The following is a 576716-nucleotide window of genomic DNA, read 5'->3' as shown; positions in this document are numbered from 1 at the left end:
CACTGGACGTAATCTAATAGCTTTCACAAGCCAATATGCTTTTTACACTATTCTGTATTGAATACTACGGCAAGGTTTTATTATTTAAGAGAAGAAGGACCATATCAAACGGAACATTTTGAGGAAAAAAGGTTTAAAAAGAAAATTTGTTGGTATTATCATCCCCACTCACTTCCCCGCATATGGTGTGCTAAGAACGCTCACGTACATTTTCTAGCACTCCGGTTTATGTAGGGCATTTATTCTTAGAGCACCCCCTCGCACACCCCTGTCCCCGAGGGGGTGTTGTGTGCTTTATCATCATGTATTGATGTTTTATTTGCTATGTTTTCCCTTTTGTAATTGACGGGTTTGGGCGTAAAAGGTGGATTTGTATTGATTGGATTAGTTTGTGTGGTTTAAGTGACCTTTGAGTATTTTCAGCTTACTTTCATTATGGACTAAATGGTCTGAATTTTCATTGTGATGTGTTTAGACAGGAATTTCTTCTGGCACAATTGAAAAAGCTTTAGCTAGACTATAAAAATGCGTAGTGAAGTTATTCCATTACCAACTAGTTTGCTGTGTTGCATGCAAATACATTTACTAATCATAAAATACTAATTACCTAATATATATCCGTCTGTTTGTCGAGATTTGACTCCAAACTACAGAAATGATTTAAATGTGATGCATAAATAGTGTAGCCAGAGCCTGAGATTGGTCATATGCTACTTTTATCCGAGTGCAGGATGTAGTTCTCTTAAGTCAAGGGTGGAATTGCGGGGAACTTGGCACTGTCGGTAACTATCAAGGAACTCCACTTGATACCCAATTAAAATAATCAAACAAACCCCAATTTATTATAGTATACACATATACTCCTACAACTCTGCCTACCCCCAAAAACGAAAACAAAAGAATCCTCCCGCCTGTATATTCACTGATAAGAAACAACGAAACAGACCAATTTTCTTCAATAATATCTGTCTCTAATACTACAATATATTTCTTATACACACTCGCAAGTACAGTTAGAACATGGAGAATAAAATTACTAGCGGAGATGTCATAACGCAAAATCTCAGAAGAAGTAGCGCTCCAAAATGTGGGCGACAAGAAACGTTCCATCATCCTCCGAGCCTTTTTCCCAAACTATGTTGTGGTCGGCTTCCAGTCTAACCGGATTCAGCTGAGTACCAGTGCTTTACAAGAAGCGACTGCCTATCTGACCTCCTCAACCCAGTTACCCGGTTTACAGTTTAACGTGCCATCCGAAACACAGTCATTTTTGTCTAAGATATACTTAGAAAGTACATACAAACTTAGAAAAGTTGCATTGGTACTTGCCTGACCTAGAATCGAACCCTACCTACCTACTAGCCTTCCGTGGAACATAAATAAAATCACCAATCACAAATCAAAAATCACCAATCAATCAAGACCAATCTTTGTAAATTCAAGGTCAAAGTCATTAATTATTTGCAAACGTGTTACATTTATAAAAGTTCAAAATCAAAATCAAAATCAAAATCATTTATTTGCTCAAATAAGGTACAGAAGGTTGGTAAATTGTTGACAATGGTTCTCTTATTCTGCCTGTAATTTCGGCGTGCAAATATTAGTTACCTACATATTTTATTAATTTTCATTTAATTTCATTCAATCATTAAACATCCATAATGTCAATATAATGTAAAAAAAAGAAAAAACAAAAGAAAAAAGGTAAACGTCATAATCATAACAAAATAAATTAAGATAAACATGTAATTCTCCAAAACCTACAATTTATACTCTAAAAACTCATGTACACTTTAAAAGCATTTTTCAATTAAAAACCTTGTCAAATTATGTTTAAATCTAGAAAATGGTAATGTTTTAATGGTATTTGGTAATTTGTTATACAATTTTATGCACATGCTATAGCTGTTATTACCTCTGAATGCGAGATTATATTATTCCTCAGCTTAAATAACTTATTTGTATGCTGAGATCGTGGGGCATAGTAGCTTGTTGCTTGCTGGAAAAGTCTCTTATGTTTGAAAACAAATAAACATGATTCTAATATATAAATAGAAGGTAAAGTTAATATTTTATATTTCCTAAAGAATGGACGACATGACTCTATTTGCTTCAACCCAAATATAGCTCTTAGGCACTTTTTTTGCATAATGAATGCCTGATCAATATCCACACAACGACCCCACAGGATAATACCATACCTTAGAGTGGAAGATATATAGCCATGGAAAGCCGTTATTGCGGCATTTCTGGATACCTCGCTACTAATGCGCCTCAAAGGGTATATAAATTTATTCATTTTAACGCAAATATCGTTTATATGATTCTTCCATGAGCAAAATTTATCTAGGTTTATTCCAAGAAACTTAACCGAATCAGTTTCTGCCAAGGCAACACCTTTATAAGCAATGTTTAGGGTCATCGGTTTTGATCGATAAGTATGGAATTGAATAAATTTTGTTTTATTAATGTTAACTTTTAAATTATTACCTTCAAGCCACTGTATAGTCTTTTCGAGAGTATTGTTTATTTCTTCTTCGTACGTACTTTTATCTTGTCCCTTAATGATAATTGTAGTATCGTCGGCAAATAATACACATTTATGATTTATAACATCTGGAAAATCGTTTACGTAGAGCAAAAACTTCTCCATATTCTACCGTCACTTGCCTATGCAAATTAGAGGTACATAAAATCAAGAAAATCGAACGTCTGGTTAGTTCTTATATATAACTAATCACCCCTACCGTACGTTGCTTGACCTACAAGAAGGCGCCCGACCTACCTTGCTTATGGCATCTCTGTTCCTTCCTTGCTCCGTGCCCCAGAGCAATTTTAACCCTTACAATGCGTGGGGGGGACAAATGTACCCCGGTAAGGTGGTGATTTATCAAAGTATTTCTCACCTAATAAATAACGCACATATTCGCTTTGTATTTGTATGGTAGATGTAATATTTTAACTGGGAGCTTACGGGTGATCGAGAGTCATATTTTTGTTTTGAGTTTTGTTTTGAATTTTTGATTATGATTGTGCTAGAGGTACTTTAGTTTAATTGTGTGGTAGTGTTTGTAAGAGTAAGTAATTAGACTATCCCACTATAACTTATTTTGGTATTAAGAAAGAGTAGTTACTCCCTTTTTTACATAAGAATAACCAATACCATAAAACTAAGCAGTTAAAAATGATAGTGATTTAATTTCTAATTTGCGTAACTTGTATTTATCAAAAAAAATTGTAGGCCCGCATACTGTACATATTGATTTTTATTTTTATGGTCCGAAACTAAAATATATGGCAATTGTTTAAATTAATGATAGAAATTAAGGTAGGCATACCTATCAATACTGGAAAGTGTATTTAAGCCAAGTGCATTACAAATATTCTGCTTATTTGCATTGTCACGCAAAAATATGAAACATTTCCCTTTTTTCTTTTACCCTTTTTTTTGCAGAAAATCCAATAGCACTCCAGTGTATTAAGTCTATTGAAGATTTATATGAACAAAAACTGCTTCCCGCTATTTTAGTATTATCCCGAACGGGGCATATCTACGCGACATTTTTGCATACCTTAGGGGAGAAAAAATATTTATCTTAATACAAACCAACATAACTAGACCTGTGTCTAAGTCTTAAGGTCTGAAAATTAGGGGTCTTTTTAGACCGGTAGTTGCAAATAGTCAGATGCCATTCGGTATTATGTCATAAATCATAATATTGGAATATTTTTTGAGGTATGATATGAAGTTGGTACATTGTACCCTTATTGAAAGTTACTGTGACAAATGATGCGGCGTTTTAGGGTTACTGTTTTGGGGTATTGAATTTTTGGATATTATTTTTGGATTTATCATTATTTGTATGATTAAGTTCGATGGCGGTGGAAATGTATTGGTTACCAACTTTTCTTTTGTAACATAACTATCAAAATTATATTACTTTAGTATATTTTCTGTTAGTTTATGGCCACTCAAGCGTTGCTGTGACTTAGTATTTTACCTATAGTAATCAAAAGACGCCTTTATTTAGCATATACAGTATTGGTTTTCATTATTACACATATTTTTGCGTGCTCTTGTATAACTCTTTCTCTCATTATTAACTCTTTCTACCACAGCCAGATAAAAACAAAAAAATGATCAATACTATTTCTAGTGATGTGCTAACCAATAAACCATATTTATCGATGACTTAATCAACTTACAAAAAGATCACCAAAAAAGTAAGTTTACCCTAAAAACTCGGCATTCCCCCATCAGCATAACATGGTAACCATTGTTAGGAAAGACAAACGCTTGCAAATTGTGAGCGAGTGTTAAATCAGGCGTATAATTAGCTCAAATATTTGCCGCGGTTCAGACAAAGAAAACATTGGTAAGACTCCCGATTGTCTGAACAAATCGGAGCGGTAAAATGTTGCTGAAGTTTATTTTTGGAAAAAGATTTTTTTTTTTTGATAAATTATTTGTAATGGATAAATTGTTGAACGTAGTTTTTATTCATTTTTTTTTTATAAAATATCAGATTCTATACACAATTTTGTGTAAAAAATAAAACTTTTTAGTTATAGGTATTCTTACCGATTTTGTTTATTTAACTTGGTAACTTATTAGCTGCCGTGTGGAAGGTAATTCATTTAATAAATGTTTTCTCAAATACTTTTTTAGCTTCATGGATATGTTTTGTCATAACAGCTAGCAAAGATTTTTTTAGCTTGACTAAATTCAAAGTAAGTAGATAAATAAGTAAATCTTTAACTAAATACAAATTACGTTAAAAAGAAACCGTGTGTGTATGTATCCAAAACTCAAAACTCTGAAAACCCACATTCATTACAAAAGCGCCATCTTAGCGGCCCTAACCTCAAGAGGGGTCGAAGAGACCCCATGTTCAGCACCGTTTGATCCCACCTCTAACAAGGCGCCGCGATGTTTGTCTAATCATTTGAAACTTAATACACGTGTCTACAAGGCTTTTTTGTTATTGACTCCTTTGTTTGATTGATTGGTTATTATGTTTTAATTTTCTTTACTTTTTCAAAAGAGTAGATAGAATTTTTCATCTCTACTATTCAGATGTTAGAAAAATTTAAAGAAACTGTAAAGTATTTGCCTATATTTGTGGCAACTATTGATCAATCAGAAGAATTTTCGGAATAAGATGTCGATTCCCTGATTATGTCATTTCTAATGGTATCCATGTTTTTCCACGGAATTGAAGAAAATAAGTTCACAAAATAAAACATCTAAGTTTAAGTATCAGTTATCTCAGGCTAGTTTCAACTGTCATTAATTCCAAAGTTATTTGACAATGTTTTACATAAAAGTAACTATTCATTTCGCCGGTTTAGGTTTTATTGAAAACTGATTCTGATTGAAAAATGAATCAGTTTTCAATGAAAACTTCCCAAAATCACGTCACACTGATTTCTCCCAAGTGTTGTTACCCAAACAATCGATAGTTTATAATGCATAATATATGCGTGTTGTTAGTTTCCTCAAGCAAAGGGTCCCGAGCTCCTAAAGATTAAACATTTCGCGGGAGCACTATTAATCAGATCGCCGATTGCACTGACTAAACATCGTTTTAGGGATGTCATTGGGAGTCGTTTTATCGATATCTATAAAGTAAACTTAAGATTGGCACGTAATAAATGATGAGGTAGTCGTATTATTTGAATAGCAAGTGTTATTGAAACTGAAACGTTATTTCCCATAAGCTTGCCAAATATATCATGTAAAATAACACTATGTCAAAAAATGATTGTGTACAAATAAATCTGTATCATCTTTCGCTGCTGCTGAAAGCATTGTTATTGTGAAACTCGACATTGGTAATGTATAAGTAATTTAATTATGAAGTGCCCTGTGATCAATCAACATTGTGGGTTAATGCAAACTTTATACAAACTGTATAAACTTATCGATACAAAATCACAACAACAAGCACATCACTACGAAACCCAAAGGGATCACCAGAGCCGCTCGGTTAGTGTGAACTAAATGAATCATTAATAATGCAAACCTAACGCGATCCTGACCGCAGACATCGATGTCGAACGCCCCTCACTAGCGTTTAGTGATGTCCATAATTTATTTGTGTATCGAGCTTGATTGGTAGTGTCGAGTGATGTGTTAACGGTGATGCAAAGTTAATGAGATAGATTCATAAATATTGGGTACTGTTGGGTTGTAATTGTGTGATTGGTATGGTAATCGGGTGTTAATGTATTAATAGTAATGTGATAATGATGCTGCGTAAATCATACTGGTGTATTATTGTATAATGTTTTGGTATTTTTTTAGTCAAATATCGAATAATAACTCATGGTTAGGCAGGATGGAATTTGAGTAACATAACTTTTTTAAGCAATTTTGTTTATGACTTAATAAAAACGAAACACTAGCGCCCTTATAATCCTTATGCTATGCTAGCTAGCTTATTTTCCAAAAAGGGTGATATGGCAACTACCAAGGATACTGCCGAACCTGAGCATCAAACACAACACCTCAACATCACCCCTATTTCAACCACAAGACTCACACACACACACACACACATACCTACAAGGAAGCTTCCTACTGTCAAAATTAGTTACCAAACATTTCCATACATAGGTGTTTCAATAAATAATACACAATTTCGCCAACAAAGACGGTCCACGGACCAGTGACCGGCACCCTACGGTTGACAGCCATTTTGAAAAGGGCTCGGACATGACATGCCGACATTCCAGGGTTGCCAACAACAAATATTTATCGGGGAAAATTCTTCGGTACCTTTTTTGTGGGAAAATAAATTGTTTTTTAAAAGGGTTTTGGATTTCGAATTACGTGGGTAGGTTTAGTGATGTTGAAATTGGTTGTGGGTTTTCTTAATGGAGTGGTATTTACGTTGGATTGGTTTGTGGATTGATTAGTCGATTGTTTCTTGTAAATTGGAAGAAAATGAGTAACTATTCGAAGAAGATACTTACATTTTCTTATGTTGGCTAAGATATTCTTATTCATCTTTTCTTGTACGTTTAAGTATAAATCTATCAAACTCTAATTTGCTACATCTTGTCACGATGTTTACGTATAGGTAAAAATAAATATCTATCAGAAAAGATAAGGCATTTTTTGCAGGTTAAAGTTGCAGTTAGGTTTACAGTTGTACAATTGTTAAATCATGTCACAACTACTAATACCGTTAACACTAGGTGTACAACACAAGATAGATAGATCGGCTTATATGAAGTTACTCGAGAAAATATCATCATCATCATCAGCCTTTTTATCGTCCCGCTGGGCACATGCCTCCTCTCACATGGAGAAGAATTGAGCGTTAATCACCACGCTTGCTCGATGCAATAACAAAATTATATGTTATAGGTACCTAAATAAAATATTATTCACCTTAGCTTTAATACAAATACTCAGTATCATATATCTCAATATTTTAGGTATTACACTCCCTTGCAAAATTCAGTAGCAGCCCTACCACTCATCAACAGATGACAATCGTTCAAAAACCGGACGCCTCGCGCCGGACCGTGACGTCCAATATCCAGCCTGCCATTACTTAAATACGTGGCTTATCTGATCGAGATGTGGGACATCTACTACCCTTGCCTTGCATTGTGGGTCATTAACTGTAAGTTTGAGAAATAAGTGGTAAAAATCTTTAGGGAGATCAGTCTAGAAGTGTCAAAATTAAAGACAGATAAAAGTAAACTAAGGCTTCGTCAATCAATTTTCGAAAAAGAGGAGGTTTTTCAATTTTACCAAAGTTTACTTGAGATTTGATATCTTCTATAAAGTTATCTTACGTATTTCACTAGCTCTATGGTCTGGTTTTCTCGAACAGTTTTGAAAATTATCGATAAGTGTGTGTTATAATGAGCATTTGCTTTGAAACGTGCATACAAAAATATTTTCAACCTTCTAGAATCTAGAATATAAGGTAACTTACAAACTTAAAAATACTTTTCAACCCATTACCACCTTAACCTTCAAAAACCCTAAAAAAAAACTCAACACTCCAAAACATGATGTAACCACATCCAACCCTCCAATACGAGGGTCTCTCATACCCAAAAAGCTTTGTCAATGACAAATAGTGTTCGCTTCATCCCAGTTGGCATTTTGACAATAAATAAGAGATATCTAGGAAGGAGCCGGAGGATTTGCGAGTTATAAATGACGTACGATGGCCAGTGAAGGGTTGAGCTTCGTATGTGCTTTTGATTGATAGTTGAAGGTATTTTTCGTTGTTGTTTGCTAATTCTGAGTGGTTGGTGCGGGGTTGATTGTGTTTGTTTTGATTTGGTTAAGATTCGTTGATGCAAAATAGATATAAATATACCAAAAAAAAACACCCATCTTCATGTTTCAGGTAAATTCTTGTAGGAGACTTTAGAGCAAAATGGACTGAAATGCTGTCATCCGAAATTATTTTATTGTCTATAGAAAAGTTGTAAAGTATCTCATCGCAAAATATTTTCAAAATCTACTTCATAGTTTAGCTCGATGGTTTTAATGAACATGTTCCAATGTCACCAATAACATTTGACTTCATAGATATACATACATGGATGAAAGAGGAGAAAGAGGACCCTTTACTAAACACAGGGGTTACTTATATTAAGATAAATAAATAAAATATATCCTTACCAATTAATCATTTACCAAATCGAATTCACAAACAACACATACACACAGCTAACTTAACTTGAAACTGCCAGAATCCTAATCGAAATCACGCAGTACCCTAATAGGCTGAATTTCCTCGGCCTATTATTCATATGTGACCCATTAAAGTATGGGGTGCTAATACAGCTTGACTTATTGGTTCCATCGGTCATAGGACCCCCTTGGAAGGAAATGTCAGCCTTTCCGTGTATGGGAAATGCTATTGTTTTGGATTATTATGGACAGGATTTTTGATTTGATATTATGTGAGTGTTCAGTTTTGAGCTAGAAAACTATTATAGGTTATTATGTAGATTCATTGGAATATACTATAATATACTAAAATTGGAAAGCTGTGAAGTTTGTTGTTTCTTTGCTCGGACGCGCTAATCTCAGAAACTGACTGACTTGAATAAGTCTTTAGGCTACCTTTCATCTGGGTGCGAGGAGTAGTCCCCACGGGACGTGGGTAAAACCGCTTGCAGAAGCGAGTATTTATAAATGAAAATGTTACTATGTCTGTCCATTTTACACTTACACAGAAAATTAAATACCTTAATAATTTACTTTGAAAATACTACTTATTTTCTTTCTTGAAATAACGAAACTGTTTTTTTTTTCAATTCTGGTTTTATGCTGTCTTCAACCTATTTCATCGATCAGAAACACATTGAAACCAACATAAGAATCTCTATAACAAAGTATCATTTGCTTAATTACTTACACAACAACCAGATTAATCTTCCCAATTTCCCAATCAATTAACCAACTAACATCTTAACTACTAAAATCCAAAATCCCAAAACTTAACCTCACAATTACCACCGTTTACCTAATATGCCACGTATTAGCCGATCGCCGTTCATTTTTCTTACCAAATCCTTTGCACTGACGCGGGCAAGGGTTGGTAATCGGGTGTAATAAATGAAAGGCAACCGTCGGACTTGTGGATAACCGGATAACCGGGTCACTACAGGTTCGGGAGATAGCCCGGATTGATGGTTTTTCGTCTGTAATTCCTTTTTTTGGAGATTAAGTCCTTTTTTTAAGGGTATGCGTGGAAATTGGTGGTCACTTTTTAAGTTGATAGATTTTTTACTTTTAAAGTATATTTCATGAAACTTATTTATTGAACCGCAAAGAAAGGGCATTTCATTTACAAAGAAAATTAACACGGTTAATCAAGGTGGGTTGGTGATAGCAAAATATTCAAGAAGGTACCAGTCACCTCATTCTGAGCAAATGAAATGATCAATATGCCTATGTGTTTTCGTTTTCAATAAACATTAAATAACTCATGTCATGCTTTATCATCAGCCTCTTTAATTATATTCTTTTTACAACTATTTGTGTTTTTACTGTCCCACAACGATGTTTTTCTTCACCGTCATTGGTGTCCTAGGTGTACTTAAAAAGTACACGTAACTTAGAAAGTACACGTAACTTAGAAAGTACACGTAATTTAGAAAAGTTACATTGGTAGTTACCTGACCTGGAACCGAACTCATGCTTGAGAACCTTTGCTTTACCCACCACGAATGTATTTTTACTCTATGCCACCCCTAAAAATGCTACGAAAAATGATACCACACCAGAAAATTCACAATAAATAACCTGAGCAAAGACGGGTCACCCCGATTTGCATGGACTCCGAGGGATGTGACGTTAACTATAATTTATTTGCGTCAAGTATTGGAGAATGGAATAACTGTGTCGTGTTGTTGGTATTACTGCTGTTTGAATGATGGACATCCCTAGCTGGTTGTGTATGTGATTAGAGGGTGGTATGTAATGTAATGTAATGGGGTGGTCAGGTCAAGTTTTGGATGGGTGGCGCTGATCATAGGAAGCTGGATTTAAGTTTTGTATGATGAATTTATTGTACAAATTGTCGTGTTTAGAAAACCAAGACCAGTGCAGTCATTGATCAGTCAGACAGGTATGGAATACCTACCTATAACTTGCATATACATTTTTGTTCTAAATAACGCTTATTAATTATGCTTTGTATTTATACTCATTACCGCGCCGACCCCAAATAGAATTGGGATAAGGGCAGGAGGATGATGACTCATTACCTATGTAACATTCGATATTGATACACAGATTAATTTCAGAATTGTAACACCTTTTGTTGATTTCAAGTACATTGGTTGTAAAGTCACCTATCCGAAAACCAACCGTGCTAGACTTTGTTACATTTTATGATCCAAGCGGATGTCACTTAGCTCTCATTTCCACACCTTACTAAAGCTAACTGGTATTATATTTATTTTGCTGTAAACCAATATTTCGAAGTCCACACTCGACACTACATCAGTACGCACCAATACGTATTGATAGGAATGAGTGCGATACGCCACATGGCGGATCATTCCGGCCGGCCGGACATCGGCCGCCGGTCCACCGGACAATTGCGATGCCGGTAAACTGTTGTGCACACTAACCTCATCCTCGTGCTCTTATCCCAATTTTATTTAGGGTCTTCTAAACTCTTCTATCTGCTATAAACTCATAAGCATTATTTCTAACTATATCGACTTTCCCACAATCCATCATCGTTTCTTTGGTCATTCTCTTCCACTATATCTACCCACTTTCATTCCTTCATATCACATACCCATACCATGGCAGCCGGTTTCGATCCGGGTGTAGATTTTCTGCTATCAGCATTACTCTCAAACTTCCTTTTCTTTTTGCACACTAAATATCTTTTAGTTTCAGGAAAGTCTTTGATGTATTTCTTAGGGTTTTTAAACCTGGATAATATGGATAGTCCAAACAGTTAGAATTTCAGTAGAAGAAAATTACTGTTTATTTGTTACCAGTATGCACAATCCTTAACATTATTCGAAATTCGAATTCAAACCAATGAACGGGCAATGCATTTCATGCACAACTATCAATAACACTCCCCCAGACCAAATTCAACCTTAACCCCCATCCCTAAGAGTCACACTAACAGCAAATAAAGTTGGTTTTAAATACAGGCCTGATACACTGAGGTATTGGGCTGTGACGTCACACATGGTGTTCGTATTAAACTACGATTGAGTGACGTAGTGGTATTTTGACTATTGGAAGCTGTTTTAGCTGTTAATTTTGGTATTATGCAGTCTGGAGAGCTGTTTTAGGGTGTGAATGACTGATTTTGTGGACCATTTGAAATTCAGGCTCTTGATGGTTTGTTTGTCAAATTGGGTGATCTAAGTATGTTTAGGTTTTTGTGTAAACTCTTAGAATTGATTTATTTTCTGCTCTATAACCTGGAAAGTGTGTGAGAGACCAATGTAACTAAGTTTAATCAATTCTCTTGAGCTAAGTTAAGAAAAATCTTCAGGCATAGGTACCTACGAAAAACTTTTTAAAAGGAAAATCTAGACTACATTGAGCATCATTAAAATATTTATATGAAAACTTTTAGAGGTATGAAAAGAAATCCTTGTACCTATTTAAGGGAATACTGGCATACACCTAAGGAAATATAGACTGATGACTATTTCGCACATATAAAATTCTCTAAACCTACCAAGCCAACCAAAATTTCAATATGAAAACAAAATTGGCACTCTAATTGAAAAAGTCGCGCATTAATTTAGTAACAAGAACAAAGAAACACGCTCTCTGGAAGTGGCTTAACTGGCGAAGTAATAGCGCGCTTGGCACGCTCGGAGCGCAGTCGATACGATAGTAATAAATAATAAAAGTAAATACGTACAAAGAATTTGGCAGAGCTGTGTCCGGTGGTGCAGATGTAAGGCTGCTGGATGTGGCTAGTGTTGAGGGGTTGAACGGTGTGCTTTGAATTTTCTATGTATGTGCCTATATATTTAAGTTAAGAAAATAATGTAGGTATTTGGATTCTGCTAATCCTGTTGTTATTAAAATAATTCACTATAATTTTAATGGCGTAAATGTATCCACTTAAAAATCCCTATATGCGTGATACAAGCGGTATTAAAGGATTTTAAGAGACTTGAGTATTAAGATTAAAATAAAAATATTTTCATTTAAGTGTGCCAAAATCAGTGGTGTTTCCCTAACTTTGTTAACATACTATAACTTACATATTTTCTTGTACAAAACACACTTCATTAATTATATTACGACTCTTCCTTGATTTCATTGCACAAAGGACGTACTACTCTATCAAGCCATTTCCATTCCCCCTAAACCCACAACAGTCCAGTTTGTTAGCCCAAAACTTGTACAATAATCACTAATGGAGCGATGCAGTGGTCACAACTCACGCCACTCCACTTCCACAGTTATTGCCTCGGCCGGGAACGAACCCCGTACTTTGTCGATAATATACGCACTAATAACTATGCTGTTATGGAACTTGTTGTAATTGCTTTGTGATGATTGGTTAAGAGTTTTTCTTTAATAGATGATTTGTTCGGATGATAGGATTTTTGAAGTAGTCTTTGTAAAATTATATTCAACATTGACTACCTGCTACACAATAACAAATAATATTATGAATGCAAAAAAAACTAAGAGCTTACTATATACTTAGAGATATATATACTTAGAGACTTATTATATATTATGTGTGGTCAATGATCTATTCTTCACATAACTATACTAAAATTTGGTGTAGGTATATTAACCTTGATTGTTAATTTACTGTAATACCACTCTTGCTAAGTAATACTATGAATTCAAAACCAAACCTACTGAAAAGTTGTCAAAACTACTGAAAACCTATAAATATTTGATGCCCAATGTAACGCCTGAGAAAGGGCATAGGCTACTTTTTAACCAGACGCAATAAGTGGTTCTCCCAAGACGTTGCTGAAATCGCACGCCCAACCTTCTAATACCCCCAGCCTACCTGTCTCCCAAAACTCTCACCATATCTCACGTTTCTAAGCCTGCAGTGGATACAACTGCACTTACATGCGTCTTCCTTAGTTGCATCTTTTTAATGCAATGCTGCAATATCTTCGTACAAGCCATTGATGCTGCAATGTTCAGTATAGGGGACTATCTCGATTTAGAAGTAAGTTATTAGCTAGATAAATGATATAAATATTGCATTGTGGACAAATGTAGCTATTATAAATTATCATACCACTAGATAGATTTAGGCTTTCTATTTCTAGATATTTTAAGGCATTTTCATGGTTTTTTTTATACGTGTGTAGAAAAATGAGTTCTGCTAATGGTGAAATACAAGCCAGTATCACAATCTTACTGACTATACTACTTGTATTTATTGAGACCACAGTGCTTAAATTAATTGTTTCCGAAGGCTGACATAAATTGAAAATTTTTACCGACACATCTGTTAGCACGAAGTAAGTAATGAATATCACCGTTGGAAAAATGCAAACTTTAAAAATACATAAAATCCCGTGAAACTTTTCCAAAAACGTCATGAGCGATTTTCACCAAAATTCCCATAGTAAAACCTAGAACTTCAATTCAAACTCAGCACCCGAATGCGAACACGCGACGCATAAGGTACTTACACACTGGTGATGCAATCGCCGCACTAAGGCCACCTTACACACCATACTTTATCCGCACTCACAATTAGTTGCCGCGAGATGGCAGGTAAAACTATACCGCAGAGAAAGCTGTGGAGTCGATAGGGGTAGAAATTTTGGAGTGGCTCGATAGGCTTTTAGTAGAGTTATTTTTTTACAGTGGTAAGGTATGTCAGAAAGTCTGAAAAGAAAGCTTACCATAAGGTGCAGTATTGTAACTAGGTTAAGGAATCTAGTTCCAGTTATCAATGATTAAATTTAAAATTTAGATCTTTAACCCCCGCACTCAGAGACATTTAATGATTACTTAAGTCACTCCCCAGTGACAGATTCTCATAGAAATTCTGCACTAAGGGACGGTTCAAATAACCATTAAATGTCTCTGAGTGTGTCCAAAAAAGTACTTATGATAACATATGTATATGATTAGGTTGATTCTAGCTGCAAATACCAAGACAGATACTGAGGACAAGAAAGAGCAACAAACTGCATGGTATCAGCAATTGCATAATTTTTTCTTATTTCAGTGCTTTTTATATAAATCTTAAGCATCCCTGAACGCATTTTTTCACCCCAAGTCGACTCCACACCTCTGTCCGTCAGCTCCTCGTCTCAGGCAAGTCGTTAGTAACAAACTCCACACATTTGTGTCACCGGATACACAATCCCATTATAATTTTAAATTTTTACCTCATTTATTTGCATTTGCAGCCGATGCTGGGCTAATCTGTGATGCGTTTTTGATATCTCCATTTTTTAAGTAAGTTGGTTATATTCTTTGAATTTTTTGAGACTTTCAAAGTCTTTGGAAGTTTGTCTTTGAGGGGTGTAAGAATTAAGGTGTCTGCACGGTGAGTTACTATTTTTATGTTACGTAAGTATTACTTATACTGTAGATGTCAAATGAAGTCAATGACAATTAATAAATAAGTTGAAGCCTAAAAAAACCTTGTTAGATTTAATTGGTTGTGGTAACGGAAATAGATTTTAGAAAGTGGTTTTCTTAAGTTATAAAAATGTAGCTTTTCCCCGCATTTCTATTTGTGTGAATCAATTCTTATACCCAGATAAAAAGGCTTTTCCAAGGCTCAGGCAGTCTATGTTTTATTTTAATTGGTTCAGTAGTTTTGCGGAAAAGGGCGACAGACAGATAGAGTAAGTCATATGGTTTAGTCTAACAAAACAATATCCAAGAATTTAACAAAATTCTTTCAAAAAAACCAAAACAAATAATAAATTAACAAACAACACATGCAAATAAGACATATTTAATTAGGCGATTTTTACACGTGCACGCGGAAGCGTACGACCTAGTCGCGTCCTCAATCACGCCGTAATGTAACACGAAATAAAAACATCATTAGTTCGCGGTCCGTTCTCTCTAAATTATGAAATAATACGCGCGCAGGTGTGACCTGCGCTCCTATTGTGCTGACTGACTTTTTTCTCGTATATTTAGGGTTGCGTAGGAAAAAAGGAAAATTTTTGGTATTGGTTCGTGTTTTTTTATACCTCTATTATGCTGAATAGAATTTCATAGAATGAATATTACTAAAGGATTTACCAATATTTGCAATAACAACTAAAACTATCGTATTCAAAAACTTATTACTTTTTAGAACCGATCCAGTTTTTTAGTACTTACATAATTTATTTATAACATGAAGAGTGAAAATCTGTGTATTTTGAAAATCCAAAAGTGCTCAATGTTAATTATGAGATTGTCAACTTGATACTTTTTCTTTAGTTATAAAAAATATTTTTTTTTTTAGTGATGGAAACGTGAAAAAGCATAAAATTACTATTTCAGTTAATAAGTACGGAACCAATATAACATATAAACGCATACACATCCACGGTGCACAGTTTATTTGTAAATTTTCACATTATTTTACATTTTTCTAAAGTTACACGTACGATTCCGTTGTTCCGTCGGGAATTTCAGTAGCTTCACAAATAATAACTGGTGACTCGGAGCTTGCATATCTTCATTTAGTAATGTTTAATTTATATCCGGACAAAGAGAGAGTTGAAATATTTTTTGAAAAAATAAATAATTTTGTAGTTTGATGAAAGTACTGTAAAAAGTCGTTTTTATTTTCGAAACTGTTGTCAATACAGCCAATAATAGATTGGTCTATAAAAGATAATGGATGCGTTACCTGAAGAACATTGCTGAAAATACGACATAAAAAAAATATTGCAAAGGAACTAATCTTTCAACAAACATAAATCAACAACAATAAAATTCTCCAAAATAAAAACCAAAATTAAAAACTAAATAAATTATAGTTCGGCCATTCAGAGAATGCGTTCCTGACACGTCGCGATTGAACTGACTGAATTATAACATTCATTGATTATTGATATAATAATGTTGTTTTAATGCTCCTCAATTGTTAAAACGGTAAACAACCAGCAAAAATATTTTTATCGTAACTGCAACGCCATTGCAAAGTTACGTCGTCAGTTCAATCGCGACGTGTCAGGAACGCATTCTCTGAATGGCCGAACTATACAATACTTTAATACCTCCTCCTAATAAGGTCCAGAACAAAATATAGGTACCTAATTACAAAAAATAATTTATACAAATAAAAAAAATGTTCAACCAAAGCCGAACCCTTGATACACCTGAGCTAGAGGAGAAAGGGGACGAATGGCACAGAAACACTAATTAAATATAACTGGAAATATTTTAATAAGTTTACGTGGGCACGCTGGCTCTGTTTAAAACAAATATTATGTCCGTTTGCACTGTACGTTAGGTGGGGCTTCTAAACGAGCGATTTGAGTAAGCTCTTATTATTTAAAGACTTGGATTTTTTCAGCTCAAAAAAAAAAACTATATTCTCTCGAATGTATTTATATTATTTATGATAACATTCATTCAGCAATTCGTTAGAGTAGAATAATTTCATCTTAACATTGTCTTATTTCAGATACAGCCTATGTATATTAATAAGCATCATCAAAAACGGCATCGACAGAAAATATTATTTTTATGTCACTGAAAACGACCTCTGAGTAGCGAGTAAACATGGTCATTTCTATGAATGTATTCCACATGAAAAGTAAGTGCCGATAGTTTTCTTCAATTTATACCTAAGTTTAAATACTAATCTAAATTAAAATCTTAAATTTTATTCATAAATCCATCGGGAAAACTTAAACAACCTGATCGTTTTTCTCACTCCGTCTTCCGCTAACTTTATGGCCACAACGCAAGCGTTGAATTTTAATATCATTACTTGTGCTGCGTTTTTAATTTTATAAAAGCCGGGCTTTTCTTTTGTTACAGTTTCTTGTATTTGTGTTTGGCGCCCACCTGTTTACGCTGCTTTAGTATATGTCCAATATTTGAATTTATTTTTAATGGGGACTTTCAACTCATTTCATCTCAACTCACTGAAACATAACTATATTATTCTTTAAAAGAATCTGAGACTATTTTAAGTGGTAGGCAAATACCTCACACTTGACACACTGATGGAAATTGTCAAAAGATCAAATCAATAAAAATTACTCACATTTTTACTGACAACCTTTAAAAGGTACTTATATAGTTAAGAGCTGATTCTCTAAAGTGCAATAACTAAAAGTTGCAGTAGTAGAAAAGGATCCGAATCCAATTTAAATAGATAGGCATTTCTCCAATCATTTAAAAGCTACCCCTTCTATCACTTCCTTAATTTCCCAACCCCGATGACTAATTAACTCTTTGAAAACTGACAACCTTCCTCCTATCGGTGACATTAGCAATTTTTCCCAATAAACCCGTAATTGCTCCCGAATACTCGTTTCTCACTCAATCAACATCTTTGGTGGTTTATGACTTCCGTGCCCCTGTCACCGGCAGCGCTTTCAGCGAATTTATTCTTATATAACGTCTAACTTTATTAAAAAGGGCTCAGATATTGCAGCGCTTGAAAGTCACGAGCATTCCATTGGAGTTGGAATCAAAAATTTAAATTGCTAACATTCTTCACTCGTCCTGTCTTTATTGGTGTTCCGATGCGCTCATTGGATTGCGGTTCTTAATTTTATACGTGACTCCTGTTAGACTGATTAAAGTCTTCTTATTTGTGTGTTTTTAACTTAAATTGAAGATCGTAAAGAAACATAAAAAGCAGAGTGCACCGATAAAATAGTCAAAATTTGTTGAAGCATTTTACAATAAAGATAACTCCCCCGATAGAAGGCAAGACTTTTCTCCATGAAAATGGAATAATGTATTCTATGGTCTCAAAGACTATGGGCATATCTAAGCATGATATAGCAACTCCAGTAGTGATTGTACATATTCGACTTAAGTCTTATATACTAAGTAAACAAGGACCACAGAAAACAATATTGCAATCACAATTAAAACCCTACAAAAACACAATTCCATTCACCTGAAGTACAACAAAAAGTATATTTAAATTGACTGAATACTTTAATTTGGCCACGTTCACAAATCAAGGGAGGAAAAACTTTTAACAAAGTTTTTAATTTAAAACCTCAGTTCCTTTTTTTCGAATATCGAGGGGATAAAAAGATACATTTGTTCGTAAGGGTAGGAGAGGGTTAAATGGCTATTTTCCCTATTTCTATTGAGACAGATTTACACAATGCCCAGGGCCAATGGGCTTTGCGAGACGATATTTTTATATCTTTATTGGGATCTTGCAATATAATAAAATATGTTTGTGAAAAATAGTGGCAATTTGAATGTCAAGTCGAAGGGTCGGAAAAGGAAGTAATGACCACGAAATATGATGGAATAAACTAGAGATATCTGTTGAAGTATGAACGTTTTTTGTGTACCTATTGGATAAACTACTTTGTTACGCTGAAAATATTGTATGGCTTTTAGTCAATTTTAATATGATCAGTAGAGTGACGCTGCGTATAAATATTTAAATGTAAATAATAGAGACAGTGAAATTGCGAGTATGTTGGTTTATTCAATCTATATAATTAATCAGTTATTTCAAATGAAGCAAAACATGATGGTATGATAATTATGACAAGTTCGTTATAATTTACTTTATTCACTAAGTATTTTGTATCTGATGTAAATACATCAAGAGAAAAAATGCAAAATATTCTCCACAAATTCATACACAAATCACCAGATTCTTCCTCGAATTCCCGATACTTTCGAAACAGATAAATAAAGACACCCCATTGAGTATCCGCAAAATAGAGTGGACGGACAGAAAAAATATCCGACCGCTAACAGAGCAACTTCCGAACTCGGATATTTATGGACAGAAGGGGTGTTTTATTGCGCTGTGTTCCATTTTAACCCACTTGCCCCCGGCCATCCACACTTTATAGTGCTGTTACACCGCATAGTAGCAAACCTGGTACATTATGAGGGTTTTTTGGTCTCATAGGGTAAAGGTAAAGTTAAATTTTTATTATTATCCTAATTATAAGTGTGCCAACTACTCTCTTTTTTGATTTGTGTTTATATTTTTTAGTATGTTAAATAAATAAGGATTAGAAAAAAAAATTTACTACTTCGATTTATTACACTTCGTCCTTGCTGTTGTTGTTTGAAATAAACTGTTTATATTTTTGTCTGTCTATATTTTAGCTTACTTATTTAGGTAGTGTTCATTGCTGAAATAACTGATTGCCTAATTTAATAGAACATAATTTGTTTTAACACCTTTATTGTCGTAGAAACAAGAACATAAGATTACAAAAAACTTACACTTCGGTGTAACAGAAGGTTGTTTTATTCGACGTTTGGAAAAATAACTTTATTTTTATCTCTATATTTATTCGTGAGTACCCTTTCCCTCAGGCCGATAAGGTGATCTTCATAGATACAGGCGTATTGTTTCGCTTGAGTTGCATCACTTTTGGCAGGCCATTCCGTTTTATAGTTTTTGTGATTTGTGGAACAATGTTTTCGTGTTATGGCGACAGGATTTTTTATTTCCTTATGTTTAGTTTTTTGCCGACTTATTATATGGAGACCAGGTAATTGCCGCTTTATTGCTCATTGCAACATTACAATTAAAAAAAAAGCTTGTTATAATTACCACGAAGAACCGGAGCGGTGTTTAGGAGGCTATGTTCAAGTAATCTCGTAATTAATTGGCAATAAAATTGCTTGAAGTGATTTTGGTACAATTATATTTTTATATCGTCAGCCATATTAGTTTTTATTATTAACTTAATATCTTTAGAAGTAGGTAAACTACAAAAATAGTTCCCACGTACGGTTTTAATATGCAATTTTAAATGTTTTGCATACTTCTTCTTCTTCTTCTTTCGTGTCGATGACATGTCTTATATTAAGACTACACTTTGTCAGCCCAATATGCCGCCACAGCGAGAGCACGGCCCGATGCACTCATTTGCATACTAAAATCCCGTAAAAATACTGTCTTGACTCATTACGAAATTAAATAAATCAGTTACATAAAGATAATCATCACTTTAATAACCACACCTTTGACTAGACGCTAGACCACATATACGATAAATGGTCTATTTAACACTGAAACAACTGTTAAAATTGGTCTGAGTGCATTGCATTATCAACATAAATTTCATCTCCAAAAAATCCCCATACACAAATACTTAAAACAGCCAACACAAAAACACTACAAACAACCAGTTTATTTCCAAGATACATGGACACTAATACGGGAGAATAAATCCCCCAATCCCGAAGGGGTTGATAACACTTACAACGTCAATAGCCACCGATTTGCCACTTCTCCCCAAATTGGTATACGTGATCTTTGAGACGGACGAAGAAATATAAATCTAGTTATGTATGGGAAAATTGAGTTTTTATGGTAGTTGTTTTTATTGTTAGTGTATGTCATTGGTTTTGTTTTAATAGATTTGATTTCAAAAGAAGGATGTTTGTGAACTTGAGCACGAATTAAAAGTAAAGGTGATAAAAATGGACTATAAGTAGGAAGAGGATGATCAATTGGTGGATGGATTTTTTAACATGGTTTGAAATAAAGTTGATCATGAGATATTGTCAAAATAGTATGAAAGAAGACTTGCTACTCTGAAATCAGTACAAAAATATTGATAGGAGTAGGACGCTGATGATAGGATCTGGATATCTAATTAATTGTTTATAACTAAATATTGTTTTTAAATAGTGGAATTTATTAAGGCTTCTTCTAGATGTTCAGTGAAACATTTTTGATCTTACTTAAATATCCGCTAACCGCCATATCAACCATACATCAACACAAAGCAATAAATACCTAACAATTTCCTTACCAAACAGCCCAACAATCCAATTTAAAACTAAAACGCCTCAATCAATTTAAACCAATACACTGCATGGCAGAAAAATCGCCCCCATCCTAACCGCATCAATTTGCTACCAACTGGGCACGAGGCTGAGGCTTATAACTTTTCTACCATCTAATGTTGTTACTCTGACCACGACTCTCCCACGGGCAAGATTTAGCTATAAATTGCCCCAAGTTAAGTGATTTCCCCCTTTCAATCTTTCAATGCCTCTGCGGATATTTTTTACGCGGGTAGCTTCATAATTTAGTGGGTTGGGTTCGATCTTTTTTTGGTGGGAGTATTTCTATCTTGTTTAGGTAAATGATCTATTTGTTTAGAACGTGTATCTATTATTTATTTAAAAGTACAAATATGTTATCTACACCTGCCATCGGAAAGTTTCCAGTAAAATTATAACGTCATAATTTTACCAATTTTAAGCCAATGTTTTTACTTGGTAACTGAAGTTAGCTTTTAATTACCAAATTCTATTCGTATTATCTTGCCCTTTCATAATTCCTCGATTTTAGACTACTATGATCATATACGCCAAATGCACTAAGGGTCCGTTCAGATAGACCGGGTCGGAGAGCATCGGCGCGCATTTTTCTCTTCACACAGACCGGAGCCGATCAGCTTCGCGAGCATGAAAAAGCATGCAAACTGAGCCAAACGTCAAGAAAAAATACACGATCGGAGCCGGTCGGCTCCTCTTATCATTTCACACCGAGCGCATTCGAGCATTCTCAATGATAAAAGCAGTGCGCGTGCAAAAATAAACCTTACTGCAAATACTAAGTACTCAATTTTCAACGTGTTAAGAATTTGCTCTACTCTAAGAGCCGGTCGTTAGATGTAGTTTTTATTTTATTGTAAGACATTAATGTATGAAAAATGAAATTATGAAATGTATAATGTGAAATTTTAATGTGAATTGCATAATGTAAATTGATATTTTATGAATTGTATATGTATAAAGTGTCTAGCATAAGGCTTAAAAATAAAAAATAAAAATAAAAAGAGCCGGTCTGTCTGAACGGAACCTAAAGCAGTTAATTTCTAGTCATCATCCTCCGAGCCTTTCCCAATCATGTTGGGGTCGGCTTCCATACAGTTAATTTCTAGTTTTTAAATTAAAATTACTTGTTTTATTGGAAAAGCTTAAACACATTAATTCTTTCACAATACCTACCATTTGACCTTCAAACCTTTCAACCCATTAATTCTGCAACTACATGTAAAAGTTACTAAGCAAGACTTTATCAAACACACTCGTACAGGAAACATCATTCTACGATCCAGCTGTCACCGCATCAGAGATAGCATTAACTTCCTTCCTGCATTAACATAAGGTCTAAGGTCGCGTGCATGTCTTCAGAAATAGATCGCAGAAATATGAATGACCTTTGTACGTAGGTGATGTGTGGTGTTGTTTTGTTTTTTAGCCGATTGTGTAGAAGGAGGGTTATGTTTTTGACTACTTTGCTACCCTTTACCTTACTGTTCTACCGACGGAAACTATTACCTTTTTTTTCAGTTTAAAACATTAGGCAGTTACCAACTTTAATAGGTTTATTTAGTAGAAACATATTTATAAAACATTTACAATAATTTAAAAAAGTTAAAATTATACTTTTAATTACCTATTTCATTCAAATCATTTCTCCAATAAATGCAACTTCCAAGCCATTTCTTTCATGAAAGCGTAACCAGCCAAAGATGTGTTTATTACTATGGTAAGTTTAACAGCCAGTTTCTTCATCAAAAGTAAAAGCCAAAGTAATGTCAAAAGTAAAAGTAATGGTCAAATTCCTTTTTCAAGGCTAAAGTAACAGCAAAACTAATAGATAAAATCGTGAAAAACTAATTTGACCGTTACTTTTACTTTATGACATTACTTTGGCTTTTGATGAAGAAATTGGCTGTTAGACAGTTAGTCTGATTGATTTAATATTTAAAATTGAAACGTGGTAAAGCCCATAATATAGCTTCGCATGTCCATAGCACAACATAGCTTTGAAGTTCCTTCATTAAGCTATCAATTTCATAAATAGGTAGAAAATTCTATTCACACAAACGAAAACTGTTGAACTCAAAAGTAAGATGTCACTTCAAACCCCGATAACATTATTTTTGTTCCATCAACCATTATTCTATTTCCCGACCACTGACCCAAATAATGGTAGGTACTCAATTGTAACCCAATCGTGTCTAGATCTTTTGTCCGTTTAACTAAAGGGCTAGCTGAATAAGGGTACCGATGTGTGACCGATGCGGAGTGTGGCCGCTGCCTGTTTTATTGAAAGGACTACAGATTGCTTACCTTATGTATAGGGCGTGTTTTTTGGAAATTGTGAAAGATGTGTGATTTTGGTTTTTTTTTTTTGCGTTTTTTGAATGTTTTGTGAAAGATTATTATATTTACAAGTTTGGTGATTTAAAATTTTGATATACATAAATCTTCTTCAAAATGTAATGGAATGAATAACTTGCCTTGACTTAATATATAATTATCATAAAAATTAAGGTCTACAATGTTCTACAGTTCGAGGAATAAGCACGAATATACTTTGTAGTATCCCATGAAAATACGCATGATATTACTTTTCAATATAAAAAAAAAAAAAAAAAAAAAACAATAAAAAACACACAATGATAAACTTTTTGACTTACATTCACAACTCTAAATAAAAACAGTGCCCAATGACATTTTTACCAAGAAATTTTCCATAGGCTAGCCAGGTGAAATGGCGGCAAACTTTGCAAAGCGTCATCAACTGTGGGTGTTGCCCTCGTAAGGGGCGTCACTTTTAAAACAAATAACAAAAAAAAGTAAAAAAAACGTCAAAAGAAGGGGTTGATTTTTCTTCAAGAAGTGTACCTACGCAGGGCTATTGTTTAAGCCTTTGGCTACAGTCAGTGGGCTTCTTATTGTTGAACAAGGCTTCTTTATGAGTATTGTTTATATTTAATTGTGTTGTTGACTGTTAGGTGTCGCGATTTTTGCAAAACGATGGTATGGTCTTTGAAGTTTTGGTCTGGAAGGTGATAGTAATGTAGGCAAGTGAAGTAGTGCACTTTGACGCATACAAATGTCTTCTGGCCTATTTGCTTTAGCAAATGGTAGAAATTCTGTGCGAAAATTTCCAAAATATCCGCAAAATCGCAACCCTTGTACGCAAACACATACTCGCGTCAAGGAGACACATTTTTTAAGGAATCTTTTACACTAAAAACCATCATCATATCAGCCTATTGCTGTCCACTACTGAAAACTCCCCTAGTGAGCACCAATCATCCTGGTCTTTGGCACCCAATTTACAGTTACCAGAACCATTTCCGGTCGGAAAATTTCCCAGTTTTCACTGCTGGTTAGGGTTCCAGTAAAATGATGCAAATCACAGTTACAGCACTTTTTACTGATTCCTCTATAACAACACCCTGTATTCAGTTGTCACGTCTGCGATTGCGTATCTGTCACGCGACACGCCAGCATTGTGTGAGGTCGCCTCGTCGTGTCTTTGTGATCGCCTCGCTTCGCTGGCAGTGTGTCTTATGGTAGCTAGTTCGATTGCGGTTTTTTGTTTAATTGTTTAATTGCTGGTGGTATTGGGTGACTTGGTTGTCTATGAAAGCTTCCGGTTGTCTATTCAATAGGACACATTCATAAAAAGATACGTGAAATTGAATGGGATCTTAAAACAGACAGATCACAAAATGCATAGCTACCAGGTACCTTCACTGTTTAATACACTTAGATGACATCTACCCCCTGACATCTACTGGTAACTACTTCAAACTCAAAATCTTGGCATTAACACAAATTAACCAACTTTCAATACTTAATTTAATAAACAAACATCCAAACCAAAAATTCAAGATATCTCCCAAAAAAAAAGATATCGACGCGCAACAAAATCATCCTTAATGAAAAAAACATGGCCGCCACGGGATTAAAAAGAGAAAAATTAACATTTAAGACAAACAGCAGTTCGACTTGCGATCTCGCTAGCTCCTATCAATAATTAATCAAGCATCTCGTCTCGAAATTAGCCACCATTTGAGGGTTAAACAGACTCTTGTACAAAGAGAAAAAAACGTATTTTTTGAGCTAGGGAACCCTGAGGGAAATTTTATATAGGAACTCGGTATCGACTGGGGACACAAGGATTTTTGTTGCTGGATGTGTCTTAAGCGTAGTATTGAAAAACAGTAACAGAAGAATTAGGCAGTTGAAAATCATACACTTTTTATTAAATTATGATGACCACCATTAATTGCTATCAAAAATATTGAGTTTTCAATTAATTTCATACATAAAAGCCATACTCTGCCTTCTTATTATCATACAATAATGTGAATGTCAATAAACGACAGGCCTGGGGTCTCCACTGAGAGAAGGCCTATTAATTATGCTTAGAATTACATACATAACTACCAGTTTGCACTATATTTTTCAAACAAACTATATCAAATTCTCATATTCGTATCACTCATTGCATTGCCCACACAGTGCAGAGAAAAGTGAAAACATAAATTGGCAGTAACAATGTAGGTACCCTTATGGGCACAGCAAGTAGCAATAATAGTACTTAGAAGAGTATACCTAATACCCCATCTAGTTTCCCTAACCCCACGACCGACCCTCCTCGATGAATTAATGAAAAATGAAATCGACTTGGCAAATTTAATTTTTTTCTCAGTCACCGAGTCTGAGGGCAATTTGACTGGTGATCAACCAGTCGACGTAACGATACGATTTCAATGCCTTTTAAATATTGATTACTTGTTTGATCTCACATAATTTTATTAGCTATGCTAATCCGAGTTGAAAATTTTATTCGAAATATCATTTTGACTGGAGAGATTTTAATTACGATTTTTTTGGCTGTCTGATTTGGGTGTTGTAGATTTTTGGTTTGAATGGAAGTTTTAAAAGATGTGATTGAATGCATTTTGAATGTAAAAATTTTTAGTGACTAGAAATTGACATAAAATTAAAAACTGATTGGGCATCGGCATTTGAAGGTTTTAAGAAGAGCAATGGCCAAGTTGGGGTGAGATGAGAAAGGAAAACATGTTAAGGAAACCTGGACTTTAAATTTATAAATTTCAATCCGCCTTGAGCACTCGTGGTGGGTTATTAAAACTATTCAATATGAGTAGAGATCTGTACCTACCCTTTAGTGGGGCAATGAAGCAATCTTTATTACGTGTGCCGTTTATAAATAAAGTTATACCTAATCAACGGTTCACTTGAAACTGCATTACACAAGAACATTAACAGCATAGATAGCGCAACTTTTAAATTTAAAATTAACAGAAAAAAAAAACTACAAAGGCATCCTGCACTCGCCCCAAGGCGAAATACGTCAATCTGTTGATTAGCTACTTTTTATATTTTCGGGGGCGACATTAAACACAGATTAATCGCCCCCCAATCCCATAGGGGGTGGGGGCGAATAATTATGCTCAGAATTAACGAAAGCTTAATTTTTTTTAGTCAGCTTCGGGGCACCGATGTGTAACGCCACTTTTGGTAGAACTTTTAGTTTTTTTCGATGCAATTTTGGCACTTTTGGAATTAATAATGAAAAATTAATAAGTACATCTTTTATAACTAGTAGATATCTCGTTTTTTTTTTCTTAACTACTGTGTTAGTATTCAATGGAAGAAAATGTGACAAAGGTATCTTTTTGTCGTATTCTTCAAATCAACTACTTTTAATGTCTGAATCTATGTAGCACTTATTGTACTGTATGAACTGTGTGTATTATTGTCCTGGAGTGAGCCATGCTAAAATATTGGGAAAATGTATCAACACTGTCATAAAATTCACATTCCATAATGTCAACTTACACTGGTCAATCAATCAAAAACGAATATTAGCCGAAATGAATTCGCATAGACACAAAAACTTTCAAATTTCGAACCACCCCGGTCCCCAGCGTCTTGCATTTTACGAATTTTTATTTATGCCAGTATTTTTTAAACGTTAATTCGTGAGATGGATTTTAAAGGGTGGGGAGCATTCTATATTTGAAAGGTTTGGATTTAGAATACTTTTGAAAAGCGAACGCTGTGATTGCCATTTTGAAATGTTTTGAATGTTGCAGGTTAAAAATATTTTTGGTAGATTAAAAAATTGTACTTAGGTGCTGAAAAAAAATGCCCGAACGAAATAAATAATTTAAACTAACAGCTATTCATAAAGTGTGTATTTAACTCTTCTTTGGTCTATTTTAAGACCCATATTTGCAAAATAACATTCTATTCCACTTAAACAGTATTTTATTCATCTACTCGGTTAGCAGGAAAAATGCAATCAATTCAATTAATTCTAATTTCCCATCATAATTTTTTATCGACAATTCATTCAAGACAGTCTTCCCAAAAAGGGAATTAAGTGGAAGATTTTCATCCAGAGACGCATTATCATTAATACTTAAATGAACGGACGAACGGAATAAATCGAGCATGAAAAAGTACATAAAAATTAACAAAAAACAATAGAATTAGCATAGAAAACATCTGTGACGAAATTACTACCGAGGTGGGTACTATTGGTTCTTGTGAGTTTTAAAGTGAGGAAAACTCGATAGAAAAATTGTATTGCACATACATACATTTTTAGTTACAGTGTAACTTTCCCACGTCTTACATATGATATAAGGATTTATATAAATTATAGATAAAGTTTATAGAAACTTCTAGACATGAAAACATATTCGTTTAGTTTTGATTGCGGAATTAGATCAAACGCTCCGAAACAATAACTGAACACTACAGCTTTAAACAACCTATCTTTGTTTTTCAATCTCGTGGATTGCTTTCCACGAGATTATTACAATTTTGAAATTTTGAAAAATCGTATAATAACATTATGATATTAATGAATACAGTACACCCATAATTGTTTGAGTGTACTCTATTGTTGCCAAATAAATGAAGAAATATTATGATCACCAACTCACTTCTTTGTCACACACTTCCATTCGAGAACAACCAGTACCTCTTCCATCGTCACCGCATTGATTCCTCAGATGTCAGTCCCCCGGGAGGAAGTTTATCTGGTGAGCAATGGACATTAAAAACAAAATGGCGTATCCACCCCACTGTTATATTAGGGTAATGTGAAGAAAAAAATATTTTTTGCACTTGGTATTGTGACTTTGGTCAAGATGTTGTAAGTTGCAGTTGCGAAGGATAAGTAATGAATAATTAGGTGAAATAAGATATATAAATACCAAGAATTTGAAATAGCTAATCCACATGGAGCAGTCGTACTGATTTACGATTTACTGAAACTCATACCTAATGCAGCTATGGTATAATAAAAAGGCAAAATTAATCTAGTTACTATTATTGCGACACAATATGCATTTTTTTTTTTAATTTTTTACTTTTTTTCAACATGCAAATCAAAGCTGAAAATATTATGTTATTTTTTTTTGGATGAAGTGAAACCTAAAAGAAATAGTTGACTAAAATAAATACTTTTCACATCTAAAAACAAGACATATTTTGATAACAAGGAGTTAAGTCAAGTACACAGAGAAAGAAGTAGGGTCTGACCGTTTCTTGGTGCAGTTAAGTTTTGTCAGTCAGTATATAAGTATAAGTCAGTGTATAAACTATACACTACATGCCCAGACTAACAAAAATCAATCAGAAATCGAACCTCAATACTTTCACTCCGAGTGACAAAGTTACCATCACTTTAAGACATAATTTCACTGTCACCTCAGAAAGAGGGGTGACTTTTAATTACGGGTGACTGATATAAGATTTAACGACTGAATTAATGGATTTTGCCCGACTTGGCAGAAGCTAATTGTGCGTTTTACTGCAGCTCATTAGATTTTATCACTTTTGTCATTTATTGCATTGATTATTTTTTTTCGGTAAGTGTTTTTCAGTGATGGGTTTGTATTATGAAAAATACTTGTTAAGAAAAATAAATATTTACAATAGTTGAACACTTCAGTATAATATAGTCGATGAGTCAACAATATAAAAGCCGACTAATTAGCCAATTATTGTAAATATTTCATTTTCTAAATTCTGTACAATACTCAGTCTTACACTGTACCTTATGTAAATTATTCTAAATATGTACAACATTTTCAATCAGTGTCTAGATTTTGTTACCAGTTAGAACCAAACAAATAATAATACTTTCTAACGAACCCTTTTCTGAAACCATTTAAAAAAAAGTAGAATGTCAGTAGTTTTAGAGTAGCTATCATTCCAAGTGCTGCAAATTGATAATGTACCTAACTCTAAGCTATTTTCGTGTTTTTCAAGCGGTTTCTGATCACCTTAGATTAAAAATTCATTCACCAAATTGAAGATCAAACCAACGTGACCACAAACAGGTGAAAATAATCTCAGAGACGTCCAAAACAAAGCAAACCCTGAATCCCATAAGATACCTCCCCCCATGGGGTCGTGCCAATATTTCCCAATAACATATAATCGGGCCGTCATTACTGTCTGCACATAAATTAATAGATGTTCTTCCTTAGGGTGTAAATATTCGATTATTGTTGTTTTCGACGTGGTAGTAATATGATTTCTGATGGTGGTGGTAAGGTGATGGTGTTTTGTTTTTGTGTCTTGTATATTTTGTCCAAAGAGTAATTTTAGTTAAGGCCAATAATTAGGGCTTTGAAATCTGGTCTCACTATTAAAAGAACGACTATCTAAGTTATTTTGATCATGTAGTCTGATAGACCGCCAAATATCGGGTAGTCATTTTGGATCAAAAGTACACAATCCAAGCTCATTAAAAACTTGAAAGTTTGGATACATGTACAGGTATCTATGTAACTCTTTCACGCAAACATTACTGTACGAATTGTTTTAGTTGTTTTCAGTAATATAGCTATGCCTTTATCCACGTTCCGAGAAGTAGTTCCTTCAAGACGGCTGAAACCTAAGACAACAGTAACAACTATAAACATAATTTTACAGAAACTCCAGTTAATTAACCCCTACAAAGTACCTTTACAAACTTTTCAGTACCAAAAAAATATACCAACAAAACTATTTGATTGCTAATCCAACCTCATATATTAAGATTAATTAACACCAAGACTACGAGTCCCATAAAACGGCATCGATGGCAAAGAAATACCATTAGCAAGGCGTGTTGTGAGCTGATAGTAAGCAACAACAGATGTACACAACGTAGCATTTTGTTTGTAGAGTTAAGTATACTGGATTTGCCTTTCAGAGTGCGGGTAACAGTGCAAACTTTTAGTCGGCCGATAGCATGTTCGGGTTCAAATCAGAATGGAAATGCTATATTATGCATTTGAGGAATACGAAATTAAAACGTTGATAGGATTCACTCATTTCTTAAAAAGCTTAAACAACTGTTATAGCCCGGTCAAAATAGACATTTGAAATAACAAAAACTCCCACAAAGCTGATTTTTGGTGGAGAGCTAGATTTGATCATTATAAATAAAATACTAAAAGTCCCCATCGATCCCATGTGTGCGTCAAAAGTTATTCGAGGTCAAATGTCAAAATGTTTGGTTTTTTGTGTTTTTTTCGAAAACGGTAAGTTTTATCAAAAAAATACATCAGACCAAAATTGTAGATTATAAAATTTTCTACAAGAATGGCATTAACAGTTTTCTCATAAATTTTACCATTCCTGAGATATCGCGATTCAAAGAGTCACACTACACATGATATGCACATACAAGCCACGTATGTACGACGGCTGCCTTTAAGTTTTGTCGTTTGAAATAAGTATAGATAATCTAATAGGGTAATTCCATTTATTGTTTTTCAGAGAATTCTCCGCAATATTTAATGCACTTTTGCATGCATTAAACCCAGTTCTTGAAATATTTATTCCATTCTGAAGTGGGGGTAGTCAAATTGGCCGATTTGTATGAGTCAACAGCTTTTTCAGGTGTGCTGAAACGTTTACCACGAAGACTTTACTTAATTTTGGGGAATGTAAAACAATCGTTATGCCCACGGATCCATGTCACGGTATGTTACATGTTGGTCTGCGACAATTAACTGCCGCATAGCCTCGATATTATCTTGGGTCATATGGGGTTTTGAATTACCTTCACGTGGCTTGTCGCTAAGGCTAGATTGCCCACTTTTAAATCCTAAATATCAGCGTACTGCAGTCCTAAGGCATGGTTCTGCATTACTAAACACAGAACAAAATTTTTTCAACCGCTGAAGTCGCGCACAATCCGCTTTTAAAGTGTAGAAAATTATCGCATGCTAATTTTCCTTCGACATTTCCATTTTTATCCAGAAGACTGGGGTTGGAAATTGATACATAATATCTGGACCCTATTAAAACTTTACTCCCACTTGCTCCAGAAAAACTCCTGACATTATTTTTTGCAATTGCAAAAATGATTGTAGTATCAAATCATCCTCCGAGCCCTTTTCCCAACTATGTTGAGGTCGGCTTCCAGTTTAACCGGATGTAGCTAAGTACTAGTCCTTTACAAGGAGCGACTGCCCTATCTGACCCCCTTAACCCAGTTACCCGGGCAACCCAATACCCCTTGGTTAGACTGGTGTCAGACTTACTGGCTTCTGACTACCCATAACGACTGCCAAGAATGTTCAATGACAGCCAGAACCTACAGTTTAACTTGCCATCAGAAACACAGTCATTAGTGTCCAAGATATGATTAGAAAGTACATACAAACTTAGAAAAGTTGCATTGGTACTTGTCTGACCTGGAATCGAACCCACTCATACTTGAGAGGTTGGTTCTTTACCCACTAGGCCACCACGAGTTTTTGTATGAATCTGATAAATCTAAAACAATCACAATAATAGTTAACCCAATAGTTAATATCCATAATGACATCATATTAGAACTTGACGGCAATTATTCCCTTAAACTATCCTAAAATTGTCATGACAGTTAGTGGAGTAGGTCTACAGGGGAAACCACGATAAAAAAAACGCGCCGAGTATACTACCTCACAGGTGGCGTGGAAATGTGTGCATGTCATGTGTGGAATATACTTTGAAGCGCGATATCTCAGGAATGGTAACATTTAGGAGAAAACTGTTAATGCCATTTTTGTAGAAAATTTTATAATCTACAATTTTGGTCTGATGTATTTTTTTGATAAAACTTACCGTTTTCGAAAAAAACACAAAAAACCAAAAATTTTAACATTTGATCTCGAATAACTTTTGACGCACACATGGGATCGATGGGGACTTTTAGTATTTTATTTATAATGATCAAATCTAGCTCTCCACCAAAAATCAGCTCTGTGGGAATTTTTGTTATTTGACCACTACTTTTATGTCTATTTTGACCGGGCTATTAGCCGACTGTTTAGTCTACAGTGTGCGTTAACGCTAAAAATACAAGTATTTTTAATAAATAAAAGAACTAGATATGCAAAACTGTAAGCAAGGCATACGATAATTGAGGAAGATAGTAGAAACTGATAAGTTTGTAAGTTAACTTATAGTGCGTCTTATTTATATTCTTACAGATTTTTGGTACCTAGGTGTTAAGGTCAAAAACTTTGTCATACCACGGAATTTCTTGTAACATATTTCATCCATCTTCTCATCCCACTGTCTCACTTACTATCTCCCTTTAAACATTTTTAACCACCTTAAAAAAGAAGTTAGTTCCACTAAACTAAAACTGTCTAAAACATAGCACATCCAGCAACCACATATCAATGCAAGTAATAACAACAGCATGCTACATAAACGACGATACCCATCCAAGGGAATATCGCCTCAATTCCCTTCCCCCACTCAAGCAATAAGGGTGAGAATTGCATTTCTAGTACAGCAGTAATTTCTAATAAGATAATAGGGCTCTTTCGATATGGGTGTAATGATCAGGATATGAGAATTGATGGGATATTATCTGAGGGTATTTTTTGCTACTTTTAGGGAAACGGGAAATGTTGTCTGTTTGTGTTATCACTAGTCCGTTGAGATAGGTTTACTTGCATTCGGTAAGAGTTGCTTCAAGCACGCCTGTAAAGGTCGTTTAAAACTGCATACGCCTAGTATTACTAATATTTTTGTGATTTTGAATTTTATTTCAATGAAGATAGGTACTTTAAGTTTTGAAATCTTGTAGTGTTATATTACTGTGAAAAAAACTGTCCTCCTGTCTGTGTAAAGACTTACTAAGGAACATGTTAATTGACCAGAACGTTTATGTCTAAGATTGGTTCAGATTTTCAAACGATGTTTGTCTTTCATCGCCAATCAGTATCATTACTGCGGTTCAAATTTCTATGATATTTCATCATCTCATAACATTTCGAATAAAATATATTGCTATTTGCCTATTTATAATTCTTTGCTTGCACACTTTTATTTCGATTGCATTGGCCTTTAGATCCACTCACTTTTAAAGCTTCCTTTGCATTAATCAAACTTACAACGATACCATCCAAATCATTAAAAAACATTATTAAAACCTCCTAAAGAATAATTAAGCTGAGCACACACTACGGACATATTCAATTAAACGTAGTATTTTCAAAGAGTAATGGCGTCCGAATAGAGAAAATCCCACTACGACTGTACGGATTGCGCCTCAGATCCGTTAATGTGTATATAGAAGGATTAGTGTTTGGTTTTAGATACGGCTGAGGGTACACTGATGAGAAACTACTAGGAATTTTCCTAATGTTGGTGCTAGGAGCTAGTGATAATGACTAGGTGTTTGGTAAGTCTTTTAAAAGTAGAGAAAGGCTTTAACTATAGGTGGTAGATGGTAGACCATGGTAAATTATATTCTAATTTCAATTGGAATGATACATTATTTACTATGCAAAATAAATAGGCACATACTCCTATGAGTGTTTAAGAATTTCGGAAAACTTCCCAACTTGTCAGTGATACTTGAAAAACTTATTTCGATTTACTCAATTAACTTAAAGTAATCTTAACAAAACAAAAGAAAATCAGTTATTAAATGTTGAGAATGGGACCTGCGTGCAATCCCACAATAAAACTTAAAACAATAATCAACAAATGAACTCATAAACCCAAACACTAGCACAAATAAACCTACGCCTACATATCCTAATTTCCCTCATTAGGAATTTATCGCGAGTGTACACCTAGGCTTACAACGTTCCGTTTCACGTCCACTCGTGAATACGGGAACATTTTTCGTCGGAAGCTTATGGCTTTTAGATTATTCGCTCGCAATGTTTCCTAAATATAAATCATTTGTGCCACTACGTTATTAAAGCTTATATTTGTAGGAATTGTTTTTGTGTGTGTACTCAGCTTAGATTAAACATTCGAGCTGATTTCGTGTTTGAGTGTAGGGAATATTAGTGGCTGGTTTTGATTACAGCATATTTTATGGTGGAAGCCGCTTTTGAAAAACTCTGACTGTAGAGTTTGTTTGGTTTGAAGTGTTTTTGGTATCAATGACTCACTAAAGATGAAGGAAAACATCTATAAGAAACCTGGACTTTATAGTCTAAAATCGTCCATGCACCCTGAGCGCCCGTGGTGATTAAGGTTCATTCTTTCTCTATATGAAAAGAGGCCTGTGCCTTACAGAGGGACAATGAATAAACTGGCGATGGTAGCAAAACCACAAACATTTCTACAAGTAATTTATTAAAAGGATTTTCGATAAAATTCTCCAAACGTCATCAAAACCTGTCCATTACTTACTACGAAAACTATAAAGAATTCACAGAGGATCAAATCGCCATAACTCCCATTAAACAAGCCATAGCAACCGTTATAAGCCAGAAACTAAGTAACGCCATTACTGAAAAGCTATAAGAAAACCGAGGAATAACGTGTAACCAAACATAATCTTATTTATCGCGAGGGTAGTCGGGTAAATGGGATTCGATGAGCAAAAGGAGCACTTAACGCTTTGATGTCCACCCTGGTTCTACCTCCCCTTTATTCTGGGAGGTAAAGACTATAGTCATAGGAGGTAGCGAGAAAGTGTAACAGACAACATGGGTATCGACTGAAAAGTATGCTTGAGACTTTATTTAGGGATTTTATCTTCCCAACAAAAACACATAGGAAGTAGTGCAGCACTTGCGTTCTGGGGTTATTATTTTTTTAATATATTTATTGCAAAGCTGAAAATCAGAAATAAATATTTAAAGGCAATTTTTACAAGAGACGCTTTTAAATAAGTCTGATTTTCAGTTTTAAAATAAATAAAATTTTGAATTAGTGAATGATTTCCCAATTCCTAATAAAAATTAATTTGATTTTGTAGGTTTTCTTTTTCAGCTTTAAATAAATAATTTTTTATCTTAGTAAGAGACTACCAAATGCCTAATACAGTAACGTTAATTTTGTATGCTTTATTTGCTAATGTAAGAAATATACCAGTCGCCCCTTTTAGTATAACAGTACAATTTATTTTTCAAATCAGTCTTTTTTCACCAATATTACAAACACAAACCCGCTACCGCTCATACAATGAACCCACTACCTTACTATCACGTATGGCCAGCCAGAAATTTCTTTCTTTGATTATAAGTCTCGCATTAGTCTCATTTTGTCGCTAATATATGATTTAGGGTGTAAGCAGAGCCCTTGGTTACCCGGGTATACTTTATTGCGGTCTCTCGGCTGGACATAAGTTCTGTGAAGAAAAACAGGTGGAAATAATTCGATGATTTGATATTCTTAGTGTTGTGTTGTAGTGTTATTTTTTTATATACAACATGTAACTTAATTAACGCACATCCTGAAATTAGTTTGTTCAGAATCGTTTACTGAATCGATTTATATCATTTTTAATATAGGTAATTTTTTATCCCAAAAATAATTAAAACTACGGAAATTATTGTCATATTAACCCTGTACAGTCAAAACAAATTCAAATAGACCGTAACTCAAAGTAATAAGACTTCGTGTATTGTCGACTTTTTCCGTAGTTTCGTTGTGTTGTGTCGAGTCGAGCGGCGCGCGGCGCGATATTTGCGTGCGTAGTAGTAGACCAAAAAGTTCTCCAAGAATTGGTATAACTAATTTAGTAAATAACAATGCATATACATGTTAAATTAAAAATTCAGTGTATGTATTATGATTATAACATAATATTCTAATTGGGGTGTTTGAGAGTGTGCGTTAATTACGTTACATGTTGTATAACATGATACTATATTTCTATGTTATATTGTGTGTAAGTAGCCGTACATATTTTTTATAGATATTCTATCAGTTATCCTCGAATGCTGTTCAGTAGAAGTTATTGTTACAATTCCATGTCAGTGATCTGGACTGATTTGAGAAAACTCCCATAATAAGACATAGGTCTAACGTCGCGTCGTAGCAGAAATATATTTAGGTTTTGATCATTTATAATATCTACTTTCTGGGATAAATTACAAATTATTTATTAGAATCCGTATCTTACAGTTGCAACTGTTATATTTTATATCGGGTGTGTCGTTCACAATCACATTAAATGAAATGCGTTAATATACTGGTTATTATATGTCGATTAGCGCAAAGGAAAAAAAATACGTAAAAATAAAAAAATGCATTTTTCAAACAAAGTAAATAGAATATAAATGTGCGAAAATTAGAACACCATATAAAAGTCAGTCATCTATACATATAATAAATCTGTAAAAAAACTGTGTCTGTACATTGAGTATATTAAAAAAATAATAATTGGGTGGGGTTTAGAAACAGTAGTGGAGCACAAATCCAAAAAAAAAATTCTGTCTGTTTGTCTGTATGTCTGTATGTCTGTATGTCTGTTTGTTTGTACACGCTAATCTTCCGAACTACTGAACGGATTTCAATAATTTTTTCTTTGTTGTATCAGTATTAAGCCTGGTCAACATATAGGCTATAATTTATCTTCGAAACTTGAAGACCTGATGCAGAACTCCAACAGACCAACAAAACTATAAGAGATACAAAAATGGTGCCATGGCAAAAATTGTTTCTTGTGCTGAGCATTTTCTGCTGAAATAATAAATTTGAAGATCTGGAGCACCTGATGTGAAACCCCAAGAGCCCAGCTTCTCTGTACCATATACAGGTATGACGTTTTAGCAAAAGTTATTCAATTTCATAAGCACTTTCTATTGACTTATACAAATTGAAGATCTAAAACACCTGATGTGGAACTCCAGGGGCCCAGCTAGACTATAGCATATAGAGGTATGACTTTTTAGCAAAAGTTGATCAATCTGATAAGCACTCTCTGTTGGCGTATAAAAATCGAAGATCTGGAACACCTGATGTGGAACTTCAAGAGCAATACTACACTTGAAATGTATAGAAATGAATGTTATGAAATAAGTATGGTGAATCAAAAAAAGTAATTGGTTCCTCTTTTAGATAACCCTAAAATAATGGACACGTATTTTTTCTTTTCTCCTTCTCACAAACAAATAATAACGAAGATATAACACGCTTGAATTTTGTGTTAAATCACTGCTTAGTACAAATTTTACATACCTAGATGTGGCGTCACGAGCCCCCACTCTCCGAATTTGTTGTGTTTTATCTCATTATTATTTTTTACTTATGTCTCTTCCGGACCTCGGGACTACAGAGTTCCGAATTTTTGGGAGGCAAACGTAGGGCCGAAACCAAAACGCTGAAGCCCTTTTGAGACAACTTTAATGAAATGGTGACACAAAACCGACGATCGATCCCTTTATACAATATAGAAATGAACCCAAGGACAATCCCCGGTGAACGTCATTAAAAAAAAGACAATCCCCGGTTCTGTGCTATACTATTGCTAACTGTGGATGAAAACTACTTGGGCTATTGTGATGGGATGCTAATGGACTAGGAATGGGGAAACTACGGGAACTATGGCACCTGCCGATGACAATGTATTAGATACATGTAAAAATGGCAGGTGGAAACTCGCCAGCTCACTTACTGGGCCCCCGGGAATCAGTCACTGAATAGCAACATGGGGGACAGTATACTCTCCCTGGAGAACTCAGTATATACAGCCCCGCGGGGTCGCTACTTCCCGTCATCAGCCTCAGATGTCCTGCGGTGCTTATATTTCATTTTATTATTGTCGTTATTATCTCAAGAGCCTTTGTGACAGTTATGTTAGGGTCGACTTCCAGTCACGATGCAAATGAGTACCAGTGTTTGACAAGGAGCGACTGCCTATCTGACCTCCACAACCCGGTTACCCGCTCAACCCAACACTCCTTGGTAAGACTTACTGGCTTCTGACTACCCATAACGACTGCCAAGAATGTTCAATGACAGCCGGAACCTACAGTTTAACATCCCCTCCAAATAACGGTCATTGGTATCCAAAATATACGTAGAAAGTAGGTGCATACGAACTTATAAATAAATATTATGTACAAAGTCATCTGGAATTTGCCTCTGAAGTGTGGAGTCCCATATATGCTGTGCAATCTCAGAGGATTGAGAGTATCCAACGAGCGTTTACCAGACATCTGGCGTATATCTCGTCCGGAATTTCACATAGGGTCCCATACTATCAAAGACTAAATTTCTTTAAAATGAATACTCTCCATAATCGTCGCAAAATTCATGACATTCAATTCTTACACAAACTCATTAATGGAAAGACAGATTGTAGCGAATTAGTTCATCACATTAAACTTGCTGTTCCCACCAGAATACCGCGATACCCAATCACCAAACCATTCCACATTCCATTTTACAGAACCAATGTTGGTAAACGCTCGCCTATGGCACGAATTTGCAGTGAATAACTGCATACGCTTTATTTTCGGCCTTCGTAAATATGATCACGTTTCCTCTTTTCGTTCTCAGCTTAAATGGCTGCCTATTCGTTATAGAAGATCCCTTAGATCTCTCTGTATGCTCTTCTCTATTCTCAACGATCCCTGTGCTCCTGATTATCTTCTAAATTATTTTAAGTTATTGGGCAGTTCTCATAGCCGTAACCTGCGTTCCTCTGAGAATTTGTTGCTCGAAATTCCATGTCACCGCACCGGATTTATGGCTAATTCTTTTGCTGTATCAGCAATTAAACTCTGGAACGCTCTTCCCCTTGACATAAAAAAGGCACCCAGTAAGTATTCCTTCAAGCGTAAAGTTCGCCATCATTATTTAAACTCTACCTAATTGAGTCGTCGTCACTCTTATCGATTTGATATTTTATTTTTATGTATATATATTATTATTATGTATTAAGTATTTATGTATTGTAATATGTTTTTATTCATATCTATTCATGACTTTCTCTTTTTTTTTTTTGTACTACCTATTTATTTTCTCCCTTTAACCCGATGGTTGACTGGTAGAGAATGCCTTGAGGCATTAAGTCCGCCAATGTACCTATTTTGTATATAAAGTATAAATAAATAAATAAATAAACATAACTCTTTGTGCGGGAGCTCGGACAATTTTGACATTTTCCATGATTCCTATAATAAATTTAAGCGCAATGTAAATGCCTCATATAAATTAAATTTTGCACAAAATTGACCAATTTGAATAGTACCTTGTCATTTACCTCTATCGATTCTTCTTCTTTTTTTTATTATTATTTTTGTTATGCATAGTTTGGTTTAGTTTAATTTAAGTTATTTTTAATTTGAACGTTGTGCGCACCTGTAATTAACATATTTACGCAGGACTTATTACAATTGCAAACTTATATATGTGAAAGTATTTGTAAATAAGTTGTTGGTGTGCCTAAATAAATAAATAAATAAATAAACTTAGGGCTGATTTTTCAATCGCCAGATAACTTCTATCTGAGGAATATTTTTAACGTTTTGACAGAATTTGTATGGAAAATATGTCAAACCGCCATATTTATTCCTCAGATAGAAGTTAACCGATGATTGAAAAATCAGCCCTTAGAAAAGTTGCATTGACAGGTAATTGCCAGACCTGGAATCAAAGACGCACGCTCATACTTGAGAGATTGGTTCTCTACCCACTAAACCACCACGACTTCCACTAAGTCACCACGACTTTGTCATCTCAGTAATATTTAATTTAATGTTTTTTTTACGTTAATAATACGTGTAATATTTTTGCCACACACAACTTAGGTAAATACGGACTAATTAGAATCACTACTTTTGTCCCTATGGTCACGTCTATTGCGGTTCAGTTCTCAGCGTTTTATTTAGTCTGCTGTGCTTTTGCCGTTGAAGTAAGTACAAAAATTAAATATATGGAACGTTTCTAATGATTATGCGTATTCCGTTGTTTTCAAGTCAACGGGCCCTTAAAATTCAATATCAGACGATTCAGATCTTTGATTTTGCTGATCCCGTAGTCGCTGGCATAAGGGACAGGATCCGCGTACGAAGTCGCGGGCAGAAGCTAGTTCCAAATAATTGAAACTCTCCCTTGAAAACTGACAGCTGTCAACTAATCAAAACATTCGATACTCCTAACTTTATCTCTGCTTTACACATGATGTTGTAAATTAGAAAAACGAAAAATGACTCCTGTGGCTAAACCACTGAATGGATTAGGTTATTTTTTTTACAATTCGCCATAGAATATCATAAAGTATATGTGATTAGATTTGTGATGAGATGTGATTGTGAACGACACACCCGATATATTTGCCAATTGCGGACAAAAACTTACCTATTAGAAGAAATACGCTAATATCATCGTCTTAAAACTATTACTTGCAAACAACCCTCACCACACAAACCAATCAAACCAGCAATTTTCAATATCAGATGTAAACAAACAAACATACAAGACAAGACGGTCCGTCTAACGAGAATTCCGATAGCTCGAGGTGTCAGTGAATCGATGTCACTGTTTAATTAAATACTAATCAAATTAGCTGCCAAGATGGCTGCCTTAGATGGGGATGGGTATAGAGTGGGTAGATCACCCTTTGGGTTAGCTTTATTTTTGGGAAATGCCTGATGGATTGTGTATCTAAGTTATAACGTAGAATAAGTATAGTAAGATATAACATATACTTAAAATAATATTCCCATTTTTTTATGTTTCTACCAGCTCATCTGTACAGGAAAAAAATGGATTCTATATTTTGTGACCTCTTATAAAAGGAAGACCTTATAAATATCTTGTTTTGTAATGAAATAGGTAACCAAACAAAAACATGATTAATATAGGTAATAGATTATTAGGAACATTTTTTCAAATATAGATAGACAGATAGAAAGATAGATTGTTCTTTATTGTACACCTAGAACAACACAGGAAATCACAAAACACAAATAAGGTACAGGTAGGTTTAGTACAAAGAATGTACTTAAAAACACTTCTAGATATATTATGTAGGGAGGTATATTTCCAAATTATTTCGTTTTTCACTAAAATAAAAACCATTTGGTAATACCCCCTCTACACATTATCTATCTTCACTTAACCAATAGGGCGAGCTTCAATCAACCGCTGACACCTACTGAACCTTACTGCAACTTCGATTTACATTGCGGAACCCTAAATCACAATAATCAATGCCAAGACAAAGGTTTGCAAAACTATTTCGATTTGAGATTCCTCGGTTTTATTGAAATTGGTTTGTTTTGATATTTTTAGGAGATTTCTATGGGTGTATTATTAAAGGTGGTGTTTTTATTATTTTTAGGAAGATGATATAAAGATAATAGTTTATTTAAATAAAACAAAAATGTTTATTTATTTTCAATTTTTTGTACACACACATAATAAGGAAAGAAGACGATGTTTTGAGTATGGAATAACTTCCCTTGACAATAGGCATATTGAATCAATACAGTAATAAGTAGGAAATCCGTCTTTTAAACCCTAAAATAATGGTCACGTATTTTTTTTTCTCATCAACACCATCTACCGAGCCTTTTCACAAATATTTTTGGTCGGCTTCCAGTCCCGACCCCAGACCGACCCGATGAGGCTGAGTACCAATGTTTTACAAGAAGTATTTGATTATAATCCAACTTCCTCAACCTAGTTACCTAGGCAACCCGATATCCCTTCTTAGACTAGCTATCAGATTTTTTGGCCTCTGATTATCCGATTCCGAAACACAAAGGAAGTCTTCAGGACAATATTATTACCCATCTACGGACCGACCGCGGTAAGCATCTGAATCTTATGATCGATCGGTCGGCCGTTACTTAAGTAAGTACATGTAATCCCGTATGTTGTAGGTACTCCAAAAATCCATACGGCTCCAAATATCCACCCATAAAGCTTGCTCAACTACAACAAAAGGTATGCAAAACTGGCATTGCAACGACAACTTCGACTTTTCCAAACTCATAATAAACTCGTATGCAGGTTTGTATTGAAATCGCGAAACGCCGCCAAGAAATTAATTTGAGTACGAGTACCTTTAAAAGAAACCTCATTTACCAACCAAAATTCAACCTTATTTTTATAGGCATAAGGTTGATTTTTGCTACTTGTGTGAACTTTTAAGTTCCGTTTGAAATTCCGCTTTTTTTCGGCTAAAATTGTATGCTCGAATTATGTTTAAGTTTTTCGTCTGGTCTTGGGGCTTTGCTAAGACTGAAAATTTGTGGTGGTTCATTTTTTTTTGCATGTGTGTTTAGAGCTTAAAGTCTGTCTCGGTAATTGTCTGTGCATTTTTAATGCGATTTTACGAGTCCATTGAATTTTCGAAAACTTTGTACGTATTAAAATAAATTTATTTATAAAAGTACATAATCATATCAATACCTCTATGTAGTAATCGATGAACTACAGTCATGCCTTTTGTAAAAAAAAATAACTCACACAAAAGTAATTTTCTTTCATTCACATTCAAAATACAAGCAAAATACATTTTACTTTCAAGCAGCTATTACACAGACTATGCATAAACATCATACCTACATAAAGCTGAGACTACATCGATGGGTATTAAAGTATATTCTGAAATAGATGTAGAACCGCATTAAGGAGTTAGCCTCGGGCACTGCTTCTTTTTAAATGAAGAGGAAAATTTTAATTTCCTATCGCGTACCAACCCTAAGGATGGGACACTTATCGATACTCAAACATCGATACTTCTGCAAAAATAAAACAAATTTTCAATATCACAGCATTTATTATGTTCGATTCGGCATTAGAAAATTAAAGCTAGTGGACTTTTTGAACCGATGAAATCCAACCGAGTTGCAATAACAGCGATAGCGTGAATGGCCTTCTCCAAACTTCTTCTCCGTGAAGAATCTCACAAGTCTTTTCACAGAACAAAATCCTCCACTAAAACACAGTAGAAATACGAGGATTAATTTTAAATTCATGATTTTTGGTTCCACATGTAATTATTTTCACCACCGTTTATCACTGAAAATAGTCACTTTAAAAGGCCCATTTAAATGAAGAGCGAATAATTCCAGATTTATCACGACTGGTTCGGGTGAGCAATCAATTTGACATAAATATAGAATAATTGAATCACACTTATATATATAAACAGTGCGTGGAAGTGGTGATGTCATGTTGAATTGATCCGATACTATTGTGCACATATCAATTTGTATGCATTCGTAATAGGACAAAGAGGATGCACAAATGGAGTGGCAATTGGCAATTTTGGCTGATTTGCTTATAGTTTAGATCTATGTTCTAACGATTTAGGTTAAAATATTTTTAAGCTTCTGATAATATATGAAACATTTAATAGGTATTCCTCCATCATTTCTGTTCTGGGTATCTGATGAAATGACCCAACTATACTGATGATAAGTTCATTATTGAAAAGGAATTGAAGGAGAGACATATATGTAACTTGGATTTTGGCAAATAAGGTCATGGAGTTATCATATCTACATAAACTTATAATAAATCTGTAGAGAGGTCAATTCTGTACATTAAATATATTTCCAAAATATCTATCAGGGGGTGATTAGTGATCGATACTGGTGCCAAAAATGCAATCAGTAAAATTTTTGTCTGTCTGTCTTTCTGTCTGTCTGTCCGTATGCTCGTTATGGAAACAAAAACTACTCGACGGATTTGAATGAAATTTAGCACAAATATTCTTCATATTTATCCTGGGCAGGTTATAGGATACTTTTCATCACGCTACGATCAATAGGAGCAGAGCAGTGATGGGAAATGTTGGGAAAACAGGAGAAGTTACTCCATTTTTTAAGCTTCCGTCGCGTGTGCAGCCTTAGTGATTAAAGCTATTATATAATTAGATAGGCTGGTGAATATTATTTCTTCCTCTCTTTGCACAAAGTCCGAATCTAACGCGGACAAAGCCGCTGGCAGAAGCTATATGCATGTCAAAATAAACTGAACGATTTTATCTGGAAGTTTTTAATACCATACTCTTCCTCAATTATCTTCTTCACATGAATACTCCTTTTCATACTTAATCATGCCCGCTCTATATCGTGCCATCGTTTTATTGGCATTTATTGTTTTTTAATTGTGTGGCGCCGACCGTTCCGTGTTGACATACGGCCAGGTTAACAAATAATTGGGTGATCCTGAATGAATGGCCGATGCAGTCATCGCGTACGTGACTTTCGTTTTTATCGATGAGTAAGATCTTTGATTGAGCAGCTATCAATTGCCGCATTCATGTCATTCATTTCTGATTTCAATTAGATCGGTTGGAGCTCAAACCAGAACTACGTACCAAACCAATGAGGATGGTGCGTAGTTCAAATGTTTTAAGTGTATTTATGACCTATGTTTTATAGATATTTTAGGGTAAAAAGGTTTCCTATGGATTAATGTCGAAATTGGCAATATAAATGGTAACATACAAGGATGGAGTATTTTTAGTATATCCTTAAAAATCTTTTAGGTTGTGGAAGCAACTTACACAGACATTTTTGTAAATAAATGAAAATGAAAAAAAAAAACCAATTGAAATTCCCTAAAGTTTATCAAACAATAATAGCTTTAAACATTATTTTAAATCCACAACGTCAATTGAGAACTACATTTTTATCAAAATGTTTGCATATCTTAAAAAATATCGATACTTTTCCTCCCTAAGCACATCACTGCACCTAACCTCCGTCGTTAAAAATATTGCTGTTTGAACGCAGAGTTCGCTTAGCGTTTTAATAAATTTGGAAAATTAAAGATTCATATCTGATTCACTTCACTAGCGAAACACCAGGCTCCGCTCGACATGTAAAAATGTTAAGCTCTAATTTAGACCAGAATGTAGCAATAAATGCCTTCTTTTTACTGTGGAAATGTGTGTTGGTTAGTTATTTTACCTTGCAGAAAAGCTATACTATTTTCGTTGAAAAATATTGTAATGAAATGGTCTACCGAACTGATGGTCCCGCGTTAGATTTCCGGTAAGGTCAACATTTGCGTGATGAGCATGCTTGTTGGGTGAGGTCTGGGTCTCGGTATATGTATGTCTACGTAAGAATAAGTTTATATACGTAGTTTATCAGTTGTTACAGGACCCATAAACACAAGCTAATAAATAGCTTACCATGGGGCTAACCGATCGTACGTGAAGTCGCGGTATTATATTTTTTAATGCTGATTTCTGTCTCAAATTGTCAGCTTTTTTATAAGTAACCAAACTTTCCATCAATCCTACCAATGAATTGACCATCTTAGGTAGATGGTAATAAGTATTATATTTTGTCAATTGTGATATCTGGTAAGCTGTTTTCACTTTATATTATGTAGGAACAAACTACAGAAAAACTGCATAGAATTTTACATATTTATTTTATTAGAGATAACTTCACAACTGCCAGTAACTAAAACATGCAATTATTAAATAGAACATGAGGTACGCCAATTACCAAGTATTCAGAAATAAATGCAACTATCCGATACACGTATAAAGAGGCATTACAATTTTTATTTCCATGTGAGTATGTATTATGCTATTGTCTAGTTTTGCTTCATCATGATTTATCAACATTTTGTAAACAATACTCATTTACAAGTAGGCATTAAAATGCATTCTGCTATTGAACTTCTGTTTATCTTTCCAATATTTTTAAGTGACTGCCATAAATTATATAACAAGTCTGTTTACAGATGAAAATTAAGATAAAAATACAGCATCTCAATCCACCCTAAGTTAGTTAGTATTCTTAATGAAAAATCGATTCAAAATGGCCGCTCGCCTAAGGTGCGATTTTTATTTTTAGGGTACTCTAAACAAAAAAAAAAGTCCCATTTCGTAGGGGACGCTTATCTAAGTATGGGGGTAGACAGATGTTGAAATAGATGTAGTTAATTTGTAATGATGAGCGAGTATTTTTAGATTCAGTTTAATATGGTAGATAAATATTAAAATGGTTTTTCTCATGACTGCGTCAATATGTGTAATAGTGATCAGCGATTGAATATTAACAGTTATCTTTTGATTGAATGTTATTAGTTATCTAACGTGACTGAAAACATTTGGCTTAAAGGCAGTCAGCTTTTCAGTGACTTTTTTAGTCTTCTTGTCCCAAAACTAAGCAGAGCTTGTACTATGGGTTTTTTTTTTGTAAATTATTACCTATACATAGGAAAACCCAAAGAGAATCAAATACCCATGTTCATGCATTGAATGCGGATCTAGCGTGGCAGGATGATTCAGTAACTAGAATACCTTCTGTTCTAAGCTGCATTTTATTAGAGAAAGGCAATAGTTTGTAGTTTGTAGTTTTTTTTAGTCAGGCAAAAGTACAGAACCCCAGCAAAACCAAAACGCTCTCTCCAACCATTTCCAAGCGAATCGAACTCATCCCACTGATTATGTCTTCATTTGATATTTATTTTTAATTAAGAAAAAAGGCGGTCCGCTATCATAGCTAATTATTTTGTTGGTTATCTTAGCAAATGATTTATTCACGGACTCTGCTGAGAGCCTTTTTTTATTTTGGCTTGAGGATATATAACCGAGGGTGGTTCATTAATTAAATAAGTTATTTCTGAACGATAACGGAAAAATATTGGTTAAGTTTTCAAATTAGATGCTGATATTTTCTTGTTTGGGTAAAGCTATGCGTGTTTATTTTGGTTGACCGAGTCGTCAGCTATATTTAGAGTAGTCTAGAAGTAGAGAGTACATTTCATCCTCCGAAACTTTTTCCCAACTATGTTGGGGTCGGCTTCCAGTCAAGTCAAAAAGTATATATAAGTAAGGTATATTTAATATCGATAAATCTATTTGGTAAGAATTTGAACCACTTCTTCTTCCCAGCAAAAATGCATACCTAGGAGGTTATTACGTTAGGTTATTTACAGCCTAGCTTGATTCAATGATTTTGATTTTTGACTAATAAATAATAATAATAATGGTGAAACGATATGTCTGGAAAAACTATCAATTGTAATTACGTCAGACAGAGAAGTATGGGATAGGAAGACATGCAAATAAAATATAGAGGATCAAAATTATTGTATATACCCTGCCATAGGTTTAAACAACAGTACTTAGTTTGTACTAACACTAGTTTAGCTCCACCCTATTCATAGTTATACCAATACGCGACTAGGCATTAATTAAAACGACAAAACAAAATAGCCGTCGACTTCAGTTGCAGTCAGAATTCACACTATTCCAATGGGAGAATTAATTAAATACTGCCACTGTTTGCTGTTATATAAACACTGGATGTGACAATGAAAAATACTCTTTTTTATACAAATAGTGTCTTGTTGATCGCAGTGGTCGGAAGTGCGACTGCCCTTATGTCCCTGGTTTGATTTTTGAGTTTGTCTTCAATCACTTTGTGGGTTTAGAAACTTTCATAAAGCAACCAGGAGTCTGTTAATTGAAGGTGTTCGATCCTGGGTGGGCACGTCAAGCTGGCGATCCTGAATGCTACTGAGACCCATTTTCACCGATAACATACGAAAACTGACGCTTATGTTATAGGTGAACTTACTCCTTGATAGCAGTCGTTATTACGTGATATTTTTTGAGGCCAAGATCAAAGACAACAAAGATACTTTTTTCCTTAAAATAAACTGTTCAGTCTCAATTTTTACTAATGCCTTCGTTATGTATGTATGTTTTGACGACCTCGATGGCGTAATGGTCATCATGCCGGACCGCCGAACCTGAGGTCCCGGGTTCGATTCCCGGTTCGGTCGACATTTGTGTGATGAGCATGCTTGTTGGCCGTGGTCTGGGTGTTATGATATGTATTTATAAATATGTATATATGTAGCTATATGTAGTTTATCAGTTGTGTTAGCACCCATAACACAAGTTAATAAATAACTTACCATGGGGCTAACCGACCGTGTGTGAAAAAGGTGTCCCGACATTATTATTATTATTATCTTGTATGTCTCTACCAGACCTCGGGACTATAGAGTCCCGGATTTTTGGGAGGCGAACGTGGGGCCGAAGCCAACACGCTGAAGCCCTTTTGAGACAACTTTAATGAAATGGTGACACAAAACCGACGATTATCCCTGTATACACTATAGAAATGTACCCAAGGACAATCCCCGGTTCTGTGCTAAACTATTGCTAACTATGGATGAAAACTACTTGGGCTATTGTGATGGGATGCTAGTGGACTAGGAATGGGGAAACTACGGGAACTATGGCACCTGCCGATAACAATGTAATAAATACACGTAAAAATGGCAGGTGGAGACTCGCCAACTCACTTACTGGGCCCCCGGGAATCAGTCGCTAAATCGCAACAAGAGGGCAACAGGTACATGAGCGGCTGAAGGGTGAGGATACCTCGGCGGACTTTAAACGCAGATCACGCGCTCCCTGTGGGTCCAGCATCACCGGCCCACTCGCCACTTACCACGAGGCACCTACCCTCCGAGTGGGCTGCTAACCCTGCTCTAGCGACTCCACTCTGACCGGCCGATGAAGGCAAGCCAAGAGGCGGGAGACCTATCCCCCGTCATGCTTCACTCCGGCAAGCCGGAGGTGGGGGACAGTATACTCTCCCTGGAGCACTCGGATATATAGCCCCGCGGGGTCGCTACTCCCCGTCATCCGCCTCAGATGCCCTGCGGGGCTTATTATTATTATTATTATTTTTATATACGTATTCTTTTTCTCCGGTTATCCGGGATTTGATTGATGGCACGGGCCTTAGCCAAGTGTTCATCAATTGGGTTTGTAGTTTTACGGGGTGGTGTTGTCCGCCTCGCATTGTAAAAACTTTCGGACCAATCTGCAGGTATTTAATATGACCGCTTTTTGTAGTAAGTGGTAGGTATTTGGGGACAGTTTTAGGGAATTGAGAGATTGATGGAGTTGTGTGGGTATTACGCCTGTTGTAGATAGGACTATGGGGACTATGATAACTTTTTGCAAATGCCAGAGGCGAGCTATTTCTTCCTTAAGTTCGGTGTATTTAGATATTTTTTCCGCTATTGTACTCTGTAAGTTATGTGTATTTGGCACAGCGATGTCAATTAAATATCCGATCTTGTTAGTTTTGTCTTATTATTATATATTTTTAACGTCATAACTAAACTACAGTCAGGTCACATCCAGCTACCAGTCCCCATCTATCCCTAGTCCGGTAGACAGTAGGGCTAAAAATTGACACAAAAATCTGGTTTTCCTACAGGTACCCTTTATAAAAGTCCTAAGTAAACTACAGTTCAGGCCACATCCAGCTCCCAGTCCCCATCTACGCCGGTAGACAGTGGGGCCATAAATTGAGGTGTGCTGTCAATTGCACCCGCTCGCCAATAGTTGCGGTTCGACGCCGGCTCGTACAATGCGGTGGCCGGACAAATTTTACATGACATTTTAGTATTTTTTTGACCCTTTTTTTCTGTATAAATTTTTGTTTAATGAGTTGTTTGTTTTTTGTTTTTATTTTATTTTTTAGAGATGAGTTTTATTGATAGTCATATGACTGATATTTATTTAACTAATTGAAGGAAAATAAACGTTTTTTTTATATTATTTTTTTATTGATGGCATGTTGTTTCTGACTTCTGCAAATAAGGAATAGGTAGGTATCCTAAATACGGACGTATAAAAAAAATACAAAAAATAATTTCAGCCCCGACAAGTGCATAAAATTTACATGAAAATTACAGAGAAATGGTAATCGGTTACCATACAACTTATTGACGAAACTTAAATATTTTTTTAAAAGAACAACTACACACTGTGCCAAAAAAACTACCTAATCAAAATTCATGATAATAATGTTTTTACTGCATACCTACTGATAAAATGTAACAAATGTTAACACCCAAATACTTATCGATAATTTCGCTCCCCACTCCTGTAGCCTCGGTAGCGCAGTAGGCAGCGCGTAAGTCTCATAATCTTAAGGTCGTGAGTTCGATCCTCACCCGGGGCATATCTTTTTGGGTCTGTAATCTACTTTTTTTTGTTCAATTCCTTGAAAATATAAATAAAAATATTCTTTATGACAAAAACAAGGTTTTGGTATGGTATTTGATAATATTCATTCTTTTATAAACTCTCACAAGTTTCATAGCTGATTCTCACCTATATTTACATCTTACCTACATGCTATTTCATTCGAATACATTAAAATTCAAGAATCGCAATGGCAAGCATTATTTTCGAATCAATTTAAGTCACATAAAGTTAATTAAAAGTGTCTATAATGTTTAGGAACACTAAAATAACATAACAATTCCCAACCAATTTACACTGCTGACCAAAAATACCGACCAAATAAAGAAAAATTAAAAGCGATAAAAATTGTTCTAAAAATGTCCTTGAACCGTGGCTCCGTTCCCATACATCCATAGTGGCATCAATCGAATTATTTCGCTCTAAATCAATTGATATGAGTCATTGTCTAAACACAATATAATTGGTGTGTGAACAATTCCATGCTATTTTATATCTGACCTAGTTAGGTTGGTCATTGGCTACTTTTCTGTGTCTTGAAGTGTAATAAATATTTGTTGTAAAAGTATGAGTTACACACGGTTTTATCAATTTCCTACAACTATTGTACTGATTTTCATGACAGTTATATTGTTCGTATGCATAGGATAATTTCCTTTGCTGCTTGTTACAATAAATGAAATAAGTATGTTTACAAAAACACTTATATTTTAAACTAGATAGAATGTCAGGTTTTAAAAAAGATTGTAACCTTTTTGTTTGTAACCTTGGAAAGAAACGCCGAAACAAACCCAGAGGTTACAATCCTTTTTGAAGTTCTGACATCATTGTAGTATATGGGTGAACCATGTTCTGATGTGTTCATAATATACAGTTTTAAATTGTAGATAAAGTTATACTTCAGTATTAGGTATTTCAGTCCCGTAACAGCCGTATCGTTACAGGAGAAAAGTGTAGGTATGAAATGAAATATTTTTGTTTTTACTAGAGAAGAAAAAGTTTTTAAAGCAGGTGCTTCCAATCGATCCTTTTGGAAATCAATGGGGAAAGACTGTTCTGTGAACGTCATATGACTGCTATATAATTATGAAAACGAGTGATAGTGTTCTGTCTACTCGTAGTCTGTACATCATTGCAGGGATCCAGCAGAAAGCCAGCGTCCGGTATTCTACCAGACACAAATGCTGAGCTTTACTCAAATTCGATGCAAACTGAAATATTATATTATGGCACTAAGTATGACATATTTCATTTTGTTATTAGGTACGCTCGTACGTTTTGTTTTATAATGTACTAGCTTCCGCCCGCGGTTCAACCCGCATCTCGAGATAACTGCGTAGCCGGATAGTGACAAAAACTATCCTACCTATATCCATCTCCAGGGTCTAAGCTATCACCCCTTTATTTCCAGCTTAAACAGTTTAGCCAATCTTGAGTTATAAAATGTGTAACTAACACGATTTTTTGATACATAATAGATAACTATATGTATTGTTGCAATTTTTGTGCAAAGAAAACTGATGGAAATACTTTCCCATTTACAATGCGAATAAGGACAGCTTGCAAAGCATTTTTCAAGTATATTCAAGTCAACCATTACCCAAAAATCCTATCTCGGCCTGATACTAATCCACAATCTCATATTCCATCCACCTGACTACAGAAAACAACTTCCTATCAACAAGTACGTCCCAAATTCCTTTCTCAACAACAATAAATAGCTCTGATTTACAAGTCACAACCCCATTCGGAGGCATCGATTCATTGAATAATGTTCGTGCGATCACCGCTATATTTAGACCTGGTCAATACCTCGTTGATAGCACATGATCAGCTGAATCTAATAATAGAAAATGCATCAGTGCCACGAGAGTGCCGCGTGGCGGGTTTATTGATAGTGGGTATATGGGCTGTTGCGAATTCGGGAGGTTTTTGTTTGGGAATGTGTGAAGAAATGCCAAAAAGGTAAAGGATTCAAAGTAGAAATTTATGAAATGTTTTAGTTTTATTTCCTTATTTAAGATTTTATTGTTACATTATAAACTTAAGCTTTCTATAATCTAAACATCTAGGCTACAATTAAATATACCTAAATAACATTAGCATTCCTTAATTATTGGCTTAAAATATACATGTAGATTGATTGGCGTTATACAATGCTACAAAAAAAATTGCTGTCCTAAAATGTTCTAGTTATCATTCTGAAAATTCTGACTATCAAAAGTATCATACTATTATTATGCTTTTAGATGGAGTCTTTACAAACAGCTGCTCTCAATTTATTTCCTCCAGAATAGAACCAATCAAAATTGGCCTAACGAAGAACAGCCCATATGAAATCGATAGCGATCAACTTTAGACTCGTTATAGCAATGAAGACACGCATCAAATCATAACTAACTTCTGCACAATTAGCAAACACTACATATTTCACAATACATCGGATCGTCATGTGATTTTCATTTAAAATAGTTTAGTGTCATTCGTAGGAGTCAATTACCAATCACTTGTCTTGAATTGTAATTAGGTGTTTATATTTAACCCGCGTGATCTGTGATCATCATCATTAGTATAAATTGACCTACATATTTATATTCCACTTTTGAATAAAGAATACAATTTTCAGCTTATTGGCATTTTTTAAAACCAAAAATAATAAAGATATTATGTTTTATTACACAAAATATAATCACAAAATATGACGCTGTTCGGTTCTGCACATTTTCATAAACAATTTGCAATCAAAAAAGATCATTAAGAAAACATCTCGAAACTGAATTAGTGATCGCTGAGACATACCAGAAAACGACAGAAAAAAAACTGCGCTTTTCCATTTCTTAATTTCCGCTGAAACCTAATTAATAAACGGAAGAGGAATACTTCACTTTGAAAGATAACTCGGGCATTGAACCAACGACCCGAGCGTAGATATCGCCAAAGGCTAGAAATTAGGAAAAAAATTGCTATCTACATTTTTTCCCCCATAGTGTAAGAACAATGAATGCTGTCCCTTTAGGGGTTATGAATCCAACTTTTAATGCACTTATGGCCAGTTTCTTCATCAAAAGTTAAAGTTAAAGTTATGGCTAAAGTAATGTCTAAAGTAAAAGTAACGGTCAAATTCAATTTTTCTATTAGTTTTGCTGTCACTTTAGGCTTGAAAAAACGAATTTGATCGTTACCTTTACTTTAGACATTACTTTAACTTTAACTTTTGATGAAGAAACTGGCCGTTAAGTGTAATTGGTTATGTTGAAACCTAACATGTACCTACCAGTATTTTGTCTTCCCTTTCCTATTTCATGACTAGCTCCACAAAAACTTTTGTAAATTCTAAATCTACTGCTTTTCAGGCAAAAATGTAACTTCTTCTTGTAATGCACGACTTTTCTTAGTTCCTTTCATCCATTCGGCAATTTCTTGCAAAGTCATGTCTTTAGTTTCGGGCAAGAATTTGTAAATCAAAAACAAGAATAATGATGTTGATAATCCAAAGAATAGGAACGCTCCATGAGTGCCCCAGGTTTTGAATAAAAATGGTGACATTTTGACTAAAGTTCCTAGTAATACTTTAGAAGATAAATCCATACAGCATGATGATAATCCCCTAGCTTCTATAGACACTAATTCGCCTGTAATCGTTTGTGTCAATATAACTGGACCAAAACAGAGCCCCATAGAATACCCTATTAACAAGAATATAGCAAAATAATTATTTTCCACTACAAGCGATAACTTAATTAAAAATGCATATAAAGATATCGATAAGAGGAAGCCAATTCCTACTAAAGATGAACCGATCAGCAGTTTCTTTCTAGGTAACACCTTTGCTACTAGACATCCTATGTACATACAAAATACTGTGACTCCGTCTAATACTAACATAGCTGTGTAAGGAGAAATATGGTGCCCAGCTGTAATTTTACTTATAATATCTATGGCGTACACACTAAATACTACTTTACCAGAAAATATATACAAGGAATGAACCAACAGGCATAAAACTAGAGGCTTATAAAACTGCCTTGATGATACTACTTTCAAATATCCAGTGATATATCCTTTTAAATCAAAGCTCTTCGATTGTGCTTCCAAATTGAGATTCTTTTGGTAATTAATCAACTTTTCTAAATCTGATTCCGATTGCTTGCTGAACCCCATCATCCATCTATGCGTATCTGCGCATTTATCAAATCGTTGTTTGGTAGCCAGCCAAAATGGTGACTCAGGTAAGACAATTGCTATTAACAAGCCGTAGGCGCTGCAAATGATGCCAACCAAGCCAATATTCCTCCAATGGAAAAATGTTCCAATAGCATTGGACATGAAAATACCCCAGAAAAGCGTAGCGGATTTCACAGTCAAGAAAAATCCTCTGTGCTTAGGCGATGTGTACTCCGTGATGATCATGACTGATACAGTAAAGTGTGATCCAGTATTGATACCATTAATCACTTGGCTGATAATAATTTGGTTGACTGTGACACTTAAGTAAAAAACTACGTAGCTAACTAGATTGCTGACACAAACGAACATGAAGGTATATTTTCGTCCGATGTATTTCATAAAGACTGGTAGAATGAAGGTCCAAGGTAGGCCAGAGTAGACCATGATGGCAGCTGAAAGATAGAAAAAGAAAAAATTAGAACTAAGCACATAGTTTGAAAGACACAAAACATTGAAGAGACTGCATTGTTTAATGTACTATTTTAACATTTAACTCCTGATGAAATAAAGTAAATTTGTTGCAGTTTGACCATATTGCTTACATATATTTGACTGCCGTTTATCTATAGATAATTTTATGATCAGTTATTGGTATTTTAAATCTTCGTAGTTCATCATAATTTGATCTCTGTTAGATAAAACATTATTAATAGGTACTTACGTATCCAAGAAGCAGTGGACTCGCTGATTGCATCAAAAGAATTAGCTTCTTTTCTTATTTGTGGAATGAAGACGGTGGAAGATCCAAAGGTCATGCCCATGATGAAGTAGCAGGTCCAGCCACCGCTACTGATCATCATCTGATGTATAAGGATAAAGATCAATAACAAGGTTATTTACAATAATTCAGTCGGAGCGGGATTGTTCGAAGGAGTCACCAGCGCCATGGTACACAAAGGAGTCCATAAGGTTGAGAGGTGGATTTTAGTCTGTCTGTCTGTGTTTGTTATGTCTGTGTAGTAGTCTGAGTCTTCCTACTACTGCACCCACAGCGAGATTTTTCATTTTAAAAGGTCAGAAATCCAAAATACGCTTTCCAAACTTATCCTTTTGTTCTGACTACAATGCTTTCACTGATTGGTAGAGCGCAAACAAAAAATTGAATGATATTTCCAATAAGGTCAATGCATATCCTTCTTGGGCAACAGCTTATTAAAGTAATGATTCAATTGAAGTAATTACTTAAGTGTGCAATTAGCAAGGTGTCTTCGTATTAAATGATAGTATTGTATTAATTACAAATCAGTACTGACAAGGTTATATGAGGATTAAAACTGATAGTAATAATGTTGTTTTGGCAAATAACTTAAGTCGTTCGACGATTGTTGTCATTAATGATACACGTAAGGGAAACACGAGTGATAATGAAAGAAAGGAAAGATTTTAAGTATTCATTTACAAATGACAAGCCTATGTGGCTAAGCGAGAAAATAATCTAGATATTATATGAACTTGAAAATTAAAGAAAATCATGGACTACGGGTGATGTTAAGGATGGACTAGAAGTTGTTAGATGCTCGTATACTGCAGACTAAACAGTCGGCCCTCTGGTTGGCATTTTGTGAATTTAATCAAAGTTTTAGCCGATCTGATACCTTCTAAATACCTGATCGTTGTTATCTGTGTACTACCATTCATTTCCGTACTAATTTAGACCTCCAACAAACTGTCGGTCGACTTCTTAGCCTGCAGGGTATCCTTATTCCAAATAACGTTTATGTCATTGATGTAAATAATCAAGGTAATTAATGAAAGTATCGTATCGTTTCATCTTTAAAAACAGAAATTGCACGTGCTTCTACGGATTAGATAATACGTACCACACGGGAAGGTGACTTGTAGCATATTGTTTTTTTAGCAGCACCAGCACCATTTTTAAGTTTATAAAATCTGAGAGTTAGGCTAGGCCACTCTATTTCCAGGCTTTTAGGCTACCTCCAGTTTAACAATAACGATCTATGAAAAATTAAATAATATTTTACTTGAAGATGAGTTACTTAGTTTAAAAAGTAGGGAAACTTAAAAAAGAAATCTAATTTATTTTGCCCATACAGACAGGATATATTATGTGACATGTGTTAACTCAAAAATGTTCATGATATTTTCTGAAACTACTTGTAAAATTTGAATTTATCAATAATTAACTTACCTGTCTAAGAAAATATTTCCTTTTCTCCCACTTATTTTTAGAACCTTCATAATCTTGTTTTTCTATCTCATAACCGCCCATTTTGTACAAAATCACTGCACGAATGCAGTTGAAAATCAATTAACACTAATATAATATGTCATTATATCTTATCATTCCAATTAATGGATAAAATGTGATTTATTTCAGCAATTCGATAAAACTGTATATTTTTATTATTTCTCCTTTTAGGTTATCAAGTTGTGAAGGAAACTTTAAAATAAGGACATAGGCGTTTTAAATATGTATGAATAGCAGGGATTATTGAGTAATTATAGTTGAGTAATTAATTATAGTGCTTAATGTTATTTATTATGCGTTCGAAATTTTATCATTTTAAGATCGCATCGGCAGATCGGCGTTGCAGTTTTTATCTTTATTACAACTTATCATACTTGCTTGCTTATTAAACTATTATACTACGGCTTAGTTACATAAAAAAACAATAAAGTCATTATTCTGAAAGTATCTACAGGTATGAAAAAAGTAACAAAAATAGAAATTAGAGGATCGGGGTAACATTTTAGGAGAAAAACATACATACAATTCTAATATTTCTAAACATAGGTAATTCACAAAAAAACTGCCTTAACGTATCTAATCTATACATATAATAGATCTGTAAAAAAACTGTGTCTGTGTCTCTATTTAAAAAATAATAATTGGGTGGGGTTTAGAAACAGTAATGGAGCACAAATCCGAAAAAAAAATTCTGTCTGTATGTCTGTATGTCTGTTTGTTTGTACACGCTAATCTTCGGAACTACTGAACGGATTTCAATGATTTTTTCTTTGTTGTATCAGTATTAAGCCTGGTCAACATATAGGCTATAATTTATCTTCGAAACTTGAAGACCTGATGCAGAACACCAACAGACCAACAAAACTATAAGAGATACAGAAATGGTGCCATGGCAAAAATTGTTTCATATGATGAGCATTTTCAGCTGAGATAATAAATTTTAAGATCTGGAACACCTGATGTGGAACCCCAAGAGCCCAGCTTCTCTGTACCATATACAGGTATGACGTTTTAGCAAAAGTTGTTCAATTTGATAAGCACTTTCTATTGACTTATAAAAATTGAAGATGTAAAACACCTGATGTGGAACGCCAGGAGCCCAGCTAGACTATAGCATATAGAGGTATGACGTTTTAGCAAAAGTGGTTCAACCTGATAAGCACTCTCTATTGACGTATATACATCGAAGATCTGGAACACCTGATGTGGAACTTCAAGAGCAATACTACACTTGAAATGTATAGAAATGAATGTTATGAATGCCCTTTTGAGACAACTTTAATGAAATGGTGAAACAAAACCGACGATTATTCCTTTATACACTATAGAAATGAACCCAAGGACAATCCCCGGTGGACGTCGTTAAAAAAAAGACAATCCCCGGTTCTGTGCTATACCATTGCTAACTGTTGATGAAAACTACTTGGGCTATTGTGATGGGATGCTAATGAACTAGGAATGGGGAAACTACGGGAACTATGGCACGTGCCGATGACAATGTATTAGATACATGTAAAAATGGTGAAATGGTAAAAATGGCAGGTGGAGACTCGCTAGCTCACTTACTGGGCCTCCGGGAATCAGTCACTGAATAGCAACAAGAGGGCAACAGGGACATGAGCGGCTGAAGTGTGAGGATATCTCGGTGGATTTTAAACGCAGATTACGCGCTCCCTGTGGGTCACTTACCACGAGGCACCTATCCTCCGAGCATTGCTACTAACCCTGCTCTAGCGACTCCACTCTGGACGGCCAAGCCAAGCCAGAGGTGTGAGACCTACCTAACCCCCGTTATGGTTCACTCCGACCGGCCGGAGATGGGGTTCAGTATACTCTCCCTGGAGAACTCAGTATATATAGCCCACCGGGGTCGCTACTCCCCGTCATCAGCCTCAGATGTCCTGCGGTGCTTATATCTCATTATTATTGTCGTTATTATCTCAAGAGCCTTTGTCCCAAATATGTTAGAGTCGACTTCCAGTCACGATGCAACTGAGTACCAGTGTTTTACAAGGAGCGACTGCCTATCTGAGCTCCACAACCCAGTTACCCGCTCAACCCAATACCCCTTGGTAAAACTGGTCAGACTTACTGGCATCTGACTACCCATAACGACTGCCAAGAATGTTCAATGACAGCCGGAACCTACAGTTTAACATCCCCTCCAAATAACGGTCATTGGTATCCAAAATATACGTAGAAAGTACATACGAACTTAGAAAAGTTGCATTGGCAGGTACTTGCCATACCTGGAATCAAAGACGTACGCTCATACTTGAGAGATTGGTTCTCTACCCACTAAACCACCACGACTTCCACTAAGTCATCACGACTTTGTCATCTTAGTAACATTTAATGTTTTTTAACGTATTAATACGTGTAATATTTTTGCCACACACAACTTAAATGCGGACTAATTAGAATCACTACTTTTATCCGTATGGTCACGTCTTTTGCGGTTCAGTTCTCAGCGTTTTGTTTAGTCTGCTGTGCTTTTGCCGTTGAAGTACAAAAATTAAATATATGGAACGTTTCTAATGGCTATGCGTATTCCGTTGTTTTCAAGTCAACGGGCCTTTAAAATTCAATATCAGACGGTTCAGATCTTTGATTTTGCTGACCCCGTAGTCGCTGGCATAAGGGACTTTATCCGCGTACGAAGTCGCGGGCAGAAGCTAGTAAAAAATAAATCTCACTCATATCTTTTAATGTTGATTAATTTAACCTACTTAGCCTAGAGAAGGTTCAACTTTCCGATCTTTACTATCTTGTTCAACTGGTAAAAACTTGACTTCTTCATGCAATTCAGGCCTTTTAGATCCTTCCATCCACTCGGCAATTTCTTGTAAACTCTTATCTTTAGTTTCAGGCAAATAAATAAATATCAAAAACAGAAATATTGAAGTACAAACACCATAGAAAAAGAATGCACCATGTGCCCCCCATGACTTAAACATATATGGAGAAATCTTAATTACAGTACCTAAAAGTATTTTAAGACATAAATCTATACAGCAAGATGAAAGTCCCCTAGATTCTATGGAAACTAATTCCCCTGAAATAGTTTGTGTTAATATGACAGGTCCACAAGATATGCCTATTGAATAACCAACTAACAAAAATATAGCTACATAATTATTCTCTTCTAACAATGATAGTTTTATCAAAAATGCATACAAAGAAATCATGAAAAGAAATGAAATACCGACTAAAGAGGCACCTATTAATAATGTTCTTCTAGATAATGATTTTACAAAGAAGCAACCGATGTACATACATAAAACTGTGACACCATCTAATATTAACATAGCTGTATATGGTGACATTTTGTATCCTGCGGTTATTTTAGAAATTATATCTAAAGCGTACACACTAAACACAATTTTACCAGACAACACGTAGAGCGATTGTATTAACAAACACAGAACTAACGGTTTATAAAATTTCTTCGACGTCATGACATTATAATACTTGTTGACAATGCCATTAAGTTCAAGATTCTTTGAATTCTCTTTCACACTTAAGTTCTTATGGAATAAGATCAGGTTTTCTAAATCTGCTTCAGATTGTTTCTCTTCTCCTCTCAGCCATCTATGAGTTGACGAACATTTTTCAAATCGTTGTTTAGTGGCCAGCCAAAATGGAGACTCCGGTAATATGTATGCAACTAACAGGCCATAGATACTGATTAAAATTCCAGCAAGACCGATGTTTCTCCAATGGAAAAAGGTACCAATAGCATTAGCCATGAAGATACCCCAAAATATTGTAGCAGATTTTATTGTTAAGAAAAATCCTCTGTGTTTAGGAGATGTGTATTCCGTGATGATCATTACTGACACGGTGAAGTGTGATCCAGTGTTGATACCATTGATTACTAAGCTGATGACGATGTGTAAGATGGAGGCACTAAAGTAGAATAACACGAAGCTGATCAGGTTACTGATGAAAACGAAAGTGTAGGTATATTTTCTTCCAATGTATTTCATTGTAACTGGCAAGATGAAGACCCAGGGTAAGCCAGAGTACACCGTGATGGCAGCTGAAAAGATGTTAACGTCAATTTAAATTATGTTTAACAAAATACCGAATGTGAATTGTGAAATATTTTGGAGTAGGTAGCTACCTAGAAGTTAGAAATTATCAAATTAGGTTGTTTTTTTCATTTTTAAGTAGGTTATTATTACTGTTTTATTTAAATACAGGTAATTTACTTATTTTCAACAGCTGTTTATTAAAGAAATAGAAAGCAAACTAGACTTTCCGAGTCATCACGCTACGTGTAATATCGATCAAGGCTCTTGAAACAAAGTCATTATTTTCTCACACCTTGCAATTAGGTCAATCATCAATCATTTATTATCTGATCATGTCATTATCCATTTCCTCCAACGTTTGCTCTGTGATTCTGTGGGCCATCTTTTCCAACTACTCAGGGTTCAGCTTTCAGATTAACTGGGTACAGCTGGGTAGGTACCACTATTTTGCATGGAGCTACTGCCACTAAACTCCTCACCTCAATTTCACAAGCAACGCGATATCCCTTGATAAAACTGGTTGTCAGACAGTACTGATGGTATTTGAGGATCCTACAATATGTTTTTGAACCAGAATACTATTAAATACTTACGAATCCAAGATGCCATCGATTCACTGACTGCATCATCAGAATTGGCCTCCTGTCTTATTTGAGGGATGAAGACTGTCGAGGCTCCAAACGTCATGCCCATAATGAAATAGCAGGTCCAACCACCACTGCTGATTAACATCTATAAGGCAAAGAAAATAAAATTATGGAGGTTAAGGCACTATCAAAATATTTTAGAAACTTAGTTTTCCGTGGTTTCATTTTGATCCCTCACGTTATTAAATATCAAGTAATTCAAACGTTTTTTTAAAGTCAGGATGATACTACAGGTAGTGTCTCTAAAATATATTGTACTATTGTGTTACCATTTATTGATCTTGAAATAGGCTAAGAAAATCTTCGCGATGGGATATTGTCAAATAAGGAAGGAAAATATCATAAAATCCCATCGAATAATAACAGTATGGACGTTGTTATTAAAAACTCTTGTAAACAAATACAGACGTCATCAAATTGAATGAACGTTTCGAAAATGGATGTTTACCTATAATATTTAGAACCTCAATAAAAGAAAACAATTCTGGATTAAAACAATAAAAAATATTACTAAACAGGAAACACGTGTAGATGGATAAAGCCAAGAATTTGACTCCATTGTAAACATACAAAAGATGATCAGAACAAAATTACAATAGAACTACTTCATTCGCGTGCCCGATAAAAATCGTCAATAATTTGGTTATCTAATATAGAATTATTCAAATCAGCAAGTTGTTCCTTCCTTATCATTCAAAGAAACTCTTCAGCTACATAATACTACTATAGATAAAATAGAACATTTAGAAGGCAAGAAAATGTGATGTATGCCGGAGATTAACCATGCCAAATACATTGCAATCTTCACATGACCATTATAGTGATATCGTATTCATTTTATCATCATCATCAGCGTTCTTTTACTGTCCCACTCCTGGGCACAGACCTCCTCTGACACAGACAAGGATTGAGCGTTAATCACCACGCTTGTCCAAGGCAGATTGGTGATTTCAGTCATTAAAGTAAGATAAAAGAAAGTATCTCGAGGAAACCTGTCTAGGTTTCCTCGAGATACTTTCTTTTATCTTTAAACATATTCACTTACCTGTCTATAAAAATATTTCTTTTTCTCCCACCCACTTTTAGAGTATTTCTCTGAATCTTCGTGTTTATTACTATTTCTTTCTTCCATCTTTCACCAAGTCACTTATCACTCTTAGAGCCGTTTCTTGAAACAGTTCGGAACTAAGTACGATCACAGATTTATATTTTTTTGATAATTTTCCTTATCCGTGTTACATAAAGCTGGGATGCAACTGCACTCAGTAAATTATTGTGACCCTTTGGCTGCCTTTATACACTTTTTGTATAACCGGATTTGATTAAAATCTTAGGGTCGAGTTAAGGTTTTGTATTTTTTTTTAATATTCCCATTTTTTATGACATGAATATTACCAGTTTTGAGAGTTCAATACCACGCAGGAAAAAATAATCATGGAAAATAAGTTTTTTCACATTTAACACACATTAGAGTTGTTTGGGAAATGTGAAAATTGGCGCTTCAAAAAATATTTAAAGACAATGTTCAATTTTAAAAGGTAAATAAACAAGTATAACATGTATTGTATTGTTCCTATTTTTAAATACTAGTTAGGTGCTGATACAAAGAATTGCGAAATTTTCAAGAAACGTGGTTTAGTGACGATAATACTATCTGCTCTAGTTGAAGAATGAGACGAGACAAAAGCAACTGCAACAGTTAATGAAAATAATTAGGACAAAAAAGGTGGTATAAATAGTGTTAACCACGATTACTTAGAACCAGGTTAACTGATGAATAATAATCCAAAAACAATGGGAGAGTCAGATTATTAATGACAAAATTATTTTAGTTAGTGACGCACCGTGGTTGAGGTGGACAGAAAAATGTGATAAAAAGATAATCGAACCATTTTGTGTTATTTAGAATGACACTAAACTACTTATTTCATTTCTTTCAAATCGTAGATAAATTAACTACTTTTATATCATTATTGTTCGCCGTTTAATGGTTTTTTTTCCTCGTAGGTGTTAGGTGTTTTATGTAGACAAATTTTTGTTTCATTTTCGTCAAAATATCTGTTGATCTTCTACATGCGTAAGTATATTCTATAAGCTAATGTTTGCTGCCTTTTGTATTTAAATTCAGTTTGAAAATCAAAGATGCTCCATCTTTGCTTGCGTAGGTAGGAGTAGGTAACATATTCACTCTTGATTTGTAGAATCTGACTCTTTCTCACTAAAACCCATCTACCTATAATCCTTTCTACGAATGTTGTCTTCCATTTACTCTTTCGAAGAATCCTGGAACCCTTGCCTGCTTTACCAAGTAGAGATGCCAGCAGGTTAACCTACCCGAATCTGTCAAATACCTTTCACTATTGAGATACGGTTGAAAATCAAAAAATAAATTCAGATTAGCGAAATGTTTACTACCACTATCTTAAAAAGTTGCAGTTGTTTTCGCAATGGATTAGTTTTTGTCATATTTCTATCTTTTTAATCCGCAAAATTGACGGTTTATTTATCATTTTTAATTCTTTATAAAGCAATAGTAATTAGTTGATAGTGGATATCGTCATTATTGAATGAGCGTGTTTGGCGCCTAGGTGTGGCTGTTTTGTGATTCCTAGGGTTGGGCAATTATAGTTCGGCCATTCAGAGAATGCGTTCCTGACACGTCGCGATTGAACTGACGACGTAATAACATTCATTGATTATTGATATAATAATGTTGTTTTAATGCTCCTCAATTGTTAAAACGGTAAACAACCAGCAAAAATATTTTTATCGTAACTGCAACGCCATTGCAAAGTTACGTCGTCAGTTCAATCGCGACGTGTCAGGAACGCATTCTCTGAATGGCCGAACTATAATGATATTATCTTTTATATCCTCTACAATTCGAGTCAATTGACTTAACGTTTTCTTTATTTTTTGTACACTCTGCAACTTCTCTAATCTGTGCCCTAAAGGTCCATATTATGTCCAGATTTTAAATTACTAGCTAATTTGCCGCGGTTTCACCCGCGTCCCAAGGGAAATACTGCCCATACCAGGATAAAATATAGCGTACTAGTATATATGTGTTTTCAACAGTGGAAGAATTTTTAAAATCAGTTCAGTTGTTTTGTTGGGTACAAGCAAGCAAGCAAAAAAAGTTTCCTTTTTATTTACTTACTAGCTTCTACCCGCAGTTTCACCCGAGGTAACTGCTTCCCGTAGCCGGATGGTGACAAAAACTATCCTATGTCCTTTTCCCGGGTCTAAGCTATCCCCCCTCTAATCAGCTTAAAGAGTTCAGTCATTCTTGAGTTATAAAATGTGTAACTAACACGACTTTCTTTTTTAATAATAAGATTAAATGGAACTTTAAATTTTCTTTATAATATTTATAATCCTGATTTGATGTATAGTTGGTATTGTGGCATCTACATATTGAACCGTATACTAACACGATCTTGTATCGATTGAACTTACCTTAGTCTCGGATTTATCTCATAGATGGCGCTGCAGTTGAATCAAAAAGTCATACTATTTATCATGAAATCATAAAAATACTTAACGAGGTTCTATAAAATTAAAATGATCAGATGAAGTTTATATTTTCTTTACTTGTCTTCTTTCATTATAAAAATAACATTTTACATCAGCGCCATCTATAAAGTTTTATGAGAACTACTAATCGATTGTATAAAGTTCTCTGGTAGAGGGGTAAGATGGCACTGTGCAATCAATGATAAAAAGTTTCCGGGCCATTGTGTAATCAGAAATTTTCATCTTTTTAAGATTTTTCAGTATAAGGTATATATATCAATGGATACATACCTCTGTCGTCTATAAAGCTGAAGAGTGCGTTTTTCGGACACGTCAATTTCTGAAACTACTATATTCATTTGAAAAATGTTTTGCCAGTTTGTTAAACTCCATAGGCTTTTCTGAGATGATGATGATGAGTTGTCAATTGTTTGTTGTACATCATTCATGAACTGATCGATGTAAGGTGATGAGAGGTGTTTTCAGATCTGTTGAAAATCCACGTAAGTAGGTATGTGAAAAGAGTAATAAACTTATTGGTTACACTTTCAACGCATGGGGTTTTAATGACGTATTCTGTTTTTCATGCTTTCAATACAAATAAACCACGTCAGTTAATAAGAAATACCGTGGGTTAACCACTAAGAGAAATTTGTTTCTATTGTTTAATTGTTTTTTGCAATATACATACACGTCATAAGGATAATTATTATGTAGAAAATAAGTCGAGGAAGGTAAATAAATAAATAAATCTTTAAATTAAGACGGTAATTTATTTCAGTACATTTATTTTCCTTAACTTGTTATGTAATACTCGCCTATGTTTTTTACAATATTTACAAACTTATAAAATAAAGATGAACTTACTTTTCTATTTATTCGACATGTTTTTTTGTTGATCTCTAATATCTTTTTCAGACAACACACAAGACAGCAACTTGATCAGTTGAATTTGACAATACAATAGTTTTTTTAATATATTTTTTTTTCATTTTAATATTTTTCTATCAAAGTAAGTTATATAAACAATTTTCATAATTTCATACATTAATTAAATTGGACCCAATTAACTATTCACTAATTAGCTTTTATCATTTTGTGGTTCAGTGACGCGACGTTTGGAAACTAAAACCCCACACAAAATTAAAAATAACTTAGGTACTTTAATTTATCAACGCTATCTTCATTTCATACGTCATATTTTTTCAGCAAAAGGTAATACAATTTTCACATTTACCTACCACATTTTTTCTATCTACACATTCAAAAAAAATACACAACTCACTCTCTTACATATTTAATATAAATTACAAAAAAACATTCATAAAACGTCGCTCCCAACTAAAAAGTGGCACAGTCTGAAAAAACCTTTGTATAAAAATCGAGCTTTGGACAAAATTGGGTCTGCAATGTCAGATCTTCCGAGTTTTCCGGGCTCGAAAGTGTCAGACCCAACCCCGCTTGAACCGGTCTGACGTGTGTAGTCTATCACGAGTATTTTCCTTGGCTGTTCTGTCTTCCCCATGTTGAGGAGTTTGGTTTCCCGGTGCCGAAGCTAGGAGCTACTCCGGTCGGCGATTGAGGGGGGGTGAGAGGCATCAAATTCGTGGCAGGATGGTAGACTTTCGCTGACATGCTCACTCCACCTAGAAAAGAAGATATAAGTATTTTTAATTTTATATTTTTAGGATTGTCCATCTCCATACTGATTTATGAACCCGACCAAACTGCTGTCATTTATTTATCCCTAGCAGTCGTTACAGTTAGTCAGAAGTCAGTAAGTCATGGAAGTCGTACCCGACATACTTGGGGAAAAGGCTCGAGTGATGATCAGACTATCGGCTGACCAAAACTTTATTTATTTATGTTTGAATATCTGATCACCCATCTCTTTACTGACCATCACAACATCTTTATTTGATTCCACATTATAGTTACGATACACCTAACCGTGAAGGTTACAGGAACAAAGACCTACTTGGCAGTGATCCACCAATCGTCAACAGTTCCTGTCTAAATGTCGTAACGCCTGGTTTTTCCAGCCTTATCTAGGTTCACTATATAAATAAATAAACGAGTGTATTAAACACTAGCTTCTGCCAGCGGTTTCACCCGCATCCCGTGGGAACCTCTTCACGAACGCGGATAAAAAGCAACCTATAGCCTTCCTTGATAAATGGGCTATCTAACACTAGAAATATATTTTTTTGGACGACGACGGACCAGTATTTCCTGAGATTAGCGCATTCAAACAAACTTGTCAGCTTTATAACATTAGTAGAGGCGTTTTGGCCAGTAGGCTGCCAGGACCAACCTACTGGCCAAAACGCCTCTCACGCGAGCGATCCGTACTATTAACGAAATCCAGAACAATATAGACATTTTCTCGTGTCAGTTCAGTGAACTCGCAAGGATGATTTTGTTTATATTATGTTATAAACTAGATTAGGATTATAGGACATACTTTTGTTATTATTGTTTTATTGTTATATTCAATTTTATTTTAAATTTATTTTGTGTAAATATCTTGTGTTTTGTTGTTTGTTTTTTTTATTTTATTTTTGTAAGTAGTTAGCTAGTTAGTATTTTAAATAAGTGCCTCCCTAACGCATTGGATGTACCTGTCTGTAATGTTAGTGGTAAGGTTGAGAAATAAATAAATAAATAAATAAAGTATAAATTAGATGTAAATGAGATTACGTTGTTTCTCGTTGAGGATAAACCCATTCTTAATTGCTGGTAATTTTATTAATTTACATAATGTCACATGGCCTCGTATTAACAGTGATTAGAAACACACGTCATATCATCTGCCTAGCCTTTTCCCAACTATGTTGGCGTCGATTTCCAGTATAACCTGATGCAGAGTACCAATTACATATGCAAAGAGTATAGAGCGACTACCTACTTGCCAGATGTTTTCTACCCAGTTGTCAAACTTTCTGGGTTTCTGCCAAAGGTGTTCAAATGACAGCAGGAACACACCAATTTAATGTGCTTAATAATTTTACATATTGTTAATATAATATACTTACTGCCTGAATAAGATCTGCCGAAGGTCTGCTTGGTGTTGTAATCCTTGGTGGGAGGCATTTTGAAGGCTGTAACAATAGAGAAAAAACTTTTATTAATATGCAAACAACAACAAACACTCAAACGATGTCTTTGATTATGTGCTTTATTTTGGGAACCATGATATGGGTATCATAGTTATCAAGATATGATATACTTAAGAAGTGATTGAAACTACAATCAAAAAAATTGTTCCACGCTCTCCTCAAAGAGCCCAACAGCCGGGGCAGCGGGATTGTTCGAAAGAGTTACCGCGGCCCTGGTACGTAAAGAGCTTAAGAAGGAACATGATGAGTTTTAGTCAGTAAGAATCTGACAGTCCTTCACGCTGCAGTCACAGCAGGCTCATAATTTGATGATTTCCCATCAAAAAGAAGATTATTCATTATTGTAAAATACTTGGTTAACTTTGATTTTGTAAAAATAATCAGTCGCAGAAGCTTCACTTTCATCAACAGAAGTAAAAACAAAAACAAAGAGTATATAACATATCAGTGCATAAATAAATCAGTTCCATAACAGGAATATAATCTATACACTAAGACATCTTCGCCATTAATAATAAATGATCATATTTATCTGGTGCAGTCGAAGTGGGGTGAAATATATCCACGTAAACTGATCAAATGTTAAGAACCATACATATTTGTGAGCATAGAATAAAAATATCCTATTCTACACGCTTAAGACAAAAGATACTTCAACTAATATGAATAAACATGGTAGGTATGTATAATTGTCATTTTCTTTTTTTAAATGGCAGCTTTTCTTAAGTTAGTATTATTTAGGTGGTTTCAGGGTGAAAATCACATACCTAATTATTTTACAGGGAGTCCATGCTTGTGAAAATTAAAAGTTGAATACACTAAAACATCATTGAATACGATTTTCCAAGTTTAGGAAATCGATATCTATATAAACCATATTTTCTGTGTGTGTACCATAAACTGTTAAATAAATAAATAAACCAATGGGTTAAAGAAAGCGGATAAAACGGATTTTTTTCATTTTTATGACTTTTTTTTTCTCTTTTCAGACACCGGGATTTCAGCTGCATAAAGCAAGACACGTTTTTATAATAAGTAGATAATAATTATTTTCCACAATTTGACGTCGAGTTTTATTTTAATTAAATTAAGTTAAAAGCTGTAATTGACACCTTAATTCAAAATTATACCTAAAATAATGTAGGTACCATAAACGTTTCTTCCCGCAACACTATAAAATATTACACCTACTATTTGTACTGATAAAGTTTGAATTCAGGGGAATTACCGCAAAACCAAATTGATTATTTCACTATCGTTTATGGACTATCAGTACTGTCGATAAACTTGAAGATTATTTAAAACATAATGAGTGCATTATTGATAAAATCGTCGGGAATGATAAGAACAGCAACATTAACTTGCATAAAGAAATTCTAACTAATGATACCTTTATCGGGCAATTATGAATTTGCAAAAATTGCTAAGTCTGACAGTGAATTCAGATATAGAAAATTAACTTAAAAGAAAATATAAACATCAAAATTGATAACCTCTTTTTTGAGAAGTCGGTCAAAAATTACAAAATATTTGCTTTAAAAATGAGTTATATTAAACGGTGTGCAACTCCCCTAAATAGAACATTTATTAACCAATTTTTCCCTTGAACGGTTCAGTCTTAATACCACGATATAACGATAATGCGAACGATACAGTATTGATGACGACCGCCCAGTTCTAAAACGACATATCTACAAGAAACGCCATGCAAATATCAACCTTAGTGTTTAGGTATAAGGTGGATAATACGCTGCATGCAGTATTAATAAAGTTGAGTTCGATACTTTCATACAGTGTTATCATATTTTGTTGTATCGAGGAATTGTTTGTACGACTCTATGTAACTTTAGACGAATTTAGACCTTGTGTGTGTAGGTTTAAAGTTCAATTCTATCTGAAGTTTGTTGTGAGATGTGATGTTTTAATTGTGATACCATCAATCTTCAAGCGTTGTCTGAAAAGATTTATTTCATAGCAAAAGAAAAAGACGTACGTCCCCCCTTCCAGGGGGGAGGATATTTGTAAAATTGATTATGTTTGACGTTCTTTTTGATAGCATCCCTTTCCATATGGAAGGCGATTGGTTTTAATTTAATTCTTCAGGAGCTTTTGATTTTAGAGGCCTTTGAACGATTATCTTTTTTTGGTACACAAAATATTAAATGCATAGGTACAGATTATACCGAAGGTACCTTTCAGTAATATGGCAATTTAACAGTGCAGCTAATTCAATATTCTTTTGATTAGAATTGATGCCTCTTGAATCAATTTTATTGGTGAAAGAGTAATGTGTACCTAAAGTCATCATCTACCTACCTAGCTATTTCCAAAACATGTTGGGGTCAGCTTCCAGTCTGACCGGACTAGAGTCTGCTTCCAGTCTAACCAGATGCAGTTGTGTTTTACAGTGTTTTACATGGAGAAACTGCCTTTTTTTTTTTTTTTTTTTTTTTTTTTTAAGGCTGGTTGTCAGACCATATTGCTTCTGACTAACCGTAACGACTGCCAAAGATGTTCAAATAATGTGTAAGGTACCGGCTAAAGTATAGGCTATGGGTTATAGGTCAATTAATCAGTGATCTAATATACTGATATATCAGACTACGTGACAGATTACATGACTCAGGTTTCAAAAAATTAAGTATGCTGCATTTTACGAGGAAACCTGAGGGTAAACTGGTTCTTTTCTCATACATAGTTGCTCTGATAGATATATGGTTTTGCCACACGTTAATAATGTTGTTAGTCAGACTGCATTTAAATTACTTCCGTCCTCTGATTTGTGAATTGATTTAAAAAAAAAAACTTTGGTTTTCTAAAAGCCTTCCTATTATTGTAAATGCGAAAGTAGCTCAGTCCGCCTGAAAAACCCTATTTGTAAAAGGCTGCATTGAACAGCTAGTTACAATTATTTATCGATTTCTTTGTTTCAGTCTTTAAGTTTTGTTTTTAATCAGATTTCAGAAGTTAAGTTCTTAAATTGTTACATGCATGTTACATACGAGTAGGTAAATATAGATCACCAATTGGATATGCACTAAAACGATTGATTAAACAATAGGTATTCTGAATCTATGAGTATTAGTTCCAGCACCTAACAAATAAATTATTCTACATTTAATTAAATTCCTGGTATGTTTTTATATAAACGAGTTTCAGTTTTTTTTTATTTTTAATGAAAACACGATATGCATCCGCTCTTTTGTGAATCATCAAAAGAACCCTCTCATTATGTGTATGAAATAAAAACCTTTGACTTCTTAATCACCTAACAAACTACCTCGATATAATTTCAGAGTTTTCCTCAAGTTTTGAAAGCCTTTAGCACGAAACAATTTACCCTTCCAATAAGCAATGTAGGATAAATGGTAGCCGGGAGCTGTCATTTCACATCCTTGGCAAAATCTAGAATGTCTGATAACCAGTCTTACCAATGAGTATCTAGTTGCCCGGGTAACTGGGTGAAGGAGGTCAGTTAGGCAGTCCCCCCTTGTCAAACACTGATACTCAGTTGTTTCTGACCGCCGAGAAGCCGACCCCCACATAGTTGGTAAAAGACTAGGCAGATGAGATAATCCTTGGCAGTCGTTACGGGTAGTCAGAAGCCAGTAAGTCTGACACCAGTCTAACCAAGGGGTATTGGGTTGCCCGGGTAACTGGGTTGAGGAGGTCAGATAGGGCAGTCGCTCCTTGTAAAGCGCTGGTACTCAGCTACATCCGGTTAGATTGGAAGCCGACCCCATAATAGTTGGGAAAAGGCTAGTCAGATGAGAGAATTATAGTCAGTAACAGTCAATACACAAACTCTTCATTCAAAAAACTTTTTTAATACATCCCTAGTCTATGCATGAGCTACATAACATAAAGGCACCGACACACTGCTAGCTGTATATTTGTGTAAGATACCAACTGTATCGGAACGCCGCTTTCACACGGAGCACAGTGTGTAGAAAGTTCGCCATAGTTTGAGCAACGCGCGTCTGTTGGTGTAGTGTGGACGTGCCTTTAGGCATTTTAGGACTTATTTTTTGTTGGTTATGGTAGGTGTTAATTTTAGTCAGTTTAGTGTAGTTCTGAACGTTTGCTTTATAATTGGTAGAAATATCACAGTAGTAATAGATCAAACTATTCATCATATCATAAAAAAGAAGTCTAAAAAAGGAAAATAAAAATAGTAGTCTGGTCTTGTAATCAGCAATTATTTTCTCAGGCTCTACACTATTTGCGTACCAAATAGGATTTCAATCGGTTCTGTAAATTTAGCCAGATAGTCAGGGCAACCTTTGCATTTACAATATTGTTAAAATATAGGTCTACTAGTCACCTACCACCTCTTCAAGATTATAAAAATAATTTTATTGGCGTATAAAAACATATAGTAATCGAGTAATAACCAGAAAATAGCGTGAACATTGATAAAAATATATTGAATTCATTTCCACATATAACAATTATAATATACAATAACGGTTACATAACTTTATCGAAAACAATACTTAGCTTTATAAGTGATTATCATTTATTTTTAGCTTATCTTTGGTCGACTGCTAGATTACTTAGGAAATAATATTTAATTTATATGTTTGGGATTTTACGTTTTTGTTATTTTAAGTTTTAATTATGCAGTTTTAATTAGTCTTATACACATAAAGTGGTTTTTATTTCCAATTAACCACTAATTACTTATGTGCCTCTTTAGAACCAAACTTCTTTAATGTACTTTACTAAGTATTATTATAAGTTTACATGAACGCGCTAATTTCATGAACCGATTTGAAAAATTATTTTGGTGCTAGGTAGCCTATTTAAATATATTTATTATCGAGGCTATAGTTATAAACTACTTGTTATCCAGATACACAAAGTTGTTCCCAAGATACGTGGGTGAAACTGAATAACTGCTCCTAGTAATAAATAGGTAACAACTATTCAGTCTTATCCCCTATATTCCACGTGACAATAGTTGGTCCTATCTGCAGCCGAGTATGTATTTATTTATTTACCTAGCAGCCATCGGTGACAAGCATTTTGTTTAACAACTGACGTTGTGCAGCGTTTGTGCATCGCTACTCACATGTTTGATTGTTGCAGTTTCTAAATCATATTGTTTGGTAAGGGTTTTAGGTAAATTGGATATTACGGATTAAATAAGAACTATGTAAAATAGATACCTATATTTTTTTGACCCTATAAAAAGTGTGCTATAGTTGAATGTATGAAAATATTAATGCGAATGTCTAAAAAAGGAAGATAGGATTCTTCAAAATTAAATATTTTGATATTAATTATTGATTTGCTACATATGGTACAGTTTTTGATTGTGTCAATACCATTTATAGGCTTACTTACTTAACATGCCTATAACAGATCTATCTTTTAGTTTGCTTACTAGATAAGTATTTAACATTTGAGAGGAATATGAAATTACTTGTATCATATGAGGTTAATGAATTCTGCAGTTAGACAAACAAATTAAATACCTTGATAGCTGACTATTGTTTTTTAATTATGAACTTTGTTTGTTACTAAATATGATTGGATCGTGTTTTATCATCACAATTGTTATAATTTGTAATGTTATTGCAAGTTGCCTGCATTATCATTTGATAACAATTGATAATATGAAGTTACTTCTTGTCCTTGATATCATAAAAATATTGTATTGATATCATGTGTCTATTTATTAAATAAATTCGTATATTTTATTGACAACACCAACCCGGATTGATCAAGCGTGGTGATTAACGCTCAATCTTTCTCCGTGTGAGAGGAGGCCGCAGCCCAGCAGTGAGACGATAGAAAGTCTGATGATGATGAAACTACACTATTCTGAACAAACAGCTAATAATTTGTTGCTGGGAAGTTTGTTCTTAACCACTTCTTCCCTAGGAAGTGATGAAAGGGGGTCGTTTTAGGGGTGCTGTTCTTATGTAATTTTGGCGTGAAAAAGTGCTAAAAACTAGCCTAGTTTCAATAAACGTTTTTGACTTTAACAACATAAACTACAGTTTTCTTTAAATTATTTACTGTGAATTTTCATGTTTTTTGCAATTTAAATAGTTGTACTAAGAAAAACTGGCGTTTATGTGGTCGATGAACTTGGTTTAAAGCTCTAGCCTTGACTGTTTTATGATGTAATTCTTTGTAATAATTCACTCAAACATACAGTCAATTTTCCTCTTATTTTGTCAGGTTAATAACCCATGGCTTAACATTATAAATTATGGTGCAAATCCTTCACAGTTCTAACGTTTTATCCGCATTGACGAAATGATATTGACCTCGAGATATATTTTTAACTAGCTTCTGTGAGCGGTTTCACCCGCATTCCGTGGGAACCTCTGCACGAACCCGCATAAAAAGTAGCCTGTTATATAGCCTTCCTCGATAATTTGGCTATGTAACACTGAAATATTTTTTCAAATCGGACCAGTGGTTTCTGCGATTAGAGCGTTCAAACAAACAAACGAACTCTTCAGTTTTATAATATTAGTATAGATTTATCGAGATTCGTAAAATATCGTCTGATCGTGACGTAGATATACGACTAGACTCTTATCCTGACGTATTTGCAAGGTGAAAGTAACTGTGTCCCTTTGTACGCATGTTTTTGTCTGTTTTTCACGGTTATGCGGTCAACCAACTTAGGTAAAATGTTTATATGGAACTTAGACAGATTTTTTATTCGTTTACATAAAGGAATCGCCACTAAAACTACTGGGATCTTTAAAAATTACAAAGAAACTCATTTCACTTTGCGCTTTACAAAACGCATGAAATAAAAAGTCAAAAGAAACCTTATACAAATTACTAGCAAATTAGTAAGTACCAACACATGCAACCAATTATAAAATATCAAATAATAAGCAGCTTTATTTAAACACCACCCCATTGTTAATCTTGATTAAAAAAATACGAACATCAAACAGAACAGAAAAGGGTTGGAGTCGCCCACCTTACAAATATTAAATTACTCAATATTTCATACCGATACTAATTTCGCTATCTTAACCCTCTCCGGCCGCGGAACGACAGAAAATATTACGTAAAAAAAAATATTATACTCGCCGAAAGAAAAAAAACGTCGCAGGCTTAATTGACATTCTTTATGAGCGTCAGTCCTTAGACGCGGATATTTTTTAATTAGATATATTTTATGGGCTTTTTTTTTCGAAAGGGGTAAGCGCGAATAAAGGGTTAACATTTGTTTGAGCCAATGGGGTGGGGGTCCAATATTAGCCTTTCGTAATCAGGCGGGAAAAAAATGGTCGATTAGGCCCCCTCCAACGTTAATTTAGGATCATTGGGTCTACGTGGAAGGTGGGCCCTTTCTTGGTTGTCTTTTTAATGTTTTGAGCTCGATGCTCGAATTAAAAATGTCTAAGATTTGTATTTATTAAGCTTTCTTTTGTTTTGTATTTTAATTGAAGTTTATTTTTTTGTAATTTTCTCTTTAAAGAAACGTTGAAATCTTACTATTTACTCAAATTCGAGAGAGTAGGAAATATTGTACATCTACCCCCTTACTTATAAAATCTCTAATCACCTTCTAAGCAACATTTTATCTAATCACTACTTAAAGTCTTAAGTAGTGATTAAATGTTAGTTAAGACATGCTTAAGCAACGTTTATAAGTAAGAATTTTCTTAAACAGCCCTTAAGTATTACTTATATTTAATTCACGTTTATAAGTAAGGCTGATAATGTATAAATACTATCAACGAGTGTACTTACAAGCAGGATTACCAATATAATAATAGATTAAGAAATAAAATAAAACATTCGCCGTCTTACCACAAAAACTTTTAAACGTCAGTTTAAGACTTGTCTAAAAAAAATTCAGATTATGACGTTGACATATGGTTCATTTTGCAGCGACAATTTTTTTAGACAAGTGTAAAACAGACGTTTAAGTTTTTGTAGTAAGACCATCGTAGTTTATAATGTAAGTCGCATAAATAATATTGTCAACAATTTGTACTGTATTATTACTCTTACTGCGATATACATATAAAATACATGAGTATGTAGATACGAGTAAATGCTTCCTTCAATCAGTACAAACTAAATTGTCGTCTACAAAAACATTCGAATAGGAGGGTAAATAAATAATTTTAACGCGTTTTTTCCATCGAAATGAGGTGCGTTTGTCGTGCACTAATTCAATCTGCGACACGAGAAATATCGTTGAGATTAGTCGCCGGTGAAAAAAGTCGCCGGAAGAAATCGTGAGAGAGTCGCAGATTTTGAGATGGTCCCGTACGTGGTTATAAATTGTGTACATAGTCTTTATTATACGCGTTTTAGATACACTGTTTTTTTTATTTTTTTACTAAGATAGCTTTTTTGTATTGAAAATAACTATGTAAATAAAAAGAAGTCTTATTATATTCTTAACAATTATCTTTCACTTTACTTGTAATTTTTTTCGCAAAAGGTTAACAAGTCCGATTATTTTGATGAATGCGAAAGTATTTAACTGTTGAGAGAGAGTGAGAACATAGAACTATTTCTTTTCTCTGTGGGTCTGGGAAATTTCTGCAGCAGCAGTTAGAGCGATTTTGAATAAATGATATAGCCCCATCTTCCAACTTCAAATCTGTTGACTAGACATAGGTAAAAACTCCTTCCAAACGGAACCCTAAAAACTTCGTCGAAGCCGAGAGAACCCGTGAAAAATCTTTATTAAATCCCTCTTGAGCTAAATAAGTTCATTTGCAGAGTGAAAAAAAAAAATTTTTTTTTTCGCCTTTTTTATAAATTAGTAAACATTTTTGGCGATTTGTATGGCTTACTCGGGCGGTAATTAGTGATTCTCAGTGAGGGTGTGTGCGGGGGCCCTATTGGAGAATTAAATAATTTTTTTTCCGTCTAACTAATGAAGGGAGAGGAATAAATGTGGATTTAGACAAATTCGTGTTAGTTAAAGTTAAGACACGGTTATAAATCCGTATTTTTTTTATTTCGCCGCTTCTTTTGGCTGTCGGTTTAATTGGGTTTGGAGATAGGCTGTCAGCTAGAATTTAGTGGGCATTGAATTTTATTTTACTTAAGTAAATAGATTTTCGGTAAAGAATTATACGAAAATAGATGAAGCGTATTATCGTCCTTTATAAAAATAAACATGACATTAATAACCCAAATTGCATTATAATAGGGTTGTTTCCTAGTATTCAGTCAATTAAAAATTTGTATATGCACCGAATGTTTACAAAACTAGAAACACGATAAGCTATATTATATTAATAATAACTGCCCACATAATTTTTAAATAATTTATGAAATTTAAATTTATCGTCTATTACGTCATGCCCTTGAAAACGGCGAATCGAGTCCGATGTCGTCACTTTACATTGACAATGACAAGTATTTGACAGTGACAGTCTATGACAGGCATAAACTGAGAATTGATGTGATGTTTTCTTTAGTTTTTATTTGTATTTGAGCGAAAGAAAGTTAGAAAAGAATTATGGAGAAAGGATTTATGAAAGATGATGAGTTTTTTTGTGGCTCAATTCTTTGCTAATAACCAAGATGACACAAATATAACCTCAATAACAAACACAAACTTTACGTTCCTTTGCACAGTTTTATTTTACCGCGTACACAACTCAAAACATTACAGGTATTTTCTTTTGTGCCCAATGTTTAAAAATAATGTAAATGTTTAAAATGTTTGTTTTTGTATCTATATTATAAGAATACATTATTACAATTTAAAAATCAATGACTTCTTTCTAATTAGTTTCTTCTCTTTAGATGTGCAAAGTGTAAAGGAACACATAGTATACTCTGACGTCACAGTCACGTGATCGAGCGTTTTCTGGGCAATGTTTTAAGAAAAATAGAAAAAAATCGAATACATAAAAAGTAAAGAGATTTAAGACGCAAAATCATAGGAGGGGTGATCTTTAAATTATTTGGAAGCTATTTAAATAGATTTTCGAAAATTGGAAACAACCCTATTGACATTATAAGATAAATTCTGTCTTTGTTTTTATTGCCATTTAATAATTACCTAATCATTATATGTATTTAATCTTTCTAAACTATTTGTTTATTTGCTTACTTGAACTCGCTTATCTCAGGAACTACAGCTTTTATTTAAAAAAATCTTTCATGTAATAAGTTTTTTATATACAAATCGGCAGTGTTTTACTCAGTCCATCATATTTTAACTTGCCGTGATTTTTGTTTTTTTTTCACACATTTTCACACATTTCACATCTGCCATCGGCTATTCAGCCATAATCAGATTTTCTGACTTGATTTGTGTTTCAGGAGATATTTCAGTAAATATACTCCTCCAATTGTCATAATGTCCTACCCTCTAGCTAGGGTCTCTGATCTAACTGTAGTATTTGCCATCGTTTCAGTCTTGAAATTGAAATTGAAGAGGAAAAATTACGATTATTATATTGATATTATGTACTTAGTTATTTTGTAGTAACATGCTTGAACTTGTATGTACTTGTATGTAATGTGGTTCAAATATAACCACAATGAGGTTGAAATTATACGTATGACAATATTTTTGTTAACATCGCAATAGAAAATATGTGACACGTGTGTTTTTTGTAGTTTTAGGTAGGTACAGTTTAAAAGTTTAAATTACAAACAATTTTACATATTTTGTACTTGTTGTTCCCTGCGTATTTCAAGGGAACTAATTCCCGCAGCTGGATAAAAAATATTCTTAAACTCTGGGGTATCGGTGCACCAAGTTGGGCACGTTCCGTAGTTTAGATGTGAAAGCCGAAAAGACAGATCTACTTGCGCACCTAGGTACATTCGCACTTATAATTTTAGTAAAGAATTAAAAATATTCACCTTTACCCTTTTCATATTAGGATTAATCAATTTTTTCCTTAAAACTTAACCGACCTACCAAGAATGCGGTGTCTGTATTCACCGGAATCTGTTTCACTTATGTCTGTGAATCATTGGGGTCACGGGGTCATTGACACTTGTGTTCACAGTGTTTTGTTTGCACTAAAGTATTAGACAACTATGACTATGTTTAGAGCAGTGACAATGGCAGATAAGTACTGGGTGATTTTTCTGATATATTTATTGTTATTTTTGATAGTTAAACTTAAAGGAAAAAGTTAATTTTATTAGTATTAAAGGAACTCTGTTGCGCTGTAACACCAGAACTCCTGAATCAAATGAAATGAAAATTTATTTCCATATTGCTGATACAACCTATATATGATATATCCTTATATATCGGTCACTTTCTACCCCAGTGCGGGAAGTAGTTCTCTCAGGACCCGGTTAGAGCCCCGGGGAACAGCTATACAAAAACACCAATATTGAAGTTGTTACTATTACACACTTATAATTACGAATAGCAGACAAAAATAATCTTAGTGTTAAAAACAATACAATTTAAAACACATCACCAATCATCAATTAAAGTGAGAAAACTAAAGGAAATAATTAAAAACCTATTATACCAGCTATAATTAAACTATTAATGGTTCAAGGTTAGAACCTAGACATTATTTTGTACGATAACTTATCTGTTATTCGGTCAAGTTTCGATTACCTACTGCGCGGAAGTGGCGTTTGAGGGTTGACGCATCATACTGTTCTTTTGTTCTTCAAATAACATGTATGTGTATTTATTGATAGAGGCATGAGGTGAGTTTGATTGTTACCGCTTTGATGCAGTTTCGACTGATATTTAGAATCTCACCTATAACCTGAATAGCCAACTTTTCAACTAGGTAGGTATATTGAGCACTCATTTAGAATGGAAGGTCGGCTTCCAGTCTAAATCAGTTATTACATGGAGCGTCTGTCACCCGATTTCTTTTAGTAAGACTGGCTTCTGACTAAGTAGGTACTTTTAGGAGCAGAGTACTTTTCATCCAAAAGAGCAATATGCAGTTATAGTGTGTGTGAACAACCAAACTTATTTCGTGGGAATAATAACCCAAATGGCTAACTGAAATACTTTAAATAGAAAAAACTTATCTTTCAAACCGATGCAAAATTTGCGTTCCTCCAACAACCGTCTACTCCAATGTCCCTCACATCGCACAGATTTCCTTCATTCTTCCTTTTTTGTCCAATCTATTATTTTATGGAACAAGTTGCCCTCGGAAATTAGGATGGCAGATAGCCGATTGACTTTCAAATTGAAGCTTCGTGAGTATCTTCACCAGAGTTTGCAGAATTGACACAACTATGCATTTGATTTTGTGGTATATGTATTAAAGTTTATTTAATATTATATATATATATATATATGTGTGTATGTATAATAAGTTTATGTACGTTTATATATTTTCGATTTGTCTTATATACATATTTAGTGCACCTGCCATGAAATTTCTCCTCCACCTAAAGGTTGACTGGTAGAGAACGCCTAAGGCGTTAAGTCCGCCTTTGTACATTGTTTTTTTTGTAAAATGTGTGCAAAAAGTATAATAAATAAATAAATAAAAAGGTTTTTGAAACTACATATAACAAGTTTCTAAGAATTTTAAGGCCAATCGGCTTAGTGACGAATCCCGACAAATACTTCATTAAAACATAACACCTTCTTTTCCTCCGTAGTCGGTTAAAAAAGGACACATAATATACCGTATTCTATGACCGTAATGTTCTAGTACAATTCAAATTACCGTTATTTAAGTGGGTGTCAACTAAAAACCTAATATTTTTGACAAGCCGTGGGTGGACAGTGACCTTAGTTGTTGCTGACCCAGTTTCGATGCGGTTTGTAAGTTCTGCGCAGTTGTAAAGATAGTTGATAGGTCATTAATTACGTGGGTTATTGATAAATTGTTATCAGTATGTATTTTCCCAATATATTTGGTTAGTTTTAACAAAGGTGTGTTCTTTATAATTTCTCAATAATTTTAACTCTTTTATAATTATTATAGAAGTGTCATTTTATATATAGTTGTGTCATTTTATTGAGATGTCTAGACCCGATATTTATATTCTAGAAACTTTTTTATGACCGATTAAAATTTAAGCTGTTATCACTACCCTTGATAGTATGAAACAAGTCAAAATAAAAAAATTAAAGTTACTCATTTACTTTGAATTTGACATTCCAGTTATAATTACTCCGATGCGATAAACTAGTATTCTCATAAAATACATTTTCCGTTCCAAAGTTACAGCTACAAGTATCTTTACGCAAATCAAAATATAGGTACAAAATAAACTTTCACACATGCGTGAGACTTCAAATAGCTAACATCAAGATAGCAAAGATATCTGACAAGAACTATACTTACTCAGGTAAAACGTTTGTCAACATAGTCCCCATCCACACAACAACACATAATTTTACCCGACTAACCAAAAAAGAAATTATTTTTTTTAAACTCGTACTAAAATGAGTCAATTAATTAAGTTCACTTTCTACCTGATACCAATGATTCACTATCAGTCTTTGTTTTAGTTCTAAGAACGGAAACACGATCCCAAAAGTCCCCGTGTTTCGACCAATTTACAATTTCGTTGAAGGACCTCTTTTTTTAAGGAATGCAGTTGACTCATTTGAAATACTTAAGTATATTGCTAAGTTCCTATTTACAAAAAATCGTTTTTTTTTTTTAGGATTGGTAATTTTTAGGGTTCCCTACTGTTTTCGCTCCTCTGTCCGTCCGTCCGTCCGTTACCAGGCTGTAGGTACCTCATGAACCGGAAACTTAGAGAATTGAAATTTGCACAGACGATGAATTTCTGTTGCCGCTATAACAACAAATACTGAAAACTAGAATTAAATAAATATTTTGGGGGGCTCCCATACAACAAACGGGATTTTTTGTCCGTTTCATAAATCTTGCATCGCACTTGGCCGGTTTTTACGGAATGCAGTTGAATCATTGATTTGGAATACTTAAGTATTTTATTGCTAAATTCCTATTTACGAAAACACTTTTCGTAATGGTAATTTTTGACGTTCTATGAGGCTTATGGTTTATGTAAAAAAACTGCGGCCCGTTTGTCAATTGTTTCGTGTTCTATGAAATTGTTTTTTTTTACTGGTTTTCCCGTTTAGATATTGGGTTTTGTGGTTTTGTTCCATTGTTTTTTTTTGCAATAGCTCTGAAATGTATCGTCTAAGGGAGAGGTATGTTTGTAGAAATATTACTGGTCAATTACCAAAGAAACCCATTAAGGTCTTATAAAGAATAAGTAGGTAAAAGCGAACTAGTGATATTCTCCATTAATTAGATTTTGAAAAAAAAGTTTTGATACATAAACAAAGCTATTATATTTTTATATTTACAAAAGTACCTCTACCTGTCTGACTTTTCCGATTAAAATAAAATTTGATTCACAGATAGTCTAGCCCGAGAAAGCTATATTTTATCCAGTTGCGGAAAGTAGTTCCCTCAAAATCACGTAAAACAGCTACTATATTATAAATTGGCAGCCACCCAAAACATATGATACACAATCGATCAAAATCGATACACATATCGAATGTCAAACAGATTACTCAGAAATTCTAATATTGTTTATTCAATTAAAATACAATGCAGTGCAGAAATATTTGCCCAGTCGACAGTTTCAGTCAACGCACGTACTAATATTACCAATTGTAAATACTTGAGTACTTAGAATCCACATTCTTGAGCTTGAATAGTTTACACACGTACAGAGTGTACGGAAAAATGCGATTAGAATAATCTTTGTCAGGAAACTAGATGTTTTTGATAGCCTTTATGTCTCTGGGTATTTTAATCAGAACATCGTATTTTTGCTACAAGTTAGATAACTCACGTTACGTTTCTTACTACACTGATTTGCTCGTTTTAACCGGAGTCACGAATTCAGAATTAATATTAGAAATATAAAAGTCAGATTTGCACAAAAAGATGGAAACTTACATTGTGAAGAGTTAACTATGGATTGAGAACTTTTAGATAGCTTTTTAAGTCAGGTGAATTTCAAAAAATCGTATGAGCGCCTTTTCCGTAAGTAGATGTACATATGGTAGAGTGCACAAATTACAATCAATCAGGTATTACCTGGCTTCAAAAGTTGAAGAGATCCACAATTCCTTGAACGGCCAGATCTGGCCTATAGTTTAGTTAGACTGCTTACTGTTTGTGGGGGGTCAAAGACAGTCAGATCAGTCCTAATTGTTGATCCCCCACGTCTGGTTAGTAAGCAAGTTATTCTCAGACTAAAAACAAAAGAGATTAAACACAGGACGTGGTCTGAATCATCAGATAAAATCAGAGAGTATCAAGGAAATAATATTTGCTACCCGTGTTTAATATTGAAATTTTTATATGATAAAAACTATTATAATAGATCTAGATCGTATCTGATATAAGATACCGAAAATAAATGCTACTGTTGAATCATTTGGCAAAATATTGCGTGGAACGAAATTTTTTTGCGCAATTTTCGTGTGTGTCATGTCATTACATTTATGAGCAAATCAAATTGGAATAGTTCCAATAGTAAAAAAAAATATAAAGCTTTTTCCTCGTGAATCATTGATGAAGTAGAAAGTTTGAGCGTGTGTCAAATTAATTTAAAAAAGTCATACTTGAAGGTTTTTTTAAACGTTATGAATATGAAGAAAGATTTGCTATGAATGACGCTGAACTCAAAGAACTTGTTTGTGTACAGTATTTTGTAAATGCAGTTTAATCCATAAGGAAAAAGGAATGAATAGCTGTGGTCACTTGTAATGTTCATTTAAATAATAACTATGAGTAATACTAATACTTACCATTTTTTTTACCTACGAACCGTGCTTTTTAAGTTGAACTAGGTACTATTGGTAAATCCTGATCTCAATGTTATTTTTTTATATAGAAATGATGATGTTATATTATGGTAAAAATATGCTGATGAAATAATTAATTCACACAATAATTGAGAAATCATATCTCTGTTTAATTTCCTCTATAACATAGTTTGCACCTATTTGCTTAAATTGTAGTTTGCAAATTACTACTCCGAGTTGAAAGATACACGTGTATCAAATCACATCATAGAATCATAGACAAATAATCGTAGTAATACATGGAATCGAAATATAGGTATCTAATCTTCAGTTAGTAACAGAAAATTCGACAAACAGGAAAAATCGATATTTTTGTCATTTTATCTGGTGGATACAACGTTAACAGTAGCGATCTAGTCTAGATAATAAATCAAATCGGTTATCCCAATCTTTTTCTTATGATTAAATAGTAACGAAAATACCCATTGATGGAATGAAAGATTACGTAAATATTTAGATATTAATATTAAATATGATTATGCAATCTGTAGTATAGTTGTCTAGTAACTGGGTACTTTTAGTACAAACTCTGATTCATTTGGTACTACATGACAGTATGAAAGGGTGAGAAATATTTAGTACCTAGTGTTTAACTTCTACATATTTTGATAGGTTCTGTAAGAAATAGGTTCTGTAACTTTGGAAACAGCTATAACATATTCTAACTCTGCTTCTACGGGTCTACTGAAATAAATTCATTTGAAATAGGCAGTACCTTTATTCTATTTTATGTTATTACTTCTTATATCATGTGTTTACTGTGTACGTGAAAGGTTAAATAAATAAAATATCAAAATACCTTCTCAAGAAAGACCTACTACACTTCTAAATACCATATAGACCCAAGGACACAATTCGCGACCAACAAGTTACAACAAAAAAATCAACATGGCGTCTAAACCAAAGAGAAAGTTTACAATGACGTAGTGAAAGGAATTCGGACAATCCACACAGGTTTGAGTCACGGGTGAAATATTAATGATTTTAGATAACCTATCGGACTAATGATATTGCGTACAACGAGGTCCGGTTACAATTGAATGGAAGGTGAATGCTAAATCTATGAGTCAAAATTGATGTATCTGTCCGGCTTTTTATGTCTCTGAATATACACAGCTAAGAAACGATAGTAGTTTTATATTTTTCATTTCAAATAATGATGAAAATGAGTAGTCAGAAGCCAGTAAGTCTGACACCAGTCTAACCAACCTATTGGGTTGCCCGGGTAACTGGATTGAGGAGCTCAGATAGGCAGTCGCTTCTTGTAAAGCTCTGGTACTCAGCTGAATCCGGTTAGACTGGAAGCCGACCCCAACAAAGTTAGGAAAAGGCTCGGAAGATGGATGGATTCAAATAATGATGAAAAGTAACCAGTGTCTTTCACAGGCCCTTGACTATCTGTACTTTTAAATCGCTCAATAGTTTTGGTGTAAAAGTGCAAGACAGTAAGATCAGAGTAGCTGTCGCATTTAAAATTACTGGTCAGGATTACTACGTTTACGTTAATTTTTTTTTTTATTGACCATAGGGTCGCGTTTGACCCCTATCTCACCCGATGATAAGCAACGATGTAGTAAACGGCCTTTTTCCTTAATTAACCCGAGTTGTTTCCACTATACGTTTTATAACCTAAACCAAATCAGAAAGTAGGTATCGAGTTTATGTTTGCAAATAAAACCGTAAAATTCGCAGAATACCGTAACATTGAGACTAGATATGTTATCTATAACCCAGATATAAGTAGGCACTCACCTACAGACGTAATTCTATAATCTGAACTGTCTAAATGATAACAATGATCTATATTATGTTTTCAACGAGATATATCATGACAGCATCATGTTTTGAAATTAGGGGTTCATTGAACAGTGAGCTGCGGGATTGTTCGAAAGAGTTCCCGCGGCCCTGGTACATAAAGGGTTTAAGAAGGAACACGGTGGGTTTTAGTCAGTAAGAGTCTGACACTCCCACGTGCTGCTAACCCACGGCGGAGGGGTCATTTGATATTTTTCCAAAAAAGCAAGGGTTCATTGAACACCACTACGTATGTACCTTCCAAGTGCATTTTGAACATGACTATAGGTGATGGAAAGCATCTTGAGGAATCCTGGACTATAAAGTCTGAATTCACCAACCCGCATTCAGCAAGCGTGGTGATAAACGCTCATTCCTTCTCTGTATAAGGTGACTCTATTGGGTCAGGACAGGGGCTGATGATGATGAGTTAGTAATATTGTTTGTTTTTGTTTAATAACAGCGGAACCAAATTGCATGTTAATAATTCGGTCATGAATGATGAGATTTACATTTTGGTAGATGAAGAGTTTTATCTTAAAAGAGTTGTAAATAGTAGTGGAAAAATACATATTTTGCGCAATATTTTATTGGCGAAATGGGTAATCTGAATATTGGTGCTAACGCCACTGAGATAAGTTACTATTATGTACTACAAAGATATCTATATATTTTCGAGAAATTACTACCAAAGTAGTCTTCTTACTTTTTTGACACTGACTAATAATAAATTGGTAATTTTTTACCGACTTAAAAGGCAGGAGACTTTCAATTATTTTTATGTGACTATCTCAAGACACTGAAGAACTTTAATTATGTACTATTCATCATTGGTCACAGACCTTGTCAAAACCCCTTCTTATACAAAGAAGCAGAGAGAAGGTAAAGACAGACAAACAAGTCGAATCGAACTTAGAGCCATACTTAGATAGCAATTATTACTCTTCCAATGTTCCTATTAATATGGGAATCCCCGAAACATCAAGAAGTTACCATAGCTATTTGTATAAATTCCAAAATATCAGTATGTAACACTATGCTTATGCTTGAATTGTTGCTTAAATAGGACAACAGGAAAGACCTATCAAATTGAGTAATTTGATACAACAAGTGTGATATTCAACTATCATTCAATGCTATTTATAATATAAGGACCTTACTTGCATTAGCGTAGATGGATATAGAGGAAGAGGATGATCAAAGAAACCATGGATGGATTAAATAGAGAATTCAGATAGAAATGTCAAGAATAAAAATCGTTTATTCAAACTTGGCTGCAAAACAGCACTTTTCGAACGTCAGAAAATTACAAAATACAGCCCCCTCTTCACCACTTCCTATGTGTTTTTGCTGGGAAGAAGTGGCGCAACAAACTCCCCAGCAACGAATGTTTGGAAGGAAAAGACAAGTAGCACAGAAAACAAATGAAATTGAGATGAGGGTGAGAGGATGATAATCTTCTTCTTACTATCGAGTGAGCTGCACTAATCACCTAACTTAGCCTCACTTAACTGAACGAGTGGTCAAAGATATCCTCTTCCAGCAAGTTCCTATCTCTATGCCAAATTCCATCCAAAACAGTTGAACAATATAAACGCCAAAGCGTCAACAGACAGTCAAACTTTCGTGGCTATATTATTAGTAGATACTAAAGTATAATGCACTTTGTTACAATTCCTGCTTTTAATACTTAGTGTAAACTTAAACTCTGACTCATTTATCTTCAAGTTACTTTTAAGGCTTATTTACAATGGACACTCATTGTCCATTGTGTGATAAAACAATAATATGTACGCCTAATTAATAACTTAACTGTTATGCTTAGTTCTTTTAGTTTGTTTTGGCTTAAGATAATGTAAACTGCTATGCCGAAATTGATCGTGTAGAGTTACAAAGAATAGTATGGTAATGAAGACTAGTAAATGACCTGGCAGCATGGTTTTAATATATGAATTTATAGGTTAATAATCAGTTGTTTTCCTGTAATTCTATCAGTACTCGAAACTTGTTGAAAATGCACTCAAAACTTATGTATTACTATGTAACCATTAAATAACATTTAAGTCACACCATTCTAAAAGTCCTTTTAAACGTAAACAATTATAATAAAGAAGAAAAAGTATCAAAACAAAACAAAAATAGAAAAAAGCACTCCCGCGCAGATTAAAAATAAAAAAACAAAAAAAAACTTACGAATGAGGTAGCAACAGCAACACAAATCCAAATTCAAAAACAGAACCACACAGTTCTAGAACACCGATTTGAAAAATAAAACATTCGATTTTTAAATGTTTAAAACAATATTCTGTATTCAAAACAGCGTTAGATGGCCAAGTGACAGAGAGCAACTGAACAATTTGCGACCGATATCTTTGTTCACTACGTTCGAAGAGCCATTGAACCCCAAGCGAAATTCAACCTTATTTCCTTAAAACTAGAGTCTAAAATGTAATGTTGTCGTGCGTTCAGTACTTTGTGAAACTGTCCAAGCGAGTATTGAGGTCAGTGACGTCTTTTTTCTGATAAATTCGCGGAAGCAAGATAGTTTATTAAAATTTACCCAAGTGCGAAAGAGATGATGTCACAGAGAAATGGTTTGGCTGTGGTCAGTCATTAATTGCTATCAATTAAAGTTTTGCTGACGAGATTTCTATGGGAATGCAATTTGTGTATCAATATACGGTTTTTACCACATGCATCATTTTTGAAAGTGAAATTACCAAATTATGTACGTATTACATACACAGAAAAAAATGTAGTTTATGAGTATTTTCCGCACATCCTTATAAGTAGGTAATCAGTTAATGAATTGCAAAAACAAATTATGACGTTTTGGTTTACCGTAACGTATTAATTCAGGACAGTATACAGGAACTTCCCAGTTTGAAAACCTTTAAAAATATTCATGCTTAGAGAACATATTAACCTCTACTGTGCCATTATTAACCGACTTAAAAATAAGGGTCTCAGTTTTCCTGACCATAGTCAAGAAACTGGGGTCTAATCAAGGGGTATCGGGTTGCCTGGGTAACTGGGTTGAGGAGGTCAGATAGGCAGTCGCTTCTTGTAAAGCACTGGTACTCAGCTGAATCCAGTTAGACTGGAAGCCGACCCCAACATAGTTTGGGAAAAGGCTCGGAGGATGAGTCAAGAAACTGGGGTATACTGTAAAGACTATCAAGTCTCATACGTACCTATACATGTGAAGCAAAAGATTAAAAAAATTACATAGTTGTTATGAAACTGAAACCGGCTTCTCTAAACGTCAAAAGGTGACTCAAAAAACTCTTGCAAGAATATGGGTTCAACCAATGGTATGCCTCCAAATCTCTGCCAAGATGATTCTCGATGGTATTTTGACCTAAATGACGTATTTTAGGGTCCCGTACGCAAAAGTAGCTTAAAACTTTTAAGTCTAATTGTCTTTATTTCAGTCATCATCTGCCTAGTCTTTTCCCAACTATGTTGACGTCGACTTCCAGGCTAGCTGTATGCAGCTGAGTAGGTACTAGTTTGATACATGGAGCGACTGCCTATCTGACCTCCTCAAACCTGTATTTTGCCCTGCATTGTACAATAAATTTTTAAATTGTTAATGTATGTGCGTCTCTTTATTCACGTAATTAAAGGTATGTTCTTTCTTTCCAGTTACCCGAGCGACCTGATACTCTTTGGTAAGTCTGACCTTTATTATCGTACAACTCGTGTGGTTAGTAATATGCCACGAGCTCCTTTTCCGTATTTCAGTGTCGTCTAAGTTCCTATCTTTACAATTTCTAAGTAGGTATTTATAATAGGATTTTTTACCTAGTAGATAGCTTCTTACTGGTAGTAGCAATGCTATCCCTAAATGATAAGGAAATAGTGTATTTTGAAGGAACCTGGACTAATATAGTCTCAAATGGCTATCTAACTTAAGCAATCGTGGTGATTAATGCTCCGTTTTCATAGAACGGAATTTCCCCATTGAAGACTTATCATCAATGAACTTAGTACGACGGTACTTAATACGAATACTTACGGCCCAAGATAACATCAGTTGATGAATTACCAGCGATTTTGAACATAAGCCCCAAACAAGTACTTTATCATCAGCCTATCGCAATCCACTGCTGGACATAGGCCTCTTCAAGTGCACGCCACTGAGATCGATTTTCGGCTTCTCGCATCCAGCTCCTGCCAGCCGTCTTGCGCAAGTCATCAAATTCCTATTTTTAGTAACTTTACAAAAGCCTGGGTCACAATGATGTACGGGCCCCTTAATTTAAAACCCATTTCAACCATATCCGGTTATAGGTATAAATTCACACCATAAGAGAGTATATATTACTCATACTTTCACTAGCAGAAGACACGTCCTTCATATTCTGACGTCACATAACTGTTAAACTGACCTGTCCTTTTTAGGAATCTTACTAATATTAAAAATGCGAGTTAGTAACTAAAATGATGACGTATTGACAATGTTTGATTATCTTTCACGCAAAAACTATTGGATGGATTTAGATGAGACTTGACAGTAATATAGCTTATGTTTTAGAATAATATATATGCCAATTTTTAGGTAGGAGTTAGTTCTACCGGGATGTTTGTGAAACCGCAGGAGGAAAATAGTTTACGTGTAAAGTGACGTGTAGCTTGGAAATTAAATACCTAATACTAATTAATGTAATTGAATTTGAATATGTATTTGTAAACTTAGCCATTGGCCTTTTATAAGAACCTTTATGTTTAAGAACTATTGACGCTTTAAACCGAGTCTTTAATAACGTAGGTAAACCCGCAAAATACAGTTAAACAATAGAGGTGCAATAATTAACAATAGGCTATAATTAATACTTATTGGGTACTGCTGAACTAAGTAAATCATCATCAAACCTTGGATGACTGCATGCCCTTCTAACCACTAAGTCATACGCGGTAGTTTTAGGTAATAATCATTAAACTATTAACTTAATAGGTAAGCCTTGTTAACGTGAGTAGGTAAATTTAATTAATGACTGATTTATCTTTTACCTTGAATACATATTTAGGAAACGGTTTGTTCATCAATCGATAAATAGAATTATAGGTACTTAATCTTAATTATATTTAATCTTGTAAGTCGATAAGTCAGTAAGTATTTGGACACCAATGACTGTGCTTCGAATGGCACGTTAAACTGTAGGTCCCGGCTGTCATTGAACATCTTTGACAGTCGTTACGGGTAGTCAGAAGTCAGTAGGTATAGCTGCAAACCGGGTAACTGGGTTGAGCAGATCAGATAGATCGCTCCTTGTAAAACACCGGTACTCTGCTGCATCCAGATAGACTGAAAGCCAACCCCAACATATAGTAGGGAAAAAGCTAGGCAGATGGTACCAATAATTTCTTTCTAATCCTTATTTTGTAAAGTTTGGTATGTGTCGGTATGTTATTTGTCATGTTGAAAGGGCTCTACTATGAAAGAACAAGTTTTGTTATGTATTTAGACTGAAACCTGAGGAATAAATTATTGTATCTGGGTGCAGTTTCTTTAAAATGGTAAAAGTTAAAATGTAACATTTTTCAAGTAAAAATTAATTATTTCATGATGAGAACACCAATTTCAGTTTAAAGTTAATCGATTGGCTGCGCCTGCGCACCAGATCATTTCATAAAGCTTAGAAGGAGTTTTGACAAAAATAAAATATTTTATTATTTTTTAAAATTTTTATTTTACATTCACCAAAGAAAGGAAGTTCCTACCTAGTTACCTACCTACATCAACAGTACAACACTGCAGACTAGTCCGCCGATAGTTTGATCGAGCGCTTTATGTAAGCACCCTAACTACGGAAATGCATGGCAGTGTGCACATTACAGCGATCAAATATACCTATATTCGGCATCAGACCGACAGAAAACTTTGATTGGAATCACGATTTTCTCAAAAAACAATTGCCATTCATCGAATCGACCGTCGACTGTTTAGGCTGCAGTGTGTGGCCCATAGTTACCTTGAGTACTTAAAAACTAACTTCTTAGTCAATTCAGAGGTCTTTCTTTGATAGCCTTTTCCTGGTCGCCCTTTGACGTGCAGCTTTCCCAGCAAATACATACGTGTTACGTTTACCGCGCCTTTCCGTGCGCAAACGCGCAGGAAACACAACACTTAGACATTGGCTTCTTATAAAATTATTTGATGGCTCGGAGGCGGAAACTGATTCAGTTGGCATCGGAGGGGGCTGAGGGGGGTCGAGAGGAGGCATCAGGTTCGTCGCCTCTTGGTAGACTGTCGCTTCCAGCGACAGCTCTGAAAAGAAGAAGAAGGTTGTAGTATACACGGTAATGTCGGGAAGTTTGTTCTTCACCGCTTCTTCTTCCCAGCCATAACACTAGGAAGTGGTGAAAGGCGTTTTGAGGGTGCTGTCCTTTTGTAAATATGACGTGAAAAAGTGCTAAAATCTAGCCTACTTTCAATTCGGTATGGAACGTCAAAACCCGTGCATCAGAGTGCACGTAAATGTCGGTCCTGCACCTGATCTCTCTCCGGTCTTATTGGATTACCGTCCCATCGGGTTATGAGAGTGAAGGAATAGTGAGTGCACCTGTGTCTGCGTATATTCTTGTGCACTATAATATTTCCTGCGCAGTTGGCTAATCTCCTTATCCGAGAACAGATGCCGTGGCCGATAATCGGCTATGAGGACATCATCATCATCAAGAGCGTTCACTTCCATGGCCTAATAGCTAAGGTTGTGGTAAACTCGGAGTGATGAGTTATGTAAATGATAATGGTGTCCTCCAAGCCGAAGCTCGACCACGGACAGGTAGATCAGCCAGCGACACAGGACATAATATGATAGTGCACGAGCGTTTGCGCAGACACAGGTGTACCTACTCACTTTCCCCTCCCTCTCATAGGGCGTTATGCAACCATGGCGGCTGTTCTCACATAAGATTTAAAATTCTTAACGCTGCATTAGTATATTATGTGTGGTCACTAGGGAATTTCCTAGACATAACGTTTGAATGGTTTGTTCTTCTGTTTGCTGGCATGGGGAAGTACCTAATTTCCTATTGTTCTTTGATACTTCAAGGAAATGCCTACTGTATTGCATTAAGTGCGTTCTTTATTTATCGCAAAGCAATTGTAAAGTTAAATGTACTAAAGTAATGATAAAGTTATTCATTATTAATTAAAACTGGACCAGAAGACTTAATTTTTCTATCCCATCTGTGACAAATGGTAATTAAAATTAATCAATAAAAAATAAAAGGTATGTAAAAATATGCCGAGAAATTTTACTTTTACTTCATATTAATTTAAAACTACATAACTACTGCAATAAAAGAATATCCTTTAAGTACAATAAACTGTGATACCCTACTCATAAAACGATGACTTTTTCATGATGATGATCATCATGAAAAAGTCAACGTTATCAATTATTTATTTATTACTGTTTACAAAAACACTTCAAAGAGACAAAATATTTTTTAAAGTAAATAAGGTTCAAAATTTTAAGAGTAAAACTCTTAACCAACCATAAAAACTCTTTTTTTGATGATGAGAGAAATTTTATTAATATAGAAATTAACACATTTACAAACATATTTTATAATAATAAATATTGTAAATACTTATATTAAAATGTATTTATTATTTGAACGTACCCTTAAACCGTTTCCTTGTCATCATTGGTCCACCAGGGTCCAAATTATTGAAGAATTCACAACTATTCATAAATCTTACAGAAAAATACTTCTTTCTGTAGAAACTTCGAATAAATTACTAAAACTAAATCTAACAATCGATATGAATCGATTCTAATCACTCGATTCTTCCTAGGCACGTTTGGTTTCTTTCTTGAGCAAATTGAGACTGAAATAAAATGGCGATGGCAGTACTAATTCATACGTGCTTTCGGTAGATTAAGTACAGTCATGACAGAAAGTTTATGATTGTTTATTATATTTTTTTTAATTTGATCTTTTGTCACGAGACAATATTTTGCTATCATTAAAGGAGTTTTTTTTTTTCTATTGTTTAGTTAATGGAAGAAGACAATGAGTACAAACGCTAATTACTCTTTAGTAAATAATTTGTTTTATTTCTAGTTTTCAAAATGATTAATTTTTTTTTAATTCGACTGGCACATAAGAGTGCTTTTAGACTACTCAAAAAAGGTACTGAATACTACTTTAGCTCATGGAAATGATAAGTAAATTAAAACTTTATTTCTCAAGTAAAACTGCATATCATCATCATCATCTCAGCCATAGGACGTCCACTGCTGAACATAGGCCTCCCCCTTTGATCTCCACAGATACCTGTTGGAGGCGACCTGCATCCAACGTCGACGGCGACCTTTATAAGGTCGTCTATAAAACTGCACAAAATAATTATTTTCAAAAATAGATATTAAAAAGAAAACATATTTGAAAATATGTTTTCTTTGCTACGTGTCCAATGTTTTTAATACAAAAATGCAATATTTTTACACGAAACATTTTCTTTCGATACCGACTGCGACTGTACCTTAAAACAGTTGCGCATTATTAACTCTATCAGTAGATAACCTGGTTTTTATCGATCGTCGATAATTATCAGGATATACTATTTTGTTTTGCATTTTACCTGTACAATGACACATACTATTGTCATTCTTAGACACGTTGGCTCCGTTGTGTTGGCACTTTCCTGGGGCCCGATTCTCCTAAGTTAATAATGTCAAAATTGAATAGAAATCGAATCGCATATGATCGCAATAGCAGTTTTAACCATATCGGGCATTCTGATTCTAATATAAGACCATTCGTATTCCAACGACATTCGATAGGTTTGCGATTGGTCTGCTATTTTGGTGATTTTGATCTATCTATACGGTAGTTTGCTCTACAATCATATTGCAATCGTAAATCATTTGCAGACAAAATGATTTATTATTGAATGACAGGAAAGGATAAAAACGTTTATTTCAAAGAAAAATAGCGGAATGCCACATACGCTTCAATCGTAATCGAGTCGTGATTGGATCGCAGTCGAATGTGAATCGTATGTCGCTTAAGTAAAATTAGGAGAATCGGGCCCCAGGTCATGTTTTGTGACGTATTGTTTAATGACCATAAGACGTTTTCATTCTTCTCATGACCAGTTTCTTAGACGTCGTTATGTTTTATCTACTACGTTCGAAAGAGTTACCGTTGCCGTGGTACATAAAGGGCTCCAAGAGGAACATGGTGGGATTTAGTCAGTAAGAGTCTGACACAACCTCACGCTGTACCTACAGCGGTTCATTGATAAATTCACGTGATAATGACTATCGTTCCTTGTTGTTTATAAAGAAAAACCTCATAGATGTAAGACGTCATTGTAGCTATCAGATTATGTACCTACAACATTAAAGTATGTTAATACTGCAGTTAATATTCAAACTGCAACTTCTTAGAGAAGGTACCTACTCGAATCTATTAGGTACCTATGTCAGTAACACATAGATGACGGGTAAACTTTTTTTTGCAAATTACATTTGTAGATTTTGCTCTAGCTCTAAATAGACAACCGATATGGTATTTTTCTAGTTATATAACTACTAATATACAAAGCTTTTCTTTCATGTATCTAAATCAGATCATATTGCATCCAGTTCTTTAAAACTAGACTACTATAATTTGGTGCTAAAAGGGTTTCATGAAAGTTGCATAATACTTTTATTATGTAAATTCCTATCAACGTTTTTTTTCAGTTTCTTAGATCCAGTTGCATCATCCGTTTTACATGCTGTGATGTAAAAAACTGTAACAATTTTTCAAAGTTATTGTTATGCCTTATTTATTTTTCATGATAAAGAGATATCTTTTTAGGTTACGTGTAAACCAATGAAAGAAATGCTCATTCTATCTTTACGTACCTCATCGTCAGCCTTTTCATTTTTCTACTGCAAGGCACAAGTTTCTTCTCATACATAAAACAAATGAGCAGTAGGGTCCGTTCAGATAGACCGGCTCGGAGAGCATCGGCGCGCATTTTTCTTTTCACACAGACCGGAGTCTGCTCCGATCGGCTCCGATGGGCTGCGTGAGATGCAATCCGAGCCAAACGTCTGCGTGACCGAGAAAAAGTACGCGATCGGAGCCGGTCCGCTCCTCGTATTATTTCACACCAAGCGCCTTCGAGCATTCTTAATGTCAAAAGCAGTGCACATGCAAAAATAAACCGTACTACAAATACAAAGCACTCGATTTTCAAGGTCTTAACAATTTGCTCTCCTCTCCGAGCCGGTCTGTCTGAACGGACTCTTAATCACCAGAATCAGAATCAGAATCAGAATGCTTTATTTGTAAACATAGGTCAAATTAAAGCAATGTGAGATGTTACAAGTACGATTTAGTGTCTCTATGTTTTACCCAAAGGTGTACAAATATATTTATTTAACATAATTGTCATTCCCCTGCTCTTATCCCAGTCTACATAACATAATATCACAAATTATTACCCCCAATACTTTCACGTTTGTCATAAGCGCATCATAACAATATAAATTCCATAGAATACAAAAAGAAAAAAATAGATAGATGTCATTTAGTGTCAGTAACATAAAAACAGTTAAATGTTTAGCCTTATTCGGAATCGTCAAACAGTTTAGGATGCATAATAAGATTGTCAGGGGAAGTAATTATAGAATTGTCATCTAAATAGTCCTTAACTGAATAGTAGCATTTTGTTATCAACAATTTGAAAAGCACTTTTTGAAATTGTCCATGTTTAGCGTTTTCATTTGTTCAGGTAGTTTATTAAATATTTTGACGGCCATTACGAATGTACTTTTATTCATTAGTGCTGTTTTGCCGTAGGTCACTTCGAGTTCTGATTTATTTTTATCCCGTAATTTTCTGTAGTAGCTTTTGGTAGCGATTTTGTAAAGCGATATATGCTTGCTCAAGGCGTATTGGCGATTTCATACTTTTATATCCAGGGTTCTCAAGATGTTATCCATCAGCTTCAGTCTGTCTATCGTGTCTTAGTATTTAAAAAGTAACTTAGAAAATTGGCATTTGTTCTTGTCTGTGTTGGGAATACGTCTCTCATTCTCATATAATTGAGAGGCCTGGTGCACTATTTATGCACATTTTTTGACATATATACTTAGGTATAAAAGGCTTGGAGGATGATGATTATATTGAACAGTCTTTGCATTATTTCCATGAATGGCATGGAAATAATCAAGACGTGGGTGTGTCATATAATATGAGGCCACTTTTAATATGATATAATAAGTACTGCTTATTATTTTTCTAACTAGGTCTGTTGATAAAATGTAAAGGACTAATTTCCTATTGATTCATAATATTGACAAAATGTTTGTAATAGTACAATAGCTAATTGCATAGTACAATATTTTAATTGGTTTGTTTTTGCACACTAAACAGTTGGCTGACAGTTGACTTGACGGTTAGATTTTTTTACCCTATGAAAATTTTTATTCTAATCACAGTTTTCATTCGGTCTGATACCGGCTTAATACCTTGTCTTTGTAATGTGCTTACTACCATTCATCTTAATATTATTAATTCTTTTCATGATTAAGCAATCCGTTTTCAGTGGGAATAACTAACTTCCCTGAAAAAATATCAAAACGCATAGTTTTAAAGGCAATTAAAAACTGCACATTCATTATGCAGTTACGCACTTTAAAACAATGGGTATTTACAATTTTTTTAAAACTAAGAGATTCTTCAAGTACCCACATTTTGGCCTTGGTCAAAGTCCGAAAGGGAATCCCAATATACATTAGTTACTAATTAATTACGCAAATTAATTATTCAAGGAATGTTTAAACAACAATATTGACTAATTACGGATATTCTGTGTTTGTATACACAGGGTGATACCGTAATGACATTGAAGTAAATTGGTCAAGTTTAATAGAAAAACTATTAATAATCACTTAGTTGTCGAAACTTTGAAATAATAATTTGTTTTTAATTAGTGTAAGTAAATGTAATGTCGTTACAAATTCGTGGGAACTAGTTTACCGGAACCAGGTTTTAATTGACATTCTTAGGGTCAATTCCCACTGAAAGAGCAGCGGCCGGCAGCGGCCGTAAGAGCACGGAAAATGTAAGAGCGCGGCGCGGTGCGGCGCCGCGCGGCGCCGCGCGGCCCGCCGCGCTCGCGCTCAATCCCTTGCAATTACGGCCGCTGCCGGCCGCTGCCGGCCGCTGCTCTTTCAGTGGGAATCTCATCACTATCTGTTGAGCTATTCACTGAGAAAATGTAACTGAACGATAGTTTGTTTGCATTAAGAGTGTGTACCTTACTAGCAATTTTCCCATGGTTCCACCCGTGTCCCGTAGAAACTACCTACCTACTATTATGCTTTTACCGGGATAAAATATACCCTGTGCTTATCGGAAGAGTGTAGTTTTTCATCAGTGAAAGAAATTTTCATATCGATTCAGTGGTTTCGGAGCCTTTTTAAGATATACATAAATCATTTGTGAAATTAATTCAGTCGAGTAATTCTAAGTAGTAATTTTTATCGATATCTAAAATTTATAATAAGTAGTAGACACCCTTCATAAAGTATTTTATGTTTTCGCATAATGAGGGCTAGATCCGATCATGTCCTTTGTTTTTTTTTTTCAGGTTATTTTCAGACTTTCTTACTTTTGATTATTATAGAACGCCTAAAAAACAAGTTAATAAAGCCCTTCTAAGTACAGTCACCAACGCAGAGGTGCTTTCTGAGATACTAAAAAGACTTGCTCCAAAATTCGTGAATAGTTAAGATCTATTTCTTTTCAATAATTTCTTAGAGAATAATGTATGTAATTTTCTTAATCACAAATAACCCGAGGAGATGCAAACGAAATACACTAAATTACCAAATACACACCCCACATAATAATTCTCAATAAATCACTGGATTGCATTGTTCATAACTTCCATTATCAAGAACTTTGCGTGTGTGACAAACTTTCGGCCAAGTTTGGCAAAGTCCGGCCAACTTAAGGGCAAGTTCTCAAGTAGCCGGACCGCGGTTCCGTTCAACAAGATTATGACGCGTCGACGCGTTGGAAACTTCTCCTTAACGCTTTGTCTTGATGGTCAGTTTCGTTATAGTTGTCTATTTGAAACTATGTCCAGTTTAATAGGGAGGTAACTGAGGCTGAAATGTAGGAATGGTGTGTATCTGTGTTATGTTGTATTGTTTATAATGTTAAGGGTGTGTATACCTGCTTCTTACTGTTGTACTCTATGGAAAATGCTTTAATTGTTCTTCTATCACATTATTTTGAAGCAAAATGTAACATTAACTTTGTTTACTTAGCTAACTCAGTTCAAACTAAAGCTCTACTTTTTTCAAATCTAATTCAGTTTGTTTCTTTCTTTAGCTGAAAACGTAAATCTTAAAAACTACTAGTACGATTTGCAAAATTAATTTCTTGCTGCAAATGGAAACGCATCGAGGAAGATTATCACTTTCTATCCGAGTACGAAAAGTAGTTCCAGGGTCTACAGAACTTTGCGGACAGCCCCGAGGACACGGTGGACCATACAGTCCAGGTGTGCCCCGCATGGGAGGGGCACCGCCGGGTCATCGTCGAGGCTTTGGGCGGCGGCGACCTCTCGCGTCCGGCCCTGGTTCAGGTCATGGTCCGGGGCGAGAGGGAGTGGGATGCCGTCGCCTCCTTCTGCGAAGCGGTCATGTTCGAGAAGGAGGAGGCGGAACGCCAGAGAGTACGCACCTCTCATCCCGGCCGCCGCGCTGGACCAGGTAGACACCATGGGCGCCGGGTGTCGCGAGATGACTCCCGGCCACCGTAGGCGTGGGTCTGTGGGCGGTGAGTTCGGGTGGCTCATCGTCCCTCTGTCTTTCTAGACGACAGACCCGTGTCGACGGCGCGCGTTGTTCCATGCGCTCCTCAAAGAGATGTCAGCAACCCCAGCGGGGCCCAGCAGGGCCAAGGCCTGCCGGGGCTGCGGGTTGTTCGAAAGAGATACCGCGGCCCTGGTACATAAAAGGCCTATGACGGAACACGACGGTTTTTCGTCAGTAACAGTCTGAGGCACTCCCTCACCGCTGCTAACCCACAGCGGGAGGGGTCATTTGATGATTTTTGACGTCGTTAAAAAAAAAAAAAAAAAGGGTCTACAAAACTTCTCTACAAACTTGTTCACCATCTAACAAATTCAACCTCCATACTTCTTTAAATACCCCTTCAACCCTACCTGTGCAATCTATACTTACCTAAGTCAAATAATTAATCATGACCAATTGTCTCCGAAGGGTTACATTTTTTAACCCTTTCCACGTTCAAGTGGTTCCAGCACAAATTGGGTGTCAAATTGGTCGGCGACGTGACTCCTTGCCATTGGGGGGTTGAATAAATAACTCCTACTTCGTTTTACAATTACTTTTAAGAAAAAAAACGGTTAGATTAAGTGAGCGTTTAACTGGATAGGTAGTAAGAGAATAATGTGCCTATTTCACTAGGTGTAAAAAAAGTTCTTATTTAACTAGGTTTTTTTTTATTCGGAGTACATGTGATAATTTCGGCACAATAAGTGTGATGGCAGGGTTAAAAATTGGGATTCTAATTAGTACGAATTTTATCATGCTCCGAGCCTTTTTCCCAATTATGTTGGGGTCGGCTTCCAGTCTAGCTGAGTACCAGTGTTTTACAAGGAGCGACTGTTTATCTGACTTCTTCAACCCAGTTACCCGGGCAACCCCTAGGTAACTGGTTGTCAGACTTACTGGCTTCTGACTACCCAGTTAAATCTTTACCTTCCGTATAAAGCATAGCGCGACATAGTTATCGCAAACACCTAGGACAGCAACAATAGCAAAGTTTCACAATAGTGAAGTTGCTCCATTCATTGAGTAGGCGTTACTAGGCGTACCTTCTATGCAAGATCTGTGGCCGGTTTGTAGGTGCATTAGACATTTAAATAAAACTAATTTTACGGATTTTATCGCACGTCGGTATTAAATATGAATATTACCGCGATAAAATCCGTAAAAGTAGTTTTATGTAAATTTTTATATTTATGCTTATAGACAAATTCATATAAGTACCTACGGCAATATATAAAAAAAATATTTGTAATATTCTATTTGCTCCTGTATATGGAAAGGGTGTGAAATCACAGCAAATATCTACAAAGATATTATAATGACAAGTTATATTTTTCGTTTGAAAACAAATAGTCAGCCGTTTCTATGTCTTAAAACACATGAAGTATTTCTGTTATTTTGTTTATATAGAATCTTAATGCTAGTAATCAAACTTCTTGTTTTAAAGTTACATCGGTTGATCCCAGCAAAAACACATAGGAAGTGGTTAACGTGGGGGCGTTTTGGGGACTGTTTTTTGTAAATTTCTGACGTTCGAAAAGTGCTGTTTTGTAGCCAAGTTCGAATAAATGATTTCTGATTTTGATTTTGATCGGTATAAAAACTACTTATTTCAAAAAGTTACATGCATCTTTCAAAACACTTTATTCGACTTATAAACACAACATACATCCCAGTCTTCTCACTGAAACCAAAACAAACCAACACACAAGTCACAACCACAGGACCACAGTCTAAGTTTTCCACCACCACGACCAAATCACTTCAAGGGTAAAGTTTACGAGAATTTAACAGCCAAACATATTGAGACTGCATTAGTATAACGCCCCTCATTTTATATCTGCTGTCGAACTTGGGATTTTTATGGGGTTTTTATTAGATGAAAGCTAGTAACGGTTTTACTGGGGATCTTATTTACCTGATGTGAGAAAAGTCTGAAAGGTAAGTCGTTTGGATTTGCACTATGATATTGTAACTTTTCATAGTAGCAAAGGCATCATCATCTGCCTAGCCTTTTCTCAACAATTAAGAATTCCAATCAAACTGGATGCAGCTGAGTAGCATAATAAACAATATTTCTGTTATCAAACTATTTTACATGAAATGATAAAACCCAGTAGTTTGGGCAACCTGATACCAATGGTAAGAGTGGTTAACAGACTTTCTGGCTTCTGACTACCCCGTAGCGAGCGTAGGTATGTTTAAAAAGATAATAAAAATGTTTTTATTCAGAAAAAGTCTAAGTTTAAATGACACCCGAAACCTTCCAAAACTGGGGTGATTTTGTCATTATAAGATGGTCACTCATCCAGGTACCGACTGTGCCAAGCCTTGCTATTTATCATCAATCTTTTTAGAGCGTTATTTTAAAGCAGAATATGTAGCCAATATTTTCTAAAATCTCTAAAAACCCACGTAACTAACAGTACCACACAAAGTACCAGGAACGCAGCTCCCATAAGAGATAAAACGTCGCCTGAAACATTCAGGCTCACTTTATGCGACTGTCAATCCGCAGCCGTGTTTGTGGCAGTTTTATGGCTCTCACCTCCCGCATATGGGTAGAAGCACTACCTTCAATTATATCATTGTTTACCTTGGAATAATGAAATTATACTATTACTGGTGGGGAGTATTATTTGATAGGATATTTTGTTGTGTTATAAATGCGGAAGTAAGGAATTGATTTTCATTACACTTAGAGATGAAAAAAATCTAGCTTTTTCTGTATGAGTGCTGGACAATAGACGAGAAGATAAATACTCGGTAAAAAATCTATTGAATGGATCGTCCTTTCAATAGATTTTTAGGTAACTTCAAAAGGATCATCATCAGGTCTAAAACTTCTGAATTTTAACAGTAAATAAGGCAATAAGGCCATTCCATTCGTGGCTCCCTTATCCTCGCTCTTGATAAATATACGTCTCGCAATCCTATACCTTCGACCTTATAAAGGTCGCCGGAAGACGCTGGATGCAGGTCGCTTTCAACAGGTATCTGTGGAGATCAAAGGGGGAGGCCTATGTTCAGCAGTGGACGTCCTATGGCTGAGATGATGATGATGATGATGAATCCTATACACAAACACATCAGGTAAATACTTACGCTCCTGTAAAATTAACGTTGGCATTGCACATAATAACGCATTGCTTTATATAAAATAAATGTTAAATAATCTGAATATTTTCCAAATATTGTTGCAGTAAACCTTCCGTTGAATAATTCAATAAAAAAAAATAATTTTACCAATCATTTAACATGCCGCCAAAACGGTAAGTAAAGTACGGAATAAAAATTTTACCATCCCTATTTTCCGGCAGTAAAGAGTGGTCAATCTAGTTGTCGCATACAGGGGGTGTCCCGTTTTTATGTGGCTCATAACTTGGGCACCCTACTTCCTTAAAGGTAGGGTATTGCACACAAATTGTCCATCGTATGTTTTATTGGGTATTCTGTCGAAGCCAAATAAGTTATTAAGGGTTTGTTACAATGACTTTTTGTAGGGTAAGTAGTTAAATAAAAATGTGTTATAGGTTTTTAATGAGTGAGGAAAGTGGTAGGTTTTTAACTGGAAATGCATGCAGATTTTTTTTTGAGATGATGCAATTAATTCTTGGGAGGAAAAAGTAGTATTATTTTTTTTTAATTTGCTCAGGAAAAAAAATCTCGGTTCATCACACCTACCTTCCCTACATTTACATCAACACTACGCGGTCATTCACAGTTTACCACAGACCACATAACCGCTAGAAGTCGTAAAAAAATCTTTCATTACGCATCGGTGTCCGCGAGTCGGGAGTTCTCGTAAAAATCCGTCACGATCCGTCACAATAAGCCACAGGCCGGGCCCTAGCTGCGAATGTCTTATACGTGATGCGTTGCGCTATTATTGTGGGTACAGACTTGGAAGTGTATAGAAGGGACTTGGGTAAGTATTGGTGGCGAAAAAGTAGCATTGTTAACAATGTTAAGAAAAAATAATAAGCATTCACCTTATCATTCATCATGAGTGGTTACGCATTACATACAAGTTGAAAAAGAGAGTACCTAATGACTTATACTTATACTAATACTTATATTTCATAAGGGGATACTTTACTATCGTTTATAAGTTCACATACATGTGTAAATCAGAATCTCGCACAGAATCATTTTATTTTTAGCTATCCGAATATTGACCTTTATTTTCACACAGGGCAAGCAAATAACTGCTAACCTACTGCCTACCAGCTAAATCATGATTTATTTATTTGTTTATTTTCAAGTAAAGTATCTTCAATTATCCAACCATTGAAGAAAATAATGAATTCCCTTTTTATACAACACATCACACAACCCACTTAGCAAAATTCAACAACAATCCTTTCATAACTCCATCTATATCTTCCTAACTCTACGTATCGGCTTTTACGCGTGCCTAGGTAAATATAAAGGTATAAAAGTGACGAATACGAGCCGCTGTTTGAAGGATAGAGACCTCCATATAGAGATATATTTTGGAGATGTAGAGCTATGACGAATCACGGCTCTACGTGGATAGAATGACGAGCCGGGGTCATTTTGTAGAGATGAAATGTAGATGGATTACAGTTTGAATGGTGTATGGTAATGTAGAGTTATTGATGTTAGTTTTATTTTTGCATCTGTTATTTCTAAACACTTTTGCTGATATTGAGCTTTAGAGATTTTTTCGTTTGATGCACTATATGCTGCTTATTGACATGAACTTAAGTTACAAGTACTTAATAATCATGATCTCAGTGATAGGAGGTCCACTACTGAACACTATGTTCAGTATTTAAAAAACTTACTAGGTTTCAACTAGCTTATCCAATCTCAACATCTTTCTACCTACTTATATTGGTTAGCCATTACACCTGTTTTTAGAAAATGATATAATGTAGCCCACAAGCATTACTCTTGTATTACTACAGATTTACTTACGATTAGACACGAAAAAAAAACCCAATCTACATAAAACTCCCCCATCAATACCACATTTATCCTTTTCCAGGCAAACCGCGAATCACTTACTACACACAGGGTGTTGCTAAACCAGGGCGGTTAGATCAAACATGTTGATATCAGAGAGACATCAATAAAAAACTGTTGTCAGATCACATTTGCTTAAATTGAGCTGTAGAATTTTTTTTCTAGATGAAGTATTTGCTGCTTATTAAATTAAAATTACAAGTAAATTATCATCATCATCTTAGCCATAGAAAGTTTTACAATACCTATTGAGGCTAGTATTAATACAAGCTTAATAAATATACTCTAGGTTTCAGCTGGATGGACCAGTATCCATCTTTCTATCTATATTTTAGGTTGATTTATAGGTTTTTAAGCATGTATTTAGAAATATACTTACTATATGTCTCTGTTTCGTGTCTCTTATAAATGTTTGTGTTTATGATGTTGATGTGCCTTAATACTAAATAAATAAATAAATAAATAAATAATTTATAGGTTTTAGGTAATTAAAACTGCTTGTACTGCCTATAAAAAAATACAGACTTTCATTAAAATAGACATTAAAAAAACTACATATAACTCCGCCTTTTCCAGGCAAACCACGAATCACTTACTTCACACAGGGTGTTGTTAAACCAGGGCGGTTAGATCAAACATGTTGATATCAGCGAGACATCAATAACAAACACCCCTGTTGTCAGGAGATCACATTTGTGTACATCAAGTATTGAACATTAGGTGGGAATATACGGGGTGGGATTTTGAGTTTTGTCGTTGAATGTTTTTTGGATGGCAAATTCTGTGATCTGTAGTTAAAAAATAATACGGTTTAGATCCTAAAAAAATGCATGAGACCTTTAAAAAATACTTTTAAATTTTTAACTTTAATGCGGTCATATTCATAAGATTCATAACGCATTGTACTAAAGCTTACTAGAGATAGAATTATGACATTTGCTCCATACCGCTAATGGCAAATTCTTATCTCTAGAAGCAAAACCATAGATAGATAGAATATTGGCAACGGACGTAAGCTGACATAAACATAAATTATTCGTCTTTAAATCACGGTCATTCAATAAATGAATGGCCTTAATTATTTCGTGTCAAAACAGTTTAATAATGAACAATTTTCCATCATCTACCTGACACAAACAGCTTCCGTATATTTTCACCACATACGCAAATATCTCTATCATGACTACACATTCAAAATTCCACCTTCACTCCAGCACATACAGTTCAAATTACTCTAAAACACACATAAGCCATTACACCACAGAGCTATCGAAAAGAAATTGTAAAATAAAATCAAACGTAATTTCGTTCTTTCTTTCTTTCTTTCCCAATTTGGTTAAGATGGTGTCGGTTGCTCCGGGCATTTGTTGTACGTATGGGATTTTCTAACAGTAACCTGCCATAAGTGTGATTGAATTGCTATGTTTTTTTTTGCTGTTTTTTTATCCAATATTTTGGGAAATTGAGCGGGAAGTATATTTGTTTGTTTTTGGTTAGAATTGGTTGTGAATGGATTTCCTTAAAGTGAGGGTAAGTGGATGTAGTCTTAGGGTAATGGTGGGTAATAATGTTTTGTTATTTTTCAATTTATTTTTAGTTACTGTTGATTTTAAATATCATGATAAAAGTTTCAGCCGTGTGTAGCACTGTGATGCGTTACTCGCTCTAGCAAATTGTGAGCAATATACAAACTTATGACACACACACAGATTTTTGCGATAGAGTCCTTGCCTATAAACTGGTAAAAAAGAAGAGACAATATGAAAAACAAATAAAACATAAGAAGAATCGCTCAAATTCACGACCTGTCAAGCCCAAAAAAGACACGTAACATTACCAAATAACCCCAATTTCAAAATCCAAAATCGATGCAATTTCAAACAGTTTTCAAAAAAAAAACAAACGTACCCACAAGACGTATGCGCCAAATCGTTTGGCAAATGCGAAATAATAAATTGTTTAACATAACAAATTCAATATAAATAGTTCGGTCCCTCGCAGCGAGTATCAAAAATCCCTCTCCTGCACTACATTTGTCTACATTAGGGGTGGGTTAGCTATGTGAAAGGTCGCCAAGAAAGGTATTGGGTATTTTTACAATTTTTTTAAAGTTATGTTATATATAATACATAAAAAAATATCAGTTGGTCTAAATATCTAATCTATTTTTCTTTATGCTGCATTAGTTGGGGTCGGTCTCTTTTGCGGAAAATTAATCTGCCATTCTTTTAGTTCGTTCTGGTGCCCTTTATGGAACGGTGAACGGTATTATTTTGAAAACCCGTGACTTTTCAGGCAATAGGTTTATTGAGGTAACTTAAATACCTAACTAAACATCTAACTAAAACGGGGTACATTTCTATGACATTATGACGTAAAATTGAAATTGTATCTTTTTATAAAATCGAGTTCCCCCGCCTTTATTATACAGAGATGCAGTAGCAAGCATGCTCAAACTATCATTAATGTCTAGGTTCCTTTATAATTCTGTTGTTAGTTGGGCTTTGGTTCCAGTAAGTCTGACACCAGTCTAACCAAGGGGTATTGGGTTGCCCCATGTAACTGGGTTAAGGAGGTCAGATAGAGCAGTCGCTCCTTGTGAAACACTGGTACTCAGCTACATCCAGTGAGCCGACCCCGACATGGTTGGGAAAAGGTTCGAGAGATTATCTAGTATCGTATAGAATACATAATCGCAATATTGTGCAAAGTGCGAACTATTCACATTTTTATATTCTTGACTCCCTCTAGCAATCACCATCCACAATTTAAAAGAAGCAAATCAATGTCACGTATGACAGCGGTACGCGGTATGTCATATTAGTATTCCGTATGTACTGTAATATATTTCTTCGAATATAATCATAATATCGCAACTTTGGCAGGAATATTTGTAGTTAATAGAATTCCACTCTTAGATGTGATGGTAATTTGCTACTGTATGTACTATAGGTCCTATTTTAGACGTTAATTTTGTCTAAAATATAAAAATTTTGGGTAGGTTAAAGTGAAAAGTATATCTATTTAAGAATGGTTTTTCGTTCCAAAACTATTGAGTAACTAAATTCGGGTGACAATAGTCCCGCAGATGAGACACAGATATAAAGTTGATTTTAGGAAAAAAAGCGTGGAATCAAAAGAGGGCGAGAACGATAATCATTTGATTTAAACAAACTACAATAAAATTGCTAAATGTAAACTTCAGAAATGTCATCTAATTTCCTGTTTGGAAATCTCTATGGATTTCCAAATACATTGGATTTCCGTTTGGATTTCTCTAGGGCCGTGGGGTCCGAGGGCGCACCTTCTTGCCAGGGATATTTCCCAGCGCCTGGTTGACACTTCCCGGGACCCAAAGGCTGGCTTTTATTTCGCACAGAGGTTGAGCATTGCCATCCAACGTGGCAATGCTGCCAGTCTTTTGGGTACATTACCCAGTGACAGCGATGAGGAGCAATTTTTTGATGCACTGTATTAGTTTTAAGTTGTATATATATATATAAGTTTATTTTATTTTATTTTCAATTAATGTAAATAATTTATTAAATTATTTCCAAACATGCATAACATTATTGCAAAAACTGTCTTAACCCGTGATATGCCGGAGCGCGGATCCACGCGAGACACAATTGATTTTGTATTGTTTTACAATAAGTCACTTGAGGATGATGATGTTGTCCTCCTAGCTGATTATCGGCTACGGCGGCCGTTCTCATGTAAGGAGATCAGCTAACTGCGCAGGACATATTATAGTGCACAAGCATTTGCGCAGACACAGTTGCACTCATTATTCCTTCACTCCCATAGCCCGATAGGACGACAATTCGTCACGACCGGAGAGAAATCAGGTGCAGGACCGACATTTACGTACTCTCCGATGCACGGGTGTATTAATTAATCACTTACAAGCACTTAAATAACTAATTTCGAACGAGATTTAAATACCTATAATAAATTACAATAACTTAGCTCGTCATCATAAAAAAGATAAATGAACATAAATCCGCCATTCCGTTTAAAAGTTCCATCTCGTAAAATCTTCAAGTTTCCGCTCCGGAAGTAGTCGGAGTTCGGAATTCAAATTCGAAAAATACGCTCCTTTCCGCTTCCGGCGTTTGATTCCTTCAGTGATACGATGTTTCCTCTGAGCTCTGTTTTGGATTAGAATTCGCGTTTAGGACAGTGTATCTGATAGTCTTAAAATGAAAAATGAACTGTTGTTAAGTGATAATTGAAAGTCCAGTAAGTCTGACACCAGTCTAACCAAGAGGGTATGGGGTCAACCGGGAAACTGGGTTGAGGAGGTCAGATAGGTAGCCGCTCCTTGTAAAACACTGGTACTCAGCTGCATCCGGTTAGACTGGAAGCCGACCCCAACATATGTAGTTGGGAAAAAGGCTCGGAGGATGATGAATAATGATCATTGAAAGTGTGGATATAACATAGTTAATGTCCACCTGATTTTCCGAATAACATGGAAAAAATGATGACGACCTTGGCCTTGGATTCACTACATAAAAATTGAAGGTATCAAATACAGCAACAACAATGCGAATAACACAACACAAAGAGCTTTGCATATACGCCTTTCACAACGAGACATTTGCTTCGAAAATTGGAAAATTATATTGCACATAAATCCACGTTGAAAACAATAACGCTATGTTCACGCTATTTACTATTTGTGGGGGTGATAGAAGTGTGAACTTGATGGGGTACCTACCCATTAGAGAGTTTTTAAGGAAGAGTTATTTTTTGGTGTCAAAATCGATCAATGTATTGCGATTTTTCTTGAAGATCCAACTTTAGGTTATAGCATCATCAATATAACTGAAAAACCTTAATAATACTTAGTATTTTCAAATAATTTAACTTAGTCTTGGCCAGCGATTTTATTAACATGCATTTACTAGGTCGATCTGTATGTACCGTATGATACCTATGTAATGGAATCTAAGGTTATTATTACGAACGATCATTGACCAAGATCAAGTTGTGATGATGGAGCCGGAATTTTTGGTTTTAGAAAAATAACTTATATTCTGCCTTAATAAGTCGACTACCTGACACTGGAAATATCTTTTAAATCGCACCTTTGTCTTGAGTTTATCACAATCGAACAACTAACAACACTTTAGTTTCATAATATTATTATTAATACATCATCCTCCGAGCCTTTTTCCCAATCATGTTGGGGTCGGCTTCCAGTCTAACCGGATTCAGCTGAGTACCAGTGCTTTACAAGAAGCGACTGCCTATCTGACCTCCTCAACCCAGTTACCCGGGCAATCCGATACCCCTTGGTTAGACTGGTGTCAGACTTACTGGCTTCTGACTACCCGTACCGACTGCCAAGGATGTTCAATGACAGCCGGGACCTACAGTTTAACGTGCCATCCGAAACACAGCCAATGGTGTCTAAGATATACTTAGAAAGTACATACAGACTTAGAAAAGTTGCATTGGTACTTGCCTGACCTGGGATCGAACCCGCGCCCTCATACTTGAGAGATTGGTCCTTTACCCACTAGGCCACCACGACTTTACTACGAATATTATTATTAATACATTCAAGTAAATTTCTGCGGTTACATAGGCATCGACAGTTTTTCTCCAAACTTTTTCCCAATTACATTCCAACAACAGCAAAAACTTGACAAACGAAGGCAGTCTCACCACCCCACCCCATCGAATCTTCTAGATATGTATCGAAGAAAAAACATTCACAAACACGCATACATTCGGCAAATTGGTTCAATCTCCATCGACAATCGTTTCGGAGATAAAGCTATAAAAAATGTGCTAACAGCCTGTATTCCTCTCAAATTGGATATGGATTTTATTTGATCATAGATAAGAAAGTCGTTTGTATGGAAATTGTGTATTTTTTGTCTAGTTTTGTGTGTTTTTGCTGAGTTAGAAGTAGGAGTTTCTTATAAACTGAATTACTAGACTGACTATAAGATGATAGCCTATTGTAAAAATTTTATTGTTCCTCGATTCTATGACCTTATTTTCCATGCCTCAACATGATAGATTTATAAATTACTAGTGACCCGCTCCGGCTACATATCGGGTGTGTTGTTCACAATCACATTAAATGAAATGCGTTAATATACTGGTTAATATATTTCGATTAACACAAAGGAAAAAGAAAAATACGTAAAAATAAAAAAAAAAATTTTTCAAACAAAGTAAATAGAATAAAAATGTGCGAAAATTAGAACACCATATAAAAGTCAGTCATTACAAACAACTGAAATTCTCCCTTGAAAACTTACAGCTGTCAACTGATCAAAACATTCGATACTCCTAACTTTGTCTCTGCTTTACACATGATGTTGTAAATTATGAAAAACGAAAAATGACTCCTGTGGTGAAACCACTGAGTGGATTAGGTTATTTTTTTACAATTCGCCATAGAATATTATAAAGTACATGCGATAGGATTTAATGTGATTGTGAACGACACACCCTGTATATACATATAAACCTTCCTCTTTAATCACTCTGTCTATCCAAAAAAAAAAAAACGCATGAAAATCGGTGGCGTAGTTTTGAAAATTTAAGCGTACAAAGGGATATAGGGACAGAAAAGGCGACTTTGTTTTACAATATGTAGTGATTTAAAAATCTAAAGGCATTTATCCCCCATACTTCTTCAAAGAATGCATTTTTTAAACTTTTCATCTCCACTTCCTCATTTCCATATTGGAATATAAAAATATCAATTTTCAATATAAAACCGCCAATACCCCTCTCACGCGCCATAGGTTATTATTAAATGTTGCATGTATAAAAATTTATATCGGCTGGCAACCCCAAGTTATTGGCATCGCGATTTTATTGAGGAGTTTTTAGTTCATGGCTTGTAAATTTTTATGTCTGGTATTATTGATCGGTTGTTTTGTAACGGCTTTCTTATTGTATGGTTGAATTCGGTTTTGTTTTTGAATTTTTAATTCTACAGTTTAATTCTACATCTGTTCTACAGTTTAATTCTACATATCTTCGTCAAATTCGCTCAGTAATTCCTATTAATATAATATCGTGTTTGAACGCAATAATCTCAGGAACTATTGGTCCGATGTGATACCCATGACGTGTTTTTTTGGAGGAGTTTTACTGCAAGATGATGTTTTACTCGCTCCATTTGTTTTGTAAGGTAGCGAAAGGTAGGTCTCCTGACTAAAACCCACCCATGTTGATGCGTACACCATGAGCCCTTTATGTACCAAGGCCGTAGTAATTCTTTCGAAATATCCCATACCACACTAGCCTTTGACCCTGCACGATGAACGACTAACTTCCACACAAATTCAGGACTATATTTTACAACAAAAAACGTTTAGTTTTTTCATAACAAACGTAGCGTTATGTTCTAAACACGATGTCCGAGTGACAGCACCATGTTGCGTTGACAACCTCACGCCACAAACTTCATTACGTGTCCCGAACGTCAAAGTGAGGCGTGGTCACATACGTAGCGGATAGCGGGCAGCGTGTGAAGGAGGTTGTTTTGAAAAATTGGCTTATTAGACTGCTGTGAATGTGGTAACGAGTTTAGATTACTGGAGTTGTCCAAATCGCTGTGTGAATTTTCAGAAATTTTCACAAAGGAGCCCGAAGTCAGGAAGTTAGTGATTGATACACCCGTGCATCGGAGAGCAAGTATAGGTATGTCAACTATGCACGTGATCTCTCCTGTGGTGTTCGATTCCTGTCCCATCGTGATATGAGAGTGAAGGAATAATGAGTGCACCTGTGTCAGCGCAAATGCTTGTACACTATAAAATGTTCTGCACAGTTCACTGATCTCCTCATATGAGAACAGCCACCGTAGCCAATAATCGGCTAGGAGGACATCTTCATCATCATGTAATGCATGTCCTGCGCTATAACATTTTTTCTTATCGTCGATGTCAAAAATTAACAGAACTCCTAAAATTATATAATGATCCTGTATAGTATACCATCGTGCTGCAAAATTGTTTAACCCGCTACCCGCTCCCACAATGACCTCCCACCTAACCCGTCAAGCGACGAGTGTAGCGGACGCGTTGACGCGGCGACGCGTCCGCCTAATTGATAATTAATGCGCTTTAACTAATGCCGCGATCAGTGATGGATGCGAATCGGATTTGCGCTTAAATTGACACATCGCATCTAATGGCTTATTAATAAGCACTAATATCATTGTGATGTGATATGTTATTCTGTGGCAGAATCTGTTATTTTGTGGCTTTAGTTTTGGTGATGTTTAATTTCGTAATTGATTGGCTGTTATTGTTTGGGTTAATTCATGAAGCTAATGGCTGTTTTATTTAGCCATAACTGGTTTGTCCTTTCTCATTAGTGTTACAAACTCATATTACATACCGCGACCAGAGAAGTGAAATAATAGATGGATTGTGTGAAAGTCGATATGGCTTAAAGAAATATACATGTGAAATGACGACAAATAGCAGAATATGGAACAAGAAAAGTAGCTGCGCCAACCTCAAAATAAAATTGGTGTGAGGGCAAAAGGATGATGATGCTGACTTTATAGTTCCAATATTCAACAAACCCTCTTTAGTGAAGTTACCAAGACAATATTTTGCAAAATACTCTCATATTAAATCCTTATCACATTAATCCCTTCAATATTTCAGCACTCAAAAAAAAGTTATTCTTAAAATCATTTCAACTTATTACTTGTTAAAAAAAGTTTTCCACTCAATAGTAATCGCAATCATTTATTTCAGCAGCTTATACGACATATCGAGACATTGATCGGCTCGGCTCAAATAGATCGTGACAAATTTAACACTCGCACGCTTGACGTTGTTTTATTGCTGTGTTAATACTTTGAGGTTCAAGTTATAAGGAAATAGCGGGGATTGTATGCCTATAGACGGTGCCAAACAAAAACTCATGAATTTCTCTATTTATTTATGAAAGCTGTATGAAAACCGTGCAGTTTCTGAGCTTATTGTGATCAGACAGATATAATGGAGGATTTTTTTTTATGTATTTTTTATGTAATATTAGTAAAGATTAGATGCCAATGGAAAAAGTCCAATTTATCGGCCTTACGTTCTTTCTTATAATATGGCCGTAGGTCCTATGTTGTGTCAGCGGGGCCCAGCAGGGCCAAGGCCTGCCGGGGCTGCGGGTTGTTCGAAAGAGATACCGCGGCCCTGGTACATAAAAGGCCTATGACGGAACACGACGGTTTTTAGTCAGTAAGAGTCTGACACTCCCTCACCGCTGCTAACCCACAGCGGGAGGGGTCATTTGATGATTTTTGACATCGTTAAAAAAAAAGGTCCTATGTTGTGTTAAAATAAAAACTATTGTCGTTTTGTCATCTACATATTTCTAAAATATATTAGACTAATAGTCATTAGTAACAGGTACGTTTCGAAATTCCACTACAAAATAGCGTTTTTAGACAACTGGTTCTAAATCGCTCCGTTTCAGTTATTGCACCAACCCTTTATTTTCTTCCTTCTGTCGAAGTTTAAACTCCTTTTTAAAAATGTATTCCGATTGTGTGGGGGAGTTTAATGTCTTTATTTTATCGGATGTGGCATTTCTGGGACGGTGAAGAAATAATAGGTACCTTGTTTACAATGTATAAAAATCGTGCCTAGGTGACATATATTTTTTTGGATTGTGTCATAAATAGGCACATTTTGGTATAATTAGACAAGCTATTTTTTTTACTCCATGAAATAAACAAAGTTTCACTGAAAAATTGATTATTTTTTTTGAGACTATTGATTCTTTGTGTACCTAGTGCTCAAACTTTACACACATACTCGCACTTCAAACTGAGAACCTCCTTTCTTAAAATCAGTTCAAAATAAAACAAAATAACCCTTCACTACCCATACATACAATTAGGGTCATGGCACATTATAGCAGCACCGCAACAGCACGGTTGCAGCACGGCGTCGCCTCGAATTTAGACTACGGCTAGCTGCCAGCGCGCTAACTACGCGTTGTCCGCAAGGCGCAAGCTCGCCGTCCGCGAGGTAGCTTGCTGTCACCGCAAACTCAATATTATTTTAAGACAGTTATGATTGAACACGACGAAATGACGTTATTTCGCTGCCGACTCGGAGTCGACGCGTAATGAGCATGCCGTCGGCGCGCTGTACGCATAAGGTCCGCTCGCTTGCAGCGCGCGGGCGGCAAGTCGAGTTGTGTGGAAGCGGCAAGCTCGCTGACTGCTCGCCGTTGGCTTTTTCATATTGACATTACGAAATATATTATAATCTACACGATTTAATGCTCTAAATTGAATGACAACTTAAATGCTGGTGTGGAGCCGTGCTGTTGCGGTGCCGCTTTAAAGTGCCATGTCCCTTATTCTTCCTCCGAAACCGCACATGATATACACCCCAGCTTCGCTTATTGAGACGCGAACAGATGAAATATTGGACTCAAGCATTACCCGGATCTCTCTGATCCAGTGATAAATATGGTGCGAATGTGACGGTCTCAAGTACCCGGCCGTACGTATCGGGAATTTTAAAATGATGCCAGCATTTTAGGGTTGGGTGAGATATGGGTTTTTTTGAATTCGAATGAGGATTGATGTCATTTTTTTGGTTTGTTCATAAAGTTTATATTTATGTGGCAAAAATATATGTAATATGTGTAAGTCTAGACTCTCGTAACTCACTTATAATAAGTGGTGCTACTATACCCATGAACTACTAACTAATATTAAGTTTTTTTGTTATGCTTTCAGACTGAAACAGCTGAACCGAATGAGTTGAATTCTTTTAAACTTTTCAGTATTCTTTAATTTCTTAAAATTTTCAGTAATTAAAAATAGTTAGTTCTTCTATATGTATATTACTGATACAGGAAGCTAAAAACCAGGCTTTTCCTGACACCCCAATTTTGATGTTAACATGCCGTTGAAATTTTTATTAAAAGCTTACTTTGCACGTACCATTAACTATGGCAAACAATCCGTGACAATTTTGCAAAGATACAAAGACATCGATGAATACTTCAATTTTGTGGCTTAACTAAGAAAATACTGCGGATTTACTCGTATCTACCTTATATTGTAGCTTTAGATCAAGATAGTACTTACTACTTACTAAAATAACAAAGATTTTTGGTATAATTTACACGAGTAATTACAAAAAAGAATTGATGACTCAATAAAAGCGAATAAAAGGGAAGTTCAACAATAATGAAAAAAACCTACTTTAAAAATCAAGCACCTTTTCTAAAAGAATAACAGCCCATTAAATCTAGCGCATCAATTTCAAAGATGCGACCACACAAACATGCAGACGTATTCTTAATCTTGTAATGCTGTGACAACACTGGGCCCCTCGTTTTTTAATATCAGCTGTATAATAAATAGGTTAACATTCCCTTTATGAAGGAAAAACCTATTAACAAACAGCAAATGTATCAGGGACTGTATTTCTGTGGTACTCGATATTTTAACGAGTGATACATAAATATGTATCGATCGATTTTCATGAACATCATCATTATTATTCGTCTTATGACTATCAATATTTGAAAAACATTGTTAATTTTCTAAAACATTATTCATTGTATTTAATTTATGTCAATTCACTTTGAGATCATACACAGTTGTTAAAGATGTTGAATGTAATTATGTAGGAACCTGTACAATTTAATTGCACTTTTTAGAGTTATTCTATTTCTATCAAAAATGTAAATATTCAACTACTAGCTTTTGCCCGCAACTTCGTTCGCGTGGAATAGTGACTACCAGCAGATTTTTGATTTGACCAATAGATGGCGCTATATGTCCGGAATAATTTTATTTTTATTTTTTTTTTGTAATAAAAACTATCCTATGTCCTTTCTCAAGTTTCAAACTATGTCTGTACCAAATTTCACACAAATCGGTTCAGTAGTTTAGGCGTGAAGAAAAGACAGACAGACAGACAGAAAGACAGACAGACAGACAGACAGAGTTACTTTCGCATTTATTTATAATATTAGTTTGGATTGGATGACCAACAAACACCAATTTAACACAAACACACGATATTTATCCCCACAAAAATATCGAGCGTCTTCCACACCACACAATATCACCCCCAGAATATTGTGTAAACACCCCAAAGCGAAACGCGACAAAATAAAATATCTATTACTATTAAGGATAATGACGAACCTTCTTAAACATGACTTAATATCAGTTGGGAAAAAAATTACGCTCATCAGTGGCGCTCAGCATTTCTTTTTTTAAAGACGATTTATTTCGCATGCGATATATTTTTTTTCGCCGATGTCATTAATCGGTAATGGGAATTGCGAATGGTGTTAATAATAGGACCGTTTTTTTTCGTAATGTTTTTTTTTGTGTGAAGCTAATATTCATGTCTTTGGGTTGGTGGTAAACAAGAATACAATTATAATGGAATACTTATTGCTTGAGTATTTGATCTGATTTAGAGAGACTGCAAAGTTTTAGGCGGACGATAGTATTTTTTGGGCTCATAAATCAGTATGAATTAGAATGGTAGTACGCACATTACAAAGATTAGGTATTTAGCTGTTAGCAGACCAACTGAAAACATTGATTGGAATCAAGATTTTCTTAATCAAGGGGGAGGCCTATGTTTAGCAGTGGACGTCCTACGGCTGAGATGATGATGATGATGAAGATTTTTTTCAAAAATTCCAACTATCGGGCAACCGTCGGCCGACTGTTTAGTCTGCAGTGCAGTGCGGTTACTCCAAGCCTTGTATATTGATCCAGATGATTGTGTCAAGATGTCAATGACATTTGTAACTGAAGACATTTTAATTAGCCTAGTGGCTAATCAATCAGCTAGCCTAGCCATTGTCGTCATAGTACAAGTATGTTAATTTTTCATACATGTTCTCTTGTGACTAATTTTGTCACTAGGTATAGTTGGTTTTCCGAGTATATAGAGCACAGATTCTAGAATGATTTTAACAGCTCCAAAGATAGAAAAAAGGTTGGTAAAGGAAAAAAAATACAAACATCCGAATCGAGAATCTCCTTTTTGGGAAGTCGTTTAAAAATTATACCTATCGATTTCTTCCGTTTATACAGTGTATCCTATAGATTTACTAGCACAAAACTCGTGATGTTTAGCTCCCAACAGAAATAAGGCACAAAAAACAAAAGTACCCTCTAACGACAATAGTTCGCAAGTATCGTTTATCATCGGCTGTGTTGCTGGCTGTAGCTACGCCTCAATAGTAGCTGTAGTGGTAGCAGAAAAAGAGAATTTAGTGTAGAATAAAATAAATGATTGAGGTAGTTGAAGAATAAAATAAATGATTGACCCGTTTTAATATAACGAACTTTTGCAACAATATCAGGGTAGAAGACAGAAAAAATGATTATTATAATATGGATTGTTCAATGTTCCGATAACTACTCTTCCATGTAGATATGCAACATAATTTCTTAACCAGATTTAGTTGAATTTGGTTAGGTGATATACAGCCAGTAAACCTCAATAAAAATCTGCCTCCTGAAACCCTACATATGACAACATTTGTTAAGTGCTTATATTGTGAAATATAAGTCTTTCAATAATATCACTTTATAAAATAGGTTTTCAAACTTTTTTCTTTTATTTTCAAACCATACGTATGAGTTCCCGCGACAAGTAAACTCACATCATTATCGAGTAGTGAACGTATCTTAATCGACGAGGAAAACGTTGTAACTGTAGTTAACTGTATCACCACTACCATGGTTTAAGATATGAGAAAAACTCGACTGCGAGAAAATATACCTATCACCTGATCTTAAAAAAAAACCTTATTTACGAAACTAATTATCTGATGATGTGGTGACTTTTGCAGTTGGAAATTAAAGGCTTAAGGATTGCAAATTCCCTAAAAGACCATATTATGTATTTCAATACCTATAAGACCTATATCTTTTAAAAGCATGATTCTTGTAAAGTGTAATTTCATCAATTCGGCATTTTACTTTGCGGCAGATAATTTTCAACTTAGATTCTACATAAAATTGTGAAAAGTAAATACGACAATTGTTATTAAGACAGTAAATAAATTGTTATTGAGTCCAGTTTTGATTAATAATTGCCAACATATTGAATTCTCGAAACTCACTGTTGTGTCTCATCATTTCCCTTTCGAGTTTCAACAGTACCACTCCCGTTAACCCCTCACAATCTCGTACATTATTTATAGAGTAAAGTTTGTTATTGTTTTTCGTTATAAGTGGTGTAATATTTTATAATACAATAACAACACAACTTTGTATCGGACTATCTTCGAAACTTATGGGTCTGCTTGATCGCTTGCCCCATGGGGGTTCTATGTAATTCGAAAGAAGATTTTGGCAGTAGCTGAAATGTTTTTGACTGATAACTTTCGTATTTTTCAAAAATATTTACTGTAACTTATTGCTTTTTTGTTGTTGAATATAGTGAGAAATTTCGTAGTGATAGGTTTGAGAAGAAGAAATAAAAAATATGTAGATACTTACAGGTACATTAGAGCAAAGATGATATATTTAGCTATAGTGCACTTATTTCAAAGCAGGGTTAATCATGAGCAATTGAGCCAACAAGAAATATAAAAAAGACGACAATTAGGTAATTTTAGCATATCGCCTGCTATCAGCAATTTTTGCACTGTAATGAGCAATATAATCAGTAAAATGGCAACTATATGTTGCAGAAAAAAATTGTAATCTGTTTCCAATCCTATATGCAAAAAAAAAATATTTGTTTCCTAAGAACAAAATATTATTTTACAAACAAAACCACAATTTTTACATGTAATAATACAATTCAAAAGTATACACTTTCGAAACAACCCTAAAAAGCTGACCAACTCGCAACAAAAGCCGACATTTAACCCTATAATGTTTTAACAACGACATGTGTGCCAACGAATCAATTTGTAGTTTAACCCTTCGGCTGCACAGGTGTGGCACGCCTGTCAATTTTAATAAACGATCGTAGGCGTGTGTATTTTTGATTTAATTGCGTGATCAGTGAAGGGTTGGGTGGTTGATTCAGTTTATTATCAGAGTTTGTGTTTATGATGACTAATCAAAATGTACCGATGAGCTGTTACTTTCAACAAACTCTTTGCCAGGATAGATTTCTTAAAAGAATTATTGATATAATGAAACGTAAAGGTAATGAAGGAGGACTGATTAAGATGATATTTAAACAGATGAAGTAATAATAAGAGCAGGAGACTTCTTCTATAATTCAAAAAAAAGCAATAGCATTAATCATCAATTACCTCTAGTAAAAAGTGGCAATTTCTTCACTTTACGTTATCTGTATAGACTGCCAAAATAGACAACAGTTTGACAAATACAAATGATTTTGAGTTCAAACTGGTACCTGCAATTATTAAATAAGGTATTTAACCCTACACAAAATCCCTTCAAAAACACATAAAACACAATTATTATTAACAAATAATACATTAATTAGTTCGGGAATGAAGTTGCGACGGTTATTCCCATGAACCAAACACGTTGTAGTGCGTAACCTTAGGATAAATAATAAAACATACGTATGACAGGGCGGAGGGACGCCCCTAGGGCTACATATGTTACTGCTTGACCAGTGAGGGTAGGGAGGGTCGAAGAGTAGGATGTGGTAACGTGATTGGTAGTGTTATAAGGTAGCGTTTTTCAGAGTGACCTGCTGCAGTGTAAAATATAGGTACTTATTTCTGTTTTTTTTTTCGTAGACAAAAGTAAAAGTAACACGTTAAGAGACGTAATACTTTGAGCATTGGGCTAGATTTTCGTGCGAGTAAACACAGATTTTGGTACTATATTGATAAGTGACCTGCATTAAGAAAACAGGGCTTACGAGACTGAATTTCGACACTTTTTTTGGAATAACAAGTCAACATTGAAGTGCCAAGTATCTTCACTGGTGGGGTCAATTTGCTGACCAGTTGTTTCAGAGCGCAATTTTTTCTGTAGATATGCATAAAGATGATTAAAGTTACACGTTTAATTTTCTTGGTTGTACAAGCTTTTACTTGCTTGAAGAGTAAAAAGCTTTCAAAATACCACATCCTCGCACTTACTATTTTACCCCATCCGAGCCTTGACCCAATAGTGGACAGTTTCAGGTCCTTTAATAAATATTTATCCGCATATTGTTTGGAGCCCCACGATATTATTACACGAGCCGCTAATTTAAGTTAATTGCATTATTTATATGTTGGCTTAGGCTTTCAATGAAAAATTACCTACTCTTTGAAATGGGGCGATTATGATAGGAATTTAGTTTGATGATTTTAGGGTTTTAGGGACGTTTTGAAGATTTGGGAATAAGTAGATTTGGGAGTACGTTATCAAGTTATATGTAAGTAATTTTTTACTTTTCATTATGCAAAACGAGTTATACTACTTATCTTTGCGAAAAATGATTATTTCTAATATATTAAAATAAACTAATCATGACAGAATATCCAGTTGTCCGGAATATTTAGAAAAAATATCATTTGAAAGATATTTTTCTAAAAAAAAGGCTCTGAAAGTATTGAACCGATTTCAAAAATTCTTTAATTGTTAGAAAACTACCTACACTTCTTTTGAGTAATATAGTCAGTAGTTCTCTTGCGACGCAAACCAAACCCAAATGGGGCAAACCCTGAAAAAACGTCTAGTTCAAAATAAAGTCATCACACAGTTAACCAAACAAAACTCCAGTTAAAACCAATAGTTACAATTCTCATTAAACCCCATAATCACCAAAATCACAATAACTAAACACTATTTAAAAGGTTCAATCGCGTGATCCCACGGTTTAAGTTAAACCATTAAGTTAACTGGTGATAGATAATGACTTTATGCCAAAGGGTTAGGTTAACGTATGATTGAACCTCGCCCTTCGAATTAGGTAAATTGCTTTTGTTATTTGAACTATTGGTTATAGTTGGAAAAGCAAGGTAATTACTTTCTGAGTAACCTATTGCTGTCTCATTTATTTTTACCCCCGTGAAAACAAATATACAAAAAGTGTATAACAATTAGTCTTAAGCGCTTACTAATATTATAAATTAATGCGAAAATAGCTGAACCGACTAAAATGAGATATCAAGAAAAACAACTTTTATCTGGCTGTGGGAAGTAGTTCGGGTTGCAAGTGGAATTGTGTGGAACAGTTAGTCTAGTAATAATCATAACTAGTATTCACAATAACATGATGCTCACCCATCCCTCTCTGCAGAACCTAGAATCAGAACATAAAAGCAGCAAAAACCTACACATATTACCTAAAGACTCCTTGAAGCCAAAAAACTACCTAAAATGACATAAGTAATTATAAAAACTAAAACGGTTAAACATCGAATATAATATCAAATAGCATCCACTCACGCAACTTATTTCCAAAATGGGACAAAATAAACAAGCTGTATCAATATTAGACGTTGTTACTATTTTCCTTTATGTCAATAGAGACCTTCAGCCTTGTAAATATTCAGAACGTGGCTGAAAACATGGTCATAAACTTAAAGGAAGGGTAGAGCGCAGTTTGTAGTGTATAAAAAAACTGAGATTAAAAACTTGACCAAAAAAACTTATTGAATAAGTTGTCCTGTTGTAAATATATGAAAATATTTTGTATTTGTTGATAAATGAAATATAATGAACATGTGTATTGCTGATAAATAGCTGAAACAAGTTACACAAAGACATTATTATTTTTCTTCAGGATTAGGGGAAAACTACTTCTTCGGACTTCGGACTTTGGGATGCATTGACATCACAGGAAAGATTTAGGAATAGTTTCAGTTAGGAGTCTTTTTGGCAGAATCTTTTTTATTTATCGTTATTTTATGAATTATTTTTTCATGTTATGTGGTCTTCTTTTTTCATTTGCCATACAATTTCAGTCATAAGACACGCGATTCTTGACACATCCATTGAATCTACACCGTTGTCGATCGCAATGAGGTCCCTAGACAGCTAGCTAGTTTTGCGCCCCCAAGTTACCTATTAAGAATTTTTAATTTGAAAACAAACAGATCGTTTGTTTCGATAACGTGTCGGTGACACGCTACTGTCATTGATATGGAGGTTAATAAAACAATGAATTTACTATCATTATTACCTTCTGTTGTAAAGGTATTTATTACCTACTAGCTGACCTCGCGAACTTCGTGTCGTTTAAACCTTCCCTGCACCTTTATAAACATTTTAAAACCAAAATAAGCTAAATCGGTCCAGTCATTCTCGAGTTTTGGTCAGACTAACGAACAGCAATTCATTTTTATATATAAGATTAATAAAATATCATAATTACACTATATTGATGAATTTGGAACTATTATGCAGTTCCATGGGCTGTATGACCCAGATGAAGCTAGGTCCGCATGGGTCGTAAATTAAAAAAAACCAAACCATACGCCATGTGAAACTACTAATGAAAGATTAAGTATGTTGACAGCTCTACGAGAAATCAGACAGACTGATAGTCAGTCCAAGTGCAGAAGTATTTCTCAGTGACAATGACTGGTTTATGAAGATCAGGGGCCCGATTCTCCTAAGTTAATAATGTCAAAATCGAATAGAAATCGAATCGCAATATGATCGCAATAGCAGTTTTAACCATATCGGGCATTCTGATACCAATAAAAGACCAATCGTATTCGATTGACATTTGATTGGTGTGCGATTGGTCTGCTATTTTGGTGATTTTGGTCTGTACGGTAGTTTGCTGTACAATCATTTTGCAATCGTAAATCATTTGCAGACAAAATGATTCATTATTGTATGACAGAAAAGGATAAAAACGTTTATTTCAAAGAAAAAATAGCGGAATGCCACATACGCTTCAATCGTAATCGAGTTGGGATTGGATCTCAGTCGAATCGAGTCGAACGTGAATCGTTTGACGCTTAAGCAAAATTAGGAGAATCGGGGCCCTGATAAGCAGTCGTTCCCTGTCACAATACTTTTAGTAGACAGTTACACATGTAATTATAAGTACTAATACATGGACAGAATTTAAGATTCCTTCATTTTTAAATCACACTCCACCCCAATTAGTCTTAATACGACCCAGCCCCTTACCAATAATCAAAACAGGCGCAAGCCTCTAAATCAAGCACTGCCCCTCGAAAATCGAACACAGAACACTCGGCGGTTCTTCATAAGAATTGATGTTTGGAATAAATCACAGAAAGACAAGCCAGTGTCCGGTGTACGCCCAAACACTTGAGTAATCTGGATTTATGGGGCAACGTACGGAGGTGGGGCGTTTTCGTAAAAAAATTCGTTTGGTGCGAAATAGTGGTTGTGTTTTGTTTTTTTGGTGGGCAAATTAAGTGTAATTAGAATAGAAATATACAGTGTGTTTGAGTGTAGTATGTAATGTAGCTGATTTTAAAGGCCAAGTGGTTATAATGCCAATTTAGAAGCCCAGTAAGTTTGATTTACACAGCTAGATGTAAAAACTAGAAAAGTTGATAACTTTTTTTTTTGTATTGAGTGATATTTTTTCAGAAAAGACGAATGATTTACCCAAACTAAACATATTGAAAAGTTATGTACAAAAAAACACATCGAATACATTTAACCACGTTTATTTAACGTAGTTTAATGTGCTTAATTGTATTATTGTCCTATATTCAAGCACAAATAAAATGAACTGAAAAAAGTAAATAATCGTAACAAAATACCATCAAAAGTACCCATAGTATGTACGTTCACAGCTATCCGATGAAGCATTAGTGAGAGGCCACATTTTTACCTATCACACGCACTTTCCGATCCTCGATACTAATGGACGCGTCTGTTCATCGTCAAAACGTGGTCACTCATTTTTATCAATGAAACGTAGTTTTTTTTTGGTAAAGGTTTTTAAGTAAAGTAAGTTGAATTGTATGTTTAGCAAAAGTAAAAGAATAGACACTATATTTTTTATGTTGAAGGTCAATTTGATTCTTATTCTAACAAAAAAAAAATAATCTCATTATTGAAAAAAATAATGATTAGCTCAGTTATGTAAAACTTTAGGGGGATGACTTATTTATATTTTATCAACGAACTTAATTCTGGTAAATTTTATTTCCTTTAATAAGCCTATGAATATTTTGTTTAAATTGATGTAACTGTTCCTAAATAAACGGTATTTTATTTTGTTATTAAAACAAATAAGACAAAGGCTAAGTGAAATCTAAAAACTTTAATTCCAACTGAAGTTTATTTGCAGTATTGACGACAAAAAAAAAACAAAACCTGCTTACCACGTTTTTAGCCACAACAATAGCATCGTTTGTCCCGATTCTGACATCAGCATATCGGCTGAAAAATGTGCCGATATACGTCTACCAATTACAAGGGCGCTAAGTGAAAAACCGGCTTTTCCCATATTTTGGCGGGCTTTTCGACAGCCGGCCTTTCGACAGCTTTGATTTTTGCTTTTTTGTTACGAGGACACGTCAATTTATGTTACATCAAGATTTATTTGTGTACTGTTGTGGTTTTGTCCGCCATTTTTTTGTTTGCCATTTTTTTGTTTGCCAATTTTTTTGGTTTGGTAGGTATTTATTTTGTCGGTAGTTACCATGTGTTTGAAATGAGCAAGTAATCAAATATTGATGTGCTATTTTAATTTACATCACGATTATCTCAAAATGAGGGGTAATTATAACCCCTTGTTTTTTTTTATTTTATCAGAATTTGTCTTTTTAATCACGTGAATTAATTATAGTATCAAGTATAACGAACTCATTATTTTAAAGCCATATTTACGATAATGCTAAATGTCTTCCAGTTTTTCTTCCTTACTCATGTTTACGTAACTAAAACTGATTTGGTCTTACTACAAAAACTTAAACATGTGTCAAACACTTGTCTAAAAAAGTTTGGCTGCAAAATGGACTATTTCAACGTTATAATTTGTCATTTTTTTAGACAGGTGTTAAACTGACGTTTAAAAGTTTTTGTGGTAAACGGATTAAGTTTTGATTTGAATTTTGATTGAATTTTAACTACCTAAATCCAAAATAAATACCTACACAAGTATATTTCCTCTATCACGGTACCACAAAACTTCTAAATACCTGTCTAATTGCCAAGAAATCGATATAAAACAATCGATGTAGCCGTCTATTGCCTATGAGCACGCTAACTACCAATCAGGCGGTAATTGGTGCTGATCAATCATAGGCGTAGATTTGCCATGAAGTTGCAACGCCATGGATTAACGTGGTACTGTGGTGTTTTTGATGTGGGAAGTTTTAATGATCGATAGATAGACCAGGAAGTTGAGACATTGAATTAAGGTAGTTTTATTCATACCTGAAATTTTTGAATGAATGAAAACTAAACAGCAACAATTATTAAAGGAATAAGACAAAAAAAAATGAGATACGATTCGAATTCTCGAAGACCATTTCTCGATTATTTATTTGCAACATATCTATCATAGATATCTTCAACACTATATGTATTTACGATGTGACTTAAAAACTATCCTCCTTAGAAACTAAAACCTATTTATCTTAGATCCTTAATTTTGTCAAGTTATCTAAAGTTGTATCCATTATTTTCATTGTATAAATTACAGCACTACTTTTAATGACCAGCCATCTGGCTGCCTCAAAACCGTATGGAAAACGCGCTTTTCTGTTACATATATTTTATGAATACTAGGCACGATTTTCTCTTGGGGTAGCAACTATTGCAAACAATCTACGAATCTATAGTTCCTATAACATGACAACAACTTAGGCTAAACAAAGCTATGGTGTATGGTGTAGCCGCCGCCAGTGAAATCGTCCGTGACTCCCTTCAGGGGACGTTACAGCCCAATTAGAATTAGGACGTTTTCATAAAATGCATGTCTGTTGGAGGCCGTTTCGGCTGTGTATTGGTTTGTTAAGTATTGGGAACATTGATTGGTGTAATGGCTTTTGGGGGTAGTTAGTTGTAAGTGCACTAGGCACATTATTAAGCAGTTGGGTATTGTATTTAACAAATTGTGGGTATGACAGAACAGAGATTTAGCTTAACTCTCACATTTGTAATAATGATTATTCGTGACGTGACCTCAAATTGGAGTTGTGATGACTTAGTGGTTTAAACAAACGTCTAGAGGAAACCTAGACTTCAAAAGTCTTAAATCGCCAATCCCTAGCATACCTATTTACCTAACACTCTTTTCTTCTCTGTATTTAAATGCTCCCTGCAGTGGGGATACTAAAAAGATAATGATGACGACTTCAAATTGGACCGCATCAAAATATTGCTAATAAATCAATAAAGTTTTGAAATTAGATAGTCCTCTCAGGTGTGGATTTATTATTCATACTCACAGAATGATAAGCTAAAAGTTAATTTGAACCATTTATGTATATTCGCATAAAATACAGTACGATAATATAACCTGATTAAAAGTTATTGACCCTACAGAGGGAGTTCTGATAAAAAACTGCTGAATTTCAGACAACGTCTGAATATATTTGTAGTTACAGCCTCCGAGCGCGACACATCAACGTGAACAATAATTATTCAAATGTAATAGAGCAATATTCCTTAGTACGTACGGATAGCAGAGGAACTGGAATGAAGAAAAAAAGGCAAAAAAATTACAATATTTTACTACATTATGAATTCTACGGTTAAATATGGGTTTTTAAAAGTCATCTTGTTGAGGTGTAGAAGGTGATCGAAACACAGTTTAGAGAAGCCAGCCAGTTAAAACCAGCAAGGTTTTGTGGAATCTAAGTAAGTAGGCTATTGAAGCATTCATCTGAAAAGCCTTTTTCCAATAATCTTAGAGTCGGCTTCCAGTCTAAGACACAGCAGCTGAGTACCAGTGTTTTATAAGGGGCGACTGCCTATCTGACCTCCTCAACCCAGTTATTCTGGCAAAATAATACCCCTTGGTAAGATTGGTTATCGGTCTTTCTGACGTCTGACTACCAGTAACGAGTGTCACTTATTGAGGCATTGCTGAAGATATTAAGGTACTGTGATTTGCCAAATTATTAGGAACTGTTACAAAAACACGGTATTGATAAAGTAAATGGTTTGGTTAAATCTTGGTAGGTCTCAAATGGCAGAAGAGACTAAAAATCAGCATTTTTTTTGGACACCTAAATAAATTAAATTATTATATTGTTTGTTTTACCAACGCTACAAGGTAGAACATTATCGAGGCCGATCTCTGAGCAAAAATATGATTATCGCGAGCCACATTACTGACAAATGAGATACAGGCGAAGCCGCGCGTACCTACGAGTCTCGTCATTTGTACATGTTTGTGAGACTGGTACTTATATACCTTTGTTTGTGACTATATTTATCTTGTCGTGTATTATAGGTATTTTCAGAGAACAGTGTTATACTTGATAACTTTCTGAGAAATTATCACAAATAAAGTGATCAAGTGGCTTAGGTAATCAACTACGTCCATGTACCAATCTTGTACATATTGGAACTCGAAATATTTCATATGTTCAAGGCCTCTTTAATATACATAGGTATGATAGGAAATGTCTAACCTTATCATATGGCAAATTAATATGTACAAGATTGGTACCTACCCACGTAAGTGTTTTATTGGTTTTATACAACGTGACAAAAGACAACAGCAAATAACAAGAGTTATAATAAAATGTTCATAGTATTAATCAGGATTTTAAAGTGCGTTTTCTAAAAATGCATATTTTTCCTATTCATTCATAAAATAATTACAGAAAATACCAACAAAAATTGTAAACCGCATCGCCAATCAGCCGTCTCTTCCCCTACTGAAGAGAAAAAATGCGCAGTTCAAGTGTATTCAATCTTTGAACCGACATAATTATCGTCAGATACCCACATTCAAGTTTCACGTAGATGTTGTGGTAATGGAAGAGGTGGACGTAGTTGGGAGTGATAAGTGAGCGCAGTTTCGCTATACGTGAGAGACTTATTGACGAGTTCAAATACAAAAAAAAATTAACATGTTTAATTGCAGGAAAATATATAAATTCCGATTACTTCCAAATTACTTGGTATTCATTCTGTTACGTATTTTTCCGTTATTATTTCACATAATTATATTTCGCACATAAACATAGGTACTGAGACACCGGTGTTAATATTCGATTGGTAAACTTAAAATAATTACTACAATGTGTACAAGATACAACAAAAAAATACATTAACAGTCAGAATGTCCTATTGCTGTTAAAATTAGGTAAAGTAAAAAAAATAACATATGTAAGTAAATTAATTTTCACAAAGTCGAATACGAAAATGATTTTTGAAAATTGTTGCACAATGGTTTTACCTTACTGAAAACTTATTGCACAGTCGTTCCTTAGGTTAGCAGACTAAAAAATAAATAAAAATATAGACATTCACTACTAACCATGAACTACCTTCATGGCACTTCTACAAACTCTAACTCTACCCACCCCCAGGCGGGACGGGGGTGGGGGAGGGGTAGAGGGGGCAGGTTTGTCTCTTGAAAAAGTCTCAATAACTCGACAGGCCGGAACGCGAATGACATCGTTAGTGCAAGTGGCTTGAAGAAAAGACGAACTATCTACTGCTGCGATACCTATCGGATGCCCGTACAGGATGGTGGAATGTTTGCATGGGTTCCGTATAGAGAAATAAAGAATTTGTAGATTTTTTTTAGGATACGTTGATTGAGATGAAGTATAGAGAGGAAGACAAAACAGTAATAGCAGATCAGTGGCATCAGTGGTAGAATTTATATAGCGATTAGACCACCTTTTTTTCCCGAATTCAGATAAAGTATCATGTCATGAGAAGTCACGGCTTTCATTTAGAACCCGATAGAATAATGTATTTATTATATGTTTTGTGTATTTTGCAAAATAATTTGCTGCAAGACTTTTTTATGTCTCTCCTAGTCTATTTAATTAGATCGCTAATTTTTCAAAAATCATAATGTAGATAATATTAATTAAATCAAAATAAACTTTTTAACGACTACTATTCAAAAATATCACATTTCCGTATTCCACACACCCTGTATTCAAGTATTGGCTAGATCTGAATAACGGCGTCGCGTAAAAACTCGCGACTATGTTCATTTTGTGGACTTTCTGGCTAATTCTTGTTACTACAAAATTAACCTTAATCCTTGAGCAATAAGGTAGTAATTCCCTTGACAGAAGTGACCTGACCCATGTTTTTAAAGGCGCACTTGAGTTTCGCTCCGTGATCATGCATCACTTGCGTGTGAGTGGCGGGTGTAATTATTTTGGATTATTAAGTCTTTGGGTATTGAGATTTTATAGTTATTTTGCCATTTTGTAGGGGATGGATTGATTTCCTGTAGGCTGTAGGCATATCTTGTTTATATTCGGATGCTCGTCACTAGTGGACCATTGTCGTCAAATTAAATAAATAAATAATTTACAAATTCTTTCCTATCTCACATAATTTCAGACCATAATGATTTCCTATAATTTAAATAAAATGCGCACATTAAAAAGTAGAATTCTTAGTAATTGTGATTATATTCAGCATTCCTGGTTTTTGGTTTCACCCATTCTAAGTTACATTGCAAAAACTGACTTCCTAGATCCATGTTCTTAGAGGGAACGTCTAGATGTTGACCTTATATGATAATGATGATCCATACATGATCAGATGCGATTGTGACCCAGAACTTTGGATTGCAAAGTCCATACTTGAGTCGCGTGGCACTGCATTGAAGAATCTGATTTCAATACGCGTGGAAAAAGAAACAACTAGAAAACAAATATTGTCTTTCTGGAGCCTAGCCTTTTCCCATATATGTTGCCCATATGCCATAGATTAACTTGACAAGCTCATCATTCGTTGCCCTATCTATATTTCTATACCTCTACGTGATATACTATAAACTGCTAAACGGATTGTCGCGCTTACTTCCTAGTTTATTTTTAAGCAAGCTTGGTCCATGTTCGACCACATCGTCGATTACCATCAGGTAAGATAGTGGTCAAACGCGAGCTTATTGATAATAAAAAGTTTTCTTCAATAGTTTATTTCATGAGACATTTTTAGGTACCAATAGTAAAGTAGTTAAAAATACGGCTGAGCAATTGCAATGATATCAATACCAAATCTACAATTTCCAATTCCCCCTATAAAATGCACTACAACAAATCGAAAGATTTTGCATGCGATACCAAAACAGTTACAAGAAAATTTATTACTCGAACTAATTTTGATTCTGGTCTGTCATTTGTGTTGACATGAAATATTGATCTAGAATTCTAGACTGAAGATTTATGTCTAGGTAAATAGTATGTTAGACTGAAATCGATTGCAGGGGGAGTTAAATAGGGTCACGGTATGGCCTTCCGTTTTGCTGATTGTACTGTGTGTACAGATTGAGGTACTTGGTATTTTTATTAAAAAAACTACGTTAGTGCTCGATACTCAATTCCTCTCAAACTATGTAATTTTAAAAATCTTACATCGAAGTCGAAGAATTCATTGTACTTTTTATTTACTTTTTTTTTTTTTGTATGCTCAAGTCAGGGCTTACATACAAATAATCAATCTACGAGTGATTCCAAATCTTGTTTAACCTAGATTAATACTAGCCAAAATTACTATCAAAATCTACTCAAGAGCCAAATTACTGTACCGTAAAATTGCAACAAGCAATCAGACTAATTATATTATTACTTATAACATAAACTAAAATTCTTCTGTTATAACTAACCCCATCTACAACTTTTTATAGTCCCTTAACCCTGTACTAACTACACACTCAAAACAATACGGTATCGGCCCGGTATCGGGTCGGCATCGACGCGGCGAGCACGTGACCGCACGGTGGCGTGTATCGACTGCATTCGGACGCTGAAATTGATTAACAATGGCATGTTGAGGGTTAAGTCCAAGGGGTATTTGGGTTGCCTTGTTACACTGGGTTGAGGAGGTCAGATAGGGCAGTCGCTCCTTGTAAAAACAATGGTACTCAGCTGCATCCGATTAGATTGGAAGCCGACCCCTACATAGTTGGGCAAAGGCTGGGATATGATGATGCTGAAGGTTAAGGGGTGATGTCTCCACATCTTACACATGTGCATTTGTTAAAATAAATTATTTAATCTACTAAGTATCTTTCCCAATTTTCAAAAGTCTCATAACCCTTCTTACTATATTATAGTAGCTCAGTACTTAAAACAATACGGTATCGGTCCGGTATCGGGTCGGCATCGACGCGGCGAGCACGCGACCGCACGGTGGCGTGTATCGACTGCATTCGGACGCTGAAATTGATTTACGATGGCATGTTGAGTGTTAAGTGAGTAACGTGGCGATGGCTTCTGTTAAATATACTTTTTAATTAATTTATTGGTAATGGTCTACAATTGAAAAAAGGACTCTTTGCGTAGCTCAGAGCATTCCAAATCCTGCAAATATACAAAGTGCACTTATTTATAAAGATCAATTTGGTAACTATGTATTTCACAAACAATATATGGCTTTGACTTCGACCTGCTTGCAGATTCCGTAAAAAAAAAAGAAATGTAAAAGGACAGGATAACATATTTTATTTCGAAAAGTAATCGCTTACACAGAATATTTGGAATATTACATACATTTGTCAAAGAAAAAATAAATAAATAAAAAGTACACAATATTTCGAACACGAGCCTTGGAGACTACAAACCAGATAAACAAAAGAATCCGTCTCCATTCTCCTCAAACAACAATGTCACGACAACCTGCATTCATATTGTCTTATCTATTGGAACTTCCTGACCTTCTACCCTCGATTTATTGCTGCTGAACTGGATCCAAAGACGGTACAGCCGAACCCATCGGCAGATCCACCCGATAAGCGAATGCAATTCTGATTGAATGCATTTTTATGCAAATGGTCTGGAATTTACGTGGTGATACCAATCTGGTTTGGTTTTATGGGTATGTCATAAAATGTCTGTAGGTTATTATATTTTGAGGTTGCTTTTTTGTGTTTTTGGTTGTTTTTGCGCTGTTACTGACTCATGTCGATTAGTACAAGGACAATAAAAAACTGGCCAAGTGCGAGTCGGACTCGCGCTTCGTGCGCGAGTTCGTACCATTATTTATAAAACGGACAAAAAAATCACGTTTGTTGTATGAGAGCCCCCCAAAATATGTATTTAATTCTAGTTTTCAGTATTTGTTGTTATAGCGGCAACAGAACACATCTGTGAAATCATCTGTGAAAATTTCAGCTCTCTGACTATCGGTTCATGAGATAGACGGACGGACGGACGGACGGACAGAGGAGCGAAAACAATAGGGTCCCGTTTTTAGTTTTTCAAACAAAGTAAATAGAATAATTTGCGAGAATAAGAACACCATATAAGTGTCAGTCATTACAAACCACGGAAATTCTCCCTTAAAAACTGACAGCTGTGAACTCGTCAAAACATTCGATACTCCTAACTTTATCTCTGCTTTACACATGATGTTGTAAATTATGAAAACGAAAAATGACTCCTGTGGCTAAACCACTGAAAGGTTAAGGTTTTTTTTTAACAATTCGCTATAGAATATCGTAAAGTATATGTGATAGGATTTAATGTGATTAGGTACGACACACCCGATATACAATAGTCACCCATCTTATTAGATTCCTGTATTAAGTTAAGCAGTGTCTGCTTACATCGCCAAATTTGAAACAATGAGGTTACAGTTACAGTTACAGCCTTTTTATCGTCCCACTGCTGGGCACAGGCCTCCTCTCTCACGGAGAAGGATAGAGCATTAATCACCACGCTTGCTCAATGCGGGTTGGTAATACAGGCTTTACAGTCCAGGTTTCCTCAAGATGTTTTCCTTCACCTTTTTATCAGCCATTGGTGTCCAAGATATACTAAGAAAGTACATACAAACTTAGAAAAGTTGCATTGGTACTTGCCTGACCTGGAATCGAACCCACACCTTCATACTCGAGAGGTTGGTTCTTTACCCACTAGGTGGTAGGTACACGACTTGTTAGCCAAAAATTCTTAACCAAATCCAACAATTATTTGGGGGTACAATCAAATTCCCTTCGGTGTATGTTAGGACCAACGTAAGTGGGGTAACAAATGTTGGTAGGGGGTGCAATATTTATCTACCCCCGGATAGTAGTCAAGTTTTATAGGGACTGGACTGGTCACTTCGGAATTTGCGCAATTTATTTATTGTGTCGTGGCTACCCAGTGACATATGTTACGGGTAGGTGGCGACAGAAGTGTTTGGGATTTTTTTTTAAATATTTTGATACAAGTTTAATACTTTTACCGCTAGTCTATTTATTGTGGAAGCTTTGTACTGTAGCCTACCTGAAGATATATTTTTTATTTTTTACCAGATTTTGTTTCTATCTTTATTTAAAGAACAATAAATTGTATTCACAATTAAATGACGCCACTGTTTTTATGACAATTAAATTATTATTTCTTATAGTTAGAATTAATATCAATAAATAAGCGAGTATATGTATAATTATTTTCGTCACTCGTCCTGAAGAAAAGTTTTAGTATCCAAAAATATCCTATTACTTACCCAAGATTACTTTTATTTCCCACAAATCCAAAAGCAATTCTACCATACTCCATGAACACTTCTGTCCCCACCAGTACTAGGAGTATATTAAACGTCGGAGGAGTCGGCAGAGCTCGCCAGCATTTGGTTTTTATACACCAATACTTTGTCGCATTCTTCCCGACTTTTGTATATTGGATGCTACAGATACAGGAGTGGATACGACACAGACACGGCGAAATTGTATAACGAGTGAAATGATGGGAAGTTGGGAATAAAGTTTTAATAATGTTAGGTGATGGTGATGTTTTTGGGCAGTAAATGTTGCATAGGATGTGGAACAACATAATTTTTTTTTTTACCTAAAATTTAAAGAAATTGAATTAAGTGCGAAAATAACTACCTTAAGTGAGTATCAAATATGGCTTTTAGTTAGATAATAACTATGTATTATCTGAATTACCCGACATAGTAATATCCACAAAATGGTGTATTTTTAACAATCATAAGTAAGCATTAGAACAATTGAGAAATTAGAAAATAGCCAACGAATTATTAAAATTTCCAACTGTCATCCCATGGAATTTGACTTTAAACATTTGTACAGCAAATAAAGATTCTATGGCCCTGTGAATTTTCAACTTCAGCAGTAGATAGGTCCTATCTATCCATACCTAACTCTACAATGTTTAACGCGAATACGTCCAGTGAACTAATAAGCCTGGACTGCCATAATAAATCTCGCATAATGTCGTCCCAGACTTATTGATTCTCGTCATTTGGGGACGGGATTGTTTACCACGCTATAACGGCTACTTAAGTGTTGATGCGCCTTTATCTTGCTTTATTTATTTATTATTTAGTAAGAAAACTTTATTTTTGTTTCGAATATACATAGGAGTCAAATTGGTATTAGCCGGTATTTTTTTAAAGAAAAAGTGTAAATCGAATCAAAGTTTTTAGTAAACGACGGCTAAATACCTGATCGTTATAATTTGTGCAGTTCCATTTATCTCCATACTTATTGATAAGCCCAAACAATTTATAAGTCGACTAAAAGTTTGCTCTCAGTCTTCTTGCCATCAATTTCAACATTCAATATTTCTTGAGAATCCTACAAGGGAGAGCTTGGGAATCGAACCCCATAGTTCGTGCTAAGTCAAATATGAATTTGACAAACTAAAATAACTAATATGTAAAAAGTTTTCCCAATTCCACTTATAAGTATTTCAATTCTGTATCTACTAAGTATAGCTCCTATTCAAAATTAAAAAAAAACAGGTGCTATATTACACCTCAATAATTTTAATTGAAACACAAAACAATAAAAGCCAAAACCAATATTCACAAACACCGCTTTGTTATTTCAATTCGCTTTTACATCCAATTTATAAATGACATGGCCGTGATGACGTAATAACGATGACGTAGCGATGGCGTGAATCCAGTGTTGGTTGGCAATGCAATTATAATATTGGTTGAATAATTAACTCGATCGCTGCATCGTATTGCCACAATTGTTCTGTTATGGCTATCGCTTTTTAGTGATGGGAAATGGGGATATTGTTTTCGATAAAAAATTACCGATAAAAATATTTTTTTGGTGAAAATTTAATAAAATCGGTAAAATCGGTTATCACTATGAAACCTAGGCGCGGGATTTGATACCTAGATGGGTTGAGAAAATATTCATGCGATATCTCATTTGAAATCTCTTGGTAGCAGCACTGTTACTGGACCTAGCAGGTAAACCGGGAAACCCTTTGGTAAAAGTGGTTGTCAGACTTTTGGACTTCTTACTACACGTTACGACTGCTAAACATGTTGAAATGACAGCCAAGACCAAGCAGTTTATCGTTTCTTCTTATATACGGAGTTAAGATGGTCACTAATCCACGCAGTGACTGCATTCCGCGAACTCTCACAGTATCATTGTCATCATATTATTATGCTTGAATGTTGTCATTCTATAATGCAGCTAAATAGGCTCTACACAAAAACATCAAGAACCACTCGTGACCATTTCACCACCAGCAACAATCGATAAACCCACTCGATTAATTCAGCCAGCACTGGTTAAATCGAGTGTAGCCCATCCTTTCTATACAGGTTGTTCCAATAACGAGAGCGCATTACCTACGTCGCGAACACAAATTAATGGTGATTTTATTCCGCGCTGTGATCGCCATATTCGCTATTTGTGAAGTTTATCACCGTTTTTGTTTTGTTGTAGCTCTCTTTTTTGATTGAATGGTCGGCTTTTGCACTACGGGAAATGTAGTGTTTTTTTTTTTGGGATTGGTAGTTTAATTTTTTGGATGTGTCTGTTTCTTTTTTAAACCAAGAGTACTAATGACTGTGTTTCTCAGGGCATGATAAACTCCCGGCTGTCACTTAAACATCTTCGGTAGTCGTTACGGGTAGTCAAAAGTGAGTAAGTCTGATAGCTAGCCAGCTACATCTGGTTAGACTGGAAGGCGACCCCATCATAGTTGGAAAACGCTAGGCAGATGATGATTATTTTGGTAAGACTAGTTGTTAAATTCTGGCTTCTGATCACCAGCAACAACCACCACAGGTGATCAAATGACAATCGGGACTCACCAATTTAACGTACCTTTTGAAACACGGAGAAACTCATCATGACAAGATGGTCACTGGTCACCCATCTAGCCACATAACGGATTGCTTAACCTTATCATCAATCTTCATACACGTCTGTTACTTATCCTTTTATGTATAAAGTACACTAATCTTTTATGTATAAAATAGTACTAATAATATAGATCTACTTCTGTGTTGCCTTGGTTAAGTAGCCAGTAGATCTTCTAATATTGAGAAAACAACTTTCTTTCTTTCACAAAACAAGATGTGTACTTACAACAGATCGCCAATACTCGACATCGGCTAATGGTGGCCGTTTCTATTAGTTTTTATTATCGTCCGCCCCCTGTGGCCAACTGTTTTCCTTATAGCCAAGTATTTCGTGTTTCTTTTAGATTTTGGCTATTGATTGCTTGTGTGGGAAAGCGTGTAGGATGTTAATGATGAAGGTTTGTTTACGGATGGTAACGCAAGACTCTTGATGCAGTGGTTAAAGTTAATTATTAAAGTTAAAAAAATAACTTTGTTAAATACTAAGATTTTCTCTTGTGTCGTTAGTGTATAAAAAATACACAATCATACAAATGGGTTATGAAAGCAGTCAGTCCTTGTAAAACAGTGGTACTAAGACGCATTTTCAGACTGGAACAGTAGGTATAGTTGGGCAGAAGTTAAGAAGGTCAATATATATATATCTATAGGATGCCGACAACAATATGTAGTTGTGAAAAGGCTAGGCAAATGACGAAGTTAGGCAGGCACGTCTTGAGTATGGGTTAATTTTGATAAATTATAGTGTATAGCGTTAAAGCTTGTCCTTGAAGGTTAGCAGCCAGCTGCACAGGGTTTTATTTATAGTGACATATTACCTATTTCTTCATTCATGTACTGACAGGTCGGCGATCCAACACTACCGTGGCTTAGCGAGGTCTGAGCCCTATTTTATATACTAGCCTCGATGATTACATCATACAAGTACTAGTCAACATAACTCGCGACAAAATAGTCGCAGGTCTACGTCAAATGTCGCAGGTATGCAACTCGGCGACTGTCAACCGTTGTCGTCCCACGTGCATTACAAGAAGTCCGCCTCCAGCGATGCTGGGTACAGTCTCGTGGTAATGATGTTTACCTGTTTGAGATTATAAAAGAAAATAAAAAATATCATAAATACAGAATATAATAGTAAAACAAACATAAAACTTGTATCAGAAAGTGAAATTATTAATTTTTGATTAGCGAAAAAATATCAAAGGAAATAATTTCAGTTAATGCAGAAAAAAACTTGTGTTTTTTTTTATATTTAATGTCAGTAAATAGTAAATTAAGCACATAATACGCACGTACATTATAAACAGTGCAATAGGTACATACAAAATTATTTTGTCAATTAAAAATATCACCTCAAATACCAGTGTTGCACACAAAAAAAAAAACTGAAACACACATGAAAAAAAACACCAAACAACTTTCCCACCGACTGTCCTCTCCATAATCGAAAAGCCTTACATATACAAAGAAAAATAATAACCTTTGCACACGACTGTACGTAGAGGTACAGTCAAGCACAATGCAAACAATAGAACGAGCCAACGGCGCACAAATCTTAATCTTAGCATTCATTATGGCGGAGAAACGAACCTGAATTTATTCTAGGTAACCTAGCACCGACGCCCGGTATGTAGCTTCACTTTAGGCGTAGGAGTTTTTTTACTAGGTTTAAAGTAACTAATAATTTCATGGCTGTCATTGAACATCCTTGATAGTCGTTACGGGTAGTCAGAAGCCAGTAAGTCTGACACCAGTCTAACCAAGGGGTATTGGGTTTCCCGGGTAACTGGGTTGAGGAGGTCAGATAGGCAGTCGCTTCTTGTAAAGCACTGGCACTCAGCTGAATCCGGTTAGACTGGAAGCCGACCCCAACGTAGTTGGGAAAAGGCTCGGAGGATGGAAAGTAACTAATAATGTATGTGTTGTATCATTTTATTGATATTTTTCTAGGTAACCTAGCACCGACGCCCGGTATAATGTAGCTTCACTTTAGGCGTAGGAGATTTTTTACTAGGTTTCATCATCATCATCATCATCATCATCATCATCATCTTAATCTTAGCATTCATTATGGCGGAGAAACGAACCTGAATTTATTCTAGGTAACATAGCACCGACGCCCGGTATGTAGCTTCACTTTAGGCGTAGGAGATTTTTTTACTAGGTTTATAGTACCAAATTGCTGCCATTAAACATCTTTGGCAGTCTGACAACCAGTCTTACCAAGGGGTTGACGGGTTGAAGACGTCAGATAGGCAGTTGCTCCTTCCGAAACACTGAGCTGCATCTAGTTAGATTGGTAGCCGACCCCAAAATAGTTGGGAAAAGGCTCGGGAGATGATGATATTACCTCATAACGTCCATCATTGGATTGATATTTTTAAACATCGAATAAAAAAGTTTTTTTTTTTTTAATAAGTTTTCTAAAATGATGACATTGTAATTTCAATCTTGACGAGACACAGATATTTAAATGCTTTTCTGCATATTATTATTTCTTCAGAAAAAAAATTATGATTTATCACATGACCACACTACAATTGACAATTGGCGAATTTATACCTCGTGCCGACTTCCTTTATAATTACCCAAAAGCATCAAAGGCCTAACATAACACACACAATCGAAACTACACATGTCTTCTTAAAATATGGACTGCCTAGTGCCTGACATGTACTCTCACCCGAAAATCAAACCCACAAATTGAACCTCGTAACATTTCCACCACATACACACTACACAATTTTTATACAATACACCTGAAATGGCAATCGTTCCCTCTTTTTGTAATGAGGGAGAATATTACCCGATCGCCCTCAAGCGTTTTTAATTTTCCAAGAGATCACCTAGCTTGGTACTTTAGCTACTTTTTTTTTTGGGGACAATATGGCGTCTAAGTAAGTGAGCGTTTGCAACATCGATAAAGACTTATTATGATTATGATTAAGTTTATATGTAAGGTTTTGTAATTTTTCTTTTTTTTTTGAAGATAGATGTTGTGGTGTTTTGGGGTGTTTGGTGATTTTCTTTTGTTGGGGGTTGGTAGGTAAAGTTTTCGATTGAAGGTGTGTTTGAGAAAAGTGTTGTTTTGGTTGTGATTTATTAGTAGCTACTTGAGTTATGTTGACATGAAGATATTTAATTTAATTTGATAAATTAACTGGAAAATAAATAGATAAGCTAAAATATTGCTTTGTGCGTGTCATTCAGGTAAAAAAATACAGTTTTTTACAATTTTCCACTCTACGTGGTTCCAATAGCAATAACACTCGCTGACGTATAAAACTATTTTTATTTTTTTCCTTCCCACTGCCGAAGCACCTAATCATTACTTTACCCCATCACCTCTACACCATATCCCCCATAAAATCAATACATTTACACTCCACTCACACTCTAATGACATCTTAATCCAAATTAGATGGTCACCATCAATATCGCGGACAAGATATAGTCGTAATATTTTTACTATCATATAAAAATAATGGGCTAAGATTTTATGGGCATAACCCGTAATTATTATGAGGTATGGCAACATCCCCTTCCGGTTTTTATAGGTCCCTTTGATTGGATGCTTGATTTAGGGGTCATTAAGTTTCTTGATTACTGGTAACGGTTTAGTATTTTTTTGACACAAAATACTGGTGTTTTGTGGGTAAAGGGGCTAGGAAATAAAATATAAGACATACGCACCTGCCATGTACACTACTTATTGCAATGTCTTGTACCATGATTTGAGCATCTTCGAAGCTCTTTAAGTAAGGACTTACCGAAGCTTAGTCAAAATTGGTCCCTTTTTTGTCATGCATACACGCAATACTTTTGTTTGAATACTAGGATAATAATGATACTTAGACTACTTTTGACTATAAGTAACTTTTCACGAGAACTCATTCTTACTCTCATTTTAATTAAATATTAGACTGAAACCTAATCAAGAACCTTTTGACTACCTTTTGAGTAAGACTGCGAAAAATAACAATACCTAATAACAACTAAATAGAAAAAGAAACACATGTCCAACTGGCCACAATATTCCCTGATCAATACCCACGGCAGCAAATACCGAGGTACAGTCGAACGCATTCGTTTTTACGATCGCACCGCTGTTTACGTGTTTCGCGAAGATACGGGCAATAGCTGAGAGCGGTGAACCTATTGATTTGGTTTGGATGTGGCAATATTTTGAGAAAATTTTGATCATTTTTGTGGTGTGGTTTACTCTTTGGTGTTTTTAGACGATACTTAAAATTTGTATAAAACCTATTTTAGTTAATTACCTTTAAAAATAAGCAACTTTGAATGTAGGTTTTAAAAAGTAGGTAGTTGCATTTTTTTCATGTGATCATTAACTCAACTTTTAAGTAGATTACAATGACATGAAATTAACTAAAAGTCAGTTGAACTCGAAGAGAATTTAGTATTTTTTCATCTGCAGCTACACATAATATCAACAACTACGTTATGGGTGACGTAATTTAGTACAGATTTTTTCTAAACAAAGTTTGAAAATCAACGTCATCCACGCATTGAACTTGACATAATGAGCTTGAGGATTTTGTTCTGGTGTTTTTTCGAAAATATTTTAATCTAATTTCCAACAACACCGCATCCAAAACTACCACAACATACGTACATCGAAAGTTAATAGCGATCTCGTAATGGCGGTTTGCTAGTTGTAGCCCCATAAAGACATCCCCAGCGTTTATTGGCTCCCCAGTAGACCTCACATCCGCGATTACTGTGGAAAATCAATTTGAGCTTTGTTGGACTTGGACATGCTATACTTACTTTGTTTTGTTGGCTCACTGTACTTGGAGAATTCTTTGGAGACATACTGTGCTGAACTCTTACGATTGGATAAGAAAGGATGGTCATGATGAAAATATCGAATTCAGGCTTATTGTCACTAAAGCCTCTATGTGATGATTTGTTAGACAATAAGAAATAGTAAGTAAGTTTAGGGTTTGGGGTATATAATATACCCTAAAAGAACTTCTTCAATAAATAATGAAATTATAATTATAAGAGTAGTCAGAAAATTAACATTGTTATGGAAATGATATCAAACTTGTTCCACTGGTAAGAATTTTTACACTCTCACATACACAAAAATTAATATCTCGAGGACATTACAGAAAGGTTTGAACGCGTGTTGCTACTGATTGCTAGAGCATACAAAAGATCATTTTATTTGTGTTTGGCAATCCCTTTCAGTGCCAGAGGATTGGCTCCAACCATTTTTCAACTATGCAGAAAAAAATTCTTAAACCAAGATTATCCCAAATAATTTCAAATTCCAATAGATTAACATGAAATTCATGGCTAGTGATGAAACTTCAGTAATTAGTAATTAACAAACATCAAGTGGGGTCGTGTCCCGAATATTTTTACTCGCTGTACTAACAATCCGCTTGTGATAAGGAAAGTTGGTAGCGGTGGAGCGCTAAAATGCTGCTAGATAGGTCTCATAGTTTATGATGTTCCATTAATTGCTTATGTCTTCAAACTATAGTGACATAGAAATACAAGGAAAAAGCCTACTGATCTTCAACATAAGTTACTGAAGACAAATACTTCCAACTTAAGTTATTTGTAAACTACAAATACTTAACTTATTTGGAATTTGTTATCATATCGACTGACCATCGTTTTCAGGACAATCAAAAGAAATAACATGTCATGTTGCGGACAGTTTTCATATCACTTGAAAAATTCAATTGATATAATTTAAAGTGATATTGTTTCTGAAAGCGATGCAGATTAATTTTTTGATGCTTATTTTGATATCTCCTTTTTATTTTAATTTGATTTAATTTTATAAAATTTTTTGTCTAATGTGAATAATTAACATCAAGCTAGTATATAGTATTGTAGTTACCTTTAATTCAATAAAATAACACTCTACTGCTAGCTGCCTCACGTATGATAACCAAAAATACCTGAACAACTATCTGCAAAGCTACATTTTAGCTACCCTAACGGATGCAACAAGACGACCCTTTGACATCGACTAACGTATTTAAATTCATAGTCTTATGAAGTTAGCCCGGACAGGGAGCGGGGGGGAGACAGGGGTGCGGGGCAGATCGGGAGGGGGGCGTGAGGCGTGACTGTACACTTTTTGGCTTCGGTTAAGTCGGATCGCCACTGCCGCCGACTTTAAAAAGGCACAACTATAATTTTATTATTTTAAGCTCGTTGATAATTTGTTCAATAAAATATGTAGGTAACTAATATTTGCACGCCGAAATTACAGGCAGAATAAGAGAACCATTGTCAACAATTTACCAACCTTCTGTACCTTGTTTGTGAAAATAAATGATTTTGATTTTGATTTCAGAATTACATAACTTGAAAATAGTAATGGAAATTTATATGCAGTGGATTAAACAGCCCTACAGGTGACCATTTTTGAAAAAAACGTCTTTTAAAACTCGCTCGGTTTAAAATCATCAAGATCCTTCAGGACCGAAAGACTCTTTTGAAAAAAAAAAACATAGCCGGGATCGTCAATGACTTTTTTTTGACTAATCGTCTCGTTTCTCGAACCTTTCCCCAACTATGTTGGGGTCGGCTTTTTTGACCAATGTAATATTCAAAAAATTAATGGACCATTTTCCTTTTGTTAACACTTACTATCCATGTACTTGAAGTTTTGTATCTTATACCTTTTTCTTAACGACGTCAAAAATCATGAAATTACCCCTCCTGCTGTGGGTTAGCAGCGGTGAGGGAGTGTCAGACTCTTACTGACTAAAAACCATCGTGTTCCGTCGTAGGTTCAGATATCTTATACCTAAAACTTAAACAAAAACTGAAAATTTCAACTTATCCCATTTCTCTTCTTGCGACTGTCTCCAAAGGAGTTAAAATGCTATAGTTCGTGTTGTAGCATAAATTAACGGTGTAACTCGCAAGAAACCGCGACGCATACTATCAGCATTTTGTTCAAGATTAACGAAATATTTGTCGCTTGTTCGCTGTTCGCTGTTTCGATTAGCGAAACGCTGGCTTGTGATGATGTATGGTTGAAGGAAATTGATTAGGTTTGTCTTTGTTTTTGGGTTATCTTTTTTTATTTTTAGCAACTTTTAGTACTATAAATTATGGGTCTTGGTAGCTAAGAAGCCTGAAAATCTGGGGATCAGTCTTTGCAGAGTGTCTGACTGTCATAGTGTTGCCTAGCCAGGATATTGAGTTGAGGAGATCAGATAGGCAGTTGCTTCATGGAAAACACTGGTACTCAGCTGCGATTAGTTAAACTTTATGTAGGACTCGACGTAGTTGGAAAAAGGCTAGGCAGATGGGTTTTGGGCAGTTTCATATTCTATTTTGTGATTTTTATTTGTCAAGATACCTTTACGAAACTACGTAGGTAATTTATATCGAGTCTAGCTCTGTTAATCAATCCCTCCTCAATAAATCGATTTTCAAAGTAGGTACTATCAAACAAATTACACTTAAGCCATCAAAATTATGATATACACATTCGACAGTAATATGTTTATCCATAAAATGCAACCACCCACAATTACATATTGACTACACATCGCTATACAGCCTGTACCACACTACAGTAGTTACCAATTACAGGGTGCTCGTAAAACTAAACTATCGATATAAAAGCTTCACCTCCCTATCGTTGTAACATTTAATTAGTTATTACAGGATTAGCTCATTGTTATAAGGATTAAAGTGGTATGGTCCAATAAAGTTTAAGATCGATTCTGAACCATAAGTGTGAAGGTGTCAAATCCTGGTATAATATACTCATACTTTAACACAACATAGTAAGACTTTCACACTGATTTCAAGGCGTGTTTTTTGTAGTGTCAATGTGCTATTTAAATCATTTTATCTAGTCCTAATGCCATCATCATCTGAAGCTAGAAAGTGACAACCACTCTTATCTAAGAGTATTCGATTGCCCGGGTAACTGGAGTTGAGGAAGTCAGATAGGCAGTCGCTCCTAATAAAAAACTGGTATTCAGTTGCATCCAGTTAAACTGGAAGCCTGAAGTCGGCTTAAAGTTTGGGAAAAGACTTGGCAGATGAATTCGAATTAAATTCATAAATAACACCATAATTACAAAAACATTTATTTGTCTTTAGATTTGTTAACCTTTTCACGAACATACCAAAAAAGGCACAAAACAAACATTCTCCCAAAACCGCTCAAACGGCTCTTCACACAACTCGAACAACCCAAATTGATTCCGAACCCATCCCATGGAAAGCCGTTAACATTATCAAGAGTGCTTCATCAAAATGGCACCAGACAAACTATCGGCCCATTGTCCGTGGTGCTGGACGACCTTTGGCCGCCCCCTAAACCCAATTGCCCGTGAAATCGCCTAACCAACTGGAAAATATATCCGACCGGAATCGGGTGATGGTGCCTTTTTCGGTAACACGGTGTAGGGTGTACTTGAGATGTTTGAGCTGTCCTAGTTTTTGAATCATACCTTTTTAACAGGATAAATGAAATAATCTTCGTATTTTTTTTTCTCAAATTAACTAAAATAAAATAATATATTTGAGAACTTGAGTTTTAGCTATATATTGGTAATCATTTTGTTGGTATGTCTCCAAAAAATGTACGACAAAATAAGTAACAGACGTGTGTGATAAAGCCCTATAAGGTTCATTGCAAAAAATTTATTGTTGATTATGTCCACTACTCAAAATTTTTAAAACTTTTTTGTCACTTCTTAACACATTAGTTATACTTTTTATCTCTCCACGGTCAATTTATGTAATCACTTTCTTTACCATAACAATCTGACGTGTAAATTCATGTAACACCACCAACTTTAACTGAAATTACCAGCCACGCACACAGTTAAACAATTAACATTTAAATGAAAATAAGCCAAAAATACCAGTATTATTATCACAACATTTCCGTACTATTCGTCATCCTCATGTTATCAACCTTTATCTTGTCTCTGGAGAAAAAAATGCGCGACCACAGACCAAGTTCCTGACCATAAATTCATTAGACACCGACGACGTTTTTTTTAAAACTCACGTCCGTGTTAGCTATGGTTTTTGCTAGAAGTGGCAGTGGATAATCCTGAATTATTTAAGACTATGTATAGTTTTTTAATATAAATAGTTCTAGAGGATGATTTTCGGAGGATTTTTATCATATTGTATGACAAATAAGTTGAAAAATACCAGATTTCAATCATTAACAAAAAAACAATCAAAACATTTTAAAAATAAAATTGATTTGATTTGATTTGAAAGAAAATTTTCTTTCGATAATTCATTCAACACTGATTATAACAATTCTTACAATTACTACAATTAATTAAGTAGATACTCGCCATCAATCTATAACACCACTTAAAAATATCCTCAAGAACAAGATTCTTTTCTAATTATCACATACATCTGACAATACCAACATTATCCTAACAAAAGCCACTTCTACGAACTCTAACTCTTTGCACACACCGCCACCCCCTCCCCCCACTATATCATAATTTATTTATTCAGATGACCTCGGCGAGAGCGGACCTGCCCGCACCCACCTAATATACACATTATATTATAAAAAATATAAATTTTTATCTCCCCTTATTGTTTCTCTCATTTACAATACGGCGTAATTTTTATCTTTTTAATGTCTTTTTTTTGGTGTAATTAAAATTATTATAGGTATTTATTGCTACTGTAGAACATTTAGCGTGTTTGTTTGCTCTGCTAATCGTTCCATGTTTACATTAATTAGGACTGTTTCCAGTTTTATTGCCGATAATAAATTTTGGGCCGTTCTCGATGTTGTGTTTGGTTTTTTTTTGCTACTTTGCTTAAGTGGCTTTAAGTTGTGGATTGTGTTAGCGTAGATTATAAAAGCCATATTTTGTAATATGTAGATGTGATGATAATAAGCAAAGGCCGGTGTTCATTAAGACTTCTTCAAGCAGTGTCTAAACCACACATTTAGTATTTAGTATAAGATCTTAGCTTTTTATGTCTTGCTTAAATACAACGGAAGCTCCACCTTTTTCCTATGCCCAAGAAGCTTAATAATTACTATCATATTTCTTTATAAAACTTCATCTTATATCCAACACCCAAACCTAATGCAAAAAACTCGTCAATGTTTGATTTGATAGTTTACATGCATAATCCTATTTTCTTTCATAAATAGCTTATCATTTAGAAAATGATTATTTAAGTGACACAATGATAAACCTGACATCGCCAACGCACTAACAGTCAGTTAAAAATAAACTATAAAGGTTAAGCCGCCTACGTATTACTACGAAAGTTTCGTAGGCGGCGTAGCACTTAAACCGTTTTGGCGTAGCGAGAGTTCGTAGCTCGTAGATTGTCGGTAAATAATCAAAGCATATATTTAGTACCTACGATTCTTTTATTCAATGCGTTCTTCTTTTGTCTCTTTTTTCCTTCTGTGTGATTATACATATAGTGACATAATTAATAAGCAATCAGTAATTAATCAATTAAAATGTTAATTAAAAGTCATTTGATTTGAGATAACAATTTTAAGAAAATATTTCTTACTTCAGAAAATTAATATTAATCAAAAACTAATCATCGCTATTTTACCAATGTTTATGCACGTTGCCGTCATACATGATGTTGCTACTCTGTAGAAATAATTTATTTCCATGATTTAAGAAATTAAAACTCGCTTTCTAAACGAGAATCAAAACTTCATAATTTAACCACAAAATCTTAACTGAGTTAGATCCAATATCTTGTAGATATGTAGTAGTTGGCAAGGTGGGCTGTTAATTAATAGCTGGCACATTGACGGCCGCCGGCTGTTATTGGGAACTATCACAACATTTGGGTCATGAGTCTGCATCTAAACGTATAGTGCGGTGGGCGGTTTTGATAGTTGAAGTGTTTTAGTGAGGAGAAAATGAGGGAAAGTGTTGTGGTCTTAGTTTTATCGTCATCATCCTCCTGCCATTATGCCAATGTTATTAAACATATGTGGTTAGTTATTTTTATTCTATTATTAAGTTTGTTCAGTGAATAAGATTCTACAGGACATATTACATGTATAAATTAGTCTATTGACTCATTTTGTTTGCAAAACACAGCATTCAACGAATAGACATTGTCTGTTAAAATAAGTTTTCTAGTTTTTCGTTTTTCTAGATTGGAAAAAAATCCCGTAGTCTTTCTACGGGATTTTAAGGTGTCACAACATTTTGAATAATTTTTGAAGTAAATTACAATGTGGTAAACTCATCAACACAACAGTAGTATTATTAAAACTTTGTTTTTCTGTAAAAATCTGAAGATAAAAGGTCCTACTTGCTGCACGAAGAACTTGGTCGGATAGGTGCTAATAAGCCTTCTTTTTCTTCTTGCTCTCATCCCAATTTTATTTGTTAAATTTAAAGTTGGCTCAAATATGTCTGAAAGATGTTTCACCAAGTATCAAGAGTGTTTAACCTCGCTACATTCACACGACTCAGCTACTAATAGCCGTTGGGTGCAATCAGGAGCGACCTCCAGTTTTGCAGCTGTTTGTATGTACTGCCAGATCAATTACTCCATTCATTTATAATGAAAACATTGTTCTAACCTTGTGTAGTTGGTTCTTGACGAGTTCGGTTTTTGGTTAGTTGTTTTTAAGTTTTATCAATCATTTGATCACTTACACGACGCCGATACCGAAATCAAAAATATGCTAAAACATCTGTCTAAATGTCAAATATTACATAAGGCAGACCCGAAAACGCCTAGTCGTATTTACATAATTGAAAAAATATAATTAAGAAAACACAATCTTTATGAGTCAGTTGTACAAAATAGGTATTTCATTATATAACCAAAAGACGACGATCTAGCATGTTCATCCAATACCCAAAATAAAGGCAATTAAAATAACAACTCGAAATATAAGATACTATATTTTAAACACAATTATATAAAACATCACCGCTTAAAACCGCATTAAACAATACAAAAGGCCTAATAAGAAAAAAAGGCGGACTATCTACCCCTTTGGCTCATAAACTGTTCAACATTAATGAAATCACCCCCAATCGTCTGAGCGAGGGGGTGGCCATTTTTCTAAGATAACATTTTTAATCATTTCTCACGGATCACTTGGTATTTCGCCCACCCTTTACACAGTCGGCTAAGCAGATTACAGATTATTTCTTCTTTTAAAAGCCCTTTTCTGAATGACTTGATTTTTGGTCAGTTAGAGTTAAAAAGTTAAAATTTATTGTCTCCGGTTTTGCTGAAATTTGATCGTAGATAAGTATTGGAGGATTTTTTTATTCAATTTGGTTGTTGCAAAGTTTTCTTTAAGCCTTTGTTTTTAGAGACAGTGACAAAACGCAGATAAAGATTTTTGTTCGCATAATTTTGTTGCAAGGAAGATTTGAATTCACAATAAAGCTCTATGCTCCATTATAATTATAATTATATCTACTATGGATGACATTCTGGTATTGGTCTAGTGTAGTACTAGAAAAAAAAAACATAGGAAGTGGTAACTACTAATTGATTAGTAAAAATGTGAACCAGAAAAAATACTCAGAGATACCAATATTTTTCACTTCGAACTTAATTATTATAAAGCAGTCGCCCAATCTATAACTCGAAAGGGTCCAAAAAACAGTCGTAAGTAATATCAAATTATGACCCAAGTAAAGAGTTCATAATTTAAAATATGCACAAAGAGTGTATTAACGTGTAGACATAAATAAAAATTAAGGGGTTCAGGTAGGGGGTGGTCCCTTAACCCCTAAATATAATTAAGTATAACCCAATAAGCCTTTTGCCGCAAACAAAAGCAAAAACCTACGAAATTTTATTATCATTATTTGCATATTAAAATAATTATAATTATGCTGGGTGGGTAAGAATGGGGGCTGTTTTCCACGAAGTAAATCCAAGCACGATATATTGTAGCTGTGAATTTGTTTATTAGTTTAAGTAATAGATGGCTCAACAGCTGCCTAAGTTGAGGCCTCAGGCATAAGGCCACACATAAGTAAAAGATACAATTTTAACTATTTTTAATCTCAAAACTTCCATTTAATAGGGTGAATTTCAACAGGTCCAATAAAATCTTCATTTCCGTGGATTTTTTATACTTCAACTTTAGAACAAGAAAAAATAGTGTTTACTAAAGTTTTTGATAAGATATGTATTCTTACTTAATATCTAGTAGATAGCTTAAAAAACTAACGAGATATACAAGACTAAAATTTTCATGCCACGGCGGTGAAACATGCATGCACGGCAATGAAACATGCGTCCATGGCAATGAAAACTATTCCTGCAGCCATCGTTTTGACATATCTTTCTCTTTATTTTCTTAAATACTCCTCTAGTAAAACAACCTAAGTGAACCTGAACCTGAAGTGGTTTGTGTAAGTTTATCATTTAGTGAGGTGAACGTGGAAATATCTTTTTGTAGTTGACTATATAGTACAAATTGTTTTTTTTTCTTAATGATGCCGTGGCGATGAAAACATAAGTCACGGTAATGAAACATGCGGCCACGGCAATGAAACGAAATTGTTTTACAAGGCATGGCAATGAAAATTTTTTCATTGCTGTGTATTTTTTTTCATTTCCATAGCAAATTTTGACCACGGAAACCACGGAAATGAGAGCACGGCAATGAATATCAAGGCAAAAACATCATAAAACTAAAAATCTGTTAATAATTCACAGTAATTAACACGTCACAAATAAACATAAGATAGATGGCATTGTACCGAATGATCAATTAAGAGGACAAACTTATTCAAACAGAAGTAAGACCTATCCACGGCGATGAAAGAAAAAATGTCCAGTGATAAAAAAATTGCATACTTGCATTTATGGCGCGAAAACGCAGGCACGTGCACAAGTCATTCCACGTCGAACACTTGATGTCCACTAATATGCAACATTTAGCGCACAGCGGGAGGGACGCAAACCGTTAGAAAAAGGAATATTCTTAAATATGTTTAGGACATGGCGATGAATGGTGGTTCTGGGACAAACTATTTTTTATTTACCATTTGTTGTATTGTTTAAATATTTCAACAAATGTAGTCCGTAATAATACTTTAACTATTCACGAATCAAATAAAAGTAGGTTTTAATATAAATAACTAATACATTTTTATCAATAAGGTCTAGTACACATCAAGGTGACGTGTGGACAAACACGGCAATGAAAGATTTTGAGGTTTATTATTTTTTTTGGAGAACCAATTAATCCTATTAACAAAATATTTAGTGCTACACATAGATTACTATTTCACCTACTTAGAAAAAAATATTAGAATATTATAACAATGATTTTTAGTACCGATTTCATCGATGCCACGCAATTTTTGGTCCCGGGAAATTCACCCAATAGACAGTTTAGAAAACTGATAGCTGATATTCAATATTATAAACTTCTTCTTCTCTATAAACAGACTTCTTGATTGAAATAATTTAAATCAAATAAAAAGCTGTTATAACACTTATCTATTTATTTAAACGGCTATTGAACGTAAGAGCCAGGACATTTTTGTAGGATAAACATAAAATTAAATATCTTTAAAACTTATGGCTGTGATTGATCAATTTATTGCCACAAAATTAGACTCCGTCTATCCCACCTTGAACTTTATTTCAGACTTAAATCACAAAAAAATACATACATTATTATTAACCCTTTTTTCATCTTTTTTCCATACACATTTAATCGTATTTGATAATATTAGCAACCCTTTATCGCGGGGGTTGGTTGTAATTTTTCACAATTTCACGGGCACTGCCCCCTACCGGCCTCAAAGAACTGTATCAAGTAAAAAGACATTAAAGGAAGACCCGAGCATAAATTACATTATAATATAAATTAATATGGTCACACTATGAAAGAGGTAGGGTTGAGCACAGATTTTTTGGTGGAGTTCCGTACATGTTTTTTACAATTTCATGTTTATTTTTGCGTTATTCTATGGACGTAGTCATGATTTAAGAAAATGCAAAAATAGTGAATCCTTATATAAATAGTCTCCGAAAGATGTTGTGAATTTACTCTTACAGTTTTGAAAAACATAACGATACTTATGTTTTTCTTTATAATCAAAATAACAGTACCTACTTTACTTTTACTCATAGGGGAATGAATACTGTAGTAAGGAGACCTATTTTCATAAGAATCAAAAAATTATATTGCCTAACGGATCACCAAAAATATATTCTTTAACATCAACACCATGCAATTTTAAACTTTATAACCTAAGGTTCAAATTATAATTTCCCGTGCCACGGAAAAGTCTATGAATTTCAAAGCCAACATCATCTGTTAGGTCAGGTTAGAATAAAATTCATGTCTATAATGTCCATATTTTGTATGTTGAACGTATGAAGATTTTCTGTATTAGATGTAAAGGATTTAAAATATGAAATAGATATTAGGTAGGTATGTAATAACTGATCCCGAAGAAGATTTATCTGCATAGCTTTTTCCCAGCTATGTGTGTCTAACCAGATGCAGTTGAATACCAGTGCTTTACAAGGAGCGACTGCCTATCTGACCTCCTCGACCCTGTTACCCGGGCAACCCAATACCACTAGGTAAGATTTACTTTTCTTGTTATCGGTTGTCAGATTTACTGGCCTTTGACTACCGGTAATTACTGCCAAGGATGTTCTTGATTCGATGACAGCCGGGACTGATTGATTTTAAGTACCTTCCGAAACACAGTCATTGGTATCCAAGATATACTTAGCAAGTACATAAAAACTTAGAAAAGCTGCATTGGTACTTGCCGGACCTGGAATCGAACGCACACTCATACATAAGATGTTGGTTCTTTACCTACTTAGCAACCACAAGTTTTCATAAATATAAAATCTACATCAATAAAATACTTCTTATAACATACCACACTATTAAATCTAGCTCGTGTATTCCCTGTCCCCTATGCAGCGTACTTTAGTTTAGTTTAGTGCCGCGGCTTCCCCTGTTTCGGCGGCAGTTTATGGGGAATTAGATCTGTTTCCCGTGTCTGGCTGGTGGAATCGATTGGTTGTATAGTTGCAGGTGTAGTAGTTTTTATTTAGTGATATTTTATGTTGATTCTGGATATAAAACTAAAGTAATTATAAAGCTAAAGAATTTCTTTGTATAAATGTTTATTTGATCGCGCTAATCGTAGGAGCTGGTCCCCTTTGTCAGTATTAGAATCGAATTTATCGACAAGGATTTTTTTTATCCAAGAGTACGGAGTAGTTTCCACGAGAAGTGTGTGAATCAGCTACCTATGAAGCTGAAGTGGTTATTTTTTTGAGCGCGCTAAACTCAAGAACTATTTTCAATTTATGACCAATTTCAATAATTCTTTCAGTGTTAAATAGCCTAATTTAACACTGAAAGAATTAAGGAAGGTTACATGATACATTTTAACCAAGTGCTGAGTGCATTAAAAGGACTGCATTATCGAAATTCAAGCTATTTCACATGTCCTTTTGTATCAAAAAACTACACTTCCTTCCCAAAAAAAGGGAACACAAAACAAATCAAAACAGTTCTTAGTCCCAAGTCGATCGTTTTAGCAAAGGGTAGGCCCCAGTAGTTGGCAATCGGATAATAATATATATATTTTCGCTCCATATTCCGTGAATATGATATAGTACGGATAAATCGGTCGCGACTACCCCCACGGGGGTGTTTACATCGACAGGGTTAGTTTTCAACCCTTGGAATGTCGGGATGAAGTCGTTTTCGAAATTTTTCTTCTTTTGTAATATTTTTGAATTGTTTTGAGAAAAACAAACTCTGAAGCAGCTCATGGCAAACACAATTATCTTTACTTGTACAATTTTGATCAGAAACATGATTGTTTTTATTCAATTTAAAGCAGCTTTGATATTTTGTAAATGTCATAGAGTCCTTACATCAATAAAATAATAAATTATTTAATAGTGTCCAAGATCTTCATTAAAACTTTTTTGTTCAATACCTAATATTTTTCTATAATTTAACTAAAAAAACAATTCAAGATTTACAGAAACCATTTATCGAAGTCATATTCTCCTAAGATATATATTTCCTACAATATTTTCCTAAGAAGGCCACTACAATATTCAAATAGCGACGGTAAAATGACACAATCGTTTGCCCACCCTCAGGCAAAGAGGGTACAGATATGCCAAATAAAGTATAAAATATGATCTCTCAATACCGACCGTACACTGTATGTCAATAAAATTTGTTACATAAATCACAGTGGTTTATGGGGAGTGATAGAATGATCCCTTTTGTTTGCACTCGAGTGTATGAGTGTAGCCTTTTTTTTGGTGGGTCATATTTCTTACTTTGGTTTTTTCTGTGGTGTTTTTCAAGGATTTGAAGAAATAAAGTAGAAAAGAAAAGTGAACCTCGTTATAGATAGCTAAGTATTTCATTTGATCGTTATCGTAATACATGTCGTAGTATAGATTTTTAGATTATTAATAATAGAATTACCACTATAATCCATTATAATGATCATAAGTCATCACTGAAATTCAGGCTCTATCAGTTCAAATCTTGAGGTTTGCAAAATATATATCCATCTTTGAATATCCAAAGTCTACTTATCTCTCTTACAGCCAGTTTCTTCATCAAAAGTTAAAGCCAAAGTAAAAGTCAAAGTAATGTCTAAAGTAAAAGTAACGGTCAAATTCAATTTTTCTATTAGTTTTGCTGTCATTTTAGCCTTGAAAAAACGAATTTGACCGTTACTTTTACTTTAGACATTACTTTAACTTTTACTTTTGATGAAGAAACTGGCTGTAAGAGAGATAAGTAGACTTTGGATATTCATATTGGAAATTAAATTAAATATATATTATTAATATTATATAGGTGTTACGGCTAATATCACTGACCGTAACAAATGTAGGGAGGCCAATATGTACCTACATGATATCGTTTTTATTTCAATGCACTTATTTAAAACTTCATTTCAAACTTCTTAAAAGTTAATGACAAACCAACATGAACAAAACGCCTTCCACACACAATTAAAAGACAATCTAAGACATTAAACATCAAAGTGCTTATATAAAACGTAATAACATAAACACAGGCATTTATTATGTGTTGGTTAATAAACAATAACCTGCACATTACTTGCTGATATTAAATAACTCGATTCGTTTGTAATTTGTCGACAATTGTTCCCGACAAAGGCACGGTTCGAGCGAGTGAGCGCGAGTATGAAGGAAGTCGGTAGCTGGGGTACCTAGGGATGGGGGTGTGTCGATAGACTTGAAGTTTTGTGTTATCGAGTTATTTTTTTGGTATAAAATAAAAGATAAATTGGTGTTTGGTCAAGGAGCTCTAGGAGGTGTATTGATTTAGTTAATCCATAAAATTATAAGAAAAAGTGATTACAATATTGTTTGCATAAAAAATACAAAAGAAACCAAATCAAATTAAGATTGGTAAGTTTCATGACATGTCTCTTAACTCTAAAGGTAGAATTCCGTGGATAGCGGCTACGACAGCCGCGCGCGGCTTACGACAGTCGTCGGCCGCGCGCGACAATAGTCAACCTATGAAAATGTATGGCACCGTTGCCGAGGTCCGCGACAGTCGCGCGCGGCCGACGAATTTCGTAAGCCGCGCGCGGCCGTATGCATCTCAACATGGTCTAGCGCTTAGTAACATCTATATAATTTTAGTAAAACCAGAATTTAATTGTTTTTTATTTAGTCGGCAAAACTTCCTTTTGTTTTCATTACAATACAAATGCTTTTGAATCAGTATTGGGTAGTATCCTTCATCATTTCTACTTTTTAAAAATAGGGTCGATTGGTAATCTATTTTCATAATACAGCCACAGCAATACGTCATCCTCTTCTTTTTCAAGGATATCAATTAGGACTTCGACTAGAGGGAACGGACGAACAAAATCTACTAATTTCAACACAATGCCGCGCGCGGCTTACGAAATTCGTCGGCCGCGCGCGACTGTCGCGAGCCTCGGCAGCGGCGCCATACATTTTCATAGGTTGACTATTGTCGCGCGCGGCCGACGACTGTCATAAGCCGCGCGCGGCTGCGTAAGCCGCGACCCACGGAATTCTACCTTTATTCAACTCTCATCAGGTCTCCTATTTCGCTGAACGATGGTGTCTGTCGCGTCCTCTTCATATGTTATTTGTAATCACTTTTTATGTAACGAGTTTTTCTATACCTTCTAAACCAAACCAATTGATGTGTGTTACGGTTTTATCATAAATTGTGGTCCAGTGCAGCATAACTAGCTTTACAAACTCAGCACTAACTAAAAACAGACCAAAAAGTAACAACCTAATTTAAGACTATCGACAACACCACTTTCCCCTCCCTAACCCAACAAAGCAAACGCCATTGCCACTGGCGTTGTCGGAGCGGTGCGCCGATGCGTTTATAATATTTCATTTATTCGTTATAAATTATAATCGAGAACGAAGATGTGAGACTTAATACTGTTTACGCCTAGTTTAGCCATTTGCCACTTGCCACAGCGAGTTGTCTTCTGTTTAATTACTAATCTTTGTTTTGTTTGAGATTTACTTTATTGTGTTAGTGATGGGAAATGGTTTCTTAGGCTTTGTGTTGTCGTTAACATTGAAGTAAGAAATTAAAAAATATATATGTTTCAAGTAGAAAAAAATCGCGGTAAAAATGAAATGGTCTAATTTCTTACATGTAACTTGCGCGATATTTTGACAATAACATTATTTTAGAATTAAAAAATGTACATAGCAAAAAATATCGATGAGATCGAGAAACGACGCCTTAAAAACTTTTTTTTTTATAATTAAAATGATTAGTATATCATCACTTTCACTATATTCAAAAATCAGCACTTAGAAACAAACATAAAACAATGTATCACCAGCTAAAAATCGTCAAACAATACTTGGCAGAGTTATCCGTTCTGCGAGCAATAACTCAGCAGGGTACAAAAGGACTTGGTTTGTACCAAGTTTGGTACAGGTTCCTTCAAGGAGTCGAGAACAATACTTAGAGTTATGACCTCCCGTGTCCGGGGGAAACAGGAAACCTTGGAAAAATGGCCGCGGAACTAAGTCGCTTCGATGCAGCGCGGTCTAGTTGGAACCGGTTTTGAGCGGTTTGTGGCGGTTTGAACTGGTTCTTGTTGAGTTATAGATTTTTGTGGGTTTATTTATTAGGAATAGATTGACTTTTTGGGATTACTATCAAATATTGAATAATTCTGAGTTTCTAATTATCGACATCGATGAACTGAGATATTCTTACTAACGAAAAAACTCACGTTTTTTTTGAGTACCCAATATAGGAAAGACGAATGTGTTTATTGGAGTAGTACTTGAAGCAATTCTTTATGAATACGAGTGAGGCCGGATGAATATCTAGTTTTAATGGTTTAATATAATGAAAATTGTAACACGTGACGTTTTTCCATGTTGTCGAGGAATGCTAAATGGAGCAATTCTCCAGATTTATCTTGTTCGTTATAATGGTGGCGATGTACTTACATACTAGGAGTATAATAATAGAGAGAAGATGGTTATAGATGTATTTTGAACTGTTCCACAGTAGTAGAACTTCATCATTCTGAGAAGCGTAGTATCAAAAGTTTTGATATTTAAGTAAATGTGGGGATTTTATATGAAAAAAAGCTCCCATATACGATTTGGCTCAAGAGATAATTACTGACCACAACCAAATCTTGGTAGGAAGTTATTACAATACTCTTATAAAATATCTTTAAGTCCTCATCTTATCATATCATAGTGTGTATGTAAATGAGCTTAAAAAATAAAGGCTAACTTCAAGTAGAAAATAGTCAAAATGAGAGTTTGTCTAGTGTGTACATTTTCTAAAGAATGGTGATAATTGTTAACTTATGAGAGGACTATTAAACTCAAATTGTTTCGCATTCCGTCGCGTAATGGACATTATATTATTTCACTGTCATGTTTATTGTTAATTATTTATTTTTTACCTGTATTTGTACATGTTATTACACCTTTATTATCCAAGGTTAAGCTTTACGACTTGGTTAGTTTTTTAACTGAATCAAGTCCAGTGTAGAAAAAAACTAGTACTTACCCTGGACCCAAAACAGGCCTTTTTTTGTTATACAAAACTTCGTGAAGTCAAAACTGCACCTTGTCATTACATACCTACATCGAACAAAAGATTCATAGGCTATAAGTATATTTTTTTAATTATAAATTAATTTCCTGTCCAAGCTTCGGAAGATTTATTTAATACATGGCACAGAAACCTTGTACACTATAACGACTAATTTACCCTTATTCTTGTTTCTTTTCTTTTTAACAATCAACAAAATATCTTACCATACAAAAATACCCGTATTACCTGTATCAATAAATTTCTCGTTTTTTCAGCTTGGAGTGACATTCGCAATGTCCCCTGAATACCGCAAAAAATAATTAATACTCCGCACATGCATCAAGTTGTCTCACTGTGCACATCTTGACATCTTTATGTATAGGTTTTTACCTTAATTTTTTGGGGTTCCCTAAGGTTTAGTCAGATATTTTTTTCACACTTAGATGAAAATAATAGAATAACGCTCATTAAAAAACTCTAAATCTCAAATTTTTAGTTCATGCCCTTTAAATTAAAAATTAAAGAAAACTTAAAAACCTGAATGATCATATGAAAACTCATACTTTCTTAACTAGCATAAATTATTATGCTTTATGATAAACAGTTTAGAGTTTACACGTTTTGTAAAGCTTACTTATTTATTTATTTTAAAATTTTGTGTACACACATATTAAAGAAAGAAGACAGGAAATAAAGAATTTACAAAAGTAATACTTAGGTGCTTTTTGTAGCACATCATTTGGTAGATACCAGTAGGTAATAATACTATTATTATCATAAAATAAGCTGTCCAAAACTTTTAACTCTTACAAAATATTCAAGTTAAATTCTTGTACTGAACTCCTGAGAAGCTGTAGCACCCTGTATTATTTGGGCAATAAATACGTCTTCTTACCGTATATATCACTCGTTCACGCCAACACATAAATAATCGTGAACCTACAGTTTACGCACTCACAACGCAACACTTTTGTACAATTAATTTATTTATATTTTACTTGCGTTTATCTTTTGTTTTAGTCGCTCCTTTAATGTGTTTTTTGAGATTAACGTTACCTACACATATGGCAGAGGCGCACGTATTAGTCGATCATAAAGGTAAGCAATGATTTTAGCCGTCGGTCCGTGAATGAGTGACCATCATTGTCTTAAGAAGTTCCTGTATTTTTTAGAAAGCATGCTTAATTATTGGCCTGGGCCCGTTGTTGTCTGATACTCTGGTATCAGTAAAATTAAGTCATTCTTTTCTCATCAAGACAAGGTATGATTATTGATGCTGCTTCCTCAAAGTTAGATTGCTTTATAGGACTCCAAGTGCCTCCGCCGATAGGCTATGGTGTTTTTGCATGATTTTAAAAAGTACCTATTTACATACATAACTCACTTGTACCCAAAGTTTTTTAACGTTTCAGACATTAGTTTAAGATCTTTAGAAGAATTTATTTGTTGTGATTTTAAAGTCTTACTCGTAACTACTTATCGAACTCACACTTATCGTTGTTTATCGAAGTTGTGTATTTTTTTGTAACTTTTTCGTCTTAATTCTAAAATTCTAATACATTATTTAACTCATTTAATAATTCTACTCATGTTTTAAAAGTGCAAAGTTTTGTTAAAATTGAAATGTATTTACGATCTCCAAATAATATCGTTCAGAGTAGCGCGACGCCATCTAGCGTCGAGTAGCGGGACTAAAAATTGTTCCTGTAAAAGTTTCAGGTAAAAAATTCAAAATATGCCCGTTTCATAGTTGAAAAAAATATTTTGTCGGTGTCGACTGATAGCTTTTATATTGTACAGGTACATAATATTTTCATTTCATGACTTGCTATTAGTTCACTGTATATTGCAAGTTAAACTAACTTGTTTGAGAAATAATCAAGGTATTACATCTATCTACAATCATCTCCAATTCTAGCTAGAACTTGAATAAAAACATCAACATTGTACATTCTTTATTCTCCGTAGTAGCGTAGCCGTAGCCGCTACGACTGCTACGCTGCTGCGCTGCTACGGGTTACGCGGTCCCTTGGAATAAAATGGGGTACTCTATTGACTAATAATTTAGGTATGCCTTAGCTTACTTTTGTGATTTAATCACGTTTTCCTGTACATACAAGTGTGCAGTCAAAAAGTGTTATTCAATTTGTACCTGTTCTCATTTTAATTAAATATTTATTAATTCACAATGTTTTAATAAATATTTCTAAAAAATATTATTGTGCACGAGTCAATTGATAGATAGAGTCAATAACTAAAAAAACTCAAACAAGCAGTTGATCTCTCTGCTTCAAAATATTCATAGAAAAAGTTCAACACATTGCTTGTAAGCGGAAGTAAAAATCAGTACCATTTCTTTCGAAAAACTTTTAACTAACCCCACTTCACCCAACTATTTCTCTAATTAAACAAAATAACCAATGATAAAACGTGTGTTACCCCTCAGCATATCCCATAGCACTCTCATTACCTAATGAGACAGCCTCAGCTATAAATATCACTTCCTTACTAATTATATACAGCATTTTCATTTTAAGGCCACGACGACTCTTTATTATTATTTATAATCACAACTTTGTTTTACCCAGTCGCTGTATTAAAATGTTAAAATTGAGTCGCGGAAAAATGGGTTAATTTTTTTTCTCTAAGTTGTGTTAAATAGGCTTAAAAAGTTTTTGGAGGCTGACTAAACTATCGGCTGACAATCAATTCATTTTGATGTGAATCGTAAGTGCTTTGTTGATACTGTAACTGGGTTGTAGAGATGATGCAGGCGTTTGAAAAACTGGTGATAAGCTTATATATCACGGTAACTAGACGATGGTAATCGATACTTAAAAAACACACTTATTATAATGGACTAACCTTTATATTTGTAAAGTATCGTCGCTTTTAAGTCCTGATTATTTATAAATAAATATATTTTTTCTTCGTTCTGCACATTGAGGAACGAAAAAAAAAAAAAAAAAATATAGCCATATTAGCCGAAGAACCGATAACCGTTGGGGTAAACGAGTTCTAGAGTGGAGACCACGCCTCGGCAAACGTAGTGTAGGACGTCCTCAGGCACGGTGGAGTGATGACTTGCGTAAGACGGCTGGCAGGAGCTGGATGCGAGCAGCCGAAAATAAATCTCAGTGGCGTGCACTTGGAGAGGCCTATGTCCAGCAGTGGACTGCGATAGGCTGATGATGATGATGATGATGATATTTTTTTTTTATTTATTTATTTAAATCAGGCATCAAGGCCCATAGAAAACACTATACATAAATATTATAACATTAAATCATATACTAATACATATTTCATATAAACTACTTAAAACTAATGCACACGCAGTGTCGGCGTCGTGTTACGCTGCGAGGTGTCGCGTAGCCATCCTCGGAACCTCCGATAGACGACACCCTTCGGCCAAAACTCTTCCTTGAGGAATGTCTCGACGTGATGAGTTGGAATAGTAACGTTTTAGGAGTGTTTCAAAAACAAGCTTTTAACTATTTTAAATCTTCAAGATTTACACTAGCATAAAAAAGTATAACAGTTATATTGCATCTTTACGAGACCGATCAAATCGAAAAAGATTATGAATGTGTATGTTGGAACTTAACTGGTAAGTTTGTAAGAGCATTTTTTGAATGGGTCAAGTTAAAAACCGGACGATTCGTTTATAGGCCTTTGTATGATATTAAACCAATATTATAAAAACAAAATGTCTATTAACAATATTTTGTTCGTCAATTGTTTGATTCTCATTAACAGTAACAATGCAAACAGATTAAAATGAACTGTGTTCTATAGATATAAAGATTTTCCCGCTATAACGTAGGCAGAAACTAAAGTATACTATAAAATGTGAGTATAACATTTTTAGGAAAAAATATCCTTCAGTGGGTATGTTCACCGATAACTCCGCCCTCTCACGTATTGGAAACGAGTATCGGTTCGAGTCTGCGCACTGAACGCTTTGGATAACCACAGCTTGCGAACGCCTTGTAACATTGTTTGCTTTTAGAGTAGATATCAGAATTATACATGGACTGGTAAAAGAATGTTAAGACAAAGTCAAAATACTTTTATTTCATACTAGACGATTTCCCGGGATAAAATATAACCTATGTTACTTGGGGAACTGAAGCTTTACAACAGTGTATGAATTTGTATAATCTGTTTAGTAGTTTTGCAGCACAAACAAACAAAATAATGTCTTCTTTATTATATTAGTATCTATAGATAGACACGTCACAAGTTTGTACCAAACGTCAAAAACAACATGTGTGGTTTTAAGAGTGTTATGAAGAAAAACTGACGAGGAACTCCATAGGCATGTCTGTCTAACGGTGTAAGTTACCTATGGGAAAATTATGCAATGCTTAGTGAGCTAGCAAGTTAAATGAAGAAGTGGATACTTACTTGTAGTGAGTAGATAAATTTTTAAGGCATATATTTTTTTATATTTTTACCTTGAAGCCTTATATGATTATATTTAAAGTAGCTTCTACCAGTTGAACCGGCGGAACTACTCAGCGCAACTGTATAAAAATTATCCTATAGCCTTGTTCAATAAGAGAATTATCAAAAACTGAATGTTTTTTTATCGGTAAAATAATTTCCTCAGTAGATAGGTACTTTTCAGTTTCATAACATACGTAAGAGTTAAAACACCCGGTTTTCGGTCTGCTTATAAATCAGTATGGAAACAATGATCAGGTATTTGGCCGGTAACAAACCGACAAAAAACTTTGATCGAATTCACGATTTTCCAAAAGTTATAAGTTAATGGGTGCTTCATTATGAAACATAAACAGACCAATTCAATAATACTAGTACACCAATAAGTATGAAACTCCTTACCAATAAAATGCTCCGATCCGGGCGTATCACTACCTCGTATATCGAGAGACGAGGCGTGGTTCATCAATATCTGTCCAGCTATCGGAGCCACGCCCCGTTGGAAAAATGCGCCGATACGCGCATGTCCTGATCGGTTCGTGTAATATTCACGTGTGTTCGATACGTATAGATGGTTTTTTTATAGTCAAGGCATTGCAGAGAAAAGCAGGTTTGAAAAGATGTTGAGAGATCATGAAAAATCGAATGTTTGGATTGACAGTTGAAGTTGTAAAAAGGTTTTTCGTATAAATTATAGTGTTTTAGTATATATAAAACTATAAATAAATTGTTGTTGTATAAGTAGAGTTTCAATATTAAACTGCATACAAAATAAGTCACTTGTGTTATTTATAAATGAAATAATATTGAATTAATTTAATATAAATAATAATGAAGTCTTCATGTCCATATTAGATCCTAGGGTTTTGAAAGTTGTAAAACTTGTATGCACTGGACAGTACTTAAGTTACCTAAATAACCTGTAGTTATGTACAAGAATAAAATTAAAGTTAACAGGAAACAATCTGATACCATTTAATGACAACTTTCAATCTTAGTATTTCAGACATAATCAAACCTGTGATTTCTAACACTTTTTACATACTTTCTTTTAATACTTATTTGCCCTTATTAACTAGAAAACAACACATATTTTATCTAGATTATAGACATAAAACCAAGACCAATAAAGCTATACTTTTTTATAGAACTTGCACCTATCAACCTAAATCTTAACACTACTTAGATCAAATCCACTACATCAACGACACATAAATTTTCTTTCCCACTTTCTACTTTCTTTCCTTCCCCCCACACATAGGCGTGTGTGTGAGGCGTGAGGCTTCGCTGCGGTTGGCTGATCGGAAACCAATCGATAACCAATAACCGCCTAACGCCCGCTTCCGGAACGTTGGGCGGGCGGGAATTATCAGGCTTTTTATATCGGAGGCTGTACTGAAAGGTTGGCGTTTTTAACGTGGATTTTGGTTGTAGGTTTTTGTACAGTTTATGTGGTTTTTATATTCAGACTTAGATATGATTGTTACGTAAAAAAAAAAAAAGAAAAAACTTTTTCTTAATGAAGAAAGATTTTGATTTAAATAAGCTCAGTTAAAATTGGAAAGTTTTGACATTATATTCACGGAGATATAGTTAATTATGCTGTGCTAGTTACAGACTGACCGAACAAAATTACATACATTTTTTTTCAGGTAAAACAACTGACTGCTATGAAAGATACGGCACATTTAGTATAATTAGATTAGGGATTATTTTTTATCCAGGTTTAGTAATATGGAGAGATTAAGCAACTGAAAATTGCTTTTTTATAATTTAATTTCAAGATTTCCAAAAAAGTTTGACTAACAACCGTGCTGATCCCTTCTTCTAAACAATTGAGTCACGCAGAAGTACCTAAGCATTTACGTCCATTTGTCAGCTTATTATTATTATTGTCTTTTAGCAAAGAATTGTCTCAAAAGGGTTAATTACTATGAACTAAGAATTGAATTAAAACATACCGTTGTGTTAGTATGGATAAGACATTTTTTATTTTATTTACCTACACTTTCTTGCTTGCGCAATGTACAACGGTGGACTTAATTTAAAAAATTAAATGTATGCCTGTGGCTAATTACAATAATGATGACATTTTTTTACCTTAAATTTTATAAAAAATACATTTTATTCAAATATCAAACGTTTCAAGCAGATCTTTTACTTGGTAGCAAAATATTATCTTCTGAATGAAAACTTTCGACTAGCATTAAGTATGTTAATTTTATTTTTTTACAACGAGTGATGAAACAATCTTTATTAAAATAAGTTGAAATTAACATTTTTGTTGTTCACCTCATCCATACAAATCAAACAACCGGCCAATGGATAACACAATGAGACGGCGACAGATCGCGTCCCGCCAAAGAAAAAGCGAAAACAGCGGAAAAAAAAGCGCCTGCTAGGAAATATCTTTCATCTTGTAATTATTTTTATCCTTTAAGCGAAATAAAGATAAAAGGAAAAGACGAACATATAATCAGTTTGTCTAATTCACTCGTTGGACTATTGTTGAGCTATTGTGCTCATTTTTAATGAAATGCTTATTGTTTTTGATTTTTCTATCGCTCATGCTTTTGCCACGTGAAGAGGGGACCATCTTTGTTTGAGATTTTTGATCTAAGTTGTAGATATTGGTCATCTTCAAATCCTAAGGCATCTTTATTATAATAAAATAGCATTCTAGATTTGTTTTACATGCAAAATAGAGTTTGCCTTAATTTAAAGATACTATTAATCAATTAAATAAAAAAAAAACAGCCCATACATAATTTCAACTCTAAGCTTTTTGAAGAAAACCGTATTGGGAGACGGACATCGAAAACTTTTATTATCAAAAAGCTAATCAAGCAAGCATGTTTATTCTTCTATCTACATATTCTGTGTTCTATCTTACCTATGTGTAATGTTCTTAACTGCCAAAAATTCCAATAAAACCACACACAAGATGCAAACCTCAAACATTAAACAATCCACAGTAATTATTAGTTTTATAAAAAACACCCGTTTGTAACATGTAGCAGAGTTGCGTTAAGCTCGGAGACAGGTATGGAGCCCGCATTAAACTTGTGTGCTACCCCTTCCTTTCTCTGATCATTACTGGACACACATAGATTAATGTGTAGACACGACTGTTTGAATGTTCGATAGAATCGAATTATAGGTAGTAGTATGTAAGGGTTTGATAGAATGTAAGTGTAAGACTTTGTCTGGCACTTGTAAATTCTGATCTAGTTACATAATTATTTAATTACTAGCTCCCTCGCTTGCAGCTTAGTATCAAGTTTCAACGAAATCCATTTAGTCGTTTTTGAGTGAAAGAGTAAGTAACATATTTATCTATATACATACATAGATATCTCTGCACCTCAAAGTATACGTTTCGATAAAAGTTCTTCGAAGATTCGAACTGAAAGAACTTTCGTAGTTGAGCGAAGACATCAAGAATTACTTCGAGGTATTTGTAACGCGTCATGTCTTTTGTTAATTTAGGTAAAGTTTAAATATCTCGCTCCAGTCCCATTCACGTAAATATAAAAAAAAAAACAAGGACCAAAGTACCGTCGCATCTACATCCCAGTCTACAATCGAAGTCACCCCACCGGTCATCTTAATCAACCCTTCAAAGTACAATCGGTCCGCTTGACCCGAGGGATGTGAACCCAAATCGCCGAACTAATTATTGTTATAAGCCATTATTAGTGTATTAACTCAGTTCAATTATTTATGTTTTCATTAGGTAGCTGTGGGTGAAGTTTTGTTGCTGCGGTATTGGTAGGGTCAAGGTTTGATTGGTGTTTAATCAGTTTATGTTTTCTTGTGAGAGGTGATAATTGTGTCTTTAACTGATTTGCTTCAAACTATAAGCTCCAAAAAACAAGACTCAGATCAAAAAGTACCCTTTTCTCCAATGATCTTGTAAGGAACAAATGGCAACTAACTATATTTTTATGTGCTGTTTCGTTTTTCTTCTAAATAAGTACATGAAGGATAATTTTCTTCTGATTGCGTACTCTGTAGATTTAATATTTACTTTCAAATAAAACAAACATGCTCAAAAATCCAACAAGTTCCATCACTTTTTGAGACATTGTTAAAAGTGAAGCCTCAACCTTGAAGCTTGAGGCTTCACCTTTAACTGGTTTAAAAACTCTGGATTCGACTTAACATAGTAATACTACAACAATAATAACCTAAGACATTAGACAATTAGTTCTGAAACGTCTTACCCTCTAAGATTTTATGCCCATCCCCATACATAGGGCTGGTTTAATGGCGATCGCTAAGCCTGACCCGGTCGATCGTGCAGCTCGATTTGTGTTGTACTATTAACTGTTGTAGTTAACTGAGTCTGTGTACAGATGTGATAGTTCAGTTATGAGAGACATGGTGAAGAAATGAAGGGATTTTGGTTTTTCAGTGAAGTTGGTACTAGCAAACCACGTGCTCGTGTACTAGCAATCACGCAAAATACAGATCCTAACTAATATTACAAATGCGAAAATAATTTTATCTGTCTGTCGGTTGAGAGTTCCACGTAAGATTAGAACTTGAACTAAACTTTGAGGAATTTTATTCATATTATTTATTGAAAATTTTAATAAAAATAGTGCTTTTACTTACCACAAAAAGATATATGAACACGTACCTTTGTGCAAAAGACTCTTCTTATGTTCTTTTGTATTGTAATATCGCGTCCAAAGTCTTTAAATTCCGATTTCGAAGTCGATGCAATCAATTGGCCCCTTGTATGTACGTACACGCATGTTGTTCTCGTAAACCGGAGGGTCACCCTTTAGCTTAAGTGTCCGCGCCGATATCTTTACGATATCCGACCTCTGACGGACTGACCGACTGGGGCGCATTGTGTTTGTGTGATTTAGTTTAGTATATTGACTTTATAATATGAAGGCGGACAATCTTGGACACTCATTGAGAATATTATTTCATGATAAACGATAAAGTTACAATTATAGAGATTAAGGTTGAACATTTTGAAAATTCATTTTTTTTATCTGTTACTTAGGTTGGTCATTTGGCTGTCATTGAACATCCTTGGCAGTCGTTACGGGTAGTCAGAAGCCAGTAAGTCTGACACCAGTCTAACCAAGGGGTATCGGGTTGCCCGGGTAACTGGGTTGAGGAGGTCGGATAGGCAGTCGCTTCTTGTAAAGCACTGGTACTCAGCTGAATCCGGTTAGACTGGAAGCCGACCCCAACATAGTTGGGAAAAAGGCTCGGAGGATGATGACTTAGGTTGGTACTATCTTGACCCAATAAGGGCTGATTTTCATGACATGTGACTTTTTATATAAGAAATAAGCTTTTTTATAAAAAAAATATATTTATAGCCTCTATATTCAATTATAAATTATATATTTCGTTTAAAATATGTTTAAAAAATTTTGGCGCAAAAACGATAAAATCAAAAGATATACGCTATAAACTTATAGACCTACCCAATCCGTCCCTGTGCGGCCAATGGGCCGAACGCGACTGAATTTAATTGCGCTCGGACAACTGGCCCGCCGTCGAAACTGTTTAATGTGAAAACTAGCCAGTGACCGCCCTTATACTTATGATGTCAGGATACTGTGGACATGGTATTGGTTCTTTGGGCTTTGGATATCACTAGGGCCAGTTAAAAAACTGTTCTTACTAATATTATAAATGCAATGTTATGCTTTCACGCAAAAGCAGCTGAAAAGACTGATATGAAATGTGGCCTGAAAATAAATGGCATTCAGTAGAGGGATATAGATTTTCAGGTATGTAAGTAATTACTTGGGACTTGAGTGAAGTTTTAAGAGAAACGTAGTGACGCTTTATCTACATAATATATTTAAGCGGTTTAATAGATCCATGTCTCATCTTGATGGATTATGATACAGGTTGCGATTTTCCGAGTCAATGCGTGATATATACAAAGTTACAAAATTTCACAAGTAACACTGTGATGATATGCTTCTTCCTCGCATTCAAAATCGAACTATCTTGTGCCTAAAAGTCACTTCATTGTTCTATCTGGTTATTAATAAACAGTATTTAACAGTCTTCCCAAAAATAAATAGATTCTCAATTCGTATGTTTGTATTTTAAACGTAACTTCATGATACTTCTATTATTAAACTTAGGTATGTCCATACATTGCTATCGTATCGTTAGCCATTACGAACACGGAATTACAGTGGGAACAAATAAGTCTTGCGGAGGGTCACAGGTTCGATCACCAGTGGTTGTATGTTGACTTCTGATTGCTTCTGTGTAATGGGTGTCGGTTGGAAATGTCGTGGGTTGGACAACCGATTAGCCATTATATTGTAAAGTACTTGTAAGATATAGTGTAACTGACTACCAGTAACGACTGCCAAGGATGTTAAAAGACAGCCGGGACCTACAGTTTAACGTGCCATCTGAAACACAGTCATTGGTGTCCAATATAGGAAGTACATACAAACTTCGAAAAGTTGCATTGGTATTTGCCTGACCTGGGATCTATATAAAACATACTTGAGAAGTTGGCTCTTTACCCATAAGCCACCACAATTTCATCATCATATCAACCACTCAATCATCAAGAACACAGAGCATAAAAACAAAACAGAGACGACACTAATTACACATTCATTATCGGGGCGCACAATTTGGTACCGTTAATCAACATAGCAGTACAAAGGGATCAAAATAAAAGGGGTTGTTTGTTAAATCAAGTCTTGCAGATAAAAAAAAGACAATCAAGTTCCTTCATCCCCCTTTGTGCCTTTTTTATTTTTTCTTAATTTCAAGTTGATCCCAATCAGGAGTAAATTATAATGGAGACTTGACTAGAAGAATGTACCGTTGTATTGTCTCTGTGTATTTTTTTTTCTTCTTTGGTTTTTGTCATTGGTAATTGTATAGAGCTGTTGTAAAATTTTTGGAATAAATTATATTCTTATTGTGCTTTAAATCATACAGAATTTTGAGGTTGAAAAAATCCAAAGTTGTACATGCAATTTTATTTAATAACTACAAAAAAATATAGATAACAATGATTGTGACCGTTGACATACACGAAATTTGCGAAAATTCATCGCGAGCAAGTGACCTGTCTATTTATCAATTAACAGTTTGTAACTTCCTCCTTAAATATTTGTAATTTTCTAATATGTAATACATCAACATAATAAGAATTTTCCATAATAATGACTTATATTTCTGGTATGCATGTCATACCAAAACGATTAAAAATCACACCAAAACCAACACTCCAAAAATAAATAAATATCAAAAAAATTCTTCGCAAAGACTTCGTTTCCTCGCTCGAAGTTAAATTAACTTTTTTTTCGCCTTTTTTATCGGCAGCCATCTTAACCCTTCCTTTGCTATATCGGCAACTAAATTGTCAAAGATGAGAGCAATGAACGTCGGTTTTAAATTGAATTTGTTATCGAGATGCCAATTTAGGGTTAACGATTCGATTACGCAAAGAAAACTGTTATTTTTGACAAAACTCGCGCCTCTAATGTTTTGTGGTGAAAACAGGATGGCCGTCGTTTTGGCACGAATTTCCGTTTTGTGGTTATGATGACGGGTTACGTGTTTTTTTGATGTTGCTTAAGTGTAAAGAGTTGGTTTTGTTTTAAGTTGATTCCTTTTCTTGAGATTTCTAAAAGCCTGTGTAAAACTGCTTATTTTATTGTAAAGTGCTTTTCAGTGATATATTTTTACGAATTAATTAAACACTCAACTTTAATCCTATGAAAGATAACCCGAAAAATAAACTCGTTTTTGGCTATATTTCCCTCTTAAGCTGGGTACTCACTTAGAAGTGTAGCACGTATCGAATCAGATACGGTATCAACCTGCAAGTGAGTACGGCTCGTCCACGGTTCTCACGAGCACAATGCGAGCCGCCTTTGTGTTCGCGGCGGGTCACTGCGAGCTTACAGCGCTCCACGCGCGAGCGGCTTGCAGCGGGCTCGTGCCAACGTACTCACTTGATACCGTATCTGATACGTTACGTGCTACACTGCTAAGTGAGTACCCAGCTTTACAAGTAACAATGTTCATCCCTCGTTCACATCCATAATCTCCCAATTTCAAAACGATCCATTTAATAAAGCACCCATCATTTGAAGTACCCTTCGAAACTCCATCCAGCCAGCTAAAACCTAAATTAAACCAGGTATCCTTTAAAAAAAAACATTGTATTTTCCGCACCATAGAGTCTGAACAACACACACTTGGCTTCATATTAATTAGCTGTGACACACAAGTGACTAGAGGTGGCCTAACACAGAGGAAGGTAAGAGCGGAGATGCCATAATGCAGGTAGGTCAGGCTTCTTCTAGGTCTAATACGTACGGTGGACATGGCCGAAACGATCAGCTGCGATTGAACTAATGAAGGGCCAAGGAAGGCGTGTAACGGCGAAGACGGTACCTCGTCCCCCGCATGTCGTGGTGTGGTGGCCTAGTAGGTAAAGAACTAGCCTCTCAAGTATGAGTGTGTGGATTCGATTCCAGGTCAGGCAAGTTCCTATACAACTTTTCTAAGTTTGTATGTAATATTGGGTTGCCCGGGTAACGGGTGTGGAAATTCAGATAGGCAGTCGCTCCTTGTAAAACACTGATACTCGGCTGCATCTGGTTAGACTGGAAGCTGACCAAAACATAGTTTAGAGAAAAGGCTCGGGAGATGATGATGACTTTCTTAAGAGTTTTTCCGCTATGGCATCTCTGCTAGTCATTTTGTTCTCCATGGCTTGACACAAGTGACTAGAGGTGCCCCACACTAGAGGGGTAACTGTTGGCTGTTCGTTAATTGAAGTCGTCATCACGTATTGCTAGGAACGACGATTCTAATACAATGTGATTGTTGTAGCTACCTTTTTACAAGTCTGAAAATGTTGGATGTGTAAGTAGAATAAAATGGTGTTTATTTTTCCAAAAGCCTGTAATGTACTCGTATAAATTATGCATATGTGACAAGAAATAATTAATTTATGCAAGCATGGTAAATAATATTATAATTTTAATAATGATATAACTGCGTAAATCTCTAACATCTTTTAGATGTAGGGTCCACTGGGTCCATATTGTATATCTATGGAATGCTAACACAGAATGAATAAAATATTGAATTGCTAACAACATAAAAAAAAACAATTGAACTCATAATTTCTCCCCCCAAATCCCCACCTCCCAATAGAAATAAACCAAGATACACACCGAAAGATAAAATTCAAAATTTGTCGCACCAAAAATTATGCCGAAACATTTTCCATCCAAAATAACAGGCTTATTAGTCAAAAACGCCGATCCCCGATCCAGTTTTTGGAAGACGTCAACTATTCGACCGCTGAGCGTCTTATCCGAGGGTATTTGAATAATTTTTACATTTAAAATCATTCCCTACGACAACATCCAAAGGGTAACCACTCTGAATCGCGACCATTGCCACGAGATAAGGAGAAAACTCGATGGAGCGGGTTAAGGTATGAGAAATCGCGAAAAACTAAAGTTACAAATCATCAACATCATCCTTCTGCAAAGGCAGGATAAGGATCCCAATTTTTATTTGGGGTTATTTATTTATTAGAAAAATACAGAGTAAACTTAAGAACTAATTACAATGTCCCACAAAACTGTAAAAGCAGTTTGACCTTGGGATCACCTTATATTTATAAATTAATTCATATGCAATTTATTTTAACAAATGAAGTGCTTAGTTATACTATAATCAGTTGGCGCAGAATGTTTTTTAGGGTTCCGTACCCAACGGGTAAAACGGGACCCTATTGTTGTCGCTCCTCTGTCCGTCCGTCCGTCTGTCACCAGGCTGTATCTCATTAACCGTGATAGTTAGAGAGCTGATATTTTCACAGATGATGTATTTCTGTTGCCGATGATGTATTTCTATAACAACAAATACTACAACTAGAATAGAATAAATATTTTGTTTTTTTTTACTAATTTTTGCTCTGGTACGGAACCCTTCGTGAGCGAGTCCGACTCGCACTTGGCCGGTTTTTTCTTCTATATTTCTCCGTCTACCGTAATCCCACAAGTAACGTTATTTCTATATGGTGTAAAAAGGGAGAACTTGGTGTTACAATTGGCACTTGTATAATAATCTCTTTTATCAATAAGGACAATGGTTACTTGTAGCGAACATGTACTATGACAGAAGGAGCTCCGTTTAAATATCTCCGTGTATCATCTATCTCTGTCTCCAAGGTACATACCATCTATCTGTATAGATACTCTTGGCTATTCTGTGACCGAGAATCATCTAAGTGCTGAAATACGCTACAATCTTTTGGCTTATAAGTAGACAGAATAACTAAACAAAAAAACTAACAAATCGAGTAGGTAATATGTATTGTTTAGTTAAAGGTTTCTCTCAAACACGATCTAGGTATATTACGTACTAAAGATCCAATTTAATTGTGGCTAGAAAACCCGCTAATTTCTCACAACTTGCACTCCATAACAAATAAATTCCGAGTGATTCTTTTAATACGGATTTTAAGCAGATTTTCTGTAGAATAAGTAAAAACGAATCCGTCACTCCGGCTAAAGGTTTAGCTCTGCTCCGTGAATATTTATAAGTTTTTCTATTATTTTATATTAACCGGCTTCGGGGATTCCAACAGCTTTTATTTTAATCGTTCTATAGATTAATTTTAATTTCACTTATTTAAATAAGCCTCTTTCGGAATATTTCCATTTGTTGTAATTAAATTTATTTTGGTGAGCTGCTTTTTGTATCTAATAGATGGATAGGTTTTGGTACACTAAGAGGATATACAATAAAGGAGCACATTATAAAAATACTAGCTTCCGCCAGCGGCTTCGCCCGCGTGGTGTGTTGATAAAAAGTAGCCTATGTGTTAATCCAGGGTATCACGTATCTACATACCAAATTTCAATCAAATCGGTCCAGCCGTTTTTGCGTGATTGAATAACAAACAAACATCCATATATTCTCACAAACTTTCACATTTATAATATAAGTAGGATGTGAAAGTACATTATAATACGACAAGCAAAATATCAGCAAACTTAACTTTATACGTATAGTTATCGGCGCGAATCTTGAGTTCTGACCTTCATCTGCGCACAAGTAATTTATTGGGTCCCTTTTGTGGTATGAAGTGAGGCGCGGGGGCGGGCTAAAGCGGTGATTGGCCCGTAGTGCATCGCGTCATAGCCGTCACTCGGGATTGGTTCTTTGCTAATAAATCACTTCTGCGCAGATGTAGATCAGAGCTCAAGATTCGTGCCGATAACTATACCGTAGTCGAAGTTCTAATATAAATAAATACGTTTTACTTATGGTCGTAAGTCGTGGTCGAGTGGTTTATAGTAAATTGTTAAGGATTATTTATTCTATGACATTTCACACCATAGCACTATTTTTCAATCGTGGCTTTAAGGAAGGAGCATAGGTACTATATTTTCATGATTTAACAAACTAAAGTGAAAAATAAATCCATACTGCAACATAATGATATAACAACATTTCATGCATATGGAAATACATATCATGTAAGATCTACCAATAAAATAATCAATTATTTTATCAGCAAGTGTAAAACAAGAAATATAACACCTACACAACCTACCTAATTAATATCAAAATAAAGCGGCCTACAAACGACGCGACCTTATTCCGCAACTAACAAATTCAGCTAGTTGCCGGCCTAACAACGCATTACAAAATCTAATGAACACACAAGATAATGTCGCAACTAGCGCTATTTAGTGTCATACACTGCCTCCGCGGGTACTCGCTGAAAACCTTTTAATATCAAATGAACTCAAAATTGGTATATGTCAAACGGTATTATTAGGTGGAAGTTTAAAGAGTGGTGGATTTGGTGTGTTAAAATGTTGGTCGTATGATTGTGCGTAGAGTCTATATTTATAGTCTTTTACTAGTTGTTTTCCCGCGGTTTCGCCCACGTACCGTGGGAACTACTTACTGCGCGTACCGGGATAAAATATAGCCTATGTTACTCGGGGATAGTCTGGCTTCCTAACAGTGCAAGAATATTTCAAATCAGCCTCGTAGTTTCGGAGACTTTATGGTACAAATAAAAATAAAAAATGTATCTTTTCTATTCTACTACTGCACAAACTATTTCCTTTGTAAAACAATGCTTGTTAATACTTTTTTATATATTTTTTAAAAATTTTGAGTAAAATTGCGCCTTCTTTGTAGTGTACGACTACTTTACATTTAAACGTTTTTGGATACCATTTTTAGAGTTTCTAATAGAATATTATTTAAAATGATTTTCTTTTTTCTCGTTCAAAAAAGGTGGTATCAACTACTCTATAAACCTTTTCCGCCGCTAAATAATGATGACTGCGCGCGTATGATTACGTATTAGAGTGGCGCGACTAGTTTCGTCGGTCGCGCTGCAACTTTCATGTATCGACGTGTGTAGGCGGCCTTATGGCGCGCGTTAGCGATGTAGTTCTACTGAATAGGTAGGCTAATTTTGTGTGTGCACTCTTAGTGGTAAAATAGGAAGCTAAATTTTGATAACTTCGTTATGTTCAAATTTATTTAAAGTACCTTTCGATATGATTGTAGTTCAATCCATACCTTCAGTATTGGGTCATTTAAGGTAAACATAAAGATAACATAAAATAAATATAAAAAGATAACACATTTTATTAAGAAAATTGCAAACTTAAAAGCAACAAAACATGATAATCGTTTAATTGCGCGCTACACCAGGAACATAACTATTTATTTTTATAAACTTCTTAAATAAATCACTCAGCCTATATGTATTTTTTTAAATCGATGGCCATTCTTCAAAACTAAAACCCGGTAACCCAAAAAAAATCACTTCTCCCACAATAAATTAAACCAAAGCAACAAAGTAATAATTGCAATTATAATTACAACAGGCGACGTGACGGCAAAGCGTAATGCGTTACAGTTTTGAAAATTTGATAACTTTACAAATTCGTAGGTCCCGAGCACACGTTGGGGAAATCTCGGGGACTCATTATTGTTTCTAGTGAAACCCGGGGAGGATGCGTTGACGGAACACTAATGCCACCTTTTCGGGTAAGAGGTTGGAAAAGAAAGGATGCGGTATTTATTGGGTGTTGATTTATTTTTTGTGAAAAAATATCAAAAGGGAGTTTTGAAAAAAGAAGTTTAGAAATATTTGTACTTGGTAGGAGAAAACAAAAAATAAAACACAATTTTGTATTTTGAAGATAAGTATTATTTCCTTCAATTTTATTTATTACGTTGCGTTGCAGTAAACAGTAGTACAGTACAATGATGTAAATTTAATTGCAGACTTCTTTCAAACAGTTATTCTCAAACATAAAACATTATGACTGAAGACTTCAATAATTAAAAAAACTACATATATTTAGTAAAGCCCATAAGTACTCCATAAGTATGGCCCTAACCAGAAACGCGGCCGAGAAGTTGAAGAAGGTGTGGAGGAATCGGAACATAACCAAAGCCACCAAAATCAGGCTCATGAGAACGCTCGTATTCCCCATCTTCCTTTACGCGGCAGAGACGTGGACAGTGCGTGAGTTGGAAAAGGGGAAGATAGATGCTCTGGAGATGTGGTGCTGGAGGAAGATGCTCGGCATATCGTGGACAGAGTTCCGCACCAATGTGTCCATACTTCAGGAGCTCGGCGTCACAAGGCGCCTATCGACCATAGTACAGACGCGCATACTACAATACTTTGGCCATGTCTCTAGACGCGATAACAACTCTATAGAGCGGCTAGTTGTACAGGGAAAAGTGGAGGGCACCAGATCGCGCGGCCGATCACCTATGCGCTGGACCGATCAGGTGAAATCCGCAGTGGGTAGCTGCGTGTCAGACCGCACCAGAGAGTCTGCTAACAGAGAGAGATGGCGGGAGATCGTGAAAAAAGCTGTGTCCGCCTCTAATGAGGACGGCTCAACGTGACCACGACCGCTCTGCCAAGAGCGAATCGACACAGAAGAAGAATAAGTACCATTTTGACGCAAAATTCCAAAACTGCTACGTCGGTGTCCAAAATTGCTACGGCGTAGCTTTCGTAGCTCGTAGCAAGAACGTAGCGAGTGGTCGAGTTAGGAACTGTAGAGCCCTTAAGTGGAAAGTTTCAGATGGATTTTTGCTGTTAACCGACTGCGCCTAATTTCATAATGTTATCGAGAGTATATGTGTCAGCTTTCAGCAGAGGCTTCAGGGATATTTAAATTCATTAGGCGAACTTCTTATAGTACTTAATGGAACATTATTGCTCCCTAGGACAAATGGTTCTAAAAAGCCTAGAAACTGAAGGGTAATTAGTTGGTTGGTTAATGGGTTGGTGTGTGATGTGGGTTAAAAATTATGTGAGTTATTGTTGTTGAAGCTGGCATACAGATTTTTTGGAGTACAGTCACTACATATTGTAGGCAAAGAGATTTAACAACTTCCTAGAGTGACCGAAAAATTTACAGAAATAGTTTGATAGCTTTTCCTTGTGAGATGACAAAAATCAAGAGCGTTTGTCATTTAGCTCACAAAATAAACAAACAAATCTAAACAACTGCATTAACACAAACATTCATTCAAACTTAAAAACATAATTCTCATTAGGAAAAAAGCAAAACTCCATCCAAGTATTGCCATAAAAATTGTGAATTATTATCTGAGATAAATAATATTGTATTTTATTGCTCTGGTAACACCTTGTGTCTTTTAAAGAGGCGAAGTTTTAAACATTAATAGGTCTTCCCGACTTTGGAGGGGATTAATAAAATGCGACTGCCACACTTCTTAATTAATAGCACTTTCTAAAGAAAACAATATCATTTTATTAGCATAACCTGTTGAGAGCATTTTACACTTGCAGTTTGTAGCACCCGGGGTATCTAGTCACTTGATATATTTAATCATGCCTTGTAAATGATGAAACATGATTTCAAAAGTCACTTAGTCATTCATTTACATTCAAAACTCCGATTTTTTTTTAAGAAAATACAGTGTTCGATTAAAGCCTTGAGAACGACATCTATACCATATAAACACTTGACACGAACTATTTATTGTTCTTTATACTTTTTCGTGCAAAAGTTTTGTCAGCAAATAGGAAGAATATTTTAAAGCCAGTTGCTGTTGTTGCGGTCATAAAGATAAGATTCTTAATATTATAAATATTAACTTCATATTATTTCTTAAAATTAAGATATCCTAATGCAATAGAACCTAACTTTATTATGTATATTTTTTATATAGAAAAATAACAAATTCACAAACGTCTTTAAATAAAACGCAGCGACACCCACCCCCAATCTAAACTCCTCTCAACACTAGCCTTAAATAAAGTCAGTGATGACAAGTTAAACAAACTGTCTGAGTTCAGCAGTTAACGGCACTTTCATAAACTTTTTTGTTCTGTCGGTGTCTTTGATTTGATACATGACACCATTATTAACACTTGTGCTTCAGTTTACCTGCTTATTTTAATTAGGCGTTATGTTTTGTTAAAGAAGTGAAAAGTTTGAAAATTTAAATTTGAAATATGTGGTTTTGATCATCAACATATAAATAAAAAACGAATGATAAGTTATTGTATGTTCACCGATGTAAGTGACGGTTAAAATTATAGAAAACTATCAATTAAATCATTCCTGAATCTATTATTTTTCAAAGTCAAAGTCAAATGTTTATATTTCAAACAGGCCTTTGCAGGCTCCTATGAAACGTCATACTAGTTGCACGGTTCCAAAAAGTTGGTCTCAAGTTTTTGAGTAACATAACATAGTAGAAGACCATTAAAAAGTAATTTACATTGAAAAAAGTCTCTAACTTGAAGATATCAAATAACACCAAAGAAAAAATGCTAAAAAATAAAATCAAAACGTCGCCAACATAATCTCTCAAGTATTTAAATCAACAAAATCAAAGTTTTAGACGTTGATAACTATAATTTCTAATTAACATAAAACAACACTTAGCATGCCCGGCGACTCTGTCTCAAACTTCGGTAGATAATAATATCCCGGGTTATAACTTGGGAGAAATATACTAATAAAATGACAATAGAATAATTACCTAACAAACATTTGAGGGTTGGGGGATGGTTAACCCTTTTGTTGCGTTTTGCCTTTCCAACTGGCAACACTGTGTTTTTGTGTTACGAAAAGACTGTTGTTTATGTGTGTCTTTTAAAATATTTTTGTGAAGTACCACACTGAAGACTTTTAGTCGGCCGATAATTTAGTTGGGCTGAAAAATCAGTCCAGACATGAATGGTAGTACGCATATAACAAAGATCAGGTATTTAGCCAGTATTAAAAGAACTGAAAACTTTGATTGGAATTAAGATTTTGTATAAAAAAAGATTGCCAACCAGCTCTTAAAGGTATAACGATAGGTTTATAAATGTCAGTGGTAAACTGCAAAAGTTTTTTTTTTTTAATTTTGGTTGTTACTTTTCCGGAAACTTGCCTTCATATTTTCACTCAAAAAGAGTTGTAAAGTCCCAGATAGTTTGCAAATAAGGCTTCTCCATCCTAGGAAATGTTTTACCTAATTTGAGCACCAATTCTTCTGTGTTCACATTAAAAAGTAAGAATACTGTGCAAACCGATTCCTGCATACAAAATTCAATTTTGTACCCTTAAACTTAAAGTTCAATTTTGCTTGAACTTACAAATAATGCACAATATTTTGGGGGTTTCTCGAAGGTGGCAATAAAGTCTGGTTATGCAAATAATGATACCGAGGTATCGCCTAGTAATCAATATTTTAATATCTGTGGATACCCCGTGGAGGCTGCCGAATTTCGGTTATTTTATTCAAGAAATCACTTAGGTTGGGTATAGCTGAGTATTTTAAATATAATTGGATATGGAGGAGTTGCTATTCTTTGTGATAGATTCAAGTTAACTATCTTTGAAGTACTATTTTACAGTTATAATAGTCATTCACCAGCAACCTGCACCTTATGTAAGCTGATATATTTTCCGATATCGTTTTTAATTTACAGCCTGAATGCAATCTTCATAAATTATTTCATTGAACCTGGGTTCCGTCCTGTGACCAAGAAATGATACACTGACACAATCAATCGTCCAATTGTATTTAAAACTTTTTATAACTTACTATTGACTATGTGAAATGCTGTTTTGTAACTAACAGTCGCCCTGTAACGGAAGTCAGTGAGAAAACCTATACCTATAACCAAAATCTGCTGTAGGTACCTTCAGCAGGCGTGTGATCAATTTTCCTATCTTCAACTAGAAGCTGCCCGGCTTGTGGACCATTAAAAAGACCTTTAGTGACACATCTATCTTGAATCAAGTCTTCAATCTATAAACGACTACTTCAACGGAGTCCATTCAGAGTGGTCACAAGATGTGTGCTGCATGGTCATTCCGCGCTTTGCGGAGCAACACAAATGTTGACCGACTCTGAGTGAATACCAATGGTGGAGCGTTTGAATGGGGTAGTTAAATGGAATGAACGAGTGAAGTCTGAAGATTAAAGTGCTATTTGAAATCTTTAACAGTATACATTTTGCAATAAATAAATATATATGTATGGTAGAAGTAAACCAGCATAATAAGAATTAGCGAATTGATTTGTGCTTATTTGTGCTGACACGTCATAGTTTATTGACAGTTTACGTCATAAAACCTCTTCCAAGTAATTTGCCTGGTAACTTGTTACACTTAAAGTTGTGAACCACATTTTCGCACACCTTCATTTGTTTTAAAAGAAGAATTTAACTATCACTTTTGATATGATTACAATAATTTATAAAACTATCTAAAGTGTGATTTTCTGCCTAACATGTCTAACTAACTGACACATCTATTTCAATAATTTTGCTCATGATTAAACTATTATATTTTTTAACACTTAAACTCACGAGCCAGTAACTCGCCCAAGTAACTAGCCTACCTAAACACAGCACCCCCATCCCGCGCATGTAATGATGTCCTATTGACTTGCGGGTCCGAGCTTGGCATTGAAAGAAACGTCTTCCGGTCAGTGTAAACACCGCCTAATAAGGGCGCATTCATACCATTCAACGCTGCGATTGCGACTTTTGGTATCACAGTTGGAAAAGGCCTTAGAATGAGTGGACACCGTTTCTGTACTGTGTACAGGGATTAACATTATTCAGTATTGAAAGGATTGCTACTGGTTTTGCTTTGAACTACAGTATGCATGACGTTACACAATATTTTTCAGGGACATAAAAGTATTTCTGGGAGTTTCACTGAGTACCAACTTTCATATCAATTCGTTTATTGATACTTAGCTGCTCCACGCGGTTTCACCCACGTGATTGGAAAACTACTGGCCGTAATCGCTTAAAAAGAAATATAGGTACTATAACCTATGTCCTTTCTCAGGCTGTACACTATTTATGTCAAAATTTTAATCGGATCCGTAGTATTCGTATGAATTTATAATATTAGAAGGGGCATGTACTATTATTAAATAGTTATTTCAAGTATTTTATTGTAATTTAGGCAAGAAATCAGGATTATATAGCTATTGAATGCCTAGGTAACTTGTAGTCTACTCTCATCCGGATTTGCGAAGTGGCTCTCCCGGGATACACAGCTACTATGTAGTAAATATCAAGTAAATAACGATGATATTTACTATCAAAGTCCATGTAGACAAACGTTCTGCCATTACGTAAGCAGCAGCAACTTGTTCAATATGAGCTCTATGTAACTTAGAGTCAATACAACAACCAACAGATGATGAGCTTCTCGAACACGGATTGGGTAGTAAATGGATTACTCAATGTAGTGTTTGTAGTGTAGTGTTTTGGAATTTAACAAATAAAACATTAATGAAGAAGAAGTTTAGGTTTTCAATGGATCTCATGGAACCTCAACCTTATTGATCAAAGAGAAAATTCACATGCTGGAGATATATGGCAAGTATTCTACGTGAACAAGTGCATACTTTTATGTTGGAATCTCTGTTCCAACATAAAAGTATGCATTTGTATTAATTAATTATTTCAAAAAACTGATAAAGAACCTGTCTCAGAAAGGTGTCACTTTGCTACTTCAACGATCCCGCTTTATATTTTTTTATCTTCCTGAATAGAGTATAAGTAATATTTTTGCTTATGTAGACTAGGCCATGGTTTCTAGGAATTTATATGAAAAGTGTAAGAATTCCTATTTAATGAAAAAAAATCCTAATTGTCACAATACAAAGACATTCTGCAGACAGAACGTTTGTGATTTAGGATTTTTTACGCAACTACCAAAAAAGTTGAGATGTATCATAAATATAATTTCAAACTTTACTTAAACATTGGTGCCATACTGAACACTCCATTTATGTATCAATCTGTGTGAATATTACTTCGCAATGATATAGCGAGGGAAACTTTCGATACAGAGCCATTGTAGAACACAAATATTGAAGCTAAGCCTACGAGTCCGACCCGAGTTAGTTGCCCAACTGTTGCGCCACTTTATTGGAAAATGGATACTGAAAGTAAACATATGTGGAAGTTACATGTTGTTACACATATATGGAGTATTGTATTTAGTTCAAGTATGATTAATGGACCAATGAAACACTGTCTATCTTTTGAATATTTTTTGCGTTATTTGATGTAATAACTTCTTTAATGACTCTTCTTGGTTTTCCTAACTTAATGTTGTTCCTGTGTTGAAACAATAAAACATGTCATTTGGATACCTTTTATAAACGTTACTTGCATCTACCATCAAGCTGAGGAGCAATCTTAACTTTCGCTTTTAATATCTATACTTTGTTTGTTTGTTTATTTTTGCTTTAACGCGCTAATCTAGGGTCTGATATGAAAAATATTTTAGTGTTAGCCCATTTGTCCAGGAAGGCAATAAGTAGGCTTTTTATCTGATTACCGAGTTTGAAATCACTGCCATATTTGTTCTATAAAATATGAGAACAGATTCAAGTCTCATTCAAGAATTTCCCATACCATACCTACCATAACCCTTTCCAGTGTAAACAGGAAAGAAGACGGATCACATTCCATACAAAATTGCCCCACGTCCTATAACAATGTGACGTATCTCAAAAAAAAGATAAAAATGTTTAAAAAAATATAGCATACTCTCTAATTCTTTTTTCTTACACCTTCATACGAAAAAAATGCTTTAAAAATTGTTCAGGCGCTGTTATGAAAACATCGTTAATAGGACTATTTATGGACTATTTTATTAAATTATTTATTTGTTTGATAGGGTATACCTCACAGGTGGTCCCATAATCATCAGGTCAGGATCTGATGATGGAAACCCTGAGAAATCCAGGGCAACTTTTTAAAGTTGCAGCCATACGCAGGATAAAAGCTTGACTATAAGGTGTATGTCTTATAACACTATGTAACAGTGAAGATTTGGAGCTGACCTGATGATGGAGACGAAAGAAGGTCCAGGGAACTCGACAACTGAATATGTAAACTACCTCGTGATTGGGCTTATATTATTTGAATTGAATAAACCTTTGCAACAGTGAAGGTTTGGAGCTGATCCGATGAAATGATGGAGACCAGAGAAAGTCGAGGGAACTCGACAACTGAATATCTGAACTACCTCAAGAGTCGGTGTCTAATGGATGTACCTAAGCCGATGCTCCAAAGAATAGTTTTTTTTTTTGCTTTTCAGTGTTTTTGGGAGTCGGTTTTATTTTATTGTAAAAAGTTTTTTTTTATTTTTGGCTTTTCAGTGACAAGCACAGTTGTCACTATCCGCATAAGTGGAAAGTTCTCATTAATACGAATAATATAAGCCCAAACACGAGGTAGTTCACATATTCAGTTGTCGAGTTCCCTCGACTTTCTCTGGTCTCCATCATCAAGTCAGATGTAAACCTTCACTGTTGCAAAGTTCTATTCAATACAAATAATATAAGCCCAAACACGAGGCAGTTTACGTATTCAGTTGTCGAGTTCCCTCAACCTTCGTTCGTCTCCATCATCAGGTCAGCTCCAAACCTTCACTGTTGCATATTGTTATAAGACATACACCTTATAGTCACGTTTTTATCCTGCGCATGCCTGCAACTTTAAAAAGTTGTCCTGGATTTCTCAGGGTTTCCATCATCAGATCCTGACCTGATGATTATGGGACCACCTGTGAGGTATACCCTATCAAACAAATAAATAATTTAATAAAATAGTCCATAAATAGTCCTATTAACGATGTTTTCATAACAGCGCCTGAACAATTTTTAAAGCATTTTTTTCGTATGAAGGTGTAAAAAAAAAGAATTAGAGAGTATGCTATATTTTTTTAAACATTTTTATCTTTTTTTTGAGATACGTCACATTGTTATAGGACGTGGGGCAATTTTGATCCATCTTCTTTCTACATAATCCCTAATTAGCGGCACTACAAAGTTCAGCACAGGATTGATTAGAGATCAAACAATAACCCTCGAGGCGACCCGGAGACCAACTATGTCCAAGTTGTACATTTTGAGTTTTGAGTAGGGAGACCGTGATTTGTGTGAACGACGGATTTGGATTTTGATAAAATAATTACTAACAGCCAGTTTCTTCATCAAAAGTAAAACCTAAAGTAATGACATAAAGTAAAAGTAACGGTCAAATTCGTTTTATCTATTAGTTTTGCTGTTACTTTAGCCTTGAAAAAATGAATTTGATCGTTACTTTTACTTTATGACATTAATTTAGCTTTTACTTTTGATGAAGAAATTGGCTGTTAGTGTGTGAAGTATAGTAAAATGGGGTTGGCTTCAATGCACGTAGAATAAATGCCTAACTGATTACGTCAACCCAGGCCAATAAATCCGATACCCCTTGATGAATCTGGTTGGCAGACTTTCTAACTGCGACTAGTAACGACTGCTAAATATGATCAAATGACTGTGGGATTTATCTTTGGGCCCTGTTCCTAATTTATTTAAGGTCGGCCAAATACTCGTACGTTTTTTCTATCTGTCAACTGGCATACACTGTTCACTCCCTTTTTATTCAAGTCCTTTTTCAGGCATTTAATTCATTTGACAGTGAGATTATTTAGCGGAGAAAATATATTAACGTCTTCGATCTGAATAAACCTTTCAAGACTGTCTCTCAACACCCCAAAATCCCAGCCACCCCACTCCCAAGACAGGACCAAAGGTAGAATATTTGCAAAGCAAGTTCCTGACCGATGTTGACACAAATGATTTGTTCCCCACCATTGCCACACGTTACAGAGTTATTAACACTGCCTAATTTGAGTACGTTCCAACTTGCCCGTGGTGTACTAATGTCATTATGAACTTCTGAAGTGGTTACAGGTAAATAGGTGCGTCTGTGGTTTTGGTAGGAGAAAAATACAAGTTCAAGCGTAGTTAGGTGATTAAGAGAGATAGTACTGGAAATAGATCCATGATTGGTGGTTTGAAAGATGATATGGGTGGAAAGAATGTTACTTGTGAGATGATGATAAGTATAGAAGAAGACGGCATGCTATCAAAAATTAAAATAAGGATATGAACAAGAAGCATGATGATGATAGAGATAGCTCTTTCTGTATTCATTCTGTATTCATGTGTAATATAAGAAAAAGTAGTTCTAATAATGAATGCTAATAAATTCTAAAGGAAGTAACCCTTATTTTGTCTAAATAACCCAAGTTACCAGATCCATACCTGCTACAATTGACAAAATCAAGCCGACCTTCTGTCCATCCCCCAACAAATGGAGCGTGATAACGTATAATACAAAACATAAACCAATGAAGCCAGTAATAACGAAATATTAATCAAATAAAAAGCTTTTATATAAATATGGTGGCTGAATCGCACGTCTATCAAAATCATTAAAACGAACGCGGGGACAGTCGCGGTCATATTTCGATGGATACGCCCAAATTTCCATCAAATATATGATGGGGTTGAGTTATAAGAGAAAGCGTTTATTAAAGGAGTGCTCTAGAGTTGTCGCAGAGTTCGTGAAAGGGAAAGAGTTCACTTTTCCTTAGAGCGGGTGAAGTCATTTGGTAGTTTCAATTCTCATCCAAAATTATCAGCGATGTAAAAAAATCCTGATCGAATAATATATCAGTTACAAGCATTGAATAAAAAAAAATACAAGCATCTTCTTCTATGACATAGAGTAAGAAACTGCCTGGCTGACTTATTTAATACTGGAAGACTCTTCATTTGTTCTTTTTAACCAAACGAGGAAAGGATTGCCTGATAGCAAACGATTATTGTGGCACAGGAGCTCCGCAAGGGCTTTGCACGCATTGTATTTTTATTTTATTTATTTATTTATACAACAACATCATCATTATCATTATAGGTTTCCCTAATTCAAAAGTGTGGTACAAAATTATAATACATATTTTCATTAGCAAACTACAATCATTGTCATTTTTGCGAACTCATTCAGAGAGCAAGTAAAAATATCTATTCTGTCCGCTACTTCGTTGAGTACACGTAATGTACGTGTTAAAGGAGCTTTCCCCAATAAGTTCTAGCAGCCGGTATCATAAACAGACTCGGCCTTACGAAGCGGCCTAAAAAGCAGTATGATTGTTAAATAGCTCGTTGCAAAATGAATAAACCAAACTCGCTCCCGCTACATCCTATCCCATATCCCCCACATCGCATGCCTAACACACCCATCCCGTATAGACGAACACGATATGCAAATATGTGCCGTAAAAGTAATATTTCGTGATAGCAATGTACGGTAATTAATAAAAAAAATATGTCCTCTTCACTAGTGGGCGAGGATTATATTAGATTTGATTGTTTGTTACTATGATTTATTGTTCATTTGACCTTAATTAGGGGTATTTTTGGTGCTAGTTTGTTTTTGGTTTTGCTTGTAAATTGAATGATAATAATATACCTTACTTAGAATGGAAATTGAATATCCTACTAGCTCTTTTCACATTTTGTATCAGTAGCGGCAATTTTTCTTATAGTGTTTGATAGTCATTTTTTTTGTGTTCAATAAAAGATGCACTTAACTTTATACGAATATTACATGATGACGCTTTCATTTAATTCTAAACAAAAATAATTTACAGTCTTCATGCATGTTTCTTATCATCAACGCAAAACCCAATGACAGCTTTTATCAAAAAACCACACCCTATATCTACTATACAGCTCAAAACTGTTCAAAAACGTTACTGTTACTGCCTTTTTATCGTCCCACTGCTGGGCACAGGCCTCCTCTCACACGGAGAAGGATTGAGCATTAATCACCACGCTTGCTCAATGCGGGTTGGTGATTTCAGACTATAGTCCAGGTTTCCTCAAGATGTTTTCCTTCACCTTTTTCACATACAAACTTAGAAAAGTTGCATTGGTACTTGCCTGACCTGGAATCGAACCCACACCCACATACTCGAGAGGTTGGTTCTTTTAACCACTAGGCCACCACGAACTATCAAAACGTACATAACAAAAAAATATTTATTCGTAAAAAATGTACAATCGCGAACACAATTCAATTAACATTAAAATGCCGTGGTATGGAAACAGAAATATATTATTAGTGTAGTAATATGGATAACGTTTAGATTGCATGCGTGTGAGCAATTAGTAAACTTTGGTGACATGTTATGTTTGATTTAAATATCGAGACCGTTGTGTTTGCGAGTGTACTTGTTATGGACATTAGGTTTTTGATGCGGAACTGCTTGTGAATTTTTGATTTTTTTTCGATTTAAATGAAGATGGGTGAATTATTTCCCAGTGTTTTGCAGATACCCAAAAAAAAAAGTCTTTAATCACACGTTGGCATGTAGTCTTATGTTTCAACTCTTATGACGAAAGTACAGAGTTAAACGAAATAACATATTCTACGACAGTACAAAACCTGCATTTTTAAACAAGATGTGAAAATTTTCACAAATATAAACATTGACACATATCGCTACAGGCCTATATGTTTTCACAAATATCAAAAATAATTTCCATTGTGGGGTTTGGAGGTCAATAGATGGGTGCAGTCGGATCATGGCTAATGTGCGATATAACTCGACTACTTCAAATAGAGCACTTGAACGATGCCATATAAAAATATTTTGAAATATTCTAATTAAATTAAAACGTTGAATTGACTTGATTTTTGCTCTCACGAGTAAAAACGTATTCGATTTAAGATTAATTTTTGTGTAAGATAGATAAAACTCTTGAGATTTATCCTACTCCATGAAATTATTGGCCAAAGACGTGGTTAAAAACGGATAAAACCTAGTCTCAGTGTATTGGCAAATCTGCGTAAAGATTAAGGACTAGGCTATTGATATTAATATTAGGGATGAGACAGCATTCATAAGATAAAGTTACAGATTATGCACTCGACTGTGTACCTACATAGTTTTTTGTTTTGAAACCTAGAGCTTGGCACTACCAGTGTCAGAACTAAAGTCGCCGATTTATACGAACCAAATATCATTTCATACATTTAAATCTATTAGCAAAATTAAAAAATCTACTCCCTCCCGTGTGATAACGATCAGATATTACAATAAAATCCCAGTGACCGCTCCCATACGAAATGTATGATTTCATACTATCCCTACTAATATTATAAACGCGAAAGTAACTCTGTCTGTATGTCTGTTACGCTTTCACGTCTAAACCACTGAACTGATTTTAATAAAATTTGGTACAGAGATAGAGTTGACCTTGAGAAAGAACATAGGATAGTTTTTATCCCGGACTTTTGAAGAATTCTCTTGGAAACGCGATATAACCGAACTCTACGCGGGTGAAGCCGCGGGTGGAAGCTAGTTATTAATAATGGTGATGGTGACAAACGGTTTGAGTATCATTAGTTATTATTTAATAGTAGGCAATGTTTTAATATTACTGGAGTGATTAAAACGGGGTATTGTGTGAAGTCATTGTTTTTTTGTTAATTGTTTTGTGATTCGTTTTTCTATTTTTGTACAACAAATGGTGAAAATTTGGCATTTTTTTGTATTATCATTGCTGAAATGTACCATTTTCCGGTAAAATACTGATGTGAGTAGTATGAAACTTTGTAAAAAGCCAGATAGACTTCCAAGAACTAAAATATCTATAGCTTTATGTACAACTCTTGAAAGACACAATTGTAACCGTAGTCAATTATCATCATCAAACTTTTTTTCGCCCCACACAGAATAAAAAAGAAAATTGAGAAAAAATAATAAAATACCTATTGTCGGCGCACCTCAGCGAGCAACCGCGATGGCGACCGAAGGGAGTGCTGCGGAGGCCGGGGCGGGGGCTGCCCCGGCTGGCGAGCAAACTGTAGGAGCCCTAACGGGACTTCATAAATAAAACGTTGTGCGGACTGTATTACATAGGCTTTTAATGCCGTTAAAATTACAATATCAACAAGAATACAGGTAAGTGCCCGTGGTCAAGCGCGTCGCGGAGAGAAGTGAAGGGAGCGCGGCCGCGGGCTCGCCAGCCGGGGCAGCCCCCGCCCCGGCCTCCGCAGCACTCCCTTCGGTCGCCATCGCGGTTGCTCGCTGAGGTGCGCCGACATACTCCCCGGGTTGAAGGATGCTCTTCAAAAGTCTTCGATAGGGAGCGGGCAGATGCAGTTGAAGGCACGACGAATGGTGCCCCTCCTCGTCTTCAGCTCAGCCACCCGCGTGACTCCGTCGACGCCGGGATAGGTCTTAGTGACCCGACCCAGGGACCAGAGCAGCGGTGGCGTCGTCTTGTCCTTGATCAGGACTAAGGACCCTGGTGTCACTTCGCCTCTGGAATTTAACCACTTTGACTTGGCCTGCAGCAGAGAAGTGTACTCATTATGGAAGCGTCCCCAGAAGTGCTGTCTGATGTACTGGATCCTCTTCCAGCGATCCAGGCTCGTGATGTTGGCATCAGTCACCTGAGAGCATGGTACAGATAAGAGCGGTCGTCCAATTAGGAAATGAGATGGTGTGAGTGCTGAATAATCGTTAGGGTCCGAAGAAAGAGGTGTAAGAGGGCGTGAATTCAACACTGCCTCTATGTGAGTGAGACAAGTCGACAGTTCCTCAAAAGTGAAGTGTGTAAGACTAAGCAATCTTTTCAGGTGGTGCTTACAAGATTTAACAGCAGCTTCAGCAAGTGAATTAAAATGAGGGCTGTATGCAGGCGTGAAAATAAATTCGATTCCCTCCTGCGCCATTTCCGATGCAACATTTGATGCGTTAAGAAATTTGGTCATTTCATTAGACGCGCCTACGAAGTTAGTCCCGTTATCGGACGTGATGCTTCGGGGCTTGCCTCGACGCGCCACGAAACGATTTAGAGCGGCCATGTAAGCCTCCGTGGTGAGGTCTGTGACGAGCTCCAAATGTACTGCTTTTACTGCCGAACAAACAAAGATGCACATGTAGGCCTTTGTTAGTTTGCAACCACGTCCTTTGCGGTCGGCTATCAATACAGGCCCGGCATAGTCAACATAAGAATTTAAAAAAGGAAACTCAAAATTAGTTCTAGATGATGGTAGTTGACCCATCACAGGCTGCACATTTTGAGCTTTATGCCTGTAACATTTAAGACATTTACTCACAATAAATCTAGACAAGCTTCTACCACCTAGCGGCCAATAAGATTGTCGAATGTGCGACAGTAACAGCTGTGGACCAGCATGAGCAAGCTTTAAATGTTGCATTTGAAAAATAAGTTTGGTAAGAATGTGCTTACTGCATAAAAGAATGGGGTGCCTCACGTTGAAGTCATAGGGGGAGTTATCAAGCCTCCCGCCTACGCGAATAAGTCCGTGATTATCAATGAAAGGCGTCAAAGGAAGTAATCTACTTTTGCGTGGCAATTTTTGTTTGATTTTTAAAAGTTTATATTCTTCAGGGAACATTTGTTGCTGTGAGAATTTAATAATTGCATTTAATGAATTTTCTAGTTCTAACAATGAAAGATTGCCACACAACTTGTTTTTGTGTTTTAAATTGTAAATAAACCTTTGTATATATGTAAATATTCTTTGAATTTTAGTTAGGCTAGAATACTTTAATAGCAAGTTATGAATGAAAGATGAATGAGAGGTTACGTCTGTGTGATGAACATTATGTGAATGATCGTTACTATTAATATTAAAATGAGTCACTACTTCCGGCAAATCATGCTTCTCAGTGTTTGGCATTGTGGGCCATTCACTTTCATTATGTAATAAAAAAGAAGGTCCGGACCACCACAGAGGTGTTTCCTTAATAATATCGGCCCGGAGACCACGAGAAACAAGATCAGCCGGGTTGTCCTTCGACGGTACGTAGCTCCAGGTATGACCACATGTGCTCTCTTGTATCTCATTTACTCTATTTCTAACAAAAGGTTTTAACTGGTTAGAAGGAGTAGAGAGCCAACCCAAAACTATAGTGGAGTCACACCAGAATCTACACTTGGAAATGGGGATGGTGAGAGATTCCTGAACCCTAGTACACAGCCTTGCACCCAACAACGCTCCACAAAGTTCAAGCCTCGGGATGGTAGTAGGTTTAATGGGCGCAACACGGTTTCTGGAAACTAGAAGTTGTACACCTGTGGCTCCAACACTATTACATGACCGAATGTACACACAAGCGCCGTATGCCTTTTCGGATGCGTCGGTAAAAACATGTACTTCGTGTGCAATGGAGTCTTCATGCAAAACGCAACGAGGAATCTTTAAATAATTTAACGCCGTTATTGTGCTCTCAAACAAAGACCAAGCGTCCCTTACCTCGAGCGATACTGCATCATCCCAGTCGTATTTATTCAGCCAAAGACGCTGCATTAGTATTTTCGCCTCGACAACGCACGGACCTACGAGGCCCAGTGGGTCGAAAATCTGACTGATAACAGAGAGGATGTGACGTTTAGTGACTTTATTAGCAGACGTTATATTTATTGTGTAAGTGAGTGAATCAGAGTCACAAACCCAATTAAGCCCTAGGGTTTTAGATTGAGCTGGGTTGAGACCATGCTCAGAAAATTGAAGAGTGTTATTATCATTGTTATTTACTACTTCTGAATTAATTTGTTTTAAAATTTCTACGTTATTTGAACGCCATTTGCGTAAGTTAAATTTAGCCGATGAAAGAACTGATCTTACTGCTTTTGTTATATCTACAGTGTCAGATATGGTGCTCCCGCCACTTAAATAATCGTCGACGTAGAAGTCGCGCTGTATGGCTCTCTTTACCCGATTATCCTCAATGTTATCGGCCAAACTTACCAAACATTTGGTGGCTAAATAAGGAGCAGACGCAGTACCGTAGGTCACTGTATTTAATGTGTAAGATCTGAGAGGTTCTGATGGATCAAAACGAAAAACAATTTTTTGAAGAGAGCGCTGGTCTGGACTGAGCTGGATACCTCTATACATCTTCTCTACGTCACCTGAGACCACGTACTTGTGCTGACGAAAACGTGTTAAAATGGAAAACAGATCGTCTTGCACTACCGGACCGACCATCTGAATGTCGTTAAGCGACACTCCCGTACTTGTAGGGGCTGATGCGTCGAAGACTACGCGTAGTTTAGTAGTGGTGCTAGAATCCCTAATGACTCCATGATGTGGAATGAAATATTTTGTCTTGGAATTTTCAGGTGAAGGAGTACAGCCCGTGTCTAATGTCATATGACCTAAGCGCTCGTACTCACGCAAGAAATCATTATATTTACTGTGAAAGGAAGGATCATGCTTAAATCGCCGCTCAAGGGAAAGGAAACGATTCCTAGCATTAACATAAGAATGTCCTAGCGAGCTTGGATCTTCCTTAAAAGGCATTTTAACAACAAACGCGCCATCACTATTACGGACGGTGGTTTCTGCAAAATGTTGTTCACACATTCTCTCTTCAAGAGAGAGCGAATGCTTAGATGAGACTTGGTCAAGCTCCCAAAATTGAGTTAAGTCGGGAGTGACGCTGGAATGATGGCAAAAGTGAGTAGACGCAGAGGAAAGAAAACTAGATTGATGCGAAATACTACCAGATACAAGCCATCCAAATTTAGTTTCGCACAATTTAGGTAGATTTTTTCCTAAGTCTATCGTGTTTGACCCTATGACATTCCAAAATACTTCAGCCCCTACTAGAATGTCGACAGCCGACGGAACGTTAAAGTTCGGGTCTGCCAATGTAAGGCCTGAAGGTATGGATAAATGTTTAACATTTACAAACGAAGATGGTAGGACCTTTGTGATCTCAGGTAGAACGTGGCAATCGATGTCTACAGTAAAGGCACAGCATAAAGACTCTATAGAAAGGTGACAAGACTGTGTACTGGTGGAAACATGATTGTTAATACCCGTTACCTTGGTGCTCATACCGCGTTGTGACAAACCCAGTTTCTCCGCTAAACTCTGCGTGATAAAGTTGGCCGTACTGCCGTTGTCCAGCAGTAGGCGCGCAGTAAACTTCTTACCCGTCGCACTGGTCACTTTCGCCAAAGCTGTGGACAGGAAAACATGCGAAGAAGTAGCAAGCTGCATAGAATTAGCTGAAAGCGCAACATCTGAAGTAGTTGGCGATACAGAAAGAAGTGCAGAAGGCAGAGGATTAGAAAGTGGTTTGGGTTCACTAGCTTCTAAATGCAAAAGCGTATTGTGCTTAAGTTTGCAGTATCTGCAATTTGAAAACTTACAGTTATTAGCAGAATGCCCAATACGTAAGCAATTGAGACAAACAGTTAAGTCTTTTGCCTTTTGTATGCGATTTTCTATAGATAAGCTTCTAAAAGATTCACATTTATATAAAGTATGTACTTGGGAGCAAAGTGGACATTTATTATTGTTTTTATGAGAATTATTATTTGATTTATTTGAGTGTTTTTGTTTAGATGAATTATTATTATGTTTATATAAATTAGTGTTACTGTTCAAGGCCACAATATTACTATCCTGAAAGTTACATTCCACAGATTCCAACCAGTCTGCTTTCCTGTTTAGAAAAGAACAAAATTGAGTAGTTGTTGGATAACCTACTATGTTGTTATTCCTGTATTCCTCCCATTCACGACTTGTGATTAAATCTAGCTTTTTGACCATGACAAAAATGATGATGTCATCCCAATGCTGAGTAGGCCTTTTTAAATTTGCTAGTGCCCGAATATTTTTATTAATGACGTCAACAAGATTTCTAATGGAAACACTAGACTCCTTATTTATTGACTTAACATCAAAGAATAAAGCTTGCAAATGATTGGCCACAAGCAGGTACTCATTGTTATACCGCTCACACAACAAGTCCCAAGCAATCTTATAATGATCACTACTAAATTCTATATTTTTAATTAAAGAGGCTGCAGTACCTTGTAAAGAAGCACGCAAGTAATGGAACTTATTTATGTAGCTTATGCTAGCGTTATTGTGAATCAATGACGTAAACGTGTCCCGAAACTCGAGCCAGCATTGGTAGTTCCCGTCAAAGTGAGGCAAATCAATTTTTGGCAAACGAACAAAGCTATTAGAAACATGTGCACCTGAGTCAGCATCTTTGAAGCCCGCCTCAGAACCAGCACCGTTGACCGAAGAACCAAGCAGGCTGCGCGTGAGTGCCACCAGATTGAAGAACTGGCGGTCAAACTCCTCACGCTCCACGAACGCAGTCTCAGCATCATCGGCAAGCATTTCGATTTCTGTCTGCAATTCATCAAATTGGCTATGTAAGGAATCGAACTTATTAAAACGTTCCTGCAGGTCTAATCGTTGCATCTCAGATATATGTGCACTACTTTTAACTAAATTTAGATAGTTGCTGTAAATCGTAAGCTTTGATTTTAATGAACTACGTTTTCTAAGTAAAGTCTTTAAAGCGTCTGCCATTTTGAAGTGCAATTAACAAAGCAAAAAACCCACGTGTTTAACTGCAGTAAGGCGATAGATACCACTAATGAGCTTCTTATAGAAAAAACAGCTGCGCGCAAACAAAAGGGACCGGTTCTAATTACTGAGATCGGTCAAGGTTACGTTAACACCTGTGTGGCGTGAGTGGCGTGCGCGCACAAGTGTTACTACAAATTATGCAATTATGAAGAAGCGTCGAAATAAACACTGCGTTAAAGCACTATTGACAATAAATCACTTGTGAAGGGGGAAATGTACTTGCTCAACGAAATAAATGGGAAAAAACGATTATTCACCAAGAAAAAATTGGAAAAAAATAACTAAATTGGAACGACTCACTCAAATAAGTAGTTTATACTCCCAGTAAATGACTTCAGCTCCTTATAAGGCGAAGCACGCTGCACGAGTACGACTTCTTTGTCTTCGTGTTCGGTGGCCACGTTGAAGTTCCACGCGGCATCGGCGATGACCGTTGACCGTTGACCGTTGAAAATGACGATGCGGAATCGACGAATTTTAACGACACGACTGGCGTTAATTTATAGCGAAGGACCAAACTGTAGGAGCCCTAACGGGACTTCATAAATAAAACGTTGTGCGGACTGTATTACATAGGCTTTTAATGCCGTTAAAATTACAATATCAACAAGAATACAGGTAAGTGCCCGTGGTCAAGCGCGTCGCGGAGAGAAGTGAAGGGAGCGCGGCCGCGGGCTCGCCAGCCGGGGCAGCCCCCGCCCCGGCCTCCGCAGCACTCCCTTCGGTCGCCATCGCGGTTGCTCGCTGAGGTGCGCCGACACCTATATACCATTAAATAAGTACATAACTAAAATGTAGAAACTAGCCATAACATATCAAAGAACTAACTACCATACAACAAAATGATATCTATAAGATATACCTATCAGACTTTACCCATACATCTGAAAGCCACCCCTATATAAATATTAGACTACCCTATTATGAGTCAAAGCGACATACGAAGAAAGAAATCACTCGCCGTCCGCTATCCTGAATTTTTCATGTTTCATTACAGACTCTACAAACTTATCTTTGCATCCATTGAAATGATTTTCAACCTTATTGTAAAGAGAATAAGGTTGGTAGATTTCAATGGATGGTTCGGATAATTTTGTTGCTAACTTTTCGGGTAGTATTCAACTTTCAATACTGAGATGGTTATTTATTAGCATACTAGCTTCTTGCAATGGTTTTACCCGCTTCTCAGGGGAACTGTTTTACTCATCTGGATTAAACGTAGCTTAGCGCCTTCTTCGATATTATGTTATCTTGCATTGAGAGTTTTCAAATCGTATTTTAAGTTCTTGAGGTCAACTAACCAAACAGAGAAACTCTATAGAAAATATCACCTAAGTCTTCCTATATTTATAAGTGTGATTGTAACATCCGAAATCAGTCTTGTTTCAAACTAAATAAAAAAAATATATAGACGACTTTATTAACTTTTTGGTGGGAATAGTTCCAGTAATCCGGAATTAAGCCGAAATACGGCGGGTGTGCATCGACGTTCAACTGTGATGCTAAGTGCTGATAATGCATGTTACACACTGCTGGGAAACAAATACCATAATATTGAAAATGGAGAAAAACATATTTTATGACGCCATGAAACTTAGGTACTAGACTACTGCATCTGCATCTACTATCAGTATTTTACACTTTTAGTCTGCCCTCCTGAACCCAGTATATACCTAACTCGGGCAAACCGATACCCCTAGTAAGAATGGTAATCACACTTTCTGGCTTCTGACTAAAGATGTTCAAATGACAGCCAAAGGATCTCATCATGACAAGATAGTTACCCATCCAAAAACCAACTGCGCCTACTGTTGCTGGATCGATCCTTAAATCTTTAAGAAATATTTAAAGCTAGCCTTTATGCCCTTAATTAAAATAATTTTCACTTTAAACTAAGTTATATTTCAGTCCGTATGTCACATAAGCCCGGTACGTCGTGGTTAGTATTGAAATTTTTGAATATGCCAACACTCGAGATGTTTTTGAGTGTATCCGAAAATATTCGCCGTAATTATACACGGTGGGGTATCTCGAAATTTTGTTTGTATGTGTAGTGTTTATTACGCGGAACTGCTTGAATTTTTTTTTTGTTTATAACATGGACTTGTCTAGTATGAACAACTGTCTTATTTGTAGCTAATATTTGTAATAAATAAATAAATATGTATGTAACCATGTACAGACAGCAATACTAGTCATGTAAAATCTTAATGTGGTTACTTAATATGCTTATTTTAATTTCAAAATACACAGGTTTTTGACACAAAAACATTTGTATTAACCAACTTAATAAAGAACTAAATCAATAATAACAATTTTGGCAACACAACCGGACCAAATTCAATTTCTTTGATAGACAAACGTAGTGTTTTTTCGTTTTTGCATGATATGAGTGTAATCCGGGAAATCCAAGGGGAGGCGGCCTTGTCTAGCCACTCGCTGCTGTAATGTGGGAGCTGTGCTAGTAAGGAATGGGTTTGGATGAGGTATCTCTTAGTTGGTAGATGTAGCGTGTGTATGACGGACAATGACGAAGTGGTTGGACGATATTGACGTATTGAGGACCAGTTTTAACACAGGTAACTAAAGCTGCGGATAAAAGAGATGGTTAAAACAGATGGTGATGGAAGCTTGCTTAACAAGAACCGCTGGTCTAAGTAATCGGTCGTGTTTATTTTGAATAGTAAAAATTGACCCAAAAATAAGAGAACTATCGTCTATATTCGTTTATATCTAGGTACTACTGAAATCTGTTAATATCTGTACTATATAAAAAAGAGAGGTAACAAAACAGAACCGTTATTCCACGCTACTGAAATGCAGCTGTATTTATTATTTTAATAGTAGTTTTATCAGAACAAAAACCCTTCTAATTTATTTTTACGTTTTCCCACCTCCACCATTTCACTCCTCGTCGTCAAAGCTCATCGTTTTGTTTGCACAAGTCTCACCCGTCAAGTTATGCAGTTTTCGTTTCTTTGCAGCACTGCTGTCAGTTCCTCGGGCCATGATGCGGCTTCTAATGCTGATGGATGCAGGTGTGTTGCATGACTTTGATGAGTGCAAAAAGGTATAAATATTACTACTATTCGCTTGAGGTTATACGTATAGGAACAGCAAAGTATTATATTTAAATATCTCAGGAAAAAAGGAGTTGATTGATAGATAAACCCTTTTATTAAGCTGTATAACAAACAATTTTGATTATTATTATTAATTACCTATACTAAAAATATAACATAATATAGTAAGTTATTGCACTTAAACTGTTTTTTATCTAAAAAGGTGTAAAGAGGTATTTAAAATAATTAAAGGGCGATATCTAAAACTGCTTCATTGCAAAAGAGATATTGCGCTTGAAAACTGCAATGTATGCTAAGATAACGGGATCTTCTATGATATCTAACGAAATTGATACTAGATATAATTATACCTACATCTCTTCTACCTACTATTTCCTTAAAACAATTAGGTACAACAGGAAAAGTCATCCCAAGACAAACCTACAAATAAGATACAAACAAATACAATTATTCAATGAATCTACAGAACGACAATAACATCAGACACATTTACTGAGAACCTTATTTGCATATTTTAAAATATTTACAAAACATTCTCCGTAAACGGGAGCGCCGCAGTCGTACCAACTTATACACAATACAAAAATTACCAATACCGACTTTATGTCTTATGCAATAGAGTGCACATGAATGGTAAAGGTTAATATTGTTTAAAATACCAATACTATTCGTCCCCCAAACTGTATCTTGCACTGCAAACGCAAAACGTCGCTGATCTGTCAAGTTTTCGCGCCAATACCGACCGTAATGTCAAACAATAAGAATTGGAGGTTAGGAATTTTAGCGGCAAACGTATTGAAGTATTTTATATTTAAAATTCAAAGAAACAATATCGGGTGTGCATACAGTTCTATTTTCGTCGCATCAGTATATTTTACGAGCGTAGTGGGAAATAGGACACTTTTCTTTCACTGGAAAAAAATTGCTCACGAAAATTTATTATGTGTCCTCGGGCGCCATTTTTAATCACGCCTGAGTGTTTCCCGGTCATACAGGTAATTTGTTCTGCATTGTTTTTAATCTTTATTACGGCTGATATTTTATTGGAGAAAAGGAGTGGTCAGCCAATTAATTATGTGGATATGCGTGATGAAATGAATGTGAAAACTTCTATGAATAAAGCTCGTTTATTTCAGTGGGTGTGTACATAACTTTGTAATGTATTGATGGCGTCTACATATTTATTAATTAAATCATTATAGTAGAGAACGGTATTCGTATTTGGAACACCTTTACGTCTTGTAACTGTCTATTTTTACGAATCGACATCCAAACCACTTCACAAAACAAGAGAAACTTACAAAACCGGAATGCTATAAAAATAACAACGAATCAAAATCAGCATAATGCCCCCAACACAAGACGGATGATGGAAACAACCCGATCTCGTGTCCAAATCTTTGGAATGTATTCAATAACACACAATAAAATGCCGAAAGGGGACTGACCCTACCTCTTAGTGACGGGGAAAACCAATTGAAGATGTTACTTACATACGTAGGAAATCTTTTGATTTCATTCTTGGGATGTCTTGTTTTTATGTTTTGGTAATAAATGTATTTTTGGTTGATATGTTTTTTCGATTGATTTTGTTGGTTTTCACGGAGATGGCTCTACACTGATTGACGTGGTACCTATTCGTTATGGAGTTTTTTGGGACAAAGGCGGTCAAAAGCTACATTCTTTCTTGAGTGCATATGATATCGAGACGCATATGGTATGGGCGTTTTGAAAATCACACTAATATAATTATCATATCACACTTCATAAAGGCCATAATGATGGCCGTGTTGATGTAAGTAGATTTCTTACTTCTTCACGCTCAAGCTGAACGGATACTGATAATACAAGTTGACAGTAGGTAAAGATATCTGCCGGTACCTTTGAGAATCTGTACATAGACGACATAGACTGACTCGTAGTCGTGGCTTAGTTATCATATCAGTCGTGGCTTAATTATCATCCATTTATTCATTAAGCAAAACAGTTGTATTTAAAAAGAGTTAGAAAAAAATCTAAAACCAAACATTTCCAAAAGCAATCCACTTGCCTACGAACTAAAACCAAAAACAAAACGAAACGCCCATTTACAACACCGTCACAGATAGCATTTTATTTTCATTTTTCCAATGGCAACATTGGTGGAGTTTTCTTTTACTCACTTACCAACTTACTACTGCACTTACACCCTACCTTAACACTATAAAAATAAGATATATTTTCGTTTGTTTTTTGGCTGAAAAGATGATGTATTAACTGCGCTAGATGCAGGAAAATTGAATGGGTAGTGTTGCCATTGACAGCTGGCAGTATTGTTAAAGAAACGCTTCATGCAGGAATATGAGATTTTTTAATAGTTGCAGACTACAAATGTTGGGCTTGAGTGGTCTAACGATAATTTATAATGGAAGAAGTAGGAGGGAAAGTAATTACTTGTAAAGTATTGGGTTCTCAGGAATTGCATAGCGAATAGAAATGCCTACTTATAATTTGAGAGCACAAAGTTTAAGTTATACTTATTTAGGTAATAGGTAACTAAAAGGTAAAAATATTTAATACATAGGATGCTCATCCTGGGATAGATACATAAATATAAAAGGATTGTCGGATATTTGGCAGTTTAATAATTGACATAGAAACAAACGAAATAAATCAGATGGCACTTTGAATTAATAAAACTACAGGCTAGCTTTAGTTTTTCCATCCAAAAGTTTTAATATTCCAATTAATATTTAATTCTGAAGTACGTATACAATCGTTGCCCCTTATCCAGGTCAGTTATAAAACAAAATTAAAGCCACCACAGGCCATTTCTACAGCAAAATAGAACAAATTATCGAGGGGGCGACGCAGAATGCAATTTCCTAGCTGGACCGGCCAATATGTCTCGGCGATCCCGGCACAACACAAATGAATAAAAATCAACCACACACACAACACACAGGCAACTATTTGTTATCTCACACATGTGTGAGTGTAAATAGGAAATGTGTGTACTTTTGTAGTGTGTTTCTTTTGGATAACTTAGTAACAGCAAGGGGTATCGATGAGAGTTAAGCAGAGCTTGTAACTGTTGGTTTGCGGCTGTGTGACCGGCTGTCGTATACAGACTTCTTAAAAACTAATGAAGCCGGTAATCTAAGCTAAACTTACGCGCCTGCCGAGGGTTAGTTTTGACCTTATTACTAAGTCTTCGTAGTAAATATATCACCAGGGTGTATCTTAGGAACCATGATAACTAACTCTCATGGTAGTAATTTTTGGTAATTGATTAGGTAAATTGGGTTCTTTTTATTAATATTTACATAGATATTTACACACAAAAAAAACTATCCTAGTAAAATAATTAGTAAACAAACAACATTAAAAGCTTATTTCATAGCTTCATAAATATCTCTTGAAGAAAATGTAGCTCTATCGTAGGTAACAATGCCATCTCAAAAATATAGGTAAAAGCAAGGCCCAACTCATACCTCTATCTCCAAAAAAATACTCCAAAACAGTTTTAAACTAATTTCAGCACAGACGGTATATTGTGTACACAAGATTACCGTTGAAAGATAACATACAATAATCAAGTTAGGGTCTGCATTGTGCCATCATAAGTAAAGGTCGGCCCAGATTAAATTTATGCTCCCTAAAATAATTAATTCCCTTTAACTTCATTAAGAAACCCGCATAGGTGTAATTACAATGAGCTAAGGAATCTTAATTGTCGAATAGAAACTGTGACACACGGGCTGGGAGGATGGCGAGCTAGTATTTCTGTTGGGGATGAAATGTGACGAAGCACCTGCGTTATCAGTCAGTTTCTTATGCTGATACTGCTTTACGAATCACGATAATCCACATACATACTCTTTCTTTGATATTATGTATATGTAGGAATAGTTGAGTGCGCCTGGTGATTATTTCATAGCAGGATTTTCTGACGGCGTAGTTAAGAAGCTTGCATTGTAATAATTTTTTTTTGCTAGCTGTTTTTTTTTCCTAATAGCCATATCATCCTCCGTAACGCGCCAAAATTATAATAATAAATATATAATAAGACTGTTTTATACTGACGAGTCAACAGCTGAGGTTAAACTTTCTAAAATAGTAGCCATGCAACACAATTTGATATGTTCAGCTATTACTTGCCATATTTGGCAAATCACCATATTTCTGGAAGCATAATCTCACCATGCTTCCTTTCAACAATTAATAATAGGGTCGCAACGGGTTAAAGGAGTTCAAATAGCTGGTTATTATTCTACCAAAAATAGATTTATATATTTTTTTTTCTAGCTTTATATTTCACCAACTTACGCCCAGTTCTCCATTCTACCGTACCCTGTGTCACCCTTAACACAAGGCGCCTTATTCAAGATCACATAATAGGATGAATATATGGGTTACTGTCGGTCAGGCCGTCACGGCTCAACAATAAGCAGTAATATCGCCGTATTGTGCCCCCTGATCCCGAAACAATGGCCCACAGTGTACGGTTTTCAATAAGACAGCTAAACTGTTTAGGAATTCGGATAATGTTCGTCTTGAAGGTATTGTTATGTTTATGGTTTATTTTGTGGGTAGTACCTATGGTTTGTGTTTGGTTGGTTACAATAGCAGTATATAATAATAATAATAATAACCTCTTGGCTTGCCTTCATCGGCCGGTCAGAGTGGAGTCGCTAGAGCAAGGTTAGTCCTGCTCGGAGGGTAGGTGCCTCGTGGTAAGTGGCGAGTGGGCCGGTGATGCTGGACCCACAGGGAGCGCGTGATCTGCGTTTAAAGTCCGCCGAGGTATCCTCACCCTTCTCAGCCGCTCATGTCCCTGTTGCCCTCTTGTTGCTTTTCAGTGACTGATTCCCGGGGGCCCAGTAAGTGAGTTGGCGAGTCTCCACCTGCCATTTTAACATGTATTTAATACATTGTCATCGGCAGGTGCCATAGTTCCCGTAGTTTCCCCATTCCTAGTCCATAAGCATCCCATCACAATAGCCCAAGTAGTTTTCATCCATAGTTAGCAATAGTTTAGCACAGAACCGGGGATTGTCCTTGGGTACATTTCTATAGTGTATACAGGGATAATCGTCAGTTTTGTGTCAACATTTCATTAAAGTTGTCTCAAAAGGGCTTCAGCGTGTTGGCTTCGGCCCCACGTTCGCCTCCCAAAAATCCGGGACTCTATAGTCCCGAGGTCTGGTAGAGACATACAAGATAATAATAATAAGCCCCGCAGGGCATCTGAGGCGGATGACGGGGAGTAGCGACCCCGCGGGGCTATATATCCGAGTGCTCCAGGGAGAGTATACTGTCCCCCATCTCCGGCTTGCCGGAGTGAAGCATGACGGGGGATAGGTCTCCCGCCTCTTGGCTTGCCTTCACCGGCCGGTCAGAGTGGAGTCGCTAGAGTAGGGTTAGCAGCCCGCTCGGAGGGTAGGTGCCTCGTGGTAAGTGGCGAGTGGGCCGGTGATGCTGGACCCACAGGGAGCGCGTGATCTGCGTTTAAAGTCCGCCGAGGTATCCTCACCCTTCAGCCGCTCATGTACCTGTTGCCCTCTTGTTGCGATTTAGCGACTGATTCCCGGGGGCCCAGTAAGTGAGTTGGCGAGTCTCCACCTGCCATTTTTACGTGTATTTATTACATTGTTATCGGCAGGTGCCATAGTTCCCGTAGTTTCCCCATTTCTAGTCCACTAGCATCCCATCACAATAGCCCAAGTAGTTTTCATCCATAGTTAGCAATAGTTTAGCACAGAACCGGGGATTGTCCTTGGGTACATTTCTATAGTGTATACAGGGATAATCGTCGGTTTTGTGTCACCATTTCATTAAAGTTGTCTCAAAAGGGCTTCAGCGTGTTGGCTTCGGCCTCACGTTCGCCTCCCAAAAATCCGGGACTCTATAGTCCCGAGGTCTGGTAGAGACATACAAGATAATAATAATAATACATTACCTAAGTCAAATATTTTTATTTCAAATGGGCATTTGCAGTCGGCTATGAAACGTCACACTAATGGCACGTTTCCAAAAAGTTGGTCTCATAAAGAAGCGCCGGCAAGAAACTTCAAATACCAATTTATAAATGTGGAAGTGGGTAAATCTGTGTGCCAGGCCAAAATTGAAATCGATTTAAATACCTGAAAAAATACCTTTGGAGACTAATTTTTACCAAGGTGCGGTGAATAGTTCCCGAAAAAACAATCATTTGTACGAAATTTTAGGACTTTTATTTATTGACACCCGCTGTATCCCTCGTGACCACGGTCGGTACAATTCGCCCTAAGCGTCGGGTAAAGGAAAATGGTATAGTCCCTTTACACATACAACTTCGTTTAAGTCCCGATTGTTTATAAATATGTGTAGAAATCACAAAAATTTTAAAACCTTTTTTTATCAAAATCAATTCAATAAAATAACATATAAATAAATAAAATCAAAACAGATATTGTAGACGGAATAGCAGCAAAAGCATAGCAATGCAAAAGTCCTTATTAGAAAAAACTTCATCGGAAAGCTGGGAAATAACCACATTACTAAACGCTTTAAAAAAATACACCCACCACACCTATAACCCTTAACTCTATAGCAATAAGGTCTATATTTCCTGCGGTAAAATTTTTCAGGCTGAAAAATATATAATGGCCGTTCTCTAGTTAATATTGACTCGTCAACAGTGGATTTCGTTGAAACTTTTCTCATTTGGAATCCAGTCAAACCGTGCACTATAGTATAAATGGTAGGATCAGATTTTTTTTATGTTCTAGACTCTAGATTTAATAAATCTAGAACTTGATGGAGGAAGCTATGAGACGTTTCTTTTGAGAAATCTCGGAATCAAGTTGGAACTCATAGTCATACTCATAATTTACCTACTCGTTTATTGTCAAAATCCTAGTTAAGTAATTTTTTTAATCAAAATATTGCGACAGTTTGCTTAGGTATTTAATTTGATACTTTTCAGAAACGTCTGAACCCTTTTTTACAGATTGCTCTTCTCACAGACTCTTTCTTTTTCTTCTACATTCCATCAGAGAATAAGAAATTGTTGTTGACACAATTATGAAAAGAAGAAAAACAGCTATTATCTTAAATTAATTAATATTATAAAGCTGTAGAGTTAGTTTGTTTGCTCGAACGCGCCAATCTCAGGAACTGCTGGTCCAATTAGAAAGTTATAATTTTCAGTGTTAAGTAGCTCATTTATCGAGAAAGACTATAGGCTTCTTTTCATCCGGGATGGTACTTAAGTTCCTACGGGACACGGGTGAAGCCATTTACAGAAGCATGTTCTAACTAAAAACCCCGAATTCTTTAGCAAAAGGGGATGACGTATAAACTGCATTATCTACGCTACAATTTATTGATCACCTTTAAACTTGAAACAAGGGGCTCCCGACTATAAATTTAGTGCTCCTGTCACTGTATGTAATTAAAAGCATGCAAGCTATGCTTCTTGTATAGAACAACTTTATAAGTTAATATCTAACGTCTATCGGTATTAAGAACTATGTTACGAGAAGATTGTTTTATATAACTGAGCAGTTTTCTTAATCTAAGTTTATGTTGTCCCACGGCCGGGCAAAGGCCTCCTTATCTTGTCACCACACTTCTCAACCTTTTGAACAAGTCTAGTAGTCTCGGTCTTTTCATTTTAGGCCCATGTTTAAGAATAACGAACAGATTTCTAATAATCATTAGAATTTTCCCAGCCTTTTCCCATCTATGTTGGGATCGGCTTCTAGTCAACCTTCATGCTAAGTAGGACTGGACATGGACTGCCTATCGAACCTATTCAGCCCAGTTACTTGGGCAACCCGATATCCCTTGGTCAACACGAAAGTTGTGTCTTTCTAGATTCCTATAACTGCTATATTATTACCAATCAAGCATTTTAATTAAACATAAGACCTTGGATACAAGTGATTACTTACTAAATACTTCCGTAATAATGTTCTGAATAGGGTATACTTGAGATAACAACAGAAGTGCAATTCTTTTATGCATATCCTTATCTTTTCTATAACATGACTTGCAAACTATTGTGTGAATACCATCATCATGTCTATGATATCAATCACTTAATCTATACTAATATTATAAAGAGGAAAACTTTGTTTGTTTGTTTGTTTGGTTGTAATGAATAGGCTCAAAAACTACTGGACCGTTTTTAAAAATTCTTTCACCATTCGAAAGCTACATTATCCATGAGTAACATAGGCTATATTTTATCCCGGTACGGGCAGTAGTTACCACGGGACGCGGGTGAAACCGCGGGAAAACGGCTAGTAAATAATAATTAGATTTTACCAGATATTGTTTTTTCAAAGCAATATCAAATTCTTTTGAATATAGTCAGTCACCTCTGGTTTATATTTTTTACCCTGTAACTGAAATTAATTAGTTCCTTATATTTTTATGAACATCATAACATCTTGAGAGCTTGGGGTTCACAGGCAGGCTTAGGATGCTCATTAATACAACAAAATGGGTTGATTTTACTTATTCGACATTAAATACTTCTTTGACTCACAAACTTCTGCATCTTGCACATAAAACGGAGTATACACAATCAGTCAATTTTTCAGTAGACAAATAAAAGTACATCCCTACAGAGTCGGTGAATTGTTGAATCTATGAATACGAAGTTCAATAGAATCAGTAGTAATTGGCCGATAACATCATCATCATCATCATCATCAGCCTATCGCAGTCCACTGCTATAGGCTGATGATGGTGATCGATAACATCACGATGAAATAAAAACAATTAACAGGATTTTTTTACAAAGCCACAGTCAAAAGTTCACTACGATACCTCAACTTTGGATTATGACGAGATATCGAATCTACACTGATATAATCAAGAGGAAACATTTTTTTTGTTTGTAAAGGCTCCGAAATTACTGAATTGATTTGAAAAATTCTTTCACCGTTGGAAAGCTACATTTTTCCAGAGTAACACTGCCTATACTTTATCCCGGTACGGCAGTAGTTTCCACGGGGCACGATTGGAACAAAAAACATATTGTATCACAATCAACTGTCTTAATCTTACACATACAAATACAGTGACACTCAAAAAGTAATACCTAATACGAAAACAGTACTGATTTTAAATCATCATGATGTGATGTCATCGTCATTGTATAGTCACTCGTCATCATATCGTCATTGGCTAAAATGACGAATCATCACTTGAATAACTTGCTTTATAATGTGACGTAAAATATTGTTGTCATCTGTCATAACGCTAGTCATTTACGCAAAAATATCAATAATAGTCCTTTTGATATATTTTTTACATGTATTTTAATATTTAGGCTGTTGTGATTAGTTAGTTTTGCAACTCTTATATGAATTTACCTTTAAATCTCATGATTATTATGACGTAAAATTTTATTCACATAATCATGTATTTATTTCAGTGATTCCAAATAATTTCGTAAAGTCGAAAGAAAAGCAATGAGTTTTTCAAAAATGGTAGTCCTGATCACAGGTGGGAGTGCAGGTATTGGTGCCACTACAGCAGAACTATTTGCTAAAGAATGTGCTACAGTAGCCATCGTTGGTAGGAACGAAGTTAACCTTAATAAAGTAGCCAAATGTTGTGAGAGTTTTGGTGTACCCTCACTAGCAATCAAAGCTGATATAGCTACAGATGAAGCAGCTCAAGTAATAGTCAAGAAAACTATCGACAAGTTTGGGAAACTAGACGTGCTAGTCAACAATGCAGGAATATTAAGAGAAGCAGCCTTAGAATCGGACAATTTCTTAAAAATCTTCGATGAAGTGATGAACGTTAACATACGCGGAGCAGCTCGCCTCACGTACTATGCAGCTCCACACATCATCAAAACCAAAGGAAATATAATAAACATATCGAGCATAGCTGGACTTTGTACACAGAGACCTAAAAACATTGCTTATAGAACATCGAAAGCTGCTTTGAACCATTTTTCCAGAAGTGTTGCCTTGGAACTCGCTCCTCACGGGGTAAGAGTGAACTCAATATGCCCTGGGCCGACTCATACAGGACTTTTTGATGGTCTGGCAGTAACAGCCGATGATTTAAAAAGTAAAGCGGCGTTGAATAGGGTTTTGGAGACCAGTGAAATTGCTAATATGATTCTTTATCTTGCTAGTGATAAAGCAAAAGGTATTACTGGCTCCAATTTTCTTATCGATAATGGTGTTCTGTTGATGTACAAATGAGCAGGATATGTTCACAGGAATGAGTTTGCATGTTTGCTATTGTTGTTTCTTATTCAGTAATTTTATTAGAAGGAAGAACAAGGAAATTGGTCGTTCCCTTGAACGAAGACGGTTGTTCCAGATGATCAAATAAGAATCAATCTTTAGAAACAAGTACTGCTTTAACAGACTAATTAATAAATTGGAAAGTGAAACGTGTTACGCCATCTTACGCCAAATTATGTGTATATGTTTCGTGTAAAACTATTTTATGCTATTTTTATATTGTAGCCTTTGATTTGAATGCTTCTGAATATAGAGGTATTTTACTGTACTGGCAACCACTTGATATACCCCTATACACCTGACTACGTCATGCATGTTACTGTGACGTTTGATCTGTTTCATCTGTCAGCGTTTTGACATCAAGATTGTTTTACATACATTGTATTTGAATTATTTTATTATATTTACATTTTAATAATTTGATCTGCTGTTTTTCTTAAACTATCGCTTTACGCATTGTTTTCTACAAAACATGAGTTTTGCGAAAAAAGTAGTTCTAATCACAGGTGGGAGTGCTGGTATAGGTTTTACCACAACGGAGTTTTTTGCCAAAGAAAGTGCTGCAGTAGTCATCGTTGGTAAAAACGAAAAAAAGTTAAATGGAATTGCCAACCGTTGTGTACAATTAGGAGCGCCAGTATATGTCATCAAAGCAGACTTGACTGAAAACGATCAAGCAGAAATAGTCGTTAAGAAAACTATCAGAAAATATGGACAATTGGATGTACTAGTCAACAATTCTGGAATAAAGAAAGAGGTCCCCTTTCTGTCAGAAAACTTTCTGCCAACTTACGATGAAGTAATGAACGTAAACCTCAGAAGTGTTGTACGCATCACTCACTTTGCCGTTCCTCATCTAATCAAGACTAAAGGCAATATAATCAATATATCGAGTCAGACTGGGATTAATACTGCAGGACCTGAAAACGTAGCTTACAGAACTTCAAAAGCTGGAATTAAACATTTTACTAAAAGCCTGTCATTAGAACTTGCTCCTTTTGGAATCAGGATTAATACGATCTGTCCAGGGCCTGTGCTGACCAACACGTTCGAGGGCAGGGAAGTAAATCCAGACAAGTCGAAAACTGCTTTGTGTAAAATATGTGACCCTGAAGAGATTGCTAACCTGATACTGTACGTAGCTAGTGAAAGGGCAAAAGGGGTCACGGGCTCGAATTTCTTAGTGGATAATGGTGGTTTATTGTTGGATAAATTAATATAGGCATGAAGCTGCAGTAAGCAATTAGGTGATAGATATAGTACAGAACTCATTATCAGCAAATTTATTCATCAAAAGTAAAAGTCAAAGTAATGTCATAAAGTAAAAGTGACGGTCAAATTCGTTTTATCTATTAGTTTTGCTGTCACTTTAGCCTTGAAAAAACAAATTTGACCGTTACTTTTACTTTATGACATTACTTTGGCTTTTACTCTTGATGAAGAAACTGGCTGTTAAAGTGTAAACACCAGCTTTATTTCTTGAAATAAATAGTTATTTTAAAACTGTTCGTTTTCTCTTATCTTAGTTTATAAATATCGTGACTTCATTGGGTAACGATTTGTTGACACATAATTTGTGTTAATAACTAGCCGTTTTCCCGCGGTTCCATCCGCGTCCTGTGGGAAGTACTGCTCGTACCGTTATAAAATATGCCTGTGTTGCTCGGAAAGAGTGTAGCTTTCCTACAGTGAAGGAATTTTTCAAATCGATTTAGTTGTTTTGGAGCATAAATTTACAAACAAAAAAATATTCCTCTGAACTGAAACACATACAAAATCTAGATAACAGAATGTTTTAGCATCTACTTCACGATTGGTATTTTATGTTCTAGACTTATATTCAGCATCAAATATTAGGTATATGAATGTAAAAACCTTTGGTACAAAAATGCTGTAAACTACTGTTTCCAATCAATGCTTGTTTATTGTTTATGGCCTTGCTTTGGCGTAACGACTATTAGGTTTCTTATCTAGAACTCATACAAAGTCTTCACTAGCACTGACTATATAAATGTGCCGTGTCTTTGAGCAAAATTCTTCTTTAAAATTTTTGAATTTGGCTAGTTAATTCTAAACTCTAAATCACATTAGAATGATAGGCAACATGAATCGCAAGTCACTTTTCAAAACAATGATTTTTAGATCAATTAATATCAAAAGGTACTCAATATCATTTTTCGTCAAACAATAGTGAAATAACAATCAGATAATATACACATGATCTTGTGATGAATTGCATGTTGATTTGAGTATCATTTATCTGAATATAAATTGTGGGATCATGTTATCGCATCAGTACTTGTTAGTTCTAGTTATTGAACGGACGTAACCAAAATGAGTTTTGTTAAGAAAGTGGTACTTATAACTGGAGGAAGTGCAGGCATCGGTGCCACTACTGCAGAATTATTTGCCAAAGAAGGTGCTTCCGTAGCTATAGTTGGTAGAAACGAAGCTAAACTAAGTGCAGTTGCTCAACGTTGTCAGAAATTGGGAGTTTCTACCCTTACCATTAAGGCTGATGTAGCTAAGGATGAAGAAGCAGACGCTATCGTCAAGAAAACAATTGACAAATTTGGAAGACTGGACGTCCTAGTCAACAATGCAGGCATATTGCGAGAAGCTAATATTCTATCAGACAAGTTCTTGGCAACATACGATGAAGTTATGAACGTCAATATGCGAGGTACAGTCCGTATTACTCACTTTGCTGCTCCTTATATCATCAAAACCAAAGGAAATATAGTGAATGTATCAAGTATTGCTGGAAAATGCACGGCACGACCAGATAACATAGCATACAGGACGTCAAAGGCTGCTATGACTCATTTTACCCGTTGCGTTGCTTTAGAGATGGCTCCTCATGGAGTAAGAGTCAATTCTGTGAGTCCTGGACCAGTGAAAACAGATATTTTCGACGGATTGGAAGTAACTGAAGATGCTCTGACGAATATGACTGCACTGCATAGATTGTCAGAGACAAGCGAAATTGCAGATATGATTGTGTATGTAGCTAGTGATAAGGCGAAGGGTACTACTGGTTCCGATTATGTAGTAGATAACGGCTCTTTATTGAGGTAACCTTGGATGCATGCATGTTTAACTAAACAAAATTGTATCTTATTCATTGCACATTGTGTCAGTATAATAAAAGTATGATTCAAGATAAAAACATGGTTTATTTATTTATCTTTAATTCTTATCTGACTTGGCTTACAGTTTGTGTTTATATTATTAAGTAGGAGTATAAATAAATATGTATGTACATCTATTAGCACAGTTCGTAGACTCAAGGCAAACGTGTTGTTATGTGCGTGTTTCTGACCTTCTTAATCATTCACTTTATGACTATATTAACGGCGAGTTATCATTTATCCAGGTACAATGATAACCGAACCTATAGTTAGATAGTGCAACTCATCCTATGAAGTATCTATTCAAAATATAATATTAAGTCAGTAATTTTCCATCTAAGTGAAACAAACATTCACATTCAAGTAACAAGGAGAATAACTAAAGCCGATAAGTATGCTTGAAGAGATACAGTTTTTTACTCCAAGTAAATAAGTGAGGAAATAAATAAAGAGTAATTAGCAGATCACGTTAAAAAAACTGTTTATTACGAAAACAATTTACATAACAAGTCATGTAACTATGATAAGAAAAATAATACAGTACATATCAATAATGTCTACAATACAATCACAGTGGCTGACTAATTAGCAATCAGAGAGATAATGGTATCAGTATTATTAATATTTATATTTTAAACGACGACAAAACAATTTGAAATACACGTATAGTAGTTAAAATATCCATGTTCACCAGAATCAAATTTATTTATTTCATTAAATAACCATTATCAATTACGCTGCAGACACCCGTAATACTTTTAGCCTTCTCACTGGCTAGATACAGAATTATATCTGCCACCTCTTCAGCATCAGAATATCTTCCTAAAGCAGTCATCTGTCCTGCATCTTTACCCTCTAGTTCTGAAGGAATGTTAGCATTGGCTATAATCTCCGTAACTACAGGTCCAGGATTGACGCAATTCACTCTGACACCAGAAGGAGCAAGTTCAACAGCTGCACATCTTGTAAAGTGATCCATGCCAGCTTTAGATATGCTGTAAGCTGATAACCCTGCTACCTTGTAAGACGTAGAAGCTACACTGGAAACGTTTATAATATTACCTTTAGTTTCTTTGAGGTGAGGAATAGCTAGATTAGTTATCTGGACAACGGAACGAAGATTTGTATTCATGACTTCATCGTAGTACTTTAATGTATCAGATTGCTCAAGAGTAGCAAAGCGAAGAATGCCAGCATTATTTACAAGCACGTCGAGTTTCCCGAATTTATCTACCGTCTTTTGAACAACAGTCTTGGTCTGTTCTTCATTGGAGACATCAGCTTTGATGACGAGGGTTGGAGCTCCATATTGTTCGCATTTCTTAGCGACTTCTTGCAGTCGGGTTTCGTTTCTGCCGACGATGGCGACTGATGCTCCTTCTTTAGCGAACAGTTCCACAGTGGCCGCACCAATACCTGAACTTCCTCCGGTCACGAGCGCTACTTTGTTGGCAAACATATTGATAGACTTTACGGTATCGAGTTTGATAGCGTACTATGCCGAAATTACTTATAAATACGTTTTATCATAAGATGCGGAACTGATTAGTCTAAAAATAAACGATAATTCTAATGAATAACGTAACATCTATACATATAATAAATCTGTAGAAAAGTAATTTTTGTACATTGAAGAAATTGACAAAAAAAATAGCCAGCATTTTAAAGGATAACTAACAGAACCCATTTCCATCATTTTTGTCATTTTTGTCTGTTTGTCTGTTTATCTGTTTGTTTGTTCGGGATTCACGTAAAATCTACGAATTAAATGCAGACAATGCTTATATACAAAAATTCTACGTAACTTGGGGTATTACTTAGTTTTTGTTTCATCGAAATCGATTCACTCTATCAAAAGATATGATTAATTTTGTGAATTCAAGATGTAAAATATTACGACACGCAGTCTATTTGTCAAAACTGTACATTTGAATGTTGTACTTATATTAGTTGATCGGCCTATTATTAATCTTTACACAGAAAATCACACCTTTATAAGTAACTTCGGAAGAAAAAAAAAATGAAAATTTTGTTTAGCCAAGGTTAAAGTAGCTCCATCTGTGGTAAATAAAATACATCAAATTTGTCAAAGGGGCGAGGTGGTAAATGACAATATTACCATACATTCTTTATAGAGGATTATTATTTCAACAGATGGAGTTGTGTATTTTCCGTAATTCACCATATTTTAACACGTAGTGTAATTTTTCGATAGACATTTCAATAGTGTTTGTCAGTTTGCCGTGCCACATCAAAATCCAACTATAATTATTACCTTGATGAAAAGAAAATTAATAGTTCTCAGCCAAATTTAAAACGGTGCCATCTTAATTATTTTTTGAACATTATGTCAAAAATGTTGACTTTAGTGGAACTATTAATTATCATTTAAAGTTACAGATGGAGTTCATATCAGGATTTTTTCATAAACATAGTTTAGCTTATCTTCCACTAATGTGGTGGCCTTAAAACAAATAACTTTGAGTGAGTAGTATTAAGTAGACCTTAATTATTTTTTCTGATGCAAAATATGTAAACTTAATCCTAGAAGAAATGAGGATCTATCTCTCGCAAGCGCTGCTAAGCGTCAGGTAGAAGCCCAGATACAAAGAGCAGATAAGAAATGGGAGCTCTCTCTATTTAATACCATACACACGTAAAATGCTTTATATGTCTGAAAACGTACAAATTACGCGCCGCATTCCAGAGACATGCTTACTTTCAACTTCTGATCGCAAATACACTGTTCACGATTACGAACAGTCTCAGTAAGACCCGAGCCAAGTCTAAAAACCCTAAAAAACACCTTTTATATAAAACTACGTTTGATGTCATTTAATCACAAATACAGAATTGTTCTCTGTTGCAAATCCTATCCACCTATATCCTATCCTAATCCAGAATGCATTGCAGGTGTGCATTGCACAAAAACCAATGGTATCCTATTCGAGAAGTCAAAAGAGTTGACCTGCCAACGTCAGCTTCTGCGCTAAGCAAGTGTTCTTCATAGTACCATCAGAATTACATTCATCGTTGAATGAGGTGAATAAATTTTCAGAAACCACAATAACAGTAGGAGCCAAAGCGTATTATCGCTTCATAGAGCTCTGATTGGCCCCAGGTGACCAAGTCAGGTCTGATTTATTCGTTCATCAGATCTTTGAAAGTGTTTCGGTGGATACTTACTGTCGTCCTGTTTACGTGTGACACAAAATATGGTATATAAACGTCCTCCGCAAGAGCGAAATTTTCCCGGTGTGCGGTAGTGACGCACAGTATACAACACTTATGTTTCTTTTGATTTGCTGGCTCCACCAAGAAATGACAAATTGCGAGCGTACATTCTGAAAATCTTGGCAAAACTGCAGGTTTCAAGTACGAACACATGAAGTGGACTCTCACAGATACGTACATTTTGCCTATTCGTGAACTAATGCAAACATTTCGGTGGAGTCCCGGCTTAGGCCACCACATTAGGCGTGCGCGATCCTCGGGCGTGTGAGTAGCGCGGGCGCCGCGCGTGCGTCGCGATCGCGTTGCGTGAGCGTCGCGTTTTGCTGCCCTGCGCCATTTGCAGCGCGCTCGCGGCGCGCACGCGCCGCTCTCCTTGACGTTTAACTGCTAAGGCGTTTAGCGGGCGGCGGGGATAGCGGGCGAAGGGGTCAGAACGCAACTCGAGCGCCGCGTGCTCGCCGCGAGCGCGTCGCTTGCACTCTTCACACATGCCGCAGGGCAGCAAAACGCGACGTTCACGCAGCGCGCTCGCGACTCCCGCGCTACTCACACGCCCGAGGATCGCGCACGCCTGATGTGGGGTCAGCCTTACCATAGTGAGTAAGTGAAACTATCCTACCCTATGCACCTGCTGATGATGATGACTCATTTTATCATCCATCCAGCTATTCCCCAACTATGTTGGTGTTGGCTTCCAGTGACCGAATCCGTTTGAGTACCAATATTTTGCTTGGAGCGACTACCTATCTACCTATCTTCAATCCAGTCAACTACACAAGACGATATCCATGGTAAGACTGACAGACTTTCTGGCTTCTGATTAGTCGCAGCAGCTGCAGAAAATGTACAAATGACAGCTTTGTCAGACTCAAAGCATATAGACATAGATTATAGCTGTTTCCTGTTAAAATTACTTACGCACCATACGTAATAATTTTCCAAATTGGCTGACTAGATTCAGAGATATTCACAGCGTCACAAACTTTACTTCTTTTGTTTAGATAAATGGTCACATCCACAACACAACCTTGATCATGAATCTATGCGACTGCTAAGTGCTAATCCTAATTATACTGTCACGTGAAAGAATGCACCTACGGGATAAGTAGTATTTTGACTATTATATTGCCCACGCAGACGAAGTTGCGGGCAACAGCTAGTCTCTAAATATACACAAGTGTAGAAAAACTTGTAGTTCAAAGTCTGGAATTCCCAGACTTGAGCAAGCTTGAATATCGCAGTTTAACCTATCGGATACGTAGCGGGTACAGACTCACACCAGAGGTTTTGGCGAGATATATTACAAAAACTGAAAAAGAAGTTTAGGTAAAGATGGACAAAAAGGGGAGTGCATAAAGAGGTTGAGAAATCTGCTATATTCACATATTGACTTCGCTTCTCATTAACTTCTCTCTTAGTTTGATAAACTTACATATTTGGCATTGACAGGCGATTGATAATATTTGGATTATTTTTTGACAAAAATAATGCAAAAATCACGCGAAAGTAGCCCAACAACAAAAGTTTAAGTGTAAGTGTGGGTCCACACTGCGAGCCTAGCGCGGTTGCGACGACGGGCACGAAGTATCAAAGTATCAACATATGAAACTCGCCTTTGCGTCCATATTGCAGTGACTAAGGCGGAAGCCTAGTGCGATGGGACTGAGCGAGACAGCGCGCGTAAGTTTCAAACGCTTCTATCTTCGCGTTCTGGCCACACTACGGGCCTAGTCATCGAGCGACCCAATGCGCGGGCGGCGGGGGTAACAAACCATTGTCGGTTGTCTTAAAAATGGCGGTGAATACTGAATCGTTCATAAGTGCAATTCAATCTAAACCACCGATCTGGCAAAGCAAACATCCACACCACAATAATCGCACAATAACAAGAAAGTTATGGAGTGAAATAAAAGAACAATTTCCTGGAAGTGAAGGTGTTGCACTCCTGATGTACGTCAAACCGCTACAAGAGCTCGCGCCTTCACTGTGGTCACCCCACGCCACCGCTCGCCGCGTCCGCCTAGGCTCCAGTCACCGCGCTTGCAGTGTGGACCCACACTGAGCCTGGTTGTGTTCCGATCCCCCATTGCATTACTGCATTGACGTGAAAAGTCATCTCAGCCTGAAAGAAGAAGCAGCATATTACTGGCTTGTGCTTGAACTGAAAAAATACTATAGTGGAAAATTTTGTTTGATGGTCTGCAAAGGTGTACGTTAATTATTTAATTCTGAACAGGTTTTTATGAAGTGTTTCCTCATTATTACATTGTTTGTGCCCATTACTTATCTTTTGATTGCTAACGATAAATAAATACTTGTACGCAATATTACACAATACATGTTTAATTTATCTATAAGAAATAGTAATGAAGTCGGAGTGCAAAATTAGGCACTCAGATTTTCTAGAGTTATCATTATAATGGTCCTCACCTACACACCTACAGTCTTATTAAAACGTCATGGGGAGATATAACACATCATTTAGTTGGTCTCAACAAAGACACTGAAGGAAGAAACTCATTGATGTAGGTAACTGATTTTGTAAATATTGTGATTATAATACCTACGTTGAGCAGTCGGCACTTGACTGGTATGACGAAGAAGATGATGGATTAATTGATATGGATGAGTCCCAAGATGAATTGATTGGTGGAAATTCTACTTACTATTCAGAATATGACGAGGCCCACCTTCAATCAGTACATGTCAGAAAGATGTTAGGACGGTACCTAACCATGCTCTCGACCATAGCTACTTACAGGAAAACATCCCCACAACAGCTTGGTTTTAACTGGCACAAGCCCAAGCTTGATACATACGTTAGAAAACAGAAGTATAGAAAAATAAAACAAAACACCATGAATATAAAAAATTATAATAATTTCATGAGTATGTTCTATAAATTACACAAACAATTCAAATACCTTCGTAAATGTGGTTAGTGCAGGGTCCACGTCTTAATGCTCAAGTCGTTGATAATGGAATGTGAGAAAATACTTTCCGATGACTACTAGAAAGATAAAGAAAAAACACACGTGTAATTATTATCTGTTTATCTTTTTAAGCCTAAGTCAATTTTTAAGACGTGATAAAGAAGATTCTCATTATATAAGATATTTATGACCATATCAATAAAACAATATGATCACATATACGGCTAAAGCCCGATGAAACATATACTCTATTTACATTTGTATGTTAGTTCCCTCGTATGCCTTTTTTTAGATAAAAAATTCTCAGATGACCACTACACATACACGTACATCCCATAACCGGATAAAAAGCATAGCATAGCATATGTCTTTTCCCATGTTTTAGAGACTATTTATGTACCATTTAAATCGGTACAGTAGTTTTCGCTTAAGCCTAATAGACAGAGATAATTTCGCATTCATAATATTAGTAAGGATTATACTTTTCTAAACATTTAAATACATGCTTTATGTATTGTTCCGTAAATGGACAAGACCATCGATTTTTGATACAAAGAAGATAACATCACAAATACAGGCAATCGCTATCTTCACGTAAAAACCCAAAAAGTGATATTACTAGACAATATTGAGTAACAAGTCATTGGCATCAACGATGACATAGCAAATAGACCAATATTACACAATAACATCATTTACCATGACTGTCCTTTTAACGAATCTAATCAGACTAATCAGATAATTAAACGTATATTTAAACAGGTTCAGCTTAGTGCACAATCAAACTCAATAGTGTAAAGTCTATCAATATGTTTGCCAACAAAGTAGTGCTCGTGACTGGAGGAAGTTCAGGTATTGGCGCGGCTACTGTAGAGCTGTTCGCTAAAGAAGGAGCATCAGTCGCCTTCGTCGGCAGAAACGAAACTCGACTGGAGGAAGTCGCTAAGAAATGCGAACAATATGGAGCTGCAACACTCGTCATCAAAGCTGATGTCTCTAAAGAAGAAGAAGCAAAAACCGTCGTTCAACGAACAGTAGATAAGTTTGGAAAACTCGATGTGCTTGTGAACAATGCTGGCATTCTACGTCATGCTACTGTAACTGACCCTAAATTCTTGGAGAATTTTGACGAGATTATGAACACGAATTTGCGTCCTGTGGTCCTTTTGAGCAGTCTTGCAATTCCTCACCTCATCGCCTCTAAAGGAAACATCGTAAACGTGTCCAGTGTTTTGGCAACTTGGATCAAGATTCCTGGGACTATATCCTATTGTATGTCCAAAGCTGCCATGGACCATTTCACAAGAGGAGCTGCTACGGAACTAGCTCCTCACGGTGTAAGAGTAAATTCTATCAACCCTGGACCAGTCTTGACAGACATTGCTGCAAACGCCGACATGCCTAAGGATTTAAATCAGGACAATATCGTGGAAAAGCTGACTGCGTTAGGAAGATTTTCTGAATCTGAAGAGATTGCTGAATTGATCCTGTACCTAGCTAGGGCTCGCAGTGTGACCGGTTCTTGTTATCTCATTGATAATGGAATGTATCTGAAGTAAACTTGTAATTTTAATTTTACAACTTTTCTGGTTATTTATTATGTTAGTGTAATAATTTTAATTTTGAAATAAAACTAATCACATTACCTATTACATTTGTCAGTGGTCTAATATATGTTATTCATTTTTATATTGAATGTGTCTTATACCACTCACAGATTTTTGTTCTCGCTAGAAACTTACAAATACTTACGGACGAAACTATCTTTCATTCCGTCATAGAATTCATTACAATGCAAAAAAGACAAAAAGAATAATCAGCAGCATGGAGATAATATTGCACTTCTGAGAAACAATTATTTAATAGGGTTGTTTCCAATTTTCGGAAATCTATTTAGATAGCTTCTAAATAATTTTAAGATCACCCTCTCTTTCATTTTTCGTCTCAAATCTTTTTATTTTTTATGTATTACATTTTTTTCTATTTCTCTTAAAATATTGCTCAGAAAACGCTAGATCACGTGACTGTGACGTCAACGTTCTCTGTTCATTCCTTTACATTTTAAAGCACATCTAACGAGAAAAAACTGACACCAACTAATGGATTTCTTAATTTTAATAATGTATTTTTATAAAATAGCTACAAAAACTATAATATTTTATACATATAAATTATTTTTATACATTTGCACAAAAATAAAATGCCTCAAATGTTTTGAGTTGTGTAGGTACGTGGAAAAATGAAACGGTGCAAAGAAACGTAAAGTTTGTGTTTATTTATATTGTTATGTTTGTGTCCGCGTTCGAAAAGATTTGATGCTTTTTCAAAAAATTTAAATTAAATGAATGTCTACAAGGTTTGTGTTGTGCGAGGTTGTGGAAATACGACCATTAGTGCTCCAAATAAACTGTTCATCCACGTTCCGCTGAATAAAAATCTTGGTTATCAAAGAATTGAGCGACCATAAAAGAGTCTACTCCTGGCAGATTGGAATCTATCAGCTTTCATAAATCCTTTCTCCATAATTCTTTAGCAGTTGTATCACTTAAATGCAATTAACACACAGAACTTCACAGAAGCAAATAAACAAAACATTAATTCTGAGGTTATTTCGATATAACTGTCACTGTCAAATACTTGTCATTGTCAAATATAGAAAGGATGACGTCATCGGTCTCTTCTCGTCGTTTTTAATGGCGTGATATCATAAGCTCTAAATTAAAATTTCATAAATTAATTAAAAAATATATGGTCAGTTATAAATAATATAATATAGCTTATCGTGTTTCTAGTTTTGTGAACTTTCGGTGCATTTATTTATTTTTAACTAAATGAATACTTGGAAACAACCCTATTGTTTCTCAGAAGTGCAATATTATCTCCATGCTTATTATGTATTTACATAATAAGTCTTCAGTTGATTACGACTGTCATCAAACTCAAGGTCTATAATACATATTATAATGCAAACATAAACATGTAGTTTACCCTCTGCCACAGGTGACTAATTCAGTGTCATCACAAAAAAATAAACTACTATAAGTTCGGCCGTTCAGAGAATGCGTTCCTGACACGTCGTGATTGAACTGACGACGTAACTTTGTAATGGCGTTGCAGTTACGATAAAAATATTTTTGCTGGTTGTTTACCGTTTTTTCAATTGATGAGCATTAAAACAACATTATTATATCAATAATCAATGAATGTTATAATTTTGTGCCAAACTGAGTGTCAAATAACTTGGTAAACAATATTTTTCTAAATGTATACTGCGCTATTACAAGGTTATGTCAGCGCTTTATATTTTGTAGTGCTGTGCTAAAAATAACAGGCAAGTATCGTAATCTGTTCTTATACAGTTATACCTACTTACTTAATAATACATACATTTTGTTTTTCTTTTTAAGAATTTGAAAATAAAGGACTATAAATAACTTTTATGAAATATAAAAATAAAACTATGACCAAACCGAACGCGCGAAAGAAAATAGCATTTTTATATTTAGGTTGAAAATGGTAACCCCAATGGCGTTATGGGCCGCCAAATCGATGAACTGGCTCTGGAGTACGGTCATCGCGTTCTAAGAATTCTACCGTATCATTGCCAATATAACGCGATCGGGCTAATCTGGGCTCAAATAAAAGGTTACGCCGCCCGCCACAATACTTCCCTGCCATTCAGGACGAAAAAAATGATGACCCTATTAAAAGAAGCCTGCGGGGAAGTTACAAGAGATGACTGGGCAAAGGTTGTTGGGAAGACTAAAAACCTGATTTTGGAACATTTTGACCGAGATATCAGGATTGATTCTGTTATTGGTAATAATATAATTATACATGTAGGCGAAGATGATGATGAGACACCACCTCCTCAAGCAAATCGGAGTCTGATTAATATTCTGTACGCACATTCAATTCAATGTACTTACTTTATTGCATAGAAATACAGTTTGTAACTTTGTAACAGAGAATAATTAAAACAATTTTATTATATGAATATTACCTTTCTTTTGGTTTCCACTTAAATAACTAAAATATAAATTTTATATGATTCCGCCAATTTAAAACGAAAATAATCTTAAAATAATGCGGCGGTTCATTTTGGAGGAACGGTAACGAACTTAGTGTTATGTTGTGCCCATCACTAGTCGTGACTAACTGATAGGTGTCAGGAACGAACGTTCTCTGAACGGCCGAAGTATAAAAATATGTTTTTGAAATAGGTCAAAACTTTGTTTAACAATAAAATACTCTTGTAGAGAAGAATTGTGTGGTAGGTAAAATATACTAGAATAGAGATATGTAGAAAAAATAAATAAATTGGTTAAGATGCGATAAATATATTTCTCAAAACACAACACATATTGAATTACTCTTGACAAAATCAATTAGCGACCAAAGATCCGTTGTCAATGACATAATTAGCACCAGTTATACTCTTCGCTTTATCACTAGCAAGGAATACGATAAGATCACCAATCTCATGAGGCTCTGACACTCGGTTGATCTTCATGGCTTTACTGGTTTCTTCCCAGGACACCTGCAAGCCTGCAGTTTCTATAATCTCAGTTCTTGTAGGCCCTGGACTGACAGTATTCACTCTCACTCCAGATGACAGCAGACCCAATGCAGCACCACGACCAAAGTGATCCAAAGCAGCCTTAGATACACAGTACGACAAGAAGTTGGGATTACCTAACAGTGAAGTTCCATAAGTACTAGACACATTCACTATATTCCCTTTCGTTTTTATAAGATAAGGAGCTACTAAGTGTGATAAATACACAGGAGCTCGAAGATTTGTTTGTATTGCTGTATCGAATCCTTCCATCAGGTGCTCATCAAGGATAGATCCAAAGTTAGCCATCCCAGCGTTGTTGACGAGTACATCGATTTGTCCAAATCTATCGATTGTTTCTGTCACGATTTCTCTAAGATCTTCATCTTTGGTTAGGTCTGCTTTCACGATAAGTGTTGGTGCGCAAAGCCTTTCACAGCGTTCAGCTACTTTCTTCAATTTGTCTGGATTTCTTCCAACTATTACCACACAAGCTTTTTCTTTAGCAAACAACTCTGCTGTCGCCGCTCCTATGCCGGAGCCACCTCCGGTAACTATGACAACCTTGTCTTTGAAACTCATGTTAACGTTTTCAATAACCGTAGCGATACTGATGTCGTTCTAAACTCTGTTGCCTATATATACTGCAGCATCCAAAATCACGTAGTCACGTTACGTTCAAACTATGGAGTTATTTCTTAGTGTAATGCTCCGTCATTTTGTGGTGTCTCAGAATAAATTAACATCGAGCTACCAATGTTCATAATATTCAACTATTCATGTAGTATGTGTCATGGATTATCACATGTATGGTAATAGGTTACAGTGCAGTTAAGGCGCGGCTCCACCGCAGTGCACGCTGTGCACGGACACGCGGCGCATTTTAGCTGCGTGTATTCATTTGTTTGACAACGTGGGTCTACGTTTCCACTGAAGTACACGAATATGACCCACGACTATGTATAGCGTGGCACGGCGCACGGGTAGACCCACGCTGACAGCGTTGAGCTACGTAACCGCTTACAACAACTGCTCTGCGATAACCGAGCTGTACATAGTCGTGGGTCTTATTCGAGTACTCCAGTGGAAACGTAGACCCACGTTGACAGCGTTGAGCTATGTAACCGCCTATTCGAGCAAGCCACGCGTGTATCAATGACGTCAATTCATGCGTAGCCTCTCCGTGGGTTGCAGTGGACACAACCACATACATTTTCTTACAAAGCGAAGCTTAATACACGTGCGTAGCCTCTCCGTGCACCGCGGTGGAGCCGCGCCTTTAAGGTTTTGTAAACAAATGACTGCACACTTCCTGACGAGGTATTTTTAAACTCATTCGTTTTGGAGATGTGGATAATTGGATGAATTAGCTACTTGCTGTAGGTCAGCTCAGGAATGTTACGTGCTAGTGTGAAAACTGAGTTTGAATTGTGTATAAGTGAAGTCAGTGATTTGACCGTCTATTTTCAAACTCTCATTAAAATTGTACAAATTAGAGATATTATGCCTAAAATAAGTAAAAAATAAAAATGATATTTTCATTTGGGGATTAAGTGTAACTGGACTCTTAGCAGATACTATCTTTGATCCATGGATCAAATCTAGCAAGCGTAACGTAACCTTGTTTAAAGTTAGACCATTCCATAGATGACTATTATTTATTTTTATTTACTTAAAGTTGTACCAACCGTTTTGTGTACATTTTAGCTTAAGTATACAATTTTATATCGCCAACGTTTTATGACCATGAGCTCCATACCATCGATCCTTTTGTGTTCAAAATGACACTCAATAATGACATGAATCAACAATCAAAGATGTCAACAAATTGCCATGAAAACGAACAGTAAACGTTACAACGCTTTAAGGTAGAATTCCGTGGATAGCGGCTACGACAGCCGCGCGCGGCTTACGACAGTCGTCGGCCGCGCGCGACAATAGTCAACCTATGAAAATGTATGGCGCCGCTGCCGAGGTCCGCGACAGTCGCGCGCGGCCGACGAATTTCGTAAGCCGCGCGCGACCGTATGCATCTCAACATGGTCTAGCGCTTAGTAACATCTATATAATTTTAGTAAAACCAGAATTGAATCGTTTTTTATTTAGTCGGCAAAACTTCCTTTTGTTTTCATTACAATACAAAAATGCTTTTGAATCAGTATTGGGTAGTATCCTTCATCATTTCTACTTTTAAAGGTAGAATTCCGTGGATCGCGGCTTACGCAGCCGCGCGCGGCTTACGACAGTCGTCGGCCGCGCGCGACAATAGTCAACCTATGAAAATGTATGGCGCCGCTGCCGAGGCTCGCGACAGTCGCGCGCGGCCGACGAAATTCGTAAGCCGCGCGCGGCATTGTGTTGAAATTAGTAGATTTTGTTCGTCCGTTCCCTCTAGTCGAAGTGCTAATTGATATTCTTGAAGAAGAAGAGGATGACGTATTGCTGTGGCTGTATTATGAAAATAGATTACCAATCGACCCTATTTTTAAAAAGTAGAAATGATGAAGGATACTACCCAATACTGATTAAAAAGCATTTGTATTGTAATGAAAACAAAAGGAAGTTTTGCCGACTAAATAAAAAACGATTCAATTCTGGTTTTACTAAAATTATATAGATGTTACTAAGCGCTAGACCATGTTGAGATGCATACGGCCGCGCGCGGCTTACGAAATTCGTCGGCCGCGCGCGACTGTCGCGGACCTCGGCAGCGGCGCCATACATTTTCATAGGTTGACTATTGTCGCGCGCGGCCGACGACTGTCGTAAGCCGCGCGCGGCTGTCGTAGCCGCTATCCACGGAATTCTACCTTTAAAAATAGGGTCGATTGGTAATCTATTTTCATAATACAGCCACAGCAATACGTCATCCTCTTCTTCTTCAAGGATATCAATTAGCACTTCGACTAGAGGGAACGGACGAATAAAATCTACTAATTTCAACACAATGCCGCGCGCGGCTTACGAATTTCGTCGGCCGCGCGCGACTGTCGCGAGCCTCGGCAGCGGCGCCATACATTTTCATAGGTTGACTATTGTCGCGCGCGGCCGACGACTGTCGTAAGCCGCGCGCGGCTGCGTAAGCCGCGACCCACGGAATTCTACCTTTATTGATAACAATCATAACAAAAGTACAGAATTCTAATGAGTTACCTGTCCACACAATGCTAAATCATGTAGTAAGGAAACTTGTTTGTAATCACATCATCATCTTTCATTGTATTTTGATTTTTATAGTCTTAGTAATACACGTCAAAATCGTCTGCCACGCTGTCCTTATCTGCGTTGGCTTTAAAAATCTTACTGGCTGCGCAGATTCTGTGTCATTTTAGCTACAGTCGTCTACAAGACTTCTAGCTTTTTCTAGCGTTTTCCCTAGTGTCAGAAAACCCTTATCAATACCACAGCGTAGATTTAAAATTGAAACTAAAAATCTGATCGTGTGCGGTCAATGATGTTAGAGGGGACATGAAAATAAAAGGTTTTGTATGCTTCTTTGCCCGGGTAACTGGGTTTGGGAGGTCGGACAGGCAGTGGCTCCTTGTGAAACACTGCATCCGGTTAGACTGGAAGCCACATACACATACACCAACATAGTTAGGAAAAGCTAGGCAGATGATGATGAACTAAAATAAATTAGGAAAAAGTGCTACAAAACAATGAATATTAATTTATTTCTCGAAGACAAAATACATTTGAGTATATAAACAACATATATATGTACTGTATGTTTTAGGTTAAACAGGTAAAATGTAGAACACACATTTTTTTCTATTATCAAATGTAAATACCTTATATATTGACTGCTATAAACGTTATAGAACAGATAAACAAACACAATGTATTTCCTTGGCACTGGTAAATTACACAATTTTCCTTATCGATTAATACTTTTAAAAACTTAGAACTTCAACAACACACCATTGTCTACACCATAATTAGAGCCAGTCACACCTTTCGCCTTATCACTTGCCAAAAACATGATAACATCAGCCACTTCTTCAGGCTCTGAAATCCTGTGCAGAGCTGTAGCATTCACATTGTTCTCCCAGACTTTATCTGTCTCCAAGCCCATGAGCATATCAGTACGAACAGGCCCAGGACTGACGATGTTCACCCTCACGCCATAAGCCGACAGCTCTAAGGCAGCTCCAATGGTGAAATGATTTAGGGCAGCCTTAGAAATACAGTACATCATCAACTGAGAAGCTTGGACGTATGTCGTAGCTAGTATGCTTGATATATTGATAATGTTCCCTTTCGTCTTCGCTAAGTGTGGAGCCGCTAAACTTGTCAGATGTATGATGGCCCGCAAGTTAATACCAGTCACTTCATCGTAGATTTTCATCACATCAGGGCTCGCTAATGTAGTATTCTTCAAAATAGCAGCGTTGTTAACCAGAACATCAAGTTTGCCAAACTTTTCAACTGTTTTTTTGACAATAGTGTTCGCTTCTGCATCGTTAGCCACATCTGCCTTGATTATCAGGGTTGGGGCTCCAAGTTGTTCGCAGCGCTGCGCTACTTTTTTCAGATTAGCTTCGTTTCGGCCGACTATAGCAATGTTAGCTCCATCCTTCGCGAATTGGATGGCAGTGGCTGCACCGATGCCGGCACTGCCTCCGGTAATAAGGACCACTTTGTTCTTGAAGCTCATGTTGAACAACTGCTAGGTTCGAAGACTGGTGGCGTATTAAAGGATAACTGTCTGTCTACTCAATGATATAGGTACAGAAGTTCTAAAGGAACGCCTCTCAGTTTACGCGGTATATGTATGTCATGTACCTAATTTGAAATGGAAATGCATGCTTATAAGACAGGCATGTCAGTAAAAGAAGTCATATGGCCTTACTACAAAAACTGAAACCCCTGTTTTACACTTGTCTAAAAAAAATTTGGCTGCAAAAGGAACCCTTTGTCAACGTCATAATTTGACATTTTTTTAGACAAGGCATAAACTGACGTTTAAAAGTTTTTGTGGTAAGACGGTTAACGTCTAGTAAATCTGCCAAGTTTGAGGTAACTTCGTGAATATAAATAACTCAAAATCAGGTATTTAGATGGTCATTTATTTTATTATGTTTAGTTATTTGTAATGGACTTGTCTATTTATTTATTTGTGATGAATGTGAAGCCGTTGATATTTGGATATTTGGTTGCTCGTGAAACCCATTATCGATCAGATAAAAGCACATGAAATTCTGTTCTTCGGTATTTTAGTTTGTCGCGAAATGCAGACATGTATCTATTGATTTAAGTGGATATTGAATTTCTTTGTAGAACTGCTGTTTACTAACTTTATTATGTCTCTGTTATTAGATGCTATTACATGATTGACGGTCAATTACTCCGACAATTATAGTTCTATAGAAGTCCATTCATGTTTTATCAGTTGTTTGTATAGAACCCCCATTATGTCGTGTGAATATAAACAGCTTGAAATACGTCGCTAATCATATGTTTAAGTCCTCTTTAAGAGAACAAGGCGAATTGAAATTGTGGCTTACGAAACATTTTTTGTCCAAAAATGTATATATTTTGGAAGATAATCAGTAGCTAAGGTAAATATTAACAAAACAGAAAAACGATAAGAAAAAACTTATTGCAACTGGCTAGAAACCTCCCTCTGCCTTAAATATAGGTATCTCTTCACCTTTCATATAGATCGATTCAGATGATTAGCCGTTGCGTTGTAGAATTTATGAAAAATATATAAAGTGACTAAGTAATTATGATGTTGTGACCAATGTAGAATGTATTATTCTTATAATTCGTATTATTTTTCCTGGCTGTACAATAATTGTAAATGTTTTTGTGTTTAATTTATGTTAAAAGACACTGTTCAACACCAATGTTAACTTGTTGCTGAATAAAAAAAAATATTATAATTTTAAAATGAACCATTTATTTAGCTACATACAGGAGCCGAGAACTTGGTACATAATATATGTAAAGGGTCCTGCTATCCTGACGGAACCAATACAGTCCGCCTATAAATCCGACGGGACGTCCGAACACTTCAGCTGTCTTAACCGCGTGCCCCTACGAGCTTCTATGTATACGCTAAATGTGGATAAGAACTATGTTCACTGTTGAATATAGTGGTGTTCTGTATTGATTTTTAAATAATTCTTTGATTTTGTTACTGATGTAGTAGTAGTGTTATAAGTCGTATTGTCCTTACTTCGTTAAAAAGGTCTTAAACTGCCTAAACAAGTAAACTGATAGTGATTTCAGATCTTATATACGTTGATTAATGTTTTAGAGCGGTGTAAAGTCCCTCAATTTTAACTGCATATATCTACACTTACTCATATTATAATGCTGATTTTTTTTTTGCTTCAATGTCTTATTCTCAAGAACTAATGAACCACAATAATTTCAACGTATTAATTGTAATATCCCATAAAATATGCGACATTGTAAAATATCCAAACTTAAACATTCACATTTCTTATCCAGCACTTTATACAATTTTCAGATGTACCGGCCATATGTTAGCCAAGAAAGGGTTGAGCAAGTCCTACCTGTGGGGGCTGGGATGGGGTCGGGAGGGGGTCGGGGGTAGGATTTACACCCCTCATTTGTTTGCAATGACCCCCAAGCACTATCTCCTTAGAGCGTCTTCGTATCGTCTTGGCTTAAGCGCTGCTTACGTTATTAGGTACCCATGTTTTTGGTGAAATTTTCGTTTGAAATGTATTGGTTTTTAGGGAATTTAGTACTTGTTTTGTTGTGTTCTTGTTATTATTCTTTATTACACAGAATTCGTTTGGACAAACGGAAAACAGAGAGTTTATGTACAACAGCGAACTTAACCCTGCTGGGTTCTCTTACAGACAACCTCTGTAAGAGAACCCAGCAGGGTTAACCAGACTTGTGCTCTTGCTTTCGTAGTACATATATGAAAATATGTTAGTGTACATAAGTACATAGTTACTTTTTCCGTTTTGATTCCGTTCTAAAATTAGTCCTTATGGCTATTATTCCTTGCAATACACTAGAGAATTATTCTCCAGAACAATGTACTTAACTAAATCAGTGCAGCTGATCAATCTTGAACCAGCTACAAACAAACATGTTATAAAAAAATAACACCAAACTACTTCGGTATCCACGTAAACAACGATCATCTCCAAGATTTCCGATAGACTTGCATAAAAATCTTGAAAACTGCACTTAGTAAGGCCATTAAGTAAACTTGCAAGACTTGTATAGCTTAAGAGCCTCCAATCTTCATAGCAAGACTTTAGGGTAAGTGCCACTGTTGTCGTCTTCGCTAATAACCGACGTAAATATTGCCAGCGGACTTAATATTAAAACGATTTAAGTGTACGTTAACGAAATGGCGATGGCGATGTTAGTAGACATTTTGATAGGGTTCTTTAGTTAAAGTGTTGTGTTTTACGAAGTGTATGAAGATAGGTAAGTAGTTATTGTGAACATAATGATTGAATATTCGATTTTTTTCTACGATAATGTTCTTCGCCATAACATTAGTAAAACTTCATGTATCGCAACTTAGACTTGGTTAACATATCGTCTTCTGACAACATTTTATCTTAATTGGTTTAACAACTTTGCTGATGTTATTTTTATAAAGACATGCAAAGCTATTTTCATATTTATTTCATAAATAGTGGATAAGCAACAAACATCCCACATTATATTCCACACCATACCTCAGAAAAATATTGATTATTCCGCTCACACGTACAAACACCATCCTTGTAATCCAATACGCGAACTAAGATCAATCATAGTAATTACTTCACGACGTTTCCCCAACAATGACGACAAATGCGACAGTTACGACAGATCCAACAATTTTTTATCATACATTGTCGTCCCAATTCCCAAGTCGGGAGCCGGGAAAGTAATAGATAGCTGGTGCGAAACAATTCTAACGGTAATTGGGGTAGATGCCTCGTGAGGATCTCTGACACACTTGACATATGACGATATTGTGTAAATTGTATACCCATATTTTGTACGTGACGTCAACTGGGTGTGTTACCCCATTTTGGATTGCTTGGGCTCCTGATAGTTTTTTGTTTGGTGACCAGTTTTGGTAGCTATGGTCTGGACTTCTGTTCAGATGTTTTGTGAAATCATGATACTTTCTGAGAAGATCTAATACATAGTTGAAGTATGTATTATTTAAATCGTTTGGTTAAAATGTTAAAAAAAAATTACAAGTCAAGAATGGATGTAGATACCTAGGAATCCTACACTATTTTACATATTTTAATTTAATAACTATTCTAGATAAATCGGTCATCTGTTGGGGTCGAATTCCAGTGTAACTGGATGCAACAGAAAACTGCAGTCTTGGATAAAAATGTGGGTTGATATATTCATTACTTTTGCTTAACGATAAATGACAGCATACTCTTTATGTAGGTAATTGATGTATTAAGTATGAATAGGTACTTAAGTACTGAGGTACCTTAGGTTATTAATAATTGCAAGGTTAAGCAAATGCGCATTAGAGATCTAAATGAATTAATATTTATACTGCGATATGCTTTGATTGACTGATCCTTCCGTGTAGGAGACTATAAGATTCTGCTATTGCATAATTTTATTGTAACTAAATAAATAAATACTTCGTATGGTACCTACTTAAGTAAATTCTATCCACGACATAATTCAAGGTGCTCCCTAGACGTTTAGGTACACGTGCAATTTTGCGAATTGTCCAAACAATGATCTTTTTTGTAATAATTACGTAATTTATAAATGAGCATAATCACAATTTATTGGTCGCGGTTTGCAGACAAAATAACCTTATTCAATGTTGGCGTTTCGCGTAACAGCTTTAAGTAAGTAGTAAATTCTTCAATGTCTAAATAAGTAACTAATAATATTAGACTAAGCGATACCTACTCAGGGCACGCCACCATCGTGGCGGTAAGTCCCCTCACGTACCGCATGACGCAGGTCCTCACCGGACACGGTTGTTTCGGGAGGTACCTGCACCGCATCGGTCGTGAGGAGGCGCCCGGGTGTCACCATTGTGCGGACAGCCCCGAGGACACGGTGGACCACACAGTCCAGGTGTGCCCCGCATGGGAGGGGCACCGCCGGGTCCTCGTCGAGGCTTTGGGCGGCGGCGACCTCTCGGGTGAGTTCGGGTGGCTCATCGTCCCTCTGTCTACTTAGACGACAGACCCGTGTCGACGGCGCGCGTTGTTCCACGCGCTCCTCAAAGAGATGTCAGCAACCCCAGCGGGGCCCAGCAGGGCCAAGGCCTGCCGGGGCTGCGGGTTGTTCGAAAGAGATACCGCGGCCCTGGTACATAAAAGGCCTATGACGGAACACGACGGTTTTTAGTCAGTAAGAGTCTGACACTCCCTCACCGCTGCTAACCCACAGCGGGAGGGGTCATTTGATGATTTTTGACGTCGGAAAAAAAAAAAAAAGCGATACCTACTCAGTTATATCAATAGATAGGGTATAAATTTATCAACTCAGTATACCTTTTTTTTATGGTAAATCATCAAATGACCTCTCCCGCTGTAGGTTAACAGCGTGAGGGAGTGTCAGACTCTTACTTCCTTTTATATACAAGGGCCGCGGTAACTCTTTCGAACAATTTCGCAGCCCTCGAAGAATCCTGCAGCCCGCGAACAATCCCTCGAAAAATTCAGTATACCTGACAATAAAAATCATAATCTCCTGCGGACTTCACTATGAAGTTGCAAACGATACACGACCGAGCAACGGTTAAAACAGGTTGTACCTAATAAAAGTTAGGTTCAACCAATCAGATACGTCCAAATCCTCAAGAGATAGGTACATTAGAAGGTAGGTCTTCTATTATAATTTTGTATTCTTGATTCACATTCTGCAATACGGATCTTAGATACGCGAAACAAAGCACGTCCGTCAAGGCTAATGCCCGCACACAACCAAATAAATATTGTTTGTTGGTATCATAAATAAGGGCCGGGACAGACGTCGGGACACGTCACCTTTTGATACATTCCTACTGTCGTTATTAATGACAAGTCATCGGTGTGTCCTCCCGGCGGACTGCAGGGTTGCCAGGAAAATGTAGTGTTGCTACTCTAAATAATATTGGGAAAGAAAAGGAGGTTGGGGAATTTGGATATTAAATTATGGATTCTAATATTGTTATTGCGAAAGTGTTTGTGTAATACTGTGCAGTCTACATAACACAACTGGTTAGGTTATATCAAAATGATTGCATCGATTTATAAATACATAAATGTGACGCGAAAAGACAGAAAAATTATACCAATACTATCTTCGCTTAACTATGTGTTTCGTCTATACTGGTCAAATTACACACTTGTGTACTATAATGTCCTGTGCAGTTGTTTGATCTGCTACTGGAACTTCCGCCATTTCTGACAAAGACAATCTGTCTGAACGCCATTATTTCTACTGAATGTTCAACGGTAATATCATCAACTATCACAATAATAGTTGAATAGATCTCCAAAATTGTCAAAAAACTACTTGTACCTCACAGCCCTATCCCCGAGGCCTGCCCGGCATAATAATAGATCGGAGGGGGGGTATCGCACATTCACCACCCTTTAATATCATGTGAGAGTTTCGCTAAATTTATCAATGGCACTATGCGACCTGCACTCCAGCTGTAGGTACATATTACTTATTCAGTAAGCGATGGCGACAGCGATCTTTTGTTTTATAAGGAATATGGTTCTGCAGAAATACATGCCGACTGTTTGTCTGATAGCTCAAAAGGTATCCTCAACTGCATATAAACTCTCTCATGCTTTAATTAGTGCCTAGCTAGGATAATGCCCTTATAAGTCACAATAATTGTAGTATAAGTTACAATTCGTTGCTGGGGAGTTTGTTGCGCTACTTCTTCTTCCCAGCAAAAACACACTCGAAGTGGTGAAGGGTGGGCGTTTTGGGGGCTGTCTATTGTAAATTCCTGACGACCAAAAAGTGCTGTCTTGCGGTTTCCGTCCTGGTCATAGTACTGTAACAGCCTTGGTCAATATTACGGATGACATCAGGCTGGGCATGGAAGGTGGGAAATTAACGGTTCTTGCACTGCTGGACTTCAGCAATGCTTTTAATACCGTCGATTTCGACATTTTGCTTGGTATTCTTCGCTCTCTTAACATATCTCCGACGGCCATTGATTGGTTTCATAGTTACCTGTACGGGCGCCGGCAACGTATTCGCATTGAAGATAAATATTCTTCATGGTGTGAAACGACTGCTGGTGTGCCGCAGGGTGGCGTGTCGTCCCCATTACTCTTCGCTATATTTATTAATTCAATTTCTAATAAACTACTTTCTTCCTATCACCTTTATGCAGATGATCTCCAGATCTATTCACAGGCTCCACTGGATCAACTAGCAGAAGCAATTGAGACCATAAATAAAGATCTTAGTCAAATAGCTGAGTGGAGTAGGTGCTATGGACTAAGCGTCAACCCTCTAAAAACCCAGCTCATTGTTATCGGCAGTTCGCGGATGGTATCTAGAATTGACTGGTTTCGTCTCCCACAAGTCATTTTTGATGGTGTCCAAATACCCTTCAGTAAGAAGGTTAAGAACTTGGGAATATTCATGGACTGCAGTTTGTCTTGGGAACCACAGATGCAGGAAATCAGCAGACGGTTATTTGCTTCTGCAGGATCTCTGAGACGGCTGCGGAACTTTCTACCCACTGCCACGAAAATTGCGCTTGCACAATCTCTTTTACTTCCTATCCTTGACTATGCCGATGCCAGCTATCTTGACCTCAGAGTGGACCAACTAGATAAACTTGAGCGACTTCAAAATGTTTGTATAAGATTCATATTTGGTTTGCGCAAATATGATCATGTATCAGAATTTCGCACTAAACTCAAGTGGCTTCCTATGCGACTTCGTCGGAATGCTCATATTCTTTCTTTACTGTACTGTATTCTCTTCCACCCTACGACCCCTTCTTATCTTAAAGATCGTTTCGAGTTTGTATGTGACACGCATTCGCGGTCTCTAAGGTCATCAGAGAACTTAAAACTGAAGATGCCGGTGCATTCCACGACTTTTTATGACAAGTCATTTGTTGTCCAAGCAACTCGTTTGTGGAATGCACTGCCTGTATCTATCAGGCGCGCACAGTCTCTTGCTGTTTTCAAGAGTATGGTGAAGAGCTATTATATGAAACTTTAACACTCTCTCTACTTTCTTTATATTTATATATTTTTTTTTTTTTTCTCCCATCCAACATTCCTTATATATGTGTATGTATTGTTTATTTGCTTATACTTGTATATATACCTTTTTAATCATTATTTGTACGCCTACTACCCGTAATATATCTATTTAAAATCGACTCCATCCAAAGGTTGTCTGTAAGAGATTGCTTTTGAGCGATAAGACCGCCTATTGTACTTACACGTATTTTTTTTTTGTAATGTCCTTTTCTGTTTATTTTGGTGTACAATAAAGAATATTCTATTCTATTCTATTATAATCTAGGTTTGAATAAATGATTTTTGATTTTGAATAAAAAGGGGTTGATTTTCAGTCGGTCAACGGTCCTATCATCAGGATATAGCTGAGTAGGTAACAGTGTTTTACCACAGTTGTCAGGGTTTCTGATAGGTACATGGTACTCACGTACTACCTACCCGACTTGATTTAGCTTTCCTCTTCAAAACATGGTATACTATACTAGTGATTCACGGACTGACCACTGGTGGTCAGTTTTATCGTTCCACCATGCCACTTACCTAACTTGAATTGTTTGGTCATGAATTCCTTCGTCGAACATTGTATTCAAGGCAAATATGTATATCTGTCCCCAATACTTAATAGTTCTTTTAATCTACTGTACATAAATCCTGAAACTATGTAGTCGTAACGATACATTGCAATTCGAAATCGCAATCCAACTAACATCGCCCACTCATTCAACGCCAACAACAATCCACGAACCTTTAAACCATACAAAATATTAAATTACAACGAAAATTCACGTACGAAAATCTTGTAGAATGGAATTTATTGCCTCCTATATGTTGTTTTATTTATAAGAAAGCATGGGCCGCTCTGGGAGATGAAATTACGTGATACCATTGCGAATCAAAGTGATATACAGCTTTCTGTGTGGCACAATCAGTTACCTGAGTGTTTGTTGTTTCATTTGGGCCTAGTCGCTCGATTGACGACGATTATAATAGGATTTGTATGAGCGCCTGATGTGTTTGAGTTAAAAATCAGTCTTGTGAATTATTGCCTGACGGTTTTATTCATCAGCAATCTTTGTGTTAACATTATTGTGTGCATTAACATTATTATGCATACCTACCAAAATTGCACAGATTCTAGAGAAGTATTAGGTACTCAAATTCAATTTTTTTCAGATATGCACAGTAGTGCATGCACATCTAGTAACAGCTGTCTAAATAAACTGAACGAATTAGGTATCTGCCTTTCAAACAATAATATTTGGGTCAGCATTCAGTCTAACCAGAAAGCACTAGTGTTTTACATGGATGTAGGCAATGGCTATCCGACTTCCACAAACCATTTACCAGAAAAAATCGAAATCGAGTTTATTAAAACATAAATAGTACCTACATGGTTATTTTGTGGATATCTTTACTTAATAAATTCTAAGAATCCATTCAGTTTTGAAGATAAGAAAGTTCTTTGCATAATTAAAAAAGTAATTGCACAATATTATGCATAGGTACGGTTCGGTTTTTTTTTTAACTGTCGGAATATTTTAAGTTATTGTCACGAGAATCTCAGTACACCTAAACTATTCAATGAATAATTAGGTACTGTAGGCAAGCAATTTCTTTCTTAAAAAAATATTTACTCTAATAATTTCAATCATTTCACTGTAGGATTTCAAAACGCAATTCATTGTTTGATCTGCGCTAAACGAAACGTAACAAAATACCGCGACAAGAACTGTCAAAGATAACTTGCGAAATTGTCGTTATTCAACAAAACAAGAGTTTAATTTAATTATTTCGCGATGGATAGCCGCTTGTACGAGACTAAATTACCAAACCATAAAATATTTGAAGATTTAAAAGACAGTTTGGATGAAAATCCTAGTGGAAAGTTGCGAAATCTCATCGATTTGAAGGATGATGTGTTTTATGTTTGGAACTGCAAAGAAAACTGTTTACTGTGCTTAAACTTGAAACATTTGGAGGAAAATGGCGACGAGACCCCTTATCAGGTAATTAAGCACTTACTTACTTGATAATTTAATTGAATTAGCTTGATATTTGATGCCGGCATGACTTTCTCTGTAGAACATTTTGAGGTTATGTTATCTTGTTATGAAAGCTTCAGAATTTGTTGTTTTTATTTTAGGCATATCCAAATATTCTTCTCATTATTTACCAATATGTTACACGTTATTATAACTGAAATATTGGTCAGTAGGTCGTCTAATGAGTAAAAAATAAAAAGTTGTCCACTACTTAGGTTCTTCACATTGATTCTGATATAAATTCTTATCTACCATCACCCCTCAATGTTAATTGTCATAACAAGGCATTTAAGAATGATGGTTCCTTTACCCTAATTGTATTAGAAACCAATTCCCCTGAGATGGCCCACTGACTCAACATCATCCTCCGAGCCTTTTTCCCAATCATGTTGGGGTCGGCTTCCAGTCTAACCGGATTCAGCTGAGTACCAGTGCTTTACAAGAAGCGACTGCCTATCTGACCTCCTCAACCCAGTTACCCGGGCAACCCGATACCCCTTGGTTAGACTGGTGTCAGACTTACTGGCTTCTGACTACCCGTAACGACTGCCAAGGATGTTCAATGACAGCCGGGACCTACAGTTTAACGTGCCATCCGAAACACAGCCAATGGTGTCTAAGATATACTTAGAAAGTACATACAGACTTAGAAAAGTTGCATTGGTACTTGCCTGACCTGGGATCGAACCCGCGCCCTCATACTTGAGAGATTGGTCCTTTACCCACTAGGCCACCACGACTTTTTTAGACACTAGCCCACTGACTCAACATTCTCATATAATTTCATTATAATGCAGAAGTCGGCAGTAACTTAAACTTAGGACAGATGATTAGATGTTGATGATATACATATTAGAAGTAGTTAATATTATTAGAACCTTCTTTTAACTTGTAACACTCAGTATTATTGTTGAGTGCAGTGTACAAACTAAATCTTAGAAAGAAGCTCGGCAATTGTGTTAGTGCTTGTGCTTCTCAGAAAAAGTCAGTATAAGAAAAGTTAACCTGTAATTTTGACTGTACAAGGTGCTGAATTTAGTTTTATTATGGGATATTATGATAATTATGATAGGAATAATTGAAATTAAATTCATATTGTAATTTTCCTAGCTTTGTAATTCCTAGTTCTTATAAAAAAGAAAAGCCTTGTATTAAATACAGATGGCAGTTTTAAAATGTTAATTGGGTTTCTGTGAAAACCTACTAAGACGAGTAACACACAAATGGTCTCTCATTCAATTCCAAACTAAACTTAATAGTGACTGCGTAGCACTAGCATTTTAACAAAGTATTATTTGTTTTAATCATCATTCTCTTCACATATTATGCAGCATGTGAATATGTGTATACACCATTTTTAGGGCTCCGTACCCAAAGGGTAAAACGGGACCCTATTGTTTTCGTTTCTCTGTCTGTCCGTCCGTCTCTCACCAGGCTATATCTCATGAACCGTGCTAGTTAGAGAGCTGACATTTTCACAGATGATGTATTATTGTTGCCGCTATAACAACAAATACTGAAAACTGGAATTAAATAAATATTTCGGGGGGCTCCCATACAACAAACGTGATTTTTTTGTCCGTTTTATAAATCGGTACGGAACCCTTCGTGCGCGAGTCCTACTCGCACTTGGCCGGTTTTTTGTTTACACCCTAAGAGCTCCGAAACTACTGAACAGATTGTAAAAACTCTTACACTGCTCAAAAACTACACTCTTCGCGAGTAACGTAGGCTATTTTTATCTCGGTGCAGGCAGTAGTTCCCAGTTGACGGGAGTGGAATTCTATAAATTGATACTTATGTTGATACTTAAATTGATTGTATAAATAAATTGATACTGAATAATTTATTTTGTTTTCAGGTATGTTCTATTGAGCAGTATACATTATTGGTTGTCGACAGCCATACATAGCAAGTAGGTATTTCTTATATAAATTGAATGTAATGCCTTGCAGTGCAGTTACAAAATTGGTTATATATTTTTTAATACTGCTTTGGTGGGATGATTTATCATCACCGTTACTTCACAAATAGTCTTAACTAAATAGTTTGTAAGTAATTTTATATTAAAATTGCTGCACACTAACAGGGTATCCTGTATGTACCTCTACATTCTGTAACACCTACGTAATATAATACTCATGATCACAACAAATATTTGAAGTTTGAAGTTATTGATGTGAAAAAGTGCTAATTTATTTACTCTAGTTATTTTCTATTTTTGACGGTATTTCTCAAAGGTTTTAGGTGATGATGTTTGATAAATGCAATGTAAACAACAAGCTATAAGAACCCAATGTAATAGTAATTTTCCAATCTATTCAACTAATTTGGTTGACTATTTTTGCCATATCTGAATACTTTATATAGCATATCTGCCAAAGTAATTTCCAAATTGTGTATTTATTATATGCATTGAGTTATGTACCACAATACAGCATTACTAATACTCTACATATTTAAGTAGACGTGTCTGCCTGAAAAGGTATGAAAAGGCTAGGCGGATGATGATGACCGGATGATGGAGCAACAATTCTGAAAGGCAGATTAATATGCGAATCTCTAAAAGTTTATTTACGAACGTCTAATGTCCGTGACCTACTGATCAATTGGTGTAAGGAACATTTTCAAAAGCAAATATCTGCGCTCCAATATCACTAAGGACAATAATAATTACTTACCATATGCGTATAATCAAAATACGTTAATTTCAGAAATAATTGCGGCTAATTGAAAAATGACCGCACGAATCACTCTGGCTCCTGTAACACAGGGTCTCACCTAGCTCAGGAGCCAGGGCTTCCAATATAATTGTACCTTATTTTTATGCCAATAAAACACTTATCATTTTATCATTTAATCTATACAAAGTTACCGATTTAGTTGGCGCAAGTTTTAAATTCTGAAAGCTTTTCGATTCCTTGATATTGTCGAGCAGCTATACTTATCCGCAATTCAGCACTATCGATTTCACAATACTCCAGTATTACCCCCTATGTATAGCGTGTATGTAGGTAAAGTGTTAAATAAGAAAAAGGACCAATATTTCAACTCAGTCGTGATTTTGTTTAAATACCATGTTAATATAAAATCACGAAGTCAGATTTTTTTTCTTTTTTTCTCGAAATGGCAACAAGGCAACACAGAATCAATTAACCAAATTGATTAATAGCAAAACAAAACAATAAACATGTTAGAGCGGCCATTGAAAAGAGCTTTCGATCCTACCGCCATTAATCTCACTTGAAACGTTACCACGGAATTAATTATCCCCTGACCATACGATTTAATGGGCTTCCTGAGGGACCCTGAGGTTTCCGATTAAATCACTACATCTCATTGGCCGATTTATAGTGGCCAGGGTGGCCAAGATTTAGAGCTGGGTGAGGTCCGTTTGAGATGTGAAATATTTCTATTAGTAACCCTGCAATTAATGATTAAAGAAAATAGTTGACGGTGTCGGGTTCAAGTATTTTCTTATGTTAGCCAAATATGTCTTTGTGACCGATTTCTATATTTATACGTGTGTCTGAGAAAAGATAATATCCATAATGTAGTTCTAACTTAACCTGTTGTATGTCGGAGCGCAGATATACGCGAGACAATTGATTTTCTATTGCTGTGTAATTCGCAAGCGGTTAATCTAAGTAAATTCAGATTCCAGTAAAATGGTAAAACATTTTCTTTCCTTGATACTTAATCTCAGAATTGTCCCAAAGCATGTCCCAGCACGCACATAGCTTAACCGTCATGGTCTTTCTAGCCGAATTTATTGTTTCGGATCCGGTCCTCCGGTCTGAGTAGCCCTTTGCCCGGCCCGATTGTTAATCTGAACTTAGGTGTACTTTTCACCTTCGCTGTTTCGGACCAAGTCGGCCTTAAATCGCCGAGAATGTTCACTTACGGGGTGGTCTCTTTAACACGGAAATAATTTTCTGGGAAATGTTCAAATAAGTATAATTACGGAGAAATTTCATTTGGAATTGGTGCTGAATAGCATTTTTTGGCGTTTTGCTTGTATCATTCTTGATTCCGTGCAATTTGTTTACGTGAACCAACAAAAGAATAACGGTATTTATTCTCTGGCTTCTTACGCGCAAAACTTTGAAAAGTATTATTTAAATTACAATGCTCTCAACGAGTTGAGTTTCCTTTGTCAATTTCTCGAAAACGTGACTATAGGAAACCTCGTAACCATTTTTTCGCCGACCAATAGAAATGTCACGCACAATAGAGGTGGTCCTAAACTGGTCCACTTAAAGTCCAGACGGTATACATCGTGTAACATTTTAATTAAAACCAACTATAGTGACCCGCTTAGACCTTCGATTTAATCAGTTACTCAATAGGTAATTTCGGTGGCACTACACCTGGGCGGAACAATTAAGTTGACCCGCCTTCCATACATAAATGTGTAAAGCAAATATTGTCACAATTACGCGATAACATCAGCCTGTAAACACACGGACGAAGAGTGGTACCCTTCGGCGTATATCTAAAGGCTCCGGAGGCCCGTGTGGCAATTCTGATACAGGCTCATGTCTTGAGAATAAGCGACTATCTTAGAAACATTTCCAAAGCGACGCATGTAAAATTGGAAATAATTCTATTCCATCTTGATCTCCCCATTTATATCAAAAGTTTATAGGATTGCACACTTTTATAACAAAAATAAATATGAACGTTTTTCATAAGGCGTTCGTATCCACTTAGCTACATTTCGATTACCATATACACCCAACGTAACCACGTAACCGAACTAAACACATTTCTCTTACCAAAAACGCTAAAAGCATACAACTTGAAGCTCGCACTCTAAGATATTTTCCTCCGTACCTTAAGATCGTTTTATTACCAACCCGGATGGACTTCTGGGATGGATGGTGGGGAATGTAAATTTACTGTACGGAACCGGACGCGAGGAGGTGAGCATCGGATTGTTTTGTTTTTGGTCGGGCGGCATTAAGGATGGCTGTGGGTTACACCGTCTTGTAAGCAGTGTTGAGACTGACTGTCTTTTGACTGTAAATGCAGTATTTGAATATATTATTGGAGTATAAGATCTTATAGTTCGGCCATTCAGAGAATGCGTTCCTGACACGTCGCGATTGAACTGACGACGTAACTTTGCAATGGCGTTGCAGTTACGATAAAAATATTTTTGCTGGTTGTTTACCGTTTTAACAATTGAGGAGCATTAAAACAACATTATTATATCAATAATCAATGAATGTTATTACGTCGTCAGTTCAATCGCGACGTGTCAGGAACGCATTCTCTGAATGGCCGAACTATAATAAGAAAGACCATGATCAATAGGAATGCCAAAATAGTTTTAGCCTCTAAAAAGTTTCTTCTGGTATTATCTTCCTGACAGTAACAGGAGTCTAAAAAATTGAATCGAATTTTCAATTTTATTTTAGGCCGTCACACCTATTTACATTTATTCGTTAATCCAAATATTAAATCCCTAAAATAAAATCTATTTCCGAAGATACGCTACGGTCTAATAGCAGCCCTCCACAAATTCTCACCACCCCATTTCAACCGACTTTAAACTCAAGCCCCTTTTAACAAGGTCCTTTATCCACCAACAGATAAAGGCCAAGATTTGGGAGGTGAACTTAAGACAATCGCGTGTTCGGAGGCATTTCGCCGCGGCCTTTGTTTAGACGTGTTAGATCGATGTGCTTAATGTATGTGGATTGAACAGCGCGGGTTTAATTTGCCGCCTGTCCATTTGTTCCGATTGTGGCCTTATTTATTGTGTAGCAAGGATTGGTTTGTAATTAATGGTTTGTGTTGATTTTTGCATGCTCATGACTGCTTGTCGAACGCTTTCGTTGAGTCGATAAAGAGTTAGGTAGGATGCAAAAAGCATTTGGGCATAAAGTTTAATTATACATATAGAAAAAATATTATGAATTGAATACTAATCTAAATTAATGTTTCTTTGGGAAAGTTTCTCAATCAAACAACCTATAAATATTAGGTTAAAGTTAAATGTGTAACACAAATTCTACTTAACAAACTCGGACCTCACAGTCCTAAAACTAATCAAACTAAGCCACACAAAATCTATTAAACATAACAGTATCGATAGTCTTGTCCGGATTACACTCAAGTTGCCGGCCCAAGGCACATCGGTTCTTTGTGTAAACCGATTGCTAAGGGCTGCCCCAAGGAGGTATCTTGGGACAGGTGTGTACTTGCAAGGATTTTAATTAATAATGTCTCGATAGTGTGTGGTGTTAGGTAGCTGATTTATCGAGGGTACAATAGAAGGGTGGAACAGTAAACTTTGTTTAGTCTTGGATTTATTTTGTGTGTAAAAGATCTCGGAAAAGATGGCATTTGGTGTTAGAGAGTTTGTTGCAAATGTTTATCTTATGTGTTGATTTCAATACAATAATGTATTACACAAAGTTATTTTATTGCTTATATTGACGATATTCGAACAAAATCTATACCCTAATAGCCCTATTTCCCTATTTCAAAATCCATTAGCCTATTAAAATAAAACCGTCTTTCATAATGACTCAAACCCCTACTATCATAGCCATATAAGTTTCACTTAAACCATCGGAATATCGACACAATGGTCTTAATAACTCACCAGAAGATAAACAAGTCCCATAGAGACGATATATCTTGGGGCCCTTCGCTAACGAACATTCTGGAATTAACTGCACATTGCTGACGTCACAAGTTATTAGTTATATCTCATGTGTATTGTCTGATGTGCCAATAGTTGGATTAATTTGTACAGCCAGCGATATTTGGGGGTTTCGGTTAGGGAAAGTTTCGCGATAAGCTGAGGTCAAAGTAACCGAGTATAAGGAGATGAGCATGGTACAATTAGGTTTACTTACCGCAACTTACTGGCGTTGTAATTTATTGACCTTAGCAGATACACTACTAGTTTATATTATCCTTGATTTCAAAACCTATAGACAATCTTTCCAGTCTTGGCTTTTATTGCGAATCTTAACCAGTCTATGAGACAAACACTTTATAAGAAAGATAGATTTTTGCTACTTCAAGACTGGAATTCAAGCCATACAACATTCTCCTTTCCTCACTAGATCTCTATCTAACATATTAATTACTAATAAAACTTTAAAACGTGCACACCCATGCGAGTGTCTCAAGGCTCCCTAAGACGGCTCACCGCCCACCTCCCACTTCCCCCCTACTCTATGTCCGTACATGGTTAGTGTGAATATGTAAGCCCACGGGTGTTCATTAACTCAACATGTTAAGCCGATGATCGTAGATAGTGTTTGTGGCCGCTCCATTGGGCCCGATTGAGAATTTAGAAAAGACGGTTGGGCGGATCAGAAGACTGGGGTATTAAATAATTTAAGTTTTGAATGTCCAAAGTCACAACTGAAGCTTTTTGAACTGAAAAGAATCGAAAGTAATTTTATTTCTTCATAGATAGGTCTGAAAATTAGACCACTACCTTTTTCATACTTCATTAAGGTATCCGTTGAATCAAAGTAACCCAGCTTTTTTTATAAAGAACTTGAATGAAAATAGACCAAAACCTAAACTCTAGACGTTGTCGCGTCCAAACAAACTGATCCGAACATTTAATTAAGCCACACAAACTATAAATATTTATTTAAAATCCACCACAGTGGAGCGTAGCAGCGCGTTCACCTTGCCACTTGACATTTACACGAACAAATCTAAAATGGCGTCATGTAAAACGTACATCGCAGTAAGCACTTGAAACTCGTTCTTTTCCCGCCTCGGAGTGTCGTTGCCGACATTAAATCTTAATAAATCCCTTCATGCATCACGATGGCAGGTCCTTTGATTTTTCACTCGGCAAACCACGTCTGCGAGCTATCAAAGAAAATCACAACTCTTTTCAATGCGCGTCGATATAATGTTCACAAAGACCACCTTAATTGATCCCCCTGCGCCCCATTCCACTTGCTAAATATATGTATAAAACCGGTCAGGTGTGAGTTGGACGAACTTTGATGGTTCCAGGGCTATTGAGAAGGAAAAAACGACAGACCGAGGGTGGAATTGCTTCCGTTAATAACTGCACATTGTTGATTGCGTAATGGGACGTCTTTGTGTACCTCTAATTACTGAGTTCGGCATCGAACTGAAGAAACGTCAAAAAACAGTCTCATAATTTTAAAAGTTAGAACGTGCATTGTTCTTTCAATTGATATATTAAATCATAGTATTGCCAAAATATGTTTGATCGGTAACACAAAAAAGAAACAAAAATCTCACCTATACACGGTACCCAAAAAGTCAAGCCGAAGGGAGATGAAGAATGCACCGACGGCGCTCTCAATAGAGTGGACAGTGTACCTTCAATTTACTAATACAAATAAGCGCGACTGGGTCCTTTAGACCCCGACAACCGCTATAGGCGACGCTTTTAAAAGGACCTTGCCTATTGTGTTCAACCCTCAATCGTGGTCTCGATTATCGGAAAGAAAACACTCTCATCTATATTTTAAACAATGATCAGGGCACAAGAGACCCTTGGACGGGGGAAACAACGGTTGTGATGGATTGTGTGGGATACGGGCCAATAAAGCCTTTGTGTAGTTGTCGCCCTGTTCCTACAGTATGGGTTTGATGTTTGTGAATTATTGGAGGGAAATATTGTCACGACATGGGATATTATTTATTGGTTGGAGCTTGTTGAAAATAATTACAAAGCTTTTCAGATAGACCGTCGATATTTATGTGTCCATATCAAGTGCCTCATTTGTTAATCGTAGTGCCAGACGAACAGTTCTTTTGTAACCATGAATAGTAATTAAAATAAGCGCACAATTAAGCCAAGAAAAAGAACATAATCCCAACAAACAGCAACAATCATCAGATAATCTTTCAAAAATTCTAAAAGCGTGCGAAACAAAACAGTCCGGGTAATGAACCCCCATACATCATTAACTGGTAGTGTAGGAGTGTCACACAAACAATCCCGCTCCAGTTTCGCGAAAGGGACTGGCTGATAGTACGCAGTAGTGGATTCGTTACAGCGAGAACTCTAGTGGAGACCATTGTGAGTCGAGCACGTCTGCGCCGTTGTGTCCGAGATGTGGATAATTGCCCCCGCTGCCTACGGTCGGAGGGAAAAAATCTGGATGCGATTGAGAATTTTTATACTAAACTTTTTTTTTCGTAGGATTTTTTTGGAGATGTTGCAAAAATTCGAAGGAGTTTCCTTGTTATTTTTGGTGACATACCTAAGTTGCATAAATCACATGATGATTATCAAATAAGTTTTATTTTATGTAAAAAGTGGGATCCAATTATGTTGGTCATAATACTATTAAGAAACACACTTATAGATGAGTATTTATATAATAACACAACAATCTGATTTACGGACAGTCATTACCACTTTACGATATGCATTAACGTTTATACAACAGTAATTTATTCTCCAAAGGCCTTGAAGGTCATCTAACTTCAAGATACGGGAGGTCCCATTCATTAATTTTACGCCCTAACCCCTTCCAGAAGCATAAGGATCCCTTAATAAACCGCGACCGATGTCTCGCAGTGTTTATATGCATATAATAGCGTCCCAAATCTTCTTATTGTTCCCGAATATGGTTCGCAGCACCTCATGAACAGGTAATGACATTATTTATTGGCACTAAAGGAGCATCGAGGTTAAAGACAAAGAGTCCGAATAGTTCGCAGCTTCTTGTTATGATAGTTCGCAAACTATTTGAGTTATGACCACCTTCATTGATTCGACCCTCGTACGGAGCACATTCCAGAAATTATGCATCTCATCAAAAGAAACTTCACTTTATATACATTCTAGTTTGTTTTCGGAATGTCTTTGTTGGTATTTGGGGTGGGTTTGGTTGTAACCTACTCCGTCTACCGGGGATACGTAGGTTTATTAAGCAAATTACTAGAGCATAAAAATGTAGGCATTATAAGTATTTCACATGTGTGATGCACCCTGTACAAAACTGTATACTTCCTTAAGCAGGAATTAATGTTGCCTTTTCGTCATCGATCGGAAATCAAATAAAGGTGAGCCCAAAATGATTATAAACCTAATAAAATCAAAGTGGGAGGAACGGAGTGACGTCGGGTTTGACGAGGGCCCACCATCTTGAAGTCAACAATGGTTTTCCGACTTGTTCTTTGCGTTGCACCGTTATTAAAATCTCGTGAAACAATCGACTCGAAAGCGCACTTCCGCGGGCTGTGTACAGACTTGTTGACAGGATCGGCAGGATTTCTAGTTAGGAAAGACTTATTTTAGATTCGCAATTAATTTTCTGTCGGTTTAAGCTGGTCTGGTCTTTTGCGTCGCGGTTGGAAGATGAAATTCGAAGTTGAAACACTAGTTACTGAATTACACGTAGTATAATAAGTTTTTATGTTTCTGAGATTTTGCATTCGTCTAGGTATACAAAGATTTAGACAACACATTTCAAAGACACTTTTCTTCCTTAGCTTCATAAATGAAATTAAAACCAAACTGCTGAAAAAATCATCAGCATGATCAGTACTAAAATATGAACGAACACCAAATGCATGGAGTATTAATACCTGCTTCGCCGATGGTGACTCCGAACGGATCATTAAAGGATAATTATCATGCCACTTCACAGGAAACTGAAGGGTTCCCACTCGGAAATCTGATTCTTTCTCTATTTCTCCCCGCGAGGCGACTTTTTTCTCGGATAATGATTTTGGCAGCACTGCTAATAGGTGCTAAGACATATTTTTTTGTGAATGAAACAATTATAATCTGCTATGTAGTACCGAATATTTTTGTATTTCCATTTGAATTTATTTTATACCACATGGTTAAATAATTCGGACATTATTTTATTCGCTACCCCAAGCTCCAATAAATATGAAATCCTAATAAAACTTTGATGACGTAACACTACGATCTGACGCCCGATGCGTCGATCCTTCGGCATCCACAAAAGCCCTCGCCTTCGAAGGTCCGGCACCGAAGCGATGCATCATTAATGAACCACCGGCCACATCTATTGTGCACTATTTAACAACTACACACCCCGACGGGGATTTCGTACCAAATTAAACTCGTCCAACAACGATTGTATAGAAAATAATACTGGGAAAACTCTTTGTGCGAGCACACGGGCGGACGGTGCAAATAAAACTATTGTTACAAGTAGTATTAATTAATGTGAATGGTAAATTAATCAGCAAGGTTTCGGCTTCAGGACCGATGTGGGTGGTTATTTGACTTGTCCGTATCGAAAGTGACCCGTGTGAGAAGGATTAAAGGGGTTTTACTGACGTTTATGTAGTTCCGTGTTTTGTTAATAAAATAGCGTACTTAAATTGATTCTAATTCTGGAATTATAGCATTATTTCTATATCTTCTCAATATGCCATTCCTTTTAATTCATCCACAGTTTAAATATTAGCATTGTTTATTTGTTTTGAATTTGCAAATTTTCCAAAAAGAAAAAGTCCGTTGTGGCAAAAAAGGGGATCCACACAGACAGTGTTTTCTTTGGCTACACCTCAACTTATCCCGGGGATATGTACTCGCAGCGAATAAACGAATGCGAATAAACGTAGCACCATGTTATCGTTGGATATTTCTCCATAATTAAAAGTAGGGAATTGCTCGCGACGCTCCGCTCGTTGAAATCGGGAGATTTTAATTATGTTAGTGAACCGACGCTTTGTCCTCGCCGGGACTGCGATAGCTTTTTTGCGATACCCCCAGACTTTTTTCTGAGAAGTAAGCACTAACTAGAGATTTCACAAATAAAACATGAAGTAGTGAAAATGTTGAATGTAACAAAGTTAACGATTCGGCTTTGTGATTTTTGCTGTGATCCGAAAATAGTTTTTGGTCCTTTGCGACTGGATTAATGAGAATTGAATTTTGGCGTAATTAAAATTTTGGGTTATGATGTGATGATATAGAATAGGTAGACACTTCTTACTGCATGTGAATAAATTATAAAAAGTAGAAGGTAATCATTTCTTCCCTGACAAGTTGTAAGTAAATATCGAGTCCCTATTGCGTTTTTAAACCGTACATTTGTCTTTTATCGAAGGCAAAGTTAATCGCAGTATTAAGTTATAATATAACCTATAAAAATACATAAATTGATCCGCGCGGCAATTATTAAAACAAACCTCCAGTCCCATGAGACCCAAAATAGTAGCACAATAACAGTTCTAAAACATAGTTGTTTCATTGTTCCACACGTTAACAAATAAACACCGTCTGATTTCAGTTTAGCAAACCGTACAAAAGTTGTAACAAAATCTCATTTCGCACGAACAAACATTTGAATTTAACATGAGTAACGTGTATTTGATCGTGAGACTTGTTAGTTTTCATTAACAATCACATGTACCGTTTACAGCATCAAACAAACAACGGATTTTGATTGTGAAACATTTCGTTCTATAATGTTGGTGAAAATTTTAGGCATGTCCCGGGCAGCGTGTTTGCCATCGTCCAACCTCGGACCTCTCGCGCGTAAAATTACTATCAGCTACACCTTAGGTAAATATGTTGCCAAGAAATTCGCTTTGAACCCTTTCAGCCCTTTGTTGTTCAACTAAAACTATTCTCAGTTAATCCCTGGATAAACAGTGCTTGTTAATAAATTAACGCGTTATTAATATATGTTACTGTGACCCTATGGTTGGCAGGTGTCCCTTCAGGGTACGTTCTCTATTCTGTTTCATTTTACAACAAAGGTTGTGAACAAAGTTAAGAAACAGTAATTTCGGGTCAACTGTAAATATTGTAGCCATTCCGCTTTTTGTGTTGTTAATAAATTACGATATGGTTGGGTGACGTGTTTGCTTTGCTCTCATTATGTTGGGATATCTTTGTGAATTTCACTTGTTCAAAGACAAATCTGTTGGGGCTTTGAAAATATGGGCTTTCTTCAGACATGACTGTATCAGATTAAAAGTGGGTTTAAAGTTATAATGCTTAACTCCGCTTTTCCTTATCTTGTTTTCTGTATATCTTCGGCTTCAAACTTATCATTAATTGGATTATGTAGACAAGTGTTTGCATGCAAACTTAGTATATTTGATCACAATCATGAGTCATAATCAAATATTCTTAGTGATTCCGATCTAATCTCAAAACAAAAAAAAAATCATAGAAACGAAAAACTATTATCCCAATAACAGCGCACCATAATTAACGACATCACAAACCTTCATATTGCATCGCGGAAAAATAATCCGCAAGATCCTTTCATCCTCAAATGTATCCTAAGCTAATAAATAGAAGGAGAAAAACTCGGTCAGGGGGGGTGAGGGGGTCTAAGTGAGTGCTTTACGTCATATCCGAAATCCCGGTAAAGTGAGTCCGGTAAAGCTTGGCGGTGTTCGATGGTCCGCTCCTCGCGATCTCTGTAATAGCAATAGCTTTGCGTTAAAGCTGCCCGGAGCGAAGTCTTATTGTTTGGTGCAAGGATTGGCGAGTGTGACTGCTTTCGTCTTTGTAGGTTTATAATCTCTGACTGCTGATGTTGTAGATACTCATTCATTGTATTTGTTAGTTTACTTACCTTTAGGTGTTTCAATTTTTATTAATTAACGTGGAGAATTAAAATGGATATTCTAGTTGGTATGTGTTGGAAATATGCTGTGCTCATTGAAAAGCAAATTGACATGATTCAACAATATTGAATTAACGTTTCCAGTATCATATGGTACGGATATAATAGTTTTAATTTCCTCAAAGTTCTGGAAATTATAGGAATACAATTTGACTCTATTGGAAGTATGAAAACACTATCGCAACATTAGTGATGCTCTAACTTCTGAAATTACGTACTTATGTCGATTTCAGCTGGAAGTATTTCGTCTGTAACTTGTCCCAAATGGAGCGTGAACGTCCGCTTATCTCCTATATCTTACGTCACGGCGTTATATCGGCGTGGCTTAGCGCTTTTTCATCAATCCTGCTTTATTACGGCGGATTCGCTTTTGTCTACGGCCGGATGTCGGTCATTTAGCCTGACCGTGCCAGTCTCTATTACACCCATCCGATTTCATTCGTATCTGTCGTCCGGGACCGTCCGGAATCCGTCTTCGGACGTCATCTGCCGTTTACTTTGGACGAATTTCTTTTTTTTTTCGTCTCTTTTTAAGGCACTTGATGTATAACCACCCGCCATTGTCAGTTTGTTTTCTGTTTGGCAATTTTTAACGGGATTAGACGCGCCGACCCCTGGTCTGATCACGTCTTTGCAGCTGCCCGTCTATTTATGAGGCAATATTTTAAGGAATATTGAGTAAAGTGGCCTTTAATCTACTAATATAATGGGGTTTAGCGGAAATATTACCGCGCGTTCAATTGTGTTTCAGTTTCCTATTGTTGTGACCGAATCTTGTGTTAGTGGTCGTCTTGAGATTATTGTCAACTCAAGGGGAAACACTAGCTATTGATTTAGAAATATGAAAAGTTTTTCCTTGTGTAAAATACTTAATGTTTGTCAAAACGTGATGAAAATGTAAAACATATTACCTTATTCTTACCATCTAATCACGAACCGTCTAACAAGTTCTTATCGATATGAACGTTTCAGACGTACTTATCCGTAATCAATAACGAAAGAAATTCTCAACCTGATTTAATCCTTATACAAACAGTTCATCCCAAAAATATTGATCAGTTTTCCCAAACAAAAAAATACACACGCGAACCAGTCTACTATAGTCACCCCGATAGCAATCCCTGGCAGAGTTCCCAATGAAATGGGATTAAATCATGCGACATTAGCGTTGCCTCGTCCACAGCACTAAATAATCTTCCTTTTATTAAAGTCGAGATAAATGATTATACAGTCGACTGTCCCTTGTTTGTCCCTGTGTGTCGTAAATGGGAAAGCGGAATTTTTCTCAGGAATTACGGGGTGTATTTCGTGTCGATCTCGCAAGAAAAGAATGTCACGAAGGGAAATTCTGGCGTCTGAAGTACTAAATTGGTCTTGTAATTGATGTCTATTGAGATTGTCCCTATTTCTAATATTGAGAATTCTTCTTTGTTTGTTTAGTCAGGATTAGGTACCTACATTTCTTGGTCCTCTCTTTCAGATAGGATCCTATGAGTCGCGGTAAATAACTTCATTATCATTGTTCTTCATAAGATGTCCGGTGTTATTATCTAAGTTTATTTCCTGCATCGCGTGCCCATTGTCCATTATATCGGTGACGCGGCTTTAGTTTTGAGTAATTGTGTCCCGGACAGGGTAAGACGAAGATCACGTAATATATGGTCCCGGGTGATACTTTCCATTCATTGTTCTATCATTTATCATGCGTTCAATATTTACTTGGTGTCTTTGGGTGTATTTTTGTTTGTTGTTGTTGTTTCTTCTAGTTTTATTAGTTTTGTTTTTACTGTCTTTGATTAACGTGGTAGATCTTTCTGATTAGGGCAAATAATTTGAATGACTGTATTTCAGTCAAAGTGTTCAAATTTTTATATCGGGTAATGTACACGTAACATTTCTTAATTGATGATATAATCGTAGAATACAAAATCCTTGCGAGTACCTGCTTTTCACGAAGTGAAATGAAATTATTGCTACGCGACGTTATAAAACTACTGGGTTGGAAATAACCATCAAGGCACAAGTTACATACGTGTTTCATTTAAACATGTAACCTAGAGCTTGGTTACATACCTGAAAAATTTTATACAGATTCATTTTAAAAGACCTTACAAGATTTGACTCAAGCAATAGAGTTATTTTTCATAAAGATTAAGAAAACTGTAATAAATTACGAAAAGGTAGGTACGACATATATGCCTACTTTGAAACAATGACAATGTTATTTTCCGCAATACTACCTACGTAGTGTTATCAATAGTAATCGAATGTGTCGTCTGCACCACTAATGGTATTAGCTTTATTAATCATTTGCCATTCGCTCCTCGTACTGCCGGTGGGCTGTGGTGCTCAAAGTTTTGGGGTACGTCTTCTGCACCTTGTGTGTTTTGGGGCTAAGGATCTGTTTAAAGTTATTAGACATCCGTCAGAATAATTTTCAAGTGCTGTGCTGTAACTGTATGTAATTATTACATATACCTACACTAAAATCGCTTACGCAGTACGTTCGCTTCAATGGGCTTTTATAAAATTGATGTCTCGGAAACAGAAGTTTACTTTTTAATTTAGGGCCTTGATAAAATTACGAGTATTCCCTTTTCCCAACCGCGTTATAAAACCTAAAACTCAATTATTTCTGAAAGTAGTTATTTTAAAATATTACAATTTCTCTATAGAACTAATAAAACTTTGAGAAACATTACTCCTTGTCGCGTATTGTCACCTATTTGCGGGCAGGAAAAGATATTTGATTAGCGTCCTCTGTCCGCGTCCCCACGGACCTCGGACATATGTTATTTATCTAGATGTGACCTCCTGCGTGGCTTATCAAGAAATATCGGTTCCTTAGGTGCGCAATTTATATAGGGAGTACAGAAATTGCTGGTCCCTCGATGTTTGTTGTTATGTTGTTTGTGTTTGACGAGTTTTTTTGATGAAAGATGATTATTTTATTTCAGACAACTAGGACCCATAAAAATACATTTGGAACTATATTTTTAAAGTAAAACATCCGACAACAAAAAAAACTAACGTGTCAATAAGTAGATTTTAGTTGTAAATCTATTTCTTGACACGATTAGACGATATGACCAACCAGTTAGCCTTTTGAATTTTCCCAGTCATTTGTATAATTTAAGTTACTCATGATTCTAATTTAAACGTTCTACAGATATGAAAAAGGCTTCTTGTTAGAGATATTAAGATGCCTCCAAGATCCACATTTTGATCATCAGACCTATCAATCATTGATCTAAAATAATCTAAATCAATGGTTTGTTTGTCATTCACTTAGTACTCATCTAGAATATTTAATTCTTCACGTCCCCATGTAACTAATACTCCCGTGGCCGTGTGTCCAGGGAAATATGTTTAAATAATTCGATACACGTCCATTTGGAGGGAGGGCTGTCATGGAGCATGAATGATACTATTGGTATTATCAAGGTGTCATAAAATAGAAAGAAATAGTTTTTTTTTTTTAAGTAAAAATGTTTAATTCGCTTACTTTTTTGGGGTAATGTAAAGTATCATGTTTGGAAAAGGAAACAATTTTAAGGCGTTTTTATGGAATGCGACATAAAAGTTAAATCCAGTTAGAGATTGAACCGGATTATGTTAAAAATGAAATAAAGTTTACTCTTTATGACAGATTTTAACGTTCTACTTTCAGTCAGTGTAAAATACAGACATTTAACACAAGACATGTGAACATATAACCCAACATAACGAAACACAAGCACTTAGGTATCAACGATTATAACCCTCTACGAAAAATAGTTATCAATTTGTTAATACTTTCAAATGAATACAAACCCCATAAAACAACCATTATCTTCACTTCCGTTGACATACAATTCAATTACTTACTAATAACTAATATTCATAAAGAAATCCCATGACGATCGCCGATCGTATCGCATTCGTCACTGTTATTTAACATAATTATAGGCTGCGCCCTTATTGATTGGGGAGTTGAAGTATATGTGTTTACGTGGTACGTTCATTAGGCTAGTTTTTCTTCAGAGATGTGTGAGGATGCATTGCGAGAAATGTGTTTTTGAAGAAGCAATAGAATCACTTATTTACCTAGCTTCGCTCAGCAGAGCCCAGAGACGGGTGTCTCTCTCATTTTCACAGCACAGCTAGACCTCCTCGCACAACACATTTACCTTGCACATCGTCATCATCATCAGCCTATCGCAGTCCACTGCTGGACATAGGCCTCTCCAAGTGCACGCCACTAAGATCTATTTTCGGCTTCTCGCATCCAGCTCCTTGCACATCTCTGCTGGAAAACCAGCCCTAGTTTGTTTTATAAAATTATTGTGGAGTGAGAGTTGTTTAGTGTGGAGCTGATAAAATAAAGCTAAAAAGCTGTACTAGTAGCATCCTTGCTAAAATTAGAAAATGACTGTTTCGTTAAAACACAGACAAAAACAGGTTTTTGAGATGAAATTGAAGATATTCTTGAGACGGTGATATTCTTAAATTGGCATTTTTTTTTAAGTACACAACAACAATAACTAATATTCATAAAGAAATCCCATGACGATTGCCGATCGTATCGCATTCGTCACCATTATTAATAACGACTATTACATAATTATAGGCTGCGCCCTTATCGATAGGAAAGTTCAATTATATATGTGTTAAATTAAAGTTATACTAAGTGATAATTTACGTTGGTTTCTTTAGTTTGTTTGTTGGTTTGATAAAATTATTGGATCAGTATGAAGGTGATAAAATAAAGCTCGAAAAAGTGACTAGTAGCATCGTTACTAATATTATAAATGGGTTTGTGTTGCTTTCTGTCAAAACAGCTGAACTGATTGAGATAAAATAAAGGAGATAGGTGGCTGGATACAGTAAAGTTCGAGGTAAAATTAGAGGGGAGGTAACTTAGACCCGGGAGAAGGTTTTAGGATAGTTTTTGTCACCATCCGGCTACGGGACGCGGGTGAAACCGCGGGCGAAAGCTAGTAAACAATATTCATAAAATACCGAAATCCCATGACGATCGCCGATCGTATCGCATTCGTCACCGTTATTAATTGTCTATTACATAATTATAGGCTGCGCCCTTATCGATAGGGAAGTTAAATTACATGTGTAACTAAATGATGGGTTCGATCTTTGGTTTGTTTGTTGATTTGATAAAATTATAGGTTTAGTGTGCCCTTTGATAGGTAATAAAAGAAATTGTAATGTGTATTGTTTAACAATTACAGCTATACCTTTTCGTTTATGTGTTATAATTTTGAAAATAAGTTTTTACTTTGTGACGCTTTTACGCCAAAACTGCCGAAAAAAACGAGATAAAATTTCGAAATAGGTGACATCTTGAATATGTTAAAACTCAATTAAATTATTACGATGCTTGTAAGTTACCATTATGTTGTTTTCTCCTTAAAATCAATTCTAAATAAAAAAAATGTATCAATGTAAACTTTATTCCAACTAATCCTAGAGCAACAGTATTTCACAAAAGGGCTATTTATAACATAGTTTGATTAATAGACACCATAGTATCGCTATTAGATAATGTCAGGGTGCACCCTAATCGATGCATGGGTGAACATAAAGGCGTGCCTTGAAATATGGATGTCGTTAAATAAATTATTATTATTTGCATTTTATGTCAGCCTAGTAATTATTGCTGTTATTGTAAGAATTTTCACGCATAAAAAATTACATATCTAAAAAAACTTTCAGGGTTTTCTAACAAGCTCACCAAATCCACCACCAAAATGTGTCACAGAGAGTCCTATAATTATCGGAGACTAAATATTCCTATGAATCACTCTGTTTATAGGTGAAAATTGAACGGAAAACTGTTTAGTTAGTTTGAATTTATCGCGTAACAAACCGATTGATATAAAACATCTACTTATAATGATTACACTAGTTTACAAAATCAAACTTTTTGCCTGTTGCCGTGGATTTAATGGCTGGTAACATTCACTTATGTTTAGTTTTTATTAATTACACCCGCAAAAATTTTTTTGTAGCTCGACTTTACTTGTTATTGACTTTCTCTTTTCTGAACCTTTTTCAGTCGCTGAAGTACGTATTTTATTGTAATTATACAAATATGTGAAGTTTTTACAACACGAGTAGTTCAAGGAGGCGTTGTTTGAACAATCCAAACCATGTTTGTTACTTATGTGGAGAATATGTGTTTGAGAAGAGTAGAAATGTCATCAGAGACGCTTAAAAATACTTATTTTTTATATTTTGGAATGTTGTTAGATAAAAATGACAAATCTTGGGCTCCTGATTGTGTTTGTAAATCGTGCGTTGAATATTTAAGATTATGGAAAAGTGGTAAAAGAAGTACTTTTCAACTTAAAACACCAACTATTTGGAAAGAATCGAAAAATCATCTCGACGGCTCTTACTTTTGCAGCGTGAACATAAACAGCTTAAACACCAAAAATCGAGCTAAATGGCAAAACCGAAGTAGAACATGTGTTTAGCGAAGAGTGTAGCATTCACCTGAACTTTCAGAGAATAAAAATTATATTGAATTTTGAAAAATTATAATGAAAATTATGTTGAACTTGTCGAAGACCTGCTTTTACAAATAAGAGGTATGGGATGCAATTTGAGCATAAAGTCACTTCCTCTTCAGTCATCTGGACAGATTTCCAGAAAATTTAGGAGATATGAGCGAAGAGCAGGGGAGAACGTATGCATCAAGATTAACGTGTCATGGAAGAACGTTATCAGGGTTTCTGGGATGTAAATATGATGTCTGACTATTGCTGGTCTCTGATACGCCATTTCCCAAAGTCTACACATAAGAGAAGAGCTTTAAAGCCAAGTTTTTTGGAACTTAACAATTAATATAATTTTTAAACAAATATTCTTTAAGGTAAATCCACGTTTTTTCTCTTTAAACCGCACTTAGCTGAATCTCAAAAACTAGAGCTGATAAAAAAAAACTACTAATAGTTTTAAATATGGTTAAATATGAGTAGTCAACAACAGCTTAAAAAATCCCGGCAACAAATGTACTGTAAACTAGTGTTATCATAACATTATTTAGGCGCTTAGGCAGTACATACATTGAACTTTTTTTACCAGGTTTTACTAAGGAGAATTCCCAAGTAAAACCGTGAAGCAAACTAAGTATAAACCCAACCACTTAGCCAGTTCAATACAGGCCATTTAATTAGAAAGCGTGCCATCATTTACTATGATATGACGCGTTTGACGGCAAGGCGTGCCATTGGCGATAGTCAGTAATTAGCGATGGCTTTACACTGCCCGACTGACTAATTGACCCCCGTAACGATGTTTACTGAATTTTTGATCTGAATTAAGGAGCGGTTATTGAATGGTGTTTGTCGTTAGTGACGGTTAATTGTCTTTTTTGGGGTATGTTATTAAAACTGAAGAACGAATTTGATGATCCTTAATTATAAAATAACTACTGATTTCCGTTTTTACGATAAAATAAGTGGACCAATTTAGGAAAGCATGAAAAGAAACTTGTTTATGTTCGCCTTTACAATGGATGCAGTTCCGAATAAACAGAACTTGATACTACTATTGAAATGGCTAATTTCTATCAGCTGCCTAGCCTTTTCCACGCTATGAAAAGGTGGGTAAATAACCGGAACCAGTGTCTAACATGGAGCGATTGTAAATGAAAGTACTGGCGTATTTCCAACACACAATTGTAAATACACGACCTCTATTTCTCGACTATAACTAAGCTAATCAAAATCCTTTCACCAGATAACCATATTCATGAAACAATCGCATTACCGGAACTAAAAGCAAGACATAACAGTTATAACTAATTATGATTATTACAGCAAAAAACTGCATGCTACACACACATCGCACATGATTCCGTTGCATATTAGATTTAATGGCGCGCTCCGAATGTTTTAATCACAATTTAAGGGAGTCTTTCACTGTGCGAATGAGTGTGTATTTTCGTTGGGCAGCGAATGCTCTACCTACCCGGTATTTCGACCATGCTCTCGGCATAAATAAGTACTGTTACTATCAAATCTGACTAAATAGGTATGTGTAAAGCTTGTGGCACATTATAGCAGCACCGCAACAGCACGGCTGCAGCACGGCGTCGCCTCGAATTAAGACTACGGCTAGCTGCCAGCGCGCTAACCACGCGCTGTCCGCTCGCCGTCGGCGCGCCGTTAGCGCGCCGGCCACGAGGTGTAAGCTTGCTGTCACCGCAAACTCAGTATTATTTTAAGACGATTATGATTGATGTTATGATTGAACACGACGCAATGACGTTGTTTCGCTGCCGGCTCGGAGTCGGCGCGCAATTAGCACGCCGTCGGCGCGCTGTACGCATGAGGTCCGCTCGCTTGCAGCACGCAGACGGCGAGTCGAGTTGTGTGGAAGCGGCAAGCACGCTGACTGCTCGCCGTTGGCTTTTTTATATTGACATTACGAAATATATTATAATATACACGATTTAATGCTCCAAATTGAATGACACCTTAAATGCTGGTGTTTAGCCGTGCTGTTGCGGTGCCGCTATAATGTGCCATAACCTTTAAGTTGCGAATGTCCGAAAGAGTTGCCGCGTCTCCAAGCCACTCTTGGCACCAAAAGGAACAAAGTTGAGATTTAGTAAGTCAAAGACTGTTCTCCGTTGCACCACAGCTAAGTAATCTCATGATTTCCCATCTCCGAAAAAAGTCCTCAAGTAGGTGTCGATCCGACTGCTAAAGAATTGTCAAAAAAAAAATATTTAGAAGGTGCATTAAATGGTTAAATCTCACTTAAGTACGAGAAGTTCACGCGTATTGAGTAAGATTCAGATGGAAAAATATCGTCCTAAATAATGCAGTCCTTTTGTAATTTTAACGTGAAGTGATAAACGTTGTGACTTTGACATGCTACACTTAAACAATATTATTATCTAACTAATAACTATAATGTTTTTTTTACAACACAAATAAAGTTCGCAGCATCAAGATCACACCTTAATCAGCGCTCACAGAGCAGGCAGGAGCTCGCTCAAAGCGAATAAAGATATCTATATTCATTAAAATTTAAAACGCGAGCGGGTTGTAAGATTCAAAAGGAGGGTGTTGAGGATGCGTGCACACCCTCTATGTAGTTCACATGGGATGCTAATTTATAATATGTGGCTGAAAAAATATATTTTAGTTCGAAAATTTATAGGACCTAAATGATAGCAGCTAATATGACTAGCAAAAAGTTTTAACATCGAATATGAAATAGATTCGTGTATCTAAGGACTTCGGGTAACATGGTTTATGAGAAGCAATATCTGGTGATACAGAAGGTTAATATGCTAAGGATTGACAGTCTATTCAAACGTTTCGATTATTTTCGAATAAACAAAGCACAAGTTGATCCTTCAGTCCATTTTACACAAAAGACTGAATCTAACAGTAAGTGAAACTTATCTTCATTTTATAGTAGAACTTTAACCTTGTTAGATCATAAAGAATACTGGTATCGATTTCCAATATCAAAATACCCACTATCCAATTCAGCAGCTTAAATTCAGAGAACCGCCCCGCAAACCGGCGGCAATAACAATTACGATTCGGAATCACGCAGCCGTCATTACGCGAACATTTTATCTTAAGAAAACGCAACGCCTCCCAAACCCTTTAACGTCTAATCGTGAATTATATACGGTAATAAAATTCTTTAATCAAAGAAAACAACCGAGCGCCCATTAAGGCGTGAACACGTCGCCACCTCGAGTCGTTACAGCGAATATTTACATACATGTGTCATTACCTTACACCACCCACCCCCACCATAATTAAGAGTATAACGGAATCTTAGCGTCTTATTACGCGAACGTAACGATATCCTTTCAGAAAATTGTAACTGTGTCGTTATAACCCCCCACCTTTCCCCTTTTTAAATGATCGCCTCCGTTTGCCACTCAAAAGTTGCGAATATCCGCACGGGGAAGCTAAGAGCACACACGAAACTTAAATGTGAAATATCCTCTAATGAATCAGACAATATTTTAAGGTGTGGGAGGCAATAAAAACACCCTGCCACCCGCTAATGTACACCAACACTTTGTCTCAGTTTAGGGATGGGGTGATTTGGGTAAATAAGTGTCGATGTGGACACCAGATAGCGCGATGGTGCGACGCTTTGTATCGATAGTCGGATTAATTTTAATGTTTGTTAGTAAATATTGGTATTGTTATGCTTGAACTTCTTGCTGCGGTGATTTCAAACCAATAAGTTACTTAGGGTTTTTGTATTTTTTTATCTACTTTTTAAGTTATCTTACTTATGTTAAATTGCATACAAGACGTTAGTCATACAAAAATAAAGAAGACTTTTATTTTCAGTAAATTTTCTTAAACCGATTCCATTTAACAATCTGTATAAAGTTCGAGCTCATTATTTGACAACAATTTTTATTTTGAGAAATAATAAATTACCTACTTTAAAATTTTATGGTCAATAAAAACTATCGACACGTGCACATCACTAATGTTTCGGTCATACTCGGTTTTTGCTACAACGGGGGTGAAATTATGTCAAGATGCCGATGGTGTAACGTCGTCAAACACAATACTGTTCCAACTAAGACACACAGAAATTTCTGTGTCTTATATTACTATCCTACATATTATTATCCTATATATTATATGCAAATAAAGATTCTTATTCTTATAATAATTCGCGTTTATATATTATGTAATGAACGTGAATGTTAAGATTGTATGTATGTATGGTTGTTCTTCTTTCTCGCAAAAACTACTGACATTTCGCAGTAACACAGCTCATAAAGTTAGGTAGATCTAACTATAGTTCGGCCATTCAGAGAATGCGTTCCTGACACGTCGCGATTGAACTGACTGAATTATAACATTCATTGATTATTGATATAATAATGTTGTTTTAATGCTCCTCAATTGTTAAAACGGTAAACAACCAGCAAAAATATTTTTATCGTAACTGCAACGCCATTGCAAAGTTACGTCGTCAGTTCAATCGCGACGTGTCAGGAACGCATTCTCTGAATGGCCGAACTATAAAGGAAGCGTTTTTTTAAATAGTTTAATCTTTTAATTACACATGGACGAAAAATAATATTCGATACGTTTGCTAATAATTCGTGACTAAATTGTTTCCACTGCCACTAAAAGAGTGCCCTGAAAATACGCTTATACCTATGATATAATTAACGATCTGTATAGTCTGAAAACTTTTATTCCAACCTTTATGTTGTCCTTTTTAAAACATGTCCATAATCTTCAGTAGGTACCGAATGACAAAAAAAATCTTGGTCCTTATCTGAGTTGCAAGACTCAGTTCCTACGATGGTCATAAAAGCCATGACACCATGAGCACAGCGTGGCATCGTGTATAACATACGGGATCCCGGGAGGGCGTTTTGTGGTTACACTTGCTCCTGACTTAGGCCTACAAGTGTTTCAATGGAACTTTGTTTCATTAATACTTGTGTGCTTTACTGGTTTTGAAATCGACGAGCTTTATATTTGTCGACTAGCTTACAAGACCAGTTTCACCCACATTCCGTAGAAATACCTTCCCAAGATAAGTGGGCTTTCTAACACCACTAACCAAAACCACGAACCTGGAAATGTCTAAATATTATCAGGTACGTCTATATTGACGACGTAGATCACTATTGTTTTATGGTCAACTTCACCCACTATTTAACAACGTTATGGCAATTTTTAAAAACCTAACCATGGAGGAATAACTTTTATAATATAGAATAACTTTTATATTAAGACAAATCTATCGGTCGGCATGGACATTTTTGAATGTGCTTGACTCCCGCCTGAGTCTGCAAGGCATCCTTAATTTTTATACGCGTCGTAGACACCGATCAAATATTCTTTTGAACTAAGTTCCTTCGAAATACTTCCCTTTTGTGTCTTAAACCAGCTACCCGTATGTCTCAAACAAACAACATCCAACATTTTGAGACGAGATGATTTATTGATTCGAGCGACCACCCGGGATCGCGGAGTTTGCTATTACGTTCCGTTTCATTATCATCCGCACTAATTGGGTTTGGGAATATGTGCGTGAACACTTGTCTATGTAATGTGGGGTAGTTTTTTGGTTTCAACTTGTAAATAGTGTGTGACGTATTACAGAATATGTCACGCTATAGATTGGTTCTTGCTTGCTTTGATATTTCAGACTGTCTACTGAAAAATTGGCAACCTTTTGCATAGAGAAGAATTGACCGTTGATCACCACGCTTGCTCAATGCGGGTTGGTGATTTCAGACTATACAGTTCAGTCCAGTGTCTCGAGATGTTTTCCTTCACCTTCAATCAGCCAATGGTGTCCTAGATATACTTAGAAAGTACAAACACGTTTAGAAAAGTAGCAAGTCATACATGAGAGATGACTTCATCATTGTAGCACCTAACATTTCGCAATCGTTTTTGTTATTCATTTTGACGAGCTAACTTACTAAGTTACTGAAGATAGACTGAAAAAAGCCTTCCTAAAAATCCCAAAAAACAGCAACCAAAAATACTAATGAACAGTGTAAAGTGAATGTAGTACGATCAAAGATACCAATTAGGCAGGTGGGAGAGGCGATATGACGCGATCGCGGTCGCTTTTTAACGCGCGCTTACCGCGGATCGTAAACTACGTTAAGTGTTGTGTGGGGTCTCTGAGTTGGAGGGAGCTTGATTGTATCTTAGTTGGAGTAAGTTAGTCTGTCTTTTGTAACCAGGATTTTTAATATACATATTTTTATGTAAAAATGCTTTTCTTTACTAAAATAATAAAGAGGAATATTTTTTTTGTACAATTGTTTGGAACCTGAAAGCTCCGAAACTACTATTGAGAAGCTACTCGTTCCTCGAGCAACATAAGCTGGCTATATTTAGTCTGGGAACGGGAGTTCCCTGGCACGCGGATGAAGCGCGAGAAGCCGCTAGATGTTTAAACAAAAGAATAGCTTAACTCGGTCGTATAAGCCTACCCTTGAGCATGAAGAATATAGATTTTGTAGCCTTACGTAACCTTTTGGACCACCCTGTTTATCCATGTACCTATATCGCTTATTTGAAAAAGTGGTCTCCATTTGACTGAAACAAGCACAGCCCGCTGTTTTCCTAGCCCCATATCGCCCTTCGCACTTCAGGTACCTCATTAGACTCGACAAAAGTATCAGATCAAAGCATAGTTTTTGTATGTGCATGTTTGATTTAACACAGTTATTGCTAGGTGATTAAAACGATTCGAGGGCGCAATCGTTTTCACCCTTGTGTAAAGAGCGGATTTTTAAATGGTACTCACTAAAGAGCTTGTCTGCGTTTACCTATTTGAAATTTTTGATTACCAAAGTTTTGTCGACGATCGACTTTTGCTGCATATTTTTTCTAAGTACTGATCCAATCAAAAATCTGTTAAAATCAAAGTTTTTTAATCTGTGTGTTGCAAACAATTCTTTAATATACAATTTAGATTCGATATTTCAAAATAATTACCCTCCAGTTGTATTATATGAAGATAGCCTTACCATCCTACATATACCACTAAACTAATTCCCCCGCATACCTATTGTCAGTCACTTCCATCAGCCAAAATCTAAAACCAAAAGCACTTTAAGGGGGTTACACATTATTAGCGCGTCGGAATTTATCGAGCAATATCAGCTAAGTAACAGCGCACAAAATGCCCAATTAAAATATTAATTACACTGAGTTGTGACACTTTGGTGGTCTGCTCGCCTCCTTACGCTTAATAGCGGGGGTGTACGCTTAAACTTTCAAGCCTCTATGTACTTATCGCCCCCGAATATTTTCCGCGAATTTTCGCGAAATATGTTATAGGTGTTTTTCTTAGTTTTCAGTGTGTTAGCAATTAGTTTGAGGAAGTTTGAGTGTGGGGGTTACTTTTAAAGTTTTAGGTCGTGAAGTGAGTTGTGGGGCACGTGTGACCGTGTTACTAATATGTACTTTGAAGATGTGTCGTTAAATACATTGTTAGATTGAGTGGCGTACATTTTATGTTATTTGAAAGATAAAGTACATGGACTGTCATTCATATATCATACATTTGAATATCAGAACCGAGTTAAAATATATCAAAAGACTAAATCAAAAGGTGTACGGGAGCATTTTAGCCATACGCAAAGCTAAAACTTCTACCCAAATACTTATTTTTTTTTATTCTTTGACTGCCTATCGCCGTCTATGGCTAAATATTTGTTCACCACATATAAGATGAAATAAAACCCCCAAAAACAACACGCATTCACAAAACAGTGGATTACCGTTAACTAAACACATTTCATTCCCCGCCACTAAATATTAAGTGTTAATAATGCCAGTGACACCCCCATACCCCTTGAGATCAAAAATTCAACGTTCCGTTACGCACAACTAGCGTTGAAGGGGTGCACTCGATTTTAGAACTTTGCTACAAATCGGATATTGGACCGGTATTAATCTTAGGCTTTTTGGGATAAATTTGGGCAAACTGATTTAAATGTTAACCCCAGTTTGCGATAGCTTTTAACTGAAATTGATTTGTTGAGTTTCAATTTTAATCGGGGTGAAAGAAGTCTTTTGTTTTACTTGGGGAAATAGAGTTCAGCTCAATATTTTTTGTTAATGAAACTGCTCCGGTGAATTTTGTCCTTTCATATTTACCAAATTCCTCTCCAAAACAAATATTTTGTAATTACCACACCTTCTATATGCGATTCTGCTTTATCTACCCAAGTTGTTACGTTGTTCCTAACAAGATCTTTTTGATTTCAGGTATGTGCCATTTAACTACTAGTGAGAGTCGCCAGAACCTCAAAAGGTATGTGCTAAATTAGTGTTATGTTTAAGTATGTAAAGCTAGCATATAATAACAGTCAAAAAGGCTCAGAAACGTACCCTAACTTTTTCAGCTACCTATTTAGAAGATGAAAACGTTTCTTGAATTAACTTAAAAACCCAAGTAAGTAGTTAAATTCCTTTCTACCTGAAGAAGGTGAATTTGAAAATATAACAGGATCGTGCCTTAATTTACAGAAACAAATAACCCAACCAATATCCGTTTAATAACATACATTTATATTCACCCCCTTCCTGAACATAACGAACGCAATCAATATATAATGCAATCAAAACACGTAATTAAAATAGCTCCCGAGACATTTGCATATGAAAACCTCTTTAATTGATCATCGGGCCCCTGTGCAAGACAATGATGGGGAGAAGTCTAAACAAATTAGGCATCAGGAAAGCAGATCCCTACTAATATTATAAATGCGAAAGTAACTCTGTCTGTTTGTAAAAGTCGTGGTGGCCTAGTGGGTAAAGGACCAACCTCTCAAGTATGAGGGCGCGGGTTCGATCCCAGGTAAGGCAAGTACCAATGCAACTTTTCTAAGTTTGTATGTACTTTCTAAGTTTATCTTAGACACCATTGGCTGTGTTTCGGATGGCACGTTAAACTGTAGGTCCCGGCTGTCATTGAACATCCTTGGCAGTCGTTACGGGTAGTCAGAAGCCAGTAAGTCTGACACCAGTCTAACCAAGGGGTATCGGGTTGCCGGGTAACTGGGTTGAGGAGGTCAGATAGGCAGTCGCTTCTTGTAAAGCACTGGTACTCAGCTGAATCCGGTTAGACTGGAAGCCGACCCCAACATGATTGGGAAAAGGCTCGGAGGATGATGAACTCTGTCTGTTTGTCTGCCTGTCTGTTACGCTTTAACGTCCGAACCACTAAACTGATTTAAATAAAATTTGCTACAGAGATAGAGTCGACCTTGAGAAAGAACATAGGATAGTTTTTATCCTGCAATTTTGAAGAATTCTCCCTTCTTCTAGAAACCGAACTCTAGACGGGCGAAGCCGCGGGCGTAAGCTAGTACTGAATAAAATGTACCTTGTTGTTATTTGTTAGGCGTAGGTTTTCCAAAATATTAATTCGATAGGTCTGCGGGAAGGTAAGATTGATTTTTAAAGTGAAGTTGCTGATATGGTAATAGGTCTTTCTGGTTAATAAAGATTAGGGCTATGTCCAACAAGAAAATATCGGCCCTAATCAGTAAACAGTGCAATTAAAATAGCTCCCGAGTCATTTACATATGAAAACCTCTTTAATTGATCATCGTGCCCCTGTACAAGACAATGATGGGGAGAAGACTTAACAAATTAGGTATCAGGAAAGCAAATGCGGAATAAAATGTACCTTGTTTTTGAAAAATGATCGGATAGGTGGGTTTTCTTATTTCTGAAGTGATGTTACCGACAAGGTATATAATAGATCAGGAGGTCCTGTTAAGCAAAGAGTAGGGCTATGTCCAAAAAAACAACCTGGTCCTTAGATACTAGTCCACCGTCCAATGAATATACCCTACCCATAAGGTATATTGATTTTTTACTTTCCACGCTCATATTATTTTGATTGACACTTGTGGAACTACTCAAAAATTAAGCTTGAAATAATATAGTGAATGAAAATTCACGTTGATTCCATTTTTCCTCACATTGCGTTACTATATTTATGCGTTCTCCGTAACAAGGCTATAAGAGTAGCGATTCATGGTCTTCGAACCTGTAAGCATTGACGTCCATAAATAAAACCATGATCACTTTATATATATATATATATATTAAATTCATTTATTCAAGTGAACATGACTCATTTTGTTAGTAACAATTTTTACTTAATTACTATGTTAGTAAATTACAACACAAAGCATCCTAACCTAAGATAACTGCCTGTATCGAATCACCACTGCAGGTCTGTCACCGAAGTTTATAACGTTACCGTAACCGTTTATAACGATATCTATATTTTAATCAAAGTGTAGTCAGAAATCTAGTTTCGTCTTCTAATATACCTTTTAAAATCAAATGTCCATTATGAAGGTCTAGAATCAGCTTTTAAATTCATATCACTCAAAACTATACCCAATCTAATAATCTTTTACACCTAAGACAGTGACAACAGAAATTACAAAATTATTCATTCAATTACATCATCACCACCTTATTATAATACACACGATTCCATAGCGAAATTCCGCATTTGCTTCGCTCTCGCTCCGCTGGTTCCGTAGCTCTTCGGCCAGACATCGCGTCGGCAACACTCGGCGACTGTCTGCGACGCCCGCGGCGACGTTTTCAAGAGCACCACTGCACTCGTTGAAAAATTAATATACCGCACGCATCGTGTCTATGTGTTGTTGCCATGTTTATTTTTGTATTTGTAGATCTGGCTGTTGAGCTTGAGGTGGAATTTTAAGTTTCTGTATGGTTAGGTAATAATTTGGAAATGAAATGAAATCGTTTATTTTGCAAGTTGGACATTACATCACTTTTACACGTCATTTTAAGAACGCTGGGGTCGGCATTTCCTAACTGACTGATCCCTGAGAAGAAACAAACTCAAGGGTCATAGTCTCTTTTAAAGTCCAAACATGTTACAAATCAAATACTATTATGTGTGTGTGTGTGTCACCATGTCGGTGAGATAAATCGATTTTTTAAAGTCCTACATAGATGTCATCATTTTGAAAATTAACGCTATCAAATCTTGACTCCATAGCTATAGAATGTGAGGAAAATCAAACCTCAGCCTATTATTCGAACCCAAAATTGAGGGATAACTATTAACTCCCCATAAATAGCAGCAAGGGCTACCGATAACACCTTATCGAGTTGTTTAAGGGCGATATCGGGCCGATGATTGTACCCTGCGGGCCGCCGCTAGTTAATCAAACCTATTATAGTTCGCCTCAGATATTGCCCTTAGAATTAAGTTATAATGACATCGTGATCTTCGTTAATGGCAATTATGATAGCTGGTCCTTTGCTATCGAGTCGATAAAATATAATATGTATTTTGTCAGTTTTCACATTTGGTTTAGGTAGATCCAGATTTAAATATAATTAGTCAATTACCTGTGAGGAAACTCGTTTGGATTTGAAATTAACAATCCCCAAAACATTCACATAAGCTTTTTAATTAATAACACCTAAGCAGAACTGAAACTTAAAACCAAACATACCTAATATCGAGAAATTCGGACATACAAGCACCCAGAATTAATCTAAACAGGTACCAACAATTCGTACCAATATACGGGTGTTGTACGTTCAACCCTTATCCAAACATCGCCGACGGTGACCAATAAACACGAAACAGAATTTAATATACACCACAACAAACGTACAACACACATACATATTTTCGTCGAAATAATACGACAGTAGTAATTGAATCGGCCTCAGGCATACTCGGGGTGCGTCGTTAACGTTCCTGGGGAGTATTCCGTACTTCTCTACCCTAGATATGCACTAGAATGCTACTACAAAACAAACGCCAGAACGAGACGTCACCACCACTTTTGAGAGCCGTGCGAGCAGGATGCAGGTAGGGAAAGTGTTTATTATAAACAAAGGATAGAGTCTTATTGGTAGTAAGGTTTTAATAGACTATTGGACAAACGTGGGTGAAAATTTCACCTCGTATGAAGACACAAATTGTTCGAGGGTCCCTAATACCGATGCTTAGACGATTTTGCTCTGAACGTATTTAGATAGCCTTTGATGTTTTGTGGCGTTTGGGTTTGACCGTTAATTAAATGTAGATTGTATCTGCCTGTCCGGTTCAATCGTGTTTTGGGTTGTACTATTCTTTTTGATGTATTGTTATCGGTTGATAGTTAATCCTTTTTGGATGGGGTCTTAATTAAGTTGGAGTTTGTCTTCATTAGAGCTTCATTACCAGTGCGCCGGTCACGTGTCTGCCTAATCATAATCTTGTAGTTTGCTTTGCATATCAACTTGACGTATGTTTAACTTTAACCAAACTTTACTTATAACAAAACTATCAGTTTCCTGAATCTTCGATCATATCACAAACATATTGCACTTCCTCAAAACACCACTTCGATTATCATCAATCTACCTCCCGCTTTCATTATAACAATACCGGGGTCCTTGTGACACAGAAAATAATTGACCCAATCGTTTCTTAGCGCTCTCTCCTTGTCAAAGAACGATTGAGCGATGTACCCGTCAAAAGACCATTCGGTCGGCATACAATCCATCATAATACCATTTCGCACAGCCATCGCCATTTTACCAAGACCTTCAACCTTCTTCTAAATGTTCTTAACTCTGTACTGTATGAGAAATTCCCTTAGTGAGATGAGGGTCAAGACATTTTGGACGGTTTCCAGATGAAATTATTTTCACTACTGGTCCAGTCTGACGTTTCGATCTGTTCGTAGATGGATTAATTTGATTATATCGGAACAGATGTTTCTTGGAGGTATTAAATGCGATGGACTTTCCGGATTCTCTTGTAGAATATTGTTTGCTGTCAATGAATTGTAATGAAAATGTTGATATTTTATCAAAAGATTCAAAATAAAACAAGAGCATTTTGTAGTAAAGATAAAAATGATCACAATTAAATAGTCTTGATGTTTGGCAAATAAATGATTACCGTACTTATAAACGATGTCGATCTCCTAACTATTGGATTGACGCCGAATATTCTCACAGTCTTAAATGATCACCTCAAAATCAGCTCAAATCCATCGTTCCATATAATAATCTAGAACAAAAGCAGTAATAAAACAATTAAATCAGATTCATCTGATATCGCAGTAAAGGACTGCCGGGAAAAACGGTCGTCCGTAAGGTAAAACGGACAAATTTAATTATGCCGTTCGGAAATGGACTAGAAAATTGAATGGAAGGTATTCGTGGTAGATATGCAGGTGTATCGGACCGTTTGGTTAATTTAATTAGTTATACGACATTTTTGGAGGGTCCATTCTTATGTGGAAATGTTGAGAATATTGGGTTTTGGGAATAGTACCCATTAATACCCGTACAATGTATTGATCATCACTTCTAAGGAAGCGTGCTTCTTAATGACTTTATCTTCAGTTTAACATCAGCCGAAACTGTGACTTATCTCGAGCCTATCAAAATATGAATTGAAACGCGCCTGTATCAGATTGTAGTTAGCCGTTTCAGATATTTTCAGGTTTCCACACGATGATCTTCTTCCGTCGTGGTGGCCTAGTGGGCAAAGAACCAACCTCTCGAGTATGAGGGCGCGGATTCGAATCCAGGTCAGGCAAGTACCAATGCAACTTTTCTAAGTTTGTATGTACTTTCTAAGTATATCTTAGACACCAATGGCTAATAAAAAAAAGGTGAAGGAAAACATCTTGAGGAAACCTGGACTATATAGTCTGAAATCACCAACCCGCATTGAGCAAGCGTGGTGATTAATGCTCAATCCTTCTCCGTGTGAGAGGAGGCCTGTGCCCAGCAGTGGGACGATAAAAAAAGGCTGTTACTGATCTTCTTCCACATTTGTTACCGGTGTTTAGTATAGGTACACTTCCAATGTACATCAGTATTAAAATCATTTTCGTACTTAGCTGCAAGCGTCTTGCCCTACCTGGCTAAGATCTACAAGATATTTACTAGATTAAATCAAGCTAGGTAATTCTGTAATACCAGGCGAGGTTAGAAGCCGCACGATGCGTTTGATTGCAGCCACTGGCTTGCTCTGCAGCCAATTGAAGCGAATACCTGGGTCATGGCATCATTATTGAGATATGGAGGTATTTAGGCTACCTGTTGAGAGAGGTTAGAAATTACATTATTTTTATTAGTAAATATCATCAACCCGTGATTGCATCCGCGTCCCGAGGCAATTGCTTCTTACACCGGGATAAAAGTAGCCTATATGTTGTTCTGCTAAATAAACTATATTACTTTCAAGTTACAAAATAAAGTAGTTTTTTCGTGAAAGAGTAACAAACATCCATTCGTAGATACGTACATAAAAAGTTTTGCGTTTATAATATTATTAGTAAGGAAGTGTAGATAAAGAAAAGCGAGCCTAAATTCCTTTCAGATATCCAACTCAATCAGAAACTCGTTTAGTCCATGTGCGTTATTACCGACTTGCGTATGTGTCTGGCCAACTTGCATATGGATTTAAATCCATATTATGAATAGGCCAATTAAATAGTAAATTGAAATAATACAAAATAACACACGTAAACCTATACAAATATCCCATGCGTGCCATTCTTATTGAAACAGTCATAAAAAATATAATGTATCTCACTTTCAACTAATACTTCAAGATCCCAAGTTCAGTAACACGTATTTTCACATCATTCAACGATCTGTTTACAAGTACTCCCACGTTTATCGCTCGATCGCAGCTCACAATAGATTAGGAACTACACTTAGATCTTAGCATGAGCTCCTCTAGTTGATACTGAGACAAATTGTCTACTTACATGCAGGATTAGTTGTCTGCATCGTTTTCAGTTGCTTTGAGAGTTTCGAGAAAAAGTTGAGTGATTTTAGTAGAAGAAATAGTGATGATTGTCAAGCCGCGTCCATTTTCCAAAACATAAAATTAAATGTTAGAAAATATCCTTCCTAATATTAATGTCATGTATTTCCACAAAGTAACGCATGATTCGACAGTATATCGAAACAAAATGACAAAGAATTTTTTTCATCTGAGGATGGCTCCCATAAATATAGTTCGCATACTCAACTCTCAACGCTACTCGTGTGCATCTTGAAATATTATTTTAATTTCGCTCAACGATCTCCAAGCTCCCCAAAACTTGAGCTAAGACACTGACATCTTAATCAAAACTCAGAAAGCCCCCACCGAAAAATACAATAAATCAGAAACATGCAAATCCCGCTAATAACATGCACAAAACCGAAATACCATTTCACGGTGCCGAAGCGGGCCGTGTAGTAATCCGGGAATATTTTATTCTAGTAGGCAATGTGGGGGAGACGGACTCTCGGGTGCTATTTCCATGCTGATGTTTAATAATTGATAATACCCCGCGAAAAACGCACGGGTACCGCACCCCGCGTATGGTTGTGGAGCTGTTGTTGCCATTTTTATTTGGTAAAATATTTTTGTCGCCAGTGTTTTAAATTAAGTAAACTACTAACATAGAAAAAATACATATCGAATGATGCATGATTCTTAACAGGATATGAATATATTGTGGTTTTCTTTTATATTGTGGGGCTAACATAGACATACAAATAGGATCAATCAGATAAATAAATTATCACTACTCCTTGCAATCTTTTCACGACCAAAAAAGGGACAAATTGTAAATGGCCAGTCAATTTTCAACTTGAACGCTCAAAACCGACTCGCTATTTACAATCTGTTTTGTATCCAGGCGTCGTAATGTAATCCTTCACAGTTAACCGTGGAATCTGCGTAGAGTGAGATTGAAAATTCACTCCTATCACACCAAAACAACCAAACACACTTCCACCAACTCTATAGCAACCCTCCGCTACCTGTTAGGTAGATCCTGGCATCGTATTATCAGACTCCTCGACTTGTAAACTGAGCAACTCAATCGATAATCATCTGTGTACCAACAAAATTTGCCAGAAGAACTCCCAACATTATACATTGTACCTAATACATGTATAATTTTGATTGAAACGTATGATACTCGCAAGGGTGATGCGAATAGGGATGAATACTGTATGTTTGTAAAGAATATTATTATGATTGGCAGTGAATGAGGAAGGGTGGAGAAATCTCAATGTGCTTTTTTTTTATTTTTTGTGTCGTTAAAGGATACGTTTTTGTTGTGTTTATTGGTTTAATAAAACTCGTTAAAAAGGTCTTGAGTTATAGATGTTGCTCAGTAGATAGGTACTGTTTGTTTTGGTACCCAAAAATCTGCTCCTAAAATAAATTAAGCATTCCGCAATGACCATCATTAAATTATCTCGTAAACATCACACCTAAATTCCCCATAATTCATCCTGTCCAAGAAAAAAAAAAAAAACATTCCCCAGCACACATAACAGTCTTCTAATTATATTCCAAAATTCTTCACCTAATTCCGGAGATATTTTGACTTGCGCCTCCGAAGGCTTATTATTTTTCCACAGGTAATAAAATAAATGATTTTCCCTTTTTCATCACTAGACAGTAATCCTGCTGAAGAGACCCAACGCCAGTGCTCGCGTTTATTTAACGCCGTCCTCGGTAATAATTCCATCTGCATATATATCGGCCGTGAGAATGGGCCTTACATAGATTATTTGTTGAGGGATAAGAACGGAGTATTTTGTCTTGAAAACCCGCTTTTTGGGCCTTTCTGTGTTAAATTCGGGGTGAATGATACGTCTTTTGGTACTCAGGACCTGACAAAAATGTTTCGCTAAATTATTTTAGCGGTGTCTTTCTGTGTAACTTAACATTTTATTGGATTAGGTGAATGTATGCAAAAATTTTAGTAAGATGTTAACATTCTTGGAAACTTTATTTTTGTTAATTGGACATTTGTAGGGTTTATAAAAATAGTGAAGTTCTCTGTCGGCTTCTCAAAAATTTACCTTAAACGTAGTCGTCAAATCAATGCCCATATATGTAGCTCAATACCTATTTTTAAACAAAATGACATCAGTTTTAAGAAAGCACGCAACTCCCGAAGGTTACTTTCCTCTTTTAACATCCCCCTGATCTTCGCTACCAGGATAAGCGTGTCTCACCGCAATTGAAATGTTTATAGATACAATAATGCTCCCGGATCAATCCCCTGGCCTGGTAAGGTGGTTGTTTAATTTATTTTTCCTAGATACCCCTCCCTTGTAACACTGCCGTCTTATTTGCAAGACCTTATTTGTGTATTTCGCTCCTTGTTTGAAATGCGGGTCGGGATGAATATGTTTTGATGGATCTGGTAAACTGAGAGGTGGATATGGATACAGTGTTCCAGTTTCAAGGGTTTTCTTTAACTTAGCATTTTCAGAAACTATTCTATAAGTTTTGAAATGTCATCCATGTAGATTACGTTGAGGATTACATACATATATGTAGTTCATACTCTGGCAATATATAATAATGTCGGGACACCTTTTTCACACACGGTCGGTTAGCCCCATGGTAAGTTATTTATTAACTTGTGTTATGGGTGCTAACCCAACTGATAAAGTACATATAGCTACATATATACATATTTATAAATACATATCATAACACCAAGACCACGGCCGACAAGCATGCTCATCACACAAATGTTGACCGAACCGGGAATCGAACCCGGGACCTCAGGTTCGGCGGTCCGGCATGATGACCATTGCGCCATCGAGGTCGTCAAATATGAATATGTTCACAAATGGCGATAATATCATATATCGCTTTAAATACACTCTACTAAAAATATCTATCTACTTTACTAGCCCTAAAAAAAATACATCATATTCAATACTTTAACATGAAGCGGGCTCGTTAAAAAAATATTGTATATTATAAATATATGTGCAAATTGGCATCGCGCGTTTTTGCTTGAAGAGTCCTGATGAATAACTAATGAAGCGACCCTGCCTAATGACGATGCATTTATTCTGGCGGTGTGAGAATGTTCGGTTCTGGAAGTCGGCTTTTTAAGTGCCCGTTTTATTAGGTACTATGATATACTTTACTATGGAGATTGGTCTTCTTTAGAAAGTACTGTTTCCCGAACTGAAGTCTGCCGGGTCAACTGAAAGCCATATGAAACCAAAATCGTATTAGTCTTTATAATTTGTCTCTTTAGAAAACACGATAATTTTGAGCCAATTTTGATAGCCTGTTTCATCGGGATATTGTCGCACCTTGTAACCCGAAAGTATTCTTAAACCAGTTTAGGAACATAATCAAACATAGTTTTGAATCAAATTTTTTTCCCATAAAATATCAGGATGCATGTCGTTCTGTAGTGTTAATTTATGTTCCTACCGGTTTAGTTCTGTTTCTTGTATCTGATACACGCAAAGCAGGAAACGTTGACCTCTTCTTCCTAAATGAAAACTTAAAGATAATCCAACATTTATATAAAAGCAGACCCACTAATCATGAAGTGGTCTCCAAAGAGGAATAGGAAATCTGCGCCAGCCTCCGAGTGTTAACGGCGTCTAAACACGAGAGCCACTCGTCACTTAGACGACACTTCAACAGCAAATTCTACTACAAAATATTAACGTTTAATGTCATAGTAGAATATTTTATGGATGGCCAAAAGGGATATGGCTGAGTCATAGTGTGAGATGGAAATGTACACTAAAGTGTTATTTTTAATTTTTATTATAAAAACATCTTAAATAAGAATAAATAAGTAGATTTAAAAGTAGATGACATTAATGAAGACGTTAAGGTAATGAGAGAAATTACAAATTTCTTCTTTATTTTTAGGTATTTAATCTTCAGTCTCCTCTTTTAAAGACAGCTTGCCAGTATTGACTATCACTACAACAATAATCTCACCCAAAACATCAAATACTGTCCCAAATTCTTCAAAAAGCGACCCCTTTCAAAACTTGTGAACCACTATCATCAGTAAATCCTTTGAGTGGCCAATCGTTATGCGGCTAATTCAAATCCTCTTACATTATAGTTCAGGCAGTGATGCAAAGCGATCTAAGTCAATTATAAGCTTTGATCACAGTTGTGGATGCCATGACATGGGTCCCGCCTGACGGCTGCATGTGAGATCACTAGGTCAGAATATTCTTTGAAATTAACACAAGAATGGGTTAGGATTGTTATTTTAGGGGTAGGCGTATTTGAGTTAATTTGGTGTTGCATGGGTCAGTGATTTGCGATAGTGGTATGAGAAAAACTAGCTTTGTATACGATTGGATCATTGAAGGTGTCAAAGATGTGTAATGAATAGACAAATAAGCACATTGTACGTTTGTTGCGATGCCTTTGGAGAGAGAGACAAACTTTTCCAAAGACTCTTGAAAATTTCAAAGGGGACATGATGAATGTAAAATATTTTTTCGTGCAATAAAACAAACCAAGAAACCATTAGTCACGTACAAATTCGACGTCCCTCAACGATGGCGTGATAAAACAACAATTGCAAATTCTAGAATATTCCCACCTTTCCTGAAAGATAGCGACCAAACCCATCCGACCCGAGTCAAGAGCGAACCTACCAATACATCATTCAAGTTCGCCGGGACTTTTTATACCGGCGACATTATCAACTGTGGAGGGTGCCCCCACCCGGGTTTCACCTTAATGAGCATCCCCCACTGTCTCCCAATTTTACAACTGCCGATAACACGGGAACATTGAATAATTGTCGTAATTTAGTCTGCTTGTTACGCAAAAACATGATACTTGGGGTTTTATTACGTATCGTTGCGGTGATAACGTGTATCGGGTATAGGGAAAATTGCGAGTGCTTTGGCTTCGTTGAAATCGTGTTGAAGTAATGGAATTAGCTGTCAGGTGTCCATATTTGCACTAAAAATATAATTATCTTGATTAATTGCACTAGTTGTGTTAACTAAAAAAATATTAAGACCTATCCGAAAATTAAACCACTGAACTGTCAATGGCAATTGCTGTATTAGTTTCAGAGATATGGCTATTGCTGTATTAGTTTCAGAGATATGGCAATAGCAAACAAGACCTCGATTCACGTAATACCAACAATGTCTTTCTACGCGTCAGTCGAGACGAACCTTGTAGCTTACTAATGGGCGCGACTCGCGTACCCACCTTTATTATTTACTACCCGACAATTTTTCTGCATTGGACTACCCTCATTTGAAGCATGTTCGTTACTAATAAGCCACTTGTATGTTTTAATAACGCGAATGTTCTGTGTATCATTATAATATCGGAACGCGAATTTTTCAATGCTTTCTGTTTTTTTTTTTCGTTGAAAGTGGATCGCTTTTTGTGGTGAGTAATGAGTTCTGTGGAAGTTTACATTGATGATACTTATTTTAGATATTTTTTTGGCTTTTTTCTGTATCTGGTAAGTTTTGGATAATATGATTCATTAATAATAAGATTTACTTTAAACTGATAAAACCCTTAATTATTTTTACAGTTAGTTGATCCAAAATCAATCCAAAAAGTGTGAAAAATCTGTAAAACATGTAACGTCTGACTGAGTACTGTCATTAAAATAAGTACTCCTTAGAAAAACCCGGTAGCACTTGCCAAAATATTTAAAGCCATCAGCAAAATCGATCAAGAAACCAATTAAGCTACCAATCTAACTTCAATAACTTAATATCGTTAAATACTATAATTTTTTCATCCCCACCTGAGTCCCTTGCGGGCTTAATAAGGCGTTGGCCGTTTGACGCGAATTTTTACGCTACGGTCCTTCGGGCCGCGGAGCCCCACTTTTATGGTTTTCATTAATGAAGATAGCTTCGGGGCTGATCGTTCGAGTCTCTAAACCTTGATCATGGGGTGATGTTTAATGCCTATTATTTTTTAAGATTGCAACTCGCTTGTTTTGCCGTGTAGGTATTGCACTCGTTTTAATGCTCCCCGGGGTATGGAAATCAATTGTTGGGAGCGTCTTTTGTTTTAGTGGGGTTTTGAAAATTTGATTTCGCGTTAATTATGTGGCAAAAGATTTGTTCAGATTGCAAACAAAACAGATAAAATGCCAATTAAAGGATAGAAATATCTCTAGTAATGTTTTACTAAATCAACATTCATAGAACTTGATGCTAAATCACATTCAACATTTTGGTCCTCCTATCCCAATAAGTTTACAAAAATAAACATTTGAAAATTCCGCTCGTCTAATTCCAGCCGCATAACAAATTGACCGTCAAAAAAACAAATTCAATATAAAGAAACGGCCTTTCAATTATTCACGAATTCGGAACAAGTCCCTGTCCACGGCAGATCTTTATTCAAATCTGATATAGGCGGCCATCTTAGCAGGTTTGCATCCCAAATCGGTACGCAGTACTTTTTTGAATTCGCATACTTCACCCCCAAAATTGCCAGTTTGATTGCTATTTTAATGCCTTCCCATCTTTTCCTTTGGAGAATTATCTTCCAAATTTTCGGATAATAAGCGATGGACGGTGTATTTTTTTGGAATAATGGGAGGCAGCTGACGCGTCCTTTTTTTGGGCTTGTTAATGTTAATAAATAAGGATGTTTTGGAAATCGTTGGTCGAGATGTTGCATTGTTCGGTTTGATTTTAAGTCTAACACATGTTTGCGATATCAGCTTACATACCTTAGCTAAACTAATCGGAATTCCCCGCGTCATTACCGCTGAAAACGCGGTGGCAATCCATATGGTAAATAAGATTTTTTAAGTAGAAAATAATCTCCACTCTTCCCGACTAGTGTGAAATTATCCCTAATAACCATAATCAATTTTTTCTTCCATAAAACATTAGCCGTCTTACCACAAAAACTTTTGAACGTCAGTTTATGCCTTGTCTAAAAAAATGTCAAATTATGACGTTGACATATGGTTTATTTTGCAGCCAAAATTTTATTAGACAAGTGTAAAACAGGGTTTAAAGTTTTTGTAGTAAGGCCCTAGATGTCTGTCTAGATGATGAATGCGCAAGCGATTGTTATTTCCGTTTGATCTTGATTAATTAGTGATTGCAAACAGAATGCGATATTACCGCGCTGATGGGGAGCGATTACTCGTCAAATTGCTTGTTCACGTTAATCTAAACATCGATACATCGGTGTTTGGGTGTTAACAATGACTGAGTAATTATGGTGGTTGAGAGTATTGTGATTGTTTTCATGTAGTTTGAGATTAACGATGTGACAATGATTGCTGTTAGTTCTATAGGGAGAAGTGTACTTAATAATTCAGATAAAAATAAATAACATCTGCAGTATGCTGTAAAGTTAATAATAAACTACAAGAATAATATGGAACATCAAATACGTTGTAGAGATTTCCACCAAATGCCGATGGCATTGAGGACAATCGGTACATCGATTACAATTGGTATCGATATCCAACAATCGTCAGTCCCACGAACATAATCGCCCGCCGGTCTTTAAGACGGTCTCCACGAAAGGGGAGGGGGTGATGATGGCATTTTTTTCTTCAAGTCGTCAGATAGATTGGATGACACTCGATCTCCCCAAGAGGGCGAAATTAAAACAGCGGCGATGAGCCAAGCACGAAACGGCCGGGGAATTATTTTCCGTTGAGTGATTCTCGGCCATAAAATTTCTGATTGATCAATTCATCCGGTGTTTCCATTCCGCCTTAATGAAGAGCACGTTGCTGGTCGACATTTTTTTCCTCTATTATTCCCCCGCCTCTATTTTTCCGCCTGTTTTCGCTTTAGTGGGTGTTTTATTAATTTCCTCTGCGTGTTTTTTCGGTCGTTGTCCCTTAAATTTGCATTGGGCTTTTTTTCGATAGTCGAAAACAGATTTGGGGTATTTGTTCCTTGGTTTTTGTTTGAATTGAATCCGTTTTAACGGTTGTAACATTCCTATTTCTCTCTCTCCTCTTTTCACGGCACAGGTCAAAAGGGAACTTACAATACGTTTAATAATACCAAACTTCATTTAACAATTGTACCTCTATCTACCTAACCTTGTATCACCAGTCCCTTATCCCAAAAACAAACCAATCCTAATAAGAGCGAACATAAAACGCATCACAAACTTTATCTACCACTCTAAAGTTGTCACACGATCAGTTCCACGCAACCTCGTCCGAATAGCGAAGCAAATTTTATTGCGGGTCCTTCAGGATATTAAGAGGGAAAAGGGGGATAATGGACACCGATCCGACGGACAAAGCTTCGGCGGCCATCATTTCGGTCACATTTCATTAAAAACAACAATAAGCACGATAACGACTGTTCGGGTGGTCTGCGGACGATTTTGATCACATTTTCTTGCTTTGTATTTATGCGTGTAGAAGAATTTTATGTCGTCTACTAAGTGGACGGTATTAATGAAATTATGGCTCTGCAAGTTAGTGTACATAAGGTATTAATGTTGAATTGTATACATGATTCATTTAAACAGTCTCTAACCAATTGTTGTATTAGCTTGATATTTCTTACACTAATTATTACTTCCTACACTTCCATCGACTCGTTTTCCTAACGTAATTGAGCCATACCTTTCGCCCACACTTAGACTTCTTTCAAGTTTATTAAGAAGCTCAAAAATATACCTGATCCGAACACCAATTCCCCCTCATTACAGGGGGCCATTCAATTTTAACGAGATCGTATACGCCGTAAAATGCCTTTGATGTTAATCTATAAGGTGGCTCCTCGATCTACCGATAAATAACGAATAAACAAACAAAAGGAGGAAAAAGTGGAAGATGGGCCGAGGAGCCCCACTCTCCCCTCTCGGCATAATTTCATTATTTGCTAGGAGCACATCACTTTAAAATATTCTCGATCTATACGAGTAGGTACGAGGAGTTAGGCCGTTATTGCCCACTAGTGCTTTTTTCACGGTTTCGCTCCTTTTGTTTTGATGGTTTTTCTTGCTGGAATTAAATTTTATGCGTGATGCTTTTGTGTTTTTCATATTTTTTTTATTTTCTTTTGGATTAGGCCATCTTGGTGATTTTTTAAGTGGCCGTCTTAACTGTGGCTTATTGATGTTAAAAGAATGTTATGGCTAATTTAAGATCAGACTAAAATCAGATTTTTATATCTAACAAGTACTCAAAATACAAGAAGTGCAATTAACTAAATAACTTGTCGAACTAGTAACCCCTGCCACAACTACAATCTATCAAAAATGCACATAGGACACAATATAACATACTCTTGCTGAAAACGTAGCAAAATTCTAATACTGGGACAAATGACATTAAGTGAGACCTATTTATTTATAAACAGACTTAAAACTAGTTGAATGCCGTTACGTGCAAACCTACTTAAAAAGTGTTCTCAAAATGACAGACTTTTTTATCAAAATTTCACCGATAGGTGTCCCAACCGAGGGGAGAATCGCCAAGAAAAAGATGTGTTTTTGTCATGTTTTTATTAGCGAAAAACAATGATGAATTAACGGAGGCGCGTTTATTAGTCGCAAGTGATTTTGTGTCGTAAGGGGGGAGGGGGGCTGTTGGAAATTAGAAACCAATTATATGGAGTGTTTTTAATTTTGGGTGGCTGATATTTTTTTGAGATCGGATATATTTATGTAGGTAACGTAGTCTGCAGAGAAAGCCAATTGCTTGTTTCGAGTTCATAAATTGATCTAAATTACCTATCACTTTTGCAATGAAGATGGCAAACAAACATTTGGAAATGTTCTTAAAGCTTTTCAATCCTAGTGACACTTATTTTCGCAATTAGATAATTTGATAATCTGTTTATAGTAGTCATATAAGAATATTCTTAAGTTTTGGAGAATTGGTTATTTTATGTACCTAAAGGCCATCTAACTTCACGTCAACCTACAACACTGACCACAGAATGCAATTAAGTAAAAATCGCAAACTCCATTGTTCCCATAAAAAGTTTATCTCCGAAAAAAGCATGCAAGGCCAAAACAGCAGCTGAATTTAATTTATATTTTTACAGTTTCCACCAGACGATGGCCCGTGCAAAATTTATATTAACAAGGCGTGCGATATTGGACTACATCATCGGCAGACTTCGGCTGTTTCCGCCGTTCGCGTTTTATATTAAATTGTTCGCAAGTCTTGGTAGGACATTGGGATAAATTGGCCGGCTGTTCGTATGGGTGAGATGGTGGAGGTAACCATATTATGGAAGTACTAGCTACCGTGTTACCGATTGGTCTTTTAGTCTCAATTTAGTAAAATCCCTAAATGAGCAAAAAGTATTGCAGTATAATCTATTAAAAGTTAAGCCTACCTTCCGAATTCAGATTCGTGTACCTGTAAAAAACATCTGGCCATGCACTATGTCGGAAATCTACTTCACTCTTCTTGATTCCATAAAATTACAAAGCTGTAGGTGATGATTCAAAATTACCTCCCATACAATGCCGCCGTTTCCAAAAATCCCTCCTTTCCCCTTAATCAATTAAACAACTCAAATATCAAGTTCAAACTCACTAAACATAATACCTAGTACTCCACAAGAAAACTCGCAACATTAATAAACAATAGCTTATTACAAGCGACTCGTATCGTTCGGGACAGACTAGACACGTTCGTTAATATGAAAATTAGCTGGAATGAGCCGTTGCAGGAAATTGGCTGCACCTCCCGTACGTACGTGTATGCATTCGTATAGAAAGTTCTGGAATATACGTCTTGTTTTTGTAGCAGTAAAATTTGTTTTTGTTGGTCTGATTGATATATAGAACTAGTTCTTCCTGCTCTGCTCGCAAGTTATTTGGGGTCGGTAGTACATAGAAATAGTTAAATATGCTCTTTGAAAAAATGAAGTAAGTATATATGGATATGGGCAAATTACTGTTTACACTCCAAATATCAAACACACAAACGATCAACAAACAACAGCTAATAATACCCACTTACGAGAAAACCAGACAAATTCATTAAACATTCATTAAAATCCTTAAACAAAAAACTGTAGCCGAACAACCTAAATATATCAAAGTATCTCGTCTCCGAGAGAAAAACGGTTTCCCATAACGTTTACCAAGAAAAATTACATACACGGAACTGAAACGTCGCAAAATGTACGGAGAACAATGCAGTTACGTCGTTTTACTTTTAGACGTGGCACGGAGCGGCCATAATGGCTCGCTTTGACTTACTAGATGGAATTTTTAATGCAATAATTTCGATAATTTATCGCTAGATAGCGCTCCTTTGTGGCAGGGGCGGTTGGGGGTGGGAACGCAAATTGGTTTTCTTTTTATCAGTAAACATTAGAGTGGCCGACTGGATTGACCTCCGGCTGTTGAGATACACGGATGAGGAGATTGTGTAGCTTGTTCAACATCTTTGTACAGGTTTCTAGGTGTTTTCTTAGCTTTTGCCCTATTTTCATATTTTTTAAACAGCAAGGACGTCCATCCTTGTAACCCTACCTTGTGGTTGTCTTGATCGCTATTTATTTGAATTGTAACAATAGCTTTTATCTACATAAATCAAATACACAATTAGGAGCCGCTGCATCTATGTACATGAAAGTATCAAAATGTACCTACCATTCCACCGAACTAATGTTTACCTGAGTCTGTGCCCAAATTGGTAGGTATTAAGAAGGACCTTTGTAAACTTCGAACCTGCCCAGTTACCAGAGCTCCCTAACTATGTGTCCCAAACTCTAGCTTTCAATTCAAAAGCGTCACTTTTGAGGCTCCGCGGAGCTCGTAATTAAATACGTGACGTTATTTAGCCCTGGCCTCACCCGGTAATTTGCGGTAATGGAAAGATGGCCGAAACGATTTCGCAAACCGTTCAGCGTTTATTTTTTTGATATTAAAAATAATATCCCATGTTCAAGTTGGCGGAAAATTTTGTTTGTCCTGTATTGTTTGGGAGTTAATGGCCTTTTGTTTTGCATGTCTTAAGCTCTTTCCGAATCCAAATTGGTTGGCTTTTCCAGCATCAAGGTTAATTCGCAGAAAATTATCCTCCTCCATGTGAAATTGGAGGCACAAAAATAACTCGATCGAGTCGATCCACGTTTTTAAAGCTTTCCTTATGTACCTACCTGAATATCGGTATTTTTCCTCATCTTTCTAAAACAATTAATTTTACCACAGCAAGAGACCTGTCCTGCCGAAACGAAACCTTATCCCACTACCTGCAACATCCCAATTAATCCACCTAGCTCCAAAACCAAAAAAAAACTTCAGGCATTACGATACAAAAATTGTAAAACAGTACATCAGCTTTACGTAAAGGTTGGTATACAAGATGGCTCCGTGCCAGGATATTGGGTGGGTTGTGCGCTACTTAGATACCGTCGCATTAGCTCTATGATGAGATAATTTGATACCTCATGTATGGGTGAGAGATTAAAATGTTTTGGCCTTAGTGTAGGATGGACTTTTTAGCTAAAGCTTGGCTAGAATGCTGTAGGCCTATTGGTAACGATGGCGTTACGGTTATACATTCAGGTAAATTAATGGATTATTCTGATGATTTAATAGAGTATTCTGTTGTAAACACGATAATGATCCATGCTTTTGGAAACCTATCGTGATTCAGCTAACATTTCAATATTTCTATTAAATTTAAAATACGAGTACCTAGCTCTGTTATAAGTTAGCTTTACACAGACATAATTTACTACTTCAAGAATTTATTCAATCTTTAAGACCCATCATCATACAAATACATTTCTTCTCTCATAATACCCGAAATCCTCAAATAAATTCTCAAAAAACTTGCCAAAAATAACCAAGTTACCATTAGAACAGCTAAATAAGTTTTTAATCCAAGCTAAAGTATTGGTCATAATATTCAGAGGACGCTACCGATAACGTAGCTGGCTTGCTGCCAGGAAAGAACGTGCTGTATTGTGTATTAACATAATATCGCTCATATTTTTGCTTTAGAAGCGAATGATCGGGGAGTTATGGGAAGAGGATGATGTAGAAATGAAGGTAGTTGTGGTATTTTCAGAATAAGCGCAATAATGTGTCCTTGAAATTGTAAACATGATCGATCTACCTAAAATGGCTTTAATTATTCGGTAGTAAGATATTGTTGATATTTTGTCGTTAAATAAAAATAGGTTAGAATTTGTTCAATTTAACCATGTAAAGAGTAATCCCTGCAGAAACGCACAACGTGCTATATAAGAAAAGCTTATTGATTGAGTTACCCTGCTATGGCAAACTTGGTAATCACAGATATCAACACCCGAATTCAAAATATAAAATTCAAAAATTCTTCCAAAAGAAAAAAAAAACACATTTACTCTCTGAAACTTTTCAAACTTCGCCGATGCCCCGATACGTTAAAAATAGCGAAGTAGCGCCGAACGTTTCATTTTCCAAACTTTTAATCTCAAAGTGGCCGTGAAAGAAAAATGGCCGCGCTAAGGAAATCACCAGATCCACCTATTATCAACTCCGATTTGAATAAAGGTGTGTTCATGGGCTTAAGAACTTAATTTTTATTCTGTAGGACCCAAAAGACCAACTTTGAATAAAGAATTTTTGAATCCCGTTTTCATATCCGTAATCTACTATTTCAAGTAACAATATAATGAAGTAAAATCGTATAAATGTGATCAAGTCAATGATCATTAAGTATCTTTGACAGTTGAATCAATCTCTTTGACCCCTGGCTCTCCTTTATATCTAATTCATTCACACATTGGAATAATTATTCATATACCTTTCGATGAATAAGTTGTCGATTTTTTTTCTACAACCCAATCACTATAGTTTCACATTTCACAATCACCGTCTCACACACACCTTAATCCGATCTTAGCCCAAATATTTGTACACTTCACAAATATAGCATAACTTTTGAGCTAAACTGTAAACGCGGCTTAATCCGCGAGCAAATCCACATCCCGCTGCCTCTTCGACAGAGAACTTACCACCTTAAGTCTGAGGAATAGAGATGAAGTTTGTGTGTGATTGCGAAGGTGGTTATACACCACGATACGAGACGAATTGTTGCAGAAGAGTCATAAAAACTAAGATATTAATGTATCGTGGGAGGCATTAGCCGGTCTCTGGATCGATTCCTATGCATAAAAAATGCTAATGGTCCTGAAGAGAGTACGTTGAGCAGGAGTTGGCTGATTTATGTGTCGAGTTTTCTAACTATTCGCGGTTCGATGTCGTACCCTGGTGTTTTTAGAACAGGTGGACCTTAGAAGTTTTGGAAGAGCCGCTAATGGTGTATGCGACTTTCTTTTGTTAGGTTTTTTTGAGAGTTTTCGGGTTCGGTCGCGGTTTTTGTATTGATGGGTGTTTTAGCGCCCTTGAAGTGGTGAAAAGTCAGGTAAGTAGGCCTTATTTAGGTCGATGTATTGATAATGTATGCAAAAACTTTGCACTTTTCTAGAGTCTAATTAGGACATGTAGACCGCCCTTCAAAGCAATGAAAGCCTTGAAGTCATGGTAAATTAATGAATGAATCATATTTATCTTTTAATTCAAGTTTTCTTCAAGACATGTCTCTCTATTAACACCTTTCTGCTAATAAAAGAAAGTTAAAAGAAGCAATTAAATGACATATTTTCTTTAATAACCTACCAATGGCGGTTACGATCTTGTACTTACTAAGGTTCTAATTAAATCTATCTGTGCAGCTTTTTCTCCGTAACTCTCCAAAGTCTTGCTTTCAGTAGTCTAATGAGGATTGAAAAACTTAAGATACAAAGTTACTTAAAGCATAGTCCCGTTAGTTTAATGTCAAGGGTCTTTAGTAGTTTGTAGGAAATGTTCACAAAGGATAAGTTTTTCTTGTATTTAATTAGAGGGCAATGAGGTATCGATTGATAAAAACATTTATTGAAGTTTTGAATTGTATTGGCTTATGCGGAACGTATGATACGCACACATATGTACATGTGGTTTTTAGCAAGTCTTATTCTTCTTTATTATTTTAAATGATTCAACATTTCTTTATGCTTTACTTCTTTGATAGTTGATTCTGACGCTTTTGTCATATGAGATGTAATTGAAAGTTTTAATTAGCCCGCCGGCCATGTCAACAAGCCAATGCTTCCTTCATATATCTAGGTTAGCTTTTTTTCAGCCTAACATGATAAAAAATAAAAAAGCGCGAGAAAAAAATACAGTTACACAGTCCAAAAATAAGAAAACTTTCGTAGCATTTTCTTGTGTTGCTACGGCGTAGCGTTCGTAGTCCACGTAGCCTTCAATCATTTACACTTATAATCGAAACGAAAAATTTTATTTCACACATTCCAAATTCTTTAAAATATCATCTCCAAAACTAAAATTTGTATTTTCGGTATGATACAGTAACTTCGTACTAAAATTCCCTAAGCTCAAGTTATTCGACTGCTAGCGCCATCTCTCGTCGAGTAGCGGTACCAACTTTAATAACGTGTCGACTTACAGTATTTAATTCATAATAAGTAGCTGCACTTAGATCGGTTTATGTGTAAAGTTTAGTTGCACCTTATTTATAGTTTTGAGACTGTATTTTTTGTAGGAATTGTTGATTGCTGATGTTTTTTGGATCGAGTTGTATTCACTAAGCTAATCGGTACGATAAATTGATGCTTGTTTTTTCATTAGTATAGTATTGTCATATTCTGTACCCTTTTTGAGTTTTGGTCCATGTCAACCATTTATAGAATGCCCTTATATCCATGACATTCGTATTATCTGACGAACTACGTACAATGGCTGATGGTATTTACGCGTTGGAAAATATGCCTTCATATTGGTCGAAATTATATTGTGAAAAGTAAGGCACAATCAGTATCAACCCTACACAACGTGTTTTACGTTAGAATAATATGAATAACTTTGTGCCACAAGCATTTTTCATATTCTACATAAATCGTTCATACAAAATAAAGCGAAAAAACATAAACTAAAACACGAGTCTCGTACCTATAAAAACTGACCGCCGCTCTTAATCCAAAGGCGATTTTCCTTTTTAATCCTGCTGCGAAAATTTTATATAAACGCTTAGCATCGTCCAATCTTTTATACAAACGCATCATTAAAATTCCACCCGTGGAAGAATTAAAATGAAAAAATACAAACAATTATTTGAAAACATGCACCGCACTGGCAATCTTTGCGAGCCTCCTCGGTCACGTAAAACGGAATGGCGAAAAAAAAATTTATACATATCTGGCTGGGACACCGATCGCGATACACGGACGTACGCGAGATGAATAATTTAATTTTTTTTCATAATATTATTATTTTATTAAATATGGCGAATAGCCCTGCCCTCCCGGTCCCCTTAGACACCCACCTTCGCTTAATTGTTCGAGGCTCAGCTATGTGTGTACCTATCAGGAATTTTAATACGTAACCACAATAATACCCGGCTCTTATTTTTATTGTGCTTTTGTTTATGAATTTGCATATGTAATGTATTTTTCAGTGTTAAGGTTTCGTTTATATTTACGTTATACGTAAGATTGTATTAAGTATGATTGCCGTTTCGACTGAATAAGCCCAGAAAAATACTCTTGAGCGTGTCCTAGTTTAATCAATATTTACCAGATAATTTTATTCACAAAACCTGTAACCCAAAAATTAACCCTTAAAAAAATCATTTCTTTTCCCAAACAAAAAAAAAGTCTACAGCCATATTTTAGGCGTGAAATTCGAAGCCATTATCGCGTCGCGTAGGCTACGCTTCGGGACTGTCGGAGGTTTTCGTCGGCTGAATTTATGCCCACCCCGCTGTGACCGCAGCGTGTGAGTTGGTCACACTGTGGGGCGCTATTGAAAGATGGGGTAAGGATGAAAAAAAGTGTTGGAGTAGTGAAGGGTTGAGATGTGTCGTAGTTTTGGGGAAAAAAGTGTTTCTTTTCTTTCTGAGACTGTTAAAAAGGTAGTGTATGGTTGTTGCTGGAATTATATGTGTAGAGTTTGATGTAGCCTTTTTGTTCGTAATTATGTTATTTCCAAACCTTTGTTATTCTCCCAATAATGTCCAATTTAAACATGCATTTGTGATTGAGCAAGAAATGTAGCAGTTTTGTGTTATTTGGCGTAATACTGTTCAAATCTATTTTCTGGAAAATCATTCCCGCTGTCTCTTAGACCCCAACTTAACGTTACCGCGTGGGTCAAAACGTTCCGGGTTCCGTTCGGTAGGGTTAACCCACTTTGATTCTTTTCGATAATCACCCGCTAATGCACTGTGGCCGTTTGGGTTTTTCAATGTTTTAAATAATGGCCGAAGAGGGTGAACCTCTATCTATTGTGTTTCGTTTTAGATATATTCCTGTGGGTAGTCTTTGAATATACCATTCTTTGTTTTATGGCTTTATATTACTTTTCCGGAGTCGATCATGTTAACGGTTATTGTCAAATTCACATTGCTATGATCTATCTATGTGGATGACTTAAAAGTTTTTTTAATCTGTTTTGATCTTCTTATTCGTTATTATGAACATAACTAAATTATATGTGAGAGCAAACTCACAGAGCAACAGAAACCACACTTCATCAACTTGACAACAAAGATTCAAATTCAATGACAATCCTTTGACCAGCCGAATATTAATAGACCATTATACTACATTGAACAGTTTGAAACAGGGGCTGTGCTTGGCAAGTTTGCGTAGTATTTAATGTACTGGAAACAGTGCAATAGTTAGTATCGCGATTAGACTATTAATATCTGGTTTGGATGGCGCGCTTTGCTGTGCATTGATTTAGGTTTGTTTTGTTTAAATTGTATTAGATATTTTTGTGTTGTTACACATAGCAAGCCATTTTGTTGGCACTGCACTACAGATTACATGTAGTTATTTCTTTGCAAGATGTTTAGAACAGCTTTTCAAGCCAGACATAACCAATTTTCTTGTTTTTGGTGCTGATAAAATAACCTCAAAATTTTACTTCATATAAAATATCAAAGAAAATTGCTATACTAAAAAAAATATGTCAAAAAAACAAAAGCAATCAACATGAGAATCCACAACAGCGCCGATAACCTAACTATCTCCCGAGACGAAGGAGAAATATGATTAGGAAAGTTTTTTAATCAATAAAAGGAACAAAAAATAAAGTAGGAAGCGTTGCCGGCTTCCTGGCTTCGTCGGATTTTTTCGCCTTATTTCTCATTACACCGGCGCCTTGGCTCGTTTCCCTGACGTCATAGTTATAATCATTTATCGTTTGACGGCCGCCCGCGGTCCGCACAGCGCTTATTTCTAAAGGAAATTGAAAAAGTTGCCTTGATCGCGGAGTGTGAAATAGAATCGGGATCGAGTCTTAGCGCTCCTTCTTGGCAGTTGATGGGTTTTAGCGCTGCAATGTACATAGTGAAACTAGGTATCTTGGTTGTGTATGCGGTGGCCTGGTAAATAGATTTTTTGTATTTTTACTAAAACTCTCAAAACAAATCTGTCAAAAACTGTTATTGAATATTGCACCACGTATAATTTAGAAGATTATCTAACAGCAACTTGTGTGTTTGGTTTTTTCTTATCTGAGAGCCTGCTTTAGGTTAACTAATCTCAGTGTCAGGATGTTCTTAAATATGCCAAACGGCCTCTGAAGGTATACCTTTTTAACCTCGATCTCATATGTTCTTTCCAGAAACTTCTATTCCTGGTGCCACCATCGTTCCACGTGGAGCGCATCATGACCAGCAGCTGTGGAAGTCGCATCTGCGTGTGGGGATCACGAGGAGTCACCATTGCTGAACTGCCTTCGCGATGGGGCAGAGCAGGGCTCTTTGATTCAGGCAACCAGTCTGTTTTGTGCAAGTAAGTGTAACTACTTTATGGTATTTTTATAAATAGTTTTTTCGTTTAAATCAATTTTGAAGCCCCATCGCTTTTTAGTTACTTTCACATAATATATACTTGAAATTTTCATATAAGAATATGCAATCTTGCGAATTCTGGCACAAAATTCATCGGATATCTTACGATCTATTTGAGATATGAGATTAATATCTCTAAAATCAAACACCAAACCAAATTTTGTTAACGTGTAAAGCCTTTGTCAACAAAATAAATAAAACCCCACCCCTAACAGCGTTTAATATAATTAATAAATCTGTGGCCAGCAAAGTTTTAAACAAAAGGCCAATGTAGTGCAACAAATTTCAACTATAAAATGAAGGCTTAACCGCGTCTAGTGAAGAAACTATGCACCTGAAATCTAATAAAGCCTGATAAGTTCCCGAGAAAGCTGGCACGTAAGCATCGTGTATTTTCTACTATCACGGTAAATTTTGTAACCTATTAAGCTCCTCGAAGCGGCTATAATGTTAGCCTGAGGTAACGATTAAGGCATAGATTATTGTTTAGGTGACAACTTGTAGATGGGGCTAAGCTTTGAAGGAGGTGGGATAGCCAAAATTAGGTAAGATTCGGAAGTACACAATCGCTAGAATGAGATTAACCATTTTAGTTAGTTCATATCTAAGCGTAAATTGCATACATTAAAAAAAATACATAGTAAGTTTAAGAAACGCCTAATCATTGAACAGTTTCACTAAGTATTTATTATTTGTTTGACAAAATAATGATTATCTAAAAGTATATTTAGTCCAACCTCTCAAAGGCTGGCTCAGATTAGGCACAAAGCTACCGCGCAGCCCACCACAATATAGTCTAAGTGTTTCGCGCTCGGAGTCACCACTCTTTTGTACATGTTATTAGGCGGCTATATCTCCAAATTTGCATATTTCGGCAGTAAAATTAATTCGAAGATTTGCCCGCATCCACCACGACGGGAGCTTCAAGGGGTGGCTTTTGTAATGTTTTTGGATTTCTGCATTAGAATTTATACGTACCGATACGTATTGTGGCTTCGTCCCTAAGACGAGTATTATACGACTCGATGAGTTTCAATTAAGTGTTTCGATTGAGCGCCGACCAAGTATCAAAATTGTTTCCAAGTTTATGATAAGTAGGTTAGAGGATTGATTTAATTTTTATACGGTTGGGGGCGAAAAAGCAAGTCATTTATCCGAACGGTTAATATTGTTTCTGTTCTTAACTGTCTCTGAAATTTTAATAAAGTTTGCTATTTATACAAACAAAGAAGTTAAAAGCCCTTTTCAATCAACTACTATCTGCAGGTTTATTGAGCCGCCTACTTTCAAACTCAAAGTTAATCATGGTAGTGATGTAAGCTCTTCAAACTCCAATCTTTTGTCATGCATGTAAAAATAATCCCCTACAAAAAACTTACGAAACAACATCAAATACATTGCTCTTAACTTATGATAATAGCAGTTAGCATTCACAGCACAGCTCAGGACCCGTTGGTATTAATCCGTACAACTAATATTAGCAATAAACGACCCCTTTCGGCTAATTATGCTAAGATGTTCAGTCTTACCGTCTGCACCCTGGATTTGAGTTTTACACTCTGTTTATATTTTCGTCGTGTATATGGATGACTTTTGGTGTGGATTGCAGAAAATGATTGTTTAGATTTCGCTCCTTTCTGCTCATTAATTTTGATTTTTAAATCTATATCACTATAATATTTAAATAATGCATCATAAAGTTCATTACTGATTCTGAAGCGTGTATTAAACCTAACCTTCAAATTATCTTTATCTAAAAGTCTATCCATTAATATACCAGATCTAACATTCCCCAAACTCACAAATTCACCTTTTATTACTTCATAATAACGTTAAAACAACACAATATCTTCGTGTAATTTACTCTGTGTCCCAACGTCTTCAGCTCGAGTGGGCTCGTATATTCTTTGATAACCCCTTATCGTCGGCCGTTCGGTGCATTCCCGAGCTTCGGAAGCGAATCTCGCGCTAAATATTATGTCGGTATATTTACTGTGTTTGCTGCTGTTTTTGGTGCTATATTATTTGGGTGTTGGTGTGGGATGTTTTGTTTTGTTTGGTGGTTTAAGAGGTGCGTGGTTTGCTCGTTAATTATTGAGTGTTAAAATTTTTTATAGGCACCTACTGTAAATACAGTTATACACGTAAATAAAAATAATGAAGCGAGCTACATCATACACATAACACATCAAATATTCAAAGCTAATGTATTTCACTAATCACATTATTTTGGCTGTTTTTCGTTCAAATAAAAGTAATATTAGAATATACTTGTATCAATGACCTCAAATTACACAAGGTATCAATTACAAATCTACAACAGTAACGTTTCTATTGGACGCGAATCGCGAACTTCTGAATTTAAGTATCTTAAGCAGTCGCTAAACCCTAAAAAGCAGTTAAAACCTAACAAATAATTAAACGTCCATTATTGGCACAGACAGACGTCAAACATTCCGACAGTCGATCCTCTTTAAACACAAACGAAACAAGTAGATCTCGCACGGGAATAGAACCTGCGTCCAAGGAAGTTTGTTTGATGTTAGTTTGAAAGTAAGGGATTGATTCTGTTTGGAATGGAAAAGCTGGAATAAGTTTCAGTCTTATTTTAGAAGCTACATTAACTTTAAACTGTTATATTTTTCTAGAGCGATGCCAAGGCTAGTATTACAAATCCTCTGATTCAGATTGATTTATTATGTCTCCAAAACCAAACACCAGTAACAACAAATACCATAATCTCCTACCATAACCATCAAAGACAAATCCCATACATTAACCCAAGATCGATAGATAGCGATACATCGCAACTTAATCCTTCAACCACGTCGACCTACCCGCAAACCGAACGATCCTGTAAGTCTCAATTACTGGGTAACCCTGATTTACCCGGCGACCGATCCAATTTGTAAACGGGACTTGATCGGAGAAAACTATCCGTGACAGCCACACACAAAATCCAACCTTAGGTTTATAGAACAAGGTTCAATTTTGCAGCTCAGTTGACAGACATCACCTTCGGAGTCGATATTGTCTAGTCATGCGAGTGATGACCATGGCAAATGTTTTTGCACCAAATTACACTTTGATTGCAGGGGTTAGGGTGCGTTTTGGTGTAGCCTTGTTTGACATCGGTCGGCCCGACCTGAACCCCAATTATAGGCCACAAACTATTTTATCTAACACCCGTGTGACAACACTAATCTTATTAGAATCTATTGGAATCGAAATCGAGATAAGGAAGTATGGAGTAGATGTCCATTTTGGAACCCAACTTCTGCGTGACTTGATTTCTAAATAAATGGGTGCTGTTTTGTAAATATTACCGTATTTAAGCCTTTGAAAATTAGTTTTAAATATGTAAGTATCTTGAAAGTGGCAAAAAAGGGTCACATCCACTTCTCTATCTTTATGTAAATGATGACAAGGAAATTATATTTTAAGAGGCATAGTTATCTCTAATTTAAATAATTTCTTATGATCTACTGCCATTTTAAGTTACTCACCCCCAACCGTTTCCATGCTTGCCCTCACGTCTCCAGCGATTGGGATTGATTCTCTCGCGGCGTGATCCCGGCTTTTGGCTTAAACCAATTTGCCGGTTAATCCGAGGTACACGTACGGACGCTTCGGGACTCCAATACACCCAGATTATACCTCCTTATTCTTTGTCTTTACGTGTGATTTTATTCTTAGCTGTAATTTGAGGGGATTTATTTTTGAGGTTGGTTTCGAGCTATTTTTAAACGGGATAATATCAGATTTCTTTTGGCTATGCATATGATGCTACCGTTGACCGGAATGGAGATGACCAACTCACAGCCTCAATAACTATTTAAATGATGCCTTATTGTATCAAAATGTTCCATTATATTCTTCTGAATGTCTTATGTAACCAACTTTACAACGAAAGCAAATACCGCTTATGGGAACGCCAATATAATCCCCTTCTAAAACTAACTTACCATAAACTATCACACAAATGACCATCACATCTTAGACAAAGTTTATTAACAGCATAATCTAGTGGAGGACTCGATAAACATGTAAGAGACCGATATGCAAATATCTAGCCCCTGTCCAGTTTGTGCGACAGTGTTTGAACAAGACTGGACATGGATACCCAGTGCAAACATGTTTGAGGGATGGTAGGGTAGTTATTGAATGTACCGCTTAATATCTTAGTTATATTACCACGCTTAAAGTAGGTGATTATTGTGTAAGAATTGTAACGTTGAGGAGTTTCCTAGGACAATTGATGCCATCAATAATGATCTTGACAACATAAGTCAGTGGACTAAGAGCTTTGGACTTTTGGTCAACCCTTCTAAATCTCAAGCTATCATTGTTGGTGGCAGATATTTTCTAAACAGGTTACAATCTCCTCCGCCGCTCTTGTACGATAATGTTATTATAACTTACTCTTCGCACGTCAAAAACCTGGGTGTGCTAATGGACAGTCACTTGTCTTGGGGTAAACAGATTGCGGAAGTAAGCAGGAGAGTATTTTGCACGTTTCAGTCTCTCAAACGGCTCCGAAAATTCCTGCCTTTTTCAACAAAAATTACTCTCGCCCAGTCGCTTCTTCTCCCACTTTTAGATTATGCTGATGTCTGTTTCCTTGATGCGACTGAGGAACTTCTAGATAAGCTCGAACGTCTGCAGAATCTGTGCATCCGCTTCATTTTCGGGCTCAGGAAGTACGACCACGTGTCAGAATTTCGAAGTCGGTTGAAGTGGTTGCCTATTCGGCGGCGTCTAGATGCTCACATTCTTTCTTTTCTCTTCTCTCTTCTCTACAATCCCTGCTCACCAAGATATCTTCGGGAACCTATTGAGTTTCTTGTTCCGAGAGGCAAACCTTGTCGCACTTCCTCATCTCTCCTTCTTCGTGTCCCTTCCCACACTACGAGCCACTATGATGGATCGTTCACTGTTCGTGCTGTGAGACTGTGGAATTCCCTTCTACATTCGATACGCGAAAGCCCATCGTTGGGTGCATTCAAGAGACGAGTAAAGGAATACTATTTATCAACATGAATGACATTTATATTCGTATGTATATATATATATATATATTTTATATGTATTATGTTTATGTATTGTGTAGTTTTACTACATATATATGTTTAGTATATTGTTATTGGATATTTTTGTTTAGTTATCAATGTTTGTTGTGCACTTTTTAATCTACCCTACCACTATCAAATCTCTCCATGGCTTTAGGTTGGCTGTAAGAGAACCCAATTCTAGGTTAAGCTCGCCATTGTACATAAACTGTCTTTATTATTATATTATGTATTGTTAAGTGTGCAATAAAGAATATACATTGTTCAGGAACAGAAGACAAAAGGTTGGGAGAATATGCTGCATAATGAAGATAAAAAACATGAAAGCAGCTGGTAAAAATCAGTCGACAGAATTAACAAAAGACACCAAATTAATTAAAAGCAATCCAAGCCACAAAACCGATAAAATCGCGGCTCCCACCCCAAAACCGATCAAACGCCATAAAAACCGAAGAAAAAGAAAATCCCTTTCTCACGTCGAACCTAAGTACCTTAATCGCCCCCTATTGTGTGTACACCGATTTGTGGGTAGATCACAGAAAAAATCCCTTTTTTATCCCTTCAGGGAGTCTGAGCCAGTGGACCGTGTTACCAGTATCGATAACAAATTGGGGATGCCACTCTTAAAGGGTTGAAAAGATTTGGGAGTATCTTACAAGATAAGGGTTATTGAATCTTTTTGGCAGGTCCCTGCGGATTTGGGTTATGGTAATTTTGGGAGTATGGGGACTTGTTGCTTTTTAGGTGGTTTATTTAAAGCTGTCATATGTTGCATAGGTTATTTGAATTAGTATCGGCTATGCTGAGGTCATTTATTTTCACGTTGGATTAATGGATGATCCATTTCTTTCTAACACCCTTAAGTAAATTTTGATGCCGTTGAAGTATTTGCTAAGAGAAAAGCTATTTTTGATGACAAAGCACACCATGCAATATTACAAGCAAAGATCAAAACTCCAGGGGCTTTGATTAACCAGCAAAATGATGCACATAGCTTTAAAAGGGCGGCCAATAAACCACCTGGCCGTAGTTGTGTATAGTAATTAACGGCGGTTGCAATCCGACTGTTTAATTCCGAACAACGCCGCAATAAACGTAACGGTACCGGACCGGTGCCGTGCCCACCCACCGAAACGGAATGCGATGAAAAAGGCACGATGTCCACACACACTTGAGGAGGGAAATTACAAACGGCGGTGGCGTCCGCCGACCGTAATATCATTCCGCACGAGTCTTGAAAACGAAATTAAATTTTGCATGAAATGGTACAATATACAAAGAAAGTGGCCGGACAAAGGCAGAGTGGCGCCCAACGTGGGCCACGGTTGGTTAGCCCGCGAGCTGGACTTATCGTGGCCGCGTGTGTAATTTGTTTCTAATCATATTACATTTTTGTTTCGTCTGTTTCTTTGTGATGCGGCTTCACTAGGTAAGATTTAATTTTAATTAACATTTTTTCGACTCTGTTTGTATTGCGAATTCCGCTGAGGTATTTGGGACAGGATATGTACAAAATACTCGTTTCTTTTTTAACACTGTTCTGTAATCTTTCAGTAGTAATAAACTTCAGTAAAACCTACTTCTTGTAATCAGTAACCTCAACATAAAGCTCTTGACAAAAACAAAAAGAAAATATTTTCATGGCAGAACATCAAATGCCAATAATTTATGCCAAAGGATATCAAAATTATACAGACCCTAGATTTTTACCCACAGCCATCCAACATTAGAACTACGCAGTACCTCTTCCATTATTAACAGCACCCGAACTCGGCCGGTTAATTAGCCCCCTTCATAATGTACAGACGGTTACAGAATACCTCTAGAAAATTTACGCACTCATAAATACACACCGTCTGGCACCCGGTGATCTCAGCAATTTTCAGTTTTCGGCAAGCACCTTAATAATTCAGAACGTAGGCGCGGCCGTAGCAAAAATGAATTCTCTAATGTGAATGGAACTTAGACTGCGCCCAACCGGGGCCAACGGCAAAATAATTAAAGCATAGCATTAAAAATTCTTCCAGTGAGCTCCACTGCCCGGATATGTGATAATATTAATACGGCCGGCTCCGGCTTTTTGGTTCGGACGGTCTTAGGTCCGACTCCTGATTATTACAATTATAATTGTGAATAATTTAGCGCTCGGACATGTGTGAATTAATTTTAATTAACACATGTTTGTTGATGACGACGGCGTTTGAAAAGTGTTTGGTGAGTGTCGTGCCTACTAATCAACACTTGTAAAATCAACATGTTTAAGTTGTTTCAATGGACATTTTGATAGTCACCAAAGTCTGTCTGGTGAGAAATTATGTTTCAAGCTATTGTTTTGCCAGTTACTTATCTACTAAATAACTAAAAGAACAATGACATTGTTTCCGTCAACTAACGTGTGCTGATACAATTCTTTAGCCTAAACCCCTCTTACTAGCATCTAATGCTAGAACCATTTCTGCACAAAGAAAGTTCTAAAATATACAGCCAACACGCGCGAAGTTGGTCTAGATTTAGTGTTATTTCGCTACGGACTAGCTTCTAACTTACATTCGGAATATATCGGTAAGGAACTCTTAGTTGAACTGTTAGCACAATGGATGGAGTTGGTTTTGATGATGCTCCAAGTTTCATGTTCAAAGAAAAGCGAATAAGCTTACCGTGAGAAAATTTTGGAGTAATTCTACGTAACCCAACTAAGTTAAAGGAGTCTTCAAATTATGTATTCCCTAAAAGACACAACAGAGGCGCTCCGTTTAAAAGCCTCTCAAGTCTCTCGACACAAAATACGACTACCCGAAAATTGACCACTCCAATATTTCTCCCTCACCTACGCATTGTCACGGGGCAAGTTGTAAAGCCCGTAAGAAACACGTAACAAGCCGCAACGTCAGTTTGTATGTCACGCCAGGCCCGGCCACAAACCCGCACCGCCTTGCAGAAATAACCTTTTGCGAGAATCGTATGCATGCGTTAGTCTTGCCTACGTAAGCTCTGGGATTTGAGGACCCTTAGCTTAGTTTCTGATGAATTAAAAAGTTCGGCTTTTGTTTGTACTGGGAACTGTAGCCAGTTTTGTTTGGGCCGGCAAAGATCTTGTTGTAATTGATTAAGGAAGACACGGTGAGACGGAATTAACTTGCCATTCTTAAACTCCACACGAGAGCGATTGGTTCGCTCTTAAATCTGTCAAAATTAAGTTAAATAAAAGTAGCATGACGGGGGTTACCACAGACAACTACTATACTATATCAGGTGTAATGTATATACTTTTATTGGTAAAAAATTATATTGCTTTGTGTCTGCCCAAAATCAAATGGTGACAGCTACCAAGCATTGAATGATAAAAATCGCAATAGCCCTGTATTTATCACCCAATCACCAGTAGCTAGTATGGCATAGTAACATAGTCCAAAGTATTCAATCACCTACGTTATCGGTCATCAAAGAACAAACAAAAACAAGACTGACCGCAAGTCCCAACCAAAAACTTCAACCAACACATTGGAATTTACGAACATCTAATGAAATTCACTATTGTACGGCCAGCTTCGTAAGCCCTGTACCTGTCATTTAGCTACCGGATTACCGACCAATTAACGGAATTGGGTGAGAACTCGTTAAATAATCCAGTTAGCCGATCGGCGGCGGTGAGATCAAAGCGGGGGCAATGGGGTGCATCGATAGCTGGATCTTGCACCCTTTGGTTTGTTGTGAACGTTTTTTGCGAGTATGTTTTATAAGCAGGTGGTTTGTATACTTTTAGTTAATGGTGCACTAACTGTGAAAAAATATGTCCAAAAAGCAGAAATTCTATTTACTCTAACTCCGCTTTCTACTTGCTTCATTGGTTAACTACATACTATAAATACTCTCTCAAAACAATTTTAATACAATAGTCAACTTCAAACCATCCCAAATAATTCCTCAATAAACCTTCAACATGAAACACGCTCCTAAAATAATCATAATCCCCACCTACACCAAAAATACATTACTTAGCGAGAGACTTAATCAATTTTACTCACATAGCCGCTTCACAGGTGACATTAACATATTTTTGCGATAGCCATGTTGTTTCAAAGGGTCTGAATTTCAAAAATACGACTCCAACACATACTCTCATTAAGTTTGGAACACGTAAGGAGAGAGACTGAATACTAATTGAGAGCTAAGAGTGATGAGAATAGAAGCGACAGACGGATAATTGGCAAATAAGTTACAGACGTGCGCTGTTTGTGCCTACAGATTGGTGGGAGCAAAGATTTGTTGGAAGTTAGAATGAGTTTTGATGTTATTTTTGATGTAGGATGATGTATTTGGACTTGTTTGTGTGTTAAATAGCAATTACTAAAACTCAAAAAACGTGACAATAACAAAGAAACATAATCAGTTATCATTTCCCATCAATCATCATCCTACTCAGTCGATCAGACAAAACTCTTCTCAAAAAGCTGTACAGTATACTTTATTATTTATTTTCCTTTGAGCCATGAGAACCTCAAACTCATATGGTGCTAAAACTATCCTTTTTTAGGATGCTGATATCCTTGTCTTTCAGTGCAGTATGACAAAAGCAGATGACCAGTTAAACCTGTTACAAAATTATCACCTCTTGATACAAGTGTCGTATCTACAAATCCTAGTCTTTAGCTCACCGTCGAAGGTTCTCGCGTGGGGTGTTAGCTCCAGGGGCAAAGCTATGGTGTTAATTATACGATTTTCTTTGAAATAAGTTAATAAATATTGGATAAGGCCCACCCTCGCTGGCCTTTTAATGAACCCGCTCGATACCTGGCTGGATGTTTTGCTGCACCAATCATGGCAGATGAGTTTTCTTACTTATTGCGTTAAAAGCAGCCCCTTTAACTTTATTGGCAAATATTGAACTGGTATTTCTTTTAGAATTATTTTTGGAACTTATAAAAAAAATCACTTATTCTGAACAGTGAACAATGAGACCATCTATCTTATGAGAACATGCTTATATAACTTATAGACGTAATTGTAAAATAGTTTAGTTTTCTTAAGATGATAAAATATCAAAACAGCGCCAATAACAAAAATACAAACTAATTAATGAAACAGAAGCATCATCTATGTAAAACAATATAATCAAGTAAACACTACCAGAAAATCAAAACAAATCCAATTAAAATACATCAGAAGAATACTAATAAAGGCCATATTCATAACGCCATTGAGGTGTGTAATAAATTCGAAGAGAGCCGACATAAAAGGCTTCATACAGACACATTTACATTACAAATCGTCGTCATTCCGCACAATGATCGACAGTGACGGGTTATTAGACCGCCTTATCCCACCGCATCTTGTCATTCGGTTTTTACGATTCATATTCATTGTTTTTGAGAGTGCTCGCTGAGTTAATGTAAAGGGTGTGGCAGGTTACGCAGAAGTACAAGGATGCGTTGGGAAAAGTAGAAGAGAATAAGATTTTTTTTTTTAATTCGGTGAAATAGTTATGGCATCAGCAATAAATATGGTACTCTCTCAGGCGCCTATATTCTACATAGGACTAATATCAATAATAGTTAGCACATAGATGATGATAATTATGACGTATTTGAAATCATTAATAGAAATCGTAAGAGACAGTCAACAGCTTCAATGAAAGGGTATCTTAAACTTAATAACGATTACTTAACCGATAACGATTACCGATACGAAGGCAACCATGACTTATTCATATTTTTTTCTATTTCAATAGTCCAGTCTGATAATTTACTGCTTATCTTTAGCAACACAGCAAAGTAATTAGACATCCAATCTTCTGGACTTATCCGGCATAGCGAAATTTAAATTTCTGTCCCATACATTTTGCTTATGAGAACACCGATTCGGTTCGACATTTTCGTATAAGAGCCTGTAAAAACTCCATACGTTTGCGCCGCATTTTCACGAGCATTCTCAAACTTTGACCCATTTGATATTCGCCCTTATGTCTGCCACAATAGGGTTCAAGTCTGGATTTAAAAATGAAAAATAGAAATTTGCAAAGCGCTACAGAGACTGAATACACGCTTGAATTATTTAGATAGCAATCGTGGGTCCGTATTCTGATCGTTTTTCTCATCGGTATCGGATAGGAGCACTGTGTCTGTCCTCCTCTTTGGGATAGTGATAAAGAGGGATGGTGGTGGATAGGTGGGGCTGCTTTTGTTTCGTTTATTCATAGCATGTGTCATGAAAGTGATGTCTAATACGTTTGGGGTTGAACGTGGCGTTTGAATGTTGCCTCGGATAATGTACCTGAGGAATTCTGAGGTACCTTGCGAAATATTTTTGGTAAATGGCCTGCGGTTTTTAGTTTGTACCATTGAAGGGAATTTAAATTGACTTTTGGATAGCATGGAAAGCATGGATTGTAAGCGTAGTTGGGAAAAAGCTAGGTTGTTAGACGGAGGATAAAATCAGATAATAACGAAAGAACAGACAATTTCAAACAGTTGTAACGATTGTGGCTATTTATGCAATGTAACAAATTATAAGAAATTATCGGTCCATATCTTACATTGTATCAGACTTATACGGATAGATATTTCGTATCTGGTCGATACTATAAATTAAACTGTTCTGATTGATGATATTTATTTTTACAGTAGGCAAAATATATGCAACATGAACATCACTGTTTAGCGAGCATAAACCTTATGACATTTTCAAATTTACGTATATCTTAACAATTTAGTTATCTATCACATGTTCAATATCTTCCTCTGATCTCCTAAAATCTTCATTAGCATCAACATCAAAAACACTAATTACCATATTAAAATCGTCCATTACATCGTCCACATACTCGTACAACTGTCGAATGATCGCAAGACATTTTTCCCCGTTGCGACTGCCCAGTGCCGGGCTTCGTAAATTAAAATGTGAATAATTAACACCGACCTCCCCCCTCCTCTGAACATGCCACCCCCTCCCCCCCACTCCCAGTCACACGCCACCCAGATGTATTAGTTTTAAGCTCTCGGTTCGTATGAACGCGATTTAGGGTGAATTCAAAAGGCAGATAGTTGACCCCCTCTAGTATTATAATCGTGTGGGGGTTTTTCGCGTTTTTCGTTGATACGGTCTTGAGTGGGCGGGGACTTTGTATGCGATTTTCGACGTTGTTGACACGTAATTGGTGTTATCTTGGATAGGTTTTTGGATGGTCACACATTTTGCATTATTCTGTGACTAGTCATTTAATTAATTAGACTTGCATTTAGCTTGCTTGTGTTTGACGGTTTTGCTGGTTGATAATGCTACTGTTAAAATACGTCCTTAGTTCCTTACCTTCCCATATTATTTATAATAATTACGTACATCTCCGCTTTGTACTATCCTTACGGATTGCGTAAAACAAGATTTTAAGAAAATTATGTGTTTTTGAGTATTTTGTTAGCATGAAATACTAAATGATGGATGTTTCCATGGAAAGATAAATAATGTTATTATCTGTTTGATATAATCAATTTGAATTGATTTCAGAACCATTCGAATGGAATTATTCTTGTTTCACTCTCCGTAATCCCACATACGTTACCCAGTACAACCGATCTTTACCAATCAACACCCAATTTCAAACAGCGAACGAACTTATTACGTCATCAACGTACACGCAATCAGTGACGAATAAAACACGGGGCCAATCAGAGGGCATAACTAATTCAATTTACGAACGGGCCCGAAGCGCGGCGGAAACGCACGAGGAGTTCGGTGATCGTTAATATTGATCAGTATTATCCCGGATCGACGATTTACGTGTAACACCGGACTCCCACATCGCTATACATTTAATTATTAAAAGGTTTGCAAGGATGTACATGAAATGGAAATGGTAACATATAAATCGGTGGCTTGGTGTTTTTTTTTTTTGTAATTTCCTCGAATGAAACTTATCCACTAACATTAAACTAGCTTCTGCGCAACCTTTCTTCCATCTTTAGTAAAGAAATTGTTGACTGAAGAAAACTAATCCCTTTACTAATCGAGTAAAAACCGGCCTCGGTTTTCCAAGAATCAAAGATCTATTGGTTACACAGATTTTCATGTATCAGTTCAATAGATTTTGAGTTCAGCGAAATTATTTGTTTTCTTAAATATGTAGTGTCTTTAAAATATGCGGTAAATAGTTCTTGATTGGCTAGCCATGGTTAAAAAACTGAAATCACTATGTCTCTTCCATACTCCCAACATCAATGGAGTTCACCTCGCGAAAAATGTTTGTTGTTTCCGGCGTAAGGTGAAAAGTCGGGGTTCGGATGCTGAAAGCCATTTTCGCCCCAAAATATTTTATTGTGATCATTCCGTTCGGCGTTGATTACCGGTCGACTTGATAATGTTTGCTTGGCCAACGTGTATTGATGATTTCTGGGGAAAGGAAGACGTTGATAAAACAATGTAGGATCTTGGGATATTTAAGGGATAGTTGCTATATGGAGTCTTTGATGTCGTGACCTATCAATGAAGATCAGACACAGAATCTGTTAGGTACTTGGTGAACTGCAGTTACGAATGGGTGTACCTATTTAGAAAATTCTTCATTGGGAAAATATGTATGAAAATAGGTACCTAATTTAAGCACATGGGCAACCCAGTATAGTATCTATTGAAAATCCTTGAAAGATTGGTTGCCATACTTTCCGTCTTTTGACTACCCTTTACGCTTGACAGTTATGATGTTGACCCAGAAAAAAGTTATTGTCTTAACATTTCTTTTGCTTGTTCTTTGAATAATTATGATGTGACTTCGAGCGAATTATAGAAAAAATGCCAAAACATTGTAGGCTTTTGCATCGCCCAAATGTGATACAACAATGATTGAAACAGTAACATTAAAACGCGTCACATATAAATGCTCCATTCCTCATGCATAATTAATAAAAATAGCTTACACACAGTGATCCCTAGTATTAAATACGTTATAAATAATAGAAACCGGACTAACCCGGGAGACTCGTTCCGAACGGCGCATGCATATTAACCATCACGCGCAAAAATAGAATAAATTAATAATTCTATTTTTCTATTCAAAGCTTCCCCTATTTATTAGAGATGTACTGTTGAAACTCGATTGTTTCACGCGCGGAATAGTGACGTCACTATGCTATGTCAGTTGCGGAACTATAAAATAGTTGGCGTAAACAGTCTTGATCCTTTGATGTCTTCAGAGTAACTGCTATTGTTTTATTTTATTCACCAGTGTCACCAGTATCAGAGATCACTAATGATGAAACAATAATCATACTATAAAAAGGGGTTTAAAAAAAAACAATGGTATTTCAAATTGTAACACTGAAATACATCTGTTAAATACTTATAGCAATCACTAATGAATGGGATGCATTTATTTGACCGTTAATCTGACCCAAAAGCCAGTACATCCAATTTTATTTTATACCATAAATATCCAGTATTCCCGTCACATATAAATTTGAACAATAATAAATTAATATGTGCCGACAAATGGTATGTGTTCGCAACTCATCTATAAAGTGCCGTTAGGACCGCCGCACACGTATAAAATTGCCACCGTATATTATATTCGGTTTGTTTAATTAAAACGGGCACGGGAATTGAACCGACGACCCCGTGTTCTACACGATTTTTTATCACATATGCAAATATATCGTAAATTTTGCGTAGGAGTTATATTGACCTTACGCTTATTGGGTTAGATGTTTTATTTTAAGTTATATTTAGCCAATTACGGAATCAAATAATCAACTACTTAGTTAATTTGCCCTTCGAATATATAATCAAATTTTAACTTCCGTATAAGGGATATTGTATAAAAAAATATTCTTCTCGCTGGGATCTAAAAGTAACTGTATGTACAAATTGCTTAAAGCATAGATTTTATCTAATTCAATCAAATTCATTATTGATACCTTTTCACAAAGAAATATACAAATGACTGGCTGTTCGTTTTAATCAGACCATGTAATTTAATTTCAATCATTGTATTTTTTGTGTCCTCAATTTTCCACTTGTTTTACGATGAAAATCGAATTTTCACTCCATAAAATTACAATCATTTACAACAAAATCAATTCATATTTATTGTATTTGCCTTTCAATATTATTCATCGTGCTTCATTACCATAACACACAGACCTTTTGTTATATCAGCCCCGATATATCGCTCCATGTATTATCGGCGTTAGAAACAGCCAATCGGCCGACCACCGGCCGTTCAAATAATCGTAAATTCACCAACGGACAAAATATAATAAATTGCCGATGAGATCTGTGCGTACACTTCAACAAAAAAACACTGCTGGCGCAAAATTCTAACGTGGAACTTAAATCAAGTGTGTAAAGTACAAAATTGAGTGCGAAATTGTTTAGAGACAGAAATGCGGTTACCGATGAGTCTATATTTGCACTCTGAACCCTTTGTTGTCGCCTTTTTTCGGTTGTTTCCGAATAAAGGCTGATAGAACACGTTTTTCAAATCATTAAACAGTTTCGACCGCGGACGCGGTTGCGACCAAAAAGGAGGTTCGTGGCCAAAAAAAGGAACTCTGAATAAAAATTGCGAAGCGTTGGCCTGGGACGAAGTGATCGTTGTTTCGCCACGATAATAATGTAGTGCGACTGTGTCGTGTTGATGCTGTTGCTTTGATTTGGTTTTCAATTGTAATATTTGAGTAACCCTTGCACGTTGACCAATGAGACTTAAGTTAATGTAGTTTTCCTTTTTGCATTTTCTGTACATCGTATTTGAATGTAGTAAATAATACAAACGAGACTTGAACAGCAAGGCAAAAACTTAATTTGATCAACATTTTAGTATAATCTTAAAAACACAAAAAAAAACTCGAAAATATAGAAATAACTGCAACATTTAACCTCTTATAAAATGGCATGATATTATTAGCTGTGATTTCATACGTCAATAACTTATCTACAACTGTACCTTAAGCCCAAAAAGTGACAGGACAAATTAAAATAGCACCTAACAACTAAAAATTTCAAGTATCAAGACTCCCCCAATACCCAACCAATACTTTACGTCACACATCACATTGACACGGCGTTTTCCCGCTAAACGCGTGCAAACGACACGCTCGTCCAGTAAGCAAACGTTTGGCAAACATGCCCAAAATCAGCTGTTTGTATTAGATAAACACACAGTTTATCGAGTCATCGAGGAATTGTTCATCTGCGTTCAAGTAGAATCGAGATTTTTTTAATATTTTGTCAGTCTTTGGCAATCTGTGATTCGGTCAATATGACCGATGATTGTGCCTTTCTTTAATGACGCTCGGTCGTAGGGACCGCATAAACGCAACAAACTAATAAATATTAGCCATTGTATAATTATTGTAATGACAGAAATATACTTTCTTACGCTCTCTGAAATGAAAATTGAATTTAAGACCTTATGCTTAGCAGTAATACTTTGCCAGCATATTCGGTCATAAATCAATCGTCATAATGTAAGAAAGCGTTACCAAAACTGCATTTCTAGACTTGAAAACGGAAAGCATATTTCAATAAAATAAGCAGTAAGCTTTCTACATAAAATATGTCGTTATAAATTCAAGCTTCAAAATAGCTCTTTTACCCACCACTTGGATTACTTTCCTATAACTTGCAACATAACTCAAAAGACAATACATTACAAAAACCCACCCCCATTTTAAAAGCCCAAACAAGAAGAACAATATCTTCCGTGACATAAAATTCGAAAAAAAGTTTAATGGGACCAAAATCCTGGCTCCAATAAAACATAAAAATACCCCAATATATTAGGCGAAATTGATATTGTATAGATGATCCCTATTATGACGGTGGTATGAACACAGGACCCTGTTTTGCATATAGAAAAGCGATTGCTCTTTTTGCGAGAACTTTTTGAGGAACGATGGAAAAAGTGCAGTGGACTGCGCGCAAGAATTAATGGTGTGAAACTTCGGACCGGGCCTTCGTGGTAGCCGGGTTATACGCCACCTAAATTTATGTACGTTCACGATTCCGTAGCTGGCTGGTTTTGGACGAATTTTTGCTGATCGTTGGCTCGGGTTTAGACATTGATTAAAACAATACGTGGAATCACTGACCGTATCACCGCATACCGCTATACGGCTTTAAGACCGACTGATAAACTTATTGAAGAAATCAGTTTGTAATTATGAAGATCGATATGTAGTCTACGCGTTATTACCATAAAATATTATGACGCTCTAAGTGAAACGAACACAATTTGTCTTCCTTTCTTTCTATTCAGGCTCCACAAAAATCGTAACCTAATTGTAGCCACAAAGGCATACCATCGATCACGGACAGAACCGTCATCGTATTCAATAAGAATCTGCATCAAACGATTGCTACAATCAATCCTCATTTGCCGAGACGCCGAAAAAATCAGCCGACGAGAAGCCACAGATGGCAGAGCATTTTTAATAGTCGCCAAGAACTCGCCAGTCACCAACAGACAAATCTACTGTAATTAATGACTATAAGGGTATTTTTTTTTCTCTTCGATACCAATAAAGGAGACATTACTGAAGGGACAAAACAAAACATTGCGCGCGGTGTCGAACGAAAGGAGAATTTATCATCTAGACGGCACCGGCAGTCGGCGCACCCGCCAATGTCCATTTGGATAATGCCCAACGCGATTAAAAATATAAAAATACCCCCACCCGACCCCTGTGGGGAGTGGGGGGATTTGACGGAGGACATCGCGCTGAGGACACAAAAGGATTATAAATGAGAAGGAATTTTAGATAATATTTGTACGTTGGATGTGGATTGTAATGTCGGTAGAGATCGGCCGGCGCGCCACCCCACCGGGGGGAGCCTTCCGCGATCCGCACCTAATGAGTGTTTGTATCAATTTGTTAGTATTGTATTTGAATATTTTTATACGTTCGTTACGATTTTAATCCCTTGTGGTTGTGGCAGACTGGATCGATGCTTTTTTTTTAATTCTCGGCCGTTTGATCGCCGGGTGCGTTTGTGTTGATTAAAGGCGTTGTTCGAGGTTTTGGGGACCCATGTCTCGACCGCACTCTCTTTTTATACTTTTTACTTGTGTCCGACAATTTGGATGGGTGTAGAATATTAAAATTGCGATTATGTTGTGCCTGCCGGTTCCACGGTCATTACGAGCGATGAGCCCGTTATGAGAGTAGTTCATTGTTCACATAACGAGCCCTAACTTTAACTAGGCACTGAAAATACCGAAATTTCCTAATTTACCGAGCGTTATAAAAAAATAATTAATTCTAATTACTCTGTAGGCCTTAAAAAATACAATTCGTCCGTGGACGGCCCCACGATAGTATAAAGGGTCAGATAAACATGGAAAAAATATAATTCGTATTCATAATTAATACATTTAAAAATATAATATTTTTCAGGGCGTTTTCAGACTACGAAGGATGAATCCGAATGAGCGAGAAAAGAATAACACAGCACTGAGCGAGCGACACTCGGTGTTTTCAATTCATTATCTCGAAAACAAAAATTTCATTAGCCCCGAGATTTCCTTTTTAAATTTAATTATTCATATTTAAATTAAACAAAATATAATAGAGGTCCGCCAGAGAAAAAAGCGGCTTTATCGTATCATATTTTATTAACCGAATTTATAATTCTACGCCGATTCGAGTAAATCCCCAACAGTGGGTAGACGGAGGGGGTTGCGCGGCCTCTCCCTGGGAAATATTTATGAATGCCAAGCAGAAAAATCCACAATAATATTTCAGGGTGGACGTCGGCCGCGGTCTTTACTTGCCAGCCCCTGATCTATTTAAAAAAAGGCCTCCCGGAAGGACAAAAGGGCTGCGGGGTGCTCGTAAAAAAACTGGACACGTATAGAGGTTACCGGCCGTCCGGTCGCTTTGTCTGATTCTTATTTTTTACCGGATCGGATCCTTTTCGCCGTTTTTTATCGGTTTTTGTTCCGGAGACACTACGGACCGGGTCGGATACCCCGTTTGTTCTAATGTCATCCCATTTGTAATTTTTACGTTTCACTGTATGTGTATTTTTTTTAGTTGACCGCCTAATGGTTACCCTTTTCTTTGGTATGTAAAAATTGTTTGATTTATATTTTGGTCTGACCAACGACAGTTTTCTTTACGTCCCATTGTTTCTGTTCTATTCTATTCCATCATAAAGTTACATTGTTTCAGTTAGATAAAACTGTTTTCTTTAGATCCTTCTGCCCCCGTCTATATCTGGCATATCATAAGTCTAGGTACTTCTATCAGAAAATTCCATAAATTATCAAACTCTGATAGTTCCATGGAGAATACCGTTAAAACGCCAGCGAACTAACAATGAATACAAAGTAGTGGCAGCGCTGGTTAAACGTATCCCGAACGTGGTCCGCAATAGGATTAACGTCAAATTGGACGTGTAGCATGCGCAGAGCCCCAGTTGCCATCTATTGATACACCTTGTAATTGTGAGATGATGCTTTTTGCATTTTTAGTACATATTGCATCTACAATTCTGCATGGTTGGACTGAATAATTATGGAATCTTTGATAAGCTATCACAGCTATAGTTAGAGATTATGCTAAGTTACACATGGTGTCCGACATCGTTATTTTGCCAAATGCTAGAACAGTGTAGTTAACGTCATTTCTCTGACCAAAAAATTATGTAATCGAATGTTAAAAAGATTGTCTAATATTTCCTACCAAGACCAATTCCTGTCTAGACCAATATTGCTCTATGCTTTTACTTCTCATTTAGAAAGCTTAAGTAATAACTTCTAACAGCCATTCAATATAGCCCCAATTTTGCAATATATAAACCCAAAAAATTTGGTTCATTTAGCCTTACATTTCACCTTACCTACAGTTCGAAATCACAGGCCCCATTTTAATATTAAACAAGTAAATCCGACAAGGAGGTGAGTTCTAAACGCACGATTAATCCAGACCGCGTTCCCGCCAAAAAAGTGGATGAAAAAAACAAAATGGCCGGCGAATAATCAAATTATTAGAAAGGCCACGTGAGTGTTGCGGTCTTACCGCTTATTTATCATAGATGTTATGGATGGCTACCTTTTTTGAGGCTGGTTATCTTGTTTTTACTTGGGGATGTTGTAAGGAAGACGATTTTGGCCTCATTTGTTCCTTAGATTATGAAATTACGTGCCCAATTCATTATTTTAGAATTTGGTGTTGTGAAACCTTATACCAATTCTCCATAGCCTTGATAATTATAATTATATTGTTATATACCTTCTTTCAGATATTTCACATTTTAAGGTTAAGTTCTTCAGTTGCATTGGTTGGCAGCATGTTGTCTGATAGCAAAGGCTTCTCCGATCTTTGATATTAATCCATCTTTACCTGACTAAACTTTTTTCTTTCTCTGGCTGCCTTGATTATAAAATTTTAATTACGTATTTTGTTTTGTTTTCAGGAGTTTCTCCCTGGATGAAAGATTCCTGTACTGCCAGGGTGAAGTTCGACGCGTGCACTGGCATCCTGGATCGTTGTCACATGTTTTTGTGCTTGGGTCTGATAATACCATCAGGTAAGGTTGATGAAATAAGTCTTTATTTTCTGTCCACTTGAATTGTCTTTATAGTCATGTGTAAAATTGCAGCTTAGAACCATACCTAATTTTATTTTACAAAAGTTAACTACTATGGATAAGAATTTTATGGAGAAATGTACTGTACTTCTTATTCCAAAAAACTATAGATCTCAGTAAACCCAACATTGTCGACAATGGTTTTGCTAAAATAGTTTCTTGACAATTATTTCATTTTGATTGAAGATAATTCAGTCAGTCAGTTAAGATTAAAGTATCCCACTAGCAAATTGATATTAATATGCTATTTCTTCTTCCATTACAGGCTCTACAACATAGCTCTAAAGAAAGGTCCTAAACTGGTCCAGATCTTCACTATCGGCATCAAGCCATCAGGTCAGCTGGCCGGAAGAGACCTACTGGACAGTCTCGGCGATACGGCGGTGGACTTCACGCCTATACCTGACTCCGAGACCCTGTTGATCTTGAGGGGAAACGGCGATGTGTATATGATGCAGTGTGAATTGGAACGTAAGAGGTAGGTGGTTTGAAATGTGATTTTTATGCCTTTTTTTGAAGGACTAAAGTATTGTTTTTAAAAAAAGATTCTTGTTGATTTTCAGTTGTTGTAACCTTCTTCAGGACCCTATTTATGCAGTTGTTTCGTGACTCGTTGAAATTGAAATTATAAATTACTAGTTCTTGTCTGTGGTTTCTCTCGCGTCTCGTGTGAACCTGTATTAGAAAAAGTATATTTTACCTATATTTTACTGCCAATTTTCATCGAAATCCTTTCATCCATTTGCGGTTGAAGAAGTCATACATAGATCAGTCAGAAACTTATACAAACACACTCACAAACTGTCGCCTTTATGAGTGTAATTAAATCATTATTTTGCGTGGGATCAATATTTTGTTTATTTACATAGGTTCTAAAAACTAATTGCATATTATGTCTTTCCCTTCCAGCCCCCTACAACCGAAGCTATCAGGTCCTCTCGCCATGTACCCTCCAGCCGATGACAACTACGGTTCGGAGTCGTGCTCCATCATAGCTTTGGGTGGAGGCGACACTCCTCCCATGGTGGTCGTGGCTACCTGTTCCGCAGCATTGTATCATTGTCTGTTGCTGCCTAATGTGAGTAGTTTTTTTTTAGAGATGGTCTGTTATTGGCATGGTAAGCTGTTGATTAGCTTGTGTTATGGGTGCTAACGCAACTGATATTATATTACCTAAATCACAGTCACTTTCGAATCGAACAGAAACTTTCTCTATTCATCCTTATGAGACGCCTGTTGTCATGGATATTTTGGGTATGCAGCTTTAGGTAAATATTTTATTTGATGCAGCCTAGATGTATTCAAATCCAATGTCACAGCAGCTACCTAGTTATCAGCTCCAATGTCTATTCCATGATTATTATTAGGACATTTTAGGTATGTCTTTGCAGAGAATTACGAGGAATTAAGGTGCACTTCATACTTCCAAACTGCTCATGATTTTTATACTGAGTTCGAGCACGCTAACGAGTTTCCTCAACAATTCTTGCAGCCTACTGAGAAGGAAGACGGCGACAGCCACGCCCTCTACGTGGTGGAAGCAGTGGAACTGAACATTGGGCTCAATCCTGATGATGATCTGCAGTACTCTTATCCAGTTCATTTGTACCCGGTAAGTTCTTGTATTGGATATATTTGAGGTTGAATCAATGTATTTACATATATATATGTATTTTATCAGCACAGAAGATGTTGGTAAACCGTTAATAAATAAAGATAAAATAAATAAATTAGCCCCCACTTTTTGAGGAAACTAATTCTTCCACCCGGATAAAAAGTAGCCTATGTTCTTTTTCAGGCTTTAGGCTATCTGTGGACTGAAAATTTATTTTAATCGGTTCTGTAATTTTCGCGTAACAGACAGAGTATAGGTAGATTAGATTCTCAAAATGTAATGTTTTTATGAATTACCAAAACCTCTACAGGATAATCGAACTGGAATATGTACCCAATCCATTTATGATTCCTCAAATTTGTACTGACTTTAAATCCAACTACTTATATTTTGAATCTATTGTATATTCCTTTTCAGTGCACCAACAACACATACGCGTGTATGCATGCGGGTGGCGTGCACACCATCACACTGCCGATGCTTGAAAACTTGGTTGACTTCGCGTTAGCTGATGAAAGTAAGATATTTTCCATCTTCTTGACCAAACTCAAACTCATTTATTTAATTTCGCTTCAGAACAGCATTTTCTGAACGTAAAAATTACAAAAGGCATCTTCCAAAACGCCCACCGTCCACCGCTTCTTGTGTTTTTACCCGACTGCCAAAGAAGGAGGGTAATGTTTTTGAACTCTCTAACAACCCATGTCTTACTGTAGGTTAAGAGAACCTTTCAACAATCTTTTATATGTACATACATTGGTATGCAACGGGCTTATTTCAGACCGTTCCTTTTCACTTGGTCTTCTGTTTTGCTTGAGAGTTCTTTGGATGTCTTTAGTGCTATTTCAGAGGATACAAGTATGGCCCACATCTAAACAACCCATAACGTCATATATTGTTCTTTTTTCCAGGTGACATGGAAGCAGTACTATCAGGCCTGTTCTCCCGCTCGGGCGTGGCGCGGCACGTGCTGGGCACGGCGCTGCGTGACGCGTCGCCGCCCGTTGGACTAGCGCTCACTGCGCCACCACTACGTCGACTGCTTATACTGCCCAACACTACAGCACTGAGAGCCAGGTACTCATCATCACTCGAGTCTTTTCCCAACTATGTTCTAGTCGGCTTCCAGTCTAACCGGATGCAGCTGAGTACCAGTATTTTAAGTAAGCAACTAACGAATAACGCTCGCTGTGGTTGCAGCGGTGAGGGAGTGGCAGACTCTTGCTAATTGAAACCAATCGTGTTCCTTCTTAAGTCCTTTGTGCTTTAAAGCAGCGGTAAGTCGTGCGAACAATCTTGCAGCCCAGGTACTGTAAACCAACTTAGTATTAATCATCTTCTGGAATGGAAGCAGTATTATCAGGTATGTTCTCCCGCTCGGGCTGGCGCTCACGGCGCCGCCACTGCGTCGCCTGCTCATACTGCCCAACACTGCCACATTACAGCCCAAGTACTGTAGATAAACTAGTTTGAACTGGTATTCGCTGCTGTGAGCCGATGTGATATCATAAAAATTTATTTCGTAATCTTTATCACTAACGATAAAAAGCACCCTGAATATAAAACATATTTTTTCTCCTTTTTATGATAATTCTTATCTTCGATCGATTTATTCTTATACATATGTCCCGCAAAGCGCGATTATATATCCAATTAAGTCCATATCCAAATGTATGGATGGGGTAATTTGCAAACTTTTTGACCTGAGAATACTCGGTTTTTTTTCTCGTATATAAATTAAGGTTAAATTATCTATTTTCCTCAGAACATTGGAACCGTTTGATTTGGAAGAACAACTATATAAGGAACTTCAACTCAAGAACCCATCGCTTGAACAAGAGGATATCAACAATATTCTCAAAGAGGTAATTACAACTAATTTAATAAAAATGTTCTGTGATTTAAGTTGAACCCCAACCCGTAAGTGTGCCAAAGTTCAGCTCATTTCATTTACCGAACATCAACCTTCCACTATTTTGATAAGGTTCAAAATCTATTGAAGATATTTGTCAGATTGATGAAGGTTGATGTGTTGTCGTATGTACATAAAATTCAATATTTTTCCACACTTTTAATGTAATTTGAGCTTTACATTTTCAGCGTCAGAACATGTTTGGTATAATTTTCGTGTATACTTCCAGCGCCAGAAGCTATCGTTCACGTCGATAGTGCAGGAGATCTTGACCCGCGACGTGTCGCAGCCGCTGCTCACGCTCAGCACCAAGCATGAACCCTCACCCAAGGAGTGCTTAGAGGTAATTATAAAATCTATTCATATACAAAAAGTATTAAAATAAAAATGTAAGGAAAGTAACTAACGTTTTATGTAATGGATTTCTGCAAAGTAACGCCTAATTTCATAATGTATCTATTAAAATATATGTAAAATTTTGTAAAGTATCAAGATTTTTAGAAGTTTGATTTTGAACACAGTTTTACTTTAGCGTTTGAATTATTGTGTTTTGTGCGATGATACGATTTGATGGTATCAACATTTAACCAGAAAAGAAAGAGAGATATTTTTTTCATGTGTGTGATGTGCTGAATTTTCTTTAGTCATACAATTTACTTTAGGACAAATTCAATCAAGCATTAAAATATTCCTTGGTATAAAATGGTAACGAATAGAATACTTCTTGCGAGAGCTACTCTAAAACAATATTTACCGTGTTATACTTTTGTATTATTGCTGCCTAAGCTTATATTTCCTTAATATATTCCAGTTCCTAACACAAGCAACTCTGAAGCTCCGTGGCGAGTATATCTCGCGCCAGCAGCGTGTATGCGATGCCATCGCCCGCAAACTACAAGCTTTGAGGAACCTCAGCAACAGTCACCAAGACTGGCTGCAAGACCTGCAGGTAACACATCACCGACCTTCGCAAATACGGAGGAACATGTCATTAAAAGTTGTCCTAAGGATCGAAACGCCACGACAAAAGTGGGGAACTTGCCACGGCATGACTAGTCGGTCACCCATCTACGGACCGACCGCGCTAAGAGTACACAATCTCTTTTTCAAGGATATTTCAAGGGTTTTAAATACTATATAACCACTGTTTCAAATATAATACGAGGTATTGCAAACAGATACTGATTTTTTTTTAATATTGGAGCCTGTAATTCGCTATTGTTACATTTTTTATGTCCTTCTTATATTTGGCCCATAATTCATAAGTTTTTTAATTTAATCACAAACTATGTATTTCTATTTTACTGTATTTATAATAATGATTTTTAATTAACTCATTGCAGAAAGAGATAGATGATGTACAACTGCAGTCAACGGTTCTCAAAGAGAAGTGTATGTTGGCTGAGAAACATCAAGATGATCTCAAATATAGGTACATACAAGTTTAGTCAAATTACACAGCACTACTATGTCGGTAAAAGAAATGGTTTATCCTTGAACAATCGTTTTACCTGTTTTGTTTAGCAACAGAAAATTAACATAATAATCTCAAGCTTTGGCTCAAACTGGTCACTGCATTTTTACACATTATACATCAATATGATTTTAGTGAACTAGCTTCCACCTGCAGTTTCACCTGCGTTTTGTGGGAACTCAACTACTCAACATTTTCAGATAGTAGGGCTATATAGACGGGCTACTTTTCACTAAGATTTGTTCAAATTGAGCATATAAACAAATTTTTAAGCTTTATAATATTAGATATTAGTATCGATCATTCGTTTATTTTTAGCTCCTTGTTAAGATTTTATAGCTGTAAATCTTCCATACTGTTTTAAATAAATAAATAACAACCAACCAACCATTCACTTTCCTTAGATGTTCAGCAGTAATCCGCAAGATCAGATGTTCAGCGCCAGCTACCCCGGCCGAACGCGAATTGCTCTCGGAACTAGAGCGATACCGACGCTGCGGGGAGAGGCTCGGCGAGCAGATACAGCTGCTCAAACAGCATGCGCAGCATAAGTCTAATGAGGTATGTACATAAACAGAGAATTACTTATCAGCCTTTTCCTAAACCCATATTGCAGTAGGCTGAATCCGGTTGGACTGGAAGCCGACCCCAACATAGTTGGGAAAAGGCTCGGAGGATGATGATTGGAGTAGGCTTTCAATTGAACCGGATTTGAAAAAAAGGATTGTTCGGCGTTCTTTGCTCGAGTTTTGGCCAAGATATGGCTTTAATCAGTGTTTATAATATGAGGCGACTGTCTATCTGACCTCCTCAACCCAGTTACTCGGGCAACCCAATACCCTTTGAAGACCTCGAAGACTGTCAGACTTTCTGGCTCCTAACGACTGCCAAGCATGTTTTATAATGTAACAGGCCATTTTTCTGGAGTTTAACCACACCCCTTGGGAACTACCACCCGAACCGTTATAAAATAAGCTTAAGTTTCTCAGGAAGGATGCAGTGAAATAAATTTTCAAATCGGTTCATTACATTTGGACCCATTAGATTTCAAACAAAAAAATCCTAATTATATTTGTAAAGATTTCACGTGCCTTTACCGAAACATGGAGGAACACCTTTTGCCATAGATGGTTACTTTTCGAAGGTCTGACCACGCTAAGCATTGCTTAACCAACCTTATGATTGAATTGTGATGCCCAGAAGTCTACTGGATGTAATCAAAATTTTCACAGAAGTTAAATACAGGTCCAAATATTATTTGTTTTTCCGTAACGTAGTATTTTAAACACTAACTGATGGTATATTTATATTTACCATATACAAACTATTGACATGTTATCTTTGTAATGTTCCAGTTGGAGAAATTTCACTTGGACTACAAGAAGAAAGACATCGCGTTGGGCAAGTCTCACAGTGATACCATCTCTTCCATTTTACAACAACAGTAAGTTACTTTATGTTTTATTTATTATTATGAAACAATAGCTTTTGCCAGCGGTTTAACCCGCGTCCCGAAGGTCCTCCTTTCTTCACATGGATGAAAAATTGTCTATTAGATATGTTTTTCTTATATACATATAAGCCACTGGCTTCTTAAAAAGTCCCATGGAAAATACTTCCCGCACATGGTTAAAAACTAGACTATGTGTTATTCTGATGTATTTAAGCTATATTAAGTTTCATCTACTGCAGTATTCATACCGTTGTGGTGTGGTCTATGATCACGTAGTAGTCTTAGTAGGTATTGGTTGCCTTGACTATACCTAAATATGTAGTTCTGTTGTTTTATTAACACGTCTACCCTCATCAACACCTAAGGACCCTGCCTGTCGGAAGGTTGGCAAGCCCAACATCACACCGTGAAAGAGTAACAAATATGCCTGCATATAACCTTACAAACTTTCGAATTTAAAATATTAGTAAGATTTCTTACAGTTATATACTTACTAAGTAGTACACTATTATATATATATATATATTTACCTATTTGAGATTTAAATAAAAAACTTTGTCTTATATTTTTCAGGACAAGCCAAATATCTACACTGATTGAAGAGACGAAGCTACTCAAAGACCAACTCAGCATTGTTTAGACTTTAAACTAGTATTAATAGATTAGTACGTAAGTTTGTTTTGTAATATTTCTGTATTTCTTTAGTTTTTCTGTTTAATTTCCAGTTTTGTTGTCATATTTCAATGTTAAATTTGATTATTAGAATAGCAAAATTGCATATTTTGATTAAATTCATTTTTGTTAATCGCTTCAGTTAACTTTGTTTGTACCACGGAGGAAGTAAATATAGTGGAGATGCCATAAGGAACGTAGGTCAGATCCCCTCTTGTAAGTCAATATGACGTACAGTAGGCGTGATCGAAACGATCGTTTACTAACACTAACGAGGCGTTCGGGTTTCTGGTCAAATCACGACCAATTTGCCAAAGATTGGTCTTGATTGATTGGTGATTTGAATTTGATAAAAGGGATTGAAGCTAGTAACGTTCCTCTTCCCCGAACGCCTGTATTGTGTTGCGCTAGTTTCTTAGGAGATATTGCGTTATGACATCTCTGCTGGACATTTTCTTCTCCATGGTTTGTACCTACAAGAGTTAAAATGAACTTAATGTTTCTGGTGACAATTGAAATTATTTGGTTTCTAAATAGTAATTGGTATTTTTATATAAACTTCTATGTGATTGTTAGAACTGACTTTGATTTAGTTTTGTATTGTTTTTCATTAAATTAAAGATTATTATTCAAATAAGAAAACGTTTTTGGTTCATGTAACTGGGTTGAGGAGTGGTAGTCCATGTTTGTGGTATTTAGCTGCATCCGGTTAGACTGGAAGCCTACCCCAATACAAGGAAAGGGCTAGGCAAATGGTGGTGGTTTTTATTTGTTTTTATGGGCGAACCTCTGCACGAACTCGGATAAAAAGCCTATAGCCTTCCTCGATAAATGTTGGCTGCCTAAATCTGAAATAATTTTTCAAATCGGACCAGTAGTTCCTGAGATTAGCGCGTTCAAACAAACTCTTCAGTTTTATAATATTAGTATAGATCAATAATAATTAATAATTATTGTTAATGAGGTAATTTGACGCATACTGTAAATTAAATATTTATCATTATAGTGTGAGGAATTCGCTTTCGCCTATTCATAAATCATCATCATCAGCCTATCGCAGTCCACTGCTGGACATAGGCCTCTCCAAGTGCACGCCACAAATCGTTTAGTTATATTTAAACTATCGTGGTAGCTAGTTTGAGGGCCACTAACAAAATTTACCGTAAATTATTTTGACAAATAAATGATTTTGACGAAAAGTAACTGCTTCGTACATCCAGATAAAAAGTAGCTTAAATATTTGTTTCTGCTTCGATATGCTCTGGAGTTGGAGTGGAGAAATGATGCACGACGACTGTAGTGTAACTTAATAGTTTAATCGTAGTATACTTATTTACAAAGTTAATGAAACAAAAGGGGAATGCCGATTTTAGGCCTTGCAATGCCCAAGAAATTTAAATTCCTTTGTTTGTGAATGTGGAAAAATGTGGAATGTTTTTCTGACGTTGGTGGTCTGTAGTGTGTGTTCCCGTCGAGCGCACGGCGAAAAGCACTCGGCTCGCTGTGCGCTCCACAGCCCGGGCCCCTCTCCGCCGCCCCGCTCGGTGCTGTGGTGATGTTGGCCGCCCCTCTCCGCCGCCCCGCTCGGTGCTGTGGTGATGTTGGCCGCCCCTCTCCGCCGCCCCGCTCGGTGCTGTGGTGATGTTGGCCGCCCCTCTCCGCCGCCCCGCTCGGTGCTGTGGTGATGTTGGCCGCCCCTCTCCGCCGCCCCGCTCGGTGCTGTGGTGATGTTGGCCGCGCCTCTCCGCCGCCCCGCTCGGTGCTGGGGTGATGTTGGCCGCCCCTCTCCGCCGCCCCGCTCGGTGCTGTGGTGATGTTGGCCGCCCCTCTCCGCCGCCCCGCTCGGTGCTGTGGTGATGTTGGCCGCCCCTCTCCGCCGCCCCGCTCGGTGCTGTGGTGATGTTGGCCGCCCCTCTCCGCCGCCCCGCTCGGTGCTGTGGTGATGTTGGCCGCCCCTCTCCGCCGCCCCGCTCGGTGCTGTGGTGATGTTGGCCGCCCCTCTCCGCCGCCCCGCTCGGTGCTGTGGTGATGTTGGCCGCCCCTCTCCGCCGCCCCGCTCGGTGCTGTGGTGATGTTGGCCGCCCCTCTCCGCCGCCCCGCTCGGTGCTGTGGTGATGTTGGCCGCCCCTCTCCGCCGCCCCGCTCGGTGCTGTGGTGATGTTGGCCGCCCCTCTCCGCCGCCCCGCTCGGTTCTGTGGTGATGTTGGCCGCCCCTCTCCGCCGCCCCGCTCGGTGCTGTGGTGATGTTGGCCGCCCCTCTCCGCCGCCCCGCTCGGTGCTGTGGTGATGTTGGCCGCCCCTCTCCGCCGCCCCGCTCGGTGCTGTGGTGATGTTGGCCGCCCCTCTCCGCCGCCCCGCTCGGTGCTGTGGTGATGTTGGCCGCCCCTCTCCGCCGCCCCGCTCGGTGCTGTGGTGATGTTGGCCGCCCCTCTCCGCCGCCCCGCTCGGTGCGGTGGTGATGTTGGCCGCCCCTCTCCGCCGCCCCGCTCGGTACTGTGGTGATGTTGGCCGCCCCTCTCCGCCGCCCCGCTCGGTGCTGTGGTGATGTTGGCCGCCCCTCTCCGCCGCCCCGCTCGGTGCTGTGGTGATGTTGGCCGCCCCACTCCGCCGCCCCGCTCGGTGCTGTGGTGATGTTGGCCGCCCCTCTCCGCCGCCCCGCTCGGTGCTGTGGTGATGTTGGCCGCCCCTCTCCGCCGCCCCGCTCGGTGCTGTGGTGATGTTGGCCGCCCCTCTCCGCCGCCCCGCTCGGTGCTGTGGTGATGTTGGCCGCCCCTCTCCGCCGCCCCGCTCGGTGCTGTGGTGATGTTGGCCGCCCCTCTCCGCCGCCCCGCTCGGTGCTGTGGTGATGTTGGCCGCCCCTCTCCGCCGCCCCGCTCGGTGCTGTGGTGATGTTGGCCGCCCCTCTCCGCCGCCCCGCTCGGTGCTGTGGTGATGTTGGCCGCCCCTCTCCGCCGCCCCGCTCGGTGCTGTGGTGATGTTGGCCGCCCCTCTCCGCCGCCCCGCTCGGTGCTGTGGTGATGTTGGCCGCCCCTCTCCGCCGCCCCGCTCGGTGCTGTGGTGATGTTGGCCGCCCCTCTCCGCCGCCCCGCTCGGTGCTGTGGTGATGTTGGCCGCCCCTCTCCGCCGCCCCGCTCGGTGCTGTGGTGATGTTGGCCGCCCCTCTCCGCCGCCCCGCTCGGTGCTGTGGTGATGTTGGCCGCCCCTCTCCGCCGCCCCGCTCGGTGCTGTGGTGATGTTGGCCGCCCCTCTCCGCCGCCCCGCTCGGTGCTGTGGTGATGTTGGCCGCCCCTCTCCGCCGCCCCGCTCGGTGCTGTGGTGATGTTGGCCGCCCCTCTCCGCCGCCCCGCTCGGTGCTGTGGTGATGTTGGCCGCCCCTCTCCGCCGCCCCGCTCGGTGCTGTGGTGATGTTGGCCGCCCCTCTCCGCCGCCCCGCTCGGTGCTGTGGTGATGTTGGCCGCCCCTCTCCGCCGCCCCGCTCGGGGCTGTGGTGATGTTGGCCGCCCCTCTCCGCCGCCCCGCTCGGTGCTGTGGTGATGTGGGCCGCCCCTCTCCGCCGCCCCGCTCGGTGCTGTGGTGATGTTGGCCGCCCCTCTCCGCCGCCCCGCTCGGTGCTGTGGTGATGTTGGCCGCCCCTCTCCGCCGCCCCGCTCGGTGCTGTGGTGATGTTGGCCGCCCCTCTCCGCCGCCCCGCTCGGTGCTGTGGTGATGTTGGCCGCCCCTCTCCGCCGCCCCGCTCGGTGCTGTGGTGATGTTGGCCGCCCCTCTCCGCCGCCCCGCTCGGTGCTGTGGTGATGTTGGCCGCCCCTCTCCGCCGCCCCGCTCGGTGCTGTGGTGATGTTGGCCGCCCCTCTCCGCCGCCCCGCTCGGTGCTGTGGTGATGTTGGCCGCCCCTCTCCGCCGCCCCGCTCGGTGCTGTGGTGATGTTGGCCGCCCCTCTCCGCCGCCCCGCTCGGTGCTGTGGTGATGTTGGCCGCCCCTCTCCGCCGCCCCGCTCGGTGCTGTGGTGATGTTGGCCGCCCCTCTCCGCCGCCCCGCTCGGTGCTGTGGTGATGTTGGCCGCCCCTCTCCGCCGCCCCGCTCGGTGCTGTGGTGATGTTGGCCGCCCCGGGCCCGCTGTCACGTCCAAGCCGGAACAGACTCATAAGCTGGGTACTCACTTAGAAGTGTAGCACGTAACGTATCAGATACGGTATCAACCTGCAAGTGAGTACGGCTCGTCCACGGTCCTCACGAGCACACTGCGAGCCGCCTTTGTGTTCGCAGCGAAACCGCCACTCGGCGGGTCACTGCGAGCTTACAGCGCTCCATGCGCGAGCGGCTCGCAGCGGGCTCGTGCCTACGTACTCACTTGATACCGTATGATAAGTTACGTGCTACACTGCTAAGTGAGTACCCAGCTATAGACAGACTTTTACTCGATAAATTGGCAATTGGTCACTGGACCATTTGCCCCATTGCAGTTTATAATAAAACATACATCGGGTGTGTCGTACCTAATCACATGAAATCCTATCACATATAGGTACTTTATGATACTCTGTGAAAAATTGTAAAAAAAGCCTAATCCATTCAGTGGTTTAGCCACAGGAGTCATTTTTCCTTCTCATAATTAAATTCATTTTTTTAGGCTAATCGACATATATTAACCAGTATAATAATTGTAATTAAGTAGGACACACTCTGTATATGTATTGTTATAATAAAACAAAAACTATTTTATTTCAAAACTTTATTGAGATTCTATTCAATAATATTTTTATACATCCATAACATGAATGTTGGTCCGTATATAGGAATGACATACATTACTATTAATTATTATTTAGCGTCATAAGACCGTAGTTAAATCTAACTAGCTAATAATAGTATAAAACAGTTAAAAACAGGTGGTTTTAAGATGAGAAGGTTAAGTATTAACCTTAGTTTTCATTTTCAAAATTGGGATTCTACAAATTAAATAGAAGTTAGCTACATTTTTCATTCTTTTTTAGCCTCAAGTACTCACAATATTTTTTTTTTGTATTTTCTTAGTTTACATAATTATGTCTTTTCATAAGATTTTTACTTACTACCTACATAAAAAAACAGCTGTCTTTCCATAACACATACAATTACCAATTCGTATAAAAATACCTACCTACACATATACTAAATGCTAAATTAAAAACTGCAGTCAATGATGACTCTTAAGTCTTACAAATAAAGTTTATATTTCTATGACTTAGTTTATCAGAGGTCCCCAGAACATCTTTGAAACCCTTTTCTCGTCTTCAGTGCAGAAAAATTCCTTGCCAAGCTTGACGAACTCTTTTAGAGATAACTTGCCATCCTGTGAAACAAAAATTTCACATTAGATTATTTAAGTAGATACATCTATTGTAATATTTCTTCAGAAACTTTGTAGATGTGTAACTTTGCAAATAGCTTGTATGTCAGAGTAACACATAGGCTACTTTTTGTCCATATTCGGGAAGTAGCTCACTCAGGGCGTGGGTGAAGTCATTACTTTTATCTACCGAACCTCTTATTCGTTTATTGAATGTCAACCATTTAGGTACCATTATGCATTAAGACCATTTAAAATCTGGTCGGTTTTAAAGAGGTTAGTCACTTAACATTAAATACCATACGATATTACACTCTTTCATTATTTCCACAGCACTAATACTAAAAAACAACAAATAACACGTTTATGTGAAACGTGTTATTTGCTTACCCCATTAACGTCAATGACAGCAAACGCGACGGCCGCCTTCTCATTGTCAAGTCCTAAGCATTTGAAGAACAACTTGAACTCGTGCACCGATATGTAGCCGGACTTGTCTTTGTCTACCGCCTGAAAGCAACATACAAACATAAATATTTTGTAAAATATATGAACCCATAGGTAGGTATAGGTAGGTATGTATAAGTGACGTATCCATATAAAAATTAAAAACTAGTCCCGAGGACACTATTTCCCGAACAAATAGGTATTATCTTTGCCAATATTACTGGGAATGGTCACTCCCAATATAAGTTAAAGTAGTAAATAAGCATACCTAATATCAAATCAAATACAATAAAACTGAAAAGTTTGCTTGTTTACTTGAACTCTTTAATCTCGGGAACAATTTTTTTCTCAGTGTTAAATGGCCCATTTATGAGAGGAAAGTTATAGGCTACTTTTTATCCGAGTGCGGGAAGTAGTTCCCACAGGACGAGGGTGGACCGTTGTCGGGAGCTGTCAAATAATAATAACAGCCTTTTGTGCATCTGCCTTCCTGGATCAACAAATCCCTATACATACATACATCATTACTGCAATTTAAAACCCCAAAACCAACACCATTAGGTATAATAAACTACAGTTACCTTGAACAAGTAAGGAAGCCAGCGATGAGCCTTCTTCTTCAAAGACTTGTCGTTGAGCACGTGATGCATATCCTCTAGATACTGCTCCACCGTGACGAAGTTGTACGGGTCGATAGCGCCCCATTGCTCTTCCCATGTCAACTGTAAGCGGGAAAAAAGTTTGAATTATTACGCTTCATTAGTGTTATTTGAGTTACTGACTAGAGAATGCTCATTTAGCAAAGCAAAACTAAAGAAAGAAAATCTATGTATTTGCGCAAAAAGACGCAAAAGCAACAAAACAAATAAAACTAAAAACAAAAGAAACATATACACTATACACAGAAAAACGCTGCAGATGCGTCACCTTGCGAGAAAGGGCCAGCGCCCAGCATAAATGCTAAGCCTCGCGCACGCAGGTACGAGACAACAGCGCTGGTTTTCAGCGCTGACCCCATACGCCATGATTAGAATGGCGTCGGACTTACTCGCTTCTGACTACCCGTACGTAACGACTGCCAAGGATGTTCAATGACAACCGGGACCTACAATTTTACGTGCCATCCGAAACAGTCATTGGTGTCCAAGCAACTGACCTTAATAATACTGGTAAACTCCTCGGCCTGCTGATCAGACAGATGCCCCAAAGCCTTGAACCTCTCCGCGAACAGCAGGAAGTCGTTGAACGAGATCAGACCGTCCTTGTCCACGTCGAGTATGTTGTGTACCGTGCGCATTTTACTCCTAACTAAAGTTACTCGCGATACATAACTAAAGCAACTGACCTTAATCATCATCTCCCGAGCCTTTTCCCAACTATGTTGGGGTCGGCTTCCAGTCTAACCGGATGCAGCTGAGTACCAGTGTTTTACAAGGAGCGATTGCCTGTCTGACCTCCCCAACCCAGCTACCCGGGCTACTCGATACCCCATGGTTAGAATGGTGTCAGACTTACTGGCTTCTGACTACCCGTAACTACTGCCAAGGATATTCAATGACAACCGGGACCTACAGTTTAACGTGCCATCCGAAACAGTCATTGGTGTCTAAGCAACTGACCTTAATAATACTGGTGAATTCCTCGGCCTGCTGATCAGACAGATGTCCCAAAGCCTTGAACCTCTCCGCGAACAGCAGGAAGTCGTTGAACGAGATCAGACCATCCTTGTCCACGTCCAGGATGTTGTGTACCGTGCGCATTTTCCGACGCCAGAACTCTGACTGGAAGTTAAAGAAAGATAAGTTTTTTAGGGAGGTACGAATTCGTGAATATGTGAAGCTGGAGAAGGATAATGGCTTCTATTTTTATTTAAGAAATAGTTTTTGTCTAATCTAAAATATGGTATATTGGAGTATAGCAGACTATATTTTATGAAGGTTCTAAACAAGTTTTTATAAAATCAACTTCGGAGTGGTGATGACAATAATTTGCTTTGCTTGTCTTTTACATTACGCGCGCTACATTTTGGTGAAGTCTGGGCCTTTTTTGACCCCTCCCGCTGTTAGCACCGTAAGGGAGTGTCACTCTTACTGACTAAAACCCATCATGGTCTTTCTTAAGCCCTTTATGTACCAGGGCTGCGGTAACGGTATAGAGGTCTACTAATTAAGGAGGATAACATTAACTTTCCGTCACAAAACTCACTCTATCATATCCTTTACACTCCGTATCGGAATCCGAGTCAGAGTCGCTGTCAGCTTTCCTCCTGTCCTCCTCCGGACGGCCATGTTGCTTGCTGTACCACCGGAGGGCGGAGTTCCTCTCGTGTAGGTCCCTCTCGCGGGGGAACTCGCTGAGGTAGCAGATATTGCCGTTGCACGCTGGTTTTGTGTGGAAGAGCTGTGAAAATTGAAAAATTGATGTTAGAATAGCTTTCTTTGAAATAACTACTATATGTACTACATATAGTTCAATTAAAGCCAAAATGTTTGTATCCTAGCTTGAAGCTATTAAGCTAAGTTTGTTTGGTGGCTCTCAGATCTCAAAAATCTTCAGTGTTGGATAGCCCAATTATCGAAAAATGCTGCTTTTTATCCGGCCTCACAGAGTAGTTCCCACAGGATTAGGATGCATGCAGATATAGATATAGGTAGCATATCTAATCTCAAGCTCGTTAAATATCCTATTGTCCCAAAATAAATCTCAAGACCTTGCGCATTAGCGTAACTACCACAAAATAAACATACAGAAATACACAAGAATTACCTATAATCCTTATCTAAACCTAACCTATGTTACTCGGACAGTGCACAAATGCAATCGATATTGAGATCATTGACCTCATTATGCACAAGGCGCTGTGCGCGAACGCAAGTTATGAACATTCTCAATAAGCAGTAAATGATAAATGTCAATGACGATCGATAACTATCGAGTCTTTATTTTGTAAATAGGTAATTACCTACTAGGTGTGGAGACTATAAATATTTGGAATAACTTAATCTGCAGAATTCAAGCTACATCCAAGAAATCGTTTTAATATGAAAGTTCAATAGTCACACCTATCTGTTTATTGAGGGATATTAGGAAGAACAAAGAGTAATTATACATAATAGCTTTAAGGATGAGCCCGGGCAACCGAGGCAGCTTTTACACAGAAACAAACATTGCAAGGCCATTGCAATGATTTCAATTTAAGTAGCAGACCGGTTGAATGAGAAATGCAGGCTAGGCAAGGCATGTATACTTGCTGTTTACATTTGTAAACATAATGCACCAACTGCGTCTCTGTCTAGACAGTATTCATGGGTTCTTATAAATGTGAAGGTTACACCCATACCTAGGTGTAAGCCGTTTATATAAGTAGGTACCTCTCATGTATCATCTGGGGCCCTTTATGTGCTAGAGCCAAGGAGACTCTTTCCAATAATCCTGCATCATATAGTTATGCCTTCGGAAAATTGGATCTTTTCCTGTTTACCTAATCTAATTCCCGCGAAATCTTCAAGACAACAATAAGGTTGGACAATATTTACAAAATATTGTTATCATGTAAGGAAACTGGGACGAACCCGTTTTCCTGTTGATCGATATTGTTTACTGTATATTTATAAATTAGTTTAATATTGGTTTGATTACAAATATTCGTTGTTATCGAACACGTAGGCCCGTATGTGTCAAAACTTAACCAACCTACTTTGGTATCGATCTTTGTGGTACAAATCGTTATTGTAGCGATTTTCATTTCTGTTGAATGCACCAACTAATATATTATTTTTTTAGGGAGGGGGAGTTTTCTAGGGACAATGGCTAGGACCAGAAGGTCTTCAAATGAGCCTCCGATTTAACCAGGTGCAACTGTGTACCTACAGGCCCGCCGCTAGTTGTTAGTTCGCCCGCGTGCAAAACTGATTATGCCGCCCTACGACTATTATATATATCATATTATACTGGGTTTTGTCAAAAAAAAAAAAAGAAAATTTCGTTAAGATTATAAAATACGTATTTTAATTAGGTACAATAATTATATTCGTTTACTGAAGTGTAAAACTAAGCAGCATAATCATTACAAAAACTTAACTCTTCTGTGTAGTGCGCCTGGTGCGATGTAAGAAGGGAGAAGCAATCGTAAATAAGCGCGAGCGAAGCGAGCGCGCAAATTTTGTAGTTTATGGTCTGCAAATGCAATGTCCTTAAATGATCTTATGCAGCGCCCTTGTGCAAGTGGCCCCTATTTATTAAAAAAAAAATGATTAATAGTTACCAACATATGCATATCAAAGTGCTTAAAACAGATTATGGGTAACTCAAAGTAACGAAATAAATATCTTTGATAATGTTTAAATTTAGTAAAAAATGTTATTTATGGTTTTTGGTGGGTTTCCCGTTGAAAAAGTCAATGCAAAAAACTCACTCCATATGTAAGGAAGCGCGAGCGAAGCGAGCGCGAAAATTTTTCAGTCTAAGGACACAAAACAAATAAAAACCACTGTAAATTAACAAAGCAAAGTCAAATAGTAAGCTATGCACAGAAATGAAGTGCAAACTGCAAATGTATACGAAGCCGCGAGCGAAGCGAGCGCGATTTTTTCCTTTGAGTTTTCATGAAGTAAACATGTCATAAAAAGCCATAACGAACGTGCGCGAAAAATGTTTTTTCGGAATTGAATGCCTCAACAATTAAACTAAGATAAATCGTGATATCCGACATGGAGCCGCGAGCGCAGCGAGCGCGAATTTTTTTGGGGATGCAAAGGGTGAACCCGTCAAAATTGACAAGACACGACCAAAGCGAGGGCGGCTTTTTCTGAAATTTTATTGCTAATCTACTCATTTAATTTTATTAAAATATTTTTATTACGTAATTTTAGTTTAATTTTGCCGTATGGTTTAATTTTGCCGCCCCCTAAATCGTGCCCTTTATTTTGAAAATGATCTTTCAACAGATGCAACTGAAACGGGCAGTGTAAGTAGGTAATATTCTTAGCGCTATTGCTGTGTTCGGAAATATTGAAATCAAATCATTGGTAAAAAGATATTGTATTTTTTAAATATTACGTGATAAGTCGCTCGATTTGCCGCCCCCTAGGACGTGCCGCCCGCGTGCGGTGCACGCCCTGCACGCCCGCTTACGGCGGGCCTGTGTACCTACTATATAATGCTTTGCTTGAAGCAACTGCATCCAGTAACAACAGGCAAGTGAATAGGTAACATAATAATGAGAATGGTGGTTGAAACTCGTATTTTTCAGGCTACCTGGTATTTATGTGGGTATTTCTCTTTCAAAACCCCTCTCTAATTTTAAAGGACCTATTTAAACGCATCCATATCTATCACCAATTGGTTTAATATCACCAATTCATCCATATAGGTCAGTTAGGTCAGTGACCATACAAATCAAAGCCTGACATATCATCCGGTGACCCCAGCGTCAATTTGCGAATTGGTTCACGACCAGACTTCATAACTGATTGATGCTTTAAATAACCATATTGTGATTGCACCGGGGTCGGGAGTACGTGAGCCGTCGCAGGTCTGAAGAGATTTAAGAGGTCAATTTAATCAGTGGAGTTAAGTCATATAGAAGTGTTTGTATACCTACTCAGATGCTTTAACAAATTAGCATTTACTTACATAGTTTGTACAGATCTTGAAAAGTAGACATAATATATTTTATGAATTGAAACCGGTGCAGGCTTTAGGTGGCCCGTGGTATTTTGTGAAAAAGAGGCAAATTTATAGCAAGCATAGGTATCATGAACTAAACACAGAATTTGGTTAAGTAATTCGTTCCGATTCCACAAAATATCTAGCAAAGATAAAAAAACATTTATCGACTATTGTATCTACCCGTATTGTATGTAATTAAACTTCCTAACCTTCTTTTGCTGTGCCCTAACAGGGTCCATAATATGTACCTAGCTTTAAGCCCCTTGTAACATCATTTCCACATTATGGTATGCAAATAAATATGAATATGAAAAGTACCTAGAATCTAGGTGTATCGTGTAAAACGAAAGTAAACAAACGTAGGTAATACTTATGTATTATGTAGATCCGATCATAAAAGCAGACAACTGGATTGGAACGGGTTTTCTGCCTCTACCTACACAATCGTGCACGGTGCACTTCATTACCGTATGTTTTTTGTTACTATTTTATCTATTCCCTACCTGTTACCTCTCGCTCTCTTTGAAACTGGTTAGACCGGTATCTAGAGATAAAATCCATCCCTTGTGATTAGAGTGTAAGTATTGGAATTTTATAACATTGATATCTATCTACGGATATGATACCAAAGTGATATTCTAAGAATAAGAACTAAGGCCCAAGTTCACCGGCAACATAAACCTCAGTTTTCACAAAACAACTGTTCGTGTGTTCACAACAAATGAATTCGACGTTCAATTTTCAAGTCAACGATACGGGTGATAATGGATTTATGTAAGTAAATTTCGTTGGTCTACAATAAAGTATATTGTATAGCAACCTACATAAAGGGCCTCAATTTACACATTTGACTATTCTGGACGACAGCACGATTGGTGCCGGGGTCAGTGACCTGCGGTGCGCGTTAAGTAACGCTTAGCTAGTTATGCAATATGTAGATAGCAGTACTTTCATAGACGACCAATTGAGAATTTGAGATATTAAAATGGGCATTTTGAAAATCTAGTGTAAACAAGAAAAAAATATGGAAAGGTTTTATTCTATCTATTTGATAAGTGGCCAAGAGTGCGCAGTATATCTAACAATGAAAGAGCTTAGTGTCTCCAAGCAAATAAACAAACTCTTCAGCTTAAGGTATAATAATACCTAAGTAATAAATACTAAAGATAGATTTATTGCAAATGAGAGAAAATTTGAAGAAAACTACAGATAAAGTTAACATCCTTTTATTCAAACGTTCGAAAGAATTAATTGCTGGTTTGATTTGTCAACATTTACACTTGATTACGTAAAGTTTCACGTGTAGTGTAGGCAGTAACGTGATAGTTTACAAACATAATGAGTAATTGTGTTTAAGCAGCGTTTTTTGGTGATTATTGATCAACATGTTACCTACCTACTACTTATAGGAAGGCACCGAAGTATTCAAGCATTTAAATGTGTGGCGTAAAGTTAGCAGAAGTAACTGTGCCTATCTAACTATAGTTTGTTTGGTTTTGGACACTACGGAGCCGTGTAGGTACTATGAAGGAGATATGTAATAAGTTCCTAACATGGGTTCCTTAATTGTAAGAAAATCTAGATTCTGAAGATGAAACCTGAAAGAACCCAATGGTTTCACTGTTACGTAAAATAAGTTGCAAAACCTCAAGTCACAATCGCTCCTTAAATCTCACGATGAGCGATTATTTTTATTTTGTTTAAAAAAAATGGATTGTAGCAGTCTTTAGATTGAAGACATCCTACTCAATATGGCGATGAAAAGAACAAAAACAATAAAAATCTATTAAGCATAGATATCTATACTTCGTCTCTAACGCTTCGTCCTTGCAAAGGGCCAACGATAAACCGTTCACAACAAACAAAAGTACATAGGCACATAATAACATTATGTACAGTGATTGTATATGACGACCTCGCACGTACGCCACGCTAGTACATAAACAAAGATAGATAACAAATACATAATAGTCAAATTATTTCAAGGCCATGGTTTGTTTTGAAAACAAAAGTGTTTATTAAACCCTTGGAGAATCGAATTATGATTAGGTAGGCACCTACACGTAAATGGCTAATGCATGCAAAGGCACACTTTCCAAGTACCTAGGTAAAAGTAGATTTTTATCTGTGATTTAGTGGAGCTTCTGGGAAAAATACGACATCCAGGCCGTTCGACAACGATGGTGGCTGTTAGGCTGTTCTCGACGGGGACTAGCGAATGGTCTTCTTGGAAATAGTTGCGTAGGATGGTCCACAAGCTTTTGAGAAATCAGGTGCAATCTCTATTCTTTTATGGGGAAAGGTAGGACCATAGAAATCTCAACAAATGTGTAGATATTAACGTAGGACCCAGGAAACGATTACCTAAGTATTTGTTAGTAAGGGAGCGCGAAATAGTTATCTCTGTTACGAGTGAAACTGCAGGAAACAGCTACTGTTTAACCCCTAAAAATACAACAAATTGTTGTTGATAATTGACCCAATATCGGTTCTAGTTTAAGTAGGTAATATGCGACCTTACCACCTATGTGATAAGAACTATATTTGTAAAACAGAACACAATAAGGGCCACTGAGATAATAGGTTATCCGTTATCAGTAAACAAACCGCTTTGTTAGTTAATTGTTATGTTTAAGTTATCTTTAATTAGGGTAAAAAACTGTCTGTCTAGTCCATAGTCTGTCTGGTAGACGATGCATTTGTTAGGTGGTAAAGTTCCAGGTTCGATTTCCAGTTTTTTGAAATCGCGGTGTATCATGAGGTGCGGAAACTTCAAAAATAAATGTTTTTTATAAGTATTTTATACCTACATTACCTAAAGTATGAGGCGTGTATCGTAACAGAGAGACCATAAGAGTTGAGTTTACACTTACAAAATTATGAAAGTGATTCTTATGATGTTGTCTTGAAAAATATACGCAGTTTGATATAATAGAAAAAATACCATTACTACCCATTTGAAGTTAATAGCATGACGATATATAATTTAACATCATTCTACAATCAGCATGCTTGCATTGTTTTGTGATAAAACTGTAGGGTATGGGGATTTAACCTTTGAACACTTTAAATTATGATTGTGATGATAGCACCATAAACTTTCGATCATTTTCTATTGATTTTACTTTAACTTACCTAAATCAATCTTTTACTTTATTTTTACTTGGGAAACAAACAGATATTATACAAAAATAATTACAATCAAATAGATAACTCTTAATTCAAAACAGTTTCCGCACTTAATAAAACCTACTTACTTATTCAACAAATCTTAATAAGTAAAGATGTTATCCTACTTTGCAAGAACTTCTCATATTCAAAATAATAATAACCATGAAGGTACAACGTTTTCCAATATATCCATTTTCCAAAAAGCCATATCCACCTTTTTCTATATACGTCAATATTTTTTAATCCTAGAAGCGCCAACGCAGTTACGCTCGACGCAACAAGAATGCATCGACCGGCCACGAGAAGTCAATGACATTTCACATAATCAGACAACCTACCTATTTAATTAATAAACATCATTTATCATTTAATACTTACATTTAACTGTCTTGGTACACAAGTCACACTCAAAACTGCTGCATTTCTTTCAAAGTTTATTACAGATCTCACTCCTAGGCGCACAATTGTAAACGCCATTTTGTTTAAAAAATAATTACAGTTCCAAATTCAAATGTTGACACATAAACTTTCTTTTTTTTCGAACGATTAATTTGAAATATTCGAACGCATGCGATGCAGTTCTCGATGGCTGTTCGACTGAATTGAATTTGGAACGCGCGCGCGTTTTTATTTGTGGTCGGTGGCCCTTAGAGGAGAAAGGGCGGAGTGTTTATGCCGGTTACATGTGCTTGTTTGTGGTCTATGACCATTAAGCGGGACAGCGCTTTATGAAGGGCCAAAGGGGCTTTTACCTCAAGCTCTATCATTTGACTTCGCGTAGGCAACATACAAGGCAGACTAACCCTGAGTTTGAGACGAGCTTGCTTGAAGCATCATAAAGATAAAGCATAGAAACAAAGCAATGATTTGAAGGAAAATCTCAGTCTTCCTTTATTTTTCCACCAGTATTACCTATTTATAAGAAGTATTCAAAGAATTAAAACTTTACTTAAACAGTTTTTCAGATGGTGAAGATATTCTTTGCTGACCACATACTCCTGTAGGTACCTACCTAACCTTTTTTTTTTAAATAAGTCAGCAGTAATAAGTGTGCTTTGTGTTTCCAGAAAAGTTTTAGGTAATGGAAATACCTACATTATGAAAACTACGTCTACCTAAAAATCTTGAAATCGGCGGCCTATAAGCCTCTAAACGATCTCAGTGGCGTGCACTTGGAGAGGCCTATGTCCAGCAGTGGACTGCGATAGGCTGATGATGATGATGATGATGATGAAGCCTCTAAACTCCACCAATCATGTTGTGATGTCAAAGATCAACATAAAAAGTAAAAAACTAAAATAACTTCAATCCAGCGGCTTTAAGTGCACAACCGAACCAAACTCTCATAGTAACAAACATAAACACATGATTTTGAACTTTATTACCTTGTATTAAGAGTCATTTATACAATACTTGTAGCTGCACGTGAATCTGTAATCTAATAGATAGGAAGCAGACATTTGAGACAATATTAGGAGATTATAAGCCCGAGTTCACATTCACACGGTATTAGTTTTAAGGAGAGTGATTTTTGGCACGTAGGCTTGCTACGAGCTACGCGCTACGGTTTTCGTAGCATTTTTTGCAATGCTTTTAATTTGCTCATTTCACTCGCATTTTTTCTCCAACTTTCGTCTACGAGCATCTTCTTATTTAGGTATTTATTTAAGACATACGTGCGTTTATGCATAAAATGCAACAGACTTCAGGAATCAGCACAAGATACTCATTCTTGCAAGTTGTTTGGAACGCATCAGACCAGAAGACTTATACAAAACTTAAGTTCTTAAAAAATATACTGTAAGCTTTTTTTACAAATTACCAATTTACATATATTGCAAAACAAACTACTTATTAAAATCATCATTAACTACCTCCGTGTGGACACGACGTTATCACACACTGCTGGCCGTACGCAGGGTGCACCACGTAGGCCCAATATTATTGCAATTTAGGTTAATTATAACAACTACTTAACTAATAGTAAATACTTGCTGTTAACGATAACGACAGGATTTAAGTTTTTCCTTATTTAATTGTTAAGTAATTAGTTATCACGTGGCGTTTCTCACGTATTAGGTATGTGTTTTGTTGATTGTTTACTTGTGTTTAGGTACCTAAATGATTCCGTGTTTATGTTTTTTCTACACATCACGTAGGTGCTTTATTCATTAACATTTTTCTTCGGGAATCAATCCCGCTATATACTTAGGTAGTAGGGCCGGCATAGCTAGTTAATCCTTAGTTTAGTTTTTGAAAGCTGAATCTGAAATGAACCTTTATGCAAACCTGCTTTTCAGAAGGCCTCTCTGTTTTACGCTTAAATGCGGCATAACATACATACCATTATATTCCAAAAAGCCATTCCAATAGGTCCAACCAGGGTCGTCTTAACAACAAGATAATTAGTAACATTAGCGAGAAACAAGAAACAGGAGCGTAAGACCACCTCAGGGCCCAGCTAGATACGTCATTTGTAGGTCGTATCGACGTTGGGTCCTATATAGGCAATAGTACCCATAGCGAGCAAAGAATTACATCCTGGCCTGGCACTGGGTCCACACGAAGGAAGACATTATCCAACAGATTTCAAAATCACTCTTTGTACCGTTAATGTTATTGCTTATGGTGTTTACAAAGTTATCAGCATAATGCTTGCTTGATCAACTTAAAGTCAACGTACTTTAAGCCTTGCATGATCCTTCTTGAACCACATACCTAATAGGTATGAAGGTCAAAACTATTTTGACTTGCTCTATATTAATATAAGTATTTAGGTATTGATTGAGCCATAATGGCACTATTATTTAATTATAAGTTGTTTTTTTATTGTTACGGAAGAATGCCATAAGAAAATATATTTCAACTACTCTCAATAGGTAACATTGTGATAAGGGTAGGAGGATTATCATTTTGTCTTCGGTAGTCTAGAGACCCCAATTTAGCGACTTTCACGTGGTTTCTCTCCAAGAAAGAAAGGGATGTTCAAAACTTATGATTAGGTACTTGTAGCTGTGGGACGATAATCCGACACAACCAGAGTGATACATTTAACTAACTTCCAGACTCCATGCTGCTTTGTAAAACTTTCTTTTAACCTGGGATTCGAACCCAAGACTACCCGCAATGCTTGGACCAACAAGACCAGTTAAGACATAGAGAAAACATGGAGGTAAGCAGTTAACTTTATGGATACAATTATCATTAAAAAATCTTTCATAAAATGTACTCAGGTGCATTTATTACAATTAAAGAGATATTTATCCATATAAACTTTATACACATAATATGATTACTATAATACTATTATGATATTATTATGAATATTACATATAATATTATTATGATACATAACAATATATTAATTAAAACTATTTTACAACTACATTAATAGTTAGGCTTTCTTGTATTCAATTCTTTCCACTTTGACTTCGTCTCCGAGCAGTTTGTAGACATAAGTGACTACCGTTGAGCTTTGGATGTCCATCAGAACAAATGATGGAGTGGCATTCCTGTGAACAATAAAATATTGGACATATAGAACTTTCTCAGTGCTGAATTGAAATAACACATAATTTTTTAGTTTTCAGATTGTCAACTTGTCTATGGAATTTTATTTATATCAAAAATATGTACAGAGTTATTTACGAGTTTTCACAAAAAAATATACTAGAAGATATATTTACATGTAAAAAACCCTCACCTCTATCAAAATAGAGTTGAATTTTAATTTTATTTTTGCAATTTCTCAATCTATTAGCTCTGCCATGTGAGTTATGTAAACAAGTATATATCATACTACCTGAACATTAGTCATCAACCTTATATTTGAGTTCTAATATAAATATATCTATGAAATCTACAAAAAGTTACCTGAAAAGAGGACTATATGCCCCAGTAGCAGATCCCGGATTGATATAAAACTTGTTCTCATGCTCGTACGCTTCAAAGCGGTGAGTGTGGCCCGATATCAGGATATCTACGTCCAGCTGCCTCTGTACAAGAGCGAGGGTCTCCTCGTCACCCCAGGGTACTACTTGGTGGCCATGGATCAGACCGATGCGGAACTGACCGACGGTTATCACTTTCTGTTCTGGGTATGTGGAATTCTGGAGATAGAAAAGTAACTTTTGAAGTAGTATTGAGCTAAGTGTTTATTGATAAGTTATTGAGCACCACAATTTTATAATTCCTGGCTTAAATCCTCCTTCTCCGTATGAGAGGAGGCCCGTGCCCAGCAGTGGGATGATAAAAAGGCTGTAAGACTAACAGGCTTAAATCCTGATTTATTAAGAAAAAAAATTGGCAAACTGTAAATGAATTTTGCATGTTCTAACTAAATCAGCCAGATTTGAGAGAAGACAACAACTTTAGGAACACAAGAACATTTTGATAAGTAAATATTTTTAGCTTAGCTAGCAAGTTTATTCAGAAAAAATGTCTATCTAGCAAGATTAAACCAGATTATCTTTATTTACTTGAGTACAAACCTCATCAAAATCTCCCCTGACAACATGGACATCGCTGGCTAAAGTCTTCAAGTAATCATAGGACTCCTTCGTACAGAGGTTTCCTGTACATAGAATATGCTGTATCCGGCCTGGAAGCAGCAGCTTCTTAAACTTGGGCGGCAGGCTACTGCAGCGGTGAGGGATGTGCAGGTCTCCGAGAACTAGGACTAGCTGTAAATGTTGATAATAATTTGGTAAACGAGGTTTGTTATTGAAATTATTGCAAATGCTCATGTTTTTCTGATTTTCTCTGCTAAATTGTGACAAGTGTTACTCAAGTTTTGTAGCAGACTTTGCAGGATTTGCAATAAACCATATATAATGGAGTGCTGAAAACTAATCAAGTCTAAATTGTAACAATACATGACCCGATTTCACTTATTTGTTTCTTAACTTGTTAGGCTATGATCTATCTTTTTCCTCAAGTGTAAATGTATCAAAAAGATATATTATAAACCAGGCAACTTTAAACTTTGACTGCACAAGCCAGTTAAATATTGTACAGCAATTACTATTGAAAAAGTGGGTGTACAAGTTCCGTGTTGGTAATAACGTTCACAAAAACTGCTTACCATGATGTTGTTTGAGTACGATATTGTTACAGAAAACCGTTAACTGTAGCACTACAATTACTCCGGTTCTTGGAAAGGCGATTGAGAAGAAATTCAAGCAATTTGTATTGATTACAGCAATTGAAAATTAAATATCGGGACGCCAATACAATCGCCGTGAAACAAATTGACATTGACATTGACTTAACTGATACTATAGTGTGACACGAGGCGAAAAATATTTTTCTAAAAATATTATTATCAATTTTAATATATTCATCATATCTTTATCTACTTGTGAATTATCTTCTGTTATTTAATTAATTGAACAAAATAATTTTGCCACGTATTACTAAAGCTGCAGCCAGGCATTTATACCGTTAAGAAAATAAGTTTCATAGTCTATGAATAAGTGATGTGATTTAGTGTAATTATTGTATAATTTACTAAAATTATATTTACTTCAGACAATTTATAATTTTTCTCTTAAAAATGCAGTGGTAATCAAATGTCTCCAATAAATAAGTATACATTTTTATTAATGTATTTACTCACAATATTTTTAAAACTATTTACTTTTAGGGATTTTCCACGTAAATTTCGACTACCTCTGACCAATTTTCTGTTATTGTTGTATAAATCAGATAATTTTATCGTTATCAGATAATTTTGCAAAGCAGTTATATAATTGCAACGTCATTTTTTTCTCGTAGTTTGTTTTGGTATTATCAGTATCAATCAGCATCAGCAGTTTTGCACTTCACTTCACTTTTATCTGTAGTCTATGGTTCAGGTGCGGATAGAAAAGAAAAATTTCATGGTGTTGTGGGTGACACATATACGTAGAAAAAATTTAGTTTAAGTTCAACACATTGGCACCAACTGCAGGGAAATGGAATCAATGGAATATGAGCTCGCTAGGAACCTTACTCTGTTGTTCTTCGTGGAACGCCTGCTCGACAAAGGCGAGCCGCGCACGTTGCACGATCTTTCCTGCCAGTTTGGTGCCAAAGGATTCACCAAGGAGATGCGACAGATCGCTGGCGGGTCGCAGTCGGGCCTCAAGAAGTTCCTGGCTCAGTACCCGGCGTTGTTCAGCATAGACGGGGACTATGTTGATATCAACACGTTCCAGAAGCATCTGAGCGGGGCTGGCGCCTCCTCCAACAACGACTACATCGAGGAAGCGAAGGAGTACTTCGCGGGCAAGATGGTGCAGTACGGCGAGGGCACCGAGGTGCCCATCAAGAGCCTGCTCGGGCACAGGAGCCAGGCCTCCCCGCAGGTGCGTCACATCTCCGGTCAGAGGATCAAGGAGTTCAAGGACTTCCTGCTGAAGCATCCGGACACCTTCCAGATCATCGATGACAACGTCGTTCTAGTCAGTGAGAATCATAGGAGAGGTAACGCACACACAAATTCTGAACAATTCCACAATCTACCTGTAGCTAATATAAACACAGACACTGCCCAGCAGTTGCTAGACTATGTTGCACAGTGCATAGAGGCTAAGGGCCCCGTCATGGTCGACCAGCTCTTCCACTTAATAGTGTCCCGTTTTCCACAAGAATACTGGTATCAAATGTTCAAGTCCCCGGCAGATTTGAGCGCGTTCTTAAAAATATTTTCAGACTCATTCCATGTTCAGTCGAACCTGGTCACACTAATTAGTAAACCAAAAATACCTGTTATGTATCTTAATGCAAAAGCTAAAGCAAAGACTGATGTACCAAAGCCTGTGGTCGAGGAAAAGCCCGCATCCCCGATTCCCCTCACAGTCGAGAGTCCCACTCCATCAGATGGCAAAAAGAGCCCCGCAAACAGAATACTCAGTCCTATTGAATCTCCCCGAGGACCTCAAGCTAATATTGCGAACCAGACTCTGAAGCAAAGAATCAATTCCATTGTCATAAAGAATTTGGCAGAGAACATGGTGCGTGACAGAGTCAATAATCATCTGAATGCGCGAAGTGCTGAAGAAACAAATGGTACTCCGAGCCTAAGGAATAATCTGATGGGTGAGGCGTGGCGTCAGAAGGTGCTCCAGTGCACAACCGTCATAGCTAATGTAAGGGAATGTGCCACGCTCATTGAAAGCATTATGGTGCCTAAACGCAATGCTAAGAATATTGTATCCTTTGACTGCGAAGGAATAAACCTTGGCCTCAAAGGAGTTTTGACGTTGTGTCAAATAGCCACCATGAATGGTGAAGTGTACATATTAGATATAATGGCATGCCCCGGCATGGTTGTGGAGGGTAAAATTAAGGAATTATTAGAGAGCGAAAATGTAGTTAAAATTATACATGACTGCAGGAATGACTCAGTCAATTTACACAATCAGTTCGAGATTGTTTTGAAGAATGTTTTTGATACACAGGCTGCTCATGCTGTGTTGCAGTTGCAACAACAGGGTGTGCCTGTTTACAAAGTCAAGAATTTAAGCCTGAATGCCTTATGTGAATTGTATAATGCACCCATGAACCCCATGAAGGAACAGTTGAAGAATGTATACCGCAGGGACCAACGCTATTGGGCAAGAAGACCTCTGACAAAAGATATGATAATCTACTCTGCTTCAGATGTCCTGTCTTTAGTAAATCCAGCAATATATGCATACATGTCCAGCAACATCAAACCAGAGAATCAGCAGCTATTTGAGGAACTGAGCAATGAGCAAGTATTCATGCACATTCAACCAACTGAAGTTAAATTGCGTAAGAGACAGCGCAAAATAAACACAGAAGTTGGTGAGCTGAAGCAGAAATTGGCTGAAACAACCAAAAACATTGTATTGAGCAACAGGGAAATTAGACTGCTCAGATACATTGAACTCACAGAAGAGGAGAAAGAGAAACTGAAGGGCTGTCACAAAATCTCCAAGAAATTGGAGAAACTTGAAGCTATTGGGCATGACAAGGACTCTGATTCAGATGATGATGAAAGGGAAAATGAAATGGCCAGCTTAGAGTCAAACCCTTCTGATCCCATATCATCCCCACACTCCACACAGCCACCAAGTCTTACAGAATCCATGCAGATGATGGACGAAATCTTATCAGACACAAATATGGATAAGGTAGAAAAGATTAATCGCTTGGAAGCTATTCTGTCGGCTGTCGCCCCCCTCAGTGGAGAGTTGGAGGATAAATTCTCACAAACAATGGAACAAACACTGCCATTGCTCAAAAACAAGGATTGGTCCAATCTAAGCCAAATTTTGAACTTAGGTGAGCCAGATAGGAAAAGCTGTAGCTGCAGCTGCAGATGCCATAATTCCAATACTTATGATGAAGTTAAGTGCAATGATCTCAATGAAACTAAGAAAACTGAGGTTGGATCGCAAACTCTTAGCACGGGGGACATTGTCATCACGCGTATTCACTTCAGGGAGGAGGACAAAGCCAACGAGAGGATCCTGGACGCGTCTCCTCTGAGCAAGAGGGTGGGCATCAACAACATGTCTTGATCGACACTCAGGATGTTATTGTACTTCCATTTTCTGAGTGCCACAGTTTAATTTTCGGAACTGTTTATGTATGTGATCATTTTATATATTTTTTTAAGTTCTATAGTATTTTGTCAGACCCCCGCGCCTATGAAATCACTTATTGCTATGAACTAGTTGCGCGGGGGTATGATAGCGGTGCGACTGTGCGAGATAGAATAAATTAAGCGTGTTGTGAGGTCGTGCATTGCCAAGTGTAAAGACGCCTACGCTATATGTTCATTTGAGCGGAGACGAGCGCGTACACTCGAATAAATGCAACAGTAATTCGCATAATACAACGGCTACTTAATTCCTTCATCTGGAAATGACAGTATTTGCTGTTTTTACAAGTTTATAGTAATTTATTTTATGTTGGCTATTGCCTGTTAAGTATCCCAAACTTAAATGTGATAGATTTCAAGGCCTTTTTTCTCGATTCACTCTGAATTGTAAATAAGATAAATCTTTGATAAGCATGCATAATCTTTTCAAATCTTGCGAATCACGATATGATCGAGTGTCTTTCCGTTATCTTAGTAAGTGTATATACCTATTTATTTATTTATACGCTATGTTTAGTAGCAACGACACTACTGAACTTATATCGAAATGGGCAATAATAGGTGTATACAATAAGTCTTTTTTTATTAGTGTAAAATATTTATAAATCGTTAGATTTACTGGTAGATAATTATAATCACGTTTAAAAAAATTTTAAAAAGTGGTATAGGGTTAGTGTTACTGAAAGAGATGTTTTATCGTAGTGTGAGGTGCTTGGAGAAATTGATTTAAACTTTGTTTCACGTAGAATGTTATAGAGACGTACGGTAGATCGCGTTTGTTACGTAGATATGCAAATTAACGTTATAACGAACTTGTGATGAGTAACCACCAAGGTTATATCTCTTAACTTTTGTTTAAAAAATGTGCCTTCGAGTCATATCCGACGAATGCCTTTATAATCAATTAATATATGGATTAGTAGGTTTTTATACATATTTAGTAGTATTTCTGTAACACGATGTTTAGATGAAATTAATTGTTGTTTGTTAATAACACTTGGTATACAAGATTTATATTATGAACTAAACTTACCACTGAAACACTAACTAGATAGGTAGTTCTCAGAATCTATTAATGTTTTCGTCTTCTACCCACGTTCGGGATTAACGAAAAGCTTCGTAATAGAATAAACGAAAATATTTCTAAACATGTTGAATTCATTCGAATAGTTTATTTTTGTGTTATGGTTAAGTAGAAATGTGTTAAATATTAAGTGATACTTTAAATGCTTTTTGCTTTTTTGTATTAGCAAAACTGTTGCTTTGTTGTACCTTACTTTCTACACTGAACAAAAAGCTGTATGCTAGTGTATGCATGCCACTACAATAGTCTTCCTGCTCTCGTATGAAAACGCAATATGGTGTGATAAATAACATAGATACCTAAGTATTATTAGTTAGGAATATACAGAACATATCCATTTTGAAAGAGTTATTGATTTTATCATTGTATTGTACGGTTTAGCTAGATAATGTCCTGGATTTCATGGTACGATGTTTGCGCTATGAATTCAGTATCATGAACTGGCTCGTGGCATGTTTACAGTATAGCATATTATCGTTGTTTACATGAGGCTTAACAATTGGGTTGCGCCATCCGACGGTATGCGATTACGCATATTATAAGTGCAATTTAATACGTGATAATTTTGTAGCTTCATTTGTAATGTGGTAATTACCACATTTGTTAATTGTTCAAACGACAGATCGCTCTCTCAATGCAATTTGCCAATCCAATATCGCTAGGCCTCATAAATAGGGCCACATTTATGAACCGGTGTAGATACTCCCATCATGTATTATTTCATCAGTATTGTTGTATCCTTTATTTTGAGAAATCAACGCGGTAAATTATTAGCAAATGCAAAGATGTCCACTGTTTGCATTTGCCGTCACTGTTATACTCAAATTACCTCCTTTTTATTTTGTATCAAATTTTTTATTAGGCACTTGTGTAAGCTTAATGAATTGTATTTTTAAAAGTATTTCGGCCATATATTTGTTGTTCGGCGTTTGAAACTTTACCTACATTTTGTGCCTTATATTAGCACAATTTCGAAAATAATTACTTAATCTGTGTTCCCACACATTTGTATGGTTTTGTAGAATGTTTATCAGTGCCACTAATATTTTTTGTACTATTTGTAAGTAGCATTTTGTTAGTCAATATAAGCGTAACCACTTTCAGTTATTTTTGTAACTTTAAAAAATTAGAAACTTTTATTTACCCTACTTACTGAGAGTATAATTGCTTACGACGAGAAAGTCGGTAAATATTGTAATGTGGCAAATTGACGGTTAACTAATTTGCGCATTGTTTATGTTTATTATGAAATAAAAAGTTGTAAAATAACTTTGGCCTATTAATTGCACGATTCCCTATAAACAGATTACCTAATGTTAGTAAAGTTGTCCCATGCACGCTAAGTTGCGATGCATGGGCCTACCACATGGTCGTGCGTGACTGCAAACGCAGTTTGCAAGCTTGCAGTCACTTATACAATGCTTGATTGCTAGCATCGATATTTGCTACAATCTCTTATTTAATTTTGCAAATTAGACTTTTGAAACGAACCGTGTTGCTTCTCTGCGAGAATCTACGATATTTTTTATTTACGGTCATCACCTTTTTTGGCATCAATAGCATACTCGATAGCCTTCTTGCTCAATACTTTATAGTATTAATTTACAACTACATACCTACTAGCCTATTAATGCATAGGTGTATTATGCAGTTATGTGGGTAAGTTAAACAATATTTTATATGACCGGTCATAAATATCTAATCTGGCTTCAACAACTACGCGAGTACTACACATAGCAATGCAGTTTGCATAATACGGTATGGAATATCAATGGCGTTACCTAATTAATATTCTTACGTCTTCGTACCTCATCATTATACGGCAAATAGAAAGTTCGACAGAAATAAATACAAGCTAATTGCAATGAATCAGCACGCAATTTCTAGAATTGTGAACATACTCTTTCTATAAGGCTTATGAGTCTACGTAGTTAAAATAACTCTATAGGTGTCTACACACCAAAGCCGCAGATGCCGGCGGCACAGCCCGGCGGCCCAACCCGCCGGCCGTATTTTGTACAATCATGCGGCATGATTGAACAAAATACGGCCGGCGGCTTGGGCCGCCGGGCTGTGCCGCCGGCATCAGCGGCTTTGGTGTGTAGACACCATATGATAAAAATAGCTTTTAAAAATTCCCGAAATAAAATATCGTTCGAATGATTAATTCTTACGTAGAATAAAATGTGGAGTTGTAAGTTATCTTTGTAAAACGGAACGTTATAACTAACGGTTTTAAAATGTCAAATGTTCTAAAATACTATCGCGTTCCAGCCTTCTAATAATTTGTTACAAAGAGATCACTTTGTACTCTTTTCGTTTTTGAGTGTATGAAAGAGAGAAAATGCTGCCTGCGTTAAATGACATACCGAAACACTTGAATTCTAAATTGGAACGCGGCTTCATAGTCTTCTGTCTTCATAATTTGAATTTGAACTTCAAAATAGGCCAAAACTTACAAAAAAGTTACAAAGTTTCTTAAATAATGGAGGATTTCGATGTATTTACCAATGAAATAAACTTTACGAAGCCCTTATTCAAGAACATACTAAACAAATACGTGAATGAAGTGCCTTCGACTCCCAACGGACCGAATTATCAGAGTAAGTTTTTGTACTTTATTTCACAATAAAACTGTATTTATATTTAACTAAACAGGAATTTTAATCGTTTATCTTGCAATAGAAGTCATAAGTGAGGTAATAAATCAATTATTTCCTAGACAAAAGGTCTTTGTAATGTGTGAATAATAACATGACTTATATGATATTCTCAAGGTGGTCGGAAACTGATGGCTGAAGAATGCTTGTCGGACAATGATGACGTTGGTTGTGCATTCCATTTGAGTGAGGCGGCGTCCGCTTCTCTGAGGACTATGGCTGTTTATAGAGATGAACAGTTAAAGACTGCTGGTTAGTATTTGTTTACATACAACTTTATAAATAGCTGTAGATTTATCGATTTTAGATTATTATGCTGATGTCTGTAGGTAGGTATGTGATTCTGTTGTGTAGTTTGTAAACAAATATCATATAATTAAAGCTTCCAAACGCGAGTATCCCTAAGACAACCCACTGGCCATACATAATTTAAAATTAATTCCAAGTCTAGGATTCTAACATAACAAGGAACGCAGGAGGCAAGGAACTAAGAAATGCCAGTGTATAAAATATTACATGAATGATGAATTTATAAATAAGTATTATTTTTAATGTTTCAGAAAATAAACTGCACAAAATAACAAGCTACATAAAACCAATAAAGGATTTGGTTGATTTAAATCCAATGTAAGTAGTCACTTTAATTATATCTGCTATACTGAGCATTGCTGCTTAGAAAGGCCCTATTCTTCCATTTTATATCTGAAATCATATTTTTATCATTTCATATTTAAAAAAACCTAAGGCTGGAAACAGTGCTCGACTAACGGTGAGCCCTGACCGTCGATCGACATAGCTGTACCTATCTGTGCAAGTCTATGAATGCGCACACAGCTACGCTGACGGTACGTGTGTGATTTTGCATGTGATTCGGTTGGTACGTTCGGTCAGCACTGACCGTTGGCAGAGCACTGTTTCCAGCCTAATCTGGATAAAATACTCAAATATCATCCCCTGATATTAAATTGAAGAAATTAACTTATACTCATTGTTTATTTTTTTTCCATAGTTTTGAATGGAGTAATGTTAATAAATAAGTATTATTCTCTGTAACTTATTGTAAATGAACACAAACGTATGAAACTAAGCAACTACTTGTTTTGTAAATATGTTGTTGGTTCGCCTGAATAAATAAATATTACAATATTTACTTCTTTATATTGCAGATCAAAGACTGACAAAAAACTACTAGATATACTATCAGAAGGGACGGATGACATAACAAATGTTTTGGACTCATTCGCCATAGAAGATGAGATGCCGTTTTACAAGAGGTATCTTCACTTCTCCAAGGAAAATAATGTGGACAACTTTCTGAAGATTTTGAAAGAACTACCAAAAGGTACAATATCTATTTTTTTTCAATAATAATTAAGATCTCAATTTCTTAAAATAGTTTTGTTGTGAATATTTACAAACTGCTCACCAATAAAAAGAAAAGAGAAACATATTTAATTTTTGTTTGGTTTCCTGCATCCTGAAGAAACTGTTAACATGGCCAGATAAAATGTATCCTGTTTTTCCCCACTTTGTAATCTATACCAAAATGATATGAAAATTCTCTGTTTTACGATGAAATAGTAACAAAACCCATTATCTTATTTCATATATTTTATTTCTACCCATTGTATCTTTTGTTTTGGACTTCAATATTTACAAACATAATCGCATTTTATTCCAGAATGGACCGTGGTACAATTGACTGTACCATACAACCCGAACGAGAATCTGAAGCCTCTTATAGAGTATAGAACAGAGGTGGACTCAATATATTTGAGCATGTTCACCAATGATTACTTAGATGATACGCCATTGGGTCCTGTTACTGTGCATATACCGGCTAATATTACTAAAGGTAAGTTTATATAAAAACAAGCTCATTTCCAGCGGTTTCACCCGCATCCTGTGGGAACTACTGCCCATACTGGAACAAAATATAGCCTATGTTACTCGTAACATTTCAACAGTAAAAGGATTTTCAGATCGGTTCAGTAATTTCGAAGCCTTTAGGTACAAACAACCAAAACAATTTTTTCTCTTAATTACAACCGTGAGTATAAAAATATGTCAAATAAATAACATGCCTGTAAACCATTCAAAAAAATGACAACCACCAATTTTTGACCTTATTATTTAGCAATACCCTTAAAAATCTGTAATTGTACAAAAAACTTCTTTCAATATTACAGAAGGCGAGAGACCCCTATTCACGGAACTATACTCGTTGCTAGACGAAAACTACAAGACTATAGATAACGCACAGTTTTTGAACAACAAACGATTGGTTCAAAACTATTGGAGTCGACGGGAGGACATTGATTTGCGTATGAAGGTAAGATTAACTGGGAATTTATTTATTTTAAACTTCGCTTGCAGTTTCGGAACTACTATATAAAACGTAGCAGACAGACATGTGTTGCTGGGGAGTTTGTTGCACCACTTCTTCTTCCCAGCAACAACACATAGAAAGTGGGGAAGGATATGCGTTGTTTCGTTTTTTTCGTAGTTTTTGACGTTCGAAAAATGCTGATTTGTCAGCTTAACTTAAATAAACGTTTTTAAGTTTGACTTTCCGCACATAGCTGAAAATCTGCTGATCCCTGAAATTAGAGCTTTCAATCATACCAACTCATCAGCTTTATAATATTAGATAGTGATTACCAAGCAAGGAAATTTAACTACAAACCCTGCATGAGATATATGCTTCTTAAAATGAAGCACACACATTGTGACCATAGAACAAATGATATCATTACATACAATTGATTCGTCCTCCAATCAGTTCAGTGCTCGGCCTACCCAGCTCATTACTATTGCCTTGAGTCTAGATTATAAATATTGCTGGACCTATTTACGTTTTTTAAGAAGATTTCTACGTCTGTTGTTTGAACATCTTTGGCAGTCGTTACGGGTAGTCAGACACCAGAAAGTCTGACAACTAGTCTTACCGAGGGGTATTGTGTTGCGCAGGTAACTGAGTTGAGGAGGTCAGATAGGTAGTCGCTTCAAAAAGCACATAAGGAAAAGTAGGTAGTACATAGGGGAAAAGCAGAAGGAACCATATAAGACAATAGGTACACAAGTGAGTAAATAAAATGAAATGAAATGAAATCGTTTATTTTGCAAGTTGGACATTACATCACTTTTACACGTCATTTTAAGAACGCTGAGGTCGGCATTTCCTAACTGACTGATCCCTGAGAAGAAACGCCGAAACAAACTCAAGAGTCATAGTCTCTTTTAAAGTCCAAACATGTTATAAATCAAGTAATATCATGTGTGAGTGTCACCATGTACGCGGTCTGGAATGGCCTTTTGAGGAAAGAGCCACATCAGGCTGGAGCTGACCAGTCCCAACAGACGGCACGCATGCATCAGTCGTCGTGTAGCTCAAACCATATCTTAGGGAGCTCAACGACCTGTCACACGACGATACCAGATCTGCAGAACATTTGCGTAGGCCATTCAAAAATACTCAAACCCAAGTAGGTACATAAGGTTAGTAAGTCTGGGAAGTATGTAAGGAAATGAAAGGGAGTGCATAACGTACCTAAGGCAATAAATAAGGGGTAGTAGATAAGGGAGTAAATACTACAGTAAGGAAGTACATATATAGGGATTGTACATATGGGGAGTTTGAACATGTCAAGCTCTAGAGCAGATGGGCCATTTATCGAGTTCCCACAGGACGTAACTGTAACCGCGGGTATAGTTCGGCCATTCAGAGAATGCGTTCCTGACACGTCGCGATTGAACTGACGACGTAACTTTGCAATGGCGTTGCAGTTACGATAAAAATATTTTTGCTGGTTGTTTACCGTTTTAACAATTGAGGAGCATTAAAACAACATTATTATATCAATAATCAATGAATGTTATTACGTCGTCAGTTCAATCGCGACGTGTCAGGAACGCATTCTCTGAATGGCCGAACTATAGTGGCTGATCTCATTGGTAAGTTTTATTTATTACAATGATAGTTATTTGTTTTCAGAGTGTAATAAATGTGATGGATAAAGAATGGCTTGGTGGTTGGGGCAGTTTGCTCACTGGCAAACTTGTAGACAGTAGTTTGAAGGAAAAGGTGGTGAAGTTAGTAGATACCACTATACAGGATTGGGGGTAAGTTTTTATTATTGCATATCAATGTTAATGAGGTAAAATATGTTTCTAATAGTGCAAAATCGACTAATATAGAAAAAACTGTTTAATTTTTTAAGGTTGGTAAAAAATACTTTCTTTTGGTAAAGGCTCTCATTGCCGAAATGTTGCCAAATGTTTATCTTTAAGAACCAGTTCAAGTATAGTCACAAAAGTTGACATCGAATATCCTTCATACAAAAAGGAAAATACGATTCTCAAGGGAAATTGCCATTGCCACTAGATCATATATAATAAAGTTATTCTTTTCAGTTTCATCCGCCTGACACAAAAACAAAAAATCCTGCTATACAACCTCATAGAAAGCTGTCCAGTGTTGCAATCACAACAAATTAAAACCTGCATTCGAAGAATATTGACGGAACATGGCAACACTGAAGATGTTCGACGAGTTTTAAATTTCGAATGTGGCAGTTGTACTAAGGAGTTTCGATTTTTAAACGAACTTTGTTTAAAATGTTTGTCGAAGAGTTTTGAAAAGATACATCATTTTGGTTTGGTTGATGGTATTAGGGCGTTTTCTCAGGCTGCTATGCAAGTGAAAGATAATGATGAATGGGCTGGTTTGAAGAAGGCTAAACGGCATCCTGTTATACTTATTGTGGATGAGGTGAGTTTTGAACTTTATTTGTTAAAAAACCGTATCAATAAAAGTTTGGGCTGCTCTTCTTATATGTCATGTCTCAACCGTGATAGTTAGACATCATAACGATAGAAGCCGTTGTCGTTGTACCTGTAAAAAGTGTAAAGTTTGTCTTAAGAAATTAAATTAGTGTCCTAATAATTGCAAAATAAATAGTTTTGCGATTTGCAGCATTCAATATAGACCAACAGTCAGGAAGAAAAGTGAAAATATAGTTCATGTTCTAGGCCTTGATCGAAGTCCGAGATCAAGTAAACTTTTACCTAGAATACATTAAATATGTAGTTAATTTTAGACATGATAGTAGGTACGTTTTTCATAATTTCCAGATGCTTGACACATTCCCATGGGAAACATTGCCCATATTGAACCAGCATCCGGTCTCTCGTATGGAAAATATTCACTTCTTATACTACTTGTATAAGATACACGAGAGTAAAATTGTCGACGGATACTTTGCCGCCAAATGTGATGTTGGCAGATACGTTATTAATCCAGGTATGGAAGTTAAATTAGTCTTTATTTATTTTTAAGTAAACACAATACAAAATGATAAGCCAAGGGTTTCTTCTGATAATTTTGTCTTTATTTAATTTTATTATCGGCCTACCATACAATATTGGGGTTGGCTTCCAGTCTTAATCAGATGCAGTTGAGTACCAATGTTTTCAAGGAACAACTGCCCGTCTGACCTCAACCCAGTTACCTAGGCAACCTGATCTTCCTTCTGCTAGAAAGTCTGACAACCCGTTACAACTGTCAAAGATGTTCCAATGACAGCCGAGACCCACAATTTAATCTGCCTTACTAAAATAGGAGGAACTGTTTGTGCAAAGGTGCTAAAAATGATTGAAACAGTTACTAGAATACTTATGCAATTTTTTCAAAGTATGTCGATTTATTAAAGCATTCTTTCTTCACATTCCAATCCTTTCAAAAGATTTATTCCTGTTAAAATTTTTTATAAATAAATATATAAAAACATAAGAGAGTAGAGGCCCTCATAAGTTATTTTTTTATATAATAAAGTTATTTATTTATTAAGGCTTACCAACTAAGACATATACAGACAATCCTAAAAATATGAGAAACAACAGTTAGTTTAAATAATGTTTGCAATTCTCCTTTCAGAGAAGAATCTGGACCGCATGGAGAATCGTATGACATCGTTCGTAGAGTACTGGTGTCCCGAGTGGAAGGGGCACGTCGGAGAGCCGCCTTCTCCGGCTGACTTCATCGCGCATCTTAGTGAAGCTGATGTGTTCTTGTAAGTGTTATGGCTAGTTTATCAGGAATAATGTGACAGATAAACTATTATTTGGTTTTACATGTCTCGGATAGCGATACTTGGAAGAATTTATAAGCAGTCTTTCTAAAGTAGATAGCATTAACTATCAGATAACTAGTTGATACTATTGGTAATCAGTGAAGCCGAGCCTAAACAATCGGTCAACAGTTGTCCCTATGGTATGCAAAGAATTAAGACAATTTGACAATTATGACAAGATCGAAGACAACGGACCGACTGCCCTCTAAGCATGCTTAACCTTATAATCGATCAGCTTTGTCTAAGCCACAAGTTCCGAAGAATAATTAACTTTACGAAATACAACGACTTTTTCAATAGCCATAATTCATTGTATGCAGATACTGCGGCCACGGCGACGGATGCCAGCTAGCAGCTCGAGGCGGGGGCGCCGGCGTGGAGCAGGCGCGGGGCTCCGCCCTGTGCGTGCTGTCGGGCTGCGGCTCCGTGCGACTCGCGGCGCCCGCACCCCGGGCTCCGCCCGCCGCCGCACATCATCATCTGCATATTGCTGCCTGGTGAGTCACGAAAATAGCTGATTGTCGGCCGTGATTGGACACAATGCACAGAACGCTATGCCACAGTATAAAGATGTACCTGTAATGAAACTTCGCCAAATGGTCAAAATGTACACACTATTAATTATAATTAGAAATGACATACCGAATACAATTGAGTACAAAGTTACTGCTTATTTCTAGAGAAATGTCTTCCAGCAGACCTGCGAAAAGAAATAATAATGACGTCTGCCCCGATAAGGCAGAGGAGTTGTCACTTGTGTTTTATGGCATTGGTATTTTGAGTCAAAATATTCTATGTTCATAATTTATTTAACTAATTATTTTTGGTTGGAAGAACCGGACTGGTGCTGCAAAAAATACTTTAAATTATTATAGTAAGTGTAATTACCTGACATATACATAACTTGTGTCTATATATCCCACAGCCCCATGGTGGTGGGTATGCTATGGGAGGTGACAGACTTGGAAGTGGACAAGGTAGTGAGCACTCTGCTGTCGCTGTACGTGCCGTCTGAAGCGCCCTTACCCTGGCACAGCGTGGGGAAGGCCAAGTGGAGTAATAAAATACTAGGTAAATATATTATTAATAAAGCTATTACTGATATTATTAAAGCAGTTTGTGAATTAATGGTTTGATTTGAAAAAAAAAATCTGTTTTGGATGTATTTTATCCGGGTGCGGGAAGTAAGTCTTAGGGAATGCGGATAAAATCGCTGGCAGAAGCTACTGAAGGTTACCTAAGTTCTGGTAAATTAAGCACTTAAGAAGAAACAGAGGTGGGGTTTAATAATTATGTGTGACACTCCCTTCTATAGAGGAAATAGTGACTTACATGAATTCCTAAAAAATAATGTCATCCCCATTCCCTTTTCATAATATAAGTTACACCCTAGTACACAGGCCTATTAGCATGTATAACCTATAGTTATGTTCTCTTATTCATTTCAGACACAACATCAGACCAAAAAGGTCAGACAATACACGAACGAGATATTCTCCGCGCCGTGTGCCGAGCTCGCGGCTCCACCAACTACGTCATGATAGCCAGCAGTGTCGTCGCTAGGGGCTTGCCTCTTAGGATACGAGAATAAATACTAAAATATTCAGGTAAGATTATTCAGACAAACTTAAAGAACAATGTCATGTTTCGGCCCACCCAATCAACTTTTAAAACTAAATTCTCACGGACACAAAGTTCTTTACTACAACAATTTAAATATAAAATACTAACTTCTTATAAAATATTTAATTGTTATCTAGAACTCTTCCAAAAAAAATATATCAGTTGAATAAGTAATTATTTTGTTTATCGAGTTCAGGTTTTTCGTTTTAATAATTTGGAATAATTTGGTTTAGAGAAGTTCAATGCAAAAGTGGAAAACATAGAAAAGCTTCTGACATTAAACTATACAAAAAACTGTAAGAATTTTCACTGTACATGAAATATTTTTATTGAGCCTAAGTTACTATGGACGTCTGACATTGTTCTTTGTTCAGACACTATGTCAGAACAAGGGCCGCTTGGTACTATGTCATGATTCGCCAGAGGCTACCTGTTACCACTAAAATATACAGGTAAACTTATTCAAAATTGAAACAGACTTAAATATAGGTTAGTCCAAAGACAGCTATGATTCGATGTTCCGTCATGAAATTCCAGTTCATATCTTCCGGCTTCATCATCAGATCAGTTTATATATTATCATATTGGTTACCTTCTTCTTCTTTCGTGTCGATGACATGTCTTATAGTGAGAGTACAAGAGTAGTATTACTACAATTAGTTACCTTAAATTCCATTACACAGTTATGTCGACCTTATAAAATCGTGTTTAAAAGAAAATATAGTGATGTCGTTATTTATTTAATTTTTGTGTTGTTTCAGGTAGAAATACTCAAAAAAATCTCGTGGCGAATTCAAACGACATTTTATAGTACCTAACTATTTGATGCTAGATTATAAACTATTGTATTAAGTTCCTACGAGAAATGTGTCATTGTAAATATGTAAATATTGAGAAATAGAAGTTATGTTGAAACATAATTTAGTACAAATTAACTTTTATTGTAAAACATTTTACGAGAGAAAGAAATTAAGATGGATATAAAATAAGGTGAATTTTGTACTCTAACTAAATTAAATAAAACCAAATGAATTTATTTTGAATACAAGTATTTTATTTTGATCAATGTTGTGGCAATAAATCATTCAAATCTAGTGAGTTTTCAAGTTTAAACAATCATACGTCTGATCTGAAAATATGGTACGGTGTTTCTTAGATCTGTTCTACTGGTATGATAGTTGACACTCTGGATCCCTCATTCGATTTTTCTCCATGATATTCATAATATCCATCCATTCCGGCAGTGTCTGCATCCGCATTAAGAAAGCGTGGACCCGTTTATTAAACAAACCATTGCAAATCCACATAATATGTGACTTAATATTATTATTATTTAGATTATTCAGAACACGATTAAATATTGGTAAAATATTACAGCAGTAATAAGTATTTGTTGTAAATTCTAAGCCTGTGCGGCGACGGTGTCGCGCGTGCGTTGCGCGGCGGCGCGGGCGCGGCGACGACGAGTGGACGGCGGTGTACGCTCCTTGCTCTCTGCTTGACGTTGTAGTAGCTGGAAACATAAGTTTTATTTATTTATTTATGGAGTGTAAATTAAGGCACATTGAGTTTGCCTGTAATGGTAAATGTATGTGCCTAAATAAATAAAAGTATAGTAACAGTAATTTCAATCGCACGATCGAGTTACTGAACAGAAACAAAAAAAAGGTTGACAGTGGAGAGGAAGGGGTATGAGCCACACGCTCTTTGGTTGTGGACCAAATGGTTAATTTAAAGAATTTCTAGAGAAAGTCGTGAATAAAAACATTTTTTTACATAATAAGTATTATTGTAGGGGTAAACAAACTGGCGCAAAAAAGTCAAATAGCTTCAAAATGGTGTAAGTTGTCGGCACGGATATTGAGCTCTCGGCGGAAGAGTGGGGATCGCTTTGCGCACTGTACACAAGGCAATAAACCAATAAATCGCTTCTGCGCAGGTGAAGGTCAGGGCTCAATATCCGTGCCGGTAACTAGATTGCCACGAACAATACAAGGTGGTAAATGTGTTGATACTTACCTCATCAATTCTCACAAGATCGATGATCTCAATGACCTTCTTCTCCAAGCTCTTGATGTACAGACGCGCGTTGGTCACGTTGATGTCAAACGGTTTGCCCAACAACTTCAGAAGAGGCAGCGAGTCGCAGTCTGATGAGCTGTGGGGTATGAGGAAATGAGGCTGTAAGTAGCATTATTTATGTGCGCCGAAGGAACTAATTTCCGTATAACTTTGCAGGCTCTCTCGAGACTAGACTGGGCTGGGACTGGGACTGGATGGGCTAACCGAGTTTCTTTAAGAAGTAGGAAAACTTGTTAAGCTTATTTACTTTTAGTTGGACATTACAACAAAATTGCGAAATTATTGAATGGGGTTCGACTTAGTAGGAAGTTATGACGCCTTTCCGCTTCAAAGAGCAAAGAGGGAACATATTTTAATGCAACCCACGGAGTAAGGAAAGATGAGCGGAGATGCCATAATGCTGGCAAGTCAGGCGCCAGTCAGCAAACCAAAACGATCAGTTACTGAAGAATTGTTGGGATTCTTTGAGACATCTGTCAACGATTTTTAGTAGGTATTACAATAAAATGGTCGGGTCCAGAGAAGACGTATAAAGGCAAAGACGGTGACTTCGCTTGGTGCTTGGCAGTTTCTTCCTCTGTTGGGAGGTAAGATGGGTACTTACAGCGCCAAAGCAAATATCTGCTGCAACAAAGTCTCCAACACTCTCGTGCTTCGCTCGCAAGTAGCGCGGGCACTGGCGGTAGCCTGCCGCTTCTCTTCTAACGTGCTGCGGAGAGATTCTATGCTGTCCTGCTGCTGGAATAGCTTCGCTTGGTGCTTCTTCCTATGTTGGGGGAATATTGGTACTTACAGTGCCAACGCATATATCTGCTGCAACAAAGTGTCCAACACTCTCGTGCTTCGCTCGCAGGTGTCGCGGGCACTGGCAGTGGCCTGCCGCTTCTCTTCTAACGTACTGCGGAGAGATTCTATGCTGTCCTGCTGCTGGAATAGCTTCGCTTAGTGTTTCTACCTATGTTGGGGGAATATTGGTACTTACAGTGCCAAAGCATATATTTGCTGCAACAAAGTCTCCAACACTCTCGTGCTTCGCTCGCAAGTCGCACGGGCACTGGCGGTGGCCTGCCGCTTCTCTTCCAGGGTGCTGCGAAGGGACTCGATGCTGTCCTGCTGCTGGAACAACTTCGCTTGGTGTTTGGCGTTTTCTTCCTCTGTTGGGAGATGGTAAAGATGATTTAGGGTAGGGTATATTCATGGGCAGATCTAGCCTGCTAGAAAGGTGGCTTAATGATGAATGATAATTCAGATACATAAAGAAGGGAAAGTAGATAGATAAGGGAGTACATAAGCACAGAAATGTTTAAGCCTCGGTGCGAATCCACTGCTAGCAATGATCGCGTACAAAGGTTGCAGTTTCGCGTAAGTACCTACATTTTAGAACTGTTTGCGTGCAATTAGACAATAAACATTTATGATCGTCACAATGCCGCACATCAGTGTTCTGAAAGAATTTCGGATTAGTATTTTTATAGTAATGTTGAGCGTATAATAAGCCTGGTTGACAGGACAGATGAAATGCTTAAAATAATGAACTTCATGTACCAATGTTAACTCTAAGCAATTTGACGTTATCGCTCAAGTTCTTGAGCTCGGTGCACACTTCGTTGATGTAGTTGAAGAGTGCGTAGTTCTCCTCCTCACGACGCGTGAACTCCTGGATTAGTTTGTCCACGTCTTCTTCACCGGCAAACTCCTAAAATATTAAGATACGGGAAAAAAATGAAATAAATATGTACTTTCTACTAACATTATGAACGCGAAAGTTTGCATCTTATTTCACGCAAAAATGATGATAGTTTATAATGGTGAGAAGAATGATGATAATTTTGATGAAACTTGGCAGTAATACTTATATGTAGCTGAGGTACCAGAAACATATGTACCTAAGCTAGTTTTTATCCTGGTGCGGGAAGCAGTTCCCTCGGTAAGCGTTTGAAACCGCTGTGAGAAGCTAGTAATATAATAGCTTCTTCAGTTCTCCTCACCTTAAGAGCTTCCAGTATATTAACATAGTTATTATAGATCCTCATCTCTTCCTCTTGCTGCTCCAACTTCTTGGCTTCAGCCTTAGCGTCAGCAGCCGTCAGTCTGACCGTCCCCTTGGTTCGGAGGAACTCTTCTAGCTTCATGCTGTGGTCTAGCTGGCGCTGGAGTTCGCGTACTTCCTATAGAATTAGATCCTTATTAGTTATACATTCTGATTCATTAGTTGGTTATAGGTACATTTAAAAGGATCTAGTCAACCTTTATGACGATTACGATGAAGAGTTTAATGTTATGCCTGTAGTCGAAATGAGCATCTGTAAAAAAAGGGTACCGTCCAAGGATTGAAAGTAATGAGCGCATATAACTTAGCTAGTTTACATTAGACAAGTACTAGAACCTTTTTCAATGTATAATGTAGAGTATAAGTACGATCGATCAATTTAAATCATAAGCCGCTTGACTCTCGTTAATAAATATCAATGCCTCAAAGATGATGCCCAGAAAATGTAGTTTCTGTAATAACGTGGTGACTGCTAAAATGTTTATTGCATAAAGGATTTTAGTGGGTAATGCTTATGCATAGGTATATAAAAACCATATCAATCTTCTTTCTATTACCGTTTGTATTAACGATCCATAAGAGTACTTACCAAGCAATGTTTCCTATAGTCAATAGCAGCTTTCTCCTTAAGCGCATCCAGCTTGTTGCACCACTCTTCACGCTGGTCGTAAGTCGAGATGGCTTGTTCTAACAGCTCGATAATCATCGCCTTGCCGTCCATCAGGCGTTTGAGCTGGTTCTTCCAGTGGGTGTTGAAGAATTGCCTTAGAAGAGGTAAGGGAATGGTACTCAGCTACATCCGGTTAGACTGGAAGCCGACCCCAACATAGTTGGGAAAAAGGCTCGGAGGATGGATGAGGTAAGGGAATGTTAGGGATCTATCAGACAGGGAGCGGTCACGCGGTCTAGCATTCAAGGGGGCAGTTTTGCTTTCTTTGTGTCATATTACGTTATATAGTTATACTCACATACTCACACAGAAGGCATCCTGACCGCGTCGGTCAAATAGAAGAAGTAGAAGTAGAGCTAGAAAGCAAAACTGACCGCTTGAAAGCGTGACCGCTCTCTGTCTGATAGATCCCGATAGCATTTACGAGCAAACTACCCTATAGACCAAAATGATGTCCTTTTTATACGAATAGATCTTATATTAGTAGGAGAATGCCCGCTATGGTTAAATCTGCTATTGAGATTCAATTGTTATCCAATTGTCACGTTATTAACTTAGCAGAATTGAGCCCCTGTTTAATATTTACCGATCTCTGAGCAATCTATCGATATGTAGTCTCATGGAGTAGTTCTCGCTGTTGACAGTGTTGAACTTCTTCATGGCTGTGTCCAGTCGGTTCTCCAGCTGACTGATCAGGGTCTGACCAGTTAGCACATTGGCGTATGCCTGGGCAGGAAAAGTTAGCAGGTCAATGATACAGCATCAAGTTATGTTTACTAATATTGTGTAGAGATTAGATTGTATAAACATTTGATTGTTTATTTCTAGTCTGAAACAACTAATCGATTATAAAAATTATTTCACTGTTGGGAAGCTAGACTCTTCCTATGTAACATAGGCTATAGTTGGTACTTGAAGAAGTTCTCCCAGGACCTTTGTGAAACCGCGGGAAACAGCTACATAGTGTGCAATGAAGCTAAAAAATACGCGGATTAGGTAATTGCAGTTTTTAACCAGGAGCGATAGTTTTGCCTTTTCGAAAATGTTAGGCGTTGATTTTTAATTTTGTCTTACGATTAGACTTTGAAAATATTCGGAAGAGGCCCAATGGTGTACTGACTATGTTTATATTATTTAAAAAAACGATTTTGGGTACTACAAATATAAAGTTCAATTTTATAATCGGGAGCGGTTTTTCCTTACAATCTCAAACCCGGTGACTTTCTGCCTTAGCGACTTGATCTCCTTCTGCACTTGTTTCAACAAGAAGTCCAGCTCCTTGATAGTCTTCCGATGTTCCTTCACCTCTGCCGCATACTTCTCGTGGTCTTTCAGGAGAGCTATCAACTTCTCTCTATTTCTGGCACCTTCCATAAGGTTTGAGGTGCTTTTGGTGAACTGTGGAAATTAATAGCCATTATGGTCGAGTAGTTATTGTGATGGTGGATCATATATTAGGAAATATAGATACTTAGGTACATAGCAATATTGAGGAAATAATAATGTCATGGTTCATCATTTGACAGGCTGTTCCCGATCGGCGATCTACATTAAGTATCAAGTAAATAGGTACGATATACCTACTCCATCTAAGTAGATACCAACGTTATATAATTATGAGTATTATCTAAAAATATTCTCGAATATCTCTTGTCAAATAAGTTTGCCGTTCGGAAGCTAGCTATTTGACGCATTATAGCACTGCATTTTGTTGGTGCATTTTTCCTATCGTGATCATCTACATAACAAAATTATTTGTCGAGAACTGTTCAATTGAGATTACCTGTCTGGTAGCTGTTCAGTTTACCTTGAGTTCCATCATGATCTTCTCCAGGTCAGCATTGAGAGTGTTGATGATGGTCTTCTGCATCCTGAGGGTCGGCTGCACGCTGCTCAACACGTTGGCACGGTCTATCTCCATTACCCTGAACTGAGATCAATTACAAGGAATAAAATATAGCATTTTTGTTAAGCTTTTGTTCCACAGTTAGAACCAGAATTAGGAGTTTAATTAAGGGTCAACAAAACTATCACATTTAAATAAGACTTAAAAATGTATTGTCGTCTCGTCACACGGTCAACGCTCAAACCAATACCAATAACCAAGGGGTATTGGGTTGCCCGGGGAACTGGGTTGAGGAGGTCAGATAGGCAGTCGCTCCTTGTAATGCACTGGTACTCAGCTACATCCGGTTAGACTGGAAACTGACCCCAACATAGTTGGGAAAAGGCTCGGAGATGATGGACACGGTCTACCCTCATACTTTCTTCATCTGTAGATATTCAACATCTAGATCATGGTAGTATTATAAATGTAAAAGTTTGTGAGTTTACGTAAATGCTGGGCGAAATTTACCTAACCGGTCCTAGAACCAAATTAATGAGCTACTCCTTATCTGAATGCAATAAACACTTCCCCAGGAACTGATGAATTCCCTGGCTTAAGATACCGACAGTTAAATCAATCGTTAATAAGTTTACCTGTCTTTGTAACTTGGACAGTTCATCTTCTGCAATCTTCTCCATTTCCATATCATCAGCTGGTGCTATTAGAACCGCCATGGTTATTATTTTTTAATAACTTTTGTAATTATTAGAAACACGACGTTCCTTCTTTAGAAGAAGTACTGTTGGATCGATATTGTCGCTTAGATACGGACTTCTGTTTATATGCTGTAGTAAGTAATTTTGTAGCCTCACTTGCAGTGTGCGTTTTATTTAAACATCATAAGTGCATACAAATATATTACATAAGAATTAAATAAAAAAAGAGCCTGTGTGTGCACCTGTCTGATCTTTGGAAGGTTTTTTTTATTTATTAGTTTATTCCTGATATTTTTAAAAAAACGAACCCACTACACGCATGCTGATGATGATGATGCTGTAAAGGATCCGAAGCTACATCCTACGCATGCATTCTTACCCTATGTACCTACTTCCTTATGTTCTTACTCCAAAGACTGCTTTATGTACTTACCCCATATACTCCCTTATATACTAACACCATATACTCCCTTATGTACTCTCCCCATATACTCCTTATGTACTCTCCCAATATACTCCCTTATGTACTTACCCCATAGACTTCCTTATGTACTAACACCATGTACTCCCTTATGTTCTTTCCCGATATACTCCCTTATATACTTATTCCATATACTCCCTTATGTGCTTTCACCATATACTCCCTTATGTACTTACCCCATAGACTTCCTTATGTACTAACACCATGTACTCCCTTATGTTCTTTCCCCATATACTCCCTTATGTACTTAACCCGTTAACTCACTTATTTGCTTACCCCATATACTTCCTTATGTACTCTCCCCGTATACTCCCTTATGTACTTACCCCATAGACTTCCTTATGTACTAACACCATGTACTCCCTTATGTTCTTTCCCCATATACTCCCTTATGTACTTAACCCGTTAACTCACTTATTTGCTTACCCCATATACTTCCTTATGTACTCTCCCCGTATACTCCCTTATGTACTTACCTCCTAGACTTCCTTATGTACTCTCCCCATATACTCCCTTATGTACTCTCCCCATATACTCCCTTATGTACTTACCTCCTAGACTTCCTTATGTACTCTCCCCATATACTCCCTTATGTACTTACTCCATAGACTTCCTTATGTACTAGCACCATATGCTCCCTTATGTACTCTCCCTATATACCTACTCCCTTATGTTCTTACCCCATATAAACCCTTATGTACTGTCTTCATATACTCCCTTATCTACTGTCCTCATATATCCCCTTATGTACTCTCCCCATATACTCCCTTATGTACTCTCCCCATATATCCCCTTATGTACTCTCCCCATATACTCCCTTATGTGCTTTCCCCATAGACTCCCTTATGTACTGTCCTCATATACATCCTTATCTACTTATCCCCATATACTCCCTTATGTACTTTCTCCATATACTCCCTTATGTACTTTCCCCATATACTCCCTTATGTACTTACCTCCTAGACTTCCTTATGTACTTGCACCATATACTCCCTTATGTACTCTCCCCATATACTCCCTTATATACTTACTCCATATACTCCCTTATGTGCTTTCCCCATAGACTCCCTTATGTACTGTCCTCATATACATCCTTATCTACTTATCCCCACATACTCCCTTATGTACTTAACCCGTTAACTCACTTATTTGCTTACCCCATATACTTCCTTATGTACTCTCCCCATATACTCCCTTATGTACTTACCTACTAGACTTCCTTATGTACTCTCCCCATATACTCCCTTATGTACTTACTCCATAGACTTCCTTATGTACTCTCCCCATATACTCCCTTATGTACTCTCCCCATATACTCCCTTATGTACTTACCTCCTAGACTTCCTTATGTACTCTCCCCATATACTCCCTTATGTACTCTCCCCATATACTCCCTTATGTACTTACCTCCTAGACTTCCTTATATACTCTCCCCATATACTCCCTTATGTACTCTCCCCATATACTCCCTTATGTACTTACCTCCTAGACTTCCTTATGTACTCTCCCCATATACTCCCTTATGTACTTACTCCATAGACTTCCTTATGTAGTCTCCCCATATACTCCCTTATGTACTCTCCCCATATACTCCCTTATGTACTTACCTCCTAGACTTCCTTATGTACTCTCCCCATATACTCCCTTATGTACTCTCCCATATACTCCCTTATGTGCTTTCCCCATATACTCCCTTATGTACTGTCTTCACATATTCCTACTGTTGGACCGGGTACCAAATCCCATACCACTTGCCCATTGTCCTTCGTTTGTGTCAAAAAAAAATTTGTTCGCCGGCCTGTTGACTAAAAACTACACATTTCATTACATAAAAAATCTAATAAATAACGACCATCAACCAACATTAAAACCAGGGTTCTACCATCTTAAACTACACAAGTACTTAGTTCCCTACTTCCGGACAAAAGTCCACGACCGGGGATTGAACTCACGACTTTGCGCTTAGACGCACGATCTGCGGCATACCATAAGTAAGTAGTTCATGAATTATGGAATGCGTTTATGAAAGCAGAGACAAGATTGAATTAAACATCGCTTAAGAATTAGTGCGTTGTGTGCGATTATAATTCGTGATTTTTGATCACCTTTCAGCTGAAGAGTTTGTTTGTGTGATTCAAACGCGCAAATCTCAATAACTTGAGGACCGATTTGGATGTCAATTCTTTGTAATGAGGAGAGCTATATTTAAGGCTACTTTTTATCCAGGTGCGTGGATATTAGTTTTTAAGGGATTTAGGTAAAAGTGTCGGCGAGTACTAGTTGTGCTATAAAGGCAAAAAATGTTATGCTTCCCAAAAATATTCTTGTTTATTTCCAATTTGTCTTTTAAAAGACAACTATTGCATAACGTAGAGAACAGGAGAGGAAAAATGATAGGACACCTTATACGTCACGACGATTTTATCAAAAACATCGTGGAAGGGAAAGTCGAAGGAAAGCGGGGGAGGGGTCGTCCAAGGTACAGCTACATCAAGCAAATTAAAGAAAAGGTGAATGTTGTGACGTATAAGGAAGTTCAGGAGTTGGCGCTAGATAGGCGTAAATGGAAGGAGCTGAACCGACAAGAGCTGGGTTCTTAAATTGCAGAATTTTCAAATTGCTCACGTGAATTGAAACAGCTTAGCAAATAATACCTAAAAGGTTTAGAAAGTTTTAGTTTAAGTAAGTAAAATCTAAGTTTTAGTGAGTAATCCAGCAAAATGAGATTACATTGACGTTCGCGCCGTACGTAAAGTCAAGCCGTTTTATGTAAGTCTAGGATTTGTAGGTCTTCGCAATCGGGCTGAAAATTCAGCTAAATATAGAAAATAGAAGAGATTATTTCGTATGTATGTGTGATTGACGCTCAATCCTCCTCTGTGTGAGAAGAGGCCTGTGCCCAGCCATGGGACATGATACATATACTTACCTATTTACCTAGGTATCTAAGAAAGTAGTCAAGATTTATTGTAATCTTTGTCAATCACCTTTCTTGTCATGTTAAAATTACATATAGGTATCTACTAACTGCCTCAGAAAAAACCATTAGTTATCCAAAAATATTTTAAGCATACTTTGTGCATAAGATTGACAGCTTTTGGAAACAGTTTTTTTGTGAATGTTCTCTTAATATTGCCAATGACCTGGATTTCGTTTCCTTAATGTGCTCAAAGTAAGGATATACATAGGTACATCCTTTATGTCAACATTATATCTACTTAATCAGCTTAAAAATCTTAATCTATGGTGTTTTTCTCAAAGCTAATCGCCTCTTTCAAGGTCCACTTTTACGATAAAAACTGGTTTAATTTAGATGCGATTTTTATAGGATAGCTATGAGATCATTTCCTGATGTTTAACCAACAATAAAAATAAATGTTTCGACATTTTATTTGACCACTCTCTTTGTGTTACCTTGATGAGTATAGCCGTCCTTGTCTGGCGTGAAGGTTTGACGTTACCCTTCTATTCGCGTCTCGCTCTGACGCACGTGTTGATTTAGGCCAAAGATTAGATTGCAGAAGCGATTTTTGTGGCCTCGGTGTTTCTACCTACTTGGAAGTTTTTTTTCGGTATCAGTTTTATATAAAAAATAACTTTCAGATTTGGTATGCCTTTCGTGCAGTTTACAAAAAAAGATGCGTCCAAAATATAATTGTAAAAAATATAGATTTAAAATATTACCTATTGAAAACCCTTTTCTGTATTAATTACTAGTTCTTTGAAATCTTATTATACAATTAGATACGCAGGTAGCTACTAATGTTCTCGCCTTTCTTTTAATACCTTTTCTATTGGTATTCGTATAATCATTCTTATCGTTATGACTAATTGGATCCGCAATTAGATACCACTTGCATACTACACAAATGATACATTAACGACTTGATATTAGTCACACTAGACTCACTTTTGATATCTTTAGATAATGAACTTACGAAACTTAAATGCTGGTAAAATATTACACCTTATTTATTACAATTTAAATAAAAAAATATAACAAAATCAAATAAGACATACCAAACTCAGAAAAACTTTTAATCAATTACTTATATTAAATGCTACTTGCATTTAAGGTAAACAATTACCGTCTTACCACAAAAACTTTTTAACGTCAGTTTAAGACTTGTCTAAAAAAATGTCAAATTATGACGTTGACATATGGTTCATTTTGGAGCCACATTTTTTTTAGACAAGTGTAAAACAGTTGTTAAAGTTTTTGTAGTAAGGCCAATAATGTTTATTTCTTTCTACCTACTCGCCCCTCTCACCGCTTGCATAATCTGTGTCGGTGGCGGGTTGTTCTAGGTGGAAGGTTTCGCAGGCCGACTGTTGTGTCCGATCCGTTGTCGAGGCAACATCTGTGCTGCGCCCGCCGCGAGTGTATCGACAAAACAGTGCAGTGTTGTGAGTGCCAGTGTCACGGAAATGTTACTATTGTGATCCAAAAATACCCTATAATGGCCTTAAAAAAGGATTTCGACATAAACAAGAGCATATTCAAAATAAAACTCCCCAAAACTGTGAAGTTCCAACAAGCTATCGACAAAATATTTAAAAAGAACAACTACACAAAAATAGTGCAAAGTTAGTTCAGTAGTTTGAAACAGACTCCTTTGATTAAATGGCCGGTGAAGTAAGTGCAAATATTAGTAGAAGTAGTAAAGATAACACTGAACCGGAGCCGCCAGATCGCAACAAGTCACCCAACTTTATAACAGACGAAACTCAGTTCGTAGGCAACGGGAACATACGAACATCAACACCTTTGAGCAAGCACAGGCGGAGTAGAAGTAAAAGTGGTACGAGGAAGACTCCTGTACCGCTGAGCTTTTCAGACGAACATTTTTATGAGGATTTGGAAGCGTATGTGAGAGAAATGTCGACCGCAAGGACAACTGCGACCATGGACGCTGGACAGGAGCACGACCTGTGGGCACAGCTCCAGCAGAAGGAGTCAGACCTGCTGCTGGCTGCAGAGCTGGGCAAGGCCCTTCTGGACAAAAACGAGGAGCTGAAGAAAGAACAGGAGCGCGTGACGGAAGAATACTCCAAAAAAGTCGAGGTGAGTCAATCAATTTCACTGTTTGTTACTGAATCAAGCACGCGATGTGCACTGATATTTTTGCGGTCGTTCAACGTTTGGCCACAATGGATTATCAACTTTAATTCTTGGAGATTAAGGTTCTTTTGTATTGTTATTGTAGTTGTTCTATTTTTTAGAAAGACTGGCGGGTCTGCGGTTGTTGAAATTGTGCAATTTATACACTTTGTTTATGTCCTTTCATTTGCTGACGTTGCTAATGTGAATTATATTCTTTCTTCTATTGCAGTATTTTTGGTGTGTAAGATCACTTTCTATTTGATTAGCGCTTCTCGTTACCTATACCTAGGTATTGTTCTTTTATTGTTATGCACCTGGTATAATTTCCAACGTAATAAGTTTGTGTATTGCTGCTTATTCTTAGATTTAAACCGTGCTTAGAATCAATTACGGTGTTAAGTAAATGCCATATGCAAAACGCTTATTTCGCAGTCTTTGTCCTGTGATCAAAGATAAGTAAAGACTTCTTTATCATTATATTAGGTAAAGTTACGACAAACTTCTTCATCTTTTTAAAGATCTTTTCTAAGTAGTGTATGAAAAACAAAGCTGAATAACTCTTTGACGCGCTACTTCGCGACTTAATGCAGGGATTTTAAAATGAGAAAACAATAAAATTAAAAACGAAATATCAATTTGATCAGGTTTTTCAACTAACATAATTATTTATACTTCTTATGACGTCATTAAACCATGCCTCCATTATTGGATGTAATATAAGTTGATTGAGCAAAACGTGCTCAAAACATAATAATCGTGATTTTAGTGGCATTTGTGTAAAAAATGTTAATTGTCTGATTCATACGATTCGTTATCTGTATTTGTGTAAATATTAATTGAGTAGGGTAGGAAGCCTATGGTTTGATTAATTTTCTGATTAATGCTAACGCTTAAGTTAACGAACGTTTCTTACAAGATTTCTTACGAAATAAATAGTCAAGTTTAGCGCAAGTTTAACCTTAAGATGTTAACAAGATTGCAACATAATTGAGAAACTAAATATTTAGTCAAAAGACAATATAGAAACTATTTTGTCAAAAACCAATAATTATAACTCATAGGTAACTAAAATTAAAAAAGAATTTGGGGAAACCATCGTCAAAGAAAACCTTTCAGAAAGGAACCTTTAGCTATTTTAACCAAAATCCTTCAACTTTTGAAGTTTCTAACGAATTTTGATTAACTCACGCGATTCCCGATAAACTCAACTTCAGTTGTTTTTTACGTTTTTACGAAAAAATTGCTGAACGAAATCAGAATCTGTATGGAGAGAACGTACCTCTAGATAGGAGTTTTTGGTTTGGGTGCATGAAAATGATCCAGGTTGCTGTCTAGAAGAAGACTAAACTATTCTGTACATGAGTGAATCTGTAGCAAACAACCAGTTTTATGATAAATGGAGCATTGTACAATGTACATAAAAGCGTATCAAACAAGGCAATGTTTAGTAAGAACACTAAGTAATTATTTTCTCGTTAACCTCTCTTAGGTAATGGTACCAGTGCGTCAGAGTGTAACTCAATCGATTTTACTGGATCGTGAAGTACTTACTACATAGTTATGTTTCATTAAAGCAAAATGTGTGTTTTCTTGAGAATATTATAACAGATAGGTTAAATACTTAGTTGGTAGATATTTGATGAAACAAAGCGGTCAAATGCAAATGATTTTGCGATACGTTCAGAATTTACCTCTTTGTAAAATCTGGGTGAAAAATCTGCTTAAGAAAAGCTTTGTAACTTAAGTTCGCAAATACGACTGGTTCGTTTGGTGGACTATTTTTTGGTCTTCTATGACTTTTTACGACTATTTAGGGACATAGTTTCTTAAAAATACTGCCCTATAAAAGCTCCAAGAATATCTTGTAACGCCTAAAACAAATAATTAAAAAGTTGTGTTAAAATTGCAAAATCCCCAACGGTCGATAAACTCAATATAATCAGCCAATACTGCATTTCAGCAATACCTCTCAATTCGCCGTAACTTCATCATTTCAGTTTAAATGATTGCCGTATTGTTATCAATTGTTTGCACCTATCTTATCTCAGTATTGATATCTTCACACTCTGATCTGTACAGAATCCTCAAGGTGATCTCTAAGTGGAGGTAGGTAGGTATTTGCTAACCACGATCGATAGAATGGTATAAGTATGGATATATAAGTGGTAACATGAAAATATGTCACGATTTAATGAATAAAGAAGGTTTATGTACCCTGTCGATTAAATTCATGTTAAAAACCTCATTCATAGGAACTATTTTCTGCTACACAAATGACACAGTTGATCTCCTAAACATTACTAACTCCTAAGCATTTATTTATAAGGTATGCACCCAAGTCCATACTTTGCAGAGGACTGTTTTGGCGCTTATATTGCCAAAATTGCATTTCACGTATTGACACTGAATATCAAACCAAATATTTGACAAAACCTTACCAACCAAATCTGATGAATCTGTTTTTATTATATTTAAAAGTTTGTTCTCAGACATCAATGGCCCATAGATAAATACCTTTTTTTTTTAAAGACGTCAAAAATCATCAAATGACCCCTTCCGCTGTGGGTTAGCAGCGGAGAGGGAGTGTCAGACTCTTACTGACTAAAAACCGTCGTGTTCCGTCATGGGCCTTTTATGTACCAGGGCCGCGGTATCTCTTTCGAACAACCCGCAGCCCCGGCAGGCCTTGGCCCTGCTGGGCCCCGCTGGGGATAGATAAATACCTAAAAAAAAAACTAACACATATGTATATGAGTTTTTGAAGTCATTTGTCATGTAGCTTAAGGAAGTTTATGAAATAAAAGGTAACTAATACTTGCTTATGAGTGCACGACCTGAACGCTAGGCTGAGCAAGAAGACTAAAGTCTAGAAACATCCATTAGGCTAGATATTTTAGATAGCGATGCGTTTGAAGCGTTGCCCAATCTTAGGTGCGCAAAAGATACTAATCATATTTGACCTAACAGCTGAAGACATGTGGATGAAACGCAGTGCACAGATATACCAAATTCACGATTCTTCACATACCGAGCATAGTTTGTATTTTGATAAAATTGGAATCGACTGAAACTACAGGTGCTTGGGTGCCATTATACTTATTGGACTCGCGAATTAATAATTAGTTTCCTGCATTATATGGAGCGACTGCCTATCTGACCTCCTCAACCCAATTGGGCAACCCGATGCCCCGTGGCAAGATTGGTCGTCAGATTTTGCGGTTTCCGGCCACCTTATGGGTGGTAAAGACGACTGCTCAAAAGTAACTAAAACATTTGTTTACTTTTCTGAGTAAAGCGATAAACTACCAGAATTACCCACAAAATGAAGATGCAGTAATTTACATAACAATGTTGATAGTTCTACAAAAAACCCTTCCTAAGGCCGTCAAAGAGAGAAGCTATAGTTTTTCAACTACCTGCTTAGTTTTATAGTAAGCAGTCTTTTGTTTCGTTTTTGCTACTTTACGGTTGGTAAAGGCTGATGATTCAATTAGTGAAAGAAAGAAAGAAAAAAGTTTGCGGGTATGACTGAGCCATTGTTTTTTTGGGGATGCCACCCGTAGTCTTAAATGGCTATTATAATATTTAATGGTGTTTTGTGCATGTTGCAACCTGTGCAGTTGATTTCTACCAATTGGCTATTGTCATCAGCGTTGCACTTGCATTTTGTTTGAAAAGAGTTTCTTGCATTCGGGAATTAAAACAATTGAATAAATCTATAATTAAAAAGCTGAAGAGTTGTTTGCTAGGACGCACTTATCTCATAAAGGACTGATCCGATTTGAACAATTCTTTCAGCTTAAGGAGGAAGGCTATAAGCTATATTAATATCCTGATGCACGAAGTGTTATGAACGGTAAGCAGGTGAAACTGTTTTCTTATTCTTCTTTCGTGTCGATGACATGTCTTACAGTGACACTACAGTTTGTCAGCCCAATATGCCGCCACAGCGAGAGCACGGTCGGACGCGCTCATTAGGTCCTCCCGCGAGCAAATTTCAGAAATAGTTTTAATATCATTAGTCACAAATTGGGGCATTTCCACAGCAAGCCATTACTAAAATTGATAGTGCCAAAAACCCTAGCCTAGATACACAAACAATATATATCCCCATTCACGCCTATCCAGTCATTGTTCATAATAACCAGGTCAATAGCTGGCGAATCGGGCGCGTCTAGACAGCTATTGTGCGGTTTAACCTGAATACCTGATAATTGTTTAACTGTGCTGATAGTGAGATGGTAATCTTTTAATCTATGTATTGTAGGCTGCAATCTTGACTTGTGTGTGGATTAGAAGTTAAAACTTTTGTTCGAAGCTACAGTAATGTCTTTGCGAAGTTGGCTACGTGTGAAATGTCAAGATAGTCAAAATGTGTGTACAAAAGGCTCGTCGGAAGTCACGTGGAATTAGTTTGTCATTTTGAACTCAGCCATTTGATTCCTTGCGCATTTGTTCGTACAAATCTTGTCGGTAAGCTTTGCTTGCCCGAAGTTAGCCACAAGTGACTTCACAAATAGTTAAAAAATATAAACAAAACACTCAACATAAGAACTGCAAAGTTATCTGGTGCAAACTGCAAGTAACTGCCGCATTTGAAAGTCATACCTATGATGCCTCGCGCACATACGATGACGTTTAGTTCTTTCATTTTGATTCTTACGCGTCTGGCAAAGTTATGCGACGACAGCTAATAAAAGCTGGTTTATAACTGCCTGAATTAAATAATTTCACAGCCCACCTTTACATACGTAAAATGTTGTTAGTCAGGTATACGGAGCGTGAGTTTACGTCATTTGGGAGTGGGGATACAACACAATATGCTGGCTAGCCGCTAGACTATACAGTCAACCTTGCTGATCACTATCAGCCAATTAATTAAAAATAATTTATAGTTACTGTGCAATAAAGAGGCAATAATTTGTTAGTTTGATAAGATCCCTTGCACGTAAGTTAATACTAACTCATGTAAGCAATGATGGATTTAAAATAAAGTGCAGTGAAAATTATGACTAGAAAACCATGCCTTCTTTCTTTATCAACATCTTTAGCGGTATCCGGCATTGCAACACAATATATTTTTTATATACAGTAAAACAAATTACGTGCGAACATTTCTATAATGTCCGCGAAATTGCACCCTTTGTGCGCGAACACATGCTAGCAATGGATTGTCATCGACGCGACGCTTACACATTTTTTATTCGTGAACAATTGTGCCTGCCTAATCTTGTTGAAACCTCGCCATTTCAGTCATATATTCAAGCTCTCCGAACTCATTTAAGGCATATTTGGCGTTATTAAGCTTGTCGCATTTCTACCTAAATTCCCTCTGCAGCCTGCAGTAGATCATTAACATATCCTGTTGCACGAGTCTTATAAAAGTCACAGAAATTAGTTCGACAGCAATTTTGAGAAACTGCTCGCAGAAGTTGAAGATGTTTGTAGGACATATTTAAATGGCCCCGTAGTTGGTCAGACATTACCTTCTCCTATCTTTGACAAATACTATGCTGAAAACCACATCAAAACACACGTCTTCAAACTGAGAACCTCCTTTTTTAAGTTGGCTAAGAATGAGGTCATCAAATATATCCTATTATAACCAAGTGGGTTCTATTCTCCAAACATTTGATATGACATCACTTTTGAGGTTAAAAACACTAACATACATAAGTAAAAGCCTTTTTAGTTCAAGAGCCGGAATATTTACCGTTGTAATGAATCATCGGCACACAAAATAAGGCTGACGTATGTTTCGTACGAATTTAAGAACGATTGCATTTCTGAAGATGCTTTATTCAGATCTGTATTATTTTACCGAAGTAATATAATAGATAAAATATATAGAATTGCTTTCGCATTTACGTACTTAACTGATGAACATTGAGAAATATTAAAATATGATTTAAATAGTTCAGATCACACTCCAAAAACAACAGGAGTCAAGATCATACTGTTCGTCATCAAAAACATTGCCAAAATAAAAAAATAAATCTTACCATCAAAATTACACCTTAATCTCAAGACTACAAGTCACATTTCACCTTCTCAAAGCAAATCAAGAGGCTTCCTTGCAGAACCGTGTTTCAAGTTTGAGTAGCCACAGACTAACGTGACCCATAGACCGGTCAAACTGGTTCCCCATTACCACAGCCCTTGTCCGCTCGTCAGAACTTCCTGGAGAAGCCTGCGGATTGTATAACTGGTTATTTTTTGTTGCTATTTTTGTATACTGTGGACTTCGTTGTTTGAAGGGTCATTTACCGCATAGAAATAAAAATAAAAATCTGGGATAGGATATGGCTGGTTCTATGCGGGTATGCTGTAAGCGTTATTAGTTCAGGATGTGGTTATACCAAAGGAACCCCATAGTCTTCTTTACAATCTCCATTAGACATTATACTTCATACAGTTTTAACAAGTTTCCAAAACGCCATGTTTTGGCAACTACACTAAAACTTATTAAACATAACTTCAAAAGTACTGCAAACCTATTAACACAACGCAATCCCAACAAAGAACTATTTAGCAACAATACTTGCAATGATTACCACGGAAGCTGTTTATACAAAATCCACCATAAGTACGTACATATGGCCAAACCATGGTAATTTACGATAGGTTTTTGAGGTCATTCGACCGTCTGGTCCAAATTTATGGCGATTTTGACCTCAAGATACCGCCGACGGCTAATTTGAACGACGTATGTAGTTCGATGTGAAATCTGATGAGATTTTTGTATTGTTTTGGGTATTATATCATGGGTACGTGAGAATGGAACATGTAATAGGCTTTTGAGGTCTTTTACAGCATGAAGCAATTCAAATAAAATATTTGGAAACAGTCTTCCTACTGAAAATCTAAAATAATAATTTTGTTTTGAAGACAGTAAAAAAGAAGGTTCCAGCAAGTCCTTTTGGAAATCAAGGAGGGAGGCCTATATTCCGCTGTGGTATTTTTATGAATGTAATGAAGATGATGGGGATAAAAAAGACACAAAATGTAACTGGTGATGAAAACGACTTGAAACACCATTTTGGATACTGAAAAGGACATACTTATTTCAAAGACATAAAATAGACAATAGCTACACGTGACATAACATTTCCTAAAACTGTTATTTCAATATTCCCATGCAAGCGAACATAATGGTCCTAAATTGGTTGGTTTCATACACAGAACAAACAGACTTAAGATATCATTTTGTATATATCTGTTATGTACCTCCATTGTTTTGTGCTCAATAGAAAATTTAGAATGCATTGCATTGTCTTGCTCATGTACAAGATCTGGGAATGATTCCTAGACAGGCAGTTGTATGGTCAAATTATTGGGTATTAAGTATTTCGCTATTTTGTTGCTGTGAACGTAACTTCTCCGAAACGAGCACAGAAAATGATAGACGGGCAGAAAGTTTATACTTATCTGAAAGTTGACACATGTATTTATATTCCTGGATTCAAAAGTAAATTGAAGAACCAAACCAAATATCATCAACATCAACTAAAAGTCTTTGAAGTTCCAAATAGTACTGCTTCAGATTATCCAAACAGAGTCAGTAGTGTTAATCAAAAACTTACTTTCAAAGGTGACCAACAAAACTTGGCAGACCATTGACCCAAATAAAAACTCGAAGAGCTCATTATCCTTAAGCTACATGAGCTAACATCCAACATTAACTCATTAGCATTCAAGAGGAATCAATGTTAAGCAAATGTCGTGACTCATGGTAACGATGTAGACTGGTCTTGTACTGGTCAAAGGATTGATGGATTGAATGAAGGTGAAGATGGAATGGATCCAAAAGTGAGTGGGAAGGTTAGAAGAGGATGTTATAAATATGAAGATCTGGAATAACTTGGTAAATGTCAAAGTAAAATTAGGATCAACAAGAGAGAGGAATATAACATTACATGTACTCTAAATAGTCTCAAATTATAAACAAACTCAAATTATACTTAGATAATGATGACACAATCTTAAATCCCACTGCTATTTCAATGCCTTGTAAAACAAAAACTTGTTCCAGTTCTGACTGCACTAAATATTCTTTTAAAATAAACCTATGATTGGTTGCATGGTTTTCATAAAGTCCATATTCAACATCCATTGTTTCAATCGTAACTTCTACACAAAGCTTTCTATAGCCTGTCTTTCTGAGTTCAACACAAAAGATGATTTCGGTCTTCAATCCTAATACCCAACTCTTCGTGTGCGGTTATAACCACGAAGCAATCCGTCAGTCTGTCTCGACGAAGTGAGAGTGGCGTATTGAGGGCACGACCTTGCGCATTTGGCTCGGCCGACGAATCAAATGCATTTTGGTAATTAACTAGTTTTATTTTTGCTAAATATATTTTAATCGGAAGTGGGGCTTGAGGTTTGGTTAAGATTATAACGTTGAAATATTGTTTAGTTTACTAAACATCAAAATAGATTCCATGATACCTACACAGAGGGAAGAGATGAGAAGATATAAAATGAGATGGGTAGATATAGAAAGCAGCTTGAATGAAAGAGGAGAGTTGGCCAGAAGCAGTTGATAATAAGTCAATGATCGTCAAACAATGTGTTACAGCAAACATCGATTGAAGAGTGACAGAAAGAAAATAATTGAACTCAAACGAGTACTGAAAGCTGATGACAATATGCCAAAAAAGACGAATTATAAGGATGAAGTAACTGGCAGTCTACATATTTTGCAACAAATTAAAATATCACATGAAATAAATAAAGGAAGAAATATAACCGACCTCACTTCATTGAGTGTTCAATAAGCAAGACTGATGCTTTGTGTAATAAGACCTTACTAACTTATGATTTTGATGTTTTTGCATCAATAATGTCACGCTTTTGACAAGACTGTTGCGAGACAAGGTCGATGGTCAAATGAATGGTTGGTGGTTAACGATGCTTGTTAAAACGGTTTAAAGTTGGAATGACAATTTGGTTAATCCTATTGGTCTTCTAAATCTGTATCATGTGCACTTGTTTCAAAATTAAGAGTTACATCTTCGTAAGGCAAAGTGTTATGTAAACCAGATATATCTTCACTTCTATGGCTTTGATCTTATGGTCTTTACGTGTTTTAAATTGTGTAGACAAGCTGTCTATCATGTCTTGGTATGTTTACGTTGATTGCTTATGTTGTCTACATCTTTTTCATGGTTATTTCAATGTTATCTATTAACCAAACCATAGTTTGTATTGTACTATGACCATAATACGCAGATTCTCAATGATTCTAGCAATATGATAATAATAAGATTTAGTTTTTTCAAAAATAATTAATAGGATACGCCTGTAAACAATGTTAGATGTTAAGCAAACAGGACCACACATATAAAAATGAAATTATGAAAATGATGCTTACAATAATTATGTAAACGGCAATTATTTAGGTGATTATACTTAACATTTAACCGTCAACAAATATCAAGTAAAACCAGTTAACTGTCCGTCTAGACGTTAAATAAACGAGACTCCAAACACGTGAGATGACACATTAACTGATAAACTTGACATAACGGCAGTTAACTCCGACGTCACTGCTAATGGGTTATTGTCTAACCAAGTTTGTTTTGTAACTGATCTTTTAGAAGTAATTATTGTTCACTGGTACTTGGTTACATACCTGTGATATTAGGTCAGATATGAGTAACCTATTTTTTGTCTGATGACATACAGAGAAGGTATGGGAATTGAGCACAATGCATAATGCAGATAGGTTGGCTATTTAAGGATTTTTGAGTTATGAGTTTGATATTAATCATGCAAAAGGGTTTCGTGTCTCCCGTTTAACTGTTTTAAGTTGTTTAGATAGATAGACGTTCTATGTAACGCACTAGTACTCAGCTTTGTCCAGTAAGATTGTAAGGTGAACTCAATATGGTTTAGAGACGCTTTCTGTAAGAATTGAATAAAGATGAAGTGAATACGGAAGTAGAAATATGCTTTAAAATTATACTACCAAAAATACAACCTATAACCTTTCAATTTGCTGCATTTGATTCGTGATAATTCTAGACCGACCAGACAATCTATACGTAACCTAAACTGCGTAGGTATCGTATTTGCAAGTCTAAAAACTTTCTATCTCTGAACAAACTAAAGACAAATATAAAAGATAAGTATATTCCAAAAACATATTTTTCCTATTGGCTGTAAAACTACGTACTCGTCGGGTAAAGATAGGTACTCCTAATGGAAGATAGACAAATGACCAAATACATTATCTACTCATCTGCTGAAGGTTTGACACTCAAACGTCAGCACATACACAGATTTTACATACTTATTGTGACGAAGAAATAGACAAACATGTTTCACTAAAATCCTAGAACATCTACACTAAAAAACTCCGTTCCAAAATATATACCAACTTCATGCCAACGACCTACTTTTTCTTACCAAAGAACTGCTCTACATTAAATACCCTTGGCGTGTCACATCCACATAAAAGTAACGGTTTCACTAACACAAAACTTAAGAGATCAACACTGTTATCCAATTAGGAACTGTTAGGTAATACACACTGCAAACTCTTAGTCGGCCGACAGTTTGTTGGGGCTCATAAATCAATATTGGAGTTGAATGTTTGTCAAAATCATAAGACACCACAGTAAATATGAACGTAAATGTATAAAACATCTTCATAAGATATTAAACCCATAATATCCTATTCGGACATTATTGATAGTTTAGGGGACAGTACCATATTATAATGCTACTTAGTATTTATTAAACAATAACAAATATCCAAATATACATACATAAATTAAGTGTTGTAGATGAATGGTGGTAGGTACGCAAATATCAACGATCAGGTATTTGGCAGTCTGATTGACCGACTAAAAACTATGATTGAAATCCCGATTTTCTTGAAAAAAAAATTGCCAATCGTCGGGGCCAACTATCGGTCGACTATTTAGTCAGTTGTGTGCGTTAACTGTTAGGTAACACACGTGTAAACGAATGGCTTATACAATATAATCGATTGGTTTTATCGATTCCTAGAGGTATATTGTATTCGTAAAACGGAACGTATTTGTTACGCATCCGAATTTTAGTTAACGGTGATACGCGAAACTGTTTTTTCGAATTGATTTTGCGCTAATCTATTTTTGTCTCTTTAAGAGTGAAATAATGGCGTCCACGGCCGATTTCGGCCACGGCGGCTGTTCTCATAGGAGATCAGCCAGCTGCGCAGGACATATTATAGTGCACGAGCATTTACGCAGACACAGGTGCACTCACTATTCCTTCACTCTCATAGCCCGATGGGACGGCAATCCGACACGACCGGAAAGAGATCAAGCCTTTTTTCCATGCCTTATTGATGATGCTGATGACGATGATGAACCATAAATATTAGCTTTGATAATCTAGCATTCACTTTCAGGTTTGGCCCACGTCCTATGAAAAATACATTGCGCAACTAAATGAAAAAAATAGCCTACAATTTTCTCCAATAAATGGTCTACATTAACCTAAAAGATTTTTTTAGATCCGACCGGTAGTTCCTGAAATAATCCTGCTCAAACGAATAGCAAGTCTTCATCTTTAAAATATTACTGTACATTCTTAATTCAGTCCAATTAACAAAGCTACAAAGCTTAACTAAACCATTTAAACACCATGAATTTGATCACGATTTTCTCAAAAGTTTACCTGTGGAAAATGTGTATGGAAAATCAATAATAACGTGAATAAACATGTTTGTTTAAATGTCACAGCCTTCCCTTGAGTGGGGTCAGACAGAGTCACCGTGGTTCTAGTCTTCTGCGACCTAAGGTAATAGTTTACTATATGAAGGAGAAAGTTTTGAGTAACTATTTATAGTTTAGTTACTTGGGGAATGCAGTGAGTGTGTATGTAAAATTATTTTTGACCGGGAATAGTTACTGACTTAATACATAGCTAGTCATAATTTTCATTCTTTTCAATGTATTTAAGTGGAGAATGCCCTGATCTAGGGGTAATTTTACCCACGAATTTGTGCAAAATAATGTGCTTGATCCGTAGATGTGTAATAAACATGTTACATTTATAAATATATCACATGCTTACGCGTCTCGTGGGAACTACTGCCCGTATCGGTATAAAATATAACCCATGTTACTCGGGAAGAGAGTAGCTTTTCAACAGTGGAAGAATTTTTCAAATCGTTTCAGTCATTTCGGAACCTTAAGGCCCGGTTGTTCGTACATTACGGTAAAGTTAAAGTTAAAATTTCACCGTTGTCAATTTTTACCACGGTTAATTTGACATTTTTACTATGAAATTTTAACGTTCAAGAACGCTTTTTGAATTTAAACCCTGTTAATGTTACTGTAACTAGAATTTAACCCTAACCTTGACGTAACCGAGCTTCGAACAACCGGGCCTTAGGGTGCAAACAAAGAAATCTTTCCTCTTTATTAATCGTATGGATTATAGACTACGTAATTTACATGAAAACTTCAAAAACATGTTACACGAACGAACAATTTTATGAAGAACATGTAAAGTATTTTCGTGGAGAAATCGGAAGCGACTTAGCGGGTTTACTTTCATATCGTTATCCAACGATTGCACACTTTAATTGTATTTGTGTAAAAAAGAAACTACTCACATTATGGTTCGTAGTAGACAAGTAATCTATTGTTTTGTTAAGAGCACATCGGGTTTACACTGCAAACTTTTAGTCGCCTGACAGTTTGTTCAGTTTCATAGATCAGTATTGTTCTTATTTTTGTCACATAATTGTGAAATGCTTGCATGTTAATGCAATACACAGAAATGCATATTTATGTAGTTAGCTTATCAAGAAAGATACATAAGTGATACATAATGAAAAAAGTTTCATAATTAGATTCGATTGCTACTTAAAAAAATAGGTATATTGAACCAAATGTTTTTTTTTTGCCAAGATAAACAAGTATAAGAATTGCAGAAGCACGATAGTTACGGAATTTCAGATAAAAACAAAGAATTACGCGAATCTTGCGACAGCTGATAGTGATAAGAGTTATCAGGGCCAAGATGGCTGACATCTCGTGATATCAATCATTGGAGCATTTCAGAAAAAAATCTTCTATATTTAAGATAATGATGTTATAGAAATTCCTGAACGGACCGTTTCCTGAAATCGTGATGGATTTCCTAGGAAACATAATTTTGTAAATACCAACATTCTTTACCTATTAACACAATATTTTTTATCTCAGTCAATAGTGTGTATTATCTACATGTTATATTTAACGATGCAAATGTTATAATCTTTTTGAATAAATAATCCATCATTTTGTTTGACAGAAACATAGCTACTGCTATTTTCTTTATGAGTAATTATTGTTTACATTAAAATTGTATCTCCGAAATAAAGTAAACGGCTGTTTGATCTGTCTTTATGTACTTCTTAATATTTGTTACAGAAAATGAATGAAATTTCTCAAACAAATCTTAGTTTTTTAATCCAATGTGTGAAGTACCTTATCAGTCACGCGCGTGAATCCTCGAGAAACAGTTAATGTTTCAAAAGTATACCTACTAATTATTTTAATATTTTCGACAATATTTTCTTCTATTGTACATATTTATTTCCTTTCTTTTCCTACTTCGTGACAAATTATATAGGTAGTCGACAATTTTAATGACCGTGTCAGATTGAAGGCTTGACAAATATGTTTTAAGAGTTCCGTCATTTTAAATAGGCCGATAAACCGATATGGATTGTCGATATGCTACTATGGTCCTAATTAGGAATACTATGTGGGCGCACGTAGTATGGTTTTATGGGCTGACCGGTTGATCAATTTAGTTTTTTGGGTAACTTACTTATATGTGCCATTTCTCGTTGCTGTTTTTTTGGTTGGAGTCTTAAGGACGTGGCACATTACAGCAGCACCGCAACAGCACGGCTCCACACCAGCATTTAAGTTGTCATTCAATTTAGAGCATTAAATCGTGTATATTATAATATATTTCGTAATGTCAATATGAAAAAGCCAACGGCGAGCAGTCAGCGTGCTTGCCGCTTCCACACAACTCGACTCGCCGCCCGCGTGCTGCAAGCGAGCGGTCCTCATGCGTACAGCGCGCCGACGGCGTGCTAATTGCCCGCCGACTCCGAGCCGGCAGCGAAACAACGTCATTACGTCGTGTTCAATCATAACATCAATCATAATCGTCTTAAAATAATATTGAGTTTGCGGTGACAGCAAGCTTACACCTCGCGGCCGGCGCGCGGACGGCGCGCCGACGGCGAGCGGACGGCGCGCCGACGGCGAGCGGACAGCGCGTGGTTGGCGCGCTGTCCGCTCGCCGTAGTCTTAATTCGAGGCGACGCCGTGCTGCAGCCGTGCTGTTGCCGTGCTGCTATAATGTGCCACAAGCTTTATTTAGGAAACTGGGAATTGCTGTGAAATGTGTTAAAAACATACAAATATTTTCGAAGATATATCGGGTGTGTCGTTCATAATCACGCTAAATGAAATGCGTTAATATACTGGTTAATATATGTCGATTAACACAAAGAAAAAAGAAAAATACGTAAAAATAAAAAAATGCATTTTTCAAACAAAATAAATAGAATAAAAATGTGCGAAAATTAGAACACCATATAGAAGTCAGTCATTACAAACAGCTGAAATTCTCCCTTGAAAACTGACAGCTGTCAACTGATCAAAACATTCGATACTCCTAACTTTATCTCTGCTTTACACATGATGTTATAAATTATGAAAACGAAAAATGAGTCCTGTGGCTAAACCACTGAATGGATTATGTTATTTTTTTTACAATTCGCTATAGAATATCATGAAGTACATGTGATAGAATTTAATGTGATTATGAACGACACACCCGATATGTAGTCTTTCCATGTTTTAATTTAGATCATTTTCCGCAATAGATATTATTACATACTATCTACATTTAACTCTTCAATTATAAATATAGAACTGACAGAAATTTAATAAATAAACACAGTACAAGTTCTAAAGTACGTCAAAAGCCGTAGTAAAAATATTTCAAATGAAGTTTATCTAACAACACATACCTATTTAAAATAAACAATCAAAATCTCAAGCACACCTTGACGCAGAAGATGAAAAGATGTAGGAAGAAAATAAACATTTCTAACAATTTGACGCAAATTCTTCGGAAGATGATCGCGTGGGTGGACACGGAGTAAGAAATTCCGATGCAAATTCAATGCATCTCTAAACACATAAGATGCATCTACTGGAGTATCGCGATTGTGAGATGAAGATTCGTGTTAATAGTTACACTAATATTATCAAACAGAATGATATCAATATACAAGGAAATATAGGTGAGGTATCCAAGTTGCTTTGTTACACTTATGACCCGGAGAAAAAAGACATATTTCGGAATCTATTATCATTTTATGAGTACGTACGAAAGGTAACTGATAAAGAATGATAGTATTCTACAGTTATCCGCATATTGCATATATGCTAAAAGTCCGCATCAAAAATACGAGGACTATAATGGACGATAATACTGAAATATTTATTGAGCTCCCAATTTTTTACCAGACCCGATAACTCACAAAAGGAAAGCCTTCCAAATATTCAAAACAATACACTCGATTCTATTAATCATACAGCATACAGCCATATTATTAACTGCTATAACGTTGTGTTTTGAAAACATTGAGCAGTTTTTCGACTTACATAACACAATGTATGCGACAATGAACCACCAACTGTTTTTTAAACAATCATCGTCTTGCAGTTCGCTTGTGGGAGATTGAACCTAGTTTAATTTGAGAGAAGGTTGTGATGGACTTGTGGATGTGAGAAAATTATTAAAGGGTATTGTAGTAATGGGGATGATAGACACAGTTATAGTTGTGCGATTGAATGCAGGATGACATGAATAAGAAAGAAGTGAGTGTCAGGATCACAGAAGAAAAAGAACGAGATTAGGATGCAGTAGTGTGTAGGCTGATTGACCGTAACAAAGTGAATTGCCAACCACAAACCAAATGGGAAGAGCCCCTCTATTCCCATTAGAAGAACAGAAAGAACCATGTGTTGAAAGAGAAAATACCCTTTTGTGTCCGAATAGAAAAGTTAAAACTTATTGCGGAACCATGTCGTAATTATGAAAAGGCACTGAAGATTGTATCCAAGAACTGGATACAGTTTGACTTGCCAGTCTTACAACTGTTTAAGTATAATTAAAAATTTGATTGACAGCCCACACAAAAACAGCTCCAAGTTTTGCATAGCAAAGAGAAAAAGTGTGATTATAATTTGAGAAGTTGTGGTGTTTGCTTAATTTTGTTGAATAAATGAAATTTTTTTACTGGCAATATTAGCATATCTTCGTAAAGTCGCATATCTTCATGCTATAGAAGCAATCACGGTACTGGAAAATCGTTTGAATAAAATTTGAATGAGCAATAGCTTGCAAGTCAGGTAACTGTATGTTAAACAAAGTTGGGTAGAAATTTTATGAGCCGTCCAGCAAAAGTACATTGTATTTAAGGCTATATGGTGCAATAGTTTTTAAAGTTATATGGAATTGGTTACCTTATTGTACTATTATATTTTCACTGTAATCAAATACAGGTTAAACCTAATACATACGTGCTTCATAATGATACCTGAAATCAACAAAATTCTTTCTATAAAGTTAGACCTAAAAGTAAATACGGATTACACACTTTGTTCTCAGAAAATCTAGAAGACTACGCCCAAATCCCAAAGAAAGACGTCACACCAGATAAAACTGAAAGTTTAAAGGCAAAGATTGTATCTTCGATAGTATTAAGAGTAAGATAAACACAAAACATATATGTGGACAAGTGCTGTAGATGATGATAATATTGTAGTGACAAAGGCGTGTTATGGATTTGAAGATAATCTTGAAATATCTGATAAGTTAGAACTAGGAGAACCAAAGAACGAAATTTCCCACTTCAAAAATACATCTAATTACTTACTTAACAAATAATAGAGGTATGTGCAGGTAATAAATCAGGTATTGTGTCTGATTATCTAACTCTGAATGCAACATACACAAAGAAATGAGATCCTACTAACATTAACAAGAAAAAAGAAAGTAACAATGATAATTTCCATTAGCTTAATAAAGAATTAGCAGCTAATGATCAATTAGAATTACATAACTAAACAGTAGTTGATAGCGTGAGGCTAATGACTATAGTTAATCAGGAAAGGCGGTTCGCGTGCTATAGGGATAGAAAATGCTTCATTGGAGACGTAAGAAAATTTGCAAGCATGTCTTGGTTTAATAGAAACATAAAGTTTTATAAATGTTAATACGTTTATAAAGGTAAAAAAAGCTGTAGCTAGGGAGACAACAAGATTATAAGACCATGGACTTATTTCGGTCGGCACAAGAATTAAATGAATAAAAAGCTAACCTCTAGTAGTTTAGGGAGAGCCACCAAAAAAGGTATACATTGTTCTAGAATAGAGACTTCTCTTATTTCAACTCGTTTCAATATTTGTTACCTACCTTGTTTCTTTATTCATAACATCTTTAAATGACTTATGTTATTGAGTCATTCAAGGACACATTTTGAGTTCAATTAGTTAAGTAAATAATCTAAACCTGTCTCGATACTATGATTAACGATCATGAGTCATATTACAACAATTACTAAAGTCATATATAGTCGATGACCAATACACTAGGCGTGGGTGCTTTAAATGTCACATTAGGAACCAAGCAACTACTACAAGCTAGAAAACAACTTATTGATAGATACTGTCATAACATAGATATTAAATTGTAGCCTTTTATAGACAGGCCATGACATTAACGTTGATATTGTTATTATAGATGATGTAAGCGCTGATTTCATTAAAAATGCTTCCATATATTGCCTTGTTAGACCTGAATATATGAATAAAAACATGTCTGAACTTTAGATGATTATATTTGATTCCGTATTTGGAAGCTTGACAACAGCATTATTGAAGGTGTTTAAGTCAATTATGGATTCTGCTGCTTTGATTAAAATTTTCCCAGCTAGTTGCTTGCGCAAATCAACTTCCATCAATTCAATTTAGCAATCGTTACTTCTTAAAGTATTTTTGCTAAAACAATCTCAATCAGTTTGCACAATTCAACTGTCAGTAGCTCAGCTGTGTTTGCTGTTAAGATTTGAATCTTAATTATATGCTAGTTAGAGTCTATTGTTGGATTATCGTCTTCGCTTGCTACGTCCATCACTATTCGGAACAGAGGCGCTCGCGCAGGTTTCACCGCGTTCCCTACATGGTCGGGGCCGTGAAATCTATTAGTTTACATGTTATCTTGCGTTTTAGTTAGAACTCTGATTTTATTAGGGATATTATTTTCAGTTTCATGTTTAATGACAGTTTAATGACAACAAATTGTGTACATTATTATTTTACCAATCTTATATTTTTAAATCACATTAGACATCTCTATTTAGAAGATGTGTGATCTTACTAAGAATGCTTTCGTTACCATAACATAAACTAATGTCATTAACGTTTTAATGCTACATTGTAATTCCATACCGTAACATCGTTGAAAGTAATAATTAAGGTAATCTGCAGTAAGGAAATTAATAATGAAGAAGTGTCTGAGGTTCAAGTAATTTAAAAACTTATAATAACAGCTAGTTTGCTTACTAATTATAACCAGTAGAAGATCGTATATCATTACAATGACGAAGAAAATACTGCAGACATAATCTAGAAAAACATAGTAAGCCACTGAATGATTCAAAATTGTATCAATCCTACTTTCACTTTTTCCCTACAATTTGAATGTGACGTAGTATAAAATTTAACCTTGAAAATATTGACATATCGTTAGTATGTGTACATTATGGTCGATAATGTCACATTTATCATACATATACCCTTGAACCAGTCGCCATAGATATATCGATTTTCGATGGCAATGGAAAGTTTGTGGAAACAGTAATGGCTTTTTCGAAGGACCTATCAATAATGTGGAGTGTTTTTGTGAGTCATGGTGATTGTTCATAATTGAAAGCTGAAATTATTTAGAAGAAATCACTAATTATAGAAGGAAGGGAAGAAAAATTAGGTTGGAAAGAATGTTACTTGTGAGATGACGTCAGATAGAGAAATAAGTAGGAAAGAAGAAAACATGCTGCGTCTACCACAAATAAAATTGGTAGTAGAGGAAGATGAATGAATAGGACCGAGGAGTATAAGACGGTTATTTCTCAACTACAAGTCAAATAGAGAATTCTGATTAGTGACTCAAAAATAATCTTCAGTAGGTAATGGAAAAATCGTGTTGTAGACTAAAAAAAAATGCCCCTATGTCCTTACTCATCATGTTTATTATTGGATGATCTCATCGTTTTTACCTGGTTTTGGAAAATAGGTTGGTAATTTAATAGATGTAGGTATTGTTATACCAACATCAGGTAAACATCGACAGATATCATAATTATTATGATTATGACGTTTGTATATTAAAAACAAGATTTTTGCGACTGTTTATGGGGCAGTACGGGGAGGTAGGGGCAGAGTAAGGCAGTACGCCTTTTTAATGGCTAATAGTCAAATAGGTTTCCCGCTGTTTCTGAACAAAACCCACCAACATTATTTCAACCTTTTTCACTCCAGGAACTCACTTCTTTAAAAGAACATCTTTGTCAGTCCTTAAGGGAGGTTAGAAGCCAGTAAGTCTGACAACCAGTTTAACCTGGAGGTTTTGGGTTGGCCGGGTTGAGGAGGTCAGATAGGCAATCGCTCTTTGTAAAACACTGATACTCAGCTTTGATCCACATAGTTGGGACCTTAACATAGTTGGGAAAAGGCAGATGATAACTTTAATTAGTCTTTCTAACAATCCCACAGTCCCAGGTACAGATCTCCCACAAACAATTCGCAAGCTCCCACAGTCTAAAAAAATACATCATTTTACCAGTAGATAAATCTGTACACATGTTCCTTCCTGTTTCACATGGGTAAGCAGAGTGTCAGGGACCTTCTGTTCATTGTACGAATGACTGTTGGCTACAGTTATAATTGTGTATGTAGGTACATTATATTCTACTGAGTGATTTACCTCGCCCGATCTTTCATCTAGTTTTTATTTGCTATGTCTATGTATGCATGTGTGTGTGGTTTTGCTGTTATTTTATGTAGTTTGGTAATGTTAATTGTGGTACCCAGGTACCCAGTATTACCTAGAGTATGATTGGGTTGCCAGGGTTACTTGGTTGGAGGAAGTCAGGTAGGCAGTTGCTTCATGTAAAACACTGGTACCCATTCAGCTGCTTTTGTCAGACTGAAATCTCGTTGTGGGTTACTTACGACGTCAGATAACCTGTCGCTCCATGTAAAAAAACTCTTCTCAGCTGCATTTATTAGACTGAATTATAGTTAAAGAAAAGGCTAGGCAAATTATTAATATAATAAGTGACTTAAGGCGCAGTAACTTACTAAGTCAGAAAATCGATTCTCAGGTAGCCACATAACAACCAAGTTGCAGGTGTTCTTAAGTTTTCAATGCGGAATAATTTGGTGTGAAGTTTTTTTATGGCAAAAGGTTCCGGGGAATAACTATAGATTTTACCACAAAGTACTAATCCATGTAATTGGACTTAAGTTTGATTCGTCACGTCTTTTTATGGAGCTGATGTGCGAAAATGACGTATGTATGTATATTTTTTGTGTCAGTATGTTGAAAATACGTAAATGGTAATGTATGCTTAGCAAATTGTAGTGCTTGAATAATTTGCTTGACATTTTCGACATTTATTATAATTTCTAAACGGCCTATACATGATATTATAAGTAAGTATGACAAAATGGTATGTAACGCTGTGACATTTAACTTCTTTGTAGTTACGAAATCAAATACTGAAAACATTTTATAAAGGTGATGAGTATGAACGTGGACGGATATAGTGGAAGAGGAAGACCAAAGAAACGATAAGATGGATTGTGTGAAAGTAGATAATATGGTAAGAAAGAATGTTACTTGTGAGATGACGGCAGCTAAAAGAGTATGGGAGGAGAAAACATGCTGCGCCGACCCCAAATAAAATTGGAATAAGGGCAGGAGGATGATGATGATGATGCTAACCGTCTCGCGCGGTTTCACGCAGGTCCCCGGAGAATTTTGGGGTCGGCTTTCAGTCTAATCGGACGCAGCTGAGTCTTCTAGTGTTTTACAAAACGACTGCCTATCTGAACTCCTCAGCCCAGTTACCCGGGCAAACCAGAAGCCCTAGGTAAAACTGGCTGTCAGACTTAGTGACGTCTGACTACCCGCAACGACGCTAAAGAAAGATATTCGATGACGGCCGGGACCCACAGTTTATAGTAACTTTTGAAAACATAAGTAATAAAATAGTTTACTAACCCAAGTAAGGTTGGCATTACGTTTTATATCAGTAAACAAATATATGACAATTATACTGCGTGACCGGGTCATATTACCTATGTCCTATATTCTATTGTTTTTGATGTACTTCGCAATTATTTATTTTTTTTTAATGGAGAAAGGCGTGGCCTTGTGTGTTTTGTTTTTGTTTTTTTTTTACCTTGTTGGCACGGGTATTCAGTAATTAAATTGGATATTTATGTAGTTCAGTGAACATTAACATCATTTTTTTTTTGTGTAATTTGTAGTTGGTCAATAATATTAAAATTAATGTATCTTAATGTTAATTCGAAGATGCATGAATAAATATAATTAAATATTTTTACATGATTTCGATACATTAAATTAATAACTTCATTAAAATCTACATTTCTTCATTAATGATTACAAAAACCTGAAACTTTTGAATTCACATTTCTATCCTACATCTTACATAACTTCATTCAAAACAAAAATAAATCAATCAAAATTCTTCAGTCATCTCAGTCATTTCAGTCATCTGCAATTCTAAAAAAAATATTCCCGTAACTAAACTGCGAGAACTGTTGCGAAAAAGACATTAAAAATCAATTTACCTCCTAAGGTCCACCACATCATATGCTCAAGTATTCTTAAATGCAAAAAACTACAATTTCAAGCTCTTGAAATGCATTAAGTTCATCAGAAAAAGCGCAGTTAAGTTGCATAGAAAAACGTGCGTTTTACACGCATATGTCGGCAACAGATGTCGTGTGTGTGCGGCCGTCCTTAACGGTACACCTGGCGGACAATATGGAACGGTATAACTTTTGTAGGAAATAATTATAATTGAGTGATAGACTTAGTAGGTGTTTTTGGGAAAGAATAATATTGTGTTGTGGATAGGTTGGCACTGTTTCTTGGTTTCTTGGGAACAGCTGTTTCCTTGGTGATTAGAAAAAAATATGGTATTACTCCGTTTCCCGGTGTTTCATTCGCGTCCCGAGGGCACTTCTCGCGTCTCGACAAAATATAGATTATGTTGGTCTGGGATAGTCTAGCTTCCCAACAGAGAGAGACGTTTTCATATCGGTTCAGTGGTTTAGGACCTTTTACGGTACAAAAAAAACAAACAAACGAGGAATGTTTCCTTTTCATCATATTTTTATAGAACGTAGATGAGATGATATATGAAATGATACTAGCTGATGCCTTAGTCTTTAAGTTTTAAATTATTAAGTTAAAATTATTTTTTATACCTTACCAAGTTTGCATTTTTTAATCACTTTTAGTATTTAAGAGGACGAATTGGAATTTTTGGCGCCAAGGATTTCAATTTTTCTCAGTAAATACAAAACGGATCAAAATACAACTTGGTTACCTGAAAGTTCATGATATAAACCTTATTTTGTTAGACGTAGAAACATGATTAGGTAACTTTTATAACAGAGAAAAATATATCAAACATACCTCTTTTTAAAAAGAGATTCACATATTATGGGCATACGGGACCGATTTAAGCCTCTTAACTTTTTTAGTAGTTGAGTATATATGTCACCGTAAGATTACAAACATCGTTAGATTACAATCTATCTCGAGAGATTGTAAACTGTCGAATTATTGTAAACCGTAACACCTGATTGCAATTTAACGCATTATTTTTCGCTATATTATAATCTATCGATGAGAAATTGTCAACTGTCCGAAAGCTCTCCCTGATTGGTCAGTCTTTTTGTAAGATCGAGAGCGATGTAGAGCGGTCAAATTGTCAACTGGCGTAGAACGGAATGCATCTTGCGCGCTGATTGGTAGAACGTCAAAAAAGACAATGTTCTTTGCAACATCCCGGTGTCACAGCTCTTTGACGTGCAAAAATAAGTGACGGTTTAATTTTTTATAAAATCAAAAATTGTACTTAATTTTTAAGACTCAAATTACACACAATTAAAAATTGTATTAAAAATTGAAGTTAGTGACGAAAACGAATCGCTGCAAAACCGACTCCACGTAGTCTTGTCTGCCCTACCCCTAGAGTGCAATTGCATTGCAAGTTATGCTTGCTGCATGTTGCATGCTTACTTCCATGCTGGGTCAATTAATATGGGATGTGTTATATTTTAAACAAAAAACTCAGTAGGTACGAGTTAAAAAATTAGAAGGTAAATAAATATTTTTATGATGTCATTTAATAGTATTTAAGAAGTTTACTGTTAGAATGCATGCTACAAATTTAGATGCAAAAAAATAACCATCATGCTGAGTTGTATTTAGAGTGGAAGATAACTCGTGGCTAAGATAGTATTATTTAGATGCTCGACGCTTTATTAATTGTGGCTGACTTAGTAATTTAGAAGGCAACATACATTTTTGGGGGCGAATAATGATATTAAAAAGAAGCCTGTTTAATTAGCACCCCTTTTATTTTATTTTTAAATATTAGTTTGTATTTGAAGACAAAATACCTAACTGTATTTTTATAAGAGTTATTTATATATAAATTTAATACTTGAAGAATTTTTGAAGAGCATTTATTTTATTTAACTGACACCTCTATTTCATTCCTAACTCTATGGGAACTCCATGGGAACAGAACGGCTGGTCGTGATTGGTCGATCTTACAAAAAGACTGACCAATCAGAGAGAGCTTTCGGACAGTTGACAATTTGACAATTTCTCATCGATAGATTATAATATAGCGAAAAATAATGCGTTAAATTGCAATCAGATGTTACGGTTCACAATAATTCGACAGTTTACAATCTCTCGAGATAGATTGTAATCTAACGATGTTTGTAATCTTACGGTAACATATACATACTCTTTAAAATTGTAGAAGGAATTTTTATCAAATTATCATTTCTAAATAATAAAATTACAAAACCATTTTGTCGCTTACGACTTTTAGTTATAAGCTAGCGCGCGTATTGTTATCCTCGCCCCGCTCAGACGCTCCGACCCCTTTTGGCGCCTTAGATGCGCGTGCCGGTTATGGAATTATTGTTGACCAATTCCTCGCCTTAACTAGGCACGTGTCAAAAGGTGGTCATACTTAACCGATTGATTGATTTCTATGATTTATTTGATTGTCACAGGTTGAACTGAAATTAATTTTACGGATAAAATGATTCGCGGTCTATACAGTTTCATTTTACGACCGTGAGCGTTAAAAATAGTTAAAAAAGTTGAATAATCGGTCAATTAATTTCTATCTATAACTATTTTTAAGTTCAGATAATCTAATGACAAGCTGTTTTTTTTTTGCTGTTTTATAGCTTGTTCTAGATTTCAACCAATCAATCATCCATTTACTTAATTTACTGTGAAAACGTAACACCCAATGATAATACATATTTCCTAATAAGGCCATGATTATAACTGAGAAGAGCATAATGAAAATAAGTATTTACTTCTTTCTCTTGGCGAGTAGATAAGGAGCAAAATACTTTTTTCGATGCAGTCTTTGCCAACTAATCGACATAGATACTGAATTCTTTTCATTTTATCAATAGTTACTATTCTATCAACAATTTTATTTCCGCACTTATTCCACGATTCAATTCAACAGACAGTCTCCCTCTAACAAAAAAAAAAAAATACTGAAGAGTAAAGAAAAGGGTTTTTCAAACCACGTCGGTTGCTCAACTCCAGCTCACGATCAATCTCTTGCAAAATTCTCGCTTGATTTACGATGATGAAAAAATACCAAAAACTGTAAGTAAGCTAAACTAATTAGATTATCTGTAATGCAATATTTTGGCATCGTAAGATATTGCGGTGGTTGGTTCAGCTGAATTTTCAAGTATGTGTGTCGATTGCAAGATTTGTTAACTTTGTGTTACGATATTTTAATTGAGTTCCAATAAGGAAGGTCTCGATTCATTGTATGTATTTTATAGTTTATGATGTTTTGGATGTTCGAAATTCTACTTTTCACTGTTTTTGAGAGTAGGCTTTAATTTTTTGAGTAGAAGTTTAGGTATGTGAGGAATATAATTCTAAATTCTAAATTAAACTAAAAATAAGTTTCTATTCAAAGTTAAAATACATATTCTGCCTGTCAATTTAGTAATTTTGGTATGTATTATAAAACAAGACCCCAGTTTTTTGCTTCAAATAAATAATTAAGTCCTTAAATGGTAGATGGTAGTGTCAAGTCTATACTTACCTTTTTGGAAGACCATCTCATCTCGCAAAACAAAATACAATCGTGGCAAAAAACTGAATCGTCCTGGACTAATCAACATTCCATTATCACATACCTTCGAGCTGTTCCCAGGGTATACCTATGGTTAAGGGCATCCTGTCTTTGTTCCTGACAAGTTATACTTGTTAGGGTGCATTCCTAGTGACTAGCATTGTTCGAAGACTTTTGTTGTCTCGATCATTATTTTTAGTCCTCGAGTGTATTATAAATAGTCTCCAATTTACGCAAGTTTTTCATCTTGGCATGTTAAATTGGTAGTTCCCGGCCATCATTTGAACATCTTTGGCAGTCGTTACGGGTAGACAGGAATCAGAAAGTCAGGCAACCAGTGTTATGGTCAGTTTAACCCTGTACTGATAGAGTCTTTGATAGCCAAACAGAAACTAAAAGTTTTAGGTTTACAGATATTGGATTGGTATCTGGACGGATAGCATTAACTACCCGATAACTGACACTTTGTGGGTAACCAGCGAAACTGGGCTTAGTCTTCCGCTGTCTTTTTTATGTGAAATCATCAAATACCCCTCCCGCTGTGGGTACAGCGTGAAGGAGTGTCAGACTCCTGCTAACTAAAACTTACCAAGTAAGGAACATGGTAGGTTTTAGTACCAGGTACTTAAGCCTTTTATGTACCAGGGCCGCGGTAACTCTTTCGAACAATCCCGCAGCCCAGGCAGTAGTCTTGAATGTGTCCTTCTAAGTTTTTCACAAAAGTGGCCTTTATCGGCCTTTGTAATGACCGGCTGTGGTATGTGTCGTGGAAATAAATCGACCCTGTGGTACATCCAAGGACTCGGTTCATGGTTGTGGACCTTGGTTCTTTTGTTTTGTCGTTTATTAGTTAAATGGTGGATTTTATGTGTGTTTTGTGTTGTTTTGCAGTTTGTGTAGGTGTGTTTATAGAACTCATTGGGATATCGGTCCTCAATAATCAAGCAAGCTGTCCAAACAGCAAGAGCCTTGATTTTTCGTTGCCATCTTAAGAAATTATGCGACAGAAATAGGTTCAAAATTAAGAGTCACTTTTTCAAAAGAGTCGTCAATATTCCTAGATTATTTGAGAATTTATTTATTTTTGGACTTTGGGCGGTTTATTCGATTTCGAAATTTTGATTTGAAAAGTAAGTATGATTGGTAGGTTATTCTAACTTTATGAAGAACATATGCACTTAAAACTACGCAGAAACAAACCCAAGTTTCCTTCCGATCAGTTAGAATTATTGGAAAATCGCACAAGGCCTTATAACCACACGCACGATCAAATTCTTAACACCAATAACTTTAAGTGTTATATCAATGCAAATTGCTGAACGATTATCGATCTTAATGTGAGCTAATTAGGTTCAAAATTACTTGTGTCAGGATTGAGACTTGTGATTATTTGCACGCGAATGTTTTTAGGGTGGTAATTGGTTGTATCCTTTGTATGAACCTGATGGCAGGCTTGTGTTACTAATGTAGCATTTTATAATAATTATGTAGTTCCTCGGTAGAGTGAATAAACTTTTATAAAGTAAGAAAGAAGACCAAAATACATGGGTGCCTTTTTTAATATGCCTGCAATTATACCAGGACATCCGGTTACAGAATCTTCAACAGATTCATTATTTGATTTATTTTTTGCATACCTTGCCTTATTATGATAATTTCCAATTACAAAAATGTCTAGTTTTAATCACTTTTTCAAATTTTTAGTTAACTGGACTTGGAGTATCTAATCACTTCGTCCTTCATGTCTCTTGCAAATATCTTGACCGGTCGTAGTTCAGCGATATTGTTATTAACTAATTAATGTTTTATCGTAAAATGGTAAAGTGCTAGTTGCTTGCCACTCCCCGACCTTCAACTTTCACTGACATTATATTATGTTAGACCGATCGATAAATTGACATAGGTACTATATTGCTGTACTAGGTTATATTGAAATAATGACTGAATTATCAAACACTTGCTACTTTCCCGCAGTTTGGGAACTATTAACCGAACCGAATAAAATATAGCATATATTACTCGGGCATAGCGTAGCTTCCCAACAGTGAAATATATTTTCCAATCGGTTCTGTAAGTTTGGAGATTCTAGAAAACCACTTTGCGTAGTGATAAACCTAGGTGTCGTTTCGACTATATGACTTACAAGCCAATCAATATTTACTTTTAACCTATTTCTCCTCTCACAAGCTCAGTTAAATGCAAATAGTTTTATAGCACTCGTGGTATAACTTTCTTGCTACTAAATGGTATTGCTATGATTGATGTAAAATTTTATGGTGATCTCTCATCTGAGATTGATATAAACACATATATTTCAATCTTGATCCGTTATAATATTAACTTTTTTGCATTGACATAGGTACTTACGTGCCTACTTCACATTTTAGCTAGCCTGTATTTCAACGGGGGAGGGATACCTACTATTAATTTTATGTATTTTACACTGATTCAAACTTTATTCCTGACATTTACCTAAAATTTCAAACCTTAATTTTTGGAAAAATATGTCACCAAATCGCTCTATTTCATGACATGCTCTATTGCATCACAATGCAATCACTACAAAAGAAAACCAAAAACCGGAAACCCAAAACCTCAACAATACACTGACTATGGCTAGACCGTTACTAGGATACCAGAGTCACACACACACCTAATTCCCACAAGTTCATCGACACACACATACACAATGAAAAACTATATAGCACGGTCTATTATGGTAGCGCTCGATATTGTGGCACGACATTTCAGTATATTTTTTTTTGTCTCAAATTCATTATACTTATGTCTAAACTTTTCCCATTTTTGTTGGGATTGGGTTCTAGTCTAAAGGAATGTAGCTGAGGACCAGGGTTTACGTACGAAACGCAGAGGAACTCGCCATGACAAGGTGGCCATCCACAGACCGATTCAAAATCAAAAGTCATTTATTCAAAGTAGGCTGAAAATCAGCACTTTTTGAACATCAAATCTACAAAAGACAGCCTCCAAAACGAACGCCACCACTTCCTACCTATGTGTTTTTGATGATTAGCATTATAACTAATTGAACCGTTTGGCTTACTTATCCACGAACTTCTGTCAAACAATTCAGTTCGTCCAAAATAATTATTGTTTCTTTTCACGACTAGTTTAATACATTTGCTTCACCGTACCTACCTGAAAAAAAATGTTACTATAGTTCGGCCATTCAGAGAATGCGTTCCTGACACGTCGCGATTGAACTGACGACGTAATAACATTCATTGATTATTGATATAATAATGTTGTTTTAATGCTCCTCAATTGTTAAAACGGTAAACAACCAGCAAAAATATTTTTATCGTAACTGCAACGCCATTGCAAAGTTACGTCGTCAGTTCAATCGCGACGTGTCAGGAACGCATTCTCTGAATGGCCGAACTATAACATTACACAGGTATATCGATTCTGTGGAGTCCGAAATAAAAAGTTTTTATTTCATTTATTTTTTATTTAAAATAGCGAGTGCCACCACAATACCCCACTCAACCACTGTTATCATGATTAAGCGTATCGACAAAAGAGTGCGCCGACCTCGACTGAGGTTTTTCGACCAGAGTTTCTCATGCATTTATCAGCAATCGGTAAAGCTAGCATTGAAGGCTTGCTATTGTTGGCAGTTTGACCTTTTTAAACGAAACTGGCACGGTTATAAATTCTGTTGAAATGTAATGTCTGTAAATCTATGTTAGGTTTAAAAATAAGGCTTTTATGCTATTGTATTATCGATGTCTAGATAGTGGCTGGCTTATATAGACTTCCTTACCAATAATATAAAAACGAAAGTGTCTGGCAGTCGCGGTTTTACGCCAAAACGACTGATCCGATTTAAATTAACCTTAAGCCTGATATTCGACTACTTTTTAACCGGATGAGGGAAGTAGTTCCAGCTGGTCATGGGAACCGGAGAATAGCTAGTTTTATGCATTTGTTAAGAACAAAACAAATGCGGGGTTAAAGAACTATCTTACTTTTATTTTATATTTAAACTTTACCTTTGAAAAACACCCAAGATTCAGGTGTTAAATATTACAGTCACGTAGTTTTCATAAGCAGTTACTAAGAAACCCGACACCAGATGACGTATTAAGTTATTAACACCACATCGCTAAGTTAAACAAGCTACCTTCATCTCAAGTGTGTTCAATGCAGTTTCTGAGTCATTTTATTTTTGGAAATACCCAAACAGGATGTTTTGTAAGACCCCAAAAAATCAAGAGTAACTTAATATTGTATGTCTTTTCTACCCAAAAAAGGTCGACGTATTGTAAACCTCAATATAGTTTCCATTTCAGACTGAATATCGGAATTTACCTAGTGTAAGAAGGAAGTTCGATATAACAAAAAATACTTAAATTCCATTCCATTCAGCCATGTAATCAAATTCTAATCAAAACACTTACCCCCTTACTTATAAAATCTCTAATCTATCTAATCTATCTTCTAAGCAACATTTTAACTAATCACTACTTAAAGTCTTAAGTAGTGATTAAATGTTAGTAAAGACATGCTTAAGCAACGATTATAAGTAAGAATTTTCTTAAACAGCCCTTAAGTATTACTTATATTTAATTCACGTTTATAAGTAAGGCTGTTAATAAGCATATGTATAACTAGAAGAATCGATTCTACATAACTTAAATGTCACTTAAAAAACTTACACATAACTTATTTTTCCAAAATTAAAAAAACTACCGAATTGAGAACTACCTTCTCGGGGCCAACTATAGCCAAGGCCTGTCGGGGCTGCGGGATAGTTCAAAAGAGTTACCGCGGCCCTGGTACATACAGGGCTTAAGAAGGAACACGATGGGTTTTAGTCAGTAAGAGTCTGACACTCCCTCACGCTGCTAACCCACAGCGGGATGGGTTAACATCAGCCACAATTTTACACTTCAAAAAACATTAACCCCTGAAAAAATATTCAGGTCGATATTCGAATATTTTAGGCTGAAACCTAGATAACCTTTCAGTTAATTTAGGTAGCATGTTCAGGTCAATGCGCTCAATCGCATGCTTCAAGCTATTTTCGCATATAGAGTGGCCAGGGAGGTATGATTAGGTTAAGATAATATGTATACGGTTGATTAACTTTAACTTTATTGGTTTTGATAAATGAATAGGGATTAGGTTTGTTGTCATAGATTTGGTTTCAAAATTTTTGATGTTTGGTCCAGTTCTTCAAGGGCAAAATTACATTTGTCTATCAGTGCAATCTTTCTTCTTACCGTAGGATCTATTGTAAAAGGTATCTTGTATAGCCAGCTTCGGCCACCAGGTCCCGCGTTTGTTTATATAGCTACGGCCAGTGGGTTCACTCACATCCTGTGTGAAATTCCCGGTTCCGGTTTAACACGGCCTATATTGATAAATGGGCTATCTAACACTGAAATAATTTTTCAAATCAGTCTAGTAGTTCAAGCGATGAGCGCGTTTGTAATATTAGTGTACTGCAATGAACGTTTTATAAGGGTGCGTCCACATCTGGCGAATGCGCCGCGAATGCGCAGCCCGCGAGCCGATCGCGAGCTGTCCGCGAGCTGCGCGCGTGCAGTCACTGCAATAGTTCGGTGCGCCTCTTTAGCGCAACTCACGCAAGGCTCGTATAGAGCGCGCGAGCGGCGCGCGATCTGCGCGCAATCAGTTCTCGCCCTTACAGTTCCGTATATTGGCTCAGTACTATCGAAGATGGCAGACGTCGCGCGCCGCCTGCGCGCCGCTCGCGTGCGGCGCTTAGGTCGCGCGCGAGCTGCGCGCGGGCGGCGCAGAAGCGGCGCACGAACAAAAATGCACGCGCGCAGCTCGCGGACAGCTCGCGATCGGCTTGCGTGCTGCGCATTCGCGGCGCATTCGCCAGATGTGGACGCACCCTAATAGTAAGAACAAAGATAAGGGTCTGTTTTGAAGGACCGAAACTGATACAATACTAGTATATGTCTAATTCAATACAAAAAATATAAGATATGTACTCTTTAAACCAACAAATCCACAGTTATTATAATTTTCCAATAGCGAAAGCCACTTTCTTAACCATGACCGTGGCAGGAAATATCCTTTGCTTAACCCACCTGTCTAGAATAGTAAGTGCAGTATGCATTGAAATGTTCACGAGTAAAACAATTGCTAGCTATGCAGTTGTGGGTGCAGTTGCAGTAAGGTCAATAGCCGTGGGTTTATGCAAGTCATTCTTATATGTGTGTTTGTAAAAGTTGTCTTGTGTTCTTCTATACTTATGATAAAAATGAAAAGTGTATGTGTTTATAAATATGTGGATAGGGGTAATCTTTGGAACTACAGAGCAGATTTGAAAATTCTTTTAGCAATAGAAGATTACATTATTTGTGACCGACAATTTTAGTGGCTGTTTGCCTAAGAATAATAATGTTGTAATGTCGATGTAATAAGCTTTTAGTTCAGTGCGTGTCATTACTGCTTGCTATTTTAAAACTTAAGTGTGTGTCTGTCTTTTGGTATGGTTTCGAGTAATTTCAGAACCACTTGGAACCATGTTGATAAGACTTCTACAGCAGGATAAAGTGGGAAAAGAATAAGGAATCTTTTGAGTAGCCTAGAGTCTGTAATTGGTGTTAAAATATATGAATGCAGTCGATGTCGTAGTAAATAGCTAGTTTTAAAATAATTAGTCGTGGTTGTTACATTACATAGTATTATTACTTGGTTTTTCCATGCATAGAAATGTATTGCATAATTATGTATTGCACGTGGACTTTTAAAAACTACGGTCAATCGAGGTCAGGCTGTGCTTGCCGCGGTCTTTTTACGGATGGGATGACCGTTAATAAAAGAGAGGTATTTTCGAATTTAAAAATTTTTGAAAGTTAATCCACTGATATATGTACATATATATTTGTAAGTTATAGTTTAGTTAGGTAGGTTAAGTTTGGTATAAACTGTCAATAATTCAGATGGAACAATTTTAATTATCCTATCGATCACTTTTGAACTGAAACAAATGACTGAAGTTGTTATGAATGATAGTTATTTCATGCGAACTATGGCAAATGTGCTGGTTTTAATTCTTGTTGTTTATGTGATATATTGCAAACTAAGTAGTAATATGCACTTGTTATGCTAACTTCAATAGTGTCGCCTAAATATTTTAGTTTAGAACAAAAATAAGAAATTCCACTTTTTAGAGAGCCATTTTAGAACTACATAAAATTAAAAATCGAAATAAACAACTTTTTACTATGGATTTTATAAATAATAATAAATAAATGTTTATTCACAACATTTTAACGTACAAATTCCGGAGAAATCAGTTAACTTATGAAAAATCGTTTAATTATGTTGTCGATAAACTTAGAGAACTTAGGTCTACAATGTTATTAGTAAGAAGGTAATATGCAAACCGCACGGCATCTTAAAAAAAATGCAACAAAATAAGCTAAAATTCCACCCATATCAATAACCCGTTGACAATATAAGAGCGGGCGCACAATAGCGATTGCGACACTAACAGCTGCGATTTCAACGAATGAGGAAATACACGACAAAAGCGCGGACACATTTCCCACACTGCAACTAACTGTAAGTAAAGTCTAACAATGGCAGTTGACAAATACGTTGTCGAATTAGTTTTTAGGATGCTAATTGTAGACTGGGTTTGTAAAACTTCGGAAAAATTCTGAAAGTATGGTTATTAAGACTCGCAAGAGTTTGACTTTAAATTATTGGTAGTATCGGGGTGTGTTTTATTTAAATATGGTAACGACCAAAACATTTTTTTATGTTATGAAAAGTTCTATTGGTATTGTCAGCATAAAAACTATTACTTCGAAAATGATCCCTGCTATGGGCGCTTAAAATTATTGTGTGTTTAAAATCCGATTTCACAATCCTTTCTGTGCTACCATTTAACTTTACTCACTTATCGCTACAGGCTATAAGTTTCTTCTAATCCAGTAGAAGAACCTTCAGGAACCGGGTGAAACCACTTGCGGCAGCGAGTTAGTTCTTGATAAGTCTGACACACCTAACAATTTAGGAAAACCTTTTAGTTCCATTCACGAATATTTTTTGTTCCACTCAGACAAATTGTCACACGCAGGGTTTTCCTAACAGTCATTCACAAAAATTCAGTTCTACAAGTTATGACTTGCATACAACTTAAGTAAACGTAGGTTAGCCATGAATCTCCTGCGTCCCGATGGAACTAATCTGCGCACCTAGATAATAAATAATTAACTTATATTTAGATATCCTAAACATTTCAAATCAGACCAGTAGCTACCTGTTGGGATTAGGATGTTCAAACAAACAAACAAACAAAAAAAAATCAGCTAAGAAGGTGATCTTTGGAACAATTATTATTCTTAAATAGGTAATACGTTCTCAGCGACTGTATCATTGAGGTACTTCCATTAATATGCAAGCCTGTAGTTAGAAATTAATTTAAAAAACATACAAAAACTCCAAACCACAACTCAAACACAACAATAAATGTATTACAAAATTACTTATTCAATCGGCCTCCTCAACTTCCTTTTACATAAGCATTTTATTTCGTTTTCCTATTTACAAGAAGTCATTATTTATAGTTTAACTTTAAAAGGATATACCTACATTATATTTTTTGCGATATTCGCTACCATCGGAGGCTATCGAACTATATCGATTACTACAATCGAACGTTCACTCGACCTTGGAAATCGATTGAAAACGATTGTTCTTACCGTCATTTGGATCTAGTTCGTCAACTGGAGATTAATGCCGGATTTAGTTTTTGTTCGATTAGTATGTAAATTATCTGTAATGATCGAGTGGAAATTGTTATTTTGTTGTAAAGCTTGTGTAAACACAGCATCACGTTTTTGCGGACACATTATAAGTTGGCTCGATTTAAGATGAAGACGCATGTTTCCAAAGGGTCTCTTTCAAAATAGATGGGAAGGTGTATGTAAAGCAAGGCTAAAATAACGATAAAATAGCTTTAGAAACGAAGTTAGGTTAGGTTAGAAAAACAAACAAATCATTTTTGAAACTTTGCTGTTTTGGAATTTTTAGTTGATAGGTTCATTTATGCACAATAGTGTTTTGTTCATACATTTTTTCTGATTGGTAGTTCCTAGTTTGCCAATTTCAGAGTATACTAGTTATTTGGACACCTTGCAAAGATTCCCAGCTTATTTATTTTGTTATGTAAGGGCAGGCTAAGCAATAAATTAGCGAATGTTTGCACGATTCTCTTGTTTGTCCTGACAGAGCAAAGAACGATTTATTACGAAGAAGAGTTTCGCAAATATCTTGTCGATTGATCTTATTGTAGAAGTACGGGAAGACAACTTGTTTTTGACGGTTTTACTTGTTTCCTTCAAGCATCTAGAAATCCTTTTCTTTCTTACTCTAATTTTAATATAAAAGACATCTACTGACTGCGGTTTAGGCTTTTTCTTCGTGATCATGCTAGTCAGCAATATGCTTTATTAACTTTTTTTTCTGTCTGAATGTAAAATAAGAAAATAATGTAATACTTGAAAAAAAAATAAACTACAATAGCTTCTCTTTGAAATCTAAATAAATTACATTTAGAAATAGCTGAAATCACTTGAAAAAACGCTACAAAATGGAAGGTTTTTAATTCCTTATTTAAAATTCATATTTCAAATACTGCAATATACTTACCTACACACGAGTTGTACAATCGTAAAACTGAACATAAGAATTAGCTACTGATACAAACAAAAACGAACTCATTTCTTTGAGCAATAAAATCGAAATTACTTATGGCATGTTGAATTTTAAAAGCCGAATTTCTTCGTGGTGAAATATACCTTGTTCTCATAAGGTTAAGGTTGATTTTTCTGTGTTTATTATTTACAAGAAAAGTAAAATAATTCAGCAACTGGATGGATAAAAAAAAATATTTAAACCGAGAAAGCGATTGTCGGTCACTGTTCTGTTAGCCAACTGCACAGGACATAATATTATGTATAGTGCACAAGCATTTGCATAGACACAGGTGCACTCCCTATTCCTTCACTCTCATAACCCGATGGGACGGCAATCCGACACGACCGGAGAGAGATCAGGCACATATGTTTACACATTTTGACCACCGTGAGACTCTTGTTGCTATTTTCAGAGTGGTAATGTTATTTGACGTATGCTTAAAACTTGTAGTAAGAACTAATTTCCTTCGGCAACTCAAGTATATCTCACGGAGCTGTAAAATAAGCGCCATTAAACAATTTTGACACATTCAAAAACGCACTTGACCGCATTTTTGCCTCACCAAAATCTTGTAAGAAAAAGTGCAGTTAAAATAACCACAAGGAATGTCAGTTAGTTATGTCAGGTTTAGCGGCTAACCGCAGTTATTGCGTGTCAACCTGTCTAGATAACTTTATTGGATTACGTTAAATGTGACGGTAACTTGTGATCTTTTTATCTTTCGTTTTCAGGGGATATGATAATGTTTTATGTATGTGATAAAATATTTTTCCTGGTTCAACAATTTGCTAGTTCTTTTTGGTTATCTTATATTTCTGTATTACAATTGTTTGACAATATTTTAATTATTTGTTTTCTTTCTTTTTACAGGTAAGGACAATGTTTCTAATCAGCCCATCTGCTTTCACAAGAGTCACAACATCATGTAAGTTATTTAATGTACTGTCAAAATCTTTAGATTTAGTACCTAAGACTGATTGTCTATTACGCTTCTACGCTTTACCTTAACCAATTGTTATGAAGTTTGGAACAAAGATCTTGGAGAGTCCTGGATATGGACTTGGGCTACTTTATTGGAAATTTGATACTTTATGTTAGGAACTATTTACGAGGGCGCTTCGAGGAGTGCCTTATATACGGCGAATACCCCGATTTAATACGAAAACTCTTTATAACAGCATTCCAACAAACATAACAAAAAATTAAATACCTAACCGTGCAGTTAATAAAGTGCAAAAAAAAAACTAATATAATGTAGGTACCTGTTCTATAAATATTCTAAGAAAACATTTCTTTCCATGAGACAAAGTAACTGTGAAGTGCTGTTACATCCGCGTGACATTTTTATTAGGATTATATTTCTCTACGGTTAGGTACAATTAATACTGTTAAATAAAATGTACCTAGTAATATCTAACTAATATAAGTAACTTGTTGATCTAGAGGTCGCATAGCGCGACTGCTGCACGAGGTCTCGGGTTAGATTCCCGGGTCGGGCCGATATCGCTTTATGGGTTTTAGAAACTTTTACAAAGCAGCCCGGAGTCTAGACATTGGTAATTGATTCACCCGTGAATCAGAGCGTTCCCTTATGATTTGCCTCTGGTTGTGTCGAATTTCAAGTTTTGAAACATTGCTTTACTGTTGGGAAGCTACATTATCCCCGGGTGACTTACTTAAGGTGTATATTTTATGCGCGTGTAACTGTAGAAAACAGTCAGTACAAAAATAAAATAGAAAATTTCCAACCACAGAGTAGTTTTAAAACCTCATTATGATGTAGTAACTAATTAAACTTTAAACTACTCATAACTGCGCATACAATAATTTTCGTCGGAGTTACTAGAGCGTTGCCACTTCAGTATAAATGTATAAATAACTAGAATTACATGTCAAACAATTTGACGTTTCGCTATTGATACTCGTATGATCCGCCATTTTTTTTCAATTCATTGTATTTTTTATTGCTTCTGTTGTCTGTTTTGTGAAATGATTATAAATTACAGTAAGCTATAGATACGTGCTCGTTTTCAAATAATATTTTATGTACATCTACTTTATTTTGTAAGCAAAACAGTGAATGACAATTGACATTTAAATTGGCGGGAGTTTTGACGTTTCAAAAAATTGAACGTTCTTTTATTTTTATCTAAAACAGGCATTTCAAAGAAAGTTAGAATATATTATATCTAGTTATTTAAATATTTTATAGATTTTTTTCGTATTTTTAATCATCATTCTAGAATACCAGCCTCAGTTTCCAAATCCTCTCACACAAACACAAGAATGTGGCCGCCATGTTGAAACTCGTGACAATCATGAGGAGGAAACGCGTAGTTATGGTCACCATAAGCGATGTGACGGAAACTCATTACTACACCATTTAAACTTTCACAATACAATTATAGAAACTATTTTTGTTATGGTTTCTTTCATTCATGGTTATGTGGATGATTTTTAGTTAGGTTTTGTAAAATCTTTTGTGATCTTCAGTTTAGGAACCTAGAGGTCTACTTGTAATTCTCCAAGTATTCAAAGACCTAATAGAAAAAAAAAAAACTAATTTTACTGGCTGTTCTCACATATCTTAGGTGGTAGGATAAAAAATAGATTGAATGTTAGTCTGAGATATTAACATTATATTACTTCAATGTAAATCTTCCGTAGTATTTAATAATCCGTTCAGTAGTTTTTGCGTAAAAGATCATTGAAACTTTCACATATATAGATAAGACTGATAGTAATGTCCATCGAGTACCAGTCTCGTTAATCATACCTATAAAGTCGATGTTAAAATAAACTTAATCTTATTTTACAAAGCCTACTCTTATTCAGTCGTAACTTCGTAAAACAAGCTTCTTCAAGATAACCTTGATATCTGCCAGGTCCGGTTACAAACAAGCGTGAATTGGATATAATTTGATCTATTTGATATTGAAATTCGATTATTATTGTCAAGTCCGCGGTTACTTTGACATAGTTTTGACAAGATATCATAATATTGATGAAGTTTAAAAATAATGATGTGTTAAAGTTAAGTAAAATGTAGAGCAAGTAATACTATGAAAAAAATATTCAGCTTACTATTGGTTGGGCAAAAATCTTTTTTCAAAAAGGTTCTGATTATTTACTATGGTATTTAATCACTTGTGTAAGAAAACACCTTTCTCACTATAATTTTATTGCCTAAAAACCATCGTGGAAAGGATTGATTTTAAATTCACGTATGAAAATTAAATATATTGGGCTTTTCATCAATTTAATTATTTATTTATAAACACTTTACGCTGTTGTCATAATATTTTCAAAACCAATACTCAAGGAAAAAAAAATAGAAACTGACACTTGATTTTCCCACCAAACAGATATGGAATAAATTATTCGAAGCCCATAAGAGTATTGAAATATTTTGATCGAAGGGATACCTGAACATTAGTATTCTTTGCTGCTAATTATATTAACATTATATTAACATACAATCAGTCTGTTTGTCCTTGATACTAAGCTTGAGGCTGGTATGTTTGCTTATATTAATACAGGGCTGCACTTGCATAAAATAATTAAGACGGTAAATAAGCCTTAGAGAAAACAGCATACCTCCATTTTTTTTTAAGATCGGAAACGCACTTGCGATTCTGGTGTTGCGGGTGTCCATTGACGGCGATAATCCATTGGGATAATTTGTTACCATCAGGCGATTTATCAAAAGTTCAAAGTTGAGCAACAAATTAAAGTTATAAAATGCAACTACTTTACTTATACTACGCTGAATAATCAGGACAAAAAAAGGTAGAAATCCAAGAATTACGAGACAATATTTTTGTGTTTAAACTTGGTGCATCTCTATATTTGTACTTTAGTTGCTGATTATACCTAAAATATTTGTTCACCCTTACATTCAAATGCGTCTCTATAACTAAACTCATTTGCGTCTATTTGTTTGTCGTAACATTAAATGTTAAAGGCACTGAGAAGACAATAAATTCATAGTAATTTACGACCAATGTCAGCTTTAGAAGTCAAGTACCTACTTAGATTGCATTTGCATGATTTTGTTTAAAATCTTCCAATAGGCATGTCTCCATTTTATTACAATTTCGTGACTGAATTGTAAATTAATACTTTGAAAATGTAATACTAAACGTGATTTGTAATTCTAGTGAGTACATACTTACTTTGGAACTTAATTTTAATTATGAATAAAAAAAACTATCGTCTTCATATTTGTTCTCTATAAAAATTCAAAATGGCCGCCTGTCATTGAAATGTCATCGCAAAACCATCAACAAAATCCCGTTTGAGCTAATAACATTCTTTCATAACCTTTTACAAGTGAAATGGTTATCCTTTATGGTATTTAGGGCAGCTGCACACTGGATCAAGTACGCACGTCCTTTGTTCAAATGCCAGAAAATGCACCTTGACTCGTGTGCAGCTGTACTTTTTTGTCTAACGACAAGTTTTGCTATAATAGGATTGGTAAGTAGTAATTGTGTGTTTATATCAGCTGGTGTTGACAGATGATGTTGATGACATTTTAAAAGTAGATGAGTAGGTTTTTCGTAAGTAGTAAAGACAGGTCTATTAATAGTGAAATGCTGACATTTGACATACTACTTAATAATTGTTATTTTTACTTGATGTTACCTATGCTGCTCCAATTCGTGGTCCAGTCTTTGCAGAAGATAAAATGGCTGAACCAAATTGGTAGGGAAATACTGAATCCAGGGTTGGGGGATCTTTTTAGCGTTAGCTTAAAATTTATCTTTCTTATATTACTGAGAGTGCTTGTATGGCAACAGACTATTTAATCTTGAGAGTTTTCGTTTACAAGCAAGTATAATTGCTAGCAAAACATAACAAGTAACATCGCAACAAAAAACTTAGAAAATATATTATGTAAACTAAACCCCATACACGATTATGAAACCTAACGATCAATAGGAGATGTTCCGAGATGATTCACGAGCCATTGTCTTAAACAATAGACAGGAGACTGATTACATTGACAACGCAATTAAACTGCCAACATGGAAACTATTAAATCTACGTGTAATTAATACGTCATATTGACAGGTTGTAAAGTATATAGCTGCTGTGGGAATTTGTAGGAAAAATACTTTTTTTTTTTAAATAAGTTAGTGTTAGAAAGTTAGTGAAGAGTTTGTTTACTGACTACTTTTTATATTACTTAAAAAAATGAAAATGGAGGTTCTCACTCTAACCTGTATGTAAGTAATGTATATTTGCGAGCGATTATCTCACGTTTGGTTAAACAGATTCTGGTGCAGTTTACAGCATAGCATTTGTCTATCGAGATCGCTTTAATTCCCGTAGCACCTACTGTAGTTCCTTTTTTGTCGAAATGCATCGATTGCAGACAGGTTCTTGATAAAATCCGAGTGTCACATTTTATCTAGTTCATAAAAGTATAACTACTTGGTATGTACAAGTCGTATTGTTGTAGTCGACAAAATAACAAGGATAATAAATGGCAGCTGTATGCTCTCTTATCTGCAATCTCGTGTATTTGGGCATATCAATTAAGATAAAAGCTCTTCGCATTTCCGCCCTGAGCTTCCGATACTTGAGCTTTCAAGGAACTTCCGTGGGGCCACTAAAATAGCGTTGTCAAAATATTTTTTATGGCTTCAAATCTTTGGTGTTACAATTTTGTGCTAAAAATGGATTACTATTATGTATGTTATTGGATGAAATAATGATTTTAAAAAGTGCTCATTTACATACATAGAAAGTTTGAAAGTTGCGTTTCAAAAAGAAACTGATAAAACGTTTATTTTTGATTACGCCTGTTTAAATAAATTGAAGTTGTAAATCAAATTATATCATGTAAGTATCGGTAGATAAGAATTAATGACACTTATTTACAATTTATATCATACATAATTATTTTTTGTCACTTGAATCAAAATTAAAAACTAATTTCATTCATACAAAATCGCATAAACAAAAACACAGCTGTTTTCAATATCCTTTATCACTAGCACGTGGCACAAGAGGGATCGGAATTCGATTCCCCGGTGGTGCATTGTGGGTTCCACAGCTGATGTCTACAAAATTAAAAAAAAGACGGAAGGAAGTCCCGTTTTGTCTATGACAAATTCGAAAAAAATTGGGGTATGAACATCTGCATCCTGCTGCGGTTTTTATTGCATTGTGCTCTTAATACGACTTGAAATTAAATATGTAAAAAAATGCTGGAAGTTAGGTTTTTAAATAAACTTTGAGACAAAAAAAAAACAAAGTTTTCAGCTACATCTGTCTGTTTGCAATACATTCTGAATGAATTTTCATGTAGGATATCCTATTGATTGAGCGTTGCAGGGGGATATGGCTTAATATGTCTTATGAATATAATTTATACATATAAGATGCATCCCTGATGATAGAAGGCGACCAAGAGGAAGACCAGGAAAACGGTGGAGAGAATATTTAGACAGCTTCCACAAGGACTGGTCACAAATAGCGGCCGATAGGGAAAGATGGATGGCTATGGGGAGGCCTTTGCCCAACAGTAGGACAACATAGGCCAATAAAAAAAAAGATGCTTCGGCGGACGCTACTTGCGTTTAAACTGAGATTTGTTTTTTTCACAAAATACCTATCCAGGATATAGGAAAAGACACAGTTAAGCCGAAATAACGTTACTAGGTCAGTGGTCAGTTACCAAATTATAAATATAGCTTAACTTAATTGCGTATGTAAAGTTAATGAAGCAAAAATTGTTTATTTTTGGCTTGATTAATCATAAATTGCATTAATACATTAAAATATTCACAATTTCAGTCACAAATATATTTCTTTTGAAACTGACCCAGTTTTATTTATTTCGAGATCAATGATTTATATACTTTTTACATAGGTAAATAAATATGTATTACCTGTTAATTAATATTGAAATCTTTTCAGTTTTTATCGGATAGATTAGATTAGATTAATCAATAACATAACATCTCTTACTTCAAATTCATATGAAAGATTTTTAAAAATGATTATGTTATGTTAGGGATATCATCATCATCATCATCATCTCAGCCGTAGGACGTCCACTGCTGAACATAGGCCCTTAGATCTCCACAGATACCTGTTGGAGGCAACCTGCATCCAGCGCCTTCCGGCGATGTTAGGGATATACATATAAACTTAATTATAAGAAGTTTAATATTCTTAGAAATAGGAAGTTAATATAACAAAGTCAAACACCAGGAAACCGCGAGAAATACAAATCGTACGATAGTAATCGAATCTAATTTACGCTTTGCAGTTAAGATAACAATCATTTGGATTAATAGTAGAAGCAGATAGACCTACATTTTCTTTATCAAGTAAAGTTTAAGTTTAAGCTACTTTATTTATGTATTCAATTTATACCAGAATTCAGTATCTATATACTTATTTTAAATTGTGTTAGTCTCCACAAAGATTTGATATACACACTTAGCTTCATATTCATTTGCGATTGTTCTTAGATACTTCCCGCGTTTGATGAGGCTTACAAGATAAATCAGGATAAGTGATTCACATTTGGTAACAATACCCATGGATAGCAGCCTTAGGTATATAAAGCTTTAGAACATAACATATTTTTTCTCCAGTCCCTAAGAAAACTTACCACCAGGACACAACTAAAACCATCGACCTTCGAATCCCAGGCACGTGTGTCCACACCTTACTTTTCCTCGATCCCAACAAGCTCATTGTGATTCAAGTCCGGCTACAGCCTCCAAGTGACTCATACAGTGACATCATTGGTTACTCATGAGTTTGAGGCTTGCTAGGTTAGGCCGTTGTGGCCGAGAAAGTGACCATAGGAACTTGGTTTACATTGAATATCAATCAACATACAATGAGATTTTTTTGTCTGTCGTTTTGTGTAATCAGAAGCCAGTAACTCGGACAATCAGTCTTGGCAAGGGCTATTAGGTTGCCTGGATATTTGATTGAAGAGGTCAGATAGACAGTCGCTTCATCTTAAAGCACTGGAACTCGGCTGTATACGATGAAGAATGGAAGCAGGCCCCAAGATAGCTTAGTGAAAAGGCTCGGCAGATGATGACTTTAGTAGTTAACCGGACCACTGCTGGGCACAGGCCTTCTCTCACACGGAGAAGGATTGATCAACTTCTCATTGACTTCTTAGTGATTCTCGTTAAACCATGCTTAGTGTTGAAATAGTTACTTCAATTTGCATAACTATCGATAAACTATTTCGATTCCATTGAGAATAATAATTATTTGAATCCGTTTTTTTATCGACTCAACCTCAACTCTTTGTGTAAGGAGTTGATTGAAAAGCAGCGGAACTAATCGTTGTTAAACCGATATTATTGCTTATTCTATTTCTGGATATCGGGCTGATCAATATTTTGCATTGTAGGTTGACATTCATAGACTTGCTTTTTATCGCAAGGACGACAGAAGAGAAGTGAATTAAAAATTCCAAATGTCGGTCACAAAAGTAATCTGAAGAATGATATATTTAGGTACAACTTAAAGTTTTTAAGAACATTTTGACTCTGGACGTCTTACCTATATTTTATTAGGTACCTACTTAATTTCGACCAGTGGTTTGACTCGCGTCCCGTGGAAGCTACTTCACGCATCTGGATAAAAAGTAAAAAATCTATAGCCTTCCTTGATAAGTGTGCTATTATAAACAATCAGCTTTATAATGTTACTGTATAGACTTTTCTTCCTATTATACTTCGTCATAATGAAACAGACCTATCACAATCTCAAAATTATGCATGCACACTGCATCCTCATTCGATGCATTTATTTATAGTCCGTCTGCGTTCATATTCATAGTTCGGCGGTCTGTTTCTTAATAATCATTATGTATGCTATGAGTGGCTCTTTGAAGTTGCTCATGTTTGACGGTAGTATCACTTTTGATTTTAGCTTTAGCTTTCATTTTAGCCTTAGCTTTGAGTTTAGCTTTAGCTTTGATTTCAGTTCGAGTGTTCTGAGTCATGTTTGGACCTAGTTGCTTGTTTGGTATGTTAATTGATAGATAGTTATGTGTTAGTGTTCTATGAGGAGTTTGTATTTTGCTTTCAGTTGCTTTACTTGCATTGGGTGTTGGATCACAGTTGATAGTTTTAAATTGTAACAATTTGCAAGTATTTCATTAATGGACAATAAGAGTAGGTACTATTTCTCACTACTTTAGGAAATGATTAAGAAATACTTTATTGCTTGTCTATGATTGCCGTGGTCCATGGTCCATGATTAACTAACTACACCTCCCTTTTAGCATTACCTTTAGTGAAATACTACTTAATAGTATTCCAATGTCAGATAGCTCCTAATAAATATCAAGGAAGGCTATAGGTTACGTGGGTACGCGAAATAGTTCCCACGGAATCCGGGTCCGAACCGCGAATAGAAGCTTTAACATACATCACATTTACCTCTATAAATAGCTTCATCCAAAAATCGCGTGGCATTGCAAATAATATTTTTGCATGGCCTTCTTTCAAGTTAGTATGTAGAACAACTGCTTGATGCCGGCGATCAGAATTCCGTTCGCCAAACCGGTCTGTTGTCTTGTACACTATCGAACTTACCAGACATCTTTACAATACGGTTACTGGTCTAACATTAGAGGATTTTATTCTCGTATGTTTCTCTTGCTATGAACTTTTCGTTATCATGAGTCGTTATTGTGCCATATACCATGAGTTTGTTACCTCAACTTCTATATTGTAAACTTGAAAAGTTTGTTTGTTGAAACGCGCTAACCTCTGAAGATACTGGACTGATTTATAAAATATTTCATTGTTAGACCTTTGGCAGAAGCTAAGATTAATAATTTCGCCCCACTCCAATAGTACAACATGCAAAGGCTCGTGTCTTTACATTACTCTAAATTGTCTATATTTCAATAAGAAACAATTTGAATCAGAATAAATAATAATGTAAAACATAATGACATCTATACTCGTATCTTGTCTGTATTTACACGAAAAAATAATCTAAGTTTATAAGAAGCTAAGCTATAAATAATAAACCTGTACTTGAAAAACCCTGGTATTGCGTAGAACAATAACTTGCTGGGTTTATGCTACTTAATAATGCAGGCTTGTACATTGTTCTAGTCAATCGATAGGTGCTGTATCAAGCTTTTTATGTTCAACTGTCATACATTTTTTGTTTTTGCTGGTTAAAATAGCCTTATCTTTTGGGCCTATGTATTTTGTATTCTTTATGGTCATGAAGTATGCTAGGTTTACTTGATTTTTAGTCTACTTCAAAAAAGGAGCTTTTGACATATTATATTTATAAGTGTTTGTTCGCGATTATCTCATGTTTGACTGAACCTGTTTTGGTGGGGTTTTCAGCATAGTATTTGTCACACTCAGGGAAAGCTTTTAGGTGTATTGTTGAAGTCTGCTAAGTACTTTTTATTCACAGTCAAAGTCAGAATGATCCGTTTTTGTTGGTGTCTCCTAGCCGAATATATCAACGTATCAGCCAATTTTCAACGTAAAATCTAGCCTTCTCTCTCTTACGTTATTATCTTAATCTGATGTCCTAATGTCCTCAATGGCAATAGATCGTGTTGAGAGCTCACTTTCTATTTGTTCGTGATAGGTTAGAGTTGCTGCCAAACCATGACTGTCATTTGTTTTGATACTAGATTGTGCCCATCGTATTCATACCATTATTATTATTCGTGCCATTGTATTCATTATAGAACTAACTACACCGCGCTGTTCCAGCCGCGTCCTTCTACTTGCCGCACTAGGCTAAAAAGTTCCTCATGTCCTTCTTAGAAAAGGTTCTAAACTATTCGTGTATCAATTTCGTTTTGTTCGGTTCGTTTTTCACATTCAATAACTACGAAAATAAGAATGCAAGTTTTTTAAGGTTTGATCCCCAGAAATTGATTGGCGCTTGTTAAATCAGTTTTGTTAAGTTTTTTTTTGCTTTAGTTAGGTAATTATATAAGTGGTGCTAAGAAAACTTTTAATAATGATATCAAGCTAACTGTACAATTGGCACTAAATTATTATAATGATGTTTTACGTAAAAACATTAGTCACAGTAACCACATTAGGTAGAATATTTATTAACTTTTGCAATCCTTGTGTGGTAACTTCAAAATAAGTATTTACTTGATATTTCTTGAAGTAGGTAGCTACTTGGTTACCATGTTATTAACTGCCTCGTTGGTCTAGCTGTCGCAAGTGCGGCTGCTAAGCACGAGGTCTCGGGTTCGATTCCCGAGTCGGGCCGAAATCGCCTTGTGGGTTTTAGAAGACTTTCACAAAGCAGCCCGGAGCCTGGAAGCTGGTGATTGATACACCCGTGCATCGGAGAGCACGTAAATGTCGGTCCTGCACCTGATCTCTCTCCGGTCGTGTCGGATTACCGTCCCATCGGGCTATGAGAGTTAAGGAATAGTGAGTGCACCTGTGTCTGCGCAAATGCTCGTGCACTATAATATGTCCTGCGTAGTTGGCTAATCTCCTTACATGAGAACAGCCGCCGTAGCCGATAATCGGCTAGGAGGACATCATCATCACCATGTTATAGTTTTCAACAGTTCAATTGCCCGGGTAACTGGGTTGAAGAGCTCAGATAAGTAGTCGCTTCTTGTAAAACACTGATACTCTGCTGCATCCGGTTAGACTGGAAGCCGACTCCAACATAGTTAAGAAAAGACTAGGTAGATGACTTTTCAACAGTGATTACTCACTGTTCTTGAATGAAACTAAAAATTGGCTTGCGTTAGGTAACTTCGTTTTGATTTACATTCTGTATTTTTATTGTAATTGGAACTTAATGATGACTTTGAAATTCTTCGTGTGGTGATGTGGAAATAGGACCTGTATATGTAACTTGATGATATGAACAAAGAATGTAGGTATGTGTCTACGCATTAGTTGACATTTGAAAAAAAAAACTAAGTTATAGTCGTGAAAATATTATAGGTAGACGCGACATTCATGATACATCATCTTATCTGTCTTTTTAGTACTATTCCGCTATTGAACATAAATTTTAAAAATATATTTGGAGGCCTACGTTCAGCAGTGGACGACAATCGGCTAATATGATGATGAAAGTGACTGAAAACGCAAAATTAAACTCCAGTTCAAAATACAATATTGCATCGCTCAGATTTAATACCATTAATCAATACTACTAATTTCATCACTAGATCTGAGCTAATTACATTTATTTAACACTGAATGATAATAATTACGAATAGTGTTGCAAAATGTAAGTAATTTTATGATTGGCTCAGTTATATTATTATACCTTGTATCTAATGTTCGTACCTATGACGTAAACTGTATTAACTTCATTATTTTTAAAGGAAAGGATGAAAACTTTATTTTTTTGTTAGTATGTCCTTCACTAGCCGTTTCCCGCGGTTACACCAGAAACTACTGCCCGTACCGGGAAAGAACTTAGCCTATATTAGTCAGGAAGAGTGTAGTTTTCCAAAAGAGAAAGAATTTTTCAAATCGGTTCAGTAGTTTCAGAGCTTTCAGGGTACAAACAAACAGACAAACAAAAAATGTTTCCTCTTAAAGATATAGATTAGTAATAATTACGACTAGTGTTGCAGAATGTAAGTAATTCTCTGATTGGCACAGTTATATTATAATACCTTCTATGTAATGTGCGCGCAAGGCTTTTAATTCAAGGCTCGATGACGTAAACTGTATTAACTTCATTAATTTTAATGGAATGGGCAGAAACTGTTAAATTGTTGGTTTAATTTTTATTGTAAGTAGGTAATATTTTTTGATGCTTTTAATTTTTTTTAAGTGTGTTCACGTGGTCTTGGTTAAACTATACTAGTTTCACAGACAGACGCCGAACTGTTGTAGGTATTTTACAAAAAGTCAAAATAGTCGAAGTCAAAGGCCATTTTGAAAACTGTCCCATGGAGAAGAAAATTTGAGAGAAAAAATCTCCTACGTTACTAAATAAATCATTTCATGAGCCACAAGGTAAATCTTCAAATTTTCGAAATGATCATTACCACTGCAGGACGCAGGCCTCTTCTCATGCAGCGAAGGAATGAGCGTTAATCACCACGCTTGCTCAAGGCATTGGCGGTATCAGGCTTTTAAAGCCCAGATATAAAGTCCTTGCTTCAAATAGCTTTTTAACCCTCTCATGATATATTATGATGATGTAAATTATTCATAATGTAGGCGTAAAAGCCTTAAAGTATCACGTGTATGACCACAAGTCATGATATATGAGGTCATACACATCCGTGTGGCATAAAGTCAAGTTGCGGGTGATTCAGATGTACGTAAGTTGCAGTTAAGTTAACATTTACACAAGTGCGGAAGGAAACTTGAAGAGCCAAGGTTTGAAGTGAAAAAGTTAGAAAGGTTGTCTTGTATATTTGAATGAATATTAAAAATTGAAGTGGTTTTGGATACTAAAGATCTTGTCTGCAGTGACGGCTAAATTATAGCATAGGATTTACATAAATAGCATATAGCATAGGAGAGCAAAGTTATAGTATAGGATAGGAATAAATGGTTTTAATAAATTAATTTAAAGAATACAATTGGGAAAAGATAATTGCGTTTAAATGTGCATATATTTAAAAGAATCAGTTGCACATAATGTATATAGATATTTGTTGAAGATCTGAAAAGACATCATTTAGCCTTTATTCCTGGTTTAAATCTAGTTATGCTCAAGAGCAAAACGACGAAACTGCCTTTCAAGACTGTTCCACAGCTAAAATATCCGTTCCATCAATTTATTCTACTTTATTAACAGAAAAGGTTATATTACATCCAACTAATAAAAGATGAAGGCAACGAGAAACAGGTTTCACAAACTTATGACTAATCCTATCTTGTGTAAATAAACACGAGTGCAAAAGGATATTGATGGCATAAAACACAGATGATGTCAGCTTTGGAAAATATTCGCGTTCGCCAATAAGGTTCGACCACTGTTATTTTTTATTTATGGTCTTTGAGTTTGAAGATTTGTGTTTATTTGGAAAGGCAATTTGGTAATATTTTGGGATTCGACTTCATCATCATCTGCCTATCTTTTTCCAAATATGTTGGGTATCTCTCTCATACTACGAGTTACTTTTCACAAAAATTACTTGATGGACTGTTCGCTTTGGCATTTCCATTTTGGATGATTACCAAAGTCACGCTTAAAATAACTATATGTAAGAAAAAAATAGTAAAAAGCTGAAGGCTAAATCGATTAAAGGGTCTCTTATAAAGTAGTATTAAGTAGCTGAGGAAGTTAGTGTGTGTAGGTAGTCAGTAGTCACATTTACATTGATAGTAATTTTAGAACCCAAAACAGATCTACTCAAAACAACACTGCACAAAACGATTTTTGACAGCACATTTCGCCTTCTCGTGCTCACAGAACAATACGAGATAAAAATCGAAAGTTTAATCCTTTATTCTCACGCGATCTTGCACCAGTTTCTTTAACCATTCGTATTCGAGTTAACCGTTTGAGAGAAGATAATAATCGAGTAGTTATCTCCTAGTACCGTTCGGTTAAGTCTAGATTAATCGATTAAGGAATTGGTTGCGCATGAATCGAATTTTTGGTTGATCGATCAATCGTTCGGATTTTGAATTCGATTTTGGATGATTTTTTTATAATGCGTGAAGCTTGATAGTTGACTGTCTCTTTAGTTAAATAACGGTTTGTGTCTAAAGTTTAAATAAAGCGTTTTAGATTTAATATCTATTGGCTATAAATGGTTGGTTCCATTTTTTGTAGGATTTCTTAGACTTTTAAGTCAAGCTATTTCGTCGAAAGTGTCAACGAATCACGTCCGTCTAGTATATGACAAAATAACCATTTCAAATTGAATTTACCACAACTTGGCAAAATAAGAAATGGCAGTCTGGCCTGTATTAAAGTCTAGCTTTGATTTTTTACTCCATATTGTAATATTTATAATGCAATGCATTATTTCTTAGCGTTTCATGAAGCTAAGTATATAATCTAAAATTCTTATAATAGGCTCAGTTTGCTAAGATTAGACCAATGGACGGTTAGTAGACCACTGGTTATAGGTCTACTTTAGCTCAAAATAAGTACCATAAAAACTAAACATGTTTAAATGTTATAATTATTTAATTAAACACACCTAATAAATACCAAAGCCAGGTGTAAAATCGGTAACACTATTAATAACTGTAATGTCGATCGATTGGTCCAACTGACCCCGTTCTCTTGTCTGCGAAACTATGAGTCATACAGGTTATTTACCCGACTGTGCCGAATAAGGTGCTGTTATGTTTGGCTTGATACATGGTGAGTTTGTGGGTAGGGAAAAGGTGTATTAATACAATAAAAATCATCAAATGACCCCTCCCGCTGTGGGTTAGATAGCAGCGGTGAGGGAGTGTCAGACTCTTACTGACTAAAAACCGTCGTGTTCCGGCAAAGGCATTTTATGTACCAGGGCCGCATTAACTCTTTCGAACAATCCCGCAGCCCTTAGCATAGTACCTTAGTCATTGAAAAGAATAATGGCACTTTTGTTGGTACCTAACTGGCTTTTTCCCGCGGCTTCACCAATGTCCCGTGGGAACATATATCAATACTTCAAATGGCTGTAAATATAGCCTTTGCCGTCCGTGGGTGGCGTAGGTCCTACATTACACAGGGAGGGCAACGCACTACTGAAACCACACGAAATTCCACGATTAAGTAAGAAATATTATAAAAACGGTGTAATAATTTTACTTCTAAAATAATATAAATTAGTATTGATATACAGCGATCGTGTCTCCTTCGATATAAATATTATAGTAATTTATATCTTTCACTATCACTTTCTGCGGTCAGTCTAATGTTACTTTAATGCCGCAATGACACCGCAATATAATGAATATAGTTGTTACAAGCTTTTAATAAGCTCGTAGAATTAACTTGATTAAAAAACTGCTCATTTTCCTACACACTTATAATTCAACCGGACAAAATAGTTATTGAATAAAGACTTAAAACTATAAACATCTGGCTTCTTCTAGTGGTTTCTTCGCTTACAGTAAGAACTATTCCGCGTGCTCGGATAAAAGCAGTTCATAGTAGGTATTCCTTGATACACGGACGGACTAGCTAAACGATATAGTAGTGATTGATGAAAAAATATTTCTAAATATTCTTGATATCAGCGTATTTAAGCTAATACCAAACATATCTACTTTTCAGCTTTGTAATATACGTATAGATTAAGTTTCCTGTAGACTATCGACATGCAGTCTAATATGACGATGATGATGTCCTCCTAGTCGATTACCGGCCACGGCGGCTGTCCTCATGTAAGGAGATCAGCCAGCTGCACAGGACATTATATTATAGTGCACGAGCATTGGCGCGAAACACGTGCACAAAATATAACAGTAACAACGAATATGTCAGTTTTACATCAATGGACCAACGTAGGTACCTACCTACGTCTTCTCGATCTCACGACTTTCGGTTGCTACTAAGCTTTTGATCCTCACCTTCATATAAAATTGTAAGTGCTTAATAAAATGTTCCCGCTAGTCAAGAGTACGACATTGGCCATGGTAGTTTATAGCCAGTTTATGTGTGTTTATGTACATCTGATGTAATCCGATATATTGCGTGGCGTATACGACACTAGAAGGTGCAAGCTTACAGTTTTTGTTAAGGAGTTGGTGGTCATTTTGACGTCTTCAAAAACTATAATATGAGCTTAGGAAGGCAAGATAAATTGGGCCGAAGGATTGTTGAAAAGAGTTATCGTTATATCCTGGTACATAAAGGGTTCAAAAAAGAACATGGTGTGTGTTAGTCAGAAAGAGCCTGACAATCCCTCGCGCTGCACCCACCGTAGCTATAATATTTCACCAACAAAAAGGCACGATAAATTGCTCCCGTCTGTCGTTTGAACATCTTTGGCAGTTGTGTCTGGTATTCAAAACCGACAGTATTGCCAAGGAGAATTTTTAACTGGGTTGATGAGGTCAGATAGGCAGTCGCTCTGTGTAAAACACTGGTAGGTACTCAGCTGCATTCTTTCAGACTAGAAGCTGACTCCAACATAGTTGGGCAAAGGCTTGGCAGATGATGATTGCGATGTTTATAAGCTTTTATTTTGTTTAGTACCTAACTGGGCTTGTTAATTTTTTTAACCCATTGTTTTCGCACGTAATTGCTAATACCTCACGCCCTTCATAGGAAACAGACTTACAAACAAAAAAACATCACACTCTAATTCGTAGCATAGCCTTCGTAAATATGTAGGTCAGTCTGTTCGCCTCAACACCGGCTCGTTGGGGCACTGTGCAGGTATGGTACAGTAGGACTAAATTGTTGGTCCTTTGGTACGCAATTGTAATTTTAAAGATAAACTAGTTTCTGATTCCGACATCTAAAACAGATAAAGTACTGCTTAAATAATGTTAATACGTCCAAGGCCGATTTCGGCCACGGTGGCTATACTCATATAAAGAAATCAGCCAGCGGTGCAGGACGTGTTATAGTGCACGAGCATTTGCGCAGACACAGGTGCACTCACTATTCCTTCATTCATAGCCCGATGGGACGATAATCCGACACGACCGAAGAGAGGCCAGATATTTAACCGGTAGCGGACCAACTGAAAACTTTGATTTTTTTAAATGCCAACTGTCGACAGACTGTTTAGCCTTGTGGATACTATTAACATTCTGAATTCTACATGACTGGTGACTATCAAAACCCAGTATTTACAACTGGCCCTAAACCACTTTTATTACCACGGCGCCGTAGTACATAGGATATAGCGTTTCCAACATAGTTTTATATGGCTTAGGATACGACAAACTGGACACGTCCATGGAGAACAAAATGACTAGTGGAGGCGCCATAATGGATAACCTTCTAAGAAAGTAGCGCGCCAAAATGCAGGTGCGTGGAGGACGAGGAACGTTACACTCTCCGCCTTCTTTGGAACCCAACCACCTTTTGAAATATTAAAAATCATTAACAGATGTCCCAAAGAACCCAAACACCTCGCTTGTTCACTCGCAACTGTCGTGCCCACCGTACGTATTTGGCCTAGAAGAGGGCACCTGACCTACCTGCATTATGGTACCTCCGCTCATTTTTCCTTACTCCTTGGATACGACAAACTGTTGAACATGTCCGTTAGCTGTCAGAAGTAATGTGACTCTATTTGTATCTGGTTACCAGGTTTTTGTGATCAGCAGAGAGGAAATACTGATGTGGACGTAATTGTGCAAGAACATCTCAGATATTTACTATACTTATGGACTAACACACTTTATTGAATGTTTAATATATTGTAAACTAAACTTTAAAATAAAAATATGATGTCATCGTCTTATTCATTACAAATCTAATGAAACCCCATTTTATTTCAAAACTATTAATATTATTTAAAAATCTGAATATTAACAGTACCTATTACAAATAAAAATAAGAAATAATTTTGCAATAAAAATCATTCATCTTCTAAAATAAATTAATATCAGAATCAGATATACATAAACATTTGAAAAAAGAACATAATTTTATTTTACAAATTATATCTAACTAGCTTCCGCCAGCGGCTTCGCCCGCGTGGTGTGTTGATAAAAAGTTGCCTATGTGTTAATCCAGGGTATCACCTATCTACATACCAAATTTCAACCAAATTGGTCCCGCCGTTTTTGCGTGATTGAATAACAAACATACATCCATACATTCTCACAAACTTTCACATTTATAATATAAGTAGGAAGTAGGATTAATCAAGCATAAATAATAAGGTAAATGCCCCAATTATGATACACGAGTCCAACTAGAAGCAAGATAAATACCACAGCAATTATATGTAAAGTGTAATTGGTAGCACATTCCTTGGTAATGTAGTTATAGGGGATAAAGTGAAGGGCTGACATTTGTTGCAACTACCTCAGTGGTCACCTGTTTGTGTGACCTATTAATTCTAGAACGTTCTCTTGTGATAAATGGGTTCGGAATTCGAATGGAGAATGTGGATTTTATCTTGTGTGACATTTAAACATCGAATTATTGTTGGTAACTATGTATTTATGTACTTGAGAACTATAGTTCGGCCATTCAGAGAATGCGTTCCTGACACGTCGCGATTGAACTGACGACGTAATAACATTCATTGATTATTGATATAATAATGTTGTTTTAATGCTCCTCAATTGTTAAAACGGTAAACAACCAGCAAAAATATTTTTATCGTAACTGCAACGCCATTGCAAAGTTACGTCGTCAGTTCAATCGCGACGTGTCAGGAACGCATTCTCTGAATGGCCGAACTATAATTTCATAAATTAAATGAAGAAATAATGTTTTAATATGAAATTATGATTTTTTTTACAATTTTTTTTTCACATAAACCCTTTCTTGCCAGTGCCAGTTACGTCAATGGCTGTCCAGGTTTAAAAGGAATTATTTTAATCCGGATGAAAATTAAAATGTATTTTTGTTCATTTCGGAAGAATCTATAATATAATCCGGAATTCAGAAATATTTTTTCACCTTAATTACGTCATTAACCAACACACGTTTGACACATAGGCACCAAAGACAATCCCACAAAAACAATACAGCATCATAGACAACTAGTGTTTTTTTCGCCCCAATTACCTAATTTGACCATAAACAATGCTATTTGTTTACACACAAGCCAGAAAGAGAAAACAAATCTTCCCTTTCGTTTGATTGACGGGCTTATTGTTGCAATTTTTCGAGATACAGTCTGTATCTTTAATAACTCTTATTGTTTTAACAATAAGGTTTATATTCGAATGGCAAGTTGTGACAGACAGAACAATAAAACGGGGCCAAGCGAAAGTGTTTCGATGACAAGAAAATTGAAGCAGATTTTCGAAATCGGTTTATTTTTGTATTATTTTTGGAGGTAATGCAAGGTCGAATATAATATGTGTTATTATATCTTGTTAAGATGCTATTGTGGTACAAAACTGTGTTATTTTGAAGGATGAGTTGAAATTATAGAAATCGTGGGAAGTGACAGATTGGTTGGCATAATCTTGTTTGAGCATGTCATCCTTGTACGATTAGAACTATGACGCTTCTGCCCGCGGTTTCACCCGTGTCCCGGATGGTGACAAAATTTTATTGGTGATTGGTGACCAACAATTCTCCCGGGTCAAAGCTATCTCCCCTCTGATTTTCAGCTTAAACGGTTCAGAAATTCCTAAGTTATAAAATGTGTAACTGACACGACCTTCTTTTGTATATATAGATTACATATAGGTACATACATTCAAATAATTATTTACTTATATTAAAATAAACTTAAATATTGCATTCAAACATAAATCAAAGTCTAAGGAAATTAACAGGCGTATTGCAATCAATATTGACAAGTAAATTACGGCACTAAACTATGATATACCCTATTTCTTCACTCAACAATATTGCAATATTATTTAAATAAACTAAGCAATATATTGGAATTTTGTTTTGCACTGACGTGTATTGGGTAAATTGGTTTTATACATAAACTAGCGACCCAACCCGGCTTCGCACGAGTGAAATTCTTGCATGCAATGCATATAAACCTTTCTCTTCAATCACTCTATCTATATTTAAAAAAAACGCATCAAAATCCCTTGCGTTGTTTTAAAGATTTAAGCATACCTACATAGGGATATAGGGACAGAAAAAGCGACTTTGTTTTATTCTATGTAGTGAAGTAGTATGTTTCCCGGTTACGTGGAAATTACTTTCCTGAATAAAATTTAGCCTGTATTGACCCAAGCTAGAGTAGTTTTCCAACAGTGAAATAATATTTCAGTAATTTCAAATGTACTGTAGGGTCCTTATAATACTAGTACGTATAAAAGTGTCTAAAACGAATCCAAATTGAAAAAATCTGTAAGGATAAAAAAATATGCAAGTTTGGATACACTTTCATTCTTAAAAACGAGAGTGAAACTATGAAAAATTGCTAGATGAAAATAAAGTCATATTTTTGGCTGAAGACTAAAAAAGTCTTCAGCAGGTATCATTGAAAGTTAAATCAGCATTTCCTCTTGTATTTTCACAACCCAAAACAGACGTACCGGAATTGTATCTACATGTACATAAATGAATCTAAAAATAATTTGAAACTATTCCAACACGTGCTAGGGCAATAAAAACAAACTGTAAAAATAACGTCGATAGCCCAATCAAATGGCTAGTTCATTGAGTTCAGTAATGGAATAAAACAAGCCAAATGGCTCGACTTTGCTTGAAGATTTCCCAAAATAAATATGGTAGTATCTGATTGTATGTGATTGGGAAAAAGGCTCGGAGGATGATCTGATTGTAAATTTTAGTTGGCAACCATTTGTGGTCCAACTAGTCTGATGGTTTATTTATTTCTTAAAAATATAAGGAGTTTTTAGCGTGACGTTTTATAAGAGCCTGCAAAGAGCCTATTTGGAATAAAAACATTAGACTTTGTTTCCCCCACATTTTTTTTAAACGGCAGGAAAAAATTGAATATAAATTAAAACATTAAGCAGTCCTGTTTTCTTATCCTAGAAGTTGTAAAACACATTCTATGTTCTCAAAAAAGGAAGAAAATCCTTTGAAAACATATTTTTCTCTCACTTTACAGTAGATAATCTAAGATGGATGACTTCAACTCTGACTTACCGTTCTAAGGTTAAGCTCCCGTAACTTCCATTACGTAATATGGAATGACACCTCGTCACGGCTATGCAAACGGTGCATATGCATATATTATGCAGCGATATGCAACACAATCCGCCACTGACGCTGATGTCCGTAATATAACACCGATTGGTGCATATTGCATAATGCAACGCTACTTAAATGACTTTACGCCTATGTAATATGAGTTGGGTTATGCCTTGGGTGGTGGGCTATGAAATGTATATGAAGACTAGGTATTTTAATCGGTTTTGCCCGCATACTTCACTCAATCAAAAAATTCCCGTCTCAGCATATGTTTACGAGATCACCAACTGCCAAATTGACAAGATTGTATCAAATTGTAGGCTCAGGCACTGTGTTATTGGATCAGTTGAAATAACTAATCATAAAGATGAATAAAAGTAGTTTCTATGCAGAGAAATGAGGATAATGTTGTGAGTTAGGTCTTGAAAGAAGAAGACTTGCTGCACAAATTAGATTGGGATAGGGCAGTATGACGATGAAGTAGAGGAACCTACCATACCACTAAAATGAGATAAAAAATATTCGAGCTTACTAAGCTGTGTTGTGCCATCTAATTATCATTGTGTAACATTATGTTTGGAGTTCCGTCATACTGCAAATATGGCTCCATGTTACCCAATATATTTATGTGTCACTCAGCTGCATTATGTAGTTTGCAGTGTGTGTTACTTCATAGGTCGACTCACTTCTGCTTCCCTATGAAAAACTATGTGATAAACAAATTTCATTTTTGCAAAAACAGCCGAAAAGCGTTTTTTCTAGAGGCCGAGTATAATGGAATATGTCTAGGAATGTGGTGCTAAAAGACTATAAGATTTGAAGGAATAGGTAATAAACATTTATTTAAATCAAGTTATTACGCTCAAGTTGTTAGTAAATTACATATCTATACATATAATAAATCTGTAAAAAAACTGTGTCTGTACATTGAATATATTAAAAAAATAATAATTGGGTGGGGTTTAGAAACAGTAATGGAGCACAAATCCAAAAAAAAAAAATCTGTGTGTATGTCTGTATGTCTGTATGTCTGTATGTCTGTTTGTTTGTACACGCTAATCTTCCGAACTACTGAACGGATTTCAATGATTTTTTCTTTGTTGTGTCAGTATTAAGCCTGGTCAACATATAGGCTATAATTTATCTTCGAAACTTGAAGACCTGATGCAGAACACCAACAGACCAACAAAACTATAAGAGATACAAAAATGGTGCCATGGCAAAAATTGTTTCATGTGATGAGCATTTTCAGCTGAGATAATAAATTTGAAGATCTGGAACACCTGATGTGGAACCCCAAGGGCCCAGCTTCTATGTACCATATACAGGTATGCCGTTTTAGCAAAAGTTGTTCAATTTGATAAGCACTTTCTATTGACTTATACAAATTGAAGATCTAAAACACCTGATGTGGAACTCCAGGGGCCCAGCTAAACTATAGCATATAGAGGTATGACGTTTTAGCAAAAGTTATTCAATCTGATAAGCACTCTCTGTTTTGACGTATAAACATCGAAGATCTGGAACACCTGATGTGGAACTTCAAGAGCAATACTACACTTGAAATGTATAGAAATGAATGTTATGAAATAGGTATGGTGAATAAAAAAAAAGTACTTAGTCCGTCTTTTAGATAACCCTAAAAAAATGGACACGTATTTTTTCTTTTCTCCTTCTCACAAACAAATAATAACGAAGATATAACACGCTTGAATTTTGTGTTAAGTCACTGCTTAGTACAAATTTTACATACTTAGACGTGGCGTCACGAGCCCCCACTCTCCGAATTTTTTGCGTTATATATATCTCATTATTATTTTGTATGTCTCTTCCAGACCTCGGGACTACAGATTTCCGAATTTTTGGGAGGCAAACGTGAGGCCAAAGCCAACACGCTGAAGCCCTTTTGAGACAACTTTAATGAAATGGTGACACAAAACTGACAATTATCACTTTATACACTATAGAAATGAACCCAAGGACAATCCCCGGTGAACGTCGTTAAAAAAAAGATAATCTGTGCTGTACCATTGCTAACTGTGGATGAATACTACTTGGGCTATTGTGATGGGATGCTAATGGACTAGGAATGGGGAAACTACGGGAACTATGGCACCTGCCGATGACAATGTATTAGATACATGTAAAAATGGCAGGTGGAGACTCGCCAGCTCACTTACTGGGCCCCCGGGAATCTGTAACTGAATAGCAACAAAAGGGCAACAAGGAATGAGCGGCTGAAGTGTGAGGATACCTCGGCGGATTTTAAACGCAGATTACGCGCTCCCTGTGGGTCACTTACCACGAGGCACCTATCCTCCGAGCATTGCTACTAACCCTGCTCAAGCGACTCCACTCTGGATGGTCAAGCCAAGCCAGAGGCGTGAGACCTACCCCCGTCATGGTTCACTCCGACCGGCCGGAGATGGGGGACAGTATACTCTCCCTGGAGAACTCAGTATATATGCCCCGCGGGGTCGCTACTCCCCGTCATCAGCCTCAGATGTCCTGCGATGCTTATATCTCATTATTATTGTCGTTATTATCTCAAGAGCCTTTGTCCCAATTATGTTAGGGTCGACTTCCAGTCACGATGCAACTGAGTACCAGTGTTTTAAAAGGAGCGACTGCCTATTTGACCTCCAAAACCCGGTTAACCGCTCAACCCAACACCCCTCAGTAAAACTGGTCAGACTTACTGGCTTCTGACTACCCATAACGACTGCCAAGAATGTTCAATGACAGCCGGAACCTACAGTTTAACATCCCCTCCAAATAACGGTCATTGGTATCCAAAATATACGTAAAAAGTACATACGAACTTAGAAAAGTTGCATTGGCAGGTACTTGCCAGACCTGGAATCAAAGACGCACGCTCATACTTGAGAGATTGGTTCTCTACCCACTAAACCACCACGACTTCCACTAAGTCACCACGACTTTGTCATCTCAGTAACATTTAATGTTTTTTTACGTAATAATACGTGTAATATTTTTGCCACACATAACTTAAATGCGGACTAATAAGAATCACTACTTTTATCCCTATGGTCACGTCCATTGCGGTTCAGTTCTCAGCGTTTTGTTTAGTCTGCTGTGCTTTTACCGTTAAAGTACAAAAATTATATGGAACATTTCTAATGGCTATGCGTATTCCGTTGTTTTCAAGTCAATTTTTCAAGTTCAAGTGATTTTGCTGACCCCGTAGTCGCTGGCATAAGGGACAGGATCCGCGTACGAAGTCGCGGGCAGAAGCTAGTTATTATAATAAAAAGACTCAGAAAGCGATGTCAAGGATAGAACGATGCGGACGAAAGCTGATCATACCACTATGTGGAATGCACAGAAAATATGATTAGAAATTCCTCGTTTTATGGAAATAAGTACAGTTTGTTATCTAAACATCAGAACTCAAGATAGTCCTTATACATATGTAGCAAAATCTAACAACACAACAACCAGAACAGTTTTCTCTCATATTATAACAAGAAGCTTTTATCCAATTACCGCAAAACCTTCACTTACATTTTCACTTTTTTTTAACACATTTATTTCTAGAATACAAAGAAACCGCACCGCCTTTACTAACCGCTTTAAAATGCAGTTAACGAAGCATTTATCTAGAAACTAGTCATTAACCAGTGATTAGGCTGGTGTCCATGTATCAAAGGCTTTCTTATCCGGTGGTTAGCTGTTTCCTTGGATTATTATATGGAGTCATGGGTTTTTGTGAAGAGTGGACCAAGAAGTACTAATTAAGTATACGTATTTACGTCTAGTTACTCCAAAGACTAACTTTAATAGTGGCGAAACTACTGAACAGATTTAAATTAAATTTTGGTCCACTGATATTCTAAAGCTTGAGGCAGGACATAGGCCACTTTTTACTCAGTTGCGGGAATTGGTTCTCGCAAATGACTAACTTATAGTTGGTAGTTAGTTATACGCCTTTTTAATATCATCTGTTCATTAAGTAATTTTAAAGCTTTATGTTATTTAACATAATGATTCGAGCTGTGGATAAGAGACAGTCAACCGCATTGGTATTTATTGTTTTGTTAGTAAATAAGTTTTGGTCGATAACCTTACAAAACATAATGAGCTCACATGCCTGGTATTTACTACTTAATATCTTTGGTATGTTAAACAAAAACAATTGTAAATTAAACATATTATACATGTATCATCAATGCAATGCAAGAACATTTTACAGTGAAGCTAAACCAAATGTTAAAACATGTAACATAGGAAACGTCGTGTCAGACGAAAGACGATCACTGTTGGACAAAAGCCTCCACTTAGGTTCGTCACTGCGCTCGATCAATCAGCGACCGGCATCTACTGCATACCGGTGACCACGGCCAGATCATTCGTCCATCTAGGGGGCTTGCCCACGATGCGTCTTCCTGGTCGTAGTCGCCACTCGACAACTATTCTGCCCCATCGGCCATCAGTTCTGCGAGCTATGTGCAAGTTTCGCATACAGACAGACAAAGGTATCTTACTCAGCTGCATCTATTTAGACTGAAAGTCGACCCTAACATAATTAGAAAAGGCTAGGCAGAGGTACACCTTCCTTACTACCCAACTTATCTCAGACCGTTCACTCTACAGCTGTACACACTACAATAAAACAAAAACACATACAAACATACAATGGTGTTTGCAGTATTGTATAGCTCACGATAACATTATCGATTGAGGACTGATAGCCACATGTAGGTACTTGTAACACGTGCTCTGTTGTAGGCTGTGAAAAACGTAGGTAAGAAAAGCTTGTTTAGTTTGGTTGTTTTTTTTGCAAATGAAGTGGTTTTTAGTGGGGAAAGTAGTGATGAAAATCGATCGATATTTTTAAGTAGTTTGCTAACTATCACTTGATATTGATATCTGTTTTAAAATACATAAGTTCGGTTTTAAATACATCATCATGGCCATTTTTATCGTCCCCCTGCTGGGCTAAGACTTCCTCTAACACAGAGGATTGATTGCAAGTTTGAGGATTAAAATGCTATCAGGTCGAAATATACCTTTTCTTTACAATAAACTTACTTTTCTTTACCTTTTCTTTACCTTTAGAGACAGCTGGCTAACAGTTTGTATAGATAGATGATCATAAAGTAGGAACGATAAAAAAAATGCATAATAAGGCATCAGTGAGAAAAACCCCATATCCAGGAGTAACATTTTCTTTGTGCTACCCGTAATGCTTCTTAAACTACAAAATACAACAGTAGCATTACAAAACTCCCTATGACATAACAGAATTTCGAAAAACGAACCCATCAAGTTGAAATAACGGCGACCTGCGCACGCGCAGTTAACGCAACGCACAGATAAGCTAGTTCCCAGCACGACTCCAGATTAACTAACTGTTTGTATGATCGTGACAATCTTAAGATTGATGCTGTGGAGCTTTTTTGTGTAATTTTAGATTAAATGTGAATTTATTGAATTATATTTTTCTGGGAAAGATGCAGGCTCATCAATACTCATCATGTCGAAATAAATGTGATGTCATATTGTCTTATATGCTTCTGTTTGTGAATGTGGTCAATTCTTAGCCGAGGGAGTTAAAATCGGATGGATATTTAGGTTACATACAATTAAATAAATACATTAATCTAAATATAATTGAATTAACATACCTAAATTAGGTCCTCACAACTTCACAACAAACAAAGTTGTTTATTAATATTTTTTCTTAACTGTTCAATCAGTAACTTGATGATCATATTCGATCAAATACGCAGCATGTATGTCTAGTGCACCATTTCTGAAAAATACACCAAACAAAAAAAGTTGTTAACAACGATTTATCAAATCAAAAAACATGACTAATATAGTAGTTTATATTAAAACAATACAATAATACTAAATGATCAGCGCACTTCTTTGTTGTACAAGGACGCTGCTTTGTTCTTGATTCTTTCGCTTTAAGTTTATAGTTCCGCCTCAGAACAATGTAACGTGTAATTACAGATTCAATCTTATAGTGTTTGTGTAATTAGTGGTTTAGCTGCTGATCTTGTTTTATTGAAAGGGGAATATACTAAGGAAGAAGACTGTGTTACGTTTAACTGCAGGTCCCGATTGTAGTTGAACATCTTTGGCAGTCGTCACAGGTAGTCAGAAGCCAGTAAGTCTGACAACCAATCTTACCAACCCAATACGCCTTAGTATTGGGTTCCGAAATAAAAATTGGGTTAAGGACAGGAGAATGATATCAAGAATTACATCACCTTTCATGCCCACCGCGGTGAGTAAGTATGGGCAATTCTCCCCAGCTTGAGGTGTTCGTCTAGCAGTCTACGTAAGCATCTTCATATAATATCGTCGCCACAGTCTAAAATGTGATTTAGTGAAAGAATCAATCCAGTAAATGTGCATCTGTGTGTTATATACATGAAATGATTTTATTAACAAATTAATGTGTTTGTTGCAGGTAAACCATCAAACTTTGACACCTACGATTAAACGCAGCAAATAAATCCGTAAGTTATTTACCCCTTGGTAAGACTGTTCATAAGACGTTCTGGCATGTCACTTACCATAAAGACTACCAAAGATGATCCACTGACAACTCGAATGCTCCATCAGACACCAATACCTATTCTTTAAGATACTTATTAAGAAGAAAAATAATACAGTTAACTCAAAACGCGAAATAGGAACTGAAAATTATATAATATAAAACACATACCTCTTCCTTTATGCAAAGCTTTACCATCATTCCCACAACTAGATTAACAGAAAAATTCCTTTCCCATTTTTTTCCGAAATATTCAAACTACGTGAGAATACCCAACATATAATAGAATTCCTTATTGCGATGTAACACGACAGCGTCAATTAAGGTCGCTCGTGCTGAGAGCTGATCGCTTGCGACATATTACTTTGTTGAAGGGACGTCGATGCTGAAGTTGTGTTCATATAGATGTAGATAGCAAAAATATGGGGGAAGTTTACTTCTATGTGAAAAGCTGTAGTGAAACAGTTGAATTTAGGTAAGGAAATAGATTGAAATTTTTTTTTTATTGTGGCTTTCATGTCACCAATTATTTATGTAAGTAGGTATAGATTAGTTTTCCAAAACGCAGCCGAATTTCGAAAGAAGCTATTTTGATCATTTTTAACTTTTTTCTAGTCATAATTAAGCTTAATACGCGAGAGTTCGCACATTAAGAGCCAATCACAGATACTCGTAATAAACCTACTAATCAAATATCATAGAACACTTTCAGTAGATCACTCTGCAGTCACGGCCACTATATACCTCTATATTATGGAAATCACTCGTTTCTCTACTTTCCCTTAATAACAGCTGCTCTTGAATTTGTACAGCAGTGCGTAAGAATTATATCTTAGTGGTTTCTTAATCTAATTACATGTGTGACGTAATTTTTATGACGTGGATGTAATTTTTTTTTTATAATCACACCTACTTTTACAATAAAGAAACCCAATATCACCTGTAAAATAATGACGCCTATCTGAAATACTTATTTCTTACAGATAATTAGACTAGACCCTCTTTCAAGATTATATTATGTAGATACATAGTTATTACGATAATCCTCCTGTCCCTTTGCCAATTTTATTTGAGGTTATTAGCAAATCTATTTCATTATCCCCTATTTGAAGTCACTTGTTATGTTACACCTGTAAAGTTCGCTTGTATGAGTACCTTTATCTATACATATAATAAATCTATAAAAAAACTGTGTCTGTACATTGAATATATTAAAAAAATAATAATTGGGTGGGGTTTAGAAACAGTAATGGAGCACAAATCCAAAAAAAAAATTCTGTCTGTATGTCTGTTTGTTTGTACACGCTAATCTTCCGAACTACTGAACGGAGTTCAATGATTTTTTCTTTGTTGTATTAGTATTAAGCCTGGTCAACATATAGGCTATAATTTATCTTCGAAACTTGAAGACCTGATGCAGAACTCCAACAGACCAATAAAACTATAAGAGATACAAATATGGTGCCGTGGCAAAAATTGTTTCATTTGATGAGCATTTTCAGCTGAGATAATAAATTTTAAGATCTGGAACACCTGATGTGGAACCCCAAGAGCCCAGCTTCTCTGTACCATATACAGGTATGACGTTTTAGCAAAAGTTGTTCAATTTGATAAGCACTTTCTATTGACTTATACAAATTGAAGATCTAAAACATCTGATGTGGAACTCCAGGGCCCAGCCAGACTATAGCATATAGAGGTATGACGTTTTAGCAAAAGTTGTTCAATCTGATAAGCACTCTCTGTTGACTTATAAAAATTGAAGATGTAAAACACCTGATGTGGAACTCCAGGAGCCCTGCTAGACTATATGAAGCATATGAAGATATGACGTTTTAGCAAAAGTGGTTCAATCTGATAAGCACTCTCTATTGACGCATTTTTCTTTTCTCTCTCACACAAACAAATAATAACGAAGATACAACAACGCTTGATTTTCGGGTTAAGTCACTGCTTAGTACAAATTTTACATACCTAGACGTGGCGTCACGAGCCCCCACTCTCTAACTTTGTTGCATTATATCTCATTATTATTTTGTATGTCTCTTCCAGACCTCGGGACTACAGAGTTCCGAATTTTTGGGAGGCAAACGTGGGGCCGAAGCCAACACGCTGAAGTCCTTTTGAGACAACTTTAATGAAATGGTGACACAAAACCGACGATTATCCCTTTATACACTATAGAAATGAATCAAAGGACAATCCCCGGTGGACGTCGTTAAAAAAAAGACAATCCCCGGTTCTGTGCTAAACTATTGCTAACTATGGAGGAAAACTACTTGGGCTATTGTGATGGGATGTTAGTGGATGACAATGTATTAGGTACATGTAAAAACGGCAGGTGGAGACTCGCCACCTCACTTACTGGGCCCCCGGGAACCAGTCACTGAATAGCAACAAGAGGGCAACAGGGACATGAGCGGCTGAAGGGTGAGAATACTTCGGCGGACTTTAAACGCAGATTACGCGCTCCCTGTGCTTACCATGAGGCACCTATCCTCCGAGCAGGGCTACTAATCCTGCTTTAGCGACTCCACTCTGGACGGCCAAGCCAAGCCAGAGGCGTGAGACCTACCCCCGTCATGGTTCACTCCGACCGGCCGGAGATGGGGGACAGTATACACTCCCTGGAGAACTCAGTATATATAGCCCCGCGGGGTCGCTACTCCCCGTCATCAGCCTCAGATGTCCTGCGGTGCCTATATCTCATTATTATTGTCGTTATTATCTCAAGAGCCTTTGTCCCAATTATGTTAGGGTCGGCTTCCAGTCACGATGCAACTGAGTACCAGTGTTTTACAAGGAGCGACTGCCTATCTGACCTCCACAACCCGGTTACCCGCTCAACCCAACACCCCTTGGTAAGACTTACTGGCTTCTGACTACCCATAACGACTGCCAAGAATGGAATGTTCAATGACAGTCGGAACCTACAGTTTAACATCCCCTCCAAATAATGGTCGTTGGTATCCAAAATATACGTAGAAAGTACATACGAACTTAGAAAAGTTGCATTGCCAGACCTGGAATCAAAGACGCACGCTCATACTTAAGAGATTGGTTCTCTACCCACTAAACCACCACGAATTCCACTAAGTCACCACGACTTTGTCATATATTTAATGTTTTTTTACGTAATATTTTTGCCACACACAACTTAAATGCGGACTAATTAGAATCACTACTTTTATCCCTATGTTCACGTCTATTGCGACTATTCAGATCTTTGATTTTGCTGACCCCGTAGTCGCTGGCATAAGGGACAGGATCCGCGTACGAAGTCGCGGGCAGAAGCTAGTTGAAAATATAAATATAATATGCCTCTGCTTAGGATTCTTACATACCAAAAATGTTCAATCTCTTGGTTCATCCTTTTATTGTTTGAACAGTTTTCTCAACATAAATGTGTTGGTCTGGTCTACGTTGAGGAACCAATCAGTCACGAAAATAGTATGTAATTAACAGATACAAAAAGATAAATAAATAATTGAAGATTCAATAAAAAAAACATTAACACAAACTCATTAAATTACACTCTATTCTATAACAAACTAAATAACGTAACATATTAACATCCGAAGCAATTGCACCGTGCTACACAAAACTATTTCTATTAAGATCAAGAAAGCGGAAAACGCCTAGTTTTTCACTTTTACTCGTAGCAACGTGTGTGTGTGTACGACGCTTCATTAAAACTGATAAATGTCGGTATTAATTAATGCTCAGATATATGGGAAATTAATTATAGTGATTACTTGGTGGAAATGGATATTTTGTATGCTGTTATGGTTAATTTGAAAGACATGCTTAATGTTAGCTTGTAATAGCTTTATTCAGATTGATTGCAGGAAACAGATTTTACCTATTGTTTTTTGGCTTAAATGGTCGTAGAAAAAGAAAAGAAAATGCCCCATTTTTTGTTTATTAGTCCGTGTTCCTGATCTTCAGATACAATATAAGTGTTCCTAGACAAAAAAAAACGTTTACCTACAGTTCTCGTCAAATAACTTTTCCTCTCTGAAGTCAGCAGTTTTATTCCTAGGGCATGCAAAGTACTGTAACGTAGTTAGAAACTTTTTCATTTGTAAGGTTTTATTCGTTAGATATTTTTGATACTGACCGGGCAATCATTTCAAATGTATTCGATTTGTTCCATAGAATAGTTTTGATATTGAAGTGTGTCACTTCACCCCCGAGTCATAAAATAAACGCAAAGTTAAAGTTCCTTTTAATGTTTTAATTGAATATCCTGAAGATCCTCGGTCCCTAGCGCGCCACGCGCTACAATTTGGTGGAGGCTACTTGTTGTTCATACATTTTGTCCATCGTGAAATCACTCGCAACACACTTCACTTTATGAGTGATCTAAATTTATCATGTTGATCAAACATGATAATATTAACTTTACACAACGTTTACAAGAAGTACAAATTGTATATAAGTACATTATGTGTAACTATCGGCGTTAGCAAAAACCCATGCCTTGTGTATTACGACTGTATTTGGTAACTATATTATCCAATAATGCACTGGGATTATTTCGAGCCAATGTGTTAAACTGGCTATATTTATTATTTCAAACGACACTAATCGTTTATTGATTAACGAACCAGATTAAGATAACAAAAATAAGTGAAATAAATTTTACAAAAATGGGTTTTCCACGTTTCTCCTACAGAAAGGAAACTTTACTTTGTGACGAGAATAGATCAAAACCAATGATAATAAATCATTGATTTGATTGATTGATACATAGGCCAAAACTTCCCATCAGACTCAAGCACAAAAAAAAATATATACATACTTTGGTTTGTGTAGAGAAACCAGAAAAATTTCTTCCTAACATTAAACTGTAATTATCAACCAGATCTGATAAAAAAAACCTCAGTACAAAAACTCTAAACCAGAAAATAATTACTTTGAATTCCTTCCCAGTATATACTTAAAACCAGGAACACATAACTCGGACAGGTTTGCCCATGAAACACACCATTATATTTTATGTAAGACGTGAGAAATGTAATCGGTGCGTACAGTCGGTCATTCTGACTGTCTTGGATTTCACACTAAGATTATAATGATAAGGTCTTAGATAATTGAATTACTGGAGACGCAATTATAGTGCCCTCCTTTCTGCCAAAGACCGTATAAGATCTCAATGTTCCTATGAACATGTGTGCGTCAAGTTTAAGCTTTTCTTTGTCAATTTTCTCGTGTGCGTGAGTATCAAAAATGCATGATAGATGATTATATGTGGGCTGCGGGTTGTTCGAAAGAGATACCGCGGCCCTAGCACATAAAAAGGCCTACGACGGAACACGACGGTTTTTTGTCAGTAAGAGTCTGACACTCCCTCACCGCTGCTAACCCACAGCGGGAGGGGTCATTTGATGATTTTTGACGTCATTAAAAAAAAAAAGATGATTATATGTACATAATATTCAAATAAGGCTGATACACTTTTCGAACGTAACACAGCCTCCAAAATGCTCATTTTCTATATGTTTTTGGCGGGAAGAAGAAGTGGACCTGACACTACGATGATCCATAGAAATTTGTGCTAAAGGTGGCTCCAGAAGGTTAAACGCTCTGAGGAAAGTGTCTGCAACTTGTGTAGAAGAGTGTACGTGACTCTAAGGCTAATGAAGGCTTATATGAAATTAGCATGTTTAACGTCATTAGCTCTCTCTAAGTAGCTGATAATTAAGAGTTGTTAAATTCTTCCGGGCTACTATTCTCCTAGTACCTATCTGCATATGGAACGAACGTATCTGCGTATTGAACGAACTGGTAGAGCGAGTATGCTATGTTGAGCGAGTACTGTTGTATCATTAGATACCTTTACAGTCAGGTCTTAAAGTTCTGAAAAAAAATAAACCTTAAACTACGATTAAAATTAAAACCACAGGGGCCCAATTTTGGATGCTATAAACTAGCCAGCTCAAAAGGATCACTTGGTGTAAACAGTTGGCCAATCGTCGAACCCAGTGGTAAACAAATTAAGTTTTTTCAAAGCTTGATTCCAGTCATAGTTTACAGTCGGTCTCATACCGGCTAACTACAATGCTTTCGACGCAAACAAGTTTTGAAAGAAAGAGGTACTTCATCAGATAAAATTTTCGTGCATAAAACAACTAGTTACACATGTTCATTGTAATGTTTGCGAAACTTTAAAACAAGCAAGTATTACGAGAAACGAAACATTTGCAAAGACAATAAACATTACACTTCTTACTTAAAGTAAGTATTCTACAAAGATTTCTTCTTCCGTATTTTGAGAAATTATCATAGTGGACTCAGGGTGCCCCTGGAAATATATTTAATGTGAAGAAAATACAACCGTTGATGTATGAAGGCCCTAATTTTTTCCAAGACTTACAATATAATGGTATCGGTAAATTCAAACGACTTGAAACGACATTCTACTTCAAAAGTGTATGCGTACACAGGTGAACTCTCAGTTTCTTCAATCTTATGGCCCGATAGGATGGTAATCTGATACGTCCGAAGAGCGATCAGGCGCAAGTTTAACAGCTTTTATGTTATTTAAGGAAATAAATAATTACACATTTTTTTATGTACACGTCTCTGTCTAACTGTATAAGAGCACATTAACTAATCTATCCAAGATGCATTAACGTTATGTAGAATCTTCCATTAGTAAACTTACTCATGTCCTTTTACCTACTTATGTAGGTACTTACTTAAGTACACCAACATTTATAACTAAAACAAACACACTTACCACTGCAGCTATTTCATTTACATGTTCTCATCTTGTTTGGGAACCTCATGCATGCATGCATACATGCAACACTATGCACCCATTATGTGCAAACTTTATGGCCAATTGTCTGAGGCTGCTATCCTTAAGGAATGGACCTATTGTGCAGTAGGCCACCCTGGGAGGCAACTATGTTTTGGTCACCTGAAGGGCTGATGACCAATACTAGGAAGACTGTTTGTTGATGACTTTATTTGGGAGGAGCATTTAAATTAAAGGTTGCAGATAGAAGTGGGTCTTATATCGACCACATGCATACATCGTTTTATTTTAATAACGCTGTAGCGTGGTAAATAACGCTCAGTCCTTTTCTGAATGAGAAGAGGCAAGTGCCCAGAAACGGGACAATTAAAAAGACCGATAATGATCAAGCATGTGATAAGACATCTGTGGTATAAAGATGACAGTATTTCATTATATTGGTATCTATGTAAGCAGAAGTCAAATGAGTAAAGTTTGATACCCATGCGATATTATGATCAGAGATGATTAAAATCAGGGATATATTTCCGACACCTAACTAATATTAAATAGACAGTTAATTAAGATAATATACAGTAGGCTTATTTGCAAATAACTTCTGGTGAACTAACACTACCTGATAACATTATTGATTGATTACACAATTTTCCGACTATCACCCATTAAAATAGTTTTCCAAACCGGTAGATTGTGAGGAACTTATTAGCTAGATATAATGTAACCTACCGAGAATCAATTTTAATACTTCCTACTGTACTTAAGATGTTTTTGTGAGAGATTACTTAAGTCATGTTATTCTCATGCAAGTGAGGTAATTATTGCACTTTGTCAAAGTGTTTGTCGTTCGTGGAAGGCGGGGAAATCATGGGAAATAATGTCATGTTGTTAATAGATAGATTAATGTGATAACTACCGTATTTACTTAGTTGGTATTTGATGAGAAAGCTACGTAACTGTTTATCAACTTACATACTAGCAGTTCCTTTGTGAATCTCTTTCCGTGCCCTTTAAAATATTAAAGCATTATGTCACACAGGGATAGTGTAGCTTCTCAAAAGTAAATTATCAAAACTGATTTTTTTCAAATCGATTCAGTTGTAACGTAGTAAAGATTACTATAATAGTTACTCAAAGAAAGAAAAATATTTGCTATTTACTGATAGTCTGCACTTTATTAATTCTTCCGAAGCACCAAAATATCTATCATCTTTGTAATAAATTAGCCTAACTACCTTTAAACGGATCGTTGGCTAATTAAGTTCTTACTACTAGGATACCAAAAACTTCTAAACATCTAAAACGCAGTATTTATCACACGTATCCATTACGTAGTTAAAGTCATTCGTTAACTGATTGCCGGCAGTAATCATAGAGTAGCTAATAGCTTCAGATAGTAATTAGTTACGATGCTGCAGTTAGTGAGATGATGATCTCGTTAGGTTCAACTTATCTTTTGATTGAATGTGCTAATTTATAGGAAATAGGATTGCCGTATAGGAGATCCCGGGTTCGATTCCCAATTTAGGCATAGAATGGGTTTTCAGAAACTTTCCTTTCGTCTAGTCCATTTGGTCTAAACACGACTATAGTTGACTACATTTATTTAAATAACGTTGTAAAATAAATTTTGTATATTTATCTAGACACCAATTGCGCGCAGAAGATTCAGACCTGTCAAAATACTTATTCAATGTTTTTTAGCAGCCCTGCATATTCCCATCTTAACAAATATAATCATAATATAAAATAAAACACCATATACATATAGGTAATCTATACTTATAATAATATAAAATAAAGTGATTACCCACAGTTGATATAACTGCACTTTCATCTAGACAAGTAGGGCGCCTACATTCCTAGCTGTGAATTAGGGACACCACTCATTACAAACGGTGTTGCCATTGCAATTAAAATGTCCACAAGTGATGGGCGATAGCGGGACACGTTTTTATGTAGATCTTGTCATATAACTTTGCCGTCTTGAAATTAGCTACTATTGTCTTCACTATGGTACAAATGAAGTCGGCCATTTGAGCATGCGCATTGGTGTTTTAGCTCATTCATTTTTACTGAGCCATACATGTTAAAATCCTACTCTTGCTTTAAATATCTTGCGTGAACGGACGAGGGTTGTTTGTGGGTTCGTTTTCGTGTCAGGACCTATCAATAAGGACATACCTAGTTATAACCGTTCTTGAAACTTAAACTAACTTAGGAAGTAGCAGTATGAAGATGGAAATGAAAAACCCTCTTGATAGTTATTTGTTACTTTTAAATTGAATCAGCTTTTTGAGATACCTACTTTTTAAAAGTTTTAATATACCTTCTTAGATTCGTCCTCTTAAAAAGGTAACATTTTCTTAACCTAACCTCCCATACCTTACACCATAACCCAAAGGTCACACGTCTGTCTTGGGCAACGCTTCCGCAAAAACTGAGCATTGTTGTATTGCAACACGCGTGAGCTGCGCGTGAGCATACCATTCCGACTTTGTGCTGTGAGAAGCGGATTGGACGCCCATTGTTGGGGTATCGACTGTTGAGACATAGATGAATTAATTTAGGAAAAAGTTAAGTAATTAATTAGTTGTTGCTTAATAACTAACCGTTAGTCAAATGACTTATTTTAGCGGGTTTATTTAGCAATTTTATTTTTTTGTCTCAATGTATAATATGTATTTTCTCAAATATGTCACTATGCTTATCTTGGAGTCGGCTTACAGTCTGTTCAGATGCAGTTGAGTACCTTCCTAATATGATCAGACTTCTTCAAACCTGCGGAAATACACAGACGCGACTATGTGAAAAATTACCTTAATCAGTTTTAATCAAGGCCTTCAAACGTGTATTTTGCTCGAATTTATCGCCTAAAAACTTACCTCGTGTCTAACTAAAAGCTATAATTAAAAGAAGGTCATATATTTATCAATAGAAGAATATATTCACGTTGCAATTTGCACGATTAGGTACAGTTTAATATGATGTTAGAACATGCTTATTTATATGTTCGTGACATACAGATATAAAAATAAAAGGTTTAGCTCATCAAAACAACACGATGCAATAGACTATGTTTCTCAAACTATAAAACTAATATAAAAAATGCAATTGTGCAAAATGTTTAACTAATATTGATGAAGTTTTTTAAGGGTAAATTTTTTTTTTTTTTTTTTTTTTTTTTTTTTTTTTTTATTTATTTGTTTACCTCAGGCAACTAGGGCCCATAGAAAGTACAATACATACATAATTTAATATTGCAATACTTATAAACTAATACATATAAAATAACAATAATCAGCTATTTGTTAACACGAATAGGCGGTGTCGTGTTGCACTGCGTGGTGTCGCGTAGTCTCCCGCGGAACCGCCGGAAAACGACACCTTTCGGCCAAAACGCTTCTTGGAACATGTCGAGATGCTGAGTCGGCACACGTACCACAAACGATTTGAAATTTGTGTTGTGTCTGGGCTCCAACCTCTCGACTCTTAAGGTCCAGTTCGTCTTGACTCGTATATACTCCACGATCTCCTCGACCTTCGTGGAGTGATGTAAACGCGAAACATACAGCTGCGTCGTCGGTATTGCGGGGCGCAGCAGCATGTTCGGACCAGTCAACGCAGTTCCGCATTGATTTCGGCTAGATGGCTTCTTCTTCCTTCTTTCCACCTTGACGAAACCATCTGCATCAGCTTTCCCTTTACATGGTACAGATTGTACCGTACCTCGGGTTCCTTCGGGCTGATTTTGTATCGCCACAGTAGCTTTAGGTGGCCGTTGGACGGGATCTCGCTTTACGGCATCCGAGTAAACACGTCCAAGCCTAGACGTGCTTACATTCGTCGGCGTCCCGAAGGCAGGGGACGCGGGGAGGGCGGGGCACGGTGACGCATCGCTAGTAGTGGCGACGGCAGGCGACGAGTGCAATTTTGCTGACTCGGCGCACTGCGGCGATGCGTTGACCTGTCCGTGGCGTGTGTTGTCGCTGTTGGCATGCGCGTGTGACCTACATACAGAGTTTCGCAATTCTGCTACCTCGCTACGTAGATCACAGATGGTGGATTGTGATGCCTCCAGCTTCAATTGCAGCTCGACCAGGCTGGACCTCATACTCGTGATGTCCTTTAACAGCCTGGTGACGTCGACGTGATCGAAAGTGACCGGGGGCAGCTTCCGCAAGTCCTTTGCCACGAACGTTGGCACGTCGTCCGGGTCGGTCTCCTTCAACAGCCTTATAGTGTCTTGGAGACTCCTCTCTCCCTTTTCATCTCGCCTGCGGGTCGGCATTCGGTCTGCCATTTGCAGCGACTCGTACAACAGCTTCTTTGCGCTGCGTATCTCCTCCTCGGTGAAGTTTGAGGTGCAAATCTGCGTCACACTGACCTCATCCATGACGTCCAGCTGGTACTGTAGGAACGCCAGGACCTCGTTCGCCACGAGTTCTTCCGAACGCATGGTATCGACTTAGCGGCGGCTGACGCCGCGCTCGGCACGAAATTAAAATAATTTCTGCGAACAGTGCAAACGCGTCCGATGTCAACGAATGAACGCGATACACTCGATAAGGGTAAAGTCGTTATGAATCATTCTAGGTAAAAGAAGGCAAAAAAGAAAATCGTCACATCTATCGTATAGTCTGTACTAATACATATTATAACCCTAAAGAGTTTTTTTGCTTGAACTTACTAATCTCAGAAACTTGCTACCTTCGGGATGGATTTTTGAAATTATTATTTCAATATTCGATAACTCATTTATTGAGGAAGGCGGGTGAAACCGCTGATCGAGGCTAGTACAAAACTTTTGAGCAAATCGAATACAAAACTACTAAAATTATTATGCAAATGCAAAACATGCTGTGACATTCAGAACTGCCCAGTTCTTTTATTATTACGACTCAAATTAGTCAAAAATACGAAAATAAACGTTGGCAATCTAATGGTCTAACTAGTCGTACCATTTCCTAGCCATTTAGTTAGTAGCCTTGACTTTTATGCTAAAAAGATGACTTTGAGATATGGCAGACCAATGCCACTCTCTGTACTGCATACTATACAACGTGGGTCATACAAAATCTGCAACATACTTACCTTACTTACTTACCTTAATTACCCGTGGTTTCACCTGTATTTTTTAGTCTTAGCTGCATCCCGGAGAACTATCTGCCGCAATCCGAATCCATCAGTTTGCCCGATAAGGATTATAACCCGATACTGATATTGATAATTTTAAACTGTAAATTCAATTAAAGATTTCAGTCGGTCTAATACCGGCTAAATACCTGATCTTTGCAATGTGCGTACTTCCATTCATCTTCATACTGATTGAGCCCAAACCAAATATCGGCCGACTAAAAGTTTTTAGAGTGAGCGTACTCATACAGTATTGCGAGAGAGAGAGGCTACACATCTCTGAAAAAAAGTACAGAAAAACTTCAGTTGTAATGTTATTTCAATCAAACCAACACATTTTATTAACCAACGAATCTAACAAAACTAAAATATCGGTGCATCAGTACAGTGAAAGTGTATCAGGACAGACGATTGCGTATGCTCACCGGCGCGGGCGCTGCATTGAATAGCGCGCGTGCGTCCAACAGGGACGGAGTACATTTGATTTAGTGTCGGAATTTATCGACTAGAGCCATTTGGACAATGATTTTTTATAGTATTATATGAAGAAAGTAGAAAAAATTGAGCGAAAAATAAGTAGATATCGGATTTCTATCGGATTGGTCAGTGAGAAGAATAGGTTATTTACATGAAATATTATAAAAAAAAAACGTACATGGGAACTATTCCGTAATAGATTCATAACGGGCCTACTGGTCTGGAAGAGATTTCTTATGAAATAAGCTGTGCCTTTATATTTTTTTTCTTCTTGTTTGTGTTCTTTGTGCAACTGTACATAAACTGTTAAATAAATAAATAATGTATAGAAACAACTACAACTATAACCAATTTTTCTTTTAAACGATATTGTCATAACTGGAACTATGTATTTCAATTAAATTCGTATCTGTAACGGGTTTCATATTATGTTGACGTGATGACGGACGACTCTTGCGCATGACGCGTCAAGCGCGACGCGCGCGCATCCTAATCGATAATCTAGTATTCCGTGGAGAATTACGAGAAGGTAGGCATGGAACGGATGCAAAATAATATAGAGTGGCTTGAAATTAGTGTTAGATTTTCGTATAAGACTCCTATTTGCCTTCTCCAAAATGTGAGTTTAAGATCAATTTACTGGTTAGGGGAAATGAAAAATGTTGACCCTAGAATTATACATATCGGTACTAGACTTAGATCCCGTCAAAATTTGTGTGAAATTTTGACAAATTAAATTAACCTCAAAGGAGATTGGGCAAGAATGTATGAAGTTTGGTCGAAATGTCCACCACGAACGAGACCTATATAATTAAATAGTCCACTTAATTTAGAGTAACTTTTACTAAGAAAGAAAAAAAAAACAATGCCAAAAAAAAGTTATAGCCAAAAATGTATTCTTAATTTTCGGTAGTTTTTGTATGTTATCATTATTATTTTTTATTTGATTCCACTTCCATTTCTGCACTTTATTTAAAACTAAGATGAGTAAGACACATTTGCATATAAACAGCCCATATTTTTTTGCCCGATGGTTGTACGAATCACTAACCAGATGAGGCGCCAGAAGTGCTTGAATATAGATACTCAGCGGTGCCTGAATCTAAGAAAGTTCGATGTAACTGGTGGTGTCTTCTCTCTAACAATGAACAATTCTATTTTGACAGAAGTTACAGAAAGTACGAAAATCGAACATCACGAAAAGTAATTGAAAAAATCTGTAAAATGTTTTATTTGATTTTGCTATAACTTTTTTCTGGCATTATATTTTTTTTTACTTTCATAACAAAAAATGTTCTATATTTAACGGGCTATCTAGCCATATAGGTCTCGTTCGTGGTGGACATTTGGACCGGAATCGCCCATTAAACTAACCTCACTTGGGTTCTGCTCAGCTATAGATACCTACTTATTTATATAACTTAGCTTCCGAATAATATGTTCAAAATTGATCGCCACCTTTAGTTGAGTTCACGCTTTTGAATATAAATTCTAAACAAAATCTTACATAATACAATAATTCAAATACAAAATACACATTTATAAGTAATAGATATAAGAAAAGAAATATCTATTTAGTGAGTACAATCACGTCTTATTCTAGAGGTAGACAATATAATGTCTTCTGTCATTCATAAAGACAGACAAGAATTATATTGTTGTGGGTAAAAGTTGGAGAGATGCGAAAATGCCCTAGATTATGTAAAATTGTCTGGTATGGTTCAGGAGTTTACTAAGTCCCTTGCCTTAGAAAACCACATCCAGTTCTTTTACAGCCATTAAAGTACATGTAAGTATTTGAGAATCATTGAAGAGTCGTTGCTAATGGAATCATTGCTAAATAGCAGCAGGGTCAACTGATGTCAGGTTAAACAATGATTGGCCCTGATACTCCGTCTATACGTGACCATCTATCTCATAACAATTTTCTCTATATCAATCCAGTCTGCCATTTTTTAAACTTTGACAGTCATTACAGATAGTCAGAAGCTCGCAAGTCTAACAACAGTGATAAGGGTCGTCCTAATTCGTGGTAGGGTAGGAAGGTCAGATAGGCAGTAAAACACTTGTACATACGGTAAGATTAGCATTCCACTACCACATAAGAAGTTTATAAAAAGGGTAGCTAGATGATGATTGGTACATAATTCTAAGTACAAAAAAATCCTCATTGTTGCAAGTAAAAGTTCTAGAGAGATGTGAAAATGCCCTAGATTATGTACTATAGTAAATTATACTTGTAGTACGGTTCAGGAGTTCACATAAGTTGACAGCATCCGAAGTGGGCCGTTGAGCATCTAACAATGACTTTCGATAACCCTGTTTCCATAATTTTCTAATGTCAAAATGTTTCTTTGTATTTTTTGTAATTAGTGAAGATCACATTGTGTCTGTTTTTTTTTTTATGAATTTGTTGTGCTATCTGTTGGTTTGATTTTAGAATGAATTTTCTACCATCTCAAAGTGTCGCATGTACATTAAGTATCAGAAACAGTGGATAAGGCATATATTTTACCGCCAGTTTCTTCATCAAAAGTAAAGCCAAAGTAAAAGTCAAAGTAATGTCTAAAGTAAAAGTAACGGTCAAATTCGTTTTTTCAAGGCTAAAGTAACAGCAAAACTAATAGAAAAAACGATTTTGACCATTACTTTTACTTTAGACATTACTTTGACTTTTACTTTGGCTTTTACTTTTGATGAAGAAACTGGCCGTTAGACATTCATTATTTTGCATATCCTAATATCCTCACCTATGAGGAACTATCTTAATGTAGACTACAAAAAAATCTGCTTCCGTTAAAGTTATTTGTTTGAAAATAATGAACTTAATTCAGATACATTTTTGTTTATGAAACAAATGACAACAATTTACAAAATACAAAGAATAATAAAGAATTTTATTCTATTAAAAGCACTTTCTATAGCCATTAAAGTCTTTACATGAATGTTCACACAGGATTTAAAGATTAAATCTAACTAATCAGTATTATGGCGGTTTACGTTGGATCCGGTCGTTAGCTAGACAGGCTGATCCGGTGCTAATAGTCTAATGGAAGGGTTTTATAAATTGTCGGTCTTACTACAGGTTATGACTATATCGACTGCAAGCAAGCAATACCTCCTATCTGACTCCGGGTGGATTTTAAAGGGGAACAATAAAACTTAATAAAATCCTTATTCCGAGGTAGGTATAATGAGATACTGAAAATCCAAGTTTTCTTTATTTACGCATAGTATTGATTAATAAAGTTTTTTGTTTTTATTTTGAATCTTAAGCTACCTTAAACCTTTATGGTAGATACAAGTTTTTTGAAACAAAAATGTCAGATAGGAGGTATTGCTTGCTTGCAGTCGATATGTAGTAGGTATGTTTAGTACCTTTTATATATAGTTTTTACCATAAAACGAGAATGGTTCATACAAAAACCTACCGTAAGCAGTGATGTTTGAATTGGAAATCTTAAAGAAGACTGTTCAGAAACCGTATTTCCTTCTTTCAATTAATAATATAACAAATAATGACTAACGGCCAGTTTCTTCATCAAAAGTAAAAGTTAAAGTAATGTCTAAAGTAAAAGTAACGGTCGAATTCGTTTTTTCAAGGCTAAAGTGACAGCAAAACTAATAGAAAACTTGAATTTGACCGTTACTTTTACTTTAGACATTACTTTGACTTTTACTATGGCTTTAACTTTTGATGAAGAAACTGGCTGTAAGTGATGCATAACTGTTTTGCAAAATAATTAATTGGATCATTAACTAAAAAAAAACAGTTACATACGTAGGTATTTAATGTAGCTATACAAATTCAAGCTATATATGTTATGGACCAAGTGATAAATTGAGCAGTATACATAATGCCCGGTCATTATGAAAAATGCCCAATATGAGAGTGCAATTTGATAATAATTATTCAAATAATCAAATTGACCGGGCACTATACATATTGCCCATGACCTTTTGGGCAAAGTAATACAAGCAACGTAATAACATATTTATATTCAATTTTTTATTGTTATTGCCATTTAATTTAAAATTAACTAAATATTAAACCACTTAAATAATCAGCCTCATGATTTGGATTAATTATGAAGGACTTCTGCCTTAAAAATCCACTAGTTTTTGCATTTAAAAGTTAAGGAAAGTCATATTTAAAGGGTGCTTATTAAACAGGCTCCTTTTTAATATAATTATTCGCCCCGAATAATGTATGTTGCCTTCTTAATTACTAAGTCAGCCACAATTAACGAGCATCTAAATAATACTATCTCAGCCACTCGTTATCTTCTAAGTAAACCACTCTAAATACAACTCCGCATGATGGTTATTTTTAGCATCTAAATTTGTAGCATGCATTCTAACAGTAAACTTCTAAAATACTATTAAATGACATCATAAAATTTATTTATTTAGCTTCTAATTTTTTAACTCAGTACGTTTAAAATGTAAGCAAGCAATATGCAGCAAGCATGGCTTCTGTCACGGCTCCGGTGCTGCGGGGCTCCGGCGGTCCCATGCGAGCTTATCGTCGCAGATGGTTTTCACGCTCACCGCCGCAGCTTCGGCTTGCTGGCCGGCTCAGCCGGCCAGCCTCAGCCGCGTCGGCGAGCGTTAAAACTACCTGCGCCTCAGCTCGCAGGCCGCCTCGCCCCTCCACACTTACGCGGTTTTGAATTGCACTCTAGGGGTAGGACAGACAAGACTACGTGGAGTCGGTTTTGCAGCGATACGTTTTCGTCACATCATCCTCCGAGCCTTTTTCCCAAACTATGTTGGGGTCGGCTTCCAGTCTAACCGGATGTAGCTGAGTACCAGTGCTTTACAAGGAGCGACTGCCCTATCTGACCTCCTCAACCCAGTTACCCGGGCAACCGTTACGTGGGATACGTTTTCGTCACTAACTTCAATTTTTTGCTTTATTATCAAATTGCCCAACTGTCATGTAGCAATATAATAATGCCCGTGCAATGTGATAAATAATGAAGTTAAGATAGTTATTAATCACTTGGCCCGATAAAGCTAGACATTATTCATAATGCTCGGGCATTATTTATAATGCCCGAATTAATCACATGGTCCATAACATATATATGAAACTAGCTTCTGCCAGCGGTTTCACCCGCATCCCGTGGAAACCTCTGCAAGAACTCGGATAAAAAGTAGCCTTCCTTGATAAATGGGCTATTTAACACCGAAAGAATTGTTCAAATCGGACCAGTAGTTCCTGAGATTAGCGCGTTCAAACAAACAAACAAAAAAACAAACAAACAAACAAACTCTTCAGCTTTATAATATAAGTATAGATAATGGTTAACAAAACGTTATATTCAGTACTGAAATGTTTCAATAATAATATTGTATTTAATTTCTACATAAGAAGTCACAATTTCAACTACAACTAATTCTTCAGCAATCAAAGTCACCTGTAATTTCAGTATCAAAACACACTCGTTTTTATTTCAGTCTCACTATGTGGGTCGTGGTGTTTTTGCCGTACGCCCATTAAAAAGATAATACCCACATAGTCTCACTTTCTATATCGGTCGACAATTCAATAATACTTAATACTCTCACTTGCTAATAAATTAGTAGGACATTGATGGCGAAAGTGAGTTATAGTCGCTGAAATTCTGTCCGTTTGCTGCAAAGAAATACGTAATAGTGACGCTTAGCTGCTACTATTTCTAGCGGTTTTAATCTTCATTCCTTTTAACATTACTATAACATAACATAACATTTGCACATACTGAACTTATAATATACCTTTCGATAATAATGATAAGAAAAGTCGGTAATTCCTATCATCAATTTTTGATATGACAACCCTAGGCATGACAGTTTTAACCTGATTGATTCGGTCGACTGTTGGCTCGGTGTTAAAATATTTTTTTTTTGAAAATCGTTTAATTCAATCAAAGATTTAGTCGGTGTGATAGCGGACCAATACCTCATTATTGTTCCGTGTGTACTTCCATTCATCTTCATACTGATTCATGAGCCCAAACTAACTATCGGCCTACTAAACCTTTGTAGTGTGCAAGTATTCTTGTGATGTCGCAGAGATCAACCTATACCTGTTGTAAGTAAAAAAAAAAACTTTTTAAGTAAGTTTAAAAATAATTGCATCACTTATTAGAAAAATATTTACTCGACTTGGCAGACTAGCTACGTTTACAGTTTACACAAATGCAGGTTTTACAAAAATACACATAGTATGACGATATTTGCTCTTTTGTCCCCAAACACTGTATTTGTTCAATACGTGGAATTGACGTAAAATTAATCATGTTTTATTGTTGCGCAAAACTATTGTTTTTTGATAATAATAGTTGGTCTTTAGCAAAGCATATTTCTTTGTTTGAAAATAGTGATTCAAAATGTCTAGTGACTGAAAGCAGACAAAATAACAAATACTTATGTAGATATCGGTTTAAAGTTAAGAACAATATATTTATCTATAATTCTGGTAAATGCCTACATAAATCGTTTCTCCCAGTACTTAATATTCAATTTATCATTCCTTTGCTTAATTAATTCCTTAACTAAGTTCACAATCATAATCTTTTTACAACCACATCTTTAATCTTTTCCTCAAGTGATTCAAATATTTCCCATAGCCAACACAATTAAGTTTATTTGCGATAACGTGTAAACTATGCTTTCTAATAGCACAGTTTGCAGCCATAGACAATGGATGGGAGCCAAGATGGCGTCCGGAAATGCTTCGTTCACATCAAGCTTCCGCCGCGGAAATGATAAAACCTTTTTTGTTAATTCTTGTCTTTGAATTAAACCGTTGAGCGCTTTTAATTAGATTGTTTACTTATAAGCAAATTATGAGGAAAAAAGTGCAGGAAACTGTGAAGTAAAAGTACGATAGTTTGTTTTGGGTGAAAGAGCAACGGATGCGGTGTAGTTTGGTTTAAATTAATGATTTTTGAACGCTGCAATATTACACAATAATATTTCTAGAGAAACCTGGAATGAGTCAATTAAATCAAACCTTATGTTTTTGAGACCTCAGTAACTACACACCTACGTATATTTCATAGCTTACAATAACTAACGAAAACATAGTTATAAATAATATTAATGTTATTAATGTTCAGTAAGCGATTAGTGGAGTCCACTCGTGACCAAAGGGCTGGCCTATACTTCGGTCAAAGGATATGCATTGCCATCCAGCGTGGCAATGCAGCCAGCCTTTTGGGCACGATCCCAGCTGACAGCGATGCGGATGAATATTTTGATACTTATTTTTAATATTTCCCTATCATAAAATCATTTGTAAACTATTGAATAAAACAACATGACATAAACAATAATACTAAATAAATGAGATAGTCAGAAACTCAGACACCCAGTCTTACCAAGGGATATCGGGTGGTTTAGGTAAGGGTTGAGAAGGTCAGAGACGCAGTCGCTGCATGTCTAGCCTAGTAGACTGGAAGCCTACGAAAAGCTTCATATTCTCAAGACCCCATTACCTACATCTCCAAAATACTTCAGAAACTAATACCTATTCTATCTTCATCAGGAACTGGAACAAGAGAAGCACCTACTCAGACGGCGACTGGACACAACACAAGGCGAGTACGAGGCTCGGCTGCTTGAGCTGCAGAATGACATCCGAGAGCTCACAGCCAAGATCGACTCCAGGGATACTTCTGTTAAACAGGTATGTATAATGAGAATAGGGTTTTACTTAACAGTCCAGTCTTTTCAGGGTTTCAGAGTTTTGCTGACGAAATTTTTGGCTACGGTAACTTTTTTGATCAACTCACGGCCCAAATAGTTAGGTCTATGTATAAGCTACTTATCAGAAAAATATAAAATTGAATGTTCACAAGAACTAACTAGTGCCGTAGACTACTCCGTGTTAGATTTGAAAGGAATGCATGTAACCTCCAAAATTCAGTTGGGTATAATGATCCATTTAGTGAAGTGAGACGAGTGAGACTGACTGCAGATGTTTCGGCATCTGAATACATAACATATCCTTTAAAAATGATAATCGATATCAATAGCCCATCAGGTCTTCCTGGCGTATAGGCATACTCGCACGATTTTCATAAGCCTATATATAAGCTATGGTCATCATTCTGAATTTAAAGGACAATGCTATTCTTTGTATGGAAGTTGGGCTCAAGAGTTGCCCACAGTAACTGCATAGTGTATTATGTTCCATAGGCTTATAATAGGTCCCAGACCGAAATATTTCGAAATCTATCCCGGGAGTCCTGAGAAAAACTGGTTTGACTCTTATTCAATATTACGAAAAACATCCTTACGAACTCTTAACTATTCCACTTTTATTACCTTAATTGAAATGCATTATAATATTAATCGACAAATACGAGGTATTGAACGAGAATTTTTTTTACCGACTTCAAAAAATGGAGGAGTTTCTCACTCAGTTCGTTTGTATTCTTTTTACGTAAGTACGTGCATATTAACTCCGTCGTTTACCAACCGATTTAAACAATCATTTTATTGTTTGAAAGGATTTACTTTCCAAATAGTTCCTTTGTTATTCGGTCCAGGTTCTGGTGATAGAAACCTTAAAACAATAGGGAACCAACACCTTAGTCTGCCCGTGACCATGGATGCTGTAAAGGATCCGAAACGTCGGGATTAAATAATATTAATATAACGCGATAAAATCCGTAAAAGTAGTTTTATTTAAACAATAGGGAACTCTCGGAAATTGTAAGCACATATCGAATAAAAACTTGTCATTCGGGTATATGTCTCCGACACCACAAAACTGTGGAGGTTAAGACCTGACCTGCCGATGGAGACGACAGTGAGACGAGGGAACTCCTCAACGGTAACTATTTACTACCTCGTGTTCGAGCTTATTTAATTCGTCCTGATAAGATTTTTCCATTGCCATTACGGATATTAATTGCATGACGCTACACGAACTTAGGACTGATTGTAGTAGATAGAGACTGAAAAGCAAGAGAAACAACAATTACCTTTAAACGTCTATTTCTGTTATTTTATCCTGTTAACAGTGAAACCACTAACTATCTGAATGTTATTTCAAGAAAAGAAGGTTGTTAGGTTTGTGGCTGCTTAAAATGGCTAGCTAACAATGGCTGGCTAACAGGAGAACCGGTTTTTCTCTTGACCTCTGGGACCGATTTCAAAAATATTTGGAGTCCGTCTTAAGAGTGAAGTAAAGAACCTATTCTAACCATTCCCACTACTGGGCAAATGGCTTGGGCTTTATAAAGTGACTGTTCAAGTTTAACATTATAACCGGTTTTTTTCGGGACCTCTGGGACCGATTTCCAAAATATTTGGATTTCGTGTTAACAGTGCAGTAAAGAACCTATTTCGACCACTTTCACTACTGGGCAAATGGCTCAGGCTTTGTTAAGTGACTATCTATGGAGAACATTTGAACCGGTTCTTCTCGGGACCTCTGGGACCGATTTCAAAAATATTTGGATTCCGTCTTAAGAGTGAAGTAAAGAACCTATTCTAACCATTCCCACTACTGGGCAAATGGCTTGGGCTTTATAAAGTGACTGTTCAAGTTTAACGTTATAACCGGTTTTTCTCGGGACCTCTGGGACCGATTTCCAAAATATTTGGATTTCGTATTAACAGTGCAGTAAAGAACCTATTTCGACCACTTTCACTACTGGGCAAATGGCTCAGGCTTTGTTAAGTGACTATCTATGGAGAACATTTGAACCGGTTTTTCTCAGGACCTCAGGGACCGATTTCAAAAATATTTGGATTTCGTGTTAACAGTGCAGTAAAGAACCTATTTCGACCACTTTCACTACTGGGCAAATGGCTCAGGCTTTGTTAAGTGACTATCTATGGAGAACATTTGAACCGGTTTTTCTCGGGACCTCTGGGACCGATTTCAAAAATATTTGGATTCCGTGTTAAGAGTGAAGTAAGGAACCTATTTTAACTATTCCCACTACTGGGCAAACGGCTTGGGCTTTGTAAAGTGACTGTTCAAGTTGAACATTAGAACCGGTTTTTCTCGGGACCTCTTGGACCGATTTCCAAAATATTTAGATTTCGTGTTAACAGTGCAGTAAAGAACCTATTTCGACCACTTTTACTACTGGGCAAATGGCTCAGGCTTTGTTAAGTGACTATCTATGGAGAACATTTGAACCGGTTTTTCTCGGGACCTCTGGGACCGATTTCAAAAATATTTGGATTTCATGTTCAGAGTGCACTATGGAACCAGTTGGAACTACTCCCACTGCTGGGCAAACTTTGAGCCCAGACCCTGGCATTGTCCTTTGCTAGAAAATCTTACGACTTACATCCTTGCAGTCTATCATTTATTTATGCAAAATGCACTATAAATGATTCATTCTCTCTTTACTCACGTTGCAATGAGGTAATATACAAAGTGACTGTTACAAATAGGCTATATTATCCCATGAATACATAAATAGGTAAATAAATGTATTAGGTAAATACATCTTGTCCTGTATGAGTCATATATGTAAGATCTATTTTGTATGTTCAAAGCATTGTTCTAACGTAAGTGGACGAGTTTTGATTGTAAATCTATTATTATAAGATAGGTGACTGTTTGATTTGTTTGTATGTTTCGTAATGTTTAAGTAATTATAAAGAATTCACATTGGTATTGATGAATGATTATGTAGAAAGTGTATGTACTTTTGTTGAAAGTGCCAATTAACTGTAACTGCATAAATTGCATCGATAGGCACTTGAAATTTTTACTAGGTTGAAGAGAAATCCTCTGAGATCCGACCAGATAGGCAGTCGCTCCTTGTAAAACTCTGGTATTCAGCTGCATCCAATTAGACTGGAAACCGACCTCAACATACAAACAAAGAAAAAGCTAGGCAGATGATACAAATAAATGATTTCTTTAAATCATAGTCAAAATTGTTAGCCAGTTCTGAATGACAAAATTCTCCTTTTAACAAAATTGTGCATTTCCCACCTATGTCCTCCATTCACTGTTCTTACTTCAAAATATCCAGCCTATCTTATGACCAAATCACAAATATTATAATAATATTACCAAAACCACCTGTTTCATACTTCAATTAACATCCGAAGTTTTGACAAAGGTTTGTAAAGCAACTCAAATGGAGCGTGATGCCCTATCACCTTTATTATTATCTGGTTACTGACAGTTACAACATTCGCCATTTTCAACAATTTCATGGGCAATTTGCGTAGTATTTTTTTTCGGTAGAATACGTAGCAAATTCTTTGTAAGCCAATGATGAGAAGTTTGGCATTCTTTGTAAGACTTACAAAAAGTATAGAGCTTAATCATCAAAAAAGCTGAAATTTAAGTTTAATGATACCCAAATCATCATTATTCTTTATTGCACTCTTAACGATTAAAATATACAGAATAAAGACAGTTGATGTACAACGGCGAGCTCAACCCAGAATTCTTGTTTAAGAGCTTTTATTGACAGATATCTAGTCATAGTTTGTCGTTAATCGAATTTAAATAGATCAATTTTAAATTATAAATGCTCATTCAAACTAGTGGTCCTTTCTATTCGGCTGTACCTAAAGACTATATTTGAAAGGACCATTGGTCCTTGTGTCATGATTTATGAAAATTACAACTTTTGTACTTAGCTCATGAGAATATAGTACGTTAATAACACAAAGAATATATATCATTCCATTAATGGTTCTAGCTGGCAGTAAATTTACTACAGTAGTGCAATCTAAGGCCTTCAAAAACGGCTTTTCCAGGAAAAACAATCCATAATACAAGTTTAAATATTACTAAGAACATTAGTTCACAAGTACAGATTGACATTAACTTGAGTAGATAATAAATAGCGTGGCTTAGCCAGCGATTGTGGACACCTGCCGTAATCTCGGACATTACGCATAATGACTATGTTGCAATCTAATGTTACTAATGTAATGTCATTTGATTATTGTCAACCTCTCGTTAGAATGCTATAATCATTTTACGAGATTAATGTTCTTGTTTTAGTTATTTTAGCATTGGAAGTAGGAAATGTGAGGAATGAGAAATGTCATTATTGTTAACTAGCTTCTGTGTGCGATTGCACTTGAAGAAAGTTAGTGCTAAGCTGTTTTATATTGGAAACCTCGTTGAAATATCTTCCATGATGTAGGTGGAGGTATATGTATGATTCCGAGAAAAAAAAATACATTTTGCTGATCCAGGTAAGGAACTGAACAAATACAGATGAGGAAATGCAAAACAATTGAATCTTAGTTGGTCCCTAGACTAATTTTCACTACGTAGATTTAGTCTTTTTCCTACTCCTAATAGGGCCTTTTTTGCAAGTGGACAATCATCAAATAGCCGTTGTGGGTGCAGTGTAAGGGAATCTCAAACTCATACTGAATAAAACCTTCCTTTTGGAGTCCTTTTTGCACCAGGGCTGTGGTAACTCTTTCGAACAATCCCGTAGCCCCTGCTCCTAATACTACCTGTTTTTACCTTACAGTATCACGGTTACGGCAACCGCGTCCAACTAAACTTTTCTCAGTATTTGCACAATCTCATACACCGTTGTTCGTATCATTACGCCCACATACAGTTTCAGGTTAATATGCAAAGACCTGTAATTAGGTACAGCTGCTGTCGTTAGCTTGATTGCATAATATATAAGGGGTATTGCATCTGCTAATTCATTATAGTCTTCATTATGTCTTAGGAAGTAATGATGCTCGTTATTAGGTGTTTTGTTTAAAGCTTTTTGTGCTGTTTTGAGTGGGCTTTCAATCATCTGGAGTGCGTAACTACCGGTCTTAAGTAAGTCTTCAAGCTTCTACCGGTTCTAAGCTAAATAGATCATCATGTTTATGAGATAGAATGTTCTAACTTGGAGCTTTGTCAAATGTACAGGAGCTAACATGTTAGAAAAGAGGACTTGCATCATACACTACTTTAAATAGAAGAATGATTCTTACCAATCGGGCTTAGATTTTCTAGTTTCCGTTTGTACTTTCACGTTTATATATCGCCCTACCCCTTTTATCCTCTTCTATTGAGACTTGACTTGAGACTGACCAAACAAATGTTATATCGCATTCAGTTTCGATTCGGCAATGTTAGGGTAATCAACCTAAATATTCAATTAATTCCAGACTACAATTAATGACACTTAAAACAAACTTCACCCATTGTTTCACAGAATACATAATAACAATAATATAAAACAAAATGGCGGCAGTTTCAAACAATGAGGCGGTTCCCTTGACCCTAGATTTGGCATAAAAAGCCTTTGTGTCCAAACTTCGTAGTTTCAATGTAATTAACATTGAAAATGTACATTATCACTATTAGTGAACTGAGTCAAGGCTGTACCGAGGTACCTGTGCTGGCGAATTTAAAAAAGATTAAAAATATATTCCTGGAAAATCGCGTTAACTATTTAAAGGAATGGACACTGAAAACTTAGGATAGCATATTCTCGCTTCAATTTTGAAACGAACTAACCATTAGAAGTACATAAGAAAGTGAAGTTAATTTTATAAACAGTGCCATTTTCATAACAAAGTTGTTTATACTTTGCAGTACCTACCTAATATCAATCTATATCCATTGCAGCTGAATAATATGAAACGACTTACAATAGATGTTTTCCTTATATTTTGGTAATATACTTACCCAATATTAACATAGGTATGACGATTAAAAAAAACACAAAGTTCATAATTCTCTGTAGACAACAAAAAAAAAACAAATGAAACGCGAGAGATCTCGTTCACGTTTGGGATTAAATGTAAAAATATTTTAGCTGTCACGCACGCGTACAATAGGACCACAGCCCAACCGAAACCTTACTTTTGTTCGAAAAACGTGCAGCTTTTCGTACATAGTAATCTTATTATACGAGGGATTAACATTATGTCCTTCAACAGGTTTCGTTAACGTGCATATTGTTAACTAACTTAAGTTATTAACTGATGTTTTAGTACGACAGTTAATAAAGCCTTTTAAAAGTGCTTGATTGGCTGTTAGCGGGTATGATGACCTTTGTGGTTTTGGCAATCAAGCTGGTCTGTTCTATAATGCACGAATGTAAGATTAAATAACTCTTAATAACCCATTAATATCTATTTAATAAGCTTCCTTAATCAAAAACACATCATCATAGTATGTTTTGGTCCTATTCGCATTGTAGGGCTCGTTGATATTTCGTAACTCTTCTTCTTAAGGAGTTTGAATTGAAATAACACTGGTCTACAGCATTTTTGTCACAAAGGTGAAATATATAATTTCTTATACATTTTTTATTAGTAACAATTTTCTCTTATATTCTTCTTCATTTTCAAATCCAAAGTGAATCGACCACAAATCCAGATCTCCCTCTCTTTTTACAAAACGTACTGAAATGGTCTCAACAAAAACCGGGTCACGCTTGCTTAGCCCAACAACACGTTTCGTGAACGCTCATCCATCACTAAAGGGCATTTTTTAGCATTAATCAATTGTCAATGGCCGACGACAAAATTACGAAACCCCGTTAGAATTTTGGATTGAGTAAAAAACTGTAGTCGAAGAAATTTCGGATACGTGCGAGGTCATCTTCTGTCAAATGCTCAAAACTTTCGCAATTTTGATGGGAGTATGCGTACGTGTAATGTTATGTATAATTTTATTTATTTAGGTCAATGCATGCTTATTGGTGTACGTTTCAAAGATCTTGAAATTGGTATAGATGAGGTAATGAGTGGAAAAGATCTGTCTTTTGTAAGTGCCGTAAAGAAACGTATTGAGGAAATATTGAGATCATTGCTTATCTATGAATTCCAATTGTCTTATTGAATGAGTAAACTTAAAAATATTTTAGAATTCTATCTTCATATACAGATATTGGTAATACGAGGAAAATAGTCTCTCAAATTCGAAGATAACATTCTACTACCACTGATTTTAATTGAGATTAGAAAATGTCTTAAGTTCGCATTGCACAAACTGATTAACACTCTGAATCTACTGCTAAGACAAGATCTATGTTCAACTGTCGTTCTAGAATACTAACCTCATTACTTGAAGTAGATAAAGCGAGTGATTGTTACACAACAGTCACTTGACTCACATAATATGTGGATGGGAAGCTGACTCGTATCTGGCTGGTGATCAGCCTTGGTTCCAAACAATCTGATCTTGATAACCTCGCTCTTGACGATTTGGTACAGTTTATAAGGCAAAAAGATACGATATTACAGGTGATACTGTAGCGTGTAAGGAAAATTATATTACTTGGGTACTAGGATGAGCAAAAGTAGAAAGGTTTGCTATACTTATTACTTTGAAATGATTATTTAATGAATCACGGGTAATCACATTGACCATTGTGTACCTCTAAAAGCAAAAGGTATAACAGCAAATACCTATTATTATACCAATAACCTAATTATTTTCGGACTACGCTCCAAATTACCCAAAACAAAAACTGAAAAACACCGAAACCGAGTCACTCCTACCAGGAAATACGCAACATATTATCATTATAATAAATGTTCACCAAGGGACATTATGGCAACGAATATCGCCTGAAAGTCAAGGCCACTCTGACATTACACGTTAGAATTACGCAATTCCAGGGAATTTACAGCCATCGGGCTAGCCTGAAAGCTTTCAGGGCCAATTAGCCAATTAGTGGCACGCCTTGGTGAAGGACTTTTTATTTGATTGTCTAGCAGCCATTTGTCATTATGAGCTATCGTTGTTATCTATCGGACTTTTAATAAGCTTAGTGAAATGGATTTTATTTAAGGATTCTTATTAATGCTACAAATGTCTAAGTTATTTTTTTTGTATTCAATGGCTGAATTGATTGAACAATTTGGTTTTGAACCAGTAAAACTCAACACGGGGCGGTACCTAGCTAAGACAGTTACAGGCTACTTTTTACCCATGTAGCGTTTGAGGAAACAGCAAGAAGCTGGTAAATTTTCTGTTTTCTCACACATTAATTCACATTAAATGGTATTGATATTTAAATTAGCATTAATTAGTCGTGAAATTACTAATTACCAATGCTACTTAACAATATGTTACCTTTGCTGTTGCTTCCCTTATACATATAATCTCATTATCGTCATCGTCATCTTCAGCGTTCTATTGTCTCTTCTCATACAGAGAAGGAATGAGCGTTAATCATCGCTCCGCTCAAGGTGGATTGGCAATTTCAGCCTCACACAACGACCCCGAGAAATCGTCATTTTCTCTCCAAACAAAAAACAGTCTTCTAGTTCATGGCTTTGATGGCATTATAGTGAGACCTTCATAGCCTTCCTCCCAGGATGCCATAGCTGGCTTCCGTCCTAACACATCCTCAGCAATTACCTGTTGGAAATTGGTAACCAGCCGTGCAGTTGGGTAACAAGCTAGCAAAAATGATGTTAAGACAATATTGTTCTGCGTTATAACTTGATAAATATCTTTTAGATTTGACGATACTCTGCGCTGTGCAGTTTAATTTAAATTGGTATGATTACCTCATTTCCAATAAGCTACGTAATGCACTGATTTTTTTGGTTAAATCTCAATCACAAAAAAAATGTGAGTAATCCTAATCACCATTTTTGCCTTGTGGTTTTCCCAGCGGTTATATACAGGGTTACTGGTAAGTAGACCGCATCCTTTCAGGAGGTGATAGTACTGGTCAATACGGACAAATTTGACCCTGGGATATACTGGGCAAAAGTTAACCCGTTTCAAGATAATCGAATTTTAAGATCGATTCTTTACAAGTCGTCTAGGTACACGTATACATTTTTATTACTAGTTAAAAGTCTCGTTTTTGCGAGTTTTTGTGTATTTTGTGGCTTTTTGGATAGCTAGACAAATGTAGATGTTTTTTAAGTATTCTGCACAAAAAAATGAAGAGTAATATTTTTGAGAAAATATCTACTAAAAAAGTAATTGCTGTTCGCTATAATTTCCTCTGTGATTTGTACAGTTTTATGGTTTGTTATTATGAAATGATTCATCTTCTATCCAAAAACACACAAAAGTCCACAAAAACGAGACTTTTGACTAATAATGAAAATTTATACGTGTACCTAGACGACCGATCTTGAAATTCGATTATCTTGAAACGGGTTAACTTTTGCCCAGTGTATCCCAGGGTCAAATTTGTCCGTATTGACCTATACTATCACCTCCTGAAAGGATGCGGTCTACTTACCAGTAACCCTGTATATTGAGGTAAGCAAACTCAAATGAAGGCTAAAGATATTTGATCCCTGTTAGTTGTATAATGGAACATGCAAAAGGTTACTATCAAATTCCGGATGATCTTCTAATGCCATAGATCTTCTAGTATCATAAAAATAAAGCAAATTCACAACACAAACAAACATCTTTAGCAAGAGACAATGTTGAAACGCGTCACGCCTTTTGATCTGACGTCCTTCCAAATCTACTCGGAAAAAACTCTTTCGCAAACTACATGGCTGACATAATGGTCTTTATGATCAGCGGATGAAAGTTGATATTGCTGTGAATGATCTGATCTATTCTGTTACACCTATTAAGACGATTAACCACGCTTGCTGTTTAAACAATGTAGTTTAGAAGTATGGTTAAATGTTTGATTGTGATATCAGAATGACTATCTGTGGAGTATGTTATTAGTCATTTTTTGAGCTCGTTCATATTTTCAGGAACTGCGAGTAAAGTTTTATCTTGATAGTCGCGATTAGATACTGTTTTGCGTTTTATTTCTGGGAATATAGGATCAAATGTATGAGGATAGATTTTTGTAGATAGATAGCACATATTAGAAATGACTCATGTAAGGCCATTGTCATGTGTCAGAGATATGGTTTAATCGATGTTTGTGTGTTTAAGAGGCAATTAGAGATGGGTGTGCTTATCTGGATAAATTGAAAAGTGCTGTTATTATGACCATATAGATAAAAGCCTGCCCACGCAATAATGTACGGAGTGTACTTAAATATGAACAAAATAACAAATCAACATTACAAAGCTAACTTTTGTACAAATGGGCTAATCCAAAGAACTACTGGACCGATTCCAAAAACTCTTTCAGTATCGTATAGAGATATTGATAAGAAATAGGACTATAGAGGTATACATCACCTCATCACATGTCCTCTGTGCCCTGAAACTTGCTCGCGGCAGGACCTCATGTGTGCATCGGGCCGTGCTCTCGCTGTGGCGGCATATTGGGCTGACAAAGTGTAGTCTCACTATAAGACATGTCATCGACACGAAAGAAGAAGAATAGAGGTATAAGCTTCTTTCTGTCAGGATTCAAGTGAAACCGCTGGCAGAAGCTGGTTTTATTATAAACTAGTTGAGCCGGAGAACTTCGTACCGCCTTTTCCTTATTTGCTCACCGTTTAGACCTACCCTGGACCACAACAAACATTTTAAAATAAAATCAGCTCAATCGGCCCAGCCTTTCTCGAGTTTTTATCAGACTAACGATCAACAATTCATTTTTATTTATATAGATGGTGTAGTCTTGAAAACAATATTTCGCCATGGTTATAAATAAAATAACCAGAAATGCTGTTTTACGCTTTTTATGATTTCACGATTCATAGCCATGAAATGCTTTGGCCTTGGGCTTTTATGTATCACATGGTACTTTAAAAATGACTCAACCTTACTCGTGTACCTGCAGAAGGTTTTGGAAAAAAAATTCAATTGTTTCGCTTTCCTTGATTCAGAAAATTACTGTGTGTATGTAGAAAGTGATGACGAACCTTACTGAAGAGTATGTTCGTTTGAATATACTAATCTCAGAAAGTACTCGTCCTGCTAATTCTTTCAGGAAGACCATATAACTTTTCACCAATCTTTAAAATATTGTAGATTACAAGCTTATGCCATAACATCAAATAAACGCGGGTTACAAACACGAGACAACTATCCGTTCATTGATCTTTTGCAACTATAAAAACCAGACAGTATTTATATGCGTAGCAATTGTATTACCCACTCTAGCTAACCTACCTTTATCTATGAAATCGATTTGTTTGGGCATACATTTTTTATTACACTCCTTCAGAATATTCACAATACATTGTTAACTATGATATTCATTTCAAAATAAATATGATATTTAGAAATTAAAACCTATACGTTTCTTTAGTTATTGAAATACGCATTCAAAATGCTCTTTACGAAAAGTCTTCTAAATTAGATCATCCAAATTTCCGTGAAAACCAGCCAGACACAGAAAACCTCTGCACTATATTATCAGAAATAAGTCAGAGAGAACTCAACATAAAATAATAATCAAAAATACTCATAACGTATTCCTTTGTCCACAGCGAGATGAGGAAAAAGCCAGTCTAATAGCAGAGCTGACAGCCCAGAACTCCAGACTGACAGTACAACTGAAAGAGTCATCAGCCACTGAAGCGAACCTACTGGCACAGCTTGAGGGCTTGAAAGACCAGTGTTCCATGAGGAAAACCAGTTTACAGGTAAGGAATTAAAGTAATTGGCATTAGGGTACAAAATAGTAAAGTATTGGATGCAATCCACCGATGCCAAAAAAAACGTTGGAATTCTTCTGAGCTTCTGAAACATTATTGGCCACTTGGTCACATCTAAAATAAACGAAAAAAAAGTCATTCTATAATAATTTAGAACCACTCCTATAAGTATTGCTTAAAATTAAATTAGATACAGCTAATTGGAATTACAGAATTGGAACCAGAGAATTATATCAATGTAATTGTACAAATAAAAATTACAAATCATACAATTGCAATTTTATGAGTAACAACCTTGAATGCTGAACCATAAAATCCATTTATTTCTCACCAAATGGTGACAATTCTATAAACAATCATACTATGACCATGTAATAATTGCAAAATTTCTTGAAGTCAATAAATTTTTTGATCAACAGGATCATGTACAAAGTCTGGAATCCTTGAAAGCTGAACTGGCGATGGTGACAGACAAAAAGTCAGATTTGGAAAGAAGGCTGACGGGGTCACTTAAGGATAAGGAGAATCTGATGCAGCAGCTTGATGAAGCCAACGACAGGATCGTGGCCTTGGAGAGACAGCTTAAAGAACAGGTAAGGACAGAAGTTTTGTTTAACGTTGCTTTCAAAATTCATACATATAGTACGACAAGATTATTATGTGGTATGTCGAGCGTATGATTTAGTAGTTTTCTTTTAGTCGTTTCGTCCAGTCTAGAATTAGTCTTGTCGTAGAAGTTTCCTTTACACTTGTGGTACAAGCAGTATAAAAATCTAAGTTTCAACAAATAAATTGGGCTATAACAAATGTGGGTATTAAATAACTTCTTTGTATTTGACGACCTCGATGGCGCAATGGTCACCATGCCGGACTGCCGAACCTGAGGTCCCGGGTTCGATTCCCGGCTCGGTCGACATTTGTGTGATGAGCATGCTTGTTAGCCGTGTCTGGGTGTTACAATATGTATTTATAAATATGTATATGTAGTTTATCAGTTGTGTTAGCCCCCATAACACAAGTTAATTAATAACTTACCATGGGGCTAACCGACCGTGTGTGAAAAGGTGTCCCGACATTATATGCATTATATGTCCCGACATTATATTTCCCACCATTCAACATAAACCTCGAAACGTCATGTGATTCAATCAAATCAATGCTTTTTGCTTTATATTGATCAAAATCAGCCGACCTCCAAGTATAGTAACAATACTTAATACACTATCGTAATATTTCAATATTGAATCGTCTTTCATAATACTAATGATTTCTGCTGAAGATTGTAAGTAATTTGATTTAGATCTGATGGATGCGTTGTGTAATCCACTCGATACAGTTGCTACAAGGACTTCCGTTACTGAAATAAAAATATTGATCATTCCATTTGGAGTAACGTTCACTTGTTATGTTGTGACGTTTGTTTGTGTTAACCGCAGCATACTTTTCTGACTAATCTTTGCTTACTTGTCTTCTGAAGGCACAATTTAAGGCCTCATACCGTCAGACCTACATTGTGGTTTGGTTCAAGTTTCAATGCATCTTTCATGCCAAAAATAGGTTGTTACTATCTAACTCTAGGTCTACCACTTCAAATTTTTTTTTCGTATTTTCTTCTTTCATTAATTTATCTTGAAAAGCGTGTCATTGGTAACCACTTGATTTTGATCTGAATTCCGTATCAGCTTCCAAAATGATATTTCAAATCTAAACAGTACAAAATTACGCAATGGTTCACACAACATGATTTCCTATGGAACCGCCGATATAATTCAATTGTGGGAAATATCATCAGTCTTATGGCTTCGTAAGCAGCTGTATGGGAAGTGCTTTACGTTTGCCTTATTACGTACTAAGCTGATACTTAGGTTTTGTAGTCGGCAAGTGAATTGATATTGCATTGTTCACTTGGTAAAATGTTTTTATTTAGGTACTTGATTTTTTCAATAAGTAATTTTATATGTGTCTAGATAGATCTAGAGCAATTGTTTGATTAGTCATAATAGTTTTCTATTATTGTTTTTGTACTAAATATCCATGGCCATGATATGGAAAAATCATTCGTGGGAGTGTCTCAGGACATCTATTCATCTCAGAATAAACTACTGAGGACTACAAGAGATGGCTTATATAAATATGCATTAAAATAAGTAAGCGTTGCTTTTAGGTAACAATTGATTTCCTTAACAAAGTCTAGACATTCAACTATGAACCTCAAATCATTTGACAAAACGAATGTCGCACATTACCAAATTACCACTATCATTCAATTTTATCCAAACAAAGTGATCCTTTCACCTCGCAATATCCGGCGGATTAGTCAAGAACAATGGACAGTAATTAAAAACTAATCTCGACTCGAAGGTCTTGTTGAGCAACTTTAGGGGTACCAGTCTGACTATAATGGTCCTTTTGTACGGAACCCTTTGTATTGTTGTGTAATGCATGGTTATCATTTGTAGCAAGGTTTTCTTCTGAATTTATTGTATCGTTAATTGAAGGAGTAACTAATGGTATTCAGCCTATTTCATTGACAAGTCTCGTTTAGGTGTTGCTTTTTTGGCAAATGATGCTTTAATTATGATTTAATTGTTGCTCATTTGTTTTTTAATTTTTTTATTAACAGTTTTTATTAAAATTCCCGATTTTCCATTGAAAGATTTAAAATAACTTACCCCAAAGGATTCATATTTTATGCTCTAATTGTTATGGCATCTCTTTTATTTGACTGTTAATAAAAAAAACTGTCATTTAAATAAGCAGCATAATTTCAAAACCATTTGTAACTTCTTCATCATTTTCGTTGAATTTGATAATTTTAACTACCTCACGTTCCTGGTAGTCGTTTTGAAATTCCTTTATCATTATATTAGAAGTTAAGTAAAGTCTATAATCGTATATACGTGCGTATTTAGTGCAGAGTTTTATATTGCACAATGAGTTAGTTGCTCAGGTGGTAAGTTTTCCAAGGCTTACTTGTTTGTTTTTAAAACACCTGGTTTTTAGTACTTACTTGTTATTCTGTTCATATGCGATATTACCTTCACTGACGTGGAGATATGTTTTTACAATGTCCTTTTTATCTCGTTTGGATTATGCCGTCTGGGTTTTAAGTTGCAGCAGATTTTTAAGGTCAAGTTCAGATATATTTATTACTTTTCTTTTATTTACTTTTGGAGAACGTACCTATTTTTACAACAGATTGTTATTTTACCTGTTTGACTATTTTTGTCGCCTTTTAGACTGACCTGTTTCAAGTTAATGGTGTTCTAATTAGGCGGACTAGCCATATCCATCTCTGAAACCATATTACTAATAGGTTGATAGGAATTAGCAATAGCACCACATGATGTTTTGAATGTAACTTTTGATATATAATCAACTTATTTATAGCGATCTATGCCGCGATTCCTTATCTTAACTAAAAGGATATAACACAATAAATTTCCAACTAACCCCCAATATTCTTCCAGGAACATCTCTACCAAAACACACTTAAAGAGTTGGAGCGTCTTCAAAGATCCCACGATACCCTCGCCGAGAGGATCGGGGCACCAGACCCCATTGACACCACAGACACTGCCAGGTCTCTTCATGCGGAGATGGAGTCGGAGCCAGAAGACCAGGATGATGGCTGGTTGAGGAGTGAGGCTGTGCAGGTTTATAAGCAGCTTAGAGCGCTGGCGTTGCAGCTTAATACTGGACATGATGATGATTCAGGTTTGTTGGTTTTGGGTACTTCTTTGTGTTTATGGTGGCCTAGTACTTTTGATACGAAGGAAGTTAGTTTAGACCCATTTTCACCAAGAACATAATCGTCCCGTTTGCCATGAAAATTGAACGTAAAATAGAAAACAATTGCTGTGAGAAAACTCATGTTTATGTTTTCAAAAACTTGTGCTTTAGTACCTATCCTTAAGGATAAACTGAATAAGTTAGTATGACGGCTGACAGAGAGGAATGGAAGTGGAAAGCATAATGCGACCCAAAATAACTTGGGAACAGGGCAAGATGAAGAAGAAAAGTGAACTGAATTACTTAAACTTCAAAAATAACTAGGAAAATATGATTAAATAGGTAATATGTAGAAGAAAACACTAGTCTTTTAGCCGACGTCAAACAAATAACCTCAATAAGTAGTTCTAGTTTGGACAACACGCGACCTCGTCGATCGATACAATTCGAGGTATTTGGATAACTGCGTACGAATTATTAATATGGACAAACAAGACGTTTTTCGATATTTGAAGAAAATGGTTTTGGGGTCATGCAAAGGTTACCATATCGAGCTCTTCTTTTATTATTGTTACTTATACACACCAGTACTTTAATCGTACAATATGTAAGTTATGAATAAACCTATTTCAGGCAGTTTTATACGCGTCTCTAAGAAACTTCTGTGCATACCCGGATAAATAATAAAATAATCGGTACCACCTTTCTCTCCATGCCAAATTTTATCCCAATCGATTTAGCCAACTGTGAGTACAGAAATATAAAATTAAGACTGAAAATCGAGCTAGTGCAATATCCTAGCTAGAAAGGTTTCAGGGTTTCAGTCTCAAAAGACCAATTATCGTGCTCCGAGCCTTTTTCCCAACTATGTTGGTGTCGGCTTCCAGTCCAACCGGATTCAGCTGAGTACCAGTACCAATAGTACCAATAGTAGTGCTTTACAAGTCTCAAAAGACCAATAAAGCTCCTTATTACTCAGTAAGGTAATATTGTATTAGTTTCCCACTTCTTGAAGAAGTGCGTCATACTTCAAGGTAATCCTAATGGCCCATTAGGAACCACCCTTGTTCTGACGTCATATTTCTACTAGACTCATTTGTTTTGCATAGTTTTATAAAGGCTTGATTGAGAGTCAATTTTGGAATGACGTTGTGTAACAACATGTAATGAAAAATTTAGTTTTGCCAAAAGTATGGGTCTTCTTTTACACAAAGGCTGTTTCATTCCCGAGTTCTATTTAAGATATAAGTGAAACTAGAACAAACTTGGCTTTTTTCTTGAGCGTCATAAAATTGGACTCATAAAAATTCTCTGATATAGTTGATCAAAAAGTTTGACATGATCTGGCATATAGATTTGATCCATGCTTCAACTATACTTCGGCCGTTCAGAGAATGCGTTCCTGACACCTATCAGTTAGTCACGACTAGTGATGGGCACAACATAACACTGAGTTCGTTACCGTTCCTTCAAAATGAACCGCCGCATTATTTTAAGATTATTTTCGTTTTAACTTGGCGGAATCATTTGTTTTATATTTTAGTTATTTAAGTGGAAACCAAAAAAAGGTAATATTCATATAATAAAATTGTTTTATTTATTCTTTGTTACAAGTACATTGAATTGAATGTGCGAACAGAATATTAATCAGACTCCGATTTGCTTGAGGAGGTGGTGTCTTCATCATCATCTTCGCCTACATGTATAATTATATTATTATCAATAACAGAATCAATCCTGATATCTCGGTCTAACAAAAGCCGGGTAATCAAATAAAAACAGATCGAAAACACTTGAAAAACGTGGTCTATGCGCACGAAACGACAACGGACGACTGTTTTAGCGTCACAAAATGGCGGCCCATAACGCCATTTGGGGTTACCATTTTTAATCTAAGTATAAAAATGCGGTTTGGTCATAGTTTTATTTTTATATTTCATAAACGTTATAATTAAGTCTTATAGTCCATTATTTTCCAATTCTTAAAAAGAAAATCAAAACGTATTATTTTATATTATAACTGTATAAGAACAGATTACGATACTTGCCTGTTATTTTTAGCACAGCACTACAAAATATAAACCGCTGACATAACCTTGTAATAGCGCAGTATAGATTTAGAAAAATATTGTTTACCAAGTTATTTGACACTCAGTTTGGCACAAAATTATAACATTCATTGATTATTGATATAATAATGTTGTTTTAATGCTCCTCAATTGTTAAAACGGTAAACAACCAGCAAAAATATTTTTATCGTAACTGCAACGCCATTGCAAAGTTACGTCGTCAGTTCAATCGCGACGTGTCAGGAACGCATTCTCTGAATGGCCGAACTTATAACATCCCATATAATTAGGAAATGCTTCAAATATTCTGATATATTCCCAACCTCGTCTCGGTCACCACTGCTACCTACACGAATACCTTTAATTAGAACCGAATCACCCAACTTTCAGTATTTACTTTTACATAAATAGTTGGTGAACGAAATAAATGGTCTACAAGCACACTTCCTGCACGAAACGGCATAAATAACCAGTTAAATGTAGCCTCAGTTCGCGTGACCGTTTTGTAGGGCGATGTCACTATGTGGAGTAATCAGAAGTACCACTTTGAACAGAACTCGAAAGTATGGGCCGCCATTTTGTATTTTTTTTATAAATTCGCATAAAACATGATATATAACTGGTACTCAGCTGCTTCCGGTTAGACTGGAAGCGGACTTCAACATAGTTGGGAAAAGGCTCGGGAGATGATGATGATAAAACATGATATACAAAGGTGTTACATTTGGTAAAAGATCATACATCATCAAGATCATACATGTTCTGTTTATGACTAAAGCGTGAGTGACTAAAGATTGAGTGTGTGCTCATAACATAACACAAAAGAAAGTTTTTGACTAAGTATACAAGGCATAAAAACTCAAGAACTCTTACAATTACCTTACTATACAGTATACCACTTCTCAGCTAGCTAAGTTGACATAGCTACCTAAGGTAACCCAGTCATCTTGCCGATCACAAATATTTAAATCTAAAGAAGATATATAATATTATAATTTTCAGTACAACATGAGGTCATGCAATGAACTCACCTGTTGATATCATGACCGACCTTTCAGTATTAGTAAACTGAACGTCAAATCAATCGTGAGATCATTAGTTTAAATAAACAAAGAAGTTTACTACATACCAATGATACACAGTAGCAGTTGTTACAATGCTACGTGAGAGGCTGTCAGGGAGCATTGTCAGAAACCTGACAGTAAGACTAGCTAGGCGATCAAACCTGCAGTTGATATGAAGAAGACCTCACAATATTAATGATACTGCCATTCTGTGGCTTGAGTAATTGTCAATTAACTAAAATAAGACAACACACACGTTATGCGACAAATCATACTTCACCTCTACTTTGTCCATACTGTACATATCTCTTACAAGACGTGTAAAAGATATTCCAGTGCAAGAAAGAGATGAAACTTTAAATTGTAGCGAAAAATAAGATCTTCTTTTCTGTCCTAAAACAACACACTCTATGCTTATCATAAAATAAAAGTACCCAAAAATGCAAAATATGTTTTTATACACACCTCAAAATTCATTTCAATGAATATCAAAATTTACCTACTGCAACATACCTGCAGTGTGCCAGCACATCGGCAATATACGCAATTCTGCAGACAATTGTGTACGACCTTCGTAATCGGTTCCTGGATCGTTGGCTTACGGAAACATTGTGCACTAGACGATATATGAAAACCATTAAAATTCGATCCAAATCACGATCTTGAAGTTTCGCTTCTTTGTGATTTGTTGCAAAATTATGATGACTAATGTAAAGCTGAAGAGTTTGTACGTTTGGTTACTTGAACGCGCTAATTTTATCCAAGTGTGGCGAAGTAATTCCCACGGGACGTGGCTAAACCGCTGGTGGTTCAAGGTGCCACTCCGTACCATGCGCCGAAGTGACGTGACGCATATGACATTATTTGGCAAAGCTATGCGTGGCTGTAGCAGTTTCAGGAGCTTCAGCCATTGAAAGTTTTCGCAAAACTTTAGTTGAGAAGGTCATCTTCAGATGTTAGGCAAAGACATAGCCCTTATTTTCGTCACATTATGTAGAAGTCATAAAATACAAAATCAAGATTGTTTTGATAAATAAAAACTGTCATCGTAAATTCTAATTATCATAACATGCCCCAATCCAAGACCTTTTGAACCGTTTTATTTTGATGTGGGACGTGCTCAGATGACCCTCCTGATGTGAGTACAGCATGTCAGTGTGATACTTAACCTTTGTACCAAGGCCACGGCAACTCTTTCGATCAATCCCATAGCACCGGCAGAATCCAGGATTAAACCCTGAAGTCCCTGAACCCTCATGCTCACTTGCCGATACCTCCATAAAACGAAGAGGCAGGCTATTAAAATCATTAGTCAATACTTTCATAAAATATTTTATTTTGAGTCAATATCGAGTTAAGTCAGATGTGGTGTAAGTAAATAGCTGATTCATTTCGTAACCGTGTCATTTGTTACAAAATCACTGAAATGCACTTGCAAAGACTGCAGTTTTTGCTTCGATTCCAATGATTAAAGAGGTATTTAAAGAGTCTGCTTTTGAATTTTGGTTACTTTACAAGTGAGTATCTAAATACTTATAGATATGTTAAGCTCAATATTTGTTTGCTTATCTTGGTAAGGATCGATTTGGAAAATGATTTCAGTGTTAAAAAGCCTTTATCATAGAAGACTACTTTAAGTAAGATATTATGTACAAACTTAGGTGAATAAATTATATTGATTGATTGATACTTTTATCCGTTTGACAAAGTAGTTTCTACGGGACGCAAAGCCGCCATCGGCTACTTCTAATATAATTACCTAGAAAAGCATCTTTTACACCTCTTTCTACAGATGGCAATGACTTCTTAGCGTCAATGACCGTTTTCCTACACTAAAGACATAATATTCCACCATTAAAAGAGTCTTAGTAACCATCGATCAAGCCTTGATCTCGTTAGACGTTTCCGACAATCGCTGATGCAGCGTGGATGATACGTGAAATTGTTCAGTTAGCTATGAGAAAGTTTATGGAGAAAGTGGGAATTTATAATATTGTGCAGTTATTGATCTAATAGGCGTCTCTATAATATAATGATTCGGCCATGTAGGACGCGCTAGATGCAGGTTGCTTCCAAATGGGCTTTTTAGAAAGCAATGAGGGAGGCCTATGTTCAGCAGTGGACGTCTTATAGCTGAAATGAAGAGAAAACATAAGGAAATAATGAAAACCCATATCGATGTTCGGTCACAGCGGCTGTTTTTTTTTTTTTTTATTTATTTATTTATTTTATCACAAACAAGTTTTCTTACAATCTATGCTATAAATCTATGCTCCACAAAACCGTTTACACGGTTTGTCTGCGGAATGTTTTCGAAGTATTTGGAAGGAAATTAGATAGCTACGCAGAATAGACTACAGGCTTATTCATATAATATGTAGTGCTGAAGCGTTACCTCTGACTCTCGTACTAGCTATGATAACCATCCATGTCTGGAGCCCTTTGGATTCTAGAGCCGCGGTAACAGTTTCAAATAAAACCATAGTCCGGGTATAACCTATTAACGTACATAAACAAATAATAAATCGATACAAATGGTTCCCCAGTGGGCTCTTCAAGTAAATTAATGCTCAAACAGTTAAACAAGTAGGTCATGGTTATTGGTTGCTATGCGACAATAACATTGATTGTATTGATGCATCCAAAATTATGTAATTTTCGCTCTGTTCTTTCCGCATCGTCTACTGTTACAGCCTTTTTATCGTCCCACTGCTGGGCACAGGTCTCCTCTTACACGGAGAAGGATTGAGCATTAAATCACCACGCTTGCTCAATGAGGGTTGGTGATTTCAGACTTAATAGCCCAGGTTTCCTCAAGATGTTTTCCTTCACCTTTTTATCAGCCATTGATGTCCAAGATATACTTAGAAAGTACATACAAACTTAGAAAAGTTGCATTGGTACTTGCCCGACCTGGAATCGAACCCACATCCTCATACTCGAGAGGTTGGTTCTTTACCCACTAGGCCACCACGACTTTTTGTTTTTCTTCACTGAAAGTGTCGCGGGAAAATACGCTTATACGCGCAAAAAAACCGATTATGTGAAAGAGCTCTTAATCTAGATACGAGAAATATTATGGATCAAAAAACAGGCAGCTTTTAAAAATAAAATAAAACTCAACAATTGAATTCGAAACGAGTTTTAATAATATTTTTATTCCAAACGGTATCATTTTTCCACTGGCCGATTGTTTTAATATTCAAAAAGAAATATTGATATTCGATATAATAACCAAGGGATCATATGACATCCGCTTGTGAATAGTTTTTTGTTCATGTTATTGTTTAAAAAGAGTTTGAGTATAACTTTTATTTGTTTAATTATAGGATGGTTGAAAACGGTCTCACGGTTTTGTTTTAAAAATAACTTAACTTAAAACAAAAGGTTAGTTCAGTGATAATCTCCTAATGATTTCTGCAATTTCTCCGTTCCCGCTATCGTTTCACATTCGATGTTATTTACTAAGTCGTTGTAACGATATATACAGATGCATTATAAAATGTAAATACCAAGACAGTTTGGAAAAGGTTACTCCATTAGATAAAACATGTTACTCAGCTGCATCTCAGTAAATTGGAAATCGATAAACTGCAAACATAGATACGAAAACCCTAAGCAGCAAACACTAACTTAACCCCAAGATTCTCAATCAATTCTTATATCATCTAAAAGCGATTCCACCGGTGTGCAACACTGTGACAAATGACACATGATTCTTCTGGTCTTCCCGCTCTAAGAAACAGAACCTAAGAAATTGCTCGCGAACATTTCTATTTTGGTGGAATCTCACCAAAACATAACCACCTATCATCCATTCCTTAGAAAAAATGCCTTACTTAAATTCTCTATTCCAGGACTCCACTCCGACCTATCCTTGACATCTCTCGACGGCGACGAAGGTGAGACACTCCGACGTGGAGCGCTCGCCGCCGCCTGCGCCGACGCCGTCGCCGCGTACGCCACGCTCGAGGGCTCGAGAGTACGAGACTCCATAGCTGCGCACGCGCGCCGGGCGTTGGAGAGAGAGCGCCAGATCGACGAGAAGAATGAGATCATTGCTGATTTGTCTTCTAAGGTAGGTGTTATTTACTGTCTAATTGTAAGTATAGCATTCAGGAGGTGTATGAAAGATTCGGGAGTTCACGTAATAAAATTAACTACTCGTGAGAAGGATAACGTTGCAGTCAGAAATTTGGTAAATTGAGGATATTACAGCCCCGTGTATCTATGTATGCAGACGTTAAAAAACCACCCATTTTACTTCGTGTACCAATCATTGACGTATTTGAAAAAACTTAGTTAATTTTATAGGTAATCAAGTATTTCAATTAAGTAGTTTTTTTACAGCTGTGTACCGTACCTTCTACATCACCAATAGTTTAAACGAGGCAATTTAATTATATCTCTAAAATGAAAGGTTTCATTGAATCCACAGAACTATTGATAGAACACAATTTTTCCATTTAAACTAAGTAAAACGTTTTATCGCCAAACGTGTCCTTCACCTATAAAAAATCTATACAAGTCAGAAACACGTGCTGAAATCAATTGGTAGTCAATAAGTAACGGTAGGCGTAGGGCCGCAAAAAATATAACAAAGAGTTGGCAGCCATTGACTGATATTGATCGAAACACATCGGTATTTACCGTACAGTTGAATTGGCCAATGATGGGACACTTTTAAAGGCCATTACACCATTGATATAGCTTTGGAATTTTAGCAGCCTGCAGAAAGATGTGGGCTGCCCAAGTCCGGGATGGTTGGCGCTCATGGGGGAGAGCTACGTTAAGCAGTGGACGGCAATAGGCTGATAAGATGATGTGATGACAAAATTAAAGAGGATAATATAATTGAGTAGGATGGTCATGAAATATCGGAACTAAACAGCGAGAAAGGCTTGGAAGACTAGAAGAATTGATTGCTACCGCAACTTCGAAATGCAAAGAGCAAATTATAAAATAACCACTTATATGTTATAGCAATTGAAGTTTAACACTATCATTAACTCAGCCTGCAGCAGAATGATTCAATGTTATTTGATTCAAACTCTTAATTTTAAAGCTGCGATAGATACAGGAAACCTCTTTTCCAAGTAAAATCTTTGAAAGTCAAAATCCATAAAGCTTTTTCAATTGCAAAATGAAGCTCAGCCTCTAGGAACCCACCCCATTCATCCATTACGGTCAAAGCTGGACCAACCACCATATCCACGAAGCCATTAAACCAAACTTAAGAACATAGTGCAACAGCAATCGATTTTATCGATACTGTTAACTTTCGATGGCAATGCATCGGTTACACAGTTACTGCACGTTAGTCCAATTGAAATACCGTTTGTGCTCTAAACCGATTGAAATCGATTTAATGGGAAATCGACTCGGTTAGAACTCGATCGGCGGTTGGTGTTTAACGATTTATTTTATTTTTGTTTTTGAGGTAAATAGAGCTTGCATGTGGGTGGTTTAGTCATGTGTTGGGATTTTTGTGGTGACGCGGACCTCTTAGCTAAGGCAGGTGGTCTATTTAACCTTCCAAGTTGACCTACCTGACTGTGGAAACAAAGTTCATCACTTTCTTAACCTGTTTATATGTTATTAATGTTTCTTAAGACCGTTTTTTATAACTCAAAAATAAAAGAAGATATATGAAGAAACCTACTCTTGGGAAGTGGCTTAAGAAGTTTACCTTACTATTTCATCTTTTTTCCCAGATAAAAACACATGTGAAATGCGGAATGGCATTATGAGAGCTTGCCTTTTCCCAATATGGGTTGATGGAATAAAAACCTGGATGAATTTTCTATATAGTTTGACGTTACGAAAAAATACTCAATGAAACCCAATCAATACGTCATAACTCAAGGGTACGTAGGAATTAGAAACGTGATCGTCTAACAGTCTTATAAGGATTATCTTGTTGTGAATTTAAGTGGTTTCCTTAGTTAGCAAGTGGACAAGGCGGTGGGCTGTAACGAGCCTCGTGTTTTTTTTTTGTCAAATGTAGAACGACCTAATTGGTTATGTAAGTAGGCTGTATGACTGTATATGTGTAGTTAAAGCAGACCAACCAAATTGATGTTAGAATATCGCTTTTTTTAATTTTTAAGAAGTTAATATAATAAAGAAGAAACACTTTTTTGTATGTCCGTAACTACTAAACTGATTTGATTTTTTTTTTCTCTGTGGGGAAACTACATAATTCCCGAGTGACATAGGCTATATTTTGTCCACGCACGTGTCCATGTGAGGAAAAACAGCCAGTAAAAAATATAATATAAGTATTTTGAAATGGGAGTATCTTAACTAGGGAATTCCAAACAACAACAGACAGCAAATGCTATCGAATGATAGGAAAGCTGAAGCTTAAATAAAAAAATTGCATGATACTATTTGTAGGTCTACTTAATAAAAATGCCTCATTAATTACATAAAGAAATGCGTCCAAAAAAAAATAAGCACAAAACACGGTCACGCAGAACGGATATAAATCTAATAACGACGAGGTTTTTGCACGACACTGAATTTTAGTTTTTGGAGTTCTGTACCCAAAGATTAAAACGGGACCCTGTACTAAGAATTTGCAATCCGTCCGGCTGGTACCAGGCATGTATATCATGAACCGGCTAGGACGCCATCATCACCATCATATCATGAACCGTGCTGGCTAGAAAGCTGACATTTTACAACAAATAATGAAAACTAGAATTAAATACTTACATTTTTCAGGGGGCTCCCATACAACAAAGACAACTTTTTATAGATTATGATACCGAACTTGTTTTTGTTGCTGGGGAGTTTGTTGCGCCACTTCTTTTTCCCAGAAATAACACATAGGAAATGGTTATGTGTAATGGTGATTTGGGGCCTGTCTTAGTGTATTATTATTACAGTTCAAAGAGTGCTGATTTTTATCCTACTTTCATTACATGATTTTGCTTTTGAACCCTACGTGCGCGATTCCAACTCGCACTTGGCCGGTTTTTGTTCTTTTTTACAAATACTCGTTCACTAAAGACCCGGAACGGAGGCTCGCTGCTGCACCGCATTGCATTTTGCGTCACCCACCGTTACGAACGTTAATTTGTTTCATAAGACGTTTAGCTCATTTACTTTATAAATATCTAGTGTTATGTAAACGGTATTTTTCTGTTTGCTGTGTTGCTATTTTTGGGGTTAACTTCCCATTGATATAAGAGCTTAGACTTTTTGAATAAGTAATTTGTTTTGGTTTACCTACTCCACTTTAGGTAAGTACCTACAAATAAGAAATAAAATCTGCACCTTCTTGCTATCAGTAAAGTAAGAATGTTAAGAACACTCAACATCAAATGCATAAGCCTGCAAATTGTTAGAAATCTGATTCAAACTTTGGATAAACAATTCCCCTCCTGTGGGTGCAGTGGGAGTGAGTCTCAGACTCTTACCGACTAAAACTTACCATACTCCTTTTGCAACCCTTTGTGTTAGAGAGAGCCGCAGTTACCTACCTCAAATAATTCCCAATCCTCACATTACTAACTGCAATAAAAAGCTATGAAACAAATTTCGTAACTTCAAGGTTAGTCAAACAATACCAATCTAGATCACATGAGTAATACGCCCACTACCACGCGTGGGCACAATATCCTATAACGATGTGGACAATCCTTACATGAGAGACTATAAGCAACTGGTTCTACCTTTATGGACGGTTTTGGTAAACGGTGAGGTCATTTGAACAATGGACAGGTTGAGCTAGTTTTAAAAGATGGCTGGATTTTTAAGGCGATATGTTGAAAATAAAGACTTAGAATATTTTTATGAAGGCGGTATTTTTTGATCTATAAGAACAGACATTCATATAATGACATACAACATTTATATTTGAACAAAAAGATCTTTGTTTTTTTTTGTGTTTGCTTGGAAAACGTTAAACTCTGGTTTGATCAATTTTTTATTCAAACTCAAAAATATTTTTTATATTTTATTTCAAAATGCCTGTAAAAGCTCTTTCGAAAAGTCAAGCTAGTTGCACGGTTCCATCGATTCCAAGAAGTCTACGCTGGGTAAATACAAAATAAAGATATTCAATCACTTATTTAATTACCTAATCAAGTTATCTATTTTAAAGTGGGTCTTGGTACAGTTTCCATCATTTCCGTTGATCTCCCTCCAAACATGAGTACCTACTTAATATATTGTATAACTTCTCTAATTTAACTTTCGTAGGTCAGTTTACACACAACATCAACTTACGGAGCCAAATTCTAATGCAAATGAAAGTGCGATTAAGGTTTTAATACGTAATTATATTTATTACCATAATTAACATAATTGCAAGTTTAATACCTACAAAATATGAGTAAATATAATAATTTTCCCTTTTATGATTATAGTTATTAGTTAAGCTACTCAAAATAATGTTTTAGTGTTGTGTATCCAAAGGGTAAAACTTGATACCTATCATTAAGACTTCAGTATCCCTCTGTCACGGTTGTGTCTCAAGAACCGTGGCACCCAGACATTAAAATTAAAGATGATATTGTATTTCTGTTGCCACTGTAACAAAAAATACTGAAAACTACAATGAAATAATCTTTTTTTAGGACTTCCATACAGTAGACGTAGATGTATGTACGGAACCCTTTTTGCGCGAGTCTTAATCGCAGGCGAGGCAGCGAGGCCGGTTTTTGTACCTAGTATAGGGATCGCTATTTACATTTTTAAACTATTCCCTGAAACTTCAACAGAGCTGATGAAATTCAGGATACAAGGAATACTTAAAGCAACTTTTTATACGTAGGCAACAGAAAATTAATTCGTGGAAAGAAAAGGTAAACCTTCGGGACCTTATCAGATCTAGAAAATAATAAGCATTTACCTTCAGTTCTAAATACAGTCTAGAAATTCCTTAATCTAGATCTAGACTGAACTGCAAACTACCCGCATAGCGTGACCCCAGTGACGTAGACTCACGTCAGAGAGGTCATTCACCTTAGCGCGGACGCAGAAGGCAATTCGCGCGTTTTTACATCGACGTCATTTTGATTTGCCATTTAAAATGAGTAATTGTTGATTACTTGTTTCTGGTATTTAATTGTGTTGTTTTTTGTATAAAGTAGGAATTGGTAAAAAATGATCATTTTAGTAGAGGTGTGTGAACTCGATAACAAAGGATTAAACATTAGGTACCTATGTTTCAGAGTCATAGAGATTAAATTATAAAATGCACGAATTGTGTCTAAAATAAAGGGTGCTAATGGTGCTAATTGTAATGTGGGAACTAAAGTTTTTCAGTTGTAAATGAGTAGAAGTAAAAATGTGTAATTCAGGAATGGGTAGATATCAAAGAGAAATCTTCTGCAAACAAATAGAGCATACCTAGCATGTTAATTCAAGTTATGTAAAATTGGTGATTCAGTATTAACCAGTGACTCAGTAATACCCATAATAACTTCGAAGACTGATCATAACATAATCACACGTCTATGGTATACAAACGACATCATTAACTTCTTGCTTCACAAACCATAGACCGCGTAACCATACCGCTAATGTGTCCCACCTTCCAACAAAGAGAATTTACACTTTTTCACATACGTTTAATTATGTATTAAGGCTAGTTCTCACATTAGCTATGATCTGCTATAAATGTGTGGGTAACATGCAATGGCCCACTTTCTTTTTTTTATTTGGTCATTTGTTACGAACGCGATTTTTTTTGTTATTGTTTCTTCCAAGGTTGAAAGTTTTAAGATAGTTTATGATTTTTTGTCTAAGTGTGATGTTGTTTCTTTGATCATACTGTCTTTGTTCATATAAACCAAGTACCAACACTTTCTTGGTTCAAAAATGGGGAGGTTCTTTATTTTGAATGGCAGCTCGTTTATTAATAATTAATTATTCTATGTGCAATATTGTATGCCATTTTCTGTTCATTAAATAAAAAATAGGCGTTTCATCAATAAAATAAATCATACCTAAAAATAGATTCTGACGAAAAAAACCTCCTACTTTTTGGGAAGTCAGAGAATAAACCAATAAATATTATAAATCTTTTTTTTTATTACTAAAAATATACCATTCAATCATTTCCTTGGCAACACACGAAAACAATAGTAGAATGTTTTACGATGCGAGAACGAAAACAATAGTAGTTGAACTGAGCCCGGGCAATTCGCAGAACGACCGGCTGATGCGGATACATACCGTGGGAGATTCGGAGAAACCCTCGTTATGTGAGAGGAGTTTTATGAAATATCATTGTTGTCAATGAAATGTTTGCTATGGCGTTTAACTGCCTTTAGAGTTTATGATTCCGCGTTGTTCGTAAAATACTTGACCTGCGAACCTTAAGATTTCGTTATATTGTTTTTAATTTTCTGGAATTTTTGTTACGCTATAGCTTCCGCGAGCGATTTTGCATATGACCTACATACCTAACTCAAAGATTTTTTTTTTGTAGTAGTTTAGGCAGTTCCTGAGATTAGCACCTCCATGCAAAGAAAGAAACTTCAGCAATACATTATTATAATTCTTATACATTTTCATAAGTCAACTTAATGCTGTTTAGAATTCTGATCTAGAAGTTTAACTTTACTTTCTTTAAAGGAATCAGTCATGGACTAGTTGGCAACCACGCAACTTGCCTTTGTCTAGTTTGAGAAAGTCTTTTACTTGAATATATTAAGGTTTGTAGATTTAATAGATAAGAAGGTTTAATTTTGAGTCGTAACCACTAATAATATATTAAGACTATTTTATTAACGTATGGAAAATTAACCTCGCTGTCTACCACGTAAAGTTGTAACTCCCCCGGTACTTATTACACCAAACTTTACAAAAACTTCTCTTTTTACAAAAACTTCTCTTTTTGGGAATCGGCAAAAATAATCCTACGAGAAGCTACCTACGAAACAAAAATACTTATGATTTAACTTTTTACCTAGAGCAACCAAATTACAGCATGATATTTCAAAATGTTGATCTCCACAATTACGTCCTTCTAAGAACATACTGACAAAGTTATTTCTAAGCTTTACAAACTGAGGACGAAACTAAAGACCCCTTTTCCCTCCTTCCAGCTATCCGTCGCTGAAGTGGAACTCCGTGCAGCTGCCGAGGAGCGTGACAAGCTCCTCAATGATGCCAACTACAGCAGTCTACAGAACGACGAGGCTGTCACCAAGGCTCGCCAGGAGAGGGATGAAGCCATGGAGAGGAAGAAGGCTGCTGAGGTAAGACATACATGGTTTTAGAAGATGTGTTTTTCTGTTTAAAGATAACGTAATGGATTGTAGACCTGTATTTAGCCACTTACGCAGGGTGAGAAGTGGTTCTAAATTCTTGATTGTGTTGATGATATGCATGGAATGTGCAACACTACTTACTTTAACTTGTCTCACCTGCCTAGCCTATTCCCAAACTATGTTATCTATCCTGTAACCTATATGACCTTCTTAACCCAGTGACCTGGGCAAACCTATATGATTTTATAGTCGGTCTACCCATACGGCTGTTACTTGGGCACGACCACTTCTAACTGAATATGAATTGATTGATATTAAAGATCTGTGACTAAGGAATGTTTTTGAAAAGTTTAAAAGTAAACGATGTCATCGATGTATGTCTGAATGAAATTAAATGTGTTCTCCAACTCTTCCAGGTGGCTCTAGCGAAGACCCGAGTGGAGCTGATGCAGGCCAACAGTCAACTGTACGAGGCTGTGCGCCAGAAGGTGGACCTTGGCCAGCAGTTGGAGCAGTGGCAGGTATGTCGATAGAGATCAACTCAATAGTGACAACTCTTAGATTGGAAGATTTTCTTGCAAACTTTTTCTTCGATTTTCTTTACGTTGATGGTCCTCCATGGCATATAAGATAGATTGTCACGTGGTTTTCTCCTAAAAGTATCATTTGATGGGTTTAGTGAAGCCGGGATGATTAACGCTCAATCCATCTCTGTGTGATATAAAGGTCGATGATAATAATAAAACCGAACAACCCGATCCTCTTTGATAATGTAGTCAGCAGGCGTTAGAACAGATTAAATCAAACATTTATCGAATACACAAATAAAAAAACTTGTAAAAAGGAAGTAAAAACGAAGGCAAAAATTAAAAGCTTTTTGCGTAAAATTTCGTTCATCTCATGAATCATAACAAGTCTTTATCATTAAGTGTACTTTCAAAAATCAGACACGCTCTACTTACTACGTAATCTTAAATACTGGATCAGATATTATAAAGCGTAGTTTTAAAAGGCGTTAATAATTTAAGAACAAATAAATAAGTGTTATTGAAGTTTAAGGTCAAAATTGTCTTGGATTTTCAGAAAATACTTAAATGAAAGGCACTTTGCTTGTTCTTCTAAAACCAACTACTACAGTGTGAAACTAGGTTCTACAAGGAGTTTCACCTGCGTTCTGGGGGAACTATTTTTGGTACTCAGTTACAAAGCCATAGCCTATGGACCAAATATAATTGAAATCAGTTCAGTGGTTTTGAAGTAGAGTAAGGACTTATCATACTACTCACATCAACGTACCTACATTTAGCAACTTTCATACACATACTTACCGAGACTTATACATTCCAGATGGATATGCAGGAACTCATCGACGAGCAGATGAAGCACAAGCTGACCACGCAGGAGAAGCGAAGGAAGCTTCCAGAACAGCCGCCTCCCACCAGAACCTCTCGACTCCTCGGATTTTTTCACCGGTGATCTGTTGTACCCCACTCTTGGTGCGCCTCTATGAAGCCATAGACCACTCGACCATATCAACTCTCTACCTTATCATCATCAAATATTACCATCCATCAACATTACCAGCTGCCTACAGTTTATTTTTAATACTTTTGTACAAAAATCTTACGTTATCAAAATTTCTTGTGGCGACGGCCATCTTGGCTTACCGTACGGACGCGTCCGCGATCACCGAGTTTTTAGGTTATTTTCTAATTTTATTTTATAAACCGTGTGATTTTTACACTATCGCAGTGATAGTTAGTGTCTTAGTTAGATTGTTTATAATTAGTTTACGTTTAATTTTTAATGTTTTATTGTGTCTTTATAGTTTTTTCACTGTAAAATGGCTGGTAAAATTTGGCATTTGGGCATTCCCATAACCTTGTAAGGCGGATTTAGTACAACAGATTATTTTTATTAGTCGGACGAAAATCCAAGAGATATAAGATCTTTGGTCCGTATCGCGACTAACGAAAAAAATATCAAAACGATTCGATTTGAAACGAAAATTAATAACTAACGTAAAATAAGTCATGTGTAATCCGCCATTTTAATAAGTCAGCCATTTTAAAACTTAACTTACCCATTGCTTTATTTGTAAATAACGTTTTAATAATTGAGATTACCTTACTATGTGTATGTATAGTTGGTAAATATACGTAAATCTTCACTTCAAGTGAGATGTTTGGTGCACTTTATGTGTAAAAATTAGTTTTACCGCCTGATTTTACCACACACGATACGAATTAAGTAGTTTCTTAATTATTTTTATCTTCTTTTGTAAAGAGGTTGAGTAGTACATACAAACCTCCTTGTAGGTAAGTACTTAAAAAAATAAATTTCATGGTCTTGCCCGATAGAAACTCGGCGATAACAAAATTATAATTGGATTTTTCTATTAGAAAAAATCTTAGTTGATAGTGAGCCAAGAGTTTGAAATGATGGGCTGACGGGGCAATATATTCCCGTCAATCATTTGTGACGCCATCTTTAAAAAAATTAAGAGGTCAATTTGAAAAGGACAAGAACCAGTACCTACGCTTAAAAATATTTTAGAACAATTATTTTTCTTGTACTACCCAATCTTTTGAATTAAGTTATTAAAAAGTGGTAAAACAGGCATTTTAGATAAATATGAATTAGATTGCTAAATAATGAAGAACATTTAATAGCCATATTATTTACATTACTTACTAATACTATACAAAATACTGGTAGGCTCCACTGACGTCTGATATCCACATTGGCCGGAGAATGTAAGAAATTTGACAAATTACCTTCGAAATAATACCTTGCAAAACCTGTAGGTGGAGTAAACTTATAAAGTATTAGAAAATGGAGACATTTTTCACATTGTCCGGCTAATGTTGGTATTAACCAGTTATGTAGACGACGATGCATGATCTGGTGGATTTTATTAGAATAATTTTGTGTGTAGTAAATTCACGAATATTAGTAAAATGTCACATTATTTAAATAAATGAATTATATACTTAAATAAATATTTGAATTATTTTGCAATAGTAATTATAGTTGGTACTTAATTGTTCTGTGCCTTAAAAGTACCTGGCCTTGTAAAGTGCCTTTACTATAGTAAAGTCAATTGTATTTATAGTATTACAATAGTGACAGCCTTAAATACGAATACTCAAACGACACTTAATTTTGTCTCAGTCACTCTTACTCAAATAACAGCGACAAAAAGACTTATAAGTAAAAGTTAGTAACATTTGAGTAAGTTGAGTAACGTTTGAGTATTTTGAACATAGGAGATTATACATAAACGGTGGATTTTCACACTGAAATCAATGAAAACAGTTGAAACTTTTAAAATTATTTCAAAATTAAAATGTATCTCAAAAAAAAGGCGGGGAAAAAAATATCTACAGATTTCTTGTCTATGGGTCTTATCTTTTATACGGAAATAAGTCCCACCACAACAATCTACATTTTTTTCTAACTTAGTTATTAAAGAGGGCAATGATTTCCATAACAGAATTTGAAGAAAACTAAAGACCTTTTTACCACTTCTGGAAAAAATATCTTCTTGGTTGCCTTAATTACCAAAGCCGTAATTTTACCGGGAAAAATAATTTTGCCGGGACTTAGCGGAGGTGGTAAACTGGTCATGAAATAAAGCTCTCTTAAAAATGCATTTCATTATGAAATAAATTTAAATATCCGTGGGAAATCTTACCGAATTATTGTACTTAAATAATAGGTTCTCAAGGCTTACAAATAATAATATATAAAATTACATACTTATAGGTACAATATATTTTATAAACATGCTCAAGTGTATAAATAGATTGCTCAGATATATAAATACAAATAATTTATTTGTTTCAATATTTTTGTCATAAATAATACTTCAAATTACTATTATTTATAATATTCTTCAGAGGCCTTAAAGTCATGGTTTAGCCTGAAATAAAATCAAGTTGCCTTATACTATAAAATACTTTTCGAAATGAGCTTTATTTTTTTCAAACTACATTTAAACATCCAATTATTGGCATGGAAACTTTATAAATGTATTAGTTCCAATTATGTAAAGATATCTGTATATTTTTGAAAATTCTGCATTAATTTGAGTCATTGAGTAATTCTTAGTTCCATTAATATCCACTAGGGGCGCTGGTGTCACTATACAAAATCATTTTTTTACTTCTTTTGTAAAATTTGCGTTAATTTTACTTAACAATGCAATAGGATAATGCAAAAGCAATATAAATTACTGTATTTATGTGTACATAGTTGCACGAACAACTTTATTCTTTATGTCATTGCAATAAGGTTAAAAATTACATTAAAAATGTCAACACTAATTCGGAGATATTATTGTACTTACTTAATTTATTTTTAAGACTGAACTAATTATTGTTTTTTAAAATATTGATTTTATAATTTTTTGCTGTATCCGAAATAAATTTTGCAATTCATTGTGTTGTAAGAATTAATAATTGTATTTGTATTTTTAACTTTTAATTTTCTATTTAGCACAAAACACTGTTATGGCGAGTATAACTTCTTAGTCATTCCATTTTTCTATGAATTCTTTGGATTTATTACATTATTTACTATTTATAAACCTATCCAAGGTTTCTCTTAAAAACAGTATCATTTTTAACTTAAAAAAATGATAGGTGATTTTGCTAGAGAGACATTTTTATATCTTATCAGAAATTATACTACTGCTAATTCAAACTAGATAATGTAATAAATCCACAACGGATTACTTTATGTAAATTGATACATATTTTACTACCTGATCCAATCCATCGTTTTATTAGTGCAAGTGTACTAACAATCACATCTTCATAAGTACTTACCTAAAATAATCTTAATTTATAAGATCTTAATAGTGACTAGAAATATCATTATAAATAGTAATTAATTATGTTTATGGAATTAATAAATAAAGAATGAGTTTAAACTGGAATTATGTTTTTATTCCTGACATTGCATGTGCATATTTTTCCTATCCGAGTCGTAACATCGTCAAAAGATGCTTGATCCCATCCAAGCAGGAGGTAACACTACCAAGAGTAGTTAAACTCCATCCTTGAAAAACCAACCTGTAACTAAAATTGAATCTTATTTTTGTGTGTAAATAAAAAAAATAAGCTCAAGAGCGCTCAGTACCTACAGACATTATCTTTGTATCATTTCGGAGTCTCGGTCACTTCTGACAGTGTAATCTAAAATCATGTGCAAAATAGCTAGCCTTACCACTCACTTTTTATCTATACTAATACTAATCGATACTAATATTATAAAGAGGAAAGCTTTGTTTGTTTGTTTGGTTGTAATGGATAAACTCAAAAACTCCTGGACCGATTTTAAATATTCTTTCACCATTAGAAAGCTATATTATCTGCGAGTAACATAGGCTATATTTTATCCCGGTGCGGGCAGTAGCTCCCACGGGACGCGGGTGAAACCGCTGGAAAACGGCTAGTCATTTTATATACCTGTTGTCGGCAGAGGTATAATGGAACCTTACCTCTTAATTCTCACAAAGGCCACTAAGAACATCTAAAAAAGAAGAAGAAACATTTCAAAAATAACGTCAAAAATACCTGAAATGTCAACGTGAACAGCTATCAGAGTTGTGTATTATAAAAATATTTGTTTACTAGACATTTTGCTATTTTTCTTTTATCGTCATGGCGCCCCCTGGTGAACGGAAGCCGAATCAGGTGGAACAGAAAGTGGTGGATCCTGAGGCTGAACTCAGCAATGTCCTCAGAACTGTAAGGAGTTTATCTTGGCTTATATTAACTGCTAGATGATTCCCAGTTGTTTCGGCCATGTCTCGAAGAAGCTTCTTCCTAAACCTAGACAAAAATTAGCTTATAACACTCCCAAATAAAGTAGTTTTCTAATGTGAAATCATTTTCAAAATTGGTTCAGTAGATCTAGAGATTACCTCCTACAAGATCACAGTACCTCTTACACCTCTTCATAATATTATAGTATAAAATCTAGTTTTATGGGAAAACTGTAATTTATTATGATGTTGGATCACCTCAATTTAATTTAATTTACACCCTTACAGTTGCAATCAGCAAAACCTACGAATTTATATTTCTCAAAAAACTCCACATACTTAAATTTCTAGGAAATTACCTTGCATCCAAAACCCTTCCTTACAGTACTTGAAGCTAGCTCCAAAATGTAGTGTGGAGAAGCGAGCCGGTGGAGTTCCTCAGCTAGCTCCTCAAGAGAAGCAGCTCAGCATCCTGGCACATGAACTGCACGAGACTCTGCTCTGTATCAATGTTAGTACGAAAATTGAACATTTAGGTACATGAAACATTTACGGTAAAAAAATCTCTGTAGAAAAGATGTCTAATGATGAATCGTAAGTAACAGAGCAAAACCCCAATCCTATACTTATAAAATTGAGTTACTTGAAAATCTTTGCTAAGACTACTGTTATTCTTCTATTGGGTGCCTCTTCAATTGCGAAGGTTGACTGTCAGCTTTTTTTACTTCTCTCTGTCCTTAGCCAGTCACTACAGCAATAATTTTAAGTCAGAGGCAAATAAAACAACTCTTTTTTCACAGCGAAGCGTAACAAGTTATAAGTTCCACATTCCAGGTTTATTATCATGAGAAAGAAAATTTTAAAGAGTCTAGTTTAAGTCATGGAATTCATCTTTAATTCTTACGTAAATAGGTAGAACATTAGTTACATGCACTTCTCATCATCAGCTCGCCCGAAAAGGCCAGCATGCCGTCCGCGACGCCAACGTGAAGAGTGGAACCCGTTCCTCCATAGTGGAATACGAACAGCTGGAGTCTGAGCTGAGGGATGAGAGGGCCCAGCAGGCTGAACTGGATTGCCTCAACTATCTCGCACAGAAGAATGTGATAGAATTGTCCAAGAAAGTGCCTACTGAAGCCGATGTGAGTAATTATCGTCGCAAGTAAAGGGAAGAAGATGAAGAATTTTTGCTTCAATTTTTTTTTTATTCGGAATTTTTAAAGTTTTAATAATTTGGGGGTTTTTTGATGCAAAATGATCGAATAAATTTTTGGTTTCAATGAAACAAATGATTATATTTTTCAATCTACACTCTTGCTTTTATTTAGACAACCTTTTTAGTTCTTTTCTCAGACGCTAGTTAAAAAAGAGAACATACAAGATAACTTTTTTACCAAAGTAATCGTTTTAGACACTGCTGAGTATGAATCTTTAAATTGTGAAAACCCCTAGCAATAAAACTCTTATAAACCTTATTTGAAGGCGTCTGTTTTTCCTCTAATAAATGCTAGATGTAAATATTCCAGGAACTGGGCATGATAGAGAATGCCAACAATCGGCTCCGACGCATGGAGAACAGACTGGATCTGGCCACCAAGAGGTTCTGTGTCGTCAACGCTGACAACAGAAGAGTCAGGGAAGAAATACATCGACTGCTTGTTGAGAGGTCCGTGGTGATACCCTGATTATTGTATAGGTATTACTTTATGTAGTAACTCTTTTTACCCACGAACGGTACTAGGTAGATATGATGACAGACAAAGCTGAACTTGTAGCAAAAAATTATAATCTTGCGTTGCGTGAGAGACTTCCCGTAGTACCGTAGATTCACTCATCATCATTCTGCAAACGAGGCCTTAAATTGATCCAGCATCAAGCTGATCGTCCACGATTCATCTCAATCAATTTAAGTCCTTAGTTGACCCAAGCTTAAGAGTAAAACTTTGTGTTTGCTACCCAGGAATGGGTTCAACATCCAATGGAACCGCACCATAGGCAAGCTGGTGAAAGGCAAGATGTACCTCATGGATATATTCGAAATAGCCTCCATGGCCTTCGCGGACAGAGACGAGTGCTGTCGCAAATTAGAAGCTTTGAAATGGAAGGGGCTGTTTCAACTTAATAGAGATATTTCTGTACGTATAATCTTATACTTTTTGCTGTAGTAGTCATAATTCGTTTAAGAGGGTTTGGAATGTTAGGTCGAAGCCCAGTGTTCAGACACAAAAAAAATCTTAACTACCTGTCTAAGGTTTAACAGCATTTCTTTACTTCATGATATATAATACTGCAAAGCAAATGAAATGAACCTTTAGTCATGATATTCCTAAACTTATTCACAATATTTAAAGCATTAGTTGCGGTCCCTCATTAAGCTTCCGGAGAACTGTAAATTATTACACTTACAGGAGATGCAAGCATTTGAAAGCGAACTAAATCACCTGGCTAAACTAGAAGAATTCCTACGAGTAAAAGGCTCTCGAAGGATCTGTGAGGCTGATGAGAAAGAGGATATCAAACGCCAAGAGGAAATACAAGCCTGTGAGAAAGATATCGCCAAACATGATGCGTTGCTTGATGAAATATTTGTAAGTGAAAACAATTTCTAATATTTGAGAGTTGAATTTTGAACAATACAACTATGGAGAGGTAGATTATTGAAAATTCGATGTCTTTTACGTTGGCACAAATGTAACTTCATCCAAACTAATATTATAAATGCGAAAGTAACTCTGTCTGTCTGTCTGTCTGTCTGTCTGTCTTTTCTTCACGCCTAAACTACTGAACCGATTTGTGTGAAATTTGGTACAGACATAGTTTGAAACTTGAGAAAGGACATAGGATAGTTTTTATTACAAAAAAAAAAAAAAATATTCCGGACATATAGCGCCATCTATTGGTCAAATCAAAAATCTGCTGGTAGTCACTATTCCACGCGAACGAAGTTGCGGGCAAAAGCTAGTATTTCAATAAAACGGTATTGTTGTAATGACCCAGAAAGACTCTTCAGGACTATCGGATCGAGTACTCGTCTATAGAATTTGATAGCTCGTTCAGGAAATATTTTAAACCTAGATAAGCTAAGTATAAACACTCGAGCAGTTTTAAAACAAATTTCTTTTGTAGAAATACGCCGGTTCCGATAGAGTGGCGACGATCATAAACCGCTTTCAAATGACCGAGATTGAGAACTTCTCATGTTTCATCTTGCTCTGCCAAGTGCTCCAAGAGTCTATTATTATCAGAAGAGAACTGGATATACTCAGGCAAAGGATTTGTGAGTACAAACTTTTTAAGAATTGGTCAGTATCAAGTTGTTTATACCTACCATATTTATTACTTTGGCTAACTTTGACCAGCTATTATGAATAATATCCAGATAAAGTAATTAATTTATCACATTGTCAAGTCAATTTGGGTATCATACATAATGACCAGTGATTATGTATAATATTTATTTAATCACTATGGCTGTAACATTGCAATTATCCTATGTTTACCACCATAATCAGGGTCAATTTGCTACGTTATACGGCGTCTTATTCCCTACTTCCTTCTTGCTGGTTCTCCTCCATGAGACCCGCTCCTTGGATTCCTGCAACTATACTTCGGCCGTTCAGAGAATGCGTTCCTGACACCTATCAGTTAGTCACGACTAGTGATGGGCACAACATAACACTGAGTTCGTTACCGTTCCTTCAAAATGAACCGCCGCATTATTTTAAGATTATTTTCGTTTTAAATTGGCGGAATCATTTGTTTTATATTTTAGTTATTTAAGTGGAAACCAAAAAAAGGTAATATTCATATAATAAAATTGTTTTATTTATTCTTTGTTACAAGTACATTGAATTGAATGTGCGAACAGAATATTAATCAGACTCCGATTTGCTTGAGGAGGTGGTGTCTTCATCATCATCTTCGCCTACATGTATAATTATATTATTATCAATAACAGAATCAATCCTGATATCTCGGTCTAACAAAAGCCGGGTAATCAAATAAAAACAGATCGAAAACACTTGAAAAACGTGGTCTATGCGCACGAAACGACAACGGACGACTGTTTTAGCGTCACAAAATGGCGGCCCATAACGCCATTTGGGGTTACCATTTTTAATCTAAGTATAAAAATGCGGTTTGGTCATAGTTTTATTTTTATTTTTCATAAAAGTTATAATTAAGTCTTATAGTCCATTATTTTCCAATTCTTAAAAAGAAAATCAAAACGTATTATTTTAATATTATAACTGTATAAGAACAGATTACGATACTTGCCTGTTATTTTTAGCACAGCACTACAAAATATAAACCGCTGACATAACCTTGTAATAGCGCAGTATAGATTTAGAAAAATATTGTTTACCAAGTTATTTGACACTCAGTTTGGCACAAAATTATAACATTCATTGATTATTGATATAATAATGTTGTTTTAATGCTCCTCAATTGTTAAAACGGTAAACAACCAGCAAAAATATTTTTATCGTAACTGCAACGCCATTGCAAAGTTACGTCGTCAGTTCAATCGCGACGTGTCAGGAACGCATTCTCTGAATGGCCGAACTATAGCTTAATGTTCCGAAAGAACCTTTATCGGCTTAATAGTTTGACACCAAATGAAACCTTCCTACAGTTGACCAACGCGATATAAACGAAGCCAGAGAAGAGAAGCAAGACAAGAGAATAGCAGAAATGACGAAGAAGTTGGAGGAACTTCGTGCGAGTACTCAACTGAAACAAGAGCTAAACAATGCAGCTGATGCCACTACGGCGAGGGTGCTGAAGGGCATCGATGATCTTGTTAGGTAGACAAGAGTTTTTAACATTTCAAATCATATGTGGTAGCCTTTTTGGCCCTTTTTTTCTAAGATTATTTGTGTAATACTAATTCTAATCGTATGTCTATCCATTGTCTTACTCAAATACCTTTAGCACTCCCAAAAATAGCCCTATTGCTAGTTAAAATAAAAAACTTCAGCCGAAAGAGCGGGCCTAGAGAGTGGGCCTATATGCCTAGGCCCTTTAGAACCCAATAGGCCTTGTCCAGGCCAGATTTCCGAAAATTTTGCTATCAATGAACAAAAGTTTAATTTTTTATTGAATTTTGGATCTTCTAAACGTATTCTTTAGCATAAATCACTACCTACAGAATTATAGAATATCCACATTCCTCACAGATTAGCAAAATGCGACTGCACTCCTCTCCTAGCGCTACTAGGTAACCACAAGGACGTGACCAAATGGAACGTCGCCAAGTTCCTCGGGATTCTGGAGACGGAAGTCAAGGGTCTCATCCAAGTTGTGTATGGCGCTGTTAAGGTTTGTCGTGACCATATATTTTATAGAAGTTTTTATTTATTAAAAGGTACATAATGTCCAACAAAACTATGAACATAGTAATCCTCTCTGGTTCTTTTCTTTTTGATCTATAGCTTTTGGCGTGTGTCAAATTATCTTAGCCATCAGAAATAAACAAAGCCATTTGTAATAAATATGTAGTAAACAATATAACATATATGTGTAACAAGAAAGACACTGAACGATTATAATAATATGACTGCTGATAATATTCGGAAAATAAAAAACGTACGTAGTACCTACTTATTTTTTTGCGAGATTCAATGTTGCCAGACAAAGGCGGCTTGCTTCGTCGTAAGCTTCGTAGCTGCCATTAAGTTAGCCACGAACTTCACACCTATTTACACTAACTTCACCTTGTCTATAGCCCCCAGCTCCGACGCCAAAAGCCCGCAAAGGTCCGCCACCGCCGCCCACGAGTAAACTGGTAGCAGATCCATACGTCGAAATTATAAGACCTAACAGGATTGAAAAGCTAGTGCCTTACCAGCCTTGCGCATAGTAAGTTTATGAAAATAACATTAAAAAAAGACGAGTTTGTTTGTGGATGTTTGCTACTCCTTCACGCTAATGGCTGGACCTTTTTTAGTAAAATTTTTCGTATGTGAGTACCTAACTAAGACTCTGGGTTTACGCGGACTTTTAGCCGAGTGCGGGAAAAGCAGCAAATTGTGTCAAAAACTGAGGGTTTTGATTGCAAACCACGAACACCGTTTTGTTCTTTATGTTGCAAAATAAGGAGTTTAAGACATTTTTGTTATATGGTAAGACATCTTTATACTAATTTTATTTTAATTCTAGTTGCGTGGAGGACTACATAATGAACTTGGTGTTTGAGACGCCAGCGGTGCCAGCTACCAAGGAATACGTTGAATCCATCTTCCATCTCGAAGATATTAACACGAAATTCGAGATCTATACCCTGACAATACCTGCGTAAGTTTTATTGAATATGTAGCTTTAGAAAAACTGATAATAACATAAACTTCTAGGCAATAAACTCGAAATACCTTTTTATTTACAGGAAGCGCCACCCGTACCGAGGAAAGAAAGATTAATATTTGATATTTTTATTTTCTATAACATTTATTAAATGAATCAATATTGCATAATAATTTTATTAAATTAATATAATATTACAACTAAGCTATTCTTATTAAAGTTAAGGTTGTGATATTTTATATTTTGGGCTTACAATTGTATTATTTCTTCTGGAAGCTATGTGGAAGTACTTCTTGTAAAAAGTGATAAATAAAATAGTGATCTTCTGAATTTTATTTTTGTTGTATTTTTTTAACTATAGCTTAATATTTAATTGTTATAAGTGGCACATAGCCTCACGTAAGTCGTTAATTTTAAATTATGGTAGAAATTTAAATTACTAAAGTGGCAACACTACAATTTTTTACCCTATGGCAACATTGATATTAATTTTTTCGGTTGGCAACTCTGCAATGTTAAGGTGTTGTCAGTAGGAAAAAAAGTGCGAAATACCGTGGAAATTCTTCACATTTTTTAATAACTGCTTGCTGACCAAATAAAGAAAAAAAAAATCTTTGTATCAAATACGCGTATGGGCTATTAATTAATTTCTGACCATTTGTCTACAACACTTTTACTTGTAATACATTAATTATTTGTTCTTATTTCGTTAAGTACAAGGAATTACAATGGATGTTGAAATTAGATGAATCATTGTTAATTTAAACTTTTTATCGATCGATCCTTGTATTCGTTAGAAAAAAAAAACATATTTCATCTTAGTGCAAGTCGTTTGATCACATCACATTTTAAGTTTTCCTCACTTTTTTGGGGGAAATTGTCCCTAAAGCTGGCAACAGTGGTGATGTGTTTCCCTTGTTTGTGTGTGAGTGTGATGTCTCCGCCATTGAAATTCATTTTAGCCGAGAATTGAAATAGGTTGTACCTTTTACAAATCGGCAAATATCTTCATAATCTTTCTTCCTTTGCCTGTTCTATTTAGCTATATTCCGTGCACCACAATTATATCCGATGGCAGACAGAGACACAGATGAGTTAAACATCGATAACGTAATAAAAAAATTATTAAAAGGTAAATGTTGATACTGTTTAAAATAAACAAAGTTACAAGTGTTACGCCCTAAACTCAGTGAAATATCAAAAATATGGATGTGAAAAGTGTAAAATGTGTGAATAAGTTGTGTTTTTTACGTGTTGGTGATATGTTTACGTTTGTTTTCAGTTCGGGGCGAAAAGCCTGGAATGAATGTACAGTTAACGGAAATAGAGATCAAAGGGCTATGCTTGAAATCGCGGGAAATATTCTTGTCACAACCGATATTACTTGAATTGGAAGCGCCGCTAAAAATTTGTGGTGAGTACAAAATTGAATGATCATTTCTAACCACTACAGCTACTTTCCAAAGCAACCTACCACTTTCGAAATGATGAAACTGCATATTTAACCGTTTATGTCATTGTTGAACTTTATTAAAGGTTAATGTCGCTCTACATTATTGTTTTGTGAAGGTATTTCATTGAACACCTTCAAAATCACCCTCTTGTTGGTTTTCGAAATTTAAAAGTAGGCTTCTAACCGTTTTCGTTGGACAGGCTTGGGTTTACAATCGTCAATAAAAAGTGTAATCAACTAAAGAAAATATTATTTATTTTGGCACTTTTTGTACATGCTAACATTAGTTCATGTATTCTATAGCATATTTGCAAATTAAAAATGCTAATATCTTCGCTCATTTTCACAGTAGGCATTCAATCTGTCAATGCCTAAACCACAATTCATGATTCAGACTATTTTGTTCACTGCTTAACAGTTACACAATAAAATAGGTTCTTTCTACACATGATTCATTATTTATCTACTTATTTACACTATAGATCAAGGTACTGATTACAAATAGATTATAATCAAGTTTGACAAGGCTTAACAAGCCATGTTTAGTTACAAGCTTCCACTAGGGATTTTACTTATGTCCCGAGGTAACTGCTTCATGTACTTGGATAAAAAGTTACCTTCCTCCATAAATAAATAGTCTATGTAAAAACATGAATTATTGAGATAGGTCTAATGTTTTTAACAGGCTTATAAAAGCTTAACTTGTAATTATGTATGTAAGAAAATCTTGGAATCTTGATTTGATCTACCACCCGGTCTTTGATTAGGATGAAATTTTGCACACGCTCTCAAGTTCTGATAATACGTGACTAGCTAAGAAACATTACAAAAAGAGTGTTTTTTAGTTTTTTTAATTTTGTTAGAAACGAGTTACTAGGACTTATCCCTAAATCTTCACTTAAAATAAATAAATAAATGATTATGGCATAATAGTAAGACAATTCACATGTACTTAAATATTACTAAATCCTCTCAGACTGAAACAAAGGAGCAGCTATCAATAACATTCCACTATTTAAATATCTTATCTACAATGATAAACTGAATGAAAACAGTCATTTCCTTGATATCCGTCACTATTCATTCTTACAAACTGATTTTGTTTTGCTAATCTTAGATTTTCATTATTTTTATGTATTTACTTACAGTGGTTAGTGTGTAGCAAAGGGTGTGCAAGGCTTTTGGGACTTACTACTTTTGGGGCTTTTGGGACTTACTATACTTAAAAATAAGATGAAAACCATCTGGGCACCTTTTGCCTAGGACCAACGGTTCGCCTGAAAATGAGCACTGAAGGTCATTGTAAACAAAGGCAAAGTCGACGGAGCCTCGCTATGCGGGGCTCCTACTTCTGGGTGGTTTAAAAAAAAATAACCACGAAGGGGAAGGGGTCTGCAAGACCCCGCCATCCCCTTCGAACCTAACCTGTCCGAGTCGGGGTTGCCATAGTCGAAGGAGCTCCGCTACGCGGGGCTCCTTGGTCCTAGACAAAAAGTGCCCAGATGGTTTTCGTCTTATTTTTAGGTATTCTATATGATAGAAATGAAAAACTAGGCATTTTCAGAAATTTTCATTTTTTATGAAAAATTTTCTAAGTCCCAAAAGCCTTGCACACCCTTTGCTACACTCCAACCCTTACAGTTAAAGTAAGTATGGCAGGAACATTGCAGATTATCTGTACTATTATAAGAACATACTGAACGGATTTTAAGAATTCTTTCACTGTTCGTAAGCTAGACTATCTCTGGGTAACATAGGCTATATTTCGTTCAGGGATACAGGAAAAAGTTCATTCTCCACCATGGGTGAAACTGCAGGAAACATATAGTAAACAATTATTTAAATGTACATAGAATTAGGTATTTTAACTGTTTACTACAACTGTCTCTACAAATTCTACAAAACAGCAAGTGTAGGGATAACCTAGTTATCTACTAGTGAAAGAATTTCTGGAATCAGTCCAGTTATTTTAGAGATTACTCACAACAAATAAACTTACATCTTTATGATACAAGTATCTAAGTAAATACAAATTATATCTCAAGTACTTTTATCCTCACAAGATGTGACAAACATTTTAGTGGCCATTTTCCTCATCATTTTAATAATATTCAGTAACCTTTTATTTTGCATATAAAACATTAACACTGGGCTTAACTGTAAGAAAATAGGCTGTGCCAACTCCAAATAAAATTGGGATAAGGACAGGAGGTTAGCTTGTGTTGGTTGTGGAAATTGTTCAAAATCACACAAGCGCATGCCCCCGGGGCAGTGAGTATGGCCAACACATCTCAGCCTGGTCTTTCTCTAGCAATTTTTTTACATCTATTAGAATATGCAAAAGATAAGAATTGGATGATAGGTCAAATGAATACATTAACTATTGCCTGTTCCTTTCGTTTTAGTTAAAGAGAATAGCTTTTTTTATGAATCAATTAAAAAAAAGAGAATAGCTTTTTTTATGAATCAATTAAAAAACAGCAACTATAAGCAAAACAAATTCATTTTTGTCAGGAATCATGTCAGTTTTGTCCTAAATTGTCACTCACAGATTTACAAAATATAGTTTTGATAAAATCAGGATGCTCCTACATAATCATCCGTATCACATAATATTTTATTGTTATAGTATTGTTAACAAAATGTCAATATTGTTATGTTATTGAGAGTTTTAATGTTTGTAGTTTTTGTTATCACAATGCTTGTGTATCATGTAGCTAGTTGGTTCTCATAATTTTGTTTGTTATTATGAGCAGTAAGTGAGTAAATATTTTTGAGTCTTGATACTTTTAATACCAAGGGCTGATTGCCTAAGTAACTGGGTTGAGGTCAGATAGGCAGTCGCTCCATGTAAAACACTGGTATTGCATTCAAAACACATAGGCTAGCTAGACAGATGAATAGTTTTAGACAAGTAGACAGAAGTCAGAAAGTCTGACAACCAATCTTCCTTAGTTGATAAAGACTATATAGGCTACTTATTATCTAGGTCCGCCGAGTAGTTTCTAAGGCCCAAATGGAGTTGAACAAAACATACTTACTTCTAGTGTTATGAGATTACCTTCACAAAATCAAATGCCTATATCAGTCACAAGACTCCTAGATTATTACAAAGAAAGATAACATATTATCACATTATATAATACCATTAATCATGTACAAAATAAAGTGTAGTTTGGCTAAGCACGTGCGTATTATATGACGTAACTCTTACGGCTGGTGTGTTGCCAATTTTTAAAAATCCATGCTGTTAATACTGCACTTTCATTGTTTTATGCTGTGTTTTGCCTAAATACTGATTAACTGGCTTTTAGTAACTATTAGTTTATGCACTTATAATATCAAAAATAGGAGATATTCATGTAAATTACTGTTTAGAATAGGTATAAAGCAAGCAAAAATTTTACGCTAAATAATCTGCTAAGACGGGGAAGGCAGAATTTACTTTTTTGTGAGAAAAGTGTCAAAAACAAAAGTCATATACCTATTCAAACTTGGTTGTAAAACAGCATTTTTCGAACATCAAAAAGAATAATAATTTAAACGCCCAACCTATGTTGAGTGTCAGTTATAAGTTCCAATCTGCACATGTACAATTTACTGAAATACGTGCTCCTCTTTTACCGATCTATGTAGACCTTTATAGCAAATATAGCAACATTAAAACGAAATTACGCTGCAATTACTACAAAAATCCCAATTACTAATCCTTCTTTCCTCTCCTAGGCGACATTCACGGCCAATACTACGACTTACTAAGGTTGTTCGAATACGGAGGCTTCCCACCAGAGTCGAACTACCTATTTCTCGGAGACTACGTGGACCGCGGCAAGCAGTCGTTGGAGACGATATGTTTGCTCCTCGCCTACAAGATCAAGTACCCAGAGAACTTCTTCCTTTTACGTGGCAACCATGAGTGTGCTAGCATTAATAGGATTTATGGGTGAGTTCATTTTATTTATAACTTTTTAACCTTTCTTACATAGATGTCCGTTTTTCGTAAAACAACAAATTGATCATGAAAATCCCCAGGATTTTCTTTTGTAATTTTATATTTTGGTGAATTTTGGCCTTTTCCAACCGTTGTGGGTTAGCACTGTTAGCAGCATGAAGGAGTGTCATACTCACTGACTAAAACCCATCATGTTCCTTCTTAAGCCCTTTATGTACTAGGGCCGCGGTAATTTTTCGAACAATCCCGCAGGTGAATTTTGTCCTTGGTCAATACCTAATCTATGACAATGTTGGAATCTTATTTTTATTTTCCTATAGACAAAGAATACAGGTATAAGTCTTAGCTGTCAATTTAAAATGGAATGATTGCCAGCCGGCATGTCACCCGATAAAAACTATTAGTTAGGTACCTACTTACATAAAAAATCTATTTCGCTCGGTTTTGCTTTTTACTATAGCACATTATAAGCAAACTTACTGTTACTAATTTATTATGATTAAAGATACTTAAGTAGATAGATATATGGACACGAAGAACTTGGCTCATATTTGAAAGATGACGCATGCGTATTATAAACGAAGTGGTCTATTACTTCGGAAAGGGTCCCCTTTTTACCTGCGAAATTTTGTCGAGGAAATCGACAAACACCGTGCCTTTTGTGTCCAGGGGTTAACCCAAAATTTCCCTTATAAATGCCCCATTTTCAATCTCACGTAACATACGAAAATTCTATAAAACATATGTACTTTGATGACTCACATTTTGATTCTTTATCGTAATCAAAATTGATATAGTTTATCACTGCAAAGAGTCAAAGTCAAAAATGTTACGCAAATCATACTGCTTCAAACGTCCCATAGTTTATTGAACTCTAGCGTGATACTCCATCATAGACAACAGAAGCCTCTATTGTTGTTTTTTTAAACCATAGATACAAAAGTTTGTATCGCAAACCATTTTAACAGCTGTCTTTTGTGTCATAAATTAGCGTTTTTATGTAAATTAGATTTTAAAAGATTGAATATTCAAGCGTTGTCTACTCTTGAAGAACGGCCAATGTCATTGTATTTAATGAATTATAAATTAGCAAAAGTATGAGTATTGCTTATCTTTTATTCTTCAATGTGACATCAGAAAGTAAATATCTAGCCTGAACTGTGATGTCACAAACGCAATAGTTTCTGACTTAACAGCTCCGTAAAGTCTCATAATCCAGAACTCCAGAAGTATTTCTACATCTTCAAGAAATTAATTTTATCTTCAAAGTTTAATCTACTTTAATTTATTCTTCCTAAGCTCTCCGTGTTATCCTCTTAGGGGAAACGACAAAAGTTAATATTTCTTTATTCAAAGGATTTCAAGTTTAAAAATTAAGATATTAGGTACAAACTATTTTTACATTGAGTACCATAAAACTGTATATTTTGTACGTCGAGGCCTCTACATTAAAAAAGATATATATCACAGGATTTTTAGTAAGAAATGAAATCGAAACATACAAACCACTTTTTCAGAATGTTTAATATCAAGAACGTAGCAACAAAAACCGTAAGAACAACTCACAAAAGTTATGAAACTGTTACGTAAAGAGATTGTGTGTAACGAGATGATATTACCGAAAACAGTAATGAAACCGACTGTCGGTCTCTTGTGTAAATATTTCGGTAACCCACGTAACTTGTTATTTTTGCATGCAACGAAACGTCTTATGCAGTCGTGTTTTATTGCGTACTGCAATTTTTTTTTCTTCTCTCTGGCTGTTAAATCCCTTTCATTTGATGCCAGCGTCCTAGTATTATACATAAATATATTTATGACGATTCTCTGTTGTCTGAGCATTGACAGATTTTTAATACAATAAATAGCTATTGTAATTGCCATTGTAAATTGTCTTTAGTGTCCAAACATATACATACATGCTTATTATATTCAGTCTCATTGTTCACGTACACGAAAACACGCCGAATCTCTTACAATCATTTTCGCGTGAAAGTATAACAAGACATAGGGAATTTCGTCTTGTCAGCGCTATCATGCTAGATTTTCGTGACTAAAATGCTAGATTTACAATCTAATTTCAATTACATAGTGAACGTCTAGGTAGGCGTTTAGAACATTACTTGATCATAATCTGAGTTTGTAAGCCTAATGAGGAGAAATGGTATGCCTAATGTGCTTGTAGATTACGCGTAAATCTAGTCACTGGCCAGCTGTTTTCCATTACCATATACGGCTAAACGTAGCTCTCATTATGTCTAGGTTTTTGCTTGGTTAGTTTCTTTTTGCCGTTTTAGCTGTCGCAGAGTTTGTTCCGCCATTTTTTATTGGGGTGCAAGTAGTAGTAGGCCTGAAAATATAGAGGTAATTGAACGATTTGGGAGATGCAGTAGCAATCTTTTCTCAGTTTTAGAGCAATTATAACATTTATTTTTAGCACACTTAATACACATTTTTAAATAAAAAAATACCACATGGTCACCGATATCGGGCACAGGGTTCGAAGGTACCGGTGATTAGGATCCCGTGGACAGAAACCTCAAAATACACGCCTTGTCAAGAAGCAGTGCTTCTGAATCCGTTCCTTGATATAGCCACATAACGAGAGCCTGACAGAAATTATTATTTGATGTTTCCACCCAGTAATTGTATTTTTATTTATCTGCCAATTAAATAAGTTTAGCAAAGTTATATTCTTCGCTGAACGTCGTCACAGGATGTCTACCCAGTAACTCCAATTGTGTCCTCTTTAATTACATCCTATCCAAAAATAAATGCTTATTTTTGTATTGTGAAACTACCGACAATAACAACTTCCCCTCTTGAGTAGTATTGTCTATAAAATAAATAGTAATAAAAGAAATTGTTCCAGAAATACTCCTATAAGCCGGCTTAATAGGAAACTTGTGATGAGTTTTATGCTCTTATTCTTGTTAGTCTAACATTTTGCTGATAAATAAATGTAAAAAATACATACAATAAGCCTTTACACACGCAATTCACCTTTTTTAACTTCTCCAAGAGCCTAAAAATAAAAGAAATCGGTCGCATATGCATGCAGACAGTCATGGGAAGTGAGCACGCATCCGTTACGCACCGACGACTTTTAAACAAAACCTGATGCCGTCTGTAGTATAGTGTGTGCGTAACCTTATGTGTGAGCTTTAAAAAAGTTAAAGGGTAGAGTCAGACGGTACTCCATTTAGCTTGAATTGAATGTATTTCCTTTAATAGGATTCTGTCAATGTGTGAGTGTGTGTACTTGTAACTTGATTATGTGTGTAGTTTTTCACTCTTGTTGATAGTGCGTCCTGTTTTTGTATCGTATTATTTCTCGTGTCATTTCCAAGTTGACATTATATGAATGTGGATGGATATAGAGTGAGAAAACGACCAAGGAAAAGGTGTGTGTATGGTTTGTGTGAAAGACGATATAGCTGCAAAGGGTGTTACTTGTGAGATGATGTCAGATAAGAAGGTATTGAAGAAGAAGATAAACTGCTTCACCAAGGCCAGTACAGAAGCCAGTACCCATCACTGAAGATAAAAAGGCTGATGATAAAAAGAAAAGGATGAAAACACCGTTGTAAATTAAGTATCAGTTATCAAGTTTTTTAGATCATGCTTTTAGTAAATTGTCATCCAGAGACTTATAGGTAACAGCGAATTTACATTTTCGATTTTATCATCGAACGATTTCCAAAATATCGTTTAAGACGCTATTCTCGCCTCTAATCGTGACGCATATTAAATGGTCACGCTTGCCTAAATCCTTTTAAGTCCGCTGTCAAAGGATAAATGCGTATTAGTAAGCCTGTGTGTTGACATCATCTTTTTATATTTATTTACTTACGGCCTATTAAAATTCCAGCCTCTACCTAATTTGATATGCTTGGTTAGTGTACCTACTGCAAAGAAGTAGTATTTATTTACGGTAAATATGAAATTTTTAATTTGTCCTCGTCTCCATTGTATGTATGTGTAACCAAATTATATAAATATAGTACATATTTTATTTTAAAAGTTAATATGATTTGAAAATGCACAAAGCGCACTCAATTTGAATGCCATTTTAGTTTACATAAACATAAGGATTCTAAAATCACAAGTCTCATCCGTTACTTTTTATTAAATAAACACTAAGGCAAAAGCTTTTATAATGAAAACCCTTGGGCCATATAAAAATATACTTTTTGAACTTACACAGCCTCTGGTAATGTTTTCGTTACAAAAGGTCGCTGAACTTTCGGTTTTTGTTGGTTGTTATTCTATCATTATAAAGGATTGGACAACGCCTCGTTTCATATTGTACGGTTATCATTATGAATTCGTAAATATAGGATGTTTCAGATAAAATGTGCTACGGGCCTTAGGTTTCCTCGAATTTTCCTTCTAGTTTTAGAAACCGTGTATTAAAGTTATTTTCTTCTTCTTTCAATTCTTCTGTTCTGCTCTTTTGGAAGAATTCGGCCTATTTTGGTTTCAAAATGTTTGTTGAGTGAGCTACCTACGAAGTGTGCCGGTTCAGCTACAGCTTCATAAAAATGAATTACAAAAGTACACCCACAAACAAACCTTCGTAATAGAAAATAAGGCTTCAATAAAAAAAACAAATATGAATGAATCAAACGTCCCTCAACCGATAGTAATCAGTAATCACCCTTCAACTCACGTGAGGGTAAACACAGTGACTCACAACTCTGATTCATTGAGCGAGGTTGAGGCAGTCAAGTTTAAGGCGTTTTGATTCGACACTTGATGACAAAGTCAAGTGACCAACATTTTGAAGCTCAATGACCGGAGAATTGCTTGATTGACGAAAAGATGCGAGATACCTATGTGCATATCATGTTGTCACACTCATCGTCATTCTCCTGCCTTTATTTGGGGTTGGGCAAAGCATGCCTTATCTGCCGGCATCTCACAAGTAACAATATTTTCTGGCCTTTACGCATTTCACACAATTCTTCCCTCATTCTTTGCTTGGTGTTATGATACTATCAAAAGTAGTAAAAGTAATGGAAAGACGAGATAGGCCTTAGACAGATTTACCAATCAAATACTGTAGTCATTTAAACTTCTTTGTTTTAATAAACAAGTCTAAAATACTCCTGTATAGTGAGAAGAAAGCTCAGAGAACACAAATCATATTACAAAGGTCGCGGCGAATTTAATTAAAAAACGACGTTATAAAGAATACCTTCTATTCTACCATCTTTTATTCACATAAGAGAATTTCTCCTTAAACTTGAAGTGAGATTTAATCAAATGCCTTTATTACCTATATGAATGATGGTATCGCGAGAAAGGCGCCCGAAAATTACGAGATGTCATGTTCGTTTGATCGAGTACTAAGACCCGAGTGTAATGATTCTGTATGCAAGTATGTCTGACAAAGATTTAGTACATGATTCGAGTTGATCGATGAAGTTGTGTGATGATTTTCTAGCAAGTAACCTGGTAATTGTAAAATATGAACTTGTAGCTGTGTAAAGCAGGAATGACCAGTAAGTCGATCGGGACTATGAAGTTCAGTTGATCGTAGTTGCACTGATCTGTAGTGTTTTCATTTAAGATTTCAAGAGGTATGTAATTGGACAAGTTTTCGTCAGTAAACAGTAGATCTTGGGTCTTATTGAATGAATGTGTATTTGTATCAAGCTAGCCTTATGTTTGTACATACGGAAAAAATAGCAATTTCTCAGACGAGAGGAGAAAATCCATTATGTTTTGCATATTGACAAAGTATTCCTTTCTATATTTCTCTGTTATACTTGTCTTGAATTATGATAAAAATTTGACAATGGCTTACATAAATATTGAACGAACTTACGAAGGTGTAATACCGCCATAACGCGAATATTAAACGCAATTTGCTGTAATATATTCCAATGACGCGCTGTATTATCTAGAGCTAACAGATAAAGCTAGCTAACACGATAATACCATTGATTGATAGGGATTATCTTGACGAATTCTGACAACAATGATGTCATTTTGTATCGTTTATTTTTATATTAGTTGTTTAACTTTATTATATTTGAGAGTAGACGAAAATGATACAAACAATCAATGATACCAACATCATTGTACATTATTGAGCAAAGTCCTCCGTTGCGTCTGCCTGTTTTTAACAAACTCAGAAACCGCTGAAGTGATTTTCACTAAGTGTAGTATTCATTAAGAAGGCTTATTATTTTGTAATTTATAGTTGTGCAAAACCGTTGAGTTGCTACTTTACAAATTATATTATTTACCACAGAATTTAATATAACTGTAAATTGATGTTCAAAAGCTTTAACATTTCAGGGAGCAAACAATTTTATGTGCTCCAAATACCAATCTGCTCAGAATTCATTGAATATTTCGGTTGACCGAATTGAATCATATTATGATCGGAAAAAGTAACGAGCTTTTATTAGAAAATTTCAGTGACGAAATAACATTTATTTTGAGCATCTGAAACTACTACATTTTGGGAAAATATTTCGAAACGGTCTAATAAATATTATATGAACTGTTCGATAGATGATTTATAGTCAGATTCACTCTATGATTTTGTGGATGCCAGCACAAATTCAGGTCATATTCGGTAATAAAATAGATGACCACCTGGAGATATAACAGTTATTATCAGAACATCTTGATTTGCTACTCCACAGTCGTAACTTAATTCCAAATCTTATAAAAATCATCGTGATCACATATAGAAATATAGATTTTCTACCCACGTGTTTAGAGAACGACCACATGCTTGGTCTGTGCCAAAATGTATACGTTTAGGTTCTTCCCCCAATTTGTAATCGTAAGCCTTTACATAAACAGTACAAGTTAATAATATTATAATAAGTAGGAATATGCAGGCTTTGAATATCTGCTTAAATGTCGGTCAACAAGCAGGTTACATTTTGTATCATGCAATAACAACACGATTTCCTAATACAACTTGTTAAACTAGGAAGAAGAATTAAGACTACGTCTACATATTTCAATAATAACATTACAATGAGCAATCATAATAATAAATTCGTTTACAACAATTTCCCGTACGTTGGCACGCTAATATTTGTGTCAATGACTCATGGCCTGCAATCTTACTATTGTATAAAAACACTAGCTTTACCGCGGTTTCACCCGAATCCCGTGGTAACTACTGCCTTATCCCGGGTAGAATATAGCCTATGTTATTCAGGAATAGTCGAGCTTCTCATAGTTGAAAGAATTTGTCAAATCTGTTCAGTAGCTTCAGAGCCTTTAAAGTACAAACAAACAAAAAATGTTTCCTATTTATTACATTGCTATAGATGTAATCACGAAAAAATTGCTTGTAGTTTGAGTCGGTTAAAAATGCGTCCGCGTTTGACCAGGTTTCTTGAAAGTCTTAGGTAATATTAATGAGTTTAAAAATGCTTATTTGATTAAAATGTGGGTCATATATGTATGACAGACGTTGTTTGCATAAATATCGAGATTATAACAGTAGGTAGTACACGCGATTAATATTAACTTATCTAAAAAACCCTATTTTTAAATTCAAAGCGCTGTAAAAATTGTTCAGAATACTCTTACAACAATAAGAATTTATAATAATCTGAAATATTTATCTCGAGAACAGCTCTTAGGCATGCAAAGTAAATAGGGAAAAAACGTTGATCTTGTAGAACGACCTTGTAGACACGTTTCTGAAAATTCACGTTTTCCTCCATTTAATGCTTACTCGTAAAATATTCTTATAATCTAAACTGGCACGGGTAAAGTTCTGCGCAGACGTTCGACTGCGATTTTAATTACCATACCATATATTGCTTGCGGGTTTATCTGATTCTCATTAAAATATCATTAATCAAATCAAACTTTCAGGCCACTTGAAAAAACAACATTTATTTGCAATTATATTTCAACATAATCTTATAGGTATGTAAACCTTACCACACATAGGTTAAGAAAATAACTATTAGAGAAGACTTTTCCCAGCCGTAGAATAAGGCCATCCATCTCCATTCCATACTTCCCGATCTTTCGAACAAGCATTCTCAATTCTCTCTTATTTTTATTAAAACATTGCCCGGGTTAAATGGAAAAGGGTAAACAATGTATGATCCACAGACATTGCTAACACCTTCCAAAAAAATCTTTATGTCCTACAAGTACAAAACATTAGCCAATAAAATCTCTTCTACAAATCTTCAATCGATCAAAAGTCGCAGCCGCAGTTATGCGCCAGCCTTTACAGTCAAATGTTATCTTCCAGTAAACATGTGTCAAACACTATAATAAATTATGTATCGATGAGTCACTGTTTGTATGTTTGTAACCAGTAATGAGGTTTATTGCTTTACTGCATAAGATAATATTTATGAAAAAAAGACTGCTCTACATATATGTAGGTAAACGATTTGACCAGATTCATTTAAATTGTTTTGTCCCCTAGTTCATCAACCTTGGTGCATCTGATGTAGGTATATAGGCCATAAATAGTATGATGTACCATTGAGGAAAATATTGTGAAAACATAATACAATTGTTATTTTGATCATGTTGCACAAATATAGCAATTAACACGTATTCGATTTATTCGTGGCTAAATAACAGCCACACGGGTCGATGGGTCGATCGATCAGACAGTTAACGAGTCCGTGGATCACGGACTGTCTTGAAATGCCGATTTCCTCTGTGGAAAAGATAACTAAATCCGAATTAAGAACCTTACAGCGTTCTAATGTTATCATCTGTTTATTTATTTATGTTGTTCTGGCTAGGTAATTGTCAGATATTGTTAAAACTACAATATGTTCAAATGGCCTGTTCTTTGTCCAACAGATTCTACGACGAATGCAAAAGGAGGTATAACATCAAGTTATGGAAAACATTCACAGACTGCTTCAACTGCTTACCGGTTGCTGCGATAGGTGAGTCTAGATAATAATTTCATTTTTCATATATTATTTATACCAATTAATGTATTATTTAGCAAACAACAATTGTATGGAACTAAACCGATTTTCCTCTACAACCAGGATAAACCATTCATACAATCAACGATGATCATTCGCATATAAACGTGTCTTGAAAATCGATTGCCTACCCTGTCTTTAAACATAACTAGCTATTGTTTATCAGTTGAAAAAAAGTGAGAAAATTGCCTGCTCACTGATCGGTTGCGTACAAAAAATTCGCGTGCGTCTATACGCTTGGTACGCCTATTACGATCACCTATTAAACTTCGTCATTGTAAGTTAGTAGCTACTGCGGTTTCTAAGGGCTAAGCTACATAGCCTTATTGATATCTAGACCGGCCACGGTGCACGTTGTGGCTAGACAACACTGGTGAAAGCGGTGTAGAAGCACTTCTTGGGTCGTAATGGCGTATTTATCTATGTTAGAATGGCTAGACAAAAAAGAGATTGTCAAATTGGGATGTGTTACACGTAAAAATAAATAATTGTTGCATGATTTACGTCATGTTATTACATCTGTGACCTAACGAACATGCAAAATGCTTTTAGCCTCAAGGCAATGGCGTCTTCCTTTATCCTTCTTTCATCACAGTCAAAATTACTACTATAATTTTAAACTATCTTTCTTTAATTAACAACCAGTTTCTTTGCCTCTTGAAATGCCAATACTTGATTCTCTTTTTGTTAAGTATATCAAAACCTTCCCGGATAATTTTTGTCACAAAATTACGTACACGAAATTCGCAAGAATAATGCCAAAAAAGTATGCAAAGAATCCTGTCGCGTTGCTGAGTCGAAAACCGGAATTTGACGCCGTGCCAACGAAACAGTAAAAACTAGGGAAAGTTTTTACGTCACTTTACTTGATTCTCTTTTAAGTATACTTAAATATAATTATATACTAGGATTTATGTGTCTGAAACAGCTCTAAGTAGCACTGAGATAAAAATAACTTAATACGCCCTAAATATCTTTCAGACAAACGATATTGGATTTTGTTATTATCTCATGAATTTTACGAACGTTACGTGTTTACGTATCGATCCTGTTTCGCAATTTCGCACGTTGACGTAATAATTTTATGAAGTCCTAAACTTAGTACATAGTCATTGAATTTGGTATTCAGCAGTCTAGGCTCTCCGACATTTTAATAACGTCGGAACTTTGATTTATTTTTGAAGTCCTTGAAAACGAGCTAGACGTGTCAGTTCAATGTCAAATAAAAATACCTACATAGTAAAAATATCTTAGAAATATCAAATTAATAAAAGTTTTAAACTTAAAATTAAAGTTCATGAGAATTATGGCGCTTCCTGTTGCCCAGGATCTACAAGACAGGAGTAATGTAATAATTAACATTTAAACACAATTGTACAAGAATCCCTTTTTCCCCTGATTTTCAACCCCGACCTTAAGGAACTTCTTCACAGACCAACACGAGAACTTCTGCTCCTTTGCTATACTGATGAACCTTTAAACTCTCAATACTGTCCTCATTACCCGACAGAAAAGGTCAAAGGCAGGGTATTGTTTTAAACTATTACGTCATATGCCTTACCCTACATGTGGCATAGTACATATTTTTAAGGCCGTCCCGTATTTGCATGCCATGTTCAGTTCGGTGATTGATCTAATTAGCCGCTCAGCTGACTGTGAACTTCGCTCGCGATGGACGCCGGATCCAGCTTAAAATCGTTAGTTGGCCATTGTTGGGATTTTTTTGTAATATAAAAAGTGTATTCCACGGATTCCACCCATGTGCTTTTTGGGTCACATGTTATAGAAAGAAATAATCCTGGATAGTTTGTAAGGGTTTGTAAGGGTTTGTACTATTGTGTTTGTAATAATTTTATTAAAAACTTTGCAATATGTTTTTTGTTCGACCTTTAATTGCTAAGAAGGAATTGAGCAATTTGTGCTCTCATTTTAAAAGGTCAGGCATTTAAACAAAAATGTATTTTGAGTCTTTTCAATTTACCTCTAAACGTTTACATGATTGAGTCTGGAATATAATTAGAACTGAAAGTAAATACTTTAAACCTATTCAAACCTAAAATTGTTAACTACAACATGTTGTAAAGTTACGTGCTCGAACCAAAAAGTAGATCCTATTGAGAAGACCGAACAAGACGAAACTAATTCCGAATTTCCAACTTCCAGTATCAGATATTTGCTTCAATTTCGTACCATCTCCCGTATTCCCTGTAACGTATCATCGTTCGTCGTACATGCGTATATCGGTTGACTCGCTCACCGCAACCCGAAGGTCGCGTACACTGACGCTATATTTATCAGATCTGTCTACACACTTTTGATTCTACAGTATAAATAGACGGTATAAGTAGGCATATGGATATGTCGCGATTGAGACACCTGTATCTCTTGGCAGCTGATTAAGATGAAGTGTTGTGTTGACGGCGAGATTATTGGGTAAAATTTGATGCGAAATTTTTCAGTGGTGGATTGAGTAAGATAAATTTTACAGGCCATATAAAAGCCCCTGGTCCACTCAATACCAATGGTTGTCAGGCTTTCTGGCTTCTAACTGACTACCCGATTTGACTGCCAAAGATGTTCAAATCACAGCCGGGATCAAACAATATAACGTGCCTTTCGAAACTCCATTTCATCACAAAGAAATCGTAGTACCTTCACGATTTCTATAGGGTTTTTGGCTGTCGAGTAACTGCAGTGTTTTCATTGAGTAGAAAATTGTCTCCCGATCCCTACGGTATCATACCGAATAAGACCCTAGGTTATAGTAATAAAAAATAGGTACATGATTAATTGCAACACGTCTCATTTTAAAGATGGCATCTTCAACACAATAATGAGGAAAGGGAAACCAGATGAATTAATCACATCTGCCAAAAGATAATGTTTTCAAGCCGCGTATGTATATCTCACGGCCACTGACGAGTAAGAGTGAATAAATTGGCGACCCCGCGTCGGAACTGGTCATAAATAACAAAAGATTTATGTAACCGAACGTGGTTTAACATAATGCAAGAGCTGCTTTTTGGGTGCAGTCTTCGGTTTATAGTGTGAGCGGAATATGGAATGACGTGATAGAAGAGTCTTTCCAATTTATGTAGTCTGTTTGTCAAATAACTTCGCCCTTCCGAAGTTTTTTTAGCGCCTTTTGCATGAGCAGTAATGCTGTTAGTCGATTTTCGGATATGCAAAGTTATTTCACAACAATTGAGTGAATTTGTAGAAAAACGTTTTGGTACTGCAAAAATATTTTGTAAAAATATGTATTAACAACAAGTCAATAGATATTTCATACTTACTGATAAATTTTGAAAATTATAATCGCTAAAGTAATATATCATTCCAATGTTGACCCTATTTCTGAATACCGATACAACTTTGCAATTTACCTAAAACCGTTGGTCTGGAAACTGAATTATGACTACAAACAAATAAATGCGATGCTGTTTGTTTGTTAACTTTCTGAATGGATTATTTGTTTAAAATTTCATTTATCATTAATTATTGAAGCAGAGTAAATAATGTATTTATTTCTACTCGTTTGGTTAATTCTTGAAGGTCATTTGAGGACGCGAAAATAACAGCTAAGTTCTACATGTCCCAAATTTCACACGTCTTGTCATCAATTTACCAAAAAATATAATACTAAATAATATTCACTAGGGAGTTGCAAAAAAGAATCATATTCCTCTCACAGCGGCTGTCACTCTTACATTACCGTTCTACCATTACTTATATTACATCGTATCGTTCCATCTTATTCCACAATTTCCATACTCAAAGAAAAATAGCTAGAAACAGCTAAAAGAAAACTAGATATTGATCGGCAGCATATGTGATGCGAGACTGATGGAATGAATATTTAACAGATTTCTATGCATTTATTTACATCGCAATAAGGTTTTGCACAAGGGAACTGGTCTGCACAGATACTACCGTTAATTGCATATAAATCATAGTAAGAAGATGAACTTTTTGTTAAATAAAATTGATGGAAAAACTGCCAAAGATCAGTGAACTTCAAGTGCCTTTTTTATCGTTTCAATCTTTGATACTATCAGTCGGCCAACTGTCTGGGATTTGCGACAAATATTTTGATTTAAACTGCAAACAACAGATCTACTGAAAATCGCAATAGCCGCTAAATTGACCTAAAATTTAGATCAAAATCCAAATCTACATTTGGAGTCTTTGTTTGCACTCCGGTCCCACAGTTCCATCCGTTCTATATTCCCAACAAAAGCCAGTATTTGCTGACAATGCAATAACGACACGGTTGCCATGGCGACAGCCGTATGCAAAACCACTGCAGTGCAAATTATGAGCCGTATTACCGCCGGCCGTTGACCTCCACCCGAGTTCATAACTGGGTGACGTATTATTAAGAATGCTACATGTCAAAAATGAGACACGTACAAAACTTTTATTTGGGTTAATTAGATCAGAATATGAAATTCGGGGATGTTATTTTTAGGCAGACCCGAATTTCGTACGCAGATTCTCGACGTTCTTGCGTTGTTATAACTGAGTTTTTAAATGGACTGTGTGACTGTATAAACTCACTTCTATATGGACGTTATATGGGCTAGAGTTTTCTTGTCTGAAGCGAATTTCCGATTTTGATTGCGAGCTGGAACTACGGCAAAGTTGTAATTTGATTGCGAAATTGTTGTCGATTGGTTCGTAGCCTCATGTGCATGTAGATAGGCCATTTTGATTCGTTATTAACTTGAATGTCTCGTTAATGGTATTTGAAGCTTCTGTTACCAGCCGTCCTATCTCCCATTAGATTCTCCTGTATATAAAACACGGATGAAATCGGCACATAGTTGATTGTACAAATACGAAAATAAACTATTCTATTAAACGATCGAAATGGTATAATGGTGAAAGAAGTAAAATTCGATGGAAAATGGTCAACAAGTCATCCATTTGTTCCATTCTTAAGAGCTAAGTTTTGGCACAGGTGAACAACAAAGCAATATTTCAGCTTTATCCTTGAAACTTATTCGGTTATATCTGGTATTTATGAAACTTTTATCTTACTATGTAGGAGGCGTGTTACATATTTTGTAACAAAAACTGTTTTGGATTCTTAAGTAGGACCGCAATATTGCCAAAATAAAAAGCCCCTTTTAAATATATTTTTAACGTCAGCATAAATCACGTACGTGGCTTTATTTCATAAGCCATTTGGAAACAGTTGTTACATTATATTGTCATCCTAAAATTTTAAGCTCACAGTCGCGTCAAAATCCATTACAATAATCACTTTTTAATAGCTTGTCTGTGACAACGTTTCACACAGTTACCATAGACAGTGACGCTCCAGATGTCACTAGGTTCCAAAGACAAGACTATGATTATAGTTCGGCCATTCAGAGAATGCGTTCCTGACACGTCGCGATTGAACTGACGACGTAACTTTGCAATGGCGTTGCAGTTACGATAAAAATATTTTTGCTGGTTGTTTACCGTTTTAACAATTGAGGAGCATTAAAACAACATTATTATATCAATAATCAATGAATGTTATAATTTTGTGCCAAACTGAGTGTCAAATAACTTGGTAAACAATATTTTTCTAAATCTATACTGCGCTATTACAAGGTTATGTCAGCGGTTTATATTTTGTAGTGCTGTGCTAAAAATAACAGGCAAGTATCGTAATCTGTTCTTATACAGTTATAATATAAAATAATACGTTTTGATTTTCTTTTTAAGAATTGGAAAATAATGGACTATAAGACTTAATTATAACGTTTATGAAATATAAAAATAAAACTATGACCAAACCGCATTTTTATACTTAGATTAAAAATGGTAACCCCAAATGGCGTTATGGGCCGCCATTTTGTGACGCTAAAACAGTCGTCCGTTGTCGTTTCGTGCGCATAGACCACGTTTTTCAAGTGTTTTCGATCTGTTTTTATTTGATTACCCGGCTTTTGTTAGACCGAGATATCAGGATTGATTCTGTTATTGATAATAATATAATTATACATGTAGGCGAAGATGATGATGAAGACAAGACACCACCTCCTCAAGCAAATCGGAGTCTGATTAATATTCTGTTCGCACATTCAATTCAATGTACTTGTAACAAAGAATAAATAAAACAATTTTATTATATGAATATTACCTTTTTTTGGTTTCCACTTAAATAACTAAAATATAAAACAAATGATTCCGCCAATTTAAAACGAAAATAATCTTAAAATAATGCGGCGGTTCATTTTGAAGGAACGGTAACGAACTCAGTGTTATGTTGTGCCCATCACTAGTCGTGACTAACTGATAGGTGTCAGGAACGCATTCTCTGAACGGCCGAAGTATAATTTATACTCTTTCATAGATAAAGCTATGTCAGACTTTCGGGGACATTAATTTGGCTCCGCATTTAAATGTAGGTTGTAAGCCGGGATTAATTTTCCTCGAACAAAAGATGTTTTGCAAGCCCGGTTTGGGCGCGAAAGCTGTCAATTGATGAGTTCGTCGGAACCCCTGGACTGTGAAGCGTTCTATTGAATTTGGCCTTGTTTGATTGGCGTCGGGTGTCTGCAGCCTATTTTCGAAAGTTTGGTGAGATCAATACTGTTTTGTATAATAGAAATAAATGGGTAGTCCCGAGTAGTAACCGAGGATAGACTCTTTTGAGTTTTCGCGAAGTAGGTTAGGACTTAGTTGATTCTTTGTCAGAAATATTGAGGAGTTTATAGAACGGTCTAGTAATCACACACAATAATTCGATTACCAAAACATGTACCTATGAAATAGAAAGTTAGACTTACAGCACCCTTTTGTGCAGTAGGGTAAGGCCTCAGATTTTTTTTTTGGAAATGGCGTTCAAACATCATTATTCTGTCTCGAATCGTGTTACACAAACCTTTTGCTTACACAAACCTTTATTGCATTGTTGATGTAAACATCAACGAGTATCGATTTACAGTTGTTTTCCTTTGAATAATGTTTTTGTTGAATCGAATCAGTCAATCGAGACGTTTCACTAATTGATGGTATTGCATTACGGAGAATCGATACATGATATGTGATGATGCAAGCGGAAATAACTCGCTATGTCGCAGTATCGATTTCTTAAACTAAATTGCTGCTTTAACTACATAGTAGTGTTAGTATGCTTTATAATCATATATTCCCTCACGACCTATTTATTATATGTTGAAGTTTCTGCCTTTCAATAGTCCATACACTTCAACACATTCTTACACCTTAAGGAACTCTTTCTAATCCCAAAAATATTCGACACCTGCGCCAGGGCTGGTCACGTGCCTCCCTTTCGATTTCCCTTCGTGGTACGCATACAAAACGCCTAACGAACCTCGCAAGTGCTATACAGTAAGCGACCCCAATCTTACGCCAGCCCTGATTGGTCGAAACGATCGTAAATGCCTGGTACAGGGCACATTTTGGTTTAAGGACGCAATTTGAGTGGTCACTTTATTGCTCTTCTCTGGATTAGACATAACTGTTCTTAAAAGCTAAATGGGTCGAGGCAGTTAATCCTATGGCTTTGTGATAAATGAGGAATGTGTTAAGTCTTGTTTTGCTTGCTTTCCTTGAGGATATCTGAGGTCTTCCCACGATTTTGTGGTTAAGGGAAAAATTGTGTTTCTACGTGTTTGTCATCTAAATTATTATTTTTTTTTCAAACTCCATAGAAAGGGTTTTACTTAGTAATGTGGGATAATAGTATTTTCTTTTATAAAAGACACCATTGGATCGATAGTCACGACACGCCCCCGTGTTCACAATCTTTACAATACATAGGAAAAGTGATGTATCACACACAACATTAGTTCGTGACAGTTTCACTAGCTTCTACTGATAAGGAAGAACCTTCACTCAATAGGAAAACCTATTATAATTAGCGAAGAACCGTAGATTTTTCATAACAAAAGATTAAAATAAAATCTCCAAGAATTAATATATCAGACAAGATCATGTTTTTATATAAAACTGGCCTTGTCTTCAATACAACTAACAGAAATATATCAAAGGTCAAACTATGAATTTTTGTCTTAAGAATTGATAGCCATGTTGTGTTTAGTTTAATGTGTGCTTAAGTGCATACTAGTAGTGTATGCACGTGATTCTTGATAAGGAAATAATTTAAAGATAATATCAAGGAACGTACATATTTGATGCTACTCAACCTTGCACTGCATCCTTCCGATTGTATGTGCAGAATATTAATTACATAAACATCACGTTGTTTTTTTCCCAAGTCGTAAAAACAAGAAGAAAACTGTAATGGATTAGGGCATAATGTAAATTACATTATAATAATAATTCAACAACATTATTTGTACGATATGCTTATTCAGCAAAACTGACCATAACATACTTGGAATAACAGATAACATTATTTTTTCTCTGAACTCCACATAAATTCAGTTAGTCCAGCAGTAATACAAAACACTGTTGCCATTTTATGTTACCGAAAAAACTGGTACAAACTACGCGCAACAAAGTTGGTACTCAATTTACAAATTAATTTTCTTTCTACGAACTCTCCTGGGGTTAAGTTTTGCTATTTTCAGTGCCATAACAATTTCTAGGAGCTAATACCTAACAATTTCAGCTAGCAATATCCATTACAGGACAAAGTACTTCAGAGACTGGTCCGATAAATAGTCCTCAGGGATAGTGCTTAATCGCACAACAACCCCTTTAAGTCCAAAATAACCCAATAAAGTTAGATAGTTTCCAAACACAATTTACGTTAAAGCCCTACAAAATTTCTATATTTAATATCATGCTATGATTAAAAGTCCTCGAGACAGGATTGTTTACAACGAATTTTGCAGAATTTTCAAAGGGCAGCGTTTTCAATATTTGACATTAGAAGTCACTCTTCAAGATCAATAAGGGTCGGTCATGATATTGCCCCATTTTATGTTAATATCTGAGCGCTTTATATGTAGATTATATGCTTTATGTAATATGCAATCGCATATTTTACCCTAGAAGCGTAATAAACTAGGTAACGTTATGTGTAATATTTTGAAGACAGATTTACGGGCCATGATCATGGCCTGCATAACCTACGATATACGTCATAAAGGATACATTAATATTGTCGTTAGACAGGATAATCCGTTTAGATTTACCTGCCTATATCTAGGGATTTAGATGATAACGTCATTACGCCTGTATTCCTAGAGGTACAGACAGCTTAATTAACGATGATTAAGATTCAAAACGGTACCAGGAATCTGCATAGCGTAGGTACTGGTCTTAACATATAGGTACAATACCTATATTGATTCTAAATAATGAGGCAGACTTATTAACTGCATAACGAATAGAAGAGGCGATGATATTGGTACTTGAACAAAGATTAGGGAAGAATATAGGTAGATGAAATTTTGTCAATTGTACTGGACGCTTGGAAGGAAGAAGTCTATGCCTAGAAAAGGAACAAAGTAGTTCAAATGACGCAGCCTGGTGATGATCACCTCAGTCAGGACTTAACTTACGTCTATCTTACAATCCTGAACATAAGGCTTACCAAAGCTTATCACATAAGATTAGTAAATTCACCTGTCAGTATTAGTCTAATTCCAACAGCTACACTAGACAAAGCGTATGATTAGTCTGAAACTTAGCCCGGCTTTTAACACGTAATCTAGGTAATGGCTCGTGGATATAAAACGCGAGTATAGGTTGACACCGCTGGCATGTTTACGACTGTAGTTCAAGGTCTGTTTTCTATTACTATGTCGAACGGTGACGCCTATCTTTAGTGGAACTACTATAGGTTTTATTACTTCGTAGATGAAAGGGTATTTATAATGTTGGAGTATAATGTTTTATACATAATAGAATCTTTATAAAGAGGTTTTTTTGTGATGTAAAGATCAGAAAAGTTTTAGGCCTTAGCGAATCTTTGTCCACGTGTATCCAAGAGTGCATTTGCAGTAGTCTCTGTCTATTTAATTTTGTTATCAGATAATATTCTCATCGAAACAATACTCAAGAGTGATATATCAATAGTGTAAAATATTTCGATGATACGACCAAACTTTTATCATTTACAAGTTTTATTTATGCGCCATTGAGAACCACCCAAACTGATTTGTTTTGCGCACCCAATTGTTTCTCACAAGTTATTAACTTGTAATAAATCCGTATCGACTTTGTAGTCACCTCGGTACCCTTCAACTGTACCTAGACTGGATTCCAGACACGCCTGTGGGAACAGACAATCTGACCTAGACTAGCAGACGTTCCCAAAATTTGTTATATAGAAATTAATTTAACCAACGAGTTCTTCATCGCTGTTTGTGGTTTTAGTTCAAAAGCAACGGATGGCTAAATTATTGGTTTTGAAACAGAGTACTAAATACTGTTACAGCCTTTTTTATCATCCCACTGCTGGGCACAGGCCTCCTCTCACACGAGAAGGATTGAGCGTTAATCACTAAATACTAATAATTATTAATTATTATATGGCAACCGGCTAAAATATCAAGTCGAAATAATTGAGATCTTGCAAGTGGTTAAAGACGGCATATGGCAGCTTTCAAGCATTATGTTATTCAAATCATGCAGTTAACCTGAAATAACCGTCATTTCTTCGAGGTTTAAAATAGTCTTCCCCACCCTTGCCGTGCACCAAAACTTAATTTGCGGGATTTCTGTAATACGAATTGTACTATTCCACATCCCACCCAATCCTACCTACAAACAACATTAATTAATCACAAATTGATGTTCTAATATTACTGTTATGGACCATGTGATTAATTCGGGCATTATAAATAATGCCCGGCATAATGCTCGGGCATTAGAATAATGTCTAGCTTTATCGGGCCAAGTGATTAATAACTATCTTAACTTCATTATTTATCACATTGCACGGGCATTATTATATTGCTACATGACAGTTGGGCCATTTGATAATAAAGCTATATTTTAAATTGTGTACCTCAAAATACCATCACAGTGGCAGTTGTTCTAATAAATAAATCCTGTTAGACTTGCTACATATTTTATGATTATTGTTTTAAAATTTATGTTCTATTTTAATTATATTTTCATTTGACTTTTACTAAGAGAAGATGTTAATATGCCAAATATTGAGTCTGATTGCTTAAACTTTTACAGCCTTACTTATAAACGTGAATTAAATAATAAGTAATAATTAAGGTCTGTTTAAGAAAATTCTTACTCATAAACGTTACTTAGTCATGTCTTAACTAACATTTAATCACTACTTAAGACTTTAAGTAGTGATTAGTACAAATATTACTAAGACGGTGATTAGAGATTTTTATAAGTAAGGGGGATAGTTTATTTTGTTTTATAATAATAAGTCATTTCACAAATAAAGTATCTCGACTTAGCGCGTGAGGTTGTCGCCATGTGGAATGTCGACACGGCTGTTATTGTGCCGATTGTCGTTACGGTCAATGGTTTAATAGCCAAGAGCCTCGACCAACACCTCAGGAGGCTCTCATTGGGCGGCTGGATCAAGGGACTGATTCAGAAGGCAGTACTCCTTGATACGGCGCGTATTGTGAGGAGGTTCCTGTCTCTGGGACCCTAACCACCGGTACCTTGGACCCTGTGCCCGATATCGGTGGCCATCTAATTTTAATATTTTTGAATGTTTTTTTATTTTTATAATTTAATATTTAAAAATGTAATGATATGTGGACAAACAAATAAATGAACTACCAGTGCATTTCTATAAAACAAAGTTAAGTTGTAATTTTTTTGTTTTTTTAATTATTTTTAATGTTATATTTTTAATTTATGACTTTCCTTAACTTTTAAATTGCAAAAGCTAGTGGATTTTTAAGGCAGAAGTAAGGCATAATTAATCCAAATCATGAGGCCGATTATTAAAGTGGCTTAATATTTAGTTTATTTTAAGTTAAATGGCAATAGCAATAAAAAAATGAAATTAAATATGTTTGTATTACTTTGCCCAAAAGGTCACGGGCAATATGTATAGTGCCCGGTCAATTTGATTATTTAAATAATTATTATCAAATTGCACTCTCATATTGGGCATTTATCATAATGACCGGGCATTATGTATACTGCCCAATTTATCACTTGGTCCATAACATTACCACAACATCTATTTCTAGCAACAACAACACGCTATTTTCATTAGCTAATATGAACAATACAATACAAGCAATATGAACGATCCGTGTATCAACAGGGGTGTCGTGTTGATTGCAATAACGTTCCGTTCCACACTTGCGCTAATTGAACGCATCTGTTCCGTGCAGGTTCAAGGCCTCTTAAGGTTAGGACAGGCTATTTCGGTACAGCACGTGGTGAGCAGATGTGACGTAGGCACGTGACCCGCAAGGCTATGCGCTTGTTATTTTTAAGAGAATAGTCTTCGTGATATGTGTTTCTAGGAGGAAGATTGCAATTAGAGGATTGAGTTACAGCATCGCACGTCTTCGTCGCTAAAAAGGAACGATTTGTTTTCCTAACGGACAGTATCTTTCATGTTTACTCTATAAGGCTTATGTCAAAAATTTATCCATAAGCAAAATTATTCTTATCTTTTCATGGACATAAAGAATTATTTCCCTAGAGTTGTTGATTGTTCGCCATACAAAAATCTATTCGTATTGCTAGTACGTATACATATTGCTAGCGGCATATACGTATTGCTAGCGGATGGTATCTATGATGTTTACTGATACTCTGTAAGGAGCATATTATGTAAAACCCATAGGAAAAATGTTCGTTTATTTTTATAGACAAAGAGAATTTCTCTAAAGATTTTGATGTTTAAATAGAATATTTTCTCTTGAAATTCGACACACCCACGCGTTTTCGCAGCTCATTCTTAAGGCTTCGCAGTAAAACCTTAGGAAAGAAGCAAATACATTTTTAATTTTGCAAACGAAGTTTGTTTACGGTTTTTATTAAAAAAAACAAAAGGCAACTGTTGCCATAGACAAAGTTTGGTTTGCTCGGCTGTTTGTGCAGAGTTGGTCATTTTGATAACAAAAACTTAGTAGGGAAATGTTTGCCAGATTTCCTCTGGGGAAATAACAATACACCGTTTTTGTACAGTTTCTCTCTTTGAGTTCTAAAAAAAGCATTTCAACTAAAAAGGGTTGTGGAAACGCAAATCGTTGTGATCCCGGTTATTTTAGGATTGCCTGTTCAGAGATGTTTTTGTCATTCGTGAGGTTATTTTTTTAAACGTAGGACTATTTCGATTTCATCATTTAAATGTAAATTTTTGTATTAGTTTCCTTCTTTAATTATAATACAGGCATGGTTATTAATATTGTAGTCATGCGTCATATAATAATATTCCAGGACAATTAGAAAGGTCTTTGCCAACATTAAGATAAGCGATATTAAGTTAAGGAATATAAAGTGCCTACTTGTTGGTACCAAGCTACGTTTCCTTCCCCAACCAAATTCGGGATTTATTATGGAGAATTTCCATGAAAATGTGAGAATTAAACAAATTAGTGATTCACCGGCTAGAATCAAGGGTGATACGATAGTCGGATAGACCCGAAACTTTCCTAATTTTACGTTCTGACCTGAAACTTTTGCGTGGACAATTGAGACAATAGAATTCTCTATGGCACATCCACTAGGTATATTTTAACCAAAAAGTCTGACAGTTGCTCAAAATTTGAGTTTCTCTTGGCTAGGTTCTTGTTATCGTTTATTTCTTTACTATCTTATCGAAAAAAGAATAAAGGAACGAAATAGTGCAGGTGTCCTTATAACAATATAGATAAGTTATGCAGTCAAGTTTATCTCCCAATGTATTATATGGATATTAAATTCCTTTCTCTACTATCAAACAATGTAGGAAAATAAAGAAAGCTAAGCTAAGATGGATTATTTGTAAGATATATTGCTAGAAACGGTATTACTGCTAAGATGACGTATGATGAAGATATATGAAAAGAAAACATACTGCGACTTAGTTATTGAAATATAAGGGCATAATATAGTTTTCCATCAAGTAAATCGTCTGCTCCTTTGCAAAGGCGGGAAACCCTATCTCATGAAAAATTAAATAAACACTGATGTGGTTACTCAAGTAACATTTCTCTGAGACACAAGCGACGTTACATTTTAATTGAAGTGTACAATGTATAACATTAAAACATACATTTAGTTCTGTCATTACGTCTCCCGTCTGGCGTACGCCCAGATGTAAGCAGGTGTAATTCGTTCGTACATTGTATAATCTGCTCTCAGGTAATATTGGCAGACATCTGTTAAGGATGCTGTTTTTTTTCGGGACAGGTGGACACTTTTTATACCGGTACTTTTTACTTGGAACTGGAAATGCAAGTTCTATTTATTATATTGACTACTCAACAATTTTTTGCTGATCATTTTGGCACGAATACTAAGAAATCATCAAGACATGTGGCCCTTATTACACACTTAGTTGTTTCAAAGAACAAAGAATCTTATCTAAGAAGTTCCATCGAAAAGTTATCAGCATTAACGAGTCCATTGTGTGCCAAAATAGTTTCGTATACCACTCTAGTTGTTTCGCCTGACGTTTCAATTAAGCCAGGATCAGGAAGTTGTTTGGCCCCGTACCAACGTCTTCCGCAACTAACGCCTATGTCTGAAACTAATATGGCACCATTGTATAGAACTAGATCATTTAACTAACTGGAGCCGCCATGTGATATGTGACGAATATTTTCAAAGAATTCAGTCAATTTACGCACAGGGGAGTAACATAACAATTAATGATACCTTTTTGATCATTTTGTGAAAATTGACAAATAAAAGCATGCCTTTTCCACACATTTACATGTGAGTATGACCGGCACTCTTGAGGTACCTTTGGCAGATGAGAAGACACGGCAGTGTCGCCTCCAGTTGGTTAAACTATCTAAACTATAAAACTAAATGTGACGTAATCACCCTTACGAGTTGACTATTCGTGTCAACAGCTGACTACAAAAGCTTCACAGTTCACTGAAGAAACACAAAGGAGTACAACTGTCCAACAATCTGATTATGACACTGGATAGAAATGGACATAAACTAGCCTCTTGCAAACCGCACTTGGACAAGAACTGGGTTAGGCTGCTTGATACAGTTGCAACAAAAAGTAGGTTAGACTGTGGTAGATGAGAAATAGGAGAAAATCCAAGTAATTTTTAGAGAGTTTCTTGACATTCAGAAAATGACAAAAATACATAGTATTCTTCAGTTATTTACTGTCTGCAAATAAATCGTTATTTCTATTTTCGTTGTCTTAAGGTTTCGGGAGGCAATATAACTGCAAATTGTATTTATATCCATTACACAACAGATGAGTTATTAAACTTGATATCGTGCGGTTCCAAGTATGACCTTTAGCGAAGATCGTATCAGAAAACAGGAAATTGAATGTCAACATTTCTCCACATCCCGATAGCGAGATGATAAAAATAATCGCTATGTTCAATAACATGTAGACAACTATTTATAAATATCTTTATTTGTGACATATCAATCGTCTTATTAACTCACGTATCGATAAAAATTTACACTCGATTTCAGGTCCAAGTCTTGTCATCGTGCCTTAAAAGTCTAGTATCGATTACATTCGTCTGACTCGCGGTCGTAAAACCTAAAACCGCGGCCCAGTCATATCGACCCATCGATCATCGACCCACGCTGATTACCGATTCACGTGTCTATACCGACGTGCTCCCGTGCGATTCGTGGCCGTGACGTAATTAGTACACTTTTTTGACGTTAGAACAATGAACCTACTGTGGGATGTAGTATTGATATGAAATAATTTAGCTTCGTTGACAGCTGTGTGGGTTTTGTAGATCTGTAGAAGGACGTTGTATAAAAAATAAGTGTTTGATGTTTATGAATGGTTTGCTATATTATGATATTGTTTACAAACAATCGTGTCGTTATAGTGTAGAAATATTTTACGTAGGAATGTATGTTATTACTATTACGTAAGACAGTTCATTATAACAATGGATTAGTCCTCTATTCACAGTCCGTTATAGAATTCCAAACATTTTATACAGTTAATGAAGGTAATTAAATTATAAATTTAAAAAAAACCCCGACCCAAAAAAAGTACGCAATAATTATGACAAAAGGTTAAACACGCCAAACCCTATAAAAAGCAAAAAATAACTTTTAACACTACGTAAACTAAATTTTGTCGTGTCGGGGGACCGCTCTAATTCATTACTTTAGATACGTGTTTTTTTTTAAACGAATGTTGTAATTAGGTAGGTATCATTTGATTTATGTAAGTATTTATGAAGGTAAAAAGCGGTCCCCCGACACGTCAAAATTTAGTTTACGTAGTGTTAAAAGTTATTTTTTGCTTTTTATAGGGTTTGGCGTGTTTAACCTTTTGTCATAATTATTGCGTACTTTTTTTGGGTCGGGGGTTTTTTTAAATTTATAATTTAATTTTATTTCATGCTTTTTAAAGGAGATCCTTAATTTTTCCTTCTTTCATTTAATTTATTTTATCTTAAGATGGGTCGCTATATGCGATCTCGGCCAAAGGAACCTGCTTAACAATCCTCATGACAAATTGGCTCTGGGAGAATTGCACAGATTGAGAAACAATAAAGATTAACCTTTGGACGTTCTAGATTTTCAGCAAAAATATAAATCGGTTTATCCGTTTCATTCCGGCATTTCAGGGTTTCATCCGCCACATCCCATTTCCAGCATCAGGTTCTCGTCAATCAGAAACATGAAGAGAACTCGTCAAGACAAATTCAACGAGCCCAAACTCGATGGGTTTACTAAAAGGCAGTTCAGGGTTACGTCTCCTACCTTCGTGCCCTAACAGCAGACCAGCTCAGTGGTTCCAAAAGACATTAGTGTTTCAAATTTCAGATCCCACATATACTTGCAAGTAAACTGAGCGTGTAACATTCCTATCACATCTAGCAAACGAGCTGATGACCTTGAAGACCTGAACCGATTTCCACCAAACATAGCTAAGAACACTCCCGACTGACATACCTTTTAAACAAAAAAAACCGCATTACAATCGGATCATCCGTTTGGGAGCTACGATGCCACATACACACACACACACACACACACACACACACACACACACACACACACACACACAGACACGTCAAACTTATAACATCCCGTCGTTTTTGCGTCGGGGGTTGGGGGGGAATGGAAAAATGACCGCTGTTTTCGTAGCGAACCCTGAGTATAAAAATATAGCTGCCTCCGAAAAAGGTCGCGGAGCTTGTTAAAAGTATAAAAAGCACCGAATCCTATGTGCTAAACGAGACGAATAAAAATGTGACTGCCCTACTTACGGGGAAAGGTTCCCGAATTTAATAAAGAAATATTAAAATATCGATCACTCCTGTGTTTCGGCGCCCTTATTAATCTCAAAAGCTTTTTGTTTGAGAAGTGTTTTCACGTTTTGATTGGCCCTTCAAGGTAAAGAATCTTCAAATTAAACTTGATATTCGATGCACGAATGTTGTTTTAAACTTTAGGAGCTCTACGCAAACTATGATAGAAAAAGTTAGTTCACTGGCTGAAAATTTTGATCAGAATTTTGCTGTCAGAAAAAGCAAGCTTCAAAATGGATTCTATTTTGTCCTCTGTCTAAAAAATAAGTTCTAAAAAGCGTTTCTTAAAATAGGATACCATTAACAGCATCAAAAGGTCATACGATTATCCATTGTATTATCCATTGTATATTAAATCTTTAAAGAAAATCCCCGTAGTCTAAAACGTCTCAATCTGTAAAGCTTCTATCAAACCATCTGAATGAACTTGCGGTTTGAAAATCCTTACTTACACTGTCGATAAAGACATGATAGTCGCTTTAAAATATGACGTACCCATATCGACTAGAATAAAACTTGATTGAATAAAACTGGAGCTGAATGAATCCTACGACTCGCTGAATCATAATGTCTGTCTATTCCCGAAACTGACACTTGAATGTAAATACATCTTTATTCTGGTCTTGCAACCATAGCCGATAGGCGTCAGACGGTATAATCCAGTGTTGGCCCAACTTGATGCTTTGTAAATAAATAAAGTTGATGATGGTTTGATGTCAGTGGATACTGTCTTACCAAAATAGTTAAGTTTCTGTGAGGTATCATCTGGTTCATAGTAAGTTTCTATCATCAGTCGATTTGGTATTAGAGAAGCATTATCTGCCATTAAATCATCTGAATATGTCAACTAACTGGCCAATGATGTCACTGTATTTTCCTCCTAATAAAAATTAGGCTACATTGTGGTTTATTCGCTAAACTAAAATACACGTCATTAAAGCACATCGGTTTTATAAGCGAGTTTTCAAAAAATATTTTTGATACACTCATCCACTCAATATAAAGTCCTCTCGAATCCATATTCTCAGTCTAAAATCTTAAGTACAAGTACATAACGTTGTCTGTAACGTATAGACACTTTAGTATCGAGAGCCCGCCATTGTTTAACGAGGTCGATATCGTTAACAGGAGAAATATTTACACAAACGCTTTAGTATCTACTGTGAGATATTTGAGTTGTGTGGCCTGTGGGCCTTTGTGTAGATTTCTATGCCTCCTAACCTAACACACATGAGATTTTCGTTGATACACTATTTCAGAATGAGAGTTTTTTTCGTTCATCTGGACAATGGGTTACGTAATTGTGTGATATAAAAACGATAGGACACAATAGATACAAATAAACTATGAGTGGTTATTTTTTCTACGTGGGCGGAGTATATTTCACACGTGTTCTAAAGCAGATTAATTTGACAAAGCCATGAATCTGCATGTACAAGCTTATGATGATAGACTTAAAGATTCACAATCGATATTGAAATCCTAAATCAACCGAATTATCCCAAAACTCTACTAATAGAAGATTCCGCAAGGATTGGTCTTTGAATAATTTAGGAGGCAATTCTCGGAAGGTTTGGAAACACACCTACTGTATTATGTACACTCAGTAATTATGCTCATTAATCTTAAAGTAGGCGGCTTAAATGGATTGAAAAGGGATCCAAAATTTTAGGTAAGTACAGATGCTATCAAAATTAAACTTAAACTTAAAGTAAAAATGCGATACATTTTCATAAAGGTTAAAATATGTCTGTAATGTCTAGAGGTAAAGTTATTACCTTCATCAAACAAGGTTATCCTTCCACAAACCAAAACAAATAGCGACCGTGCTGCATACATAATGTTTTATAACAAACTTGTCTAATTATATCCATACATAATCAAGTGAAACTACAAATATTAAACAGCTCTACTAGAATATTTCGAGCTACAGCCGTCAAAGGAATATATTGAGGACATTTTAACTAAATATACACATATTTGAGTAGACGGGCCGTGTCCTTCAATAAGAATTTTCCACCCTAATTCCCACATGAGTGATATAAAAAGCTGACATGATAAATATGAAATGGGAAGTATGTAGCGGCTCACATATTTTGGGTAAGGACTGCTTAGAAATATAAGTATTTTTGAAACTATTTAGGTTACTTAACATCATACATAACGTAACACCGAAAATGTAAAATCCATGACAAGGTTAGGTTAAAAATCCAACTATATGGATAAATAGATATGTAATTAAAAGTGAAATAAAATTAAAATTAAAGCAAACATGCCATAAACATTTTACCTAAACAGAGCACACTTCTAATTGACAAAGAGTCTAGACGACAGAATGGAGCGTCTTCGCACAGTCTTCAGAATCTAGGTCACATGTCTTGAAAACGAGTCGGCTACTGCAAAACACATCGGAAGGAACGGGTGGAGACGCCCACTCCTCGAAAAACTTCCACCAGGCAGATGGTACAGAAGTTAAATCCTATAAAAATGGAGTAATTTGCTCTCTAGGTCTATCTAGTCATACAGACACTACAAGATCTTGCCTTCTTTTATTGCCATGATAAAACAAATACAGTATTTGCATGAAACGTGCGCTTAGATTTATTGTTATTTATTGTCTGCCGTTATAAGTGCTGGACCTTCTGTCATTCTTTTTTGTGGCGATACCCTCGTGAATAAAAATTTACATATCTTGTGTGCATGACATGGAGTACACCTATGTCTTATTTGCGACGAAGTTGAAGCTTAAAAAGTCAGATTTTTGGTACGGTTTAATTTCTTTATTTGTCTCTACGGATTGAGTAGATCTTGAATCGTATTTTGATTGAGTAGTAAACATCTATGAATGATGTAAGATCCCTTTCAGTGCAGAAGTAAATGTGGTATTATTCTGGCTGCAAATAAAATACGATGATATAGCATTGTTGCAAAATGTTGAGTAGACAATAGAAAAACTTTTGAAACACCGGTGCAGCAAGATTCTGCTTGAAACAGAAGTAAAAGTTCTTGCCAAAGACATTGCACTGTTTTATAAATAGTTTGCATATACATATTTTAACTGAAATAAACACAAAAAAAAACAACGATCCTAAAGCTTAACTTTTTACATTACGCTCACAAAAACTAATAAAAATGAAAAAGCTAGCAAAGGACTCCAGAATGTAATAAATGCTTATGAAAAAGAAAGGCCTTTTTGTTCTTAAAAAGTCTTTACAAAAACCTAATATTAAAGAAAGCAGGTAATCAATTATGAGAAAGCTCTTTTGCGCTGGTGTCCCTGAAACGGTGACGTAAAAGGATGTTTTCTTAAGCCACAGCGCTATTTTTACTTGCCACACTAATTTAGCCAAGAGTAGTTCGTTAAATATGACAGCTAAGCTTCTACTATTTCGCTAATTATTTTTATATGCTAGATCTTGACATCATTTCTTCTTAGTAATATTATTTACCCTCTTGGGTTTTCCTCATCTCAGATGTATGGAATTATATCAAGGTCCAAAGATAATAGAAATGTTTTATGCTGTAATTAAATTCTCCCGAGATTAGGTCTGTGAGTGGCAATAATGTCTTCTATAGTAAAATTATTTTTACCTCTCATAAAGACACATCAGCAAAGGGCAAAGTAAATGGCTTGTAACATCTCCTTCTATTCATTTGGTGCTATCTCCAAACCCACGCACGTTTGCCCAGACGAATCAATATCAAAGCAGACATTTTGAACTTCAAGATTTTTCAGCCAAAGGTAAACTTTCATTGAATTGGAATTTAATTAAATACTAGCAAAACTAATAGTTTCTTCTTCATCAAAGGCCTTTTTGAGTTTGATTGAGAATTTCATTGATTTTTTTAAGTATACTTAGGGCTGTTTGTTCTTATAGTTACTAGGTGTTCCACGCGGTTTCACCCGCGTCCCGGATAAAACATAGGCCATGATCAGCGCAGATAATGTAGCTTCCTAACAGTCATTCAAATCGGTTCAGTAGTTCCGAAGTCTATTCGATTAAAACAATCAGATGTTTCCTATATAATAATATAGTTTCACCGATGCACATCGTGCTCCCATATCTAATGAAGGTTTTGTACTACAATGACAGCTTGACACTATATTGAAGGAACAAACATTACTCATCTTTGTATATCTCTCTGTAAACATCCGAAGGAAATGGCTTTGCTCTTCGTTAATATAGAACTTGTATTATTGTGATAATTGCAGATATTGTTGTTGTTATATTATCCACAGTTTCATTTCCTTCGCTTCTGATGTCATCTTAAGGATAAATAACTCGCTTATTTACTGATGGATCATAATTTGTTTACTATTCTCCTGTATCGAAAGTCCAAGACAGATTTCTTATTCTTCGAATCACTCGAATTCACAGGTTGAATCTTATTTTCCAGTAATATAATTCCAGTTCCAAGTATGATAAATATCTAAAAATGTGTCCTAAAACCTCATTCTTTGATGATATTCATTCACGTTTCTGAGAAGCGTGCTGGATTTTTAGTTTTGATCTCACATCTCTATAAATCCTTTCGAGTATTACACAAGATTTCAAAGCAGAACATGCACGTGCGAACTTCTTATAACCAAATGACTCAGCTCCCGGTAACCATAAATCATACAACTTTAGGGCTGCTTTTAAATTTTCCACAAAACAATAACAGCTGAGCAAGAAATAGCTTCTACGTAGATTTTATATGAGTTTGATCGACCATTTGTCAGGTATCAATCACCACATCTGCTTGGGATACTGACGTTGATATCTTGTAAACCAATGGGGAGACGATCAATGTTTATCACGGAACTGTTTTCTGTATTGAGTTGTAGACAGCTGAAGAGGGATCTCTTGCAGGCTTTAAAAGGGCAACGTATAACTATTGGTATTTCACCACTACTAATGACTACAGAGTCAAATTGATCCAACGCTTTACCTCAATATACAGTAGCAAATATAACATAATTTTATATTATCTCAACACCTACAGCCAAAAACATGTCTGAAGGTTACTCAATCATACCTTTAAACGTTCAGTTATCTTGTTTCTTTGTTATAGAATTCTTTAGTTCGTTAACCTTGAAATTAGTGTTTTGGCATGCTCTACATAATTTGTATTGTTAGCGCTACGTAAGCCTTGTTCTTTACTAAACAAATATGTGTTTTGTAGAAAGGTCGCCCTCGTTGACTGCTATTCACTGAGCAATTAATAACAACGAATCAGAAGCTATTTGGTTCACGGTAATAATTGAAGAGTATTTGGAAATCAATCAACCGTAAACCTTTATCGTCCAATATAACTAAATTACCTTCTGAGGAGTTGAATCGAAATTTCTGATGTAACTTTTGGGCTTCATTGTCAAGTTATGCCCTCTTGAGTACTGCCTTAGTGCGTAAATCAGTTTTATTGTCCATAAAACGTTGGCACGGATTCGTATTTTCTTCCTTTAGAAGCTTTGAGCACTTAGCACTATTTATCTGAATTGATGTTACCTAGACGTTTAGCAAGCAATTTAGTTTCAACTTCTACTACATCGTTACTTAACATCTAGGCTTCACAAAGTTTTGCTAATATTTCATTTCCAATCAAACTTCTTTCATAAAGCATTTCTAATAAACGACTTAGTCAACAAATCAAATTAAGTCCAAGAAGTCCTTGAACTCATAATACCCTGTATTTGAATTCTGAAATTTTCAATGCTGGGACGGATTTCTCAAGGCTTAAATGTTTATCCAGTGATTACTTAGAGATTGGCAATTCATCAAATTCTCTTTAATTTTGAGCTATGCTTACTATTGGAAATTGTTTTAAATGTTCTGTGTGTTGTTGTGTTGCCAACTGAACTTCTATGCGTGTAGATATGTTGACTTGTCACCCTGTGTTCATAATTTCCTTACCCCTTCCTGCAGGGGTCGCCGGGTAAACATCCATTTCCTGCGGTTTAGTGTCATGTTGTATGAATGTCAGGGGCGGTAGGCTTCTCTGGCCTTGGACTACATTCGATTTGTGGTTTTATTACTCGTACGTCCAGAAAGTTCCATCGACTTCACTTTTTGTGGATACGTCGCAATGCAGGGTGAGTTACTGTGTTGTTGATTTTTTTATTTCCTATGGAGATTCGGACTTCTCGGTATGATATATTGCTTGTGTGTTGCTGCCCAAATCGTAACTCAGAATTTTTGATGCCATATTTTCTTTCACTTTTGTATTTCTGCAGGGTTTAAATAAAATAAATCTGCACCCTTTCTTTAGTTGTACGTCCAATTTCTGGTTCCTTGTGCCACAAAGGCAATTTAAAAGGAACTGAAGCATTAAAATAGGTGTATCAGCCAAGACAATATTGTATCTCCAAAGAGCTCGTCTCTCACATACGCACACATAACACGATAAAATAATAAAAACAAAAAATATTGAACGTTGTTATCAAACAGAACACGATCGCGACATGACAACAGCGCCTATCTCTCGAGTGTCATTGTTCAAAGTGCCGGTGAGGGGGCGGTGCCGCACCATGTGCTATGGAGTCCCGCTTCCTCCCCATACCAGTACACGGGTACTGAGCCGGAAATATGCTATTGACTTTAGTAGTAGAATTCACAGACAAGGTTGTAGCTTCAGTAGTAGAGGAAAAAGTTTTACCATTCTTTAGGAAACATTAACAAAGCTTGCAAAAAATTGTTTTATATTCACATATGGCACATAGATTGTTGGATTATATAAAGCAAAAACTAATACCCCTAACTTTCGATAACATTGTTCTTTGTTCTATCTGAACAATCTACTGTTTATTTAACTCTACACACACTGCGTCACGGGATCTTGTTAGACGGACGTATTGCTTCCAAGTACCATTTAAAGTATAGAATAAATATTTCAATATCAAATTAGTATATTATTTCTTTTAATCCCATACCTCCTATAGGTTATGGGCCCAGTGCGAAAAAGAACATTTAGTAGTGAGAACATTCAGTAGTGCGTAGTGACAGTAAAGTGCATAGTTGTAAATAAAAATAAAGTTGTGACAATGGAAAAAGTGAAAAGAAATATTAAGCCTTTTAATGGAGAAAAGTACAGTGTATGGAAATTTAGAATTCGTACACTGCTTTCAGAGTTAAACTTGCTCAGTGTTATTGACGAAGAAATTCCTGGAACGCGATCCGCTGAGTGGGAAAAGAATAATAAGGCAGCCAAAAGTATTATAGTCGAATATTTGGCGGACTCATATCTTAATTATATTAATGAAAATGGGACTGCTCAAGCAGTTTTTAAACATTTTGACGCGATCTATGAAAGGAAAAGTGTAGCAACTCAATTAGCGCTGAGAAAACAATTATTGGGATTAAAATTAAAAGCCGATATACCCTTGATCAAACACTTCTCAACATTTGACGATCTGCTGACAGAATTATCAGCTGCTGGAGCTAAATTAGAGGAAACGGACAAAGTAGCTCATTTATTACTTACTCTCCCGAATACATATGATGGCGTTATCACTGCAATTGAGACACTATCTGAAGAAAATATCACTCTCGGTTTTGTAAAAAACTAGACTATTAGATCACGAAGTAAAATTAAAAAACGAGAGTCGTGATACCAGTTTAAAGATACTCCATGTTGAAGAAAAATATAATAAAAACAGATACAATCGCACAAAACAAAACTATTTGAAGAATACAACATTCAAGAAAACAAACAAACAAAAATTTGTGAAATGTCATTACTGTGGACGCAAAGGACACAAGAAACAGGATTGTTTCTATTTCAAAAGACAGACAAATATACAAAACAATGCCCCAGAAAGGACAAGACAAGTCCAAACTATTGCCCTGCAAGAGGGAACGACCTCGAATTCTTCTTTTTCAGGATTTGCGTTCATGACAAGCGCATACCATTATGAAAAAGACCACTCGACAATTAAATTCCTATTAGATTCAGGAGCGTCTGATCACATCACAAATAGAGATGATCTCTTCACATCGTTTGAATGTTTAAATCCTCCTTTAAAAATTTCAGTAGCTAAAAACAATACATTTATTTCAGCAACTAAAAGGGGAAACATAAATCTTATCAGTCAAACAGGAGTGCAAGGAATACTTACAAATGTATTGTTCTGTGCCGAAGTACCATATAATTTAATATCGGTATCAAAGATGCAGCAAGCAGGATTCACCATAATATTTGATGACAAAGGCACACAAATTACAAAGGAATGTAAAATCATCATGAAAGGTAAGACATTGAATAATCTTATAGTTCTAGAGTTTAAAATACCAATAAAAAAAGGGGAATCCGCTTCCCAAGCATGTTATGTTAATGAAAATAAATATGAATTATGGCATCAACGCCTAGGACATATAAGTAAAACTAAATTCCTGCAGTTAAAATGTCATAATATGATTGATGACTTAGATGAAATAAATACCGTAACTCCAAATGATAAGTTGTGTGAAGCATGCATAAATGGGAAGCAGACTCGCCTGCCTTTTAATAAAGTTAAAGACAAAAGTTACATTAAACGCCCTCTGTTTATTGTGCATTCAGATGTTTGTGGTCCTATAACACCTCCAACAATAGATAACAGAAATTATTTTGTTTTATTTGTTGATGAATACACACATTATTGTGTGGTGTATATGTTAACTTACAAATCAGAAGTGTTTACAGCTTTTAAAGACTATGTCGCTAAAAGTGAGGCTAAATTCAATTTCAAAGTAGTAAATCTTTATAGTGATAACGGTGGTGAATACTTATCCACCGAAATGAAAAACTACTGTAGAGAAAGAGGCATAAGCTATCATTTAACAGTTCCTAGGACCCCACAGTTAAATGGTGTTGCAGAACGTATGGTTCGCACAATAACAGAAAAAGCTCGTGCTATGTTAAATGGCACTAAAGCATCAAAACGTTTTTGGGGAAATGCAGTTTTAACTGCAGTTTATTTAATAAATATTACGCCTACGAAAGCTTTAAGTCAATCAAAGACACCATACGAGATGTGGCATGATAGGAAACCAAGCGTTAAAAATCTCAGAGTTTTCGGTTCAACTGTATATGTTCATAATAAAACCAGTAAAAACAAATTTGACAATAGGTCGTGGAAAGGAATACTGGTAGGTTATGAACCCAATGGTTATAAAGTTTGGAATACAGAATTCGAAAAATATGAAACTGTAAGGGACGTTGTAATTGATGAGACTAATTTTATCGAATCTAGGCCTTCATTACGACCTGAACGGAGTAATAATACATATTCCCAAGACGAAACTGATAATGACTCCGTAACAAAATCAGTGTCTTATAAGTCTCATAGTTCTGGCCCTAAATCAGATAGCTCTCAATCTGATGAATGCAGTACAAGTAAAATTCGAAAAATCGGTAGTCATGAAATACCGAATGAACCTGAAAATGAATCTGAGAGTAGTTTGAAACACAAAAATCAGGATAAACCTGATGAATTTTTAAATTTACGAAGAAGTGAAAGACTGAAAACATGTTCGCGTAAATCATATAATGAAAATGACTATGATGTCTATAGTGCGTTATCCATCACAAGTAATATACCAAAATCATTAAATGAAATTAAATCTCTGAACGATAGGAATCAGTGGGAAAAAGCAGTCAGAGAAGAACTCAATTCTCTTAAGAAAAATAATACATGGACATTAGTACCAAAACCATCAAATAAAAATATTGTAGACTGTAAATGGATATTCACTATTAAAAATGACGTTTCAGGTCAACCTTCAAGATATAAGGCACGTCTTGTCGCTAGAGGTTTCAGTCAAGAATATCTTAGTGATTATAATGAAACATTTGCACCAGTTGCTAGAATAGCAAGCTTTAGATTCTTAATTAGCTACGCAAATCAATATAATTTACTGATTCATCATATGGATGTAAAAACAGCATTTCTAAATGGTACACTAAAGGAAGAAATCTACATGAAAGTTCCTGAAGGTGTAAAATGTAAAGATAATTACGTATGCAAATTAAACAAAGCTCTTTATGGCTTAAAACAATCAGCTAGATGTTGGTACGAAACATTTGAACAATGTCTCAAAGAAATAGGTTTTCAGAACTCCCCAGTAGATAGGTGTATATATATGAAAGGTAAAGGAGACATTTCTAAAAATATTTACGTAATCTTGTACGTCGATGATTTAGTTATAGCATGTGCAGATTTGCAAACAATGAATAATTTCAAAGCATATTTAATGACTAAATTCGAAATGACCGACTTACACGATATCAAATTATTTTTGGGCATTAAAATAGAGAGACACCATGATAAAATTACTTTAGACCAAAGTGCTTACATTAAAACCGTTTTGAATAAATTTAATATGAGTGATTGCAATCCTATAAACACACCGATGGAGCTTAAATTAAACTATGAAGCTCTTAACGCTGATAAGAAGTGTGACGCACCATGCCGTCACCTGATCGGTTGTTTAATGTACATTATGCTTTGTACGCGTCCGGACTTAAGTACATGCGTAAATATTTTAAGTCGGTACACAAATAAGAACAATAAAGAATTGTGGTTATGCTTAAAGCGAGTTTTAAGATATATCAAAGGCACAATTGATTTGAAGTTAACATATACAAGAAATAATTACAATAACATCCTAAGTGGATATGTCGACTCAGATTGGGGTGGCCACGATTGTAATGATAGGAAAAGCACTACTGGATATGTGTTTAAATTATTTGATCAAAATACAATTACATGGTGTACAAAGAGACAAACATCAGTAGCGGTCTCGTCTACTGAATCCGAATATATGGCTTTATATGAAGCTGTTAAAGAAGCATTATGGCTTAAGTCTCTGGCAGAAAGCATAAACTTAAAAATTAATAAGCCCATTATTTTATATGAAGATAATAACGGATGTATTAGCATAGCTAATAATCCAACAAGTCATAAAAGGTCCAAACACATAGATATAAAATATCATTTCTCTAGAGAACAAGTTGAGAAAAATGTAATAAAATTAAATTATATTTCCACAGGTAACCAGTTGGCAGACTTGTTGACAAAACCTTTACCAGTCGTGTCTTTTATAAGACTGAGAAAAGGATTGGGTATAGAATAAGTTTTAATTTAAGTACAATTTCATTATGAAATGGTCTGATCAGGTTTTTCTGGGTTTTCCCTGATCCTGTGCAGCAAATGTTGGACCATTATTGTACAGTTGTCCCAGACCTTACTTGGAAGTATAATATGTTACGTCGTATTTATAAGTTGGTATTCACTTTGTAATGTTGAATTGTAGACTAGATACTGTATAGTAAACTAACGAATGACTAAAAGTTAGGGATTAATTTTTGAGGGGGCGTGTTGGATTATATAAAGCAAAAACTAATACCCCTAACTTTCGATAACATTGTTCTTTGTTCTATCTGAACAATCTACTGTTTATTTAACTCTACACACACTGCGTCACGGGATCTTGTTAGACGGACGTATTGCTTCCAAGTACCATTTAAAGTATAGAATAAATATTTCAATATCAAATTAGTATATTATTTCTTTTAATCCCATACCTCCTATATAGATTTTCTAGTACAGCTACTATACATAAAAGAGTTGTGCCAAACTTGTATCGCTGACCGTACTCTGTTGAATTACGTCATACGCCAGAGCGTGTATCGTAAATTGATTGATTGCCAATGATCTGAGGCATCGTATTTTGCTGTGGGACAATGTACCATCGTACATTATTCTGTCCCGTGCTAAGAGACGAACACAGATTTGGTAAATATAATTGAAAAGTTCGATTTTTTGAGAAAATGGTTTTTTTTACCTACAAAAACACAGGAAATGGAAGCTAATTCTCCTGTTTTTGTAGGCAATTTACCTACTCACAAGGCGGTTTACAAGCTATAACCTAGCAAAAACTTTGTTATGCTAATCTGTTTTCCCGGAGGCAACTCCCGTCCGACTGCCCAAAATCAACGTTATTTTAGTCCATCCCTACATAATATTTAGTCTGAAATCACCAACCCGCATTGAGCAAGCGTGGTGATTAATGCTCAATCCTTCTCCGTGAGAGAGGAGGCCTGTGCCCAGCAGTGGGACGATAAAAAGGCTGTAACTGTAACATAATATTTTATGTAGAGTAGTTCATGATGGTAGGCATATCGTGAAACACACACACGTCACGAGATTGCGCAGTTCTACTACTGTAATTGATTGACAGCCAATGTTCAGAATTATGCTCTGCAGTTCATCGACTCGACGCACAAATAGAACGACGAGGTCCAAATACAACGTTGCATTCAAAGATCGAAAACGACAGATTTGGCCAGAATCGATTCAAGGATATCGATATCCGACATTGCGAAATGATGGGTTCTTATCATGTTTCAATATCTTCTGTTACAATCTTACGTTTATTTTCTGTGGAAAATATTCAGGCGTATTTAATATTCCATGAGGAGATTTGTATTCTGAACGAAAACAGTGGACCGTTAAATAAGTAAACTCGTCTCAGTGTGACGTATGTCTCCCGTTTGAAGTTCAGAACCCCATTCCGCTAAACTCTAAAGCACTTTCCTTTTTATGAAGTTTGACGTTATTGTTGCCACAGATGAAGGATTTATGAAGCAAGCATGCTTTAGTATTGTAATTCAGTGCAGAAGTCTCAAAGAGTAAAAATCTTGACTAAATATGTGTGAAAACTAGCAATGATTTACAACAAAAATCGAATTACAAAGTCACCACTCATCTAACAATTTTCGGAACACCCCAAAGAAGCTAAATTGGACACAACATTAACCTTAATTAGTCACTAAGACCCTTAACAGTCCCAGAATACAGAAATAGTAACTGCTTACCTTTACTGTACCACTGTGGCTTATTTTCACGTAACAGCCTTATGAATATGTGAACGTAGACCCCAAATGTGTTTGTGGCTTCATCCGTTTTGTTTCACACTACGTCAAGGGAGCTTGTTTGAAATGTGTGTCTAAAATAACCTACCTGCCTTCGTTTGTGCATATGTCCTGTGAATTGAGGATAGGTGGAACTTTAATTAATTTGGCTAAAGACTAAAGTTGTAAAGCCAGAAGTCTCGTTTCAAACAACTGCTGTTTTACTGTCTGGTCTGAATAGGATACGTTCGATAGATTTGCTTCTACATTTACTACAGCTACATATATTTAATGTTAATATTGTAGTCATGATAAAATCACCACACCTACTCATAATCCGCTCATTTAGAACGGAAGGCAATGTCGTTTTGTTTATTACAAGTTTATAACACAAAACAACAAATATCAGTCAAGAATCACCAAACATGGATTCTAACAAATCCATTCAACACAAATAAAAAAGATAACCCAATGATACAGTGACGTATTGTAAAACTACGATAGATGCGCGCACGCGGATCGATTGTAGTTCGCGTGCTCCGACACGTGGTCGGCGCCTACGCATTACCATACAATATACACTCCCTGATCAATTGAAGCGCATCTCACATTGAATAGACGTTGACAAATCGACGAATTCCTCTGCTTTTGAAGGATTGTTAAGGGGAATTTGATGGGTAAGAAAAAGTTGGGAATATTTTTGTTTTTATTTCAAAATCTTCCAATCTGACATCATCATATTAAAAGAACTGTGGCTCCTTAAATAACCTTGTCTTAGCTAATTGTTACAGCTATTATAGTTCGGCCATTCAGAGAATGCGTTCCTGACACGTCGCGATTGAACTGACGACGTAACTTTGCAATGGCGTTGCAGTTACGATAAAAATATTTTTGCTGGTTGTTTACCGTTTTAACAATTGAGGAGCATTAAAACAACATTATTATATCAATAATCAATGAATGTAGTTACGTCGTCAGTTCAATCGCGACGTGTCAGGAACGCATTCTCTGAATGGCCGAACTATAATAAGTGTAGCTCAGTTTAAAAAATGATTCATTTCAGTTGTGCTAAGTAAATATAGCAATTAGTTGCGACTAGACATCGTTGTTCACGTGTTGTTTTACATGTGAGAAGTCAGTTTATGACATAATGTAGAGGTCACGCCTGACGCCTCTTTAGCTCTTCAAACGGTCACTTTAAGCCAAAGTAACTGTACTTTAATGGGATACTTAAGTGGTATCAAATGTGCTAGAGCCCTCGGGCGAGTAGGTTGAACATGTGAGAACTTTAATAAGTACTGAAACGTTTTAGCCTGCTAAAAGCCACTCTGTAATGCGATACATTTTAATGCAAAATGTGGAACTTAACAGCTCGTATGTGCTACACTTATAAATATGCTGAAATTGAAATGACATGGGTATAAAATAAATCCATTTAAATAAGTAAAAATGTCTTGTCTCCAATAATTTTTCTTGACAGTAATATTGTAAAATTAATTCACAACTCAAGTAACAATTAATGCGACTCCAAACTTTTCCAGAACTGTCCAACAGTAATTTGACAGCCAGGACATTGACTCGGTAACTTCGAGACCCATTAATTAACTAGCAAGGCACTAAACCGTACTAACGTTACAGTAATCCGTTATTTACGAGACGAGAACTTTTGACACACGTAAACACGTTTTTATCAAATTCATTTCGCGTGAGCAGCGATGGTAGAGATTTGGCACGTAGCCAGAAAACTGCGATAGCGTAATCGTATTTAAAAGTTGTTCTAGCAGTTTTTTCTTCGTTACTAACTGTTACGCCAAATCCTAATAAAGACTGATAGAAGACATGCTCTCTTTTAGGATCTCAAAGCTTGCGCGTGATCATAAACTCGTATACTATTATCAAACAACCTTTTCTCAAAATATAAACAGAACTTGCTACCCCTCTTTCCTTCACTTGCCCCAAATTACTGTCTGATACTAGTACGTTTACGGCAGAATTTAAGCCGAAATCTGCGTCGAATGTCACGCAATTTTCGGGCACACTATTGATCTTCTGTGTGTAGGTGTGAAACGTGCACGTTCGTACGAGAATCTGCGATAATTACCTTGAACCACTACATCATTCGTTTAGCGCAGTGGTTCTCAAACTTATTTTGTCCACTGCCCACTATGAGAATAAACATTGTTTTAGCGCCCCCATTTTTTATGGTTCCATACCCAAAGGGTAAAACGGGACCCTATTGTTTTCGCTCCTCTGTCCGTCTGTCACCAGGCTGTATCTCATGAACCGTGATAGTTAGAGAGTTGAAATTTTCACGGATGATGTATTTCTGTTGCCGCTATAACAACAAATACTGAAAACTATTTTAAAATAAATATTTTGTGGGGCTCCCATACAACAAACATAATTTTTTTTGCTCATTTTTGCTCTAGTATGGAACCCCTCGTGCGCGAGTCCGACTCGCACTTGGCCGATTTTTCACCTATTTAAAAACCACTATAACTTCTTCGAAAGTGTGTCTGTTGCCTTTTTATTTGTTTGTTTGTGTCTACTTTAATTACGAAACGGAGCGACCGATTGACATTGACATGATTTTCATTTTTTCTATATTCAATAAAATAGGACAGATATATGAATTACGCGGAGAGAAATCTACAACCGAATTTGATCTTTTAATTCATTTTAATTGATGTTCACAAGTTGTTGTTGAGAGTCGAAAGCTCATGCAGTCGTGGTCTAATAGGCCTAGCTAAATAAAATTACAAATCAGCCCCCAGGCCTCTACACAACGCCCCCATTTTCTTTCTGGGTCTCTTACCGCCCCCCTTGAGACCTGCAGCACCCACAAGGGGGCGTTATCGCCCACTTTGGGAAAGACTGGTTTAGCATCTGTCGTGTTGTTACTGAATACAAAACTTTGGTCCCTTGCCATTGCGTAAATTCATTGACAATGTTGATGCCTTTGATTACGCCTCCAAAGATTCTTCCGTCCCTTTTCACTTTTAATAATCTTATCGCGTTGAGCCCACCCGGAATTTTAAGTGCCTCAAGTCTTTGTAAGACGAGGCCATCAATTTTGTGATATTGCATATTCGATTTTATTCATGAAATTTTACATGTCATGGATGGACTAAACTTCTGAAATGCAATAAACTAAACGCCTTATATCTTATGCGACAACATTCTCATGCATGTATGTATAGTTTAGCATTCCCTAAAGTGTTATTGTCTATACACATACAATTTATATACAAGACCGGCTTCCATCTTCCCACCGTTATATCGTTCCTAATTTATTTAAACTACTCCCTCACTCTAGCAAAATGGGTTCTATATTTAGAGCAAACTCTGTATAACAACTCCCAGGTTACATCTTAATGAATTTAGCACTTCTAGGGAGATACACCTAAGTCCTTGGTAATTTTCATGAGTTACATTCATGTTTATGTAGAATATTACTATGAAGTTTAGTTTCCGTCTAGTTTGAAACTTGCGGCAAAATATAACCGAACTGTTCAATATCTGTCTTTGGTAGTCTGCTTTACAAATGTATGATTCTCAATATTTTTAATGAAACTTGCAAGTATTAAACCGGTGATTCATGTGTACATTATGCTTTAAAAGCCGTGGCATTGAGGCGGGGGAGGTGATAAATGGCTTACGGTACGGTTTCATGTAGTCTTCCGTCTTCCCCCTATGGTATTAACGTTGCAAGTTGTATATTACTCGCTACACTTCATACGGCTCAGCCAAATGTTTGAACACAACCTAGTTGTTGCGTAACTACTTGTAACTTTAACTAGGAGCACATTTGAAGGTTAAAAACCTAAGGTTAACAGGATTTTTGCTGAATCTAGTGTTTATTTAGGCTCGCGAAGCACCCAATCAAGACTCATCCGCTCCAATTTCCCGAAGAGCCTCCCAGCTCCTACGTTATTGCGTACAAAACAATTCACAGAGCAAACGATCACAAATTGTTCATTGATTTTCAATTCTGTACCCAAATTGGAAACTTATTTCCATTTATTACATGTAATGAAATGCTAAGTCTGGGCACGAAACAATTTTTCGTTCCGAATTCAATTTTGTCTCTTCTTTATAATATTTTTCGTATTACGACCTAGTCTTTGTAAATTTCAGCGATTTATTAAGTCCTTTTGTCCAAACATAAAGGTCTGAAAAGGTATTCACCAGATATTTATTCAAGTGAAAACCATCCCTTCTAATCAAAAAGGGCATTTCAAGCAAAACGCTGTTTTCTACAACTAATTGGGTGTCTCTTATTAGGTAAGGTTAATTATCAAGGTGACCTGGGACTGTATTGAATTTTCAACGTCCTTCACTTCGTCTCGGCTTTAAACGAGCAGATAGTCTCGACGTTATAAAAACACTTGAAACTGTTACAAAATTAGAATCAAATAACTCTTTCACCTGGTCAATGTCACACGTAAAAAAGGAAATTTATAAAAAGGTAGACTGGCAGAATGTCTTCCTTATTTAAATAAGTAGATGTTAAAATATCCAGACATCAGGCGACCACTATAATGGCTTCGAGAAATTGCAAAGCACTAGACAATAGAATTTTTCCAGAAGCTCAATTGCATAGTAAATTAATTAAACATGGATGCATTGTCGTGTGGATGTTTGGCGCCGTCTCGCCGTCGATACCGATAACCCTTAATTACATACATTACGTTATGTGTATTATTTCTCGATAACTCCTTACTATCGAAATTGTCTAAAGAAACAAATGGATGACGTCAAAACGTTGTATCACAGACTTCTTTATCAGTAAAGGTCATGATTTTCGTGAGTCTCAAGAAAATACCGATTTGATGAAAAGGTTATGTGATTGTATAAGGGAACCTTTAAAAAACTCTGCTCCATAAAATAGTTTCTAAAGTGAAATTTGTAAAATATACTTTTTTAACTAAACTGATCCATATTTACGTCAGTACCTCCCAAAGTCCCAATACGGCAACGGTATCTACAGAGATGTTATTTATTGAAGAACTTACTTTCAAACTCCGGTGTCGACGCCCTCACTCCGTCTTCTCATGAATCATAATATTCGCATAATCGATCCTCACGAGCTTCGCGTACAAAGCTTGCAAAAATAATATCTGTATGTTCTTTTTAATAAAAACTTTTATCTCGCGACTGGTATTTATTGTGAGGTTAAAATGAAAGTTCAGCATAGCACTTTGTATTTTTCAAACTTTTATTTTATGCTAAAACCAAAACTTCTATACTCGGCTACAGATCTTGCGTTGAACATGACGCGGGTAGGGTACTATCTTACTAACGTGTTAGAATTGGCCACCAGTTTCACAGAATACAGATGAATACCAATGTGTAGTTTATATGTGGCGCCTGGCCTATCTGACCTCCAGAACCCAGATACGGGGTGACACGATACCCCCAAGCAAGAGTTGTCAGTCTTTCGGATTCGACCTTCATCTATCGACCCGTGCCGCTGTTACTAACCGACCAGCTACATATATCATGTCTCTTGCTTTTTTTTACATTCTTCATATCAAACGTCTAACTATTTATTAACATATTTATCTAATGATATCATAGACTAATGATGGAATTTCGGCATTAGCCCATTATACACAAGTACCTTATGTCAAATGTCTATCTTCAGTAGGCAAATCAACAGATAATACGTTATTGAAATCCGCCGTAAATTGTACTTTTTGTGGAGAAAATGCAAATGACTAAACTTTATCCCTTGTTACAGTTGACGAGAAGATATTCTGCTGCCATGGCGGTCTATCCCCCGATCTGCAGGCGATGGAACAGATCCGGCGGATCATGAGGCCCACTGACGTGCCCGACCAGGGCTTGCTCTGTGACCTGCTGTGGTCAGACCCTGACAAGGACACTGCCGGCTGGGGCGAGAACGATCGTGGTGTCAGCTTTACATTCGGAACTGAGGTGAGAGAACATTTTGACTTTTCAGCTATAATTTTAGAAGAACATAAGAAACGATGTTGTCTATTCCTGTAGAAGGGAATGTTTCCTATCGTATTCGTAAGCTGGTGGTAATAAAAAGCTGGTGTAGCTGTATAGCTGTATGGATTCCTCTTAGCAATATGTACCTACGTATGTTTCCCAAGAAGGTCCTTGCTCCGGGACGAAAGTAAAAGAAACGTTTAAAGTTTAAATAACTTCAATATTCACAATGCTAGTGGTGCAGCACGACAGACGAATATTCCAGCTCAGTAATTAGTACTGAAGCTACACGTGCCAAGAAAAATCTTGCTCCGTATTTCGCCCGAGATGCAGTAAACGCTTTGCCAAATTGAGGTAAGCTTAACGTGACTCACGTCCACGTTTGGCAAGGGAAATGAGTTTTATTGCTGAGACTTTAAAGGTAATGCTCAAATAGTTGATACGGTTCGGTAGTGCAGTTTTTTGGACATATGTAGCAAAAACATGGACGAATGGATTAGGTTTCAATTCTGCTTTTTAAGCTGTATTTCAAATGGTGGAGATTCGCCATATGCATATTACTACAAAATAAAATACCAAAAACATTCTAGGGCTTTCGAAGACAAATAAACAGGGTCTTAGCTCCAAAAGTCCTTGTTGTTCTCTCCCACTAATTACTCAGCATTTAAAAGTACAAATAAACAGCCCCATATCTTAATCACACACGACCGATACAAACAAGCTCAAAAGGTTGATCTCGTGGTACGTTCAGGACTGACGGAGCCGTTATCATCGTATGCGCTTCGGAACAAACTCGTCCGCGTGGCTGACCTCTGTGCAGTTATCGCGTCTGGCTGATTATAATGTTTGTGCTAGATATGGTAGGAGGCTGGTGTAGCACGTGCTGCTGATACCTGAGATAGGGGATTGCGATCATGGGTAATATGAAGTTGTTTGTGAAATAAAACTAGAAACATTTATTTGGGTGATCAGCAGTAGGATTACCATAGGCTAGTCGTTTTTAAACAAAGAATGTACAGACATGTTCTATGTTAGATCGTCCGATTCTTCTTAATCAAAAATATATAAATGTGCATGCTGTGGCCTCCTATAAGCGAAGGAGCACTCATAAGAGGACCCTGTCATTAATTTGTAAACTGCCTGTGTATTCTTTGTATGAAGTTCTAAATAAAACCGTAAATACTAGGATATTACGTTTCTTAACTTTAAATACTTAAGGTACTGGTAAAGAGAGGTATACCATGCATTTATCAAGACCTCCAGAAAAGTAACGTATTCAACATTACCAAGCACCATACAAGAATTATTCAGGGATACAGATATTTTCTTAACACCCCTTTAACAAGCTAATGTATATATCCCACACCTGTATTAAAATGTTCTTATATCTCCTCCGTAGGTGGTAGGCAAGTTCCTGTCGAAGCACGAGTTCGACCTGATCTGCCGCGCGCACCAGGTCGTGGAAGACGGCTACGAGTTCTTCGCCAAGAGGCAGCTGGTCACGCTGTTCTCGGCGCCTAATTACTGCGGCGAGTTTGATAACGCAGGTTGGTAGAAATCTTCAGTTGGCAGAAGGAAGAGTTGTTATTGCTATATTCCCTTATTTAGCTGTGTGATAAAGATCTTTCCGTTTTCTGTCATAAAATCAGAGCCTGCAATTATTAACATTTCCCTTCTCAATTTCCAGGAGCCCTCATGTCAGTGGACGAGACGCTAATGTGCTCGTTCCAAATCCTAAAGCCGGCCGACAAACGCAAGTTGTACTCGGGCCTCAACATGGGCCGGCCCAACACGCCGCCCCGCGCCCAGCCCAAGAACAAAAAGAAGTGAGTCCACACACACACACTGAACTGTTGCACTAACATTGTACACGCACACTGTAGCAAGAATCACGTGATCATTAACCAATCAGCGATCAGATTTATCACGCGACTATTCTGCTCCTCCAACCAGTGTTCTCTTTTCGGTTCTTGAACACGGTATTCTTACTGCTCTGTGTGAACGATGGAAATTATAGGGAATATGATGGGTGTGAGTTTGGTAATAGGGCATGGTAATGGATACGGTTGTTTCGCGGTAGCTCGTAATTGGCAAACGATGCTGCGAAGACTATCTATATGTACTATTTTCTTATTTGTTGGCTTTTATGTTTCTTTCAATTGTTTTTGTTCGGTTTTCTAGCCTCTTGATACGTTATTCATAGTTATATCGGATCGTGTTATCGATTCGTACGGTCGTCTGCCAACTAGGACAGCACCCTTTTAATCTTGAGGTGGTGAATCAATTTCTACTCGTCAAACATACAATAGTAATGAGTATTGCGTATTTAGAACTTTCTATTAATTCAGTTATCCACGCAATGAGCAACTGGTATTGCCAAATTGACTGGTTCACGCTCAGTGTTGCCAGAGTTCAAAAATAAAATAAATCTTTATCATTGCTATATTGCCAGACTATGCCGAATTTAGTAATATTGAGAATGAATTGAATTGGTTATAATAATGTGAAATTGTATGCGAATAATAGTTATTAAGTCATGTAATGCTAACAGTTGGGGCTTTAAAAATGTAAGTGTACTATTTAAGTGACATGTAAAAAATAAAGCATTCCCCATTTATTTCGGTAGTTTGAATTTCTTTAATTACCTTAGGATTAGGAGTTTACACAAACCTAGACACAGTATTTTGAATTAAATAGTAATTTTGCGGGACTTGTCATCTGGCAATACAGTCTCAGACACGCACACATACACACACACACATAGTAAATAAATAGAGCACAAATATAATATGGCTTACACCTAATAGAGGCTTATAGGCTCTTCTACTTCTAATTATACTTGTCTTGCAAAAGTTGCACGCTGGTCACAATATTGGGGCTTTAAAGTCATTACAAGGTACTTTTATTTCTCCACTGTAAACATCAGATTAGTTTTGCATTTACGACGGAGAAAGTAAAAACGATACAATTTTATTAAGACCGATGATATCAGAATTTTACAGGCTCATTTTTAAATTAGCAATGTTCTGAAGTGTTCTAATAACAAATACACATTTTTTAGTATGATTTAAATACTAAAATAAACTTTTTTATAACTACAGAGATATTATATGAAGCCGCCACACGCAAAGGTACCAAGCTTTTTTGTGCCGTTTCAAACGCATTGAAAATACCATTTTTATTAACAACCACACTTTTTTAAGGTTGCCATGTACACGACACTAATACAAAGTCGCCTAAATATTGAAAATTACAGGATTTTGTAATCCATCTGTTTTTTTTATGAAATAAGTATTTTTTGTGTATGAAATTTTATAGACAGTCGGATTTTTATTGTTTGTGATGTCAAATTGTGATCGTTTTTTTTAATGTTGCGATATATTATCTGTGCATGGATTTTTTTTTGTTATATGGCGGCGTGGGGCGTAGGGGTAAGACATATTAAAAAACAAATAATATGACAAAAATGTTGAGTAAGAAATATCTTGATTTGTATATTATATTTTGTCTAGATCTTCATAGATTTCTCGCGCCGCCATTGCTTCATATTTAATTGTATTGTCTGTCCTATGTCATTCTCATTATTTTTTACCAAGAACGTTGATACACCATTTACCATAGTTTTGTTTGTGTAAGATACTTTCATTATTATATTCAAATAAATTCGCGTTCAAAGTTGGCATAAGTTACATTATAGAAATTCCTATACTCTATCCACGGAAGCAAGAGCTAAAAGGTAAACAAAGAATGACACTTTTTCAAGATGGCGGTATAACCCGACCGATGACAAAACGTCACATTTTTGTGTAAAATGTTCGCAGTATCTGTGATTTTGTCATCGGTCGGGTTATACCGCCATCTTGAAAAAGTGTCATTCTTTGTTTACCTTTTAGCTCTTGCTTCCGTGGATAGAGTATAGTATGAAAATTGTTTGTATGACGTCATCTCACATGTTATTTTGTGTTTGTTCCCGATCGCCAGTTAATCGCCCCTCCCCGCGCCCGCGACGCTCCGCCGCCGCCTCGCATGGACCCACCTACATAATGACTACCTACCGACACATTGCATATTACTTAGACAGCGATAAGGGACTTTGTATACCTGTGTGCTAGTCGATGTTTCCATTGCGCGTTTGAGACCTTATTCATGAACATTATCCTAAGTAATTCTCATAGTGTGTTTTGTGAATGGCTCCTTTTAAATTACAAGTCTCCTTCGCTATGAGAATTCACAACGTTGGATCTATGATTAGTTGAGCTAAGGGAATTCAAGTATTTGGTGAAGACCTAGGAGAAAGATATCTATACTTATAATGAATCTGTAATGTTAATTAACGCGCAATGGAAAAGTATCAAGATATGTATTCCATACATTGTACTTGATTTTGTAGTTGACTGACTCGATACTTTTGCAAAAGTATTCTTTAGAAAGGCAGTTGAAATAACCACTTTGTAATGCATTTAGAAAGTTCATTCTTCTTTGTTTACTATCAACGAGAAGGTCAGTTAACTACAAAATTAAATAAATAGACCACTAGCATCATATATTTACAGTAATCGATGTTTCAAAAAGTATGCGATAATCGTATATTTTTTCAAAAGTATGACACATTGTCTACTGAAAATAGTACTTTTACCGTTTGTATAAAAATAATAATTAATCTAATTCGTAAAGCTTATTGAATAAAATCTTAAAAAAGTAGTGTGAAGTGTCTATGTGTGTAGTATTTACATTTAATAGAAAAAATGTCCCTTTCGCTGGTCTAGATCAAATAAACTACATTTTGTACAATAAAAACCGGTTTCATTACTTCCCGATAAAGTTTAACTATCAGATTAATTCATAATTGTAACTTTGCGTTGTAATTCTCATGAAATTATCTGCCATGGTTAATCGTTACTTATCTCAAAGTGGTGAAACTGGCTAGAGAGAAATTGTATCATCATGAAAAGCCTTGAAACTCAACTAATGTAAAAATGTTTTAAAGAGAGCAAAGTGAGATTGAATTGAGTTTACTTTGTTAAAAAGTAAGGTAATTGAAGTAAGTAACATCTGGTTTTAAATTAATTGACGGTATGGAAGTTATCTTCCTATTTTAATAAAAGGTCTTAAATCTGTCTTTGTTTTCTATAATATTCTCAATAATAAATAGTACTTACATAAGTCTATATAACGCACCTTAGAAAAAACATGATTCGAGTGCGTTTTGAACTTTCCAAGTTTGCCGTACCTTATTTGTGATCAAAATGTCCTAAATATCAAATAAACTTTGCCTAACTTAAAACGTCACTTTTTTGCATATGGCAATACCAAACTAAGTTACGTATGACAGAATGTAGTGTTGCAAGTGTAGTAAACACATTGTTATTTTTCTACCATCGCAATTCAATGAGTATTCAGAAGAGTAGCGAAACTGCGTATGGCTTGTAATATGTTTTTTTATTCAATATGGCGGTCTATTCGGCTCTGTGGCTCTCTGTGGGCGTTTTACTTGTGGACGGATGCTCCTGTATGCCGCGTAATGATAAATGTATGTGCAAATGCGTGTACGTATGACTGGCTCCCAGTATGCTTGTGTCCTATTCAATATTCAACAATTAATGTAAGGTTATGCTCGCGACTGCAACTTCGGCAACACACCTGCGACTTTTTTATCGCAAACCCCCATTTTTTTATTATTGAGATTATTTCATTGACCGCAGGACGCGTTTCTTATGTCGAAGTTGTTATCGCTTATGTCGCAGTAAATTCTATGATGACAGAATTCAATGATGGAAATATTTGAAGTAAAATAAGTAGTAAGCATCTAAGCATAAATATCGTAACGAAGCCGTAGTTTGTTGATAAATATAATGAACAAAATTGCGCCCACAGTATTCGAACCTATTTGGTGTAAAGTAACTAAGAATGTACTATCCATATACGTACATTCTCAGGACATAATTTTTACTATAAGGAATGTCCTAGATTTTAAATATAATTAACTAAGTTTCATGTGACTTAAGTAAATAACTCGTAGAAAATATTTTATCCCAGTATACGTGATACAACTAGCGTGCATTTACAATATTTTAATTAGCAAAACATTGCTTAATTATTAACACCTGATAATAATAACAATTGGTAGTTTTCATATCGTCCTGTAGTAGGTTGGGGTTGCCTCAGTAAAAAATCCTGAGGAATTAGTAACTTAATAATTTTCCCGTTAGTTTTGAATGAGCCAAGTGGTCAATACGTGGGCGTATTTAGAATTAATGGTAACACCGTCCCTTCAGGTCGGTCGATAGGACTTCGCGTAGCATTGCTTTGTCGCCTTACTTCTTATGCGATCGTAGTTCGCACTGCTTTGCGAAACTGGCGCTTACCTAATGTTAAGATGTCACCCGATGAATTTAACCGTTAATAGAACTTTTCAAATTATGACAACTTTCATAATATCAAGATTTCAACTTGAATTGTACCTCGAGAAAGCGATATTATGTTCTTACACATATTCAAATATTAACGGTCAATTTTGTCAGTGTTGCCAATCTCCACCGATAGTTACCATTCGGAAGAAAATAAAGGTCGCATAAGAGTAACGGTTAGCGATAACTGAAGGTTTTCTTTTATTTAATTGCTATTGAATGTGTTAGACTGATACCCGCGGCTGACTGCCGATCAAATTGAATCATTGATCTATGTATGAAAAGAATTGTATATTAATTTCTTAAATAAAATACTTCTGAAAATTTTATGGTTTTTATTGTGCTCTTTACACCTTTAATTTGAACCTTAGATTATTGTACTACGTATTTCACTACAGTGCAGTAATGTACTAAAAAATATAGCATCTTCTATTTCTCATTGACGTTGACTAACAACGTGTAATAAGAAAACGATGTCTTAATAATCTGTAAAAAAATACAATACATTAAAATAATACACATAAAACGTTATTTCCATTTGTTTTGTTTTTTGGCAACAAACCCAATGCTGCCATATAAAATAAACATACCACTACGAAAGTATGTAGATCCATTGGCAGAAAGCGGCCAGCCTTCACGATGACCGGTCGTCTGTTGGCCAGCAGAATATTGAGCAAAACTCTTCGGGGCCTCACGCCCATTGTTTGCCACATACTTTGATACGCGGCAGTGGATACACGATCGGCCTGATGTGAAATTATAAAGTAAACATTTTTTTTCTCATCAATCATATTTCGCTACCTATTTAATTCTTACCTGTAAAATGATCTGATTGCCATAATAGCAGTAAACGAAAATGTCCAATGCTACCGCCGCTAAATACTCCACTGTTATCATGTCGAATTTCTGCAAAAAGGATCTGGTTAAAGGATTGACGCCAATAATTATAGCGGAGTATAAGAACAAAAAATCAGGGGCATCCCATTCATACAACAGATTTATTTTTTCTTGTTTTTAAACGTTAGTACAGAATCCTTCACGCACGAGTATAAATCACACTTGACCGGATTATTACTTCTTTCTGTTTGTACTTAATAATTACAAGGGACCCTTTTCTCCTGTTGCAAGAAAAGTGGCCTTCGGGCTTCAAGATCTAAAATGTCTATTACCAACCAAAGTAGCAGCATACAGTAGCGTGCACAAATACAGGGTGACTTGCACGACTCTGAGTGCCAGGAGAGGGGACACGAAGTTCTCGAACATCTCCTTGTATCTGTTGATGACTTGGCACAGGGAGGCACAGTCGCGGAGTGCGTTCACTGTCGCGTCGTCGAATTCTGAGCTGTATATGTCTGGAACACGGGTAATTACTGGAGATGAGATCAAACATACCTAGATATAAGGTAATTTTTAAAAGGTTTATTGAGACTGATAACCCCTAGTAATTTCTTTCAGTGACTTTTAGTGACTAATGCCCGTTTTCACCAACAATCTCTTAACGTTTCCCTAACTAAGTGTCACTTAGAATAAGGACTCCCCCAATAATGAAGGTTATAAGGGACACTTAAACTTTTGTGAAAACGAAATTCGTACTAAGTGTTCCCTAAATGCTCTTAGAGGATCCCTAAATCTAGGTATTTGTTGGTGAAAATGGGCATAAAAGTAGTGTTACTGGGGCCCAATTCTCTTAATTTTACTTAAGCGACATACGATTCACGTCCGACTCGATTCGATTGAGATCCAATCCCGACGCGATTACGATTGAAGCGTATGTGGCATTCCGCTATTTTTTCTTTGAAATAAACGTTTTTATCCTTTTCTGTCATTCAATAATGAATCATTTTGTCTGCAAATGATTTACGATTGCAAAATGATTGTACCTACAGCAAACTACCGTATAGACCAAAATCACCAAAATAGCAGACCAATCGCACACCAATCAAATGTCAATCGAATACGATTGGTCTTTTATTATATAGTAGCAGAATGCCTGATATGGTTAAAACTGCTATTGCGATCATATTGCGATTCGATTTCTACTCGATTTTGACATTATTATCTTAGGAGAATCGGGCCCCTGATCTTCTTTCTTTGTTCCCAAAATCTGTATGAAGGGCGTGCAACAGTTTTCCTGTTATAAATGGGCTTCGTTTACTATCTCCCCATTATGGCGTATCTTACTTCTAAAACCTAGCCTACATGTCTCCCTCTCCCATTCTCCAAATTGTTTATGATAAGTAGAAACATACCGAACTGCGTCTTCGCTTCCGCATAAAGGTTGCTCTGAAACCATTACAAACATTTACACCTATTATATTTTAAATCTATTTTAAGGATGAAAGTAACTGGTCCTCCATACCACTTTCTTATCATAATGATACACCGATTCCTTCATCTCTGACACATTATAGATGTAGTTATGTTTCTCATCGTCTTGTATCGTCGCGTGTGATACTCGCAACGCTGCATGTTTCACTCCATGTCGTAGCAACGCGGTGTAACGAGCGTTGCGAAGACTGCAGCATAGCAGGTCCAACTGCCCGCAGATCAAGATTGAGTTTGATGCGAAGAATACTCCTGGAAGAAAAAAAATTAGATGCGTGGGTAACACTGGAAAAAATAATGTAGGGAGGTACCCTAATATTTAATTGTTGTGTTTGATTTTTCAAGGTAGAACCTGAGGCCCGATTCTCCTAATTTTACTTAAGCGACATACGATTCACGTTCGACTCGGTTCGACTGAGATCCAATCCCGACTCGATTACGACTGCAGCGTATGTGGCATTCCGCAATTTTTTCTTTGAAATAAACGTTTTTATCCTTTTCTGTCATTCAATAATGAATCATTTTGTCTGCAAATGATTTACGATTGCAAAATGATTTTACATCAAACTACCGTATAGACCAAAATCACCAAAATAGCAGACCAATCGCAAACCAATCGAATGTCATTGGAATACGATTGGTCTTATATTAGTAGCAGAATGCCCGATAAGGTTAAAACTGCTATTGTGATCATATTGCGATTCAATTTCTATTCGATTTTGACAATATTAACTTAGGAGAATCGGGCCCCAGGAAATTCATCTAGATCCGGAAAAACTTGCCAATCACGGTGCCATGGCTAAGCCGAGTGGGTAAGCTAATAATTTTATTATTTACACGCTAATTTACTTGGTTCTACTTATCGTATGAGTACGATAAGTAAAACCAATTTTTACATGCCAATTTACGCCTCGCTGTTCACACAATATTTTAAATACACAATTGAAATAAATGGCTTACCAAACTGCCCCATGCCTAACCCAACAAACATCTGCGCTAAACAGGACACCAAAAACACGAACTCGTAGAATGGAGATCTAGTTATGTCCATGTACATCCAACTCTGAATTGGTTCTTTGGTCCATACTGCAAAATAAGTTAAGCGAAAATAAAAAATTAGGCCATTAGAAGGTTCAATACAGTAGGTACGTAAAATGATTAATGCTGATTAAGGATCTTAACTCGACCTTCAAGAGTCATAAACATCATAAAGAGCAACGCAATAGACCTAAAGGTAAATCTTTCCGTCTCTTACTTACGATGAATAATAACAGGCATCGTAGCATACATAGTGACACTAAACATCGTACAAGCAGTGTAGATCCTCGCAAACCTTTGAGCTGTCTTACAACTCTCTTCCATAGTCATATTCGTCAGACCCCTGGCAGAATGATACTTAAAGTTCCTCTCCATATACTCCATCAAGTCATATAAATCTTGCCGGTACATTGCATAGTAGGCAACGATAATTAGGGATACAAGAAGTGGCAGGGAATCGGCAATAGTCCCCAAACTGGACATGATGTCCTGCCATTCCGTGTACAAATGGACAGTCAAACAAGTCGGTATGTATGTCAGGACGAAGAGAACTATTCCTAAATATATGTCGTTGATGACAAGGAGTCGTTCGCTGGTAGAATTTGGGAAGAACTCCCAGCAAGCTACCAGTTTTAGGGGTATTTCTATATAGTGGATGTAACGGCCTGTCTTCTCCGAGTTAAGGGTCGAAGGTTTTTCTTGCGACATTTTTAGCGGAGTAACTGAATGCTTTGCTTCCTCGGTGGCGGTCTATAGATAAGTGATTGTTAATTTTCCATCGTTAATAATTATACATGTCTGTGATTTAAAGAGCCATATACATCGGACTGATAGTACCTAAATTCCCGAAGCTTCCTGTACCTACCCTGATAACCTTAGGTGGGCTTTCTTTGTCTTTTAAAAGTTTCTATGGTTATAAGACGCGAACAGGCGGATATAATGTTTTTTTTTTATTTATTTGGTACTATACACTCATTTAAGTATTTTGATAAAAAAATTGGAAACAAGCAATACTTGCAAACATAATTATAATGTTTGCTTCAAACAATTTTATGTATCTAACCAAGGTGCATAGTCTAGTTTGAGAGTGACGATGTTACACCTATTGTTAATTAATTTGATGTTTAGGTTGCCTATTTATTTGCTTGTTTTTTTTTCTCTTTCGAATCTACATAACCCTTCTGTGTGGTCTGAAAGGATCATGATAAAGTTCAATAAGATTAACTAGCGTTGTTTCAAACTTAGCTAATTTAAATTCTGTAAAAGCAATTATAATAGCAAAGAGGTCACTTAGAACAGTTAATTGCCCTTTAGACATTTTGAACTAAGTTCGCAACTTCTAAGTTTATAATTATACCTCGACATACATAGTTTTAACCTTTAATTAATTAGATATTCCAGTAAATGTGTGGATAAGCTTATTTTTAACCATTTTTTTTAACTAGGACCAGACTTTTGAAAATAAGACAGGTAGGTAAAGTAAGGAAATAAGAATATAATTTTAATAAATTAAACATTTATTCAATAAACCAATTACTCAATTAATAATAAATAAATGAAATTTAGATAATAAGTAACTTGGCATCTCAGAGATCAGTAATATTTCGAAGGCAGCTTCAAACCTAATGCGACTGCGAGTGCGTTTCAGCCTCTCCTCTGAAAACGGAAACAAATTAATGTTTTCTATTAAATCCTTGAGGATGATAGAAATTAAATCCCTGGGTTCATTCTTATAAAATAACTATTCATAAATAGGCCACAAAAAGCCATGACTTTGAAAATTTGAAATGACTGACAAGACCAAACTACGCTATTTTGGCGTCGGCTTCCCACTACCCGTCCCACTTCCCACAATTCCACAACCCGTTCACATGGTTAAATTACACCCTTAATACGACAGCCGGCACGTGTTTTCTGAGTTTCTTTCAGTACAATATGACCTGTTTCTAAGACAAGAGCTTCCTGAAAGAAGAAATTTAAAAAATGCTTTTTTTCTTACTTCTCTTTGGACCTCCTCTGAGCGATTCGGTAAATCCTGCGAAGTTCCAACAGCGCGCGCATTATCACCACCAGCTGTTGTTCGAAGTCATTAGTTGAAACATCGATAGCTAAACCTGGAATACAAGAAATTGTATTTAAGGCGACGAATTGGTCAACAATAATTCCATAACCGGCACGCGCATCTAAGGCGCCAAAAGGGGTCGGAGCGTCTGAGCGGGGCGAGGATAACAATACGCGCGCTAGCTTATAACTAAAAGTCGTAAGCGACAAAATGGTTTTGTAATTTTATTATTTAGAAATGATAATTTGATAAAAAATCCTTCTACAATTTTAAAGAGTATGTATATACTCAACTACTAAAAAAGTTAAGAGGCTTAAATCGGTCCCGTTTGCCCATAATATGTGAATCTCTTTTTAAAAAGAGGTATGTTTGATATATTTTTCTCTGTTATAAAAGTTACCTAATCATGTTTCTACGTCTAACAAAATAAGGTTTATATCATGAACTTTCAGGTAACTAAGTTGTATTTTGATCCGTTTTGTATTTACTGAGAAAAATTGAGATCCTTGGCGCCAAAAATTCCAATTCGTCCTCTTAAATTCATGAGTATGTTGAAATAGAAAACCTTTTATCAATTACCAAACATAAAAGGCGTGTTTTTTGTAGTCGTTTTCTTCGTTTCAGCCGAAAGACATTCATTGCTGGACTTAGGCGTTTTCCATAGTATTTTTGTCATTGAGTTCTTATAAAATATGTAGGTTGAAGTAGGAAGTTGTTTTTCTCGCCCTAAGTCTCATCATGCAATTGTCACTTGCGAATGTTTATTAAATGACTTGAAGAAAGGCCACGGTAATAAGCATAATGTTATTTCTACACTGATGAGTGGATCAAACCTTTTTGCTTGCAGATCTTAACATACAGGCTCCATATAGCTGCTCGCACGTGACAGAGCTCGACGTGTCTCCTGGCAGCCGTCTCCTTGAGGCGGTTCAGAGCGAGCTCCCATTTGATCACGCGGTTACGGATTTTGTCGTGGCGCCACTGAGATTAAAAGATATTAGTGTGGAGAAATATCGTGAATAATGATAGCTACAGAATCTACAATTCTGAAATTACTTCAATACAGGAGTGGTGGGTAGGTAGCAAAGGGTAGGTAGATGGGGACTTTTCTTCATACCTACGCGATACGATCATCGATCCAGTATTTTAAAATCGTGCCTGACATTTTATAGTTATCCGTTATTTGGCAATTAATAAAGCTCTTGAGTTTGTTTGGCTTTTGCATTCTACTAGGTACACCATAATGATCGTACCGTCCTTAATAAACTTTACCCTAGCCCTTATATAATTGAAACAGTGGTCCATCCTTACCCTAAGATTAGCCAGTGTATTATTGAGCCCCATGATGAAGAGTTTCTTCTCCTCAGTGAGCGAGGCTATCTCCTGGCGAGCGTTTTCTAACATCTCAAGATCTCGTTCCTGACGTTCTGCTAGGGTTGACTTGGCGGCCGCTGGAAGACGAGGTACTCAACTTTGATGTAAAATGCTCATGAAGGAAATTGTGGTTTTCGTCACTTGAGCCGAATACAAGTTTTTTTTTCATAGTGTTTGAGGACAGTGATATTATGTAACGTCGTGAGTATTAAAAGAATGTTTGCTTACCCAAAGCTTCATAACGGTTGAGGACATCGAGAGGCTGTTTGAACTCAGGATAGTTGTGCACCACAGACATCAGATAGTCCTGAACATGAAATCACGATATTGTAAAAAGGCGCAATGCTACCGTCGCATCACTTGCCTTTGGCAGTCCACTGCAGGATATTGTTCTATTGAACATGCCACGTGCTTGAGTTTCATACTTAACTACATTAGGTATCCATCGATCTCCGACCGGGATACACAAATGCAACCCTATAGTTCGGCCATTCAGAGAATGCGTTCCTGACACGTCGCGATTGAACTGACGACGTAATAACATTCATTGATTATTGATATAATAATGTTGTTTTAATGCTCCTCAATTGTTAAAACGGTAAACAACCAGCAAAAATATTTTTATCGTAACTGCAACGCCATTGCAAAGTTACGTCGTCAGTTCAATCGCGACGTGTCAGGAACGCATTCTCTGAATGGCCGAACTATAGTTCCTTATATAGATAGTTCAACTCAGTTTTGCGCGCGGCCTTATGTGTGGGTAAACCTTGTACATATACAGTGACTTTGTGTGCGTGACAAGAGTAGTACAGTCGGGTACAAATACAGTTATTTAGGGGTTGTATACGGGTGTTTAAAGAAAAACAGGTATTATGTAATAATATATATTATAAATAGCGAATCCGAAAATTCATCATTTCATTTTTCAAGTAGCGATTCAAAAGAAAGAACAGAAGAAAGAAGAAGAATTGTATCCCAACTTTAACAAAGCTGGTCGGTTCGCATTATTCTGAATCGCTACTTGAAAAATCAAATGATGAATTTTCGGATTCGCTACTCTCACCAAGGTTAATAATGAATTCTGACTGCATGTCAAAATGTCTATAGTATTCTTCTTCTTTCTTCTGTACATGTCGACAAGTATTAGACCACACCCCATCATCAATTTGACTTAAACGTTCATTTATGAGTTTCATTATTTCCGTCACATTCTGGTCGACATTATGGGGTTTAATTCAGGATGATATGGTGGCAATCGAAGAACTTTTATGCCATATGGCTGAAGTATTTCGTCAATCTTGTAAGAGATATATTTTTCTTTATTTTTTTTTATCAAATCATACAGTTCAATTTTTTTCATATCTTGCTCAAAAGCTATATTTTTTTCTGTCAGCCATCTCTGCATTTCTATTTTTTTAGAATTAGAATTTGGGGCTCTGTCATTTTGAACATTATGGTATGAGGCATTATCAAGCACAACCACAGAGTTAGGTGGAAGATTCGGTACTAGACGTTCTTTTAGCCACTTTTCGTAGTTTTCAGCGTTCATGTTAGAGTGGTAATCACCATTAACACTATTTGCTTTGTATGTCAATAGTGCGTTAGGTACGAAACAACCAGCATACACAATGATAATTCTCTGTCCTTTGGACAGGTTTCTCTTTAAAGGTGGTCCATCTTTGTAACCCCATCCTTTGTTTTGCACATGATTGGTTAAGATATAGCTCTCATCTGTATATACGATACACCGATTTTCTTCACGGTATTTGAGTAATTTTTTTAAGTAGGACAATCGTAGTTTTTGGATGTCATGCCACTCCATAATAACACGTCTGTTATCCACAGTTTTTCGCCATTTGTATCCCAACTTTAACAAAGCTGTCCGCAGAGTCGAAATACTTCCATCATAGTTAAGTTTATCTTGAAATATTCTTTTCAACTTTAGCAAGGTAGGTAACTCGCGATGTTCTAAATGGTAATTTTGAATAGTGGAACGTATAACATCAACGTTAAAGTTGTCTAATTCTGACTTCTTTAAACGTTTTTTACGATCTTTTTGCGGAGATTTAAACTTAGAGTCAGATTCTTTTCCTTCAGCCAATATATTAGTAATTGTTCTCTCCGATACCCCCACTGCCATTGCTGTTCTTTTCCGTACGCTATTTAAATGATCACTTAATTTCGACATTAAAATTGGACTTGCACTGCATACTGAATCACTTACTAGTTCTAATATATCTCTCGCATCTTTTTTCAGAAATTCGTATACCTTAGCAATGGTTTCTCGAGTCTAAAACAATAATACGTAAACGTTAACTTTTTTTTCATATATAGAATCATTGTAGAAGTGTGCCCTGTTGGATATCCAACCTCCTGTTTTACGACCGGCTCCTGTTTTACGAGTGCAGACGGTGTAGCAGCAGCCCTCTGCCGCACCTGCGGGCGCTTCCGCGGGATACATATAGAGCCTCAAGCTCTAAGACCTACCCAGGTTTGGTTGTGTAATGAGTGTCATGGCAGGGTAGTGTAATTTTTGTGAATTTATACTTTTTATTTTGCGTATTGTACCTATTGTGTGGCCTTAAAATGTTTGTATGTATACTTAGATGTAAGGATTAAGATTGTGAGTGTAGTTAAGAATACTACTGTGGTTCCTATATTTTGTCGTAATTTTAAATATATAATATTAGAATTTTTGTAAACATTTTTTAGGGGGAGGAATAGTGTAGTGTGGTGTTATTATACTTGATTATACGTCTTTTTACATTCTTAGTCCACACTTTTATTTATTGTCCGCGTACCCCGAGCTAGAAAATATGTAAAGAGTATTTAATTCATCCTAGATATTTCACCTCATTTATTTCTTAGATACTGTCAATGTCAATTTGAAAAGACGTATGAGAAAATAATGAAATAAGAATGAAATGATGAAGCTTTTCAACATTCAAACTGTAAAATTTTATAAAATAAAATTTTACAGTTTGAATGTTGAAAAGCTTTGAATGTTGTAAATAAAATAAAAATTTTTGAAACGCAAATTTACCTGACTCCTTAAAGATTTTCTCCGTGAAGAACTAGACATTTTCGTAAACGATTGTACCTGACTGCCGTGTCACCGTCACACGAATGAAAGTTGTATATTACAAGCTTACGCACATATAAGGCCGCGCGCACAACTGTGTTGAACTATCTATACTTGTATATTGCCTAAGGAGTTCCTGTTTCCCTTCAAACTCACTTCGTAAATGGTGTAATCCTTTACTTGCTGCTCCATGAGTTTCTTGACTTCTTCCATCTCGATGACTCTCTGCCTCATTGCTTCTGTCTCCTTGGTCTTGCGCTCCAGGACCTCGGTATCCGCCTGCATCTTGCGTTCAGCTCGATCTCGCTTTTCTTGGTTTTCTCTTATGAACTATTCGATATGGGAAAGATAGAAAAGTCATTTATACAAAGTAGGCTGAAAATCGGCACACTGTACTTGTTACTTATTTCTTATTTTTATGTAATCACCCTAAGTACTCCCTTACATGTATACTCCTTTATGTACTCTCACCTTATGGACCTACACCCTTATGTCGTCTCCCTATATATTCCGTTATTGACCGTTATATACTTCCTTCTACTCAACTTATAAACCCTCGCTATACCTCCTTATATACACCCTTGTGTACTCTACCTTACTCCCTTATATAGGTAGGTCGTAACCCTATGTAGACTTCGTAAATTACCTTATTAAAGCTAATGAAAGACTCTTTAAGAAGGTTCTCTTTCTTCCTCAAGTCCTCCCACTTGGCGTCCATGATCACTCTGTTCGCTTTCTCTTCTTCTCTCTTCAGCGCCAGCTTCGTGTCTGCCTCCATGAGATCGCGGCGAGCCTGCTCCATCAGGACCTGAGGAGTAGGCCGCGCGACGTCCCATACTGGATATTTTCTAAGAAGATAGTGATTAGACGTGATTAGACGTGATTTAGTTAGTATTCACAACAAAGCAGAACCACCTATTCTATGAAGATTTTCCAGTGAATGAAGATTTGGATGTGAAAGGGCTTCCTCCCTCGGCTCCCTTAGAGAATTCAGGGTTAGTCCTCGATGTCGAGATGAGATTATAGATTATAGGTACTTACTTGACCATCCTGTCGCTTTCCATCAAAGATTTGAAGTATTCCGAGGTGGACTCCACAGGTGGCCCATGTGGGATGGCTATGGGAGCCAAATCTTTGGTTCTATTCATGATTGTTGAAGATTATACAATATTTCAATCTAAAACAAATAAGTTAAAAAATCTTTGATCTGGTTCAGTGGAGATCACGTTGATCACAAACACGTCAATAACGTTGCCTAGCAATCTGTAACGGTTGCAAAATACAGGTTTTACGTAACAATCTACCAATTAAGTAGAATTTGGTTGACCTTTATTGGCCACACTGGAATCGTTCCACACCTATTATTTCTATATTTATTGCATCTAATTGCTTTACCTCTTTCTAGCTTGCATTGAACTGCTATGGTTCTGTCTCACTCTTTTATATAGTAGACATTGACACTACGTACTGATTGTCAAAGTCAGTCAATGTCAATTGTCATGTCAGTCAAGAGGTGCATTGCTTGCGCTGCTGAGTTGATTGAATTGAATATTTTTTGCAGGAAAATCTGTTCATTTGCTCAATACTGCACAGTACAATTATCAGGAAATAACTGAGAAGTGACACAAAGTTGCTCAGAAACCGTTTGAAGGTTTTAACGCAATCATTTCATCCAAACAGAAAATGGAACTTAACTTTTCTTTCTTTACCGGCTTAGGCTGTGGATTATGTATCGGAATCTCATTATTTGCACTAAAGAAGTATTTCGGAGTCGTGGCTGATGCTGGTAAAGCCGTTAAGAAGGTGAGCAAGGCGTATTTTAGTTTTTATTCATGAACCAAAATAGTCATGTTCTAACCTCAATTTTATTAAAATTATCTGTTTTTCTAACTTAAAGTGTGTACGTGTTTAAAGGACTATTTCTTCTTGTTAAAAAACGATGTCTTAATTATCCAGCGTGTCCTTAAGATGTCGAAATAATGTAATTATTGCATCAGCCTGTACTTTTATAGATAACCTTACCATAAACAATAATAGGAAACTATTCTATCTTTTACAGTATGCCTCAAAACAAGAATACAAACTGGTTCTAGTTGTACGAACAGACCTCAACATGAGCAAAGGGAAAATCGCAGCTCAATGCAGTCACGCGGCAGTAGGTGCATTTGAAAAGGCTCAGAAAAGGGACCCAGAGGGTTTAAAAACTTGGCAATATACAGGACAGGCTAAAGTAGCACTTAAAACAGACTCTTTAGATGAAGTTAAACAGATCTGTGATAACGCAAAGAAGATGGGATTAATCACATCCTTGATTAGAGATGCCGGCCGAACGCAAATTGCACCTAACTCTATCACAGTATTGGGCGTTGGGCCCGCACCTAAAGATATAATTGATAAAGTGACTGGACATTTGAAACTATTGTAAATATTTTTTTTAAGTTGATGTTTTTATGTAATAAAGTACATATTCTAAGATATTGTTGCTTTATCATACCTACTCGAGACTATCAGAATTTCTGTTATGGTAAAACTGGTAAATCAATATTTATAAAATTTGGTTTAGAGGTAGGTTAGACTCTAGAGAATCCAAAAAAGGCTCCCAAATTCTTTGTTTGTCCCAATAATCACATAGATATGAAAGTAGGCAAAGTGAAAAAAAAAACATTTGTTGAGCTCCATATTTAATGGTCTTTGAATTCAATTATTCATAAAAAGGCGGTTAATTTGAAATATACTAGGCACAGCGTCCATAATATATTTTAAATTACATAATATTCAAAATGAAAATTATAAAAATACTAAGAAACAATCAAATCTTAAAAATATTCATTATCATACTAAAATATAAAAATTATTTCTTATTTAACTAACAATACCTGTCGTATTGTACAATGTATTCAAGATATAAATCTCTTAAGGTTTCACCTGGTTTAAGACACTGTATATTTAATAATCACCATAATAAAATAATAATGTTACCACATTGTATCTAAAAATAATAAAACCGACTTCAAAAACAAACCTAAAACCTCCATGTCTTCCAAATACGATGCTGAAAACTGCATCAAAATCGGTTCAGCGAAAAGTGAGATAGTCGCGCACACACATACATACAGGTCAAACTGAGAACCTCTTTTCTTTGAAGTCGGTTAAATTATGTATTACATTTTTATACATACATAAAAACTATGATAGCACCTATATTTAATTGCACAGAATAGAATTTATCATACATTTGTCATCCCATTCCATACCATATAGTTTATTTTTCAATATTCGAAACTGCATTATATTGCAAAATTATTTTGTAGGTCTAATAATTTTTTTGCAACACTTATATTTTTAAACAGAACTTTCATATATTTTTTTACCTTTTTCAAACACGCCTGCTCCATTTATATAATAAAATTTTATCCAAATTCTAATAACATTTAGTAACAAACAATACATGTAGCCAAATTCACCACTTCTATAGAAAATTTTATGATTTATACTCAAGATGTTCTAACTTTTTTATAGTTGATTGTTCCTATTTAGAAGTGATGGAAATGGCTTATACACGGAGGAAGGAAAGATAGCGGAGATGCCATAAGGAATAAAGACGTAAGAGGAGGTAGGTCAGGCGCTTTCTTGTAGGTCAAGCAACGTACGGTAGATGTGATCAGTTACTAGAACTAACGACGCGTTCGGGTTCCTTGTGAAATCAAAACCATACTGTCAAATATTAGTCTTGTTTGATTGGTGATTCTATTTTGATAATAGAAGGTGTAAGGGCGGAGCTAGTAATGTTACTCGTCCCCCGAACACCCGCATTTTGTCGCGCTACTTTCTTAAGAGATTTTGCGTTATGACATCTCCGCTAGTAATTTTGTTCTCCGTGGGCTTATAAGATACAATGTGGTTTAAACATTTTTATTTTCTAGCTTCAACTAACATGATACTAACTAAGCCTAAAAACAAAATCATAACTTCAAATTAAGTATAAAGTTACAGTATCAATTTTTTTTCATTTTTAAGTTTTTTGTTTAACTAATCACTTAATATAAAAATGTACAGTCAGCAACAAAAATAAGTGTACACTGAGCAAAACTTAAAAAGTGAATTTGACAATTGCTTTAATTGCTATATTGCAGAGCATACATAATTATTTGTTTGAGACGTATAAAAAATCTAATATTCGTCGTTGTTTTTTTGTAACAAGTCCACCACCAAATGTTTTAAAATATTATATCAGTCTTTTTTAAAGCCAATTACAGTGCTATCTGATGTATTCTTGTGTGTATTAGCGGTCGTCCCAATATGCTGTCTATCTATTGATTTGGTTACTGGAGATAGGAGTTTGATATTACTTGTGATGATGATCATGTCCTCCTAGCCTATTATCGGCTACGGCGGGTGTTCTCATGTAAGGAGATTAGCCAACTGCGCAGGACATATTATAGTGCACAAGCATTTACGCAGACACAGGTGCAGTCTCTATTCCTTCACTCTCATAGCCGATGGGACGGCAATCCGACACGACCGGAGAGAGATCAGGCGCAGGACCGACATTCACGTCACATTACTTGTATTGTATGGGGCATGTATTCCTATCTCTAGTAAGAAAAACAACAGATACAATATTGGGACGCAAAGCAATTTCCGGATTATCAATCTTTCAGTATCGTTATCAGGAACAGACAGTAATATTTAAGCTTCAGTATCTTTTATTTACGTAAGGAAAATAATGCAAAATTGTGATGTTATCTCGAATTGATTGGGCAGTTGACATCATTGGGTTTTTATTACTACTATTCTGTTATCTTTTGGCAGTAGTATGGCAATGAGTTGCGATTATCACGCATGACGTATGGAAGCGAACCTTTTTCATACTTTACCTTCATAGATACTGCATATATATTTCATCATGATTATAGTGGATTACCTGTACATGTTTTTTATCTACTACACTTATATAATAAACAGGAAACATTATTTGTTTCTTTGTTAAAGGCTGCGGAACTACAGAAGCGATTTGGAAACTTCTTTCATGGTTGGGGCGCTACACTCTTCCCGAGTAACAAGGGCTATATTTTATCCCGGTACGGGCAGTAGTTCCCCCGGGATGTGGGGAAAACCGCGGGTAAATTTAAAAAATATATACTTTGCTTATAAACTTTTTTGTGTCAACTACCCAACATTTATGTTCTCTATTGGTTTACCACTAAAAAGGCTTTTGTATGGCAGTTTTTTTTTATCAGATTCTAAATAAAATAGCCTTTGGCCGAACTGTTAAGTATGTTTATAGTTCGGCCATTCAGAGAATGCGTTCCTGACACGTCGCGATTGAACTGACGACGTAACTTTGCAATGGCGTTGCAGTTACGATAAAAATATTTTTGCTGGTTGTTTACCGTTTTAACAATTGAGGAGCATTAAAACAACATTATTATATTAATCAATGAATGTAGTTACGTCGTCAGTTCAATCGCGACGTGTCAGGAACGCATTCTCTGAATGGCCGAACTATAACACTCGTTTAAGACTAATGGTGGGTCCATGCGATACAAAAAATCTAAAGTGGAAATGAAGTCTATATAAAAACTGAAGCCTGAGTGAAAATATGAGATACAAGCAGCCTTACTACAAAAACTTAAACATGCGTTGAACACTTGTCTAAAAAATGTGGCTACAAAACGGACCTTATTTCAACGTCATAATCTGTCATTTTTTTAGACAAGTTTTCAACAGACGTTTAAGTTTTGTGGTACGACCGAAGATGTCCGTGCAGACTTATCATTGGCTCAGACTTTTGTATGCACCGATTTGTTGCTAAAAAATTCTATGAATGTCTGTGTGAAGTTGGTATCATGTGAACCCACCATAAGCAATGCTTAGTTTGAACACTTAGGAATATGTCTTAAGTAAGGGTGGGACGCACTGGTTAAATATTTTTGAGGTAACTTGATGAGCAGTGCCTACAATTAATAATGTATTATGTAACATTTATGTACTTTTTTACTATAAATTACTTAATTCTTTTATTTGGATCTATCACACTAGACTGACGTAAAAAAAGGAAAAGTAATCTTTCAGTGGTAAAATTTTGATTTCTCTGCGAAAAAGTGTTTTGCAGATATATTTATCAGATCATACATGATAATGCGATAAAATAACAGTAGTATTATGCGGCTTTCAACTTGCAGGTATGAGGAACATTGCAACATTATAAAATTACGGGAAAGGCACTGCTTGTACTTGTAAAGATAAAAGTCATGATTATGTCAAAAATACAAAAATGTCAACTAAAACTGGGTGTTAAAAATCGAAACATATTAAAAAAAAAATGAAAACGTCAAACTTACATTTAACTAAAAAAAAAACTACACTAAAAATATAAAAAAGGTACAAAAAATATTACTGTGGCGGTTTTTTGGCATTTTCCAATTTTTTGATGGTATCTCTGAGGTCCGAGATAGGTTTTTCGTGTAGGGCCGTCGACTCTGGGTCATTCTTTCGACACTCGACGGCTAGCTCCATCATTTCTAACATCACTTTAAGGCCGCATAGCATCGCTCTGGACCCCACGATTTGCAACTGTGTGAAAAAGTTACTAATTAAATATATAAAATTCTAGGCTTTTAGTATGTTTTTGATAAATAAATTATTTATGGAAAATGGCCTTTGCGGATAAGTAAGATTACCATAATGAGGTCATCTTTTTTATTAGAAAAAGCTAAACACATTAATTTTTTTTAACAAATACAAGCAAAATAGCTTTGAAATACTGAATAAAATGTTGTGAACATTTGTTTTACCTAAATAGTAAGAAGAAAAAAAACGTACACCCATTTTTTCATGGTTAAATTAACTAATGAAACAATGTAGCATAGAGAAAATATTTTTTTTTTAGTCTTGGCTTACCGGAGGCAGTTTATGGACAGCATCATCAAACTCCATGAGATTCTCGACTTTGATCTTCTTCGTCTTAGGCGGATCAATCTGGTTAGAGGGGATGCGTTTCTTGCCAGTCTTGTACACCCCCTCAGCTGTCTCGTCTTTGAGCATATCTCGACGAGGACAGGCGCAGACCCTCGCTCCTACCTTCTGACGCCCGAAGATTTCACCCCTGGTGAGGAAATGTGAAGATAAGTATGTGTATTTTGTATTTAAGTGAATTTATAATTATTTTTTTTGCTTATCAAACAGCGGTTTATATTTGCAAATAAATAAATGGTTAATAAAATAAGCGTATGCTGTAAGGTTGAACGTAAAGGATTTATTAATTTTTACGGCAAAACACAGAACATTCAATAAACAACAGTCAGGTAACTAAAATTTATATTTTTTTTCAACAATTACACAAGATAAAAAATAAAATACTTACATATGATTTTCCAGTGTAAAAATAATAGCAATCGCCCGCCTATTAATGCCGGTTGCACAAGAATTCTTGCAGGAGAACTGGTAAGCATGGGAGCAGGAATCAGGGCTGGTCCTGACGAATTCCACTAGCACTGAGTACCAGGAGTCTGCCATATCCACCTTGCCGCAGTAGTAGACGCCCTGGGTACCAATCTCCCGGGACGAGTGGAGCACGTTTTTGGCAATTTCTGTTTGAATTCCTGTTAAATGGATAAAAGGGGTATTGTAAAAATAATACGTCCAGGGGCGATTTCAGCCACGGCGGCTGTTCTCATTATAAGGAGACAGACTCAGCCAGCTGCGCAAGACATATTATAGTGCACAAGCATTTGTGCAGACACAGGTGCCCTCCCTATTCCTTCACTCTCATAACCCGATGGGACAGCAACTGACACGACCGGAGAAAGATTTGTGAAAATATTGATTCTGTATACTATTGGTAAATGGTAAAATAGCTGCACTGTTTATGATGTTTGATACAGAATTGAAATGAATTAGGATATCAATACGCCATTTGAGAATCTTGATAGGATTTTTATTGAAAAGCTCAGTTTAAAAATAAAATATGGTTAATTATCAATGTAAGTTACAACAATAACAATTACTTAATCAGTTGAGTTATTATTTCAAGCAGTAGTTAATTTATTATGTATTTATTATGTGAAAAGTTCTATCAACATTGTTTACTTTTTGTTAAATGCTTACTCAAATGGAGTACAGTTACTGATTTGGAATATTTTATTTGTTTTAATATTCAGTATAGTTCGGCCATTCAGAGAATGCGTTCCTGACACGTCGCGATTGAACTGACGACGTAACTTTGCAATGGCGTTGCAGTTACGATAAAAATATTTTTGCTGGTTGTTTACCGTTTTAACAATTAAGGAGCATTAAAACAACATTATTATATCAATAATCAATGAATGTTATTACGTCGTCAGTTCAATCGCGACGTGTCAGGAACGCATTCTCTGAATGGCCGAACTATAGTAGATGGCAATAGGCTGATATGATGTTGATCCGTTATACATTCGTTCCCAGGCTAATAATATATCAACACGCTAAAATTTCCAAGATAAGAAATTGGTTCGAAAAAATACTGTTAACTAGTGCAGTCTTAACAAATTATTTAGCCAAGTAGTTATTAAGTCCAAATGGGGATTAATTGGATTTTTCATTAATATAACGAAATTATATCATAAATCGTATCTTTTGACGGTAAACAGTTACTTCAGCTTATTTTTACAAGTTGCCTATCAAATTACTGAATCGTTAAATTTATAATCCGACTATCAGTAATCTATATTTTTTACATTATAACGGCGATTGAAATAACATTTGAAATAGAGGTAGATTGTAGACTGAGAAGGAAATAGGACTTTTGTGCGTTCTTGAAGATCGTCTTTCTAAAAAAGACGGAAAAAAGCTAAAACAAAACGCACTACTAAAGCAAAATCCTATTTTGAAACCTACCTAAAAACACAAAATAATCTTCAGAATCCTTACCAGGTACAATCAAGTCTATTAACACAATCAAAATTACAAAATGGTTAGAGATCTGACATTCAAAAACTATGTTTAGAGATTTATGTGATTCTCAGATGTTCAATTTATTTTGTTCTTCTATACTAAGATTATGAAGAGGAAAACTTCGTTTGCAATGGATAATCTCAAAAACTACGGGGCCGATTTTAAAAATTCTTTCACCATTAGAAAGCTTCATTATCTGCAAGTACCATAGGCTATATTTTATCCCGGTACGAGCAATAGTTCCCACGGGACGCAGGTGGAACCGCAGGCAAACGGCTGGTTAGTCATAAACATAATTATCAGATTTTTTTAACTTTGATGGTGTTTCTGGACATTTATCGCTGGACATATATTTACATATATTTTTACTCACCAGAAGTCGAGCTCTCATGGAAGTGCTGTACGCATCGTTCAACTCGCTTCTCCGCCTGCGTCTCGTCAGAGAAGACGACTGTAGACCGCACGAACATATGCGGAGCCTTCAAGTAGTCCCAGTTGAATTGCACGCTAAAGTTGCACTTCATATCCACGTAGATGCGGCACAGTTGGTGGGAATACTGGTGACAAGAAAAAACCATATCAAATGAAGAATTGAGTTTGCAGGGAGCTTGTTGCGCCATTCTTCTTCCCAGTCATCATCATCTCTCGAGCCTTTTCCCAACTATGTTGGGGTCGGCTTTAAGTCTAACCGGACGTAGCTGAGTACCAGTGAGCTGAGCTGAGTACTTCTTCTTCCCACTATTCCTAGTAGTAACACATAGGAAGTGGTGTTGGGTGGGCGTTTTTGGGAACCATCCTAAGTAGTTCTGACGTCCCGCAAGGTGCTGATTTTCAGCCTACTTTGAATAAACGCTGTTTGATTTCTCTTCCTTTTTGGGGTCACTTAAAAATTGATGGACATAACGAAATAATGAAGGTCCTTTGTCGGATCTCAAACTTTCCCTGAGTGAGAGACCTTTGCCCAGCAGTGGGACTATAGTCCTAGATTGTGATTAGGTAGGCTTTATAGAAAGATAAGGAAAGGAATGATATTCTAAGGTTCGTTTTTAGTTTAATAAATTCAGTGAATTTTGGTTTTGTCATTTTAAAGCAGATTTAGTGTATAAAGCAATATTTATCAGATATCAAAACTATAAGCATTTTAGACTTCCACAGACAGCTGTGTAAAATAAAAACACATTTTACATAAATTTCAGCTAAAAAAGGAGGTGTTATAAACCGGATCATTACTTTTTTATGATTTTGATCACACAAGTTTGACTAGTTAGAAATGCTGGTTGACCTCACAAGGCCGTCATATCGCTTTTTTTCTAAATTAGTGTTGAATCACATTTCATGTGCATATTTATTATTTATCTAAATATATAACTACATCATGTTCCACCAGTATATTTCTTAAAAGTCAACTATTTTACTTGAACCACCCATTTAATTTAATATACAGACATGTGTTGCTGGGGAGTTTGTTACGCCACTTCTTCCCAGCAAAAACAGTTTTGCCTATATCTTTGTATAATTTATACTTTAATTAAATGACCCTACCATTTTGTAGTGCTTGCAAGTTAGCTATTAGAAATTAAGCCAACCTTTTTCGTACCAAAGCTAAAATTAGCTGCACCTATAGAAATTATCCCTGATAATGACATTGGCTAGCTGTAGAACACAATAATATTACATACATTATCTTATATCCGACCATAATGATATTTTTAGCTGGCTGGTAATAAGTGCTTTGACCTCAAATTTGTACATTTATTTTAGTGATGATTTTCTATATATCTAAGTTACAAAACTTAGACCGAAAAACTGATTTCCAAAACTAAAATGACAATAGGTGTAACAAAAGTTTTTAAGTTACCTGTAAAGGATTTAAAGTTGTTTTTATTTTTTACTTTAAGGCATTTTTTTCTTCTTTTAAGCTAGCCATATTTCTGAAGACATTCTTATACAAAAAAACATATTTAAATGCCATGAATGGTGAAAAAAAATAGGCGGACTCTAGGTTCAATGGTTTTTAAACCACCTAACAGGACAAACTAGTTTCGGCTGAAATCGATTTACTAACGACATTTAATTTATTAATTTATATGTATAATATAAATGGGCTGGAAATATTTTTTTTGCACTATCCAAGCAATAAAATTTTAAGCTGAATCATAAAATATTACATGAATCAATCCAAATTCAATTTGAGGTGGTGTTACTAAAGTTAAAAATTAAGTCAGGTTCATTCACTGTTTAAATGTTCTATGGTAATTTCTAAAAATGTGTTAGAAATATTTATGAGAACAAAAATTAAGCTATGATAATTATTAGCGTGGTGATTAATGCTCAATCCTTCTCCGTGTGCGAGGAGGCCTGTGCCCAGCAATGGGACGATAAAAAGCAAGTACCTAACAGTAATTATAGCAAAACTTTTTTTATTGGGTTTTATATCTGGATTTAAAAATGTCTTGAAATATGTACGGCGACATGCGTAGCAACTTATAATTTGATGATGATTATTTGGTGTGCTTTGTGAATAAGAAATAATGATTATTATTTGAATCCAATTTTGTATGGAGCTTGAATCCTAGGTAAGGACACATGTACCTAGCAAGTATAATTTTCACATAGGCAGTAAGTCATAATATCTTCATTATCGGGTTACCCAGGTTACTAAGTTGAGGAGGTCAGATAGACAGACTGTCCATTTAAAAACATTGGTACTCAGTTACATCCGGTTAGACTGGAAGCCAACCCCAAAACGTTTCATAGAAGGCTAAGTAGTAGTATAAGTGTTTTTTTATAATTCTTATTATTACTTACCAAAAATGTCTTCTTGTGTACATCATTGCTGTTCACTTCCACTTGGAAATTAAGTTCCCCAGGATAACTCATCCTTTGTGGAGGCCCTCGGGGACAGAACTGGACAGAAATTAATTAAATTATAATAATCACGTTCTAAACTCTTACTAATACAATATTTATTGACTTGACATATAATAACAATATAATTAAATGGCTCTTTCCCCACAGTTTCTTCGATGTCCCAGGGGAACTTCTTCCCATTCCCGGACAAAATATAGCCATTGGGTACAAACAAATATATCTTTATTATTTTAGTATAGATATACTCACAGGAAATTCCATCAGTGTGCCTGGGTTAGGTTTGGTGCCCATTTCCATGGTCTCCGAAGCTGGTGATGGAATGAATCCTGATGAAATGCCCTCAAAGTCGAGTCCGCAAGAATCGATCTCCCTAAAAAATAAGGTATACAATAATATCATGGTTGAAACTGATTATCTCCAACAATCCTTTAATGCTATAAATACTCTGTGGATCTAGCTAAATTGCTTAGCTTTCAAGGTTAATCTTTTTCTCCTGGATACATACTGTAATTTAGGTAAGACCATTCGATTGTTTTATCTCAGTCCATGAAGTATTTACTTTCCTAAGGTTACGAACATAGCATGTTCAGAGTACTTACTAGATGTAAAAAGAACATACATCTCATTTTTTAAGACAAAATAATTATCTGAGTAGTCCTTTTAATAAAACCATGCCAAAGACCTCTGAATTCAAATGATTAATCCCAATATTTTCCGCAGTCAGAACATAAAGTCAGAAACATAAAGGGTATTCCAAAAACCGGTTTACCTTCAATCCAGTATCTGAACTGTGAGCTTGTTTTTCTTTTAAATTTGTGTTGCATATGCCTGCGTTCGAGTATTAACTTTACAGCAGTCCGAATAAAGTATAAAATACAAAACGATGGGGCTCGGAAACCGGATTGGAGACAAATTACTAAGAAGTATAGATATGATTGGGTGGTGCTTAATATTAAATACATACAGCAACAGATTTTGATCATTGATGCAGCTATCATAGTCTTCTTCAGAGTACATCTTTCTGAAATCATTCATGATTAATCTGGAACAAATAAATACAACGAATTTAGGTTTTGAAGCTCATTTATGACCGATTTTCATTTAGGGTGACTGTATTAATCTGTCAATGTATGGTATCATGGCAGTTGATACTGAGTGTGCCTACCATCTTCTAATAAATAAATACAAAATTGGAAACTTAAAAATAGAAATGCAAAATCATTATTGTTCTACCGAAATTATTATGAAATTACAGATTACAGTATCAGTATTGGGTCAAAGTTTAAGTTGCTTTTGAATCCTATCTTTGCTAAACAGATTGAATCAACCATCTTTGCTAATCTTTGCTAAATCATGTAGGCCTTCATGGTGGGTTAAAAAAAATATCCAGGGATTGTCTATTACGTATGTTGATATTATCAGATAGATAAGTGATAACATAGATAAAAACTCAACATGCTTTCTGTTTCTATTTACAGAATTAAATGGTGATATCATTGCATAACCTATTAACTCATTTCAGGAAAAACCCATTATGAAATCGTTATGTTCATTCATGAAAGATAGGGTTTTCAAAAATAATTCTCAACTTTTTACTTTAGGAAATAGTTGTAGAAATGATCTGATAAAATCGGAGGACTATATAAATCAAATCAAGGGATTTTTTTTTCCAAAAAGTTCTTATATATTATTTACCTATATAGATATAATTCCTAGGCTGAAAAGCTGGAATGTTATTGCATTAAAAATAAATGAGATAATATTAGCAGGCCAATGGCCTTCCGCGGCCTTCAGAATGAGCGTTTTTGTAGTTGAAAAGTAAGTTTTATCTAATAACCTAAAACGTCATAGTAATACTATAAAAAACATCGCTAATTCATAAATTACTTTATTTTACTTCATAACATACAGTAATGTAGGGATTTGATTTATTAATTTAATACTTTTCGGTTATCGAGATCAATTTCAATTTACGCTGTTGATGTTATACTTGATAACTTTTTTGTTCCTTCTACCGTTGCTGTATTTGATATTCGTAAAAACACGAAGAAAACTTGCAAATAGTAACATAGTATTGCTAAATAACTTAGTTTGTGGGATCAAAATGAGGTTTTAGACAGGGTATAAGTAATACTGTCCACTAAAATAACATTTTCAAACTTCAGCATGAAATCTGACGAAATTAATCCGAAGTGTATTAGACTTACCTTAAAATTATTTAATAACAATATAAATCCAGAAAACAACGTTTTGTAAGATCCTCACAATATTTTGTAAGCTAACACTGGACAAATGCAGGTCACAATGGAAATAAGTTTCAAAAAAAAACAACACAAAACTACAAAATCCGCGAGCGCACAATACAAGACGTTGATGCAAATAGTTAGCGGGGTACCATATTAAATGTCTAGGTTTCTACTGATTCTAGTTTAATAGCATCGCAAACCCATTTTAATACTTCATTAATAAGACATTTCTCGATCGAACTTTTATTATTTTATTCACAAATAACTTAACAAATAGATATCCATGAATTTGATCACCAACTGTTTTTATTTAAAATTATTCTATGTTAGAAAAAATATCAGAATAATGGCAATTCACATTTTTTGCTACTGAGATTTTGCTACCATTTTAGGGTTACCAAATTAAAATTTGTGCGTGGTATTTCCTTTCTTTTTCATTACTACAGCGCGTTCCATACTACTTACCTTAGATTTTTAAGCATTTATATGAAAAGATTGTTCAGGAAAACTAAAAAATAAAATACACCCAGTAAATATTTTTACATCAAAAATTCACGTTTACTAGTATTCAAGAAATGTTGAAAAAATTACAAAGCTTTTAATTAAAAGCGTCTTAAAACTGTATGATACAGTTCTGAAAAAGAAAAAATATATATTGCCACCATAAAAAATTACTCAAGAATGAGAAAAAAATATTCGAACTCCGCTTCACTTGTGTTTTTTTTCTAATTTTACTGTCATTAGGCCGATAATTTGATGCATATTTTGTATGCAACAGTTATTTTGACTTGTTATAGTGCTCTATTATGTACCAAATCATCGTAGGGAATGCTCTAAGTGCGTCTATAAACTAAAATCAATAACAATCATTGACCAACAAAGGTACGCTTGTGTTTGCTTTTGCTGAGCATATAACCTGTGTTTTGTGCTGGCGTCCGGTTGGCGTCCGTCACAATTAACGCGAGAATGTTTAATATGCGTTTTGTTGCGATATCGATGTAGAAATGTGTTTTATTGCGGTCGCGTCTTGTGGTATTGAAAGTGGTTTTTGTTTTTAGTTACCAAGATGAATTATGAAGCCGAGAGAGCCATGAATCAGAAGCGATTGCGAATGGAGGGCGAACCGGGCCACGGTGTTGTCCAGGGGAACGGTTTGCCGCTAAATTACATAGGTAAGGTAACTTTGAGCGCGAAATGCGTGAGAAATTGTTTATATTGGGAAAGTTTTGACGTTGTTTTTTTTGTCTCAGATAATGGTCATCAAATACCGTACCAGCCGTATGCTGGTGCGTATAACACTCACTATCCGCCGCCGGAAGCGTTCTCGCCGTACGGGCCGCCGCCCCCGGGGGGCTACGCGCCGCAGAACCTGTCGTACGCGCCTCCAGCTCACCAGAACTACCCGCATCACCAGAGTTTCCCGCCACAACAGCCGCCGCAGGCACAACTGCACATGCCTCAGTCCCATATGGGTGAGACATCTTGTCAAAATTTTCACAATATTTTTACCATAAAAAAATTTGCAAAACATTGCCAGTTTACATACCATAATAGATTTTGTGCAATAGAAAATAGAGGTGATTATTGTTTGAATATATTTGACAGATTTTAAAGATTGTTGACATAAAGGTGTTATCTATGGGTGGTTATATTCACACTTTTTTTTTAATATGTTGAAAAAGTTTGCACCTTTCAATAACTTGTTCTTGTAGTGAACAACAATTCTATTACTTGATAAAATAATAGGTTTAGTTAACTAAAGAATTTGGTGACTAAATTGGACCATAAAATTAATTATAAACCTGTTTTCTCTTTAATGTCTTACAACTTGAAGCTATACTAAGTACAACTCTTTTATATATTTTTTAATTCTGTAGAAATGTTTATTGTGTGACTTGACTGCACTTTGTCAGTTCAAGGTTATGGAGACGTGGGGGTGCACAAGCCTGCCTGGCCGCCGCAGCCACATCTACTGCCTCCGTTAGACACTCAGAAGCCCCTTGACGTGAAGCAGCTCAAGTCTGAAATCAAACTTGAACCGACCGATGCTCAGAAACGACCACATCCAGAGAGCGAGATGATGGTGAGTCTTATAGTAATTCATTAATTCTATTTTTTATGGTCTTTTGTTGCTTACATTCACAAATAACAAAATAAAATACTGCATGTATGCTTTATGTTGTAAAATAAATGTAAAGATGGCTTTAAACTTAACATTGAATCTGTATTTTTTAGTTTTTAGATTTGTTTTAAATAACACATTCTATCTCTTTTAGAAATTCTAATTAATTGCTAACATGTGTTTTAAAAGTTTATTTTTTTTATAGAAGTATTTTTACACCTGTATCTGGCAACAAAATTTTTTTATGTGTTTCTTTGTTTTTAACTTGTCTGTTTGAAACTGTTGCTTATATGATTGTGTATGATTTTTCTTGTTTCTGTATGTATTATTATAATAATGTTTATATGTTCAATCTGTACAGGCACGGCAGAGAGAGTACAATGTCCACATTCCCAGTTCTTTGGTTAATATTTAAACATATTATATCTACGGTGGAACCTTGATTATGTGTTTATCTAAAATATACAAGTAAAAAGACTAAGAATATTTTAATCCTTCAATTTGAATCAATATATCTACAAAATTCACACAGTAAGAAAAGGCAGCTAATATGTGACATTGATGCCTGAATTAAATGGATAAATAAATAAATAAATAAAAAATTGTCATTATCTGTTTCAATGCAAATGATAATAATTACTTTGTGTTAAAGTGAGGACTGTATAAGTCAGAATTTATTTTAAATACATATTTAAAATTATTTAACACTCATTGGCGGTCTGCAACTAACTTCCAAGCACAAGTAGTTCATACCCCCTCTCGCACCCACGCCACCCGCAGTTTCCTAAAAATGGTGTCCGGAGCGCGACTCGCGTAGTATATATTAGTGAAGAGACAAGTATAACAAAGTTTACAGTATAACGATTTTCAGGTACTAGGTCCTGCTGGGTCTCATATACTTAGCAAATTGCATTTTTCACAAATAAATTGTCACATAATCAAGGTTTCACTCTATTCAATAACATCGTTTTAATTTGAACGAATGAATGAATGATATGATCTTGTTTCAGGGCGGGGACTTGGATCAACCCAAAATAAAGATAAAGACAGACATATTTAAACCTGATGATTTGGCGCACAGACAGGACAAGCCCATTGGTAAGTTGCTATAAAATATTATTGATATTTGCGTAAAAATATCGATGTTTTTTTTAATAAGGTTATCGATATTTTCGCATAAATATATATCGATATTTTCTTACAGAAATATCGATGTTTTCGTAAAGTATATCGATATTTTAATGTGAAAAAATACTCAATTGTGTGAGGTTGAAAGGAGTTTTAAAATTGTAATGTTTTTTCAGATGTTGGACAGAAACCATTATCAATAGATGGGCTACATAAGCCAGCTGATATGCAAAGTAAAGGTATGTAAAAAGACGTATGCAGTTTCACTTAGGTACATATCGATAATATAGTTTCAGATATATGTAGTATATCGACAATTTATGATTTGATGCACCTATTAACTATAACAATAACCAAACCATAACCAGCCTTCAAATTGCCTATATTATCATTTGACACCTTCAAGTGTGTAGATTTGATCAAAAGTTAATGATCTTTTAATTATTAATAGAAACAAATATTAGGAAGTGAAAGTGAAATGGAATTACAATGATGATGCTAAATTATTCTTCCAGATGATGGGCATCCAATCATTGGAGTTGAAAATAAGTCCATTGATAAACCTGCTGGTATGTACTTTTGTATCCCCAAAGAACATTTTTTTTCATTAAAGACTGTTATGTCTTATATTGTTGAGAGACAAAAAACAAAAGAATATGTTTCCACTTTTTTATATTGTGTAAATTAAATAATAATGTTTATAATTATTTTGTAGAAGCATGCAAAGCCGAAGCAGCGGCGGAGGGCGCGGGCGACTCGCAACGTGCCGCAGAACCCACCACTCTTAGTGACAAGAGGTAACTACTCACTTTGTAATCATACATAATCATAATCGGAGGTTTTCTTTTTGAGAATTTAAGAAAAATTTTACCCCATTAAAAAAAAGTGACAGATGGCGTTCTACCTACTATGTGAGTGAGCCTTTGCCAAGTTAAAAACAAAACATTGCACCAAGGTCTTTTAACCGAGACCTAAGAAATTCAGACACATTCAGATAATAATCTGACTCCTTTTTTTTTCAATTTTTAAATTGTTGATGATTGTGTACGATAATTTTCTAAATTGTTCGCGAAACCAACCTTTATGCGCGAACACATACTATCTGTGGCCGTGCGCCGATGCGTATACTTTTTGGTTGCGAACAAATTAGTGCGAAAATTTTTGTTGAAATAAGTAAGATAAGTAAAGTAGTAAATAAGTAAAGTGTGATCCGTCTTAAAAGTATTCGTCTTCATTGTTACAGTGAAGAGGATAGGAAACCGTTCAGCAGTCCGGAGCTACCCAAGTCCGGGTCTATACCGGGGAAAGTGCCTACTCCCGGCAGTGAGGTAAACTAGTTTTAGACTAATTTTATTATCAGCTTTAATTTCATTTTCATTTCATCCTTTTACGTTTCTATTATTGAGTGTCAGATAAATAATTTTATTATATCTTTGTCAGTTTGTTGTTTGGTTCTTGCATTAATGTAGATTTCATTTTCATAGATGTCACAGGGACATCGACAGTCCCGTGTCATTAAATTCGTAATCTTTTGAAAATATTATGTGTATAGTATCGACTTGAAGAGAATAGAATAATTTATTTGCCATAAACATGTGTATACATACATACACACGCAGGTGCATGTTTGTAAGATGATACAATTAAATAATATGTGCTTGTCTCGTTCATTTATATGGGTATCATAGTTCGATATCATTTCTTGACTTTGTCACTTAAAAACGATGACTACAATAAAAATGGCAAACTCTTAGTGAACATTTCAAACTTTTTGAATAAAAATTAATCACTTTGAACTTGTACATACAGGTGTTACAAAAGAAACAAAGTGACTTCTTTTTGTCGAATTATTACGATTCTTTCGCCTTTCCCCGCATATTAATGATCTGCCTAGGCATCCTTTTGATTTTACTGAAATATTCCATCTTTCCATGTTGTAACACCTTGTATAATTCAAATATCTCACGAGAAATCACCCAGCTACCCATATCCCACTGCGCCCGTTAAAATTAGAGAATAAAAAGTACTATCGGCAGCCCAAGAAGAGGGGCCGGCCGAAGGGTTCCACCAACAAGCCGAAGCCGCCCGGGG

At 36.1% G+C, this 576716-nt stretch overlaps 26 protein-coding genes and 1 non-coding gene across 37 annotated transcripts in view; 13 read left to right on the top strand and 14 right to left on the bottom strand.

Moving 5' to 3' along the window:
* The first annotated feature begins 50573 nt into the window (after positions 1–50573).
* On the top strand, positions 50574–50646 carry Trnam-cau. Its single transcript has one exon. It is a non-coding gene; the product is annotated as a tRNA-Met (tRNA).
* Positions 50647–52655: 2009 nt separating this feature from the next.
* On the bottom strand, positions 52656–57135 carry LOC124639478 (facilitated trehalose transporter Tret1-2 homolog). Its single transcript, XM_047176858.1, has 3 exons — positions 57046–57135; positions 55558–55696; positions 52656–55288 (listed from the first exon to the last, which is right to left on the bottom strand). The coding sequence occupies exons 1-3, from the start codon at positions 57124–57126 to the stop codon at positions 54009–54011; spliced, it is 1500 nt and encodes a 499-aa protein (XP_047032814.1). The 5' UTR covers positions 57127–57135; the 3' UTR covers positions 52656–54008.
* Positions 57136–59834: 2699 nt separating this feature from the next.
* LOC124639651 (facilitated trehalose transporter Tret1-like) lies at positions 59835–62921 on the bottom strand. Its single transcript, XM_047177092.1, has 4 exons — positions 62835–62921; positions 61736–61874; positions 60494–61147; positions 59835–59962 (listed from the first exon to the last, which is right to left on the bottom strand). Exons 1-4 carry the CDS (start codon positions 62919–62921, stop codon positions 59835–59837), a joined length of 1008 nt encoding a protein of 335 aa, XP_047033048.1.
* Positions 62922–91672: 28751 nt separating this feature from the next.
* On the bottom strand, positions 91673–93851 carry LOC124639816. Its single transcript, XM_047177298.1, has 2 exons — positions 93635–93851; positions 91673–92270 (listed from the first exon to the last, which is right to left on the bottom strand). The coding sequence occupies exons 1-2, from the start codon at positions 93702–93704 to the stop codon at positions 92008–92010; spliced, it is 333 nt and encodes a 110-aa protein (XP_047033254.1). The 5' UTR covers positions 93705–93851; the 3' UTR covers positions 91673–92007.
* A 94964-nt stretch (positions 93852–188815) lies between these two features.
* LOC124639547 lies at positions 188816–195102 on the bottom strand. Of its 2 annotated transcripts, none has more exons than XM_047176967.1 (2): positions 192778–195102; positions 188816–189261 (listed from the first exon to the last, which is right to left on the bottom strand). In XM_047176967.1, exons 1-2 carry the CDS (start codon positions 194284–194286, stop codon positions 189040–189042), a joined length of 1731 nt encoding a protein of 576 aa, XP_047032923.1. In that variant the 5' UTR covers positions 194287–195102; the 3' UTR covers positions 188816–189039. The 2 variants fall into 2 exon arrangements, with proteins under 2 accessions (XP_047032923.1, XP_047032924.1); XM_047176968.1 differs by lacking the exon at positions 192778–195102 and adding an exon at positions 191200–192771.
* Positions 195103–206878: 11776 nt separating this feature from the next.
* LOC124639899 (uncharacterized oxidoreductase TM_0325-like) lies at positions 206879–207628 on the top strand. The gene has a single exon (XM_047177410.1). The coding sequence runs from the start codon at positions 206879–206881 to the stop codon at positions 207626–207628; it is 750 nt and encodes a 249-aa protein (XP_047033366.1).
* Positions 207629–208145: 517 nt separating this feature from the next.
* LOC124639897 (3-oxoacyl-[acyl-carrier-protein] reductase FabG-like) lies at positions 208146–208895 on the top strand. The gene has a single exon (XM_047177408.1). It carries the CDS (start codon positions 208146–208148, stop codon positions 208893–208895), a length of 750 nt encoding a protein of 249 aa, XP_047033364.1.
* A 603-nt stretch (positions 208896–209498) lies between these two features.
* Positions 209499–210842, top strand: LOC124639445 (uncharacterized oxidoreductase TM_0325-like). Its single transcript, XM_047176806.1, has one exon. It carries the CDS (start codon positions 210008–210010, stop codon positions 210749–210751), a length of 744 nt encoding a protein of 247 aa, XP_047032762.1. The 5' UTR covers positions 209499–210007; the 3' UTR covers positions 210752–210842.
* A 451-nt stretch (positions 210843–211293) lies between these two features.
* On the bottom strand, positions 211294–212364 carry LOC124639591 (3-oxoacyl-[acyl-carrier-protein] reductase FabG-like). Its single transcript, XM_047177030.1, has one exon. The coding sequence runs from the start codon at positions 212261–212263 to the stop codon at positions 211511–211513; it is 753 nt and encodes a 250-aa protein (XP_047032986.1). The 5' UTR covers positions 212264–212364; the 3' UTR covers positions 211294–211510.
* A 5036-nt stretch (positions 212365–217400) lies between these two features.
* On the top strand, positions 217401–218625 carry LOC124639858 (3-oxoacyl-[acyl-carrier-protein] reductase FabG-like). The gene has a single exon (XM_047177365.1). The coding sequence runs from the start codon at positions 217781–217783 to the stop codon at positions 218528–218530; it is 750 nt and encodes a 249-aa protein (XP_047033321.1). The 5' UTR covers positions 217401–217780; the 3' UTR covers positions 218531–218625.
* A 2670-nt stretch (positions 218626–221295) lies between these two features.
* LOC124639857 (3-oxoacyl-[acyl-carrier-protein] reductase FabG-like) lies at positions 221296–222149 on the bottom strand. The gene has a single exon (XM_047177364.1). It carries the CDS (start codon positions 222109–222111, stop codon positions 221356–221358), a length of 756 nt encoding a protein of 251 aa, XP_047033320.1. The 5' UTR covers positions 222112–222149; the 3' UTR covers positions 221296–221355.
* Positions 222150–225179: 3030 nt separating this feature from the next.
* On the bottom strand, positions 225180–226201 carry LOC124639469 (3-oxoacyl-[acyl-carrier-protein] reductase FabG-like). Its single transcript, XM_047176845.1, has one exon. It carries the CDS (start codon positions 226184–226186, stop codon positions 225431–225433), a length of 756 nt encoding a protein of 251 aa, XP_047032801.1. The 5' UTR covers positions 226187–226201; the 3' UTR covers positions 225180–225430.
* A 9242-nt stretch (positions 226202–235443) lies between these two features.
* On the top strand, positions 235444–317969 carry LOC124639814 (nucleoporin 88). Its single transcript, XM_047177295.1, has 15 exons — positions 235444–235732; positions 289327–289496; positions 310033–310146; positions 310472–310684; positions 311116–311284; positions 311699–311818; positions 312239–312338; positions 312733–312898; positions 313587–313686; positions 313963–314076; positions 314545–314682; positions 315077–315165; positions 315612–315768; positions 316563–316651; positions 317234–317969. Exons 1-15 carry the CDS (start codon positions 235523–235525, stop codon positions 317298–317300), a joined length of 2016 nt encoding a protein of 671 aa, XP_047033251.1. The 5' UTR covers positions 235444–235522; the 3' UTR covers positions 317301–317969.
* Positions 317970–322046: 4077 nt separating this feature from the next.
* On the bottom strand, positions 322047–332571 carry LOC124639548 (sarcoplasmic calcium-binding protein). Its single transcript, XM_047176969.1, has 6 exons — positions 332325–332571; positions 325311–325505; positions 324725–324886; positions 323687–323827; positions 323049–323168; positions 322047–322661 (listed from the first exon to the last, which is right to left on the bottom strand). Exons 1-6 carry the CDS (start codon positions 332421–332423, stop codon positions 322554–322556), a joined length of 825 nt encoding a protein of 274 aa, XP_047032925.1. The 5' UTR covers positions 332424–332571; the 3' UTR covers positions 322047–322553.
* A 2594-nt stretch (positions 332572–335165) lies between these two features.
* On the bottom strand, positions 335166–337212 carry LOC124639465 (vacuolar protein sorting-associated protein 29). Its single transcript, XM_047176841.1, has 5 exons — positions 337030–337212; positions 336437–336628; positions 335820–336055; positions 335297–335458; positions 335166–335242 (listed from the first exon to the last, which is right to left on the bottom strand). The coding sequence occupies exons 1-4, from the start codon at positions 337030–337032 to the stop codon at positions 335341–335343; spliced, it is 549 nt and encodes a 182-aa protein (XP_047032797.1). The 5' UTR covers positions 337033–337212; the 3' UTR covers positions 335166–335242; positions 335297–335340.
* Positions 337213–337775: 563 nt separating this feature from the next.
* LOC124639406 (egalitarian protein homolog) lies at positions 337776–342913 on the top strand. The gene has a single exon (XM_047176753.1). The coding sequence runs from the start codon at positions 337901–337903 to the stop codon at positions 340475–340477; it is 2577 nt and encodes an 858-aa protein (XP_047032709.1). The 5' UTR covers positions 337776–337900; the 3' UTR covers positions 340478–342913.
* Positions 342914–343922: 1009 nt separating this feature from the next.
* LOC124639848 (separin) lies at positions 343923–353101 on the top strand. 2 transcript variants are annotated; one of them, XM_047177352.1, is made up of 14 exons: positions 343923–344247; positions 344422–344556; positions 344865–344931; positions 345471–345646; positions 345986–346159; positions 346494–346636; positions 348299–348426; positions 348718–349075; positions 349438–349606; positions 350240–350375; positions 350756–350932; positions 351361–351506; positions 351884–352042; positions 352824–353101. In XM_047177352.1, the coding sequence occupies exons 1-13, from the start codon at positions 344130–344132 to the stop codon at positions 352024–352026; spliced, it is 2070 nt and encodes a 689-aa protein (XP_047033308.1). In that variant the 5' UTR covers positions 343923–344129; the 3' UTR covers positions 352027–352042; positions 352824–353101. The 2 variants fall into 2 exon arrangements, with proteins under 2 accessions (XP_047033308.1, XP_047033307.1); XM_047177351.1 differs by having other exon boundaries at positions 343924–344247; positions 352820–353101.
* A 25-nt stretch (positions 353102–353126) lies between these two features.
* On the bottom strand, positions 353127–359422 carry LOC124639650 (coiled-coil domain-containing protein 63-like). The gene is made up of 10 exons (XM_047177091.1): positions 359342–359422; positions 358668–358790; positions 358064–358258; positions 357447–357586; positions 356780–356954; positions 356129–356308; positions 355686–355836; positions 355123–355294; positions 354078–354216; positions 353127–353571 (listed from the first exon to the last, which is right to left on the bottom strand). Exons 1-10 carry the CDS (start codon positions 359420–359422, stop codon positions 353461–353463), a joined length of 1467 nt encoding a protein of 488 aa, XP_047033047.1. The 3' UTR covers positions 353127–353460.
* A 4800-nt stretch (positions 359423–364222) lies between these two features.
* LOC124639385 (bicaudal D-related protein homolog) lies at positions 364223–483358 on the top strand. Its single transcript, XM_047176721.1, has 9 exons — positions 364223–364950; positions 448400–448540; positions 460153–460308; positions 460740–460913; positions 463791–464037; positions 471043–471263; positions 478252–478404; positions 478833–478937; positions 479764–483358. Exons 1-9 carry the CDS (start codon positions 364510–364512, stop codon positions 479890–479892), a joined length of 1767 nt encoding a protein of 588 aa, XP_047032677.1. The 5' UTR covers positions 364223–364509; the 3' UTR covers positions 479893–483358.
* LOC124639386 lies at positions 438554–439825 on the bottom strand. Its single transcript, XM_047176722.1, has one exon. The coding sequence runs from the start codon at positions 439706–439708 to the stop codon at positions 438554–438556; it is 1155 nt and encodes a 384-aa protein (XP_047032678.1). The 5' UTR covers positions 439709–439825.
* A 727-nt stretch (positions 483359–484085) lies between the features above and the next one.
* On the top strand, positions 484086–490713 carry LOC124639649. The gene is made up of 12 exons (XM_047177089.1): positions 484086–484172; positions 484575–484700; positions 485137–485331; positions 485716–485855; positions 486150–486324; positions 486598–486777; positions 487316–487466; positions 488826–488997; positions 489370–489511; positions 489918–490051; positions 490352–490486; positions 490575–490713. Exons 1-12 carry the CDS (start codon positions 484086–484088, stop codon positions 490606–490608), a joined length of 1671 nt encoding a protein of 556 aa, XP_047033045.1. The 3' UTR covers positions 490609–490713.
* A 677-nt stretch (positions 490714–491390) lies between these two features.
* Positions 491391–547767, top strand: LOC124639751 (serine/threonine-protein phosphatase alpha-2 isoform-like). Of its 2 annotated transcripts, none has more exons than XM_047177218.1 (8): positions 491391–491624; positions 491775–491906; positions 495672–495888; positions 504718–504806; positions 540822–541018; positions 542436–542583; positions 542724–542862; positions 545018–547767. In XM_047177218.1, exons 1-8 carry the CDS (start codon positions 491564–491566, stop codon positions 545019–545021), a joined length of 987 nt encoding a protein of 328 aa, XP_047033174.1. In that variant the 5' UTR covers positions 491391–491563; the 3' UTR covers positions 545022–547767. The 2 variants fall into 2 exon arrangements, 1 of the variants encoding a protein (XP_047033174.1); XR_006985496.1 differs by having other exon boundaries at positions 491392–491624; positions 542724–544167.
* Positions 547768–547856: 89 nt separating this feature from the next.
* LOC124639546 (putative odorant receptor 85e) lies at positions 547857–551555 on the bottom strand. The gene is made up of 8 exons (XM_047176965.1): positions 551028–551555; positions 550729–550854; positions 549803–550020; positions 549402–549408; positions 548617–548813; positions 548260–548349; positions 548034–548189; positions 547857–547929 (listed from the first exon to the last, which is right to left on the bottom strand). Exons 1-8 carry the CDS (start codon positions 551512–551514, stop codon positions 547873–547875), a joined length of 1338 nt encoding a protein of 445 aa, XP_047032921.1. The 5' UTR covers positions 551515–551555; the 3' UTR covers positions 547857–547872.
* Positions 551556–552338: 783 nt separating this feature from the next.
* LOC124639799 (coiled-coil domain-containing protein 42 homolog) lies at positions 552339–558624 on the bottom strand. Its single transcript, XM_047177276.1, has 8 exons — positions 558366–558624; positions 557971–558172; positions 557481–557654; positions 554471–554549; positions 554180–554319; positions 553702–553849; positions 552806–552920; positions 552339–552462 (listed from the first exon to the last, which is right to left on the bottom strand). The coding sequence occupies exons 1-8, from the start codon at positions 558470–558472 to the stop codon at positions 552429–552431; spliced, it is 999 nt and encodes a 332-aa protein (XP_047033232.1). The 5' UTR covers positions 558473–558624; the 3' UTR covers positions 552339–552428.
* Positions 558625–558805: 181 nt separating this feature from the next.
* LOC124639800 (peptidyl-tRNA hydrolase 2, mitochondrial-like) lies at positions 558806–559799 on the top strand. Its single transcript, XM_047177277.1, has 2 exons — positions 558806–559127; positions 559384–559799. The coding sequence occupies exons 1-2, from the start codon at positions 559008–559010 to the stop codon at positions 559747–559749; spliced, it is 486 nt and encodes a 161-aa protein (XP_047033233.1). The 5' UTR covers positions 558806–559007; the 3' UTR covers positions 559750–559799.
* Positions 559800–563393: 3594 nt separating this feature from the next.
* On the bottom strand, positions 563394–571627 carry LOC124639798 (cellular tumor antigen p53). Its single transcript, XM_047177275.1, has 8 exons — positions 571337–571627; positions 570094–570171; positions 569379–569499; positions 569067–569165; positions 566632–566815; positions 564691–564928; positions 564228–564432; positions 563394–563900 (listed from the first exon to the last, which is right to left on the bottom strand). Exons 2-8 carry the CDS (start codon positions 570162–570164, stop codon positions 563721–563723), a joined length of 1098 nt encoding a protein of 365 aa, XP_047033231.1. The 5' UTR covers positions 570165–570171; positions 571337–571627; the 3' UTR covers positions 563394–563720.
* Positions 571628–572071: 444 nt separating this feature from the next.
* The window catches only part of LOC124639795, a 16075-nt gene continuing 11430 nt past the window's right edge, over positions 572072–576716 (top strand). For 2 of the 8 annotated variants that reach the window (XM_047177268.1, XM_047177265.1), the window contains exons 1-11: positions 572072–572212; positions 572434–572547; positions 572626–572847; positions 573289–573458; positions 573859–573900; positions 574508–574595; positions 574802–574864; positions 575141–575194; positions 575341–575422; positions 575869–575953; positions 576662–576716. The exon at positions 576662–576716 is cut by the window's right edge and continues 139 nt beyond it. In XM_047177268.1, the coding sequence (XP_047033224.1) occupies positions 572182–572212; positions 572434–572547; positions 572626–572847; positions 573289–573458; positions 573859–573900; positions 574508–574595; positions 574802–574864; positions 575141–575194; positions 575341–575422; positions 575869–575953; positions 576662–576716 (1006 nt within the window). In that variant the 5' untranslated portion in view covers positions 572072–572181. Of the gene's footprint in view, positions 572258–572433; positions 572548–572625; positions 572848–573288; positions 573459–573858; positions 573901–574507; positions 574596–574801; positions 574865–575140; positions 575195–575340; positions 575423–575868; positions 575954–576661 lie in introns of all 8 variants that reach the window. The other 6 variants (XM_047177266.1, XM_047177267.1, XM_047177269.1 and 3 more) reach the window with 6 other exon arrangements.

This window comes from Helicoverpa zea, chromosome 19 (assembly GCF_022581195.2).
Source record: "Helicoverpa zea isolate HzStark_Cry1AcR chromosome 19, ilHelZeax1.1, whole genome shotgun sequence".
Taxonomy (NCBI): Eukaryota; Metazoa; Arthropoda; class Insecta; order Lepidoptera; family Noctuidae; genus Helicoverpa; species Helicoverpa zea.
Note: the sequence above shows the minus strand (reverse complement) of the source record. Positions and strands in the feature narration are given on the sequence as shown.

Excerpts from the sequence above, each read along its gene's own strand:
- LOC124639478 (XM_047176858.1), bottom strand. The coding sequence starts at position 57,126 with ATGGGCGGTTATGAGATAGAAAAACAAGATTATGAAGGTTCTAAAAAT. Across the intron at positions 55,697-57,045 it reads GGAAATATTTTCTTAGACAG|ATGATGATCAGTAGCGGTGG; the intron begins GTAAGTTAATTA and ends CTTATACATCAG. Across the intron at positions 55,289-55,557 it reads GTCCACTGCTTCTTGGATAC|CTGCCATCATGGTCTACTCT; the intron begins GTAAGTACCTAT and ends TCTATCTTTCAG.
- LOC124639651 (XM_047177092.1), bottom strand. The coding sequence starts at position 62,921 with ATGGAAGAAAGAAATAGTAATAAACACGAAGATTCAGAGAAATACTCT. Across the intron at positions 61,875-62,834 it reads AGAAATATTTTTATAGACAG|ATGTTAATCAGCAGTGGTGG; the intron begins GTAAGTGAATAT and ends TTTGCCTTATAG. Across the intron at positions 61,148-61,735 it reads ATCGATGGCATCTTGGATTC|CTGCCATCACGGTGTACTCT; the intron begins GTAAGTATTTAA and ends ACATCTTTTCAG.
- LOC124639816 (XM_047177298.1), bottom strand. The coding sequence starts at position 93,704 with ATGAATAGTTGTGAATTCTTCAATAATTTGGACCCTGGTGGACCAATG. Across the intron at positions 92,271-93,634 it reads GACAAGGAAACGGTTTAAGG|AGCTGTCGCTGGAAGCGACA; the intron begins GTACGTTCAAAT and ends TCTTCTTTTCAG.
- LOC124639547 (XM_047176967.1), bottom strand. The coding sequence starts at position 194,286 with ATGGCAGACGCTTTAAAGACTTTACTTAGAAAACGTAGTTCATTAAAA. Across the intron at positions 189,262-192,777 it reads AACGCGGTATGAGCACCAAG|GCCAAGTCAAAGTGGTTAAA; the intron begins GTAACGGGTATT and ends TCTCTGCTGCAG.
- LOC124639899 (XM_047177410.1), top strand. The coding sequence starts at position 206,879 with ATGAGTTTTTCAAAAATGGTAGTCCTGATCACAGGTGGGAGTGCAGGT.
- LOC124639897 (XM_047177408.1), top strand. The coding sequence starts at position 208,146 with ATGAGTTTTGCGAAAAAAGTAGTTCTAATCACAGGTGGGAGTGCTGGT.
- LOC124639445 (XM_047176806.1), top strand. The coding sequence starts at position 210,008 with ATGAGTTTTGTTAAGAAAGTGGTACTTATAACTGGAGGAAGTGCAGGC.
- LOC124639591 (XM_047177030.1), bottom strand. The coding sequence starts at position 212,263 with ATGTTTGCCAACAAAGTAGCGCTCGTGACCGGAGGAAGTTCAGGTATT.
- LOC124639858 (XM_047177365.1), top strand. The coding sequence starts at position 217,781 with ATGTTTGCCAACAAAGTAGTGCTCGTGACTGGAGGAAGTTCAGGTATT.
- LOC124639857 (XM_047177364.1), bottom strand. The coding sequence starts at position 222,111 with ATGAGTTTCAAAGACAAGGTTGTCATAGTTACCGGAGGTGGCTCCGGC.
- LOC124639469 (XM_047176845.1), bottom strand. The coding sequence starts at position 226,186 with ATGAGCTTCAAGAACAAAGTGGTCCTTATTACCGGAGGCAGTGCCGGC.
- LOC124639814 (XM_047177295.1), top strand. The coding sequence starts at position 235,523 with ATGGATAGCCGCTTGTACGAGACTAAATTACCAAACCATAAAATATTT. Across the intron at positions 311,285-311,698 it reads ATTGTCTGTTGCTGCCTAAT|CCTACTGAGAAGGAAGACGG; the intron begins GTGAGTAGTTTT and ends CAATTCTTGCAG. Across the intron at positions 314,683-315,076 it reads ACTGGCTGCAAGACCTGCAG|AAAGAGATAGATGATGTACA; the intron begins GTAACACATCAC and ends AACTCATTGCAG.
- LOC124639548 (XM_047176969.1), bottom strand. The coding sequence starts at position 332,423 with ATGGCGTTTACAATTGTGCGCCTAGGAGTGAGATCTGTAATAAACTTT. Across the intron at positions 325,506-332,324 it reads GTGTACCAAGACAGTTAAAT|CTCTTCCACACAAAACCAGC; the intron begins GTAAGTATTAAA and ends CAATTTTCACAG. Across the intron at positions 322,662-323,048 it reads CTGTCATTGACGTTAATGGG|GATGGCAAGTTATCTCTAAA; the intron begins GTAAGCAAATAA and ends TTTGTTTCACAG.
- LOC124639465 (XM_047176841.1), bottom strand. Across the intron at positions 336,056-336,436 it reads TCAGGGGAGATTTTGATGAG|AATTCCACATACCCAGAACA; the intron begins GTTTGTACTCAA and ends TTCTATCTCCAG. Across the intron at positions 335,459-335,819 it reads GCATATAGTCCTCTTTTCAG|GAATGCCACTCCATCATTTG; the intron begins GTAACTTTTTGT and ends TATTGTTCACAG.
- LOC124639406 (XM_047176753.1), top strand. The coding sequence starts at position 337,901 with ATGGAATCAATGGAATATGAGCTCGCTAGGAACCTTACTCTGTTGTTC.
- LOC124639848 (XM_047177352.1), top strand. The coding sequence starts at position 344,130 with ATGGAGGATTTCGATGTATTTACCAATGAAATAAACTTTACGAAGCCC. Across the intron at positions 344,932-345,470 it reads TTGGTTGATTTAAATCCAAT|ATCAAAGACTGACAAAAAAC; the intron begins GTAAGTAGTCAC and ends TTTATATTGCAG. Across the intron at positions 346,637-348,298 it reads ACATTGATTTGCGTATGAAG|AGTGTAATAAATGTGATGGA; the intron begins GTAAGATTAACT and ends ATTTGTTTTCAG.
- LOC124639650 (XM_047177091.1), bottom strand. The coding sequence starts at position 359,422 with ATGGCGGTTCTAATAGCACCAGCTGATGATATGGAAATGGAGAAGATT. Across the intron at positions 356,955-357,446 it reads GATAGATTGCTCAGAGATCG|GCAATTCTTCAACACCCACT; the intron begins GTAAATATTAAA and ends ACCTCTTCTAAG. Across the intron at positions 355,295-355,685 it reads ATTGCTTAGAGTTAACATTG|AGGAAGAAAACGCCAAACAC; the intron begins GTACATGAAGTT and ends ATCTCCCAACAG.
- LOC124639385 (XM_047176721.1), top strand. The coding sequence starts at position 364,510 with ATGGCCGGTGAAGTAAGTGCAAATATTAGTAGAAGTAGTAAAGATAAC. Across the intron at positions 448,541-460,152 it reads GGGATACTTCTGTTAAACAG|CGAGATGAGGAAAAAGCCAG; the intron begins GTATGTATAATG and ends CTTTGTCCACAG. Across the intron at positions 478,405-478,832 it reads AGAGGAAGAAGGCTGCTGAG|GTGGCTCTAGCGAAGACCCG; the intron begins GTAAGACATACA and ends CAACTCTTCCAG.
- LOC124639386 (XM_047176722.1), bottom strand. The coding sequence starts at position 439,708 with ATGCGTTCGGAAGAACTCGTGGCGAACGAGGTCCTGGCGTTCCTACAG.
- LOC124639649 (XM_047177089.1), top strand. The coding sequence starts at position 484,086 with ATGGCGCCCCCTGGTGAACGGAAGCCGAATCAGGTGGAACAGAAAGTG. Across the intron at positions 486,325-486,597 it reads AACTTAATAGAGATATTTCT|GAGATGCAAGCATTTGAAAG; the intron begins GTACGTATAATC and ends TTACACTTACAG. Across the intron at positions 490,052-490,351 it reads CCTTACCAGCCTTGCGCATA|TTGCGTGGAGGACTACATAA; the intron begins GTAAGTTTATGA and ends TTTTAATTCTAG.
- LOC124639751 (XM_047177218.1), top strand. The coding sequence starts at position 491,564 with ATGGCAGACAGAGACACAGATGAGTTAAACATCGATAACGTAATAAAA. Across the intron at positions 504,807-540,821 it reads CTTACCGGTTGCTGCGATAG|TTGACGAGAAGATATTCTGC; the intron begins GTGAGTCTAGAT and ends CCCTTGTTACAG. Across the intron at positions 541,019-542,435 it reads GCTTTACATTCGGAACTGAG|GTGGTAGGCAAGTTCCTGTC; the intron begins GTGAGAGAACAT and ends TCTCCTCCGTAG.
- LOC124639546 (XM_047176965.1), bottom strand. The coding sequence starts at position 551,514 with ATGTCGCAAGAAAAACCTTCGACCCTTAACTCGGAGAAGACAGGCCGT. Across the intron at positions 550,855-551,027 it reads GATGCCTGTTATTATTCATC|TATGGACCAAAGAACCAATT; the intron begins GTAAGTAAGAGA and ends CTTATTTTGCAG. Across the intron at positions 548,350-548,616 it reads TACTGTATGCTGCTACTTTG|AAATTCGACATGATAACAGT; the intron begins GTTGGTAATAGA and ends TCCTTTTTGCAG.
- LOC124639799 (XM_047177276.1), bottom strand. The coding sequence starts at position 558,472 with ATGAATAGAACCAAAGATTTGGCTCCCATAGCCATCCCACATGGGCCA. Across the intron at positions 552,921-553,701 it reads TAAGATCTGCAAGCAAAAAG|GTTTAGCTATCGATGTTTCA; the intron begins GTTTGATCCACT and ends CTTGTATTCCAG. Across the intron at positions 552,463-552,805 it reads CAGAGGAGGTCCAAAGAGAA|AGGAGAGGCTGAAACGCACT; the intron begins GTAAGAAAAAAA and ends TTCCGTTTTCAG.
- LOC124639800 (XM_047177277.1), top strand. The coding sequence starts at position 559,008 with ATGGAACTTAACTTTTCTTTCTTTACCGGCTTAGGCTGTGGATTATGT. Across the intron at positions 559,128-559,383 it reads CTGGTAAAGCCGTTAAGAAG|TATGCCTCAAAACAAGAATA; the intron begins GTGAGCAAGGCG and ends TATCTTTTACAG.
- LOC124639798 (XM_047177275.1), bottom strand. The coding sequence starts at position 570,164 with ATGAATGATTTCAGAAAGATGTACTCTGAAGAAGACTATGATAGCTGC. Across the intron at positions 566,816-569,066 it reads TACACAAGAAGACATTTTTG|TATTCCCACCAACTGTGCCG; the intron begins GTAAGTAATAAT and ends TCTTGTCACCAG. Across the intron at positions 564,929-566,631 it reads CCATGAGAGCTCGACTTCTG|GAATTCAAACAGAAATTGCC; the intron begins GTGAGTAAAAAT and ends TCCATTTAACAG.